Source organism: Schistocerca serialis, chromosome 5, assembly GCF_023864345.2.
Source record: "Schistocerca serialis cubense isolate TAMUIC-IGC-003099 chromosome 5, iqSchSeri2.2, whole genome shotgun sequence".
NCBI lineage: Eukaryota > Metazoa > Arthropoda > Insecta > Orthoptera > Acrididae > Schistocerca > Schistocerca serialis.
The window spans coordinates 207,785,554-208,201,524 of record NC_064642.1 but is presented as its reverse complement, the minus strand read 5'-3'; the positions used below and the strand labels follow the sequence as shown (position 1 = coordinate 208,201,524).

Sequence of the window (415,971 nt, the reverse complement as noted above, 5' to 3'; positions counted from 1 at the left end):
AGTTCAGTACAGTGATGCATGTTCGTCACAGCAGCAAGTCTACGAATGGAGTAGGAAGTTCGCAAATGGTGTGACTTTACTGGAAGATGCTCCTCGTCCAGGTCAGGCACAACGAGTTGTGACTCCACAGAATATTGCAGCAGTTGAAGCCATAGTGAAGGAAAACGACCGAGTGACACTGAATGACATTGGAGCATGTTTACAGACTAGTCATGGGTCAGCACACCACATTGTGCATGATGTGCTCTAGTTTCACAAAGTGTCTCCAAGATGGGTGCCACCGCAGCTGACTCCTGAAATGAGAGAACGATGTGTTGATGCTTGTGAAGAACTTCTTCGGCGCTTTGAACGAGAAGGTGATGGCTTCCTTGCGAGAATCGTTATTGGGGACGAAACATGGGTTCACTTCCACCAAAACCAAAGAAGTTTCGAACAGAACCATCAGCAGGGAACGTTACGCTGCCTCTCTTTTGGGACGCAAAAGGCGTCGTTTTGGAGCATAACATGCCTAGAGAGAGCACTATCACCAGTGCATCATACACAGATCTCTTAAAAAATCATCTGCGGCCTGCAATCAAATCTAAGCGACGTGGATTGCTGTCAGCAAGTGTCCTTTTGCAACATGACAATGCAAGGTCCCACACTGCCAGTACAACAGTTGCAACAATCACAAACCTGCATTTTGCGTGTCTTCCTCATCCACCATTATCACCAGACCTTGCCTCAAGTCATTTCCATATGTTTGGACCATTCAAAGACGCAATGGGAGGAAAGAAGTTCCGTTTTGATGAACAGGTACGCCACGCGGTGCATGAGTGGTTGCGCGGACTGCCAAAAGAATTTTTTTCTACAGGAATTTATGCACTTTGTAAGCGCTGGAGGACTTGCATTGAGCGTGGGGGAGATTATGTTGAAATGTGATACAGCTTTGTACCACTTCTGCACAATAAATAATAATTTAAAAAATATTTAAGGTTTTCATTTGACTTACCCTCCTATCACCATAATCATATGATGGAATTGCATTCTATTGGTGTTCAGTACAACTATTGATGGTAAACACACTTACGGTCCTTCAGCTCCAAAAGAAACTGAAAGCACAACATGACATAGTACAAGCAGATAATGTGCTACTGAAGAAGTATATAAAAAAACTTATCGTGCGACACAAAGCAGCAATAATGCAGTTAGAAACCTAAGTTGCTGATTTGAAAAAAAGTACTATACATTTTAGTTCCTGATACGCTAATACTGAAAATGTGACGGTTCTATCAAAGGTGGTTTTGGAGCGGCAAGCTAGTGGCACAGTATCACAATATTCTCAGGAAATAAGGAAACTGGCTCTGATCCTATATTTTTATTTTGATAAGGCATACAGCCACTTAGGAAAGTTCGTGAAATTATCTCACCCAAGAGCACTTCACTGCAATTACTGAGAAGTTACTTATTTACAAACATTGATCACATTTTATAGCAAGTGAATTTGGGAAAAAGCGGACTGTATAATGCAGATCTAAACATAAATCATTATTTTATCTGCAGAATATATCACTTATGTAAATCTGTATCTTTTGAGCAGAAAGGTGACGTTGCGAGACAACCATATACCAAGCTTATTTTATTTAAAGATCAATAGAAAAAATACAAAAATAGAATGTCAATTAAAACACTTTGAAAATGAAATTCCGATGAAAACATTGTAGAAATAAAGTGTCAATAAAACAGTTTACTGCCATTTCATTTTTACAATGATCTACTGCCTTGCAAGTCATCATTATTATTACTGAACTACTTGTGTTAATTAACTTTCAACAGAGATTTTTTAAAACAGTCTCGTCCATACTGGACAAATTTTTAAATTCGTGACTGTATGCTTAAAATACAAACAAAAATGCTTATTTTCTGCGGCAGCCACCGTATCTATGAACTAATCTCGTCTTCAGATGGTACCTGCTAAAACTGCATTGATTTACATTCAGTCCGCGAGCGACAGGAAATTATCTTGTGTAGACGAACATGCTTCGAGTCGTCTTGTAGTTTCATGCGCATGGAAAAGTTCATTTATATTTCGATCAAAACTTTAGTTTTTGATGTCAGTGGACACAGAAATTGCCGATTTTTACTGCTCTGAGAAAAAAATGATTATTTGAGCTACTCGTGTTTGAAGGTAGTTGAAGGTAATTTCAAGGAGGTGCGGGAAAGCAGATCACGTCCTCGACGACAGAAAAAATGGCGGACGGGAACTGAATTTGCATCAGGTATGTAGGATCTATAGCCACTCTTTGAAATTTAAAGTCATTGGCGCGAAACGACTTGGTGTGGATCGTCGGTTGCTGCCGTCGGAGGACGCTGTTTTGACATACAAAACGCGATGTCAACGGTCCGTAGCAGTTTGATCTCTTGGACCTCGGATTACTGCAGTCTCGATACCTTATGTGGTCGGAATATTTAAAACGGTCGAATAGTTATGCAATGGTGATGTCTTCTAACATCACTGTGACGTCATGCAGACAATGTTAGTGCTATTATCCTATGTTGGCAAAGCTGATCCGACTTTACCATCATTGTACTGCTTCTGGTCTGTAAATGTGGCAAGACGTTAATCTGTGTATCCAGTCATACCATAACTTACGTTTTAAAGCTGTGAGCTAAGGAGGTTTGTTAAGCAACTGAGTAACGATTTTATTGATTACACTGGATACAATTTCAACTTGCCGTAATAGTTGTTAAGCCGAAGTTCCGTTCTCAGTGAATTGCCAAATCAATACCGGATTATTGTATTTTTATTAATTACAGGTCTTCTAATCACTAGTATGGTTAAATACGTTTCATTTAAACTGTTACGGATATCCCCAGCAGGGGCACCTTATATTAATTGGTGTTTAAATGATTTGTCGGAGAACTAGCATGGTCGTATGAATCTTCAGCACTTAATCAAGAACTTCGATGAATGACGAATCAGCAATTATTGTTGTTATAAATTTGAACTTTCTTACTATTGCGGTTCTCGCTTTGACTTAAATGCATGAAATTTTTGTGAAATGAAAATGTTCAAGAACAGTGTTCACTTACGGCTCATCCCAACTCTACCACTTCCCTGCCCCATCATAAACTTAAATATGAATGCCAACCAATCAAGGACGTTAGGCCATGGCATCCTCAATTCCTTCTACACGATCGACATGTGAACCTCTCCACTGACACCTACTTTAGGATCCTGTGGTGTCCACAGTTAACTATGTGAATGAGACATTTGTTATATGGCCACACACTAAAGCATATCTGCACAGATTTCAGGGCTTCTTGAACGAAATTCATCCGCTGCGGTCGCAGGTTCGAATCCTGTCTCGGGCATGGATGTGTGTGATGTCCTTAGGTTAGTTAGGTTTAAGTAGTTCTAAGTTCTAGGGGACTGATGACCTCAGATGATAAGTCCCGTAGTGCTCTGAGCCATTTGAACCATTTTTAAATGAAATCCATCCCAAAGTTAACCCTACTGCACAGGTAGAGAATGAAGTCGGTCTCCTGTTCCTAGATGTGCTTTGTATAGAAGATGTGACAACACAGTGTATAGAAAACCTGCACAGAAACAGGTATTTACAACCCATTCTGCACCACCATCGAACGCAGAAGCAAGCAATGCTCAACATTCTTTGACGTGCCTTCAGCATTAGTGATTATAACAGCTTGGAATATGAGTTGGACTTCTTTACGAAAAAAAATCAAGGCCAACTTGTACGATCGTTTGTTCACAGACAGGGCTTTAGAATAAAATTTGATTAATTATGATTATGAAGAGGACGAGGAATCGCTTTCTCACTCTGTTAGGGTAACGTTCGCATAGAAAAATTCTACGGGAAAATTGTACACACACCACATTTTTCAGTCAGAAATAATGAAACTTTTCCCTACGTAAAACGTACGCACCTGATTATCTCCGAACAGCGGTGGTCTATGAAATGACGTATGGCTGTGGCAGACTTTATATTGGTGATAGTATAAGAACGTATTAAAGAACACGAACACCACACGGGATTAAAACAAAGTATGAAATCTGTGTGCCAAACATCAAGAGGACTGCCTCTAAGACACTGATTTCTACAACCTACGTCTGCTGATTAAGGAAGCCAACATTTATAGAGGAAAGCTCCAAGAGACGATACGGATATCGAAGAACGAATGTAACTCAGGGAAGATGGATACAGTCTTCCACCTTCGTGGCTTCCCGCCATCAAGGAAGTAAATACGCAATCACACAAGGGGACACACGAATGGGGACAACAAGAAAGCAGTCCTGCGGGATGACAATAATACTTTGATAAATATCCCCCCCTCATGTTCTGCTGTTTCACTTTCTGTCCAATGACAATCAGTTACCAATAGTAGCCGGAAGAATTATACCAAGCAACTCCATTTCCTAAGCATAAACGCGGGAGAACATTTTATGACTGAATGTGACACTGGAATTTGACAGTGTTAACTAACCGTGAACAGCAGAAGATCCTGAATAAGATCCCAGCAGAGAGGTCGAAACGTGCATCGTGTGTAACATTTTAACTTCATTCGTGACTTATATAACTACAAAGGTTGTTCCAAAAGGAAAGAACGTATGAATCTGATGAGCTGTGCAATTCTCCCTTCACCCTCGCCGCCGTGTCACGGAACTTCCTAACCGTCGACGCCAAAATGGCGCTAACTGCGAGCAAGAACGGCCGTCTACTGATTATTTGTGCGATTTTAAAACGAGTGATCAAAATAACGATCCTGCCAAGAGGGAATTGCGTAGTATAATATGGATTCTTAATGGAATAGAAGTCCGCTCTACCGAAATTTACAAACAGATGACCGAAGTTTATGGAAATGTAACAAATGACGCTCCAGTCATTATGTTTAACAGCGGCGTAGCAGATATTCGTGTAATTAAATGCTCTGGCCGACCTTCAGTTGTCACTGACAAACTCAAGAACTGAGGAAAATATTCATAGGAGAGAACTTTCATTACTGACGGTCTGATTCTATGCTTTCTTGAAATTTCACTGTAAGTTACCTAGTAAATTGCTGGTGATGTTTCGGGCTACAGAAAAGTAAGTTCCAGGTGGTTTCCTCGACTTTTTACTGATGAACACAAAAAACAACAAACGGGGACAGTACTGACTTTTCTTACTACGTACAACATCGATGGCGACGAGTTGTTGAACCACATTATTACTGGTGACGAGACCTGGGTTTCACATGGAAGTCCCGAAACAAACCGCCAATCAGTGGCATGGTATCTTTCACACCTCCCCCCCCCCCCCCCAAAAAAAAAAAAAGAAGAGAGAAAAGCAAAACAAATTCTGAGCATCAGACGGATAGGGCCACATTGTTTTACGATCGGAAGGGCGTACCGGCTTTAGCGGAGTGACCATAAACGCAGCGATGCGCTGTCAGACCGTTCATCCAACTACGCCAAGCCGTTAAAAACAAACGGCTTGCATTGTTGGCCAGCGGCATTGTGCTTCTTCACGATGACGCTCACCCGCATTCTGCTGCGTTCACGAAGGAATTGCCTCGGCACTAGAAATGGAAGGTTCTTGAATGTCAGCTACATATCCCGACCTTGGTCACGGATGATTACCATTTTTTTACAAAATCTAAGGACTTTTTGGAAATAATGCATGGAACTTCGCGACAACTGAGAGCGAACGCAGAAGAGGTAGGAAACCTCGTGGAGGGCAGGAACAAATTTCTGAATCTGAACGGCGACTACGTAGAAAAATAGCTATCAAAATATGTAGTAAAATAAGTTTTATTTCGGTTTCTTGAACAAAAATGACTGGAAAAACAAATGCTCACTATAACAAAGGCTTTCGTAAGTACACTATGTGATCAAAAGTATCCGGACACCCCCAAAGCTGGCCGGGGTGGCCGAGCGGTTCTAGGCGCTACAGTCTGGAACTGCTCGACCGCTACGGTCGCGGGCTCGAATCCTGCCTCGGGTATGGATGTGTGTGATGTCCTTAGGTTAGTTAGGTTTAAGTAGTTCTAAGTCTAGGGGGCTGATGACCTCAGATGTTAAGTCCCATAGTGCTCAGAGCCATTTGAACCATTTGAACACCCCCAAAGACATATGTTTTTCATATTAGGAGCTTTGTGCTGCCACCTACTGCCAAGTACTCCATACAGGCGACCTCAGTAGTCATTAGACATCGTGAGAGAGCAGAATGGGGCGCTCCGCGGAACTCACGGACTTCGAATGTGGTCAGGTGAGTGGGTGTCACTTGTGTCATTTCTCTGTACGTGAGATTTCCACACTCCTAAACACCCCTAGCTCCACTGTTTCCGATGTGATAGTGAAATGTAAACATGAAGGGACACGTACAGCACAAAAGCGTACAAGCCGACCTCGTCTGTTGACTGACGGGGACCGCCGACAGTTGAAGAGGGTCGTAATGTGTAATAGGCAGCCTTCTATCCAGACCGATTACGCAGGAATTCCAAACTGCATCAGGATCCACTGCAAATGCCATGTCAGTTACGCAGGAGGGGAGAAAACGCATTTCATGGTCGAGAGGCTGCTCGTAAGCCACACGTCACGCCGGTAAATGCCACACGACGCCTTGTTTGATGTAAGGAGTGTAAACATTGGACGATTGAACACACGAAAAACGTTGTACGGAGTGACGAATCACGGTACACAATGTGGAAATCCGATGGCAGGGCGTGGGTTTGGCGAAGGCCCGTTGAACGTCATCTGCCCGCGTGTGTAGTGCCAACAGTAAAATTAGGAGGCGGTGGTGTTATGGTGTGGTCGTGTTTTTCATGGAGGGGGTTTGCACCCCTTGTTGTTTTGCGTGGCACTATCACAGCCAGGCATACATTCATGTTTTAAGCACCTTCTTGCTTCCCACTGTTTAAGAGCAATTCGGAGATGGCGATGGCACCTTTCAGCACGATCGAGCATCTGTTCATAATGCACGGTCTGTGGCGCAGTGGTTACACGACAATAACATCCCCGCAATGGACTGGCCAGAACAGAGTCCTGACCTGAATCCTATAGAACACCTTTGGGATGTTTTGGATCGCCGACTTCGTGCTAGGCCTCACCGACCGACATCGACTTCTCTCCTCAGTACAGCACTCCGTGAAGAATGGGCTGCCATTCCCGAAGGAACCTTCCAGCACCAGATTGAGCGTATGCCTGCGAGAGTGGAAGGTGTTATCAAAGCTAATGGTGGGTCAACACCAAATTGAATTCCAGCATTACCGATGGAGGGCGCCACGAACTTTTAAGACATTTTCAGCCAGGTGTCCGGATGCATTTTATCACATAGTATAAGTATAAACCACTTAAAAGACGATCGCATGAAAATTACTCGCCGAGTTCAGCCACAGTAAATGTAAGCTCTTTGAATAACATGGCAGACATAGATCATTCTAGTCATCCCACCTCAAACACGTAAGGTTTCGTATTCTCAATGACTGTGATCGTTGTCCATCTCAATTACAGGCACACTGCCCGAGACTAATATCGACCCTGTCGTCTGAGGCCTGCATTTAGGAAGACAGTCCTGAAACCCTCCTCCAAAATCTACTTCCTCAAGCTTTCCGTCCCCTGCACTTACCATAACTCGGCACTTATTGGGACAAAGATGGACGCACACATGTACTGCATTCCTTGTCTCCTTACAATTGCTTCCAGAGTTGGCAGACTTCAGTACACCAGATGGTACGGGGTGTAACAAAGGCCCAGCTCACACTTTCTTTAGCTGTATACCCCCTGGAGTGCAGTGTTCACTGAAACGTAATAGGACGCAGCCCACATTCACTGTGTGACATGTTGAACCAGGAATCGAGCGCTTACCGAGCGAAGGGCATGAGCGGCCATCTGGCACGTTCCCAGTTCTCTTTATACAGATGTATATACTAAGTATCTGTTTGAAGGAAGCCTGAAAGTTTAATGAAGGGATGATTAGAGTTCAACGTCACGTCGATAATGATGTTATTAGAGGCGTAACACAAGCCCGGTTGAGGGAGGAAATTTGCCGTGCCCTTTTAAAGGAGCCATCCCAGCAATTGTCTTAAGCAATTTAGGGAAATTATGGAGAATCTAAATCTGGATAGCCGGACGGGGATTTGAACCGTCGTCCTCTCTAATGTGAGTCCAAACCTTTAGAAGGTACTGACTAGTAGCGAATGTTACATCTGTATTCTTCTAGTGTGATGATATCTTCCTGTCGCTGAAAAAGTATACAGTATCAAGCTACGGAAATAATTATGTAACTCTCGTGTGCACGGTTTAAAGATAAGCCTGAAAAGACCACAAACTATGTGAAGAAACAAATATTTCAACGAACGACTGGATACAGTTCTCTAAATTTATATTCCACACACTGGTTCTCGAATAAAATAGATAAAGTAAAGACTTTGACAGAATTTCCTCTTTGTGTAATGTGTGTGATCTGTTTAAATATGGATAAATGCGAGGTAATGCAAAAGAAAGTGTAGAGAAAGAACCCGATGATATGCGATTACAAGATTAGTGATAAACGTCTTGATCACGTAACGTCTTGTATGTAATGAAGAGCAATGTTAAGAAGCTACATGGGATAGGACAGTCAAGTAAAATTAGTATTGCGGAGGATGAATGGAAGACTTACGGTTTCTTGTAAGCGTTCTGGCAGGGCGCAATGTACTTACAAAGGAAATCACACAGACGGCTCTAGAACCCCCCCGAAAAGCGCCTGTGTTAACACGCCAGTTCTCGGTTTTTGTTAGAGCGAGGTGGCGCAGTGGTTTACACACTGGACTCGCATTCGATGACGGTTCAAACTCGCATACAGGTTTAGGTTTTCCGTAATTTCCTTAAATCGCTCATAGGCAAATGCCGGGATGATTCCTTTGAAAGGGCACAGCATTTTTCCTTCTCCATGACACCATTCGGGCTTGTGCTCCGTCTCTACATCTACATCTACATGATTACTCTGCAATTTACATTTAAGTGCTTGGCAGAGGGTTCATCGAACCACAATCATACCATCTCTCTACCATTCCACTCGCGAACAGCGCACGGGGAAAACGAACACCTAAACCTTTCTGTTCGAGCTCTGATTTCTCTTATTTTATTTTGATGGTCATTCCTACCTATGTAGGTTGGGCTCAACAAAATATTTTCGCACTCGGAAGAGAAAGTTGGTGACTGAAATTTCGTAAATAGATCTCGCCGCGACGAAAATGTCTTTGCTTTAATGACTTCCACCCCAACTCGCGTATCGTATCTGCCACACTTTCTCCCCTATTACGTGATAATACAAAACGAGCTGCCTTTTTTGCACACTTTCGATGTCCTCCGTCAATCCCACCTGGTAAGGATCCCATACCGCGCAGCAATTTTCTAACAGAGGACGAACGAGTGTAGTGTAAGCTGTCTCTTTAGTGGACTTGTTGCATCTTCTAAGTGTACTGCCAATGAAATGCAACCTTTGGCTCGCCTTCCCCACAATATTATCTATGTGGTCTTTCCAACTGAAGTTGTTCGTAATATTTACACCCAGATACTTAGTTGAATTGACAGCCTTGAGAATTGTACTATTTATCGAGTAATCGAATTCCAACGGATTTCTTTTGGAACTCATGTGGATCACCACACACTTTTCGCTATTTAGAGTCAACTGCCACCTGCCACACCATATAGCAATCTTTTCTAGATCGCTTTGCAACTGATATTGGTCTTCGGATGACCTTACTAGACGGTAAATTACAGTATCATCTGCGAACAACCTAAGAGAATTGCTCAGATTGTCACCCAGGTCATTTATATAGATCAGGAACAGCAGAGGTCCCAGGACGCTTCCCTGGAGAACACCTGATATCACTTCAGTTTTACTCGGTGATTTGCCGTCTATTACTACGAACTGCGACCTTCCTGAAAGGAAATCACGAATCCAGTCGCACAACTGAAACGATACCCCATAGACCCGCAGCTTCATTAGAAGTCGCTTGTGAGGAACGGTGTCAAAAGCTTTCCGGAAATCTAGCAATACGGAATCAACTTGAGATCCCCTGTCGATAGCGTCCATTACTTAGTGCGAATAAAGAGCTAGCTGCATTGCACAAGAACGATGTTTTCTGAAACCATGCTGATTACGTATCAATAGATCGTTCCCTTCGAGGTGGTTCATAATGTTTGAATACAGTACATGCTCCAAAACCCTACTGCAAACCGACGTCAATGATATAGGTCTGTAGTTCGATGGATTACTCCTACTACCCTTCTTAAACACTGGTGCGTCCTGCGCAATTTTTCAATCTGTAGGTACAGATCTATCGGTGAGCGAGCGGTTGTATATGACTGCTAAGTAGGGAGCTATTGTATCAGCGTAATCTGAAAGGAACCTAATCGGTATACAGTCTGGACCTGAAGGCTTGCCCGTATCAAGCGATTTGGGTTCCTTCGAAATCCCTAAGGCATCTACTTCTAAGAAACTCATGCATGACCTTGATGTCCATGGGACGTTAAGCCTAATCTTCGTTCGTTCGTTCGTTCCCTCCTTCCTTCCTTCTCGGTTTCTGGGAGTCGCGCCGGCCCCGAATCGGGTTTGCCCGGCGGATTAACGATGAGGGCCGATGTGCTGGCCAGCTTGGATGTGGTTTTTTAGGCTGGAATCCACGTCCCGCCTCAGTTATGCTTTTCGCAAGTAAGATCCGATCACTGGCGAAATGGAAACCACTGTGAAAATCAAAATATTTTGTTTGCAACAGCTGCTTACACTTGCCAGCTACTTCTCTATACAGTCGCCGCACCGACTTAAACATCTGTCCTAACGTTGTACCAACTTTCCAGTACCCTCGTCATAGAGGGCAGCAGCCATTGCTTTTTACCAATTCTCTATGCTGTCTACAGCTCGTTGTCTGTGCCAAATTGTGTCTTCATAGCCAGTGGTTCATCTGAACAGAGATGAAACTGGGGGAGGTGGGGGACAATTACGAACTATACTATGGATGATCGAAAACGCTGCAGAAGCTCCTTCATTACTCCTGCAGAGTGCGACCAAGAATTATCATAGAGAAGGAAATGTATGACCGTTAAATTATGTGGGTTGCATGACATTAGGCGCAATCTATCACCGGGCCCTCATACTTGGCGGAAGATAGTATCTTCTAGGCCTCTTTACGTGATCGCTGTGCGTTCAAAACTGAAAAGAGCGACATGACGCGACTGACAGGCATGCTAGGGACACTGCACAAAACCCCCCTGTGGTTCCCATTTAGCTCCCGATCGGATCGTACTTTCCGAATAGCCTCCGTATTTCCAAAACGTTCGCACACTTTCAGATGGGATAACACCAGACGAAATCATATGTGGAACACAACTCGCGCGCTGGAGAGAGCGTGTCGGGAAGAGGGGGAGGCGGCCAAGAGGAGGTGACAAGAAGGGCATCCGGGCGGGCACCCTCTACTATTAACTTTGCCAAATCCAGATTAACCTGTGAAGATATGGAATAAGGTCAGGAAAAAAAGAAGAAGAAAAGGAGACATAGAAGACGCTAGTGCTACCAATTCTAGAATATTGTTGAAGTGTTTGCAGTCCTTACCAGGTCAGCAGAGGCTGCAACACAGACTCCAACTTCTTGAACTACATTCAAGTGCGCAGAACAGCCAAGCCGTGGTCATCGAGAAGCCATCGCCCGACCATTCAGCTTTCACCATCGACCAGTCTTCGTTTGCATTTAAATGAAAATTTAACTTTCTTAGATTGGACTGTGTCTAAGTAACAAACGAAGTCTCTTGGTTTGGACCTTGAATCTAAGTGTCCATTTAACTCTCCTAGTTGAAACTTCGGATCTATGTGACTACTTAACTCGGTTTGATTCGACTTGGTGCAAGAAGTGATCACTTGATCCTACTGTTGGGACCTTGCGTCTGCTTGACAGTTAATGAACTTGTGTAATTCACATTCAGGCTCTTGACATTAGTCAAATTATTTCAATAATGTTTTGATGTTAGTGAGACTGTCATTGGTAGTTACGTAGCCACTCGAAATTAGGACGCGGGATGCAGCACTTGGTGACTGCCATCACTAAAAGCTGCAAGCAGCAAAATATCTTTTCGAAGAAGATGAAGGTCTGGGCGTGCCTGGCCTAGTTTAGAAACTTTGCCTTGCCCTACCTTTCCACCTGTCCGAGATTACGGTAGCGGGCTGAGGAGGCCCTCGCCAAACGAGGCAGCCATTTGGTGTGGGTGTGGCTGCGGCGGTGACGCGGAATGAGTTCCTTTATGCGGGCCCGCCGGCCAAATGAAGACGGCGCTTAGCAGCGCGGCGCCTTTGAAGCTGTAATTATGTGCACCGCCGCGACGGACGTAGAGCCGCGGCAAATTTACTGAAGAAGTTGCGCCCGCCGAGGCAGAAACGCCCGCGCTCTTCCCCTCCTCTGAAAACGGCAGTTCTCGCAGATTAACGCGAGAACTTGGGCGCTCTGCCTTGAGAGTTAACACCTCGCAAAAATCCTAGCGGCTAATAGATAATTTAAAATGTTAATCAGGAATCAGCGAGTTGCTAGCAGTTCACATTCGAGAACTTCGCAGCTCCTAACTCCTCCACAAATTGGCCACGGAAGTCAAAAGTGTTGAGTCTACCCAACTGTTCTAAACATCTGAGAGTGTCACGTGAAAGGGAAAGGCCTGTGTTGCATATCAGCATGTTTTACGCTTGCCGTGCAGCTTCAGTCCCTCGCGAGAATCCAGTTTAATTCATGTCACACTTTGGAGAAAATCACAACTTTCTGGATCAGCAGGTGATGCATTACTTTTGTTACCAAACCAGAGAGGAAGCTGGACTTTTTTTTCACCACCATCATCATCATCATCATCATTTAAGACTGATTATGCCTTTCAGCGTTCAGTCTGGAGCATAGCCCCCCTTATACAGTTCCTCCATGATCCCCTATTCAGTGCTAACATTGGTGCCTCTTCTGATGTTAAACCTATTACTTCAAAATCATTCTTAACCGAATCCAGGTACCTTCTCCTCGGTCTGCCCCGACTCCTCCTACCCTCTGCTGCTGAATCCATGAGTCTCTTGGGTAACCTTGCTTCTCCCATGCGTGTAACATGACCCCACCATCTAAGCCTGTTCGCCCTGACTGCTACATCTATAGAGTTCATTCCCAGTTTTTCTTTGATTTCCTCATTGTGGACACCCTCCTGCCATTGTTCCCATCTACTAGTACCTGCAATCATCCTAGCTACTTTCATATCCGTAACCTCAACCTTGTTGATAAGGTAACCTGAATCCGCCCAGCTTTCGCTCCCGTACAACAAAGTTGGTCGAAAGATTGAACGGTGCACAGATAATTCAGTCTTGGTACTGACTTCCTTCTTGCAGAAGAGAGTAGATCGTAGCTGAGCGCTCACTGCATTAGCTTTGCTACACCTCGCTTCCAGTTCTTTCACTATGTTGCCATCCTGTGAGAATATGTATCCTAAGTACTTGAAACCGTCCACTTGTTCTAACTTTGTTCCTCCTATTTGGCACTCAATCCGTTTATATTTCTTTCTCACTGACATTACTTTCGTTTTGGAGATGCTAATCTTCATACCATAGTCCTTACATTTCTGATCTAGCTCTGAAATATTACTTTGCAAACTTTCAATCGAATCTGCCATCACAACTAGGTCATCTGCAGCAAAATTTTAACATATCGGCATCTACATCTATATTCCGCTTGCCACCTTCCGGTATGTAATGGAGGCTCTTTCTGATATCATCATCGTCGTCGCCACCATTTCCCCTCATTTCCAGTTCCAGTTGTGAAGCTTAAAGTGGAGAGGACGACTGTCGATTACCTTCCTCATAAGTTCTAGTTTCTCCGATTAGCCAGCCGTTGTGGACAAGCGGTTCTAGGCGCTACAGTCTGGAACCGCGCGACCGCTACGGTCACAGGTTCGAATCCTGCCTCGGGCATGGATGTGTGTGATGTCCTTAGATTAGTAAGGTTTAGCTAGTTCTAAGTTCTAGGGGACTGATGACCTAAGAAGTTAAGTCCCATAGTGCTCAGAGCCATTTGGACCATTCTCCGATTATTTCATCGTCACCATTTCGTGATTTAAAATATCGACTGACTCGTTTTGCAGTGTAATCTCTTGGAAGTTCTACAGCGAACCTCACAGTGATGGACTACGCCTATCTTAAGTATCTCCAACGTTTAGACGAGCGTCTCGGTAATGCATTCGCGTTTTTTGGTGAGGACTGTGTCCAGAGCCCTCGTGAAATTTACTAACGAAGTCAGTCCGCTTTAGGCTTTCAAAATATTGTTTATGCTACTGCAGTTTCGACACATGATGGTTGTCAACCATTGTGGGACGGTGTAACCCGCTCAGTAACAATATTGGGACATACACTGATGTGACAAAAGAAATGGAATTGCGATATGCACATACACGGATTTCCGCGTGATTATGGCCGCAATACAGAAATTAACAGACATTGAAGGCGGAATGATAGCTGCAGCTAGACGCATGGGACATTCCAAGTCGAAAATTGTTAAGGAATTCGACATTCCGAATGCCACAGTGTCAAGAGTGTGCCGAGAATAGCAAATTTCAGGCATTACCTCTCACCACTGACATCGCAGTGGCCGACGGCCTTCACTTAATGACCGAAAACAGTGTCACTGCCTTTTAGTTGTCAGTGCTAACGGACAAGCAACACTGCGTGAAATAAGCTCAGAAATCAATGTGGGACGTACGATGGACGTATCCGTTAGGACAGGGTGGCGAAATTTGGCGTCAATGGGATATCGAAGCAGACGACCGACGTGAATGCGTTTGCTAACACCACGACTTCGCCTGCAGCGCCTCTCCTGGACTCGTGACCATATCGATTGGACTCTAGACGATAGGAAAACCGTGGTGTGGTCAGGTGAGTCCCGATTTCAGTTGGTAAGAGCTGATGATACGGTTAGAGTGGGCTGCGGACCCACGACGCAATGGGCCCAAGTTGTCAACAAGGCACTGTGTAAGTTGGGAGTGCCTACATAATGGCATGGGCTGTGTTTACATGGTATGGACTGGAATCTCTCGATGTTTGACTACTTGAGGACCATTGGCAGGAATTCATGCACTTCATGTTCCCAAAGAAAGATGGTATTTTTATGGATGACAATGCGCCAAGTCACGGTTACAATTGTTCCCAATTAGTTTGAAGGACATTCTGAACATTTCGAACAAATGATTTGTCCACCCACACTGCCCGACATGAATCCCATCGAACATTTATAGGACATAATCATGACGTCAGTTCGTGCACAAACCCTGCAGCGGCGCCACTTTTGCACCTATAGACGGCTACAGAGGCAGCGCGGTTCGATATTTTTGCAGGGGACTTAACAAAGACTTGTTGAGTCCACGCCACGTGGATCTGTTGCACTATGCCGGGAAAGAGGAGATGTGACACGATATTAGGAGGTATCCCGTGACTTCTGTTATCTCAGTATAGTTCCCAGCACTGTAAAAAGCAAATGCACGTCGTGGTGTAAATTTATCCACTGTTCCATCACGAGGCGATCACTCGTTAGAAAGGTGGTGAAACAAACAGTATTTATGATAAACATTTAGGCCAAAATTTGGTACATGAGAATTTGACTTCAGTATTTATCGTATCTGCAGTTACTTCACCAGCTTTCTAAGTGTGATCGCATGGTGTATGGAACAACGGATAAATTTCCATTACCACATGCATATCCTTTTACACTGCTGGGAACCATGTTGCAGCATGTCACAGCTTTATGTTACTGTTATTATTTATTGGAATTGCAGTTTGGAAACTTTGCCATTGTCAAACAGTAATTTCAATAAATAATATTTTAATAGCCTACAGCACAATGATTCCTTAAAAAAAAATGCTCCCGCGTTTACTGAACGAACATGTGACAAAACAAATCGCTCTTTGTTCTCAGAGTCGTACCGAGGTAATTCTGTGTCCCTATCAAAGCAACAACCCCTGCCAACCCCCAAATAAAAGTCCTTTCTGTAATTTTTACTACTCAAATTTCTACAATTTTGTGAGGTAGCTTTTAGAAAAATTAAGCTTTACTCAAAAATATTTCTTAAATACCTATACTCATGAAAAATACTGCACGTAACGAATTGAACTTGTCATCGAAAAAATAAATTATAAATTGCATAAACTTTCTAACAAAATGAAAGTAAAACAAAAGCTGTATATTCTTGCTTCTGGCAGCTACCATTGGTTTTAGTATCATATAATTACCAGAATATCTCTGATTTATTTCTCATAAGGACATATATCTAAACTGCTATTTTTCCTTGATACTGGGTGTCTTTGAAAGAAAATAAGTATTCTTAGACTGCTGAACTTTTCGCTAGTAGCCCTGTGACAGTACCGATTACTAATTTCTAATTAGCAATAAAGAAAAAGGAGCTCTAATGATGAGTCAAGAAAGCATCACATTCCAGTATTGTGCTTTTATTTTTTACTTTTCATTTCCTTACTTTGAAAGACACAAACTTACAGATTATGTCATGTCGTCAAGATAGGTGAATCTGGCAGTACGTTTTCACGCATGCTCGACGTTCAAGTAGTTTTTCATCATCTTTAATCTGCTGAAAATATGCTCACAAGATGCTACAGTCTCTGACGCTGACATACATATCCCTAAAGTTATTTCGAAAGTTGGATACGTATCTCGTAGCCCATACTTTGAACAAAATCTTCAAAAGCTGATGAAGAGCTGTATTAAAGCAATTTAGCATCTTCTTAAACTGGAGCTTGAAAGCAGCCGTTTCGCTAACTAGCTCAGCTGTACCAGTATCTCTCCCATAGTTGGTACAAAAATTAGCTGAATATTTTTCAAGCTAAGATACAGAGTCCACATGTCAGACTTTTCCTGAGAGAAAAACAGAGCAAGATGAAGTTGCGTGCTGTAGGTGAGATCTGTTTTAAATTTCAGTTGTTATTCTATGAAGTACATTGAAACAGCCTATCTCAGTCTCGCTCCAGTCCTCTCCGCAGAAATCGGTTAAAATCTGAGGCCTTCGATCAAATAACTTATTCGCTTCAGTAACTGCTCGCTGACCTTAGACCTCCCACAATATCGTAACGATGTAGTAGCATGGTGAACGTGAATGAGTTGCATAGGCGGCAGCTGCTTGAACGAAGTCCACTGCTGACATATAAGAGGCAATCAAATGAAAACCGAACATCCACCCCAACGGCACTGTGGAATGGTTCCATTCAAAAGCAATCATCGCATTCGGTAACACAGTTATCGCACTGGGAGACGAATCGATCAATTCCTGTTACATAGAACGGAGTCAGCTGCTGACGGATCCATAACCGCACCCACTCTTACATTTCCTCGTCTGACTGAAACCGACTCTACGCATGTCTTTCTTCAGATCGCCAAAGATGTGAAAACCACACGGCAAAAGTTACGGGCTGTGCGAAAGGTGTTAAACTGTTCCCAATCAAATCAATGCAGCATAGCCTTCGCCTGATGGCAGTGTGGGGGCACGCAATTTTCCGAAACTTGTGTGAAAGGTCTTGGATTGCTTTGAGGCCGAGGGGGGGGGGGGGGGGGGGGCGGATGTGAGACGTTTCCAATGCTGGCTTTGCCGTTCGCCCTCGGGGTCGAAATGGTGGCACCAGGTAAAGTCGTGATGACCTCCACCTACTCGTCGTCCTACTGCAGGGGGCCTCTGCCCATCGAGGTCATCGAGCGTGGAACCACAATCGATATGCAGCGCGATGAAGACACTTTGCAGAAAATGAGACGCACCATAAAGTCAAATCGCCCTGGAATGCTGTCGGACGGAATTGTCCTGTTGCACGATAATGCACGCTCCCACACTGCCAATGGGCGCAGGCTAAGCTGCAGAGATTTGATTGGGAAACACTGCAACATCCTCTCTATAGCCTGGAATTTTCACCGGGTGACTTCTACTTCTTTGGCGACCTGAAGAAAGACATGTGTGGACGTTGGTTTCAGTCGGACAATGGTAGATCACTCATGGGCCTACAGCGTTCTACAGAATAGAAACTGATCGTCTCTTCTCCAAGTGCGACACATGTCTTAACGTGTGTGGTGATTACTTTCGAATGGAACTGCCCCGTGGTCTGGTGTCGTGTGTCTTCTGTTTTCATTTAACTGCACTCATACACTGAAGCGCCAAAGAAACTAGTATGGGCGCGCGTATTCAAACACAGAGATACGTAAACAGGCAGAATACGGCGCTGCGGTCGGCAACACCTATGTATAAGACAACAAGTGTCTTGCGCAGTTGTTAGATCGGTTACTGCTGCTAGAATGGCAGGTTATGACGATTTAAGTGAGTTTGAACGTGGTGTTACAGTCGGCGCACGAGCGATGGGACACAGCATCTCCAATGTAGCGTTGAAGTGGGGATTTTACCCTTACGACCATTTCGCGAGTGTAGCGTGAACATCAGAAATACGGCAAAACATCAAACCTCCGACATTACAGCGGCCGGAAAAAGATCCAGCAAGAAGGGCGCCAACAGTGACTGAAGAGAACCGTTCAACGTGACAGAAGTGCAATCCTTCGGCAGATTGCTGCAGATTTTAATGCTGGGAGATCAACAAATGCGAGCATGTGAATCATTCAAATGGTTCAAATGGCTCTGAGCACTATGGGACTTGACATCTGAGGTCATCAGTCCCCTAGACATAGAGCTACTTAAACCTAACTAAACTAAGGACATCACACACATCCATGCCCGAGGCAGGCCTTTATTCGCCAGATTTGCGCCCTCAAATTTTCAGCTTTTCCGCTCTCTGTCGAATCTGAATTGTCAAATTATTTAAGTGGTGCTCCGACATACCAATAATTTCAGACTCAACATCTGTAAGCAGTTCACTAACTTTATCTTTAATACCTCTTATATTCTGACGAAATATGCTAATTCCTTCTCTACTTGGAAACATGACATCCTCTGAAGGTGAGCCCTTAGTTAGAGGGACTCCCTTTAAGCAGGTATACCTATCAGCTGACTTCAATCTAAAAAAGGTGCAGCTCTAACACCAACTACTACAGGAATTTTTCCATGAGTGATCCCACCACCACCCACTACAATGTCATCTATAAGCTTTGCCAGCCTCCCTTGCCCATACCCATTGACGTGCAGGCCATGCCTTGTGAAACCCGATCTAGTGACAGACCCCACTGGCACCACTGAAATGTGACCCACGCCCTCTGCCATCAGCGCCCTCTCCAGCCCCATGTTAACGCGCCTAATTGCCGCATTAAGACGAGGCCGATCATGACGTCGAAACAATTTTACGAAATGCACATTAGTGCCACCAGTTTGAGTAGTTATCTTTACCAGGTCACTTCCAACATCACATTCCCCGCCCCCTATCAAGACTGTTCCCTGCTAGACCCACTATCACTACCTGATTGTCCTTTGTAGAATTATTACAGAACTCCCCTATGCTGTCAGTCACCTGAGCCAACCCTGCATTAGGCTTCACAATGCTGGTCACCTGGTACTCACTCCCCAACACTTCCTGCAACTGCTGTCCTATACCTCTACCGTGCGAACTACCTAGCAGCAGAACCTTGTTCTTTCTGATAGACTTTGCAACTCCTAGGCCTCCTAATTGCTGAGAACTGCTGCATGTTCCCTACATCTACGACTACACGAGACTCCTCTACACTCAACTCTGACTGTTGGTCAAATCTATTGCATACACGCGAAGTAAAACTGTCTGAATACCTCCTTTCCCTAGCCTCCCCTTCCCATACTTATTAAGGTGCAGGCCATGTCTCGTTCTGTTTGGGAGTGGAACAGGGAGAGAAGATGCTAGTTGTGGTACGATGTACCCTCCGCCACGCACCGTATGGTGGATTGCAGAGTATGTATGTAGATGTACATGCCTTCTTGCCAACTGCCAGTTCCCATTCCCCACTACCCTTCACCCTCCTCAACCTATTTAGTTTCTCCTTTGTGCGTTGTAACTGCACCTGGAGGGCACAGATCTTCCGCTCCTGCTCTTCTATCAACTTATTTCTACTACAGATTCTGGCTTCCCAGGAGAGGATTTCACTAGAGTGCCCACTGGTTTCTCCACTGCATCCCCCCATCCCCCAAATGAAAATACTTTGAACAAATCCCACACCGTAATCCACTACTCACAAACCTATGACAGAGCGCACACTTACCACTCATGGTAAAATTTTACAGTTATTGAAGAAAAATATATGTCTACGTTACCTGAGTTCAGTTTCACCAGTAGAACTGTTTATAGAACTAACAATAGCGGCCTAGAAATTCTCTCTCTACTAACAAAGCGACTTCTCGTATTAATATCACTCCACTGCTAATATCAATACCAACAAAACTTCACAAAATTATTAGCTAAAACCACTGAAACACTCAAAGAAGTTAAAACACTGAATGAAAATTTTACTGAAATATTTCGCGAGAAACAAGAAGAAACGTCAGCTGAAAACTGAAGCACGAAATTTACTAAACGACTTCAATGCACAGAAAACTAAAAAAACACAGCGAGCGAAAGTTTCCAAAAGCTTATTAAATCGGTATTTCGCCACAAATAGCACGAAACACCGCTGAAAACTATTAAATTTAATAACTGTATAACAGCGTACAAATAACTTGGTTAGTACTTCGCTTTATACCCGCTACAGCTGCAACTGCACGCCGCAAAATGTAAACACACTACTGAGGTGTGTGATTTCGGCCTAGACCGTGCGGTACCCATACACCCGCTTTTTGAATCTTCTCCAGTGCATTCAAATTTCACGCGATGGTGGAATGATCACAGTTCATCACATTTGCCAGTTCTCGAGTACAACCCGTTGAAACGATCATCAAATATCCCTATACACAGTACAAACGTTTTTGACTTCCTGCGCCGCTGCAATTCCTCTACTGAACTCTAAAGAATATATCGCAAAAGTTCCGACTTCTCCACTTGGCAATATACGGCCTGGAGTCCACAGCTCCACTCACGATCTCCATATGCCAAAATGACAATATGTGATCCTAAAATGTAACAGTGAACTACAAATAAATTATTACAATCGATAAATAAATCCATAGCTATCGGAATACTAATAAGCAAAACAAAAACGCTACGAACTTATGCACCATCCTAATAACAGAGCAGTATGTACAAGCTTACTTCTTCCTTCCACCTCTCCTCCACCAACCTACACACACGTAAATAAACACAAAAAAAAAAGAATGGTTCAAATGGCTCTAACACTATGGGACTTAACATCTGAGGTCACGTCCCTTAGACTTAGAACTTCTGAAACCTAACTAACCTAAGGACATCACTCACATCCATGCCCAAGGCAGGATTCGAACCTGCGACCGTAGCAGCAGCGCGGTTCAGGACTGAAGCGCCTAGAACCGCTCGGCCACGGCGGCCTGCCGTAAATAAACAGAAATAAGCACACGTACAGAAAGAGAATTATAGGTACGTCACCGTCTGTAAAGTCATCAATTTCCCATTGCTCGTAAAGTTATTCTCTTCAGTGTCAATAGCGGTTAGGCTCCTGGCCGCAGTATATCAACGGTAGAGCAGTCCAGAAAACAATAAGCGTTCCCGCCGGCGCGGCCCACCTGGACAAAACGGATTTCCTATTGATCCGCACCTCGCTGGAGAGCCCTTCCCCGTAAATCTGAATTATCAGCGAGCCCGGCCGTGCCGCGCATACATCTCCGGTCACGGAACAAGCCCATTAGCCACCGGCAAGTTTTATGGCTGCCACCGATTCCACGGGGCGCGCTCCGCTCTCGCTATATTAAAAAACCTACACTACCTCCCAGCCTATCCCACCGCCGGGCTCATTAACGGCTATCTGATGGAAGACATTACACATTAAAGGCACCAGAGTTACTGATGTGTAATGGGGAAGCTCGTTTAAGCAGAAACCAACTGCATTACTATAAATACACTAATGTATTACTTCAGGACGCGACCACTAAGTACATGAGTTATCAACCGAAGTCACACTCCTTAATCGGACATGTTCGTGCTGGATATTTCAAGCCCGTGCCTCCGACTAGACAAACGGGAGAGACAAAAGAAGCGGGAAACAATACGGCTTAGAGCAGAGCACTGATTATCTGCATACCTTGTAACGATACATGTATGAATACCAGTATCGTTATCTCACGATCAGTTTTCTTTTCATGAATTGGCAACGCGTGTATTTAGCGTCGACAATCTGTACGAAGGCCAATGCCGCAGTTACAATGAGTTATTTGTGCGTATAAACCACCTAGCAGCAATAGTATGGAACAAAAATTGTTCAAATGGCTCTGAGCACTATGGGACAACATCGGAGGTCATCAGTCCCCTAGAACTTAGAACTACTTAAATCTGACTAAGCTAAGGACATCGCACACATCCATGCCCGAGGCAGGATTCGAACCTGCGACCGCAGCAGCAGCGAGGTTCCGGACTGAAGCGCCCAGAACCGCTCGGCCACAGCGGCCGGCAGTATGGAACAGTAAAGAGGCACCACGTGCCGAGAGCTTTACTATAGGGAGCTGTCACCTAGCGTCAAAAAACATGAAGTAATATAATGTAATCTTCTCAGTGTTGTGTACAAAATTTATTAATTTTTAAAACATTTAATACTGAGATTTTGTTACATGTAAAAAAAAAAAGCATTAAATATTCTAAATAGCATTGTGTCTTTATAGAGAGAGAAATGGTTGTGAATAATTAGCTATGACGTTGCATAGAGGATGTACCGCGAAACAAAAACGCCGTGTGAGATCACCTTTTTTCTTAGTCACTGTTCGGAAGTGCCTTACGATGTCGTTGTTAAAAATTTGATAGTGAACGCAAGTGATTCATTGTGGATCAGAAAAGTGCATTAACTACGCTATTTGTGAAGAAGCTGTCTACTTAAAAGCTGTACGTCGAAGGAAAATCAAATATTAAGAATCCAGCATTACAACGGTGATACAGACCTCCGAAGGCTCCTAATGGATGCTGGTTGTTTTTTTGCAGCAGTTTGTATGTGTTGCAAGCTACGTTCAAGGGCTAAGTGTTTAACCGCAACAGCTTTGTGAATTTACATTAAGGTTTCCAACGGAGGCAACCGTAAAGCTCACTACAGCAACTCAAGGACGTGGCCAAAGGGGGAGAGAGGCCTCAGGGATCCGGACCACCCCCATCACCTAAATGAAACTGCACACGGCACAGTTGCCATTTAATCAAATTAAAAGGTATTCTGATTTTCAGCTATACGACGAGAAAGCAATTTGCACTTCTGATGATAAATATTACCAACAATACATTTAAACTACCGATATATCAACAGCACTATCGGCTATCGCCCGTCCCTACCGACCCATGACCAAATTCTGCACTCCCTGAGAGCAGTTTTTGTTATGTTAAACTGTTCATTTCTTACTTTCAGTTGAATTTAACGTAAGTGCTGCCAATTATTGTTTTTTTGCTGTGTACTGTTGTGTTAGTTTCTAATTAAGGATAAGATTGTAACAGGAAATAATAGGAAACCTGATATTGATTCGTCCACTAACGTTACGGTAAGTTAAAGGTATGTACCATTGCTATAAAAGCGCAATTACCTATCTACAACTACGTAATGTTAGCACTGGAGTCGTTATTTGAAGAATTGACTTTGAAATATTTAATTTAATTTTGCAAGGGAGCGGAACGGTAAAAATCATTACAAACAATAAAAATCAAATTCAGTGCGAATAAATATATTTGCATTTGCCTGTGTCGCCAAAAAATCGCATTGGTCAGCAAAAATAACGCCCAAATGGCGACGGTTTCACTTCTTTAAACAACTTATTGGTTCAAATGGCTCTGAGCACTATGGGACTTAACATCTGAGGCCATCAGTCCCCTAGACTTAGAACTACTTAAACTTAACTAACCTAAGGACATCACATACATCCATGCCCGAGGCAGGATTCGAACCTGCGACCGTAGCGGTCTCGCGGTTCCAAACTGCAGCGCCCAGAACCGCTAGGCCACACCGACCGGCATTAACAACTGCTCAACATTCTATCATTAGTAGCCAAATGGAAATATGTCGCTTAATTTGGTCATCTAGGTGGTACCCAGCTATGAAAATAATTTAGGATAAGCGCGATGGCATGGGTTTGTGGAGAGCGAAAGGGGTATGTGAGGACAGCATATCCTACAGTTCGTAAGTTTCTAAAATATTTTTTTCAGTCAGCTGCTTCAATTCGTCCGAGCTGACAGCACCCTACGTCTCTCCACCGCACCCCCACCTCCACCCCCACTCTTCGGCCAAAATCTATTTACGTTCTTGTAATACTATAATAACTGAAGCCAGGAATGCCATGCACAATTAAATCTTAAAACATGCATCCATCAATGGTCTATCATATGGACAAACACGCAGAATTAAAGGAAAAACTTGCACTATCAGAATTACACCATTTGCTGTGATACATTTTATTTCTAAACAATGTACAACAAACAGGTTTTTTTTTCTTCTTTTTCAAATTCTACACCCACTGCCGTACTTTGCGCGTTGCGGCACTAAGCTAATATTCCCTGGATTTGCAGGAGAAGTGGTTCGACTCCTTCCGCCGGCAACCTTGAAAACTGTTTTCTGTGGTCTCCCATTTTCAATTTAGGCAAATGTCGGGGTTTTTTTCTGAAAGATTTCAATTTCCTAGAAGATGCTTAAATGAAGAGAGCTGCATGAACGACAAGCCGAACATCTCTTCGAAGGACTACTGATATATCATCAAGTTTTACTACAAGAACGATGCTCTACTGTGAAATGTCCTATTTGTAACAACCTTGGAACAGCGAGTCCACCCATCACAACTCTAAACAAGCGTTACACAAACATCAACGTGTCTTGCACACCGTAGAGAGCTTCATTAGCATGAAGGCCGTATAACCATATTAATACGTATGTATACCAACTGATTTACGAAGTCGCATACATTGAAACTCTAGCTGAAATCAATGCGTGAATCAATGTTAAGATCCCGAAACTGTAGGTCATATACTTGTGTATTTTGTTTTGTTTAATACATAAATTTGGTTGCTGTAATTTTATCCTGAGTGTTGAAATGTGAGTGTTGTGGTCTTCAGTCCAGAGACTGGGTTGATTCAGCTCACCATGCTGCTCCATCCTGTGCAAGCTTCTTCATCTCCCAGTACCTACCGCAACCTACATCCTTCTGAATCTGCTTAGTGTATTCATCTCTTGTTCTCCCTCTACGATTTTTTTCCCTCCACGCTGTCCTTCAGTACTAAATTGGTGATCCCTTGATGCCTCAGAACATGTCCTACCAACCAATCCCTTCTTCTAGTCAAGCTGTGCCACAAACTCCTCTTCTCCCCAATTCTATTCAACACCTCCTCATTAGTTATGTGATCTACCCATTTAATCTTCAACATTCTTCTGTAGCACCACATTTCGATAGCTTCTATTCTCTTCTTGTCCAAGCTGTTTATCGTCCATGTTTCACTTCCATACACGGCAACACTGCACACAAATACTTTCAGAAACGACTTCCTGACACTTAAATCTATACCCGATGTTAACAAATTCCTCTTCTTCAGCAACGCTTTCCTTGCCATTGCCAACTTACGTTTTATATCCTCTCTACATCGACCATCATCAGTTACTTTGCTCCCCAAATAGCAAAACTCATCTACTACTTTAAGTGTCTCATTTCCTAATCTAATTCCCTCAGCATCACCCGACTCAATCCGATTACATTCCATTATCATCGTTTTGCTTTTGTTGATGTTCATCTTACATCCTCCTTTCAAGACACTGTCCATGCCGATCAAATGCTCTTCCTGGTCCTTTGGTGTCTCTGACAGAATTACAATGTCGTCGGCAAACCTCCAATTTCTTATTTCTTCTCCATGTATTTTAATTACTACTCCAAATTTTTCTTTTGTTTCCTTAACTGCTTACTCAATATGCACACTGAATAACATCGGGGATAGGCTACAACTCTATCCACTCCCTTCCCAACCACTGCTTCCCTTTCATGCCGCTCCACTCTTATACCTGCCATCTGGTTTCTGTACAAACTTAAATAGCCTTTTGGTCCCTGTATTTTACCCCTCTCACCTTCAGAATTTGAAAGAGAGTATTCCAGTCAACATTGCAAAAGCTTTCTCTAAGTCTACAACTGCTAGAAACGTATGTTTGCCTTTACTTAATTTATCTTCTAAGATAAGTCGTAATGTCAGTATTGCCTCGCCTGTTATAACATTTCTATGGCATCTAAACTAAACTTCCCCGAGGGTGGCTTCTACCAGTTCTTCCATTCGTCTGTAAAGAATTCGTGTTAGTATTTTGCAGCTGTGACTTATTAAACTGATAGATCGGTAATTTTCACATGTCGACACCTGCTTTCTTTGGCATTGGAATTATTATATTCTTGTTGAAGTCTGAGGGTATTTCGCCTGTCCCATACATCTTGCTCACCAGATGGTGGAGTTTTGTCAGGACTGACAATCCCAACACTATCAGTAGTTCTAATGGAATGTTGTCTATTCCCGGGGCCTTGTTTCGACTTAGGTCTGTCAGTGCTCACTCAAATCCTTCACGCAGTATCATATCTCCCATTTCATCTTCATCTACGTTCTCTTCCATTTCCATAATATTGTTCTCAAGTACATCGCTCTTGTATAGACCCTCTATATACTCCTTCCACCTTTCTGTTTTCCCTTCTTTGCTTAGAACTGGGTTTCCATCTGAACTCTTGACATTCATACAAGTGGTTCTCTTTTCTCCAAAGGTCTCCCTAATTTCCCTGTAGGCCGTATCTATCTTACCCCTCGTGAGATAAGCCTCTATATCCTTACATTTGTCCTCTAGCCATGCCTGCTTGGCCGTTTTCCACTTCCTGTCGATCTCATTTTTGAGACGTTTGTATTCCTTTTTGCCCGCTTCATTTACTGCATTTTTATATTTTCTCCTTTCGTCAATAAAATTCAATATTTCTTCTGTCACCCAACGATTTCTATTGGCCCTCGTCTTTTTACCTACTTGATCCTCTGCTGCCTTCACTACTTCATCCCCCATTCTTATCAATTGTTCCCTTACGCTCTCCCTGAAACTCTGTACAATCTCTGGTTTAGTCAGTTTATCCAGGTCCCATCTCCGTAAATTCCCACCTTTTTGCAGTTTCTTCAGTACTAATCTACACCTCGGGCATGGATGAGTGTGATGTCCTTAGGTTAGTTAGGTTTAAGTAGTTCTAAGTTTCTTGGGGACTGATGACCACAGCAGTTAAGTCCCATAGTGCTCAGAGCCATTTTGAACTATTCTACAGTTCACAACCAATAACTTGTCTTCAGAGTCCACATCTGCCCCTGGAAATATGTTACAATTTAAAAACTGGTTCCAAAATCTCTGTTTTACATTACATAATCTATCTGAAAGCTTCTAGTGTCTCCTGGCCTCTTCCATGTATACAACCTTCTTTGATGACTCTTGAACCAAGTGTTAGCTATGATTTAGTTACGATCTGTGCAAAATTCTACCAGGCGGCTTCCTCTTTCGTTCCTTTCTCCCATTCCATATTCACCTACTACTTTTCCTTCTCTTCCTTTTCTTACTATCGAATTCCAGTCACCCATGACTATTAAATTTCCGTCTCCGTTCTCTGATAATTTCTTTTATATCATACGTTTCATCAATTTCTTCGTCACGTGCAGAGCTATTTGGCATATAAACTTGTACTACTGTGGTAGACGTGGGCTTCGCGACTATCTTGGCCACAACAATGGGTTCACTATGCTGTTTATAGTAGCTTACCCGCACTCCAGTTTGTTTTATTCATTATTAAACCTACTCCTGCATTACCCCTATTTGATTTTGTATTTGTAACCTTGTATTCACCTGACAAAAAGTCTTGTTCCTCCTGCCACCGAACTTCACTAATTCCCACAATATCTAACCTATCCATTTCCCTTTTTAATTTTGTAACCTACCTGCCGGATTAAGGGATCTAACATTCCACGCTCCGATCCGTAGAGCGCCAGTTTTCTTTCTACTGATAACGACGTCCTCTTGAGTAGTCCCCGCCCGGAGATCCGAATGGGAGACTATTTTACCTCCGGAATATTTTACCCAAGAGGACGCCATCATCACTTAATCATACAGTAAAGCTGCATGTCCTCGGGAAAAATTACGTCTGTAGTTTCCCCTTGCTTTCAGCCGTTCGCAGTACCAGCACAGCAAGGCCGTTTTGGTTAATGTTACAAGGCCAGATCAGTCAATCATCCAGACGGTTGCCCCTGCAACTACTGAAAAGGCTGCTGCTCCTCTTCAGGAACCACATGTTTGTCTGGCGTCTCAACAGATACCCCTCCGTTGTGGTTGCACCTACGGTACGGCCATCTGTATCGCTGAGGCACGCAAGCTTCCCCACCAACGGCAAGGTCCATGGTTCATGGGGGGTAATGTAATTATTTAGTGAATTATTTAATATTTTTTTGGGAGAGAAATCCATCAGATAAACAGATAGATAATACGATAGTACGTACTTCTAATTTTCAGCTACAGATTTAATTTTATGTAGAAATTATATTAATGAGTATGTTGGAAAATCGTACCAACTGTTAAGAAATAATTTGTAATCGTCTGGGCTTGCTGTGTAATAAATGTCTTTCAATGACGGAGTAAATTTGTATGTCCACTTACGCTGGTTTGAGTATTGTTCTTATTTTAACTATAGGCATCATCATGTTATCTGTCATAGACCATCTTATAAACTTCGGTACATTTGTTGGATTACATGTGAGTTACTTGTGAATAATATTATTTTACATACGTTTTCAAGTCCTGACTTTCATCGTTGTTTCTGCTATCGCCTATTTGTTACTGATAGTATTTTTAAGTTAATGTAGCAATAATAATCAGTTTTGTAGTATATTCTGACTTCTCGTTTAGTAGTGGGCAGCAACAAATCTCAGACTGTAGTTGTTCTCCGATATTAATACTTCTGTTGTTATTTGTTTACTGATCATATTCTTCCATTGTTATTCGAGTAGTAATCAGATTGTGTTATGTTCTGAAGTTTCATCAATAATGGTCAGAAATAATACATTTGAAATTTCGTCGTAGCAAATTATGTCAGATGACCAGGGATATCATATGGTTACGTCTGCTTGTTAACAATTCTATCAGTGATGTTATTGGATTATATTGAATGTCTATCTGTGGAATTGCCTATGTAAGTTAAGTTTTGTCTCTGGTTGTATTGCGGTTTATCCAGGAGCTTGGTGGATAATGCCAATAAAGATTTGTAGTAAGTGTTTATATTTTAGGCCAATTTGTTCGTTGAGGTTTAAACGTGGATAGTTTTTTGTGTATAAATATAACTCAAATGCCTCCAACAAATTCATCGTCGGTCCTTTTGGTGTCAGGTACAAAATATCAACACCATTTTCCAAAGGGTCCGTTGTGTGTCGTTCATATTTTTCCATGTAGTCTAACATGTTCTTTACATTTAGTGGCGAAGTTTTTACCTGTTTGTCTTATGTAGAATTCTAACAGTGTTCGCAGTGAATTTTGTATATACCTGGGTTTGAGTGTATTGGTGGTTTCCTGTTGCATGACTGTATTTTTGTTTTGATATTATGTTGAGTTTGGTAAGGAAAACGTAAATTATTGTTTCTTAGTAGTGCACTAATTTTGTTCGATATACTTCCCAGGTATGTGGTAGATACATATGGTTTTTCTGTGATGAGTGTTATAGTTTTACGTCGCGCCGGTTTCGTATATTTGTTATGTAACTTCGTGATTGCTTGTGAACTGCATTCAATCTGTTGTGCCACGTATTGCAGGATTCTAATTTATTTTTGTAAATTGTTCTGTTCTAGAGGCCGGTTAATAATTCTATCGATCACGGTGTGAAAGTATGCGTAAGAGTATTTGTGTGGTTTCGGGTGTCAGGAATTTGCACTGATAATCTTATCAGTTGTTTGATTAACTTTTAATGATTGGGATTCACAGTCATAGAGTGCACATGGACTTAAATGTGTGATAGATTATTAGAACGATGGTAACATCGACAGTTCAATACATATTTAACAACATATTACGATGTAATACGTGTCGTACTCATCGGATCTTGTGGGAGTCTCACAGTCAAAAGGCTGCATTTTGATGACGACATGTACTCATGTCAGATAGTTTTATATTCTGACAAAATGTAACTTTTGCAGTGTTACTTGAAAATGGCCATACGGCCGAAATTGCAATAGTAACAATAAATATTTTATAAAGTCAGCGGTAACTATGATGTCTTTTAAGAAATTATCAGTTGTTGTTGGCTTTCGGTATAATTCGAATCAGTTTATTTCTGTTACTCTTACTTATGGTGAAGTCGAGGAAGTTGATTTTTGTTTGTAGTTCCATAATCAAGTTCATTTTGGGATGCAGAGTGTTCAGAGCTGCGTTTATGTGTTCGATGTTGTCATATCTCTCAATTGAAGGTAGATTTTAAGAACAAGGATACGAGTATTGAAGCTGACAGAACCAAATAGTTTTGCCAATACCTGAGGTATCGATAGTTTTCTTTCTTTACTAATGAACCACGTATCGAATGTCTTTTTTTTTCTTTTTTTGTACGATCCTGTGCCCCTAGTGGTAGCAAAGTAGACGGTAACAGCCTGTGGGACGCACCTGGTGATGATCTCGACGTCGCGCAGTCGCTGCAGCAGCTGCGGGGGCGGCGGCGGAGGTGGCTCGGAGACGGAGGCGGCGGCGGCCCTGGAGCCCTGCACGAAGCGCACGCTGCCCGCGCCGACGTCGGCCGGCGGCGCCACCTGCGCCAGCGAGCGCGGCCGCGGCGCCGGGGGCGGCGGCTGCGTGTGCTGTGGGGGCGGCGCGGCGGCGGCCTGCGCCGGGGGCGGCTGCTGCTGCTGCTGCTGCGGGGGCGGGCCCGAGCCGGCGCCGGCGCCGTAGTGCAGCCCCAGCAGGCCGAGCGCCACCAGCGCCAGAGCGCCCACCAGCGTCGGCTTGCGGCGCCACGACGCCACCCCGCGGAACACGCGGCCCGCGTACGTCGCCGCCACGCCCATCGACGGGCCGCTGAAACACCGCGAACACGAACACTGTAAACCGCGACACTCCTAGCGGCGAGTCGAGGGAAAGGTGAGTCGTAAGTCTCCGTACAAATGGCGACAGTGGTGACTAACGAGGGATGAATCGAATAACCCCCTACCTGAAACTTCCTGGCAGATTAAAACTGTGTGCCCGACCGAGACTCGAACTCGGGACCTTTGCCTTTCGCGGGCAAGTTATCTACGATCTGAGCTACCGAAGCACTACTCACGCCCGGTCCTCACAGCTTTACTTCATCCAGTATCTCGTCTCCTACCTTCGCAGGAGAGCTTCTGTAAAGTTTGGAAGGTAGGAGACGAGATACTGGCAGAAGTAAAGCTGTGAGGACCGGGCGTGAGTCGTGCTTCGGTAGCTCAGATGGTAGAGCACTTGCCCGCGAAAGGCAAAGGTCCCGAGTTCGAGTCTCGGTCGGGCACACAGTTTTAATCTTCCAGGAAGTTTCATATCAGCGCACACTCCGCTGCAGAGTGAAAAACTCATTCTGGACCTTCTTATCTGTTACGAGTGGTACTGTCCGTCATGCAGCGTACAGCGCAACGCACAGAATGCAGATAATCCACGATAGCGTGACAAAAATTATCAGCAATTTAAAAAGACAAGCTGATCTGGAAGGGCAAAGACGGCAATAGATGGACTTTATTTATTTAGCATATGGCGCTACACACATGGACACTTATGACATTATGAAATTATTTGATAAAATACACTATAAAATACCTAAGTGAAGAATACAGATTCAGATAAAACATAATACACAAACACAATAAAAAGTAACATCACAGCAGATATTTTGCGTTACACAAGTCTTCACAGTCTGACGTCCAAATTGGCGATCCATTTGAGACAGGGCGGTGTGGCGTTGAAGAAGTCAGCCCGACTACCCTGGTAGGCTCTTAATTCACAGTCCTGGGCGATGTGCTGTATTGTTTGATTAGTTGACCCACAGTCACAGCTAGAACTGGGAAGCTTTCCCCACTTGTGTAGATTGTGCGCACATAGTCCATGTCCTGTTAGAATTCTATTTTGGCTTTTCCATAGCTGTCGTGGAAGTTCAAAGCCCTTAGGTTTCTCTGCTGGACAGATAAGTTCACGGTTGTCAGGGGAGGCACTATCACTCCAGCTCTCGTGCCACTTAGTATCCATGCTGAAGTTTGCAGCTGACAGTTGTTTGGCCAATCTTAAAGGGGGATTTCAGGAGCGGAGTCGTATTCTTCCCAAAGTTGGGACATCTTCATGGATAGGAAGTAGGGGGTTATTCATTATTTTTGTGTTTTACTTCGTCAGGCCTTCCTGTCTTCGCAGGGAGGGTGGAGCTATATGACTAAGTGTAGGAAGCCAATATAGTGGGGTAGTTTTTATGCATCCAGTTATGGTTCTCATAGCAGCGTGGAGCTGGGTGTCCACCTTGTTTACATGCTCGCTGGTTAACCACGCTGGTGCACAGTACTCGGCTGCAGAGGTTCGTAGTGTGTCTGCTGCTGCTCTCCAGTTACTACTGCAGAGCCTCTGAATGAGGCTGTTCCGGAGCTTATTTTATTGGATACATTTTCCAGGTGTTTTTTGAAGGATAATGTCCTATCTAGAGTGACCCCCAGGTACTTTGGATGTGGCTGATATCGCAGTTGACTGCTATTCAATGTACCTTCAGCTCATATCCCGCCATTCTGTTGTTCAAATGAAAACAGTTGACTTCAGTCTTGGTGGGATTTGGTATTAGCCTCCATTTGGTGAAATACTCATGCATTTTGTTTAGGTCAGTTGTGACGATGTTTTCAGTGTCTTCAAACTGCTTGCTTTGGATAGCTAGGGCCATATCATCAGCATACCTGAACTTCTTTGAGATGGTTTCAGGTGATGATAGATGGAGATATGTGAACACACGTGTTGGCTGTGATGACTAGGGATCGGACAGAGGGACCTGACGTTGTGTCTGCATCGATGACACTCAGCCACAACAGCGACCTGCACATTTGTCGCGCTGACAACTGTCACCCATACTAGCAGCAGATGTTCCAACATCTGGCTATGGAAGATTCTGGCCGTTGATTCAAGTTCTGCGAGTGGCTACTAAACATTCACGAGAACTTTCCTTGTTTAGTTAGTTCTATCCTTTTTTCCGGATGAGGCACATTTATATGCCAGTCATGAAGTGACAAAGAAAATGTCAGATACTGGATGGATAGCAACTCCCCAACAGTTTCCTAGACAATGGATCTGTCGGCGTGGTCTACCAGATCTAATCCCAAAGGCATTTCATCGTTGGGGCCACTTAAAATCAATTTTGCACCATCGTAAGGCACATAATGTGGCCACCGTAAAGGAGATTCACGTTATGTGGGTAGAGCTATTATCATTGTGTGTTGACACGGAAGTTGAGATATGTGGAACCTGCCATGCAATTGTAGCATCCTATGATCACATTAGCATTAGTCACCAGTTTGGCAAGTTGTGAGGAGACTTCGGTGCAAGGGAGCAGGCAGCCATACTCATGATACGGAATGCATCAAATATCCCGAAATGAGGACAGTTGTGAAGTGAGAAACATAGAGAGCATCTTTAAACCATTCTTAGGCTTGAAATTTATTAGGCTAAATTGCTGTATCCAAACAAAACGCTGGTAAGAAAAATCTCATTGCTTCCATTGCACTGGAATGGGCAACAGCTGCAAATTATTGTGCTCTGCTATTTTATTCTAATATTCCACTCGGATATATTCTTTGTTTAATGGGAACCCGATTTGGAAAATTTAGGTGGCTTCAACTTCATGCATTTAAGCAAAAAAACTGAAATAAAATACATCCGCAAGTACCGGGAAGTTATAATTAAATTTTCCCTATTTAATAGGTTACAACACGGAAACCAATTGCCGTACGAGTACCAAACTTGGTAGCATTAATGTCAAGGACATGGGAAAGAGAAAAACGGCAGAATCAATTCAACTGAAACACTTTTAACGTGTTGCTACGGTACATCATACCATTACATACCGGTCCATTCTTGCTACAAAATGGCTCAATATGGCGCCCATCAGTGTCCAGAAGAGTCTGAAAGCGCAGGAGTGCATCCTGCACAGCAGAACGGAGTATAGTGGCTACCTCTCTAGATATGCTGCGCTTCAGATTAGCAAATGTGCGAATGTTCCTCTCGTATATCTGTCATTCATATAGCCCCACAACCATAAATGACAGGGAGTGAGTTCAGGTGATCGTGCCGGCCAAGCATTTGCAAACCATCGGCTGGCAATTCGATCGTTGCTAAATGCTTTTCGGAGAAGCAGGTGTACCTCACGAGCTATGTGCGGTGAGGCCGCATCTTGCATCAAAACTACTGAGTTTAATGCGTCTCTTTACAGTAGGGCTGGAGTGACGTACAGGCGAAGCATATAGCAGTAACGCTGCCAGTCATACCGCACATCTTTGGTCCTTAAGCGCCAACAGGTTAAAAAAAGGGGCCAATGTTAAACGTAGCTGTGAACACACTCGACAATTCTGTGTGTTCACCTCAAACGTCACAGAAAAATGAGCTCCGTCTGTCTATAGGATGGTTCAGGGCCAGTCCTCGTCAACTTCAATCCTTGAGAGGAAATGGAGAGCGTAGTCAACAGGTCGTTGCGCGTCCTGTGGTGCATGCTGCTGTACAAACTTTATCTTGTACGGATACCATCTGAGAATCGTTCGAAGCACGAAATCGTTTATATAGATGAGAAACAGCACAGAGCCTATAACAATACCTTGGGGAACGCCAGAGATCACTCCTGGTTTACTCGATGACTTTCCGTCGATTACTACGAACTGTGCTCCCTCCTGCAGAAGGAAATCACCAATCCAGTTGCATAACGGACACGATATTCCACAAGCAAGCAATTTGACTCAGAGGCGCTTGTTAGGTACGGTGTCAAAAACTTTCTGGAACTCTAGAAATACGGAATCAGTTATAAATCCTTTGTCGATAGCACTCAACATTTCGTCTGAGCAAAGATCTAGTTCTGTTTTAAAAGAACGGTGTTTTCTAAACCCGTGTTGACTGTGTGTCAATAGACCGTTCTCTTCGAGGTAATTCATAATATTCAAAATCCTGCTGCATATCAAAGTTAATGATACGGGCCTGTAATTTAGAGGATAACTAATATGGTCTTCCTTGAATATTAGTGTGACCTGTGCAACTTTCCAGTCTTTGAATACGGTTCTTCCGTCGAGCGAGCGGTTGTATATGATTGTTAAGTATGGAACTATAACATCAGCATATTCTGAAAGGAACCCAACTGGTATACAGTCTGGACCGGAAGACTTGCTTTTATTCAATGATTTAAGTTGCTTCACTACTCTGCTTCTAAGTTGCTCAGATTGGCACATTGTTGTTTCGAATTCCGGAATATTTGCTTCGTCTTCTTGGTGAAGGGGTTTCGGAAGGCTGTCTTCAGTAACTCTGCTTTAGCAGCACTGTCATCGATAGTATTTCCATCGCTGTCGCACACGGAAGGTGTCATTATCTGTTACACTTGCGAATAGCACGTGAGAAGACCAGCTGTCTGAGAGCCTACCAGAACTCTTCAGGATGTCACGTACCGTTAATTCCAAAACCTCACGCAGGCTTATGTTTAACAAGTCGGGGTTTTTATTTTGACATTACTGTACATCTATTCGCTACCGAATTGTCCAACGGTATGACAATGACGAAAACTTTCATTTTAACTACGAACTTGTATTAACTTCACAACTAAATTTTACTTAAAATTAGAACGGCATATCACAAATTTAGTAGAACTCAATTCAAATAAAAATCATTCACTGCAATTATTTTTAATTTCAGTAGGTAAGGGGCAACTTTGAATACGTGTTCTACAAAGAAACTACATCAAAACAAGTCGTAATTCACCACCAACAGCTGCTGATAAAAATTTCTCTATTATACACCCAGCTTCTGTCCACAGATCATCATCGAATATCACAAAATATTTGCAACAGCTTATAAGGCGATATAAAATCAAAGGTGTCAGAAAATATCAAATTCACAATCCGTCATTGTTGTCACCTTCTTAAAAGTGTTGTAAACTACTTTCTCTCCTTTGGCTTATAGCTGTTTTTTCTAGTTGCCACTTCCACAGAAACGCATTATTATGTTCGCTTATCATTCCCCAATTATGTTGCAGGTACTATTTCAAGTACCTTAATTTAATTTCAGTTTGGTCTCGAAATGGGAAAGTTATGATCGTTTATGCGACGAATAAATTTGTTAGGTCATCGTCAGTGTTTTATGTTGTGACTGACCATTCGCAACTTTTTACAAACACAACTTCTATTGATGTAAGCTCACAACGTTGATGACTGATCAGCAAACGAAAGGTAACAATTTCGATTTGCAAACAAAAGTTCACTTCTAATTTTCCGAAAAGGTTCGTGGTAACAGACACACACGCTAGTAACAGTCCAATTCAGCGACGAAGGCGTAATCTTCAACGATCGCAGTACACGAGGTCGGCATCCAGCGTGAACTGAACATCGGGGTGTTTTTTTTTCTTTATTGTTATTTTCAAACCCGTACAAACAGGCAGGCTGTCAGCAGCATGGTACGCCGCTCTTCAGCCGCAGAGGAGATAAAGAAAGAACAGAAAGAATACACAAATGTGACATAACGGTGGGTCATAAAACAGGAGACACATAAAGACAAACACGGAGCCGTTCACACTTGACGGGAATTCACTACAAACTGTTGTCACGACGCACTAACACTGAAGATGGCGATGGCACAGGTGAACGATGGAGTATGACGGGAACACTGAACACGAAACACGACGGCACTCACGAGACACTGATGGCGATAACATCGGGGCTGGTTCTAGCCCTTAAATAGCAGTCTCCAGCCAATCAGGTTTTGGCGTAGTGAGACTTCCTGTAGGCCGTGCCTTGAGCCCTCCCTGCAGCAAGCAGTGCTCGGAATGTCTGTTTCCATTATCTTGTATGTAAATAGCCGGTGTTTACCATGGTGCTTTTGGTACGCCTTGGGCACAGACAGCCTTGTCCTCTGTGGTGTAATATGGGTTGCCGGCCCTCAGGGACTACCTTGGCTCCGCTTTAACATTTTATCCCTCCAATTACTCCTACTTTGCAAATATTTTCGAAGAATAGCAGCTGCGGACTGTTCTTGATCACTTTATTTCATGGTGTGAGCGTTTCCATTTTCTGTAGTACTCTTACTTGAAGGAGTGGAAATATCACATTCATCGTTTTTTAAAAAGAGTATTAATTTCACGCTGAAAATGTTTAAACCTTGCGTGGTTGTTTCATTATTGTTTCTAAGTCTCCCTAAATATTGTCTCTTCGGTGATGACTGCAGTATTCATCGTGTTTGAAGGTCAATAGTTATTCACAATTCTGGACAAGAGTGCCAAGTATTCCATTATCCATGGTGCCTTTACTTAATGCCTGCGTCGTTGTAGATTCCCCCTCTCAATGTCATTGCAGACGTCACCACTGTGCGCACAGGTGATATCTCATGTACCACTTTTTCAGTGTTATATGTAATTGTGTTGTGACGCTGGCAACCTAAAATTTTAGTTCTGAGATTCACATTCTTTAAATTTGTAAGTATGTGAATAAATTGCTACTCTTGATGTTCCCTCCACCACTTCTTTCACACATTAAAATGATTAACAAAACACATCTTACTTCAAACCGAACAGCAGTCTTCCTTGAACTGAGATACTTTCCCTCTAGTTTGTGTCCGCCTGTATAATGATTAGGCCAAGATTTTTAGCAACGACCCCGAACAGTGTCTTCGAAATGCTTTGTTTTCGTCTGAACTTTACCGTGTCTCTAATTTCTTGCGCTAATACGAAAGCTGATCACGAATGATCGGATGAATACAAATTTCTGCTTTCTTTGAATTTTAGCAATGGAAACATTACAAACTGTGTAGTTTGCCGATGTGGCGCACACTGACAAAAACCAACACCTTTAGGTCGATCATCAATGGCAGAAGTGTTGCATCGGTGTACGAAGAACGCGCAACGCGACCCGCCTCCAACTGTAAGCAAAAAGTCGCGTTGCGGTCGTGTTGTAGTTCCGTTGTGCCAGAGGGCGAACCGAACGAGGTGGCGCAGTGGTTAGACACTGTACTCGCATTCGGGAGGACGACGGTTCAATCCCGCGTCCGGCCATCCTGATTTAGGTTTTCCGTGATTTCCCTAAATCACTCCAGGCAAATGCCGGGCTGGTTCCTTTGAAAGGGCACGGCCGACTTCCTTCCCCTTCTTTGCCTAATCCAATGAGATCGATGACCTCGCTGTCTGTTCTCCTTCCCCAAACAACCCAACCCAACCCAGAGGGCGAACTCCGTAGCAAGTCGCAACTCGCTGCAAGTGAAAACAGGCGTGGGCGCAAGTTTGAGTCCACTCTATTCACTGACACGCACACCTACAGATGTCAGACACTCAAATCGGTACCAACGGTGTCGGCAGCGTATCAACCGTAACACCGGTTTAGTTCATTCTGCGTGCTGTCGTCCAGTAGAAGATGCGTATACGCTAGCTAAAAGTAGCATCAGAACTAAGGAGTACAGGGAAACCCCATCTGTTAGTAACAAATGCGAGGAACTGTGGTGAGTTGGCAGAACGTCGGATCGCCGTACTGAGAGACCCGAGCTCGAAACCCATTGACGGCGATTTCTTTTAACAATTTACGCAATAAGTAGTTAAATGGGAGAACATTTTACTGACATGAAAAAGTACGTTTCGGAGTTTGTAGCAATGTTCTTTTGGAAATCCGCTTTCGCTTCGTTAGCTGAAAGTAGAAAACCTATAGAGTAAATTTCTATAGATAATTGTAAGTAGGCTGTTTAGGTGTTTAGGTTTTTACGTTGGTAACGTCCCCTAGCGCTCTGTATGAAAATCAGTGGCTGTGCTGTGTGCAGTCTGTGGCTGGTGGGCATTGTTGGATTATTCGCCATTGTAGTGTTGGGACGTTGGATGTTAACAGCGCGTAGCGCTGCGCAGTTGGAGGTGAGCCCCTAGCAGTGGTTGATGTGGGGAGTGAGATGGCGGAGTTTTGAGAGCGGAGGATCTGGACGTGTGTCCATCAGAGAGTGTAAATTTGTAAGACTGGATGTCATGGACTGATACATATATTATGACTTTTGAACACTATTAAGATAAATACATTGTTTGTTCTCTATCAAAATCTTTCATTTGCTAACTATGCCTATCAGTAGTTAGTGCCTTCAGTAGTTAGTGCCTTCAGTAGTTAGTGCCTTCAGTAGTTAGTGCCTTCAGTAGTTAGTGCCTTCAGTAGTTAGTGCCTTTTATTTAGCTGGCAGTAGTGGCGCTCACTGTATTGTAATAGTTCGAGTAACGAAGATTTTTGTGAGGTAAGTGATTCATGAAAGGTATAGGTTATTGTTGGTCAGGGCCATTCTTTTGTAGGGATTATTGAAAGTCAGATTGCGTTGCGCTAAAAATATTGTGCGTCAGTTTCGTGTCGATCAGAGTAAGTAAAGAGAGAAATGTCTGAGTAAGTTTGTTCTGCTCAGCTGTTTGAAAATCAAATAATGTTAGAGGTTTATCAGCACAGTAATTCATTAATTTTTCTAAGGGGACGTTTCATAATATAACGTCTATCTCTATAAATGTACGCCGTAGGTTTGCTACGTTCAGCTAACGAAGCGAAAGCCAACTACCAAAAGAACATTGCTACAAACTCCGAATCGTCATTTTACATGTCAGAAAAGTGTTATCCAACATAACAATTTCACGGTTAAACTGTCAAAAAAAAAGTCGCTATGAGTGGGTTTCATACTCGGGTCCTTCACTACGACGACCCACCAATTCACCTATGACAGTTCTTCGCATCTGTTGCTAGCAGATACGCTTTCCCTGTACTCCGTAGTTCTGGCGTTACTTTCAATTAGCCTTTACGTATCTTCTACTGAACGACAGCATGAACTAAATCGGTGGTTTCGTTGATACTCCACCGACATAGAACGTTTAGTACAGATCGGAGTGTCTGACTTCTGGAGGTTTGGGTGTGAGCACCTGCACCAGCCGGGTTGGAATGGCTCTGAGCACTATGGAACTCAACTTCTGAGGTTATCAGTCACTTAGAACTACTTGAACCTAACTAACCTAAGGACATCACACACATCTACGCCCGAGGCAGGATTCGAACCTGCGACCGTAGCGGTCGCCGGTTCCAGACTGAAGCGCCTAGAACCGCTCGGCCACTCCGGCCGTCGGGTTGGAATATGCAGTGTCTGACGCGCGGGTGGTGACATTTTAGGTGGTCTGCTGCGAACTGGCAGCGCGGCGGTGTGCGTGTCAGAGCCTGGGCATTAATTAGGCACACGTGCGTGTATAATGCAGTGGCGCGCCGGGCCCCACGTGTGATGCACGTCGACGGTGCCGCAGCCAACCGCACCGCACCCCGCTGCATGCAGCGCACTGTGTCCCGGCACAGCCCAGGACGCCGCATGTCGGCTGACGGCGCGCGGGGGCGAAAGCCGAGAAGCTGCTCGCCCCAGCGGCCCACACACCTACGCCGGGCGCCTCGACTCCTCCATACTTAACACGGGCACAGCTCGCCAGCGGTCATACTCGGCGGTACACCACTCAGCTATCTATCTCAGGCGCCGTGTACACGGAAATGGCGCGGTGCGGACGTCCAGCAACGGTGAAGCGGGGACCTAGGGTGAATAGGGTGCGGGCACAGCAGGCTGTGCTACGGAACAGTGGCAAATATAACCTGAACCAAATAGGAACCTAACTCAGCAGCAAATAAAGTATTTGATACTTCCATTTCAGTTTAAAAAGGAGAATAAATAGAGCAAAGAGTATTAATGTAATAATTAAGCCTATGGCGTACAGAATTATATTTTGCAAATACATACAATGAAGTTTATATTGTACTAATCATCTTAATTGTATGAACTTGTTAGCAAAAATCTCGAAAAGTGCTTCACCGATTCACTTCTGTTTTTACGTGATACTCTAATAACCGTTTGGACGGACATAGGCTACACCCTTTTTTAATATGTATACACACTTTATAAAGGGGAAAGATTTTAAGCAAAAATCTCGGAAACTTCTTGACCGATTTACTTCAAATTTTCACACAATGATGTACGAGGAGCGTTTGAAAAGTCCATGCACAGTCCGAGAGATGGCACCATCGGCAGGTATCGAGGTCGTATTTAGTTAGTAGCATCTTTGGAAAGAACGCACACCAGCTTTCAGCTATATTGGTCTATTTCTTTGTGTTTGGCATTCGTGTGAATCAAGGAAGTCGAGTGATTCTCGCAAAATGGGCGAAAAAGAATTTCGTGTGGTGATTAAACATTTTATGAAAGGCAAAATGCCTCAGGAGACTAAAGAGAAGCTTGATAAACATTACGGCCACTCTGCACCTTCGATTAGAACAGTTTATAACTGGTTTCAAAATTTTTCGAGTGGCCATATGGGCACAAGTGATGCTGAACGTTCTGGACGCCCTGTGGACGTTACGACTCCAGAAATCATTGATAAATTCGATGATATGGTGACGGATGACAGACGAGTTAAGGTGCGTGATATTGTTAGTGCTGTGGGCATCTCGAATGAATGGGTACATAATTATTTGCATAAACATTTGGACACGAGAAAGCTATCCGCAAGACGGGTTCCGCGATTGCTCACGCTTGCCCAAAAACGGAATCGTGTGAAGTGTTGCAAGAATGGTTTGCAGCTGTTCAAGAAGAATACGCAGGACTTTAAGCGTCGTTTCGTCATTGTGGATGAAACATGGATACATTACTATACTCCTGAGACCAAACAACAATCTAAACAATGGGTTACCAAGGGAGAATCTGCAGAAAAAAAGGCGAAGACCATTCCTTCGGCCGGAAAGGTTATGGCGACTGTCTTTCGGGATTCGCAAGGGATAATCCTAATAGACTATGAGGAAAAGGTTAAAACTATTGCAGACGCATATTATTCATCGTTCTTGGACCGTTTGAAAACCGAGCTGCAAGAAAAAGTCGGCAATTGGACCGCATAATGTCCTTTTCCATCACGACAATGCACCAGCACACATCTCAGCAGTTCTGGTCGCAAAATTATTGTAATCAGGATTCCAACTCGTTTCACATCCCCCCTATTCTCCAGACTTGGCTCCCTTGGACTACTATTTGTTCCCCAATTTGAAGAAATGGCTGGCGGGGCAAAGTTTTTATTCAAAAGAGGTGATTGCAGCAACTAATAGTTATTTTGAAGACTTGGACAATTCCTATTATTCGAAAGGGATCGACAAATTAGAACGGCGTTGCACGAAATGTATAAGTCTAAAAGGAGACTATGTCGAGAAATAAAAAAGATTTACCCCAAACACGTAAGCAGTTTTTATTTTTGCACGGACTTTTCAAATGCCCCTCGTAATGAGCATCGGGACCGACATAGGCTACACAGAGTGTTCGGAAATTGCCGTTACACACTTCTAGGACGTTCAGAACAGGAAGCCATGTCCTGAAACGTACCGTTTTCGTTTTACGACGCTTTCATTTCAGATCTTCAACCTAACCACTTCTGCCAGAGGAATCTCAATTACGAGTGACCCAGAACAGTTATCAGGTAGCAACTCAAAAGAAAACATACTGAGATATCCCTTTTCACTTCAGCACATTTTTTGTATTAACAATTAAACATTACGCATCCACATTATTCCAAAGCAAAAAAGAACCCAACAACCCAACACACTATATGTATAGAACGGTAGTGACTCAAGACTGACGTTAAGTGACATCAAGTGACCGTCTGACGAAGTATAAGTCATCCTCTCTGCTCTATTGCATACCAGCTCAAATAACTTTGAGATTTTCTTCTTTCCTTCAACAGACTCTGTCGTAGATGGGAAACGGTACGCTTGTGGACATGGGCTCCTGTTCAAAACACTGTTGTTACCAAAAATCTCGAAAAATACTCGGTCGATTTACTTCAAATTTTACCCGGTCCTCTAATAAATATTCAGACGGACAAGAGACACAATTTCTTTTTTTATATACCTGGTATAGAAATATGTATCTAACATATAATAGGGAAATGTTTTTGGCAAAAATCTCGACCGATTTACTTCAAATTTTTGCATAACAATCTACTAAATACTCTGAAGACATAGGCTACATATTCTTCCGTTTTCCATGTAAGTGTCACATATATTTAAGAAATACGTAGTCCATATCTATCCGAAAGTATATACGCATCGTGTAAAAATTTGAACTATTCGGTATTTTTATACAGCAGTATAGATATTCCTCTATAAAACTAAGGAGGAAACATTATTAGCAAAAATCTCGACAAGTTCTTGACCTATATAGTTCAGATTTTTACATGATACTCTAATGTACTTCCCAGTGCACATAGGCGACATATTTCTTTAATATATGGCGATTCGGCTTAGATCGCTCAAAGTGGTTAGTGAATCACGTCGTCCATAAAAAGCCCTTTTTAATCCATCCAAGGCATGTTCCATAGGGTTCATGTCTAGCGAACATGATGGCCACCCTAATCGAGCGATGTTGTTATCCTGAAGGAAGTCATTCACAAGATGTGCACGATGGAGGGCGCGAATTGTCGTCCATGAAGACGAATGCCTCGCCAATATGGTTGCACTACCGGTATGAGGATGGCATTCAAGTATCGTACAGCCGTTACGGCTCCTTCCATGACCACCAGTGGCGTACGTCGGCCCTACATAATGCCACCCCAAAGCAGCAGGGAACCTCCACCTTGCTGCACTCGCTGGACAGTGTGTCTAAGGCGTTCAGCCTGACCGGGTTACCTCCAAACACGTCTCCGACGACAGTCTGGTTGAAGGCATATGCGACACTCATCGGTGAAGAGAACGGAATGCCAATCCTGAGCGGTCCATTCTGCATGTTGTTGGGCCCATCTGCACCGTGCTACGTGGTTGTGAAGATGGACCTCGCCACAGACGTCGGGAGTGAAGTTGCGCATCATCCAGCCTATTGCGCACAATTTGAGTCGTAACACGACGTCCTGTGGCTGCACGAAAAGCATTATTCAACACGGTGGCGCTGCTTTCTGAGTTCCTCCGAGCCATAATCTGTAGGTAGCGGTCATCCACTGCAGTAGTAGCCCTTGGGCGGCCTGAGCGAGACATGTCATCGACAGTTCCTGTCTCTCTCTATTCGCTCAATGTCCGAATGACATCGCTTTAGTTCACTCCGAGACGCCTGGACACTTCTCTTGTTGAGAGCCCTTCCTGGCACAAAGTAACAATGCGGACGCGATCGAACCGCGGTATGGACAGTCGAGCCAATGTTGAACTACAGACAGCACGAGCCGTGTATCTCCTTTCTGGTGGAATGACTGAAACTGATCGGGTGTTGGACCCCCTCCGTCTAATAGGCGCTGCTCATGCGTGGTTTTTTACATCTTTGGGTGGGTTTAGTGACATCTCTGAACAGTCAAAGGGACTTTGTCTGTGATACAATATCCACAGTCAATGTCTATCTTCAGGAGTTCTGGGAACCTGGGTGATGCAGAACTTTTTTTAATGTGTGTACGATAGGAACTGCGTCACGCAATACACAGTTTTTTTTCTTTTTTTTTTTCGTTCACAATCTTATCATCCTTGGTCATCTGCACCAAAGGAGAGCAGCTACATATGAAATCCATTATGTAAGTGTTCATGGTGCCTCATATATTTTGTATTGAATATATATGTATTAAGTATAGTTTGTCACGTAATTACACGAAGAATACACTAACAAATTACTTATTTAACTGTGCATTCCACCTTTCCCGCTACAAATTAAAATCTTTACATACTGCATTTTGGTATAACTTGTGACGTATCTTACGACGTACTTCTGTCTTCTAGTGTAAACTAATCAACACGCTTGGAACAAATTCCGAACGAATGTCATGTCATGTCTGCTGCTAAAGATGCTAACTGTCGATATATTGTGACCAATATGTACAGGAAATTCTATTAAACATTGCAGGAATTAGACTTCAGATTAATTATTTCTCCCTTTGATAGTAGTAATTATCCAAATTAAATTGCTATAGGGTCATCCATAAAACGTTTTAAATACACAAGTGTTAATGCATTCAAATAATAAAAGTTACTTGTACAAATATAGCGCAAATATTAAAAAACAACATTACATAATTATACACAACTTAACTACGAGTACAATCAAAATGACCTTATATACTGCTGTCAATGTTCTTTTGAGTATATCGTCTGCAGTCTGTATCTGTACCACTTACTTTAATTATTTAAATACACTAACACATGTTATAAAATCATCTTATAAAAGATTTAAGAAATACACATTGGTTTGTGTGATTTTCGTTATCTACCGTTCGAACTTAACGTTATGTCTAGTTTCAGCGAAGGTTCACCGAATGTCAGAGCAATATGATGTCTTCGACGTGTTAGAACAGGGCTTCACAACATACGTGCTCGCGGAGCAAGCTGTGAGCAGCAAGGCTCGAGCACGGAGCAGCGCGAGCACGTTACCCCTACTACCGGAGCAGTGCGAGCACGCTACCCCCACTACCGGACCAGAGCGGAGAGTGGAGAAAGTCACGTGGGGCACGTAACAGCTGCCCGTCAGTCAATGTAAACCGCGGCTACCTGCAGGGATATCACTCACGAATTATTACTGCGACAAATGAAACAAATAAAGGAGAATGTACACATGCCACATAATTTTATTAGCTTAGTGTATGCCTCTACATTCGTATTAATTTGTGAACTGTTACACAATAAAAGGTGTCACTGAAGTGTGGGACTCTCGGTTATCTTGTACTTTTTGCCCTTTACAATTGCGTCTATGTTCGGAGTAATTGTTCTTGTGCATTTTAGGCGCAGCGTGCAGTTTAAATTTCGATCAGACAATGCGTTTCTCAGGCGCGTCTTGTTACATTTCATTGCAGAGAACAGTTGTTCACAAACCTACGTGGAACCGAACATTGATATTATTGTACCCGCCAGTTTGTGCAAACGAGGAAATCTATCCTGAGGGAAGTGTCTGTAGAATTCCAAAATGTTGTTCTGAAATTTGTCTCTGTATTCTCTGTCACACTGCAGGTCAATAATTTCTTGCTGCAGCTCAGGACGAATCTCTTAAATATTCGCTGACTATGGAGTGAACAGATCAAAATCACTGTCTAGTGCTGCCAGATCTTGAAAGCGCTGATCAACTAAACTGTGTGAATAACGTTCACAGTCTTTGTGAACATCTTGCATGGATGATAATTTAGGAAAATGAGCTAGGTTTCCTGTTTCCAGCTGACTCACCCAAAGTGTCAATTTCATTTTAAAAGCTCGTATTCGATTTATGAAATGAGTAATTAGCAGACCTTTACCTTGTAGTAAAATGTTCAAAGCATTCAGATGGCTAGTTAAATTTGCTAAGAACGCGAGATCACATTCAAACGTGCGCGAGCATTTCCCCTCCCTCCCCTCCCTCCCTACTCCGCGACCTTGCACCTGCTCGCGAGCACGTGCCTGAGCAGACGCGAGTACTCGCGCTCAAAACCGGCCAGTTGTTAAGCCCTGTGTTAGAATATATCGACAGTCAACAAGTCCGGGATACCTAGAGTTTGAAAGTACACAGTGACTACTATGCCAGCTTGAAGCAACAAATATAAACGATAGATGCGCTTACGACTAGTCAGATGTGAGCAGGCAGTGTAGTAGGAAGGACGTACTAAGTGTATTAATGATATTACACTGGTAGAAAGAAGTACGCGCTTTGTTATATCACATGTTATACCAAATTGCAGCATTTCAAGATTTTAATTAATTATTGCTGTTGTGGCAAGCACAATGAAATACGTGTTTTGAAAACATATTCTGTGTTTCATTACGTGACACTCTGTATTTAATGCACGTACATTAAAAGACAAATGATGCACGATAGGCTATGTACACTTACTTTCCCAACGGCCTTGCCGCAGCAGTAACACCGGTTCCCGTCATATCGACGAAGTTAATCGCTGTCAGGCTTAGCTAGCACTTGAATGGGTGACCATCAGGGGCTGACGAGCGCTGTTGGCAAGCGGTGTGTACCTGAGCCCTTGTGATGGCAACTGAGCAGGTGCGTGACTAAGAAGTACCGGCTCCGGTCACGAAAGCTGCTAACGATGTGTGCTGATCACATGCTGCGCCATATCCGCCTCCAGTGACACCTATGGCAGAGGATGACAAGGCGGTCAGTCGGTACCATTAGACCTTCAAGGCCAGTTCGGACGGAGTTAATTATGTACAGTTACTGCAGTTTTTCTTCTTTGATGCAGATTACCCGAAGATGGCCAGATTGCGACCGAAATCGATTATCAATGTAGAAACAAGCTGTGGATTGCATGATGCAGTTTCTAACCCTTCTTAAAACTGTTCAACACCGCCTACACAAAATACACCGTCAGTGCGAAAAGTTCGTAGACTGATTTCATTCTTGGCGTGTAAATGACATCAGCGCAGTAACCACGACGGCAGCATCAACTAAAAATTGTAGACAACGGATTTCGATAAGTTATTGTGAGCAGGCACTGTTAAATAGTGGACGTGCGGCCGCAGTATGTTAACGTCGTTGAGACACAAATCGCAGTTACTAAATCAAGCCTTCAAGACATTCTCCAGACCGTTATCAAGACGAGAAAACTGTGTGCAAAATTTGTCGTGCACACCTTGACTTCCGAACAAAAACAGCGGTACGCATCGCGCCTTTTTTGAAGTAAAATGTGCAGATAATTTTTTTCTGGAGAGAGTCATCACGGATGACGACACTTGTTTTTATCAATACGAACCTACCACAAAACGACCGAGTGCAGAAATTCACATGGAAGGTCAACGCTTTCATAAAGTAATCTACATTCAATTGTCTCTCCGTGTTGGAAGGCGAATTAGTTCTCGTATAGAGGCTTCAGTAAATGGACACGGACAGTAGTTTACAGGGCTATCTTTTCATCGAGAAAGAAATCGTCGCTCGCTGAAAGTAGTGTATAAAAGTGGAGCTTTGCTTTTGATAGTGAGTGACAGCCACCAGCCAATGTATCAAGCGTCGGTCCTACATGTCGCTCGTCTCCTGGCTTTCGAAACTCCCAACAGGAACTGCATCGCCAGCGAACAGTGTTTTGGTTCAAATGGCTCTGAGCACTATGGGACTTAACATCTGTGGTCATCAGTCCCCTAGAACTTAGAACTACTTAAACCTAACTAACCTAAGGACATCACACACATCCATGCCCGAGGCAGGATTCGAACCTGCGACCGTAGCAGTCGCGCGGTTCCGGACTGCGCGCCTAGAACCGCTAGACCACCGCGGCCGGCAACAGTGTTTTGCTATGCTCCAGTTACGCGGTACTTCATTCTTCCGCAATTACGCTAAACCTTTTTTTATCTGGTTTGATTTACACAGCGTTGTTTTATTTTCACTTTTATCATAAATAATGGAAAATTCGTCATTCCCGCGGTAACAACACGTGCAGTAATGCCAGCTTATCGATATCCATTGAGTCTGAAAAGCCAGATATAAGGCACTGTTTCTTCGACAACATATTATCTATCATTTTGCTCTCTCCTATTCCTCCAGTCCTCGCCCCTCATAATTTTACTAATCTTTCCCTTTACCCACGCAAAATTCAACCTACGCAAAATTCAACCTATGTTCCGTTAATAATATTGCTTTTACTGTATCATCAGCTGGAATAACTGCGTAGACAGTAACTGAAAGCAAGAAACAAAATTACTTTCTTACTTTATAATTTTTCCTTACAGGAAGAGTTATATACGACGCGTTTTTACGTGCAAGAATGCCCTTTCTTCATCTGTATCTCTTTATTACGTTACTCTTCAAAGATGTCACAAACGCATATTAGTTTTCCAGGTACGTTCTCTCACAAACGCATATTAGTTTCCAGGTACGTTCTCTGGACTCTTATCGCATGAAACGGTCGGTGCAGGCCACATAGTGCAACTCGCGCTCACGTTTGCCCAAAATATCTAGAGAGTCATGTACACTGTAAACTGTAGAGCGTCCCTAATTTGCTGTCTTGTACTTACACAGTGTCACCAACCAATGATATGTACGCGTTCGTAAGGTAATTGTCGTTCAAAGCGGTTTCTCCGTCTAAATTCACCCCGGTTACTGCTTACTATTTTCACGCAGTGAGATTACTACTAGCAGCAGATCTTCAACAGATACGCAAAACGGTTCAAAATTCCCATTACAGGATTCTAAGGGTTGTGGAGGTGATTTCGTAGATGAAGCTTTTCTAAGAGACCCGCGTCCCGCAAATGTATCGTTCATGCAAAGTAAGTTTGAACACTGCATCACTTTCAAATCTCTCTCGCTTCCCGTTAAGCACACAGCGGTGACAATAAGTTCTGGTCTGTGTGCCTTACAGTGGCGACCCTGCTGTTCATTGTACAAAGTGTACGTGTGACACATGCTTTCAGACACACGGTCCGTAAATCCTGGTGCGCGTCCGCGGACCATCGCAGTCAACCCTTCGAACTGCGAACGCACCAGTTCCTCGCAGCCGTTGTTGTATTCAGACAGAGATGTTACGTGATGGACTGAGGCGCTCCGGCGAGCGTTCTTGATACATGCGTTGCGCAACTTCCATTTCGTACTCTGCCGCGAAGCGGGAGATTTGAAAGTCATCCTATCTTCACGCTTATGTAACGTCCAATGTGTACATTTCCTGCCATGACTTCCTTATCAAAAGTTTATCTACTGAGCCCCTCTACAACCCTCGGAAGTGCGTAACAGGAATTGTGAAACCCCTGTATATAATAAAAATGAAAGGGTATACCTTTGTGTCCAACATCTGAAGATGGGTGGTCACCCACACGAAACTAAAGGAGGAGTACAAATAAAAAAAAACATAACAAAACAAAGATTGCCGGTTGCGATAATCTTTCCATGTATTTTTAAAGAGGCTTACGGTAACCGACACACATTAGTGGGAAACTGAGAAATGGTTGAAATTGCATAGTAACTTTATGTAGGCATCTTTATAGGCATTTTTATGTTATAGGATGCAAATATGATTATCAGACGAGAGACTGAATGTCTAATGTTATATTTTAGTAACATAATTAATCATTACAAGATGGAATTGACGCCTTTTGAAAATGAACGTGTAAAAGTTATTGATAACGCACACCTTTTCATTCACATTAACGTTATCTTAATTGCGTACAACGTATCACGTACAGTTCTACATTTCATAGTACTGACAGTCCAGTCACTCGTCGTCTTGGCCGTCGTTCTTTGCAAGCCCACTTCAAAGTTTCTTCATGGAAGGTAGGTGTTCGTCAATCAGATAACGTTGGACATTTTGCAAATTCCTTGATTGTACTGGACTTAGCTGGAACCTTTACAGATGGTCGAATTTTCTCGTTTTGAGAGTACTATAGGTGCGATTTGTTTTACTTACTAAAAATCATTCAACAGCCTAGATCGCATAAAATATTTCTTTATTTAAGATAAGCGGTTTCGACAGACTTTGCTGTCATCTTCAGGTCTTAAAAACCATTGTTATGAAACGTGTTTATTTATGCTGAACCTCACGCCAAGTTGTCAAGTGGATAAAAATCAGCATATTACGAAAGGTTTGTCATAAAACATTTAAAAATATAAAGCACCTTGTGCAAAAGGCCATATCCATATATAGGCCTACATCGCTCACAGATTCTTGTACCATCACAAAACCACGGTACACAGTAGCACATTTGTTTACGCAAGCTGGACATGCTCTCAACAGCGAAAATCCCCTTACAACAGCGTATATGGTAATTGTGTTGTACATTATACGCCGTACATAAGTTTTACATTATGAGTAACCACTATGACGTCACGCATAGTAAAAAAAAACATCTGTCCCGTTTACTTAGTTTCTTTTTCGTAATGCTGAAATCCCTATCGCTGGACAAAAAACTGTGTCCTCCCACTGGAATGTAATGTTGAATTTTATTGAATCTCACGCAATCTATTAGGTACAATACAAATCTGCTGGGAGTGTCGTTATTATGAACTGAGCAGTCATCTGAGAATAGACGAACTTTGTATATTCTTTGGTTACACGTTTATAAAGTAATTTATACATGAGGGCATTTCATTTAGACTCTTCTTGCCTTCACCCTCATGGTAGGAATAAATGGTGCCTGTGTCAGTCTTTATACTGTGTGTGCAAAATACACTGACAGCGGAGTGCGTGTACAAAATATTAAATGATGTAGGGCGTTGTCACTGCTTCCATCTAAGCTTCATTTTCGAAGGAGCACCAGTCAAGAGTGATGGCTCTTTACTTTTAAAAGAACATCAGTCATTGACTGATGCCGCTATAAAAATAACACTGTTTCTACGATCTCACAGACTGTACACTAACTGATGGATTGACACCCGTTTAATGTCAGTTTGTGCAGTTACATAAGTAGTACCCGAAGCAACATCAAACTCAGAATCACAAAATTACGCACTGATGCCCTTTAAAAACATACGATTTAATTAATACCTACACTTACTTTCCACGTTGAGAAATTCTGTGTGAATCCATAATGGAAAAAGAAATTTTGATAAATCTTATAGCTGCTTTTAATTGTTGCTGTTTTATCTCATCAGTTATGTAGTTAATTGACCAGTCTCTATTATTAAGCTAGCTACGTTGTCTGCTTGTCCAGACTGTAAAGTTTTTTGGGTACGTATTTCAGGGTTGTGACTTGTCCAAGATTTTCTTAGTAAACGTTAATGCTCGCTGACACAGCAAGAACGATGGATGCAATTTTTATTCTCTATTGTCCGACATTTATACTTAAAACGCAAAATTTCTCACGTGGCATTAAAATTGATGGTGACAGGATATCAAAGATAAATTCGCCGATGACGTTGTTGTTGTTGCTGTTGTTGTCTGCAGTCCAGAGACTGGTGTGATGCAGCTCTCCACGCTACTTTATCCTGTGAAAGCTGCTTCATCTCCGATTAACTACAGCAACTTACATCCTTCTGAATCTGCTTATTGTATTCATCTCTTGGTCTTCCTCTACGATTTTTACCCTCCATGCTTCCCTCCAATATTAAATTCGTGATCCCTTGGTGCCTCAGAACGTGTTCTACCAATCGATCCCTTCTTTTAGTAAGGTTGTGCCACAAATTCCTCTTGTCCTCAATTATATTCAGCAGCGCCTCATTAGTTACGTGAACTACTCATCTATTCTTCGGCATTATTGTCTAGCACCACATTTCGAAAGTTCTATACTCTTCTTGTCTAAACTATTTATCGTCTATGTTTCATAGCTGCACTTCATAGAAATACTTTCAGAAGAGAGATCCCGCCACTTCAATCTATACTCGATGTTAAAAAATTTTTCTTCTTCAAAAACGCTTTGTTTGCCATAGCCAGTCTACATTTTATATCCTCTTCACTTTGACCATCGTCAGTTATTTTGCTGCCCAAATAGACAAACTCATATTCTGCTTTGAGTGTGTCGTTTCCTAGGCTAATTCCCTCAGCATCACCAGATTTAATTCGACTACTTTCCATTATTCTCGTTCTGTTTTTGTTGATATTTATCTTATATCATCCTTAACATTGTTATCCTCACAAAAAGGGAGGAAAAATTGCATGACCCGTTCAAGAACAGTCTACTGAGGACACAATACGGACAAAAAAGAACCAAAGTAAGTAAAAGGCGTTGTCGAGAAGCAGATTCAAGGTTAGCGACAAACTTATCTAAATTGGGAAGTTCGTAGCAAACGACGTGAAGGCATTCTGTGTCGTTGCCACGAAAACAACGCTTGACAACGAAACAAGGACGACACAGAAAATACACTACGGCGCACAATGAGACTATTCTTCCTAAAATAAGTCTACTAATACCACAATCGTTCATTCGAGGAAAAAAACAGAGAATATACTTGTGCAGCACGGTACCGTATACAGATGAATCGTGGACTGAGGGGAAAACCGGGAATTAAGAGAATGGAAGAGGAGAAGGTATATTTGGAAAAGGCCGGGAGTTACGGGAAGATTTCAATTATATTACATCATGGTCAGACAGAGATTCCGAAATCACATACTGGATTGTAAAGCGTACCCAGGAGCAGATATAGACTCAGATCACAATATAGTAGTGATGAAGAGTAGTCTGAAGTTCAAGACATTGGTCAGGAAGAATCAATACGCAAAGGAGAGGGATACGGAAGTACTAAGGAATAACGAGATACGTTCGAAGTTCTCTAACGCTATAGATACAGCAATAAGTTGGGAAGGAAAACATAGGTACAAAGAAGGTAGCTGCGAAGAAACCATGGGTAACATGGGTAACAGAAGAAACACTTCAGTTGATTGATGAAAGGAGGAAGTACAAACATGTTCCGGGAAAATCAGGAATACAGAAATACAAGTCGCTGAGGAATGAAATAAATAGGAAGTGCAGGGAAGCTAAGACGACATGGCTGCAGGAAAAATGTGAAGACATCGAAAAAGATATGATTGTCGGAAGGACAGAGCATACAGAGAAAGTCAAAACAACCTTTGGTGACATTAAAAGCAACGGTGGTAACATTAAGAGTGCAACGGGAATTCCACTGTTAAATGCAGTGGAGAGAGCAGATAGGTGGAAAGAATACATTGAAAGCCTCTATGAGGGTGAAGATTTGTCTGATGTGATAGAAGAAGAAACAGGAGTCGATTTAGAAGAGATAGGGGATCCAGTATTAGAATCGGAATTTAAAAGAGCTTTGGAGGACTTACGGTCAAATAAGGCAGAAGGGATAGATAACATTCCATCAGAATTTCTAAAATCATTGGGGGAAGTGGCAACAAAACGACTATTCACGTAGGTGTGTAGAATATATGAGTCTGGCGACATACCATCTGACTTTCGGAAAAGCATCATCCACACAATTCCGAAGACGGCAAGAGCTGACAAGTGCGAGAATTATCGCTCAATCAGCTTAACAGCTCATGCATCGAAGCTGCTTACAAGAATAATATACAGAAGAATGGAAAAGAAAATTGAGAATGCGCTAGGTGACGATCAGTTTGGCTTTAGGAAAAGTAAAGGGACGAGAGAGGCAATTCTGACGTTACGGCTAATAATGGAAGCAAGGCTAAAGAAAAATCAAGACACTTTCATAGGATTTGTCGACCTGGAAAAAGCGTTCGACAATATAAAATGGTGCAAGCTGTTCGAGATTCGGAAAAAAGTAGGGGTAAGCTATAGGGAGAGACGGGTCATATACAATATGTACAACAACCAAAAGGGAATAATAAGAGTGGACGATCAAGAACGAAGTGCTCGTATTAAGAATGGTGTAAGACAAGACTGTAGCCTTTCGCCCCTACTCTTCAATCTGTACATCGAGGAAGCAATGATGGAAATAAAAGAAAGGTTCAGGAGTGGATTCGCTGATGACATTGCTATCCTGAGTGAAAGTGAAGAAGAATTAAATGATCTGCTGAACGGAATGAACAGTCTAATGAGTACACAGTATGGGTTGAGAGTAAATCGGAGAAAGACGAAGGTAATGAGAAGTAGTAGAAATGAGAACAGCGAGAAACTTAACATCAGGATTGATGGTCACGAAGTCAATGAAGTTAAGGAATTCTGCTACCTAGGCAGTAAAATAACCAATGACGGACGGAGCAAGGAGGACATCAAAAGCAGACACGCTATGGCAAAACAGGCATTTCTGGCCAAGGGAAGTCTACTAATATCAAATACCGGCCTTAATTTGAGGAAGAAATTTCTGAGGATGTACGTCTGGAGTACAGCATTGTATGGAAGTGAAACATGGACTGTGGGAAAACCGGAACAGAAGAGAATCGAAGCATTTGAGATGTGGTGCTATAGACGAATGTTGAAAATTAGGTGGACTGATAAGGTAAGGAATGAGGAGGTTCTACGCAGAATCGGAGAGGAAAGGAATATGTGGAAAACACTGATAAGGAGAAGGGACAGGATGATAGGACATCTGCTAAGACATGAGGGAATGACTTCCATGGTACTAGAGGGAGCTGTAGAGCGCAAAAACTGTAGAGGAAAACAGAGATTAGAATACGTCAAGCAAATAATTGAGGACGTAGGTTGCAAGTGCTACTCTGAGATGAAGAGGTTAGCACAGGAAAGGAATTCGTGGCGGGCCGCATCAAACCAGTCAGCAGACTGATGACAAAAAACGTTTGAGATGCGGTGTTGGAGAAGGATATCAAAATTATGTAGACTGATAACACAAGAAATGTGAAGATTTCTCCTCAGAATCGAAATCGCAAACTGAAGGAAGCGACATTGTGACTGGGCATGTATTAACACAACAGGTAAAGCTTCCGTGATACAAGAGGGAGTTATAGAGGGCCAGAATTGCAGGGATTACAGTACACACAGCAAGTAACTGATGACTCTGGGTGTACGTGCTACAGTCATATGAAGGGATTCGTACAGGAAACAAAATCGTGGTGAAATGCACTCTGAAGACTGTGGGTTCTGTGTTCGCGAGAGGATACGCACTCCAACTCGTATTGCTTCAGTAAGCCGTTTAGCCCCCGCGTCGAAGGAGGCTTTGCCGAGTTCCCTCGACGAGATTAATTACTATAGCAGCTTACGTTCTGATATCTTAACGTGTTTTCGAAACAGTCCGTCTGGAAGCAGACCATTTAGCACGCGAGCGTAATAGCCAAACGTCTGGGAAAAGGACGCATGGCACCCACCCAAGGGGAACTGGAGGCTCGGGAACATGTTGCGCAACGTTCACTGTAGCACACACAGAGTATAACAACAAATCTGTGACGATGTGCAGTGTCCGTCAACGCTGATACCACAACGTCAGCATTTACAATTTATTAAAATGTTTCCGGTTGAATGAAAGATTCTCGCATCATCAGACATTTAAGCAGGAGAGCAGCAGGCATCGTCAGGTGTCTGGACAGTGTACAGATACACCTGTTCATTCCGGACTTGTTTCTGGTGTACAGACCTTGAATTACGTAATTGTATTTGCTTTGGTTCGCAGTCTAGTTGAATTTTTTGAACTACCGCATTTTCACCAATGACTGCTTTTAGCTATAGTATATCCCACAACTGCATTTTTTGCTTTAACTTATTCCCAAGTGGTTTAGCTGCAACAGATTATACAATTAAAACTAGTCATTCCACAGGTAATAGATGTGTGTTACTCAGTGCTTAAATGAAACAATCAGATGTAATAATAGGTAAAAATTACCCGTATGCTGGAAAACAGGAACTATCAAAGTGGGTAAAAGAAATAGAATGGTTATGAACTAGCGTGGTACTTGGCAGCGTTCGTACTGTACACGGTCTGTTTCAACAATCAAAAGATCTCCTTACGACAACGTTTCAAAAAGCTTGCAGAGAACTATTGTACTCTTTATTAAGTTTACTGGTATGTAGGACATGGAAATGATTCTCGAGGAACTGGCTTTGTGGTGTCTGCACATGTGAATATGAACGCCATATTAGTCGAAACGGGCGTGAGCCAGTTCAGAAGTATGTACAGTAATGCCAGCAACTACACTTCAAGCGTACGTAGGCACAAAAACTTGGATAGTATTAAAAAGTGTTTCTTTGTATGAAGCTAAAAGTCAGCAGAAAAACAAGGAAGGAAACATTTAATTAACAATGCCGAAGAAGTAAATAAACCAGAAACATTAAATCTGGAAGTAAGCTAACATGCTGCATAGTCGTCAAGAGACAGAGCATCATTGCGTACCAAAAAAAAAGCTCTCGTGTAACACTGGGCCAACCAGCTCCCCCTACCGATTCGTTTTAAGAAACCCACATTGTGTCTGTATTAGGTATGGTATCCAGATAGACAACAGCTGCATTATCATCACGAATTACCTCTAAGAGCTTTGTACGACTATTAGCAAACGCAAAAAACGTAAAAAATAAAAGTGAAGATTAGCCATGAATTACACATTATTTTCTTCTTTTTCCTTTTATTTCTTTATTTATTTTTTGACCAAGATAAACCTTATTTCAACCGTACTTATCCGAATATTTCCAATCTTTCTTCGTCTAATTAGTGTTGTAGTCCAAGTTTATTTCGTTTCTAGTACTTAATCTTTCGTAAATGCTTCATACAAGTTGCCTTATAAAGGGTGTTTCACCATCGGAAACGACGAAATTAACAGGAGATATCAAAATGGGAAGAGTGAAAGGAACAACTTCCCGGTATGTAATCTTTGAACAATTTACCGAAGATTAAGTAGTATATACGAAAAATCTTACGGAGACATCCAAAGTTTGGATGACTACACCGCTAATTACACAAGTACAGAATGGAGACACTCAGCTACGTATGGCACAAGTAAAGCGTATCCTGGTCCAAAAATACAGTGTAACTCTTGGCCAATCCTCACTCGTATTTTTTACACTATGATTCAGTTTGCTAAAAGCCGCCCAAATCCCTGAGAGGAACCCATATCGATTACGTTGCTGTCGTCTGTCTGGATACCGTTATGATACAGACATAGTGTGGGTTGCATTAAACAAATCGGTAGAAGCATCTCGGTAGAAGCATCTGCATCAGTTTGTATGGGTGACTAGTAAAAATTTGTCACAAGCTGAAACACAGGAACTTTCAACATGGCCCAGTTACAAATTCTGATACCAATTATCAATTCTGATGGTTTCACGTACCTTGTACATAATCCGTGTATACACTGCAAAACTGAATGCCGCCTGGTGGCTATGTAGAAACGTGGCGCAGTAAGCAAAATGTACAATTGGATCAGAAGATAATGGGGACTCATTACAGCGACGATACGTGGGGAAGTGTATTGACATAAACGACTTTTACAAACAGCAGATTGTTATGTCCGGAGCCTGAGAACGGGCATCTCAGGAACGGCGAAGTTGCTCGGCTGTTTGCGTGCTACTCTCGTGAGCATATGTGCAAAATAGTTGAGGCAGTATGAAACCACGAATGAGCGACAAAATGTTGGATGTTCAAGCCTCATCACAAAACGTGGAGGTCGGTAGTGTAAAACAGGATAAGCAGCAACCTGTGGCAGATCTAATGCTGGAGTACAATGTTGGTGAGAGCACCTTGATAGCTGCGGACCACGTGAACATTATTGCGGATCAGTTTCATTGCTTCATTCTGGATGTCTCTCCCGACTCTGATGGCATATACCAGAAGAGTAACTGTCCGTGTCAGAACTGTCCGCGTCAGAAGGCACAATCGTGCTGCAGTGATTTAAGGAGGATGGCTGTCGACTCACATTCGTGTGTTGGCCACATAGTTTCGCCTGATCCGAACCCGTAGGAACACATTTTGGGAAGATATCGGACGTCAGTAACGGGCCCACAAAATATCCAGCAAGTAATTTTTTTTAGGAATTACCTGACCTGTGCGTAGATATCTGCTGCCACATACCCCGGAAAACCCACTGAGAAACTGATAAATCTATGCCAGACAGGACCGATGTTGTATCGTGTTTCAAAGATAGATCATATTAATCAGACTGACATAATTTTTTGGTTCATCAGCTTATGTTGCCTCATTGGCTTTCTAGTTCTAACATTTCGTATTGGTTTCAGCTAAAACATTTGTAATGGTGTCAAGTCGAAAGTGCAGATAAGAGATCTGCAATAAATGAATGCGTCAGTTTTAATGGTACTTGAATTACGTAACCATTACGGCGCCTCACCTCAACCTCTCGATGCCAGCAATATTCTACTGTATTTCTGTAGAATAGTTAACGTATTTCTGTGACAACATTCAGATTTGATTTCATTAATGTAGAGGTACTTTGATACATCGATATGTTTATATTGCAATGATATTATTCTTATGTGTATTCTTTCTTTTGTCACTATGATCTTTGTCGTACTTGAAACTCTGATTTTTGGGCGCGTAAGCGGTTATTAGAGAGTCAAGTCTTGGTCGTCATATTGAAAAGACGCAAATTGTAGTCAGTTTATGAAATGTGAACTTTAACAGTGAGGAAGATATTTTCAAGTATGTTTTATATTGTGAAGTGATGTTGCAACAAAAGTAATAAAAAAGAAGTGTAACTTAAACTCGGAGTGCTGATTACTTTTTTACGTCACCATTGTCCTAACTTGCAAAAGTTTAATCTTCATGAATGGTTTGTGAAGCGCATCTATAAAACTTTTGAATATCGCAGAATAACACCTAGGCCTTTCTGCATCCGAGCTTGGAATCGTCACTACCTAGATCTTCGACGATTGAGCCACGAGTTCACAACGAGACCAGCGTGGGAAACACGAAAAGATGAGTGCCTAGTTTATCCATTATGTCATGAAATGACTTTATTAACTGTGCTCTAATGACACCTGCCACATAATATAACTTTGTTGTCGCCCGAAAATGCACTATTTAGCAGCGTGAGCAACACTACAATCATAATTAATTTTCGACCTTTGTTGTCGTAGGGTTGTTAGACAGCGACGAAAATGTCGTTCAGAAAGGTTTTTCAACTGATGACCCGCTATTCGAGCCTTTATCAAGCTAACACTTCGACGAAAGTGACGACATCGAATGTGGGCTATAAGTTTGGATGCAGCCGCTGCGACAGAACAGACGAACAGTGATGTGCACTTTTAGCAACGATCTGCGGGCGTGACGATGCATTTCGACGATCGATATCAATGGCAAAGCAAATTTATATAACTGCTGAAGGCTAATTGCTAACGCGTTGGCAATTAACCACAGGCAAAGTGTTGTTAAACAGAGTTTCATTTAATTAGGGTATTTGTAAAATTAGTTTAATTATAGACAGAACAAACCAGTAAATGAGGATACATAATTTGGCCGTGTTTGTTTCGAGTCGTAATATTTATTTCTTGTAGCGTTTGTTTTCACATCAACTGAAATTATGTGATTGCGCTTAATCGTTGCGTTCATTATGAACCTTCATACATTCCACAATCCTTGAGTATGACAAAATGGCTCAAATGGCTCTGAGCACTATGGGACGCAACTGCTGAGGTCATTAGTCCCCGAGAACTTAGAACTAGTTAAACCTAACTAACCTAAGGACATCACAAACATCCATGCCCGAGGCAGGATTCGAACCTGCGACCGTAGCGGTCTTGCGGTTCCAGACTGCAGCGCCTTTAACCGCACGGCCACTTCGGCCGGCTTTGAGTATGACAGACCTTTTTTTTTGGCAACTTTTGCAAATTAGTCCAAGGCGTATGACAGTGTCCACAGGCTGAGCCTACACAGCATCCTGGGGAAGTCGTCATGTGCATTTAGCAAGTTCACTTAAATCAGAGCTAAGGTCGGTTTTTGGTTCAATCCAAAACCCGACAGAATTTCAGAGGTTTTTGAAGGATATTTTGAGTATTTTGGCATAAGGATCCCATTGTCTGAAGTGACAGAACCTTAATTAAATATGTGTAAATTGAAGGTGGAGAGGGGAGAAAGAAAAGGAAAGAGAGGGGATTACTGATGCCAGCTGCATCGGGACATCACGCGGAATCAGCGGCGACGAGTGAAAATGTGTACTGGATCGGGATTCGAACCCAGTACCTCCTGCTTACTAGACAGGTGAGTTAATCACCGCACCATCTAGGACACAGTGGTGTCGCAACTGCGTGGACTATCTCCGCACGCCTCACGGCCGACCCACATTCCCACCGAGAGCCACATATCCTGAGTCCCTGCCCATTTCCTCCATTTCCTCCATGCTCGCTACTCTGTGATTCCCACAGGAGGCTGGACATACTTGTACATCGGCACTGAAGAAAATTGATCCATTGCCCATCTAGGCAAATCAGTTCTATGAATGCATGGTATCTGTTCTTTCGGGACCGAGCGAGGTGGCGCAGTGGTTAGCACACTGGACTCGCATTCGGGTTCAATCCCGTCTCCGTCCATCCTGATTTAGGTTTTCCGTGATTTCCCTAAATCGTTTCAGGCAAATGCCGGGATGGTTCCTTTGAAAGGGCACGGCCGATTTCCTTCCCCATCCTTCCCTAACCCGAGCTTGCGCTCCGTCTCTAATGACCTCGTTGTCGACGGGACGTTAAACACCACTAACCTAACCTGTTCTTTCGGACATGTCCGAAAGAACTGACACCACGTATTCAGATAATCTTAGTTCAGTTATGACTTGCTTGGTTTCCTACCCCTGTTACCTCTCTTCTTTCGAAATATCTTCACAGAAGTGATGAAGCCTGTAATATGCAATCACCAAAACGTACAACAGGAAACACTAAGTAATGGCTCCTAACGCTGCGAGGGATTAGCCGAGCGGTCTCAGGCGCTGCAGTCATGGACTGTGCGGTTGGTCCCAGCGGAGGTTCGAGTCCTCCCTCTGGCATGGGTGTGTATGTTCGTTCTTAGGATAATTTACGTTAAGTAGTGTGTAAGCTTACGGACTGATGACCTTGGCAGTTAAGTCCCATAAGATCTCACACACATTTGAACATTTGAATGGCTTCTAAGAAATGTTGCTAATGTACCGCGATTTTGCTATCGATACGGAAAGGTGCATATCGGCCGACTCTTCATCAGCATGGCTTCCCTCACTGCTGTGTATCACGGCTAATGTACGAGGGTTATTCCAAAAGTAAGGTCCGGTTATAAAAAAAAATCAAAACTAAAATGTTTTTTCAAAACAATTGTTTTATTTACATTCCTTACATCTTTATCTATTTTTCTACATAACTTCCATACTTATTTAAACATTTGTCACATCGTTCAACAAGCTTTTGAATGCCCATGTTATAGAAATCGGCCGCCTGTGACGATAACCAGTCCTTAACTGCTTCTTTCACTTCATCATCTGTGTCGAAGCGCTTGCCGCCGAGAAACTCCTTTAAGTAACGGAACAGGTGGAAATCACTTGGCGCCAGGTCCGGACTGTAAGGAGGATGGTCCATCTGTTCCCATCCAAATTTCTTGATCAGAGCTTGCGTTTCATTTGCAGTGTGGGGTCTGGCATTGTCATGCAACAACAAGATTCCAGACGACAAAAGGCCACGTCGCTTATTCTGGATTGCACGTCGAAGTTTAGTCAGGGTAGCGCAGTAGGCGGCTTTATTAATCGTTGTTCCTCTCTCCATAAAGTCGACTAACAATACTCCACGTCTTTCCAGAACACAGTCGCCATAACCTTACGTGTTGAGATTGTCTGCTTTGCCTTGACCTTGACTGGCGATGACGTGTGACGCCATTGCATTGACTGACGTTTAGACTCTGGAGTGATGTGAGAAACCCATGTCTCATCCCCTGTGACAACATTGTCTAAAAGACTGTCACCTTCCTTATGATATCGCTCCAAAAAATCAAGAGCAAAAGCCATTCTTTTCATTAGTTGGGGCTCAGTAAGCAGCCTGGGAACCCAACGGGCACACAATTTGTGAAACTTCAAATGTTCAGACACAATTCTGTACAAAGTTGTTCTACTCACATTCGGAAAATGCATGTCTACGTCTGTAATAGTGAATCGGCGATCTTCACGAATTTTTTTGTCAACCGCATTGACCAAATCGTCTGAAATCACTGATGGTCGGCCACACCGTGGTTCATCGTGCACATTATCCCGTCCTTCATTAAAAGCTCGCACCCACTTGCGCACTTTACTGTCGCTCATTATGTTAGGACCGTACACTTCAGTAATCTGCCGATGGATTTCCGCCGCTGAATTGTTTCTTGCAGACAAAAACCGTATCACTGCCCTTACTTCACAATCGGCGGGCTGATCAATTGTCTTAAACATTGTAAAGTGACACTGTGAACTACACTCAGCAACAGTAACAAAGCGAATGGCGGCGTTTGACGCGCAAGGCTTGCCGGGAGTCGGCGCGCATGCGTGTTTTGTCATTGGCGCCAAATTTCAATAGTTACGGCGAATCGGACCTTACTTTTGGAATAACCCTCGTACAACTAACAACGCCACACAAACGTACCAGAGACAGAACCGTGCAGTGTCGAATACAAGCTTGAGACTGAAGAGTGGCCATTATTGTTGGCAACATCAAGATAGGATTGATGGTCTACAGTGCCATTTCCATTTCATAGCAGGACCCATTTTGTTGTCATCCGCCGCACCATTACAGCACAGCGGTACGTCGACGAAATTCGACGCCCCGTTTTGTTGCCCTCAATGGCAAGCCATCCTGGACTTACGTTTCAGCAAGATAAAGCCCGGCCACACACGATGGGTGTTTCTCTCGCTTGTCTTCGCAAACCATTTCTTGGCCAGCAAGGTTGCCGGGTCTTTCACCAACTGAGAACGTTTGGAGCATTATGGGCACAGTACTCCAACCATCTCGGGATTTTGATGATCTAACCCAACAATTGGACGCAAGAATTGGACAGAATATGGCACGATATCTCCCATGAGGACATCCACCAACTCTATTAGTCAGTTCCAAGCCGAATAACTACTTACACAAGGGCTAGCGGTGAACCAACGCGATACTGACTTGCTCAATTTGTAAAGCTGTTTCAATAAATCATCCAGTTCGTCTGAAACTGTAATCTACTGTTTGTCTGCACATGTACATTACAACTACCGACTTCCGTGTCATTCGCGTAACTGCTTCTTATTTTTGAAAACATTGGTGGAAGTCAGTGATCCCAATTCAATATTTGAATTTCGTTGTAAAACAGTCTAGATCGCAAGGCACTGCAGTTGACTATCGATATTCAGCGGTTCCTGATTCATGCACATCCATTGTCTTCCAATATTGCTGGAGGTCTGAAGATGATCACGTATTGATTGAAACTGGTCACCTCTCAATAAATGTGCCTCGCTATCTACACTGTTTTACAATTAATTTCAAATAACTCCTCCTTCGTGTGATGTTTTTATTTTATTTTATTTTATTTTTCCCGCCTTTCAGTGAAGATTCAAGGTTAGGCCAGTTCATTTAAGAACCGCATCATCAGCGTTACTTCCGGTATTACTTCTAATTTCAAAGAAGAATTCGACGAAATTCTCACAATAGTGTCGTTCTGTTGGCTCATTCGCAGAAAGGCATTCTGTTTGACCATATGTACATCGGAAAATATAACATTTTATGTCTGTGTAAGATGTAAGGAGCTTAAACAGGTCCATTTCCTGGAAACTGAATGTCGTTCAAGCGAACCTCAAGATTTCTGAACGGAGTTATACTAGACAGTACGCAGATAGAGGCCAGATAAATTACAAATATGGTTACTTTTTTAAGATACCAGTATAATTCTAGCACATCTCCCTACCACCTCTACATTTTGACAAATTGAGTATGACTGATGTTCGAGAAACAACGACGGAAAAATTTTAATTTTATTGTCCGTCACCGATGAAATAATTAAAAATGGAGACGGATAAAGGAGCAAATGTGGTGTTTCTCTCTCCATTATCTTTGTTTACACCAATTCTTCTGCACAGCCGGTGCTTTCGGGGTTCCCTGGCATTCTTGCCCTCTCCCGCGGATGTCGAGCTTGTTCTTTTTGTTCCTGGCGGAATCTTTCCAGAGTTCTTTCTGAGTTTGCACTAGCTACTCACCCAGCGTCCATCATGACCTGCATCCCTTAGCAGCTCGTGAACATCCGCTGTTCGGGGAAAATTCTGACCTCGAATATTATCGAACATTTGGCAGGTCCATAGTACACGTTCTGGGGACCCCTCTCCACCACAAACACAGATATCAGCGTCCCTTACGTTCAGATATTTAAATGACATGACTGTCAATCAGAACACTTTTTTAAACCCTCGTCGCCAGTTTTGTAAAGGCCTCGTCGCTACTGCTGTGGAGGCCTAGGCTGTGCGTTCGTGAAACGGCTTCTGGTGCAGTACACCGCTAAGACGTCTTCTCACTGCCACTATCACACAGATATGCTCCAGGGCCAGGTAAAAGGATAGGAGAACGAAGGCACTACAACAGTCCAACAAATTATTAACAAAGTCACACAAATGAGTTAAAAGGTTTACTTATCTTCGTGAGTAGCAGTATGGTTAAGTCTGCAACACTGCATGTCGTCGTCGTCGTCGGCTGATGCTCGTATCCGAGTTTTCATTTCTGTCCTCAGATTACCTTTGTCACGGTTCAGTCGTGGAACATGCGAACACAGAAATTACAAATGATGGAAGGTGGAGGACGTGGCTGCCTCTGGAGGACTCTACGTCTCTGGCGTTTGTCATTCTCCAGTTTTCGACTTTCCCGCTCATTGCATTTGAGGTTCAAAATGGTTCAAAAATGGTTCAAATGGCTCTGAGCACTATGGGACTTAACATCTATGGTCATCAGTCCCCTAGAACTTAGAACTACTTAAACCTAACTAACCTAAGGACATCACACAACACCCAGTCATCACGAGGCAGAGAAAATTCCTGACCCTGGTTCAAATGGCTCTGAGCACTATGAGACTTAACGTCTGTGGTCATCAGTCCCCTAGAACTTAGAACTAACCTAAGGACATCACACACATCCATGCCCGAGGCAGGATTAGAACCTGCGACCGTAGCGGTCACGCGGTTCCAGACTGTAGCGCCTAGAACCGCACGGCCACCCCGGCCGGCGCATTTGAGGTAATTGAGCGCCAGCGACTGCGATCTTCTGCTATGGTGGACCAGTTACTCGAATCGATGTTCAAGGTTTTTAGATTTTTCTTATACTGATCCTTATAGCGCTTAAGAGCGGCACTTTACGGCCTTTTACCTGAGCTCAGTTCACTGAACAGCATTTGACGTGGAATTCTGTCATCTCTCATCCAATGGACATGCCCAACCCATCTTTGTTGGTGCCCAATAATGAGAGCTTCAATATAAATCATTTTCGCTTTCTCAAGAACTGTGGTATTCGATATAAAGTCTCCCATTTCATGTTCATGATGAATCTTAGCTTCTGTTGGTTCAAGCGTTCTAATTTCTTCAGATCGCGGCGATATAATATCCAGGTTTCGCAACCATAGAGCAGCGTTGAGATGACAACAGCTTTATACAAAATCAGTTTGGTGTATAGTGTTAGATCTTTATTCAGGAACACACGTTTTCTGAGACGAACAAACGCTACATGGGTAGCACGTATTCTGTCCTCCACGACTTTTTCAGATGAGCAATTAGATGACAATATGCTTCCTAGATAAAGGAGATGGTCCACTTGTTCCAAGGGTGTATCAGAAATGGATATGCTGAAATCGGGATGTAACATAACACGAAATAGGCCCTCAATGGCTAAGTGCAAATAATCGTAGGTAAACTTCACATTACATAGTAAATGCAGTTTATAACAACTGTCTAAGTCAGTCCTGGACGATGATCTATAGCCACGTGGGCGAGAGCTGCTCTTGTATCTTCCGAGTAGGCTTCTGTCCGTTGTCGTCTGCTCATTGGCGGATTGTACTCTGCCGGCAGATGCGAAGTCGATATTCTCATCCCAAGCGCCGCCCGTGGTGCTGGTGGAACTCGCGCAAGTGGCGAGTCTCTACGGCACTGGGACCAGCTAGCATCTTGAGGCTGTGGTGCTTTTGCCCTGGCTGTGTGTTGTTCGGGCAACACAGAAAACACTACTGACGTTGTATCCGAACATTACGGGTTTGTTTTCCCTCTTCATCCGCTTATTTAGAGGTAGCGCCATTCATCATACCAAATAGAAATGTTGTCTAAGTCATCTTGTGTCCGCCGGCCGGATTGGCCGAGCGGTTCTAGGCGCTTCAGTCTGGAACCGCACGACCGCTACGGTCGCAGGTTCGAATCCTGCCTCGGGCATGGATGTGTGTGATGTCCTTAGGTTAGTTAGGTTTAAGTAGATCTAAGTTATAGGCGACTGATGACCTCAGCTGTTCAGTCCCATGGTGCTCAGAGCCATTTGAACTATCATCTTGTGTCCTCCTACAGTGACTCATGTTCGACACCTTGCCGCACAACACAGCATCAACAGCAGTGCTGCCCATGCTGTCCGCCAGATGATGTATGTGTACAGAAAATAATATCGCTGCTGTCACACTTCCCTGAGCCACTTCTGACGATACCAAATTGTCATTCCTCCCGAATGCGAGTCCAATGCCTTACGTCACTGCACATGATTCTGTACGAAAGAGAGGTCTTGGAAAGCTGCACAGCACGGTGCTTTTGAATTCCTTCGTCTTCTTCTTCCTTCTTCTTCTTCTTCTTATTCTTCTTCTCTTCTTCTTCTTCTTCTTTTTTAGTGTTGCACGGTCCCCCCCGATGGCACCATGGGCAGAGGTGAAAGATACTTCAGGAAAGAACATTTACGTCATTTTAACTATGATATTCAAGAACAACAGTCCACGTACATAAATATTACTGGCTAGCAAAGTCACTTTTGGCCTTGGGTTTCCTTAATTATTAAGTAGTGCAGAGCATACAGAAAATTCCTCAGTTAGATAAGAATTCAGATCATCGATCGGCATTACTAATCGACGATTACTTACCATCGAAGACAGATGCACTCAAACCGTACGTTACAAAAACTGGCTGACTACGGATTACATGCTAACTACAAAATACCTAAGAGGGAAATGCTGCCGACGTCACAATCTACACTGTGATGAGGCAGGGAAGGAAAATTATTTAGGAAACTAATTTAAAAATTAATTTAAAACTGAAAAGGGAAAAGAAGCGAGCAGATGGCGAGTGTAAGGGACGGCCGACTGACGTTTTTGAGGTCCAATAAATCTGTGCGCCAGCCCGGCGTGTCTGGGAGAACCGGGATTTTAATCTCTGTTGCGCTGACATCCAGCCCGCGAAGGCCCGCGATTTTTAATAATGTCATTCTGGGCACTGCGCGCTTTCCACACAGACCGGTAAAAAGGCAAAGCAAAAAAATTAAAAATGGACAGGAGAAAATTACTGGAGAAAGTTTTATTGTATGTCAAATAGCGACAGCAGGAGCTCAGTGCTGAAAAAGGAATTTTATTTTTGAATGACAAGTGCCCACCGTCGTTATCAAGGTCGATGAATAACTCCACCCGCTATCCTACATTTAGAAAACTGACGAAGAGAATATTTTGTACTGTGTATTATTGCTGCACTGCGTTCCACGATCATGTACTTGCGAAAATCCTACAGTCTTGGGGTTTGCAAGAATCCTAGCTTCAAGTCCCACAATCGCATCGACTGTCTTTTATTTTCATTGTATTATAGACAGTGATCAGTTACAGGCGGATTCAGCTACTAAAACACACAGTCGAAAGCAAATTTCCTGGTTAAAGCAACAGTGTATTGAACACTACAAACCATTTTTTATTTATACGCGGCTGGATTATCGGACAAAATGCTCAAACTCGTGCTGCCTTCACACATAACAAATGCCCAGGACCAAAGTAACAGTTAAAGCAACACCCATCGGAACAATAATAAAGCGACTCGAACAGATTACATCACTGCTAACAATGAGTCATAAAAGAATGCTACACATAAGGAGGAAGAAAAACTGCATAAATTTACGTGTACCAGCCAAGAAGATGGAGCACTATCATTGAATATAAAACAACTGCCATACGCTTGAAAGGAGCCGGCCGGAGTGGCGTGCGGTTCTAGGCGCTACAGTCTGGAACCGCGAGACCGCTACGGTCGCAGGTTCGAATCCTGCCTCGGGCATGGATGTGCGTGATGTCCTTAGGTTAGTTAGGTTTAAGTAGTTCCAAGTTCTAAGGGACTGATGAGCTCAGAAGTTGAGTCCCATAGTGCTCAGAACCATTTGAACCTTGAAAGGAAAAACTATACTCAATACTGTTAAACAAAGATTAAAAGTTAAGTTTAACCAACATTTAGGAGATGACTAATTTGGATATAAGGAAAGGAAAAGGAAATGGGGAAGATATAATGGCATTCCGAATGATTTTAAAAAGGTGAAACCGAAAACGAAAGTCGCATTCATTGACTTAGAGAAGGCTGTTGTTGGAGATGACTGGAAGGTACCCTTCTGGGAATTCAATGGGCAGACATAGGTATCAAAGGCATTAAAAAGGAGCCTGGAAGTAAGACGACGTGTCCGGCAAAGCTATGCTTTCCCTTCATATTTAGTTTAATTATACAAGGTGGCATACAACCAATGAAGCGTCGCACCAAATGGATAAAAACTACTAGCAAAAAGATGTATTTTATTCGATTTGTTGATGATAAGATAGTCTTGGGAGATTCTGAAGAGAACTTGAACAAAATGTCAAAAATTTTGTCTTCTGCCTTGGAGAACCACAAACAAAAAAAATAAACACAAACAAAACTAAAATAATGGCGTTAGGTAAATTGAATTGACTTGTAATAGTAAACATCAAGATAGTAAATATAATACAAATGCAACCAAATGAATTTTCGTACTTGGAAAGTACAAGAATAGACGATAAAAGAAGTATAATCGAAATGAGTCTAATATGTTAGCAACCAAACACTTTACGTCAGAAATAAGAAAGAAATTCATCAAGATGATTATTTCGAACATTTTAAGCTGTAGTTGTGGAGCGTGAACTCTGAGAAGAAGAAAAAATTACAGCTAATGGAGGTGTGTGTGTGTGTGTGTGTGTGTGTGTGTGTGTGTGTGTGTGTGTGGAAAAGTCAAATTTCCTTTCGACTGCAGTATCTGTGTGTAGTTTGGAAACGCACAGCAAGCAGTAGCAAAATCCTCGTCTTTCTTCCAGTTCTCATACGATATGAAGTCTTCCTAATTTTGCCAATAAGAAACACCGCTGTAACAGCTTTTAGTGTCGTTTCTATTGCCTCGTGATGCAGGAGAAAGCGGAGCTACGACAACATGTTCCCACTTCAGCCGAGTGGTCAAAACATCGTCCAGTGAAGTAAGTGGACTGTATGTACAAGATTTTTCAGCAACTTCAGGCATGTAGTGTAGCTGTGACAAATACTAGTACCGTGGTTTTGTGCTTCTCAATACATTGCACTGCACACTGTCTTGTAGTGGTATTTGTTGTTGTTACTGTCCTATCAATTGGTAGACCCTTTCTCCTCTCTCTTCGACCAGGTGTAGCTCAGAAAACAAACTTAGGAATTCTATAGTGCTATATAAAATACACATCGCAGACCTGTAGTGGTCGGGAATTCGACAATCGTGACGGAATAAATTCAAGCCAAAAATTTTAAATCACAACTATCACTTCATTCAGTTCTGCTCCAATCGACGTCAAATTCCTAACTGGTCATTTTATTATTTCCAACTTTGAGCACACACATCAATTCAAGTTAAGGACATATATCACGCAATTGCGCTGAAATTCGAAATTCTCATCTGCCTCCACCATAATGGGCTTCATACCAAACGATGTAACTGTGCAAGTATCTACCAACAAGAGGCGTGGGGGGAAAAATCGAGAAGGGTTTGGAAACCAAGCAGTTGTGGAATAGAATCCCACCAAATAAACCAGTCCTACTATCCACCAATAGGGTGCCAGAAAAAAACTATCCCACACAGAGGTTATCGATCTAATTAATTAGTCAATCAATCTGATAGAGTGAGGGAATGTTTTCAAGACATTCATAGCTGGTGATTTACCAGGCATCCACTACTTTGTTCACAGCAGAAGAGGGGTGCGAGCGGCATATGACTGATGCTTGCTCATCAGGAAGTAGCCACATGATAGACAGAGAGAGTGTTTTGACAGCAATTTCTGAGGTAACAATCTCAAAGAGTTCCCACCATCTGTATCAAAGAGTTCCCACCACCTGATGCTTTGTTCAGGGTTGCAACATCAAAGGAGGCTGACATATGGTCTTCAGTTGGTGGTATTTACCGTAACTTCATGTCATGAGATCTTTCCTCACCAGCACAGACTGTGTCTTTTTCTCTGCCAATTTCCAGCTTGAGGAGGAGAGAGGGTGAGGGGGATGGGACAGGAGGGCTGAGGGATTTCCAGGAGGAGGAAGGGTTAATTAATTGATCGATTTAATTAGTTTTTCAATTAATTTGATATTAAAAGTGTGCTTGTATCAGTAAGGGGGAAGTGTGAGGGGTTGAAGATTTCCCAGAGAGGTGCAGGAGGAGGAGAGGAATGAGGAGTTTGGGTGGTTCTCAGAAGGACAGATTATGCGCAGGGAGTCATAAATAAACACCATGGGGTCATAAATCAATTAACAAAACACTAGGTTAAGGGGAGTTTGCCCCTCAACGTATTCAACCCGCACTAAAAAATGCACTGAAACCGTTATAGCCGTACTACTGATGTAGTGAAATATGCAAACGAAAAATAGCAGCACCTTATGAGAGAACTGGAACTAAAATTCAGCAAGGGTAACATACAATTCACACATTGCTACTAGGTGGCTCGAACGTACAGGTATGAATGGGACCAGCCAATACTGAGGTGAAAAACGTCATGGAGTAGCGATATGCGCGTATACATGTGGAAGTAGTATCACGCACACAATGAATAAATGGGCAGTGTACTCGGGTACGCATGTGACAAGTTTTCCGATATGGTTGTGGCAACACGACGGGAGTTAGCAGACTTTGAATGCGGAATGGTAGTTGGAGCTATACCCATAGGATATTCCATTTCGGAAATCGTTAGGGAATTCAATATTTCGAGATCCAAAGGGTCAAGAGCGTGCCTGGACTACCACATTTCGGGCATTACCTCTCAGCACGGACAAAGCAGTGACTCATGGCCTTCAGTTAACGACTGAGAGCAGCAGCGTTGGCACAGAGTCGTCAGTGCTAACAGACAAGAAACACAGCCTGAAATAATCGCAGAAATCAATGTGGGATGTACGACCGAAATATCCGTTACGACAGTGCGGCGTGTCGATGATGGGCTATGGCAGCAGGCGACCGATGCGAAAGCTAACAGCAGAACATCGCCTGAAGCGCCTCTTCTGGGCTCTTGACCATACCGGTTAGACCCTAGGTGACTGAAGAAACATGGCCTGGTCAGGTAAGTCCTGATTTCAGTTAGTAAGAGCTGATGGTAGGGTTTGAGTGTGGCGCAGTCCTCACGAAGCCACGAAGCCAAGCTGTCAAGTTGGCATGTACAAGCTGGTGGTGATTCCATAATGGTGTCAGCTGTGTTTGCATGGAATGAACCGATCATTTTACTGGGATACCATCTGCTGCCGTTCATGGACTTAATGTTCCCAAACCACGATGAAATTTCTATGGATGACAATGTGCCATCTTACTCAGCCACGATTGTTCGAGTTTGGTTTTAAGAACATCCTGGACAATCGAGCGAACGATTTGGCCACCCAGGTCGCACAAAATATATCCCAACGAACATTTATAGGACATAATTGAGATACCAGTTCGTGCACAAAATTCTGCACTGGTAACACATCCGTAGTTACGGACTGCTATAGAGGCTGAATGACTCAATATTTCTGAAGGGGAATTCAACGACTTGTTAAGTCCATGCCACGTAGAGCTGCCGCGCGAAAGGACATCTGACACGAAACTGGGAGGTATCCCTTGACATTTGTCACCTCAGTGTACATTCCCAAGCATTTCATTTTTTTCCATGTTTCTATCCATCGTGAGCTTCATGATACTAACTTTCAGAATCGGGGACAGTTTAATGTCAGATTTTGGTTACGTATGCAGCATCGTTTACAACCGTGGGCAAATCGATCTTCGCAATATGCACAGTTGAAAATCACGCTGGTAGAGAGAAGTGGATATTCATTCGGGTCTTTTTTGCTAATGGGAATCTAAATATCCTCAAGTATCTACGATTGTTAACAGACATGCCGCAGCAGCTATTTTAAGACGTTCCACAGGACATAGGGCAATCAATGTGGTACCAACATAACGGATGTCCTGGCCTCTCCTCACAGACAATACAAGACATTTGGAGATCGCTGGATCGGTCGCCTAGGTTCACCAGCCTTCACACGTCTGGGTTTATATCTGTGGAGAAATTTAAAGTAAGAGATTTACAGGGAATCACCGACTACCTCCACCACCTCCCAGCCAAGACACGTAATGCCATATAACCCGGACCTGGGCTGTGAAGAAACTCAGTGTGCAGCTTGGGCTGTCCAGCATAGCTATTAGCACATACCACTACTCTAAGTCATCATTTTGAGCACTTCGTATGACAGTTATAACAATGAACACACGTGTAGCCTTATGTTACGTCCGTGCACATGTGTTGTAGAACAGGGCAGAGTTTGTGGGGACCTCTTCTCCTGGAGGCGGACCAGTGCTTGCGGTGTTTACATCCAATCACTATTGAATCTATTTCTACAGTGCTCTTCTACGGTTCTTTCGCTGCGCGGCATAAGCCGAGCGGTCTTAGGCGGTGCAGTCAAGGCGGCTGGTCCCGGCGGAGGTTCGAGTCCTCCCTCGGGCATGGATGTGTGTGTTTGTCCTTAGAATAATTTAGGTTAAATAGTGTGAAAGCTTAGGGACTGATGACCTAAGCAGTTAAGTCCCGTAAGATTTCACATACATTTGAACATTTTTTAACGGATTTTTCCAATAACACAGACAGAAGTATACAGGGTCAGGCAGCTAACACAGAAGGAATAAATGCATACAGATGCGGTTTTCGTCACGTTACAGCGGAGAATATAGTGACTTCCGGCCGTTAGCAAGTAATCTTTGACGTTTATGATCGCCGAATTAAGACATCATCTTCTTCCCATTAGAACTATATACTTTTTCTGTGGCATCTGAAAGAAATATCCAACAGAACTTCAACGACGTAACATGTATGGGACCTGATCAGATAATATTAAGATAACAGCGCCACTAACCACTGACATGTCGTTCCACATCGTCTGCTCTGTTATACCAAAAGTAAGCAAACACGTATTGCGGGTATGGTTCTTCGGTTTACCCGTACGTTTGAAAGCCACTGGTCTGTATTCTCCTGTTGTAGCAATTCGATAACTCACTCGTAATGTTATTGACATATTCAGAATGTACACAACAGCCGAAAAAAGTTGATACAGTTTACGGAGACTGTCGTGAAACTACACTACTGGCCATTAAAATTGCTACACCAAGAAGAAATGCAGATGATAAACGGGTATGCATTGGACAAATATATTATACTAGAACTGACATGCGATTACATTTTCACGCAATTTGGGTGCATAGATCCTGAGAAATCAGTACCCAGAACAACCACCTCTGGCCGTAATAACGGCCTTGATACGCCTGGGCATTGAGTCAAACAGAGCTTGGATGGCATGTACAGGTACAACTGCCCATGCAACTTCAACACGAGACCACAGTTCACCAAGAGTAGTGACGCATAGTGTGACGAGCCAGTTGCTCGGCCACCATTGACCAGACGTTTTCAATTGGTGAGAGATTTGGAGAATGTGCTAGCCAGGGCAGCAGTCGAACATTTACTGTATCCAGAAAGGCCCGTACATGACCAGCAACTTGCGGTCGTGCATCATCCTGCTGAAATGTAGGGTTTCGCAGGGATCGAATGAAGGGTAGAGGCACGGGTCGTAACACATCTGAAATGTAACGTCCACTGTTCAAAGTGCCGTCAATGCGAACAAGAGGTGACCGAGACGTGTAACCAATGGCACCACATACCATCACGCCGGGTGATACGCCAGTATGGCGACGACGAATACACGCTTCCAGTGTGCGTTCACCGCGATGTCGCCAAACACGGATGCGACCACAATTATGCTGTAAACAGAACCTGGATTCATCCGAAAAAAATTGTGTTTTGCAATTCGTGCACCCAGGTTCATCGTTGAGTACGCCATAGCAGGCGCTCCTGTCGTGCAGATGGTTGTTGTCTTGCAAACGTCCCCATCTGTTGACTCAGGGATCGAGACATGGCTGCACGATCCGTTACAGCCATGCCGATAAGATGCCTGTCATCTCGACTGCTAGTGATACGAGGCCGCTGGGATCCAGCACGGCGTTCCGTATTACCCTCCTGAACCCACCGATTCCATATTCTGCTAACAGTCATTGGAACTCGACCAACGCGAGGAGCTATGTCGCGATACGATAAACCGCAATCGCGATAGGCTACAATCCGACCTTTATCAACGTCAGAAACGTGATGGTACGCATTTCTCCTCCTTACACGAGGCATCACAACAACGGTTCACCAGGCAACGCCGGTCAACTGCTGTTTGTGTATGAGAAATCGGTTGGAAACTTTCCTCATGTCAGCACGTTGTAGGTGTCGCCACCGACGCCAACCCTGTGTGAATGCTTTTTTACGCTAATTTGCACATCACAGCATCTTCTTCCTGTCGGTTAAATTTCCCTTCTGTAGCACGTCATCTTCGTAGTGTAGCAATTTTAATGGCCAGTAGTGTATTAGAGCAGCAGTGCGGTTGTATGCCGAAAAACATCCGCACCATTTCAAGCATTAACGATCTGCCTTTGCAAGCACTATAAAAGAAAGTTGTAGATACTACAAGTGTGAAGAATGAAATACGCCAAGGAAAAAGAAGAGCAATTAATATTTAGGAGCAGTAGCACACAATGATGATGTCACTAAAACAGTCATCTCGGAAGTACAAGAGGGATCAACCAATCGAATGTTCTGCGAACACTACACTACACCGTATTTCATCCTCTTCATATTTCGCTGCATATACAGCTTCACGGCAGTAACTTCAAAATCTGATTACAGTTCTGCGAATGTTACCTACGAAAACTGCAAAGTGATGTGGCGTACCTGTCCAAGAGAAAAAAAATAAGGAAAAAAAATCGTTTACAAATCATGGAAAGTTAATATTCGCAATATGCGGTAATGGTCAGTTCAAATTCTACGCTGACTCAAAGTAGTGGATAAAAATAACACTCTTGATCTATCGACGTATGGTGCGTGTTTTTCAAGAGCAGCAGCTTTGGTCCGTGGTTTACGGATTGGAATCTGTATACACTCAGATACCTCGAATTCCGAAGGTATGCTGCTGCCGTAGTTATTGGAAGACACCGCGCTTCACATGAGGCAGTCAGTGTGGTACCAACATGAATGAAGTCCCTCCCATTCCTACATGTAAAAGAACATTTGCGGAGCACTGCAACGGTCGTTCAGGAAACGCAAAATGGTCTGCTCACTCATCAAACTTTGCATTTCTATAGATTTATCGGTAGTAACAATTAAGCCTCATAAAACGGTCCTGTTCTGCCGGTAACTCCAGATGAAGTTGAACTTGCTGCATTGTTTCTCTGCAATCGTCTTATAGAGTGTAGCAATGTTTAACGTCAACATATTGAGTACTTGGTATGACTGCCGTGATAATGAAGACAAGAACCGTACTTGAGTTACTTTTTTGCTTACTTTTGATATAATAAGCCCCGCGTTTGTGGAGTCTCTACCTCCTGACGGCAGGAAAGTCGTTTGTAGCGTTCTTACCTTGAGACTATATGACCAAGCCGCATACATGGTATATAGTTGAAATTCTCTTAGAAGTTTCTTTCAAATGCCACAGAAAAAAGTGCATACACTGAAGCGCCAAAGAAACTGGTATAGGCACGATTATTCAAATACAGAGATATTTGAACAGGCAGAATACGGCGCTGCGGTCGGCAACGGCTATATAAGACAACAAGTGTATGTCGCAGTTTTTAAATCGGTTAGTGCTGCTACCCTGGCAGGTTATCAAGATGTGATGGTTCAAATGGTTCAAATGGCTCTGAGCACTATGGGACTTAACAAATGGCTCTGAGCACTATGGGACTTAACAAATGGTTCAAAAATGGTTCAAATGGCTCTGAGCACTATGGGACTTAACATCTATGGTCATCAGTCCCCTAGAACTACTTAAACCTAACTAACCTAAGGACAGCACACAACACCCAGCCATCACGAGGCAGAGAAAATCCCTGACCCCGCCGGGAATCGAACCCGGGAACCCGCGCGTGGGAAGCGAGAACGCTACCGCACGACCACGAGATGCGGGCTAACAAATGGCTCTGAGCACTTTGGGACTTAACATCTTAGGTCATCAGTCCCCTGGAACATTGAACTACTTAAACCTAACTAACCTAAGGACATCACACACATCCATGCCCGAGGCAGAATTCGAATCTGCGACCGTAGCAGTCGCGCGGTTCCGGACTGCGCGCCTAGTACCGCGAGACCGCCGCGGCCGGCATCAACATGTGAGTGAGTTTGATCGTCGTGTAATAGTCGGCGCCCGAGCAATGGGACACAGACTCGCCGTGGTAGCGATGAAGTGGGGATTCACCATTTGACGTGTGTACCGTGAAAATCAGGAATCCGGTAAAACATTAAATCTCCGCCATCGCTGCAGTCGGAGAAAGATTCTGCAAGAACGGCAAAAACTACGACTGAAGAGAATCGTTCAGCGTCACAGAAGTGCAACCCTTCCGCAAATTGCTGCAGATTTCACCGCTGGGCCATCAAAAAGTGTGAGCGTGCGAACCATTCAACGAAACATCATCGACATGGACTTTCCGAGCCAAAGGTTCTTTCTTGTACCCTTGGTGGCTGCACGACACAAAGCTTTAGGCCTCGCCTGGGCCCGTCAGCACCGACATTGCACTGCTGATGACTGGAAATACATGTGTGTGACCTGGTCGGACGAGTCTCGTTTCAAATTGTATCGAGCGCATGGAAGTGTACCGGTATACAGGCAACCTCATGAATCCATGGATCCTGCAGGGGACTGTTCAAACCGGTGGCGGCCCTGTAGTGGCGTAGGGCGTGTGCAGATGGAGTGATATGGGACCCCTGATACGTCTAGTTGCGACTCTGACAGGTGACACGTACGTAAGCATCCTGTCTGATCATCTGCATCCATTCATGTCCATTGTGCATTCCGACTGATTTGGGAAATTGCAGCGACACCCCACACGTACAGAATCGCTACACAGCGGCTTCAGGAACACTCTTCTGAGTTTAAACACTTCCGCTGGCCACCAAACTCCACAGACATGAACGTTATTGAGCATATCGCGGATGCCTTGCAACGTGCTGTTTAGAATAGATCCCCACCCCCTCAAACTCTTACGAATTTTTGGAGAGCCCTGCAGGAATCATGGTGTCAATTGCCTCCAGCATTACCTCAGACATTAGTCGAGTCCATCCCACGTCATGTTCAGACACTTCTGCGTGCTCGCTGGGGGCCCCTACACGATATTAGGCAGATATACCAGTTTCTTTGGCTCTTCAGTGAAGCTCCACGAATGATGATAATTACTTGCAAACGGCAGGAAATTTGCCATATTGTCTGTTATAACACGGCGAAAACCGCAGCTCGTTATATTTATTCCTCCTGAATAGATTTGATGTGGCCTGTCCTTGCTACCTCACCTACATAGTTCAACGAAAAGAAAACACACAAAGTCGATGCTTTAATTCGGCAGTTGTAATCGCTGTAGTTGCAAAGTGTCTCAGCGAGTAAACGACGCCGGCCGAGGTGGTCGAGCGGTTCTAGGCGCTACAGTCTGGAACCGCGCGACCGCTACGGTCCCAGGTTCGAATCCTGCCTCGGGCATGGATATGTGTGATGTCCTTAGGTTAGTTATGTTTAAGTAGTTCTAAGTTCTAGGGGACTGATGACCTCAGAAGTTAAGTTCCATAGTGCTCAGATCCATTTGAGCCATTTGAGTAAATGACCGTATCGCATTGATGGCCACGGGTCCCCACCTAGGAAAGATCGGCCGCCGAGTTGCAAGTCTTCTCGGTTGACACTACAATGAGCAACTTTGCGTGTCGATGATGATGAAATGATGATGAGAGTAACACAACAGCCAGTCCCCGATCAGAGAAAATCTCCAGCCCGGCTGAAAAATGGTTCAAATGGCTCTGAGCACTATGGGACTTAACAGCTGTGGTCATCAGTCCCCTAGAACTTAGAACTGCTTAAACCTAACTAACCTAAGGACATCACACACATCCATGCCCGAGGAAGGATTCGAACTGCGACCGCAGCAGTCGCGCGGTTCCGCACTGAGCGCCTAGAACCGCTAGACCACCGCGGCAGCCCGGCTGAAAATCGAACCCGGGACCGCTGCATGGTAGTCAGACCACTCAGTTAAGGGGGCGGACTCGAGCGAGTAAAATTACTGCGGCAGTTTGCTGCCCTGCAAACACTAGGTCAGACGTAGGAGGCGCAGTTGCTAACCGTGTGACGTAAGAAAAGCATGGGGCAGCCGCCGCTCGCCTCGTAGGGTTGTTTCTTGCAGCCTCGGCCGCCGAGCGCGTACATCAGCACAGTAGAGAGAAGTTTCCTCGCCAACTCGGAACTGGTTCCGCGTTCTGCCAGCTTCTCCGGGAGAACATCCTGAGTCCCAGTCTCCGTGGCAGCGGCGTTAGCGCCTCCCGTTTCACTCGGCCGCAACGCCAGCCCTCGGCTCACTGTTCGCTCGTTAGCCTAAGTGCCAAACATTAACGGTGGAAACGCAGCCAAACTAGGAGATGAGTGCACAGTGGTTACACATATTGCCGGCAGATGGACTACGTACGGTGCACTGCAAACGAAAATGAGCGTCAATGAGCCACTGTACAGCGCATGGTGGAAGGTACTTCCAATCAGTATTAGCGATTTACAACCCCACTCGTGTATCGACGTACAGAGAAATGACATACGACGTGTAGTGATAAAGTACATGAACTGACGCTCTCACACATTAAGGAAAACGAGCGGCCAATAGCTGTGAAGCATGAAGCCTTCTCAAGCGAATGCAGCTTCTCTGGTATCTCTAGACGTATCAGTGTGGCTATGGCCTTCGTTTGTGTAAGATCTGTTACTTTGTTTTGCCAGAAAAAATGATATGTGAAATAATAGAGCAGCGAATTGTTGTGAGGTTTCATATGAAAATGGAGAAACTGCTACTGAAACTTATCTTTTACCAAAAGAAGTGTATAGCGAAGACTTTACATCGGGTAAGCAGGTTTTGGAGTGGTTCAAATGTTATCAAGGTGGCCAAGAAGACTTTGAAGATGACTCATGCTCGGGACGCCCTTCAACATCAAAAGCGAATGAAAATATCGAAAAAATAGGTAATCAGTCGGTTGAGTATTCGATTGATGCTGAAATTGTAGGAATTGACGATGAAGCATAACGCAAATTTTGCATAACCAATTTAACACGATAAAAGTGAGTGGGAAACTGACGCCAAAAATTCTCACAATGTGACTACAAGAAGCTTGTGAAAATGTTTGTACTGACAATTTGAGTATCACTGAAAATGATACTGATTTCTTGGAAAGAGTGATAACATGTAATGAATCTGTCTTTTCAGTTACAATCCAGAAACTAAGTTCAAAATGTTCAAATGGCTCTGAGCACTATGGGAGTCAACATCTTAGGTCAACTGCTGAGGTCGTCAGTCCCCTAGAACTTAGAACTACTTAAACCTAACTAATCTAAGGACATCACACACACCCAGGCAGGATTCGAACCTGCGACCATAGCAGCCTCGCGGTTCCGGACTGCAGCGCCAGAACCGCACGGCCAGAAACTAAGTGCCATTCCATTCACCGAGAGCGAGAAAAGCTCGAATGAGCAAACCAAGACGAAGAGTACTCAAGAATCAGCCGAACAAGGGCCTTATAAGCCACTTATTTCTTGGATGAGTTAATTTCCTTAAGATACTTTCGATGAATCTGAGTCTGGTGTCTGCTTTTCCCACTGTTTTATGTGGTCATTCTACTTAAGGTCGCTCTGTATAGTTACGCCTACATACGAGTATTTTACGGCAGGTTGCTGTCTCTAGCTGTTTCTCATCAATAGTGTAGCTGTACAGCTGTGGATTTCTTTTTCAATGTATCCGCAATATGTTAGATTCTCTGAGGTGTGGGGTTGATCTGAGATTCTGTTATTCTGCGCAACAGATTAATCTGAGATGTACCCTTTACCCTGTGGCTCCTGCAAGATGCAGTTTCCACCCACAAACTACTACAGAAGTCAGACAGACGCTCCTAACGTTCTAAAGAGAAATGCCTGAATAACTTTCAGCAATCAATATCTTTTGGAGTCGTCTGCTGTAAGGAAATGACACAAAATTCACAAAATTTCTTACGTAACTAGTGGGATACTTGGGTACTGGAGTAGTGCTAGTTAGTGTAAGAAAAACATGAAACTAACGAAAGTTATTATTTACTTTGCAAAAATTCTGAGAAATCACAATGGCACTTTTAGTTATGAATTGAACAAGTTATATCCTGGTTCTTTTCGAAATGTGAAATTACCTCTCAAGGATAAGATTCGCTAGTGAAATTTCTATACAAGGTTTAAGATGGTTGTTGACTTGGCAGAATGGCTGAGAGGCACACCTACTCAACTTCAATAATTATCCTTTAGAATGTTGCTAGGTATGGTCAAGGCTGTCGCGTGTGAAATGCAGTGAAGCGTACTGTTGTGGAGGAAGTATGCGGCTCGCAATAGCTGTAGCATACAATACCGTAAGCTGCGATGACTGCTGTCTGCGCCGCTCGCTGCTGACAAATAAGATAACTCTCGTTCAATCTGGATTGACCTTCGCCAATCAAACTCTCCCTATGCCTTGATGAAGTCAAGGATTCCTATTCGCCCCTAGTCTAACTATTGGCATGGTACACCGGTCAGATAACCAGTCCACCGCGATGCCACTCAAAATTCGCTCGCAGGCGTTTAACTGTAACTCTGTCTGTTCACACCACACAATAAGTGTGTCAGAAAACACAATGAACAACGCTTAATCGCAAGGACTCAATACAGAGTAGCACTTAGATTCGCTCTCGACAGAGGTGCTCTCCCAGTGAAGTACTGAGGAGAGACTTGTTCCTCGCTCCAAGAGCGACAACGGAACGGCGCCTCTCCACGCCAGACGTGAAGGAGTATATCTTTCGGTCTCTTCCATTATTGCTTCAGCTCAAGGAGTCAGAAATATTGTCTGCCAATCAGCATTGCTCTTCTAAAACGGGAGAATGACGTTTCGTTTAAGGCGACCAATCCGGAAACTTGTAGCATTGGCGTTTGGCGTTTGCTGTCTCCCTGTGAAAATCTCAAACTGCGTGCTACGTGTAAAGAATGCGTAGGCTTGCCGCTCCCACACAATGTAGCGGAATTTGCTTTTAAGCCGAACACGGGGTCGTTCCCCCCTTTCACTCGGGCCCACGCTGTCCGCTACACGGGCGGTCACCGGCCGACATAGGCTGGGTCGTCCTCTGAAGGGACCGGCATCCTGCTGTGCGGTTTCTCTCCCGAACTAAAGGCTTCTGTGACCGGTGTGTCTGGAATGTATGTGTGTACGCCAGCCTCGAGTATTTCAACCATGGTGCACTTACTTGTTAATTGCATATCGTTTACATGAATTCATACAACATTGACTTTATCTTATCGGGTTTGGGTTCGAATGAAGCGTCTTGCTGTGCGGAATATGATTGTGAGGGCGGAATATGTAAGCAATGAAGGTCAGGAGACCATGACGTCTTACAATTTATTTACGTTCAGGGTCAACTACCAGAGCATGCACTAAACATCAATTCTCTGCAGGTCGTTCTGCAAATTCTTACTATCTTCTGGCGTTGCTACTTTGGTGGTTTGCTACTTTGGCATCAATAGAACACATCAGCTCATACCGCGTCGTCTGTTAGGAGGTTATTAGCGAAGTACAGCATCCAAATGATAGACCACACACCTTATTCGCCTGACCTAGCATCATGTCACTTCTATCTATTCCCCAAGGGAAAAAGATTTCAGTCCGTTGGAGCCGTAAAAGGAAAAGCCGCAAGCGTCATCAAGGAGCTCACAGAGCTCCTTGACCTGCTCAATGGAAAATTCGCATGGAGCGTTGTAGCGATAGAGCAGGGGAGTATATTCAGGGTGACAGTAATTAAATATGTATGTTTTTGAAATCAAACGTTTTACAGCGATAGCCCCGTTATTTTATAACCTCACCTCGTGTTCCTCGGTACTCGCCCTAATCTCTCATTTAATTCGTTTATGTTGGGAGTCAACTGCAAATCCCTGGACCGAGCGCCGATCCTCTTGCTTTTCGGTACAATTAGCAAGCGATGCGACATCTCTTTATAGAACAGCATCATATGAAAAAGTCCTCATGCAACTTCCATCGTTAAAGCTTCGCCATTTACACACTTTGTGAAAAATAACGGTTTTATATCGCCCTTTAGGCGAACGCCAGAAGTTACTTTTCCGTCTGCTTCTCCCCGTTCGCTAGGAACACTTCAAACCAATCACACAGTTTGTATGGTATACACTGATAAGCTATAATATTATTACCACACACCTACTATCGATATAAACCCGTCCAGGCGATAGCAGCGTCACCTGGTGAGAAATGAAGGCTAGTCAGACACGCGGACGGTGCATGCAGTATCAGTGAGCCTCTGTCCGTGTATAGAATGGGAAAAGCACGTGGCCTATCTGAGTTTCACCGAGGGCAGATTGTGGTGGCCCGGAGGCTCGGCACGAGCATTTCGGAAACTGCAAGACTCGTCGGGTTTTCGAGGAGTGCTGTGGTGAGTGTCTTCAACATGTGGAGAAATCACGGTGAAACCACGTCCAGATGTCGTGGGGCTGGGCGTCCACCCCTCATTACAAATGTCCGACGTCGTAGGCTGGGCAGACTGGTAAAACAGGACAGGTAACGAACTGCTGTTGAACTAACACCAAATTTTAATGCTGAGCAGAATATAAGTGTGTCTGAACACACTGTACATCGAACACTCCTAACGACAGGCCTCCGCAGCCGTCGACCCATATGTGTGCCAATGTTAGCACCACGACGCCCGCAACTTCCACTGAAATGGGCACGTGGTAATCGGCAATGGACGTTGGCGCAGTGGCAAAGCGTTGCGTGATCTGATGAACCCCAATACTTTCTTCATACTGCCGATGGGAGGGCGAGAATCCGTCGTCTTCCAGTGGAACAGCTCCTTGACACCTGCACTGCAGGACGGAGACATGGTGGTGGCGGCTCCATTATGCTCTGGGGAACACTCACATGGGCAGTCATAGGTCCAGTGGAGCTCGTGTAAGGCACCATGACGGCCAGAGAGTATCGTATGTTGAAAGTTTACACCTCTTCATGGCGATCACGTTTTCCGTCTACGAGATAATGCGCAATGTCACAAGGCCAGGAGTGTGATGGAGTGGTTCGATGAACACAGTGGCGGGTTCCAGTTGATGTGCTGGCACCCAAACTCTCCAGATCTGAGCCATAATCATCTAGGATGAGCTTGAACGTGGCTCATCAGGGATTAGGTGACTTGTATGTACACATATGGTGCCAACTCCATCCAGCGACCTACCAAGCCCTTGTTGCTTCCATGTCACGTCACGTCGCCGCTGTCATCTGCGCCATAGGTGGACATTCCGGATATTTGGTGGGTGGTCATAACGTTCTGGCTGATCAGTGTATATTCCGTACGCTCGTATTTTGTTCATTAGGGGGGATCCGAACCAAAACCATAGAATATTGAGCTCCAAACGTACAATCTCAGAAATTTCTGCCTCAAGTAAAGGCGTATGACTGATGGTTGTCGATTTGTTTTGTGCAGGAATGAATGCATTCTTTGCCTGCGCTAGTATGCTTTTCATGTCCTCCTTGCTTAAGGTATCGGAATTCCTTAACTTCACCTACTTCACGGTCCCTAAAGGTGATGTTAAGTTTATCACTACTCACATTTCTGAAACTCCTCGTAATTATCGCCTTCTTTCGCTTACTCTCGATGCATATTCTGTTGTCATACCAATCAACAAGTTTTGTAATTCTTCTTCACGTTGACTGAAAATAGCAGTGTTGTCAGTGAATCTTAGTGATGTTTTTTCACTCCGAATTTTAATGCCACTCTTAAACTTCTGTTTTTTTTTATATCATCGCTTATTCGCTGTACATATTGAACAGAAGGAGCCAAACATTATATCCCTGTCTTACATCATTTTTAATCCGAGCTCGACGTTCTTGGTCTCACATTCTTATTGTTCCCTCTTGATTCTTGTGCGTATTGTATATAACCCATCATTCCCTCTAGCTTACTTCCAGTTTTATCAGAAATTCTAACGCCTTGCTCCATTTTACGCTGTCGAATGCTTTCTCCAGGTCGACATCACCTATTAACATGTCTTGATTTTTCGTAAGTCTTATTTAGCTTATTAATCGCAGGGTCAGTGATGCTTCCCTTGCTATCTTCTACAAAATCGTTTGCAATGATATTGTTTGGTCGTCTACCCCCTTGATTGTTTCAATTGTTCTCTTGAAATTTACCATCAGAGGCATTTTGTGGAGAGAGCGGCAGGCTTTTTGGGCGCGTGCGCGTTGCCTGTACAGTGGCTTGGATTGCTGCGCCTTGGTTGTCGTGCGGTTCCCCGCGAGTGACGCAGAGCGTGGTGACAGGTGTTCAGTATGGCAGTCAGTAGAATAATAGCGTGGGCCGCTTTGCGACTGCTAGATGCACGTGTGGCTCAAAGGGGCTCGGTCAGCATCCTGAAGAACAAGTCAAGGTGCTGCCTGCTATTCTGGAATTACGTGGCGCGGAGTCTCGTGGAGTCCACATGACTTGCTGACACTATGGCGGGTTACTACTGGAGTCTTGTATATTATTCTTCACTCTGGTAGACTGTGGTCACCATTATATTTCTAGCTGATTTCGAGAGCAACGCTATGGTGCAGTGGTTTTCTGCTTCCGCGTTCTCCAGAAGTCGGTGGGAACTACTGTGCTTATTATTCTGTTCCCGCGCCCTTGTTACATCCGACATCCGAGTAATGTGTTTACTCTCTGGTCAAGTTTTGATGAGTGTCGTGACCTCAAGTTGGTTGCGTTTTGTTAAGTTTTAAATCGGTAGCTATTGCGTGTAACAGATACCACTAATTCGGTCCTTGTTTAGCGTGTAAGTGCCTTCCCTTATGTTTTATGTATGTGGGTCGCTTGTGGTAACAAATTTATGTTTCAGGTATTCCTATCCAGGAGTTCTCGTCTGTTTAATGCATTTTAAGGGTCACACTGGTGACTGCTGTTCTCAAAAACGCATGCAGCAGCCATTTCACAGTGGGACTAGTATCTGTGTGTTATTATTTGGAGCCAAAATCTTAAGGTAAGTAATCTGCTTTTTTTTGTTTTTTTTCTCTATTTCTCATGCTGTTGTAACTTAGGCAATTGTGATTATTACTTAACTATTCAGGTTCTGTGTATTGTGGGGACTCTTCTTTACAGAAATTTGCTATTTAGTTTCAAGCTGTCAGTACTGTGTTTTGAAACTATGAGATTGCATTGAATGCCTTATGATACAGTAAATCTGTTCCTACAGGTAGATACCATTTGAGAAAGGCTGTGTGCCAGTGATTAATGTCCTTTCGAATTTGTGTACTGAATCTTTAAATACATATATTTAAATTATGCAAGTACTGTTGCGTTTTTTTTTAATCAATTCACTGAAGTGCACTTCGGCATAACGCCGTTTACAAGGTCTAATAATCTGCATAATAGTTACAAGTTCATATTAGCATTGCGAGGTGGAAATATTGTATCTGAATTACGTCAAAATTTCATACGCACAGTTACGTTACTCAGCGTTTAACTTGTATATCAGGTAGAGCTATCATTTTACAGTTGTTGCCAGAAGTCTATGGAACTCATTTGAGTTCTGACACCACCTCTTTCTCTGATCAACAGTCAGTGTATAAAATTTGTGGTTACATCTTGGTTTCATAGACATTACCATCAGACTATTAAACTGTTGTTTCTTGTAGCATGACGTCATCAGAAATTGTAATATGAATCACAGATCATATGTTATTCATTCTGTGAAAATTCTAACAATCTTTTGGGTTTTAATATTCAAGTTTTAATTTATATGTGACAAAACATTTTAACCGAAATTTTAAATGTAATTTCGGTCCAGTAGCTCACCATTTTCTCCGCGCTCCTACCACTTCGATCAATACTACCTCTCTGGAGCCTTTGCCTTTCCGAAAGCGTCATCTAACAGAACCTTATTCTGTCTGTTGGATTCTTCTACAGCGTGTTCGGAAACACATCTTACAAACTTCAAGGACTTAAAGAGGGGAGAGAGTGCATAAAATTTAGAATAGCAACTCATGTCCGGAAACGTACAGTTTCCGTTCTACGAGGGTTTCAGTTGCTGTGTGTAACGTACCCACGTCTGCTTCCACTCAAACTAACTGGTCCTGCATACTTGATCTTCCTACAGAACGTATTGGACCCGTTCTTGGAAGCTGTGCCTCTGTATGATGGTACACCCAACAGATGATACGGTGGAAGACAGCTGGGATGACGTGATCCAATCGCGTGGCCGCCGCGATAGCCGAATTCAACTCCTATGGACTGCTTCTTGTGGGGTCGTACGAAAAGTTTGATTTACGAGACTCCTTTGGGGACAGAGGAAGATCTGCTGGCACGAGTTCTGGCCGCTGCACTAGAAATTGAAGCGACACCAAGTGATATGGTCAGTGTGTACCAAAACATGCTTCCTAGGTGCTATGTCTGTAACAACGATGGTGGTCGCCACATTGAGCCGCTGCTGTTATTTATCAGTACTGTTCTCCACTTTTGTTTTGGAATAATGTAAACACGTAATGTTTGTCATACATCAGTACTGTTCACTTATAGTGTGCTGAGTTCTGTTTTGTTTTGGAATAAGCTGGCCGGTGAGGCCGAGCGGTTCTAGGCGCTTCAGTCTGGAACGCCACGGTCGCAGGTTCGAATCCTGCCTCGGGCATGGATGTGTGTGATACCCTTAGGTTAGTTAGGTTTAAGCAGTTCTAAGTTCTAGGGGACTGACGACCTCAGATGTTAAGTCCCACAGTGCTCAGAGCCATTTGTTTTGGAATAATGTAAATACATTATGTTATTAACTGTTAATACAAATAAATGTGCTTAAGAGGTTGAAAAATCAGCCAACCTATTGCGAACAAATGTTTATTAGCCCTTGGCCTAGGTGTCGATTTTTGTAAAAATATCTTCTTCAAAAATAGTAGTCCTTCTTACATCATATAATGGTACATTAGATTTTGAAATGTGCTTAAATGATAAATGGATGTTTCGTTATGTTTCCTTTCGAATTGTGTCCTAATAATTGTACTGCGTCGCGCCTAATTCAATTCGTCACACAGCAATGGATGAGGTAGACATCTGAACTGAAGCCGTCCGGACACAGATTCCTGTTTAAAATATTACGCACTCACTGCCCTCCACAAGTCCTAGAAGATTGTAACGGGAATTCCCGAACGTCCTGTATATTATCCTTGTCAGCAACTTCGCAGAGTGAAGAAGAGAAAACAAACTAGGGGTGCCGCAGCAGGTAGTGTGCAGACCTCGCCCCTGCTAACGGCTGCGAAGCGCCTCGGCTCGCCGCACCAGTCCACAGACTGTCCCTGTAGAACCGGTCACGTGGGACTCGCGACCGGCTGGTAAGCGCGTGGGCGGCCCCACTACGGCTAATGGCGGGAACAGGTGCGTTGAGTGTTGGACGTCAGACGAGCCGCCTCCATAATTCAGCCCGGCGGCCCGCCGAGCCCTAACACCCGCGGTGTCGCCGTGTCCTCGGCCAGCGTGTACTATTTGGTTCAAATGGCTCTGAGGACTATGGGATTTAACATCTGAAGTCATCTGTCCCCTAGAACTTAGAACTACTTAAAACTAACTAACCTAAGGACATCATACACATCCATGCCCGATCACACAGAACCATGCCCGAGGCAGGATTCGAATCTGCGACCGTAGCAGTGGCGCGGTTCCGCACCTGGAACCACTCGGCCACCGCGGCCGGCGTGTGTAAAATTTCCGGCTCTTACAGCCATAGCTGTAATGAGACAAGAACAACAAAAGCTGCTACCCGATTACAGCAACTATGGGAAACTGTGCCAACTGAATCCACTCGTGTTGTGGTTAGATGATGTGACAGTGGAAGCATAACTGAAGAAAAATCAAGACACTTTCACAGGAGTTGTCGACCTGGAAAAAAACGTTCGACCATTTAATATGTTGCAAGATGTCTGAAATTCTGAGAAAAGTAGGTTAAACTATACGGAAAGACGAGTAATATATACTACGTACAAGAACCAAGAGGGAACAATAAGAGTTGAAGACTAAGACGAAGTCTCGAATTAAAATGGGTGTAAGACAGGAATCCCTACTGTTCAATCTATACATCGAAGAAGCAATGATGGAAATAAAAGCAAGTTTTAAGTGCGGCATTAAAATTCAGGGAGAGTGATAAGATTAGCTAATATCACTGCTATCCTCAGTTCAAATGGTTCAAATGTCTCTGAGCACTATGGGCCGTAACATGTGAGGTCATCAATCCCCTAGAAGTTAGAACTACTTAAACCTAACTAACCTAAGGACATCACACACAGCCATGCCCGAGGCAGGATTCGAACCTGCGACAGTAGCAGTCGCGCGGTTCCAGACTGTAAGTAAAACCATTATTTAACTGAACAATACCCCCCTCTTTCACTACGCACTTAGCAGTAGAGTGTGAGTAGATGCGCAACAATGTTCCTGTATGCGCCGGTGTGCGTCAATAATGAGGAAAGCGAGAAAGCCGACAAACAGAGCGCTGACGAAAGAACCGTTTCCTTTGATGTACTGCACCGACACTGAGCGTAACTCATTCGTTGTTGCAGAGAGCGGCGCGGTTTTAGGTCCACGGCAGCAGCACCGCGCTGCGCTGGACCTGTTTTCTTGGTTTTCCTCCGCTTAACAGAGCTGTCAAAAGTGACGTATCTGTCGAGTCGTGAATGACTAATCAACTGTAATACAGTAGTACTGTACAGGCTCTTTTCCGCGTTATACAATGAATTATTAAGTACATTCTAAGATTTGCATTCCGTTTCCGCTTTAGACACGTTCTGCTTTATACAAAAATTCAGCACATAAAAGTGCACTGAATGCGTCAGGACTGAAATACTTCCACGGTTTGGGCTGATTTCCGAATTATGCAATTGCCGGTTTCAGCTAGTTTTACTGTATATCGATTTCGCTGGCGGTATACCATCATCACACCTGATGAGTAAATCAAAATTTACGCGTCGAGACGCAGAGTACATATGCTTCAGTATTTTGTCACCGAAACGGACAACTGTTGTTAATCTACTGTGATAAAGACTGAAAGAAGGTAAAGTTCAACCCGTAGTATCGCTTCATTTCTGCATTCGATCACGTCGTTTGCTGTGAAGTGTAAACTTGGCACTAGAAGGGACTCAGAGGCAAATTTGTAGGTTCAGATAGCTATCACGATCTGTAAGCACAATATCGATGGCGCAGAATATAGGAAATGTATACTAGTGAATGAAATGGCATAAGACTGATTTGGTTTGCTGACGCCTTCTTAATTGTAATAGGAAAAATTTACAAGAAAAAGTAGCAACACACGGTTTACTTAACGATTCCAATTCTTTCGTTTAAAATTACTTTCTACTTTGAAATAGTTGAATTTCTTTCCATTAAACTAAAAATCAGCTATCACGGAGCGCTGGAGCTACTTTCAGGCAACAGTGTTCAACAGCAACTACCTACAGTCCTATTAACGGAACCATTTTAATCAAATTACGATTTTTACACTTCGCTGTGACTTTCTTGTCACCACATGGTGGAGGTAAGAGCAAATATTTCAAAAGGAATTTATTATATGATTTCCTTATAAGTTTAAAAAACATTAGGGCGATTAAAAATAATTCAAAGATTACTCTTACATGAATGATGTCAAAATATAGGGAACAAAGGTGATGACGCTGCAGTGGTACAGTGAAGAATACCATGGGAACTAGTCACGCATTAAAACTCTACAAAGTGATTTCTTGCCACAAATCACATAAGACGCCGAACGTGAATAAGCTGCTTCCAAATACGGCAAGAAACCTTATGGAAATTGCCACATTTTTAAGACAGTGGGTCGACAAAAAATTATTTTCTTCTTGGATATAAAGTCTGCCTGTTATACAGTAATCCATTACCAAACAATTTTAACCGCAAACACGGCAAATCCAAATGATTAATATTTTAGTAATCACATCTCTTGCAACTACTGGCTATACTGGGAATATTTTAATTGCATTCATTTAATTTACTTTTGTCGATTATTGTACTTAGATCATTGCGGTATTCGTTGGCTTAAACGTTCCACAGGTTGGTCACATCCTTGGCATTTTATGTTATATGGGCATAAGGCCTATTCTAAGTCGTGCTTCTGTGTCTGAGCTTTCATCTCCTACTGTTGGAGACATCCCCGCATGAAGACTTCGTTAATCCAACAAGCTCAGCAGGCCCAACTGTTTACACGTAACACTTCACAACAGTCACGTGGTAACCTCATCCGATCGCTGCCTACGATAGCAGAGATGTGCCGATGCATGTTTTCAGAGCTTTTACTGGGGAGGGGTCGCTATTGAGTTCGTTTATCACGTAGGACAACTTTTTTGGTATTTTTGTGTTTCTGAATTTCTATGGCCTCTCTGTACGTATCAGAAATGTAATGATTGGACTTTGATAAAAAATACGGTATCAAAAAATCAAATTTGTTGGTTTCCTGGTCCCCGTGCAAGCTCTACTACTGACGGTGTAACTGTGTTGCCGAGACTGTGTTGTCCTTTAACACGTTCACGTCGCCCTGTGCTTCTCGCTGCGGGGTGGCGCCCGCATTCATGCTTTCATCTACATCTACATCGATACTCTGCAAATCACATTTAAGTGCCTGGCAGAGGGTTCATCGAACCACCTTCACAATTCTCTGTTATTCCAATCTCGTATAGCGCGTGGAAAGAATGAACACCTATATCTTTCCGTACTAGCTCTGAATTCCCTTATTTTACTGTAGTGATCGCTTCTCCCTATGTAGGTCGGTGTCAACAAAATATTTTCGCATTCGTAGGAGAAAGTTGGTGATTGGAATTTCCTGAGAAGATTCCTTCGCAAGGAAAAACGCCTTTCTTTTAATAATGTCCAGCCCAAATCCTGTATCATTTCTATGGCACTCTCTTCCATATTTCGCGATAATACAAAACGTGCTGCCCTTCTTTGAGCTTTTTCGATGTACTCCGTCAGTCCTATCTGGCAAGGGTCCCACACCGCACAGCAATATTCTAAAAGAGGACGGGCAAGGGTAATGTAGGCAGTCTCCTTAGTAGCTCTGTTACATTTTCTAAGTGTCCTGCCAATATAACGCAGTCTTGGGTTAGCCTTACCCACAACATTCTGTGTGTGTTCCTTCCAATTTAAATTGTTCGTAATTGTAATACCTAGAAATTTAGTTGAATTTACGGCTTCTTGATTAGACTGATTTATCGTGTAACCTAAGTTTAACGAATTCCTTTTAGCACTCATGTGGATGACCTCACACTTTTCGTTATTTAGGGTCAACTGCCACTTTTCGCACCATTCAGATATCTTTTCTAAATCGTTTTGCAATTTCTTTTGATCTTTTGGTGACTTTATTAGTCGATAAACGACAGCGTCATCTGCAAACAACCTAAGACGGCTGCTTTGATTGTCTTCCAAACCGTTTATATGGATAAAGAACAGCAATGGGCCTACAACACTACCTTGGGGAACGTCAGAAATCACGTTTTACTCGACGACTTTTCGTCAGTTACTACGAACTGTGACCTCTCTGACAGGAAATCGCAAGTCCAGTCACATAACTGAGACGGTTTTCCATAAGCACGCAATTTTACTACGAGCCGCTTGTGTGGTACAGTGTCAAAAGCCTTCCGGAAATCCAGGAATACGGAATCGATCGGAAACCCCTTGTCAATGACTGTCAACACTTCATGTGAATAAACAAAAAAAAAAAAAAAAGAAAGTGGTTCAAATGGCTCTGAGCACTATGGGACTCAACTGCTGAGGTCAGTAGTCCCCTAGAACTTGGAACTAGTTAAACCTAACTAACCTAAGGACATCACAAACATCCATGCTCGAGGCAGGATTCGAACCTGCGACCGTAGCGGTCTTGCGGTTCCAGGCTGCAGCGCCTTTAACCGCACGGCCACTTCGGCCGGCTGTGAATAAACAGCTAGTTGTGTTTCACAGGAACGATGTCTTCTAAACCCATGTTGACTGTGTGTCAATAGTTTTCTTTGAGGTAAATCATAATGTTGCAACACAATATATGCCCAAATTCCTGCTGCATATCGATGTTAACGATATGGGCCTGTAATTTAGCGGATTACTCTAACTACCTTTCTTGAATATTGGTGTGATCTGCAAAACTTTCCAGTCTTTGGCTACGGATCTTTCGTCGAGCGAATGGTTGTATATGATCGTTAAGTGTGGAGCTAATGCATCAGCATACTCCGAAAGGAACCTAACTGGTATACAGTCCGTCATCTGGCGGTGCTGGTTTTCCCGTTCCTCGCCTTGGATCGGCGGTCATATTCGTACGTCCTCGGGTACTGACTTAATAATTAACCTTTTATTTTGACAGTCGATTCTTTTACAACGACGAGAGATGATATAAAATAATTTTACACTTTATTAATCACAGATTATGCGGTATGTCATTTGTTCAGAAAGCCCGCTCGTTGAAGGGCCGCACGGAATTGTATTCTGAGCAGTTCGCTGCGCCTGGATGATACGCAATGTATCATACGTTAGTGTTTCTGTCCTTAGGTTAGTTTGGTTTAAGTAGTTCTAAGTTGTAGGTGACTGATGACCTCAGATGTTAAGTCCCATAGTGCTCAGAGCCATTTGAATTTGGTACCGTACGACTAATCGAGAGGGTCGAGCATGAGCCATCGGCGGTACAGTCCGCCATGAACGTGTTACGCTGGGTGTTGATGCTCCTAGCAGTTCCTGTGTACATTTTTTTCCCAGTGATACTCTTTGTCGTGGCAAGCGGCGGGCCATAGTTGTCTGCAGTGTTCAGATACTCACGCACCTTTTTTCTCGGTTTAAAACTTGTGTCAATACCGTGTCTTCTCAGCACTCTGCTACGGAGTTGTGACAGTTTTTACGAATGGAAGGAAATCTGTCTCTGTTGTTCGTTCTTTTCCGCCAGAAGCTCCAAATCTTTTTGGTGTACGTGCCCTCTTCATCTCTTTCTCAGATCAGCCATTTGTTCACAAAACTATTTACCTCTTACGGATATTATGTACTGCAACAACGCCACAGCGGCACTTGAATTCGTACCGGATTAAAGTATTTTGATATATTTTTAGCCACTGAGCTCCTTCGAGACATCAGTGCCACATATGTCATATCTGCTGTTATTTCGTTTTGCTTACTTTTAGCAAGTTTGTGTGTTTGTGTGCTCCATGTGTCCGTTTAAGAGTGGAACTTTCGAGTTTACCACGTTGATTGTTCCAATAGTTAGCCAACAGGTAAACAGGCTACTTAAATTGAGGATCTGTTAGATGGCGTCTAGTGTGGCTTCACGGAAAGGTAAAGGCACCAGAGAGGCATCTCTCATGTTGTGGTTATAATGGAACCAAGACTGAGGAAAAAAATCAAGAGACGTTCGTACGATTTCCCGACCTGGAAAAAGCGTTCGACAATATCAAACGGTACTAGATGTTCGAAATTCTCAGAAAAATAGGAGTAAGCTGTAAAGGAAGACGGATAATACACAATATGTAAAAGAATCAAGAGGGAACAAAGACTAGAAGACCAAGACCGAGAGCTCGGATTATAAAGGATGCAAGATAGGGATGCAGTCATCCGCCGCTACTGTTCAGTCTATACGTCGAAGAAGCAATGCTGCAAATAAAAGATAAGTTCAAGTGCAGGATTAAAATTCAGCGTCAAAGGATATCAATGGGTAAGACTCGCTGATGACAATGCTATCCTAAGCGAAAGTGAAGAAGCATTACAGAATCTGGTGAATGGAATGAACAGTTTACTGAGTACAGAATATGGACTGAGCGTAAAAGGAAGAAAGACCGAAGTAATGGTAAGTATCTGAAACGACAACAGCGAGAAACTTAACATCACAATTGGGAATCACGAAGTAGAGCAAGTTAAGGAATTCTCCTACCTAGGCAGCAAAATAATCCATCATAGCCGGAGCCAGAAGACATAAAAAGTAGATTAGATCTGCCGAAAAGCATATTACTGACCAAGCAAAGTCCACTAGTATCAGGCCGGCCGGAGTGGCCGTGCGGTTCTAGGCGCTGCAGTCTGGAACCGAGTGACCGCTACGGTCGCAGGTTCGAATCCTGCCTCGGGCATGGATGTGTGTGATGTCCTTAGGTTAGTTAGGTTTAATTAGTTCTAAGTTCTAGGCGACTGATGACCTCAGAAGTTAAGTCGCATAGTGCTCAGAGCCATTTTTGAACCACTAGTATCAACAAAGGCCTTAATTTGAGGAAGAAATTTCTGAGAATCTACGTTACGAGTACAGAATTCTATGGTAGCGAAACATGACTGTGGGAAAACGAGAATGTAAGGGAACTGAACCATTGGAGATGTGGCGCTATAGAAGAACGTTCTAAATTAGGAGGAATTGTACGGCGGGAACGAGGAGGTTCTTCGCAGAATCGACAAGGTAAGGAATATCTGAGAAATACTGACAAGATGAAGGGCCAGATGACACACTTATTAAGATATCGGAGAATAACTTCCATGGTACTAGGGGCAGCTGTAGAGGGTATAAAATAGTAGAGGAGGACAGAGATTGGAATACATCTGACAAATTATTGAGGACGTGATTTGTAATTGCTACTCTGAGATGAAATGTTTGGCGCAGGAGAGGAATTCATGGGGGACCGCATCAAATCAGTGAGAGGAAAGATGACTAGAACAAAAGCAGTCCACCGTGAAATGTGTGTCTACAATTTGAAACCAAATGCAGACTCGTTTTTAATAACAGTTACGGGAAAATTGTTTACCACCTCCCACCCCTATCTTCACATTACAGCCCGCTTCATCCCTCTGGTTTACCCGCTCGCTACGGCACTGCATAATCTTTAACCTACCCACTGCTGCAACTGTACTCCTTCCAACTGCATTTCCTTCGAATTTAAGTCACTGGTGTGTCCTTTTGAAATTTTCCCTCCTTTTGCGCTTTTCTTCCTTAAAAATGAGAAAAATGCCAGTAGCAATTTTTTAAATGTCCATGAAATTAATCTGTTTCGTAATTTTCAAAATACACGTGAATAGTACACACTTTTAGGGTTCCGATGCCTGAAATGTAGAAACAGAAACATTATAGCATTGCTCTGTTATCTGTCCGTCTGCGAAGAACTGTTTCTCGGGATCAGGTAAACGTATCAAAATCAAATTTGTGTCACATACTAAACTCTTTGGTTCCTTGGCGGCATCAAAGCTTCTAAGTCAATGTAATCAAAAAATTGGTCGTTTATGTCACACATTTTGATACTCGAAAAACTCATCAATACTTACAGGTTGCTTTCCGTTGACCTCTAGAATCAAGAAATACGGCAAAAAATGGTTAAAATGGCTCTGAGCACTATGGGACTTAACATCTGTGGTCATCAGTCCCCTAGAACTTAGAACTACTTAAACCTAACCAACCTAAAGACATCACATACATCCATGCCCGAGGCAGGATTCGAACCTGCGACCGTAGCGGTCGCGTGGTTCCAGACAGAAGTGCCTAGAACCGCTCGTCCACACCGGCCGGCAAGAAATACGGCAGGAAACATAGTTTCACAGTAGGAGGAAAGTCAGAATCTGAAACTTGTTAAAGTGTAATTGTATCACATAAAAATATATTGTGCCATTTGAACATACGCTGCATTCATGAGCCACCAAAAGCATAATAGATGAACAGTACTCCGTGCAAACAGAAAATGTAATTTGTAGTCACATTTTTGTAAGTAAATGAAAAATGTGTTAGTGAATCTTTCCTCTCCGTATGTACAAACTGATGTTCCCTGTATGCTTCTTTTTGTATGTCCGCGCTAGTCTGAGGAACTACAGTAGAGATTTTGAAACGGTCTTTGGATTCCCGCGACCATTATCTTGCCGGTATCGATACCGATAACAGGCAAAAATCGTTGAGATTTTTGATTCCGAGGATAAATGAACTCCCTGTATACAGATTTTTGATTCCGAGGACAAATGAACTCCCTGTATACATCATTAAATTTATACGGGACCCTCAGTGCGCGAGTCCTAGTCGTACTTGGTCAATTTTTTAATATTATATGAACTTGTAGACTTTAAAAGCATAACGTGAAATGCAGACAAATTTGTATTATAAAGGGAAAAAAATGAAAAAAGCAATAAAGGGAAAACTATGTGGCGTGCTTTTCAACGGTTCTCACAATCTGTAGTGGTAATATATACAGTCCTACAGCACATGACGATTACAAATACATGTAACTCATCGCAACTCGTTTTGAAGCTTTCGTGGTCTTAGGCCGTTTTTAATATGTTGCAACTGCCCGACAGCACTTTTTCAGTAGACATGGAGTCACTATCGGAAAACGACTACATGTAAAACTAGTTACAGAGTTGCTGGACACGTAGCTTACTCCTTGCGCTTCGCTTCTCAGAAACATCGGTAAATTGTGAACGAAAAGACAATAAGACGAGAATTTATAGGCCTTTACCCAGACGGGCTGGTCCTACAGAACAATGAAAAAGAACTGACGAACATGGCTCACACGTAAACAGCGGAGTCACGAAAGCTGACGCCAGTCGTCTGTCTGTCCACCTGTTTCGTGTGCCCCTCCCCCCCATCCCACCCTACTCACCGAGCTATTTCTGTGACTCAGTTGGAGAAAGGTTGTCGTGGTGAAAGATTTATCGCGACGGACAGGTCAAAGTCGTGCTGCGAGTGTGACAGAAGTCCTACTGGGCCGACACAGACGGATACCTACCTGTACACGGCCCTGTGCACGGATCTGCTCGCGCGAGCTGGCGCGCGCTCACTCTTCAGCAGTGAATGACCTGTCGGCTCACGGCGACGAGGGGAGGATGAATAGGAAAGAGGCAGCTCGGCACGAGAAACTATTGTCAACAGACGATTCTACGGACGCTAATACACTGCCGGAAAAACAAAAATTAGTGCACCCTTTTAGAGGCTTCCAATTCCCTCAAGATTTATTGTTGCAACAGTGTATCAGAAGTACCTGAAATGATGGCGTTTACAGATCAATAGCACAGTCGATTCCGCCGGCCGCTGTGACCGAGCGGTTCTAGGCGCTTCAGTCCGGAACCGCGCTGCTGCTACGGTCGCAGGTTCAAATGGCTCTGAGCACTATGGGACTCAACTGCTGAGGTCATTAGTCCCCTAGAACTTAGAACTAGTTAAACCTAACTAACCTAAGGACATCACAAACATCCATGCCCGAGGCAGGATTCGAACCTGCGACCGTAGCGGTCTTGCGGTTGCAGACTGCAGCGCCTTTAACCGCACGGCCACTTCGGCCGGCTGGTCGCAGGTTCGAATCCTGCCTCGAGCATAAATGTGTGTGCGGTCCTTAGGTTAGTTAGGTTTAAGTAGTTCTAAGTCTAGGGGTCTGATGACCTCTGATGTTAAGTCCCATAGTGCTTAGTGTTGTGTCTAGACAAGACAGCCTAGACACAATGAGAGGAAGCCGAAAGGCACGCGCTTAAACTCACGCAGGCTGGCGTGAGGTCTGAAACAGGATACGTAATGAATGCTATAAAAAAAAGTACGTAGCTTCTGGAATACTTAACTTCGATCCACATTTGTAGAACATCTCTCGTTACGCTATATGCTTCGTAATATTAATTATCAATTGAATACGGCGCCTTGCTAGGTCGTAGCAAATGTAGCTGAAGGCTACGCTAACTATCGTCTCGGTAAATGAGATCGTATTTGTCAGTGAACCTTTCCTTGCAAAGTCGGCTGTAAAACTGGGCCGAGTGCTAGTAAGTCTCTCTAGACCTGCCGTGTGGTGGCGCTCGGTCTGCTATCACTGACAGTGGCGACACGCGGGTCCGGCGTATATTAATGGACCGCGGCCGATTTAAAAGCTACCACCTAGCAAGTGTGGTGTCTGGCGGTGACACCACACTTAGAGCCATTTGAACCACAGTCGATTCCTTAATACGTAGTGTAGCCCACACGGGAGGCATCCAGTCGATCGTACAGATGAGGAATACTGCCCTGAAATACGTTATGCCATGCCTTCTCGGTCTGTTTACGCAGTTCTGTAAGAGTTTTTGGCTAACGATTCACTTCTCGTCCCATCGTATCCCACACGGGCTCACTTTGAGACAAGACCAGAGATCGTGTTGGCCAGGGATGTTGCTGTACGCCGGCCGGGGTGGCCGAACGGCTGTAGGCGCTACAGTCTGGAACCGTGCGACCGCTACAGTCGCAGGTTGGAATCCTGCTTCGGGCATGGATGTGTGTGCGGTCCTTAGGTTAGTTAGGTTTAAGTTGTTCTAAGTTCTAGGGGACTGATGACCTCAGAAGTTAAGTCCCATAGTGCTCAGAAACATTTGTTGCTGTACGTCTTGCAGAGCACGTTGAGTTTCACGAGTAGTGTATGGGGAGCATTATCCTGTTGGAACAACACATCTGGAACGGCAAAAGAACGGGTGAACCAACTTTCTGCATGTACTGAGCGTTGTTTTGTGCCCCATCCGGAATCATCAAAGGTGTACGAGAGTTGTAACTCATCGCACCACAGACCATAAAGCCTGGTGTATTGTAAAATGACTTTTTTTTAATAATAATATCAATACTTGTATATGTGTTTGGAGAGAGAGAGATTGATTTTTGATTGAGATTTTTAAAATGGTTCAAATGGCTCTGAGCGCTATGAGACTCAACATCTGAGGTCATGAGTCCCGTAGAACTTAGAACTACTTAAACCTAACTAACCTAAGGACGTCACACACATCCATGCCCGAGGCAGGATTCGAACCTGCGACCGTAGCGGTCGCGCGATTCCAGACTGAAGCGCCTAGAAACGCTCGGCTACACCGACCGGCTGAGACTTTTACTTCAAGACGTAACTCGTAACTGAATTTTGGTTGTTGCCTCCTTGAATGATCAGCTTCTGCGCCAGTTGTTGACGTATTGCAATTTGGACGAAGTTATTGTCCTTTAAGGTTTAAAATACGACTCTGTTAGTTACTTGGCCGTATTGCGGATTGCTCTGAGACCAAGTTTTCGTAACTTTTCATACCTAAGGGACCACTGTTGTAAGTAAGAAAGATCGAACAGCAATCTGCTTTTCGTGAGGAAAGGAGATTGCTTGACACACAAACTTCCTTCAAACTACACGTCCTGCTACATCAAAATTGGTCAGTGTAGTTCAGCACCATACTATTGTACAGAAACATAATCCAATTACTGAAATAAGAATTATGAGAGGTTGTTACTTATTAAATGAAAACTATAGAGAATGCATTTCTTTTCCTGTATTTTAGCGAACTTTGTACACTTACAATTCTGTCGATTGATAGACGGCGACGACAATGAAGTTCACCTCCTTTTCCAAAAACAAGATATTTCTATTCTTCACTCCAGAAAATTTGTATACATATATGTTTGGCAACTCTTACACATACTTCACTCGGTTTTATCCTAAAATATCAACTTTCATTAAATGTAACAATACGTTCTGAGCGACGGCCAAGCAACACGTCCTCTTGCCACAAGATACAGGTTAACAGTCTTTTTTTTTCTAAACAAAATCCACGTCGTACACGCAATCGACCATCATTGCGTGCAGGCAGAAAATGCTTTCATCCTGATGACCACGGCGCGCCATTCCATCTTCGAAGTGATCCTCTGACGTCACCAGTCGGGCAGCGCACGTCGATGTTGTGGCGTCAGTGCAAGACGGACTAGACGTATGCGTGCCCGTAGTCCCACTGATAATAACTTTCCCGCAACAGTTTAAGCTGACATGTCTGGGCATGCAAGCTCTCTTGTCTGTGTTGTGGTAGCTATACAGCCTGCTACTGCTGCCCTTACAATCTTGGCGGCCGTCTGTGCTGCGTGGCTGTCTAGAACCTCGTCTACAGGTGTGAGAACGTTCAAGTGACCACTGATACCAGCATCGTTGCACAAAAGGCGCAGCGCGTCCAACTTGTCTGGCAGTTCTCCGAGAGGACCATCCCGTCGTCGTCAATCGGTTGACCGCAGTTCGACCCCTGTCAGACTCCCTCAGTTGACTGTACGAAGCACGAATGCGTCTCCGTGGCATAGTTTCCTGCTTGCTTCACACATCTGCAGCACTAAAAGCCTTCTGGCTGTCAGCATTCCCTATTGAAGGATAGATACAGTTGGCACTCTGCTAGCTATGCCACTATGCTACCTGCCGGCGGGACGACGTTGAAACCATTATCAGTAAATCTACTAACTCTTCGTCATCGGGTCAAAAGCGACACCGTCTTTCCAGTTATACTAATTTTTCGCCGAAGGATAGTTCTACGGATATGTTATGCTTCACGGTGGCTAATTATTGCCTTTAATGCCAAATATAGCTCCCAAAACAGTTGCATCGGTAAGGAATGGCAATGAAATGAAACCCATATTTCTTTTAACTCATGAGGCAAAGAACACGGAGGAGCTAAGTAACAAACGTGATACTCGTTACAATCGATGTAGTCTTTACGGTGAATGTCGTTTTTGGACGAAGTTTATACTGTCATCAACGTGTATCCCGCGACTACTTTATTCATGTTAAATACAGAAACACCGTATATCAATGACTACTACTTATTTTGCTTTTCACTGAAGCACCGCCGGCCGAGGCGGACGAGCGGTTCTAGGCTCTTCAGTCTGGAACCGCGCGACCGCTACGGTCGCAGGCTCAAATCCTGCCTCGGGCATGGATGTGTGTGATGTCCTTAGTTAGGTTTAAGTAGCTCTAAGTTCTAGGGGACTGATAACCTCAGAAGTTAAGTCCCATAGTGCTCAGAGCCATATGAACCATTTTGACCTTAGGTTAGTTAGGTTTAAGCAGTTCTAAGTTCTAGGGGACTGGTGACCTCAGATGTTAAGTCCCAAAGTGCTCAGAGCCATTTGAACCACTAAAGCACCAAAGTGTGGTGCCACTTTCTGAAACCTACTAACTCGAAAACAATTTTAAGATTGAAGTCTGTCAGCGAGCTTCTGTGGACAGATTTCGCTGTCTTAACTACAGAAAACAGTTGCTCGCAGAAATATGTAGTTCCAAAAATCGACATAACCGTAGCCGGGAACTTGTGATGTGGGATTTCATTCTGAAGAAAAATTTTATGCGAGTCTACAAGATTTAATATATTATGAAATGTCAAACTGATTCCATATTTTTAGATTTCCTCACAATCGTCTTCTAACCAAACTGCGTGCCTACCGAGTGTCGCCTCAGTTGTGCGACTGGATTCGTGATTTCCCGTCAGAAAGGTTACAATTCGTAGTAATAGACGGAAGGTCATCTAGTAAAACAAGAGTTATATCAGGCATTCCCCAATGAAGTGTTACAGGCCCTCTATTGTTCCTGATCTATATTAACGACACAGGAGACAATCTGAGTAGCCGTCTAAGATTGTTTGCAGATGATGCTGTCATTTACCGTCTTGTAAAGTCATCAGATGATCAAAACAACTTTCAAAATGATTTAGACAAGATATCTGTATGGTGCGAGAAGTGGCAACTGACCCTGAATGAGGAAAAGTGTGAAGTTATTCACATGAGTACTAAAATGAATCAGCTAAATTTCGATTACACAAATATGAAGGGTGTAAATTCAGCTCAATACTTAGGGATTGCAATTACAAATAACTTAAATTCGAACGATCACATAGATAATATTGTGGGTAGAGCAAACCAGATACTGCTATTCATTGACAGAACACTTAGAAGGTGCAACAGGTCTACTAAAGAGACTGCTTACACTACGCTTGTCCACCCTATTCTGGAGTATTGTTGTGCGGTGGGACTGACGGATGACATCGAAAAAGTACAAAGAAGGGCAGCTTGTTTTGTATTATCGCGAAATAGGGGAGATAGTGTCACAGACATGATACGTGAATTGGAGTGGCAATCGTTAAAACAAAGGCTTTTATCGTCGCGACGTGATCTTCTCATGACATTTCAGTCACCAGCTTTCTCCTCCGATTGCGAAAACATTCTGTTGGCACCCACCTACATAGGGAGAAATGATCATGACGATAAAATAAGAGAAATCAGGGCTCGCACAGAAAAATTTAAGTGCTCGTTTTTCCCGCGTGCCGTTCGAGAGTGGAACGGTACAGAGACAGCTTGAAGGTAGTTCACTGAACCCTCTGTCAGGCACTTTATTGTGAATAGCAGAGTAATCACGTAGATGTAGAAACTTATCACTTCACTTCCTGTCACACTGCCGGTATACACGTTCTTACCGTAGCTAAGCATTGTACACCGACATGTTATAAACTGATACTGGCCTTCGCCGACCAAAGTGCTGTTTTTCATGGATTTTGAAAGACTTGCTCCCGACTTTATGCATTGCGCCATTAACTACATACCTTTGCGTTTAAAGCTGCGGTGAACTTAACAGCTGTCATACCTCTGAAGACAGCATACAGACTGCACATTCCCTATAAAGGGTATAAGCGGAGCAGGGAAGAATGCTGAATCAGTCTACCGACCCACAGGCCGCGAATGCGAGAGATCCACTGACATACACAACTTTGGATAGGGTAGGTTGTTAAAGACCGCGTCTGGAAACGACCATGTCGGGTACACGAAACTGGACGATTGTTCGCGTGCTACTGTCGTATGCATCTGTGCAAAGCGCTTGAAGGACGGCCAGACCAAGATTTGGTGACAAGGTAATGTATGTCCACACCTCTGCACAGAACGTGGAGGTCGAACACTTCACCGATCTGTAGAGCAGGATAGTCGGCGATCTGTGGCAGATCTGACAAGAAAGCACAATGGTTGCCCTAGCGTAAGTCTTTCGAAGCATACCGTTCAGCGTACATCGTTTAACAAGAGACTCCGCAGGAAACGCTTTCTGCGTGTTCTCTTGTTGGTCCAACGTCAATTAATATTTCAGAGGGCACGGGATTGTCAACATCGGACCGTGAAACCTGGAACACGAGTTGCCTCTTGGAATGAATCACGTTTCTTGTTACACATGGTCGAAGGTTATGTCCGGGTACGCCTTCACAGAGGCGAATGGCTGTTCGAAACATGCATTGCGCCACAGAAGCAGGCCGTTGGGGCAGTATTATGTCATCGGGGATATTTATGTCTGTCTATGGGATTTGTGTTCGTAATAAACCACGACAGCTGTGGAGTACACGAACATTTGCGATAATGGTGGAAGCTGAAAAAAATGAATCGAAATTTGTGCCACAGCGAGGAAGTGAACCTGAGTGTCTTTGCTTACAAGGCAGAAATGCTAGCCGTTACACCACCACAGCACTACAGCTCGCACTGCTGCAAGGACTACCCAAGTTCAATGCCCTCCGTAACACGAACTTCGACTCATATCTTCAGCTTATTTTCCCCTTCTTAGATCGTCACTGTTACCGAAGTCTCCGGAATTGGAATAGCACCCCGGCACTGGACGTAATGGGTAAATCCTGTATCTCAGGTGTAGGTGAGCTGTCGATCTTATTATTAAATTTTCCTCGGGACATTTGAGTCTCATCCTTATCTTTAATAACGGCGGAAGCTGAAGAAATGAATTAAAATTTGATTACCAGATTTATAGTTCACTTGCACCTGAGGTACAGGATTTCCCCATTACATCCAACTCTGGGTGCTATTCAAATGCCGGCGAGCTTTGGCAATAGTGACGATCTAAGAAGGGGAAAACAAGCTGCAGATATGAATTAAAGTTTGTGTTCGGGAGGGCACTGGACTTGAGTAGTCCGTGCAGCAACACCCGCCAGGTTAGCCGTGAGCGCTAACGGGCTGCTTCCTGGACTCGGGTAGGCGCGCCGGCCCCGGATCGAATCCGCCCGGCGGATAAACGACGGCGGCCGGTGTGTCGTCCAGCCTGGATGTGGTTTAGTTACGACACGCAGACATTTGTAACACTTCCGCACTATTTCATAGTTTTCACTAGACGCAGACAGTTGGGGTACACCCCTTTAAATTAACCTTGCCACATCCGTTGTAACCACGCCGACCCAGCGAACATTGCGGGACAACGGCGCAAGTTAAAGAAAGAAAGAAAGTCCGAGCAGCAATGTTAGCTATAGTGCTGCGGTGCTACAATGGCCAGCATTCCTGATTAGTAAGCAAGGAGACCCGATTGAAGTCCCGGCCATTACACAAATTTTAATTCATTTCTTCAGCTTCCACCATTATCGTAGATAAAGATGAGACTGAAATGTCTCGAGGAAAATTTAGTTATAAGATCTACATGAACACTACTGCGGGCCAGGAGCAGCCGTACGTGCTTGATGTCCCCGAAAACGATGGAATCTTCCAGCAGAACAACTGTCCGTGTCAGAAAATCAGAATCATGAGCAGTGGTTTGAGGAACAAGGTAATGAACTAACGTTAACATCTTGCCCACTAAATACGCCTCATGTGAACCCAATGGACACATCTGCGACGTAGGCGATTGCGCAGTCATCTGGTGCTACACACCTAAAGAAACCTAGCAAGAAATTCATGCTACGCAGATTCTCTGCTATATCACTTTCCAAAGGTGGACCAACACGCTGTTAAGCTAGTGGTCATTACGTTTTGGCTCATCGGTGGACACATGCATACTGTGCAAGCCCCTGCGAAGTGCGTGGCAGAGGGCTCTTGGCACTGTACCAATTGTTTGGGATTAGTCCAATATCAATCGCCTATGTAACGTGGGAAGAACGACTGGTTGAACTCCCCTGTGCATGCTGTTGTTAATCTTCACCGTCCGTACGGGACTGATATCCAAAAAGCTGATCGACATCTCTAGATTCTTCAGTTAATACTCATTCTTGAAAGTTTTAAGTAGGCTTTAGCAGGACAGTTTGTCTCTATCCTCAAGCGTCTATAAGTTTTTGTTTTTTGTCATCTCCGTGACGATCTACCGTGGGTCCAACAAACCTTTTTTCAGACAGTACTTCCTTATTGTCATTGGCAAAAAGTCTGTCTTTAGTATATTGTCCGCGAGGTCACTAATACACGGGCGCTATTCAGAAAGTAAGGTCGGATCGGTCGCGAAATGGATACCACAGCGAAAATCAAAAATGTTTTATTTGCAACAGTTCGCTACCCCTACCAGCTACTTCTCTACACAGTCTCCTCTCCAACTGAGACATATGTCATAGCAATGTAGCACTTAGGAATACCATCATCATACGAGGCAGACGCCCGCGCTTTCTGATCTGCGGCTTGTTGTCTGTGCCAAAATGTCTTCATAGCCAGCGGATCATGTTATCAGAGATGATAATCAGAGGAAGCGAAGTCGGGGCTGTGTGGTGGATGATTGAACACTTCCCAGCGAAATCGCTGCATGAACGTCCTCATTTGACCTACCAGTGTGCAGCCGAGAATTAACGTGAATAAGGAAGTGCATGACATTTGCGTTGTGTGCGTTGCATGAAACCAGGTCAGATCTCTCATAGGCACTCATACTTGGCGGGAGACCCAATTTTCTAAGCGTGTTACGCGCTCAGTGCGCTCTGAACTGGAAAGAGCGACATGACGTGATCGACAGGCGTACTACAGGAACTATCCAAGACGTCTGAAAGCTTCCTCGGATTGTATCATGACTTTGATAAATAAATCGCTGACACTGCAGTCCCTCAGTAATGCATATATCATATACCTTGGTGGCGCTCAACTGTCTTTAATGGTGTTGCATTTTTTTTGCGCAGTGTAGTTTCAGCTCTTGATGAAGAATGGCCTGCCGTTCCTCCAGAGACATTCAGACAGCTCATTGAAAGAGTCTACATCTACATCTACGTGATTATTCTGCTATTCCCAATAAAGTGCCTGGAAGAGGGTTCAATGTACCACCTTCCAGCTGTCTCTCTACCGTTCCACTCTCGAACGGCACGCGGGAAAAACGAGTACTTAAATTTTTCTGTGCGAGCCCTGTTTTCTCTTACTTTATCGTGGTGATCATTTCTCTCTATGTAGGTGGGTGCCAACAATGTTTAGCGGTCGGAGGAGAAAACTGGTGATTGAAATTTCATGAGAAGATTCTGTCGCAACGAAAAACGCCTTTGTTTTAATGACTGCCACTCCAATTCATGCATCATGTCTGTGACACTATCTCCTCTATTTGGCAATAACACAAAACGAGCTGCCCTTCTTTGTACTTTTTCGATGTCATCCGTCATATGCGGATGCCACACCGAACAGCAATACTCCAGAATAGGGCGGACAAGCGTGGTGTAGGCAGTCTCTTTAGTAGTCCTGTTGTACCTTCTAAGTGTTCTGCTCTATCCACAATATTATCTATGTGATCGTTCCAATTTAGGTTATTTGTAAATGTACTTAGTTGAATTTACAGCATTCAGATTTGTGTGATTTATCGCGTAATCGATTTCTTTTAGTACTCATGTGAATAACTTCACACTTTTCCTTATTCAGGGTCAATTGCCACTTTTCGCACCATACAGATATCTTATCTAAATCATTTTGAAAGTCCTTTTGATCATCTGAAGACTTTACAAGACGGTAAATCACAGCATCATCTGCAAATAATCTAAGACGGCTACTCAGACTGTCTCCTGTGTCGTTAATATAGATCAGGAACAATAGAGGGCCTATAACACTTCCTTGGGGAGCGCCGGATATTACTTCTGTTTTACTCGATGACTTTCCGTCTATTACTACTAACTGTGACCTTTCTGACAGGAAATCACGAATCCAGTCGCACAACTGAGGCGATACTCGGTAGGCGCGCAGTTTGGTTAGAAGACGCTTGTGAGGTACGGTGTCAAAAGCTTTCTCGAAATCTAAAAATATGGAATCAATTTGACATCCCCTGTCGATAGCACTTATTAATTCGTGAGTATAAAGAGCTAGTTGTGTTTCACAAGAACGATATTTTCTGAAACTGTGCTGACTATGTGTCACAAAATCGTTTTCTTCGAAGTACTTCATAATGTTCAAATACAGAATATGTCCCAAAACCCTACTGCAAATCGACGTTAGCGATATAGGCCTGTAACTCAGCGGATTACTCCTACTTCTCTTTTTGGGTATTGGTGTGGCTTGAGCAATTTTCCAGTCTTTAGGTACGGATCTTTCTGTGAGCGAGTGGTTGTGTATAATTGCTAAATATGGAGCTAGTATATCAGCATACTCTGAGAGGAACCTGACTGGTATACAATCTGGACCGAAGGCCTTGCCTTTATTAAGTGATTTAAGCTGCTTCGTTACTCCGAGGACATCTACTTCTATGTTTCTCATCTTGGCAGTCCCCAGCAGAGTTCAAGTCGTCATAAAGGCGAAGGGTGGACACACCCCATATTAATATTCACCAATAGGCGTCCAGAGCAGGTATTTTATCTGTATCACTTACAGCAGGTATCTCTCCTATGGGTCGCCTATTTTCCCTGCTGTTTCGCCAAATATTTGCAATTCCAGTTTTGCAGCATGTAACTGGTGTCATCCCAAACAAACACTGATAATCATGACTTTAATACGACGTCCAGCGCCGATGGAGTGCATCTGTTTGTTTTCTGTATCAAACGAACTTATTTTTAAATCAGAATTTTACGTGCCCATTCGACAGAGCGCTACCAGATTAGTGCGATACACGTTTTACCGATATGTATTAACAGGAACAGTAAAACACTCTAACAGCGACTGAGCAGCGCGCTTCAGTATGTCGATAGCAGCCAGTGCGGGCCAGAGCGATACTGTCAGTGCTGGAGTACTCGTTACTGCTCGTGTTTTACTGTCCCTGTTAATACATATCAGTAAACCGGTATCGCACTAGACTAATTTGGGGCCACTTTATCGAATGGGCACGTAAAATTCAACTTTAAAAATGATTTTGTTCGTAACGGGAAACAAGTCGACGCTTTCAGTCGACGCTGGGCGTCGCATGAAAGACGTGATTTGCAGGATTTGTTTGTGCTGATTGCAGCTACACGTTGCAAAAACAAAACTGCAAACACCTGCCGTAACACCAGAGAAAATGCGCCTGGCGACTCTTTCGAAAGACACCCTGTATTTTTAATGGTGCGAGTATTAATGTATGTAACATTTCTAAATCTAGCAGCCATGATCGCTTTATTGACATTCAAAGCATCTTACGTGTTACAGCAGACGGCGGATGTCACACGTTAAGTATCGTTCGGTATGTGCGTCCAAGGAAACTTGTCACAGGTTGATTAGCACACACTACTGTAGTTCGCTAACGACTTGCATTTAGTTGACGTGGAACTAGCTGACAATACTACGCCCTGATTCGTTACTGGGGAACAGCTCCCGTGCCAAAATCGCTAACTTCAATTCTAGTTATCAAATAAACAAGAGTGTAAAGTCTCTTTTCACTTAACCCATTACGATACAGTTACTAGAGTAATGTAGCTATAACTTTTGTAGAATAAGCAAAAGTATTATCAGTCGAACATTTCGCGCTTTATCGAGTTGTCATGAACAATGTCCGAGAAAGCAATGAATACTGGCAGTGGGTGTATTTGTGTGTTGACGCGCGTGTGCGGACAAAGCAGGTTAACTACTTATTAGGATAACGTTTTATTGATCATTTGCGTATAAAAAGTACTCATATAACATATTACATTGGTTATCTTGCGTGTGAAATGTAGATCATTGAGAAGACACTTTCTTATTTCTACAACGAGAAAAATTGTGAATAAAGTAGCTGGCATCCGTTGTGAAATTTCTACTACGTCACTTATTAGTCTGCCTAATCCTGAATGTTTGGATACGCTTAGAAGCAATCCATTTCAGACACCAAGACCTGACCGACAACTGACACCGCACATATCACTGCCTTGGAACGAACTACCTGGAGTGAAGGCGCCAGGTTAGTATGGTTCAAATGGTTCAAATGGCTCTGAGCACTACGGGACTCAAATGCTGAGGTCATTAGTCCCCTAGAACTAGTTAAACCTAACTAACCTAAGGACATCACAAACATCCATGCCCGAGGCAGGATTCGAACCTGCGACCGTAGCGGTCTGGCGGTTCCAGACTGCAGCGCCTTTAACCGCACGGCCACTTCGGCCGGCTACCAGGTTAGTACAACAACCTTCAGAACACTGTAATATTGTTCGATGCGTTAATATCTAACGCCCACATGGACTTCAGTATCAGTACAAATGACGTGAGTAACGTGGATGCAAAGGTTGCATGTACAGGAAGTGGTTTATCTTTCTAACTTACACGGTCTGACAATTGCTGTACATCCGTATCTTCCTTAGTAAATGAAAACCTATTTCACTAAAATTGCCTTTGCTTTGCTACCATCAGTTTCAGTTCCGTATCATCCGTCATCGTCTGGACATAAACTTTGGTGCCACAGTCAGCATTTACGTATGACTAGCTAGCATTGCCGACGAGACGTTAAACCCTAAATCTTCCTTCGCTGCTGTCGCGTAAACAATCTCACTACTACCCCGTGCTCTCTCTAATACGAAAATAAGATAGATGCGGGTCTAGTAATTAAAAGCTAATCGTATTCATTAGGCCCGTCGTGCGGCGCTGCTCTGTGAAACCCACCCTCCGCCACCAGCTTCTCATAGCTTCGCCCCCATACGCAGCCCCGCGGCTAAAAAGCCCAGACAGGGGGCGTGCATATTTAACGGTCCCGCTGAGCCCCCATAATAATGCGCCGCATACGTAATTCATGGCGCCGCCTAAATACCCCGCCGTTAATAATGCAAGTGTTCAGTAAATTCGGAGCAGTCCTTCCGGACCGCGAGCAGCGACACCCGCGGGAAAAACGGGTCCAGAATTTCTCTCCAGTGTCAGCCGCTGCGATAACCCGCACTAATACTCCCACAGCGTAGACCCCATTGTTTGCATGTGCACATATCCAGCCGCTATACTGTAAGGGGCAACACCGAGACGACATTGGAGCAAACTGACGAGTTCTCCGCCATATTTTATGTTCTCAGAAGAAATGGACCTTGTACAGGATAGTGGTTAATCTATACTACTATACACCAGAAAGTCGTTGTTTAACGTTGTTACCAAGAATATCGAAAAGTCTTTGACCGATTTGCTTCAAATTTTTACACCATACTCTAATAAACTTTCGGACGGATATTTGGTTTACTTTTTAAATATATATGATATATAAATGCATACATACCATATAAAGAGAAAGCGTTGAAATAAAAAAATCTCGAAAAATTCTTGACCGATTTACTCTTCAAATTTTTAAATGATTTTCTAATAAACTTCAGACGGACATGAGTTGTTTTTCTTTAACGACAATGTACTAGTTTTCGTTAAAACCGACTGCGGGGGAGAAAATGCTATGATGCGATAATAGGCGGTCTTATTTTCTTTCTCACAGTCAGTTTTAACAACTACAGCTGGTCGTTTAACCACTAATTTCCTTATACCACATGCACTGAAGAGCCAAAGAGACTGGTACACCAGCCTAATATCGTGTTGGACCCCCGAGACCACGCAGGAGTGCCGTAACACGACCTGGCATGGACTCGGCTAATGTCTGAAGTAGTGCTGGAGGAAACTGACATCATGAACCCTGCAGGGCTGTCCATAAAGCCGTAGGAGTATGAGGGGGTGGAGATCTCTTCTGAACAGCGTGTTGCGAGACATCCCAAATACGCTCAATAAAGTTCATGTCTGGGGAGTCTGGTAGCCAGCGGAAGTATTTAAACTCGAAAGAGTGTTCTTGGAGCCACTCTGTAGCAATTCTGGACGTGTGGCGTGTTGCAGCAGCCTGCTGGAATTGCCCAAGTCCGGCGAAATGCATAATGGACATGCAGGTGATCAGACAGGATGCTTAGTTACTTGTCACCAGTCAGTCGTAATTTTAAGGAAAAATTGTATATACAACTATGTGGTGTTTGGTATTCTTCATCACAGTCGGTTTTAACAGAAAACACGAAAGTTGTATGTATTACTTATCGCCTTGTCATTAGAAGACTTCTACGGAAAATGTATCGTGCGAAACTCTGTGAGCCTACCCGTTTTCAGATTAAAAGTATGCAAAATACTGTCAATGAAGCTACTGTCCCCACAGATCCAGCAGGAGGAAAAATGTCTCATACCCTGACTACCAATGATCCCAACCGATTTATCCGTTTACGTGACTTCAATTCCCAATCAGTTTTCGTTGGCTATAAAAATAATCGATGCTCAAAGTCAGCGAGGGGGGGAAGAACGGATTGACAAAGAGGCGAGGGAAGGAAATAGACATAGAGAGAGGGAAGGAGGAGATGAACAGAGAAAGGAGGGAGGGGAAGGAGGTGAGAGGTGAGAGATGGGGAGGGAGAGGGGGGAGGGGGGGGGAGAGAGAGGGAGAGGGAGAGGGAGAGAGAGAGAGAGAGAGAGAGAGAGAGAGAGAGAGAGAGAGAGAAGGTGACAGTAAAAGAGAGCGGAAAGGTGGTATTGAACAGAGGACGTATATCCAATTCCCATACGTACTTGACAATGGCGACGCACTGCCAGATTCGTTAGCATTAAATAATATCCAGCCGTTAATGTTCTGCAATTATAGAGAGAAACGAAGTAACCGTGATTATAGCGGACGAACACTTCGTACACTGTCTCTCAGCAGTGACTGTAACACATTAGTGCCAAACGATCGATTGCTTAATGTTCAGAATAAGAAGACACGGTCTGTAAAATTCAGTTTAAGATCAGTTTTCGTGTGGTCTAAATACGCACTTTAGTACACATAAGATATATTTAATACAGAAAAACTCCAAAATGTGCAGGAGGTATTTGTAACCAACAAGTATTGGTGAACAGAGAGAAATGTTCTGAAACAAGTTTGCTTTTGTATAAATTGTATTTATCATGGCGTTAAATTTGCATTTCAATTTGAAATAAGTGAAATAAACTGTGTTTTACAAGTCCGATTCACGATCTAGTATAAGACGACCAAATCTACCCAGCGAGACGAATACCAACAAAGTTGTTTGATGACAGTGTAGTTACTTTTATGAAATTAATACGTAAGACACTACCTAACTAAGCAATTCTTCTCCTGGATCAGTTTACCATCTGCTAATTACATACATTTGATTTTTGCAAAATGTCTACCATCGTACAAAAGGATACCAAGTCTGTTTGACACAGTAATTACACTTTGCCCTGTTTACTTTGCGTAGAAAGAGGTCCCATTATTATATGAAGTTATAATTTAAAATTAACAACTATCTGATCACAGCAAATTAAAGGCCTTTCTGTCTGTGATCCATACTTCATAGTTTCAAATTATACTTGCTTTGGAATTTAACATAAAACTACAGAAACAATTGCTGGAATAATAACTATTGTAACTGTCAAAAACTGAATCGCTCACTTTATAATATTCATACAAAAAGGAGTAATTCATTGCATCTTCAATTCAGCAACTAAGTTTTTCATCAAAACAAAAACTTAACTGTCTGTGGCGCCTGACGCTTCGTGAACGTTACAAAATGTACTGTAAGCCCTTGTCAAGATTCCTCGTCGTCACAAAACTCTAGGAATATTGTAAGAGTTCAAGTATATGACAAGAAACGGTAGAATGAAACAATCTTTGTTACACAAGTAGAATAATACATCACTGTACGCCAAATACGGCAGTTACATAAAACGTTTAAAAATAATCGTATATACATTAGTTTTTAATTATCTTTTTTTCCAGATACGTGCTTGTATTTATACTTTGGGTACAGGGAAAACTAGACACCAACTCTCATGCTTTCAGAAGAATCGCAGAAAAGCACGTAAAATACAGCATATCGCACGGATCGCTAAAACACGTGTCATAGCTTCATGGAGCATTTTATCTCTCTTTGTTCAGAACAGGTAGAGAAAAACCGGAATAGTCTGTTTTTGGCACGGTGTAATACGTTCAGTATCACTTGGTCCACAGGTCTACTTTAAATAAAATTTTACTTCCCCGACCAGTTACGAAAGCACAGCAGCGGTATGGGCACTCCCTCTGAAAGGCAACAGCTTGTCTGCCTCAATAGCTTCCCGGTCAGCGCGGCGGATTGTCCGAGTTTGATTCCCGGCACAGTCAGAGATTTTCTTCACTCGCGAAGTGGGTGTTTTGTTCGCCTTACGTTCGTATTTTCGTCAAAACTGGCATTACACTATTGAGATAACTGTATGGGCACGTCCTGAAAGCCAATAAATTAAAAACAAAACGCGACGGCTCTCTTACTTCGCTCTCTTTCAGTCTGTTATCTCCTAGTTTAGACATTTTGGGGCACTTCACGGATTCACGAGAATATTCTTGGCCCAGAGCAGTGCAACCAAGTAGATCTACAATGTCAGTTCACAAACTTCGTCAAGATCCTTGTCCTGTCGTGTCAGAATTCTAACCCCACCATCCCTGCACACATACTCCATAACGAGACTCACAAGGAAGATTCATTCAGTGAACACCACACGGAAGAAAAGGTACGCACTTGCGTAACAGTTCCTTAAACACTGTACAGAAAGATGTGCACTATTTAGCAGATTTCATTTTAAGCATGCTTTCAGCAGAGCTGAAGAAACAGGGATACACCTCAAGTTTTCAAACGTACGTTCAAAACGTTGTTTAAGGCACACTTCTACCAAACTGCGGGATGTTGATTTTTATGTTCCGCTTGAAGATAATCCCAGACATTTTACATGAAACTAGCTAAGTATCCGACGTTACCTGGATATGTATGATTCCAGTCTTCTGAAAGTCTATCTCCCTTTGCTTCCTCTGTGTTCATCTCCACCACCCCATCCCTCTATCCAACTTCCTCCACCCCCACTATCTTCTATCTCTTACTGCTTCTCCCTTCTCTGCTCATTTGATTCTCCCCCCCCCCCCCCCTGTGTCCATCTGCCCCTATCCCACCGACCACCTCCTCGTCCCCTCTCGCTATTCATCTCCTCCCTATTCCTCTCTGTCCCTCCCACCCTCTTCCCTTTCTCTGTCCGTTTCCCCTTCTCCTCTATCCATCTCTTCCCCCTCTCCTATCTGCGATCATCTCATTCTTTCCCCTGTTTCTCTGTCTATATCTGCCTGGCCGCTTCTTCCTCCACGTTATCACAGCCACCCCAAGAGGAGTCTGGTGGTTCTAACCCCCACAATATTTATTTTTAGACGGTAAGTAATACGTATTTAACACACAGTTAATCTGTATCTCTAGCGCACATCTCCCGGGAGTTTCGTTTCCATGCAGTTCAGTGTTTATGACGTAGTCTCTCCTGGACTGGATCTCGCACAGTGACATTATTTTGCAGGTGCAGGTGCAAGAATAACCTTATCACAATAATCTGAAAAACTGAAACACTGCCGGAAGATTGTAAAACTGCAATACTTTGTCCAATACACAACAAAGGAAACAGAATGGAATGTGAAAATTACAGAGAAATCAGTTTGCTCAACATAACATACAAAATCCTCTCAATGATCATTCTGGAGTATCTCTAGCGCACATTTCCTCGTCCCCTCTCGCTATTCATCTCCTCCCTCTTCCTCTCTGTCCCTCCCATCCTCTTCCCTTTCTCTGTCCGTTAACAGGCTTATGACAGGGAGACGCTCTTACATGTGTCCTCTTTAACCTTGCATTAGAGAAAGTGGTTCGGGAGAGAAATTTACATCTATACAATGGTCTCCGATGCGAACACAGTGAAGCAAAATTCCTGGCTTATGCAGATGATATAGTGTTGCTGAGTGAAAGTGAAGAAGAACTGAAAGACATGTACGGATCTCTCAGACACAGTGCCAGCAAAATGTGGCTTTTGATTAACCAAGAGAAAACCGAATACATGGAAATCGGTCGAGTCATAAACCCAAATCTTTACTTTGAAATTGACCAGTATTCTAAATTCAGAAAAGTTCTCCAGTTTAAATACCTTGGATCACGTTTCAACAGCAAAGATATCATGACAATGGATATAAATGAAAGAATAGCCTCAGGGTCAGGATGTCTTTAAAGGAATCCAGTAAAAAGTAAAGTTTTATTAATCATCACAAAGATGAAGATATACAGCTCCACCATCTGCCCCGTAGTACTGTACGGTTCAGAAAGCTGGACACTTACAAAGAATGAAAGAGAAAAACTTAATGTTTTCGAAAGAAAAGTAATGATAAAAGTAATGAGAAAAGTCTGGGGACCTGTATTGGAGAATGGTGTACGGAGAATTCGAAAGAACAATGAAATTTATCAGTTAATGAAGCAACTCACTATCACCCAGAAATTAAAAAGTAGGAGACTGCAATGGGCTGGACATGTGGCTAGAATGGAAAACAACAAATCACCAAGAAAGCATTTGAAGGAACTCTCCAGGCAACAAGACCATTGGGCCGAGCGCGTACAAGACGGAAAGATGACATAGAGAAGGACATCGCAGTATTAGGAATTTCCACAGGGTCCAGAGAGGCTGCGAGAGATAGAAGGCGGTGGAAACAGATCGTTGATGCAGCGCGTGGTCTACAGGGCCTGTGATCGCTGAGAAGAGAGAGAGAGAGAATGGTAGATGAAGATACTGTCAACAACAATTGTCGCGACTAGAGTTAGTAGTAAAGAAGTAATAAATTAAAATGTCGTGGATCATGTGGCAGTTGTACCGCATGAACAGCGAAAATACCGGGTGATCAAAAAGTCAGTATAAAGTTGAAAACTGAATAAATCACGGAATAATGTAGATAGAGAGGTACAAATTGACACACATGCTTCGAATGACATGGGGTTTTATTAGAACCAAAAAATACAAAAGTTCTAAAAATGACCGACAGATTGCGCTTCATCTGATCAGAATAACAATAATTACCACAACAAAGTAAGACAAAGCAAAGATGATGCTCTTTACAGGAAATGCTCAATATGTCCACCATCATTCCTCAACAATAGCTGTAGACGAGGAATAATGTTGTGAACAGCACTGTAAAGCATGTCCGGAGTTTTGGTGAGGCATTGGCGTCGGAAGCTGTCTTTCATCATCCCTAGAGATGTCGGTCGATCACGACACACTTGAGACATCAGGTAACCCCAAAGCCAATAATCGCACGGACTGAGGTCTGGGGACCTGGGAGGCCAAGCATGACGAAAGTGGCGGCTGAGCACACGATCATCACCAAACGACGGGCGCAAGAGATCTTTCACACGTCTAGCAATATGGGGTGGAGCGCCAGCCTGCATAAACATCGTACGTTCCAGAAGGTGTTTATCAGCCAGGCTGGGGATGATGCGATTATGTAACATATCGGCGTACCTCTCACCCGTCACGGTAGCAGTTTTGCTGTCCAGCGCCATCTGTCGGACATGTTGTGAATTTTTTTTTTGTTCCAATAAACCACATGTCATTCCAAGCATGTGTGTCAATTTATACCTCTCTATCTACATTATTCTGTGGTTTATTAAGTTTTCAAATTTATACTGGCTTTTTGATCACCCTGTATATTAAGCGATAAACTTTTTTCCTTGTATCATTTTCTGTGGCTGTCTGCGAGCAAAAGTTTCGAAAAGGTTTGAAATTATCTATAAATTTTGGTGCAAGTCTCCAAGTGCTCTCATTCTCAAACTCTGGACGAATAAGCCAGGGTATTCACGCGTCGTGGGCCACACTTCTGAGGAGACAGTGTTGGAAGCCGCTTGGTTTATCTGGGTGGTCAGCTGCTCAGCAAGTGCACGCCTATTCGCCCCTACAGACCACCACCGCAGTCTTCGTTCACTCACGTCAACTATGGCCAGTCGTGCACCACAATTGAATCGGCGCCGGTTTTGCATAGCGTCGTTTTGCCATGCACGGTATACTTTAACCAGAGCGGCACACAAACAGTTTAATAACTTAGCCGTTTCCGAAATGCTTGCACCCTTGGCCCGAAAACCAACGCTCATGCCCTTTCGGAGGTCAGGTACATGGCTACTGTCCGCATTACGACAACGACTGCAGTGTTTTCCTTGTCCTCCCCCTCGACTCGGTTTCTACAGGGTGAAAAGTATTTAAACCGACAAACTCTGGGAGGTTGTAGGGGACATCAAAACAAATATTTTTCCCTAAGTCATTTTTTCCTGTGAGGATTATTTAAACCGGTGGAGGCTGTATTACGCTCTTCAGTTGTTAGAGGCCGTATTACGCTCTTCAGTGGTAGGCAACTGCTGTCCACCAGTGTAGTAGTGCATTGTCTCCGTTTACTAATGGAGCGATACATCTGGAATGAGTACACTGGCCGGCCGAAGTGGCCGTGCGGTTAAAGGCGCTGCAGTCTGGAACCGCGAGACCGCTACGGTCGCAGGTTCGAATCCTGCCTCGGGCATGGATGTTTGTGATGTCCTTAGGTTAGTTAGGTTTAACTAGTTCTAAGTTCTAGGGGACTAATGACCTCAGCAGTTGAGTCCCATAGTGCTCAGAGCCATTTGAGTACACTGATGCGGTTGGTGCGTACTACGTAGCACACCACAACGGACGAGCCGCACAGCGGATTGATCAACAAGTGCGGTTCTTCGTTAATGTGTGAGTCGGTGTTGTTGGGGATTGTTTAATTGGGCCGTATCTGCTACCTAGGCCATTAAATGGCAGGCACTATTACAATTTTCTCGCCAGAGCATTTCCAGACTTGCTGGAAGACGTCCCGCTTCCTGCAAGACAACGCATGTGGTACCAACATGACGGGGCACCAGCACATTTCAGTCGTCGTGTGCGTCGATTCCTGGACCGACGGTTCTCAAAAACGTGGATTGGCAGAGGTGGTCCTGTACCATGACCTGCTCGATCCCCAGATATGTCCCCTCTGGACTTTTTTGTATGGGGAGAGGTGCGCAACCTTGTTTACACAACTCCTGTTGCATCAGAAGAGGATCTGGTAGCCCGGATAGTAGCAGCAGCAGCAACAATTCAAGATACTCCTGGGGTTTTTGCCCGTGTCAGACAGAACATGATGCGACGGTGTAAACTTCGTTTACATGTCAATGGGAGCATTTTTGAAAATCTACTGTAATTCAAATTGGGTAGTGTTAATGTGTTGTCTCTTGGTCATAAAAAATGGAAAAATGTTTGTTGGTTTAATTAATTTGCCGTCAGAGAAATCTTCCTCTACCGGTTTAAATACTCCTCATAGGAAAAAATGACTTTAGGGAAAAACATTTGTTTTGATGTCCCCTACAAGCTCCCAGAGTTTGTCGGTTTAAATACTTTTCACCCACTATACCCTCCACTGCCAGTGCTGCCACCTGCCGTCTGTGAGTGGTTATTGCACGTTGACGTCGAACATCGACGGTGGTCACATTAATGTGACTGGACTGTGTATCGTAGACAGGTAGGCGCGACAGAACAGTAGTTACTTCTTTTGTATGGCCGTCGTTGAAGAATAGACAAATAAAGATGACGTTTTAAAAGTCTGGATATCTTGTGTAAGAAGAACACAATAAAGACCGACGATAACATGGAGGGTAGGCAGTGTAGGAGGCAATGAACGCCGGCAGTAAAGAGGCGACGAAGTACACAACAGAGTCTGGTGCATAGGTATTTGACAGTTACCGAAAGAAGAAGAAAATTGCCGAAGTCATTGGCCATTACTTCGATGAAGTATCGAGCCCATTATTCTACATGCCTGAGGGGGAAACTGACTGTCCAGACAACAGGTTTGAATCAACTTAGCACCACACCCAGCGCAGTGCACCACGGAGCCGGACACTTGTTTCAAGTTCACGGCCGGCAGATCCAGCAATTGCCGGCACACAGCGGCGGAAAAAGAGGGTGGGAGGATGTGGGGTCGGGTGGGGTGGAGAGGGAAGTACAGCGGCTTCATCAGAAGTCTGCGCACGCCCTCCGACTTCGGCGGTCCGCGGCCGTTCTGCCCCCTCACAGAGAGACCCTCCGGTCCGCTCGCAGGGACCCTCCCCACAATATCTTCATCCCCTGTGATGTTCGCCGGCATTCCGCTCCGGCATTGTTAATTTAATTTGGCTCAATAAAACTCCAGGACACTCGTGTCCCACCCTAGCCGCCTCGCTTGTTACGGCGAGGGGAACCAGAGCGCCGGCACGTCCTCACCGCCCCAGCTGCTGCTCGACCGGGAAGCACTCGTTTAGGGCCGTTAGGGAATTCCTTAACGGTCCAGCGGCCATCGGCAACCACTCCAGCAACATCAGAGTCCGTGCGGCGGTGTTTACATAACGGCATACTAGCCGCGACGCTCGGGGGCTGAACTCCCCTCGCGGTAGGTGACGTATGAATATTCATCGATATGGAACACGGCCCCCCATATGCCAGTTCCCTGTTTTCCAGTTCTTCTTACCGCTCCTGAATATGTAACGCGAGAGCGTGGAGACACATTTTCGCAAATGTATTAAGCCATTTCGGGACTGATGCCGAGAGGTACTACCGTTCCGAGACCAAAATGGCTCTGAGCACTATGGGACTTAACTGCTGAGATCATCAGTCCCCTAGAACTTAGAACTACTTAAACCTTACTAACCTAAGGACATCACACACATCCATGCCCGAGGCAGGATTCGAACCTGCGACCGTAGCGGTCGCCCGGTTTCAGACTGTAGCGCCTAGAACCGCTCGGCCACTCCGGCCGGGGTTCCCAGACCATATTTACGTCGTATCGTCTTGTCGTCCTCAGTTGCGTGTAATGTTACGTCGATAATTATCACATTAAGTCGATAATTGTTACAAGGTAAAACAAGTTTTATCATGTCATAAGCATTTAGCCCTTTTTTTAAAAAAAAGGAATCGTCAGTGGTCTAAAGTACACGCGTACTTGTGTGTATACTATTTTACTTTAAATGCCAGAAATTGTATTTTCTGGTTAGGAACAATTCTGGCACTTTCTGACTTACTATAGTACAATAACCAAAAAAGACGTCAAGTCCATCGGTAGTGACCGAGCACCGTGTCATCCTCCGCCAAGGTCGCCACTGGATGCGGTATGGAGGGCATTGGGGTTAGCACACCGCCCTCCCGGTCGTTGCCAGTTCTAGCGACCTGGAGCGGCAACAACTCTGTCAAGTAGCTCCTCAATTGGCATCATGCAGGTGACTGTACCCTACTTCAGTCCTCCCACCAGGAAAAACTCCTTGGTAATGGTGTGATTAGATTCGAACCCTGATTCTCCGCATGGCAGCCAGCCGCGCTGACCTCTCAGCTAGCGAGGCGGACGTAATATAATAATAGTCCAAATTTTTCCTTACATTGTATGTAGCTGCTCTTCGTGAGTACTCGCTTCGCTGGTTTAAAGACTATTCTTTTCCAAATAAAGCAGATACGACAAACACATATTCGACACGAACAGTCCATGGGTATACTGGCGGTTCATAGTGTCCAACGGGCACAATATTTCGGCGATCAGAGATGTCGCCATCATCAGGTGCTCTGACGAACTGAGCTCCTGAGGGCGGACGGCATTGAATGTAATTAAGAACACTCTCAGCAAGAAGTACGAACTGGCGACCAGGGCGGACGTAGCAAAAACATCGACGCTACGACAGATTCCGACGTCCACTCTTCGCGACCACCGGCGCGCGGGCGCGGACGGCGAAGAGACCGGACCGCGGGGGGAGGGGATTTAACTCGGTCGCCCGCCCTCAGGAGTTCAGTTCGTCAGCGCACCTGACGATGGAGACATGTCTGATCGCCGAAATATTGTGCCCGTTGGACACTATGAACCGGCAGTATACCCGTGGAGCCGGCCGGTGTGGCCGAGCGGTTCTAGGCGCTACAGTGTGGAACCGCGCGACCGCTACGGTCGCAGGTTCGAATCCTGCCTTGGGCATGGATGTGTGTGATGTCCTTAGGTTAGTTAGGTTAAAGTAGTTCTAAGTTCTGTGGGACTGATGACCTCAGAAGTTTAGTCCCATAGTGCTCAGGCCCATATACCCGTGGACTGTTCGAGCAACAAATACGCCGGGAGAAACTGAAGAATCACACATATTCGACAGTTTATGTTCCACAGGGAGAATTAAGTCAGCAAGTGACATATTCATAACATCAGTTTTTATTTCTTTCACTTCTGATCTGCTTCGGCTAAACTGCCTTTACCGGTAGACTTGCAGTAGAATATCGTGACATTTTTATTATACATTTTTACGTCATGCCAGAACATTGAGCGTGGACTGCTACGTACGCATATGTTGCCTAGATAGATTGACGTACATATAACACCGCTAGCAAATGAACGTTGACTGTCTCTTTACATTTGCTGAATTAAGCTCGTGATTAATTTTTTGTGACACTAATTTGACTGTTTTGCAGGTATGATGTCATATATTAAAGTACAAGAACTGTTATGCAGATGACACGTACATTATTTGGTTGCGGGTGTATGTATTGTTGCTGTATAAATGTAGTAGTTTATGTTTATAGCGGTACAAATGGAGTGTCCTGAGGATTGATAGCGTGTAGCGTAAGACTGCGGTGGGATCACATACACTTCACAACAATACTGAAGGGAACACACTGCGTGTGCCGGCCGGGCTGGCCTGGCGGTTCTAGGCGCTACAGTCTGGAACCGCGCGACCGCTACGGTCACAGGTTCGAATCCTGCCTCGGGCATGGATGTGTGTGATGTCCTTAGGCTAGTTAGGTTTAAGTAGTTCTAAGTTCTAGGGGACTGATGACCTCAGAAGTTAAGTCCCATAGTGCTCAGAGCCATTCGAACCATTTTTGAACACTGCGTGTGTTCTGTCATCCTGCTAGAAAGTATTTCAGTACTCAAGTAACACTCTGGCGCTAGTAATTTGTCACCGGATCTGATCTATGTCACCAGATGCTCTCAACAGAAAAACGAGACATAGGGGCTATTGCTTTAAAACACGACGCGACTAGGACCTAAAAGTCAAGACATAAAAAAAGAACTAAACATTTCAATCATTGGATAAGACGGTACACTGTTACTCAGAAGCACAAATCTGTTCTTCAAAAGTATCACCTTTATTTAGGCTGGTAATAATTACCGACACGCTTCAGAATACGGCAACAAGGTGTTCAGAAATTAATAGCCGTCTTCTCACACGCACACAGTACTTTTTCTCGTCGCCCAAACTCATACGTTTTTCGGTCACTCCGATTGAGCACAAGCACGATTGGAACGCAACTATCAGTAAAAAATTGCTACGTGCGCACAAGCAGCAAAAAGAGTTATCTTTATAATTCGGAGTCGTGTGCCGAAATTGTCTTCAAATGAATTCTTGCTAACAACCTGAAAACATCTACATCTACATCTACATTGATACTCCGCAAGCCACCCAACGGTGTGTGGCGGAGGGCACTTTACGTGCCACTGTCAATACCTCCCTTTCCTGTTCCAGTCGCGTATGGTTCGCGGGAAGAACGACTGTCTGAAAGCCTCCGTGCGCGCTCTAATCTCTCTAATTTTACATTCGTGATCTCCTCGGGAAGTATAAGTAGGGGGAAGCAATATATTCGATACCTCATCCAGAAACGCACCCTCTCGAAACCTGGCGAGCAAGCTACACCGCGATGCAGAGCGCCTCTCTTGCAGAGTCTGCCACTTGAGTTTATTAAACATCTCCGTAACGCTATCACGGTTACCAAATAACCCAGTGACGAAACGCGCCGCTCTTCTTTGGATCTTCTCTATCTCCTCCGTCAACCCGACCTGGTACGGATCCCACACTGATGAGCAATACTCAAGTATAGGTCGAACGAGTGTTTTGTAAGCCACCTCCTTTGTTGATGGACTACATTTTCTAAGCACTCTCCCAATGAATCTCAACCTGGTACCCGCCTTACCAACAATTAGTTTTATATGATCATTCCACTTCAAATCGTTCCGTACGCATACTCCCAGATATTTTACAGAAGTAACTGCTACCAGTGTTTGTTCCGCTATCATATAATCATACAATAAAGGATCCTTCTTTCTATGTATTCGCAATACATTACATTTGAACCGTCTGATTTCTAGACTTTCGACTACATACTCAAATCTAGAAACTGCTTAGCTACCTTAGTTTTGAACATGAACTTCTTTATGCCAAATACACTTTGTGAATGTGATTCTAATTAATCTAAAATATATCTGAGTGTCTGTAAATTAGTTGGCATAATACAACAATTCACAAGAACACTCGGAGTCAGTAACTGTTACGTGAATGAGCCCTGTTGAATTTACGTGAAATTTCACTAACTGAGAATGTTACTAATAGTGATTCTTGAAATTTTCGCGGCGTAAAGAGTACTCCATGACACAACCCTTACCTAAAGATAGCTGAATGGTTTCCAGCCGAAGTATTGTGGCTGGCAGTCTTCGTTATCCGGCAGCAATCCCGAAACTTCATGGAATGTTCATAACAGTACTGCAATAATATTCTTTTAGTCCTATAACAAATTTTTGCCTTGCAACAGATTGCTCTGGCTGCACTGCAAATAATGCCGAGCGGCTCTAGGTGCTTCAATCTGGAACCGCGCGACCGCTACGGTCGCAGGTTCGAATCCTGCTTCGGGCATGGATGTGTGTGATGTCGTTGGGTTAGTTAGGTTTAAGTAGTTCTAAGTTCTAGGGGACAGATGACCTCCGATGTCAAGTCCCATAGTGTTCAGAGCCATTTGCATTTTTTCTTTTTTTCAAATAATGACCTGAAATAAATCTGTGTGTAGTAGTTTGCCTCCTTATTCTTGCTTTATGCTGCTGTTTCAGCAAATCATTTTTGTATTCATTTTTCAAAATTATAATTTTTTTTATATTTTTCACGCAAATGTGCAAGCAGTGACAATGCAAATTTTACGGAATATGTTCTACACCTACATACATACTCCGCAATCCACCATACGGTGGGTGGCGGAGGGTACCTCGTACCACAACTAGCATCTTCTCTCCCTGTTCCACTCCCAAACATAACGAGGGAAAAATGACTGCCTATATGCCTCTGTACGAGCCCTAATCTCTCTTATCTTTGTGGTCTTTCCGCGAAATGTAATTTGGCGGCAGTAAAACTGTACTGCAGTCGGCCTCAAATGCTGGTTCTCTAAATTTCCTCAGTAGCGATTCACGAAAAGAACGCCTCCTTTCCTCTAGAGACTCCCACCCGAGTTCCAGAAGCATTTCCGTAACACTCGGGTGATGATCAAACCCACCAGTAACAAATGTAGCAGCCCGCCTGTTCTTTTGAACAGTTGGGATATGGCTCTGAGCACTATGGGACTTAACTTCTGTGGTCATCAGTCCCCTAGAACTTAGAACTACTTAAACCTAACTAACCTAAGGACATCACACACATCCATGCCCGAGGCAGGATTCGAACCTGCGACCGTAGCAGTCGCGCGGTTCCGGACTGAGCGCCTTAACCGCGAGACCACCGCGGCCGGCAGTTGGGATATGCTTTGTGACAAGTTTATGAATGCCAAAAGGGAGCATATTTAAAGACAGCCCTTATAATGACACAAATGTAAATTACAACTACCATGAATAGGCCGCGCGGGATTAGCCGAGCGGTCTCAGGCGCTGCAGTCACGGACTGTGCGGCTGGACCCGGCGGAGGTTCGAGTCCTCCCTAGGGTATGAGTGTGTGTGCGTGTGTGTGTGTTTGTCCTTAGGATAATTTAGGTTAGGTAGTGTGTAAGCTTAGGGACTGATGACCCCAGCATTTAAGTCCCATAAGATTTCACACACATTTGAACATTTTTTGAACATGAATAATCAGCACTGCCTCCCTCGCATTGTCATATTAGGTAATGTCTGCTTCTACAAAAGATTTCCATCACAAATTGTTTCCTATCACAAATTTGTTTTCTTGACTTCCTAAAACAATGTTACTTAACTAATCTAATTCGGCGGGGACTGATTAGAATACCGAACACATGACTGATAGTTGTCCGTGATTACCAGCACGTAGATATTATTGGACACAATGAAATCTCTGAGCAACATTAATTATTGAACACGCGCTTGCAGCTAACAAACACAAAATAATAACCTATTTTCTACAGTGCAGTATCTTAATACATTTATCTTAAAATCATCCATTACTCCCAGGTTACGCATCGTGGAACGTCTCAAACACAAATTTCTGTGTGCCATACCCGCTAGCCAGGACACTCACTCCGTCATGATACGAGCATACAACATCCTCTCTACACGTCACCGCAACTACTACTGCCCAAGGCGGCTGGCTGCACGACTCGACTATTACGTACTAGCTTGGCCACGCTTTTCTTAATACCACGATGTCTGGAAAACAGAGACTGTGTATCGCTCATGTGTTTGTCATGCAAAGATGTCTGAAGTGACTACATTTCGTATAAACAGTTAATTTTCATTATAATTGCATTCGAAGATGCAGCAAGGGCAATACTGTGCACAAAACAGCATTTCCTTTAGTGTATAAGCCTATCAATAGGATTTGGCAGACTCTAGCCGGAAAGTCACACATTTTGGCGCTGCTATAGTCATAATGGATCAGAAGATGATGAAACCATTCTGATGATGCACTGGGCCAATGCGACACGACGCTGCATCGGAAGTCGCAGGTTCAAATGGTTCTGGGCACTATGGGACTTAACATCTGAGGTCATCAGTCCCCTAGAACTTAGAACTACTTAAACCTAACTAACCTAAGGACGTCATACGCATCCATGCCCGAGGCAGGATTCGAACCTGAGACCGTAGCGGTCGCGCGGTTCCAGACTGAAGCGCCTAGAACCGCTCGGCCACAACGGCCGGCAGTCGCAGGTTCGAATCCTGACTCGGGTAAAGATGTTTGTGTTTGTCCTAGTGTCTGTTCCTGTGTGTAACGTAGTTAGTAAGTAACACGACTGATGACTGCTTCCTGAACGCGCCCTGGGACTCATTTAAGAACTTTATTGTTTTCGACCATTTTTTAAGTAGCAGTACTTCGAAACGTTAGCAGTACTCAGAGTCCTGCGTCCGTAGCAAGACTGTGCCATATCGAAATGTAAGTAGCGTTATGCGGTAAGTCACAAGGCTTACGTTGATAAAGTGAAATTTGTTGTAATGTGGCTTCACTGTTGTGGAGAATCGGACAGATCTTTCTTTATACAAGCGTACTGTATCCACTAATAGGTGAAGAGTGGCCTGTAGCTTTCATATACACGCGACCATTTCTGGACTCGCTTTCGGGAGGACGACGGTTCAATCCCGCGTCCGGGATTTGCAGAAATGAAAAAAACAGGGAAGTCGACATGAAGTGTTCCAGACAAATCGGATATGTGGTGCAAATTGAAAAGCGGACCCATTGGACACCTTTTACTGTATGATAATTAAATGGACGCCCTAGCTGCAAAGAGGCGTTGATATACTTCATTGGCAACATGTTGAAAATGTGTCCATTTAACTATCATTTCGTTCTTGCAAAGCTGCATGGCCATCAACGGTAACTGTTCTTTCGGGAACAGATACTACCGTCATATATACCTTTTATTGTGCCACTTATATGCAGTTACCATTATTAGCAAAGTGGTTATCACAAAGTGTGCATGTCCATCCTTTCCCTTTCAGTTGTTGCTCTAAGGGAGATAGGCAGGCTGCTACCTTGTTGTTGCACAGAACAAAAAAGTGGTTCAAATGGCTCTGAGCACTATGGGACTTAACATCTATGGTCATCAGTCCCCTAGAACTTAGAACTACTTAAACCTAACTAACCTAAGGAGAGCATACAACACCCAGTCATCACGAGGAAGAGAAAATCCCTCACCCCGCCGGGAATCGAACCCGGGACCCCGTGCTCGACTGTTGCACAGAATATCCAACAATAAATCAATACTTAAATACACAGTTCTAAAACCGTATGTGTATTTACAAGGTGCAACCGATATTTTTATAGTGCGGTACGTCGTCGTTTTCTGCGTCGATATATCAATATCTCGATACGTTCTTTTTATATATCGTGGCGGGGGGGGGGGGGGGAGGGGGGCGGTAATGATATTTCTTTAAGTATCGCTAGCCGCGCGGTCTAGGGCGTTTGTACGGTTCGCGCGACTCCCTCCATCGGAGGTTCGAGTCCTCCCTCGGGCATGGGTGTGTGTGTTGTCCTTAGCGTAAGTTAGTTCAAGTTAGACTAAGTAGTGTGTAATTCCAGGGACCGATGACCTCGGCAGTTTGGTCCCGTATAACCTTACCACAAATTTCAAAGTATCGCTGCATCCGATTCCGGATATTTTTAAAATCATCAACAGTCCTAGTCTGGGTGGTGCGACCTGATCCATTTCGTCGTGTTCTACGACCTTCTTTGAACCATTCGGCAGCCACCCGTTGCACTGCCGAAACACTTCGTCCCATACGACTATCACTTTCCCGAAATGGATGCATCGCACTCTCTCATACCAATAATGCGCCCTCTTTCAAACTCACTGACTTAACGGTACGGTTCGGGCATGCGTCTTCGGGGCACCCTGCACGTGTGCTTAAGTCACATTGATCCATTACCTTTGGTTTATAGTGACAACGAGAGCAGCAGGCACATTTTACTGGTAGGTAGTGTTGCGCCACGATTTCGATATTGACCTAGAACCCGCGGGCCGACATGGTTGAAATGCTGTTCATTTCTGTAGAACATACTACTGTACATGTCCTGTGAATATAAACGTCCTATCCCTAGTTGTTCACGGTGTTCTGTTTTTTTCTGAACACGAGTGTAAATATGTAGACGTAAAGAATAAAGATGTAGAATGTTAATATCACTTGTTTTATTTTAAAATTTTTACGAGTTTCACATTAAAAAAATGTGGCGCATTACTTCTCAACATACCCTTGTAGTATCGGAAAGTGAGTGACTGATATGAACTGTGCCGTGCTCTGATCGGACATTAACAAACTTACAAATGGACCACACACATTTCAGTTCATTATGCGTGTGTAGGCACCGCGGTGGAATATTCTAACAAAACATAGCCGCTACGTTACATAAAGCACTTACAACTGCTCCGTAAGTTGCCGCGTATCAGGTTTCTCAACGAATGTTACGCAACAGTAGATGGAAAGAAACCGAAACGTCTAGATTTACGTTCGCAAAATACACTCCTGGAAATGGAAAAAAGAACACATTGACACCGGTGTGTCAGACCCACCATACTTGCTCCGGACACTGCGAGAGGGCTGTACAAGCAATGATCACACGCACGGCACAGCGGACACACCAGGAACCGCGGTGTTGGCCGTCGAATGGCGCTAGCTGCACAGCATTTGTGCACCGCCGCCGTCAGTGTCAGCCAGTTTGCCGTGGCATACGGAGCTCCATCGCAGTCTTTAACACTGGTAGCATGCCGCGACAGCGTGGACTTGAACCGTATGTGCAGTTGACGGACTTTGAGCGAGGGCGTATAGTGGGCATGCGGGAGGCCGGGTGGACGTACCGCCGAATTGCTCAACACGTGGTGCGTGAGGTCTCCACAGTACATCGATGTCGTCGCCAGTGGTCGGCGGAAGGTGCACGTGCCCGTCGACCTGGGACCGGACCGCAGCGACGCACGGATGCACGCCAAGACCATAGGATCCTACACAGTGCCGTAGGGGACCGCACCGCCACTTCCCAGCAAATTAGGGACACTGTTGCTCCTGGGGTATCGGCGAGGACCATTCGCAACCGTCTCCATGAAGCTGGGCTACGGTCCCGCACACCGTTAGGCCGTCTTCCGCTCACGCCCCAACATCGTGCAGCCCGCCTCCAGTGGTGTCGCGACAGGCGTGAATGGAGGGACGAATGGAGACGTGTCGTCTTCAGCGATGAGAGTCGCTTCTGCCTTGGTGCCAATGATGGTCGTATGCGTGTTTGGCGCCGTGCAGGTGAGCGCCACAATCAGGACTGCATACGACCGAGGCACACAGGGCCAACACCCGGCATCATGGTGTGGGGAGCGATCTCCTACACTGGCCGTACACCACTGGTGATCGTCGAGGGGACACTGAATAGTGCACGGTACATCCAAACCGTCATCGAACCCATCGTTCTACCATTCCTAGACCGGCAAGGGAACTTGCTGTTCCAACAGGACAATGCACGTCCGCATGTATCCCGTGCCACCCAACGTGCTCTAGAAGGTGTAAGTCAACTACCCTGGCCAGCAAGATCTCCGGATCTGTCCCCCATTGAGCATGTTTGGGACTGGATGAAGCGTCGTCTCACGCGGTCTGCACGTCCAGCACGAACGCTGGTCCAACTGAGGCGCCAGGTGGAAATGGCATGGCAAGCCGTTCCACAGGACTACATCCGGCATCTCTACGATCGTCTCCATGGGAGAATAGCAGCCTGCATTGCTGCGAAAGGTGGATATACACTGTACTAGTGCCGACATTGTGCATGCTCTGTTGCCTGTGTCTATGTGCCTGTGGTTCTGTCAGTGTGATCATGTGATGTATCTGGCCCCAGGAATGTGTCAATAAAGTCTCCCCTTCCTGGGACAATGAATTCACGGTGTTCTTATTTCAATTTCCAGGAGTGTAGGTCTCGCAAAGATTCTTACAAGGAGACCTTACGGACTGCACTTCCCGCTTCGGTTTTCTTCATACGTGAAAGACTTTAACTTCAATGCCTGGACTTCCGTTTCCAAATGCAGACGACGCAGTTCACAGAAAAAACTAGAAAAAATTGTGTCTGAACTTTAGATTTCTGAGCGCTGTTAAGTGAAAAATATTCCCTTTTTTCTTAAAGTACACGATAGTAACTGAATGCGTAGCATAATAGGGTTGTAATCGTTAAGCCGCTAGTTTAAAATTCGCCAATAGCGCAGTTTTTTGTTGTATTTAAATTCCGTATCATTAACAAATGGAAATGTTACCTGACTAGGGAGGAATCATAATTTTGTCAATCAAAATAACAACTTTATTTTTCAAACTATCATTCGCATTAATTAATTTCGGATGGTTTGGTGCCGAGAACAAGTGTTCGAACTGGACACAACTTTGGCGACTTGCGTGTCCCTCATCTATCCCAGTTACCCACAGGAGGGAAAGCGGTCTTAAGAGTTTAAAGTGGTGACCGAACAACCTGTCGTTCCTGGTGACTCTTCACATCCTTGAGCACAGACGGGCCCGAGAGGCCGACCGACCGTCGTGTCATCCTCAGTCAATGGCGACATTTTGATGCGGTATGGAAGAGCGTGGGCGTCAGCACATTTTTGCCCCGGCGGTTGTCGGCTTTCCAAACCTTCTCACTCAAATAGTCCCTCAACTGGCATCGCAAGGGTGAGTGGACCCCGTCCCCGTCTTCCCACCGAGGAAATATCCTTACAGTACGCGGAATACGAACCATGTCCTCCGCATGGTAGCCAACTACGCCCACCACTCCGGAATTCGACCGAGCGAGGTTGCGCAGTGGTTAGCACACTGGACTCGTATTCTGGAAGAAGACTGTTCAAACACGCGTCCGGTCATCCTGATTTAGGTTTTCCATGATTTCCCTAAATCTCCTCAGGCAATGGTTCCTTTAAAAGGGCACAGGCGATTGCCTTCCCTATCCTTCCGTGATTCGATGGAACGATGTCCTCGCAGGTTGGTCCCCTCCCCTAAATCAACCAACCGCGATTCGATTATGAGTGACCTCTCAGTTTTCACATATTCGATTTACTGATAGACCACCTGGCCCGACACTATTCGTATGAAATGCATGTAGTATGAAATGCATGTATTGACAAGCCATTTAAGTTTTGTAGAAAACCACGAAACTGCAAATAGAAAATAAAATATTATTTCTAGGCATTTAACAATATTATTGACGAGTGTGCTTGTCAACATTTGCATTTGAAGACCCCACGGAAAAATGGGGTGAGTCCCATTTAATTACGAAATGAGTTTATGGCACATTCTGATGGCCATCCGTCGGTGCTACAAGGCAGTTAAAATGACTGTCAAATAACGTGGCAAAGTCACCGAGATACAAATGGTCTCACTTTTAGTGGTAACGAAAAAGGCTGTAAGTCGATCTTCTCACGGAAGCTGTGGTGAAAATCCAAGTTTTGCGTTTACTGTTTGCATTTCAACTGTTCTGTCAGTTAGCTTGCGACTGGAGACGTGGTCGGTTGAGTTCTAACTCTGTGCAGCTTCCTTACAGTAAGAGCGTTTAGTTTGAAGTGCTACTGTAGTGTGGTCCTCTTAGGATCTTTATCATGTGCGGATCAACATAAGATGAAGGTGAAAAGCCATCTGTTAAACAATCAGCTACACAGAAAAAATTTGGTACAGTGAATAATGTTTTTAGGGACCTTAGGACAATGTCTGATGAGTTAGGCAGTGATTGCAGATGCCCATTGTTTGAGAGTTTCAACCAAATGAAACCCCGCGATAGGGAAGAGCTTATCAAGAATTTTGATTTGTTAAGTACCTGGTATGACCAATCTTACTTAGCTTCTTCTGAGATTAATTGTTCGCAGAATGACTAGGTATGATGATACCAAGTCCAGAGATTGCTGTTTCCCATACATCGTAACAATCAACAAACAGATACCATGTGTGGAAGTCCCGTTCGCCAAAAAGGCGTTCTGGAGGATACTGGAATATTTCCCAAAGACAAAAAAGGCTTGTACGCTAACTGGCCTTGGAAACTATCCAAAGAAGAGGAGACAGCCGTTATAAAACAAAGTGGTGCATTTAAGGGAAGAAAGAGCAAGGAAAAGACAGACAGAATTTACCTTCCAGAAGAACTGCCAGTAACAAAATGACCTGAGTTATTGAAAGAAAAACAGCTGAACTTCTTGATGCATGTGACCGGAAAATATTTACAAGAAAATTCTACGATGATTTGATAAAAGAAAGAAAACTGTAACATAGTCGCCAAACGAGTGGGTTAACGCTTTTGAAACCGAAAGAGTCATTTCTGCTCAGCACGAAATTATTCTAAGTCGAACAACCTTTTTAAAAGCATGTTACAAAGCGAAGTGTTCTTTGAAGACACGACCGCTCAGACATGCTTTGCTTGCGAACGAAGATTAGCTCTTCAAACACAGGATTACTTACAGTGGAGCTTGTACACCTGTAGATTTGGAACGTTCTGTTGGTCCACAAATCGGCGTCGAGCCTGAGTAATTGTTTTGCAAATTCTGTAGGTGTGTTTTCAAAGTTCCTGCCAATACCTGTTTCGTAGCCAAGACGCAAGAGATTTCTATTCCAGTCTACCACATAACGAAGAAAACTCCAAGACCAATAAAAAGAAAATTCCAAGGCTAAAAACCACAAAGAAGGGAGGAAAGAATACCAAAAGGTGATGGCCTTACCACGTTCTTTCCTTGTAAGAGATGTACTTTCTTTGCATGTTTTGTCTTTTTCATCAAATTATTTCAAATCATATTTTTTCTAATGTAATTCTCCTAAAATCATTAAATTTGGTATCATAATTATATAGGTACATTCCACGGGAGCGCTTTAAGTATTTTTTGTACTCTAGAAAGTTTAAATTTCCTCTCCCGAAAAAAAGTTCAAAATACGATTTAACCCTTTTACTCCCTGGGCTCCTCCTCATTTGTCAATAAAAATAGAATTTTAAAAATATAAAAATAAATATACCTAGCAAGATTCGAATCAGGAGCTTCACTATTATTATTTTATTACGATACATGCTATGCTACCAAAAAGCTCGGAAAAAACCTTACGATGTTTAGTGCTTAACAACATTTGGAAATGTTATCTTCAAATGCGATTTCATTCGACCTTTTTTGTCAGTTACGTCGTACTGATTTAGAAAATCGATCTCCGGGCACTGACCTTCAGACGCTATAAGTAATAAAACCAAAAAAAGTAAAAAAATATCTTAGAGAGCCATTCTGAAAGGTCCCCTTGTTAGTTGAAGGAAACGAGGAGGCTCGCCGCCTATTTTTCTTTCGATAAAAGCAGGTCTAAAGAGGGGTATCGTCGTTACACTTTTCTCAAAATTACACGAACCATTAAATGCCCACTTTTACGCAAAACACCGTTCGTTCGAAGAGCGAACAAAAAAAAGTTAGGAGAGAGAGAGAGAGAGAGAGAGAGAGAGAGAGAGAGAGAGAGTGTGTGTGTGTGTGTAGGGCGGGTGCTTGAGATTATTCAGATTCCCCGGCTGCTGCAACAGTGACGGGTAATCGAGCGCGGTGATTTGTGGCGTGTGATGGCAGCCCTGGGATGGGAAGCAGTTAACTGGGATGCCAGCGCCGGCAAGCACGAGCCGATCAACGCCCACCTGTCCGCTACCGGCTGTACGCCTGTGTGCGGCGGTGTAGCCTACTTTCCAAGAAAGTGTATGTGGAAGTATACTCGCCACGGTGCAAAGCGTTGGTGCCGCGACTGCTACGAATACATTAAGAGTACTGTTCAATAAATAACGCCGCGAACACACACACACACACACACACACACACACACACACACACACACAAGGTAATCAAAGACTTTGCGACGAACGCCTAGTGGTGATAGTTCAGCTCACGGGGAAACAACGTTTGTTAAAGGCAAAATGTTCGCTCCTGCAGCTCCCAGGCAACGTTATGCGTCTTTAATAATTGAATATGTCACTGGGAGGCGGTATGGTATAGGCACTCTGCGGTATTTGTATGCACTGTGTCTTGCCTTTAGCCGGTTACCTACGCCGCGTGAATGGGGAAGGCTGAGCTTCTAAAATACCTTTCTCGACTTCGGGACACTCGGTCTCAAGGTTTTCTTGTTCAAAAACACGGGCAGTTTACTGGGTTAGGTATTACGCAGATGCAGCACACCTGGTTAGTAGACACTGCTAATTTGGTGAAATCTCGTTATAGGAGGGCAGGCGAATTTAATAAAACGATGCCAGGAAGTGCCGCGAACATTTTGTCTGCAACAAAAACTGTTCCTCAAGACGCGATCTTTCAGCCTTACACGTTTTTCATACAGGCTATGAAAGACCCTGTGTTTCTATCACGTCCTTTACGCTGTTTCAAATTTGCCGTTTCGTTTGCATGTGCATGCAGTAACTATTTTATTTTGCTGTTTTTTGTTGTTGTGTATGTAAGTTGCTGGTGTCCTTTAACTTTCGTATGTGTCTGTGTAGTAACGTGAACCTGAACAAAGCAGACGACGTGCTTACGTATAGCTGTCCGATAAAAGAAGAGTCGATAAATCCGTATGGAACTGTATAACTGTACTGTAGTTAACTTGCACGAAAAACAATTATAAAACATAAAACTGTATGCTAAACCAGCAGCCCAGTGGAATTCTGTGTTGTGGAGTGCAGTGAACAGTGCTAAGATGTGTGACGTCACAGTATTGCGTCGCCGTTGCAGCGCATAAAATTAACAGAGTAAAATTACAAACTGAATTTTGAAAGAATACGCATCCAAGACGTTTCTATTAAAATGCCCTGAAAATTTACGTGCGCAGACTGACTAAATAAAGTTCCAAACATCAAATCTTACGCATCTGAATGCGACACTGCACTGTAAGAATAACATTGTTTGACTAATGGGCTAGCATCACCTGTATAATGGAACGACGACAACGAAAATTTGTGCTAGATCGGGACTCGAACCCGGATTTCCCGCTCATCGCGAGCGGTCGCCTTACCACTTGGTTATCCGAGCACGACTCATGGCCACATCCAAACTTCCATACGTCATCAACCACGTGTCTACACACGTACTCTTACACCCATTATGTATATTGCTGTATGGAAATGAAGTCCCATACTTCTTGACAGAGCGTGAGGGAACGATGCGGGAGACCCGCACCACCGTGCTAGACAAGGTCCTAATGGAGGTGGTTTGCCGTTGCCTTCCTCCGACCGTAATGGGGATGAGTGATGATTATGAGGACGACACAACACCCAGTCATCTCGGGGCAGGTGAAAATCCCTAAGCCCGCCGGGAATCGAACCCGGGACCCCGTGCTCGGGAAGCGAGAACACTACCGCGAGACCACGAGCTGCGGACATATTCCTGTCTGGGGTGATATTACAGTTGAAAGTCGCTTGCAAGGCGTCGGCGGATAAATACGATGTTGCAGTGCCTGTGTTATTCCGAATGAGAACTTTACATCGGAATTCGGAATAGCACATGCAACATTAAACTTCAGTGAGGAGACGGAGGAGGAAGCTACACTTACTGAATGACTGAAAAGGGACTAACATTCAGCACTGTATTATGAATCTCATTCCTTAACAATTAAACCATCTTCACAAAAATAACTTATCATAAAAAAATATGACTGTTTCATGAAATTAGTTAATGAAATGGTAAAGGAGTGGTAAAACTATAACTCTTGAGTCCTATCTATGTCAGCAAATCACTTTGTTTAATCATTTGTCAACAATCGAACTGACCTGAACCAATGAAGAAAAAAATAGTGATAAATATTTGTCTTTCTGAAACATGATAAATTATACGCAACCAGCAATGCAACAACATTAATTCAACATCTTCACGCTTCTCAAATCAGTCTTTACAAAATCATATTTCGAAAATTCAACATCCTCCAGCGTGACCAACATCCGATTTTCTCCCTTACAATGCTCACACTGAAAGCTACACTGGCAACCACAACTCCTCGAAGAACCGAAGATCCCAATGCTCCTAGGCAGTACGTCTGTGGCGTAACATATCGACTATTGAAGTCTTCCGTTTGAAAAATATCCACTGTAAAAATTTAATACATATATAAATTCACGTCGAATAAAAAGAGAGCTCACATCACTCACTGGATACCAAAAATAAGCTAGAAATCTTGCAACGTTTGCGAAGTTTACAACAATTCTGACAGATCGCGGAGTCATAGTGAAACATCAAAAATAACTTCTGGCACTGCGCTGTAACTGAATTCAACGCAGCGGCAGAAGAAACAGTCAGGAACATACACAGAAGTTTGTGACCAGTTTATGACAGTGATGCAGTTAAAAGGAGCATTGTAGGCGATGGATACAGCATTAGGAATAGCTTCACTACATGCCACGTTCGGGACGACCTGTAACCACTACAGCTCCTGACATGATGAATCTAGTGGATGGCATTATTCGTCGAGATTGGCGCATTACTACGCGACAATTGACTCTACAGCTGTCAGTAACCCATTGGAAGTGCTTGTGCAGTGACTGATACTCCTGGAACTTCAAAGATGTGCTATCGATTGGTTCCACTCACAATAGATCACGAGGATCAAACAGAAGCAATTATATCCTAACTGTTGGAGCAGTTTGACGCCGATGGAGAGGTCATCGTATCATGGATCACTACAGGTCACACGATACCTGTATCCACTGCTTGATCCGGGAACGAAAAGAGAGTCACTGGAATGGCACCATCCGCAGTCACATAGAATAAAGAAACTCGAGGCAGCTCCCTCTGCTCACAAAGACATTATGACAAATCTTTGGGCTAGTGATGGTGTCATCATCGTGGATGGGCTGCCAGAAATCCCAGTCATTAACTCACAGGCATAATTTAAGACTTTGAAGAAACTCTGGCATGTTCGGTCTGACAGGACTGCAAAAGAAATCTTGCTGCAACACGACAATGTACGACCACGAACATCCCGGAAAACGGGAACACTTTGCCAAACTGGGTTGAACATCACAGCCCCATGCACCCTGTAGCCCAGACCTGGCGCCATCTGACTTCCATCTGTTTGCTCCATTTAAGAGTTCTCTACGTGGGGTACACTTTGAAGATGATGAGAGCCTACAGCATCCATTGAAACTAAGGCTACGAGCACAGAACAAGAGCTTCTACCAATAGGAAATGCATGCTGTTATACAACTCTCGTGTAAGATGACAGAACGTGGTGGAGACTACGTCGAGAAACTGTACGTGTAACAGAAATAATGACTGATATTGACACAATATACTAACTCTTAGGAATAACTATGTTCTGAGAAAAAATCTGTAGATTATTATTTCTAGAATGAGATTTTCACTCTGCAGCGGACTGTGCGCTGATATGAAACTTCCTGGCAGATAAAAACTGTATGCGGACCGAGACTCGAACTCGGGTCCCGAGTTCGAGTCTCGGTCAGGCACACAGTTTTAATCTGCCAGGAAGTTTCATTTTATTATTTGTTGAATGACTCCCGTATATGTTCTTTTCTGCTCCAAGTCACATTTATTTTTCCGCTGAATGCCTTGCCACACACTTCGAGTATGCTTTGCTTGCAATTAAGGTCTTTCTGTTCTGTGAATAAAACAAAAGTTATTGAAATAATCTGAAATCTGATAAACTGCGAACTATGCGTAATACGATTTTGACATAGTCTCCTCCTTTTAGAAAGTGGAGTGTGTAACAGGGCGGGAAGGGGGAGGAAATCACGTCCATTCTTGTCATTGAGTTGCATATTGTTGCTTGTGAAATTGTCTGTGTTGGACGCCTTACGATATTTTGGTGTTAGTTAATATGTGAAACAGGTCATTTAAAGAAAGGTCCTGAGTTCGAGTCTCGGTCCGGCACATAGTTTTAATCTGTCAAAGTTTCATATCAGCGCACATTCCACTGCAAAGTGAAAGTCGCATTCTGGAAACATCCCATAGGCTGTGCTAAGCCATGTCTCCGCAATATCCTTTCTTCCAGGAGTGCTAATTCTGCAAGGTTCGCAGAAGAGCTTCTGTGAAGTTTGGAAGGTGGCAGAATCGAAGCTGTGAGGACGGGTCGTGAGTAGTTCTTGGATAGCTCAGTTGGTAGAGCACTTGCCCGCGATAGGCGAAGGTCCCGAGTTCGAGTCCTCGTCCAGCACACAGTTTTAGTCTGTCAGGAAGTGTCAGGTCATTTAAAATTATCTCTGCGTGTCAGGAAGTTAAACTACTCAGCAAAGAAACTAAATTATACACAAATATAGTTTAGCGCCCAATACAGACAATTCCATAGTCAACAAGTTGTACCCAACAGTAGCTACAACCACAGCAACAAATGGGCATGTCACTTTCTACGGTCATTACACTGATCAAGTCACATTAATATGAGCACTGGCTGTGTTCAAAGTCAACGTGCAATAACCACTCGCAAAGGGTAGGTGGCAGCACTAGCAATGGCGGTTGTATAAATCATGTCGGGGGGAAGCCTCAGGTATTTAGGACCTGACAATATAGGGAGACTGGCAATCTTCTTGAGATTTGATACCTTTTTACTCGTACCTGGCGCTGGAACGGTACCATAGGTGCCAGTAATATTCACCAATTGTTTGTAGACCAGCATTCGTCTGTGACGGCGATATGCAAAACGGCGACCCATTGTTGAATAATGATACAAGCTTGTATCTTGAGCTATAAATAGCTGCTGATGCAACTTCGCGCATCATTATATGAATAGCATTATTCAACAATGGGTCGCCGTTTTGCATATCGCCGTCGCAGACGAATGCTGGTCTACAAACAATTGGTGAATATTACTGGCACCTATGGTACCGTTCCAGCGCCAGGTACGAGTAAAAAGGTATCAAATCTCAAGAAGATTGCCAGTCTCCCTATATTGTCAGGTCCTAATTACTTTTTAGGACTTAAATTGAATTTCTCTATTGCAAAATCATCCGAATCAAGTACTATAGGTAATGGTTGGATTACGTTTGCTATTGTTGTTTGTCATGACGCTTCTAGGACTGGTTTGGAAAGTTTTACATCTCGTGAAGTTTTGGCATTTCGTACTGTACATTTGGCCGAAATTCTTGTATTAAGTGAAGGTTCTTATTTAGTACCTGAGGCTTTTTGCGGATGATGCTGTGGTGTATCGAGAGGTTGTAACAATGGAAAATTGCACTGAAATGCAGGAGGATCTGCAGCGGATTGACGCATGGTGCAGGGAATGGCAATTGAATCTCAATGTAGACAAGTGTAATGTGCTGCGAATACACAGAAAGATAGATCCTTTATCATTTAGCTACAAAATAGCAGGTCAGCAACTGGAAGCAGTTAATACCATAAATTATCTGGGAGTACGCATTAGGAGTGATTTAAAATGGAATGATCATATAATGCTGATCGTCGGTAAAGCAGATGCCAGACTGAGATTCATTGGAAGAATCCTAAGGAAATGCAATCCGAAAACAAAGGAAGTAGGTTACAGTACGCTTGTTCGCCCACTGCTTGAATACTGCTCAGCAGTGTGCAATCCGTACCAGATAGGGTTGATAGAAGATATAGAGAGGATCCAACGGAGAGCAGCGCGCTTCGTTACAGGATCATTTAGTAATCGCGAAAGCGTTACAGAGATGACAGATAAACTCCAGTGGAAGACTCTGCAGGAGAGACGCTCAGTAGCTCGGTACGGGCTTTTGTCAAAGTTTCGAGAACATACCTTCACCGAAGAGTCAAGCAGTATATTGCTCCCTCCTACGTATATCTCGCGAAGAGACCATGAGGATAAAATCAGAGAGATTAGAGCCCACACAGAGGCATACCGACAATCCTTCTTTCCACGAACAATACGAGAATGGAATAGAAGGGAGAACCGATAGAGGTACTCAAGGTACCCTCCGCCACACACCGTCAGGTGGCTTGCGGAGTATGGATGTAGATGTAGATGTAGACTGTGCGGAAACGGAGCGACTTATCTGACATCCAAAAAGGCATGATCATTGGCTTTCGGGCCAAGGGTGGAATCATTTACGTAACGGGTAAGTCCGTAAACAGTTTGCGTGCCACAGTGGTGAAAATATTCCGTGTATGGCAAAATGGCGCTGTCCAAACCCGGCGCCGAGGCAACTCTGGTGCACCATGACCGTAGATGACAGGGGTGAAGGACGGTTGCAGAGATGTGTAAGAGCGAATAGACGTATAACTACCGAGAAACTGACCACCCAGATTAACCCAGGGGCTGCCAACAGTGTCTCCTCAACGACCGACCAGTGAACGCTGCTGCATGTGGGGCTCCGCAGTAAGTGCCTGGTTCGTGCACCAATGCTGACTGCTGTTTATCAGCGACGATCTCTGGAATCCGGACGCCAGTATCGCAGCTGGGCGGTTTAAAAACAATCGAGAATCTGTGGCACCACCTCTATCAGGCTGTACGCGGCTTTGATCCTCAACAGAGAAACCCAGCGAAGTTGGTCGTGGCACGAGAGTCGGAATGGCTCCATATCCCTGTCCTTAACTTCCATGACTCTCTTCCTCCACGACTTGCAGTGGTCCCCGCTGGAAAAGTTGGCTATTCAGGCTTTCAACAAGTACACACGTTAATGTGAATGGACAGTGTAACACTTCTCGTCTGCAGCACCTAAACTGCTTAGCTGCTCCGCTTATTACATCCGTACGACTCAATGTACCGCAGAGAGGTTTGGCAAATGACAAAACATAGCTGGTCAAGTATTTTGATATCGGATTAACAGTTTTTTCTACTAAGAAACAGATGTATCTAAACAGCTAAATTTCTTGTAGATGATCGTTTGACACGGGAAATAATGTGTTGAACTATTGAACAAAAGACTGAGTAAATACTGTTACGTCCTAATTATGCTTTAGAAGTTCCGTGACACTGAAACACTATAATATACTTACTATAGAAATGTGCATGCCTCTTATTGTATGGTGTGATGTTCTGAAGAAATGCAAGTTTTGGAAAATGTGCATTTAAAATTGAAAATCGAGCAATAAGAATAATGAAAGATGTTAACAACTGAGAAGTATGCATCAACACTTTGGACGAATTTAAAATCTTGACTGTTTCAGGACTGTATGTGTGTATGTTACCTTAAATCACATACGGAATTTTCAGTTTTAAACAGGCTAGTTCACTATCATGAAGCTAAGATTGGAAAATTACGCTAATATCTAACAGTTTCTGTAGCACAGAGCAGTAGGAGTTATGTTCAAAAAATAATGGACAATTCTGTTTTTTGGAAACTTTTTTTTAATAGCCTACATCAGTACTTTCCACTTCAAAACATTCCCCATTAGACATTATACACTTATGCCAGCTCTTTTTCCAGCCCCCAAAATTCTTCTGCCACTATATGTGGGAAACTTTCAGCGGGAGGCTGGTGCATCTTTACAGTGTAATTCTTGACCAAAAAGTCATAAACTAGCAACTAAGCGTGAGCAGGTGCATTATCGTTGTGCACAGGCAATGAACTGTACCGACACATGTCCTACCATTTTTTTTTTTTTTCAGATTGTTTCATTCAAACTGGGTGTAACATCTAAGTTGATTGTTCGATTTTTTGGTAACAACTCATGGTACACTATCCTGTTAAAAACGAAGAATAGTGTGAGCGTAACATTCATATTTGACCGGACTTACCAGAGCTTTTTCAGTCTTGTGACCGCGTCGCCGTATAATCATTTTCAGTCTTAGAGGCCCAGAATACCTCTACATGCTCGATTGAGCCTTGGTTTCGAAGTCATATCGGGTAAATCCATGAATCTTCATCACCTGTTGTTATACGTTTCAGTAGTTGTGCATCGTCGTTGACTTCATCCAGTGACTCCTGAGCAACTTTCATTCGCTGCTGTTATTGTTAGAAATTAAACAATTTCGGAAAATATTTTGCTCTTTCCCAATTTATGTCGAAAACATCCAAAAAAATTAACTGAATGAGCCAACTGAAATGTTAACACCGTCAGCGACTTCTCCGATTATGATTCGGCGACCGTTCATAATCGTTTCCGTGATTTAAATGATGGGCGATGTCCTGGGGCATCCAAAGCGCTCGTCATCTTCAAAGTCACTACGGCCTTCTTCAAAACGCTTGCACTCCTCGCAAACCCCTATTTTATTTGCAGCAAACTCACCAAAAGCAGTAGTCAACGTTTCTAATACTTTGCTATATTTTACTTCTTTATTATAGCAAAGTGTAATACAAATTCTCTGGTCCATTCGAAAAGAAAATAAATAACCTCCGCATTTGACAGATGAGAACAGACTAAAATCTGGTATGCCTAATACTGTGCAGCCACTTTCCAGTCATGTTTACTGGACAATAGAGAAAAAAATGCGCGAAAGGGATTAGCACGAAACGCGAAATTAAAAACGTTCCCGTTGCTTTTTGAGTACACTCCGCGCACAAATTGCTCACGTTGACACAGGCATGCCACTTCTTCCAAAAATGCCTATGCGCCTGTGATATATTTTACTGTGTCCTTCACAAAACGAATTTTTCTGCCACTGCTTCTCCATTTTGATGTTTCCAGGCAGTCGGGCACTCAGAAAACTTTGAAGTGACTTCCGCGAAGAGGAATAATAACTACCTGAAAGAACTTACATGTGTGAAATAGTGTGATACATGAATAACTATTGCATACTTTTTAGCGGCGTTCAATGGTTACTTAAACGATAATGACTTGTTATTTGCTAACGTTCACTGTGAGACGTTATTTATAACAGAAGGCAGAAGGCTGAAGTCCTCTAACATATCTCTTTCTGGGAAATGCAGTCTAACAGCACAGACGATGTACTGTGCCCTCAGACATAGACATCCACCGGCACATTTAGGACACATTCAAGCTCTTTTTGCTAAGTATTACCAAATAAAATTAAAATATGTTACATCGTTTCATTGCTCTCTACACGAGCTACTGAATAATTTCGAAAAGTATAAAGCACAACTAAGAAAACTGCGTATTATATCTCCGTAATTAAGCTTCAAGCTACTAGCCTGTTGTGAAATTAGGTACTCTTTTATTTTTGTACCCTTGTAAGCTAAACACTTGTTAACCATGTTGAACCGATTGTGAAACATTAATGATTTTATTACTTTCGGTGACTTACATCTCTGCAGCAGAATTGTGGTCGGTGTCAAGATTTCTCAAAAATCATGCTGAATAATGTTCAGGTGTACTTGGATAATTCTATTTTTATACATAATTTTAATATTTTCTCCTAATATCATGTCCATCGAAGGCTATATGTTCTTGATTCAGAGTGTTTCTAATTTTTTAACACAATGAAAGAGCCTTTTGTTATAAGTTATGAAGGCGATGAATTTCTTGATTGGTGTAAATTTTAAGAAAATACAAATTTAACCTCACTTATCACACTGTGTTCTTGATGGGGGTCATCGAAAGACACTTCTGATTTATATTACGAAGGTGGACATAATTACTTGACATAGGATTATTATTTTGTCACCACAATGATTCCGCAGTGTGATGACTTACTACGACCCATTCTTGAGTACTGGTCAAGTGTTGGGATCACCATCAGTTCGGATTAAAGGGAGACATCGAAGCAACTGAGAGGCTTGCTGCTAGATTTGTTACCGGTATGTTACATTAACACGCAAGTGTTACCTAGATGCTTCGTGATCTCAAATGGAAAGTTGTGGTGGGAAGACAACATTCTTTTCGCGAAACTATTTAGAAAATTTAGAGAACTGGATTTTGAAGCTGACTGCAGAACGCCAATGTAAATTTCGCGAAGGACTGCGAAGATATAATAAATTACCATGCACCATATTCTGACTTTCTGAGTATAGATGTAGATGTACTTCAAATATTACACTTAGAACACTGTATTTCATATCAAATTTGGGAAATGATAGTCTTTTTTTTCCTTTTTCTCGTTTTCATTCACCTTTTTTTCTGATGACGATTCTCATTTTCCGTGGGGTCAGAACGTTGGTACATACAATCGAATTTTTTCCTGTATACTCGAACAACAGATCAACGTATTTCGGTGATCGTGGTAGCAGTTTTTTGTAGCCTACCTCTACTTTATGCAGGTCACTTAGCTGTTCAGATCCCTGTGCAAAGGCTTCGCTGTTTAACCACTCCTGAGTGTTTTCATCATCTGCATCTTCACAATCAGAAACTGTTCCACGAGATAGGTCAAACGAATAGCTGTATCGCATTCCTCTTACTGTAAATTCTAAAGCCACATTGAGCGGACGTAATTGCATCGTCTTCCCGTGGTCACATGTGCACAGGCCGTGCCGAAGGGGTGGAAAGATAGGCACACGTCCAGGGCGAAGGCACAGAGGGGGGTGGGGGGGGGCAAAAACTGCCTGAAAAAAGAAGAAGAAAGGAGACTGAGTCGTATGGCTCGCCGGATACATCTATTCCCTGCGCGTAGACCTGGACGGCAGCCTCCTGCTGCCCTTTTTCGCGAAGCTGGGAGGTGTGGCTCCAAGCCGCAAGCAGTGAGGAACGGACACAGGTTAACAACGAACGTCTCCTGCCTGCTACGACGTCTCGGCTGGCCTCAGCACAAGTAGGCAGCGCGTACAATGAGAGCCGAAGTGGTGTTCTTGCAGGGCCGTGTTGCCACTGCTAAGCTTCGGACGGGCAGCGGAATCCGCCTGCGTCTTTCCCGGGAAGCGGCTAGTGCGTTCGGCGGGATGCCATTTTCTTACCCCGACAGCTCCTAGTGGCTGGTTTCGTTTAGTTTTGTTTTAGGGCGCAAAAACAACTAGGGTCATACGCCCCCAAGTCAGAACTGTAGAACACGACGACTGAAAGAGGCGTTTGAAACGACTGCACGTTAATCCAAGAAAACACAGCTTAAAACAGGGACGTGGAGAAAAGTCTATAAAATACGCCATAGACGGACGGAGGTCCTGAACTAAAGATTAAATGTCCCTCGCCATATTGCTACGACTGACAAAAAGTAAAATGCGGTCGACAGCCCGCGAGACGTTCGCTAAAACGGCCGGTAACTCAGACGGCAAACACAAATGTGGACGCAAGTGGTTAAAAAAAAAGTGCATTCCGTCAGAAAATGGCAGACCGTCAAAAGTTGAGGGCAACGAGCACAAAGTGGTGGGAGGAGCACCACTTAACATTTGGCGCTGACTAAACAGACAGTGCCCGATACGCAATCTCCTCGCGGCGAGAGGGCCGAGCGGAGGTCGTCCAAGCCGCTGAGACAGGTTTAATAACCCGAAGCTTGTTCCCATAAGGGAGGACCAGAGGTGATGCCAAAGCGACGGAAACACAGAGATCATCGTAGGGAATGTAAAAACTAGCAGGCTGAGGTACGAGGACTGCAGCCTTGGCAGCAGCGTCACCGGCCTCGTTTTCTGTCAGACAGACGTGACCAGGAACCCACATAAACATAATAGTGGCTCCATCAAGAGTGAGCAAGTGACAACTTTGGTTGGTTGGTTATTTCGGGGAAGGAGACCAGACGGCGAAGTCATCGGTCTCATCGGATTAGGGAAGGACGGGGAAGGAAGTCGGCCGTGCCCTTTGAAAGGAACCATCCCGGCATTTGCCTGGAGCGATTTAGGGAAATCACGGAAAACCTAAATCAGGATGGCCGGACGCGGGATTGAACCGTCGTCCTCCCGAATGCGAGTCCAGTGTCTAACCACTGCGCCACCTCTCTCGGTAGTGACAACTTTCCTGGACCCGTTGCACTAAGGGATGGACGGTGCATAGCACACGGGAGGCTTTGAAGGGCACTGAGGGAGTCGGACCAGATGACGCAACTGAATGTCTTGTGTCGCCGGATGTAATGCGTGACCTGATGCAGAGCGAAGAGCTCTGCTGTAAATACTGAGCAGTGTTCCGGAAGCCGATACCGAAAAACGTCGCTGCCAATGAAGAAGGTACATGCGACACCTCGGGCAGTGCGAGAGCCATCAGTGAACACGTACTATTGAGAACTTCCGTGTGAAGGTCGTGAAACTGGAGGCGATAGAGCGAAGCTGGAGTAGTGCCCTTAGGAAGCGAAAGAATTCCAAGGTGAACACGGGCCGCCTTACGAAGCCAGGTTGGTGAAGGATTCCCACCCATCGGGAAAGTGGTAGGTAACGTGAAGTTAAGCTGCCGGGGCAAGAGCCGAAAGCGAACTCCAGAAGATTAACAGAGAAGAAGGACGCGCCCCATACTGGCGATCGCCTGCCGGTGTGGCCGTGCGGTTCTAGGCGTTTCAGTCCGGAACCGCGTGACCGCTACGGTCGCAGGTTCGAATCCTGCCTCGGGCATGGATGTGTGTGATGTCCTTAGGTTAGTTAGGTTTAAGTAGTTCTGAGTTCTGGGGGACTGATGACCTCAGAAGTTAAGTCCCATAGTGCTCAGAGCCATTTGAACCACACTGGCGACCAAACCAGTTATCGAAGAAGGAGGCATAGGATGGGTGGCATGCATATCTGCTGACGAGAAACTCACGGCGGTAGGACAGCGATAGTTCGGTTGCTTCTGCATACAGACTCTCAACCGTATTGAAGTGGCGTAAGAGGAACAGACGTGTGGGTGCATAAACGAAACATCCATAATCTAGTTTTGAAAGGACAAGGGACCGGCACAAGGAGGTTGGTTCGATCTGCTCCTCAGAAAATACCACTGAGGACACGTAGGTCATTGAGCGACAGCATAAAGCGGGCTGACAGGTAAGACACGAGGGAGGGCCAAGAAAGTTTCCTATCGAGCGTAAGTCCCAGGAATTTCCTAGTTTCAACGAATGGACTGATGGCTTGTTCTTTCCTCGAGTGACCGTGGTGAGAGCGTAATGCTGCATCTGCAACGTATTCCTGATGCATTGTCTCACCTCGTAATCCTTTGTGTCTGGAATCTCTAATATGACCATGTGCCGCAGCTTTGTTCCTAACTAAAACTGAACCCGATGTGCTAAAGCACAGTGATGGTCATTGCGTACATTTGTTGAATTAATGGCCGCTCCTGACTGGCCTTGTTATTGCGTGGCTTTCCTACGAATGAATGAAGATTTCTAGCAGTTATAAACGGGTCAGGGTAGGCAACACGTTAAATTAAACACGTTTACTGTCACAAGTCACTGTTTATTTATCTCGAAAAAAATGGTTCAAATGGCTCTGACCACTATGGGACTGAACTTCTGAGGTCATCAGTCCCATAGAACTTAGAACTACTTAAACCTAACTAACCTAAGGACATCACACACATCCATGCCCGAGGCAGGATTCGAACCTACGACCGTAGCAGTCGCGCGGTTCCAGACTGAAGCGCCTAGAACCGCTCGGCCACCCCGGCTGGCTATTTATCTCCACGACGCGTTTCAAAGGTTTGAACCACCATCATCAAGTGGATTTACATTTATGTGTGTGCTGTGTTACGATTTTTTGGAGGAACTTGTGGCACTGTCTAGTGAAGAAACAAAACAGTATTTCAAACATGGTTTTGGGTTTCTTTTGACAAAAAATTAAACGTATATCTAACGGTAAACATAAAATAAGTAAAACAGAGCACCTCCAGTGGTCAAAGGTTCCGTTCAGCGTCGTAACACATCACATGTATACTGCCAAATTTTGTGAACAAATATAGCGTCTGGAAACTACTGGGTGCAAGGATCGTATAGCAGAAGAGAAAAAATTATCAAAAGTACAAAGAATATACATCGTAACAACATTATTAGAGAAAAAACGTTTTATGGGATTTGGAGGCGTTTGTTTGAGGTGTCGAATACATGCATTGGAATAAATACTCCTTTATACAATCAGGTAAATGTTAAAATAGCTTAAACTTCATATTCGTTTATACAGTCAGAAGGAATGTTACAAAATTTAAGTACAATAATCATATTGGCTACAGTGGTAAAATTATACACAAATAACGATTTTAGTCGGGATTCATAGATGGATGTGAAAGGCTGGAGGCAGAGGAGAGGGAGAGAAAGAAAGAAAGAAAGAAAGAAAGAGAGAGAGAAAGAGAGAGAGAGAGAGAGAGAGAGAGAGAGATTGTATGAGAACAAGCTTTACAAAACAAAGGGTCGTAAGATTATATCTGTTGCATGTAATAACAGTGACAGTGACTGGTAAAAGTAAACTTGTTGTTTCGTTTAATGTCAATGACAGTCACGGTAAAGCCTAACCTAACATGTCCGCATTTAAAGTAGGCAACACAGTTGAGGGTATGTTTTGCAATTAAAGATTGTTTGATAAACTAAAAAATGGTTACTGTTCATGCACACTTAAATCCGTGCCATGCATGATGAATTCTTATGGTAACTCTAGTTGTTTTGCCTTATGGCGTTGTTTTTTAAAGGGAAAAAGTGAATTTGAATGTTTTCGTCTAATGTTTGAAACAAATTTTCAAATTCGGGAGTTGGGTCGGGTACTTGCGTTGGCTTGCAGGTAGCTCTGAGTTCTTTCCTGTGTACGCTATAGTTGCTTGCCCCGTTTCCTTATTCGCCCCGTTAAACCGTTGCACTGCGTTTGTGTACTCGTGTCATTACTGCCCGCTAGTTGTTTGCGTAACTGGTTGTCGCGCTGCTGCACTCGCTAAAGGTTATCTGCTCCCACCCTGGATTTTCTTAGGTACCCACCAAAGCCTGATAAATCTGTTATCTCGTTGCGTACGTCTGTAGTTGTATTTGATCCATTATGTTGCCGCTTGCTTATGGCCAGACGTAGTCTGTTATAGACATGGCTTGTCGAATTTCTACCGACAGTGGTCTGTTACGTGTGGCGCCATCACGATATCTCGCCTGAAGACAGAGTGATTGGGCTACCTTGCTGGCGGGACCGCGGCCTAAACTTGTATATCTTGTGATATTTTGCTGTAATTTTTTAAAAGTAAATTGTAGTAATTGAAGCATGAAAGGGCAAATTAATATGTCTTAATTCCATTTTACGTAGCTAATTCACCCTCACACTGAATATCTGAATAACTTAGTTATTCCGTGCCCTGGCCTGGAAAATCTTGAGTACTGAAGTCTCATGTTTGAGGTAAACTAGTGTTTAGATTCATTTACAAACGATAGTATTTTGTCTTTGAGATTGGCTGCTTCTAGTGTTAACGTCTGTTAATTGCACTATTATTCTTATCACTTTAGGTAAATTTTTGAGAAGCTGTATTTAATTGCCTAGTAGAAGTAAAACTATTTTTAAATTGATCCTATATAAATTGGTCATAGGCTTGAGGAATTTAGCAACTATTAGGCCCACTGTTTAGGTGTATTAAATTATTTTATTATTCTATCATATACTTGTTTTTAAACTTTTAGAAGACTTTAATTACTTGTACAGGGAGAACATCTGAACCCCCATGGTTAAAAGCAGTCTCAACATGAGACTGCCTGTAAATCTTCTTTGCAGTTTGAATTTAATATTGTCTACGAGATGCAATGTTACATCGATGTTTGTATAAAGGAGCTGACTGAGTACGTGCGTTTACTTTGCCAGAGAGGTGAAATCAGTTGTTGAAATTCTCACTGATTGCTAAACGAAATTTGTTGTTTACTGTAATCATTAAAATGAGTCACTGGTATAACTTTGAATGCTGCTCCCCTTGTATATTTTTGGGATCCGTTTTCCACTCCACAGCCACCTTGCGTCATTTTATCTCGGAAGTACGCTTCGAAGACGTTTTAAGAATTAATTGGGAAATGTACGTGTGTTTTCCTACCTCTCGTATTCTTATCTCCTTCGAGAAGTCTGCCCCTCAGATCGCGACAGTAAACGCAAGCTGTTCTCACAGTCATTTCTACTGTGTCATTTCGTCCACGTAGTATCATAGAGAAACAATTATGTACTACGTGTAGCACACTGGCCATATTCGATGAGAAACGGGGAAGTAGATTACAACTGAGCCAGGCAGAGCGAGCGTGGATATTATCCCTTACGAAACACAACACAGCCGTCACACGTTCTGAGGCGAGCCAGCGAGGTGTGGAAACAGTTGACACATCGGCACGTAAGCAGAAGAAGGCGGAAGCCTTTCCACACCAGTAAAGGCAGTGGCGTTGCACCACTGTTCGGCCGCGCCACGGCCTGTAAGCAGTGTAGGACGTCACGGACGTGGGAGCTAACTGGATTCCTCAACCACACTGCGACTGCTTGTAATGAATCACGGCAGTGGGCTTCAGTAAAGGAACTTACAAAGCACAAAACATATCTTACTGACTCCAGTCCTATTTCATACCCAACAGACGTCTATCGCTAACATGGTTTGTGGCAACAGTACTCTTCTACTACTTTTACTGGTTGAGCTTCGTATCCACAAAGAGACGAAGTCTCTACACAGAGATAGTGATTTGATGGCACCGATCCGTCTGTACTGAAAATGTGTGTTAACTGGAACTGGAACCAAACTAGAAAAAATATAATTCCTCAATACTAGTCCCTTTTAGAGCTCCCGGCAACTCTGACTATCTAATTGTCTCAAAATCTCTCGAGGAGCCCCGTGCGCCGTAGTGTTGATCAGCCTTTCCCCTTCTTCAAATGGGTCAAATGGCTCTGAGCACTATGGGACTTAGCTGCTGAGGTCATCAGTCCCCTAGAAATTAGAACTACTTAAACCTAACTAACCTAAGGACATCACACACATCCATGCCCGAGGCAGGATTTGAACCTGTTTGGTGACCACTTGAAGTAGTAGGCCTTACTTGTGACCATGTTATAGAATATAGACCATTCTTTGTTTTAAATTCTGAAGAAGACACTCCTAGCAGTGTTGAAACCAGGTTAATTTGTTAAAAATAGTGACCGAGGGCTGTTTTTCTTTCAATGGTATAAGGTATGTTGTTGTTATTTTAGCGTGAATGAAACTCGGACACACGCTAAATAATCGAAAGTCTTAAAATTCTTTGCTGATCACTGTGCTAAACGTTGAACCCATCCCCCAACGGACAGTCAATTTTGTAGTGCCTGCCATTTGTGCCCATATATACGTGTCGCTCCGCGTTAGCATGCGCGTATCTCTGTGAACCCCGGCGAGGTCGGCAACTTTTTCCAGGTTGATTTGTTTCATCATCAGCGGCCCACTGATGATGAAACAAACCACTAAAGCCATATCTTATCGTTTATGTACCATAAACAATAAGATATAGATTTTGTTTCACTTTCATTTCTTTTTAGAAAATTTAAGTAATTTGTAATTTATGTACTACAATGATAAATGCAGTCATCTTGCGATTGTTGTCATTCTTCATATTTCCGTGCTTGCTAAGAATTGGAGAGGAATTACTCATTAGGCAAGACACCATTGTAGTTTTGTTTTCAACCCGACAAGTTTTAGCACTTTTTGAACAATCTTCAGTGGGTTTATTTATTTTTCTGCAAAATTAGCATTTAAAGAAAATTTCGGTAGAAAATATACACATTTGCAAAATAAGAAATTATTGTCAAATATTTTACCTTGCTTTGATCACATACAGAGCTGAGAGATGCATCACTGAGTTGAGGTATTTTTACTTTGTTTATTTACGATATGTCCAAACGTTTAGTTTTGTGGTGCATTTGGAAATAAAGTGGCTGTAAGCACGTAATGGTGGAGAAAACTGTGCTGGGCGAACAAACCGTAGGAAATGCATTTGCTTCGACAAAAGCGCAAGAAATAAGCGTGTTACCTCGACGCAAACAAAGCAAAAACACAACAACATAAAAATTGTAAGTAACACTCTAAATAACGCGATACATAGTAATTCTCGGCCGGAAACGAATAACAGACAGAAAACTAAGGTACGTTTTGCTGTTCTCAGGTGACAAGCTGCAGACTGCTTAGTATACCTAGAGTTACTAACATAAACATCCAATAGCTTCATGTGAGCCGGCCGAAGTGGCCGTGCGGTTAAAGGCGCTGCAGTCTGGAACCGCAAGACCGCTACGGTCGCAGGTTCGAATCCTGCCTCGGGCATGGATGTTTGTGATGTCCTTCGGTTAGTTAGGTTTAACTAGTTCTAAGTTCTAGGGGACTAATGACCTCAGCAGTTGAGTCCCATAGTGCTCAGAGCCATTTAGCCAGCTTCATGTGAGGTAAGTAAACAAATACATACATCCACTTTATTTCCAAATGTACCACAAAACTAGAACCTTTTGACACGTGCTAAATAAATAACATAAAATTCCTCAATTCAGCGATACACGTCTCATCTCCGTATGCAAACCAATGTAAAATATTTGACAGTTTTAAAAATGTAAATATTTTGTACCAAAAGTTTTCTTAAAGGTTAACATGTAACAATAATTCCGTACAAAAGAATAAACGAATAAACCCACTGATAATACGACAAAAAAAGTACAAAGTCGTCTTGAATATGGTGGAATCCTCTCCAATGGTAGATTTTATTTATTTTGTCTAATAGTTTTCGTCGATATAGTTCAATTCCGTTACAATTTTCAATAATGCCCCATTTTTATTAAACCAGCGTACACAAATATGAAAGTTTGCTAAATATTTCTAGGTAAAATCGCAAAAAGTTTGGTTTGTCGGAGTGGGAGCGCAGGTTTGCCAGTTCAGCCAGGGAAGTGTAAGTGTATGCAAACAAAAATGTTCATTCGAATTATAACACTTCAGGTTTCGTTATATTTTCTCAAAACACGCCGAACTATACACGAACAATCCGCACCGTAAACACTGATGATTGTCGGCTCACTGACTTTCCGAAGAAAGGCCAGGGCGTTTCAGCACAGAGCTTCTTCAAATGCAAACTAACGTTCTGCAGCACTTCCGAACATCGGCCGCCAAACGCATTCAGTGCAGGCAACACCTGACGCCGTCCTCCCCCTCCCTCCCCCGCCCCTCACCGCTTCACCATCAAACCCCCTCCCTCCCCCGCCACACCACCACCGCCAACCCCACTAATGGTGTCGTATCTACAACAACAAATTGCTTCTGGTCCGTGCGACGCACCTGACGCATTGTCCTTGCGCACTCGTTCCCCGCACCCTGCACTTTCCCATGCGTCGCCGCAGGTGTCCTGGGTGCGACAGTGTGACGTCATCCGGGAGTTCTCCCAGCCGAGTATTGGTGAGAGTCTAGTACTGAACAGTGATACGCGGATTAAATACGTGTTATTTTCTGCTATTTCAATTTCTGTTTCTAACAAATTACTTCGCAGTTATGCACAGACTGCGTGCTTAAATGGAGGTGGAAGAAACGCGCTCAACTGCAGCATTTCATTTAATGAATCCATGCTGTCTACAACAGTAAATTCTTAGTTAGACTGTACTAACAGAACCAGTGACGGTCACTATACTTCCTCTGTAGAAATAATTGAGCGCTTTGTACTCTGCATAAACCTTTGGCTCTGTTACCTCAAAAGTTGAATACTGGCAAACTGGTTTCCCCTCCCCCCGCCCCCCCCCCCTTCTAGATAGCAGCAATCTAGACAGCTTGTATTACAAGTTGAAAATAACTTACCAAACAAATTAAATTCTAAAAAGGAAACACACAAACACACAAAAACACACCCACACACAAACATCATACCCTGCAGAGTCTGTGGAAAAAAATAGATGTATTTTGAAAATATCATTATTTGCCCAGCGGCTATAAGGCCACAAAGTGTTTCTACATCATTACATCATCACTTGCTAACAATGTCTTCGTGCTAATGGCTAACTGTGGTCCTCACTTCACGCCAACTAGCCATAGGTCAACCATTGCAACCCAGTATGTGGAAACCACTCACAACAGTAACTAAGCGTCTTATTCCTCGCTCCGATTGAAATTATCGTTACAACATAGCTCATTGAGTTCTACATGCAATGATAATTTGTGACACACGTACGATGTTGTAGATGGTTGCAGCAGTTTTGCCTGCAGGGAAAAGGCTTGTTACGTACTCTCTGATCAAAGGGCTGTCCATCGCGAACAGCTGTGCTGTTACAAACCGTCTGAATCATTTTTCTGGGCACACTGCAGCTCTTGTTAGCGTAGACCCTGCAAGTACATTAAGTGTTCACAGAATACATTTTGGTGTCGGTTGGGCCGGAATCAGCAACATTTACGTGAAATTAATTAAAACTTTGACGCGGTCATTTAAAAAGCCTGATAATAAACGCGCAGATCCTATGTGCACAGACGAACGTCTACAACTAAAAAGCTTTGGCGTTGCAATAATCAGCTCGTAGGCAGAATTCCGTTAGTTTTAAATTCCTATTTGGTAGTAGTGCTTCATATTACACTCAGTTACACAGCTTAATAAGCAGCTTGGAAATCTCGCTATTTTTCCAGTGCGACTAACACATAATAAAACGTTCTGAAACCGACAAGTTGACTGTGAATTACTTTAACATATAGAGTTTCCAGTTGTTTACAATGAACCTAAAAAACGCTGCACTTGGTGAATGGTCATGGCACTGACAACGCGTTTCATTAACGTCTATCACTGGCAGTTATGTTACCATGCACTGATCAAGTAAGCACAAGGAAAAGGGTAAGTACGACCTGTCAGGAAAAAGTAGTTGTGGTTACCAGAAGGGTTCCTGGCAGACATAAAACACAGCGTGAGTCAATCAGTATGGTGTCTTCCACCCACAACGCCGTTGATCAAACGCTTTAAATCGTCATTAAAGTTGCACACCATTCGTTTAGGTATATGAAAACCACGTAACAACTTATTAAAAATTGCCTCTCCTGATTTTATGTAATATGACAAGACAGTGTAAAAATAGACAACAGGAAAAAAATTGTACAAGCGTCATGTGGCGATCTGTTGGGAAAAGTACTTTTATGTTCTGTATGTATCTTCCGACAGCAATGACAGGATTTCCGGTCCGCAGCTCGTGGTCGTGCGGTAGCGTTCTCGTTTCCGACGCCCGGGTTCCCGGGTTCGATTCCCGGCGGGGTCAGAGATTTTCTCTGCCTCGTGATGACTGGGTGTTGTGTGTTGTTCTTAGGTTAGTTAGGTTTAAGTAGTTCTAAGTTCTAGGGGACTGATGACCATAGATGTTAAGTCCCATAGTGCTCAGAGCCATTTGAACCATTTTTTGACAGGATTTCCCTTCCCCTCCATTCTACTACCTTTTGCGTCTTAGCTTCAAATTTGAATTTTTTTTTGGAGGGAGTCAGCCTTGTTTCGCTGAAATTACACTCAGTTACACGGCTTAATAAATTTGATTATCAGTGGGTTTTTAGTTTCTTGCTACTTAACAGGTAAAATGCTGTTTACTACTTCCACGCATATAAATTTGAGTTTTTAAGGAAGCATTTACATATATGAAAAACAGATTAAGCTTTGTATATATACATATATATATATATATATATATATATATATATATATATATATATATATATATATATATATATATATATACTTTGTTACGCACGCTGTGATTTTTCTAGGTTTTTATGTTTTGCGTTATATTTGCTTTCCTTTCACAGTATTTCATTTGCAGCGATATAGAACTTAATGTAGATGTGTTATTTACTTCAAAGTTTTACGACTGGGAATGTTGTGGTTAGGCCTACGATTCATTAATTCTGTGTGGAAGTGATTCTATGAGTACACATGTGTGTGTGTGGGGGGGGGGGGGGGGGGTCTGATAGTTCTTTGAGAGAACACCACAGAGTTTCATTGCAGAAGAGAGCTGTGCATTTATTGTTTGTTTTCCTTCGACTATGGCTTTTTATATTTGGATGTTTTATTGAATTGTTAGGATTTTTGGGAGGCTGCGGCTGTATTTGGGATTTTCAAGCCAGTGTTGATGTCTGTTGGGCTATGTTTCATGTCTGTAAGATGTTCAGCATATGTAGAATGACAGCTGCTACTTTTTAATGATCTTCTGTCCTATATTAATTGATATGCAGTTCTGGCATGTCAGTTAGTAAATGTAAAACATATTACACACACACGCACACGATATTCCACAATGAATTATTTTTTGTTAGGCCTAACCAGAACATTTCTACTCGTAAAATTTCGAATTAAATAGCATTTCTGCATTACGTTCTGTACGGCTGAAGATGAAAAACTATGAAAGAAAGGCAAGTATAAGTCAAAACATGAAAAACCAAGAAAACCCACAGCATGTGGTTACAAGGTATAAATGCATTAAACTTTTTCTGTTTTTCAAATTTGTACATACTTTCTTAAAAACTCAAATATACATGTGTAAAAGCACAAAAAAAGATTTTCATGTTCCATAGAAAGAAAATAAAGGCACACTGACGATGCTGAAACTTCAGAGAAACATGACTGGGCAAAGAAGAAAAAGAAAAGAATCTCGGTCTTGCTCAAGGCAGATTCCATCCAAAAACAAATTTATTTATAAGCACACACGGACAGAAAGGCTTCAAATTCAAAATGATTATTTGCTTTTAGTTTATAAGCTACTTTGAACCAAAAATTTTTGCTTTATTGACATGCAACTACATTTCAGATCTACAGTAAAAAAAAAAAAAAATACATTTTAAATGTATTCCAAATGGCTCTGAGCACTATGGGACTTAACTTCTGAGGTCACCAGTCCCGTAGAACTTAGAACTACTTAAACCTAACTAACCTAAGGACATCACATACATCCACGCCCGAGGCAGGATTCGAACCTGCGACCGTAGTGGTCGCGCGGTTCCAGACTGTAGCGCCTAGAACCGCTAGGCCACACCGGCCGGCTTAAATGTATTCCAGTTGTACCATTTATCTAGAACACCAAAATAACTTTTCGCCCACAAGGGAAACAAAAGGTGTATCAATCTTACGTTCTTCAGCTACCAGGGGGACATTGAGGAGCATGACTGCTTTTGTTGTAACTTCGTTCATTAAGAACATATGAACAGCAGTAGTCTTTTTAAATCGCACGCTATATTTTTTTTAATTCGATAATCGACTTCCTCTGCTCAAGATCTGTTGAAAAACGTATCACAGAGTACCATTCAGGCTATGTAGTCCTTATCGTCGTATAATCATCACCGATACGAAAGTCGCCTAAATGAGGCCACGTAAAAAGGTTTGCACCAGGTGGCGAGCCTCCAAACACAAGGAAATAATACACCAGTCATTCATGCAATGTCTTCACTTGAAAGGTAAAGTGAGTAAAATGTACAGTAAGGAAATGAAGGTAGAAATGTTACCCCTCTATGAAGAATGTTACGTCAGTTCCAACCGCTACACGTACACGGTATGTAAACAACGAAAACCAAGTAGTTGTACCCGTTTTCCTTCAGTTTACACGGCGTTAAACTGTCACCATTTCCACGCACTAAGAGAAGTCCATTCCATACCTAGAAAAATGCTCTTGCTCTCCTAGGCTGAGAAATTTTCACGTAGCCTTCCATGGTCTTGAATTTCATGTTACAAAACCTGGTTCCAGTTCGGAAGTAAAAAGAGTGGAGCTGTGAAATCTTTCAGGGAAAGTTCGTCACGTCAAATGCAGGCGCAGCCAAGAAGGCAGGAACTCAAGTGGGGCCACGTCCAACTTCCGTCGTAAACTCTGAGCTCCAATATTCAGATCCCGCCGACTTCAAGTAACTTCTTTATTTCCTCACAGTGTCCAGTATTTTTTGAGATATTCTTTAGAACACATTGCATTACAGAAAGCTACTTCCTTAGGTTTTCCTTAGATATAACAGTACAATGAACTCAAAAGCATACACGTGGATTTAATAGCAATGATAATTGTAATTATTATATTTGGAAGTAGTAAAATCATCAGTAGCAATAACAGCAGTAGTGGTGGTAATGAAAACTTTCTCTAGCATTTATAGTAACTAATGCTAATGGAATACTACTTCTCCCGTGGCAGCGACAGGAATTTAATCAACAATGGAGCCTCAAATAATGAAGTGGGTGATCAGAAAAAAGGGGAAAAGTTAATGTAAGATTCATCACTATAACAACTCGATAAGAGACCAATGGCAACAGAAAAAGATAATAAAGATTAGGAATGCGGAAACAAACGTGACAGAGAGACAAATGTTCGTTATGGTGTTCGACAAGATGGTAGATACACCAAAATAGCGCACATTGCTTCATCGAAGTAACTGTGGAAATTAGAATGGGCGGTAAAAACTTTAATATGGTTATGGGGCACGAATTCAGCAAAACATGTTAACGGGCACATAACATCTATGAACATTCCGTCATTGTCTACAGCTTTCCTAAGTAGGAGAACTCGTCGTTTGTTCCTGTGGTTATATTGTTGATTTCTACTGCCATTTTTGGTAATATTATAACTAATTTTAGGCTTCCAGAATGAGATTTTCACTCTGCAGCGGAGTGTGCGCTGATATGAAACTTCCTGGCAGATTAAAACTGTGTGCCCGACCGAGACTCGAACTCGGGACCTTTGCCTTTCGCGGGCAAGTGCTCTACCAACTGAGCTACCGAAGCACGACTCACGTCCGGTACTCACAGCTTTACTTCTGCCAGTACCTCGTCTCCTACCTTCCAAACTTTACACAAGCTCTCCTGCGAAACATGCAGAACTAGCACTCCTGAAAGAAAGGATATTGCGGAGACATGGCTTAGCCACAGCCTGGGGGATGTTTCCAGAATGAGATTTTCACTCTGCAGCGGAGTGTGCGCTGATATGAAACTTCCTGGCAGATTAAAACTGTGTGCCCGACCGAGACTCGAACTCGGGACCTTTGCCTTTCGCGGGCAAGTGCTCTACCAACTGAGCTACCGAAGCACGAGTCACGTCCGGTACTCACAGCTTTACTTCTGCCAGTACCTCGTCTCCTACCTTCCAAACTTTACAGAAGCTCTCCTCGCAGGAGAGCTTCTGTAAAGTTTGGAAGGTAGGAGACGAGGTACTGGCAGAAGTAAAGCTGTGAGTACCGGACGTGACTCGTGCTTCGGTAGCTCAGTTGGTAGAGCACTTGCCCGCGAAAGGCAAAGGTCCCGAGTTCGAGTCTCGGTCGGGCACACAGTTTTAATCTGCCAGGAAGTTTCAATTTTAGGCTTATTTTTGCTCTATTAGTTCTTCCCTTCGTTGTGGATGTTTGTCTGAGCGAGGAGAAAACTATGTAACGTCATCAAATAAACGAAGATAGATCAGACGTACTCCATTACATATGTACCTTTTTCTTTCCCCGGTATCGAGATGGCTGAAATTCCTCTAATTCTAGAGAGAACAGCTTTGGTGATGCGAATTTCTTTGTCTCACCTTCTTTTAAATTTTGATTGTTCATTACCCTAGTGATGTGTACAAACCGTTGAATTTAAGCATTTCGTGTATTATTCACTGTACTGAAAAATGTGGAATCAATACCTCATTTCTCTAGGACTGTTAGGGGTGACTAGCTCTCTCCCCGTGGTGTAGCCCCATACACATGTCAAATATATTTCAGACACATTTAAATATTTCACGCACATTTAAAATATTTCAACTACACCCGTAGTTGCACAAATTTGTGAGGGCCCCGATCGTTCCTTCATAGCTTGTAAGCGACGTTCACGTTGTTTATCAGATACACAAGCACATATTCCCGCATAGCTTGAAGTCGATGGTGCTGCTGATAATCTGTTTCATCTTTTCGCAGCAGTCCCGCTATTTTTCCCTTTCCGTCGAATCTGATCGATACACTTTTGGTTCGTTTGAGGCACGCTGATAACAGTTACTGATTGTCGTTCCGAGAAAAAGGACTGTCACTACAAACTCTGCATGTACTACGGAGAGGATGTTTAATGTATCTTTATGATATGTAGCCATGTGGCATGATCTTTGGCGCCGAAACGCGACGAGAAATTTATTGTCTCACTGCAGTGCTCATTCTCACGATCCGGTTCACGCACTGAACAACCCCAGTAGGAGACAGCTTGCCCTTCATAGTTCTAAATACAGGAAAGAAGTACCAACTTTCCCGGAGAGTATGCACCATACATAGTTCACATTTACATCGTTACAACAACAATGACGCTGCGAACGACGTATCATTGTTGCCAACGATGTAGTCTGTGGGGCAATGCATCATCGTCCCGTTAACAGTCGGATGCTTTCCTGACAAACACAACGAAAAATATTGTAATGAACTTTAAATTATACGCAAATGCAATGCGACAACATCACAGAGAACACTTCATACCAAAGACAATGCCCGAGTCTGTTGAATAAATCGTCTAATTACAGAGTAACAGGTTGAATCGGGAAAAACTGTTGAGAGCTATAGAATCTAAGCTAGGTGTTCTCCTTATATGAAGAAGATGGAAAGGTTCTTTCTTCTGTTCTTTGTCCATAATACATTTTTGCCGCGAATCATGGGGACGGTTGGGCTTGTACTATCGTGCACGTAGTAACTGTTTACGTCTACATCTATGCCCCGCAAGTAACCTTACGGTGTGTAGCACAGAGTACTTTATGTAACACCGTCACTTCCCCCTTTCCTCTTTCTGTTGTGAGCGGTTTGTGGGAAGGCAGATCGCTGATAAGCTTCCTTATGAGCAGTAATCTCTCTGAACATACCTTTATGGGCTTATCGGGAGATACAAGTGGGCTCGGTTCTGGCGCTGCAGTCTGGAACCGCGAGACCGCTACGGTCGCAGGTTCGAATCCTGCCTCGGGCATGGATGTGTGTGATGTCCTTAGGTTAGTTAGGTTTAACTAGTTCTAAGTTCTAGGGGACTAATGACCTCAGCAGTTGAGTCCCATGGTGCTCAGAGCCATTTAGATACAAGTGGAGGGAGAAATACATTGGTTGATGAAAAAATCTTCTGAGTAGTTTCGCCGCACTATATTCCTCATCTGACTTCTTCACTGTTCGAAGATTCGATCCCTCTGCTGGAATCTGCAGGATTCCATTGGTGTAGCTGGAAGACTGCACACTGTCGAAAGACCGTGTCGCGTTCACTTTAAATGGCTCTTACTCGGATCTTTTTCGACAGGTGGAGTTATTCTATGGATTCTGAAAGCAGATAATGAACAGGGTGAATCCAGAATACAGTATTGCTGTTGTTATGCCTCCTCTGTTGTTTCCTAATTGCTGTTCATGTGCCTCCCCCACCGTGACTGGGTTTTTACTTACGTGGTAGAAGGTACGAAAATTGATGTCTCAAGCCGTCATCTCTATTAAAAATGTACTCATCCTCTGATATTTCGACTGCTTCACAGGGTTTCCTTCTATAATTATTACATTATCTGATTACGAGGCAAATGCTCTTGAAGTCCAAATCCGGTCGCATACTTCTTGGTGCTTGCTACCGCAAATTTTACCTTTCGTTTTGTAGGTGTGTAGTGTTCGTGCTCTATAACGAGTTCTTTTACTGCCCCAGTTTCGCCGATAAACACTTTACCACAACCTTACTCCGCTTCGTATACTCCTTGTTACAACGGTAGTCACTGAATTGTGTACAGCAAGCCATGTATTGCCTTTTTTTGCAAAGGCAGTCACATAAAGACCAATGAAAGTCTCACAAAAATAAAAATAAATTATTAAAATCTTAGTGCACACGGTTTAACTCGTGTGAAGAGTCTGAATGTGAAATACGAACGTCCATTAATTATCACGTAGACACAAAGTCCAAACAATACAGTCAAATGACAATGTTTTAGGCGAAGTTCAATCGAAGAGTGTTTCATAATCACTGGCTGACGGTTAGAGCCTGATGCTCGATCTATGACCACGGCTTGGCTTCTCGCTGAATTCCAGTGTAACTCACTGGAGTGGAACTGCAACTGGAAATGGCTCTACAACCAAAACGGATGGCTTGGAGCCGTGCGGCCTCGTAAATACTGGCTCAGCAGAAAATCACGTGTTCCGCCCTCCTTTCGGACACGCGATGAATGTAAGGGAAAAGCGTGGCTACTTTGGCGCCACCAGTATAGACGTTATCGTTGCCGATTTTAGTGGAGTCTTCCGCAAGTCAGACTTTTTTTATGTCTACGTCTGCAGAGTAACCAACCCGGCAGACCTGACTGCATTGCGGGAGGGCATATGTCCCTGGATACAGCACTCCTGGATGTAGTCGGTCAGGTATGTCAGTTGTAGGTCGAAGAACTCTTTTATTGTGTTAACTGAAAAATGCAGTCTTCAAAGCATTCTTCCGAAGGATTCCGCCTCTGCACTCTTGTCTCGAACGGTAACCTTACAGAATGTAAAGGAGGTTCCTCGTTCGTCTTGCATGCATTATTATTATCAGCACTTCGTTAGAGGACCCTACTTTTGGCAAGTTCATCATAACCGTTGGGCATCATTGTTTCCCTAACGAATGGACGGCCAAGATTTTGGCTTGCATGCCGTGCACTGCCACTAGTGCCATAGCTCTCTTACCTAACCGCACACTTCCCCCACCGTCGTACTTTACTGTGTGAGTTGTGGTGCGGGGCAGAGGGGAACTGGAAACATGCCGAATTTAAATGGAATGGCAATGCAGTCTCATTGCACACGATCTGGTTTTATATTCCATACTGCTGTATACCGAACAAGGTGGCGTAGTGGTTAGCACACTGGACTCGCATTCGGGAGGACGACGGTTCAGACCCGCGTCCAGCCATCCTGATTTGCATAATTTCCCAAAATCGCTTCAGGCAAATACCGGGATGGTTCCTTTGAAAGGGCACGGCCGATTTCCTTCCCCATCCTTCACTAATACGAGCTTGCGCTCTGCCTCTAATAACCTCGTTGTCGCCGGGATGTAATCCTCCTATGTTTCTGTATTATTTTATTATTCTTTGGCACACTGACACCAAGATATAGTTTGTATCTTGTACAGACTGTCAGCATACGGACATACGCAGACAATCTCACAGATTTTTTTTCACTCAGGCTAACACATAATTGTGACTTATGCAATTTCATAACCGAAAAAAGCCTTTAACATATGTTGACAGTAACATTTTACCAAAATTGCAAGTTAATTACTCTTCCCAAGGAAGGCACTGTAGAAGGTTTTAAGTGAAAGAATTCGTCTTTTAAACGGTAATTACATTGCAGATCAATCTGTTCCATTTCTACATTCACAGGTGCACGTTCAACTGAAACAGCAAACGGACTTTTAACAGCTCGGAAACAGATGTAAGATTGGTAATATTCTCGAAATGTTTAGAAAACTATCTTTGTAATCCTTACAAGGCCACAGTGCATTCTTGAAAACTCACGTTTTCCTTGACGTCAGTGAGCTTAGGGAAATGGTCGGTGTTTGTCAGGCGGATTCCTTTTTAAATGCATCCCCGGCAAATAAGACGTAAGTTGTTTCTCACCTTTCAGTGTCTGAATGTGGGCAGTGTGCAGCCAGGTCCACTTAAAATGCCAGATCTGCTTGCGATTGCAGATGTCTAATTTTCCTTCTTGGATTTCTTTTTCTTTCATAAATTCAGTAATAGTGAGTTTTAAAAAGCAGTAGCGTTCCAAGCAGCCCGTTGACTTAACAAACGTACTTTGCAGTGATATATATGAAGTCTCCATAGTATTCGTTCAGTTCCATCGAAACCTGTGTCTCTTCTGAAATTTCATTATTCGGGCCACTAACTTCTTCAAGCGCTCCTTGCCTGCAAATTTTCCACCAAGTTCTTCTTGATGCACAGGACAACGAATCCCAGCTGTCGATCTTTGTAATTTTTTGCCCTCTGATCATCAACTACATCTTTAAACTCTTTCTGTAGTGATGTAATGTCGTTCCATAGCAAAATCGTAGTATCCATCGATTATGAAACTGCGCAATGTTTATGAGAATTCTCATCCTACCCTTCTGCCATTCCCATACGTTTTTAACGGCTTGTGACGATATATCGATAGATTGCCTCTTTTTGTGCAAACAGCCCCTGGACCTTCTAACTTCCTTTATACCACGAACAAATAGCAGAGGGTAAACAGCGCTGCCACCACGATTGTTCAGAACCGAAAAATATCATGCCAGCCGAAAAATATCACACCACAGTGCTAAATGAAATTTCGCACTGTACCGAGTACTCCTGAGAAAGACCGAGCAAAACCGAGACATGCCGATCGTCGGCCCACACGCAGCCCACACAGCGGGCTCGCATCAAGTTTGGCACGCCGTGGTCGACCTCCTCCTGTTATTGCAAGCTTTTCATATCACTGATGAGGAATGCACGCATAGACAGAATGCTCAGAGGAGCGTACTTCATTGCTGGGTGGTGCTGCGAATGTTCGTGTCGGCAGGTTTCCTACACTCTGCCCCCTAGAGTACTTTCAGATGTTCCGCAAGTCTAAAAACGGGAGGCTAGCATCAATCTCCGTCTCCATGGTGAAGCAATTTTTGGATGAATTTTGTTCGGAAAATCATGGAACTCATTAGCACTTTCCTGTTGTGTGGTCATGCAACAAACGTGAAATCCAGATACGAGAACCATAAAGATGCTTTTTGTTCCGCGTTACTTAATGTCTTTTGTTGGAAATGCTCCAAAAATGTCAGCTGCTAAAGGCAAATAAGAGATGAACCGTTAGCAAACCTCTCACAATGCTCATAAAATTCCCCCTTATTTTTAAAATAACACTACCGCAAGTATATGTCCAACAGGTCACATGTCTGAAGCAATTTTACACCCAATGACCCCCATGGTACCTATCACAGGTATGTTAGTGAATAAAGATTTGATAACTCACCAGTATCTCAATTGCGGATATTTAAGTGTTTAATAATTCCACAAAAATGTTTTGCATCCTTCACAAAAGAGTTCGTTGTCCAACAAGGCGCTACAGTTTTCCTGAGAAATGTTTAGCTAAAAAGTATATTGGAGAATTAATCCCGTTCACTACAGGTCTCAACGGAGATCCATCTGTAGGAGTTCTACATCTACATCTACATCCATACTCCGCAAGCCACCTGACGGTGTGTAGCGGAGGGTACTTTGAGTACCTCTATCGGTTCTCCCTTCTATTCCAGTCTCGTATTTTTGTGAATTGAAGTGGCACAACAACAAAAATATTTTGGTTTCCTCTTCTCTGTCACTGTCTGCCTTCTATGTATAGTAATGACGACGCTCCACCATGGAAACCTGAAAATTTATAACTAGTAACTCAACTTCGCCGAAAAAGTGTAAGAAAATAGCCTTTTATAAGTGAAAGCTAACTATCTTTCGATAGTGTTCACCAATGCAGGAACACCAGTGGAATCCTGAAGAAGATCCCAGCAGATCAATCGAAATGTTGGGCCCTGAAGAAGTGTGAAGAGGACCATGACAGGGCCTAAACATTCGGAAGATTTTTATCGTTAATGACAACGGGCACAAAAGCCTGTGGAGCTATAAATTGGTTGACTCTTCTAGGAACACACACTCACTGAACTTAAACAATAAACTACGAGGGATGTTCAGAAAGTTAGTGTACTAGGTATTTAAATTTTTATAGAAAAAGTCTACCTGAAAAAATTACAGGACATTGTTGATAAACTTGTTGACTATTTTCCACACAATCGACATCCCGTTCAATGCATATGGTGAGCCATGGCACAATCTTATTTATGCTCTCCTCGAAGAACTCTCTCGCCAGCTCCTTCTCCCACTTCAGAACCTTTTTCTGCACGCGCTCGGTGGTTGAAAATATAATTAACCTCATGTGTTCCCTCCGGGAGATGAAAAGATGATAATCTATAGGCACCAAATCAGGGGAATATAGGGGTGGTTCAAACCTTCCCAATCAGCTGAGTCTAAGAACGCCTTGGTGGGTAAGGCTTGTGGCTATAATTTCGCACCTTACAAGCACTCATCCACATACTTTGCCGTGAACTACAACCACAATTAGGTATTATTTGATAGGTTGTATATCGTATATATGAATGTTTACAGGAGATTGACATTGTCACGTATGCCTTTTAAATAACTGTTAACGCTTTTTGCATAAAAGGTGACGGATTGCCTTTATTATCAGAACTGCATAATGAATGACTGCCTATACTAGGAGAGGTTGGAACGCCAGTGGAGATGAAACGGCAGACGGTACCCAAGCTCTGGATGGAAGGCCCACACAGGTGATGGTCCTGCTTAGAACAGGAAGTAGCTAGACGGACGTAGCGGTACTTCAGCTCTGGAGCACAATAGGGTTACGGCTAGCCGCTATTGTAGCAGGACCGGAGGGATAACCGGAAACTCTGCAAATCTTGGACGCAGGTGAGAGGAACGAAGAAGTGGCACCTCCGAAACCACGCAGACTGGGTTATTTCCAAGGATTTTTTACTCAGAAGCGTACCCTTGTACGAGTATAGGTTTTCCCTCGCAAACTTTCCGCGCTGGACGACAAAAGACTAAAATATGGTTGGTCGGCGTTCGGAAGAATCTGTAGAGAGGGAGAATATTCCGTGGATTCGGGAATATGATTCGTTTTCGGGATTACGAGGGTGGGGAGCCGAGCCTTGCTGGGAAGCCTGCGGTGGAGAGACGAGGTCTTCCGTTGTGAGCGCCCGTGTGTGACGGTCGCTCGACATCAGCTTTGTTGGTACAGACGGACTGGCTGTCTTTGCTCTCAGGAGATTTTTATATTTAGAACAGTTAGACACTGTACTGTTGCGAACCTATACGATTCTGGACTTCACCTCCAGGTTGGAAGTCGTCGTTGAGTACGCAGCGTTCAGTAATTGAGAGCACTTCTTCTGCCTATACTTACGTTGAGACGTTATCTGAACTCCGTCCTTGTGGCTGGGAGTTCGCGCTTCTCGTCTGTAGAATACAGAGAGGAGCAGGCAGAATCAGAGTATATTAGTCAGAGGACCGCCTTCTGCCGTCCTAGTGTTTGAAAGAGTTTATTTGTGGCTGGAGTTCTTCCATCATCGCAGACTAGTACGAGAACCATCACTTCGACACACTGGACGCAGTACATATGGTGATATCGCAGATTGCTTCGTCTTATTAGGGCTATAAAGCTTAGTAGCTGTGATCACGTTAGTTTATTTCCACTGAGGTTCCACACCACCGTAGAAAGTTGTGTGTTCCAGTGTTTGGTACGTCGATGATGTCAGTCATTTCGCGCCATAATAAGGGGCTGAGTTGGGAAATTGATTTATAATTTTAGTTATGAAATATAGACAATTATACTTGATTTTAATCTATAACAAATGGATATTGAACAACAACGTTTATCATTTAGTATTATTAGTTGAAGTCAACATTCATTTATGTTTAGATTGTAATTTATATGTAAAAAAAAGAGCATTAACAGAGCCCAAGATCTGCCTCAAGGGGTAGTCAGACATGCCCAAATCATCATTTTAGCGTTTACTAGTTTCCGTTGCGCACATTCATTTTTACACCCGCCCGGAGTAGCATCTTGGAGGCTGTGTGAGGAGGGGGAGTTGTCGCGCAACAAACACACTCCTCTCGTCAGCATTCCTCTCATTTTGTCTTGAATGCTCCTTTTGAGATTTTTAATGGCCTCAAAATGTCTTGGTGCATTTGTGGTCTTTCAGAGGCAGAAATTCAACCAAAATCATGCCTCTTCAATTCCAGAACACTGAGGATTTGATTATTTTTTCAGAAATCGCTGTTTTGAATTTTTTGGCAGATGAGGAATCGCTGTGACCCCATTGTGACGACTATATTTTTTGTCATAGGCGTGCAATGAGCCACACACGTTTAATCTCCGGTCACAATAGAGCTCAAGAAATCGCTCACGTTCCAATTCAAGTAACTGAAGAAATCCGGGGGCGCAACTGTCCAGTTTTTTCTTCTGCTGCTCTCAGGTGTTATGGGACCCATGTTGCGTACGGTTTCCGGTATCCCAGAGTTTCTGTGAGTGTCTCGTATAAGAGAATTCTAGAGAGCTGTGGAAACGTTGCAGAAATTTAATCCAAGGTCAGTCAGACGTCTTCAGAACAGTTTCCTCTGTTGTTTGTACCAACGCACCAGTCAAAATGGAATGTCTTCCACACCTCTTTTCTTCATGAACATTTTTTCTGCCTCCACTAAACTCCACACCCCAATTGAACACACTCGTTCCGTTCATGATCGACGCTTTTATAATAATGATTTTGAGGTCAGAAGTACCTGTATGCGACTGAATCGTGGCACTATTTGCTTTCTCGCATACGTTTCGTTGCCATTGATTAGGGAATCATTTGGGGCCGTGTGCGTTGCTCTACTTCTAATCTTGTTGTATTAGCGGCGAAGATGTTGTTCTGATTATACATTGAAATAATTTTCAGCACCACGAGCTGCACGCACGCAATCTTCCATCGTGTTAACCTGTTCAGTTTTGAGGAGTATTGTCAAACGTGATTTTTTTGTAATATCTATGGTCATAAGTTTTTTGTGGGATGGGAGGGGGGCGATGAGATTAGTAGAACTTAATCTGGTCAACGGGTTCACACACACACACACACACACACACACACACACACACACACACCACATATATCCCACAGCTGCAACACTGCATAACATTAAACATGTTAACTTGGAAGAAGAGAGTTTGTGTAGCTTGTGACCTGTGCTGAAAATTGGAAAATTGTTTTTAGTGCCAATGAAGCGTTCTGAGATTGTTATTGCTCTTGTAATAAGTGAATTACTGTAATCGATTTGCTATTATTGAAACACAGTGTTCTCAAACCTTAGCCACTAACCTCACAGAAAATATTGATACCCAACTAAAAATCGCGTTTCTTATGTATTACAGTAAAAGTCAACAAAATGAAGCAGACTCACACACACTGACAACATAAAAAGAAATGGCTTAACACACATCATAAAAACGCACTTAAAAATGGGAATTATTTCTCGAAACGCGTCGTGCAAATAGTAAAATAAAGAAAATCGTGACTGGTAGCAGAAGATTTATTTATTTATAAACAAACCTATTGTATCTACAGTCGCAGGCTTTCAAAAACCATTTATAATGGATCAAATCAGATTATTAGTACCAAGCCAGGCAATGAAAGCTATATATAAATACAAAAACCTCAAAATGAAAGTACTAAAAACAGTTGCACACATAAGATTCAACAAGCACTGTCAACAACTAGGCATAATTCCGAAATATATAAAAGTGAAAATATGTTCTAGCAGCAACATAGCAAAACTTATAAAACATAAAGCAGAAAAACTCTGGCTGAAAACCGAAATAAGGCAGTTACATAAGAAAAAGGACTTACTAAACAGAAAGCTACTCAACATGCAGATAGAAGCAGCAAACAACATGGAACCTACAGTTTATGACACAATTTGCAGGCATATCCAGGAAATAGTCGACAAGGAGTACTTGACGATTTGCAACACACATAACAAGAAACTACAGACCTTGACATCCAAACAAGACAAGAGATCCAACCTTGAGATAACTGACAAAAACAAACACACATTTTACAGTAGAGTGGTAAACAACACTGACATGAAGTTCAACCAAAGAGAAAACGATCTACTCCAAAAAGGACTAAAATACAACGTAGAACCTAACCTCAACAACCATACACTGAAACAGGTTATAGCTGCAACTAAAAGTGCAGCAGATGCTGCAAAATTAAATTCAAATACAAAAGCAGCAATAGGTCACAAAGTAAGCAAACTTCTTGAGAAAGAAATGAATAAAGATAAGTTTAGATCTAAATATACAATAAATGATACAAAAACTTTAAAATCTATAAATAATAAACTGAAAAACAACCAATCCATAGTTGTAAAGTCAGACAAAAGTAATACATTAGTTGTGACGAAAGAAAAAGAATACATAGACAAAACAAATGAATTTTTTGCTGCTAATAACATTCAGCACATTGAAAAAGACCCAACCAAACAATTCCAAAGTAAAATTAAGGAACAAATAAAGAACACCCATTTCCTGTTGACAGAAACTCAAAAGAAATACCTTACATGTATGAATCCAAAAGCACCACGCCTAAGAGCACAGCCAAAAATACACAAAAATGGATACCCGATACGTCCTGTGGTCAACTCTATAAACAGCCCAGCATACAAACTGTCTCAAAAACTGAATAACATACTGGTGAAAAATTATACATATGAAACAACATATGCCATAAAAAACAGCATGATTCTAGCCAAAGAACTAAGAACCAGAAAGCTCCCCCAAGATGCACAGTTTATATCACTTGACATCACCAACCTTTATTCAAACATACCCATACAAGAAGCTCTAACAGTAATACAAAAGAACCTTATGCAACACAAGAAACTTTCATACACAGAGATTGTCGAATTTATGGAACTCCTTCAGCTAACCCTAAGTTACAACTACTTTACCTTTAATGACAACATTTATAAGCAACCAGATGGCCTAGCAATGGGATCATGTATATCCGGTACCATAGCTGACATATACATAAATCACTTAGAACAAAAATTATTTGACAGGCAGGAACCCTGCTTAAGGAAAATAGAATTTTATAGGAGATATGTAGATGACACACTGCTGTTAGTGAAAGGAGATACCAAAGACATCACAGACATTCTTAATCATTTCAATAATCTAAATGAGAAAATCAAATTTACAGTGGAACATGAGCAAAATAAAAGTATCAACTTTCTGGACCTAAATATTACAAGACACAACAACACATGCACATTCAAAATTTATAGGAAAAACACAATGACTGACACCACAATCCCTGCAACCTCATGTCACTCAAATATTCATAAACAGGCAGCTTACAGGTCAATGCTGCATAGGGCAACAAAAATACCATTGAACCAAGAAAATATACAACAAGAAATAAACACAGTGAAGAAGATTGCAGTTGCCAATGGTTACAATGCTTCCATGGTTGACACAATCTTAGACAAAATGAAGAGAAACCCAGGTACAAACTGCACCACAGAAGAAAAAGAGAAAAACAAATATATATCTAGCATTCCATACATAGGCAATGTATCACAGAAGATTGCAAATATTTTCAAAAATCACAGAGTAAAAATTGGGTTTTCTACATCCAATAAACTACACCAAAAACTAATACATAATATAAAGTGTAATCATGATCCATATTCAGACTCTGGAATATACAAGGTAACATGCCAGGAATGCTCCAAGTTCTACATAGGACAAACAGGCCGAAATATCAACACCAGGTACACAGAGCACATTAGAGCATACACCCACAACAAACACGCTACATCAGCAATAGCAACACACATACATAATACAGGACACCCATTTAGAAGAATAGAGCAAAATGTCAAAGTACTCCACCGACTAGATAAAGGACATAAAATGGATTTGCTTGAAGAACTGGAGATATATTCACATTACAGAAAATATGAAGATAAAATATTAAATGAAAAACTTGAAAGTGAATCAGTGAATTTCTTCAGATGTTCCGATAATATACTTAAATAAAAATAGTAAAACATAGAAATAAGCACAATTGTAAAATTAGTATAAGTAATTCATGAGCCAAATTGTAAAGATAAATTAACCTCTGTACAAAAGCATATCATAATCTGTGGAAGACCTATAATGTTATCTCTGTGAACTACCTATAAGAAGATCTTTGTAACTGTTTTGTTTATATAAGATATTTTCGACGTGTAAAATGTACAAGTTGTGTGTGATGGTAAGTGTGTGTGACTCTCTACACAAATGGACCATTAGAAAATTGTAAGTACAAATTGTTCTCAAACCTTAGCCACTAACCTCACAGAAAATATTGATACCCAACTAAAAATCGCGTTTCTTATGTATTACAGTAAAAGTCAACAAAATGAAGCAGACTCACACACACTGACAACATAAAAAGAAATGGCTTAACACACATCATAAAAACGCACTTGAAAATGGGAATTATTTCTCGAAACGCGTCGTGCAAATAGTAAAATAAAGAAAATCGTGACTGGTAGCAGAAGATTTATTTATTTATAAACAAACCTATTGTATCTACAGTCGCAGGCTTTCAAAAACCATTTATAATGGATCAAATCAGAAACACAGTTAATCTTTTTTATCCAGCTAATAGTCCTGCACTGATAGTTCTGCACAACTGAATGATTTTGATGTTGAGTGCAAAAACAACTGACGAAAATATTCGAATTAGCGAGCACTCCATAGCTGCTTACGGCTCATTATGGATTGTTTGCGGACGGCCGGTCAGAACAATCGCTTCTGTTTATCGAATGTACCAAACAGATTAAGATTTCTTCGATTTATCAATTTTTTAAGGGAGCCCACAACTAGATCTGTTTCTCGATAAACTCGATTTATCAGGATTCGAGTTAGTAATAGTCGACTGTATTGCCTTTATTAAGTTGCATACAGATGCTCCTAACTATATTAATAGCATTTATACCGTCCGCCCAGGAAGTTCGGCGGCTGATTAAGCGACGTCAGCGCAGTAACTACGATAGCAGCTTGAACTAACAAATGTAAACAAATGTGCATTCGACCAGTCAATTGTGAGGACGCAGTGTTAAGTAGCGGAGTTGCGGGCGTAGCGTGGCAGTGTCTTAGTGTCATATATCGCAATGGAGGAATGAACTGAACATCTCTAAATCAAATGTTCAAGGCATTCTCCAGAATGCAAAATACAGAATGCAGAATACTTGAAACATTAATACCATCATTTGACTTAGCGCTATTTTTTATTAACGCAGTCTTTAAACTTTTTTAACTCTTGGCATCTGCCTGCTAATGATTATCTAACCCGCTCAGAACAACCAGTTGGTTCACGACTAATGACTAGATCTTCAGGTGAGTGGGCAGCCAAGTCTTCAGGAGTGTCTATCTTTTCTCTCGTAAACCAAACGCTTGTCTCCCACCACAAAAAGAAATCCATATGAATGAAACACGGTACTGCCCTAATCCTCCTAATTCAATAATTGGGGAGAACATCTAAATTTTCCCTGATATCAGTGGCAAAGTGTGGTACAGCTCTTCACGCTGGAAACTCAGAGAGCCATAGACACGGGTTCCCAGTTATTCGTTTGAAACGTTGAATTCCGTACCTGTTTCACAGCTAGCTTACTACTTTCCTTGAGATGAGGAGAGAAACTTTCATCGCTCGCAAAGGGGGCGGTCACAATAAAGACGCGGCATATATTCACAGGGGCGCGCGGCCAGACACCGCCAGTTCCGGGTAGCCACCAGTCAGACAAAGAACGCAGGCGGCCCTTCCACACGGCTCGCACAATAGTCAGCTGCGTAGGGGGATGGCGGGCGGCATACTCCGAAGAGCCGAGCGCGGAATGGAAGGCGACCGCGCCAGGAGCCAACCAGCGGGCCGTCCACGTACGCCGCCCCCAGCGGCCGTCACAATGGCAGGGGCTGGGCGCGGCATATAAATGGTGGGAAGGGTCGCAGGTGGCGCCGGCCTGAATAAATGGAAACTGTCACCGCCAGCCGAGAAACGCTGCAGAAAGCGCGGGCTGCACTTTTTACGCCTACGGATTATTTGGACACCCCACGTGTTCAGGTGTGCTTCGTGTCAGACATGTTATATTACACAGACGTCAGAGTGGATCGGGGGTACAGAAACGTGCAAGGGATGGGGAGGAGGGGGGAATAGACAGTCATAAACTGTTGAAATAACACTAACAAGACGATGCTCTTACGAGGGTGAGTCAAATGAAAACCTTAAATTTGTAATAACAAATCGAAATTTCGCGCCGTTATCCTGTAAGTTGGTAAGCGTGCTACAAACAGCGTGCAGAATGGCCTGTAGGTGGTAGCATAGTGCAGATGCACACATACCGTCGCAGTGTCAGATGGCCGTCCCACTTGCGACTAGCACCAGGGAAGAACAGCGTTCTGTTATTCGGTTTTTGCGTAGTGAAGGTGTGAAACCTATTGAAATTCACTGACGAATGAAGGTTGAGTACGGTGATGCATGTTTGTCACAGCATCAAGTCTACGAACGGAGTAGGATGTTCTCAAATGGTGTGACTTCAGTGGAAGATGCTCCTAGTCCAGGTCAGGCACAACGAGTTGTGACTCCACAGAACATTGCAGCAGTTGAAGCCATAGTGAAGGAAAACCGCCGAGTGACACTGAATGACATTGCAGCGTGTTTACAGATTAGTCATGAGTCAGCACACCACACTGGGCACGATGTGCTCCACTTTCACAAAGTGTCTGCAAGATGGGTGCCACGGCAGCTGACTCTTGAAATGAGAGAACGACGTGTTGATGCTTGTGAAGAACTTCTTCGGCGCTTTGAACGAGAAGGTGATGACTTCCTTGCGAGAATCGTTATTGGGGACGAAACGTGGGTTCACTTCTACCAACCGGAAACGAAGAGAGCGAGCAAGGAACGGCGCCATTCCTTATCACCAAAACCAAAGAAGTTTCGAACAGAACCATCAGCAGGAAACGTTACGCTGCCTCTCTTTTGGGACGCAAAAGGCGTCGTTTTGGAGCATTACATGACTAGAGGGACCACTGTCACCAGTGCATCATACACAGATATCCTAAAAAATCATCTGCGGCCTGCAATCAAATCAGAGCGTCGTGAATTGCTGTCAGCAGGTGTCCTTTTGCAATATGACAATGAAAGGCCCCACACTGGCCGTACAACAGTAGCAACAATCACAGACCTGCATTTTGAGTGTCTTCCTTATCCAACATACTCACCAGACCTTGCCCCAAGTGATTTCCATATGTTTGGACTACTCAAAGACGCAATGGGAGGAAAGACGTTCCGTTGTGATGAAGAGGTACGCCACGCGGTGCATGAGTGGTTGCGCGGACTACCAAAAGAATTTTTTTCTAAAGGACTTTATGCACTTTGTGAGCACTGGAGGACTTGCATTGAGCGTGGGGGAGATAATATTGAAAAGTGATACAGCTTTGTACCACTTCTGAACAATAAATAATATTTAAAAAATATTAAAGGTTTTCATTCGACTCACCCTCGTATTATCGTTGTTGAGAATAGGACAACGGTAGCAGCAACAGCAACTAGTTTAAAACTGAACACACATCTACAATCCAAATGTCACTAAATTTTGATGAATGACTCACTGCCAAACGGAATTCTTTGTATTTAGGACACAAAAGTGACTTCGTAATAAATATCGCTACTTATTTATTTAAAGTCTTAAGCTGGTCCCTGGAAGATTGAAAATCTTCCTCCTCTAAAGGATTTTACTCCAGAGATATGATCTGATTACCCAGAACTGAGCTCAATGGGCTCATAGCATTTGCCACAATCGCTGGTCCATGAACGTAATAGTAAAAATACTACTGTTTAGAATGTGTCTGTTGAGATCAAATATGCATATTTAACAAGACAGCGTCTGTAATGTTTGCGAGACTTGCGGAGAGGCAGTCACTGATGATCTGATCCATTCGAGAATGATTGTTCTTAGATCGCAGTTAACTGAGTAATGCAAAACAATAATAGGGAGATGGCGTATCAATAGCGCAAGGTTACTAAAAGTGAATATATATACACTTTAAGAAGAAAAAAGAAAGCGACGCAACCCAAAGGGATTATCCGATCTGGGCGGAAACCAGTCCAGACAAACAAGTGATTACAGTTTCGTAAACTAGGCGATTTATTCAAGAGAAACAACTCCATAAATGGAGCCAGTCAATAAGTTGCTTGCTGTTGCGCCTTCATGGCTACGATCCTGAGCTTACACTGCAGCAAGATAATGCCCACCCGGTTACGGCGAGAGTGTTTTCTGCTTGTCTCCGTGCCTGCCAAGTCCTACCTTGACCATAAAAGTCGACCCAGTTGAGATCTTAAGGAGCATTAGGCACAGGGCCTTCCAACTAGCTTGCGATTTTGACGATTTATCACGCCAATTGGGCAAAATGTGGCACAATGTCCCTCAGAAGGGCATCCAACAACTCTATCAATCAATAACAAGCGAATAACTGCTTGCATAAGGGCCAGAGGTGGAACAACGCGTTATTGACTTGCTCAAATTGTGAAGCTCTTTCTGTTGAATAAATCAACATTTTTTTTCTGAAATTGTAATAATTTGTTTGCAAATGCACGCCACATTTGCGGATTTCCGTCACACATAATACCTTAGTGGTATGCCGTCTTTTTTATTTTCTTTTATTTATTTATTCATTTTTTACAGGGTGTATACTAGTGAGCAAGCGAGTTTGACAGGATAAATATGAGGAAGATGGTAGAAAAGGAAAGGGGACAGAGACACAAAAATGAGAAGAGTAAGACTGAAATAAAAGTAAGAGTCTTAAGAAAAGAGGAGTCACAGAAAAACAAAAAAAGGAAAAGAGGGAGAATGAGATGAGTGGAAGAGCAAAGCAATTGTAGAGATTGAGAGTGTACAACTTGGGCAAAAGAATGAAGGTAAGAAAATGGAACGTAAGGGAGAGGGAAAAGTAGGTGATGTTAAGAGAAAGAGATCAGTAATGTAATAAAGGTGTAAGGGAAGGAGAAAGAGTGAGTAAAAACCAAGGTGAAACACGTGAGTGAAGACTAGGAAGAGGGGATACAGTAAATGAGAGCGAGTCAGAGGAGAAGAGTGTGCAGGACACGAAGAAAGGGGAGAAATGTCGGACAGAGACGGCTTTACGTTAGAGTAAAAGAGAGGAGCAGGAAGGGGAGATAAGGAGACTTAATGGACTGAGACTTTCTCTGGTCAGGTTTTCTGCCTCGAGTTTGTTTGGAAGAGCATGGAAAGATTTACGCATGCTGGTCATCCAGCTCGTTTGAGGTAAAGCAAGTGTCGGTGACTCACCGGTGGAACTGTCAGTGGGTGGCGACGGCTCTCTTGGTGTCGGTCACCAGCGCTTCGGAGGACTCTGCAGCCGGCGACAACATGGACTGCAACACAAGCACAAGCGCACATGTCACCTTACTGGCTGCCACTGAGCAACTTAGCGTTTTGCGTGTGTGTGTGTGTATTGAGTATTCAACCGAGGACCTAGAAACTTCGTCCCGCCCTCAGTGGTTCACAACACCACAACAGGGTTGGGTTGCTTGGGGGTGGAGACCAGACAGCGAGGTCATCGGTCTCATCGGATTAGGGAAGGATGGGGAAGGAAGTCGGCCGTGCCCTTTCAAAGGAACCATCCCAGCATTTGCCTGGAGTGATTTAGGGAAATCACGGAAAACCTAAATCACGATGGCCAGACGCGGGATTGAACCGTCGTCCTCCCGAATGCGAGTCCAGTGTCCACAACAGGCCACAGCATTCCACCCACCCCACCGCCGCCCCACTGTACCCAGGGTTATTGTGCGATTCGGCCGCCAGTGTACCCCCCCCCCCCCCCCCCGGAACACCTCATACCATACGAGTGCTGGCGTGGCAGAGTAATTACGGTGTACGCGTACGTGGAGACAGTGTTTCCACAGCAATCGCCGACATAGTGTAACTGAGGCGGAATAAGGGGAGCCAGCATGCATTTGCCGAGGTAGATGGAAAACCGCCTTAAAAACCATCCACAAGCTGGCCTGCACATCGGGCCTCGACACTAAACCGAAGGGCGGATTCGTGCCTGGGACCGGCACGCCTTACCGCTCGGGAAGCAGCGCGTTAGACTGCGCGGCTAGCCGGGCGCGCACTTAACGTTTTACTAAAAGACCCATCACTTTATTCAGTACACCCAAGGTACAGTACGTGCCATACGTTACATATCGTTAGGATGCTTGCAAGCTAAGGACGTAGATATGCAAGATGATAATCTTTACAGCCACGATCTTATAAATTCTTTACTTTTGACAACCAGTTTCGACAGATATAACCATGATCTTCCTGTCTTCAAAAATTTCTTGTTACAAAATGTGTTCGGTATGAGTTAGAACCTCATGCCAAGATTTCATTATGGTGGATAAAATGCAGCGCCTTATACAAAAGTTTGTCAGAAATAAAGCATTTACAGCATTTTCAGTGGAGTGTTCGCTGATATGAAACTTCCTGGCAAATTAAAACTGTGCACCTGACCGACACTCGGGCTCGGAACTTTTTTGCCCTTCGCGGGCAAGTGCTCTACAGACTGGCGGGAGTAAAGCTGTGCGAAGGGATCATGAGTCGTGCGTGGGTAGCTCAGTCGGCGCCTGCACGGTAGCTCAGCGAGTTCGGTGAGAGGGTTAGCTGCTCTTCGTAATAAAAAAAAACAAAAACTGAGTGAACGGATCACCGACGAACTTGAACAAGCGTCATGGGACGTCCACCCCGATGAAATACAACGACCAACAAGAAACAAAATGAGATTTAAAAAGGTCGGTAGAGCAATTCCCCGCGAAAGACATAGGCCCCGAGTTCAAGCCCCGATCCGGCACACAGTTTTAATCTGCCAGGAAGTTTCAAAACATTTACAATTAAAAAGCATCTTGTGCACATGGCCATGTCCGTATACGCATCGCTCGCAGATGATTAATATGTCTTAAAAATTACAATATACAATAATAATTTACAAACGTAAACAAATGTGCATTCTGACAAACCGTTATGTAATGTGCCATATTTTATCCAAAATAATGACAACATTGCATGAGATTCTAACTCACAATGAACACGTTTTCTAACAAAAATATTTTTGAAGACCAGAAGATGACTTTTTTTGTCGAAACCGGGTGTCGAAAAAAAGAATTTATGTGGTCTTGGTTATAGAAAGTTTTTTTTTACCAAAATCAGTTTATTCCAATAGAAAAAATAAAGTCTACATCCTGACAATGTAGTGGTAATTGGATTGGAATTACCTTAGTTTATCTGAAGTGTGCTGTTAATTTCTGCATACTAAATCAAGGCACAGGCCTTAACTGAGTACATCATTTAAAACTACCTTATATATATCTTACAACTGACCTTTAGCAGAAACCAGTTTCTTGTTTTTCTTTCACCCATAAACAATTCAGCGATATTAAAATATGAGTAGGTTCCACTTTATTTTTTCCTCTAAAACATAATACTGCATGAAAATACTTGCACGTTGGCATTTATGGTCGTAATAGTTGCACGTGGACGAGGATTATCTTGCTGGAAGGGTGGCCCTGATAGCCCATGTAGGAAAGAGCCGACATGGAGTTGAAAAATGCCATCAACGTAAGCTGGGCCGTTAAGGTTCCACGTACCACAATTAGAAGGGACCGGCTACCGTAGTTTATGGCCTACCGGACCATTGCACCGGCTGTGTGGGCGGTGTGGGCTGCGACAGCGTGGGTGAAATATACCGTTCACCAGGCTGCCTCCACATTCGTATGCGGTTATCAACTGTCCCCAAAAAGAATGGAGATTCATGACTTAACACTGCGTTTTGCCAGTCTGTGGCAGTCCACGTCGTTCTCGCTTGGCACCACCATAGACAAGGTCACCGATTTTTCGATGGTAACAGCAGGGGTGTTAATGGAAGTACAGAACAAGTGTACCTGGACTGAAAATTCGCATGCGTAAGGCGTCGGGAAATGATTTATGCAACAGGTGGCACCTGTATCTCTGGTATGTCGTGGAGCTAGTCACTATAAAAACCCTGATCGCTTGCCGCGCGATCCTTCAATGCTCTCGTCTCGTCGTCTTCCTAGTCGCTCCAGATCCGGTACATCGCGCGAGTGTGCCATTTCGTGTCCACTGTTTCCAACATCGTCTGACGGAACACTGCGTATCACCGATCTGGCGTGTCGACTAGCCAGCGGTTTTCATGACGATCATTAGGTTCTTCTCAAACCGGCTTAGCTGTGAGAAATGTCATTTAACATGATTCTACCTGGCTTTCTGCGTCTACTAACGTCCTCCTCGAGTCGGGATGTGATCGTCACGTGTATAACTCGCTCATTACGTGCCGTTCAAATAGGCCTCCCTGCACGATTGAAGCGCCACTGCAGGGTTTAGGCATTTTGTATTGACACTAAACTTGAACCATTTGCACATCGCATCTCACTGTATGCCTAGTAATTTGCAAAATTTTCTCATTTGTACCTTTCTTCCTCTGCGTACGCTACTTTCTATGTTCCTGAGTGCACTCTAACGAATTTTAAACGAAAAAAACAGAAACACGGGAACAAGTCTCACCCTTTTTACTTGACTTAGTAATGCGCACTTCTTTGGTCTCGAAAAGGAGCTCGTACATGTAGAAGCTGTGCAGCGGCGTAATACGTCCGCGTCCGCTTTCTTTCGCAACCAGAGCGATTTAGTGCCACTTCTATCAAATGTATTACTATAGCGCGGATTTATTTCTCTGGATTGATTCGGCACAGGTAATAACCGCGACAGAAAGCTGAAAAACCTAGGACTGTAAAAACGCGCGCCGCGCGGTCTAAGGTGCTGCAGGCATGGACTGTGCGGCTGATCCCGGCGGAGGTTCGAGTCCTCCCTCAAGCATATGTGTGTGTGTGTGTGTGTGTGTGTGTGTGTGTGTGTGTGTGTTTGTCCTTAGGATAATTTAGGTTAAGTACTGTGTATGCTTAGGGACTGATGACCTTAGCAGTTAAGTCCCATAAGATTTCACACATACTTGAACTTTTTTTTTTTTTTGGTAAGAACGCGACAACAGACGGACTGCTTTACGCCAAGACCGTGAGTAGTGGGGGGGTGGGGGGGGGGAGATAGTGGGTATGGGTGGGAATGATAGACTGTAGACGTATCTTGCAGATGAATTTGCCCCAGTTAAGCATTTACACTTTTTCATTTGGAAGTGATTGTAGCAATCTGAGTAGTACCAGTATATCACTGAGGTGGTCCGCAGCTCGTGGTCTCGCGGTAGCGTTCTCGCTTCCCGAGCACGGGGTCCCGGGTTCGATTCCCGGCGGGCTCACGGATTTTCACCTGCCTCGAGATGACTGGGTGGTGTTGTGTCGTCTTCATCATCATCATTCATCCCCATTACGATCGGAGGAAGCCAATGGCAAACCACCTCCGCTAGGACCTTGCCTAGTACAGCGGTGCGGGTCTCCCGCATCGTCCTCTACGCTCTGTCAAGGAGTGTGGGGGCTTCATCATAACCATGAGTTGAGTCGGGACAAACCTCTTACTTCTGATGTAAGAGGGGCGTTCAATAAGAAATGCAACACTTTTTTCTGAAAGTAGGTTGATTTTATTCACGATCCCAATATACCATATTATTCACCACCCTTTTGACTACAAAGCCCTAGTTTTCAACATAATCTCCGTTCAATGCGATGGCCCTGCGCCGCCATACTGGGAGAGCCTCTATGCCCGTATGGTACCAGCCTACTGGTCGACGTCGGAGACTATGTCTTGCTGTGTCAATAATCTTCCAATCTTTAGATGCTGCTTCCCTTCATAGGGCTTAACAGGTGGAGGCTCTTTAATGGCTTCCTTTAGGCGGTAAGGAACTCAAGAGTGCTCACACCTGTGAGTACCCCAACTAGTGGACGAGTCAGTCAGCACTACCAACGGAGACGTCCAGTTCAGCAGCGAAGTGTCTGAATTTGACTCATCGATCACCTCGAATGAGAGCGTCAAGACATTCCAGCATAGCAGCAGTCGTAGCTGTGTGCGGCCGGCACGCAGGAGGCCGGACAGGTCTGCGGGACCTTGTTACGATGATGACACGCCTCGCCCAACGACTCAACGTGCTTTCGTCCACTGCCATCCGTAGACACTGTACAAGTACCTGTGAATATCTGAATGCTCTGGTTTCCCCAAAACGAAACTCAGTGACTGCCCTCGGCCTGAGACGCGCATCTCTTACAGACACCATTTTGCAGGCTACCTACAGCATCGCCTTCTATTGGAACTTCGTGAACTACGAGGGCAGTTCAATAAGTAATGCAACACATTTTTTTTTCTCGGCCAATTTTGGTTGAAAAAACCGGAAATTTCTTGTGGAATATTTTCAAACATTCCCGCTTCGTCTCGTATAGTTTCATTGACTTCCGACAGGTGGCAGCGCTGTACGGAGCTGTTAAAATGGCGTCTGTAACGGATGTGCGTTGCAAACAACGGGCAGTGATCGAGTTTCTTTTGGCGGAAAACCAGGGCATCTCAGATAGTCATAGGCGCTTTGCAGAATGTCTACGGTGATCTGGCAGTGGACAAAAGCACGGTGAGTCGTTGGGCAAAGCGTGTGTCATCATCGCCGCAAGGTCAAGCAAGACTGTCTGATCTCCCGCGTGCGGGCCGGCCGTGCACAGCTGTGACTCCTGCAATGGCGGAGCGTTCGAACACACTCGTTCGATATGATCGACGGATCACCATCAAACAACTCAGTGCTCAACTTGACATCTCTGTTGGTAATGCTGTCACAATTGTTCACCAGTTGGGATATTCAAAGGTTTGTTCCCGCTGGGTCCCTCGTTGTCTAACCGAACACCATAAAGAGCAAAGGAGAGCCATCTGTGCGGAATTGCTTGCTCGTCATGTGGCTGAGGGTGACAATTTCTTGTCAAAGATTGTTACAGGCGATGAAACATGGGTTCATCACTTCGAACCTGAAACAAAACGGCAATCAATGGAGTGGCGCAACACCCACACCCCTACCCCTACCAAGAAAAAGTTTAAAGCCATACCCTCAGCCGGTAAAGTCATGGTTACAGTCTTCTGGGACGCTGAAGGGGTTATTCTATTCGATGTCCTTCCCCATCGTCAAACGATCAACTCTGAAGTGTATTGTGCTACTCTTCAGAAATTGAAGAAACGACTTCAGCGTGTTCGTAGGCACAAAAATCTGAACGAACTTCTCCTTCTTCATGACAACGCAAGACCTCACACAAGTCTTCGCACCCGATAGGAGCTCACAAAACTTCAGTGGACTGTTCTTCCTCATGCACCCTACAGCCCCGATCTCGCACCGTCGGATTTCCATATGTTTGGCCCAATGAAGGACGCAATCCGTGGCAGGCACTACGCGGATGATGAAGAAGTTATTGATGCAGTACGACGTTGGCTCCGACATCGACCAGTGGAATGGTACCGTGCAGGCATACAGGCCCTCATTTCAAGGTGGCGTAAGGCCGTAGCATTGAATGGAGATTACGTTGAAAAATAGTGTTGTGTAGCTAAAATATTGGCGAATAACCTGGTGTATTTCAATACTGAATAAAACAACCCCTGTTTCATAAAAAAAATGTGTTGCATTACTTATTGAACTGCCCTCGTACAAGAACTGAGCAAGAATACTCCACGATGCCTCACAACAAATACCGCACTTTTTCATCGGAATTGACCGATAAAAAAATGTGTTGCATTACGTATTGAACGTTCCTCGTAGTAATGTTGCTTGTGGTTTCGAACGACGGTCGCAGCAATCACAGAAACAAGCTATAGCGTGCGTGCGTGCGCCACACACACACACACACACACACACACACAAGCACTGTGATTCCCCCACAGTCGCTCACTCACACATACAAAAGCACTGTGATTGGTGTGGCGGCTGAGCTAAGTGCAGCCAGCTTTTTTACAACCAGTTCCCTGCCTTGTAGCATATAATCGTTGCAGCGTAAGGGTGTGCTGCGTGGACTAATTTAAGACACTTGATATTCAAGAGGGCTGTCGTCGTTTGGTATCGCTTTCACGGGATATGGTGGCACGCGCGCGCGGTACATATTTCAGTAACGAGCGAGGAATGCAGGAAGCCCTTATATGCTGCAGGACGCTTTCCCTAGAACACGTTCATAGCTTTCGCAACAAGCGAGCTGCTATACAGGCTTAAGAACCATTAGGCGTGAAAGTAAGGACGCTAATGAAGAACTCGGCGTAAAAGCGGTGTGTGTGTGTGTGTGTGTGTGTGTGTGTGTGTGTGTGTGTGTGTGTTCGATGAACCCTCTGCCATTCACTTACATGTGATTTGCAGTAACCATGTAGATATAGATGAAACCGGACTCTTTCTCAATGGAGATCTTTCTAAGATGAGATCATCGTCGAATCACCCGACGTTTCGTTCTCTTTTGTCTGCATGATTAACATTTTATCACACCTGCTGGTAAGATGGTACCGGTTGCGGCCACTGTTGCATATAAAACACAGTTTTCTTTTATATACTTATGTATAAGTTTGGTGTCTTTTCTTTCAGACACATAATACATTTACGGGAAAAAATCATAACAGTAAAAAATAATTAAGGCAGAGTAACGAAATTTCAGAAATACATTTTGCTCTGTAACACTCATTAACACTGCAAGACCACAGATTAATGTGACCACGAGATAAGCGACTGCAAATGTAAAACTGCTTGTACGTTAATGACCTGTGCAACCACAAGACTACTGAATGCAAGCAAGCGAACGTACATGCATTGTGTAGTACAGGTGCCGAATGTCAGTTTTTCAGATGGAGTTCCATGCCTGCCGCACTTGGCCAGTAATACAGGAACGGTTAATGCTGGTTGTGAATGACGTCGGATGATACCCCATATGCCCTCGAGTAGAGACAGATCTGATGATCGCCGCGCGGGATTAGCCGAGCGGTCTTAGGCGCTGCAGTCATGGACTGTGCGGCTGGTCCCGGTGGAGGTTCGATTCCTCCCTCGGGCATGGGTGTGTGTTTGTCCTTAGGATAATTTAGGTTAAGTAGTGTGTAAGCTTAGGGACTGATGACCTTAGCAGTTAAGTCCCATAAGATATCACACACATTTGAACACGTTTGAGATCTGATGATCGAGAAGGCCAAGGTAACATATCGACACTCTGGAGCATGCTGGGTTACAAAACTGATATGTACGCGAGCGTTATCCTACTGGAAAACACCCGCTGGAGTGCTGTTCACGAACTGCAGCACAACACGTCGTATCAAGAGAATGACGCACTAATTTGCAGTCAGCGTGCATGCGATAACCACGAGAGTGCTCTTGCTGTCATAGGAAATCGCACTCCAGACCGTAACTCAAGGTGTAGGTCCAGTGTTTCTAGCACGCTGACTGGTTGGTTGCGGGCCCTCAAACGGCCTCCTAACTAACACACGGCTATCACTGTCACGGAAAAAGAATCAGCAATCACGTACGGTGGCCATATTCCAGCAAATTCTGTCTGCAGTATCGCAGGAGGATTAAACAGCTTCTCGTAGCTCTATTACACGCAGTTGTTCGAACTCAGTAAGGTATTGATAATGGTGTCTTTGTCGCCTTCGATGCATTTTTGATTAACATCAACTAACCACGTCCAACGTCAAAGTTAACTGGCCATCACGGCCATTACAGCGTATATTTAAAGTAAACCTGATTCCTGTCCCCATGTTGGCGTTAATACGGCCACTCTTACGTGACTGGTGCAAAATCTAAATAGGCATTATCTTCCAGATATAAAAACACGCCTACCAACTTTCGTTTATGTTGCGCAACTCCTTCTTGGTGTTTTGATTTTTTGTTTCCGTCAGTGCACATACGCCTGATGGTATATCAATCTCCCAGTGCAGATGCACAATAATGTCCGACCTCTCGCAGGAATACAGTAGAGCTGAGAGGTAAGAGGAGTAATGGACACGGGAAGCTACTCAATGGCGTGTGGAATTCGGAGATTTGGGTCGAGCGGGAGACATGCTCGGATAGCCGAAGCCGTTAAGGCAACCGCTCGCGTAATGCGAGAAATCCGGCTTCGAATCATGGTCAGGCATAGAGTTTCATCTGTCACCACTGAGTTGTTTCGATGTTCCAATGCAGCAAAAGTCGGAAAATACTTTCGCCGGTTTTATTTCGCCTATATACTAATTAGAAAAAAGTTACTGAATTTTCCCAAATACTCTGTGAGTGATAGGGATGTCAACTGGAACAGTTATCTGAATTCTTTACGCCCCGCTTTCCTCTGCAAAATACATTATATTGGACTGGGAAACCTATGGACGAAAGCAACTATTGCCTGATGTGTGACTGCCAATGTACTGTCTGCCATCGGGTTCCCCTACATGGCAGGCAGCAGCGCCTAACAGCCACGCTATGAGGGAAACAAACCAACAGCCAAACAGGCATCAGGTAAACACGCCGAAGATTCCAGTCGATTAATAGGAACCTTTCCTTGCAGAGATCGCCGCGACATATCCGGCCACGGATTCCTACGCCGGGTTTCTATTGGCTCCAGCTCACTATATAGGCTCTTCCGGTCGATGGCAGTGCAGTCTTCGTCTGCAGCTAATGGCAACCGCTATAGCAGAGTCTCCGAGAAGATATCACCGAAGCAGCTGTACGGCACCGCCGATCGAAGTACCAGCCGACCGAGAGGAACCACATCTCCGGCTAGATCAACGGACGTCTGCACCTATTGTACAGCCAGCTATTTTATTGTAGATGAAGTTACGTTCAATAAACTGTTGGAGAATACAACAGCCAAGCAACATAGCTTGATGCAACTTGGATTATATGTAGAAAGAACTGCTACAGTATAGTAGAGCAGGTAACAGAGAAATACACAATGGAACCCAGGACAAGACTGTAATTCATTATGGTCTCCTGGACATTACAAAAGGAGATCAAGGACGGCAATGGATGCTCTACAGTGTGCTCCCATCCTGGTCACAAAGTTGGCAAGGAGTTCTTGTGGTAGAGCATTGCATTCCTTTACGATCGTGGTTCAGAGTTGATGGATGGTCTTTTTTTTGCATGTGGACGTTCTGCAATATGTCTCCCCAACGCATCCCACTTGTGTTCGATCAGATTTAAGCCGTGGGCGCTAGGTCATCCGCAAAAATTGAAGTCAGGGCCGAATGCACCACCGAAAAGGCATACATACGGAAGGAATACTGTGTCACAATGATGTTGGCACGTTCCAAGATGCTACTCCAGGTGGGTGTGAAAACGAATGTGCGCAACGAAAAATATTGAACGCGAAAATGAAGATTTGGCCCTGTCTGACTACCCTCTGAAGCAGATCTTAGGGGTTCTTAATGGTGATACTCTTTCCTTGTTGTTGTTCTTTAACATATAAATTACATAAATTAATGATTACGGGAACTAGTAACTACAAAATGGTAAATGTTGATTCTGTTCATACATTTATTGTAGATTAAAACCTCTTTATGTATTACAAATGTTTATATATCAATGTCCAATAAACATAAAGAGATACAAATGAATTTCCTAACTAATATTATTGATCAACTAATATTATTGATCAATTGCCCAAATGTGCCCCTTTTTATGGCTACGCGATCTACTATAAATAACGCGAGCCTATCTACGTACCAAACACTAGAAGACAACGCTCTAAAAGATGATCTACAGTGGTGTGCAACCTCAGAGGAAATAAAACTTACGAGGTCACAGCTGTTTAACTTTATAGCCTTAATAAGCCGAGCCAGTTAGCAATATCACTGTATGTACTGCGCCAGGTGCATCAGAGTGATGGTTCTCGTACACGTCTGTGAAGATAGAAGAAATCCTGCCTCAAAATATAAAAAAACTCTTTCAAACACTAGGGCGGCAGAAGGCGGTCCTCTGACTAATACAAAATAATTCTATCTTCTCCTCTCTTTGTGTTCTACAGACAACAAACGCGAACTCCCAGCCACAAGGACGGTTTTCAGATAATGTCTCTGCGCGAGTATAGACAGAAGAAGTGCTCTCTATCACTGAAAGCTGCGTACACAACGACGACTCCCTACCCGGAGGCGAAGTCCAGAATCGTGTAAGTTCGCAACAGTACAGTGTCTAATCGTTCTAACTATAAAATCTCCTGAGAGCAAAGACAGCAAGCCCGTCTGTACCAGCAAAAGCTGATACTAAGCGACCGTCAAACACAGGTGCTCAAAACGGAAGATCTCTTTCTCTCCACCGCTGGCTTCCCAGCAAAGCTCGGCTCCCCTCCCTCGTAACTGCAGAAGGCGAATCATATTCTCGAAACCACGGAATATTCTCCCTCTCTACAGATTCTCCTGAACGCTGACCAACCATATTTTAGACTTGTCGTCCAGTGAGGAAAGTTTGTGAGGAAATACCTTAATTAGGAATTCATACAATAGTACACTTCTCAGAGTAAAAATCCTCGGGAATAACCCAGCCAGCGTGATTTCTGAGGTAGCGCTTCCTCGTTCCTCTCAGTGGCGTCCAAGATTTTCAGAGTTTCCGAAGTATTATCCGGTTATCCTTCCGGCCCCGCTACAATACTGGCCGGCCGTCGCTGTAATGTGCTTCAGCGCTCAGGTGCCCTGACCGTCCGTCTTGGGTTACTTCCTGTGTTAAGCAGCACCAACACACTTGTGCAGGCTTTTCCATCCAGGGCCTGAGTTACACCTGCCGTTTCATTTCCACTCACGTTCCAACCTCTACTAATATATGCAATCATTCATTACACTGTTTTTATAACAAAGACACTCTATCTCCTTTCAAGCAATAAGCGTTAACAACTATTTACAAGGTGTACATGACAATGTCAGATTTCAAATGGCTCTGAGCACTATGGGACTTAACATCTTAGGTCATCAGTCCCCTAGAACTTAGAACTACTTAAACCTAACTAACCTAAGGACATCACACACATCCACGCCCGAAGCAGGATTCGAACCTGCGACCGTTTCCCGAAGCAGGATTCGAACCTGCAACCGTTGCGGTCGTGCGGTTCCAGACTGAAGCGCCTAGAAAGGCTCGGCCACTCCGGCCGGCGACAATGTCAGTCTTCCTTAAATATTCACATATACAATACACAACCTATTAAATGGCACCTAATTCCGATTGTAAATCACGGCAAAGTACGTAAATGACTGCTTGTAAGGTGCGAAATTATAGCCACTTTACAACGTGTTCGAAGAAACTAGTTAGGTTTTTATGGATGACAATGCGCGATCGTATCGAACAGCGCAGACGTAGGATCTTTAGGAACGAGATAATATTCGGCGAATGGACTTGTGTGCCGCCGCCTCCCCCCCCCCCCCCCCCCCCCCAGGCTTAACTTCCTTCGACCACATGTGGGATGGCTTAACTTCCTTCGACCACATGTGGGATGCTTTGGGGAGACACATGGCACCACATCCACGTGCACCAACAACCATCAAGCAGTTGTCAATCGCACTGGTGGAGGAATGGCACGCACTGCTGCAAGAACTAATTACCATTTTGACTGCATGGGAGCACATTGCAGAGGATGCACTGCTGTCCTCGACGCACACACCCCTATTAAGACCCCTGTCCTGCCTCTTATTATGTCCAGAGGATTATCGTGAATCGCACTGGCTCCAATGTAATTATTGTCTTTGAATAGAAATGTCATTTCTGTTCGTCCCATTGCAAATTTCTTTCACCACCTGTATTATAGGCCTATTGTAGCGGTTCTTTGAATGTATGGTTCACGCTCCATCCAGGTATGTTGGTTGGCAGTGAAGCATCATGAGAAAGTTATTTTCGTCCGTACGTTTTGTACACCTTTATGTTTTGTCATTGCATTATGCACTGTTCACAGCAATATGATTATATACACTACTGGCCATTAAAATTGCTACACCAAGAAGAAATGCATATGATAAACGGGTATTCATTGGACAAATATATTATACTAGAACTGACATGTGATTACATTTTCACGAATTTGGGTGCATAGATCCTGAGAAATCAGTACCCAGAACAACCACCTCTGGCCGTAATAACGGCCTTGATACGCCTGGGCATTGAGTCAAACACAGCTTGGGTGGTGTGTACAGGTACAGCTGCCCATGCAGCTTCAACACGATACCACAGTTCATCAAGAGTAGTGACTCGCGTATTGTGACGAGCCAGTTGCTCGGCCACCATTCACCAGACGTTTTCAATTGCTGAAAGATCTGGAGAATGTGCTGGCCAGGGCAGCAGTCGAAAATTTTCTGTGTCGAGAAAGGCCTGTACAGGACCTGCAACATGCTTTCGTGCATTAACCTGCTGTAATGCAGGGTTTCGCAGGGATCGAATGAAGGGTAGAGCCACGGGTCGTAACACATCTGAAATGTAACGTCAATGCGTCAATGCGAACAAGAGGTGACCGAGACGTGCAACCAATGGCACCCCATACCATCACGCCGGGTGATACGCCAGTATGGCGATGACGAATACACGCTTCCAATGTGCGTTCATCGCGATGTCGCCAAACACGGATGCGACCATCATGAAGCGGTACACATAACCTGGATTCATCCGAAAAAATAATGTTATGCCATTCGTGCACCCAGGTTCGTCGTTGAGTACACCATCGCAGGCGCTCCTGTCTGTGATGCAGCGTCAAGGGTAACCGCAGCCATGGTCTCCGAGCTGATAGTCCATGCTGCTGCAAACGTCGTCCAACTGTTCGTGCAGATGGTTGTTGTCTTCCGAAAGTCCCCACCTGTTGACTCAGGGATTGAGACGTGGCTGCACAATCCGTTACAGCCATGCGGATGAGATGCCTCTCATCTCGACTGCTGGTGATACGAAGCCGTTGGGATCCAGCACGGCGTTCTGCATTACCCTCCTGAACCCACCGATTCCATATTCTGCTAACAGCCATTGGATCTCGACCAACGCGAGCAGCAATGTCGCGATACGATAAACCGCAATCGCGATAGGCTACAATCCGACCTTTATCAAAGTCGGAAATGTGATGTTGCGAATTTCTCCTCCTTACACGAGGCATCACAACAACGTTTCACCAGGCGCCAACCTTGTGTGAATGGTCTGAAAAGTTGATCATTTGCATATCACAGCATCTTCTTCCAGTCGGTTAAATTTCGCGTCTGTAGCACGTCATCTTCGTGGCGTAGCAATTTTAATGACCAGTAGTGTACATAGATGCATTTGCATATAAACATATTACCTGAATATGAATGACACATTCTCGAAACAAATGGGAAGGTATAACGGACAAAATTTCATTTCTAAATACATATAAAGATAGCAGTCAGAAGAATTGGGCTCTCACTTCAAATTATATTTTAAAAACGGTCATACATCTGTTCCACAGCGATGCGCCACGGAACGGATGTGTCTAGAACTCTTCAGTAGATACCAGCGAATGCCCGTACCAGTTCAAAAACAAAAGGCCTCTTAAAGCCAATAGCGATGACAAGCGAGCAGCTGTTGATCTACCAATGACCACAAAAATTCAATAAATCTAAAGTCGGGTAGCAGCGCAGTGCCAGGTGGCGCAGTGGTAACACACTGGACTCGCACTGGAAGGACGGCGGTACAAATCCATGCCCGGACAGCACATGTAGACTTTCTGATGTTTCTCCTTCCTTGATTACGGCAAATACCGGGGCATTTTATTTGGTAAATACACCGCTTATTTCCTTCCCCATCCGTGGACCGTGCTGTGCTCCGTGTTTCAAGACAACTTCGACTGGAAGTTAACGCATAATCTTCCTTTCTTCCTTCAAATCGTAGTCTGATACACAGCGATGTTCGATTTCAATATTTATGCTCCTGAGACGGCAGCCATAGACAGAGGTGGCAGTGTGTTTGTTTATCAAGATGGGAGACTCAAAAACCATCCTCCGTTGCTTGGGTGTGAGCGTAACAAAAATTTCAGAAATACGTAAAGAGATTTGTTAATCACCATCATCCCGTTCTACGCATCCATGCCACTCTTGCATCTTTCTAAAGTCATCTATCCACCTTCCGTAAGGCGCTCGTTGTTAAATAATTTACATTGCTTTATTAAAAGCTATAAGAGACCATACCGCCAACCAGCCACTAAAAACAATTCATTCCTATGTATTATGAGAGTCTGACGTTAATAAATAACATTTAATTCATTAAATAACCATTATTACGCACTGCAACGCGCATTTGTACGAAAATTTTTAATACATTCTTTTTGATATATCATTTTTTTAAAATAGGCATTAATTAAATTCAACATCAGTAAATCAACATTATAGATTAAATAAAGGTAATTACAGAATAATTATATCTTTTGTGAACGCAACCTCCATGATTAACAATGGCCTGGCATTTAGCAGTACCCTTTTCGAGTGACCAACAAATTTGTAAAATAATATTTTAAAACCCACGAAATACAACTGCCATTGGGTTATACTGTTGGAGTGCGTCCGTTATCGGATGAGCAAGCATTGCCCTTCGATGTCTTTTGTACTACTAGGTACATAATGATTAATTATTTCCACGGGAAATCGCACTTTTTATATACATCTATACTAAAAGCATAGATAAGACATGGTTTACTCAGGACAAGAAAGATTGTTTCTTTGGCTGTAGTTGATATATTAGACTATTTCCTTTTCAGTTTTTTCGTACTTAGTAGGTAGTTAGTTTTAGATATGGCTGCAACAGCGTATTATGGTACCCATATGGTCTATATCACAGAGTAGGGTCCAAATGTATTCTTCCATATTCTATAATAATAATAATAATAATAATAATAATAATAAAACATTTGGAAGATGGTTGACTTTCCCGATGAGAAAAAAAAGGACTGTGCAATATTTGTCAAACTTTTTTTTTTCATCCAGTAAGATTAAAAACATATTACTAGATGTTTGCCTCTAAATTAAGGACAACTCTACAATATTACAACGCATGTGCTGCTAACCATGGCCTTTTCTCACGTTGGCGCGTATATTTCGATGATCCACAGACACTAGTGCATTACTGACGAGTATGAAGAGAAGCAATGAACGAAGTACATCATCATAAGGTGCTGAGATGCCTTTGTTGTTTGTGGTATCATTCCACTGACAGGGTTCATGTGGTCCACCACGAATTTTCTCCTGTATCAAGCTCTTCATTTCGGAATGTAACTTTCTCATATCCTCTACCATTATTTGTCGTGTGTCTGACGATCTCCGTCATCCTCTGCTATTTTCCCTTGTAGCAAGCACAATGGATCTTATTCCCTAATGTTTTAACGCATTCACCTACAATCCCTTGCTCTAGTTAGTGTTATCCACAGATTTCGTTCCTCATTTCTGATCAACCCACTTAATTTTAAGCTTCGTTCTGCAAGCCAGCACCTCATACGTTTCGAATCTCTTCTTTTTCGGTTTTCCTACAGTTCGCGATACATTTCCACAGAATACTACGTTATGCTCGAGACGTGCAGTCTCAAATTTCTTTCTTCAGTTATGGAATCACTAGTGGATTTCTTTTAGAGAAAAATGCTCTCTTTGCTAGTATTAGTCGGCTTCCTGTGTTCTCCTTCCTTCGTCAGACAACAGCTGCTTTGTGTCCACATTAGCAGACTTCTTTTACTTCGTGTAGCACGTTGTTCTCAACTCTGATGTCAAGTTTGTTGCCAATCGCATGTAAGTCCTCCATACATTATACTAACTACTGATTTCATTCATTAGCCTTGTAATTTTTTCACACTTCCACAGCTGATGTTATTATCGAATCGTTCCACTGGTACAGGGCTTGGATAAAAATAAGGTAAACCAAAAACACAATATATTACCATCCCTGTTACTGTGTAGGAAACCTGTTGGCATTCACAACAGCTTTCAGCCGTCTCTGGATCGATAAATATGCGTTCTGTACGGCAATCAAGGAAATTTTATACCATTCTTCCCGCAAAATAGTGCCCAGGTCAGGTAACACTTCACTCCAAAGTAGACCACAAAGACTCAATAATACATCTACATCTTCGTGATTACTCTGCTATTCACAATAAAGTGCTTGGCAGAGGGTTAATGAACCACCTTCCAGCTGTCTCTCTACCGTTCTACTCTCGAAAGGCGCGCGGGAAAAAAGATCACTTAAATTTTTCTGTGCGAGCCCTGATTTCTCTTATTTTATCGTGATGATCATATCTTCCTATATAGGTGTGTGCCAACAGAATGTTTTCGAAATCGGAGAAGAAAACTGGTGATTGAAATTTCATGAGAAGATTCCATCGCAACATAAACGCCTTTGTTTCAATGACTGCCACTCCAATTCACGTATCATGTCTGTGGCACTATCTCCCCTATTTGGCGGTAGTACAAAACGAGCCGCCCTTCTTTGAACTTTCTCGATGATACCCGTCAGTCCCACCTGATGCGGCTCCCACACCGCACAGCAATACTCCAGAATAGTCCCGCATCTCGTGGCCGTGCGGTAGCGTTCTCGCTTCCCACGCCCGGGTTCCCGGGTTCGATTCCCGGCGGGGTCAGGGATTTTCTCTGCCTCGTGATGGCTGGGTGTTGTGTAATGTCCTTAGGTTAGTTAGGTTTAAGTAGTTCTAAGTTCTAGGGGACTGATGACCATAGAAGTTAAGTCCCATAGTGCTCAGAGCCATTTGAACCAATACTCCAGAATATGGCCGACAAGCGTAGTGTAAGCAGTCTCTTTAGTGACCTGTTGCACCTTCTAAGTGTTCTGCCAATGAATCGCAGCCTCTGGTTTGCATACCACAGCATCTATATGATCGTTCCAATTTAGGTTATTTGTAATCACTAGGTATTTAGTTGAATTTACACCCCTAATATTTGTGTGACTTATCGCGTAATCGAAATTTAGCGGATTTCGTTTAGTACTCATGTGAATAACTTCACACCTTTCTTTATTCAGGGTCAATTGCCACTTTTTGCACCATACAGATATCGTATCTCAATCATTTTGCAATTCGCTTTGTCATCTGATGACTTTACAAGCCGATACATGACAGCATTCGCTGTAAACAATCTAAGACGGCTACTCAGATCGTCTCCTATGTCGTTAATATAGATCAGGGACAATAGAGGGCCTATAACACTTCCTTGGGGAACGCCGGATATTACTTCTGTTTTACGCGATGACTTTCTGTCTATTAATAAGGACTGCGACCTTTCTGACGGAAAATCACGGATCCAGTGGCACAACTGAGGCGACATTCCATAGTCACGCAGTTTGGTTAGAAGACGCTTGTGAGGAACGGCGTCGAAAGCCTTCTGGAAATCTAAAAATATGGAATCAATTTGGCATCCCCTGTCGATAGCACACATTACTTCATGTGTATAAAGAGCTAGTTGTGTTTCACAATAATGTTGTTTTCTGAATCCGTGCTGACTATGCGTCAATAACTCGTGTTCTTCAAGATAATTCATAATGTTCGAACATAGTATGTGTTCCAAAATCCTGCTGCAAAATACGTTAGTGTTGTGGGCCTGTAATTCAGCGGATTAGTCCTATTTCCCTTTTTGGGTATTGGTGCGACTTGAGCAATTTTCAAGTCTTTAGGTACGGATCTTTCTGTGCGCGAGTGGTTGTGTATAATTGCTAAATATGGAGGTATTTTATCAGCATACTCTGAGAGGAACCTGACTGGTATACAATTTGGACCGGAGGCCTTGCCTTTATTAAGTGATTTAAGCTGCTTCGTTACTCCGAGGATATCTACTTCTATGTTTCTCATCTTGGCAGTTGTTCTGGATTGGAATTCAGGAATATTTACTTCGTCTTCTTTGGTGAAGGAGTTTCGGAAAAACGTGTTTAATAACTAAAGTGGCACTGTCATCAGTGACTTCACCGATGCTATCGTGCAGTGAAGGTATTGATTGCGTTTTGCCACTGGTGTGCTCTATGTATGACCAGAATCTCTTACGGTTTACTGCCAGATTCCGAGACAGAATTTCGTTGTGGAAATTATTAAAAGCATTTCGCATTGAAGTACGTGCTATATTTCGAACTTATGCACAACTTAGCCAGTCCTTGGATCTGATGACTGTGGTGGCTAGGGGTGTTGTCACAATTCATGCTCATGCACACAAAACCAGTACTGGACGATGTGGGCTGTGTTGGAATGCAGACCGCAGCTCGTGGTCGTGCGGTAGCGTTCTCGCTTCCCGCGCCCGGGTTCGATTCCCGGCGGGGTCAGGGATTTTCTCTGCCTCGTGATGACTGGGTGTTGTATGCTGTCCTTAGGTTAGTTAGGTTTAAGAAGCTCTAGGGGACTGATGACCATAGATGTTAAGTCCTATAGTGCTCAGAGCCATTTTATTTTTTATTATTATTATTATTTTTTTTTTTTTTTGTTGGATTTCCCGACAGCATTTGACACGGTGCCCTGTTTGAAGGCTGTTAGTGAGGATACGAGCAAATGGAATGCGTTCACGGATATGCGAGTGGCTCGAAGACTTCTTCAGTAATACAACCCAGTATGTTGTCGACGGCGAGTGACGATCAGAGACAGTCGTGCCGCAGAGAAGTGTGATATGACCGCTACTACGCTCTATATTTTCATAAATGATTTGATGGACAATGTCGGCAGCTATCTGCGACAGTTTGCTGATGATTCTGTGGTGTACGGTAAGGTATCGAAGTTGAGAGACTGGAGGAAGATACAACATGACTTAGACAAAATTTCTAGTTGGTGGGATGAATCGGAGCTAGCTCTGAATGTGGCAAAATGTAATTTAGTGCGGGTGAGTTGGAAGAACAAACCTGTAATATTTGGATACAGTATTAGTATACTGCTTGACACAGTCACGTCGTTTAAATATCTAGACGTAACGTTGCAAAGCAAATATGAAATGGCACGAGCATGTGACAACTGTGGTAGCGAGGGCGAAAGGTCGACTTCGGTTTATTGGAAGAGTTTTAGGAAAAAATGGTTCGTCTGTAAAGAAGATCGCACATAGGACGCTCCTGCCACCTACTATTGAGATCCGTACAGGGTCGGGCTTAAGGAAGACATCGAAGGAATTCAGACGCGAGCTGCTAGATCTGTTAGCGATAGATTCCAACGTATAACTGTTACGAAGATCCTGCGGTAACTGAAATGGGAATCCCTGAAAGGAATGCGACGTTCTTTTCGAGAAACTCTGTTGAAAAAAATGTAGAGAACCAGCATTTGAAGCTGACTGCCGAACGATTCTACTGCCGCCAACATAAAATGCGCGTAAAGGCCACGAAGATAAGATACGAGAAATTAGAACCAATACGGAGGCATATAGACAGTCGTTTTTTCATCGCTCTATTTACGAGTGGAACAGGAAAACAAATGACTAGTAGTGGTACAGGGCAATCCCCGTGAAGCACCGTACGGTGGCTTGCGGAATATCTACACTACTGGCCATTAAAATTGCTACACCAAGAAGAAATGCATATGATAAACGGGTATTCATTGAACAAATATATTATACTAGAACTGACGTGATTACATTTTCACGAATTTGGGTGCATAGATCCTGAGAAATCAGTGCCCGGAACAACCACCTGTGGTCGTAATAACGGCCTTGATACGCCTGGGCATTGAGTCAAACAGAGCTTGGATGGCGTGTACAGGTACAGCTGCCCATGCAGCTTCAACACGATAAAAGAGATCATCAAGAGTAGGGACTGGCGTATTGTGACGAACAAGTTGCTCGCCCACCATTCACCAGAAGTTTTCAATTGGTGAGAGATCTGGAGAATGTGCTGGCCAGGACAGCAGTCGAACATTTTCTGTATCCAGAAAGACCCGTACAGGACCTGCAACATGCGGTCGTGCATTATCCTGCTGAAATGTAGGGTTTCGTAGGGATCGAATGAGGGTTAGAGCCACGGGTCGTAACACATCTGAAAGTAACATCCACTGTTCAAAGTGCCGTCAATGCGAACAAGAGGTGACCGAGACGTGTAACCAATGGCACCCCACACCATCACGCCGGGTGATACGCCAGTATTGTGATGACGAATACACGCTTCCTATGAGAGTTCACCGCGATGTCGCCAAACACGGATGCGACCATCATGATGCTGTAAACACAACCTGGATTCATCTGAAAAGATGACGTTTTGCCATTCGTGCACCAAGTTCGTCGTTGAGTACACCATCGCAGGCGCTCCTGCCTGTGATGCAGCGTCAAGGGTAACCGCAGCCATGGTCTCCGAGCTGATAGTCCATGCTGCTGCAAACGTCGTCGAACTGTTCGTGCTGATGGTTGTTGTCTAACAAACGTTCCCATCTGTAGACTCAGGAATCGAGACGTGGCTGCACAATCCGTTACAGCCATGCGGATAAGATGCCTGTCATCTCGGCTGCTAGTGATACAAGGCCGTTGGGATCCAGCACGGCGTTCCGTATTACCCTCCTGAACCCACCGATCCCATATTCTGCTAACAGTCATTGGATCTCGACCAACGCGAGCAGCAATGTCGCGATACGATAAACCGCATTCGCGATAGGCTACAATCCTACCTTTATCAAAGTCAGAAACGTGATGGTACGCATTTCTCCTCCTTACACGAGGCATCACAACAACGTTTCACCAGGCAAGGTGTCGCCACCGGCATCACAACCGAGGCATCACAACAACGTTTCACCAGGCAACGCCGGTTAACTGCTGTTTGTGTGTGAGAAATCGGTTGGAAACGTTCCTCATGTCAGCACGTTGTAGGTGTCGCCACCGGCGCCAACCTTGTGTGAATGCTCTGAAAAGCTTATCATTTGCATATCAAAGCATCTTCTTCCTGTCGGTTAAATTTCGCGTCTGTAGCACGTCATCTTCGTGGTGTAGCAATTTTAATGGCCAGTAGTGTATATAGTAGCTGATGTAGAATTTCAGATTGTTTCAAATGAACCCACCCTGGAGCGATTTAGGGAAATCACAGAAAACCTAGATCTGGATGCCTGAACGCGAAACTGGACCGTCGTCTTCACGAATGGAAGCCTAGTGTCCAACTACTGCGCCACCTTGTTCGGTCAACGGTAGGGTACAAATACGACAGCGCTACCTAAAAGCCTTTTTCATCTGAGAATTCTGCATATTTATTACATTTAGCTACAGTTCTTTTTTGGCGTAGTGCCTCATCCCCTAGACTATTTGCCCCGATGCTCTGTCGGTTATTATCTGCTCACTACTTCCCCTCTCAATGGGATATTCTGTGACTACGAACGCTGTAACTCTATACACTAATCTACGTGGCACCACAGTAAGTACTTTCCATTTAAGTTAATTTTTTAACTACGCAGATTACAAAGCTATTTTACTTTCTACGTAGTATCGTGCGAAGATGCTGTTTCAACGCAGCGAAACCGGTTGTGCGAACACATCACGAATTAACAGCTCCCTGTTGTTTTATTAAAGTACAATTCACCATGAATTTCAACGGCTGTGGCTCCCCATGTAAGAGAGTTGTATATTACTCTCTTTGTCTTCCGTTTTTACCGTTCTCTCATGATACTTGTAAATGCATATTAGGTCTTCCCCTACAGCTGATACCTATTTTTCTGAGAGTTTCGAAGTTGGGAGAATGTTTTTTTTCCCCTAGATCTTGTAATCCAAATAAAGCCGTCCTGATTTTCCCACGTCTTGCTTTCATTACCAAGTGTGACACAGGAAGTGTGTATGTGGTGCCTTTACATTTTCTACATGTAAACTGAATGTGAAGTGTAACGAGGCCAGCTCGTGAACCATACTGCGCACCACACACGGCGGCTAGAAGCGGCTGACGAGGTAAGGATCGCTGCAGCTGCGGACACGGCGGTGACCACACGGCGTCTCATCGTCTGCTCGCCGGCCATGTCCTCGACTGCAGACAGGGGTCGTTACCCGCCTGCCCAATTAGGCAGCGGGCATTAGCATGCGCTACGCACCGCCAGCGTCTGCCGTGGCTACCCAGCCGCCGGACGTACCGTCTACCGAGCACCAGGCACCGCTGCTGGGCGGTGGCACTGAGCGCCAAACAAGGCCGCTACTTGCGCCGGTAACGGGGCGCACTCTGTGCTCATAAGCGGAGTCAGCTTCGAGCAGTGACACCATTAATCCTACGAGACAGCAGCAGACCACTTACACATCCTGTTGTGGTGCCTGAGGCTTTCCCGATCTAACAGCTGTTTAAAGGTTTAACGGTCGTAGAGTCGGATCATACTGTCTTTCTTTCTTTCTTTCGCTTACGCCACAGTCCCGCAGCGATCGCAGGGTCGGCGTGGTGACAACGGATTTGGCAATGTTAGTTGGAGGGATGGCCGGATACCCTTCCTGCCGCCACCCCCGTACCACCTCCCCCCCCCCCCCCACCCCAACTGTCTGCGTCTAGTGTAAAGCGTGTGAAATAGTGCGGACGTGTTTCAAATGTCTGCGACGTTAACTGAGGCGGAACGTGGGGACCAGCCCGGTATTCACCTAGCGGGATGTGGAAAACCGTCTAAAAACCACATCCAGGCTGGCCGACACACCGGCCCCCGTCGTTAATCCGCCGGGCGGATTCGATCTGGGGCCGGCGCGCCTACCCCAGTCCAGGAAGCAGTGCGTTGGCGCTCTCGGCTACCCTGGCGGGTTGGATCATACTGTCTAAACTGCTCATTATTTCCATCAGGCAGTTCCACGTTATCTTCACGCCAGATTGTGGCTTGCTGTTGTGGCTCGCCTTATGTTGAGGTGTGTCCTTCAAGATCCCCAGCCTCCTCAAGAAACTCTACGAAACTGGGGACGGGAAAATCCGACCAGTTAAAAAGGATACCACAATTTTAATTCCGAATTACTGGTATTTTCGGTATTTGTTTGGTCACTGGTATCATTTTTTTAATTTTTACTAACCGAGTAAAAACAGCGAAATATCAATCAAAGCAGCAGTGTTAAAATTCTTCGTTTTTAAATGAACCTTTCTTAATAAAGGCGTAATTTTTATTCGTAAAATTTGCATAGGTTTGAAATATTGGATTGTTATAGAAAATTGGAAAAGCGATAAGTGGTATTTTAATAACAACGCGGTCAGAAACAAGCAGCAAGCACTTGGCACAAGAACTTGTACAGCATTGGTGAGCCATATGTTGGCATGTGTGCGTGCAGTGTGTAACGCTTTCCCCCATTTGGTCTGTAGGGTAGTTTCTCGCTGTCCTCGTCTAACATTCGTTGCATAACATATCAACCATAGTTTCGGAAACTTTTTACGAAGTGGCGTAGCAATGAAATACAATGTTTCATTTACTTTAAAAGATTAATGACTTGTCAGTCATTTATATGCAATAAAAAAGAAGCAAATTATGTTAAGAGTAATAAATCAAAAACTTAACGTTTCATCCTCAGAATACAATAAAAATAGAAAGCAGATGATCTGTGCCTGTGTGAACATAATATGCCTTTATCTGCTTGTAACTCGTGAAAACGGACAAATCAACATGAAAAACAGTTCTTCGATCTCACGTTTCACCTTTTAGCACTGACTTTCCGTATAGCCCAAACATTCGTATGATCGTTGATCATAACATTATTTTTGTACAGAGCTTCAAAAAATTAGAATCAGTAGGAAAATACATGGGACTTTTCTAGTAGTCAGCTACTTATCACTTTTCGTGAAACCACAGCGGACGGCGGACAGTTTAAGTTTTCTTTTGTTTCCCTATTTAATTTAATGTTTTGATTCTGTGTGTCTCGAAGGTGAGAGTGTCAAAACGTTTCAATTTTTAACCGACTTCTACTTTTATTACAGAAATTAATAGAAATAAAAAATCGTAAATTGGTTATTTCAGAAACGAGTTATTTTGACCGGTTTTAACAGCTAAACGGATATGCAGAAAGACCAATGAAATCGAAAACCGGTTGTATCACGGATAACCATCACCTCTAGAACAAAGTATTAAGAAAACAGTCTAAATCGCGATTTTTTATTTATTTGGTGCCGACGGGTTCCAGCCCACCGCAGGGGCCATCTTCAGGGCGAACATATGGTCTCCTGCCACACTTCGGTAGACGTGACGCCACCAGCAGTCGACCATATGTTCGCCCTGAAGATGGCCCCTGCGATGGGCTGGAACTGGTCGGCACCAAATAAATAAAAAATCGCGATTGAGACTGCTTTCTTAAAACTGGGTTAATTTATAGCAATCGCTGTTTCGCCACAACCATGTTGTCCAAACATCTCTAGAACAAACTTATCCTCCGTCCTCCGACTCCACTGCAAACGGTGTCGGTCTTGTAAAGGACGACCTAGGTCTAAGAAGGACAGGAAAATCGAGATCCCACGATATTGCAAAAGTACCCATCACATAACTGACGACGTTGGGTGTGCTTCATTGAGATGAAGAGGTTGGCATAGGACACAAAGTCGTGGCGGGCAGCATCAAACCAGAGGACTGATGGGCAGTAAAGGTTTTACAAATATACACTGACAAAAGTCCTGGGATAGCGATATGCACATACACAGATGGCGGTAGTATCACATACACAAGGTAAAAAAGACAAGTTCCTTGCCACTCAAGTGATTCACGTGGAAAGATGCCCGATGTGGTGATGACCGCACGACGGGAATTAACACACTTTGAACGCGGAATGTTAGTTGGAGCTAGCGACAATCCAATTACGAAATCATTACGGAGTTCACTATTCCCAGATCTTCAGTGTCAAGAAAGTGCCGACAGTACCAGATTTCAAGTATTACCTCTCACTAAGCACAACGCACAATGGCCGACGGCCTTCAACTAACGATCGAGTTCAGCGGGGTTTTGGTAGCGTTGTCAGTGCTAAGAGACAAGCATCACTGCGTGAAACAACATTAGAAATCAATGCGAGACGTATGTCGAACGTATCCATAGACAGTGCACCGAGATAAGGCGTTAAAGGGCTATGGCAGCAAACGACCGACGCGAGTGCCTTTGCTAACAACGCGACATCGGCACCAGTGCCTCTCCTGGGCTCGTGACCATGTCGGTTGAACCTTAGACGACTGGAAAACCGCGGTCTATTCAGATAAGTCCCAATTTCTGTTGGTGAGAGCTGCTGGTAGGATTCGAGTGTGGCGTAGACCCGACGGAGCCACGGATCCAAGTTGTCAATAAGGATTTGTACAATCTGGTGGTGGCTCCATGACAGTGTACGCTGTGTTTACACGGAATGGACTGGATTCTCTGTTCCGTCTGAACCGATCACTGACTCGAAATGGTTATGTGCGGCTACTGGCGTTGCAGCATATTTGAGCCGTGGTAAAAATTGCTGTTTTGAAGAGCGCGCCGCAGCGCCTTGTGTGAAGCAGCCGCCCTCCGTTTCTGGCGGTGGCGCCGCTATGGCAATCGCAGCTTTGGTGTCTCCATCTAGTGGAAAAGGGAAAAGTTGCCTGTTCACGTGTCTTTAAGGGGCGCGATGAGCTCGCCAGAGACGGTTGGGGTCAGTCTCAACGAGTCTGTTAGTCTCGGCGAGTCTGGTTAGTTGGTCAGCCGGGTCAGTTTGGGGCAGTAAGTGTCTGTCTGTCGTCCGGAGTGCTAGTATGTGTTAGGCCGCCAGTCTGCTCGAGTTTACTCAGGCAATGGGCACTGGCGGTTGGATCGATCGGTTGGTCGGTCGACCACCGAGACACCAGATGACTTGTCCGCCTGGAGCGTCGGCGATGTGAGGTCGCCACGTCAGTCCAGTGGGCCGCGCCGTATAGCGAGGCGTAGTGGCTTTGCGGCCGGCACGAGAGCAACAGGAGTGAACCCACGACATCGGTCTGGCCGGTGCGACCTGCGACGCCGTGTGACGGGAGATCGGCGCGCCTTCCTGTGTCCGTTGAAGCGGCTGGCAACGGACGGTTTGGGGGAGTGTTTTGGGGGTGCTGCGCCAGGTCTTCGCCAGACATCGCAGTTTATTAAAAGTTAAGTGATTCGTGATATGTCGTTTCATTTACTTGTTAAATTGTACGTTAATAGCTGCGCCTGTATTTTTTGTCGGATTCGGTGTTAAAGAACTTATTGTTTAAGGTGTAAAGGCTTAATTCCTGAAATATGTTTTTATCTTGCCTATGATCTTGCGAGGTGGTATATGTGTAATGTAGAGCATGTTGGTACATTTTATGTAAAACTGCATTTCATGAATTTTATTTAAATGGTCATTTTAGTTGCCACCCTTCCACCATAAGAGTTCTTTTAAAAACAAGTTGCACTTTCGGTGGCAAATAATTTTTAATGTGAGTGTTTGTACCCTCTTACGGGGTGCATAGTTTATGTGTTTGTGTGAGTTGTTAAAATTTTTAGTTTAAAGTAATCTGGTGTGTTGCAGATTTGCACCAGTGTAGTCTTTCAGAGGTGATTGCGAGCGGTCGTGACTACGGCCGTGTTAAGAGGGAGCGGCAAGTTTCTAAGCCCGAAAGCTCCTACTGTCACAATAAAAAAAAAGTTATTTCTGCCTCTGAATAATTGTAACTTCATATTTAGAGGGTGCTTTCTGATTGTAATTTTAATTTTTTTAAAGAAAAGGAAGAAAGGGTTTTACGAATAAAATTTCTATTTGTTGCAATTTAATTTGTTTCCATCAGTTACTCCCTGGCAACTACTTCCACGCTCACACAGTGTGATTAAATGTGTTAATGTTCTTGATGAATCGCTAGTAAATAAAGGAAATTCTTTAAGAAAAGATTCTGAAAGTAAATTAACGGTTCATAGACTGTTTTTGGATAACAATGAGCCGTGTAACCGGGCCACAATTGTCGCGACTGATCTGAAGTACATTCTGGACAATTCGAGCGAATGAGTTGACTACTCAGATAGCCCAAAAAGAAACCCTTCGAACATTTATGTGACATAATCTTGATGTCAGTTCGTGCACAAATTACTGCAGCGGCAGCACTTTTGCAACGACGGTCGGCTATAGAGGCATCATGGCCCAATATTTCGGCAGGGGACTTCCAATGTCTTGTTCAGTTGCTTCAACACGCCGGAGAAAAGGTCCGACACGATATTAGGAGGCATCCCATGTCTATTGTCACTTTAGTGTACTACCACATAACACAGTTACGCCGCCCACGTTGCTTACACCGACTTATGGGACCAGCTAAGAGAGGACGAGACCAGGTCAGCAGCTCTACGTGATTCCAAGCCATGGGAAACTACTTTCTCTTTTGTAATGCTCGCAAAAGAGATACACTAATAAGCAGCACTGAAGAAAAAATGTTCGAGATGTGAACTGCGGGACGCTATTCCATTCTAGCTGTAGTTTCATACAATCAGGAAAATATTTCTTTGGCTTTGAAATTTTTTAAACACGATGACTTTCTTATTGATGTATCACAAATAGAAGGCAACACCTCGTAGCATACTCGCCCACGCTCCTTTACAATTCCTGACATTCTAGTATACGTATATTAGTGACTTAAGGGCTGCACATGGCAGACAATATTGACGGCTTGCTCTACAACTACGAAGGGTATCGTATATACTATTACATTTATTGTATGTGTGTTTCACTTGAGTTGTGCAAGATCATACTTAGCATGTATATATTTTATCTGTTGTAGCAGATCTGAAAATGCTCAGTATTTGAACGAAACTGGTAATTATAATAAAAACAACTGCGACGACAAACTGCAATAAAAATTAGAACAATAATTCAATTGTCGCTTATTTAACTCCACCTGATGTCTTGTAAAGCTTTCATAAAAATACAATTGGAGTTGTAGTGAATGAACTCAATTATTTTTGTAATCATTTTTGAGCAGTATTGCTATTTGTCTGGCTGTTTTAAGAAGGTATTTATGAGACCTTTTTAAATTAATTTCTTTCGAGGGTTTTGTTTATTGCGAAGGTGACTTTTTAAACTTTGGTATCCACAAGCGTTCTTACAGCTCTCAAACCATTAAATATTAGTTCACTGCAATTATGTGGGAAACATTTACACACATTCACGCTCAGTATTCAGTGGTTTAATCTTATTAGAGCAAGTTTCGTTACAGAAGTCCTCTACAGTTTTTACCCACTTCAGGCCGCTTACCACCAGACCAATTACTGCCTCATGTCTCAGGAAGAGTCCTACCACGCTCTTTTTCATCTGAGTGTGGCATAATGTTCTCCCCTCCTCAGTTCGACTCAGTACCCCATCTTAGTTATCCGATCTACCCAACCAGCTTTCAGCATTCCTCTACGACATTCCAAGAACTTCCTTCCTCTCTCGCTCTCTCGGCTGCACTAGTTACCATCCCATTTAACCTTCATGTGGCTCGACAGTGTTATTATCTGCAATATTTTAAGGATTTAATATTGTAAGGATTTATTAATACTGTAAGGACTTAATATGTAATAAGGTGTGTAAAAGGGGTGAATGGCCTAAAAACTGGACTACATCTGTCCTAGTTCCTCTGCACAAAAAACGATCAGTTAGGGACTGTTCCAACTATAGGACCATAGCATTAATATCACATGCTAGTGAAGTCCTCCTGCATATAATAAATCAACGCCTAAAAATTTTTCTGCGGTCTCACATTTCCTCAGAACAAGCGGGTTTCGTGTCAGGTAAAGGTACTCGAGAGGCAGTCTTGAATTTAAGGCAGATAATGAAAAATGTTATGAGTTCCGTGTCCCTGCCTACATTTGCTTCCTAGACTATGTCATGTGGGACAAGTTGTGGCATGTGCTCAACGAGTCTGGGGTTCCAAAACACCTGGTATCCTCAGTAAAATGTCTTTATAATAGCCATACTGCTACTATAAAAGTACATGGTGAATACTCGGAATTTTTCGATGCGACAAATGGCGTCAGACAAGGTTGCATACTGTCACCTCAGTTCTACAGTATCTATGCAGAGTGTGTAATCAGGAAAGCGCTAGATGGCTGGGACGGTAGGATTTCAATTTGGGGCAGGAAAATCAACAATTTACGCCTCGCAGATGATACTACACTCATAGCAGGAAGTGAGGAAGAACTTGGTAATCTGTCCTAAAAAGAGTGAGAGATATTAGTCCAAACCCTGGCCTAGAGGTAAACATGAAGAAAACCAAACTAATGGTCATAAATCGCCAAGTCATCGATCAAAACTAACTTACAGGATGCTTAAGGAATCTGGGGATAGCGAGTGATTATGTATATCTAGGTTCTCTGATCAATTGGAAAGGGAAGTCTGATAAAGAGATAAGTCGACGAATCATTCTTGGCCGAGCCGCAATAGTCAAACTCCCTAAGATTTGGCAGAATCGTGCAATATCCAAGACAACGAAGATGAGCTTGGTAGAAGCATTGGTGTTTCCTGTATTCTTATACGGATGCGAGACCCGTGCCGTGAGAGGTAGTGATAAGAGCCGCATTGATGCCTTCGAGATCTGGTGTTGGCGGAGGATGCTACGTGTACCGTGGACACAAGAAAGAACAAATGTTTCAATAATAGAAGAACTTAAAATCGCAAGAAGTTTATCTTCTCGTGTCAGCCAAAGATACCTTCAGTTCCTTGGGCACATCTTGACAAGGAAAGGGGATAATCTAGAGAAGACTATCGTGCAGGCAAAAATTGAGGGCAGAAGACCACGTGGGAAAGCAGCAAACAGATGGTTGGATCAAGCGAAGAAGATTACCAACCTGCCGCTTCACGTCATATTAAGAAAGGTTGAAGATCACTGTGGATGGAGACATCTGTCTGAAGTTTTCACCTACGTAAGAATGAATGAGGAAATGAGGCCACGTCACTCAGCAATGAGTAAAACGACTAATGACGATGATTGTAAGGATTACTTTCATGGTTTGCTGGAATAGGAATGTTTGAATCGTCATCAAAAGGTTTTTCTTATCATTCAAACGTTCGCGTTCCCGCCGCCACTTAGCCCAGTTTGCAAGCCGAAGAAAAATTACACGTATTTAGCACAAGGACGTGTTTTTTTTGTGTAGGACCACACAAAACGCGAGGACAGAAGCGACCTCCTGTTCTCTGGAATTGTCAACCTCTGACGTTGTTGTGCGCTTTCACTACCACGATTCACGAAATCCACGTTGCCCATATTCGAATGCTAGAACTCACGTTCAATGACCAGAACAACTTTAACGTTATTTGGCGCATTTGACGCCCAAATAATAGGGCGCCTTGTTATAATGAAATGAACTGGCGTTAGATGGCAGAAAAAGAGAATAGGAACACGAGGTCCGTACCGCGAGGAATTACAGTTTTAATTCCCGTTATTGTGCCTCTGATGCGGTCCATTTAAATATGTTCCCGGAAACACGTTTTTAATTTGAAATCGTTTCGTCCATTAAGCCGTTTAAATCCCGTTGGAGGGCGACGGCGCACCAATATTTCGGATAACCGCAAAATATTAAAGGATTTACTGCTCCGATATGGCACACCGTTATGTCATCCGCCCTGCCGTATTTGCATGTTTCGATTTCCCCCATTCCTCTTCTCCATCCCCCCCATCTTCTCCCGCCTTTATCATAACACTGGAATCAACGCAATGCCCAGTTTACCTTTAGCGTAAAAACGTTGGAACACTTAATTCCCATACCACTACATTTATAATAAGCACCGAGTTCCGTACGTCTGTTTCTACCATAATTTAATTTTTTTAGGACCTGTCGAAAGCGAAAAAGTGGAAAAGAAAATGTTTATTAGCTTCTCCACTTATAGAGAGCGCTTTTGTTTCGTATCTATATCATCAATTAATGAAAGGCCGCTCCAGTTGTGGATTTAAATAAAGAATATATATGAACAGCAACTGGAGTAACTTGCTTGGTAATCCCATCTGTCTTCCTGCGCTGTTTCTTGCTCATTAATTTATACAGTATGTTTTCATGGTATCCATTAGCTCTGGCTAGCGCGCTTCTAATACTGTCAATCATTCTATCCTCTTTACCTACGGAGAGCGGAAATTATTTGGCCACTTGGATGAAGGTGTTAGTAGGTATTTAAAATTTAAATATCCTTTTTGTTTTAGTGATTTTGCGTTGTGTAAGGTGGTTCAACCTGCATTGCAACAATGAGTTTCTACGGCAGCAGTAGTTTCAACGAACTTAAATAAAAAATTTGCAGCTGTTGAAGCTACCGGAGTGTCGTTAGACAAGGACAGAAAGTCGTTTTATGACAGCTGTGTAACGTTGTTAGAGCATTTTTTATGGAGGAAGCGGGCGCCTGTGGGCCAGGAGGCATTCCTCCTTCAGGCGGGCAGTGTATCCGCTCCTACAACCACCGACGGCAGAAATATACAACCAGCTGAGTGCTCGTCGTTGGCTGGGCATGTATTTATTCCAGTCTTATATTATTCAATATTCTCCTTCTTCCTCTCTCTGTTCGTCTCCATCGTCCTTCCCCCCTTTGTCCGCGTCCTCCACCCTCTCCCCATTCTGTCAATCTCCTGCTCTCCCTTATTGTGTCCATTCCCCCCTCTCCTCTCCCCGCCTCCCATCTCTCTTCGTATGTGTTCCTCCCACAGTCTTTGTCCATCTCCTTCTCTTTCCTTTCTCTGTCCATTCCTCCTCTCCATTCTAGCTGCCCATTCCCTCCTATCTCGGCCCATCTTCTCCTCATACTATGTCCCCATCTCCTCCTCCCCCTCCCTCCCACTGTCTGTCCATGTCCTCGTCCTCCCCTCTCTATCCATGTTTTCACACTTAGCCCAATAGGCGGCTGGTGGATCTTACCCTACAGCATATCTTACAGATTTAATTATTATGTGTATCATATGAGTAGCTTTCTACCCTTGCTTTGCTCGCATACGCACATGTCAAATATGTTTCACACATATTTAACGTACTTCACCTGTATTTCACCTGTATGTCTTACGATTACTCTGTAGTGTCATTTTCACTCAGCTCAATGTTTATGACGTCGTATCTCCTGAATTACACTCATGCTCATAAATTAAGGATAATGCCGATACATGGCGAAACAACGTTCTGGTGGGCGGTTTACGGCTTTAAATCACCTCGGGGTATGACCATGCGGTGCATTTGATCTGGGCTCGTCGCACGGTGGCGCTGGCAGCAGTCCACATACGCAGAGGTGTGCTGGTGCATGTCAGAGTATGGTGCAACGAGTAAGTGTGCATACGTTTTCAGACGTGCTAGTGGTGATTCTGTGTTGAAAATGGCTCGAAGAACACATACTCATGACGTTATGAGGGGTAGACTACGAGGGCGACTGGAGGCTGGTCAAACACAGCAGGTCGTAGCACGGGCCCTCCGTGTGCCACAAAGTGCGATCTCAAGATTATGGCAACGATTCCAGCAGACAGGAAACGTATCCAGGTGCTACAGTACGAGACGTACATAGTGTACAACACCACAAGATGACCAATATCTTACCATCAGTGCCCCAGACGGCCACGGAGTACTGCAGATAGCCTTGCTCGGGACCTCACCTCAGCCACTGCAACAGTTGTCTCCAGACACACATTCTACAGACGACTGAACAGACATGGTTTATCCGCTCGGAGACCTGCAAGGTGCATTCCCCTGACCCCTCGCCACAGGAGAGCCCATAAAGCCTGGTGTCAAGAACATTGTACATGGTCATCGGAACAGTGGTCCCAGGTTATGTTCACGGACGAGCCCAAGTATAGTCTGAACAGTCATTCTCGCGGGATTTTCATCTGGCGTGAACCAGGAACCCCTTAATGTCCTTGAAAGGGATCTGTATGGAGGTCGTGGTTTGATGGTGTGGGGTGGGATTATGATTGGCGCATGTACACCCCTGCATGTCTTTGACAGAGGAACTGTAACAGGTCAGGTGTATCGGGACGGCATTTTGCACCAATATGTCCGCCTTTTCAAGGGTGCAGTGGGTCACACCTTCCTCCTGATGGATAACGCACGGCCCCATCGAGCTGCCATTGTGGAGGAGTACCTTGAAACAGAACATTTCAGACGAATGGCGTGGCCTGGCTGTTCTCCAGACCTAAACCCCATCGAGCACGTCTGGGATGCTCTCGGTCGACGTATCGTTGCACGTCTTCAAACCCCTACGACACTTCAGGAGCTCCGACAGGCACTGGTTCAAGAATGGGAGGCTATACCCCAGCAGCTGTTGAACCACCTGATCCAGAGTATGCCAACCCGTTGTGCGGCCTGTGTACGTGTGCATGGTGATCATACCCCATATTGATGTCGGATTACATGCGTACAAAACAGTGGCGTTTGGTAGCACATGTGTTTCGGGACGGTTTTCTCACCAATATTGTGGACTTACAGATCTGTGTCGTGTGTGTTCCCTGTGGCACCACATTCTGCAATTATCTTTAATTTAAGAGCATGAGTGTATCGCTATACAAAGATACAATGTAGCAAGTACATCCAGTGATATATATTCCTTCTGCCTGCGATGTGTGTTGCTTACGGCGTTAGTAGCAAAGAAGAAAAAAATTTAAACGTCACACATAATGCGGCAATTTTTCATTTATCTTAGTGTGTATGACGTCATACTTCCTGCATTATATGTGGTACCATGATTTTATAGATGAATTTAGCGGCATATGTGGATATTGTCTGGAAAATTTATTGCAAACAGAATTAGGGGCACAGAAGTACTAAACTTAAAAGTTATGTATGATGCGGCAGTTTATGAAGCATTCAGTGTTTATGACAACATATCTCCTGAACTTAGTGTCATACAATGACGCAAATATTCTGGCACACTATGGTATAAGTGAATACTGTCTGTAAAATATGTCACGCGTACAGTTAGCAGTAAAGACGTAATAAATTAAAACGACATGTTTCATGTGGTAGTTTTAGTTTATGAAAAGCAAACATATAGTACGCGGTAAACTTTTTCCTTTAATCATTTTGTGGGGGTCGTCAGGGAGAAAAAAGTTTCGTAAAGGTTTGAAATTACGTGTAAAGTTTGTTGCAGTCTCTGAGTACTCTCATTCTCAAGTACTGGATGACTGGTATTCTAGCGTCATAGGTTACACTACTTTTACACCCCCACCCCTTCGGAAGGTGGGTTGTTCTTTCCTCACTCACTCACACACACACACACACACACACACACACACACACACACACACACAAACATTTTTATAATTTGTGTGGATGTGTATATGCAAACTTATGCTTAACCTACTGAACTAAGCTCCATCCGAAGGCACAACAGTACTGGCCGACCGCCGTGTCATCCTCAGTCTATAGGCGTCACTGGATGCGGATATGGAGGGGCGTGTGGTCAGCACACCACTCTCCCCGTGACCGGAGCCACTACTTGTCAGTCAAGTAGCTCCTCAGTTTGCCTCACGAGACCTGAGCGCACCCCGCTTGCCAACAGTGCTCGGCAGCCCGGACGGTCGCCCATCCAACTCCTAGCCATGCTCGACAGCGCTGAATCTCGATGGGGGCAGGTGTTACCATTGCGGCAAGGCCGTTGGAAAATTTATGCTTAAGGCTAAAAGATTTACACTATTAATACGAGGCACATCAAATAAGCAAGTTCCGTATGTACTTCTTTCTACTACTACAATCTCAGTTTGGTGAATGCGCGATAGTTGGTTTGAGTCACTCTGTGTCGTTAATGGTGTATACTGCTTGTTTAGAATGGCAAAACTGACTGCACATTCCGCCGCTTGTGGTATTAGACCTGTAACTCTTTTTTTTAATGCGTAGAACACTATACCAGTGACATTCATCGACACATCGGTGAGTTCCATGGACAAAGGGAGATGAACGATGCATCGGTAAGGAGATGGGTCTCATAGTTCACTGAAAGAAGTGATGAAGTTCAGATGACGAACGAAGGGGTCGCTCATATTTAGTTAATAATAACTTGCTGGTGTAGTTGGAGAACCTACAATGAAAAAGGGTAACTTCACAGTACCCAACCACACTAAGAAATTTTCGAAAATTTCAGAAGCGCTTCTTCATGAAACTGCTTCTGGACAACTGAATTTTCGAAAAATCTGTAATCGTTGAGAGTCGAAGACTCTTACAGAGAAACACAATAAACAGCTTCTGGGTAGTATTTTTGACTTTCTGAAATGTTACGAGAAAGATGGCGATGTTTTTCTAAGCAAGATAGTGAGCGGGGATGAGACTTGGGTCGCCAAATGAACCCCTTAGGCGAAACGATAATCAGTGGAATGGAAACACACCGCACCACCAGTAAGGACTTACGGTAAGACCGAAATGAGCGGAGCTGCAAGCAAGAGAGCGGCACTACACGACGCTGTTCTATTTAGTATATCTCATTTGAAAAGCAGTGGCTCGACAATACTTAACAGGTTTTGTATGTAAGTCGTTCGGCAACCTCCGAACAAAATGGAAGAAATTGAAATGCATGTGATAATAAGTTCTTTGTTATGTGAGTAAGAAGACTATAAACTTATACAGGGTGATTCATTTGCCCCTACCTCTGGGTTGCAACCAACAAAGCCTTCCAACAACAGGCATCAGCTTTTCAAATTCTCACGCCTGCTGTACGCAAACTATTAGTCCTACAGAAAAGATGAACAGGATCTTTTTGTAGGAAATTTAACGTAGTTAAATTATGTACTGGGATACTTTTTCGCTAGAGGCTATAGATTTGGAATTATTGCAGAAAAATGTGCAAAGGTGACCTTCAAACGAGTTTTTCTCTAAGAATTTGGCCTCCCAGTACAAAATTAAACTACATTAAATTTTCTAGAAAAAGACTGCGTTCATTTTTTCAGTAGGAAAAATTACTTGCGCGTAGTGAGTGAGAGAAGACGTAAGTCTCACGTGTCGTTCTTGAACGTGTTGCAGGTTGCACAAAACCCAGGAATAGGAGCAGCCGAACCACCTTGTATATGTGAAATTTGTGATCTTGGAAAGAATAGGAATGTGGGGATCAGATTTATCAGTAAGGCTGGAAACTGTTACCTTGAATATACCGGGCTCAGATGAATTACTATGCACAAGAGTTCGACTGCCTCACGTGATGGTTGCAGACGAAGCTTTTCCATCAAAACGCTGTTTGATGAGACCTTACACTGGTCGACAATTAGATGACCAATCGCAAAAGGTGTACGGTTACAGACATAACAAAGCCCGAAGAGTTACAGAAAATCCTTTTGGAATATTGTGTCCAAAATTTAGGATTTACTACCGCAATATCTATCTCATTCCGCAACATTTAGATTCAAATGGCTCTGAGCACTATGGGACTTAACTTCTGAGGTCATCAGTCCCCTGGACTTAGAACTACTTAAACCTAACTAACCTAAGAATATCACACAGATCCATGCCCGAGGCAGGATTCGAACCTGCGACCGTAGAAGCAGAGCGTTTCCGGACTGAAGCGCCTAGAACCGCTCGGCCACAGCGGCCGGCGAACATTTAGGGACTGTGATTCTTGCCACACGTGTCTTGCACAATTTTCTCAGATGATACGGTATTGTTTGTCAGCGAAGAGACTGAAGAGATAGAATTAAGAGGCCTTCCTCATATATGAGGCGATTTCGTAAATAGTCCTATACCCAGACACGGGGTAGATTCAAAGACTATTTCAGTTTTCCAAGAGATAGTTTGGTCTGGCAAAACGACGTGATAAAAATTGGATGTCGTCGAAGAGAAAGTAAGAAGTAAGAAATGCAGTAAGAAAATAAAGACCTGATCGTCCGACTCACAAAATAAAAAAAAAGCAATTTGTAGGTATTGCACGTTATGTTTACTCCCTCTTCTTTGGCAATTTCTTTCCAAATGTTGCTTTTTCTGGTACTGCTCATATAACGTTCATTGTTAATGTCACGTAACTGTGTATATTCACTTATACACACACACTTAACTACACCTTGTCTAACGCCATTTTGATAAACAAACTTTCGCTTCGCGTGTCAAAAGAGCTACGGTTTGAATGACGTGCAATGTCGCGGCACTTGTTATACCGCACCAGTGACAACGGAACTACGCGACGCTGCTTAGCTGGCCAGTTGGTCATCTTTGCCTCGCAGTGCTGCACCACGCAGTTCCGCTGCCGCGTGGTGCGTTCTGTCTCATGCGATTTCATGTAAACAATGTTTGGTCGCCTCTTGCTGCGCTGCTATGCTGCATTTCACTTCCGCTCAGTGCAGTCTTACCTTAAAGCAGAGGAAATATTGACACGTCGAAAAATATTTTGCACAATCTTTTTGAGACAGAAAGAGCGTTCTATCGGTGCATTTGCTTCTGCGAAATGGCACTATCAGTGGAAATGTTTACCTATGAAACTTGGTCCCGCAGTACTGGATAACACCGCGAGAAGCTCACAGACTATTTTTTTGATTCATGACAATGCCCGTCCTCATATAGCGGACAAGACACGGGAAACTCTTACAGAACTTCGGCTCGAGCCAGTTTGACGACTCAAATTACTGTCCTGACCTCACCCCCCCTAGCGACTGCAATTTTTCTTTCTTTTACGCCTGAAAACGTCTCTTGGTGTTCAAGAAGATCGCGAGCCCTAAGAACACGTTACCACATGGATCGTGACAGAGGGTGTGGCAACATTCTACGAGGAAGGCATACAAAAATTTGTGCAATGCTATGACAAATGACAACAAATTGATGGGATCTATGCAGGAAACCGGAATCCTACTCCCAGTTCTTTAAATAATCGAACTCCCATGAATAAAACAGCTTCAGGCATCTGATTACTTTACAAATTATTTACTGTGTTAAATATTTGACACCGAATGCATAAGTAGGCTGTTTAGGTTTTTATGTTGGTGATGCCACGTATCGCTCTGCATTAAAATCACTGACTGCGCTGTGTGCAGTCTGTGGCTGGATGGACTCACTGTTGGATTATTCGTTAGTGTAATATTGGGCAGTTGGATGTGAACAGCGCGTAGCGTTGGGCAGTTGGAGGTGAGCCGCCACCAGTGGTGGAGGTGGGGGGAGAGATGCCAGAGCTTTGATATGCTAAAATGAGTGGACGATCTGGACGTGTGTCCGTCAGAAAAAGAAAATTTGTCAAACTGGATGTCAGGAATATTAGGACTTTTGAACACTATTAAGGTAAATACATTGTTCTCTATCAAAATATTTCATTAGCTAACTATATGCCCATCAGTAGTTAGTGCCTTCTGTAGTTAGAATCTTTTATTTAGCTGGCAGTATTGGCGCTCGCTGTATTCCAGTAGTTCGAGCAACCTCCACTCAGGATGACACGGCGGTCGGATAGTCCCGGTAGGCCACTCGTGGCCTGAATACGAAGTGCTAAAAAGTGATTCATAAAGGATAAGTTATTGTTAGTCAGGGCTGTTCTTTTGTAGGGATTATTAAAAGTCAGTGTTGCGCTAAAATATTGTGTGTCATTTTAGGAAAGATCAGAATAAGTGAAGAGAAAACTGTCTGAGTACGTTCAGTTTTACTCAGCTGTTTCAGTATCAAATAACGTAGACGTTTACCAGCACAGTCTTTCTTTACATTCAAATGGGAAGTTTCATATGTATAAAACCTTAATGTGTGAACACACAAAACCCTGATTACACCCTATGACACAAAAAAAAATAAAAAATAAATAAAATAAAATAAAATAAAATAAACAGAAGACCATGCACCCCAAAGAAATTATCCGATTGGGACGGAAATCAGTAGATCTGATGTATATGTACAGACAAATAATGATTACAATGTCCGAGAAAAGGATGGTTTATTCAAGAGAAACAGCTGCACAAATTGAGTAATCAACGACGTATTGATCCCCTCCTACCCTTATACCAGCAGTTACTCGGAGTTGGCATTTTTGAATAACCTCCTGATGGACAACTTGCCAAATTCCGTCCCTTTGGCGCGATAGATTAATCCCGGGGTTGTTGGAGGGCCCTGCCCGTAATGCTTTAAACGTTCTCGGTTGGAGACGGATCCGGCAATTTTGCAGGCCAAGGTTGAGTTAGCAAGCACGCGGGCTGGCATTACCTTGCTAATATGTAAGCCCAGGATTACTTTCCAAGTTGGGCAACAAATTTAGTATCCGACGGTGATTGGGATTCCCCACCTAGCTCGACTATCGCTAGTGAGAACACGCCAGAGACAGTGGGGCTCCAGGCGACAGCCTTGGCTCGCGCCGCTGCGGCGGGCAGCCGCCGCAGCAAGCGGGTCACAGGGCGCAGTCCATGCAAGTGGTTACCGCTACATACCGCAACAGGCTATTGCTGGCCTGTCTCGTGCTGCTCACTGATGCCTCTGTCACGCGCCATTGAAATATGGAGTTTTTACAATATCTGTTTTACGATTGTGTTTAGGATTGCTCTGCGGATTGTAGTATATGACTTGGCTATGCTCTGGACTTGTTTGATTATTCGTTCACTTCGTGACCTCCACTGTCATTTATCTCCGCAACCGCGTGTTTCGTTCCGCCTGTCTCTACGTTATCACCAGTAAGAGTTACCATAAACCGTGTTCCATCTACGCAGATTCAGACAGAAGACATAATCCGAGTGATTTGCGTTCCATTTTAAGAAAAGCTACTTTTTTGACGCATCTCAATGTTTATGTCGTCATATACCCTGAACTATGTATTGTACAACAGATACACTGTTTAAACGAAATAGGTTTTCTACGTGCAGTATGTTAAATCCATTTTCATATAGTTGGTACCTGTGATCTTACGGGATGGCTTGAGATCTTCGCTTTCAATGTAGGCAACAATTAAAATCAGTCGTCATATACTGACTGTGTTAGTCATTACAGTGATAGGTGATTCCTCTAAAGGAAGTGAGTACAGGTGTTCCAGTGTTTTCTACTGAGGTACGCAGATGACAACTTTAATTTTTGGACGTTGTGTAAGTAGGCTGTTTAGGTTTTTATGTTGGTAACGTCACGTACCTCTCTGTCTGAAAATCACTCGCTGTGCTTTGTGGAGTCTGTGGCTGATTGGCATTGTCGGAATATTCGCTATTGTAGTGTTGGGCTGTTGGCTGTTTAACAGCGCGTAGCGTTGCGCAGTTAGAGGTGAGCCACCAGCAGTGGTGGATGTGGGGGGGGGAGAGGGCAGAATTTTGATAGCGGACGATCTGGACGTTTGTCCATCAGAAAGAGTAAATTTGTAATACTGTATATCATGAACTGTTATATATATATTATGACTTTTGAACACTGTTAAGGTAAATACATTGTTTGTTCAAATGGCTCTGAGCACTATGGGACTTAACATCTGTGGTCATCAGTCCCCTAGAACTTAGAACTACTTAAACCTAACTAACCTAAGGACATCACACACATCCATGCCCGAGGCAGGATTCGAACCTGCGACCGTAGCAGTCGCGCGGTTCCGGACTGAGCGCCTTAACCGCGAGACCACCGCGGCCGGCCATTGTTTGTTCTCTGTCAAAATCTTTCATTTGCTAACTATGCCTATCAGTAGTTAGTGCCTTCAGTAGTTAGAATCTTTATTCAGCTGGCAGTATCGGCGCACGCTGTATTGCAGTAGTTTGATTAACGAAGATTTTTGTGAGGTAAGTGATTCATGAAAGGTATAGGTTATGTTAGTCAGGCCCATTCTTTTGTAGGGATTATCGAAAGTCAGATTGCGTTGCGCTAAAAATATTGTGTGTCAATTTAGTGTTGATCAGAATAAGTAAAGAGAGAAAAGTTTGAGTACGTTCAGTTCTGTTCAGCTGTTTGAAAATCAAATAACGTAAAGGGGTTTATCAGCACAGTAATTTATAAATTTTTCTAAGGGGAGGTTTCAGTTGTATTCAAGTAAGCAATTGCAGTTCGACATCTTACTGCAGTGCAAGTTGCAAGTGCGGCCTGTTTGATTCAAAAAGGATGGACTTGTCGTCGCGTTGCTGCAGACGCCAATGCCTCCCTGTGTGTCATCCATGGGGTGTGGACACGGTACAGGGAAACAGGTCAGTGCACAAGGCGAGTCGGACAAGGTCGACGAAGCATTACAACCCCATGTGAAGAGCGATACCTGGTCGTCTCTGCGTTGCGGCGTCGTACGAATACCGTCAGAGCACTACAAAGCTATGTCAGAAGCGCTACTAGAGCCACTGTGTCGGATCAGACCGTAATGACCAGTTTACGAGAAACAACCTTACGACCCAGGTGTCCTGTTCGAGTATTCAGCTTTACACAACAGCATCTTGCACCTTGCCTAAAAGTTCTGCGTTCCCATGTCAACTGGCAACTTCGTCAAAGGCGAAACGAGTTCTGCACAAGAGAGTCCAGATATCCTCGGACGCATGGTGATGGTCGCCTTCGTGTGCGCAGACCCCTGGTGAGCGATACCAGCCAGAATATTTTCCAGGTTTTTTTTTATGTTGAGGGAGGCTTCGGTGTTGACAGCCATACATCTTGTCTTTGTTCACGAGCGCCTTACCGCCAGCCGCTTCATCGAACGGCTCCTGCTGGGCCATGTGGACCATATGGTGGCTGCTGCGTACGGTGATGGCAGCGAATTCCTTTTACCCCCAGGGTCTATGTGGTGGGCCTCTGCAGGAATATCTTGCGAAGCTTGGATACTTAAGTAACGGTATGGCCGATGGTGTTCCAACCTAAATCCCATCGTGCATATGTGGGACAAGCTTGACAGACGTCTTCGTGGTCGTCCTGTTCCACCACAGTCGCTCAACCAACTCACATGGGCCCTCATTAAAGAATGGGGACGGATACCACAGGGTGCCCTCCGTAGACTTACACGGAGGATGCTACTTAGGCAGCGATAAACATTCTCAGACGGCATACTCGTTACTAAAGCTCAAAGTCCAAGGAAAAGCACCCAGAACGATGGGATGAATGATTGTTCCCACTTTGTTCTAGATACCTGTCGGACGTTTCAGTTCTTTTTATGTAAGCGATCGAGGATGTAATGATGTTGTTTTGAGCACTGCACGATTGTACAGGCACATGCGATGGCATACATGTATGTAGATACTGCTTCCAAAATTTGTTGCTAATAGATTTAATACTAAAGAAGAAATGAATTAAAATATCATGCCTGGTGCTGAAGTTTTACTGCGTGAAGAGCGCAAACATAACTAGCGATAAACATTTTACTTTATTTATTGTGTGTGTGTGTGTGTGTGTGGTGGGGGTGGGGGGCGGGGTAAGCGAGAAAGTTGTGAAATTGTGTGTTTGTTGGAAGTCAATTAGTGCTGTCATTTTTCAAGTTCTGGTAATTACTCATTTTCTAACTGTAATACTTGACTCAATGTGTTAAACCTTTCATCTGCCAGGTTAGCCGAAAGCATTAATACGCTGCTTCGTGGACTCGGGTAGGTGCGCCGGCCCCAGATCAAATCCGCCCAGCAGATTAACGGCTGACCAGCCTGGATGTGGTTTTCAGGCGGTTTTCCCCATCCCACTAGGTGAATACCGGGCTGGTCCACACGTTCCGCCTCAGTTACATGAACCGCAGACATGTGGAAAACGTTCGCACTATTTCATGGTTTACACTCGATGCAGACAGCTGGGGTACAGGTTGGCGACAGGAAGGGCATCTGGCCACCCCCTGACACAAACATTACCAAATCCATAGTAACAAGGCCTACCTCGCATTGAAGTGGGACAAAGGCCCAAAGAAAATGACGATGAATGTGTTAAATCTTTTACAGAACATTATTCTTCTTACTAAGTAGGTTGCTGTGCGGCCGGTCCCGGCGGAGGTTCGAGTCCTCCCTCGGGCATGGGTGTTTGTCCTTACGATAATTTAGGTTAAGTAGTGTGTAAGCTTAGGGACTGATGACCTTAACAGTTAAGTCCCATAAGATTTCACACACATTTGAACTAAGTAGGTTGTGCAATGATTTTAATTCTAATCCTAATTCTCTGGTCTGCCGTGCTGTCGCGCGGTTTTTAAGTCGAACGATGAAATTCCTTACCTGTCAGAAAAAGTAAACTTCACATGGTGCACAAAGAGAGGTACATTTCGGTGGCATCATTTTCACGGTGCAGGTCGGTAGGGCGGCATCATCATCATCATCATCATCATCATCTGCTGAAGTCCTACCTAGTGCGTCATGTATCACGATTAAAGCAACTGTATTATATACATTTATTGATTGTACGTCCCGGTATTTTACTTCATAAAAAAGGAGAGAAAAGTATTGCCATTATTAGATACACTGAAGAAATAACGAATGAATAAAAGCCACAACCAAGAATCCAGCCCGGATCAGCTATTTGGCATGTTAATGCCTTGACCGCTTCACCACCGCCACTGCTCTGCTAGGCACACTGAATGAGTGGAACCAAAGCTACCGCAGGGAAACACAAAAATTTTAATAACTCTAATATTATTAAAGTCGGACAACATGTTATCTTAATGTTTGTTTTTCGACTACCTTCCGACGTTTGGCACTGAAAATACGATTTTCCATCATCAAATTTGACCTCGATTTCTTTCAAAAACCATGTAGTGTCTACTAAAAAACTGAAGTCCGCGTCTCTTTATTTTCAGTATAGAACGTCCTTGCAAAACTTGATCGAAATCAGTGACCCACACGTAAGACACTTCGTTTGTGAGCGCTGTCCGCCACACTGAGACTGCAGGGGCCTGGCTGGCTGGATCCCAGCGTGTGTCAGCTGTCTGCTGCTGACTCGCCGTGCCGCCTCTGCTACGCTATGCAGAGCACAGGCACGCGCCTCGCCCACTTCCTATTGACACGCCCAGGTCGTAGACCGCCGTCTCAAAACAAGTGAGAGGGCGCTTTCGCCTTTTCAACTTGTGAACGCTGTCTGCCTCTACATTTACGGGGTGTCCCATTTATCTTGACCACAGCAAATAACTTTTTGTCTAGTAGCAAGGTGGAAGTAGTGTATCAAAGAACCCAACATTTTTATTCAGTTAAAGTCCCGTTCAAAAATCTATCACAGAGTACCGTTCACCTAAATAACACACTATAAAAAAGGTGATGCAACACTGACATTGACTTTCCTTTAGTAGCTTACAGTGCGTAACGTAATTCATCCACTTGCTGGAGCTGACAGTAGTTTCCTTCTGTTTCAGTTTCTTTACTAACTCCATAGACAAGTAGCATTTATAACTAAATAATAAGCAACCAACATGATTGCTCAAACAAATTTCGGGCTTGCAGCCGGTCGTCGTTCAATGCTTCGCACAATATTTCTACTGGGCACCTGGCAGTCATCTTCAGGTGAGCCGTCGCAGACTGGTGAAAACGTCCTCCGTTCAGCAATACATAGCGTACTGTAACTATTCTGTGCATGCGTCGAAAACTTGATAGATGAACCACGCTGCCCGCCAGCAGCGCCCTCGCTGGTGGAATAGCGGAACTCAGTCCCCCTCTGCGTTGCTCTTTGCCACGGCCGTCGACGCACTCTGTTGTCTTCGATTTGAGCAATTCGTGGAGATGATGGGATTCCATGCACTGTCCAGCTGGTAGCCGCTGTCACGGTTTAACAGATTTTCCGACAGTCGTATTTCTACGGATTCTTTAATAATGGAGTCCCAGAAAAACGTTGCTGTGGGCAAAATCATTTTTTTCTCATACTCCATTGAATGTCCAGTAGAATTAGAATGTTCAGAAATAGCGGACTTGCTTGGCTGCAAAAGGCGTGTGTAACGGTGATGTTCAGTGCAGCGTTCTTTCACGGTGCGTGGGGTTTGACCCATGTAAGCCATACCATACTGGCACGGTATCTTGTAAATTCCGGCCTTTCGTAGTAACAGATTGTCCTTAACTGATCCCACAAGGTCCGCAATCTTCGATGGTGGGCGGAAAACCACTTTTACCACTTTTACCTGGAATTTTCGGAGGATTCTTGCTATTTTAAACCGCGACAGCGGCTACCAGCTGAACAGTGCATGGAATCCCATCATCTCCACGATTTGCTCTAATCGAAGACGACAGAGTGCGCCGTCGGCTGCGGCAAACAGCAACGCAGAGGGCGACTGAGTTCCGCTATTCCACCAGCGAGGGCGCTGCCGGCGGGCAGTGTGGTTCAACTATCAAGTTTTCGACGCATGCGCAGAATAGTTACAGTACGCTATACATTGCGGAACGGAGGACGTTTTCGCCAGTCTGCGACGGCTCACCTGAAGATGACTACCAGGTGCCCAGTTCAAATATCGTGCGAAGTATTGAACGACGACCGGCTGCAAGCCCAAAATTTGTTTGACCAGTCAATTCGCCGGGAAAATTTTAAAATTCACAACGAACATGCTGGCTGTCCAGCGCATAGGGCACGAAGTACTACAGCATGTCTTCACGAATTGTTTCCAAATTGTTGGACTGGACGCAGAGGACCTGTACCAAGGCCGGCCCGTTCCACTGCAGACTCTTTTCTGTGCGGAAAGCTGAAGGACGCTGTCTAGAAGGACATACCAACTACACCCGATGATATGAACAACGTATTACTGCAGCCTGCTGGGTCATCTCCGCTGAAATACTAGCACGAGTGCAGCAGTCGTTCCATATCAGATTGGACGCGTGTATTGCTACTGCCTGTGGTCATTTTGCACAGAACCTGAAGTGGTCAGTTTTCTCGTTGTTGGTCAGAATCCACATAAGTAGAGTATGCACTTTTTCTTTTGTGTGCGCTACCACAGGTATTGTTCAAATGTCGGAGTGCAAACTTCTGAAAATGCGGTTTCTCGCACTAGAGGGGTGCAACAAACACCACTGACATTCCAACTTACCCTATTTTTAGCCTTTTAATGTCAATAGGGATTGTTCCATTTAAAAAGTGCATGTTTGAACAGAACAATACGAGCCCTGATTACCTATCCATTCTGTGAAAACCGCACACCCATAGCAATTTCCATTTCCGAAATACTTGCGGTGCAAGTTTTAGTTCAAAAGTTCAAATTTGTTTGAATTTCTAAGGGACCAAACTGCTGATGTCATCGGTTCCTAGACTTAAACACTACTTAAACCAACTTATACTAAGAACACCACACACACACACACACACACACACACACACACACACACACACACACACACACACGCCCGAGGGAGGACTCAAACCTCCGGCGGGAGGAGCCGCGCAACCCGTGACATGGCGCCTCAAACCGCGCGGCAAGTTTTAGTTGATTCACCCTTTATATCACACTCAGTTTCGAGACGGTGCACCGCTTCCAGATTCTACCGATATCTCGTAAATCACTGGCCGCATACGCAAACAAAGCGATCGAAATTAGGTAATGTATGCAACACAGGTAACGTTCTTAAATCACAACTCACCGAATGCTGCTGGGAAAATTTCCGTAGTCTACGCTTACTCACATTGGTCTACAGTGGCCTACGGTTGACCGAGTACCGGTGTGTATTTGTCCTTGCTTACTGTCGACTCCACGAAGTGGTCCAGTTATGCTATGCTGGTACCTACACCGAGAACAACTATAGGAGAGTCAAAGTTAATTTTGTGTTACGTTTTTAAAAATTTCATGTTTTCGTGAATGGTTAACTGCAATATGCTTTTGAACAAGTCTAGAGAGGAGAAGAAGTGAGTTACCGAATAAAAAATATAGCGTGCTGTTTCAAAATGACGTACTGCTGTCGAACCTTCGTAACGAAGAAAGTTACAAGGAAGACAGTCATGTTCGTTAATGTCCGCCTTGTAAATAAACATCATTTTGCTTCTTGTTCAAGATAAATGGCACCTCACGTATAGTGCAAAAACCACTACACAGTGCGTGGCTAGTTTTCCGCGACAAAATCATCTCTTTTCCCGTTTCTTCCATTTTCGTAATGACTGAGGGAAACATGGTTTTCTGCATTGTTCTGTACGCACCCTCATCTCTCCTACCTCATTCTCACGCGAGGTATACGAAGAAGATAGCACAACAGGCGCATAGGTTCTCTAAATTTACCTAACACGGTCTCATGAGAGGTGCGTCGACTTTCTTCCAAAGATTTCCATTTGCGTTCATAAATATTGCTGTTACACTGTCGTATGGGTTACACTGACCTGCTAAAAACCTAACATCGTATTTGTATTCGCTCGCGGTCTCTTGTCATATACACCTGGTAAGACCTCCACAAGCTGGAGAACTAGTCGTGCTAACGCTGTATACGCCCATGCAATTTCATTTAAAAATGCGTTAGATTTTCCCAGAAACATTCCAGCAATTCTAAGTCACACATTACTAATTACAGTTTGTGTGTGCTCATTTTATCTCATATTGCTTCTTAAGACAACACTAGTATTTAAACGATGTGTTGTCTTAAGCATGTACGCCACTTGGTTCAAATGGCTCTAAGCACTATGGGACTTAACATCGGAGGTCATCAGTCTCCTAGACTTAGAACTACTTATACCTAACTAACCTATGGACATCACACACATCCATGCCCGAGGCAGGATTCGAACCTGAGACCGTAGCTGCAGCGCGGTTCGAGACTGAAGCGCCTAGAAGCGCTCGGTCACAGCGGCCGGCTGTACGCCACTAATCTTGTAGTCGAATACTACCGCGTTCTTTCTCTTTACTGTAGGCATTATGCAGCATTTCTGGAAATTTAATGAGAGCTGTGATTCATTACACCTATTACAAATTTTTTCGTATGACTGTCCAACTTCGAAACTTCCCTACGAAGAACATCATCATCAGCGATCAATTTAATAGTGCTGCTGATCACATCCCATAAATCCTTTATGTATTCTGAGAACATTACACGCCCCTAGCACACCAATTGCCACTTCGATTTCTGTTAAAATTCGTCACCCATTGTAACGTATTTTGTCAAACATTCATTGACCATGTCGCAGTACTGTAAATATACTACGAATGGTTGCATGTTGGTGACCATGTAGTACAGTGTTGAACGCCCTTCAGATAACTGGAGAGAAGGAATCCGTCTACGAGGTCTAGTCATAAAACCTTAATTATCAGGTCGAAAAAATATTAATTATTTTTTCTTTGTTTTCAAGTAACTGTCAGCGTCATTATTTATTAAAATTGGCCATTTCCCATTAACCAATCCGGCTTGTGTAGAGCACAGATCAATGTCAAGTTGTATTTTCAGAAAAACCGAGGTTTCAACATGCGAGGAATTATTAAACGCTTTCTCACTGTAAAAGCCTCAATCACCAGAAGTTTCATACAGAAAATCCTCGTTCACAATATCATCGCGGTTGTAAGAGTTCTTCATTACCTGGCACGTGGCACATACGACGGTTATAATAGATTTGCTTTCTTATATACTTTGCACTTTAAAAATGTTGTAGACGCAGAACATTGCAGCTGAGTTGCACATTCAAACATAACTTATTGGATGCTAAGTAATAATTTTTTAGAGTTCGTTCTGTTATCCACTGAATTAACACCAGGTACTCTGCCCGTAGCTGCAATCCAATACTGTTACTAATGACGTTCAACGATGCCGCAACAGCAACACGGAAGCAATTACTGCCATCTGTTTTGAATCGTCCACTTGAACAGAAGACGTGCGATACTCCTAGAAGACTCCACTCAAACGACTGAGTGTTCACACCGTATAGTACTCTAAAAAGAAATTTACAAGTATTATCAAGACATTGTTACAGGTAGTAATCTGGTTCCGCAGACGGGATCGCTAACGGCTGCTTCTGCGGCGGCGATTGATTTTGAGGTACGCCGCTTCGAATCCTAGTGGTGGAAAATTTTCACTGTCAGTATTTGGCCGGAAAGTGGAGGAGAAGTGATGGCGTGAAGTTCATGATCACAAGTCTTTGCTGGATTAATTTTCAAATCTGACGGCAGTGTCTCGCCAAGTGAAGACATGTTTATTAATTGATTCGGGGGATGGGGCCAAACAGCGAGGCCATCGGTTCCATAAGATTAGGGAAGTATGAGGAAGGATGGCAGCCGTGCCCTTTCAAAGCAGCCATCCCGGCCTGAAGCGATTTAGGGAAATCACAAAAATACTAAATCAGGATGGCCGGAGCGGGTTTGAACCGTCGACTTCCCGAATGTAAGTCTAGTGAGCTACGCACTGCGCCACCTCGCTCGGCATGTGACACTGTTGACGGTGATGCATCCATCGGATTAAGGTGGACGGTCCCATTGTTCTATTCGAGGGAAGTAGGCTACAGGCTGGCAGCGCGTTTCACCCTCTCCTTCCCTTCATCTGTAACAAATGGTTCAAATGGCTCTGAGCACTATGCGACTTAACTTCTGAGGTCATCAGTCCCCTAGAACTTAGAACTACTTAAACCTAACTAACCTAAGGACATCACACACATCCATGCCCGAGGCAGGATTCGAACCTGCGACCGAAGCGGTCGCTCGGCTCCAGACTGTAGCGCCTAGAAGCGCATGGCCACTCCGGCCGGCCATCTGTAACAACACAAACTCAACACCACATTGTACAAGCAGTTATCAAGGTCACCACAACACCGGTACACACCTGACGCCTCATAACAGATCTGAGGAAGGCAATGGTAAACTACCTCCACTATGACTTCGCGTAAAACGCAATGCATCTGTTCCATTATGTTCATTCCCTGAGTACTACTCCGAATTGGCTAGTGCTGGCAGAAAAAAAATCATTGAACGATTAGCGACTGTTCAATAGACAGGGTGTAAAAAAAACTACATACAAAAAATTTAGTGTTTTAGACGAGGTAACAAGTAACACTTTTTATGTGACAAATACGTCACAGGTGCACCGTTCCTCCGCTAGGGGTTCATGCAAGTTTTGACGCTAGTGATATTCAGAGACTGTGTTAAAATTGTCGCGTGATAAAATTTTCTGAGACATGTAGCTGAAAATACCATTTGTTTACATTAATACACAACTGTCATCTGCCTGCTAATGATTATCTAACACGCTCAGAACAACCAGTTGGTTCACGACTAATGACTAGATCTTCAGGTGAGTGGGCAGCCTAGTCTGCAGGAGCGTCTATCTTTTCTCTCGTAAACCGAACGCTTGTCTCCCACCACAAAAAGAAATCCATATGAATGAAACACGGTGCTGCCCTAACGCACCTAATTCAATAATTGGGGAGAACATCTAAATGTTCTCTGATATCAGTGGCAAAGTGTCGTACAGCTCTTCACGCTGGAGACTCACAGAGCCATAGACACGGGCTCCCAGGTAGATGCCGTGTTTCTTGACTCCCGCAAGGCGTTCGATACAGTTCCCCACAGTCATTTAATGAACAAAGTAAGAGCATATGGACTATCAGACTAATTGTATGATTGGATTGAAGAGTTTCTAGATAACAGAACGCAGCATGTCATTCTCAATGGAGAGAAGTCTTCCGAAGTAAGAGTGATTTCAGGTGTGCCGCAGGGGAGTGTCGTAGGACCGTTGCTATTCACAATATACATAGATGACCTTGTGGATGACATCGGAAGTTCACTGAGGCTTTTTGCGGATGATGTTGTGGTATATCGAGAGATTGTAACGATGGAAAACTGTACTGAAATGCAGGAGTATCTGCAGCGAATTGACGCATGGTGCAGGGAATGGCAATTGAATCTCAACGCAGACAAGTGTAGTGTGCTGCGAATACATAGAAAGAAAGATCCCTTATCATTTAGCTACAATATAGCAGGTCAGCAACTGGAAGCAGTTAATTCCATAAATTATCTGGGAGTAGGCGTTAGGAGTGATTTAAAATGGAATGATCATATAAAGTTGATCGTTGGTAAAGCAGATGCCAGACAGAGATGCATTCGAAGAATCCTAAGGAAATGCAATCCGAAAACAAAGGAAGTAGGTTACAGTACACTTGTTGGTCCACTGCTTGAATACAGCTCAGCAGTGTGGGATCCGTACCAATAGGGTTGATAGAAGAGATAGAGAAGATCCAACGGAGAGCAGCGCGCTTCGTTACAGGATCATTTAGTAATCGCGATAGTGTTACGGAGATGATAGATAAACTCCAGTGGTAGACTCTGCAGGAGAGACGCTCAGTAGCTGGGTACGGGCTTTTGTTGAAGTTTCGAGAACATACCTTCACCGAGGAGTCAAGCAGTATATTGCTCCCTCCTACGCATATCTCGTGAAGAGACCATGAGGATAAAATCAGAGAGATTAGAGCCCACACAGAGGCATACCGACAATCCTCCTTTCCACGAACAATACGAGACTGTAATAGAAGGGAGAACCGATAGAGGTACTCAAGATACCCTCCGCCACACACCGTCAGGTGGCTTGCGGAGTATGGATGTAGATGTGGAAGTAATCGTTGCCTTACTACTAGCCGCACATTCGCCAACACTTCACGGAGGAATATACGGTAATTTCCTCCGTCGAGAGTGTTAGGCAGAAGATACGGTCCAATGAAATGGTCTCGAACAATACGACATTTTATCTTGGCTGGACAGTCACTGACGGGTGTGCTCCACACAAGTGTGTTTGGGATACTTGCAAGCCGTGCTGTACAAGGGGCGTTCAATGAGTAATGCAACGTATTTTTTTCTCGGCCATTTTTGGTTGAAAAAATACGGTATTTGTTGTGAGACATCCTGGAATATACCCGCTTAAGCCCCTAAGGTTTCATGAAGTTTAGATACGTAGTCTAGAAAATGGCGTCTGTAACGGAAGTGCGTTGCGAGCAGAGGGCTGACATTCAGTTTCTTCTGGCGGAAAACCAGAGCATCACAGATATTCATGAATACTTGCAGAGTATCTACGAAGAACTGGGAGTGAACACGAGCACTGTGAGTCGTTGTACAAGGCGTCTGTCGTCATCGCAACTAGGTCGCGCTAACCTGTCAGATCTCCTGCGTGCCGGGCGGCCGCACACATCTCTGACTCCTGCAGTGTTGGAACGTGCGGACACTCTCATTCGAGGTGATCGACGGGTCACAATCAAACAACTCGCTGCACAACCGGACGTCTCTGTTGGTAGTACTGACACACTCGCCACCAGTACTCAGTGTGTGTGTGTCGCTGGGTTCCTCGCGGCCTATTGCAAAAACATAAGGATTACAACGAAGATCCATCTGTGCGGAATTGTTTGCGCGTTACGATGCTGATCGTCACAATTTTTTGTCGATCGTCGTCACAGACGATGAAACATGGATTCATCGCTCCTAGCCGGCAACAAAATGCCAATCCATGGAGTGGCGCCACATGCACTCTCCTAAAGTTGAAATCCGCACCCTCAGCTGGTAAAGTTATGGCGATGGTCTTCTGAGGCTCTGAAGGGGTTATTCTGTTTGACGTTCTCCCTCATGCTGTAACGATCACCTCTGACGTGTATTATGCTAACCTCAAGTAACTAAAGAAATGACTTCAGAGTATCCATCACCACTAAAATCCAAACGAACTTCTCCTTCTCCATGACTACGCATGGTCCCACACAAGTATGTGCACTGGAGAGGAGATCACAAAATTTCGTTGGATTGTTCTTCCTCATCTACCCTATGGGAGCCCAGATAGCTCATCTTCCGACTTCCTTATGTATGGTGTCATGGGTGTACGCACTCCGCGGGAAGCAGTAAGTGGGTGATACGGAGGTTATTGATGCAGCAAGACCTTGGGTCCGATGTCGTGCAGTAGAATGGTACCGTGCAGTCTTACAGGCCCTCCCGGGAAGGTGGCGTAAGGCCGTCTAACTGAACAGAGGCCATGCTGAAAAATAGGGTTTCGTAGTCAAAATAATGGGGAATAATACGGTGTAGTGGCACCCTGAATAAAACTAGCCAGCTCTCAGAAAAAAGTTGTGCATTATTTATTGAACGCCCTTCGTATATTAATGACGTAACAGGCAATATTAACAGTAACCTCAGACCTTTCCCTGACGATTCATTTACCTATAATGGAGTAATATCTGAGAAAAGCTGCACAGGTATTCAGTCAGATCTTGATAAGATTTTTCGAAGTGGTGTACAGATTGGCAATTCGCTTCAAATGTTCAGAAATGTGGAAATGCGTACATAAGGAAAACCATTGGAATCAGTTAATCGACACAAACACTCGGGTGTAACGCTCTGTAGGCGAACGAAATAGACAATCACATAGAGTCAGTAGCAGGTAAGCCAAGTGACAGACTGTGGTCCGATGGTAGAATAGAAGGGAAATGCGATCGGTCTACGAAGGAGATTGCATACGGAACACTCGTGCGACCTCTCCTAGTCTACTGCTCAAGCGTGTGGGACCCGTACCAAATAGTAACAAAGGATATTGACTGTATATAGAGAAGAGCTAAACGAACGGTCACAAGTTTGTTTGATGCATCGGAGAGCGTCACGGAGATAGTGAAAGATCTGCTCTGGAAAACAGTTCAAAATAGACGAAAATAAATTAATAAATAAAATAAATCCTGTGAAAGCCGATTTAGAAAGTTTATAGAACCTTATTTAAGTGATAAAACTAGGAATGGTTGGGTTGGGGGAAGAGACCAAACAGCGAGGTCATCGGTCTCATTGGGATTAGGGAAGGACGGGGAAGAAAATCGGCCGTGCCCTTTTCAAAGGAACCATCGCGGCATTTGCCTGGAGCGATGTAGGAAAATCACGGAAAACCTAAATCAGGATGACCGGACGCAGGATTGAACCGTAAACTCCCGAATGCCTAGGAATGGTCTACAGGCTGCTGATTATCACTCAAACAGACAAGACTAATTACAGCGCGCTCAGAGACGTTTGAACAATCATTTATGGAATTCTTGGGTGTCCGCCTGGGTGAAGCAGTAAGTTCTGCACGATTTTCGCCAAAAAGGCTCATTGCTATCTTCAGCTGATCCTGAACGGAAACTTGGGCGGACAACCGAGAAGTCTGTAACATAGTAATAGGCCGGGAAAACATCAGATCGCTTAAACAATCATTCTTCCCCCGCTCTGTACTCTACGTGACTACAACGGAAGAAAACCCTAATACCTGGTACAATGGAAGTACTCTCTGCCATGCTCTTCACCGTAGAATTCGGAGTATAGATGTAGAAATATTTAGTCCACACACATTTTCAGTAAATATTTGTCGATAGAGGAACACAAGTGTTGCCCTAGGATTTCTTGTCTTGTGACAGCCAGAGCGACAGCACCAGCAGCAGCGAGTACTGTTTGTATAAAGCGTTTATTTTGCATTTTGTTTACGACCTTCCACTAAGGAAGGGATTCTATTTGTGTTTATCTGCTCTGCATAGTAACTAACAGTTCTTGATAAAACTTTACGTAGTTTCCGTGTTAGATTTCTTAGTGTTTTCTTGATCGTTTAGAACAGAAAGCGCCCTAAAACCGTCTTTTGTTTGTTTCGCGGCCGTTAGCCACTAGTCACCTGAATCAGCAGTTGTCTTGTGACAGCCAGAGCGACAGCACCAGCAGCAGCGAGTACTGTTTGTATAAAGCGTTTTTGTACTTATTTGCTGCGCTTAGCTTTTAAATAGTTTTTCTGGGAAAACCTAGCGTAGTTTTCGCGTCTCGTATTTCAGTGAGTGTTTCTTGATTATCAGAGTAGCTCATCAGAAGATTATCTTGGGAATTTGTCACCTTATAGAGTAGGGTAAACATAGTCATGTGTAGGGACTGTGGTTGTTGTGAGCGGACGCAAGGAGAATTGGCCACTCTTCGGGGGCAGGTGGAGGCTTTGTCTGTTAGGCTCATCGAGCTCGAGGCGCAGGCGTCGGCTCGTAGTGGCGTTGGGGCAACTGTGGTGAGACCTATGCCTACTTCGGTGGCCTTGGAATCACATGGAACCCCTGATGTCGCTGCGTCTTCCGGCAGTGAGCATCTTACCGGTCAGCCATCACTCCAGGGTGAATGGCGGACAGTGGTGGGCTCGCGCGTGCCTGGCCGAAAGGCGAAGGTGGGATCTGCCTTACCCCTTTCCAACAGGTACGGGGTGCTTCCTAGTGGTGATGACATCGTTTCCGAGCCACCACAGGGTGCCTCGCCTGTTGGGCCAGTGGCCGATTCTCCGGCAAGGTCCCGACAGTCACAGAGGGCGGGCCTATTAGTTATAGGGAGCTCCAACGTTAGGCGGGTTATGGAGCCCCTCAGGAAAATAGCGGGTAGGTCGGGGAAGAATGCCAGTGTGCACTCGGTGTGCTTGCCGGGGGGTCTCGTCCGTAATGTGGAGGAGGCCCTTCCGGCAGCTATTGAACGCACTGGGTGTGACCGGCTGCAGATAGTAGCACATGTCGGAACGAATGACGCCTGCCGCTTGGGTTCTGAGGCCATCCTTGGTTCCTTCCGGCGGCTGGCTGATTTGGTGAAGACAACCAGCATCGCACGCGGAGTGCAAGCTGAGCTTAATATCTGCAGCATAGTGCCCAGAGTCGATCGCGGTCCTCTGGTTTGGAGCCGTGTGGAGGGTCTAAACCAGAGGCTCAGACGACTCTGCGACTATAATGGTTGCAAAGTCATCGACCTCCGTTATTGGGTGGAGAACTGTAGGGCCCCCCTAGACAGGTCAGGCGTGCACTACACACCGGAAGCAGCTACTAGGGTAGCAGAGTACGTGTGGCGTGCACACGGGGGTTTTTTAGGTTAGAGGGACCCCCCCTTGGGCGAAACGATAAAATACCTGACGGCTTACCAGAGAGGACATTATCATCGTTTATAAAGAATGTCCGTCCTCGGAGACCAAAAACAGGAAAAGTTAACGTAATATTGGTAAACTGCAGGAGTATCCAGGGCAAGGTTCCTGAATTAGTATCTCTTATTGAAGGAAATAGTGCGCATATAGTATTAGGAACGGAAAGTTGGTTAAAACCGGAAGTGAACAGTAACGAAATCCTAGACACAGAATGGAATATATACCGCAAGGATAGGATAAACGCCAATGGTGGAGGAGTATTTATAGCAGTAAAGAATTCAATAATATCCAGTGAAGTTATTAGCGAATGCGAATGTGAAATAATCTGGGTTAAGTTAAGTATCAAAGGTGGGTCAGATATGATAGTCGGATGCTTCTATAGACCACCTGCATCAGCAACCGTAGTAGTTGAGCGCCTCAGAGAGAACCTGCAGAACGTCGTGAAGAAGTTTCGTGATCATACTATTGTAATAGGGGGAGACTTCAATCTACCAGGTATAGAATGGGATAGTCACACAATCAGAACTGGAGCCAGGGACAGAGACTCTTGTGACATTATCCTGACTGCCTTGTCCGAGAATTACTTCGAGCAGATAGTTAGAGAACCAACTCGTGAAGCTAACGTTTTAGACCTCATAGCAACAAATAGACCGGAACTTTTCGACTCCGTGAATGTAGAAGAGGGTATCAGTGATCATAAGTCAGTGGTTGCATCAATGACTACAAGTGTAATAAGAAATGCCAAGAAAGGAAGGAAAATATATTTGCTTAACAAGAGTGATAGGGCACAAATCGCAGAATATCTGAGTGACCACCATCAAACGTTCATTTCTGAGGAAGAGGATGTGGAACATAAATGGAAAAAATTCAGAAACATCGTCCAGTACGCCTTAGATAAGTTCGTACCGACTAAGGTCCAAAGCGAGGGGAAAGATCCACCGTGGTATAACAATCATGTACGAAAGGTACTACGGAAACAAAGAAAGCTTCATCATAGGTTTAAGAGTAGTCGAATCATAGCTGATAAGGAAAAGCTGAACGAAGCGAAAAAGAGCGTAAAGAGAGCAATGAGAGAAGCATTCAACGAATTCGAACAGAAAACATTGGCAAACAATCTAAACAAGAACCCTAAAAAGTTTTGGTCATATGTAAAATCGGTAAGCGGATCTAAATCCCCTATTCAGTCACTCGTTGACCACGATGGCACCGAAACAGAGGACGACCGAAGAAAGGCAGAAATACTGAATTCAGTGTTCCGAAACTGTTTCACTGCGGAAAATCGTAACACGGTCCCTGACTTCAGCCGTCGCACGGACGCCAAAATGGAAAATATTGAAATAAACGATATCGGAATTGAAAAACAACTGCTATCACTTAGTAGCGGAAAAGCATCCGGACCAGACGAGATACCCTTAAGATTCTACAGTGATTATGCTAAAGAACTTGCCCCCTTTCTATCAGCAATTTATCGTAGATCGCTGGAAGAACGTAAAGTACCTAGCGACTGGAAGAAAGCGCAGGTCGTTCCCATTTTCAAGAAAGGTCATAAATCAGATGCGAATAATTATAGGCCTATTTCGCTTACGTCAATCTGTTGTAGAATAATGGAACATGTTTTGTGTTCTCGTATTATGACGTTCTTAGATAATACAAATCTCCTTCATCATAACCAACATGGATTCCGCAAACAGAGATCATGTGAAACTCAGCTCGCCCTATTTGCCCAAGAAATTCACAGTGCCGTAGACACTGGCGAGCAGATTGATGCCGTATTCCTGGACTTCAGGAAGGCATTTGATACGGTTCCGCACTTACGTTTAGTGAAAAAAATACGAGCCTACGGAATATCGGACCAGGTTTGTGACTGGATTCAGGATTTCCTAGAAGAAAGAACACAACATGTCATTCTTAACGGTTCAAAATCTGCAGATGTAGAGGTAATTTCGGGAGTACCGCAGGGAAGCGTGATAGGACCTTTATTGTTTACAATATACATAAATGACTTAGTTGACAACATCGGTAGCTCCGTGAGGCTATTTGCAGATGACACGGTTGTCTACAAGAAAGTAGCAACATCAGAAGACTCGTACGTACTCCAGGAGGACCTGCAGAGGATTAATGCATGGTGCGACAGCTGGCAGCTTTCCCTAAACGTAGATAAATGTAAGATAATGCGCATACATAGGGGCAGAAATCCATTCCAGTACGATTATGCCATAGGTGGTAAATCATTGGAAGCGGTAACGACCGTAAAATACTTAGGAGTTACTATCCGGAGCGATCTGAAGTGGAATGATCACATAAAACAAATAGTGGGAAAAGCAGGCGCCAGGTTGAGATTCATAGGAAGAATTCTAAGAAAATGTGACTCATCGACGAAAGAAGTAGCTTACAAAACGCTTGTTCGTCCGATTCTTGAGTATTGCTCATCAGTATGGGACCCTTACCAGGTTGGATTAATAGAAGAGATAGACATGATCCAGCGAAAAGCAGCGCGATTAGTCATAGGGACATTTAGTCAGCGCGAGAGCGTTACGGAGATGCTGAACAAGCTCCAGTGGCGGACACTTCAAGAAAGGCGTTACGCAATACGGAGAGGTTTATTATCGAAATTACGAGAGAGCACATTCCGGGAAGAGATGGGCAACATATTACTACCGCCCACATATATCTCGCGTAATGATCACAACGAAAAGATCCGAGAAATTAGAGCAAATACGGAGACTTACAAGCAGTCGTTCTTTCCACGCACAATTCGTGAATGGAACAGGGAAGGGGGGATCAGATAGTGGTACAATAAGTACCCTCCGCCACACACCGTAAGGTGGCTCGCGGAGTATAGATGTAGATGTAGATGTAGATGTAGATTTCCAGACACTCTTGTATGGCGACTGTGGCTGTAGAATGTCCCTTCTCTTGTGAAGGCGGCTTCGTCAATTAACTGTTCAAGGACTCCAAGCAGGAAAATGGTCCAGTGTGACATATGTGTCACACAACAGAAGTGTTTCTTTTTATCTCTTCTAAAAACTGCACCAATTTGTGAAATTTCTTTTACAATGTACGTGTTGCACAAACAGAAGCATATAATTATTACACGCCTTTATTTAAATATCTTTCTTAGAAACTACAATTATTCCCCAGTTATCAGCAGCTTACGTGCTAGAAACTTGTGGCTCTCTTTATATCCCACGTCTTGGACACTGTAATGCATTCGAAGAGCAAAACTCTTATCTTTCCAGACCTCAGAAAAACTTTCGACTCTGGATCGCACTGACGAATGATAAAGATACGAAATATTTACTTTTGCTTCAGGCGCGTTTGATACGTACAGGTTGAAAAGAACCACATTGGCCCACCTAAACTACGCAGGAAGGGCTTCTTGTTCCGTCAATTGGCGAGGATTCAATGTGACCCAGAACTGCCAGTGTATAAGTACATTCGTAACAAATCACTGAGAAGAGTGAGGTCCAGGAAACCGCCAACAGTAACAACGCAGCAACTACCAGACACAGACTTCAACATTACTACGCAGTGGCGGACAGACTAAAGCGCCAACAACGTGAATATTCACTGGACCGCTTCAGACCACACACGATGACCAACTGGGTTCGAATTTCCCCGGCGACATCGGAAAATTCTGAACACGATTCGACCTTGTATGGAATCTGCCAGGACTCTCTGTACAAAGGGGGCAAAGGCTCATGCCCTCAGAGTGACTACGGTGCTATGCATCAGACGATTAAGCGGATTGTGAGTGAGTGCTACATAAGGCCGTACCAAGGCCCAGAAACATATCTATATGAACCGAAGGATGCTACGATTTTTTGGCAGAATGGCTTGGACATTAATGCACAGAGATTGTGCTTGTTGCCCATGTCTCTGAGCAGGTGAGTCAATTTCAGGAATGTGATTGTCCACGAACCACTGCCCCATAGGCGACGATTCATAAAAGGGTGCATGGTGCATTGTCAACCTGATAGACCAATCATCATATCCGACCTGTTCCTCTTCTCTTAATCCAGTCAACTTTATTAGTGTAAATTTATCGTTGATTTGATTGTTCTTTTCATTACTTATCTTATTGTCTATTTTAATGTTCTTTTTATTGCTGGCTAGTTTACTGCTCCTTTTATTGACTCTTCTCGCAGACCATTTTTACTGGTCATGTAACAGACCACTGGATCACACACTGTGCTGCTCATTTTACTGCATATTTTGTATCTATTTTATAGCTAATGTACTTAAACATGATGTACTTGTTTTCTTAGCTCCTCACTTGCGATAATTTAAATATCCAATGTACCATACATGTCGAAGATGCTATGCCAAACAATAAATAAATACATTAGTGTCGTATCACTTCGATTCAATGTAAATTTAGCAGTAGATAGATCACGCACAAACAGTGAACGAGTGTACTGGTATTTTCACCAAGATGGAGGAAAAGCATGCACAGCATGTAGGCTCCACTGTCTTGTATAAAGTCTCTGGACACCTATTACGAGACATTCGTATGAGGTATGTGTAGTATCATTGCCACAGATACTACTATAACGCGCGCCAACACAAGGTTGGCAGCCCGTCGTCTGCCGAGCACAGTGCACTCTAGCGGGCTGTGCAACTCGACGGAACTGGAGTGTGCCTCAGCCACTTCTTAGCTGGATTTCAACCTAGGCAGATGCACTTTCATAATCGGCCCTCAGCCAGTTCTGTAATGTTCGCATTGATTCTCTGAGGAGGGCCCATCAGGCTTAGTCCCTGAGATTATGTAGTAGTAGTTCATGGTATTCCATGTTGCGAGATTGTCAGTTCATAGCCGCAGGTGCAGTCCTACATACTACATAAGATAAGTAATTTCATTGTACTATGTGTTTCTTGAATAATAATCCTTCTCTCTAAAAGTGTGCTATACCGCATATTATTGCAGCCTGGGCTCTTCAGCTCCTATCAACTCGGCCTCCTACTTATTTGCATATAGTAACGATCTGAAAACACCCACGCGTTTTGTGCCTCTAAACAAAGAGAGACAATAAATAGTGTGTCCACCCTTCGTCTCTATGGTTTGCTATACTCTGCCGCGGACACTTTCAGTGAGGTGTGTTGAATGCCTGTAGAGGAATGGCAGGTCATTCTTCTTCATTCACTCAGGTGACATTCAATGGATAGTCCAGATTCCAAGTCACTGAGGCCTAATGACCGACCCATTTCGCTGTTACCGCTTCTCTACTGACAGCACAGTACTCCCCGCCTCCTTTTATACTTGTTGACTCGCCGCTCATGACATCTAGTCATCAATTCCGCTTTACATAAGGTTGTCCGGATACTTTTGATCAGACAGTGTATAACTAGGCACGAATTCATTTGAGTTTTCTGTGTCGAGAAGACAGTCAACAAAGGCAATAACGGTCACCAACTGCCTCCCACTGTGATTTTTACCTGTGCAGCAAGTGGAAGGGTCAGGTGTAGTCAAGTAATCCCCTCACGCTGTAAGAATTGCTGCAAAAATATGAAAACGTTGTCGCTACTAAATCTCAGGCAGAACTGCTATACGTGTTTCACAGTTTAGTGAACATGACTGCCACTGTAGCACCGAGTAAGGCCAGGACGTGTTCTTAGACAGCTGAACCGTTAAAAGGCACTGCTCATGACACGCAAGAAATGTGGCTTTGAGCCCGGTATGGCGGAGAGTTTCACTCGTCATCACACATTCAGTAAGGTGGAAGACGTAACATCTAATATTTGCTCTGTTTTTATTAAATTTGTGTTGTATGTGTCAATAAAGTGAGGTAACATTAGGCTGCAGTAATATAGCTTAGATGCCTAGTATACTGTACCTGGTAGGCGAATTTTTCGGTTAAATTATTCCATTCGGTCTCCTATTTACATCAGACGTGGCTCCTTGCTTTGTCGTTGGGCTACAAGACGTGGCTGACGGAGTGCGTATTCAGCACTATAATTAGCGTATCGGAACCTGACCGGATCGGAGAGACGTATTGCCGCCTGCCTACGTCCAACAAGATACACAACGAGGGCAGCTGTGTGCGCACAGCAGACGCCATCCCAGCTGACGAGGCGCCTACATACAGACGTGTGGGCGGCAGAGCTCAGATGACGACGGAACACAGAATACCAAGTTACCAAGAAAGGTTTGTAGATGACATTTTAATTCTGTCAGAGACGGCAAAGGACTTTGAAGAGCAGTTCGTAGTAGAGGTATAGTCTAATTAATACACCAGTCGCGACACTCTTTAGTGTGAAAGTGGTTCACGTTTAAACAACTGGATCGACACTAGCGCTCCAGGCTGTGAGAAAGCTGTCACACGCGACCTAAGGATAAAGTTTGTTTTTACTGATTTTTTTACTTAATTAAAGAAACAACTGAAACATTTTTGCTTCCATGTAATAGTAAATTATCAAGGGGCATGAATTATCGTGAAATAACTGTAAAAAGCAGCGATTCTCTCTGATTCAATGACATAAGCTACATATTATTTAAAAAATCCTTTATGATACGAGTATGATTGCAGCTTACTTCTCTGACAGCAAGAGAATATAAACACACATTTCATGCATGAAAAGCATTTGTGTATACTGTTGTCTGTTCTTATTTTGATAGCCACTTTCCTCGACGCGTTAAATTTTTTCTGTGGTGTCTAATGATTCGCCCATTCTTTCACCTCACTCGACTTTCTAATGCACGAGGATTCATGTAAATGTAGTTACTTCTTCTTCAAAAATTAATTTGTTTAAGATTCCTGTTGACTGTGGCTCAGGTGTAGCAACAAATGTGGAATTTGTTTCTTCTGTATTGGGAAACAGTTTTATTGATTTTGACGTTTTATTAACACGTTCCACATTCACTGGTTTGCTAGAAGTGTAGTGAACAAATCTTCGCGTTGTTGGGTACTTAAACGTTGTCCTACAAAAGTCCAGGTCTCCTGGCGTTTACTAGCAGTGTTTGTTATTAAAGAAAAACGACAATCTTCATCGAATATCTGTACGTTACAAGAGGATCGTAAATAAATTGTACTGTTATGCACCGTTTCATATCTCCCTCAGGGTCCTTAGAAAACTAAAGAATGACAAATATTGTGTCATTTTTTAGTTATTGTCGATTTTCATGGCACTACATACAATATCTATTGTAAAAACTATTTTACCAATCAATATAAGCGATAGTATTCTTACTCTGCTTTCCGCCGGACCCACTGAAAGCTCTCTGTTGGATTCCTTTCAAGTTAATTTTTTTTTAAACTGTTGTCATTTACGGCATACATTCCACTTCTACATTTACTGTGGTGTTTCTGACTATCTGGGAGGAGACTGAGCAGTGGAACGTGTTACTTTTACACGTAATCAAGAACGATCTGTCACACTACTACACTTTAAAACACAGTTTATATGTAATTCATGTCACACAGTCTCATACGGAACCTACATCCGCTTTCTTTTATATACTGTATATGATAAGATACTGTATCCCCCATCCCTTCTGTGTGAAAGGATGAATGAGAAAATGTATTTCTAGTTGCATGCTCGATGGTAGCAGACAAGCCTGTCTGCTAGAGAACAGTAGGACCAACGTCGGAACAGGTAGCTACGCTTTCTAAAAGCAAAGAGGTTTCTATTCTTAGTATGGTCCTGTCCGTCCCTTGTCATGTTGGTATAGAAAGCTGCCTCTCTGGTCACTTCCGTTTTGTATCTGGAAGCGCCCTTGGTAGGGGCCCACGGCAATCGGTCCGCGGCGAGCGTCTGAAGTGGTAAGATCTCCGGCTAAGCGCGTCTCTGCTAAGTCCATAGGACAATGGATTTCTTAAGTTCAGCCTAACTGAAAATTAAATCACCTTTATTTCAGGTTTAGATCTAAAATATCTAATGTTATCTTAAATTGCAACGCAGTGTAATTCGAGTGTGAAGTTCAGAATATATTCCAGTAGTTGCTTTGTCACTACTTTGTGAGTAAAGTGGAACCAAGTGTGGATGATCCATAACTCTAACTAAGATCATCAATCTTAAATTCGAGTGTGCGTGAGATTATAGCGTCTCCTCTTCACAATATTTTTCAATATAGCAACTTTTCTTTATGTTCAACCCACGTGGGGTGTACTTTGTGAGACCAATACCACGTGCTTTTAGAATTGTTTGACCCATCAGGTTAATAGTAAGACGATATTAATCAGTTCGAGGTTTTTCTTTTGTAGTTTGTGTTTCGATGTAATTTATTTTAATTATCAAAACTATTGTGGAGTTACACTCTTTGTGTAAACTAAGTTGACCACGTGAAGCATGTAGTGTAATCATCAAAGTAGCCCTCAACTATTCTTTTCGGGAAGATTTCATAGAGAGTTAGTATGAATTTAGTATACCAGTATGTGGTAATTTCATGACGGACAGGATTGCGCTACGAACGTAACTTCTTTGGGTGAAAATTGAATCGCTTGGTTGTGGTTAATTTCCTCTTGCATATGTTTCAACGTTCTTCGTGTGTTATTTTATGAATGCAGTGTTGTATGCAGTCTCCCAATCTTGGCTCCATATTTGATGTGTTCTGTAAGATTACAAACTCACATTTTCACAATCCTAAATAAGGCACTAGTTTTAGTTATGAATCAAGTTTTATATGCTGAAATTTTAACGGAACAATGATCAACGTTAAAATAAATGTCCAAATATAAACTGATTTATTTCTATTTATTTAAATTGTCTTTATATATATATATATATATATAATCACCGGTTATCGTAAGATGACTACTAAAAGATTATAATTAATGTTAGTCTGGTTGGGAATTTGGTAAGCTAGACTGGATACCTGGTGAAACAGCTGCTCAGTAATGCAAGGTTAACTTCCCCAGATAGCTCACAGCTTTTAACCCGCTTTTATTGTCGTGAATATCAGCACCACTTTCAGAACAAATTAATGCATCAGCATTACACCACTATCTTTTTGTGATTGCTGAAATGTAGTGTTCATCTGAAGGCATTTACTACTATAGTCTATCTTAATGGGAGAGAATGTTAGGACTTCTCTTGATTTATTTGACACCCCTTATGCGGGTTAGGGAATTGGGTTATCTTTCTTACGATAAACCTGTTATATTTGTAATAGGACTACTGCCCGGGTTAAGACCCCTAATTAGAAGATTCGTTGAGTCCGCTGTTTTCTGGTAAAGGGTGGCTGCAATGTTCTTGAATCGTTCCAGAACTTCGTCTTCTTTCTCCGCCTCGTACAGGTATTTCGCCGTCTCAGAATTTTATTCTGCTAGGTCTGAAGTTTATGAAGGCGTGTTTTCGCTGCTGTGCCCCAGACTGGACATCCACAGTCAATTATTGGACAAATATGCGTCTCGTAAATGGCTAGTCCTATATTTGGTGGAAGTTCACTGTGGTCGTTAGTATTCGCACTCATCCGAGAGTATACTCAGAAGTACCACTTGCTGACCGTTAGGAGCGTTGCTACCGCAGTGGTCAACAGAAACCAGACGGAATGTCACGACTGTTATGCTAGACCATGGTAGAGGTTTATGAGATTAGCATACATATAAATAAAACAAGTGTAATGTGAACGGTGCGAGGATTATTTTTAGGAAAAAAGGAAGGAAAAGTAGTACATGAGATGTGCTATTAGTGCTTACCAAATTAACTAATGGTGGCTGAAGTATAAAGAAAACAAAAAGCAGAAAGGCAATAGCAAGAAAAGTGGTTTTCCAAAAAGATAAGTTTTGTTGATATCGAAAATAAAATTAAGTGTTAGATAGACTTTTCTAAACATATTTGTCTGGAGTGTATCCTTGGGCGGGAGCGAAACGTGTATGATTAACAGTTCACACAAGAAGAGACTAGTCGCCTTTGAAATGTCGTGCTACAGAAGAATGCTGAATACTAGGCAGGTAGGTCGAGTAACTGCTGAAGGGTGTTGGATCCGATCTGGGAAAAAAGGGACTTACGACGCAGCTGGTGGAACTAAGGGAGCGGTTGATAGGACACACACTGAGAGACCAGGGAATAGGCAATTTGCTAATGCAGGGAAGTGCGTGGAGAGGGGGGGGGGGTTACAACTGTATAGGAAGACCAAGGCTGGGCAACAGAAAGCAGCTTCAAATGGATGTAGGCTGTGGTAGTTTTGGTGCTTCAATAAGATTGTGTCGGTCTCTCTTGTCCCATAGAATTCAGGAAAGTACTTCATGGCCCATTGGCTGTGCCCCAGACTGGACATCCACGGTCAATTATTGGACAAATATGTCTTGTACACACCCGTTTCATTTTCATTCCATTGGTGATTACTTCTTCGACTCTAGTCTGATCTGTCATCTACTTGTTTGTTTGCCTGTCTCCTTCACTTCTCGTTGAACAACTCTGAATTTAATAGTTGTCGCATTTAACCTTTTTAATCCTCGAGGAGCATTTTTCTACAGGTCAGCTAATTCACTAATCCAGCTGGGCCTTACTGTAGCGTTTACTTTACACCACGTGGTTTCTGGTAATCACTTGTTTTCTTTTCTGCAAGCTGTCAGTACGTTTATTTTAGAATACGCTGTAATATGCTACATACCATACGCTATCGAATACGTGGGTGTTCATTTCCTCACAACAATGTAGCACTGGGTCTACACTTTTACTTTCATACTCGCGAGAGAGAACACGAGACGAAGAAGAGAGCGAAAAAGGAGAATTGTGATAACGAAGATGATGATTTTCAGTGAGGAAAAGCCAATGAACACCAAACCGTATTCCATCACCAACAGCAAGGATGTTACAAGCCAGGTACACTATGTGATCAAAAGTATCCGGACAAACCAAGAACATAAGTTTCTCATATTAAGGTGCACTGTGCTGCCGCCTACTGCCAGGCACTCCATATCAGCGACTTCATTAGTCATTAGACATCGTGAGACAACAGAATGGGGCGTTCCGCGGAATCACAGACCTCGTACGTGGTCAGGTGATTGGGTGTCAGTTGTGTCATACGCCAGTACGCGACATTTCCACACTCCTAAATATCCCTAGGTCCACTTATCCGAAGTGACAGTCAAGTGGAAACTGAAGGGACACGTACAACAAAAAAGCGTACAGGCCGATCTCGGTTGTTGACTAACAGACGCCGCCAACAGTTGAAGAGGATCGTAATGTGTAATAGGCAGACATCTATCCACACCATCACACAGGAATTCCAAGCTGCATCACGATCCACTACAAGTACTATGACAGTTAGGCGGGAGGTGAGAAAACTTGAATTTCATGGTCGAGCGGTTACTCATAAGCCACACATCACGCAGGTAAATGCCAAACGACGCCTCGCTTGGTGTAAGGAGCGTAAACATTGGACGATTGAACAGTCGAAAAACGTGTTGAGTGACGAACCACGGTACACAATGTGGCGATCCGATGGCAGGGTGTGGGTATGGAGAATGCCCGGTGAACGTCATCTGCCAGTGTGTATAGTGGCAACCTAAAATTCGGAGGCAGTCGTGTTTTTCATGCAAGGGGCTTGCACTCCTTGTTTCGCGTGGCACTATCGCAGCACAGGCCTTTTTTTTTAAGCACCTTAGTGCTTCCCACTGTTGAAGAGCAATTCGGGGATGGCGATGGCATTTTTCAACACGATCGGGCACCTGTTCATAATGCACGGCCTGTGGAGGAGTGGTTACACGACAATAATATCCCTGTAATGGACTGGCCTGCTCAGAGTCCTGACCTGAATCCAACAGAAAACCTTTAGGATGTTTGGGAACGCTGACTTCGTGCCAGACCTCACCGACCGACATCGATACCTCTCCACAGTGCAGCACTCCGTGAAGAATGGGCTGCCATTCCCTAAGAAACCTTCCAGTACCTTATAATTGCGTAGGTTTCCACGGCCGGAGTGAGTCGACATAATAGTTTTCTTGGTATGGTACCGCGTCATAGTGTAAAAAACTACTGCTGCTAGAGACCCAGAAGAAGGCCGCTGCAATCTTGGCTGAAACGTTGGTTTTTTCTGCAGCAGCAGTAGTTTTACACTATGACGCGGTGCCATACCCAGAAAACTTTTATGTCGACTTCCAGTACCTGCTTGAACGTATGCCTGTGAGAGTGGAAGCTGTCATCAGAGCTAAGAAGGGGCCAACACCATATTGAATTACAGCATTACCGATGGAGGGCGCCACGAGCATGTAAGTCATTTTCAGCCAGGTGTCCGGATACTTTTGATCTCATAGTGTATCTACAGGAGATAATGATTAAAACCATGAAGAGTCGTTTCGGATGTGGATTGTCTGAGTATAAGGGTTTCACATATGTGCAGTGCACTGAATACAGGATATATCTTTGTTCCACGATAGAAGACCTTCTTTTGCAATTCTATTAAAAATAGCAGAACAGATCATATACACAGGGACTTAAAAAAGTAAGTAAACCACGCTAATGCCATGGCGCAAAGAGTGTGGTTCATTGTCAGACGAGAGTACACGTTCCCCACGTCCTTCATAGATACTTCTGCTGCGTAGGCGGGAAATAACGCCGCAGCTGGAGGCGTATTACGAAGTGCAAGGACCAGTAGGCTTGAGTCTTGCGACCAAAACGTCTTCATTACACACATATTCGCTGTGAAATTCTTGCAGCACGCGGACTAAATGTAATGTGGCATGTCAGCCATAACGAAATGGTGGCAACAATCTGATCAAGGTCACACAGACGTGGGTGATACTGGCCGGAAAGGAAAACCATCAACATCGGCCACAGACGATTCTTCCTACACGATAGAGGTTCTGATTCGCAGCAATCACAGATTTTCTGACGATGGAGACATCCACACAGCGGTTGCCGAAATGCTCCGTGACCAAAAAATGGACTGCTGTCTCCGAGGGAATGAACAATTCGCAGAACGCTCTGACCGTCGTTTACAGCGACTTGGTGACGGTTATGAATACCAGTGTAATGTATATACGTCAGTCTTAAGTGTAGTACAGAATTCTAAACAAATTATTTGGCCTACCAAAAAAAATGTGTACCTTATGTATTCCAGTTCTTAGTTTATAAATAAAACCTGTCTAAGGAATCCCCAAAGGCATGTCGTTACTAGGTAAAAAAAGTATTTCAGTCCTGATGTAGCTCGTATGTTTAATGCCCTAATATTCTGGTGAAATAGAACAATTTTTTTAAAAATTTTAGACTTTTTTGTCCAGAACAGTGCATTGAGCAGTAACATATATAAACTTCTCAATCTGATAATGTAACCGAAGGCTTGAGGAGGTTTAGTTCACGGCGCCTTGAAGTCACAACTGGTAAGGTAAATTATTGTAAACTATCTGTTTGACGAACATCTGGAGCTTAGTCTGGAAAACTCTGTTTAGTTTACGGAAAGTATCCTACGCCATTTTTCCTCTGTGCGCTAGAGGAAAACAGTATGTCGTCATCCGAAACACTAATTTCTCCTTTGCCTCCACAGTTTAAGAATTTGAGCGCTACTTCTAGGTCTGCTGTTAACATTTACGATGCGCACACCTGTGCGCTTTGCGGCTAGTCGCCGTGCGTCTGTGCTTGCCCAACGCGCAAGTAGAGACACCTATCTCCGCCTGGTATGAGGAGACTCCTTCGCTCCCATGTGCACAATTCAGAGACATGCGTGACTTATTGCCCCATTGCCTCTCAGTGCACCGGCCACTTGCGCCTAATGGTGGTGGTGGTGGTAGTAGTAAGTTCCTATGGCACCAAACTGCTGAGGTCATCGGTCCCTAGGCTTCCACACTACTTAATCTAACTCACGCTAAGAACACCACACACACCCAAGCCCGAGGGAGGACTCGAACCTCCGACGGTGGGAACCGCGCGAACCGTGGCAAAGCCCCCTAGACCGCGCGACTACCCCGCACGGCATGCGCCTAGTGTTCGCGGAATGCAGCGCAGGTGTAATCACACCCTTATGGTGATAGGCACTCATCTTGCCCGACTCCTCTGGCAACTCTGAACTGCCGAGGATACCGACGAAGTACACTGGAATACAAATTGCATATTACATAAAATACATCCCATTAACATTACCTGGCAATATGAACTGTGGCTACAGGTTTGGCAACACTGCTGGACGCTGTTGCTAGGAAACAGTTTCAGCTAACGCTTTTCCCACGCCATGGAAATGGACGAAAGTGAACTAGTGAAAGTGAGGGAACCTGTCCTACTTTTCCCAACGACTACGGAAAAAACAAAGAATACAGCAATTGGACTTGGTATTCAAGTTATTTTTAAGAAAGCGAATAGTCCAGAAAATGTAATCCGTGAACTTATTCTGGATAACTAACTCTTCGGTAATCTCCAAGAATGATTGCCTGTCGAAGTCACTGGGTTCAAACAAAGCATATCGAACGTGCGATGGTAAATAAATCATGCGACCCCGGTGGCGGGCGTTGTGATCAATTATTTGTGATCGTCATTTTTATCTGTTTTCCGTCGTTCCCTCACTTGCTCAAAATTACTTGTGAGTTGCTAGGGAAACCCAGACGATTTATATCGTTACTGAGTGCGGTGTCTGGTGTTCTTGACGTTTCTTCGGCGGATTCTCTCACATGGAAGAATCTAATTCCATGTTTATGCAGCGTAGAAAATTGTTCCACTTTTTGTAGCAAGTATGGAGCGCTACCAGACAAGGGAAGAAGGGACAGTGCAGAGCGTGGTGGTGCGAAGTGTGTAAAATTCCGTAAGAAATACCGTTACAGTTTCATTGCGGACAGTGCGGAAAACGAACGAGTATCAGGAAGAATACATTGTTCAACTCTTCCAAATTATCCACCCAGATCACCATAATGGACTTTCACATGACGACAACACCGACGTCGAGTACGGTAAGTCGTCTCCTTTGCAATTAAAGGTATTTCTGTAACGGTCTTCTTTTGTCGTTGCTGTAGTGACCAACTTAAACATACTGACAACGCCCGCCAGAGTCGCATGATCGATTTACCATCGCACGTTCGAAATGTTTCATTTGGACCTAGCGACTTCGATAGGCAATCATTCTTGGAAATTACCATCTCTTTCTGCATGTTTCGGCATAATGTTGAATCAACAATTTAATTATCTTGCAACGAAATTGGGCCAAAAAGTGATCAAACCGATTACATACTTATTACAACCAAATTGGCAATCACCTTCAGCCTGATGGCCACTTATATACACCACTTTATATTGATATCGTACTTGGCAATACAAGTTGCATCGCCTTTAGCTTAAGCAATATTCAAATCTCAAGTGTTTTATTGAAGTAGTCACAAGTATTATGCATTGATATTTTGAAAGTTTCATCAGTTTCAACAAAGAGTGTAAAATTGAATTTTCAATACAACAACACTACACGGTTTCTATGATGGCACCTACAACGTGATTTGATTTCTTCTTTATTCGCCTGAGTGTGCGGTGGTGGATCTTCTGAGCTATTAGTACAGTTGTATACCACGTAACGAGCAGTAAACGTGTGCATCCCAGGCAACGTTGCTGAACTGAAATCAGAACGAGCAGACACAGAGAATGAATAGAGCTCACTTGCAGGATGAAACATTTACACAGGTCCTCCATAAACTACTTCGCTTATTTTGGATTAAACTTACTAGCGCATTCTGATGCAAAGTGGAAGGGAAACATTTCTAAAGAAATGGGCAGGTATGGCTCGGCCTCATGAAAGAGCCCCCAGTTTTGAAAGGAGTGTACTGGGGCACATTTGTATGTGGCACCCAAATGTGATTTTATAAACGATGTATGTCTTTGATAGGCTTTATATCGCTGACTGTGTAAGACCGCAAACCCAGAGATACTGCTTTTGGTCTGAGATTATAGTGTTGGAGTAAGAGAGCGCTTGGCGCGCAGTTGTACGTCTGTGAGGAAAAGACGATGGAGTAGGCAGTTTTTGTGGTGTGCTGTGTAAAGCCACCATGTGTCAGATTAATGTAGGTATGTCAATATTGTTGAACATGGAAGCAGAAGTCTTCATGCAAGCAAGGTAAAGATGTTAAATAATTATGATTTCTGTTTTTGACAGTGCTTCAGTATAGATGAGCTGGCTGATAATTTGTAAATGTTGAATAACTCCAGAATGTACGTAGACTTTTTTGATAAAAAGGGTAGTTAGATAGTTTCATTTTTGTAGTGCTTCTAAGATTTGTTAACAGAGCTGTATGTAATTTGATGATTTAGCATTTATACTCGTTTAATGAGGTTAGATAATACTTGCGGTTTAAATCTCATTGTTTGTGAGTCAGTTGTGAGTAATTAACTTCAATTGCCAGATGTTTTTGAAAAGACAATCTTAACTCGCAATATACTTTGGCTAAAAAAAACTCAATGTGATTAGTTCATCATAATCAGTACCGCTTTTCGGTCCTGGTCATATATTTTTTCAAAGAAGTTGGATTTTTCTTAAATGTTCTCGTTTATTAGCCAAAAGAATTTCATGTGCACATCAAGTATTATGGCCAGCATTGCACACTGCTGAGCCTGTAGCTACCATATTCCTGTTTTCCATGAGAGACCAAAATATATCGCGTTACGCCGTTGCTACTTTAGAGGTAAGACAATTTAATTTATTTCTGATGTGCACAGGGACCAACGTCATCAGTTTTAAACAGGGCCAGATGATTCAGTGCCTAAGGGGTTGGATGTATTCTGTAGTGACTGTATTTCTTTACCTCTATTGTGAGTTGCACTGTGCAATCAATTCGTATAAAAATTTTGCTAACAATACCACACAGTAAGCCCACCACTTGCACTTACAAATGGTTCAAATGGCTCTGAGCACTATGGGACTTAACTGCTGAGGTCATCAGTCCCCTAGAATTTAGAACTACTTAAACCTAACTAACCTAAGGACATCACACACATCCATGCCCGAGGCAGGATTCGAACCTGCGACCGCTGCGGTCACGCGGTTCCAGACTGTAGCGCCTAGAACCGCTCAGCCACTCCGGCCGGCCTTGCACTTACAACACATTATTAGAGTTCAGTAGCCATTTCACAGATCAGACATTCATTGAACATAATCGTAAACCTTTTTTTATACTTTTTAAAAGAACGTTACTGTCATTGCGGACAACACCGGTGATCTCTTTGCGACTACTTGGTGTCTCAGAAATATGGTCGGGCCGTTCGTACAGGTCTCGTCCACACTACTGCAGGAACATTTTGTCGTACACTGTAGCTCCTATAAACTAGGGAAGTTCGTTACATCGATCCTCGGAGCTTCCGTGGCGATAAGCGGACTCCCCAATTCGGCCGCGGCGAGAATCTATACATGCGTTTAGCGCTGACGTGAGCGGCGCGCGAGGCAAATTCCGGGACGCATTACGTGACATATTGCTCCCCTGACCTCGTAGGATACTTCTTGTAGCGGAATCAGATCAGTTCTCTTCAACGTTACGCTATCAAAATCAGTCCAGATAAGAGGCGCCAGGGTCCTTCTCGCCCGCTGGATAGATTGAACTTCTAACTACTCCAAAGTCAATAATTTAAAATCCCTGTAGGCCTCTGACTACTCTTACGGAGATTCCAAAACCCGACCCCTGGACTAGAATACCAAACAGCTAACAGTTCATGAACCGCCTGAACAATGGCTCCTAGCAACTTCCGCCGACAATTTCCAAAACAACAAGATAAGATTACGATTCAGAGTCAACGGGGGAACATTAACAGAAAACAGCACACTCAAATTTCCACGAAAACATAATTTTTACAATTACGTCTCTACTTCGGAGTCTACCTTACGGAGTGTGACGGAAGGTGCTTGCGGTACCACTATAAGATCCCCCTTCATTGTTCCATTAGCGAATAGCGCCTGGGAAGAATGACTGTTGGTAAACCACTGTATTAGCTCTAATTTATCGCATTTTCCCCTTGTGGCAATTTCGCGTGACATATGTGGGAGAGAGTAACATATAATTTTCTGGAACGTACTCTCTCGGAATTTAAATAGTAAACTCTCCGTGATTCACAGTACCTCTCCTGCAGCGTCTGCCGCTAGAGTTTATAGAGCATCTCGGCAACGTTATCCAGTCGACTAAACCAGGGATTCCCAAAGTGGTCGATATCGACCCCTTGGGGTCGATATCGGTTTCCTAGGGGTCGACGAGGTCTAAAAATCGACCCCTATTAAATTAACAGAAGTTCTTATTTAAAATAGTCTGCTAACTTTAAGCATTGCTAATTCTCACTCTGTCTTCTTCTATTGATCTAAGTCAGAATGAAAAATAACACTCTGTAGCAGCTGTTTTAAGTTAGCGGACCATTATGAATAAGGGGGTTGATCTTAAAAGTAGGTAATTTGGCCATGGGGGTCTGAGGTAACAGTTCATTTTGGAAAAGGGGTCACTTGTCCAAAACAGTTTGGGGATCCCTGGACTAAACGATCTCGCGACGAAATGCGCCGCTCTTCATTGGATCTCGTCTATCTCTTCTATTAATGTAACCTTGTAAGCGTCCCACACTGATGAGAAATTCTCAAGAATCGGTCAAGCGTGTGCTGCTTAAGCCACTTTTATTGTGTTTGAATTACATTTCATTCCTATGAAACTCTGCTGGCATCTGATTTCTTTCTTGGTCATTCCACTTTAGGTCGCTCCGAACGGTTACTTCTAGGTAGTTTACCGTAGTGGTTTCCTGCGATTTGTCACCGATAGTGTAATTATAGAGCAGCGGATATTTACGCACAGTATGTTACGTTTCTATACGTTCAGGGTCAACCGCCAGTCTCTGCACTATTTATCAATCCTCTGAAGGCCTTCCTGCAGGTCGCTATAGTCTTCTAGTTTTGTTACCCTCTTATATAAAACCGAATCATCTGCAGTGATCCTCATAGACCTTCCAATGTTATGCACTAGATGATTTATACATGTTGTACGCAGTAACGGTTCTAGCACACTTCATTCGGGAACGCTTGAAATTTCCTTTACATCCCTCGATTTCGTTCCGTTGAATGGATAATTTCGATCAGTTTTCAATTAAATCTCGCCAGATCCGTCTCGCTTACTGACCAACACCATCAAATTAGTTACTTGACTCGAGAACATAATTTCAGGTCTCCGCCTACCGAGAGGACCTCTAGCACAGAATGCTACTTCCCAAATCTCCCTACGAAAAATTACCATAGTAGAGTCGGCGAAAGAAGATCCCTGACTGGCAACCGTGCTGTCATCTGTCAAGGATCTACTTTCGTCGACTTTACTACAGGCATTTGACAGTTAGCTTGTCAGCATCTCAGAGGACAAATTCCTAGACAAATGATGAAATCTCCGCTCGACAGCCAACTCAGTGCACTCTTCCAAAACGCAACACACAAACAGTCATAAGCTGCTGATGCTGAGTAAGAGTTTAAGGAGACCAAACAGTGAAAGTGATCACCCCTCGCCCCCCCCCCCCTCCCCCCTCCGGCAGAGAAGCAGTGAACCCAGTCCGTCTGAGTACAGCGTAAATTCTGTGTTCAATTGGAAAAAGTGTACTAAATGTTTGCAAAACGTTTGAGGTGTAACATTGGCACTACGCCGGTATTCACTTAATGAGATATGAGAAACCGTCTAAAAAACCCATCCAGGCCGGTCAGAACACCGACCTCTCACGTCAATCTTCCGGGCGGATTCGATCCGGCCCAGCATGTCTCCCTGTCCCGCAAACGGTGAATTTAACACCCGCGCCTATACGGGCGGGTAGTCGTAAGCCATAATGACCACAACAGCCCGGTCCTCTGGACAGAGGCTTGGATACCTTTGTCAGAGTGTAGTGAAACCTCCAGAACTGAGCTAGGATTTCATGCCACCTTGTGTGGAAGGACCTACGACGTGGCTGGATCGTTGGCTTCGCAGAATGAAGATTTTTCTCCCAGATAGGCTCAAAAAAATGGTTCAAATGGCTCTAAGCACATGGGACTTAACATCTGAGGTCCTCAGTCCCCTAGACATAGAACTACTTAAACCTAACTAACCTAAGGACATCACACACGGCCATGACCGAGGCAGGATTCGAACCTACGACCGTAGCAGCGGCGTGGTTCCCAGATAGGCAGTCACGCCTTAGTCTAATGACGAGTGCCCATGTCCGCCATAAGCGTGATCATTCCATGTCTTCACACTACGCTATAATGGATACTGGTTACTACATACTCCAGTTCATTTGCTTGTATATCCGTAGGCTCCGATACCCATTAGAATGTCACTTCCTTTTTTGGCAGTAGTATGCCCTCGAGTTGATGGATTTTGAATGCTCAGAGGCATATTTACAAGTGCCCTTGCATAATATATATTTAAGAAGTTCGTGAACCAAGATAAGGAGTTTATCCTCATCACTAGAAGAACTACATTAGCAGTTTTTTGGAATATGTGACATAGTCGGCGTTTGGGAGGATGAGAAGGATCACCCATCTGGCCCATACTTGCGGGAAGAGCATACTCCCTCCCCTCGCCAGATTAAATTAATAACAACACTACCTCTGGTTAAAACTTATATTGAACGAGTGACCCTAAGGTGTATAAAATGTTATTTTTTAGAGAATCAATATCGTAATTTGAAGTAGTTAATACAGATAAAATTGTTTGTGTGTGTGTGTGTGTGTGTTTAGTTAGTATAGATAAAATGGTGTGTGTTTGTGTGTGTGTGTGTGTGTGTGTGTGTGTGTGTGTAAGAGATCACACACGGCAGTCTTAACATAAAATTTTGCTTCCTGCAATGAAAAATGGATAGGTAAACTTTTCCCAAGAAACATGTGCCAAGCTGACAAGTAATACAGAAAGAAAGGAAAACAGACAGCTAACCAATCGTTAAAATCTGCTCCGTAACAATTTATGGAGGAGTCCCGATTTCTCACAAAACTTTAAAACACTTACTACATTCGCCCAATTGTCGTTTAAAATAGAGGACAAGCCCACAGTCAAACATTTAATGCTGTCTTATCAGCATACAAACAACATTCAGTTAAAATATGGCGCACTGTTATAATGACGTGACATGTAACACATTCTAGAAGCTCGTAATGAGGAAGGAACCCATGGATTAAAGGACAGTGACCCACAGAAAGACGAGGTAAAAGATTTTGTTTAATGTTGAATGGCTGGATGGTAGCAGGTCATGGTCGGGTGATGGTTTTATTATCCAAGTTTTATTCTCTTTCGTTTCCAGGCGCTCTGTCCATTTACTCATGACGGCCCTCCTCACCAGTGACATTATTGACCCCAGTGGGACCTCGCATGACGTCAGTGAATTCTCATTACTGGTCTGCTTGGCTGCTGCGCCTGCGATATCGTTACTGCGAATTCAGAGTTGCTACGATACCCAATCGAAAAACACCTTTGTGCCCTGTTTCTGTACGAAAACTGTGTCTTCTGGGTAAGATTCTCTACTGCATACAAGCACTTCCAAGGTTTTTGCTGTACCTACATGCTCATATTGTACAGATAGTGTAAGGAGAATGCAATTCGTTCTTGTATGGCCTATGCGGCAAGATATTCCAATAGACGTCAAACAACTCTCCAATTACGTCAATCTTCTCCACTAGTTACGTGAAAGTGGTAGTTAACAGAAGGAAACAAAAGACGACGTAAGAGAGGGAAATTAATGTTCTTGATGCTGTGGCAGTTGACCCGCACGTTAGTTCCCGCGTAATCGTATGAAGAAGTGGCGTGAGTCCGGCAAGCGCCCTACGCATACTCCATAATTATGTGATCAAAAGTATCCGGACACCCTCAAAAACACACGTTTTTCATATCAGGTGCATTGTGCTGCCACCTACTGCCAGGTACTCCATACCAACGACCTCAGTAGTCATTAGACATCGTGAGAGAGCAGAATCGGGCGCTCGGCATTAACTCACGGACTTCGAACATGGTCAGGTGCTTGAGTATCACTTGTGCCACACGTGTGTACGCGAGATTTCCACACTCATAAACATCCCTAGGTCCACTATTACCGATGTGATAGTGAAGTGGAAACGTGAAGAGAGACGTACAGCACAAAAGCGTACGGGCCGACCTCGTCTGTTGACTGACAGAGACCGCCGACAGTCGAAGAGGGTCGTAATGTATAATAGGCAGACTCTATCCAGAGCATCACACAGAAATTCCAAACTGCATCAGGATCCACTATAAGTACTATGACAGTTAGGTGGGAGGTGGGAAATCTTGGATTTCATGGTCGAGCGGCTGCTCATAAGCCCCACACCACGCAGGTAAATGCCAAAAGACGCCTCGCTTGGAGTAATAAGCATAAACACTGGACGACTGAACAGTGGGAAAACGTTGTGTGAGTGACGAATCACGGTACACAATGTGGCGATCCGACGGCAGGGTGTGGGTATGGCTAATGCCCGGTGAACGTCGTCTGCCAGCGTGTGTAGTGCCAACAGTAAAATTTGGAGGCGGTAGTGTTATGGTGTGGTCGTGTTTTTCATGAAGAGGGCTTGCACCCCTTGCTGTTTTGCGTGGCACTATCAGAGCACAGGCCTACATTGATGTTTGAAGCACCTTCTTGCTTCCCACAGTTGAAGACAATTCGGGAATGACGATTGCATCTTTCAACACGATCGAGCACCTGTTCATAATGCACGGCCTGTCGCGGAGTGGTTACAAGACAATAATATCCCTGTAATGAACTGGCCTGCTCAGATTCCTGACCTGAATCCAACAGAAAACCTTTGGCACGTTTTGGAGCGCCGACTTCGTACCAAGTCTCACCGACGGACATCGATACATCTCCTCAGTGCAGCACTCCGTGAAGAATGGGCTGCCATTCCCCAAGAAATTTCCATCACCTGATTGAACGTATGCCTGCGAGAGTGGAAGTTGTCATCAAGTCTAAGGGTGGGCCAACACCATATTAAATTCCAGCATTACCGATGAAGAGCGCCACGAACGTGTAAGTCATTTTCAGACAGATGTCCGGGTACTTTTGATCGCACAGTGTATAGGTTCCACCCCTATCACATCTCTCTGCATCAAGAGCTGTATGGAAACGATCACGAGACTCGTGTTAGCTCCTGTATAGGGTCAGTAAGACAGACTCCAGATGCATGATGTATCTTGTTTAGTGAAAATTCACAATTACCAATCACGGTCAGTAAACCACCGAAACATTCACTAGTGCTCTGTTGACAATCCTCGTTGACTTCGTCAGTCAGAGTCTTTGTCGGCTAATGAACAATCGACTCATACGCCCGTTCTTCATAGACGGAACAATGAACGCGCACAAGTAATAGCGCAGCCTGCTAACAGACCATCGTCCACAGCTGCTACAAGACGTTCCTCTGAAGATTAGGAGGAACCTGTGGTACCAACGTGATGGCTGTCCTGACCATAGTGCACGAAATACTACCGCATGTCTTCACGAATTATTTCCAAATCGTTGAATTGGACGCAGACAACCTGTACCTTGTCCGGCGCGTTCCACGGATTTGACGCCAGTTGACTCTCGTGGTCTATGGGTTGCGTCTTTTATTAGCAATCTAAACGTCCTCGGTCCCGGGTTTGAATTCCGCCACCACTTAAATTTTGAATCAAAATCATCAGCAATGGTGGCCGAAAACTTACAGATAAGAAGGCACTCTCGAAGGCCTTGTCAAAGAGGGCGGTGTAGCACAGAGGTTCAGAGCGCTCTTGCCCGTGAGGTGGGAAACTGCCCCTATAGGCGGAAGAATTAGAAATGATCAACGGTATGAGGATGTAGAAGGCAACTGAAAACACTGCATTGAAGACAAATAACGTGTATCCACAGGACATGTGGCTTGTAATTGAAAAAGTGTCATGATGACTTCTCCATTGGCTCTCCGGGAAGGAACTGCCAATGTTGAGGTGACCATAATAAAAAGACTGAATAACCAACAAAAGGGTAATGTTCTAAGACTGGGGTCGTGGAAAGCCAGGAGTTTGAAGGCGGTAGGGAAGCTATAAAATCTGAAATGGGTAATGCTAAGGCTCAATCTAGATGTAGTGGAGATCAGTGAAGTGAAATGCAAAGAAGACAGGGATTTATGATCAGATGAGTATAGGGCAATATCAAAAGCAGCAGAAAATGATATAACGGACTAGGATTCGTTATGAAAGGGAAGGTAGGGCATAGAGTGAGTTACTGTGAACACTTCGGTATTGGGATTGTGCTTGTCAGAAAAGACAGCAAACCACCACCCAAAACAATAGTTCAAGTAGACTTCGCAAGCTGAAAATGAAGAGCCAGGGAAAGTATAAGAGGATACTGGACAGCTAATTCAGTACGTAAGGTGAGATGAAAATGTAATAGTCATGGCAGAAGGCAGTAGGGCTTCGAACTATGAATGAGGGGGGGAGAAAGGCTAATTAAGTGAGCTAGTAACAGCGAATACTTTTTTCAAGACTCACAAGAGGACGTATGCTTGGAAAAGGTCGAGAGAGATAAGATTTCAGTTAGAATATATCATGGTCAAGCAAAGATCCCGAAATGAGGTAATGGTTTTTAGAACGTACCTAGGGGCAGACATAGACTCAGATAACAATTTACTAATGATGAAGAGTAAGCTGAAGCTTAACAGACTAGTCAGGAAGAAGTAATGAGCAAAGAAGTGGGATGCGGAAGTACTGAGCAATGAAGAGATACGCTTGAAGTTTCCTACGATAATGAATAGCTCAGTGATGCAGTTCAGTTGAAGAAGAATGGACATGTCTGAAAAGGTAGTCACAGTAGTTGGAAAGAAAAACATAGGTGCAAAGCAAGTAACTGTGAAGAAAACATGGGTTACAGAAAAAATACGTCAGTTGATCGATGAAAGACGGAAGTACAAAAATGTTCAGGGAAATTCAGGAATACAAGTCACTTAGGAATGAAATAAACAGGAAGTACAGGGAAGCTAAGGAGAAATAGCTGCATGAAAAATGTGAAGAATTCAAAAAAAAAAAAATGATTGTCCGAATGACTGACTCAGCATAGAAAATTAAAAGCAAGAGTGGTAACATGAAGATTGCGAAGGGACTTTCACTGTAATGCACAGGAGAGAGCAGATACATGGAAAGAGTACATTGAAGGTCTCCAAGAGGGGGAGGAGTTATCTGATGACATAGCAAAAGAAGAAACAGGAGTCGATGAAGAAGAGATAGGGGATCCAATATTACAATTTGAAAGAGCTTTTGAAGACTTAAGATCAAATAACACAGAAGGGACAGACAACATTCCATCACAATTTCCATAATCAGTCTTGGGCAAGTGGCAACGAAACGACTATTCACGTTGGTGTATAGAATGTATGAGTAGTGACAAGTTTCTGACGTGAATAATATACAGAATAATGGAAAAGAAAGCTGAGGACGTGTTAGATGGTTAGTTTGGATTTAGGAAAAGTAAAGGCACCATAGAGGCAGTTCTGATGTCGCGGCTGATAATGGAAGCAAGACGATTTGTCGATTTGGAAAACGCGTTCGACAGTGTCAAATGGAGCAAGATGTTCGAAATTCTAAGAAAAATAGGAGTAAGCTCTGGGGAATCAAGGATAATATACAATATGTACAATAGCCAAGAGGGAACAATAAGACTGGAAGACCAAGAACGAAGTGCTCAGATTAGAAAGGGGGTAGGACAGGGATATAGTCTTTCGCCCCCTACTGTTCAATCTATACATCAAAAGAACAATGACGGAAGCAAAAGAAAGGTTGAAGAGTAGAATTAAAATTCAAGCTGAATGGATATCAGAGATACGATTCGCTGATGACACGGCTATCCTAAGTGAAAGTGAAGAAGAATTACGAGATCTATTGAATGGAATGAACAGTCTAATGAGTATAGAATGCCGACAGAGTAAATGGAAAAAGACGACAGTAATGAGAAGCAGCAGATACGTGAACAGCGAGAAACTTATCAGATTGGTGATCATGAAGTAGATGAAGTTAAGGTATTCTGCTACCTAGACAATAAAATAACCCATGACGGACGGAGCAAGAACGACATAAAATGGAAACTAACAATGGCAAAAAGGACATTCCTGGCCAGGAGAGATCTAGTATCACAGGCCATTAGCTGAAAAAACATCTTAAAATGTACATTTGGAGCTCAGCATTGTGTAGTAGTGAAACATGGACAGTGGGGAAACCGGGACATAAAATAATTGAAGCATTTGCGATATGGTGCTACAGAATAATTAGACGGACTGATGAGGAGTGCAATGAGAAGATTCCCCGCAGAATCGACGAGGAAAGGAATATATGGAAAACACACGATATATGTATAAGAGACAGGATGGTTGGACATCTTTTCAAATATCACAGAGTACCTTCTTCCTTGGCATTAACGGGAGTTGAAGAGGGTAAAAACTGTAGAGGGCGACAGATTGGACTACGTCCAGCAAAAAATTCTGTGTTACCATTACAAGCGCTACTCTGACATGAAAAGGTTGGCTAGCACAGGAGAGGAATGTATGGCGGGCTGCATTAAAAAATAAAAAAATATATAAAAAAAAAGTTGCTTACCAGGACATACCAGCTACACCCGATGATATGCCACGACGTTTCACTCCAGCCTATTCGGACTCTTCCGCGGAAATGCTAAACGTGTGACTGTAAGCGTGTACTGCCGCTGACGGTGTCATTGTTGTCTCGTTACTGGTCCGAGTCAGCATAACTAGTGTATGAACTTGGGTTGTTCTTTAGTGTGTGCTACCACAGGTATTGTACAAGTGTCGGAGTGGGAACTTTTCCAAATAAGATATCTCGCAAACGACTCTCACTAGAATCCTTGAAAAAACACCGCTGACATTCTAATTTGGTCTACTCTTAGTTTGTTAGTTTCAACAGGTATTGTCAAATTTAAAAAAGAGTATGTTTGCACAAGAAACACTATTTCTAGCCGGCCCAAGTGGCCGAGCGGTTCTAGGCGTTACAGTCTGGAACCGCGCGACCGCTACGGTCGCAGGTTCGAATCCTGCCTCGGGCATGGATGTGCGTGATGTCCTTAGGTTAGTATGGTTTACATAGTTATAAGTTCTAGGGGACTGATGATCTCAGAAGTTAAGTCCCATAGTGCTCAGAGCCATTTGAACCACTATTTCTAAGAATTCTTGTAATCTGCTGATTGACTAACGATACGAGCCCCTGACTACCAATCCACTCTGTGAAAACCACACATCAATAGCACATCCCATTTCCGCAATATCTGCGGTGAAAGTTTAGGTATATACACTACTTGCCATTAAAATTGCTACACCTAGAAGAAATGCAGATGATAAACGGGTATTCATTGGACAGATATATTATACTAGAACTGACATGTGATTACATTTTCACGCAATTTGGGAGCAAAGATCCTGAGAAATCAGTACCCAGAACAAACACCCCTGGCCGTAATAAAGGCCTCGATACGCCTGGGCATTGAGTCAAACAGAGCTTGGATGGCGTGTACAGGTACAGCCGCCCATGCAGCTTCAACACGATACCACAGTTCATCAAGAGTAGTGACTGACGTATTGTGACTAGGCAGTTGCTCAGCCACCATTGACCAGATGTTTTCAATTGGTGAGAGATCTGGAGAATGAGCTGGCCAGGGCAGCATTCGAACATTTTCTGTATCCAGAAAGGCCCGTACGGGACCTGCAACATGCGGTATTGCATTGTCCTGCTGAAATGTAGGGTTTCATAGGGATCGAATGAAGGGTAGAGCCACGGGTCGTAATACATCTGAAATGTAACTTCCACTGTTCAAAGTGCCGTCAATGCCAACAAGAGGTGACAGACGTGTAATCAATGTTAGCACATACCATCACGCTCGGTGATACGCCAGTATGGCGATGACGAATACACGCTTCCAATGTGCGTTCACCGCGATGTCGCCAAACACGGATGCGACCATCATGATACTGTAAACAGAACCTGGATTCATCCGAAAAAATGACGTTCTGCCATTCGTGCATTCAGGTTCGTCGTTGAGTACACCATCGCAGGCGCTCCTGTCTGTGATGCAGCATCAAGGGTAACCGCAGCCATGGTCTGCGAACTGATAGTCCATGCTGCTGCAAACGTCGTTCAATTGTTCGTGCAGATGGTGGTTGTCTTGCAAACGTCCCCATCTGTTGACTCAGGGATCGAGACGTGGCTGCACGGTCCGTTACAGCCATGCGGATAAGTTGCCTGTCATCTCGTCTGCTAGTGATACGAGGCCGTTTGGATCCAGCACGGCGTTCCGTATTACCCTCCTGAACCCACCGATTCCATATTCTGCTAACAGTTATCGAATCTCGACCTACGCGAGCAGAAATGTCGCTATACGATAAACCGCAATCGCGATAGGCTACAATCCGACCTTTATAAAAGTCGGAAACGTGATGGGACGCATTTATCCTCCTTACACGAGGCATTACAACAACGTTTCACCAGGCAACGCCGGTCAACTGCTGTTTGTGTATGAGACATCGATTGGATAGTTTCCTCATGTTAGCACGTTGTAGGTGTCGCCACCGGCGCCACCCAGTGTGAATGTTCTGAAAAAGCTAATCATTTGCATATCGCAGCATCTCCTTCATGTCGATTACATTTTGCGTCTTTAGTACGTGATCTTCATGGTTTAGCAATTTTAATGGTCAGTAGTGTATGTGGTTCCCTTGCGTGAATCCGGAATGGAGTGCTGGGTTCATGGATAGGTGACACTCCGCTAACAGTGAGCAACAGGCTGCGCATTTGGGTCGGATGGGAAGCGTGCTCTAAAGACCGAGTAGGTTGAGGCTACGGCTCGCGTTACGCACCACATCCGGATTCGAGTCAGAGACCGTTGCAAATTTCCGCCTGTTGCCATTGATTCATTTCAACACACAAATGTGGCTAATGTCATTGAACACATATTAAATTACATCCTGCACTGCTATCCATGCAAATTTATCCATGTTCAGGAGTTGCTTCATGCTGATCAGCCGGTAAGACAAACGTTTGCTCTAGAATTACTTGCTCGCTTGTAAATGTATAATGAGAGGCCGTGGAACATTTTGTGGACATACGAAGCCCATTTCCATCTCCAAGGACACGCACATACACGGAACTGCAGAATATGGGCAACGGAAAATCCGCTCGCACACAAACCGGGCTTACTTCATCTCTAATTATAATCAGTCTGAATAACAATGATATAAAGTATTCAATTGCTGGAAACAATATACTTTTACAAACATCTTATAACATCAGTCTCCCCATATTCCGTATTGAAATACTGGGTGATCAAAAAGTCAGTATAAATTTCAAAACAGAATAAATCACGGAATAATGTAGATAGTGAGGTACAAATTGACACACATGCTTGGAATGACATGGGGTCTTATTAGAACCGAAAAAAATACAAACATTCAAAAAATGTCCGACAGATGACGCTTCATCTGATCAGAATAGCAATAATTAGCATAACAAAGTAAAACAAAACAAAGATGATGTTCTTTACAGGAAATGCTCAATATGTCCACCACCATTCCTCAACAATAGCTGTAATCGAGGAATAATGTTGTGAACAGAACTGTAAAGCACGTCCGGAGTGAGACATCGACGTCGGATGTTGTCTTTCAGCATCCCTAGAGATGTCGGTCGATCACGATACACTTGCGACTTCAGGAAACCCCAAAGCCAATAATCGCACGGACTGAGGTCTGGGGACCTGGGAGGCCAAGCATGACGAAAGTGGCGGCTGATCACACGATCATCACCAAACGACGCGCGCAAGAGATCTTTCACGCGTCTAGCAATACTTTTTTTTTATTTGGTTCTAATAAAACTCTATGTCATTCCAAGTTATCTACATTTTTCCGTGGTTTATTAAGTTTTCAAATTTATGCTGGCTTTTTGATCACCCGGTAGTTGTTAATAAGTGATATCAGACTTTGACAACACACTACGGAAATGTAATCTTAACACTGTTCCATTACAAAGAGGTGAATTCCTTAACTAGAATGTGACCCATCTGCCCTTGTGCCCTCAAGTTAACAAATACCTCAGCGAAACGCAATGCATGTAGTATAGTAACAGCGTCATGAGTAGACGAACGCTGTTAACCACTGAGGAACCAAGGCGGTTCCTCTGTTTAGACCTATGAATGTTCAATGGTGTGTTTCCAAACACAATCTGGAATGCTAATGCTCCTGTACTAACAAATGGGCGGAATGGGTTCACCATCACCATAATCATCAACATCATCACCCTCATCACGGGAGTTGTGTATAGGATAGTTTTTTACCCTTTCATGGTAGACAGTACATGTGCTCTTAAGATGTGTAGTCTCTGAAGATCCGCCCACTTTTAATTCAACTGAGACCACGTGCTGAACAAGAGCATACGCGCTGATTTCATCCCGTCAACCTGTGGCTAAGAAATTGTAGGTTCCTTAAGAGTGCTTCGTTTCATTTCCCTCAATTGTGATGTCAAGTAAAATCTATATTGCATTATCCACGTAATTTTACGTATACCGGGTTCCCGGGTTCGATTCCCGGCGGGGTCAGGAATTTTCTCTGCCTTGTGATGACTGGGTGTTGTGTGATGTCCTTAGGTTAGTTAGATTTAAGTAGTTCTAAGTTCCAGCGGACTGATGACCATAGATGTTAAGTCCCATAGTGCTCAGAGCCATTTGACCCCCTTTTTTTTTACGTACAGACGCATGCACAAATAAATCAGATATTTTATTGCAACGACTAAGCTGTATCAGTAAGAACAAGATACGAATCACACAATCAAAGCTAAATCACCCAAATTTTGACTCTCTTTCATGTTACGCAAATCCTTTCTTGTCGGCCTATATATTACACCCTCACCCACATCTCATTTACAGAATTTTTGTCAGATCTACGATTCCCCTTACTCATCCATTTACTGCTCCATCAATGGCTAAGTTACTTATTTCCAAGTTGCACGTTTTCCGTTATTCTAGCATTCCTTCTTGTAAAGATTTTGTGTACAATTATTTCCTCTGCTAGTCTTTCTAGCAGATCCTCATGCCATATTTGATATGCCAACATAAATTTCTTCTAGGTTTTACAGACGCCCTGACTCACCATGTTTATTACGCAGCATTGTCTCCACACGCAAGATATAAAACAGCATTGTGGCTGTGGCCGCAAGTAAATCCAGAATGACAAAAGTAATTATTCGTAGCTGACGTGACAATCTGAAACTATATCTGAGTGTGCGACATGCGTGATTTCGAGTGAAAGATAGCGCAGTGTGTATATAATGAGTGGTAGCCACAAATAGAGCACAAGGGATAGGAGTACGGACTGCGAGCAGTGATTTTCTTTATCTCTCGGCGATCGCATTATTACACGGCAGGGACCTGACTGGGAGAGAACACGCGATGCTATATGAAGAAGCAGTAGAGTCACCTTCGCTTCCAATACTTCCAAGGAAGGCAGCAGGCGGGATTTATAGAAACAGTTACTACACGCCAGCGCCAGACTGACTTTTATATTCCTCTTAGCATGCGGAGTGTTGTTCGTCGAACATACGAGGCTACCAGTGTCAACGACGGATCACTGCAAATTATTTCAGTAACACACTTAGAGAGAAGATCAAGGTATTTAATAGCTCACTCTAAGGATTTGTATGGGGCCAAAATGCCCATTCCTTCCGCTTCGCTCGCCACCGTCAGCATTTCATGGTTGGCTGAATACACGTCACGTGACACATTCGGCCATATTGGGCTCTGTTGTTAACCTCTTGTCGCATAAGACGTGTTAAGTATGTTCTGAAGTTTCTACTGAAATAACATCACAATGCTATGCTTTCCACTGCACTTTTCGAGGCTAGGAGGCTAAAGACAGAGACGCAGCAAGAAGAATTTTTATGCAGTAACGTAACGCATCTTAAGACACAAGGCTACCCGACGAGTGCATCACGCACCAAATAACTGCACTGTTTTATCTTCAACAAATTCCTGATAAGAGATCCTGCATAATAATGGGAGATTAAATTCTTAACGTACTGCTTTTATGTGTCTGCAGGGGGTGACACATTCGAGAAACGATGACGTATAACTCAGTCAACGCGTCTGATTGGTTCATTTGGTTTTGCAGTTAATGCTAAATTCTTCAATACGGCTGCAAAGTCCTCTGATCCGTACTTTGCGTTTACAGTTTCGTTAGAGCAAACAGACAACTAGAAGAATACAAGCATGTGAAAGTAATCGGAACAGAAAAGTCAATGTTTTTGTTCCTTAGTGTTTTGAAGGTGTATCTATGCTAGACTTAGCAGTTTCAAACGCAAATACTAGGAAGAATATGTGCGTCAAATAATGCTGGCTATATAGTTTTGAGCAGAAATTTCAGAACCTAAATACAGAGATCTGTGCATGACTCATGTATTAGTTGTAATACAGGCGAGACACGGACATGCGGCCTTCTAGCTATCAAGTACGAAAATTGTGAATGCTGCACGTATCTGTACAAATGATACTGTCCATTGCATGCATGCCCGTTATTCCTAAGGCGTTTGTTTTTCATGATGTGATTCTCCCTTAGATAACAAATGAAAATTCACAAAATCGTTGCAAAAATAATCGTGCAGGAGAATTTTTTTCAGTCTTGTCTCAGAATAATGTTTTGTGTACTAGGAAACTGTTTGTTTTAGCTAGTGTCTTTTAATTTTTTTTAATGACAGCTGCTTCAGAATTCTGCGGCTTGGACTTTTCCCTGTAGAAACCATAAGTTCCGACCTTGTTCTGCTATATTACTAAGGATTCTAGACGATCAGTTTAAAACTACTTACGACAGCGCTAGATAAAAGCTCGTCCCCTAACAGGAACTGCGAGATCTATCGCAGACCCTCTTAAGAATTTGCAGCAGCACGAAACCTGAAGTTTATCCACGCCGAAAACTATATTGTATGGCATGTTTTCGTTACATTTTTGTTGCTAGCGATTTGAGACCTTTAACTGAAGCTAGTGCCCTACCTAAGCAATGCACGAGATAGCTAATTCTTCTTCTTTCACCGGAACGGCTAAATATGCTGTAGCGGCCAATGTACGAGCAACTCGGCGATGAGCTCAAAATGGCGGCTGCAGGCAAGTGGCTAGACACTCCCTGCACAGCGCTTTAGGTGTAAACGTAAGAAACAATGAAGGGGTCCAGTGAGACATGCAGTGCTGCTGTATGTTCATTTCACGCCTTAGGTTCAGGTTATAATGGCACATAAATTTTTGCTCCTTTCCGTGAAATATCCCTACTGCCTAGGTACTATGGGACTCCAGCTAGTATCCTGTCAACCAGTACTTACTCCTCGAGTCCTACTTTGTGAACAATTCTTCGTCGCGAACCTTCGTCAGCTGTCTATCGCCAGTTTCTACAAGTTTCCTATCCTGGGTAGCAAATTTCCTCGACGTTGCATGAAGCCATTTGCAACCTTTTTTCGCTGCACGTTCAATCGGCTTTCTGTCCAATGAATCCTGTACCACCAAACTTCAAATGTATGTTTGCAGTGGTACATTCCACCATGCACATATCATAGACGCTTGTATATTGTTTTTCACGGTAAGGGAACCAATACCGACACTGCAGGCAGAGGTTCGTTACGAAACGTAAGTAGTTTACAAACGCGTCCCTGATAATCATTTGTTTCTCATCCCGAAGCACCCACTTTAGGATCCACTACTTTCCGTAGCATTTTGATCCTACAATTTCGGGACACCCTGTGAATAAAAAGCAGACCACTTTCGTTTCATGAAAATTATACTGAATTATGACAGGTTAAGGACACCGGATTTGCACTGAGGAGGACGCTGCATTCCGATTCGCCCACATTAATGTAGTTTTTTCGTAGTTTTGTCAAGTCGCTAGAGGCAAATGCTGGGATAGTTCCCTTCAAAAGGATATGGCAAATTTATTCCCAAGTCCAAGCCTGTGCTCTGTCTCTAACAACCCCTCCGTCTACAGAGCGATAAACCGTAAACGAAGTTTCTAACTTACCACGTCTTCCTCGCTTAGTGCATTGTATCGCCTGAAGAATCTATTGCAAGCCATTGGTTTCTCATCCCGAAGCACCCAGTTTAGGATCCACTACTATCCGTAGATTCCGACCCTACAATTTCGGGACACCCTATAAAGCAGACCACTTTCTTTTCATGAAAATTATACTGAATTATGACTAGCCGGGAGTGCATCGGAGGAATGACTGAATGATGATGTACTTTGAGGTGCTAGCTATCTCACCCTGAAACTGTTCGCCCTGCTGCACCTTCATTCTGGCGATGTTCACAGAAAGCAGACAATATGAATTTACCACCCTCTAAAATGGAATGCCTTTTCGTAGTGGTGAGGTAAACGTGCGTGTACAGTGCACGACTGGCTTAATTTGGGTCTTTGGTTTCATACAATCCGAGTAACATTTTTGCTTTTCTCGTTTTGAGGGGTTTGAAATGTGTTGGTGTATGCGAGCGAAAATAAATAAGAAGACGGCTAAATTTCGGTTGGATTGGTTGTTTTGGTTGTTTTGGGGAAGGAGACCAGACAGCATGGTCATCGGTCTCATCGGATTAGGGAAGGATGGGGAAGGAAGTCGGCCGTGCCCTTTCAGAGGAACCATCCCGGCATTTGCCTGGAAAGATTTAGGGAAATCACGGAAAACCTAAATCAGGATGGCCGGACGCGGGATTGAACCGTCGTCCTCCCGAATGCGAGTCCAGTGTCTTTTCGGTTGGATACTGCTTTATGGCTGTAAACGTTCATCTGCTCCACCAGTTTAAGAGGCAACTGGGCTATATCTTATTATTCTTTCCACCCCTCTTTCCATTCACAACGGTACGAGAGCTACACCCATCTATTTTTAGAGAGATATATTTTCGGTTGACTTTACATGTGCTCGCTCGTTCGATGCATTGCGTTTGCGAAGGGCGGCATTCGGCGATCAGTTCAAGAATTAATTCAATGTGAACTTGAATCGTTACAGAACTAGCACTAAATTTCTGAACATGTAATGAAATTAAAGTCCACTAATTTGATCTGCCTTTTCTGGCATAATATCGATGAAAACCAACTGATTAAAATAATTCAGAATGTTAATGAAATAAGTTGCTTTTAAATTTAGTAGAAACTAAATGAGACTTTCATAAGGTGTTCATGACGCAAAACTGTATGTTATACATACTTATGTGAATGAGCCTTTTTAATTAATGCTACATTACTTTCCAAGCAAGATATCTTCTGAACGAAGATCTGCCAGTGTGAACGCATTTAGAGTGAGATACCCACCTTGAACTGTATCGCCATTCAGTCTGTTCTTCGATTCCCATCCCTGAACCCTTGTCATCCCTTTGTTAGAATTTAGATCATTTTGCTCCATCAGTGAAATAATAGTCATTCAATGTGTACACGCTTCGTGAATAGAGACAAAAACGATGTGTGGACATTACCTGTTGACCACTAAATAGTGTAAAAAAAGAAATTTTAATGTAGTTACAACTCATTTTATTGCTTCATCATTATTTGTTACTGTCACTAAACACTTTCGAAGTGTACCTGTTGTCGGACAGTCACTCAAAACGTCATTTTAACGTTATTTTTTTATTAACGTCATTTTTTTAGAAGGGCTGGTACACCACTTACGTACATCACACGCCTTTAGTACAGGGGAACTCATGCTAGAAAGTTAAATATAAATTGGCTGTTATTTGTTACTGTCTTGTAAATAGAAAACTTATATTCGAAACATCAAGATAATGGAGTCATGTACCTCAATGAAGCAAAAAATGGTTCAAATGGCTCTGAGCACTATGGGACTTAACATCTGTGGTCATCAGTCCCCTAGAACTTAGAACTACTTAAACCTAACTAACCTAAGGACTTCACACACATCCATGTCCGAGGCAGGATTCGAACCTGCGACCGTAGCGGTCACGCGGTTCCAGACTGAAGCGCCTACAACCGCACTGCCACAACGGCCTGCTCAATGAAGCAATGAGAAAGTATTATGATTCTTCGTTATGTCAATGAATAATCTGTAATTAGGTCAGTTATCAAGTAGAATTCACACTAACAGTATTCGACTTATAGTGACTATTTCACTGTCTTTTTGGTTGTCGCAAGACCCCAATGTTGATCCGTTGCCAAGGTCTGTAACATGCGATGAAGTGGAACCGTTTGATCCTGTGGTGGAAGAAGTTTTCATTTTCAGTAACTGGCCAACGACAGTAAGAGAGTTCGTACTGTTATACAACATTTGATCAAAAGGATACAGTCCCCTGTTAGTGGTTATTAATATGGGGTTTGTACGTCCTTCGCCCTTATGACGGCTTGAATTCTGCTGGGCACATTTCCAATGAGGTGTCAAAGTCTGGAAGAATGGCAACCCATTTTTCCTCAAGAGCCGGAATCACAGGAGGTAGCGATGTTCGTTGCTGGGTTTTGCAGCGAAGGCGACGTTCTAATTCGTGGCAAGGGTCGTCCCCTTGGGTTCATGTAGGAACAATGGGCAAGTCAGTCCGTTTCAGGTATGCTACTTCATGATAGGATCACTGCCAAGCCGATACAAACAATCCTCAAAATCTTCCACTCTGTGTGGGCTCAAATCTCTCTGATTTTATCTTCATGGTCTCTTCGCGAGATATACGTAGGAGGGAGCAATATACTGCTTGACTCCTCAGTGAAGGCATGTTCTCGAAACTTCAACAAAAGCCCGTACCGAGCTACTGACCGGCTCTCTTATAGAGTCTTCCACTGGAATTTATCTATCATCTCCGTAAGGCTTTCGCGATTACTAAATGATCCTGTAATGAAGCGCACTGCTCTCCGTTGGATCTTCTCTGTCTTTTCTATCAACTCTGTCTGGTACGGATCCCACACCGGTGAGCAGTAGTCAAGCAGTGGGCGAACAAGTGGCATTCACCAAATCCAAACCCTCCCATCGGATTGCCACGGAGTACACAAACTCCAGATAGTGATCCACTGTCCAGTGGTCATGTGGCGTCGGTCTTTACTCCACTTAGCACTGAGTACAGAAATATGAGACTTACAGAGAGCTGCTCCATCATTGTCAATGTGCTTGCTGGACAGCTGCCGCCAATCTCAAGCGATTTTTTATTGTCACCCTCCGCAATGCAGAAGGTCCCTCTCCGTCATTATATGATGACTTGGGCAGCTTTAGAAAGGCTGAAATGTCCCGGACGTACAGTGACTAGAGCCACTGAGCTCTCCTAATCGACCCGTTCTGCTTTTAGTGATCTCCTACTAGCTATACTCCCCCTTCCTCTCTTGATAGTGACAATTAGTGCTCCATTTGCATTACATACGGTGTCCGCGCACTTTCGATCAGATAATGTGTTCCTCATCAGCCGTCTATACGTCTATGACTGAGTTAAATTAGAAAACTTTTCTGCAGCATTTCTTGGAGCATTTGACATACGTGAGTGCTATCTATCTGTTAGGTTATGAAGTATTACAAGCGAGAGGACTGTGTGTCTACCAGTCACCTGTCAGAGCAGCAAAGGCAACAGCCTGCCGAACAACCACCCCTCCGTAGGCATCTTTGTCTGACAACCGAAATATGACGGAATACACGGGGAATATCATCCCCAGAATCTAGCACTTTACTTGCTCTGCAGTGGACCGTTGTAGAAGAGTCGAAATGTCGGCGGTATAGCTGCTTTGGTGTTTTATAATGATGCGGCCTAACACCCTAAATGATTTTATTCATTATCTCTAAAATTACTTTTGCATTCAGGCCTAGCAGCCAATCAGCCTCAGAAGCAGAGTGCAAGGATTTTCATTGGTCATTTCCAGCTGCTTCCAATAGCTCTCTTCTGCGAACTGTCGCTTCCTAACCGTTTTCGGCAACTTTATTTCCAGCAGCTGCTGAAAAGCACTTGCGGACATCGGACAGTCACTAGACCTTAAGCTAGCCTAGCAGGCTCTCAGAAGTGCAGTTGGCAACACTGCGCCGACGCGGACTCTTCGAGTATTTGCTGCACTAAATAATTATAAAAAGCGTTGTTATTAAGCTATTTTTAAACGTATACAGGTGTTATAAATATAAGTGTTGTTGAATTAGTGGAAGTGTTAATGAAGTATAAAATAAGATTAAACGGGGTAAGAAGCGTATTTTTCTTCTCGCGCCTGTAGCACGAATCCTAGGCCTAATTTCACGCGCGCGAATCGTAAGTAAGCAGTGAATTAAACTTATAGATAAACGTTTCCAGTTGGTATAAATATAAGTGTTGTTACGTTAGTGGAAGTGTTACTGAAGTGTTAAAGAAGATTAAACGGGGTAAGAAGTTTATTTTCCTTCTCGCGCCTATAGCACGGATTTTAGGCTTAATTTCACGCGCGCGTAACTTAAGTAAACAGTGAGTTATATGTAATCACCAGTTTTTTTATTCAGTACTCTTTCAATTTATTTATATCTGCCTGAATAGTTTCTAGGGTCCTTTATTTACGTTTTAGTCACTGCTTAAATCAGCTTATACGATTTCTGTTTTTACCATGAGTGAGAAGTGTGTGACATGCCGTAGGATCGTTAGTTCCGGGGTATGGTGTGATGGGTGCTGTAGTTTCTTTCATTGGGGCGAATGTAGTGGCGTGGGAAATGGGGACATAAATGAGGCTCACCAGTGGTATTGTAGGATCTGCAGTAGAGATAGGAAAATACTGGAACAGGAAGGGAAAATTGCAGCTCTTCAAGCTGACCTAGACAAGGCAAGGGAGGATCTGGACAGGTTAAAGAGGGAGAAGGGTGAACAGAGGTGGGAAGTGGCAACAGGTAATAGGGGGAACAGGCAAAGGAGAGCATCAGACAGCTTTGTCATAAATCTTGAAAATAGATTTGACCTGTTGCCTCAGTCAGAATCGGATGAGCCTCATGTAGCCGAAGCTGTAGAAAGGGCACAACAAGCTTTCAAGGGCTTGAAAAAGGTAGGGAAATTTGTAAAGAGAAAGAAAGTTCTGTTGTTACGTAGTTCCCATGGTAGAGGTGTTGGCCAACTACTGCAGGAAAATGTAGGTCCAGAGTACCAGGTCACAAACTTTTTCAAGCCTAGTGCAGATCTGGGTCAGGTAACAGAGGATGTAGGTGCTTTATGCAAGGATTTCACAAAGGAGGGTGCCGTGGTTACAGTGGGTGGTCCGGGAAATAGCATTGACAGAGACTCTGAATATTCCATAGAGAGTGACCTGGTGAAGATAGCATCAGCAACGAAGCATACGAGTGTGGGATTTGTGTCTGTGTTGAGACGCCATGATCGGCCTCATTTGAACTCTTCCGTAGGGAGGGTGAACTTAGAGTTGGAGTGGCTGCTTACGACGGATATAGGGTCCCATATTGGTTTGATTCCTGTGGATGCTATCGATAGGTGGGACTACACTAGGCATGGCCTTCACTTCAATAGGAAAGGGAAGGGAAAACTGTCTGGGTTGATTGCAGAAAACTTAAGGGGGGACACTGGCACAAGTGGTAAAATACCAGTGGTCACAAGTGTCAGAGGGATGCCTTTTTTAGGATAGGGAAGGGGAAAAGGAAACGAGTTTTAAGAGAGATTGGCAGACACACTCAGTTTGAGAAAACAGATGAACAGGAGTCAGATTTTATCATACAGCCTCCATTTAAACAGTGTTTAACAGAAAGTAATCAGAAACTGCCAGTTCATCTTCGCCAAAACAGTTACAACCCCATTAGTATGCAGTATCAGTTATCTTTATTACACCAGAACATTCCGGGACTTAGAAATAAAGTTGATGAACTGCTCATTTGTATCGATGAAATGAATTCATCTAACCAAATTGACATAATCTGCCTCTCTGAACATCAAGTGACCACTGATATAGGTATGTTAGACATTTCAGGATTTAAGCTAGCTTCCTACTTCTGCAGAGTAGATATGGATGGAGGATGAGTTTCCACATTTATCAAAAACTGCCATAAATTCAAGAACATTGACATTAATAAATTCTGTTTAGAGCAGCATCTAGAAGCATGTGCAACAGAAGTAGAGTTCCATAACACATCCTATATAATAATAACTATTTACCGAGCACCTGCAGGAAATTATAATCTATACTTAGATCATCTAGAAGTTCTTTTGGGTTATTTAACAGGAAGAAACAAAGAAATTTTGATTGCTGGTGACTTTAATACAGATTTTCTAATGCAATCTTCCAGTAAACATTCACTGCAGTTAGTAATGTTGTCTTTCAATCTAACTCACACTGTAAACTTTCCAACTATACCACTAAATCCTCAAGGACAGCCATTGATAACATTTTTATAGACAAATCAAAGGAACAAAATCATATCATAAAACCTGTTATAAATGGACTATCAGATCATGACATGCAGCTCCTTGTTTTAGATGTAAATTCTAAGCAGATTATCAAGACTGCTAAATCTGAGTACAGGAGAGTAGTCAATCAACCAAAAATTGTTTTAGAAAGCTGCTCAAAGATATGAACTGGAAAGATGTTTATAGTGCTCATGACATGAATGAAAAATATAACACATTCATGAACAATGTCAGTACCATGTTTGAAAACTGTTCTCCTCTAAAAGTTACTCAAATTAAACAGAAGTCTATAACAAAACCATGGATTACACAAGGAGTAAAGATTTCCTGTCAGACAAAAAGGAAAATGTATCTGTCGACCAAGAATAGCTCCAATGCTGATGATTTAGCTAAATACAAGGAATACTGTAAAACATTAAAAAAGGTAATTCAGACGTCTAAACAAATGCACTACGAGAAGAAGATAGCATTGTCAGGGAACAAAATAAAAACAATATGGGATATAGTGAAAGAGCAGACTGGTAGAACCAGAAAGGAACAGGAGCAAATAGCACTAAGGGTAGATGACACATTAGTAACTGATGGGCATAGTATGGCAAATCTATTGAACAAGTACTTTATATCCGTTACTGATAGAATGGGACTTACAGGGTCAGTAAATAATGCCCTTGAATATCTGAAACTAGCCTTCACAAATAGCTTCAAGTACATGAATATATGTACTTCACCAAAAGAAATAACTTCCGCAATAAAATCTTTAAAAACAAAGCATTCTAGTGGGTATGATGAAATATCAACAAAGTTAATTAAGGCATGTTCTTGTGAGTTTAGTACAATTCTAAGTTACTTGTGTAACCAGTCAATTATAACTGGGACATTTCCTGACTGGCTAAAATATGCAGATGTTAAGCCTCTATTCAAGAAAGGGGATAAAGAGATACCATCAAATTACAGACCGATTTCACTTTTGCCAGCATTCTCAAAAATTTTAGAAAAAGTAATGTACAGGCAGCTGCTCAGCCATCTGACCACAAAAAACATTATCAAGAACACAGTTTGGATTTCTGAAGGGTTCTGATATCGAGAAGGCTATTTACACCTACAGTGAAAATGTACTTATTTCATTAAATAACAAATTACAAGCAGCAGGTATTTTCTGTGATCTGTCAAAGGCATTTGATTGTGTGAACCACAACATCCTTTTAAGTAAATTAAAATTCTATGGTGTCACGGGCAGTGCTGCAAAATGGTTCTAGTCATACATCACTAACAGGAAACAAAGGGTGTCAGTGCAACGGACTAGTGAATTAAGTCATCAGTCATCATCAGAATGGGAAGAAATTACATGTGGTGTCCCACAAGGATCCATCTTAGGGCCATTGCTTTTTCTTGTGTACATTAATGATCTCTCATCAGTTACACTGCCAGAAGCAGAGTTCGTTTTGTTTGCAGATGACACAAGTATTGCAATAAATAGTATGTCAAGTGTAGTTCTAGAAATATCTGCTAATGATATTTTCATGGATATTAATAAATGGTTTAAAGCCAACTCACTGACATTAAACTATAAGCAATTCAGAACCTGTAAGAGGTTTCCACCCAGCATATGCATAAAATACGAAGAAGAGCAGATAGAAGAGGTTGACAGTCTTAAATTCCTGGGATTACAACTTGATAATAAATTCAGTTGGGAAGAGCACACCACAGAACTGCAGAAACGCCTTAACAAATCTGTATTTGCAATTCGAGTGTTAGCAGACATAGGCGACATAAAAATGAAAAAGCTTGCATACTTTGCGTACTTTCATTCCATAATGTCATATGGTATAATATTTTGGGGTAACTCTTCAAGTCAAACAAAAGTTTTCAGAGTCCAAAAGCGTGTAATACGTATTATTTGTGGAGTAAATTCACGGACGTCCTGTAAAAACCTCTTCAAAGAACTGGATATACTAACTACTGCCTCTCAGTATACTTACTCATTAATGAAATTTGTCCTAAATAATATATCTCTTTTTCCAACAAACAGCTCAGTTCATACATACAATACCCGGAACAAAAATGATCTGCACAAGGACTTAAAAGCACTTACTTTAGTTCAAAAAGGGGTCCACTACTCAGGAACACTCATCTTCAATAATTTGCCAGTAAACATAAAAAATTTAGTTACAAATAAAGATCAGTTTAAAAGGAGCATGAAAGACTTACTAGTGGCCAACTCCTTCTACTCCATTGACGAATTTTTTAATAGGAACAAATGATGTATTGTATATATTCATACTATTAGTATTGTTATTTCAGCTTAAAAAAAAATTGACATGTTCCACATCCACGAGGATCTCCTCAGCACGGATCTATGGAACGAAGAGCTAATCTAATCTAATCACAGTAGCTACTGTAACAGCAGTGAATTGCTTCTACGAAGTGCAGCGAACCAAGAAGCCGTGTCGGCGCTTGCGGTTTCAGACTGTGACGATCTTACACCACGCTGAGCAGTGACAACATCGACCCGATGCTTGCGGCCACTTTCGGAATTCGTTGACTATCGCAAGCTGGACCTTCCCGCGGGTGGTAAATACGGTCATAGGCCTGCTCGGAAGACTGTCCGTTAGTGTGGTGTTGATCCCAAGAACAATGCTCTTTCAACTGTCTTGCTCTTTCAGCACGGGCTACTGCTAACTTTGTTTTGTGTTATACAGAGTCCGCCAGAAAAATGTATACACTCTTTGCCAGGCTCTATCGAGAAATCGATATTGTCGTTCGATTTGAGTTACGCGCGTGTTGGATTTGAGTTACGCGCGTGTTGTAGTATGGTCTTTGGCTCAACAGATGTTAGTACTCTCATCTCGGTATTGAGAAAACAAGATGTCTGGAGCAGGTTTGACGTTCGAGGAACGAAAATGTATTGTGAAGTGGTTTTTCAAGTTTGATAATGCCGTTGAAGTGCAACGTCACTGGAGGCGGGAGTTTTAAACAGAACCCCCAACCCGTCTAAACAATTAAACGCACCATTGACAAGTTTGAATGGCATGGAACAATTTGTGATATTCACAAAGAATGATCAGGGAGACAGCATACAGCTTGAAGTCCTGCTTCGTCGGCTCTCGTGTTGGCAACTTTTGTTACTTCTCCACAGGAGTCTGCTACGCAGTGGGCATGTAAAGTTAGGGTTAGCAGTAAAAGTGTACGAAGAATTCTCAAAAAGCTGCAAAGTGGAAAGTTTACATTCCACGACTACTGAACGCGATTAATGATGACGATCCTGATCGCCGAGTGCAATTTTGCGAATGGTAACTGATAACGCACAATTTGTGACGAAGGTAGTGTGGAGTGACGAGGTATAATTTAACTTAATGTGACAGGAAAATCCGCATGTTTATGTGGATAAAACGGTCAATCTACAAGGGGTTCACGTGTGGTATGGACTGTCATCTAGGGGCTTAGTAGGACCCTTTTCTATTATGCTACTGTCACTGGAAAAGTGTACCTGGAAATGGTACGCACATCAATTTTGCCAGCTGTACGTGCGCTTTATGAAGCTGATGAGGAGGTCTTCAACCAGTAGGACGGGGCGCCGCCACACAACCACCTAGCCGTACGAGCTTTCCTGGATGACAATTTTCCGGGGCGTTTGACTGGACGAAGAGGGCCCATTGATTTCCCTCCACGGTCGCCAGATCTAACACCTACGGACTATTACTTGTGGGGAACTGCGGAAGATAACATCCGTCGACGTAAGCCACGCACGCTGGGGGCACTTCGCCAGGAGATCACAGCGACATGTGCGGCGATCTCTACTGTAATACCGACTGACGTAGTTGCGGCGACCACTCGTCTTTCTGTTATGTGTATAGCCACCAACGGTGAACATTCTGAACATTTAAAGTACACATGTGCTAAACTGAAGGTTGTACAACATGGGGTGATCAATTATCAATGTAAAATAAACACACAAGTAATACTTTTCGTTCCTTAAACTGTGTATAGATTTTTCTGGCGGGCTCTGTATTGTACACAGTACCGAACAAATGTACTTAAGTCTACGCGGTCTTGGTCATTTCTTGGATTCAATTACACTAACATGGGGTTCCAGTCGGCTGAAGTTATCTATGGACAACTTCTCTGAAGCGGCCACCGTCGCTACACTTAGTATCCAAGTCATACCGTCGACCCACAATCCAAGAACTTCCAAACCCCACGGAGCCCACTGCGTCTCTGCTACGATGGCCATTCCGACGCACCATTGCCTGTACGAGCAGCAATAAACAGACGCGCACAGCTTTGTTGACAGCGTCATCTGACCAAGTAACGTACATTGTCGTGATATAATTCAACAGATTGGTTCAAATGGCTCTGAGCACTATGGGACTTAACTTCTGAGGTCATCAGCCCCTAGAACTTAGAACTACTTAAACCTAACTAACCTAAGGACATCACACACACCCATGCCCGAGGCAGGATTCGAGCCTGCGACCGTAGCGGTCGCGCACTTCCAGACTGTAGCGCCTAGAACCGCTCGGCCACTTCGGCCGGCAATTCAACGGAGTCTTAAGGATTCTCTTGATGGCGACTGTACCGTTCCATACCCACTAGATGTAGACCAACCTTGTGGCCACTGATAAGGACATTCTCTGCAGTTTAGGGGAGTGTTACTATGAAATCACTGGAAGGGGGCGGCATTTGGCTTAGTATTGCATCGACTATTCAATACAGAAGGAGCCTGCTAATTTCAGCTGCACACCTCATTCCACTCTTCTGAGTACTGCAGCTGGCTTCACCAGCTATATTCTACTGGCACATAATATTGTACCATACCCTACAATTGAGTCTAATATCCACTGATGAGTCAAAACAATGTGACCACTGCCCACCGCGAGACAAAACCGTCCGGTGGCGTTTTGGGTACGTGGTGCGGTAAAGGAAGCGTGTAAGCGGAGCAGAGAAGTAGGAGAAATCATTGGGGCAACGATACGGGCCTCGAAAAAGAAAACCCACGAACATTAGCGCTTTTGACAACTGGTAAAATGTTATAGGCGACACCTGGGAATGACCATCTCGCTGAAGTCGGTCGGCTGCTCGCGTACTACTGTCGTGTCTGTGGAAAACGGTTGAAGGACGGTGAACCCACTGAAACGTCCCCTTTGGAGTGTAAAGAATGACAGTACTGGAAAAACCCTTACTTTATATGATTTTCAAACAGCTGAGCTAAACTAAACGTGCTCAGACATTTCTCTCTTTACTTATTCTGATCATCACTAAACTGACACACAATATTTTTTTTAGCGCAACGCAATCTGACTTTCAATCATCCCTGCAAAAGAATGCCCCTGACTAATAATAACTTGTATCTTTCATGAATCACTTAGCGAGCGCCCAATACTGCCAGCTAAATGAAAGATTCTAAGTACTGAAGGCACTAGCTACTGATAGGCATAGTTAGCAAATGAAAGATTTTGATAGAGAACAAACAATGTATTTTTCTTAATAATGTTAAAAAATCATATATACTGGGTGATCAAAAAGTCAGTATAAATTTGAAAACTTAATAAACCACGGAATAATGTAGATAGAGAGGTAAAAATTGACACACATGCTTGGAATGACATGGGGTTTTATTAGAACAAAAAAAAAAAACCAAAGTATTGCTAGACGAGTGAAAGATCTCTTGCGCGCGTCGTTTAGTGATGATCGTGTGCTCAGCCGCCACTTTCGTCATGCTTGGCCTCCCAGTTCCCCAGACCTCAGTCCGTGCGATTATTGGCTTTGGGGTTACCTGAAGTGTATCGTGATCGACCGACATCTCTAGGGATCCTGAAAGACAACATCCGACGCCAATGCCTCACCATAACTCCGTACATGCTTTACAGTGCTGTTCACAACAATATTCCTCGACTACCGCTATTGTTGAGGAATGATGGTGGACATATTGAGCATTTCCTGTAAAGTACATCATCTTTGCTTTGTCTTACTTTGGTATGCTAATTATTGCTATTCTGATCAGATGAAGCGCCATCTGTCGGACATTTTTTTAACGTCTGTATTTTCTTGGTTCTAATAAAACCCCAGGTCATTCCAAATATGTGTGTCAATTTGTACTTCTCTATCTACATTATTCCGTGATTGATTCAGTTTTCAAATTTATACTGACTTTTTGATCACCCGGTTTATAAGTTCATGACATCCAGTCTTACAAATTTCCTTTTTCTGGCGGGCACACGTCCAGATCGTCCGCTCTCAAAATTCTGCCATCTCTCTCCCCACATCCACCACTGCTGGCGGCTCACCTCCAACTGTACAACGCTACACGTTGTTCACATCCAACTGCCCAACACTACAATAGCGACTATTCCAACAATGCCAACCAGACACAGATTGCACACAGCACAGTCAGTGATTTTCATACAGAGCGCTACGTGGTGTTACCAACATAAAACCCTAAACAGCCTACTTACACCACGAGTAGTTGACAAGCCACTTGACGTCTAACCCTAATCACAACATGGAGATCGGAGGCTTGCCCATTATGTAAAGCTGGACAAGCGGCGTTCTGACAACACAGTGCAACGCTGCTGCAGGCGCAAGTGTTCTGGGCGCACCGTTCAGAGCACAGTGTCGAACATAGGGCTCGGTAGCGGACGAGCCCTAGGTGTTCCCATGATGACCCAACGATAGTTTAAATTACGACTTCAGTGGGGATGGGATCAATGGAAACGTAACGCCTTGTCAGATGGAACACGTTTCTTGTTACAACAGATCGACGGTCGTGCGTTATCAACCCCACCACTCAAGCGAACGGCTGTTCCAAACATTAAGCGCGGTACGTACGGAGGCCGGTGGAGGCAATAATATACCATGCGACATTAACGTGACTACCATGGACATGTGGTAGTAAACGAACGCAGTGAGACTGCTGTGAATTACCTGTATTTCATTGCGAACCACGTGCATCCTTCAGTGTCTGATGTATTCCCCTAAATCTATGGCATCTTTCAGCAGGGTAACTGACTTATCATAAGGCCAAACTTTAAAGAGCATATTAATGATACCTTGGCCAACAAATTCACCTAATCTGAACGCCGTGGAACAATGTGGGACATAGTTAGGCGCCACGTTCGCACCCATAAACTGCCACGTTCGCAACCACAAACCACCAGCTTGCAATGTACGGGAATTGCGGTGGGCAGACATCGGGTGCCACATACCTCCGGAAAACTACGACAGACTGGTCGAAACAAATCCACACACAACTGTTGCCGTGTTGCGTGCCAAAAATGGACAACAACCGCTATTAAATATGGTTTAAGTACTTCTGGTTTATTTTGTTCATCGAATATTGTTTATGAAAGTTTAGGTAGACGTAGATCATTAATTACCAAATGGTTCATGATCATCTGGCTCAGAAGTATAGATTAGTGGTAAACCCCGCATGTCTTAAAGGCGAACTGAAACTATCTGTGATGTTATAATTTTGTGCATCACATTTGTATCTTATCCGCCTACCTCCTCTAAAGCTCGGCGTTTATCTAGAAATATCACTAGATTTCTCTCCCCTACGCTTCTTCTGTTCGCTACATCGTTTAATTTTATTTTAGATTTTTTCCTAAGCGCCGAGTGGGGTAGCCGCACGGTCGGGGGCGATTTTCCACGGTTCGCGCGGATCCCCCCGTCGGAGGTTCGAGTCTTCCCTTGGACGTACGTGTGTGTGTGTGTGTGTGTGTGTGTGTGTGTGTGTGTGTGTGTGTGTGTGTGTGTGTTGTCCTTGGCGTAAGCTAGTTGAAGTTAGATTAAGTAGTGCGTAAGCCTAGAGACCGATGACCTCAGCAGTTTGGTCCAACAGGACCTTACAACAAATTTCCTAATTTTCTCCTAAGGTCCCCTTTCAAAAAGAGGTGTGTAGATTTGAGAGGTGGTAGAGAAAATGTAACACATCGACATCAATCTTCAAGTTCACTGAGTCCAACGTTACACTTGTCTTCCACAATTTTTCTCGACTCACAGTTTACGGCGAACATGCTAACCGCCCGTAAGGTTGTCGCTATCATGTCACTTATGTAGGGCAAGCTCCAATGCAGGCAGTAGCATCAACAATAAATCTTGTAGCTGCGCAGTTTTTCGGGGGTTATGATAATTTTGTAATGATAAAAAGTACAGAGTGTGCACAGAATCTTGCCCTGATTATAACAATTTATTACAGAATAACTGTTTGACATAATAATTTACATTTGATGCCATTACATACGTTAGTGTTACTAGCTTTTTTTAAAAGACCACTTACGTTATTAAAACTCAACGTGTGCTCCCTTGGAAGCTTGGAGAATGTCGAGGCGGTATTCCAGTTCCCGCCAGGTGTTTCGTGACATGTGTTCTGTCACAGTACCCACAGCAGCTTGTATCCTAGCCTTCAGTTCGTCGACGTCAGCAACTGGTGTGACGAAGACTCTTGTCCTTGATGTAGCCCCAGAAAAAAAGTCAAGGGTCGTAATGTCTGGAGAGCGGGGTGGTCATGGTGTTGGACCGTTCCTTCCAATCCACCCATCCGGAAATGTTTCATCCAGGAAATCATGCACTAACAAAGCCCAGTGGGGGAGGGGGTGCTCCATCTTGTTGGAAAATTATTCATGGTTGACATTTTTCTAATTGTGGGGCAATGAATTGTTGCAAAACGTCTAAGTAAATGTTAGCGGTAATGGATTTTACCGCGAGGAAAAACGGTTCAAAACCGTGTTATGCATGAGGCTGCACCTAACACTCTCTATTTCGCTGTATCGCTGTAACTGTACAGTAACATGTGGAGACTCTGAGACCCCATGTATGGACATTATGCCCATTTTCCATTCCACTCACATGAAAGGTGGATTCATCGGTAAAGCATTTAAGTAATCGTTAGCGCCATCAATCCTGTTGAGAATCTAACTTGCAAACTCAGCACGTGTCAGCAAATCATTCGATTGCAGGGCCTGCACGATTTGCACATTGTAAGCATCCAACCTAAGCCTTTCATGACGAATCTTCACCACACTTGCTTGCGGTATTTGAAGTTCGCGTGATGCTTGAGGAGATGATTTAGACGGACTCCGTTTAAACGATTGTCGAACACCATCAACAGTTGCATCACTCACACGAGGCCTGCCACTTCGAGGACGATCTTCAACGCTGCTTTTTTCGTTAAACTTTGCATACCATCGCTATATTGATTTAACGTCAGGAAGGCTGCGTCCATAAGCAGCCCGAAATTTACGCTGAACACTGATGGGCGATTCCGCTTCGTGAAACCAAAGCACACATTCCGCTTTCTCCTGCTTCGAAGCCGTTTGGCGAGCAACTAACGTGTCATAACAGACCGCGTCGGTGTTGTGGAGCACTAGAGCCATCTATTGGTCACAATAACTAGTAACACTAACCTATGTAACGGCATCAAATGTATCTTATTATGTCAAACGGTTATTCTGTTATAAGTTTTTATAATCAGGGCAAGACTTTGTGCTCACCCTGTAGTTTTGTCCAGTGTCTTTTTGTTACTTTATTTCCGTATTAGGTACTTTTTCTTTCTAGTATATGAAGTACCAAGAAGTACCAATTATACAATACACCTTTTAATCAACATTAAAAAGTTGGTCGTATGGTGTCTTTCCGGTGTTTAGATAATACGCAGAAGCTGCGAAGAAAACTTAAATTTAAAATAATTGTAATAAACTGCCTACAGACTAGGTCACCATAGTGTCTGATAAATCGGCATAAAAGTAACCCAACCTTATTGTTTCTTCGCACTGCTCTATTATCTGTTATTCCACTAACTTACTGCAGAGTGGCTTCACTTCGACCTCTGCAGTAGCTGGAACAGTACCTCCGTTCACTTCGTTTTGCCACAAGCATAACCACGAAACCTAAAAGAAAATTTCCGACATATAAACTCACATCATTGTAACTACTTTTATGACTGTGTATTGACTTAGAATGTTGTGCGCCTTGTTCTCGACAAACTTTTTTTGTACATTACAACTACACCAATTGTTTGGAAATGATATGTTCGTACTTCCTTTTCAGTCACTCATCATTTGTTTCTGAATGTAATAAATCTGCTATGATTTGACTGTGACGCACAGTAGTAACAGCACGGCGATAGGCAGTATCCGCTCGGTCTACTCTGAGTGGCTGCAGTGTCCCGATATAACCGTGTCCACTCCGCGTCAGTTTTGTTCCACTCGTCTCGTTGAACAGCTTACGCTGCTCAGCAAATGCGTCTGCCAGGGAAAGTCCCAGCATCGCGTGCTCGCTGTCCATCGAGCAGCCGTAAATATCCACAAAGCACAAGGGTGGAATTCGATGCGGGCAACTGCCCCGAATTCAGCAGCCGGCCGAGGAAGACAACACGAAACGATTTGCCGCACGTAATTGAAGAACAGCACTGAAGCTTACTCAAAGGCCCACAAAAACTTCAAACGTCGGCAGCACACTAAGCCTTTCGTGAGGAGAAATGTTAATGTTAAGCTACTTTTCAGCTACTAATGCGAGAGTATTACAGAAATTTAAAGTCTACTTAACGCTGATCACCGCTATAAATCTTTACCACCTGGAGAATTTGTGACAACGATGTTAATTTCAACTAGCAGATATTATAATGCGGATGGTCGCTCATCTGCGTGATCCTGTTTTACGGCACGTAAATTTCCCTGCAACAACGCAGTACTTGGAAAGTAGGTACAAATTTTGTCCTAATTTTGTTCATTGATGTTTCCTGAGAGATATTATTCAGGCTACAACAAGCGAATATACCTCACTTCCCGAAAAAAAAAAAAAAAAAAAAAAAAAAAGGAGATTTGCAACTTTACGTCCTTTTACGTATTCGTCGCCAAATACTGCAACCAAGCCACAATAAACGATGATTTCTTGCTTAATTTCGTCCAAAGTCCTGCAGTATTTCAGATATGACATACCACCTGCATATTTACTCACAATCATGATTTCTGTTAACAACTTTGCCTTTCTCAAGTGACATCTGTAGGAATATTAATCGATGGCAGACCACTTCCAATTTAAGAATACATTCTGTTCTGAAAATTATTTTTAAAAAAATCACTAAGAGCCTCATCACCTTCATACTCGAGAGGATAAATTAAGGAAAGGCAAACCTACGTTATTAGCATCTGTAGACTTTGAGAAAGCTTTTGACAATATCGACAGGAATATTCTCTTTTAAATTCTGAAGGCAGCACGGCTAAAATACAGGGAGTGAAAGGCTTTCTACAACTTCTACAGAAACCGGATGGCAGTTATAAGAGTCGACGGGCATGAAAGTTATGGCCTGTGCCCGATAAATTTGCTAACATCGAATACTGATTTAAGTTTTCCAAAGTCCTTTCTGCAGGTTTCTGTGTGTAGCCATGTATGGAAGTGAAACATCGACGATAAACAGTTTAGATAAGAAGAGAATACAAGCTTTTGAAACCTGGAGCTACAGAGAAATGCTGAAGATTAGATGGGTAGATCCCATAACCAATGAGGAGGTACTGAATAGAACTGATAGGAAAAGAAATTTGTGGAGAAACCTAACTAAAAGAAGTGATCAGTTGAAAGGACACCAATGGTTCACAAGTTTAGTATTAGAGGGAAGTGCATGGTGTGGGGGGCGGAAAATTGTAGAGGGATACCAACAGATGAAAACAGTAATCAGATTCATAAAGATGTAGGTTGCAGTAATTATTTGAAGATAAAGAGGCTTGTGCAGAATAGAGTAGTATGTAAGGCTACATCACGCCACTCTTCGGACTGAAGACCACAACAACCACCTCACCATGAAGTATGTCAGCGCAAAATCAATCTTTTTAACAGCACACCATCACCATGTCAACCTAGTTTACATACACTCCTGGAAATTGAAATAAGAACACCGTGAATTCATTGTCCCAGGAAGGGGAAACTTTATTGACACATTCCTGGGGTCAGATACATCACATGATCACACTGACAGAACCACGGGCACATAGACACAGGCAACAGAGCATGCACAATGTCGGCACTAGTACAGTGTATATCCACCTTTCGCAGCAATGCAGGCTGCTATTCTCCCATGGAGACGATCGTAGAGATGCTGGATGCAGTCCTGTGGAACGGCTTGCCATGTCATTTCCACCTGGCGCCTCAGTTGGACCAGCGTTCGTGCTGGACGTGCAGACCGCGTGAGACGATGCTTCATCCAGTCCCAAACATGCTCAATGGGGGACAGATCCGGAGATCTTGCTGGCCAGGGTAGTTGACTTACACCTTCTAGAGCACGTTGGGTGGCACGGGATACATGCGGACGTGCATTGTCCTGTTGGAACAGCAAGTTCCCTTGCCGGTCTAGGAATGGTAGAACGATGGGTTCGATGACGGTTTGGATGTACCGTGCACTATTCAGTGTCCCCTCGACGATCACCAGTGGTGTACGGCCAGTGTAGGAGATCGCTCCCCACACCATGATGCCGGGTGTTGGCCCTGTGTGAGCGGTCGTATGCAGTCCTGATTGTGGCGCTCACCTGCACGGCGCCAAACACGCATACGACCATCATTGGCACCAAGGCAGAAGCGACTCTCATCGCTGAAGACGACACGTCTCCATTCGTCCCTCCATTCACGCCTGTCGCGACACCACTGGAGGCGGGCTGCACGATGTTGGGGCGTGAGCGGAAGACGGCCTGACGGTGTGCGGGACCGTAGCCCAGCTTCATGGAGACGGTTGCGAATGGTCCTCGCCGATACCCCAGGAGCAACAGTGTCCCTAATTTGCTGGGAAGTGGCGGTGCGGTCCCCTACGGCAGTGCGTAGGATCCTACGGTCTTGGCGTGCATCCGTGCGTCGCTGCGGTCCGGTCCCAGGTCTACGGGCACGTGCACCTTCCGCCGACCACTGGCGACAACATCGATGTACTGTGGAGACCTCACGCCCCATGTGTTGAGCAATTCGGCGGTACGTCCACCCGGCCTCCCGCATGCCCACTATACGCCCTCGCTCAAAGTCCGTCAACTGCACATACGGTTCACGTCCACGCTGTCGCGGCATGCTACCAGTGTTAAAGACTGCGATGGAGCTCCGTATGCCACGGCAAACTGGCTGACACTGACGGCGGCGGTGCACAAATGCTGCGCAGCTAGCGCCATTCGACGGCCAACACCGCGGTTCCTGGTGTGTCCGCTGTGCCGTGCGTGTGATCATTGCTTGTACAGCCCTCTCGCAGTGTCCGGAGCAAGTATGGTGGGTCTGACACACCGGTGTCAATGTGTTCTTTTTTCCATTTCCAGGAGTGTATTTCCATTTTCCATAATAAGACATGGGTCATTATAATTTTTTTAGAAATGTAGCACTTGACTAAAATGAGAACATTAAGCCCAATGTGTTGTTTAATTGTATAGCAGTGTATGTGCATATGTTTAAGGACTCTTTCAAAACACCAGAGTCGATTACAACGAAATTTTGCACAGAAACGGTAGGCCTCACCAGTATCAGTATTGTGGTGTTCGTAACGTCCTAGCACCAAGAAGAGTGGAGGAACAGGTAAAAATGTGTGTTTCTCCAGCCCTGGCATATAATGTGCCCTGCATCACAGGCATGTTGTGTGGTAACAGTACCAGCCTCTCAAATCAAGCTTATTTCAAAGGCCGGCCTACCTGTCAGGGGCAAGAAACTGTTTTCATGCCCCAATATGTAGGCTGCCCTGCATGTGACGTGTGGGGAGGAGGAAGATATGGTTAAGATGTGTCAGAGATAGCAGGTGGAAGAAATGGACAAGGAGAGAAGGTGGAGTAGGAGTGGCAGAGGCAGAGTGTGTGTGTAGGGGGGGGGGGGGGGACAACAATGTGGACAAAGAGAGGTGAGAGGATGACGTGGAGATACAGAGGGAGAAAGGGGTACAAAAAGGATAGAGGAGGAAGAGGAGTGTTCGATATATGTGTTAAGCACATACACAGACGAAGGGGTAGTATAATAATAAATGTAGCCCCACTCATAAATTAGGTCCTAGGCCCGTCTCGACTGGCCGAGTGCTGGCTACAAGGCGCTACGAGAAGTAGAAATGAGCGTACTGCGTCAGTGGCTGGGAGTTCCGCCTTCGGCCGCCAAGTGCAAGTCTTATTGAGTGCGGCGCCACATTGGGCGACTTCCGCGTCGACAATGGAGATGAAATAATGATGATGACAGTACAGCACCCAGTCCCTGAAGGGAGAAAATCTTCCACCCCAGCCAGGAATCGAACCCGGGCCCACGTGTGTGGCACTCCAATACGCTGACCATTCAGCTATTGGGGCGGGCACTACGAGAGGTGATGAATGATCATGTGGTATGTGATCAGCATATCGTCAGTGCCCTCTGCCATTATTGCTTGGATGAAACATAATGGTGTCGCTGCTTCTTTATTCAAGCAGCACCTCATTTGGCCTTACAAGGCTGAGTGGAATCCACTCCATATTTCCCTACCTCAAGAAAATATCTGAGGAGGTATTGAGAATTGAATGCGTTCTTCCACACCACAGTCAGTGACGCAAACAACTTTTTCCCGACAGGTTTCTTCGTCTTTCTTCATCTATGGTTCCGTGAAGATATCGCATGTTGTTGTTGTTGTTGTTGTTGTTGTTGTTGTGGTCTTCAGTCCTGAGACTGGTTTGATGCAGCTCTCGATGCTACTCTATCCTGTGCAAGCTTCTTCATCTCCCAGTACCTACTGCAGCCTACATCCTTCTGAATCTGCTTAGTGTATTCATCTCATGGTCTCCCTCTACGATTTTTACCCTCCACGATGCCCTCCAATACTAAATTGGTGATCCCTCGATGTCTCAGAACATGTCCTACCAACCGATCCCTTCTTCTAGTCAAGTTGTGCCACAAGCTCCTCTTCTCCCCAGTTCTATTCAATACCTCCTCATTAGTTATGTGATCTACCCATCTAATCTTCAGCATTCTTCTGTAGCACCACATTTCGAAAGCTTCTATTCTCTTCTTGTCTAAACTATTTATCGTCCACGTTTCACTTCCATACATGGCTACACTCCACACAAATACTTTCAGAAACGACTTCCTGACACTTAAATCTACACTCGATGTTAACAAATTTTTCTTCTTCAGAAACGCTTTCCTTGCCATTGCCAGTCTATATTTTTTATATCCTCTCTACTTCGCCCATCATCAGTTATTTTGCTCCCCAAATAGTAAAACAATTTTACTACTTTAAGTGTCTCATTTCCTAATCTAATTCCCTCATGATCACCCGACTTATTTAGACTACATTCCATTATCCTAGTTTTGCTTTTGTTGATGTTCATCTTATACCCTCCTTTCAAGACACTGTCCAGTCCGTTCAACTGCTCTTCCAAGTCCTTTGCTGTCTCTGACAGAATTACAATTTCATCGGCGAACTCAGAGTTTTTATTTCTTCTCCATGGATTTTAATTCCTACTCCGAATTTTTCTTTTGTTTCCTTTATTGCTTGCTCAATATACAGATTGAATAACATCGGGGATAGGCTACAACCCTGTCTGACTCCTTTCCCAACCACCGCTTCCCTTCCATGCCCCTCGACTCTTATAACTGCCATCTGGTTTCTGAACAAATTGTAAATAGCCTTTCGCTCCCTGTATTTTACCCCTGCCACCTTCAGAATTTGAAAGAGAGTATCCCAATCAACATTGTCAAAAGCTTTCTCTAAGTCTACAAAAGCTAGAAACGTAGGTTTGCCTTTCTTAAATCTTTCTTCTAAGATAAGTCGTAGGGTCAGTATTGCCTCACGTGTTCCAACATTTCTACGGAATCCAAACTGATCTTCCCCGAAGTCGGCTTCTATCAGTTTTTCCATTCGTCTGTAGATAATTCGCGTTAGTATTTTGCAGCTGTGACTTATTAAACTGATAGTTCGGTAATTTTCACATCTGTCAACACCTGCTCTCTTTGGGATTGGAATTATTATATTCTTCTTGAAATCTGAGGGTATTTCGCCTGTCTCATACATCTTGCTCACCAGATGGTCGAGTTTTGTCAGGACAGGCTCTCCCAAGGCTGTCAGTAGATCTAATGGAATGTTGTCTACTCCCGGGGCCTTGTTTCAACTCAGGTCTTTCAGTGCTCTGTCAAACTCTTCACGCAGTATCGTATCTCCCATTTCATCTTCATCTACATCCTCTTCCATTTCCATAATATTGTGCTCAAGTACATCGCCCTTGTATAGACCCTCTATATACTCCTTCCACCTTTCTGCTTTCCCTTCATATCGCATGACGTCTTGTAAATTCCATCGATAAGAACTTCACTCAGTTTTTTATTACACTGGGTCACCATTCCCCTAAAATAAAATGCAGAGCTACCCTACCGCCTTATGAATCATTCGGCTACAGATGTGGTCTCTTAAAGAAATAATTCCTATTGAATTAATGTCTTATTGGTCTTTAGTTTTCTCTGTGCCTCCACCAAGCATGACATTTGACAACCAAAATGCTAGAAACGCTACAGTCTGGAACCGCGCGACCGCTCCGGTCGCAAGTTCGAATCCTGCCTCGAGCATCGATGTGGGTGATGTCCTTGGGTTATTTAGGTTTAAGTAGTTCTAAGTTCTAGGGGACTGATGACATCAGAAGTTAAGGCCCATAGTGCTCAGAGCTATTTTTTACTAGAAACGCACGGCATGCTACTACCAAAAATCATATCTCTAGCGTCAGAGATGGATTTTCACGTACTTTCTACGTTGTGTTCATATTATTTAATTGGAACTAAATTTTATTCCCTCGGAAATACAAAAGTTTAATAATACACAAGCTACGAGGTATAGGTGATGTACAAAATGAGATAAGATACCTAATGCCCCTACTACAAGGTTTGCCCGAATATATGGAAACACAGTTAGACGTGCATGCTTGGCCATAAATGCAGATACTTGTATGGGACCACAAAGGGCCTTGTGCAACGCCATCAGAACGTTGTGTCAGTCACGGTCAGAACAGCGTTCTGTGTCGCCGTGAGTGCCTTGTCGAAGCTAACTGAATTCGAACGTGGGCAAAGTGCTGGTGCTCGTACGTTGCGTGCTTCTATAGCCAAGGTGACCGAAGTGTTTGGTGTTCCAAGAAATACCGCATCGAAGATTTACATTGCCTGCTGGGAAAGCGGAAATAACCTCGTCCACTGTGGCACAAATTGGAAGAGAGTGTTCGTCGAGTGATCTTCACACAGGGTTACTGAGGAGGATTCTTAGGAAAAATACGAGGATGACAGCTGCAAAAGTCGCTGCAGAAGTGAACGCTGCGCTCACGAATCCTGTCAGCATCAAAGCAATACAAATAGAGCTCCATGAACTGGGACACGCAGGGCGAGCTGGTACTGCATAACCGCTCATCAGTGATGCAAATATACCTAACAGGTAAACGTGTTTCTGATGCCATAAAACCAGGACTATGGAGCGATGGAAAAACGTCTTTTGGTCGGAAGAGTCTTGTTTCACACTATTTCCAACTTCTGGCCTAGTTTATGTCCCAAGAGTGAAAAATGGTACGGGTTCGGTAATGATTTGGGCAGCCATATCTTGGTATCCCGTGGACCCGATGGGTCTGCGAAATCATATTACTGCTAATGATTATGCGACCATTTTGGCTGATCAGGTCCATCTTATGGTATTATGTCTGCTCTCCAATGGTGATGTTGTGTCCCAAGACAACAGGGACCCTGTTGACACAACTCGCATCGTCCAGGGCTGGTTTTGTGAGCATCGGGACGAATTTTCGCACCTCGGCACCACAGTCACCAGATCTCAGTCATTATTACGCCTTTTTGGTCTAAATTGCTATCCACCTCCATCATTGTTATATTAACTTGCTACTATTTTACAGGAAGAATGGTGTAAAATTCAGAAGAGAACCATGTAATAACTGTACTTATCCTTTCCGAGTCGACTGCAAGCTGTATTGAATGCCTGTGTTTCTCCTGCACCGTATTAGGTATGTGTTGTGTTTTTGTGTTTCCAAGTTTTTATCCAACCACTGTATAATAATGCATTTCTTAGATACCAATTTGTCATCCCGTCGGTTTCCTCCCACATGCATCCAGACACAAACGTGTTCGTTAACGGATCAATGTTTCTGCGAATGGTTTGTGTGCCATGTGGCGCCGAGCTTAATATTTTAAACTTGTATGCATGAAGATATCGAAGCACTATCATTTTTATTCCAATTTTGAACATGGCCGATAATGCAGCAACCGTAGACCAAATTTATAATATTACTTGAAAATACAGCTCTTCGGTTGCACAGGTAAAAAATTTTCAACTTTACCTAGGTTTCAACTCCTCTAAGGCAGCCTTCTTCAGAAGTAAAAAATTTTTACATTACCTATAACAGAGTTTTGGAATAATATAAAAATTATAAAATTAAACATATGTAATAAAATTGCATCATAGTTAACTGCTACGGTACAGTAGACAAAGAAAGCATACTTACATAGAGTAAATAGTTACGAAATGGTTTAGAGCAACAGTGCTCACGTTAAAGATAAAAACATATTTGTACATAATAAAATTTTCCTAGGAATGCACAACTTGATTAAGACGCGCCGCTAAAGGTTGCGTGTGTGGCCGGCACTGTAAGCAGCCACTGACTGACAGGCGCGCGCGCCGTCGATGTTAGCAAGTTGGCACCTTGTATCGCGCCATCTAGTATTGAATGCTTGTAATTTGCAGTGACAACAGCTGTCAGAAGCATTGGAACAGGAGTGCACATAATGATCATGACCAGCAATTGATGTCACGGCCTCCACGCTCTCCCGACTTAAGACCGAGCGAGGTGGCGCAGTGGTTAGACACTGGACTCGCATTCGGGAGGACGACGGTTCAATCCCGCGTCCGGCCATCCTGATTTAGGTTTTCCGTGATTTCCCTAAATCACTCCAGGCAAATGCCGGGATGGTTCCTCTGAAAGGGCACGGCCGACTTCCTTCCCCAATCCGATGAGACCGATGACCACGCTGTCTGGTCTCCTTCCCCAAACCAACCAACCAACCAATCTCCCGACTTAACCCCATGCGATTTCTTTCTGTGGGGTTATGTGAAAGATTCAGTGTTTAAACCTCCTTTACCAAGAAACGTGCCAGAACTGCGAGCTCGCATCAACGATGCTTTCGAACTCATTGATGGGGACATGCTGCGCCGAGTGTGGGAGGAACTTGATTATCGGCTTGATGTCTGCCGAATGACTAAAGGGGCACATATCGAACATTTGTGAATGCCTAAAAAAACTTTTTGAATTTTTGTATGTGTGTGTGTATTGTGAAAATATCTCAAATAATAAAGTTATTGCAGAGCTGTGAAATCGCTTCAATCATTGGTAATAACCCTGTATTTTCACGTAATATTATAAATCATTTTTATTGTTTTTTCTGAGAGGATATAATCAACTCCGGGCTATTTCTCAGGATAACATTAGTCTGAATAATATTAGTGTCAGAACATTTTAAATGAAACATTTCACAAATACATCCTAGCAGTTTGTTAAGTGCAAGGTTTAAGTCTTTCGGCACAGCAAAGTTACGGTGCCATTCTACTACGTTTACGTGGGAATGCAGGTGATACTGCACTGTTTCCCGTCGGGCACGCCTTGCGTTGGAAAAAAGGTCCCGATCAAGTTTTTCTCTTTGTGTCGCCGAGCCAGTAATGACGTGTTTAAGTGTTCAAGCGACAGGCATGTTATGAGTAATGTAGTGGACATGTGTACCGTTTAGTATTATGATTACTAGCTACTAAGTGTTTGTTCTGTTTTCCACTAGTGCTTTTCGCCTTTCAGTGTTGGAAGTTCTCGGTTGACTCTTTGTTGTCCGTTTATGCCGGCTGTCCTAAGAGTTCCTTTATTCGCGGTACAGGACACGGCTGAAAGCGGAAGTGATTTTAAATTGTTCTACCCGCTGTCACATTTTTTAACTTATTTTGAAATGTGGAAGTATTGTTCAGCCTCTGTTGGGTTCTATAAGCACAGGTTAGAGTTGTTGCCAGTGGCTGGCAACGGATATGCAAGTGTAGATCAGATTTTGTAGGAAGAGTAAAAGGCTTCTGTACTCCTGGTCTGTTTTGTGTCGTGGGTTCGAAAATCAGGTACAGCTCCGTGAGGAGTGGTTGCACTGTGACCCGCGAACAGCGATTAGGCACACATGTATCGTATGCGCGTTGGTAGTCCAACGGTTAGAATTCATCCTGCTGTAACAAGCTGTTGTCAGAGCCGATGTTAGTAAATGGCACTGGCGTATTTGCATGCGTGCCTCGTTGGCTTACGATCTCTTGTTCTGGAATCGGTCATAGCTCCACGGGGGTGGTTCCTCTGTGACATGTGAACGGTAATAAGGCACACATGTGTTTGCTAGTTAGAACTACATGGAAGATAATAGCGAATAATCTGGCTGTCTGTTGTGTTGTGTTAGTTTGTGTTAAGACCATGTAGCTACTGTTTGAAATCTGTTTGATTCTTTGTCTTTGTTATATGACACGAGTCGTGTTTACTGACGAGGAAATAGTCTGCTCCAAGACGATTACTGGATGGTATAGCATGTCTCTGCTGTGCGCAATATCAGTCATTAAAGTGAGGCTGGAAGTATCACTGATCTGTGGACGTGTTGTTTGCGAGAGTTGTGTCTGACACAGTATTATATTTCTATGGTTGTGTTGTAATTGCTATCGTCTCGTTGTTCCTACTTGTTCGTATGTTGGCGTGTTCAGTGGTGTCACCGTCGTGTTTCGTTGTATTGGTTTTTCTGTGTTCCCGTTGTAAATTGCCGATGACCTTTGTATGATTGAAGTGTATTCTTGTAATTGTTGTTGTGCGTTTCGAGTGCTTTTACAGATGCTAGGGCGTTGTGGTTCGTAATATGAAAATATTCTGGTTGTCTATGTTGTTTATGTTATGGCTGCCTCCACAGTTATTTAGTTGGCGCGTAGTGCTAAGAAACAACGCGCCTGTGTATGTTTTCGCTGTCCTTCATTTCCCTCAGTGACCGTCCTTACGTCATGCACCAAGAACTTATTATTAACGTAAATTTAGTTCTGGCTAGTGTCCGCTTAGTTTTAAAGAGGCTATGTCTCCGTCTTGAACTGAAGCCTAGTTTAAGTTACGGCTATTGCCTGTAAGAGCAGACTAAGGGCCTACTGACACAGTCCTGAGTGGTGCTAAGCTAAATAACGTACTAGTCGTGAGTTCACAACATTGGGTGTGGTTTAGAGAGACCATTGTTTGTCTGTTAGTGTAGTAATTTGCATTATTAATTGGGCCCATAAAAAAGTTATTACTGGGAGTGAAGGCCTGTTTGTGTCCATTTTGTGTGTTTTATTTTAACTGTTCAGAATTTACGGTGACCAGATTTTCAATAATACATTGCCAGTTGCTTTATGGCAATGTAAAATAGACTGTACAGTAATGGATATGAAGGCAGAACTTGTTACACATTGGCATAAAATTTAATCGTAAAAACTTAAGTGATATTTTGTTCGCGGTGGCCGAGCGGTTCTAGGCGCTTCAGTCCGGAACCGCACGACTGCTAGGGTCGCAGGTTCGAATCCTGCCTCGGGCATGGATGTGTGTGATGTCCTTAGGTTAGTAAGGTTTAAGTAGTTCTAAGTTCTACGGGACTGATGACCTCAGATGTCCCATGGTGCTCAGAGCCATTTGAACCATTTTTTTGATATTTTGTTCTTTGGGTTTGTATTTTGTGTCATCGTATAGTGGTGTTCTATCTTGCATTATGACCTATTCACTTATCAGTTCTCTGTTACAGAGCAAGATAGGTCCACTTTGCGTCTTGCTCTTCCGGATGCTGATGGGGTGCGTGACATCGTTGCCATACATGCCGCATTAGTACTGCCGGTTCGGGTCCTTGTTTCCAGCACCCGTGTCAACGAAGGGAAACCGGACGTCTAAATTTGCGTCGCATCCGGCAGACTGTCGAAGTGGTTTTAGAAGGAAGAAAAGAAATAAAAATAAGGAAAAGGAAATCTTACAATAAAAATTAGTGTCAACCCTTAACATCCCCAGTCGTGAACAGGTAGCCCTCCGCCCCCCTCTCCGATGCTAGCTGCACGTTTTCCAGATTGCGCGGTCACATCTGGAGCGTTTCCGACAACGTTTTACCGAAGCTAACACTGCAATGGTCAACATGTCATCCCCTAGACTGGCGATCTTTTACAGAATCTCGAAATTTAGCGCGGACTTCAATGCGAGATGCCTATAACAGTTTCCACAACGAAACTTTGTCTCGAAACCTGGAAGAAAATCCAAAGAGATTCTGGTTGTATTTGAAGTATGTTAGCAGCAAGAAACAATCAATGCCTTCTCTGCGCGATAGCAATGAAGATACCGTCCAAGACAGTGCTGCCAAAGCAGATTTACTAAACATAGTCTTCCGAAATGCCTTCACGAAAGAAGACGAAGTAATATTCCAGAATTCGAATCGAGAACAGCTGCCGACATGAGTAACGTAGAAGTAAATATCCTCGGAGTAGTGAAGCAACTTAAATCACTTAATAAAAGCAAGTCTTCTGGCACAGACTGTATACCAATTAGGTTCCTTTCGGAGTATGCTGATGTATTAGCTCCATACTTAACAATCACATACAACTGGTCGCTCGACGAAAGATCCGCACTCAAAGACTGGAAAGTTGCACAGACCACACCAATATTCAAGAAAGGTAGTATGAGTAATCCGCTAAATTAAAGGCCCATATCGTTAACGTCGATATGTAGCAGGATTTTGGAACGTATATTGTGTTCGAACATTATGAATTACATCGAAGGAAACGGTCTATTGACACACAGTCAACATGGGTTTAGAAAACAATGTTCCTGTGAAACACAACTTGCTCTTTATTCACATGAGAGCTATTGACAAGGGATTTCAGATCGATTCCGAGTTTCTGGATTTCCGGAAGGCTTTTGACACTATACCACGCAAGCGGCCCGTATTGACATTGCATGCTTATGGAGCCGTCTCAGTCATGTTACTGGATTTGCGATTTCCTGTCAGAGAGATCACAGTTCGTAGTAACTGACGGAAAGTCATCGAGTAAAACAGAAGTGAATTCTGGCGTTTCCCAAGGTAGTGTTATAGGCCCTTTGCTGTTCCTTATCTATATAAACGATTTGGGAGACAATATGAGCAGCCGTCTTCGGTTGTTTGCAGATGACGCTGTCGTTTATCGACTAAAAAAGTCATCAGAAGATCAAAACAAACTGCAAAACGACTTATAAAACAAATCTGAATGGTTCTAAAAGTGGCAGTTGACCCTAAATAACGAAAAGTGTGAGGTCATCCACGTGAGTGCTAAAAGGAACTCGTTAAACTTAGGTTACACGATAAATCAGTCTAATCTAAAAGCCGTAAATTCAACTAAATACCTAGGTATTACAGTTACGAACAACTTAAATTGGAAGGAACACATAGAAAATGTTGTGGGGAAGGCTAACCGAAGACAGCGTTTTATTGGCAGGACACTTAGAAAATGTAACAGACCTACGAAGGAGACTGCCTACACTACGATCGTCCGTCCTCTTTTAGAACGCTGCTGCGCGGTGTGAGATCCTTACCGGATAGGACTGACGGAGTACATCGAAAAAGTTCAAAGCCAGCACGTTTTGTATTATCGCGAAATATGGGACAGAGTGTCACAGAAATGATACACGATTTGGGCTGGACACCATTAAAAGAAAGGCGTTTTTCGTTGCGATGGAATCACCAACTTTCTCCTCCGAATGCGAAAATATTTTGTTGACACCGATCTACATAGGGAGAAACGATCACCACGATAAAATAAGGGAAATCGGAGCTCATACGGAAAGATATAGATGTTCGTTCTTTCCGCGCGCTATACGAGATTGGAATAATAGAGAATTGTGAAGTTGGTTCGATGAACCCTCTGCGAGGCACTTACATGTGATTTGCAGAGTATCCACGTAGCTGCAGAAATCACCCCACTGTTGTTTCCAAGAAATGCCGCTGGAAATGGGGACCACTCTGTGTAACTGACAGAACTAAGCACACCACTGCGGGAGAGCTGCTGTTTACGGAGGCGAAACAGAGCCCGAATACGAGACTCCCGCCGCCGGTGCGGCCTCCGCACACAAATCATTCGCCTGGCCGGTACTGGACTCGCGCGCCCCTTCTTCCGTGACGAGGCTGCTGCCGCAGGCTCGCGCCTTTTGTCTCGTGCTGGGAGCTGAGCAAAACAGAGCAGAGCGCAGGGCAGGGCAGGTAAGCCAAGCCGCAGACGAGGGACCGCGATATTGGATTACAGGCCGCCGCGCCAGGCCGGCCGGATCCCGTCTGGAGTGCGACGTGGCGTGTGGGTCGACCGACCGGCTTATCGCGCTAACCTCAGCTGGCCGCAACCCAGCGGCCAACGAGGCGCGCTGCGCCCAAGCTACGTCCGTGACCGTACCCCGACGAAACACCTAACGATGTGTGTGTGGTGGAGGGCGCTTCCGTCCGTCGCGTCCGCGTTAGTTGCGGATAACGATGAGAAAACCCGACCGGTTAATATCGATACCGGTACTTTAACCCTGAATAACCTGATTTTTCAGTATTTGTTTGATACCGGCTAAAAGATTTTTTTCCTCTTTTTACTACACTACTGGCCATTAAAATTGCTACACCAAGAAGAAATGCAGATGATAAATGGGTATTCATTGGACAAATATATTATTCTAGAACTGACATGTGATTACTCGTACATTTTCACGCACTTTGTGTGCACGGGTCCTGAGAAATCAGTACCCACAACAACCACCTATGGCCGTAACAACGGTCTTGATACGCCTGGGCGTTGAGTCAAACAGAACTTGGATGGCGTGTACAGGTACAGCTGCCCACGCAGCTTCAACACGGTACCAAAGTTCATCAAGAGTACTGCCTGGCGTATTCTGACGAGGTTCGGCTACCACTGACCAGACGTTTTCATTTGGTGATAGATCTGGTGAATGTGCTGGCCAGGGCAGCAGGCGAACATATTCTGTATCCAGAAAGGCCCGTACAGGACCTGCAACATGCGGTCGTGCATTATCCTGCTGAAATGTGTAGGGTTTCGCAGGGATCGAATAAAGGGTAGAGTCACGGGTCGTAACACATCTGAAATGTAACGTCTACTGTTCAAAGTGCCGTCAATGCGAACAAGCGGTGACCGAGACCTGTATCCAATGGCACCCCATATCATCACGCCAGGCGATACGGCAGTATGGCGATGACGAATACACGCTTCCAATGTGCGTTCACCGCGATGTCGACAAACACGGATGCGACCATCATGATGCTGTAAACAGAACCTGGATTCATCCGAAAAAATGATGCTTTGCCATTCGTGCAACCAGGTTCGTCGTTGAGTATACCATCGCAGGCGCTCCTGTCTCTCATGCAGCGTCAAGGGTAACCGCAACCAAGGTCTCCGAGCTGATAGGGTCTGCTGCTGCAAACGTCGTCGAACTGTTCGTGCAGATGGTTGTTGTCTTGCAATCGTCCCCATATGTTGACTCATGGATCGAGACGTGGCTGCACGATCCGTTACAGCCATGCGGGTAAGATGCCTGTCATCTCGACTGCTAGTGATACGAGAGCGTTGGGATCCAGCACGGCGTTCCGTATTACCCTCCTGAACCCACCGATTCCATATTCTGCTAACAGCCATTGGATCTCGACCAACGCGAGCAGCAATGTCGCGATACGATAAACCGCAATCGCGATAGGCTACAATCCGACCTTTATAAAGGTCGGAAACGTGGTGGTACGCATTTCTCCTCCTTACACGAGGTATCACAACAACGTTTCACCAGGCAACGCCGGTCAACTGCTGTTTGTGTATCAGAAATCGGTTGGAAACTTTCCTCATTTCAGCACGTTGTACGTGTCACCACCGGCGCCAACCTTGTGTGAATGCTCTGAAAAGCTAATCATTTGCTTATCAGAGCATTTTCTTCCTATCGGTTAAGTTTCACGTCTGTAGCACGTCATCCTCGTGGTGTAACAATTTTAATGGCCAGTAATGTAACAAGCAGGTAAGAAACCGGCGCATCAAGTAGCCACAGAAGCAGCTGTCCGAAAGACGAGACAACATTTTTGATCCAGAGAATTACAGACGTTGGCTGCGAACGGTCATTGATTGAAATCAATGAGGAAAGTGGAAAATTTAGACCGGACCGGTATTCGAATGGTTCAAATGGCTCTGAGCACTATGGGACTTAACATCTATGGTCATCAGTCCCCTAGAACTTAGAACTACTTAAACCTAACTAACCTAAGGACAGCACACAACACCCAGTCATCACGAGGCAGAGAAAATCCCTGACCCCGCCGGGAATCGAACCCGAGAACCCGAGCGTGGGAAGCGAGAACGCTACCGCACGACCGGTATTAGAAGCCGGGTCTCCTGCTTAGTAGGCAGATGCTCTGACCACTAAGCCACCCGGACACAGAGGTCACTGCACCTACACGGCCTACCCTAGCACGCCTCCCGCCAGACCCAAACCTGTCCAGTAAGCAGGACACCGGAGTTCGAATACCAGTCCGGCACAAATTTTCAATTTTCCCCATTGATTTCGCAGTCAACGTCTGTAATTCCTTTCTGTCTTTATTTACAATGGCTGCTGGACCAAAAAATGGTGTCCGATCCTCCAGACATGTCCGAAAGAATAGATGCCATACATACAAGCATAATTAAGGCAACACGGTGAATGATCTCCTCAATGCAGATGCATACAAGGCTCTAACTCTTGCGGGAATCGGCGAAATGCCGCGAGTAATGAAGATAATGAGCAAGAGGTGCTACTTTAGTAGTGTGTGGATAAATAGAGGATTTGAATCTGACAGGAAGTGTGCAACGGTTGTCAGTGCAGTTGCACTGACCACTGTGTCCAGATGGCTCAGTGGTAGCCGGCACGGTAGCTCAGCGGGCTGCCTGCCCTCTGTAACAAAAATAAATAAATATATATATATATATAAATAAAAAAATCTAAGTGAATAGATCAACGATGAGCTCCAACTGGTGTCGTATGACAGCTGCCCCGACCAAATGCATCGAAGAATAACGAACAAAATGAAAAGAAGTGGTCAGACCGTCTGCCTAGTAAGCAGGAGACCCGAGTTCGAATCCCCGTCTGGCACAAATTGTCAACTTCTCCACGATTCCAACCAATTCCCGTCCACATCCAATATCTGCAGCTCCCCTGTGTCTTAGTAAAAAAAAAAAGGAGAGCAATGCTTATCCGTAACTATCCACTGCTTTGAAATACTGGATTATTACCCGTATAGAAATTGGGAAAAGCGATCAACGCTTTTTTTATAACAACTTATACACTTAACAAACTAGCAACAAACTCGTGACAAGAATTTGGACAGTACTGCAGAGATTATAATGTACCTGTTTCCATGCGTCGAGGCCTATCAGACGTTACGCGTGTGCGTGCAGTGTGCATGGCTTGCCGCCACGTGGTCTGTACGGTAGTTTCCCGATGTCGTCCTCTGATTTCACTTTTATTGCATAATGGTACTATGCCTGGTTTGGAAGTATTTTACGAAGTGTGATAGCAGTGAAGTACAATGCTACATCTCCTTTAAATGATTAAAAGCGGGAGGAAAAAAAATGGTTCAAATGGCTCTGAGCACTATGGGACTTAACTTCTGAGGTCATCAGTCTCCTAGAACTTAGAACTACTTAAACCTAACTAACCTAAGGACATCACACACATCCATGCCCGAGGCACGATTCGAACCTGCGACGTAGCGGTCGCGCGGTTCCAAACTGTAGCGCCTAGAACCGCTCGGCCACTCCGGCCGGCAAAAGCGGGAGGAGGCACAACAAAGTTGCGACAGCGTGTAAGAAGAAAATATCCACAATGTTCGTCGGTCGAGAAGGTAAATTTAATTGATATACCAATAACTGCTACAAATTTGCAATACTAACTTAACCCTCAGTTTTGTGATTACTTGATACCGTCAATAAGTGGCGGGGCAGGGAAGTCATCAACTTGTGTCCTTTCGGTCTCGCTGTCGTTGCGCCCGGAATTCAATATACTGAGAGCCACAGTGTCAAGAGTGTGCCGAGAGCAACAAATTTCAGGTTTTGCCTCACTGCGGACAACGCGGGGGATGACCACCTTCACTTTACGATCGAGAGCAGCAGCGTTTGCATGGAGTCGTCAGCGCTCTAAACCAAGCAACGTCGCTTGAAATAATGGCGGAAATTAAAGTAGGACGTAAGACGAATGTATTCATTAGGCCAGTGCGGCGAAATTTGGCGCTAATGGTCTATAGCATCAGAAGACCGACGCGATTGCCTTTGACAACAGCAGGATGTCGCCTGCAACGCCTCTCCTGGGATGTTGACCATATCGATGGGACCCTAGACGACTGGGAAACCCTGACCTGTTCACGTGTGTCCATTGATCAGTTGGTAAGAGCTGATGGTAGGGTTCGACTGTGGCACCGACTCAAGGTATCCATGGACCCAAATTGTCAACAAGGTACTGTGCAAGCTGGTGGTGGATCCATAATGCTGTCGGCTGTGTTTATGTGGAATGGACTGTGTTCTCTGGTCCAAGTGAACCGGTAAGTGACTGGAAATGATAAAGTTACTTGGAGACCATTTGCAGCCATTCATGAACTTAATGTCCCCAAACATAATGCAACTTTTATCGATGACAATGCACAATATAATCGGGCCACAATTGTTCGCGAATGGTTTGAAGAACATTCTGGATACTCGGGAGGATGTTTTGGCCACCCAGATCGCCCGACATGAATCCCATCAAACATTTACCGGATATAATCGACTTGTCATTTCGTGTACCAGATCCTGCACCGGCACACTTCGCAATTGTGGACGGCTGTACAGGCAGCATGACTCAATGTTTCTGCACGGAACTCCCAAACACTTGTCGAGTCCATGGTATGTCGAGGTACTGCACTACGCAAGGTAAAAGTAGGTCCGCCACAATAATAGGAGGTATCCTCTGACTTTGGCACCTCTGTGTACTGTTTGTTATTTGTGGCTGCCGGAACACTTGGGCCGGCAGCAGCACTGTACTCCTGTCCTCAGATGTCTCGCAGATCTATTCTGCATTGCACAATGGACGAGGTTCCGACCTCCAAGTTCTCTGACGGGACATAAATACCTCAGTCGCCAGCTCTTGGTTTCTGCGTCCTTCCCTTCCCATAGATGCTCGTGATAGTAGCACACGACCAGCCTACCAGGTTACTTTTTCCCAAATGCTCACTCCCAGGAGTTGATCCGTAACAGTCTGCCCTTTCATAACATGTAAGCTTTCACGGCCGGCGTCTTCATTAATTAAAACTTCCGGGCTGAATTGCGTGGTCCATATATAAAAAAAGCTGCTTCTCCTTCTTGACGTTTCGTTGCCTACTGCGGGCAACATCTTCTGAGGTGAGTCGGTGACTCACCTCAGAAGATGTTGCCCGCAGTAGGCAACGAAACGTCAGGAAGGAGAAGCAGTTTTTTTTTATATATGGACCACGACAATTCAGCCCGGAAGTTTTAATTAATGTAGTCTGCCCTTTTTCACGCTTATTTCAGTGGTGTTCCCCATTTGTTGCTCATATTGCCGATAGAATGGTGTTCTAATTGTCTCTCCTTCGCTTATACAGGGTGTCCCTGAAGGAACAGTCAATATTCTGGGATATGACAAGAAGCATTATTCGAAGAAAAAAGTCTAGTAAACATGGACTCTGAAATGCATACTTTAAGACTTGTGAGCACACGTTCAGTGGCAGAGATGTGTTTAACAGTAGTAAAGACTGAACAAATACTCTTAGCTCTTAAGGTATGCTTCCTAGAACACATATTTACTTGACTTTTTTGCGTCAAATGTCTTTCCCGTCACATGCCTGAATATTAATCATTACTGTACTTACCGAGTCACGTTCCTGGAATGCTATCGAAAGACTTTCAGTCTCGTAACGGAGAGCTGTCATAATAAAACGAATAATTCGTATGGCATAACTGGTTGATATAATGTTTCGGCTCATCAGTGTAAACTGGGTGTTATTCATATGAGTTGTAAGGCGCATTTGCTCTGGTGTTTCGGCTGATACACTACCGAAAGAAAAATCAGTACGCCTGGAAAGAATACGTCGATTCTGATCCGGTGACGGAGTGTGTCACCTCGGGGATAATAATAGTTGAAGTACTGATAATGGTTTCAACGTCGTCCGCCAACAGATAGCGTAGTGGCATGGCTAACAGAGCGCCATCTGTGTTTACCCATTAATAGGGAAAGCTGAAGCCAGAATACTCAATGCGGTGAAGATGTATGGAGACGCACTCGTGCTACTATAATCAACAGAGCAAGATTGAAAGGGGTCAAATTGTAGCCTTCCGAATGGCGGAATAGTCCTTTCGGAGAACTGCCACACAAGTTGGACGTGCTGCTTCAGATGTGCCACAATGCTAGCATCAGTGGTCACGTGAACATTCTCACATCCGTAGACGAGATTATGGACGTCCGCGCAACACAGACGCCCGCCAGGATCGTCGTATTGCTAGGGCAAATACGTGCCAACACGAACTGTTGCGAACCGGTTATTAGCACTGGAACTACGGCATGCTCATCTCAAATACGTCGTCTTCTAGCCACCACAGCATCGACGTGCACGGCTCGACTTGTGCCGTCAAACCATCACTTGACGACGGTATGGTGCGTTGTGGTCTTCAGCGATGAAAGCATATTCTGCCTGCACTCAAGTGAAGGTCCCTTGCACGTGCGAAGTAGATCAGGTGAGCGGTCTCGCAGAGTGCATTCATCAAAGATACACTGACCCCATCCCACACCTTATGGACTGGGGTGCGACAAACTACAGCTCTCTTTCAGCTTTGGTGTTTCTGGGGGGAATCCTAACAAGCGCTCGGTACGTGCAGAATGTTGTTTTGCCGTTCTTGCAACAGAAAGATGAGGTGTTATTCCAACACGATAATGTTCGCCAACATGCTACCCTTGAAACTCAATGTGCTCTGCAAGACGTGCAGCAACTTCCATGGCCAGAATGATCTCCGGACTTTTCTCCAATGTGGAATACGATGGGATGAGAAGTGATCCGTGCGATTCGTCGCCAACTACTATTACAGAACTACGTGAACACATAGAGCAGGCGTGGCTTAACGTATTCCAGGGCAGTACTCGCCATCTGTACGACAGGCTGGATGCCAGGGGCAGTGTCTGCATTGCCACCCGTGCAGGGAAAACCATTTATTAATGTGGATGTTACAAATGGTTCAAATGGCTCTAAGCACTATGGGACTTAACATCGGCCAGTCATCAGTCCCCTAGACTTAGAACTACTTAAACCTAACTAAGGACATCACACACATCCTTGCCCGAGGCAGGATTCGAACCTGCGACCGTAGCAGCAGCGCGGTTCCGGACTGAAACGCCTAGGACCGCTCGGTCACAGCTGCCGGCGTGGACGTTTCAGCGAGGGTACATCATAACCGCTTGTGCTATTGATCTGTAAATGTAATCATTTCATGTACTCCATAAGCTCTGGTACAACAATAAATCTTGAGTGAACAGGAAACCTCTCAAAGGCCGTACTAATTTTTTTCCCCGGCACAGTACTTGCAATTTCGTTTTTACAACATGCAGCTTGATGCAGTCCAAATAGTGCTCCTCATCTCTCATACGATGCCCAGCGTCGACGGAAGCGTCGGCGTGTTGCCCATTAAAAAACAAAATTATTTTTAAAACAGTTTTTTACGTGGCCGCTCGACAGAGCGGTCCTAAATTAATCTAGTACGTTATTCGTTTTATCGCTATGTACCAACAGGAACGGTAAAACACGAAGAATAATTACTAAGCCAGCAGCGCTTCTGCATGTCGGTAGCCGTCAGCGAGGGCCAGACTGGTGCTGTCACTGTTGAATTACTGGTTATTCTTCATGTCTTAACGTCCTTATTAGTACTCATAAATAAAACGAATTCCGCACTAGATTAATTTTGTACCGCTCTATCGAAACGGCACGTAAAATTGCGATTTAAAGATCATTTATTTGTAACGGGCAACAAACTCATGCTTTACATCGACATTGGACGTCGGATGACAGATCTGACGAGTAGTATCTGTTTGGGTTGAGTACAGCTACGCGTGGTAAAGAGAAAATTACTAATGTCTACGTTAGAGAAAAGGCGCCTGACGGCTCTTAGGAGAGACACCCGGAATAGATGTTGCCTTATTCTGCCTTTCACTTTTGTTTGGGTTACTGAACGCACATTTTCAGTGCCACTGGAATTGGCCTCCGTGCTGCCTGTGACGTATACGTCCAGCAAGGAGAGTTCGAAACACAGCAGACGCTCCTTGCCTGTCACATCATATGTGGGCACGATGTAGGATTCAGCAGAGTTTACGCAGAGGACCTTCCCACCACTTGTCCTCAAAAAGAGTCGGCCGACCCACCGCCCCTCACGCACAAACGAACAATGCGTGCGCAGTCTTACCCCTGCGAGGTCAACTACTCCCCCCCCCCCCTTCCCTCACAATCCAATTAGCGTGCTATCATTAGGCGGGCACGGCCGTTGTTGGTCGCGACTGCTCGGCATGCCCCTCCCATACGCACTCCTACGCACGCACGCTGGGGTGCGCCGGCGGCCAAACAAAAGAGGCGGCCAATTAATTTGTCCCGGTATCAAACAAAGCCCTACCCAGGGAGGGGCACACACAACGCAGGCGATCCCCCCGCGCCAAGACCTGCCGCGCAGGGCCGCATTTGCTCACTTGGCAATCCGATCGCAGCGCGAGCTCCGAAATAACCACAAATGAGCTTACGGAGCGCCCTGTGTGTTGAACACCATTAGCGCTTCGCACCCGCAAAGTACTCTTTATGGCGTGATTTCGCCGGGAGCACTGCGAGAGCGCGCAGATTTGCATTAATGTAAGCACAGTTGTACTCTCCACCTACTAAAGCGGGTTCCTCCCACTGCGAGGTCGCTCGTAACGTCAACTCGAACGACTGCGGCCAAGACCTTTGTACAATTGGAATGGGTATTCCCGTTACTCGTAAAATCCGTTCGCACTTCCCAACATCGTAGAGGTGAGTTTCCCAACCTTTGTGACACATGCAACATCGTTTGTGCTCTACTTTAGTTCGAGCAGAAAACGCTGCAAGCGACAAATCAATTTTAAAACTGACAGCTTCCCGCGTCAACATTAAGAACGTACAGCATGCAAATATTTTGGAACAAAGTTGTTTCCTCTCAGTGAGACGCAATATTTGCATGGCTGGCCATTTACATTTTGCACCAAGAAGGCGATGTGAGACAAATGGCCGGCCGGGGTGGCCGAGCGGTTCTAGGCGCTACAGTCTGGAACCGCGCGACCGCTACGGTCGCAGGTTGGAATCCTGCCTCTGGCATGGATGTGTGCGATGTCCTTAGGTTAGTTAGGTTTAAGTTCTAGGGGACTGATGACCTCAGATGTTAAGTGCCATAGTGCTCAGACACATTTCAACCATTTTTTTGAGACAAATGCCAGACTGTCATGAAGTGACCTTCATGTTTGGTTAGGCAAATGGTTCGCATTTTAAGGCAACCGCGCAGGTTAGGTAGAAATGAAATGGTCACTTTGAAGATAATTGCGATCCAAAATTTGACCATATTTAAAAAACCACAGCAGTCTGTGAACGTAAGTGTTTTTATTTAATGACCAGTTTCAATCGTTATTATGATCTTCAGTTTGGTCCGTGTCCTTGAAGTCCAGAAATGAAGCAAATAAAATGTATTTCCGCGATTTGCATCATCACGTGATCCAAAAACATGATAAAAGTAAACACTCATCACCCGCAATGTAAAGGCGTCGTTAGCACACTGTGCTCTCAATCTTTCATACTGGATCAATGTAGCCTGGATAATTTTCGAACCGTGAGTTGGGCTGCCTCGAGACATTCCAACGCTGCGTTTAAAAATGTTCCTCCTACAGAATATGACCATTCACCTTCCGGTGTTTTTTTCTTCTGCAGTCCAGTCCACACGGCTGCACTGTTAGAAAACGATTAATGTTTACGTTTATCTAGTGGAAAAGCTGTAGCAAATTCATTAGTATCACACATACCTACAGGTTGTATCCAAGGTTATCTACTATCAGGTTAACCGAGCTATTAAAGGACAGACAGCTTTTGAATGAAAACTTCGATATATTACTCTTTTTATACAAAACCGCTCCTAATCTGAAGTTACTGTGCCGTCACTCACATGCAATCACAGTTTTATTCAGCCAACTTGCGGTAATTAACCGAACCAGTACATGGAACGTTTACAAACGGGATGTTCTGTATTTAAGAAGCTCACTCAAATATTCCATACCTTGATCGTTTCGAACGTTCAGTTCTCAAGTCCCACTTGCACAGTACGCCACGCAGATTTTAATTAACTGAAAGTCATTGCTGACAAATAAAATTCGGAATTTGGCGCGTTCGTCTTTCTCACTCGTTCGTGTTTACTTCGCGGCACTTCACGATTAAGGTGAATACATAATACCGCAAAATTATTACATCTGTTCAGAGTTCCTAACGCACTCGTGGCTACCGTCAAGGTACCTGAGCTCCGAACTTAATCTAGAGCCCACAAACCGATTTTTCTAACCCCCAAATACGCGCGAAAGTACTAAAATGGTTCAAATGGCTCTGAGCACTTTGGGACTTGACATCTGAGGTCATTAGTCCCTTAGAACTTAGAACTACTTAAACCTAACTAACCTAAGGACATCACACGCATCCATGCCCGAGGCAGGATTCGAACCTGCGACCCTAGCGGTCGCGCGGTTTCAGACTGAAGCGCCTAGAACCGCTTGGCCACAGGGCCGGCGCGCGAACGCACTGTCTCCTGATTGGCTGAGGTACATTATAGTCAGTCCGATATCAGTATTAAACCGCAAAATCCCGCATATTTTACGTTTTACCAATCGCAACATAATAGTTTTATGAGCGATTTATTAAATGAACAAATTTAGAAAACCTACATATACCCAAATAACTCCTGATTTAAGTACGTGAATTATCATAATATGTCTCTAGTTTTCTCAGTCCCACAAAGCGGCTGGCTGCACTTTACAAATTTCCCACGATAGTATGATTCACTTGCCCCGTACAGCCACATTTTCACATTAACGTATAGGTCTACTCAGTTAACAGGCATAACAATATTCATTTATTATCGTTCTCTGCATTCAAACCTTCATGCACACTAATAGCTAAAGACATTACATCAGCAACAATTAACAGAAGTCTCAATATTCAAAGAAGATAGTTTTCTTCCCAAAATAAACTGTTTTGATGATTTCATAGTAAGATACTGACACCTTTCAGCCACAGCCGTCACTAGTAGTAACTGCCGCTGGATCAGAGTGCACGCCTTTAGCGAGATTTGCTGCAGATGTTTGAACGACTTGAATCCTCTAGACTTTTTATCGCTCTGGGGCCGTATCAAAAGTGAAGTGCAGAGCATTTCCGTTGACGCTGCACAGTCTTCTCAAGAATACTGTCATATCCCTGAATACTGGCCATTCCCTCTGGCACAACCTGTATGTGCATATGGCGGAAAGGGCGATTCTCCTAGAGGAACAATATTTCATTACGAATGCAATAGCAATTTGCGAATACGATTGTACAACGGCTATACGATTTGACTGTAACGTATGAAAATTTGTGCCGGACAGGGATTCGAACCCGAATTTCCTGCTTTAAATGAGCGGTCACCTTAACTACTTTGACTACCTGTGCACGACCCACGGGCAGACCCATTTAAGTTCTGTATGTACTAGTGCCTACGTCCCATAGTGCTCGCATACAAGTCGCAAATCACATGATTCCCACAAATCGTATGAGGGACAGTGTTTTGCTCGTCAAATTGCCTTGCTTTGGCATCATTGCACAGACACTGTAAGATGTACACACTGTAACTTAGGAGTAGATATCCTCGGAGCAATGAAGCAACCCAAGTCATTTAATAAAATGAAGTCTTCTGGACCAGACTGTATACCAATTAGGTTCTCTTCAGAGTAAGCTTCTGTAATAGTTCCCTACTTAACAATCATATACTGGGTTGTCTCACAATTTCGTCCGCTTGTCGTTACAGTGCAATCACAAAGAACGCCTGGGAAAACATCTCCCCCCCAGCACAGCTACGGTGGTACCGGCCTGTCTGCTGAGGCACTTCATACACAAGGTAGTGAACAATATAACTAAGTAAGGAGGTTCGGTTTTGTAAGAAAATTATTTATTTCCTGCACTATACACCATTATTGCCAACAATATATTGTCATTTCTCTGGGAGATCATAAATGCCATTCTTTCAAAATGAAGGTTTTTCAGGTTGATGAACTCTTTGATGTTCAGTCTGCAATCTTCCAAGTAGGTGAGCCATTTGCTTTTCAGGAAATTATGCAGGGAACATAACAAATTAAAGTTGGAAGGGGCAATGTCTGGCGAATACGGCGGTTGTGTAATACACGCACTTAAGAGAACGCAGCTTTTGCCGGGTCACTATAGAGGTATGCGGTCTAGCATTGTTGCGATGGAAGACGAGATTATGTTCCCAACCGTGTCGTTTCTCATCAATAGATGCCTTGAGATGATCCGAATGCGTTCTCGGAAGTGATAGTCTCATTGGGATGAAATTCGTAATCTCTGCAATCCTGTAAGATGCACAGCAGAACCTTCCTCGGATACCTCCCTGGTTTAGGAAACGACAGTGGTGGCTGCCCTGTGTTGCACCACAATTTACCCTTCCGAGTGTTGTTGCACACGATCCATTTCTTATCTCCACTTACCAGCCGTTCCAAGAAAGAAGTATTCTGACTGCGCCTCAGTAAGGAGTCACTGATGAACACACGCTGAATCAAAATCGATTCGTTCACTTCATGAGGAACCCATACGTCGCGAATATTTACGTAACCCTTCTTCAATTTACTAGCTACAGTAGCCGAGCGATACTGAGTTCCAGTGCCAACCCCCGTCTTGTCATTCGTAGATTGTTAACTGTGATGTCATTAAGACGTTCCACGCCCGTAACCGTTGGCCGTGCAGGTCGAGTTTGGTCTGTTAGGGCGAAATTCCCAGCTCGAATTCGACATAACCCGCTTTTGGAAGATTGAGCCGTTACTGCGTCGTCCCCGCATATTGTACAAATCTTCTGGCGGCATTGTGAGGTGGTTTTCCCCGTGCGATACTGAACCAGCTTAAGATATCGCAAATGTTTCTTCTTGCTTTTCTTAGCTTTTAAACGCTTTCCCATGAAATGGCAGGCACAAACACACTGTGACATATTCAATGGTGTGTTAGGTTGTCGACCTCTACGTCATAGGAACGGTTAGGCAAGTGTTTTACCCTCGGGGGTACGGCGGGTACAGGGTTTGCAGGCGTTATGTATGGAACGCGCGAGCAAAACAAACTAACTTTAAAGAGACAACCCAATACAACCGCTCGTCCGACGAGAGGTTCGCACCCACAGATTAGAAAGTTGCACACGTTACACCAATATTCAAGAAAGGCAGTAGGATTAATCCACTAAACTTCGGGCCCATATCATTTAGATCAATATACGGGAGGATTTTGGAACGTATATTGTGGTCGAACATTGTGAATCGACTCGAAGAGAACGGTCTGTTGACACATAGTCAACACGGATTTAGAAAACGTCGTTCTTATGAAATATAACTAGCTCTTTAGTCATTCGAAGTGTTGAGTGCTCTTTACAATGGATTTCACATTGATTTGGTATTTTTAGGTTTCCAGAAGATTTTTGACGCCTTACCTCTCAAGGGTTTCAAATTACGAGTTTATGAAATATCGTCTCAGTAGTGCGAATGAATTCTTGATTTGCTGTTAGTGAGGTCACAGTTCGTAGTAATTGAAGGTAAGTCATCTAGCAAAACAAAGTGATTTCTGGCGTTCGCCCAGATAGTTTAATAGGCTGTCCCCGTTTCTAATCTATTCCATCGATTTAGGAGACAATTTGTGATGATGATGTCGTTGATCGTCTAGTAAAGTCATCAGAGGAAGAAAATCAATTGCAAAACCATTTAGATAAGACATCTATATGGTGATAGAATTGGCAGTTGACACTAAGCAATGAAAATTACGATGTCAGTCACATGAGTGCTAAAAGGAATCCATTAAACTTTGATTATACGACAAAGCAATCAAATCTAATGGCCGTGAATTTAACTATATACCTAGGAATTACAATAATTAACAATTTAAATTGGAAATAACACACAGAAAATGTTGTGGGGAAGGCGAACCGAAGACTGCATTTTATTGGCAGAAAGAAGATGGACCAGAAATGCTAAAGAGACTGCCCACTACACTTGTCCTTTCTCTTTTGGATTACAGCTGCACGGTGTGGGATCCCTACCGCATAGGATTAACAGAGTACATCGAAGAAGTTCAAAGAGGACCAGCAAGTGTTGTAGTATCGAGAAACAGGGGAGCGTGTCACGGATATCCTACAGGATTTGGGGTGGAAATCATTAAAACAAAGGCGGTTTTCGTTGCGGCGGGATCTTCTCACGAAATTTCAGTCACCAATTTTCTCCTCCGAATGCGAAACTATTTTGTTGAGGCCGACCTACATACGGAGAAACAATCATCATATTAAAATAAGGGGAATCAGATTTCTCACGGAAAGACATTGTTTTTTGTTTTTTCTGCGTGCTGTTCGAGTGTGGAACTACAGAGAAGTAGTATGAAAATGGTTCGATGAACCTTCTGCCAGGCATAAGTGTGATACGCAGAGTAGGCATATAGATGGAAACGTAGATATCAACTGTGAAACAACCGACTGCACGTACTGTTTCGTAAATTTCAAGTAGAAACCTCACGAACAACATGGGAGATTAGGGTGGGTACGAACGCCTGATGGCAGTCTTCTTTCTGCATCCCATAAAACTCAGCATCAGCGTACTTCCTCCTTTCCCTAGGTAGAGAGCGAACAGGATACAAGAACTGGAAATGGCGTGCATTACTCTCCGGCGTGCACTGCAGTATGCCTCGCGCGGCGACTAGATGAAGACGAAACCCCGCTGTCGGTATATTGGGAAACGGCGAAGTCAGACTTGGTGCCAGTGGGAAGGAGAACATATATAAGGGCGCAGTGCGATCTCCCCGGCGCCTCCTGCAGTGAATACGACTGCGCCCGTGCTGGGAGGAGATACGGAGGAAGGACCGCAACGTATTCACTCAGATTGCGATCGGCAGGAAATAACTCGCAGCTCCGCTTCCCCTCCCCCCCTATCCCCCCCCCCCTCCCAGCCTGCTCACAAATCACTGCCCCCACGACTACCGAGGAAGCAGCCCTGTGCTATTACCGAAACTTCCGGCCGCCTAACGGGCTTTTTAAAACTCGGCGTGTGTTAATATTTCGCCCGCCAGAGTGTGCCGACCAGATGGACCGTGCTGTGGGGGAAATCATCCGGAAATGGATTCTCTTATAATTTGGCGGCGCAGGAGATGAAACGAGCATCAACAGACGAAACGCAGTGGAATTACGAGTAGTAAAAGTGCTCCGGTTTCATTCAACGCACAAAAAATTTCCAACACACGAGCAAGTGTATTTTAATGGCTGAGGCATGGAAAAACAGCAGCGCACAAGGTAACTGGAAACAGACGCGTAACATATTTCCAAGCGAATTTGCATGATTGTTGTAAGGGACTTCACTTAATTTTCCTATGTATATTTCCGTCAATTACACTTACAATTGTATACTGGGGATATATACATTTCGCTGTCTTAATTACGATACTCATGTTACACTGCCTACTTGGGGATTAGTGAATCACATCTCTATTTGTCCGTAGAATAGTTATTCTGTTTCATTAAAATCTGCGTTATAACGCTACCTGGATCGTCCTAGTTATGAATTGTTCGCTAAGTAAAACCAGAATGCCACGGTTCACTGGCAAAAAATCATGTTTCCTAAGCCATGTCTTAATGTGCGGTATCTCCCCAAATGGCTCTGAGCACTATGGGACTTAACTTCTGAGGTTATCAGTCCCCTATAACTTAGAACTACTTAAACCTAACTAATCTAAGGGCATCACACACATCCATGCCCGAGGCAGGATTCGAACCTGCGACCGTAGCGGTCGCGCGGTTCCCGACTTGTAGCGGCTAGAACCGCTCGGCCACCCCGGCCGGCGGTATTTCCCCACTCGCAAGTTACAGACAATCACAGACAAATGTTTCACCTTACTGCTGTCATGACTGCACTCTAAAGCTGCTACCACTGGAAAGACCTTCGAGTAAGCACGTGCTTGTTCCGTGCCAAACCTGCGCTGTTTGCACTACGTGAAGTAATTACCAGATACAATAACCATGAAATTTATTTATTTAGTTTCCTGTCAAAGTTGCATACATATTCCTTAATGGTGACTTATTTCGAACTAGTCCTTACACTTTCGAAACATTACCTGCGTTAAGATTGTACAGTAATTCCAGTGTAAAATATAGAAGTTTAGTACTGCTATTGTTGTACACATTCCAACTGTTTGCCCTTGGCACAACTGAATTCTATACAAAAGGTCAACTTAGCAAAATGCTTTCCTAAATTAATCTAATGTATGGGAGTCAATTGTACGAACGACAGACTGTTAGAACGCGTACTGTAAGAGCAGAACAAAACTTATAGAACGTATAGGGTGTTTCAGCCAAAGTATTTGCCGAAACGTTACACTTTCTGCAGGCCGATGAACACTGTTTATGGTGCTATTTTCCAAATAGTTACAGTAAAGAGGTACAATTTTATAAATGGAACAATATTTGTTTCTATCATGCACTGGAATCATTGAAACCAGACGTGTACAAATCAATTTAAATTGCTTCTCTATCAAGTTTAGTTTGGGAGCTACAACCATTCGAAGTTTCAGGGGCGGATACCACATGCTGTACATAATACGATACTGTTGGGTGATGGACATTCTTGTGGAGGAATGTTGATTTGAATGTGGTATTCAAATGTGTGTCCACGTTCCTGTATGCACACCGCAATACCCCTTTTCAAGGATCTGTGGACGAGATGTAACGTCGGCAGTGTCACGGAACGACATTGTAAAGTATACGGACACTTCTGACACCAATTGTAAATGTATATAGGGTTTGCGAAGGGGGGGGGGGGGGGAGGCGGTTGATACATATGTCTCGTGCAGGAGGTCGAGCGGTCAGGATTAGAGAGTGTGCACCCAGGGCTGCCGTTAAATGACAAAACAAGAAATTAGGTATAACAACGCGAATATATTTCCAGGTACGGTAGACAAGGGGCGCACCTAGGGTTGGAAGTTACCACATTTAGGCCAGTCTACGAGGACGAACAATTAATTGAAATGGGCAACGGAAGGGGAAGCGGTTCATGTTAACTTACGTTGGTGGCCGGTCGTGAAAAGCAGAGCCAGAGGCGCGGTCTTCCAAGAAGACGTCTGTTCTGCTCGAGGTCTGGATTACAAGCGAGCGAAGCAAGTGTGTTCTCCTCCGCAGGACGCTCCGGCGTCCACACACGTGATCGGTATCCCGCGCACGCTACTGGCTAAAATCAATGGCGTGAATTCGCTAGCAGTTGTAGCAGAGGGCTCAGGGCGTCTCCCGTCAGCAGCTTCAACTGGACAGAACCGCCTCGGTTTTGAAAGGCAAGCGACTTGTGTCGCGTAGACACGGCGTGAATTACTCTGGGAGAAAACTTGTAAAGATTCCACTGGGCCTTTGAAATAAATTTCTTAAACCAATCCCCTAAAATATTCCTTGACTGGCTGCCATCCTGTAGAACATGTTTCGTCGATGCGCTGTTTTAAATCAAACACGATGCTTTAGAGATCCCCATAAAAAGATCTACTGGTGTTAATTCGGGCAACGTACGGACCATTAATGAGGACCGCGGCGCCCTAACCATCTTTTAGGTAATCTGTTGTTCAGTTATTTCAAAACAGCATGCGCAGAATGAGCTGGGTGACCACTGTGTCTATGGGCTCTGATGTCTAAACATACATGTCCAAGGACAGCATCCAAACCGTCGACTATAAAAACCCGATACATCTCATCTGATAGTGTACCTGTGAAGCAGTGTGGAACGATTATTTCATCCTCAAAGATTCTTCATCATACGTTAACAGACCACCGAAATTGATCTTCGACATGTCGTACCCACCGATGCTGGTCTACGGCCCAGAAGTGAAAGTTACGACTGTTCACTGCACCATAATTTGTGAACGTGGACTCGTTAGAGGAAAGTACACTTGGTAAGGAGTCGGGAGGGAAATTAAGCGTGACCCATTCACAGAAAGTAACTCTCCGATTGAAATCGCTCCCGTGAAGCTCCGGGTTCAGTGAAACGCAGTATGGTTGAAACATGTGACCCTGTATTACACGCCACACAGATGTAAGGTTGGAAACAGTGACTGCAGCAACGTCTCGTAAGCTCACATGGGGATCGTGGTGTATTGCAGCTGAAACAAACACCTTCGTCTCCTCACTTCTTGCAGGTCTTCGTCTGTTACTAGTGTGCCTTCCCAAGCTACCTGTTTCCCGAAGTCGTTGTTCAGCACTAAGAACGTAATAGCTACCTGAGCTGTTCTCCTGGGATATCTCACAGCATACGCCATGGCTGTTTCAGTGGCATTGTCTCGGCATTCGCCAGACGTCAGCAACATGTCAACGTATTCGTTGTACGAGCCACCTTCATCCGATGTCTGTAGCCACGGCACACTGAACCCCCTTTGTTTGTGGTTCGACGTGTTGCGTATACGGCCGTGTAGGGCGACAATGGGCAGTGTAACACATCGAGGAAGTATGTCGCTCCTTGACACAGGCCACGGTACATTACGTCCTAACAGCTTGAGAAGGTGCACTGCGTATGTACAGCGGGTGGTAGCGACACCTGAAACTTTGAAGGATTGTAGCTCCCAAACTAAACGTGATAGGAATGTGATTCAAATTGATTTGAACTCAGCTGGTTTCCATGATTCCACGGCTTGATAAAAACAACTGTTGCTCCATTTTAAAAAGACGTATCTGTTTGATGTAACTCTTATGTCACTGGAATCAGTTTACTATCATGTGACAAATACGCAGACAGTGGCTCAAAAATTAACGGACTCGATCGAGGCTAGTCACCATTAAACAGTATGTAAGCAACTGTGACAGGAAACCAAATAAATAATATAATTTCTTGTCCTCTATGTCACCGCAGTGTTGGAATTGCACAAACATATAACTTTCATACATTCAGGTATGCTAAAATATTTCTACACGGTACAAGAGTTAGATAAAGACAACGCGAGAAATGCTTGCTTGTTCATAAATGCAGATGCTTGCCAGGTTTGCAGCTTGCTCTGTTGTGACTGACCACGAGCGGCACCGGTACAATGACCCCCATGCATCGGAAGTGTCACTCGTGGCCAGTACAGTATTAAGTGTAGGCGTGAGAGCATTATGTCGGAGGTAAGCTAATTTGAACGTGGGCAAATTGTTGCTGCACCAAGGCAGCCGAAGTGTGTGGTGTTTCAAGAGGCACAGTATCGAAGATTTATACCGCATACAAGGAAAGCCGAATACATCATCCTCTAACTCACAACGCGGACGAAGGTCTGTGTTGAGTGGTTGTGACATATTGTCACTGAAGAGGATAATGAGAAAAGAAAGCTGACGACAGCTGCGAAAGTCAGTGCCGTACTGCATGTCGCACTCGTGAGCCCTGTCAGCATCAAACCAACACAGAGCGACCTTCATGAGCAGGGAATCGCAAGACGAGCATGAATTCCAAAACCACTCATGCAATGATGCAAATGCCCGCAATACGAAACATGATGTCGATGCCACACAATCTGGACTATGGGCAATAGAAGTAAGTACACTACTGACCACTAAAATTGCTACACCACGAAGATGACGTGCTACAGACGCGAAATTTAACCGTCAGGAAGACGATGCTGTGACATGCAAATGATTAGTTTTTCAGAGCGTTCACACAAGGTTGGGGCCGGTGGCGACACCTACAACGTGCTGACATGAGGAAAGTTTCCAACCGATTTCTCATACACAATCAGCAGTTGACCGGCGTTGCCTGGTGAAACGTTGTTGTGATGCCTCGTGTAAGGAGGAGAAAGGCGTACCATCACGTTTCCGACTTTTGATAAAGGTCCGATAGTAGCCTATCGCGATTGCGGTTTATCGTATCGCGACATTGCTGCTCGCGTTGGTCGAGATCCAATGACTGTTAGCAGAAAATGGAAACGGTGGGTTCAGGAGGGTAATATAGATCCCAACGGCCTCGTATCACTAGCAGTCGAGATGACCGCCATCTTATCCGCTTGGCTGTAACAAATCGTGCAGCCACGTCTCGATCCCTGAGTCAACAGATGGGGACGTTTGCAAGACAACAACCAACTGCACGAACAGTTCGACGACGTTTGCAGCAGCATGGACTATCAGCTCGGAGACCATGACTGCGGTTACCCTTGACGCTGCATCACAGACAGGAGCGCCTGCGATGGTGTACACAACGACGAACCTGAGTGCACGAATGGCAAAACGTCATTTTTTCGGATGAATCCAGGTTCTGTTTACAGCATCATGATGGTCGCATCCGTGCTTGGCGACATCGCGGTGAACGCACATTGGAAGCGTGTATTCGTCATCGCCATACTATTGTATCACCCGGCGTGATGGTATGGGGTGCCATCGGTTACACGTCTCGGTCACCTCTTGTCCGCATTGACGGCGCTTTGAACAGTGGACGTTAAATTTCAGATGTGTTACGACCCGTGGCTCTACCCTTCATTCGATCCCAGCGAAACCCTTCATTTCAGCAGGACAATGCACGACCGCATGTTGCAGGTCCGGTACAGGCCTATCTGGATACAGGATATGTTCGACTGCTGCCCTGGCCAGCACATTCTCCAGATCTCTCACCAAATGAAAACGTCTGGTCAATAGTGGCCGAGCAACTGGCTCGTCAAAATACGCCAGTCACTACTCTCGATGAACTGTGGTATCGTGTTGAAGCTGCATGGGCAGCTGTACTGTACACGCCATCCAAGCTCTGTTTGACTCAATGCCCAGGCGTATCAAGGCCGTTATTACGGCCCGAGGTGGTTGTTCTGGGTACTGATTTCTCAGGATCTATGCACCCAAATTGCATGAAAATGTAATCACATGTCAGTTATAGGTTAATATATTTGTCCAATGAATACCCGTTTATCATCTGCATTTCTTCCTGGTGTAGCAATTTTAATGGCCAGTAGTGTAGCTTTGTCGTATGAATTTTGTTTCACACTGTTTCTCAACTTCTTGCCGAGTTCACATCCCAAAGAGTTAAACATGGCGGTGGTTTGGTGATGATTTAGGTAGCCATTCGTGGTACTATGCACGGTCTCAATACTGCCAACGATTATGCGACCATTTTGGCTGATCAGGCCAATCCCATGATACCATATTCGTTCCTCAATGGTGCTATTGTTTCCAAAGACGACATGGACCCTGTTCACAAAGCTCTCATCATCTGGGGCTGGTTTTGTGAGTACGAGGATTAACTTCCGCACCACGGTCACCACAATCGCAAAAGCTCAACACTGTTAAACCTTTGTGGTCTACTTTGGAGAGTAGAGTGCTTGATCGCTATCCTCCTCCATAATTGTTACCGGAACTTGCAATTATTTTGCAGGGAGAATGGTATAATATTTCCCGGAAAACCGTACTGGACCTATAGTTATCGACTGTTTGAGACGACTGGAACCTGTTTTGAATGCCAACGCTTTTCCTGTACCGTATTAAGCATGTAATTCCGAATGATTTTCAAATGATAGAGCACAGCAAGCAGTCGTCATTTTCTTCCACGTTTTATTAGGCAAATCTAGATTTCGGCTAGGGCCTAGCCATTATCAATGCCTTATCTCATAGTATCAATGCATGTCCTAGTACGTCAGTCAACTGTTGTTCGGGCTTCTGTCCCAGTTCTTTCATGACTAGGTGTTCCCACGTTTTTGTCCACCCCTTGTAAGGTTAGTGCTTCTTAACGAAACACAAATATTCTGTTCTACTCGCAGAGGACAGATCTCCACAATGCATTTTGCATTGGTACAACAGCTTGGTACATCTGGTGGAGCCAACTAGTAATAACGACTTCGAGTTAGGTTGAGATTCTCTAAGAGTAGCGGCCCTAGAAGATATTACTGTAACGTTATAGTATGGGAGATGCGAGCCCAAATGTAGTACGCAGATTTCTAAAATGGCTTAATGTGATTGTGTATTATTTAAACTAATATGGACGCTATAATAAATATTTTACTTGATTCTATAGCTCCGACGATTGGTTGAAATCCATCGGTTGGTTATTTTATACTGAAGATAAAATTGCTCAGTACACATATTGATAAGTACCACGTCAACCGAAAGTAGTTACTTATGAGTAATATGCCATAGTAATCTATGAGCAATATGCTATAGTAATCTAGGTGTGTGTGTGTGTGTGTGTGTGTGTGTGTGTGTGTGAGAGAGAGAGAGAGAGAGAGAGAGAGAGAGAGAGAGAGAGAGAGAGAGAGAGAGAGAGGGGGGGGGGGGGAGGGGGGGGAAAGTGAGAGAGAATCTCACTTGAAACCGAGTAACGTACGAGAGAATTAAGAGACAGTGCCTTGTGTATAGCACATCCATCTTCAGAACTCCGCCGGCCGCTGTGACCGAGCGGTTCTAGGCGCTTCAGTCCTGAACCGCGCTGCTGCTGCTACGGTCGCAGATTCGACTCCTGCCTCGGGCATGGATGTGTGTGATGTCCTTAGGTTACTTAGCCGCGCGGGATCAGCCGACCGGTCTAGGGCGCTGAAGTCATGGACTGTGCGGCTGGTCCCGTCGGAGGTTCGAGTCCTCCCTCGGGCATGGGTGTGTGTGTTTGTCCTTAGGATAATTTAGCTTAAGTAGTGTGTAAGCGTAGGGACTGATGACCGTAGTAGTTAAGTCCCATAAGAGTTCACATACATTTGAACATTTAGGTTAGTTAGGTTTAAGTAGTTCTAAGTCTAGGGGACTGGTGACCTCGGGTTAAGTCCCATAGTGCTTAGAGCCATTTGAACTATTTTTTCAGAACTCCTTGAACGACTAGAGATGGGACATTGATATTTACAGGGCATTTACATCAGTATGTTCTGCAGAAATGATTACCATTTGAATTATGTCGGCTCTCGTTGTCAAACCGACGGTAATGGATCAGTGTGACTTGAGTAGATATGCAGGAAGCCTCGCAGACCCATGCGCGGACCGTACAGACAAATCAGAGAGAGTGAAAGATGGCGCGTTATTGTCTTTAGAGAATGTGATGCATCCATCAGGGAAGTAGCTGCTCGTGTGGGACAGTTTCGGCAGTGCAGTAGGTGTGTGGAGAACGGTTCACGGAACACTATAGAACACAACGAGCTGGGTCAGTCCTCCCCCCCCCCCCCCCCCCCCCCCCCCCGACAAGATCGATACCTCATTCGAAAGGAATTGCGTCCTCTTCTGCTCTGACGCAACAATAGAACAGTGCAACACATCGTAAACTATCAGGGGTGACAGTCTGTCGCCTTTTATTACCGCATGGGTTACGTGCGCGTCGTCCACTTCTCCGCCTACCTTTCACAAATGTGGAGAAACATGCTAGACAGCAGTGGTGTACGAACGACCTCACTGGCGACGGAATGGCATCAAAATTATGGGCGCGTTTTGGTTCGCAGCAGACAGGGGAAGTGGCAGCACCGTGACTGCATTCACATAAGAGATACTCAGAGCCTTGGTATGGGCACAACCACAAATCACAGTTGGTGCGTGTCCAGGGTCCTGTGATCAGTGTGACCTATGTGAATGACATCTTGCGACCGATAACCATACCTTTTCTGCACTACACCCCAGATGCCAGCCGGCCGGAGTGGCCGTGCGGTTCTAGGCGCTACAGTCTGGAACCGAGCGAAAGCTACGGTCGCAGGCTCGAATCCTGCCTCGGGCATGGATGTGTGTGATGTCCTTAGGTTAGTTAGGTTTAATTAGTTCTAAGTTCTAGGCGACTGATGACCTCACAAGTTAAGTCGCATAGTGCTCAGAGCCATTTGAACCCAGATGCCATTTTTCAGCACGACAGTGCAAGACCACATGTTGCTGCACGAACACGTGTCTTCTTGGTGTCACAGGGTGTCAGCATTTTGCCCTGGTCCGCCAAATCACCAGACTTGTCGCTAATCGAAAATGTGTGGGATTTGGTGAAAGACAAATGCAGTGCTGTGATGCAATGCAAACCACCACAGAGGAACTTTGGAACCAGGTGAATGCAGCATGAATGGCTATACCACAGGACACCATTCGTGCACTATACGCGTTGTTGCCATCACGCTTGGAACAAATTATTAGGGCCCACGGAGGATCCTGTGTCTACTAGGCAACAGGACACAGGCTGAACAAAGGTGGCTGAAATGCCAATCATTTCTGCAGAATATACTAATGTACAAGTCATGTGAATATGAACGTCCTATCTCTAGTTCTGTTTTTTTTCTGAACATGAATGCAGAACTGAAAATCAAGCTAAAAATAAGTGCACGTGAAACTTCTTGTAAAATGAACGATACATAACGAACAATGTAATGTTCAATTACACTAACAAAATTGTCAAAGCCTCGTTTTGTAATTTAAAACTGTGCACAGTGAAAGAAAGCATTAAAGGAAATCAGTGAGAAATTTGGAAAGGAAAGTTCAGAAAGGAGAAATAAAAATTAAGTTTGTCTATGACAGTCTAATTTTGTAATAGACGGTAAAGAACATGGAAGAGCAGAATGGAATTGGTAGCGTCTAGTAAAGAGATTATAAGATGAACATCAAAGAAAGTGAAACATGGATGATAAAGTGTAATCGAATTAAATCATGCAACACTGTGGGAATTACTTTAGGAAATGAGACACAAAAAGTAATATATGAGTTTTGCTATTCGGGAGGCAAAAGAACTGAGGATAGCCGAAGAAGGCATTATATCAAATGCAGACTGACTGCCACAAACAATAATAATAATAATAATAATAATAATGATAATAATCATAATAATAATAATAACAAATAAAAAACAAAAAGAATAAAAGCGTTTCTGAAGTACAGGAATTTGTTAAGGTTTAACTTATAAGTGCTAGGAAGTCTTCTCTGAAAGTATTTTGTGTGGAGTGTAGTCTTGCACTTGTGGGAAACGTGGACGTTAAACAGTTAGGACAAGATGAGAGATGAGAGGCTCTTGAAATGTGGTGCTACAGGAGAATGCTGGAGATCAAGGGGGTAGATAGGAGAAATATTGACGAGGTACAGAAATTTATGGCACAGCTTGACTAACATAAAGCAATAAGTAATCGTGGATTTGATAAAAGGGCAAGTGTGGTGGTAAAAGTTGAAGGGGGGGGGGGGGCGGCAAGGGATGAATACGGTAAGCGGGTACAAACGGATGTAAGTTGAATTAGTCATTCGGAGATAAAGAGGCTTGCACAGCACAGAGTTTTGTAGCGAATAGACTTCTTTGTATAAAATAGTATAAGTCGCAGAAAGTCTCTTGGAAATTCTGACTTTATCCACTCGATCACTTCCTAACACTGAGGTGACATAAGTCGTGGGATAACGGTATGCACATTACCGATTTTGGTAGTATCGCGTACACATTGTATAAAAGGGCAATTCATTGGCAGAGCCGTGATTTGTACTCAGGTGATTCATGTGAAGAGGTGTTCAACGTGATTATGACCGCGCGACGGAAATTAACAGACTTTGAAAGCGGAATAGTAGTTGGAGCTAGAAACATGGGACATTCTAATTCGAAAATCCTTACGGAATATTCTGAAATCCACAGTGTCAACACTGTTCCAAGAATACCAAATTTCAGGCATAACCTCTGACCACGGACAACGCATGGCCGGCGGCCTTCACTTAACGACCGATAGCACTGGCGTTTGCGTACAGTTGTCAGTGCTAACAGACAAGCAACACTGCGTAAAATAACCACAGATACCATTGTCGGACGTACGAAGAATGCATCCGCTTGGATAGTGCAGCGAAATATGGCATTCATGGGCTATGCCAGTAGACGAGCATCGCGAGTATCTTTGCTAACAGCACGACATCGCCTGCAGCGGCTTTCCGTGCTAATGACCGTATCGGTAGAATCCTAGACGACTCGACTGGTAACCCTTAGCCTGGCCACATGAGTCCCAATTTCTGTTGGTAAGAGCTGATAGTAGGTTTCGAGTGTGGCGCAGACCCCGCGAAGCAATGATCCAAGTTATCGACGAGCCACTGGGCAAGCTGGTGGTGGCTCCATAATGGTGTGGGCTGTGTTTACGTGGAATGGACTGGGTCCTTTTAGCTACTTGGAGAACATTTGCAGCCATTCATGATCTTACGTTCTGAAGCAACGATGGAATTTCTATGGATGACAATGAGCCACGTCACCGGGCCACAATGTTCCGCGATTGGTTTGAATAACATTCTGGACAATTCGAGTGAATGATTTGGCCACCCAGATCGCCCGACATGAAACCCATCGAACATTTGTGGAAATAATCGAGAGATCAGTTTGTGCCCAACAACCTACACTGGCAACTCTTTCGCAGTTACGAACGGCTATAGAGACAGTATGGGTCAATATTTCTGCAAGTAACTTCCAGCGATATGTTGAGTCCATGCCAGTTCGTGTTGCTTAACTACGCCAGGCAAAAGGAGGTGCAGCAAGTTGTTAGGAGGATTTGAACCTGCAACCGTAGCAGCAGCGCGGTTCCACTGAAGCGCCGAGAACCGCTCGGCCACTGCTGTGGCTTAGAAAGTATCACATGAATTTTGTCACCTCAGTGTACTGTCAGAAGTTGTGGGCCTATAACAGTCTCTTGGGGTATGCTCTAAGTTATTTTTACGTCCGAAGATTTTCTTCGTTAAGAATGAACTGCTGCGTTCTGTATACTAGAAACTATTCAATCCAATCACGCAGCTGGTGTAATTGCCATATGCTCTTCTTTTGTTCACTACGCGGCAGTGCGGAAATGTATCAAAAGCCTTCTAGGAGTCAAGAAACACGGCATCAACCTAGGCGCTGGTAGTTTCTGCTTTCCGAGTCTCGGGGACGAACAGAGTGGGGAGTGAGCTGTATTTGGTGAAGATACCATGCATGATGGTATCACAGTGTGTTACCGAGCGAGATGGCGTAATGAGCATACGGAGTCCTGATTTTCCGTGATTTCCCTATATCGCTTCAGCCAAATGCTAGAATGGTTCGATTCAAACAGGAGGGCCGACTTCCTTCCCTAATCCGATGGGACCGATGACCTCGCTGTTTGGTCCCCTCCCCCAAATCAACCAGCCAAACACAGCGTGTTTCACAATACATGTCACACACTTCTAGTGGACTCAGCAATTGAAGTCTTAGATAGTTACCCACGTCCGGAAACGTCATCCAGTGACGCTATGGAGAGTCAACGTTAATGAGTGTTACATGTGTGTATACAGTGTGGTCCATTGATCGCGACCGGGCCATATATCTCACGAAATAAGCGTCAAACGAAAAAACCACAAAGAACGAAATTTGTCTAGCTTGAAGGGGGAAACCAGATGGCACTATGGTTGGCCCACTAGATGGCGCTGCCATAGGTCAAACGGATATCAACTGCGTTTATTAAATAGGAACCCCCATTTTTATTACATATTCGTGTAGTACCTAAAGAAATATCAATGTGTTATATTTAGATTAAAGTTCAGTCTTGATCACGTTATGTCTGTTTTAATGAGTAACCGGTTTCGGTTTTTTCTATAAAACCATCATCAGACCCATTGGTCCCTTGGGTTGGTAGGTGGAGCTCTCCTTGCAGCAAGGAGAGCTCCACCTACCAACCCAAGGGACCAATGGGTCTGATGATGGTTTTATAGAAAAAACCGAAACCGGTTACTCATTAAAACAGACATAACGTGATCAAGACTGAACTTTAATCTAAATATAACAATTTATTGATCACTGCATTCCAAAAATGTTTACCAAAATTGATCAATGTGTTAGTTGGACCACTTATTTCGCTTTGTGACAGATGGCGCTGTAATAGTCACAAACATATGGCTCACAATTTTAGACGAACAGTTGGTAACAGGTAGGTTTTTGAAATTAAAATATAGAACGTAGGTACGTTTGAACATTTTATTTCGGTTGTTCCAATGTTATACATGTACCTCTGTGAACTTATCATTTCTGAGAACGCATGCTGTTACAGCGTGATTACCTATAAACACCACATTAATGTAATAAATGCTCAAAATGATGTCCGTCAACCTCAATGCATTTGGGAATACGTGTAACGACATTCCTCTCTACAGCGAGTAGTTCGCATTCCGTAATGATCGCACATGCATTGACAATGCGCAGACGCATGTTGTCAGGCGTTGTCGGTGGATCACGATAGCAAATATCCTTCAACTTTCTCCACAGAAAGAAATCCGGGGACGTCAGATCCGGTGAGCGTGCGGGCCATGGTATAGTGCTTCAACGAGCAATCCGGCTGTCATGAAATATACTATTCAATACCGCTTCAACCGCACGCGAGCTATGTGCCGGACATCCATCATGTTGAAAGTACATCGCCATTCTGTCATGCAGTGAAACATCTTGTAGTAACATCGGTAGAACATTACGTAGCAAATCAGCATACATTGCACCATTTAGATTGCCATCGATAAAATGGGGCCATTTATCCTTCCTCCCATAATGTTGCACCATACTTTAACCCGACAAGGTTACTGATGTTCCACTTGTCGCAGCCATCGTGGATTTTCCGTTGCCCAATAGTGTATATTATGCCGATTTGTGTTACCGCTGTTGGTGAACGACGCTTCGTCGCTAAATAGAACGCGTGCAAAAAATCTGTCACTTTCCCGTAATTTCTCTTGTGCCCGGTGGCAGAACTGTACACGACGTTCAAAGTCGTCGCCATGCAATTCCTGGTGCATAGAAATATGGTACGGGTGCAATCGATGTGTATGTAGCATTCTCAACACCGAAGTTTTTGAGATTCCCGACTGTCTGCTACTGATGTGCGGATTAGCTGCGACAGCAGCTAAAACACCTACTTGGGCATCATCATTTGTTGCAGGTCGTGGTTGACGTTTCACATGTGGCTGAACACTTCCTGTTTCCTTAAATAACGTAACTATCCGGCGAACGGTCGGGACACTTGGATGATGTCCAGGATACCGAGCAGCATACATAGCACACACCCGTTGGGCATTTTGATCCCAATATCCATACATCAACACGGTATCGACCTTTTCCGCAATTGGTAAACGGTCCATTTTAACACGGGTAATGTGTCACGAAGCAAATACCGTCCGCACTGGCGGAATGTATCGTGATACCACGTACTTATACGTTTGTGACTATTACAGCGCCATCTATCACAAAGCGAAAAAAGTGGCCCAACTAAAACATTCATATTTCTTTACGTACTACACGAATATTCAATAAAAGATGGGGGTTCCTATTATAAAAAACGGAGTTGATATCAAATAGGGCAGCGCCATCAAGCGGCCCAACCATAGCGCCATGTGGTTTCCCCCTTCAAGCTAGACGAGTTTCGTTCTTTGTAGTTTTTTCGTTTGATGCTTATTTCGTGAGATATTTGGCCAGGTCACTATCAATGGACCACCCTGTATACAGGATGATTCCAGTACGATGTTACAAACTTTCTAAGGCGATGGAGAAGGTTAAATGTACAAATTAGAGGTAAGGGTCTGTGTATCGGAAATGAACGAGTCGATAGCTATAAGTGAAAACCTTTCTGAGTCCTCTGACAGTGGAGTACATGTAATGGCACTGTTGTTGCTAAGACTGTAGAGTAGGCACCTTTCAGAGATGATAGCATGGACCAAACCAAGGACAAATGTCCAGTGAACAAGGCCTCTAAAACACATACCTGATAAACCGTGGGCACCTGTTAGTCTCCGCTAGTGTGAAACACTCCACCTCTGACGTTTCGGGACATGGGTTGCTACTTAAAATTTGATGTAGTAAGTCTCCTCTACAACCTAGGGAAGTGTGTAAGATGAATTGTGAAACATCCTGTATGTTAGCACTCTATGCTGTGGTTAAGTGGTGAACGCCTTTCGGAACCCGCGCAGACTTTCACCGTGCACAAGCAGAGCTTCGCGGCGCGGAGAGCGGCTCTGCAGGTGTTCGGCGGGACGCGTCTGCAGGAGTTTCTCTGCTCTACCAAGGCCGTCTGGCCGCGGGCCGCCGCCGCCGCAGACCCGGTCTGGGTTCCGCCGCGCCGGTCAGCCAGCCAGCCGCTGTTGCGTCATTCCCCCTCTCCGCCCGCCTGCAGCGAGAACAATGCCGCTCGCCCCGAGCCGGGACGCCGCGGAATACCGCCAACAGCCGACCGCCAATGGATGCTGCCTGTCTCACGACTACGTAATCCTCTTAGAGGCAGGTAGTGCTTATACAACTTGGGAAGCTACTGCGATATAGTCAACTCTGGCTCAGCAGCAGCAGCACGGACTCCAACGAAGTTACTCGACGTCGTATGACTGTTCCGCGCAGTGGTCCTCAAAATTGGGTTACAGTAATATTAAATCGTAGTTGCAAGGCTGGAAATTTACGACTACTATTCACGCATATACTAAATTCCTGGCACGAAACTAGCTGAACTGTATTCACCCACAGTTAATATAGTAGACTGCCATACAATCGAAAATCGTTTTAAAACGACATGGAAAATGAAACTGTCATCGCAATAGTCATCAACATTATTATTTTTTTTCAGCGAGCCGGATAGGAACTTTAAGAACGATATTTCTGTCCTGGTATAACTTTTCTCTCTCTTCACTGCATCCCACATTACTCCTTTCCTCTTGAGATCTTCTTCAACCTGGTCTGTCCACCTCTTCCTGGGCCGCCCAATCGGTCATTTTCTTGGTACCTCCATCTCCATATACTGAAGTGGAGTTCGAGTCGGGTGCATTCGCTTCACATGACCTAACTAGTTCAGTCCTGCAGCGCTCATTCTTTCCTCCATGGTCAAGGTGACTTGCAGGTCTCTCCTATCATATTCGTTCCTAACATTGAAAATGAAGACAATGTGGACAAAGAACGATACAACAACCATTCCCATGAGTTTGATTTTTACGAAATCTAGTAGTGGAGTTGCAATTGAAGAACACGGAAGGAGATTTCATTAGGATATTTCTGTAATGGAACAAATACATCACGGCCGTTAGAGTGATGTAATGATTATAATGATACATATAATAAATACAACAAATAATTGAGAGTGCAAGTGCTACTTTGAGATGAAGACGTTGGCACAAGTGAGGAATTCGTGGCGAGCCTCATCGAACCACATCAGTAAGGACTAATTTATAACGACACCTTGTAACATCATACTGGAAGGGGAGATGAGTGGAAAGTTTCAGTTATCTCGAGTATGTCAAAAACGGTTCAAATGGCTCTGAGCACTATGGGACTTAACTTCTGTGGTCATCAGTCCCCTAGAACTTAGAACTACTTAAACCTAACTAACCTAAGGACATCACACACATCCATGCCCGAGGCAGGATTCGAACCTGCGACCGTAGCGGTCACGCGGTTCCAGACTGAAGCGCCTTTAACCGCACGGCCACACCGGCCGGCTCGAATATGTCATTTCCAGTTCTGGAAGAGCCAAACTAAAGGCTTTAAACAGAGTAGTAAAAGGAACCAGTTTCTTCCACCATGTACAAAACCTAAACAGGGACAAAGCAGTCCCTTCAAGAGTTAAACAAAAGCCTATCTTCCGCCAATGATGACGTATAATCTGGAGAGAGAACAGAGTCAGATACAGGCCGGTGAAATAAAGTTCCTTAGCTCGAAACTGCGACGCTTGTATCAATGCTCTTGATTCGGTCGTCGTGCACAACCATTCGTAAACTAATTTTTCAACAAATAATCAGCAATTTCACTTTGGCATCATGCTTACTGGCCAGAGTAAAGGCTAGAATTGAATATCAGCTTGCATTCAACGCTTACTCCAGTAATCCAGCTTGGGGAAAAACCCGCGCTTCTCCTCAAGGCTTCTGACGAAGAGAGAAATCCGTCCCCGGCACTTTTCGACACATCTCCACCAAAAATTCCGCTGAGCCTCCGGTACACTTAAATTTCAAACGTATTAATTTTACGATCAGCTTCTCTGACGGTCGACGTTCCCGAAGCGCACAAGAACACAAGAAATTCTGAAAATTACGTGGCAATTAAAGGCCGTAAAATTGCTCTCTAAGTTGACACTTCGATCGAATTATTACTTCTCCGACACTATGCTTTTATAGCTCGGCAACTACATTAAAATATTATCTCCAACCTTCACTGTGGCACGAAATACAACTTTATTATACGACTGCACAGCGTAAATGGTCGTTTCGTAATCTACAGTGCTGGCATAAGTCATCGTGTGAACAACTTGAAACGTTTTTTGTGAAACTGGTTCTATCTCAGTCAAATGATTACTTTTCTCATGAAGATGCTTAACCAGACGCCTACCAACAATATCTATTTTTATTGAGATGGTAATAACTTAAACATGGCATGTAGTATGTACGACACACAGGCACGCCGTCGGACTTCCCGGACCTTTCGGCAAACTTTCTGGGTCTTCTTCGCCACAGTATGACAGGTATACGAAACACGTAGAAACAATGCTCCGAAACGAAGGTATTATTCGACTTATATCGCGAGAAGGATTCGTGAGTTATGCAAACAATTTCACATACAGCAAGGACAGGTAGATTAATGATAAAACTATTGTACAATCGACATGACAGCTCTGAAGCAAAAGGACATGAGTCGTGTTGTACGAGGCGTGCCAGGAAAGTAGTCAGACCCGTTTTTTATGTACATTAGATGTATTATTTTGTTTAAGTTTACTAATGTTAGTTTTATTATGTGTATTTTTTATTTTCGATTATTCCCATTTAAAGAGAGCGTTTGAACTTGAATTCCATTATGATGATTATTTATGTTTTTTCTGAGCCCAAATTTTCTTCATGTGTTCACTGTGTTGTTTCTTTCGCTCCGCTGTCCATTTGAATCATGGTCTCTTTTGTGTTGTGGTGTCAAATTTATGTTTTTTGATGATGTTCCTGAATTTAGTTGTATTTTCTGCATCGTTTACTGTTACGAGTGCTTGTCTGAGGTCCTCTTCAACTTCTTTTATCCATTTTGTTTTTCCCCTGCCTGAGTTGATGACTTTAAGAATTCGCTTTGAAATTCTGTTTTCATTCATCCTGTGAATATGTCCGTAGAACTGCATTCTTCTTTTCCTTATTCTATCCGTAATCATGTCTGTGTCCTTATATAATTCTGATGCTGGTCTCTTCTTCCAGATTCCTTGCTCTTGTATTATAATAATAATTATTGCTATTATTTCCGCACGTGTGATGCAATTGTTTCTGTATTTTTCTATTCTGATTGTATATTCCGTAAAATTACAAATGTACTCTATAGATTTACTACTTTCAAAGAAGCAAAACTGCACTGGATAGTTTTACTGCTGTAAACTCTAAACAGCCGTTTTAGGTGTCAGGAGAATATTATCGCATGTAACACTTTCACACTTAATACAGTAAAAAAATGCTGTCATCGGGTTTTGAATCCCGGAACCTTCGTACAACGATCTAGCGCACTACCTTTTTCGCTGTATTTGGTCGTAGCGGACGTGACATGACATCCGTTGAAGTTCGTTGTTGATCCCTTCACTCAGCTCAGATAGCGTGCCGGCAAAGTGAGCTAATTGTAAAACTTTCTGGCAGATTAAAACTGTGTGCCGGACCGAGACTAGAACTCGGGACCCCAGCTCACCCAAGGAAACGAAGACTCGTAATAAAAGCTCGCAGATATACTTTGATGTGCTCGGGTAGTTATGGTGTTAGTTTTAATTAACGTTTACACACGTTCTGTTGGCCGACAGCACACATACTACGAACTAAATCGGAATTTCGGTTGACACTGTATCGACATACAACGTTTTGCTCCAAATCCGAGTGACACCTGCAGGTGTGGGTGTGCGCCGCGCGGCTACGTTGCGCACCGCAGCTGCTGCCAGTGGTTGCGATCGGAGTGGCCGGTTCTGTCGGAGTCGTAGCTGTGATTAGCGCCGACCTCAGCGGTTGCCGCTGTGGCGCCGGTTAAAAATTAAGCCGCGGCCCGGCGGATGGGCTGCCAGAGGGCGATAGGGCTGCCAGAGGGCGATAAGGCCGCCGAGGTCCACGAGACCCCCTCTGCCGGTGTGGGGGCGACGGTTATCTTGGCTTCTACAGTGACAGCCCTGCTCCAAACACCGTGGCGGAAGCAATTATCTCGTCCTCTCCGATAATCTATGGTGCTGTACCGTCGCGCACTCAGTTCGGGAAAAGCACGTAAACCAACAGAACGCACACAAAGAGCGCGTACACACACACACGGAACACAGGGTACAACGATGCATACACCAAGATTAACAAAAATGGGTGGAAAATTTACCGAGTGGGGTGGCGCAGATACTGGACTACATTTCGAGGGGGCTGCCGTTCGAATATCTACCCAGATAGAGGTTTCCTTAAGTTGACTGGATCAAACTACTTCGTAAGTACAAAGCCAACATCTGAAACGTTCACTTCGTCCGCCTTCTTAGCTTCCATGGCGTAAATTCTACTACTAGTTGTTCCACCCCTTATACCGTGCGACGGTACCTAATGGACACTGCAAGCAGAACAGTTACGTGTTTACCTACGGTTACTCGTACTTTAGGTATTTGAGCTATGCACGGCTCTGTTTGAAAGGAAGCGCGATGTTGTCGAGCCATGCACATCTGCCTTCATGCCCCACAGCAAATGCAAATGATAATCTGCAGCTGTGATCCTACAGTCAAATAGTCTATGCACTGGCTAGAATTGCCAATTAATAAAATACACAAAAACACAAAATAAAAGACGAATTAATAATTTAATAAAAAGGGTTCTATTCTAACGTCTGTAATTCATGTAGATGACACAGAATAATGTTGAATAATGTTTATTCAAAACAAGACATCTCAAATAAACGGAAAGTGGTCCTACGATGATCATGAATAGTGCAGACTGAGATGCTGCTCTAAATTGCTGTGAAGTTACATTGAGAGCGTTACGAGAATGATATCAAAATCCACAACTAAATAGTCATCAAATGTACGTGATAACTAAGTCAATTTCGTGGTCACAATGTACGAAATATTCACGAGCTCAAAACACAGTTCAGCATACGATATTGCAGTGCCTGTGTTATTCGAGTTTACGATGCGCTGTCCCTTCAGTCACGCGTGTGCGTCGAAAGAAACAGGCACTGCGTCGACTCCAGCCATTATGAAATAGATGAAAAAGGTATTCACAGTTGCGAATATGACAACCATCAGTTTTAGAATGGAAGGACAACAGCGAAAATTTGTGGCAGACTCGGGCTTGAAACCTGACGCCTCTTTTGTGTAGGAATATACATAATGGATGTATGAGTACAGGCTACAGACACATGATCGACGACATAAGGAAGTTTGGATCTGGTCAGGAGACATGCTCAGGTAGCCAAACGGTAGGCAACCACTCACGATAAGAGGCAAATCTGGGTTCAAGTCCTGTCCGGCACAAATTTTCATTGTCATCATTCCACTATACAGCTGATGGTCTATCTTTGCAACTGCGAATATATTTCTCAAGAGATCAACATAATGATTTGTAAATTGACACACGCAATACAAAGAATAGTAACTCATACCCTGTCTACTCTAAGTCCCGTAAATAAAGCGGCAAAAGTTAGAGTCCTACTCTGGAGCACATTCATACCTCTAGAAATATAAGGTCCCCTCAAAAGTTGAAGTCTCATGGCAGCTGTTCACCTATCAGAATTTATTACCTATATACCCGAATCATGTACGTTACCACAGGCACGTCTGTCTTCTTCCAACACAAATGTGAAAGTGTCCAGAACCGCTCCCTTTAGCTGTTCACTCGAAACAGTCAGAGTCTCCACTACACCCACGTGTTTGCTAGTGTCTGCTTTCCCACTAGAAATACGTCGTTCTTGCGTTCTACAGATACGATTTGAGTTAAATTTACCACTACCCGAATTGATCTAATATATTACAACAATAATTAAATGAAGAAATGTTACAAATATTCGGTTACTCTCACACCATTTACGATGAATATAAGCAAACTTGGTTCGCAAATAAATAAGCCAGCATCCTTGTGCAAGTGTGATTACATAAACGACAACAGACTGTCATTAAATATTTTTTTAAAGAATTACTTAATCCTTCTTGAGAGAAGCATCGTCTGGTTTTCTTTTCAATTGTGGTGTTCGTTAACACGTGCAGTTGTCCACACTTAAATCAACACAGATTTTTAATGACACTTGCAGTGAACATTTAAATAAAGTTACTAGCATAACAGTCAACGTTTCATTAAATCAAATCACAAGTGTGAAAAATTTTTAGGTAGTGATGCTGCAGTTCAAAATGGTTCAAATGGCTCTGAGCACTGTGGGACTAAACTTCTGAGGTCATCAGTCCCCTAGAACTTAGAACTTCTTAAACCTAACGAACCTAAGGGCATCACACACATCCATGCCCGAGGCAGGATTCGAACCTGCGACCGTAGCGGTCGCGCGGTTCCAGACTGTAGCGCCTAGAACCGCTCGGCCACTCCGGCCGGCGATGCTGCAGTCATTTGCTGTGTAAATGTGGAGAATACCATGTTCTGACGAACATTTGCATAATGAAGAAGATATAAAAGACGTCGTAAATCAATAAATAAAACAGACAGAGATACGTAGCTTTCAAACATGATAGCTATAGTGCAGTTCTATCACCTGAGATACTGCATGTTGAAACCGCAGTAAGTTTTTAAAAGTTGGTGATTCAGAGTTTCATTGCGAAAATGTTTATTTGCTGTGAAACATTAACTTTTGTGGTTTTAAAGATATTGGAAATATTGTTCTGCCACTGCATGCATCTCATTTCTCTGCGATCGCAGATGTATTCGGATTTACATTTATATTTAATTGTAAATTACTATAGACTCTCGAACAGTTGGAAAGTGCCATCTTTCAACTTGTCTCAAAGTCCGCCAATGCTAGTCATTGCGCATTCTGCTAAGCAAGCGACCATTTCCCAGCTTCCCTCGTTTGGGATTAACCCACATCCACCCGCACTGCTCGTCTTCGCCCCAGGCTGGCCTGGAGCAGCCACTGCGGCGGCCCGCCCTGAACCCTGGACCCGTTAGCGTTCAGCTGTACGTCAAACATATCTTACCTCGTACCAATTATGTGTGGCCAATCAGCTCGCCGAAGTAAGCACGATGTTACAAATGCATGGCACTGTGCTGTCTGTAATAATGTTATTTTTTTATTTTGGTAACGGTTTCGGTTCTGAACCTTCATTAACAGCAGGCAAAATATCACAGATATATCACATGTCATACATGCTTTAACATAAGTTACCACGGAGGACTATAACTGCCAAGGTAAAACATAAATTGTGATAAGATCAAAATATGATTGCACATTGACACATCATGTTGCCCTTGTGTCAATTTGCCATCATATTTTAATCTTTCACAATTTATGATTTTTCTTGGCAGTTACGATTTGCTGTGGTAACTTACATTAAAGCATGTATGACATATGATATATCTGTAATAATTTTCATACTGTTGATGATGGTTCAGAATTGAAACTGGTTGAAATATAAAAATTAACATTATTATAGACAGCACAGTGTTACGCATTTTTTTAAGACTTGTACAAGCTGTTGATAATCGCCTAAACAAGATGCACAACGTTACAGCGAGATAAAAAATTGTAGTCATGTTACACTCCAAAGGGGTCAGAACACGTTGAATGGAGCTGCAGTCACACGATGCCCTAAGAGAAGGACTGAATCGTCAGGCTTCAGCAGCGTCAAAGGCAGTCAAGAATGACGTTCTGTTGCACATTGCACTGCAAACTGTCGTTTTCGACCACGAAGTGTATGTAAGTGAATGCTCAAAGAGACGGAATGGTTCTATTGACGGCCTTTATGCCACCCCCTGAGGCCTTTTCGTATTGATTCTCAGTGGCGGAGAGTCTGAAATGTTTTCCACTCAGAAGAAAAACACATAATTTCAACGCTGAGCGACGCGGTTCTGACCTCCATAGCAGAGCGGTCATGAGATGCAATGAGACGTGGAGTAGGGGGCAGAGGGGGTGAAGACTTTATCATCGTGTGACATGTCCACGGTAAAATTGGGCAGAAATGTGGTGAATTTGGTGCCAGTGTGATAACATTGCCCCACCTTAATTCGTACGTAAGCTTCTGAACACTGGCTTCTTCTTTATGTATCATTACGTTGTTTTGCATAATGTTTATTGCGTGTCAGCTGCTGCGTTATTCTGGTGATTTTACTGTCACGTATAAACGCGCAATTTTGTGGTTAGTGATATAATTTCTTCATAGATAATTGCGAATTTAGACGGGCTTTATACTTATTTCTTGTTGTCCCCATACGCATAAGCAGACAAGTACGAGGATTATTCCGAAAGTAAGGTCCGATCGAGTACGAAATGGAATCCACAGTGAAAATCCTATTAAATTTTTAACACATGCCTTGGACAGTGTCTCTAGTACCCCTCTCGATCGCGTCACGTAGCTCTTTTCAGTTCCGAGCGCACAGTGAGGACGTAAACATGCCTAGAATATAGTGTCTCCTGCCACGTATGATGGCTGTGAGAGAGCTCACGTGACTACTTGTCATGCATTTTGGCTCTGAGCACTATGCGACTTAACTTCTGAGGTCATCAGTCGCCTAGAACGTAGAACTAATTAAACCTAACTAACCTAAGGACATCACACACATCCATGCCCGAGGCAGGATTCGAACCTGCGACCGTAGCGGTCACGCGGTTCCAGACTGAAGCGCCTTTAACCGCACGGCCACACCGGCCGGCACGCATTTTCTTGTTCATGAAAATTCTCAGCAGCGGACTGCAGGGGCAATGACGACGCTCCTGGAACGTTTTCGATGGGATGTGTTTGATCGCCTGTTATACAGCTCGGACGACTCTCCCTCTGATTTTCGTCTCTGCTCACATAAACCGCTGACACTGAACACAACATTTTGACACAGACAACGAGCTGCTGACCTGCGTAGAGCATTGGCGGAAAGCACAGGCGGCTACTTTTTTTGACGAGAATAATGGAAAGTCGGTATAATGCTACGACAAGTATCTAAGTAGGACCGGTGGCTATGTAGAGATACTGTATTGTATTGTATATTAACCGGGGACCTAGAAACCACGGAGAGGCTCCGTCCCCGCCGCAGCCGCGGTGGTCCACAACCCCACGACGACTACCGCAGTCCACTTCACCATTCTGCCGCCCCACATTGAACCTAGGGTTATTGTGCGGTTCGGCCCCCGGTGGACCCTCTCAGGGAACGTTTCACACCAGACGAGTGTAACCCCTATGTTTGCGTGGTAGAGTAATGGTGGTGTACGCGTACGTGGAGAACTTGTTTGCGCAGCAATCGCCGACATAGTGTAACTGAGGCGTAATAAGGGGAAGCAGCCCACATTCGACGAGGCAGATGGAAAACCGCCTAAAAACCATCCACAGACTGGCCGGTTCACCGCACCTCGACACAAATTCGTCGGGTGGATTCGTGCCGGCGACCATGCCTTCCTTCCCGCCCGGAAAGCCGTGCGTTAGACCGCACGGTCAACCGGGCGGGCATGTAGAGATGTTACTGGAAGTTGAAGCTAATTGTTGCAAGTAAAACATTTTCGATGTTCACAGTGGTATCCATTTGGCGACTGATCGGACTTCGCTTTCCGAATGGCCTCGTACTATACGCTAGTTCACAGGTAAGAATACTATCGAAGCATCTGAGGACATTCACTGAATCGCGCTGTATTGACTATGTAACATTTCTTTGGGGCTGTCTATGTTTCTGTGTTTAAAATGTACTGCGGAATGTGAACTGTGTCAGTGACACTTTCTGCTTGTCAGGGTAGCAAGAAATCCATAAGTAAAAATTACGTTCAAATTCGATATTTTCTATTAACACAGATCCATCAGCAATAGCAAAATTGTGCGTATTTACGTTACAGCAATGATACCATAATAATGTAGCGGCTCATACACAAAACAAAAAAATTACGCTGTAAAATTTCATAGTACACGAAAGGTGCACTTCACAATGGGAATTATTTCCCGAAAAATATTGTGCGGAAAATAAAGAAAAAATCGTGCCTCCCAGCAGCAAATGTTATTGCGTGACAAGAAAAACATTGTATTATTAACATTTGTAGAAAAAAAAGCTGCAAAAAATTTCATTGTGCTAACTGAATATATTATATAACAAATAAACCCACTGTTTTTTCAGTCGCCGGCTTTCAACAACCATTTCATAAAATAAATCATACAGTTAAAACATTTTATGTCTCTATTTAATTAAATAAAACTATGGTAACAAGTCACTTTTTGCCTGCCCTCGCATTCTCTGTGCGTCCTCTAATGTGGTCACAAGTTCACCGACGAAATATTCACACATATTGGAGGTGAAACTTTCTATTTTTCTATCCATTCATACTCTCTTCTGGATCTATATCGAGATATGAACATCTACTGACGACTGGTGACCATGACTGAATGAGAGGGGCAAAGGTGTAACGAAAACATGCGTTACATTCGACTTAAGCAGCGTCGCCAAACATTTGGCTCGCCTGTGAGCACAAAACGAAATACGAAGATACCAGGAAGGTGGCGGAAGTGAAGAATTTCTGGACTGCGTAATAAAGCTGGCAATAGAGATTAGGGTGGTGGACAATTTAATTATGAGTACTGTCCAATGGCATTTTTCTTCCTTGAACATTTTTTTTTACATTTGGTATGACCTTTCTGTTGACAGTTTTCTTGTTTAACGACACGGGAAAAAGAGTCGCCGAGGCGTCGTGCAGTGTGTCCCGTCCACACTTTGGTTAGAGTCCAAACAACGAGCAACGAAATCTGCGCTCCATACCTGAAGAAGACTATGGAATTCGTTGTAATTTCGTGCAAAGAGCTTACGACAACTCGGCTGCAAACCCAAAGCCTTGTAAATCAACATTATTATATATTTGTAACAGTACCTCAAAATGAAGCATGTAGTCAACGCCGTACCTATTACAAATTTATCACTTAATGCAGGCATCAGATAGATTATGGTACAAATGGTTCAAATGGCTCTGAGCACTATGGGACTTAACATCTGAGGCCATCAGTCCCCTAGAACTTAGGACTATTTATACCTAACTAACCTAAGGACATCACACACACCCATGCCCGAGGCAGGATTCGAACCTGCGACCGTAGCGGTCCCGCGGTTCCGGACTGCAGCGCCAGAACCGCACGGCCACCGCGGCCGGCTATCAGATAACTGCCTTTTAATCTGGCAATTATGGTAATAATAAAGTGCTCAGTCTTCTTAATTGCTGTGTTGTTCCTACGATAATCTTAGGTCAAAACAAATTAGAACTTCTTCATTAAACAAAACAAGTAATTATCCATTTTTCTGGGACCGAAAACAGAGGTACATATTTGATAACTCTGGCCATTTCAACTACATTCCCAAGGAACTGAAAATAATCTGCAGTAAGTACTAATATTTCTCATTTGAAACCACATTACCAAGAAAGTTATTTCTCTTGAAAATCATTTCGTGGAGCTCCAGCGTGGATAATTTTAAAGCGCATAATAATACCATCATCTTCGTCGGTTTGCAACTTACGGCATTTATGAAATAGAACACTCTTTCGACGCTAGCATTATCGGCTGGAGTTGCTTAGTAGTATTCTGAAAATTTCAGTAACTCCGGATAAAATTGTTCATCGTGCTGTAGTTTGAAATAATCTTTCCACTTTTCATATTCCAAAAGCTTTTTAACGACAAAGTTGTCTTTTTCCTTTTACTGCTTGAATTTAGTAAAAATATGCAACTAATCAAAGAATTTACTGTCATCCAACTTCACGTTTTTTCTAGACAAAATATGTATAGTTTCTGGTGGTTGTCCCCAGGTTGGAACAGCAGCTAACTCAATACACTGAAAGTGCTTTAACTGTGTGTTAAGGGGAGGTTTACTGTCTTTTGATTCAAAATAATCGATTTTTTAAAATTACATTTTTGGATCCATAAAAGTGTTTAGAATCCGCCCCTGAAACGATTTTTCCGAATACGGAACGGAAATGTTTGTTATTCGCGATTGTACAAAATAATGCACCTGCCTGAAATCGGTCGTTTGGTTGGGAGGAAACACAAAATTCAAATGAAAGTTTAAACGCGTGGGTTTGGATGTTATGGCTCTAACCATTTGCATTATGGTGCGAAGACTGTGGAGATTGCGACTTTCCTGGCAGTGTGCAGCTTCAACGAAGGGTATTCAGCAATTCTGAAGACAACGATGGACGTCACACTGGGACTCTATTCGACGCAGTTCGCCAAGCCTTCGGACGACCACCGGATTCAAGCGGCCGAAAACCGCTTATAACCAGCCGTACGAGCGGCTCTGGAGCAGTGCAGGATGTCCCAGATCGAGCCGAACGCCCTCTATGAGGAAGAGGAAGGACTAGTTTATGGACCCGGAATAGCAGATTGAAAGTAAGTTGCATAATATCGCATCTATATGTAGTCAAAACTTTAAATGCGTTTTTCTCGAAATGACTTTTTTTAATCGTGCGGTATGGTAACTTCAAATCTACTGAACCGATTGGCATGATTCTTTGTTTCCGACGAAGGTAACTAAATTGTCTATGAGTTGTACCACTTTTATTCCGTTACATCAACTACAAATATTTTTACTTGGCTGACGAAGTGGAAAAATCGATGAAAAACCCTATTTTTTCAAATGGCCGCCACGTTGTTTCCTACGGTCCAAATAACTTAAGTGAGGTACAACTCCTAAAGAATCTTATGTACTTTTCTAACGTCAACTCAATTTTGATTTCAGACGAACTGGCTGACCTGTGACATACCGCGCGTGGAGGTCTACATCGAAATTTTGTTTCGTACCGATGGCACTTCCGCCTTTGCTCTTCGACATTTCCGGTCGAAAAAATTACAGTTTGTAGAGGAAATATCAATAAACATTTTGATCAAATTTAACTTTGATATCTATAACACATCCCGAGAAAAAATTCTCAAAGAACATGTATTTTTCCGGCCAAAGATAGTAAACCTCCCCTTAAATTTACACGTTCAGGATTTTACTTTCTCTTTGGCAATCATCTACATAATATTCATGTTCGTTCTAAATTTTTCATCTGATAAGTTGTCCGTACTGTGCTTCATCGCCAAAATGCCTAACGAAAGCCGGACGGACCGGACTTATATATATACACTCCTGGAAATGGAAAAAAGAACACATTGACACCGGTGTGTCAGACCCACCATACTTGCTCCGGACACTGCGAGAGGGCTGTACAAGCAATGATCACACGCACGGCACAGCGGACACACCAGGAACCGCGGTGTTGGCCGTCGAATGGCGCTAGCTGCGCAGCATTTGTGCACCGCCGCCGTCAGTGTCAGCCAGTTTGCCGTGGCATACGGAGCTCCATCGCAGTCTTTAACACTGGTAGCATGCCACGACAGCGTGGACGTGAACCGTATGTGCAGTTGACGGACTTTGAGCGAGGGCGTATAGTGGGCATGCGTGAGGCCGGGTGGACGTACCGCCGAATTGCTCAACACGTGGGGCGTGAGGTCTCCACAGTACATCGATGTTGTCGCCAGTGGTCGGCGGAAGGTGCACGTGCCCGTCGACCTGGGACCGGACCGCAGCGACGCACGGATGCACGCTAAGACCGTAGGATCCTACGCAGTGCCGTAGGGGACCGCACCGCCACTTCCCAGCAAATTAGGGACACTGTTGCTCCTGGGGTATCGGCGAGGACCATTCGCAACCGTCTCCATGAAGCTGGGCTACGGTCTCGCACACCGTTAGGCCGTCTTCCGCTCACGCCCCAACATCGTGCAGCCCGCCTCCAGTGGTGTCGCGACAGGCGTGAATGGAGGGACGAATGGAGACGTGTCGTCTTCAGCGATGAGAGTCGCTTCTGCCTTGGTGCCAATGATGGTCGTATGCGTGTTTGGCGCCGTGCAGGTGAGCGCCACAATCAGGACTGCATACGACCGCTCACACAGGGCCAACACCCGGCATCATGGTGTGGGGAGCGATCTCCTACACTGGCCGTACACCACTGGTGATCGTCGAGGGGACACTGAATAGTGCACGGTACATCCAAACCGTCATCGAACCCATCGTTCTACCATTCCTAGACCGGCAAGGGAACTTGCTGTTCCAACAGGACAATGCACGTCCGCATGTATCCCGTGCCACCCAACGTGCTCTAGAAGGTCTAAGTCAACTACCCTGGCCAGCAAGATCTCCGGATCTGTCCCCCATTGAGCATGTTTGGGACTGGATGAAGCGTCGTCTCACGCGGTCTGCACGTCCAGCACGAACGCTGGTCCAACTGAGGCGCCAGGTGGAAATGGCATGGCAAGCCATTCCACAGGACTACATCCAGCATCTCTACGATCGTCTCCATGGGAGAATAGCAGCCTGCATTGCTGCGAAAGGTGGATATACACTGTACTAGTGCCGACATTGTGCATGCTCTGTTGCCTGTGTCTATGTGCCTGTGGTTCTGTCACTGTGATCATGTGATGTATCTGACCCCAGGAATGTGTCAATAAAGTTTCCCCTTCCTGGGACAATGAATTCACGGTGTTCTTATTTCAATTTCCAGGAGTGTATATATATATATGGCCGGATACGACCGTAAAAAGCCGGACATTTCTGCAGCACCATTTTTTGAAAATGGAATAGGATTGTGGCTGGTCAAAGACTGCCATAATTTTACGAATTATTTTATATGACTATCAGTTTTGGTGCCCCATTGCCACGAACTTGACCTGCTACAGTTCCTCCATATACACACCATGTCATCTAAAACTCTGTACTATTATAGGGATCATTAATTTCAACTGGCTGCCGTAGATTTCTGAAACTTCTCAGCAGACGTCGACACTCCACACCTCTAACGACACCTGTCAGCAGCAGCCTTGAGCGAGGGAAATCTACGGTATCCAGTTGAAATTTGTGAGCCCTATAAAAATACAGACGTTTAGATGACATATCTAAACTCATGCTCAGAAATTAAGGATAATTGCAGAATGTGGTGCCACACAACGTGGCAGAACACAAAACTGGCGCTAATAGCATAGGCACATAGCGAACACACACGACACAGATCTGTAAGTCCAGGATGTTGGTGGTAAACTGAGAAAACCGTCCCGTAACACAAGTACTACAAAACGCCACTGTTTCCTGCGTACGTACCCCGACATCAGTATGAGATATTATCACCAAGCACAAGTACACAGGCCACACAACGGGTTGGTATACTCTGGATCAGGTGGTCGAGCACCTGCTGGGGTATAGCCTCCCATTCTTGCACCAGTGCCTGTCTGAGCTCCTGAAGTGTCCTAGGGGTTTGAAGACATGCAGCGATACATCGACCGAAAGCATCCCAGACGTGCTCGATGGGGTTTAGGTCTGGAGAACAGGCAGGCCACGCCATTCGCCTGATGTCTTCTGTTCCAAGGTACGATGGCAGCTCGGTGGGGCCGTGCGTTATCATCCATCAGAAGGAAGGTGACCCACTGCACCCCTGATGCGGACATACTGGTGCAAAATTACGCCCCGATATACCTGACCTGTTGCAGTTCCTCTGTCAAAGACATGCAGGAGTGTACGTGCACTAATCATAATCCCACCCCACACCATCAAACCACGACCTCCATACCGGTCCCTTTGAACGACATTAAGAAGTTGGATCTGGTTCCTGGTTCACGCCAGATGAAAAACCGGCGAGAATCACTGTTCAGACTATACCTGGACTCGTCCGTGAACATAACCTGGGACCACTGTTCCAATGACCATGTACTGTGTTCTTTACACCAGGCTTTACAGGCTCTCCTGTGACCAGGAGTCAGAGTCTGCGGGCACTGATGGTGAGATATCGGTCTTCTTGTGGCGTTGTACACTGTTGACGTCCCGTACTGCAGCGCCTGGACACATTTCCTGTCTGCTGGAATCGTTGCTATAATCTCTTGAGATCACATTTTGTGGCACACGGAGAGCCCGTGCTACGACCTACTGTGTTATACCAGCCTCCGGTCGCCCTAGTATTCTACCCCTCATAACATCATCAGTATGTATTCTTTGAGCCACTTTAAACACACAGTCACCACTAGCACGTCTGAAAACGTCTGCACACTTACTCGCTGCACCGTATTCTGATATGCACCAACACACCTCTGCGCATGTGGACCGCTGCCAGCGCCACCGTGCGACGACCGCAGGTCAAATGCACCGCATGGTCATACCCCGAGGTGATTTAAACCCGCAAACCGTCCACCAGAGGGTTGTTTCACCACGTATCAGCATTATCCTTAATTTATGAGCATGAGTGTAGCTGCTTGTATAGGAGCCTGAAGATGGTACCAATGAGGCAACGAAACTGGTAGTCAAATAAAATAATTCATAAAATTACGGCTCGCAGTATTTATTATTTTCAAGTCAAATGACAATGCAGCATCTGGGAGGGGTGGAATCGTAAGACCAAGCGAAGGGCCGCAAGCAAGGCATTAGTCACCCTTTGAATCAGCAAAAGATAAATGAGGATGCATTGCTTAAATTTTATAATATATTTTTTCTATAAAGCTATATTTCATACCTCCTCAGGTTGCGCACTGATATGACAGCGTCACGACTAGACTCACTTAAGTTTTACCAGCGCAGACAATACGTGATGTGAGACCCTGGGAAGTCCGCGGAGCCCGCCTTAATGCCGTTTTAATTGCGGCGTCCCCCCAGCAAGCGGCCAGTCGTGCGCCTGCCGGCTTCCTCCTGGGACGTTGACACCCCGTCCCGTGGCTGTAATTACTGCTGCCGGGCGGCGGACCTCTGAGCCAAAGCCAGCGCCGGCCGGGATTACGCGCCGCCGACTGCTCTGAACGCGGGGGCGATATCCACACAGGGGGAACAACCACACAGACAAAGGAGAGACAGAGGGACCGCCAAGGTACACAGGCACCAATACTAGCTACCGCGGGCTTCATTTACATCTCTCCAACAAGGCGAAAGACGGCAACTAATTTAACATGAATTTATCCATGACGCTGGACGTTCAGCTACCTGGATAAGGATTAAATTACTTTTACAACTTCTTCTTCTTCTTCTATCGTTTATCCTGTCTAGTACATCTAAATCTACATGCTTACTCTGTAATTCACACTTAAGTGCGTGGCAGAGGGTTAATCGAACCATTTTCATACTTCTTCTCTACCATTCCTGTCTCGAATGGCTCGTGAGAAAAAGGAACACCTAAATCTTTCCGTTCGAGCTCTGATTTCTCTTATTTTATTATGATGATCATTTCTCCCTACGTAGGTGGGTGTCAACAAAATATTTTCGCATTCGGAACAGAAAGTTGGTGATTGAAATTTAGTAAATAGATCTCGCCGCAAGGAAAACCGCCTTTGTTTCAGTGACTGCCGCCCCAACTCGCGTATCATATCAGTGACACTCTCACCCCTATTGCGCGATAACAGGAAATGGGTTGCCCTTCTTTGCACTTTTCCGATGTCCTCCGTCAGTCCTACCTGCTAAAGATCCCACATCGCGCTGCAATATTCCAGCGGAGGACGGACAAGTGTAATGTACGCTGTCTCTTTAGTGGGTTTGTCGCATCTTCTAAGCGTTCTGCCATCAAAGCGCAGTCTTTGTTTCGCCTTCCCCACAATATTAGCTATGTGGTCTTTCCTATTTAAGTTTCTCGTAATTGCAATTCGTAGGTATGTAGTCGAATTGACAGTCCTTAGATTTGTGCGATTTATTGCACACCCAAAATTTAACGGATTTATTTTGGTACCCATATGGATGACCTTGCACTTTTCTTTGTTTAGTGCCAATTGCCACTTTTCGCACAATACAGAAATTCTCTCTGGATCATTTTGTAATTCGAATTCATCGTCTGATGATTTTACTAGACGGTGAATTACAGCGTCATCTGCAAACAATCTAAGGGGTTGCTCAGATTATCACCTAGATCATTTATTCAAATCAGGAACAGCAGAGCGCCTATGACACCACCTTGCGGAGCGCCAGATATCACTTCTGCTCTACTCTTATGTTTTACCGTCTATCGCTGCGAACTGTGACCTCTCTGGGAGGAAATCACGAATCCAGTCACACAACTGAGACGGTACTCCATGTGCACGCAATTTGATTAATAGTCGTTTGTGAGCAACGGTATCAAAAGCCTTCTGGAAATCTAGGAATATGGAATCGATCTAAGAACCCTTGTCGACAGCACTCATTACTTCATGGGAATAAAGAGCTAGCTCTGTTGCACAAGAACGATGTTTTCTGAATCCGCTTTTTACCATTTCGCTTTTTCTGGGGAGAAGGGGGGGGGGGGGAGGCGAGTGTACAAAGCATTTGTTAGATTAACATAGAAAAATTACCTCATATCAAGCTTAACTCGGAAACATTTCCAAATTGTAGTAGCTGTGTTGGGAAAGTGCCACATCTCCAAGCGCTAATAGGATGCACTGATGCTCAAATCCTTATAGGCTGAAGCCTATAAGCTATAGCATGAAAGCTGACTAAAGCCGGAGATAAGTTCAGCCGAAATTCTTGCGAAGGACCTAATGATGTTCAAAAAGGGTAGGCTAAATACAGTTGGCGGTGGCGTGTTTGTTGCTGTTAGAAGTGGTTTCTCATGTAGCGAAATTGAAGAGCACAGTTCCTGTGAGTTAGTGTGGGTAGGGGTCATTCTTGGGGACCAGAATAGAATAATAATTCCATCATTTTACCTACCTCCTGACTCAGATGATACAGTTTCTGAAAGGTTCAAAGAAAATTGAGTCTAATTTCAAACACAAACCCGACTCTCACAATTGTATTTGGTCGTGACATCGATGTACTCTCGAAATGTTGGCAAAAATACACGTTTAAATCCGGAGGTGCGCATAAAACATCATCCGAAATTGTTCCGATCGTATTTTCTGAAAATTATTTCGAATAATTGTTTCATCATCTCACTCGAATAGTAAACGATTGTGCCAACACACTTGACCTCTTAACAAGAAAGAATCGTGAGCTAATAACGATCAATTGCCAACGACCTTGCCGCAGTGGTAGCACAGGTTCCCATCAGATCGCAGAAGTTAAGCGCTGTCGGGCTGGGCTAGCACTTGGATGGGTGACCATCCGGTCTGCCGAGCGCTGTTGGCAAGTCCTTGTGAGGCAAACTGAGGAGCTACTTGACTGAAAAGTAGCGGCTCCGGTAAACTGACATACGGCCGGGAGAGCGGTGTGCTGGCCACACGTCCCTCCATTCCACATCCGCATCCAGTGACGCCTGTAGGCTGAGGATGATACGGCGGCCGGTCGTTACTATTGGGCCTTCCAAGGCCTGTTCGGGCGGAGTTAAGTTTTATTAACGAGCATCAAAACGTACACAGGGACTGGTGAACACTGGGTTGTCGTAGCGAGACTGAGTACCGTGACTACCAAATCCTCCAAAAATAATACATCTATTCAAAAAACCAAGTAAATATTCGCTTGAAGCCTTCCTAAGAGCCAGTTTCCACGCCTTCGAAATTAACAATATAAGTGTAAACCACGTATGACTTGAAATCACAGAAATAGTATCGACAGAAATTGAAAGAATTATACTAAATAAATTAACGAACGACGCATGTCATCACCCTTGGCACACAAAACAGGTCAGAACACTTTTGCAGAAACAACGAAAAAACCATACCAAATTCAAACGAACGCAAAACCTCTAAGACTGGCGATCTTTTACACAGGCTCCAAATGTAGCGAGGACTTCAATGTGAGACGCTTATAATAGTTACCACAACGAAACTTTGTCTCAAAACCTGGTATAAAATTCAAAGAGATTCTCTTCGTATGTTAAGTATGCTAGCGGCAAGATACAATCAAGTCCTTCACTGCGCGATAGCAACGGAAATACTATCGATGACAGAGAACCAAAAGTAGAGCTACTAAACACAGGCGGCCGTGCGGTTCTAGACGCTACAGTCTGAAGCCGAGCGACCGCTACGGTCGCAGGTTCGAATCCTGCCTCGGGCATGGATGTGTGTGATGTCCTTAGGTTAGTTAGGTTTAATTAGTTCTAAGTTCTAGGCGACTGCTGACCTCAGAAGTTAAGTCACATAGTGCTCAGAGCCATTTGAACCATTTGAACTAAACAACGGCTTCCGAAATTCCTCCACCAAAGAGGACGAAGCAAATATTCCAGAATTCGAATCGAGAACAGCAGTCAACATGAGTAACGTAGAAGTAGATGTCTTCGGAGTAGTGAAGCAACTTAAATCACTTAATAAAAGTAAGTCTTCCGGTCCTGACTGTACGATAATTAGGTTCCTTTCAGAGTATGCTTACACAATAGCTCCATACTTATCAGCCATATACAACTGCTAGCTCGACGCAAGAGCCGTAGCCAAGTACTGGAAAGTCGCATAAGTCACACCAATATTCAAGAAAGGCAGTAGGGCTGATCATCTAAATTACATGCCCACATAATGAATGTTGATATGTGGAAGGATTTTGGAACATGTAGTTCGTTCGAACATTATGAATTACCTTTAACAGAATGGTCTATTGACACACAGTCAACAGGGATCTAAAACATCGTTCTTGTGAAACACAACTAGCTCTTCACTCACTCGAAGTGTTGAGTGCTATCGACAAGGGATTTCAGACTGATTCCGTATTTCTAGATTTCGAGTTTCACCCGAACACTCCTAGCCTATAAACGAGTTAGAACCCCAAGTAATAATGTGCGTTCACCATTTCACTTTCTGGAGCGAATTCTTTATGGATAATTCCTTTGGAATCAAAGAAAACTGCGAGCAGTGTCTTGACACAACTTTTCTGCATTCGCAGTTTTTTTGGTTTCGGAGATCCTGGGCCTTTCCACTCCGAGCTCTTGTACCTAAGTGGCTGTGGCTCGTACTGAAAACACCATGTTTCGTTACCTGCCACGATGCATGTTAAGAGGTCTGGTCCCCATCGGTGGATTGTTTCGTGTCCCAGCAGTGTTCCACCCTGCAATGTTTTTGGTCGTCCGTGACTGAGTGGGGCACAAAACGACAACGGATCTTCTTTTTGCCCAAATTTTCAGTCACAATGCGATGAACAGTTGTTTTAGGAATTACATTGAGCTCCTCAATTAATCTTGGTAAATGCACAACGATCATTTCGAAGAATTCAAGGCACTTTTCGAACATGTCCTTCGACTCTAACTGCCGCTGATTCTCCTGGATGTCGATCGGCTTCAATGCTCTCTCTGCCATCACGAAGTCTTGCATTCCACTTAAAAACGTTTTTACGACTCATTCCTTAACTACCATAAACACACTGTATCATTTCAGAAGCTTCTGTGGCACTCTTATCCATTTTGAAACAACACTTAATGTTCGCACGTTATTCCATTGCTCTTTTCATGCCCGAGGGTCAACAGTATTGTTATCTATGAGCAGTCTGTGATGCCGGCGCTCTTCCTTTTAATTCCTGCATCAGACCACATATGGCAGTAGTGGATCCGCGATTATGGAAGGCGAACCGGAGACTGCGATTTATTGCCAGAACCTTTACAAGATGCAACAGATCTACTAAAGAGACTGCCTACACTGTGGAACAGCGGGGCTAGAAGTTACCGAGATAAGTTGTTCCGATTGAAAAACTCCGCTAGGGAAAGAGATATGAATATGAAGTAAACACGTCATGAAATGAAACGCCACAGCGCACCGACGGCAGCTATCGCAAACAGGCTAGTGGACCTCGGAACATCTTAACGACGTGAGTCGTTGGTTCACGTAAGTAAATACATTTTGGTATTTGGTGTTTCTGTTCTATCTCACGAATTTTAACGAGTAGCCATTAGTGTTTCAGTGTTTTATTGTAAGGATTTAGCTACAGTTTTGGTACACAATATGTAAATTACCTATGTTTCGTAACGTAACCAATATCTTGCTTTTATTTCCACATGTGTGGTTGGGGCTAGGTGTGCCATTTCTTGGGGGGTATGTTGTGACCTCGGAACAACTTGCCCCAATTCATTTGTACCACCTATGGAATATAAATATCGTTATTTTTTTCTTTTGTAGTATGAGGACGTATTGGAGTTGATGCAAAAAGAAGCATGTGCAGTTCTCAACGATGGCAAGACAAAACTGTTGTCAAAGAATTAGATTGCTCTTCACTGAAAAACAGGAAGATAAGTTAGCATAATATCTGTTCTACATCTACATCTACATTCATACTCCGCAAGCCACCTGACGGTGTGTGGCGGAGGGTACCTGAGTACCTCTATCGGTTCTCCCATCTGTTCCAGTCTCGTATTGTTCGTGGAAAGAAGGATTGTCGGTATGCTTCTGTGTGGGCTCTAATCTCTCTGAATTTATCATCATGGTCTCTTCGCGAGATATACGTAGGAGGGAGCAATATACTGCTTGACTCTTCGGTGAAGGTATGTTCTCGAAACTTTAACAAAAGCCCGTACCGAGCTACTGAGCGTCTCTCCTGCAGAGTCTTCCACTGGAGTTTATCTATCATCTCTGTAACGCTTTCGCGATTACTAAATGATCCTGTAACGAAGCGCGCTGCTCTCCGTTGGATCTTCTCTATCTCTTGTATCAACCCTATTGGTACGGATCCCACACTGCTGAGCAGTATTCAAGCAGTGGACCAACAAGTGCACTGTAACCTACTTCCTTTGTTTTCGGATTGCATTTCCTTAGGATTCTTCCAATGAATCTCAGTCTGGCATCTGCTTTACTGACGATCAACTTTATATGATCATTCCATTTTAAATCACTCCTAATGCGTACTCCCAGGTAATTTATGGAATTAACTGCTTCCAGTTGCTGACCTGCTATTTTGTAGCTAAATGATAAGAGATCTATCTTTCTATGTATTCGCAGCACATTACACTTGTCTACATTCAGATTCAATTGCCATTCCCTGCACCATGCGTTAATTCGCTGCAGATCCTCCTGCATTTCAGAACAATTTTCCATTGTTACAACCTCTCGATACACCACAGCATCATCTGCAAAAAGCCTCAGTGAACTTCCGATGTCATCCACAAGGTCATTTATGTATAATGTGAATAGCAACGGTCCTATGACACTCCCCTGCGGCACACCTGAAATCACTCATACTTCGGAAGACTTCTCTCCATTGAGAATGACATGCTGCGTTCTGTTATCTAGGAACTCTTCAATCCAATCACACAATTTGTCTGATAGTCCATATGCTCTTACTTTGTTCATTAAACGACTGTGGGGAACTGTATCGAACGCCTTGCGGAAATCAAGAAACACGGCATCTACCTGTCAACCCGTGTCTATGGCCCTCTGAGTCTCGTGGACGAATAGCGCGACCTGGGTTTCACACGACCGTCTTTTTCGAAACCCATGCTGATTCCTACAGAGTAGATTTCTAGTCTCCAGAAAAGTCATTATACTCGAACACAATATGTGTTCCAAAATTCTACAACTGATCGACGTTAGAGATATAGGTCTATAGTTCTGCACATCTGTTCGACGTCCCTTCTTGAAAACGGGGATGACCTGTGCCCTTTTCCAATCCTTTGGAACGCTACGCTCTTCTAGAGACCTACGGTACACCGGTGCAAGAAGGGGGGGGGGCAAGTTCCTTCGCGTACTCTGTGTAAAATCGAACTGGTATCCCATCACGTCCAGAGGCCTTTCCTCTTTTGAGCGATTTTAATTGTTTCTCTATCCCTCTGTCATCTGTTTAAATATCTACCATTTTGTTATCTGTACGACAATCTAGAGAAGGAACTACAGTGCAGTCCTCCTCTGTGATACAGCTTTGGAAAAAGAAATTTAGTATTTCAACCTTTAGTCTGTCATCCTCTGTTTCAGTACCATTTTGGTCACAGAGTGTCTGGACATTTTGTTTTGACCCACCTACCGCTTTGACATAAGACCAAAATTTCTTAGGATTTTCTGCCAAGTCAGTACATAGAACTTTACTTTCGAATTCATTGAACGCCTCTCGCATAGCCCTCCTCACACTACATTTCGCTTCGCGTAATTTTTTTTGTCTGCAAGGCTTTGGCTATGTTTATGTTTGCTGTGAAGTTCCCTTTGCTTCCGCAGCAGTTTTCTAACTCGGTTGTTGTACCACGGTGGCTCTTTTCCATCTCTTACGATCTTGCTTGGCACATACTCATCTAACGCATATTGTACGATGGTTTTGAACTTTGTCCACTGATCCTCAACACTATCTGTACTTGAGACAAAAGTTTTTTGTTGAGCCGTCAGGTACTCTGTAATCTGTTTTTTTGTCACTTTTGCTGAACAGAAAAATCTTCCTACCTTTTCTAATATTTCTATTTACGGCTGAAATCATCGATGCCGTAACCGCTTTATGATCGTTGATTCCCTGTTCTGCGTTAACTGTTTCAAATAGTTCGGGTCTGTTTGTCACCAGAAGGTCTAATATGTTATCGCCACGAGTCGGTTCTCTGTTTAACTGCTCAAGGTAGTTTTCAGATAAAGCACTTAAAAAACTTTCACTGGATTATTTGTCCCTGCCACCCGTTATGAACGTTTGAGTCTCCCAGTCTATATCCGGCAAATTAAAATCTCCACCCAGAACTATAACATGGTGGGGAAATCTACTCGAAATATTTTCCAAATTATCCTTCAGGTGCTCAGCCACAACAGCTGCTGAGCCAGGGGGCTTATAGAGACATCCAATTACCATGTCTGAGCCTGCTTTAACCGTGACGTTCACCCAAATCATTTCACATTTCGGATCTCCGTCAATTTCCTTCGATACTATTGCACTTCTTATCGCTATAAACACACCTCCCCCTTCACTGTCCAGCCTGTCTCTGCGGTATACATTCCAATCTGAGTTTAGGATTTCATTACTGTTTACGTCTGGTTTCAGCCAACTTTCTGTCCTAGTACTATATGGGCGTTGTGACCGTTTATTAATGAGAGCAGTTCTGGGACCTTTCTATAGACGCTCCTGCAGTTTACTATTAGCACATTAATATTGTTATTCCCTGTTGCATTTTGCCCACTCCTACCTTGCCGCGTCTCAGGAGGCGTCTTGTCGGGCCTAGGGAGGGAATTCTCTAACCTAAAAAACCCCCATGTGCACTCCACACGTACTTCGCTACCCTTGTAGCCGCTTCCGGCGTGTAGTGCACGCCTGACCTATTCAGGGGGACCCTACATTTCTCCACCCCATAGCGGAGGTCGAGAAATTTGCACCCCAGATCTCCGCAGAATCGTCTGAGCCTCTGGTTTAAGCCTTCCACTCGGCTACAAACCAGAGGACCGCGATCGGTTCTGGGAACGATACTACAAATAGTTAGCTCTGATTCCACCCCGCGAGTGAGGCTTTCCGCCTTCACCAATTCCGCCAACCGCCTGTACGAACTGAGGATGACCTCTGAACCCAGACGGCAGGAGTCATTGGTGCCGACACGAGCAACAATTTGCAGTCGAGTGCACCCAGTGCTCTCTATCGCCGCCGTCAGGGCCTCCTCCACATCTCGGATGAGACCCCACGGCAAGCAGACAGAGTGAACACTGGCCTTCTTCCCCGACCTTTCCGCTATTTCCCTAAGGGGCTCCATCACCCGTCTAACGTTGCAATGTGCTTAAATTTTCTTTGGTATTCTGCCACGAGAAGTCAAAAAGTTAGTGTACGAATGTGCACTGAAATTCAATGTCGTAATATTCCACCACCGTGGCACGAAAATAAAAAAAGCTGGTCCAGACTGGCTGACTGGTTTTTTTTAGAAGACATCCTCACCTGTCAACGAGTGCCAGCAGCGCGACATCATTTAACAAACAGAATGTTACCGATTTTTTTTACAAAGTTGAGCACAGTGTTGGATAAGTATAAATTTCCACCTTCAAGAATGTATCATTAAGATGCAACACGCGTTACCATAGTGTTAAACCCGAGGAAAATTATAGCCAAGAAAGGAATGAAGCAAGTTGGAGCCTTAGTATTTACTGAACGACAGACATTGGTTAGAGTGGAACTGGCTGTAAATGCATTATTAGGTTATGCAGTTCCTCCCACGTTTATTTTCCCAAGGTTTAAACACAAGAATTTGTTTATAAAAGACGGAATCTATCGGCGCAGAAAACAGTTCAGGATGGATGACGGCTACGGTGTTCGTGAAATACATGGATCATTTAATCAGACATACTAAACCGCCACTTGCAGATCAGATTTTGTTGTTGCTCCATGATCACCAATCTCATACTGATATCAATGTGGCGGAAAAAGCGAAATCCAACTCCATTATAATGCTGCCATTCCCGCCTCATTGTACACACCTCCTACAGCCATTGGATGTTGGAGTAAATGCGCCTCTCAAAAGCTATTGTGCAGAGGCTCAGGACAGTTGGCCAAGCAATAATCCTGGCAACACAATGTCGATGTATGAGATCCCAGAAATTGTTAGATACGCGAAACCTCGTGCAGTGACGCCCATAAACGTAATGAGCGCTTTCAAAAAACCTGGCATCTGGTCTTCCCCAACGTTTTTACAGAAAACAACTAAGCTCCATCGTATGTTACAGATCGCCCTTTAGCTTCCTTTAGCTTTAGTAAATGCATCAGATGTGGCTGTAGGAATTTCACATGAAATCATCACTAATAGGGCGGAAGCAGTATCAGAGACTGTTACTAGCATAGACGCTAACGCATCTGAAATTGTAAACATTGGTACAGGTACAAGGCAATCATTGATCGCCAGGGCCATCAGGGGTTGTTAATCTGCTTGCATCTTCTGGTGTCATAGAAGAACAACTCTGAGATTAAGGCCCTTTCTCTCCAGAAGCAGTACGCCCTTTTCCGAAGGCACCACCAAGGATTGGAACAAATAAGAGAAGTCTTAGAAAATCCGCTATTTTAACCGATACTCCAATAAAACAAACCCTAGCAGAAGAGCAAAGCAAGAAAAGGAAAGTGAACATCAACAATGAAAATCGGAGAAAAAAGTAAAGGAAAAGGGAATGTTAAAACAGCACAAGGAAATGGAAAACGAAATGGCAAAAGGAAGGGGAAGTCTGTTAAACGACAGGTTTTACAAACGACTAGTGAAAGATCTGAGAGTGAAGAGGACTGTTTAGAGTATTATTGGCTGGTGTGCCGTCACAGTTACTGTAATTCATGTTCTGGGGAAGAATGGGTTCAGTATCAAGAATTTAAGAACTGGGCCCACTCCAAATGTAAGCAGAATCAAGCCTTATTAAACTACCTATGCCCGAACTGTGATTGTGATATATCTTCGGATGATTAATTAATTGTAAGTAAGGCCAATATGATTGAAGACAGAATTATCAAGGCTGATTAGTTACGAGTTGTTTGATAAGCTGTTAATTACTAAAGGGTTAGCAACTGTTTAAGTACAAATTATAGTTACTTGTTATATAACATACAAATGTTTACCTGATGATTCGTACGACATTGTTGATTATTACTTAAATAAACAGACACGGTTTCATCATTTACTGTTTTTTATTTCACAAATAATAGGTTTAACAAATATGGTAACAACTTACCCCGGCTTGTTTACTATTTGCCCCACGTCGGAGTGAGTTGTTATTTTACGACCTTAGACATTAAAACATTATTACTAAAAAAATCTCATAACAAATGACCCAAATAGCTATCTTAATATCAAAGTTACAACTGTAAGTTAATTTTAACTGCATTTCATGAATACTAAAATCAAGTGTTCTTAACGAATTTTGAGGTCAACTAAAACCGGAACTTGTAGCCCCGATCTCCCCTACGCTTGTCCGTCCTCTTTTGGCATACTGCTGCGCGGTGTGGGATCCTTACCATTTAGGATTTACGGACTACATCGAGAAAGTTCAAAAACTAGCAGCACGTTTTGTATTATCGAAAAATAGGAAGAGTGTGTAACGGACGTGATACAGGAGTTGTGGTGGACACCATTAAAACAAAGGCGTTTCTCGTTCCGGTGGGATCTTCTCACGAAATTTCTATCACCAGCTTTGTCCTCCGAAGGCGAAAATATTCTTTTGATGCCGAGCTACATAGGGAGATACGACCATCATAATAAACTAAGGGAAAACAGAGCTCGCACGGCAAGGTATAGGTGTTCGCGCGGTGTTCGAGGGTGGAATAACAGAGAATTATTGTGAAGGTGGTTCCATAAGCCCTCTGCCAGGCACTTAGATGTGATTGGCAGACTATCCATGTAGATGCAGATCTGCGTTGTATAGTAGTTAAAGCCAGATTATATCACCTAGAAGTAGGATGAATTCTGACTGGTCAAAATTCACGAATCAAAGTTGGGTTCAAAGGTAATCGTAAAATTACAGTGCAGTGACTTTACAGAATAACCCTATGCAATATGGTCGTCGGTTCCAACTAGACCCGCTTGGTAATGGCAATAAGGCCTGTCGTGTAAAATATTTAAAAAATGTGTTACATTGTTGCAGATATTTCTGAAGCGCTCATTTTCATTATGTCTTACACTGAATGTTTTATTGTTCATCTTCCAGTACTGAAACGCGGGAGTGTGTGTGACTCGTACCGATTGGCTACTATGGCACAAATTTTGAAACGGAACCAACATGCTATGGTATAAATTTTGACGCGGCATTCGTGGATGAACATTACATAGACGGTCATCTTCATATGCGGTTCTTAGATGTAGGAAGGAACATTAAATTTATTAGGCTGTTTTAGTAAATGCAGTGATTAGGAGAAATTAATCAAACTTTTGTGATGGCGTCCTCATACTCAGTAGAGCATATATATACTTCCCGTTATTAATCAATTAATTATCCGCTCACACATACAAGGCAACAATCCTTCGTCAGGCAGTTCCAATGTCATAACCTTGGGGGTCGCTGAGGGTGACAGCAATTTGAAACAGAGGACAATCGACAGGAAGTGTTCCGAATGTCGCGGACTTCTAATGATCAATACTTGGTGACCGACGGCCAACTAATCGCTACATTACTGTAGTTAGTCTTTCGGAGGCTCAAAAAACTCTAACTTATACAGGTTACCAACGAATTATAAGATCGGTATGTATGTGGCATGAACTGCCGCCCCACAGTGTCAATATTGGCCCTTGAGCAAAAAGGTTTGACGACTACTGGTGCAGGATGTATCTACTGCACTTCACGCCGTGCTCAAATGGTCGAAAGGAAGACCACAGTACAGAATCGTATGAGACAAATCAATACTGCGTGGTACGGAACCCATGGAACCGGTATGCAATCACGTAAAATTTCGTTGCTGTATACTGAACATCTTTGCCGTCATACAACTGAAATGATTTCGCTATTGTTTCAAAATCAAACCTACTTTCATTTTACACTAGCTGTAAAACTGCGTGGATCAGTTCTTACGCGTAAACTCCTCTAACTATAGAATTATTTGCATAATTACATTTTGGAATGGGAAGAACCATCCTCCAAATATTACACCTTGTATGATAACTGGTTGCGAAGAAAGATAATTTTGTAAAAGACAGATTTTAAAATTAAATCTACTTCAAAGAGTTTTCTGTTCTATTATGAATAGCGCAATGTCAGAGCAACGCTGGATGTGTCTAATATGAACAAATCAAAGAATAAAATTTTCGGTTATACAGATACCTTTAGGGTGAGAGCGTCATGTCTTCCGTCAGTGGTAGCAAAGGCCGCTTCTTTACCTGAAACAAACATAACAAATCTTAATTAATGCTGCAAACCAGGGTCTACTTTTGCGTAGTTTGGCAGAGGTACATTTGTCCGTCTACAGTGGTTTCACTTGAGACGAAGAACGAGATAACAAATAAAGCAAAGGTGTAACAGCTGTAGAAAACAGCCATCTTTCATCCAGAGCCGTACCGAGGGATTGGCTGAATGGACCCCCGTCAAGGGCAAAGACATAGAGCGGAATGGAAAAACAGACAAAAAAATTCGGTTTAAATATTAACTGTGAAAAGGTGCATGAGCTCTCCCACTCCTGGCGTTCCTATATTCTGGTAAAGAGAAGCAGATCTCCCTCGCGAAAACGCACACTGTTGTCACAATGTCATTTCGTCCAAATAACATTCACTACTGGCCATTAAAATTGCTACACCACGAAGGTGACGTGCTACAGACGCGAAATTTAACCGACAAGAAGAAGATGCTGTGATATGCAAATGATTAGCTTTTCAGGCATTCACACAAGGCTGGCGCCGATGGCGACACCTACAACGTGCTGACAAGAGGAAAGTTTCCAACCGATTTCTCATACACAAACAACAGTTGACCGGCGCTGCCTGGTGAAACGTTGTTGTGATGCCTCGTGTAAGGAGGAGAAATGCATACCATCACGTTTCCGACTTTGATAAAGGTCGCATTGTAGCCTATCGCAATTGTGCTTTATCGTATCGCGACATTGCTGCTCGCGTTGGTCGGGATCCAGTGACTGTTACCAGAATATGGTCTCGGTGGGTTCAGGAGGGTGACTGTTAGCAGAGTATGGAATCGGTTCAGGAGTGTAATTAGGAAACCCCGAGCTGGATCCCAACGACCTCATATCGCTAGCAGTCGAGATGACACGCATCTTATCCGCATGGCTGTAACAGATCGTGCAGCTACGTCTCGATTCCTGAGTCAACAGATAGGGACGTTTGCAAGACAACAATCATCCGCACGAACAGTTCGACGACGTTTGCAGCAGCATGGACTATCAGCTCGGAGACCATGGCTGCGGTTACCCTTGACGTTGCATCACAGACAGGAGCGCCTGCGATGGTGTACTCAACGACGAACCAGAGTGAATGATTGGCAAAACGTCTTTTTTTCGGATGAATCCAGGTTCTGTTTACAGCATCATGATGGTCGCATCCGTGTTTGGCGACATCGCGGTGAACGCACATTGGAAGCGTGTATTCGTCATCGCCATACTGGCGTATCACCCGGTGTCATGGTATGGGGTGCCATTGGTTACACGTCTCTGTCACCTCTTGTTCGCACTGACGGCACTTTGAACAGTGGACGTTACATTTCAGATGTGTTACGACCCGTGGGTCCACCCTTCTTTAGATCCCTGCGAAACCCTACATTGCAGCAGGATAATGCACTACCGCATGTTGCAGGTCCTGTACGGGCCTTTCTGAATACAGAAAATGTTCGACTGCTGCCCTGGCCAGCACATTCTCCAGATCTCTCACCAACTGAAAACGACTGGTCAATGGTGGTCGAGCAACAGTCTCGTCACAATACGCCAGTCACTACTCTTGGTGAACCGTGGTATCGTGTTGAAGCTGCATGGGCAGCTATACCTGTACACGCCATCCAAGCTCTGTTTGACTCAATGCCCAGGCTTATCAATGCTGTTATTACGGCCAGAGGTTGTTGCTCTGGGTACTGATTTCTCAGGATCTATGAACCCAAATTACGTGAAAATGTAATCACATGTCAGTTCTAGTATAATATATTTGTCCAATAAATACCCGTTTATCATCTGCATTTCTTTTTGGTGTAGTAATTTTAATGGTCAGTAGTGTAATAAAGGAACGACTACTAACAGACGTGTTCAGCAATGGAGTTCATTCTGCTACTTCTCTACGGTATTACCTCAAATGTCGCTGGGCGGTTGCTGAAGCAAATACGCTATTTTGGCGAAATCTTTCGATGTTTATTGATTTCTGCCGACTGAGGACTGGAGCGAGACGTGAGGTGAAGGAAGCAGGCGAAGAAAGTGTAGAGGATGAGTAATTCACTCGCCCTTCCTGTCATTACTTCTGCTGCTCCCAAAGTTTGGTTGAAACGACCAGCTGTGAAAATAAAAAATAATTCAAGAATAGGTCTTCTGCAGCTTATTAACAGTAATACTGGGGTTTTTATTGAAACTGTTATTGAAACTGTCTTGATAGCAAAAATTAATAGAGAGTTTGATTGGTTTCAAATGCTAAGTATCTGAAACCGAGCAGCCTCATTATTAACTTTTGCGATCAAGACAGCCTCAATAAAGCGTACGTGAATATTAGATCGTTTGCTCCAAAGACTATGTCCCGCCCATTTACCGAAAGCTCAAATTGTCTAGTTTCGTTACTGGAGCTGTTAACTGTTCAGCCTTTAGATAGCTCGACTCTGTTTTTGCAAAGTTGAGCCCTCTTGTATGTAAACGCAAAGGGTACATATTCCTCACTCTTAATTGCAACCCTGTAAGTAGGCTGTTTAGATTTTTATGTTGGTGGCGGCACGTAGCGCTCTGTATGAGAATCACTGGCTGTGCTGTGTACAGTCTGTGGCTGGTTGGACTCATTGTTGGAATATTCGCTATTGCAGTGTTGGGCAGTTGGTTGGGAACAGCGCGTAGCGTTGTGCTGTTGGAGGTGAGCCGCCAGCAGTGGCGGATGTGGAGAGAGAGATGCCAGAGTTTTGAGAGGTTGCTATAAGCGGACGATCTGAACGTGTGTCCGCCAGAAAAAGGAAATTTGTAAATATGGATGTCGCGCTCGCTGCATCGCATTAGTTCGAATAACGAAGATTTTTGTGAGGTATGTGATTCATGAAAGGTATAGGTTATTGTTAGTCAGAGCCTTTCTTTTGTAGGGACTTTTGAAAGTCAGCGTTGCGCTAAAAAAATACTGTGTGTCAGTTTAATGATGATCGGAATAAGTAAAGAGAGAAATGTCTGAGTACGTTCAGTTTTGCTCAGCTGTTTGAAAATCAAACAACATAGACGTTTACCAGCACAGTCATTCATAATTCTTCAAAGGGGACGTTACATAACCCTTTAACTTTCATTTCTCATTAGTAACCAAGAAGGAAACGGAACTGTTGCTCACCACATCTCACTCTAAAACAAGTGTAGAGTACCTGACATATTTTAGAAAGCTTATTCACTACGTAATTTAATTGCTTCAATGATTTATTTAATTTCTTGTGTGCAATATTTTTCTTCAGTATGGTACATCTAAGTAACATTTTTCAGTAATGCTACACTTTTGCTAAACTCACTTATAATACTTCAAAAATGGACACAAACAGTCTCGACCGCAAAAGCAATTATTTTGTGGCAATCAGTTTCGGTCAGGTTTTAACCATCCTCAGACCGTTATAGCATGATGGTAGGCGCGGCGGTGAACTGAGCGGCTGTTGTGAATGACGTTGACGTGCGTGGAGTTGCAACACCCGCTCCATTCACCGCCACGCCTACCATCTTGTTATGAGGGTCTGGGGATGGTCAAAATCTGACAGTCGGTTACCAAAAATAAATATTTTTGTCATCGAAACTCTTTGTAATCCATTTCTAAATTACTTTTTGCCAGAACGCTTTTTTCCACGAGAAATGTTCTCAAAAATTGGTTACTTATAATATTACAAAATTTTCTAAATCTCTGTAGAAAATACTGCAGAAAAGTAGTTTCACGGAAGGCGAATGCGCAGCTTGATAGTTCTGCAAGGTGCGCAGGATCACCTTGATGCGGCTCAGTCGCTTTCACTGCAGAATCCTTTAATGTCGTGTTGGCTGCGTGAATCCTCGGCAGCTTTGGCAAGCATAGCTGAAGCCATACAACCATATCCAACAACTTCAGTGGCCGTTTTTTGTGCGCTGTGAACGACAGCTGCTTGGAATAATGAAGCGTGTTGTCAAAATACTGTAGCTCCACACCGCATGACAACATTATCTCAACATTGCATTCGAAAACTAGAAGTGGAAGCGGGTAACTGCTTGGCCCTAAGGGCGCAGTGGTTTAAAATACTAACCTGCCCACTGTCACGGGTTCTTTCAATAGGAGTTTTATCTCCAATAACTCATCAACTTTATAGATATTTATCATTCGGAAAAAAAGGAAGCTGGTCGTCATACCAAAACTGATAAATTATAAAATCTGGTTTTTGGCTGGTTTTATGTTTGTTTCGTTGACTTTTACGGAGTGTGATCTTTGGCCTAGGCTTCATTAGTTCAAAGAAGTTATCTTTGTAGGTTAGCAATTTAGCTTCTGGCCGGCCGCTGTGGTGGAGCGGTTCTAGGCGCTTCAGTCCGGAACCACGCGACCGCTACGGTCGCAGGTTCGAATCCTGCCTCGGGCATGGATGTGTGTGATGTCCTTAGGTTAGTTAGGTTTAAGTAATTCTAAGTTCTAGGGTACTGATGACCATAGATGTTAAGACCCATAGTACTCAGAGCGATTTGAACCATCTGAAAGTAGCTTCTGCTCGTTAATAGCATTTCCCTGAAGTTCATGTTTTCTACATTTTTTTCACAGTAACAAGCAAATTATTTCACAGTGATAAACCAACTTTCACAGAAGTGCAAATCGTTATGATTGCTTAAACATGTCCGTCTCTTACGATAGTCCAATTATGTTCATCCTTACCACCGACATAAAGATACTACAATTGTAACTAGTCAGTCTAGGCATTTACATAGCTGGAGCTGAAATCAGTTAAATTTACTTTTCACGAGTTTTGCGTAAATATTACAAAAGGCAGTGGAACCATTATTGTAAATAATACTATAAAATTAAATAGTTACTTTTTAAATTATGGCCGGCCGGTGTGACCGTGTGGTTCTAGGCGCTTCAGTCTGGTACCGCGTGACCGCTACGGTCGCAGGTTCGAATCCTGCCTCGGGCATGGATGTGTGTGACGTCCTTAGGTTAGTTAGGTTTAAGTAGTTCTAAGTTCTAGGGGATTGATGACCATAGATGTTAAGTCCCATAGCGCTCAGAGCCATTTGAACCGTTTTTAAATTATGCATAAAATTGCTAAATTTATGTCAAGTGAAAAGATGAGTTCCCAAAGCATATAGCTTACACAGAACTTTATTTACACACTTGTTATTTTTCGTAATGAATTTGTCAGAAGCAGAATGTTCTGTGAAAATAACCTCGTACTCTTCAGGTGTTCCGTGGGTACGCAGAGTAGAATGATGCTGAATCTATTACCCCAGATTACATAAAATGATAGCTTACCCTCATGAAGGTAATAGGCTGCTTGAAAAATCAGCTATCGCTCACACCGGAAAACGTTATTTGGTAAGTTTCTGAATTCGTCAGGGGGCTCGCCTATTGCTTATGCTTGGAGGACCCAGGCATTTCAGTTGAATAAATTACTTTAATAGTTGCCGAATGATACAATTTGATCTAGTAAAATAATATTTATTCAAACTGTGAGTAAAAATCACAGACATAAACAGTGAGGTTATAAAACAGTTATAGAATGAATTTACGTAATAAATACGTAATAAAATACATAATAAAATAAATAAATTACGTAATAAAATAGAACAATGATGAGAGAATGAATGGTTGTTAAGCTCGCCACCAACATGATGCTGGACAATTACGGCTGAGATGTTGCTCAACCACATCAAGGACACGAATTATGCCTTGAACAGTCATTGCAAAGCTTTAAAATTACACAAAATGGTATGAATTCGAACAGAGCATACAACAATTCGACGAACAAAGGAAGAATCAGAAAGAAGCACCATCAGGCGGGTTAGCTCCAATGAATTAACTCGACAGCAAAACAAACGAGTGGTTAGGAGAAAAATCCCCGTTGAACTAAAAATTAGATTGCAGAAAAACTTGCATACCAGTGCGTGACGCGCGCAGATCAAGTTAGGAAGAATAAAAAATTGGAACCAGAATGAACTCCTCTTCCCTCATTGTACCGCGATTCCTGAAATCGGAAGTGTACGTCGCAAATGCGATCTCACCGAGACTGCCATTGAGATGGTTGCCGAGAAGTCAGGGTGTGGCGAACTGCGGCCGCTGTTAACTGATACTGGGCTGAGCCGATGCGATGAGGTTGTGCATCACGGATCTGATCATCCTCCAGATTACCCGCTGTGGATGTGCTGAAGGTCAAAGTGAAACTTGGAAGCGGGTCGAAATCAAGAAAAACCCGTAAGAACGCCGAGTCCAGACTAGCCTCATCAAGTAGAAGTTCGAGTCAGAATACTCATACCAATTAAATTACAATACCGACAACGAATCCCCTCTCTCAAATTGTTGGCAGCCTTCCTTCACACCCCGGAAAGGCATCCCACACGATCTTTTCTAGCCAATCGCAGAAAGGACCCTAAGTGCTCTTCAAATCAGGTATCTGGAAGTCCGTTCCATAGCTCTCACGATAAAATTAAAACGTAACTGCCAATGAGATACGAATATATGGAAACAGAATGTGAATGTCGCCCAGTTCCCAAGTCCAGACTTGTTTGTCGGAAATTCTGGAAATTTTGTTGGGCTTCGCACACCTTTCCGAAGGGAAGGTCAAACTTTGGAAGTTCGCAGACACATTAGTGGCTACATATTTTGCTTGAGGAAACGTGTCTAGAGATCACACATAGCAGCATAATGGCAGTTGCGGAGCTGAGGACTCCATCCAAAGTTTGCCAGCAAGGCAGTTCTCGCCCCCCTTCCTCCAGTGGTTTGCCCTTGTGCTACTGAGGACACCAGTTCACCGTTCTGTCACTTGTTCACGCAAGCTTGGCCAGGAGGATAATCCCTGCAAAGGCTCGTCCAATTGTCCATGCGGCCCACTAGCAATGAGATCCTGCACTCTAAATGCCCGACAGGTCTTGCGAAAAGGAGTTCTCCTGCTCAAGACCATTCATTTAAGGGGAAAAACTGCTACAAAGATGAAAGGTTAGAGGGGTGGATTACCTACACGCGCTATTCCTTAGCCACTGATGTAAAGAACACGCAATACAGGTGGAATGTCGACAAACTGAATTGGAAAGCAGATGACGCAAGAGAGTCTCGTATGCAAATAGGATAACATGTGAGGAGAAAGGCCTGAACAGGCCGCCGCTTCACAGTGATCGACTACCAGTCGTATTGAAGGGTTCCTAATAAAGGGTGAACGTTAATAAAAGCGACAATTTGCAGGGACGGAATCCTGACTGGAATCGAGGAAAAAAGGTCCTACAAACATAGGTCCGGAATTGCGTAGTTGTTACGGTAGGTGGCACTGAGGAATGAAAGGTCTGACCACGTGCCGTGTGTTCCTTGTACGTTGCAGGCTATGTGATTTACGCAGCATACTGTAAGCAGGAGAATGGTCCAGTATTCATGTCGGAAAACAAGCCGAGATGGTGATTTGTACAGCCAAGCAGAGGCAGCACGGTCATGCCAAAACAAGTACCCTCACAGACACCATTTTTATTTTATTTTATTTTATTTTTTTAAATTTTTTTTTTTGTGGCGTTTGTGTGATCATGGACTCTTGAGACAGACGAACAATCAGGGGGGGGGGGGGGCGGGGGCGGAAGCCCGTACATGAACCTGATTCGGAGGAGCGGGTTCTACAGGATATTGAGACGACCACAGTACAAACTCCAGGCAAGTGGCCTGCAAATGTGGTGTAAGCAAAGTACGATTGTGTGTATCCTGCATGACAACCGCTTTTATGCCCACCAGCTGTAACTAGTGCAGCGGATTTCCATCTACAAGAAGGATTTTGTAGATGGTTTTTGTACCAGCCCATCACAGTTACGAGATTTCGTTATCAGTCCCTTATACCGACGAAGCAGAACTGGCATCATCAGTCTGATAAACGTCACCTGTAAGCTACAGACAATCCTCGGGGAAGGGTTGAGGCGGCTCGTCAGCATCGGTTCAGCATCAATTTGTGGTCAGGATTTCTTGGCGACCACGTATTTGGACCGGATTTTACTCCACAACGTCCTGCCGGAGGAATGTACCTGGACTTCCTGCGGAATACTCTGCTTGAGTATGCGGAAATACGACACTTTACGCGGATTCTGGATGACTGAACACCAATGCACTTCCGCATTACAGTACGCCGACACCTCAACTTCTTCTCCAGACGTTGGTTACGACGCCGAGGCCCTGTAGCATGGCCTACTAGATCACCAGAATTAAACCCCCTAAATTTTTACCAGCTCCAGATATGCAGACCCTTCAACAGCACGCTCACGACACCTGTGACGCTACTTGGAGGAAGGCCGGAACGTGCGAAAGACTGCGGCAATCCATGATGCGGCGTGTGGAAAGCGTGCATTGCATCCCATGGAGGTCACTTTGAACACACGGTGTTTCACAGAGGAAGACTGCACTGTAGTTCCTACTCTAGATTCTCGCACAGATGACAAAATAGTAGATATCGAAATTGAAGGCAGAGAGGTAGAAAAACAATTAAAATCTCTCAAAAGAGGAAGGCCCGATGGACGTGATGGGATACCAGTACGATTTTACACAGAATACTTGAAGGAACTTGCCCCCCTTCTTGCAGCGGTGTACCGTAGGTCTCTAGAAGACAGCGTTCCAAAAGATTGGAAAAGGGCACAGGTCATCCCCGTTTTCAAGAAGGGACGTCGAACAGATGTGCAGAACTATAGACCTATATCTCTAACGTCGATCAGTTGTAAAATTTTGGAACACATATCATGTTCGAGTATAATGACTTTTCTGGAGACTAGAAATATACTCTGTAGGAATCAGCATGGGTTTCGCAAAATACGGTCGTGTGAAACCAAGCTCGCGCTATTCGTCCACGAGACTCAGAGGGCCATAGACACGGGTTCACAGGTAGATGCCATGTTTCTTGACTTCCGCAAGGCGTTCGATACAGTTCCCCTCAGTCGTTTGATGAACAAAGTAAGAGCATATGGACTGTCAAACCAATTGTGTGATTGGATTGAAGAGTTCCTAGATAACAGAACGCAGCATGTCATTCTCAATGGAGAGAAGTCTTCCGAAGTAAGAGTAATTTCAGGTGTGCCGCAGGGGAGTGTCGTAGGACCGTTGCTATTCACAATATACATAAATGACCTTGTGGATTACATCGGAAGTTCACTGAGGCTTTTTGCAGATGATGCTGTGGTGTATCGAGAGGTTGTAACAATGGGAAATTGTACTGAAATGCAGGAGGATCTGCAGCGAATTAACGCATGGTGCAGGGAATGGCAATTTAATCTCAATGTAGACAAGTGTAATGTGCTACGAATAAAAAGAAAGAAATATCCTTTATCATTTAGGTACAATACAGCAGGTCAGCAACTGGAAGCAGTTAATTCCATAAATTATCAGGGAGTAGGCATTAGGAGTGATTTAAAATGGAATGACCATATAAAAATTAATCGTCGGTAAAGCAGATGCCAGAATCAGATTCATTGGAAGAATTCTAAGGAAATGCTCACTGCTTGAATACTGCTCACCGGTGTGGGATCCGTACCAGATGGGGTTGATAGAAGAGAGAGAGAGAAGATCCAACGGAGAGCAGCGCGCTTCGTTACAGGATCATTTACTAATCGCGAAAGCGTTACGAAGATGATAAACTACAGTGGAAGACTCTGCAAGAGAGACGCTCAGTAGCTCGGTACGGGCTTTTGTTGAAGTTTCGAGAACATACCTTCACCGAGGAGTCAAGCAGTATATTGGTCCCTCCTACGTATATCTCGCGAAGAGACCGTGAGGATAAAATCAGAGAGATTAGAGCCCACACAGACCCATACAGACAATCTTTCCTTCCACGAACAATACGAGACCCGAATAGAAGGGAGAACCGATAGAGGTACTCAAAGTACCCTCTGCCACACACCATCAATTGGCTTGCGGAGTATGGATGTAGATGTAGAGGTGGATGCGATACAGTTATATTCTGTTCCGGAATGATTTGTTGTCGTTGGACGTGCTCCGTCTATTTCTGAACGTTTTTTCATCCATTTCCAATCGGGAATTCGTCTCTGCAGTTAGTCGGCTTCACTAATGTTTACCTCGTGTGCACTACGTTCGATTACATCACAGCCCTGAGTTGGGGCAGGTTACGGGCTGCAGACAGCTGTGGACAGAGAGCAGGCAGCGGGTAATGGCCGCGTAATGGCCGGTGGTGGGACGAAGCCGTGGGCGGTTGTCACTGGCGCGGCAGGTGGCGGACCGTTACCTGCGTCTCGCGTTACGCCACGCATCTCGCCTAGCCAGTCCTGCCTCAGGCGCGGTGACTTCCACAGCAACGCGCGCGGACGCCGCCAGTCCGTGCCTACAACACAGCTTCTGCAGAACTCGCCGCTCCTCTGACCTTAGAATTGTTTCACACTTTTGCGGCGTGTTCAATGGTGCAGTTGATTTTGCTACTTCGCTACAACATCGGCGAGCGGTTGCTGAGGAAAATATGCTATTTTGACGAAAGCTTCCGATTTTTGCCGAGTCAGGAGAGGAGAGAGACGTCAGGTGAAGGAAGCAAGCGAAAAATTTTGGGGTGTCGGATGTGTAATTTATTTTCCCCTAATGCTTTGGTTGGAACGATCATCTGTGACAGTAAAAAATAATTCAAGAATGGGTCTTCTGTAGCTGATTAATAGTAGAACAGTACAGGTTTTTGTTTCCAAATTGCCGTGAGCTCAGAAACCAATAAAGAGATTGATCGGTTTCAGCTAATTAGTAGTGGGACAATTCCGTCCATACGCGGTTTTGAAGACGATGATGTAGTGAAATTCCAGCTGTTAGTGTTACAAATCGTTTCTGAAATTAAGAAATGCGGAAAATCCAGTAAATGTAAGTGTGGCGGCTTACCTTAGCACATCCCACGGACACCATTCAGCGCAGGGTAGCCACCACCACCATCACCACCCAACCCTACAGTTTACATCATTGATGGACAAAATGTCTGTGTTTATACAGCGTCTTTATCTTCACAATACGAAGTCCTTCAGGCAGCCATGCCTCGACGATATAAAATTTGTATACCTGTGCGGAAATCACAAATAGTGCGACCGTAAGGGTTGTGACTGAACGACATATGAAAGTTCGGATCGGTCGTTGAGGCGTGCTCCGATACTCGATGTTGTCCACTCGACCGCTAGCGGTAAGTGGGAAATCCGAGTCCGAGTTGTGGTCCGGCACAAATTTTCGTGTGTCGCAAACAGCCGATATCAAGGTATAGTCGCAGAATGCGAATGTGTTTCGTAATGCCCCGACAGTCACGTTAGCAAGACTGCGGAGGGACATTCTGCACTTTCCCCGATGTTCAAAAATGGTTCAAACGGCTCTGAGCACTACCAGGTCATCAGTGCCCTAGAACTTATAGCTACTTAAACCTAATTAACCTAAGGACATCACACACATCCATGCCCGAGGCAGGATTCGAACCTGCGACCGTAGCAGTCGTGCGGTTCCGGACTGAAGCGCCTAGAACCGCTCGGCCACAGCCGCTAATTTGTACAGCATTCCAGTGATTCGACCCACTTTGCTGCCCTTGTTGGATCACCTGTCTCCAATCGAGCACATATGGGACATCATCGAACAACTCCAGCGTCATGCACCATCAGAATTGACCGTCCTTGTGTTGACCCACCTAGTGCAACAGCCATGGAATTCCGTCCCACAAACTGACATCCAGCATCTGTACAATACAATGCATGCACGTTTGCACGCTTGCATTCAACAACAGTTATTAATGTAGCAGCATTTCACATTTGCAAATGGCGTATTTGGAGCTTATATTAACCTGTACTCCTACAATAGTAATCATCTAATATATTACCTAAATAAATGTATTCTCGAAATTTCATTACTCTGCATTAATTATTTTTTGGGGTGGCGATTTTTTTCGTCAGAGTTTATTGAACAACAATGTAGATGATTAAATAGCTGGGCTGATAGATGCCAAATATAGTCACCTAAAACAATGAATAAACATGAAAGAAATACGGTGGTAGCATCAGAGAGCGCCAGGGTCCGCACAAGCCGGTACGAGAGAGGCTCCTGCGGGTACAGCAAACCAAACCGCTATCTGCAGCATCTCGGCGCGCGGGTCGGAATAATGACGCCAAGGCCGTCGGCGGTGTTTGCACTGCAGGCGGCTGGGACACCGCGACCGAAATAGACGACGCTCTGTCCGCCATTCTGGAGACGCCGCGACAGAAATAAGCGAGTTCCATTCAGCAGCACACGAGCTCACCATCCCGGCGTCTCCACGACCCGCTCGCCTGCACAGTGGAAACGATTCGCGCATTCTTCCCATATTCCGCCGTTAGTAATATTGTCGACGAGGTTCTAAGCTCTCTCGCTGCAAAGGACTACGGAAACAGTTTCCCTGAACTTGCAATATGGGTGAACAGATCATGTGTGCACAGTAGGGAAAGAAACGTAATTTTATTCATGTGTTGTGGTCTTCAGTTCGAAGACGGTTTGAGATAGCTCTCCACACAAATCTCTTTTCATAAGTACTGCACCCTACGTACTTACTATACCCAAGCCTTGGTCTCCCTCTATAATTTTTACGCCTGCCGCACTCCCTTTCATGTACTTCATAACGGCTGTAGTCGCCGCACTGCCTGTACAGGAACACTGCATCGTGTTTTTTAACAACAGAGGCAGTGCAATATCTATTATAGAATAGTCTGGCAATATAGACGATGTCTTGATTATTTATTTTATTATACTGATTTTTTGTTTATTTAATATAATAATTTCGTGATTTCTCATCCGTGCTCCCAAGCAGGAGGCGCATGATTTACTTCAAAATGTTACCGTGATCCTCTGTAACGAATCCAGTTCGTCACTATATATCATATAAGTTACGGTAGGAAAAAATTGTTTTCGTACTTCGACAAAATTTGTGGATATAAGTACTCAAAAATATGCAATCGTTACTGAATATGTACACCAACAATTATAATTACGCGATTTATAAGAAAACTAGTAGTGAATTATTCTCTATTGCTACGGATACAGTTGCTTCTGTAGTTTATGGAATACTTAGTGTTCCATAAAAACCGACCTCGGCTGTGCAGATGCAGACAGTGAAGATCAGATTTCTGACTTATATAAATAGATAAATGTAAAACGAATTATCTTACTACATCAAAAATAACTGCTTCAGAACTTCCTTTCGTTATAGAATTCCTGTCACATCATTTTTTGTTACAGATAGGTAGTTATTTAAATTAAGAGCAGTCTAAAAATTGTATTTTGTATAGATAAAATACATTTTTCCATATTTACACGATTATATGCGTTTTTACAAACCTATACCATATTTCCTGACTATTCCATATTGGCCTGCAAGTGCAACTATTTTTTTAAAACATTTTTTTGTGGTAAATTTTTTGAAGAGAAGTTCAAACACTCATCACCATATAGTTGACGTTTATAATACAGTGCGTCTGAGAGCTAAAAACGAGTTCAATTTGGAGATAAAACTGCGAAAGTAAATGATCATTCATAATACTCGAACGTCATCTACCATATTTAAAGCGTTTATATTCTCTTCTTGCCTGAACAGCTTATCATACACGTTTCAATTCCGTACAAGAATACAGTCCAACAAATACCTTCAGAAAAGATTCTTAACACGTAGATTTATATTCGATGTTAAGAGATATCTCTTTTCCAGAGATGATTTTTGTGCTGTTGCCGGCCAGCAAACCTTCGGCTATAGTCATTTACTTTGCTCCCCAAATAGAAAAACTCATTATCTAATCTAATTCTACTAGCATCACAGTTCATTCATACGCACACTTGCTTGTGTTGTTGCCACTAAAAGTGTAATAAATCGGTGATATCCAAGAAAAATACTGTAGATGGGGTAGCTAGGTGGGAGGGGCACGAGCAGACATCATACGGAAGCTTATCGCTAGAGTAAAAAGAAAGTGGACAATCGGACTGCCATGTGGCGTCCCCGTGAGTCTTTTTCAACAGATGATCAACATTATGTTTTCAACAGATATCTACCAAATCAACCCTTTCGTCTCCACTTTCGTATTTGGTGGTCTCTTTCTTTATTACGTAAATGCTGACTGATTTATTTTTCCACGTAGCTGCTACTTCACACTACACACAATTTTCCAATCATCAACATTTCGAAAAAGCTCCGTCAATAAATCTGCAATATTCTCTTCTTAACAACAAATGTGATTATTTTTCTATTACTCAATATACAGCAGCAGTACTTCTCTCTGGCCCTAGTAAACCACATTCGGTATCTTTTAAAATTTTCGTTGTTAATTAAACACAGACGCCTAAGAATTAAATTATATGCTGCTGCAGCAGTGTTTATTACCGTATGCTTTAATATTCTGAGTTATGTGGTATTCCTTAGCCATAATTTCTGCAAAACGATGACTGATAGCTCATCTCTAATTTTAAGCGAATCACCCAAAAAACTAAGTTCCTTAAGTGTCATTTATTTGACATTCTAGCTTATAACGAGTCACGAATTTACATTTTAAACATAGCGACAGGAGTCAGTCTGGCAAGTATCCATTTGGTGTATGGGAATGCTGAGGTACCTTTTCTCTTACCAAATTTCTATAGTATAATGTGCTGATATATGCTTCAGCTTTTTTTTAAAAAACTCCTATCACTCTGCTTAAACCTTCTTGGCCGACACTACCATCACTGTTCGTCTTGAATCCGTTTATATACTCTCTTTCAATCAAGAATATCACATTTATTCCCATCAACGACTCATCTATCTCCTAGTTTGTAAGCTGTGTGATTGGATGAAAGGGTTCCTAGCATACAGAACACATAGCATATCATTCTTAACGAAGAGAAATCTCTAGAAGTAAGAGCGTAACATAAGGGAGCGTTACATGATCATTAATTTTCGCTATATATGTAAATGGCTTAGTGGACGACATTTGAAAATTGTAGAAAACCCGTAGAGGATCAAAGTTTAGGGTAGATTGTGGCAACTGAGCCTCAACATAAACAAATGTAGCGTGTTACAAGTACAAAGACTGGAAGACCCTTTATTGTATGATTACACGATTGCAGAACGCTCACTGGAAACAGTTACTTCCATAAAACATCTAGGAATATGAGTACGGAGCGCTGTGAAGCGGAACGACCACATGAAAGTAATCGTGAGTAAGTCGGATGCCAGACAGATTCATTGCAAGAATCTTCCCGAAATGTAGTCCACGGACAATGGAAGTAGCTTAACAAACATTTGTTCGATTAATACCTGATTAGTGATCGTCAGTCTGAGAGCTGTACCAGACAGGGTTGATAGAGAAAATATAGAAACCTAGCGTTTCGTTAAAGGTTCAATTATTTGATTGGTGCGTAAGTTCGTAGCGTTTTTGTTTTGCAGGTTGGTATTCCGGTTGCTGTCGGTTTATTTATCGATTGCCATTTTGTCATTTGGAGATAATGAGTCGGGGCAGCGGACGCTAGAAAGAGAAATGTCTAGTGGAGAAATTTCAACATTTCCCACTTATTCTTTTGTTTGACTTCATCATCCCATCACCGTGTAACATTTGCGTGCAATGGGGGAAGTACAAAAATCAGGTGTATGAGTACCGCAAGCACTAAGCCAAAATCACAAAAATCAGCGGGTAGCCATTTGTGCAGCTCTGCTTGTTTGTCATCAATTGGCTCGTGAACGACACCGACCATTCCTATCCTGTACCGTTACTGCAGACGAGAAATGGTGTGTTATTGTAACACAAAGAAAAGAAAGGAATGGCTGAGCCCGAACAAAGCAGTTACTCCTTTTACACCTGATGGTAAAGCGATGGTTTGGTATACTACGAATTGCTTCCGCAAGATGTAACCAACGGCCCTTGCCGCAGTGGCTACACCGGTTCCCGTGAGATCACCGAAGTTAAGCGCAGTCGGGCGTGGTCGGCACTTGGATGGGTGACCATCCACGCCGCCATACGCTGTTGCCATTTTTCGGGGTACACTCAGCCTCGTGATGCCTATTGAGGAGCTACTCGTCCGAATAGTAGCGGCTTCGGTCAAGAATGCCATTATAACGACCGGGAGAGCGGTGTGCTGACCCCACGGCCCTCATATCCGCATCCTCCATGAGGATGACACGGCGGTCGGATGGTCCCGGTAGGCCACTCGTAGCCTGAAGACGGAGTGCTTTAAGATATAACTATCTCTGCAGGCATTTATTGTCAACAACTGAGACCTGTTGCAGACGCAATCAAAGAACAACGGCCAGGAACTCTGCGTGAATGACAACGCCCAACCGCATTGTGTTAAGACTGGCATTCCGCACGCCCTTTATTTACCTTATCTTGTGCCCTCACATTTTCACATTTTACGGTCTCTATAGTACAACTTTCAAGGAACTTCTGTTCCGGATGAAAACGTCTCGCCGGCCACGGTGGTCTCGTGGTTCTAGGCGCTCAGTCCGGAACCGCGCGACCGCTACGGTCGCAGGTTCGAATCCTGCCTCGGGCATGGATGTGTGTGATGTCCTTAGGTTAGTTACGTTTAAGTAGTTCTAAGTTCTAGGGGACTGATGACCACAGATGTTAAGTCCCATAGTGCTCAGAGCCATTTGAACCATTTTTGAAAACGTCTCGACGAGTTCTTTGTCTCAAAACCACGTGATTTCTACAGTCGCGGAATCGGAACCTTACCCCAGCATTGACAGACTGTTGAAAGTTGTGAAGGAGAGTATGACTGAAGTCTCTCTTATGTGTATCTGTTGTGGTTAGCCGCGCGGGAGTAGAAGAGCGGTCTAAGGCGCTGCAGTCAGGACTGTGCGGCTGGTCCCGGCGGAGGTTCGAGTCCTCCCTCGGGCATGGGTGTGTGGGTTTGTCATTAGGATAATTTAGGTTAAGTAGTGTGTAAGATTATGGACTGATAACCTTAGCAGTTAAGTCCCATAAGATTTCACACAAATTTGAACACTTTTTTTGTTGTGCTTATTAAACTTACGGAAAAACGCTACGAATTTGTTCATCAACCCAATGGTAAGCGCGAAAGCATCACGGAGATGCTCAGACAACTTAAGTAGCAGAGACGTTCTGCATCACGATATGGTCTAGTATTCAAGTTCAGAGAGCGTGCTTTCCTAGACAAGTCCAGCAGTATAATGCTTCCAGAATGAGATTTTTCACTCTGCAGCGGAGTGTGCGCTGATATGAAACTTCCTGGCAGATTAAAATTGTGTGGTGGACCGAGACTCGAACTCGGGACCTTTGCCTTTCGCGGGCAAGTGCTCTACCGACTGAGCTACCCAAACACGACTCACGCCCCGTCCTCACAGCTTTACTTCTGCCAGTACCCCGCCTCCTACCTTCCAAACTTTACAGAAGGTTCGCAGGAGAGCTTCTGTAAAGTTTGGAAGGTAGGAGGCGGGGTACTGGCAGAAGTAAAGCTGTGAGGACGGGGCGTGAGTCGTGCTTAGGTAGCTCAGTCGGTAGAGCACTTGTCCGCGAAAGGCAAAGGTCCCGAGTTCGAGTCTCGGTCCAGCACACAGTTTTAATCTGCCAGGAAGTTTCAGTATAATGCTTCCTCCTATGTACATCTCGCAAAAACACCGTGACACAGGTACACAAAGTGCCCTACGCCACATGGCATTATATGGCTTGTGGTTCAAAGATGCCTATTGAGGAGAAGCTACAAACCAAAGTTTCGGGCAGTTGTGACAGGAGGAGCCGCGTGCGTGAGTGAGCGAAGGCCGCGACCGCGGGCACACAGGAGTGGAGGAATTGGCGCCGGCGTGAGTCACGGGCGGAGCAGGCCGCGGCGGCGCGACCGCAGGAATGCCGAGCGGACAACGGCCTCGGGCAGAGACAGGGGCGCACACGTGACACGCAGCGCAGCACGCGGGACACGGCGTTGGCAGCGGCGCCGCACCCCGACCGAACCGACTAGTTCATTGACATTCGTACGCTGCAAGTGTTTGGACAGGAGTCCAGTCTTTCAGCCGTACTTTTCAACTCTTCCGGCAGTTATTTGTTTTGTAAATAAAAGCGCCCCTTCTTGCTGCACTGTACTTGAAATCCCTGGATTAGCAGGACACAGCGGGTGAGGTTATATTTGTGGAAAGGGGCCAAAATAAGTTGCGGTCAGTTACACTCAACATACAAATTTTATTAGTTAAAACATACAATAACATAAGCAAGCATTAAAAACTCTCAAGGTTTTAACGAAAGAGCTCCTTTGATTTGATTTAAATCGGCTGAAATCCAGATACGAAAATCCAGGGTCCAAGGCCTAAGCAAGGAATTGAGGTACAGGAGTTGTTCTGAAGTTTCACTTCCTTAAAAAAATTTTTTTTGCTTCTATAAAAATAGGCTGAAGGCCACACATTGAGCAATAACAGTGTTATGGCTTAAGGCCACCCGCCAGGGTAGCCGAGCGCTCTAAAGCGCTGCTTCCTGCACTAGGGTCCGGGCGGCGGATTAACGACGAGGGGCGGTGTGCCGGCCAGCCTGGATGTGGTTTTTAGGCGGTTTTCCACATCCCGCTAGGTGAATAACGGGCTGGTCCCCACGTTTCGCCTCAGTTACTCGCGTCCCAGACATTTGAAACACGTCCGCGCTATTTCACGGTTTACACTAAACGCTGACAGTTGGGGTACACTGATTCCGCCCTGGGGGTGGGTACCGGGGGGGTGGGGGGGGGTGGGGGGGTACGGGGTGGCGGCAGGAAGGGCATCCGGCCATCCCTCCAACTAACATTGCCAAATCCGTTGTAACCACGCCGACTCTGCGATCGATGCGGGACTATGGCATAAGCGAAAGAAGGAAAGGAAGTACTGTAGCATAAGGCCAAAGCAATGAGTTTCAATGTTAATTCTAAATAGGCTGAAACCTGGCTGAAGGCCACATATCAACCAAACAATTTAATGGCTTAAACACTAGGATCAAGGGCTATCACTTTAACAGGCTGAGGACCTTAGCTTAAAACATTTCATGCAAACCCAGCTGAAGGCCTCGTACTAACTAATAACAATGTTATGACTTAAGGCAAGGCCTGGATTTAAAATTTTTAGTTTGAGAGAGATTAAAACTCGGCTGAAGGCCTAAGGGAAAGACAAAAATTTTGAAATTTTAATTTAAGATAGATTAAAACTCGGCTGAATGCCACACTATGTCAAAACAATTTTACGGCTTAAGGCCTAAAGAGAAAAAAAGCTTACAATTGTAATAAGCTAAAACTCGGCTGAAGGCCACACAGAGTACTTAAGATTAAAAGGAAATCACTATGTAAAACACAAGGAGCGGCGCTCAGAAGGTTCCAAGGGTCGGCCTGGGAAGTAACACTAAAGCACGTTTAAGCGAGGCAGGCAGCCAGACCGACAACCTCTTAATCGGAAGGCAACCAAACCGAAGGCCACACGACAAACCAACCAACAAAATCAGTTCTGCTCCACCTAACGAACAAAACGACAGCAAGACGTCAACAACTCAACGTTCTGGATACTGCTGACCAATCCAGCCAAGTCACACTAACGCCGAAGCTAAACGCCGTACTGTCGAACTACACGCCGTGCTGGACAGCAACAACACGACGAGGAAAATACACTGCCAAAAACTACGTCAACGCCCGGGGCAGGTAACCGGAATGTTAACGGCCACAAGGCAGAAGATACCGCTGGTGCACTTCATTAATGAATGAGTGAATGAAATTCAGTTAAACCCCATCCAAGAAAACGGTTGCAATTCCAGCCGACTTCAATGCACACACATCGTTGCTCGCGGAAATCTCACAGAAAGCAACAAATGGTTCAAATGGCTCTGAGCACTATGGGACTTAACATCTGAGGTCATCAGTCCCCTAGAACTTAGAACTACTTAAACCTAACTGACCGAAGGACATCACACACATCTATGCCCGAGGCAGGATTCGAATCTGCGACCGTAGCCGTCGCGCGGTTCCAGACTGAAGCGCCTAGAGCCGCTCGAGCCACAACGGCCGGCAGAAAGAAACAACCAGGATCAAACGAAGAGAAGTGATAGCAGCTGAGGCTTGATAGTCGGTTAAGTGAGCACTCAACTTTTAGAGTCCGAGATCGGTGGGCGACGAACTTCGTAACCCTCACAAGAAGCGCCTCACAACTCCAACCGCGTGTGCACGCCACCAGCGGCTCCGGCCCGACTCTGCGCGACCCGGACCTCCTCGCTGCTCTGCGCCAGCTGACGGACTCCACCACCCGGGATCGGTTAAAGGACCAAACAGACGTCAGCTGATGGGAAGACTGACCGAACGACCAACCAACGGTCGTAACCACGCTCCAGTCTCCTTCAGTCGGACAGTGCTTGTGTGTCGCCAGCAGTCGGTAAGTACCGGCTGTCCGTACCTCACTGGTGCTCCGTCCCCGACGCTCCTTCGTCGCCGACCGCTGCGCTGCTCCGTCCCCGACTGCACTACTGGTCCGCCTCCAACTGAGCTGCCAACTGAACCCCAGACACACGACAACCCGGAAATACTATCGGTCGCTCCAGAGATGGTACGACAATGCACTATCGATACGCGCTGCTGCTGCTGCTGCTGCCATTCAAGGGCAATTAAGGCAGAAGTTAGCAACGCCAGTAAACGGAATATGAAAAAGAGGCGGCAGTACCGTAATAGAAGATGACAAACAACAAATGACATGAACACGAGCCGTGCACGGCTCAGTATTGCATTTTTTTCACACTCGTTTCGCCGTTTTTTACTCTAAGATAAGGCATCTTCGGTGGGATCTACAACGATACAGTTTTGACTTTTCTTTTACATTATCAAACAGATCACGTTAAACTAATACTAAAAATCAGCTGATTAGCAAAGCTTTCAAAATGGCTCTGAGCACCATGAGACTTAACATCTGTGGTCATCAGTACCCTAGAACTTAGAACTACTTAAACCTAACTAACGTAAGGACATCACACAACACCCAGTCATCACGAGGCAGAGAATATCCCTGACCCCGCCGGGAATCGAACCCGAAAACCCGGGCGTGGGAAAGAATAACGCTACCGCACGACCACGAGCTGCGGACACCAAAGCTTTCAACCACTTCTAACAGTTATTACATTCATAGTCAACTTTCCACAGCTCAAACCACCAAACACCTCCTCCCACTCCCACCTCGCGGACAAACACAATATACAGGGTGTTGCAAAAAGGTACGGCCAAACTTTCAGGAAACATTCCTCACACACAAATAAAGAAAGGATGTTATGTGGACATGTGTCCGGAAACGCTTAATTTCCATGTTAGAGCTCATTTTAGTTTCGTCAGAATGTACTATACTTCCTCGATTCACCGCCAGTTGGCCCAATTGCAGGAAGGTAATGTTGACTTCGGTGCTTGTGTTCACATGCGACTCATTGCTCTACAGTACTAGCATCAAGCACATCAGTACGTAGCATCAACAGGCTAGTGTTCATCACGAACGTGGTTTTGCAGTCAGTGCAATGTTTACAAATGCGGAGTTGGCAGATGCCCATTTTATATATGCATTAGCACGGGGCAATAGCCGTGGTGCGGTACGTTTGTATCGAGACAGATTTCCAGAACGAGGGTGTCCCGACAGGAAGACGTTCGAAGCAATTGATCGGCGTCTTAGGGAGCACGGAACATTCCAGCCTATGACTCGCGACTGGGGAAGGCCTAGAACGACGAGGACACCTGCAATGGACGAGACAATTCTTCGTGCAGTTGACGATAACCCTGATGTCAGAGTCAGAGAAGTTGCTACTGTACAAGGTAACGTCGACCACGTCACTGTATGGAGAGTGCTACGGGAGAACCAGTTGTTTCCGTAACATGTACAGCGTGTGCAGGCACTATCAGCAGCTGATTGGCCTCAACAGGTACACTTCTGTGAATGGTTCATCCAACAATGTGTCAATCCTCATTTCAGTGCAAATGTTTTCTTTACGGATGAGGCTTCATTCCAACGTGATCAAATTGTAAATTTTCACAATCAACATGTGTGAGCTGACGAGAATCCGCACGCAATTGTGCAGTCACGTCATCAACACAGATTTTCCGTGAACGTTTGGGCGGGAATTGTTGGTGATGTCTTGATTAGGCCCCATGTTCTTCCACCTACGCTCAATGGAGCACGTTATCATGATTTCATACGGGATACTCTACCTGTGCTGCTAGAACATGTGCCTTTACAAGTACGACACAACATGTGGTTCATGCACGATGGAGCTCCTGCACATTTCAGTCAAAGTAGTGTTCGTACGCATCTCAACAACAGATTCGGTGACCGAAGGATTGGTAGAGGCGGACGAATTCCATGGCCTCCACGCTCTCCTGACCTCAGCCCTCTTGACTTTCATCCTGTCTGATCACCTGCATCAATACATGTTCATTGTGCATTCCGATGGACTTGGGTAATACCAGCAGGACAATGTGACATCCCAAATCCATTGTTACAGAATGGCTCCAGCAACACACTTCTGAGTTTAAACACCTACGCCGGGTGGGATTAGTCGAGCGGTCTAGGGAGCTGCAGTCATGGACTTTGCGGCTGGTCCCGGCGGAGGTTCGAGTCCTCCCTCGGGCATGGGTGTGTGTTTTTATCCTTAGAATAATTTAGGTTAAGTAGTGTGTAAACATTTTATTTTTTCAACAAGGTAGAGTCGTAGATTTCCCAGACGTAGCATACAGCAGGGGAAGCCCCACAGCCGACCATCCTGCCCCTGCTCTTGAGGCTGATTAAAACCTTATAACTGAGAATAGAAACCGCTTTGACGAAGAAAACTAAGAACTATTTCAACCATCCGTCAATCGTCCGCCAATATTAGAGGCAACGAGTCCGGAAGTCCACACTTAGCACGGGGGGCCAAAAGGAGGGGGCACTCCATCAAGATATGAGCTACTGTCTGTAACGCTCTACAACCTCAATGTGGGGATGGCTCGTTACACGAAAGAAAACTGTAGGATAATCTGGTATGACCGACGCGGGGACGACATAGGACTGTGGATTCCTTCTGGGAGAAGCGGAATGAAAAACACCATTCTGTAGTGGTCCCCTTGATTGCGTTGAGTTTATTAGATGAACCAGTAGACCACCAGATCTCATTTCCGAGCAAGCGAAGATCTGACATGCGCGTCCTGGGTCGGCAAAACGAACGTGGAGCGAATAAGTGCTCCTAAAGATAAACGGTCGGCCAGTTCATTCTCTGGAATACCCACATGATTTGGGACTCAGAGACAGACAACTGGACTGGCAGAATGAGCAAGGTCAGAGAGAAGTTCGTGAATAACAGAGACCATAGGGTGGCGAGAATAGCATCGGTCAAAAGCCTGGGGACGCCTCACTGAATCAGTACAAAGATGGTGATTATCTTTAAAAGCTTGCATTTTAACTACACTCCTGGAAATGGAAAAAAGAACACATTGACACCGGTGTGTCAGACCCACCATACTTGCTCCGGACACTGCGAGAGGGCTGTACAAGCAATGATCACACGCACGGCACAGCGGACACACCAGGAACCGCGGTGTTGGCCGTCGAATGGCGCTAGCTGCGCAGCATTTGTGCACCGCCGCCGTCAGTGTCAGCCAGTTTGCCGTGGCATACGGAGCTCCATCGCAGTCTTTAACACTGGTAGCATGCCGCGACAGCGTGGGCGTGAACCGTATGTGCAGTTGACGGACTTTGAGCGAGGGCGTATAGTGGGCATGCGGGAGGCCGGGTGGACGTACCGCCGAATTGCTCAACACATGGGGCGTGAGGTCTCCACAGTACATCGATGTTGTCGCCAGTGGTCGGCGGAAGGTGCACGTGCCCGTAGACGTGGGACCGGACCGCAGCGACGCACGGATGCACGCCAAGACCGTAGGATCCTACGTAGTGCCGTAGGGGACCGCACCGCCACTTCCCAGCAAATTAGGGACACTGTTGCTCCTGGGGTATCGGCGAGGATCATTCGCAACCGTCTCCATGAAGCTGGGCTACGGTCCCGCACACCGTTAGGCCGTCTTCCGCTCACGCCCCAACATCGTGCAGCCCGCCTCCAGTGGTGTCGCCACAGGCGTGAATGGAGGGACGAATGGAGACGTGTCGTCTTCAGCGATGAGAGTCGCTCCTGCCTTGGTGCCAATGATGGTCGTATGCGTGTTTGGCGCCGTGCAGGTGAGCGCCACAATCAGGACTGCATACGACCGAGGCACACAGGGCCAACACCCGGCATCATGGTGTGGGGAGCGATCTCCTACACTGGCCGTACACCACTGGTGATCGTCGAGGGGACACTGAATAGTGCACGGTACATCCAAACCGTCATCGAACCCATCGTTCTAGCATTCCTAGACCGGCAAGGGAACTTGCTGTTCCAACAGGACAATGCACGTCCGCATGTATCCCGTGCCACCCTACGTGCTCTAGAAGGTGTAAGTCAACTACCCTGGCCAGCAAGATCTCCGGATCTGTCCCCCCATTGAGCATGTTTGGGACTGGATGGAGCGTCGTCTCACGCGGTCTGCACGTCCAGCACGAACGCTGGTCCAACTGAGGCGCCAGGTGGAAATGGCATGGCAAGCCGTTCCACAGGACTACATCCAGCATCTCTACGATCGTCTCCATGGGAGAATAGCAGCCTGCATTGCTGCGAAAGGTGGATATACACTGTACTAGTGCCGACATTGTGCATGCTCTGTTGCCTGTGTCTATGTGCCTGTGGTTCTGTCAGTGTGATCATGTGATGTATCTGACCCCAGGAATGTGTCAATAAAGTTTCCCCTTCCTGGGACAATGAATTCACGGTGTTCTTATTTCAATTTCCAGGAGTGTAGAAAGTGATGCTTGTTAAGCGCCGAGAAAATTTTACGCAGTGATGCCGTCGCGAAAAAGTCGGAAGCCAAGGTCTGATGAGCCTATACTGGGAAATGACTTGTTTCCGCTTCTGGATAGGGTCTACAGTGCATGCAACGTGTGGGGAGACGGAGAAGCGCAGAGTGCAGGCAGGAAGCTGCGGCCAGCCGTGGCGGGTGATGCACATCAGACGAGCCACGGCAACGCATGGCAGCCCAAGTCTGCCGGAGCCGCACTGCGGAACGGACGGTCAGCAGCCGCAGACGAGAGCGGAGATACGCTGCGAGTGCAGAGGAACAGGACAGCTGCGCCACTGCAGTCTGAAGACGTGAAGACTTGTTGGCGCTTCGAGTTTACGACAAAAGAGGAGCGCTAACCTAGTTCTACGGCGACCTTAGAGGCAGACGTTATTTTTCGGCCAGAGCAGCCTTTCTAATGTTTTATGCCCTGAAGCGCCAAAGGAACAGGTATAAATGTGCGAATTTAAATACAGAGGTATGTAAACAGTCAGAATACGGGGCTGCGGTCGGCAAGGCCTGTATAATACAAGTGAGCCGTGGTAAAAATTGCTGTTTTGAAGAGCGCGCCGCAGCGCGTAGTGTGAAGCAGTCGCCCTCCGTTTCTGGAAGAGGCGCCGCTGTGGCAATCGCAGCTTTGATGTCTCCCTCTGATGGGAAAGGGAAAAGGTAGCCTGTTGACGTGCATTGAAGGGGCGCTAAGAGCTCGCAAGGCGGCGAGTCTGGTCAGTTGGTCAGCCGGGACAGTGTGGGGCAGTCAGTGTGTGTCTGTCGTTCGGAGTGCTAGTATGTGTTAGGCCGCCAGTCTGCTCGAGTTTGTTCAGGCAATGGTCGCTGGCGGTTGGATTGATCGTTTGGTCAGTCGCGCACTGGGACACAAGATGACTTGTCCGTCTTGAGCGTCGGCGCATGTGAGGTCGCCACTTGAGTCCAGTGGGCCGCGCCGTATAGCGAGGGGTTGTGGCTTCGTGGCCGACACGAGAGCAACAGGAGTCAACCCACGACATCGGTCTGGCCGGCGCTTGCTGCGACGCCGTGAGACGGGATATCGGCGCGCCTTCCTGCGTCCGTTGAAATGGCTGGCATCGGACGGTTCGGGAGACCGTTTGGGTGCTGCGCCAGGTCTTAGCCAGAAATCGCATTTTATTAGAAGCTAAGTGATTGTAGATATGTTGTTACATTTACTTGTTAAATTCTACTTGTTTTCTTGGTGAGGTCACCAGCCGCTTTGTTTTGGGGTCGTCCCACCATTCTTCTCCGTTTGCCCACCCGCCGGAAGGTGCTTATTTATGAATTGGGTGGTCCGTTTTTCCCTTGTGGAGTAGGGGCGGGTTACAGCAATCTGCGGTTCGGGTTGTTCAGTAATCCCCCTGTCAATCCGCCATACGTTAATAGCTGCCTCTGTCATGTTGGTCGGATTCGGTGTTAACGAACTTATTGCTTAAGGTGAAATATGTTTTTATCTTGTCTATCATCTTGAGGGGGTATATATGTAATGTAGAGCATGTTTGTATATTTTATTTAAGATTGAATTTCATGGGTGTTTATTTAAATGGTCATTTTAGTATAAAAAGTTGCCACCCTTCCACCGTAAGAGTTTTCTTTAAAAACAAGTTGCATTTTCGGTGGCAAGTATTTTTTTTTTAATATAGGTGTTTTGTACCATTTCCATCCCTCCTACGGGGTGCATAGTTTGTTAAAATTTTTAGTTTAAAGTAATCTGGTGTGTTGCAGAGTTTCAACAGTGTATAGTCTTTCAGAGTTTGTTGTGAGCTGTCGTGACTATGGCCGTATTAATTGGGAGCGGCAAGCTTCTCAGCCCGAAAGCTCATACTGTCAAAAAATAAAATTGTTATGTCTGCCTCTGAATAAATTGTAACTTGATTTTTAGAGGGTGCTTTCTGATTATAATTTTTAAATCTGTTTTTTTTTAAAAAAAAGGAAAGGTTTTTTAGGAATAAAATGTCCATTTGTTGAAAGAAATTTGTTTTCATCAGTTACCCACTGGCAACTACTTCCACGCTCACATAGTGTGATTAAATGTGTTAATGTTCTTGATGTATCGCTAGTAAATAAATTCTTTAAGAAAAGATTTTGAAAGTAAATTCACGGTTCAGCAAGTGCCTGGCGCCGTTGATAGGTTGGTTACTACTGCTACAATGACAGATTATCAAGATTTAAGTGAGTTTGAACGTGTTGCTGTAGTCAGCGCATGAGCGATGGGACACTGCATCTCCGAGGTAGCGATGAAGAGGGGATTTTCTCGTACGATCATTTCACGAGTGTACCGTGAACATCAGAAATCCAGTAAAACATCATATCTCTGCCATCGCTGCGGCCGGAAAAAGATCCTGCAGGAACGGGACCAACGACGAGTGAGGAGAATCGTTCAATGTGACAGAAGTGCAATCCTTCCGCAAATTGCTGCTGATTTCAATGCTGGGCCGTCAATGAGTGTCAGCGTGCAAACCATTCAACGAAACATCATCGATATGGGCTTTCGGAGCCGAAGGCCCACTCGTGTACCTTTGAAGACTGCCTGACAAAGCTTTACGCCTCGCCTGGGCCCGTAAACACCGACATTCGACTGTTGATGACTGGAAACATGTTGCCTGGTCAAAGAAGTCTCGTTTTAAATTGTATTGATCGGATGGATGTGTACGGGAATGGAGGCTACCTCATGAATCCATGGACCCTGCATGTCAGCAGGGGACTGTTCAAGCTGGTGGAGGCTCTGTAATGGTGAGGGGCAAGAGAATTTAGAGTGATTTGCGACCCCTGATACGTCTACATACGTAAGCATCCTGTCATCACCTGCATGAATTCATTCCGACGGACTTGGGCTATTTCAGCAGGACAATGCAACACCCTACACGTCCAGAATTGCTGCAGAGTGGCTCCAGCGGCACTCTTTTGAGTTTAAACACTTCCGCTTGAGCGTTTCTGGGATGTCTTGCAACGTGCTGTTCAGAAGATCTTCTCCCCCTCGTACTCTTACGGATTTATTGAAAGCCCTATGCAGGATTCATTGTGTCAATTCCCTCCACCACTACTTCAGACATTAGTCGAGTCCTTGCCACGTCGTGTTGCTGCACTTCTGCGTGCTCGCGGGTGCCCTACGCGATATTAGGCAGATGTACTAGTATCTTTGGCTCTTCAATGTAAATTACGCTCCTCTTTATCAGACATTTTATTTCATACTACCAGGAACAAGAAATTTTGCTGTTATGCTTTTCAGTCGGAAGACTCATTTCATGCAGCATTCCACGCTACTCTACCTTGTACGGATTTCTTAATCTTTTCATAACTACCGTAACCTGCATCCATTTCAACCTGCTTACTGTACACGTGGCTAGGTTTCTCTCAAAATTCCCCCCCCCCCCTCTCCCCACTATAGAACTGACTAATCCTTGATGAATCAGGATGTGTATTATCAAACCGATCCATTATTTTAGTCAAGTTGTGGCACATATTTCTTTTCTCGCCATTTCAATTCAGTATCTTCTGATTACTTTCGCGATCTACCCATCTAATCTTCAGCACATCTAAGGCAAAGGAAAAATGGCTAATAAAAGACATTCAGCCATCAAAACCTCCTATTTTATTTTATTTTTATTTATTTATTTGCTACCAGTTTCAGTGCTACAGTACACCATCTTTAGCCTCCTGACCGACGTATAGGAAGAATCCTACTTCTCGTACAATGGCGTTGTGTAACGCTGAAACTGGTAGCAAAAATAAAATAAACTGGAAATTTTGACTGATTAAGGTTTCCTCGATTTGATATTTTATATTCAACGGCTGAGGTCCCGCAACCATCCAGTCATCCAGATGGACTTAACAGAAGCATTTCAAAAGCTTCTATTCTCGTCTTGCTGGAACTGCTAATCGTCAACATTTCACTTCGGTAAAAGACTACATTCCAGACAAATACTTTCAGAAAAGAGTTCCTGACATCTGAATTTATATTCCATGTTAATAACTTCCACTTTTTAGAAATGCTTTCCTTGTCATAGCCAGTCTTCATTTTATATCATCTTAGCGTCAGACACCGTAAGTTATTTAGCTGCCCAAATACCAAAATTAATCTAGTACTTGTGTTTCATCGCTGACAGATTTACACTGTCATCGCCCCCCCCCCCCCTCGAAGTTTTTATTTCTTTTCCCTGAACTTCAACTCCCTCTCGAAATTTTTCTTTGGTTTCCTTTACTGCTTGGGCAATGTACAGATTGAATAACATCGAGCGAAGGATACAACCCTGTCTCACTTCCTTCTCAGCTACTGCTGCACTACTACTGCAGCTACTACTACATGTCCTTTGACAAGTAAGGTCAGTCTGGTTTCTATACAGAGTGCAGATAACGTTTCGCTCCCCGTATCTTACCCCTGCTACGTTCCGAATTTCAGAGAAGGTGTTACAGTCAATTTTGTCGGAATATGGTTCAAAAGGCTGAGCACTATGGGACTTAACATCTGAGGTCTTCAGTACCATAGAACTTAGAACTACTTAAACCTAACCAACTTAAGGACATCACACACATCCATGCCCAAGGTGGATTCGAACCTGCGACCGTAGCGGTCGCACGGTTCCAGACTGAAGCGCCTAGAACCGCTCGGCCACACCGGCCGGCCTTTGTCAGAATAGAATCCTAAAATTGTAAAATAAATGAATATATCAATTTTAAGAGTATCTCTGAAGATATTTATCTATGAAGTAGATGTAGTTGCCCAACATAAATTACTGTTAACTCGGTACGTTGTTAAATACATGTGTACGCAACTATGTGACTCCTTTATGTACTAGCGTTAGCCCCTTGAATTTCTTTTAAGGTTGATTTTAGTCCTACTGTTAAGTTCAGTCTTTAGACGGCTGCCTATGACATCTTCGTTATGTTCTCCTCACAAACAGGACGAAAGTAACCATCCTAAGGTTTAGTTTTGACTCCCCAAAATAATCGAAAACTAATCTAATTCTTAATTTTTCCCAATGTGTATGTCACACTGCGGCATTAAATTTAATTTATTGGGGAGTTAAGCTAAAAACTAAAACAATGAAAGCTTTGCATCGGTATTTACTGAGTGACCACGAGACTAGAGTGGGACGGAAATTAACACATCATCATTACCTCTGCAGTATTAGGCCAGTTTAACTTCAATGCGAAGCCATTCAAATTATAATAATTACTGGTCACCCTGATGGTCGTTAGAGATGCTCCTAAGTTCGAAGGAGTGATGGATACCTTTATAAGATGTAAATGGCGTAAGGACAAGCCAGGTAATGGGAACCTTAACAGGTTAGTGAAACGGAAAACGAGTCCAAAATTGTTAATTTTACTTTTTTTATTCACTCGATGACTAGTTTCAGGCCGAGACCCATTTGCAAATCATCGTAAGCTAGTCGAAAATGGTATTTCCGAAGATGCGAAAACCACTCCAAAAATGTGCAACGAACAGTTTCAGTGCATGCAGAGAGGACTAGTGAGAGCCTTTGAAATAGCGTATGTCTTTCACTATCCGCGAGACGTAAATACAGAAACATGTATGAGCAACATCTTTACACTTGCTACTTCTAAGTTCTTTGACCACAGCCCACATGTTTGAATGTAAACACAGTGTATTTCGTGAGTGCACATAGTGAAATATGCAGCTAAATTTTGTAAAAATGAAATATAGACGTGAAAATGATAAGTGTATAATTAAGTGGAAAAACTGTCACCACAGCGTAACTATAATAATGATGCTTCATCTTTATGTAAGTACAGATATATTTTCGACAAATGCTGCCTTGCCACTTATAATTGTCCCACTTGTATCTGTTGAGTCACCAGCAAATAATTTTTTTGTATTTATACAGTGATCTCCAGCAATATAAACGTGTACATGAATGTATAAACACCTGAGGATGGGCGAAAGCCCGAAACTGGTCGTGTGACAAGTAAGTAACCTTTTATTGTGACTGGTAGCGGAAATTTTTCTACACCCTATAAAAGAAGTCACGGAGTTCAACAGCATCCATTATAGATTAAATTCATTGAAGATGAAATGTTTTATCCAGACCAACTAACAGCCACCTTGCCGCGAGAACACTGTAGAAGCAGTAGCCGCTCGTGGACAATGAGCTACAAGTATCCGTGGAATCAGGAAGTTAAATGGTACAATCAAATTGTGACCCGAAGTTCTCGAACTCGCATAAATTGCGTTATGGTATGACGTCCTATGGTGCCTGGGTACTCACAAGGCTACCGAACCTAGTAGGATGCAGTTGCTTCACTAGAGATACGCAAAATTCGTTGGCAGCTGATACAATCAGAATGGTCCACGCACTGAACAAGGCTGTTTCACATCTTAGTGTAATTTATAATCATTAAAATTTCTTTCACACAGCTACGCTGCTGTATCTCACACCGCTCGTTTACGAATTACGGTAAAAGATTGTGACAGCATCAAGTTTCTACTGTTTCGAGACATCAGTGTCGATTAAGAACTTTCGAAACCGAGGCCGGCGCAGCCTGCAACAAGACGCTACCTCTCTGGCTCCCAGAGGAACTCTTACACCGAGATGGGAGTCTACGTCGTGATCAATAAAACTCCTCCGCTGGCAACACGGACGACAGCACAGATAATCTGTCACGACTTGTATTCGGGAGATTGCGGAGAAAGTGAACCTACGTGACCGATCAGGAGCAGACAGTGAGATAGCCTGTGCACGAATCCAGAGAATCCTGTGAATACATGAACAACAGACTGCATCCTGCGCTTTGTGACTACAGTCTCACGCTACTGATTACGTCGGTCACTAAACGGCAGATTGGGGAAACCATTTTTTCGGATTATCTACGAGGGCTGTTCAGTAAACAACGATCATAATTTTTTATGGTCATAATTTCTCACGCTAAAATGTAATATTATGATATTCTGTTAGCTTAATGTGCAACAAATACGCCGTAGTAACTCATTGTTGGGACTCCTGGTTCCCGCCCGTAAGGGGCAGGCAAGGTCAGACATGTTCTGTATCCATGTAAACGTAGGCTTCCGCGGCCGTTGTCACAATCAATAAAATTGTTCTGGGTTTGAGGCCGCATTGTCATCTGTAAAATTCCGACGTTTCGGCGACTGTCGCAAGGCGCATTCCTCAGGGTTTATTGCTACCTAGTTTGCTAGGCGAAACGTCGGAATTTTACAGATGACAATGCGGCCTCAAAACCAGAAGAATTTGACTGAGAGTTCAATATTGCCTACCGTTGCAATGTAGGTAACACGCGAGGAACAATATGCAGCTTTCAAATTCTGGTTTCGTCTCAACGAATCTTCAGCTGAGGTCTATACAATGTTACAGGAGGTCTAAGGAGAGTCTGTTCTGCCCTACAACACTGTTCGAAGATGGTTTAAAATGTTTAAAGAGGTGAGACAATTAATTTCAAATGAAGGTGGACCCGGTGCTCCAGTTACTGGTCTTACGCAAGAAAATATCAACCATGAACACTGCTGCCGTCATTGTGAGAGAGGATCGACGAATTACCTTAAGATCACTTTCTAAAATACTGAACATTCATTCATTGGGTGCCATCCATCCACACGTTGGTGCAGAAAAATTACACATGACATATGTCTGTGTGCTATGGGTTCCAAGACTGTTGATTCTCGAACAAAAGGACATTCACCTGCAAGTCTGCATGCAGTTAAAGTTGATGTTGCAAGAAGATCCGGAGTTTCTTTCAAATGTAATCACTGCTGATGAAACGTGGCTACATCATTTTGATCCTGAGAGTAAACAGTAAAGCTCAGTGTGGAAATCTCCTCCATCGCCAACCCCCAAGAGAAGCAAAAGTGGCTGCTTCTGGTGGGAAAGTTATGGTCATCTCATTCTTTGACATTCATGGAATGGTTTATCAGAAAGTTGTACCTGCACTCACATCAGTAACTGGACAATACTACAGGGATCTCCTGAAACATTGCGAGACCATATCAGAAGCAAAAGACCACATTTCCATGAAGCAGGCTCGATGCTGCACCGTGATAATTCGCGGCAGCATATTGCTAATGTTGTTGCTGAATAATTTGCAAAAATCAGCGTGAAGTGCATCCCTCACCCTCCCTATAGTCCGAATTTAGCCCCATGTGAATTTTTGCTATTTCCTAAGATGAAGGAGCGCCTTCGTGGGAGGCACTATCCATCATCAGAAGCAGTGGATTAAGGCTGCGGAAGCGATTTTGATGGACCTCTCACAAAATGGTTTTTAGCATGTATTTGAGGATTGCCAGAAACGCTGGGACAAGTGCATCGCATTCATGACAGACTACATTGAGAAGGATCATCAAAACTATGAGGATGAGTAGAGGTATGTTGTAAAAAAAAATTATGATCATTCTTTTTTGAACAGCCCTCGTACTTCCATATTTTTCCTGTTGATGCTACTGTATTACTACGTAAGGGAAGAACACGTGCAACATTTTACCTGCAATCGACACATTTTTCTTCGACGTCACCATCATTTCTGTAAGGCGCGAAGTACTTTCAGAAAATGCATCTTCTGCCAACGACAGATTACAGCTGCGGATGCTATTTAGTCACAAATGTTTCATCCTGAATTATCGAAATAAGTTTTCAACTACTTACTAAAGACCGGGCAGGGAGCTTCTTTCGTTTTAATGCTAGTAGATATGGGACTTCTGAAAAACATCCAACCTCGTATTACTCCTACTATGAAGCGAAGATCAGTCTATTATTTCTTCTTTTCGAGGAAAGTGCAGTAAGCTTTCCCGCTACACCGCAGGCGTAAACTCAGTGCCTGGAAATGCTACACTATCTCTACTGCTTTGAGTAATGCACATTTCTACTGAGTGTCCAATATCAGAACGTCACAATTTTGCCGTAAAGCATTTAAAACGCCAGTTTTTATGTAGTTACGCACTACTTAGGCGCTTCATAATTTGCACTGACCAAAGGTAACTTGTAGGAGTAGGAAACTTGGGTGTGAAAATAGCAATGGAAAGAAAAACAGGCAGAACAAGAAAAAGTTATAATATTTAAAGCAAATACTGAAGACGTTGAATGCCATAGATATGCGTATGTATAGGCATACGAATACGCCATAAATATTCAAAAGAGGGAATTATTGTTGCCAGAAAGGAGGATATCGAATACCACATTATACCTAGCATAATCAGCTTAAAGAAAATGATCCATTTTTTCTACTTGTTTTACACGCGACTCCATCGTGAAACAATGAGACTCCTGGTGCAAGCCAGTAACCAGTCGATCTGTAAAGTTTTTTTTTCCTGAGTTGCATCTTCAAAACACACTTTCTAAAAATTGATAGCTGAGTATTCAGTCGAAGTTCTTTGACAACGTTTAAGCCGGGTTTATCAGACATGGAAATAACGGTAATTGGTAACAATCGGCACTGAAATTTAAACAATACATGTCTTCTTTAGCAAACTTGAACGTCTGTTCAACACATAACAGAGACTATTTGCTGGGACTTTCTGTTCAGACCGACACAATGACGACAGCTTTGAGTCCGTACCATTCTAGTTCCACCCGTTTTCTCATGTGAACACACACTATTTGACACCACGTTGTCACATAACACAGTATCAAGTCCAATTCTTATGTAAGTTCAGACTGAGTGTTGACCGTTACACCGTACTCATATAGTGGTGCTACGTCACATTACCATCAAAACTCTTTAAAGGAAAATCAATCAGTTTCAGCACAAGGCCCGCAAAGTTTGCATCTACGGTAATTATGTGGCCGTTGTGTTTGTTCGACTCATGTACTGTAAGCCAAGTGATCATGCGTCGTCTACATTCTAATAATGCACAACAGGCTACTTCCTCTGATGCGGTTCCCGCTTACATACGCGTTTAGTTTATTCGAGCGGGGAATGCGTTGAAGTACGGTCAGCGTTTACAGCCGGTGGGGCAATGAGTCAACGGTCACGGCACAAACAAACGCTTGTTATAATCTGCAGTTTAAATAACGGGTATAGGTCAAGCGAACACAGCGGAATCTAAAGAATCAAAAGGCAGAAGATCATGGCTATGAAGCGAATAGAAACGTTGCAGGAGCACTGCAACTCTTTGACGCAGAGAGTGTGACTGAACTGGAAGATGTGTCTACTGTGTAATATGGAGAAGACTCCTACGTACATTACCGCCCAATTCGTTCGCGATTCACTATTTATTTACTTATCCGAAAATCCTTCCACATTTGGAGATACATCGATTCTTTATAAATACGAGGTGAGGCTATAAAATAACGGGACTGATGCTGTCACACAATAAGTACGCATGCGACGAAGATAAACGACAAAAAGCTATGAAGCGTGAAGCCTTCTCTAACGAAAGCGGCATCTCTGGCGTCTGTAGACAAATCAGTGCGGCCGTGGCCTTCATTTGTTTATTTTTCTTTATGGTTTTGTCGGAAAAACTGTAAGTGCAATATTACAGCAACGAATTCTAGTGAAGTTTCGCATGAAACTCGGAAAAGTTGCCATTGAAGCCTATGTGTTGCTAAAAGAAGTGCACGGCGAAGACTGTTTATCATCTCTTTGATTGGTTCAAGCGTCTCCATGATGTTCAAAAACACGCTGAAGATAATTCACGCCCCGGACGCCCTTCAGCACCAAAATCGGATGAAAACATAAAAGAATAGGTAATCTGATTCGATCTGACCGTCGGATGAGTATTCGATCGAGTGTTGAAACTATAGGTTCAAAATGGTTCAAATGGCTCTGAGCACTATGGGACTTACCATCTGTGGTCATCAGTCCCCAAGAACTTAGAACTAATTAAACCTAACTAACCTAAGGGCATCACGCACATCCATGCCCGAGGCAGGATTCGAACCTGCGACCGTAGCAGTCGCGTGGTTCCGGACTGAGCGCCTAGAACCGCTAGACCACCGCGGCCGGCTGAAACTATAGGAATTGACAAAGTGTGCGCAAGGCAAATTTTATATAATCAATTCAACATGAGGAAAGGGTGTGCGAAACTGATGCCGAAAATTTTCACGATCGGAAAAAAGAAGCTGGTGGAATGTTTGTAGTGACACTTTGAATATCACTGAAAATGATCCTAATTTCTTGGGAAGACGTAACATGACGAATCTTGGTTTTTTAAGATCCAGAACCTAAGCGTCAATTCATGCACTGGAACGGCTCAACTTCACTGAAAGGGAAAAAGGACGAATGAGCAAATCAAGATTAAAAGCGATGATGTTTGTTCTTCTTGATACTCGTGGAACTGTGTGTCTTTACCGCGTTCCTGAAGGTCAAACTGTCTTGAGGTTCTTGCTCAACTGCGTAAGAAAATAAGAAAACAATGACCCTAATTATGGAACAGCGAGTCATGGGCTCTGCAGCAAGACAACACACCGGCTCATACCGCATTGTCTGTTAAAGAGATTACTAGCGGAGTACAACATCCAAGTAGTGGACGGTCCACCTTATACGCCTGACCTAGCACCATGTGACGTATCTATTCTCAGAGATCAAATATGCATTAAAACGGACAACATTTCAGTCCGTAGAAGCTGTGAAAGAAAAAGCGGCACACGTCATGGAGCTCACAGAGGAAGACTTCCAGCGCTGTTCCTATCAATGGAAAATTCGCATGGAGCGTTGTAGGGACAGAGGAGGGGAGTATATTGAGGGTGATAATAACTAACAATAGTCCCGTTACTTTATAGCCACACGTCGTACTGTGTATTGATGTGTGCACAAACACGCTTGTGCGCACCCACACGTCGAGCACGTCAGATTTCAAAGCGCAAATCCTCCTACTGTAAGTAGTACACGGTACAGTGCAGACACGGTCAAAAAAATCATCTGTTTAACACTTTCGCTGCGGCTGACGCTTATAAGCGTCACAACAAGCCATGAGCCAGTGCGGCTGACGCTTATAAGCGTCCCCGCTCACTACCGGATTATTCAGTCTAGTTGCAGTGCCCAAGCTAGCATCAAAGCGTGTAAACTTTTGTTTTGTGTGGTCAGTTATCGAACGTATATTGTTCGTAATGGCGGCTAATGAACCGACACATGGACCTTCCAATGTGAAAAGGATCAGGAAAAGTGTTAAATTGACAGAGGAACAGTTACTTAGTGTAATAGACGACAGTAACTTTCTGTGTAGTGAGGACGAGGCACACCACAGATATTGTCATTTAGAGGCTGCAGAAGAATTGCAGAGTGATGATAGGGTGGAAGCACAGCTTTCGAATCTGTTTCGTGATAGTTGCGAATCTAACGATACGGATCACGACGATTGTGTGGAAATCGACGACGAAAAAGAGCCCGACCTGTCACACGGATATAGCCCAGGTGAGTCCTGGCATAAAGAACCACATAATTTGCAGTATCACCCACTTACGAAGGAAGAAGTTTTGCAGATTCATCCTGCTGGCAATTCTCCTATGGATTTCTTCAGATTATTGGTACCAGACGAAGTGTTGCAACTTGTAGTTGACGAAACGAACGATAACGCAGTCAACGTATTGCTGAGCTAAAATACAAAAGAGGGATCTAGGACCTTTAAATGGACAATTACTAGTTTTACTGGGTGTTTCGTCACATATGGCTAATGTTAAATATCCGCGATTACAAGACTACTGGAAGAAAGAGCCGCTGTTTGAGAATAGAGGAATAGCAATGAGTATAAGCAGAGACCGGTATTTGATCATATTACGCTCTCTGCATTTTGCAAAAAATCCACTTCCAGGAAACCCGAAACCAGACGACCGTTTATATAAGATATGACCTCTATTGGGTTATTTTAACACGAGAATGTCTCAAGTCTATTACCCGGGAAGAGATTTATCAATAGATGAATCAATGACTGTTTGGAGGGGAAGACTGTCATTTCGACAATACATAAAAAGCAAAGGTAATAAATATGGCATTAAGAAATACATGGAATCCAAATTTTTCCTCGATGCAGTGGATTTGTTGCTTGTTTGAATTGTATTTTTTGTTGCATTATCAACAAATAAGGAATATTTGAATGACGCCTGTGACCCCTATAGGAGTCAGACAGCAAACAGACTTTAAGGGGCTCCGGAACGCCCTATACTTGCAATGTGAAAATAACGCTTATAAATTACATTTTTCCTCACAAAGTATTTGAGGTAGGAAGTTGAACTTTTTACAGATTATTTATTGGAATATGGGCTACAACTTAACACAGGGATTTTACAAAATCTTAGTTCAGTTATTAAAGATGATTTTTTTTTCAATTGTAATGAAAATTCACAACATTTTTTTGCAATTTTTTATTTGTATATTCAAAAATATACAGTTTTTTGGAAAAAGGCTGAGTTAAATTATGCAGAAGGTATTGTGTAACATTTACTGAAAGTTTGAATCAAATATGTTTGGAAGATCCTTAGAAAACATGTACTTAGTATGAGAAAATAAAAGTTTTGGGAATCGAGCGACAAAGATTGGATTAATTTTTTAGTGCATTCCAGGTCCATAGGATGGATTATCTTCATCCTCTGCAAACTCCTCCTCCAGCTTCCTCTTGTTCCTCCTCCTGTTTACTCTTGCTTGTATTTCTAAACTCTTTACAGCCCTGTCTGCAGCCCGAAGGCGTTCCTTGTCTAAAGCAAGCATCGCTCGTTGTTGTGTTCGTAGATTTTGCTACCATTTTCTTCAGTTGCAGTTACTGCAACACTGTTCCAAAAGGTGGTCATGTATGAACACTTATCACATTTCAGTTGTATTTCACTAGCAAGTCCTACGTGCTTTATTATGGAGAGTTCCAGACCAACTTAACTACAATGAATACATCTTACAGAGTTTGAAAAAATTCCTTTGAGAACCGACATATCAAATATTTCATTCACATCCGATTCGCCCATAAAACATTCATAGTTTTCACTCATTGAACCAAGCTTCTTCTGTGAAGTATTTTCTTTCCCACTTTGACTGCTATGGGCAGGTGTACTTGAGAGGTTAGGTTCACTCACTTGGTTATCGTCTTTATTGTTTACAGTAATAACACATACTTTTGGCTTTCCAACATTTCTCATTTTCTTAAAAGCCTTCAGAGGACTTCTAATAACTTTACTTTTACTCATTATTATACTTCAACAAAACAGAGACTCAAGAAACAGAATTAATTACGAATATTTTCGAGATAACGACACAGTAAATAAACATGAAACAATCGACAATCACACCAGCGATATATATTGAACCATCACAGGTTAGCCACAACACATACTTTATCTCACATCACTAAAATGTACCTGATGAACACGGACGTTAATAATAACACCATTTGACAGCAGTTTAACAGCGCCACAGTGGGTCACGCCCATGTAGAACACATTTCAAAAAAAATTTAAAAATAGTTGTAGTCTTCGGAATTGAATAAATTATACATCTATTAAAAGGTAATAGTCTGCAGATTCAGAAAACGCAAAAAAGTAAAAATTGAACTTTTCATGATTTTGAGCCTTTCCGGAGCCCCTTAAAACATGACCACAATACAGTCGAAGTTTACTTGAAGTAATGCACCTAAGGTATCATCATTAAGTCAGTATAGAGCATGATCCTACAGATCTTACAAGGTCTTCACGTCAGCCTGTAGCTCAGGTGTGCTTAGGAGCGTCGGCTCCGAGCGATACCTGCCGTTTCGGAGTGTTACCGGCCCGCACTCGCACGTTGCCGGGCCGCACTGGAGAGTTGCGCGCCTGCACCGATGCCGCAGCCAAAGTGTTAAACCACTTCCATCATCATCATCATCATCATCATCATCATCATCGTCGTCGTCGTCACCACCATCATCAAGTGACCCAAAGGCAGGTTTTTATGTGGCAACTCTCCATCCTCTCCTGTCTTCTGCCATCCACTTTAGATCCGCTTAATTTCTTCTTCCCTTTATTTCGTCTATCATCTTGTATTTCCTCCTTCCTCTCAGTCTCCTCCCACGAACTGGACCTTCCAAAGCGTCTCTCAGCAGGCACTCCCGTCTCATCGAACGTCCGTCCACTATGTCTCCCTGTCACTAATAACCTGCAACAGTCTTCTCCTCCCACAAACACTTCCAACACTCTTTCGTTACTTACTCTTTGCATCCATCTTACCCTCTCAGTTCTCCTCCGCATCACGTATCAAATGCTCTCATTCAGTATCCACGTTTCTGCCCCGAAGATGGCCACACTCCTGACAAAACACTTGCCAAATCTTTTCTTAAGACCTTTATCTATTTTGCCACATAATAATCTTCTCTTTCTATTGAATGTCTCCTTCGTTGTAGCAGTGCGAGTTTTCACTCCCTGATGGCATCTTAAGTCTTCAGTAATTGTATTTCCAAGATATTTAAATGTTCTTACTTGGCTAATAACAACTTGTATTTTAATACGTGCCAATCTGCTCCCTTTGCCGATCACCACACACACTATTTTTGCTATACTGATTCTCAAAAATCATTATTCAGATCTTTTAGAATTTTATTTACAGTTCGTTCACTTTCTGACACTAATACCATGTCATCAGCAAATCGCATACATTCTTTCCTCTTTCCATCAATACGCATTCGTCTTTTTCCATCTAAGCTTTTCGTAATAATCTTTCCCAGGTATTAGTTGCGCAGTGAAGTGGAGAGTCAACAACCTTGTCTAAAGCCCCTTCCAATGCTGCTCCCTTCAGACATTTCATTTCCACTCCTTTCTCTTTCTTTCTGTTGTAAACATATGTTCTGTACCAGTCGTCTCTACTTCCAGTCTACTCCTCCTCTCTTCAAAATATCCGTTAACCTGTTCCAATGAACTAAGCGAAAGCTTTTTCCAAGTCAATAAAAACTATATGTTACCCCTATGATTCTTAACAGGCCAATTGCATCCCTTTTTCCTTTTCCTCTTCTAAATGCGATATGTTCCTCCCCAATCCAACCATCCAACACTATCAGCAATACTTTAGCTGCATGACAAATTATGCTCGCAGTCCTACGCTCTCCACATTTTTTGGTATTTCAGTTTTTTCTAGCTGGTATCATTACCGTTACAAGAAAGTCATCAGGTCATTTCCCTCCCACACGCACACTATTAAACGCAATATAAGGAAATAAGAGTGACATTGCAGTAAACAAATGATTTTCTTGACTTTTCCTGTATGACAGTGTGCCCCTCTTGCAGTAGGGGATTTTGCACTTTGAAGTCGGTGGTATTTCACCTGTCATAAACATTCTGCATCTGGATAGAAGCAAGGATCTAGTAAGAATGTCCGTAAAACTTTTTTCCAGCAAATTGTGAGAATGTCGAAATAATTTTTTATCATATATGAGAGAGAGTTGGATATTTTTCTCGCACTTCATGTAACTGACGGCTGAAGAGTAGAAAATGGCAGCAAGCATGCATTTTAATAGCGTTAATGTAGCAGTTTTAATCGCTTCCATATTTTGTAAACAAAATGTGTGGTGTGCGCGCCAGATGTAGCAGACAACTGCCCCTGGAGAGATCTGCAACAGGAAATCACGGCGAGGCGCACGTTACATCTGAGGACGGCACCAGAGAGCCTTCTCTATACATAAACTGCCTTCCCTCAGGTCACCTGACGAAAGTGACGATAAATAGGCCGTCGGTCGACAAAATTAATAAAAATATGTATAAAATTATAGTATTGGCGAGACCCTGCGGTAGTATAAACTCTATGGAAGAGTTCATACAGCATCTGAACGGTGTTGTCACCTGTTGAGTTGCTGCTATGTCCCTCAAGACTGGATATATACCCGATACGTGTATCCGTACTCCCCACCCTGGGAGTAGACAAGATTCCATTAGAACTACTGACAGCCTTGGGAGAGCCAGCCCTAACAAAACTATACCATCTGGTGAGCAGGACCTATGACACAGGCGAAATACCCTCAGACTTTAAAAAAAAAATGTAATAATTCCAATCCCAAAGAAAGCAGGTGTTGACAGATGTGAAAATTACCGACCTATCAGTTTAATAAGTCACGGCTGCAAAGTACCAACGCGAATTCTTTACAGCCGAATGGAAAAACTGCTAGAAGCCGACCTCGGGGAAGATCAGTTTGGATTCCGTAGAAATATTGGAACACGAGAGGAAATACTGACCCTACGAGTTACCTTAGAAGATAGATTAAGGAAACGCAAACCTACGTTTCTAGCATTTGTAGACTTAGAAAAAGCTTTTGACAATGTTGACTGGAATACTCTCTTTCAGATTCTAAAGGTGGCAGGGGTAAAATACAGGGAGCGAAAGGCTATTTACAGTTTGTACAGAAACCAGATGGCAGTTATGAGTCGAGGTGCATCAAAGGCAAGCAGTGGTTGGGAAGGGAGTAAGACAGGGTTGTAGCCTCTCCCCGATGTTATTCAATCTGTGTATTGAGCAAGCAGTAAAGGGAACAAAAGAAAAATTCGGAGTAGGAATCAAAATCAAGGGAGAAGAAATAAAAACTTTGAGGTTCGCCAGTGACATTGTAATTCTGTCAGAGACAGCAAAGGACCTGGAAGGACAGTTGAACGGACTGGACAGTGTCTTGAATGGAGGATATAAGATGAACATAAAAAAAGCAAAATGAGGATAATGGAATGTAGTCGAATTAAGTCGGGTGACGCTGAGGGAACTAGATTAGGAAATGAGACACTTCAACTAGAAAACGAGTTTTGCTATTTGGGGAGCAAAATAACTGATGATGGTCGAAATAGAGAGGATGTAAGTGTAGACTGGCAATGGCTAGCAAACCGTTTCTGAAGAAGGGAAACTTGTTAACATCGAGTATAGATTCAAGTGTCATAAAGTCTTTTCTGAAAGTATTTGTATGGAGTGAAATATGGACGATAAATAGTTTGGACAAGAAGAGAATAGAACCTTTCGAAATTTGGTGCTACAGAAGAATGCTGAAGATTATATGGGTAGTTCACATAACTAATGAATTGGGGAGAAGAGAAATTTGTGGTACAACTTGACTAGAAGAAGGGTTCGGTTGGTAGGACATGTTCTGAGGCATCAAGGGGATCACAAGTATAGTATTGGAGGGCAGCGTGGAGGGTAAAAATCGTAGAGGGAGTCCAAGAGATGAATACACTAAACAGATTCAGAAGGATGTAGGTTGCAGTAGGTACTGGGAGATGAAGAAGCTTGTACAGGATAGAGTAGCATGGAGAGCTGCATCAAACCAGTCTCAGGACTGAAGACCACAACAACGTGTATCGTGACACGAAGGCTGCAAACCTCACATCTCTGAGCACACACAATCAGTTACCTTCCGTCACGAAGCGCCTGCAACGTGGGCAATGCACAGACTATCTCTACTTCTTATGTGCCCGTCATTACCAAGAACTGTCCTCTCTGAGCGAATCTACTTGCGCAATACAAGCTCCGTCGCCGGAGCGTGGCACCTATAATGAGCCTGCGCCACGGAAACGGAACTCTGCTGCGAGCGGCGGCCAAGTTGCTCCCCAGAGGAGAGTTTACGTAACGGCAAGTGGAAACAGCCGCGCTGCCCTCAAGCGGAGTTGCGTCACGTCGTTTCCTCCACAGACGTTAACCAGCGCGCAAGGAAACGGCACCATCTACGTCTACATACAGTAGAAACTCAGCGAACCACTGTAAAGGGCATGACAGAGGGTGCATCGCACCCATCTTATCGATTTCCTGTCCTATCTCACTTGCGTATTGAGCAAGGCTGTCCGTCACCTCTATGTGTGCCATTCTCGCTCTTACACTACTCCCTTGATCTCTACGAGAGATATACGATGGAAGCAACGTTATGCTCGCACGATCTTCCTCCAATACAAACTCTTTAAATGCACCCAGCATGGTTTCACACACTCTTTTTTAAGTTCTCTACACTGTCGTATGGGCCATGCCGACCTGTTACAATTTTCGTAGTGGGTCTCCGAATTCGTGCTATGTCTGTTGTTATGCCTATTTGGGGACTCCTGACAAAACAGCGATACTCAAGAAACTTGCGTCTTTCACGATATTTTCTTTTCATAGGCACCACACATTCCCAAATGTAAATCTTCCGTTGGCCTTTCCTTATACTGATTTTACGAGATCATCCCATTTCTCGTGGCCTCTTAGTATTACCCCTAAATACGTGCTCCAGATGCTAAACACCAATCTTCTAATCTTTCCCTTTGTTATAGGCATTATGTTACAAAAAATGGTTCAAATGGCTCTGAGCACTATGGGACTTAACCTCTGAGGTCATCAGTCCCCTAGAACTTCGAACTACTTAAACCTAACTAACCTAAGGACATCACGCACATCCATGCCCGAGGCAGGATTCGAACCTGCGACCGTAGCGGTCACGCAGTTCCAGAATGAAGTGCCTAGAACCGCTCGGCAACCGCGGCCGGCCATTATGTTACATTAATCCGCATTTTAAAGAGAACCCCCAGTGATAACACAAAGTTGAAATTTTATCCAAGTCTTGCTGCATTTCACTGAGGTATTTCAAAGACGACACTCCTGCAGCCCAACAGTAATATCGGCAAATAACAATTCTTCACGTATTGAAAGTTTATACATTGAATGAAATGGTAGGAGATCACAGTTGGTTTCGTGTATTACCATCTGAGAATACAGACAGAGACAGAGAGAGAGTGCTATGCTACTCCGTCACTGGTCTGTCGCGCTTGTAAGACTGGACACCCTTCGTCTAAAATAACGTTGGCAATGTGACTGGTGCAAGACAGAAAACGCGGGATTCAACAGATCACAGTCGAAAGCTGATCGGCAGCATTTAGATCCAGCCACTCACAAGGTAATACTTTCTTGCGCATTTCTGCTGCGAGCTAGACTGCTATTTGGTGCCTAAATTGAGTCAGTTTGTGTATTTCGTGGTGGTCAGACGTGTATGAATTGAGATCGGCATTTTTTTTTAATTCTGAGAAACCGTGAGAGTTAAAAGATTACGATACATCGCTAAGTGATAACGAACGTAGATAACGATTGCGCAAATTTGGTGTTTTCTGTATGAGCGGTGATTCTATTTGGAATTACTTTAATTCCGCGTGGCGTGTTGTGCAGTTGTTTGAAACTAACCTACTTCCAAAGTTCGAGAATTAGCCTTACGTGGAGAATCTAGGAACATACTAAGTGTCGTTCCCATATGGACTGTGAAACAAGCTTAGCCTAACTAAAGAACGCTATGAGGCGATCGTGCTATTGTTCCTCTTGCGCTCAGCCAATAAATGGTATAATGTGAAGTACCCTCTGCCTTGCACTTCACTGTGGTTTGCTGAGTGTAAATGTATAGGCAGATGTAGCTATTTTCGAAATTCAGAATTAGTATGATTCGCGCAGTAAAGAAACTAGAAAAGTATCTTACCTTAAAAATGATTAACATTAATAGTGTCTGAGCCTGATAACGTTCATTGTTATTAAACTGCAGACGACAAAAAATTTTTGTCATTTGGTATTAAACTGTCTGTCTCGTTATCCGTCCGTCTGTGTGTTAAGACCCCTGTAGCTCCGAAACCGGTAGATGTATTACGCTGAATTCTATGACACATATGAAGGTGACCTTGGTGATACAAACGTTAGCTTCTAAGTCAATGCAGTCAAAAGATACGGCCATTTAAGTCACAGATACTGATACTCGAGAACTCACTCATTAAAATCTATAGTGCGCTCCCCGTTGGCGTAGATTCAAAAAGCAAGATTTCAAAATACAAGTAAAGAAAAAAAATCTGAAAATAGTTAATGTGTGATAATATTACACGGAAAAGATATTCCATTTGCCATTTGTTATCCACCGCCAAACTTGAAATTAAAACATTCTCGAAAGTCTTGGAATCCCTGCGACCAATATTTTGCCAGTATCAATGTCGATAAAAGGCAAAAATCGTTGAGATTTTCGATTCCTGGAATGGTGAACTGTCTATATACTTACTCAAATATACACTACTGGCCATTAAAATTGCTACACCAAGAAGAAATGCAGATGATAAACGGGTATTCATTGGACAAATATATTACACTAAAACTGACATGTGATTATATTTTCACGCAATTTGGGTGCATAGATCCTGAGAAGTCAGTACCCGGAACAACCACCTCTGGCCGTAATAACGGCCTTGATACGCCTGGGCATTGAGTCAAACAGAGCTTGAATGGCGTGTATAGATACAGCTGCCCATGCAGCTTCAACACGATACCACAGTTCATCAAGAGTAGTGAATGGCGTATTGTGACGAGCCAGTTGCTAGGCTGCCATTGACCAGGCGTTTTCAATTGGTGAGAGATCTGGAGGATGTGCTGGCCACGACAGCAATCGAACATTTTCTGTATCCAGAAAGGCCCGTACAGGACCTGCAACATGCGGTCGTGAATTATCCTGCTGAAATGTAGTGTTTCGCAGGGATCAAATGAAGGGTAGAGCCACGGGTCGTAACACATCTGAAATGTAACGTCCACTGTTCAAAGAGCCGGCAATGCGAACAAGAGGTGACCAAGACGTGTAACCAATGGCACCCCATACCATCACGCCGGGTGATACGCCAGTATGACGATGAGGAACACACGCTTCCAATGTGCGTTCACCGCGATGTCGCCAAACACGGATGCGACCATCATGATGCTGGATTCATCCGAAAAACCGACATTTTGCCATTCATGCACCCAGGTTCGTCGTTGAGTACACCATCGCAGGCGCTCCTGTGATGCAGCGCCAAGGGTAACCGCAGCCATGGTCTCCGAGCTCATAGTCCGTGCTGCTGCAAACGTCGACGAACTGTTCGTGCAGATGGTTGTTGTCTTGCAAACGTCCTCATCTGTTGACTCAGGGATCGAGACGTGGCTATACGATCCGTTATAGCCATGAGGATAAGACGCCTGTCCTCTCGACTGCTAGTGATACGAGGCCGTTGGGATCCAGCACGGCGTTCCGTATTACCCTCCTGAACCCACCGATTCCATATTCTGCCAACAGTCATTGGATCTCTACCAACGCCAGCAGCAATGTCGCCATACGATAAACAGCAATCGCGACAGGCTACAATCCGACCTTTATGAAAGTCGGAAACGTGACGGCACGCATTTCTCCTCCTTACACGAGGCGTTACAACAACGTTTCACCAGGCAACGCCGGTGAATTGCTGTTTGTGTATGAGAAATGGGTTGGAAACTTTCCTCATGTCAGCACGTTGTAGGTGTCGCCACCCGCGCCAACCTTGTGTGAATGCTCTGAAAAGCTTATCATTTGCATATCATAGCATCTCCTTCCTGTCGGTTAAATTTCGCGGCTGTAGCACGTCATCTTCGTGGTGTAGCAATTTTAATGGCCTGTAGTGTATACGGAACACCCACTGTGCTCAGCGTACGAGCCCTACTCGTATCTCGACAATTCTTTTGTTCCTCTAGTTTGCTGCGACAAGTTTGGGCTGTCCTCTTACTGAAGTTCTGCTTCCTTGAGTATGTTGATCTAATAAGCTAGTGCTCTGTCTGCAACTGCTCCCCGCTCTCTCAGTACGGTTCAGTTCGAGTTGACGCTCTAACGTCTCCGGCTAAGTACAGACAGCTCTCCCTTCCCCCGGCTGCGACAGGGCGGCGCATCAGCTGTCCCAGGGTGCGCCTCGGGGCGCGAGTTAGCGCCAGCCCTGGCTCGCTCCGTACCATGCATAATGCAACAGAATAATTACGGCGCCAACTCGTACGCCACCGCATGCTTACATACGTCTCTGCAGTGTACTCTCGTAACCTCCCCGTACGGCTATAGATTCCTGAGGTACACCAAGCTACGAAGTTCATAGACGTCATCAAATACGTGTTGTAACTCCTTTATCTTAGACTGGTCCGTATGTCCATAACGCTTCTGTTTAGCATCTTGGTATTCCGGTTGCTATGGATTTATTTATCGATTGTCTTTTTACTTGTAGTTCACTGGTGCTATTTGAGATTACGTATTGTCCTTTTGTCATTTGTAGATAATGCGTGGAGCTGTGGACGCTAGAAAATGGAGTGCCAAGTGGACAAATCGGAACATTTCCGACATATTCTCCTGTTTGAGTTCAATAGCGGGGTGACAGCAGCTGAGGCATCCAGAAATATTTTAGCCGGGCATGAGGATAATGCCACTGGACAGAGAACGGCAAGAAAATAGTTTTATCGTTTTATGGAGGATCGTTTTGACATCACTGACTCCCCACATTTGGGAAGACCGTTTAAATGCATTAAGCCCCATTGATCCACGTTAGTGTACTCGAGAACTGGAAACTGTGATAAGCCGTGATCACTCTACGATCGTGCGACATTTGCATACAATGGGGAAGGTTCAAAAATCGGTATATGGATACCGCATGCTGTAAGCCTAAATCACAAACATCAGCACGCTGTCGTACGTGCAGCTCTGCTTGCCTGTCATCAATTGGCTAGTCCATGACATCGAACATCCCTAACCTGTATCGTTACTGATGACGAGAAACGGTGTCTTTATGCTAACGTATGGAAAGGGACGGGTGAGTCCAAACGAAGCAGTCACTCCCCATATACAGACCTTCGTGCAGATATCCATGAACAACGGCCAGGAAGACTGCGTGAAGTGATGCTACTCCACGATTAACGCCCGCCCGCATTCTTTTAGACTGACAAAAAACCACGCACAGCAGTTGGGTTGGGAAGCCATTCCGCACCCACCGTATTCACCTGATGTTGTGCCATCAGATAATCAACTTTTCCGCTCTCTATCAAACAACCTTGATGAAAATGCGCTCCGGATATGATTCGACGAGTTCTTCGCCTCAAAACCACGTGATTTCTAAAGTAAAATGGTTCTGAGTACTACGGGACGTAACATCTGAGGTCATCAGTCCCCTAGAACTTCTCGGCCACAACGGCCGGCTTTCTATAGTAGCGGAATTGGAAAGTCAGTCCCACGTTGGCAGACTGTTTTAAATAGTAAAGCAGAATATAGATAACTGACGTCTGTGTTATGAGTATCTGTTTTGTTTATTAAATTTACGGAAAAACTCTACGAACTTATGCACCAACCCAATATTACTTTTACCACCATCCGACTTGTTTGCACTAAACCACGTCAGTGTCGCTGTACAGTAGAAATTTCACTACTGCATTCCCCTGGACTAGAAACAGTTCCTAGGCCTCTCGAATGTCATTTATAATCATTAACAATAGGAAAGGACCAAGTACCGAACCTTGCACTCCACTGTTTCGTTACCGAAACTTTAGTTTCACTCCTGTGATGACCTGGTTTTGCGCACTAGAGTGCATCTTTCCCGTACTAATTCTTGGTTTCTTGTACAACGTGAAGCTTCCTGTTGCTAATTATAATCATAGCCTATTGTTTGCTATCTTTCTCCCGTCCTGCTAATGCATTCTTCTCGTCTTCCACCGTCTGCCCCACTCGTGAAAGTCTCTACCTCCTGTTATCTGGAATAGTACAGCCTGTCGATGCCATCGTGGGAGTGAAGCGCATGGTGCATTGTCATGACTTTTCTTGTTTTCATGCGCAGATCTACTTGTGCACAGCTCACAACACGTGCTAATGATGGGAACGCCCTAGGTATTGACTGCCTTGATGGTATCGATAACATTCAGCTTGCTTTTCAAAATTTTTCACCTTTTAGCTGTACTTTTTACTGACTACACCATATACATGCCCATGCTTGCTGTCCAAATGCAAAATGGCTAGGTATTTGTAGGCTTCTGGCTGGTGGCACTTAACGGCTTGCGCACTTTGAGATTTCGATGCTTCCACTTTTTGCTATGTTGCACTTCTTTTCTAACCAGAATTCCATGCTTATGCCATTGCTGAGGATTTAAACTGTGCTGATAGTACCGCTAAAAATTGACGTTATCAGTTCATAGGCAGTACTGTTATTAACATTATCTTTACACAATTCAAATGATTCATGCCGTTTGATTACTGTTTATCATTTTAATATTAGTCATTCCTTATGAAAAGGATTTAAAAAGAATGGTATGCGTAAATCCTTGGTCCAATGTGAGAGAGGCCCCTAATCTGACGAGAACCACTGCAACTATTTAAAAATTTTATTGAACTTGCGCAACTACTTTTAACTTTTCATTGGTAAAGCAAGAAATTTAAAATTTCCAACATGCCAAACTATCTCTCTTTTCTGTGCTGAAGTATGGCAGTGCTTCAAAATCAAGATGTACAGTTGTATAATTAAGACACGCTAATTTTTCCAGTTATGTTACTGTGCACTTTCGTAATCATTTGTCCCTGCTCACCACAGCACTCTGCACGAATTTTTCATTTCTGAGTTACATAAAACATTTAAATATACATTATACCATGCATTTAAAACTTCAGTTTCAGACCGACTACAGAATAGGTACAAGATAAAAGCCGAAACGTGCCGTGGATTAAAAGAAGAAACATTTTAGCAACTAGAGCGGTTGTTCATTAATTCAGTACACAGCTGCAGTGGATAAGTGCTCACCAAACATAGATAAACGTAAATATAAAAATGTTGAACATTAATAATATAGTAGTTTATAATCGAAGTGTGAAAAAGCTGAATTACGTCTGTAGACTGGCAAACGAAAGGACGCAAGTAACTTCCACACGATCTGTCACTGCCAAGTAAAATAGTGCAATGAAATCTGAACCACACAGCAAAAATTGCAACAGATTAGCACATAAGGTAACTGAAGGAAACACACAATTTTTTATTCAAAGGCAATAATAGCACTGAAGGGACCGTGGTGTGTGATGGTCCCGTATACGTTGCAAGGGAGGGAAGTGTTAAAACTTCCTGGTACATTTAAACTGTGTGCCGGACCGAGATTCGAACTGTGGACCTTTGCCTTTCGCCGGCAACTGCTCTGCCGACTGAGCTTCTCAAGCACAACTCACGCCCCGCCTCACAGTTTCAATTCTGCCAGGTTCGGAGAATGTGTGAAGTTTGGAAGGTAGGAGACGAGATACTGGCAGAATTGAAGCTGTGAGGGCGGGGCGCGAGTCACGCTTGAGTAGCTCAGTCGGCAGAGCACTTACCGGCGAAAGGCAAAGGTTCCGAGTTCGAGTCTCGGCCCGGCACACAGTTTTAATATGCGGCCCGGCACACAGTTTCAATATGCCAGGACGTTTCATGTCAGCGCACACTCCGCTGCAGAGCGAAAATTTCATTCTGAAGGGAGATGTTTCTTAACAGGTTGTGTGACCACCAAGGACGGCAATGATTGCTCTGGAAGTGCTCCCATGCTGACCTCAATGTTGATAACAAGTTCCATTCCTCCAACAGCGCAGTTTACAACCGCTGGGTGGCTGTTGGCGCATGTAGTCGTGCTGAAATATGTCTCCCAAACCACCCTACGCGTGCTAGATGGGATTTAAGTCGGGGTGAACGGGCAGGCCTGTCATTCGCCGAGAAACCTCTCGTTCCCAGACTTCCAGCACCTGCGCCCAAATGGTTCAAATGGCTCTGAGCACTATGGGACTCAACATCTGAGGTCATCAGTCCCCTAGACTTAGAACTACTTAAACCTAACTAACCTAAGGACAGCACACACATCCATACCAGAGGCAGGACTCGAACCTCCGACCGTAGCAGCAGCGCGGTTCCGGACTGAAGCGCCTAGAACCGCTCGGCCACAACGCACCTGCGCTGTTCGATCCGATCGGGCATTGTCATCCGTAAAGACGAAGTCACAGCCAAATGCACCGCAGGAAAGACTAACATTGGGAACGAATGCATTGTCAAATAACGATTACCGCTGAGTGTACCGTGTTTAAAGATCTGGACGTCAGTACACTCATGCAACATTATGCCTCCCCACCCCGTTACACCTAGGCCACCTAATCGATTATGTTCACAATGTTCCTGGGTTCTTCACTTTTTCCCATCTTCCACCGTATAACGGTTCGTCCATTATTCCCGAACATTGTTTTGATGATCCACGTGTATTTTGTTATGGTTTTAGGGCGCAAAACTGCTACGGCCATTAGCGCCCGGTATGTGACAGGAAAACGTAAAAAAACCGAACTGGAAACCATCAGCAAAGGGAGCGAAACTCAAAAAAAAGTGGGGAAACTAAAAACAGAAGGAAAGCTTAAAAAACCACTATAGAAGGGGGGTTGTTTGTCCCCAAAAAGAGCTTCAAATGACTGACGTCATCTCACTGACAGTAATAAACTCGAGAACGCGATCGGCTGAGCGCGTGTTATCTGCTAAAATGGAAGATATAGCAAGCGACAGCTGTAGACGGGCGCGTAACGGAGTAAAATAGGGGCACTCAAGTGAAAGGTTCACCGTCCACAGTTGAGAGCAGTGGGGACAAAACGGGGGAGGATCGCCACTTAAAAGATGTCATGGCTAAAAAGACAGTGCCCTATCTGGAGTCTAGTTAAAATTACCTCCTCCGACGACGAGTTCGGGAGGAAGAGATCCAAGGACAGGGAAGAGCTTTCACGTCCCGCAATTTATTATTGGGAAGTGTAGACCAATGTGCGTGCCATAAAAGAGCAAAACGACGACATAAAACGCTCCGTAGATCGGCGAAGGGAACCATGCGAACAGCAGGGTGAAGAAGAGAGACTGCAGCCTTGGCCGCTATATCGGCCGCCTGGTTTCCACAGATACCAACATGTCCTGGGATCCAGAGGAACGCCACAGAGACGCCACCCAAGTGGAGCAAGTGGATGTTGTCCTGAATCCGGTGGACCAGATGGTGGACAGGATAGAGAGCTTGGAGACTGAGGAGAGAGCTGAGCGAATCTGAGCATATAATATACTGTATCCGCTGATGGCGATGGATGTAGGTCCACGTATTGTGGTGTGGGGAGGCATAATGTGACATCCAAAAGTTTGAACATGATACACTCACCGGTCAACGTTATCGTAGATCTGTAAATATTCCTTTCATGGATGCATTCGGTCCTGGCTCTTTACTTTTATGAATGACAATCCACGACCTCATCGAACAGCGCAGGTGGATCAGCTCTTTCGACGAGAGAATAATCGGCAAATGGCCTGGCCTCCCCGTTGCCCCGACGTTAATCCAATCGGGCATGTGTGGGTTGCATTGGGGAGACATTGCAGCACATCCAGACGCACCAGCGACCATCCAGCAGTTGTCAGCTACGCTGGAACCCTGAACACAAGATCTCCTTACAATCCACGTGGCCTATATACATAGGAGCACGTCTCAGAGGATGCACTGCCATTCGCGGTAATCACACACCCTGTTAGGAACCATGTCACGTTCTTCATAATGTCAAGAGGTCATCATAAATCGTGGTGACTTGAGTTTAATTACTGTCTTTGAATAAAAGTGTCATTTCTGTTCGTCACATTCCGTATTTCTTTCAGTTACCTTTTGTACTATACTGTACTATTTACGTAGTATTACTCTGTATGTGTGGTCGAAGTTTCACATGGCTTTGTTAGCTTTCAGATCCACCATGCGAAAGTTACTTTCGTCCTTACATTTTACACATCAGTGTGTGTGCGTGTGTGTGCGCGTGTGCGTGTGTGTGCGTGTGTGTGCGCGTGTGCGTGTGTGTGCGCGTGTGCGTGTGTGTGCGCGTGTGCGCGCGTGTGCGTGTGAGCGTGTGTGCGTGCGCGTGTGTGCGTGCGCGTGTGTGCGTGCGCGTGCGCGTGTGTGTGCGCGTGTGTGTGCGCGTGTGTGTGCGCTTGTGTGTGCGCGTGTGTGTGCGCGTGTGTGTGCGCGTGTGTGTGCCCGTGTGCGTGTGTGTGCGTGTGCGTGAGCGTGTGTGTGTGTGTTGCATCAATCTTCTACGTGGTCTGCCGGAGGGGGTGCCCCTGCGGTTCTAGGCGCTACAGTCTGGAACCGCGCGACCGCTACGGTCGCAGGTTCGAATCCTGCCTCGGGCATGGATGTGTGTAATGTCCTTAGGTTAGTTAGGTTTAAGTAGTTCTAGGGGATTGATAACCTCAGAAGTTGAGTCCCATAGTGCTCAGAGCCATTTGAACCATTTTTCTACATGGTCTTCCAGGATTTCTTCGCTCAACTGGTGGGCATTCACAGATTCTTTTTGGAGATTGGTTATATCCATTCGTTGGAGGAAGCCATACCAAATTAATATCATGCTATCTGTGGCATAGAGACTAGTGTCTTTATCCAATAATTTCTCGTATTCTTTCATTTTTGACGTGATCAATTCTGGAGATTCGGCAAGTTCACCAAATATCCATTTCAAGGGACATCAATTTATTTGTATGCTTTTTGGTAGCTCACATATTTCAGCGCCCTCCATAGCAAAGATTTAAACTGACCCCTTAATATTTTGCTTCGTCCAGTTTTGTGGTATCCTGTCTATCTCTTCGATATGCTGTAAAACTGACGCCTAAATATTCGAATATGCACACATTTTTGCTTTTGCAGATCCTATATCCTGTCTTCTTGTTCACTCACTACCACGTTTCCCGTCTTTCTGTGTTTATTGTCAGGCGTCAGTTTGATCTTTCTTCGTGCAGTGTAGCTGGATTCGTTTTTCTCTCCATATATTAGAATCTGGTCGTTGGGGAAGAGTGAAGTATATAGTATTTCTCGTCGTATAGGGATTCCCATTCTACACCATTTCCTTCTCCTATCTGCCAAAAATTCTTCAAAATAGACTTCAAATAAGCCCTCTTCTCTTAGACTTTTATTTACGGAGAATTCCTGTGAAGTTAAATGCGTAATAGTAAAACTGTCTCCTCTGAGAAACCAATCGCCATACAGTGAGTATCATTTAAGGACACATTACGTTTTATGTGGTAAAGCGGAATCCGCGGAATTCTTGACAGGACGACGACGGTCAACACCACGTCTCGGTGCGCTCTTGCTGTAGACTTGTAAAAACGGAGTCACGTGTACTGAGTGTGAGACATTTCTTCGACGGTTTATGCGTCGCAGTCCTCTGGCTACGCTACGCAGCCGCGCAGAGAGAGACACCACGTTCTACGCTACGTCAGCCAGGCAGAGGTCGTGGCCTTTCTAACCTCTCATTAAGCGTCACCAACCAACCAACAGCTGCTGTGGAAGACCCCTCTCAAACTGCTCACCCTTCCTTTGACTACACGGCTAACAACCGTAAAGTACACACTTCGGCAGCAACCAGACCTGACAACAACTCTTCAAATGATAATAGTTACATTTTAAGGCCCCACATGACTTCATTTTCTACCCAAGCAAGTGGAACACTTGTTCTTTTCAAGCAGATGCAACCGAGCTGGAACGAGGTAACTTTCCAGTCGGCAGTTGCATTTGGGAGGATATTTCCAACCACGGCAAATCTTTATAAAGAAGGTCGAACTCCGGAAACTGAGATACAAAAAAATTGTTTGGGCAAGCACAGAGCAAAACTTTCCAGTAAACGTGGGCCCACGGACGAACCATTTGCTCATGTGTTTTCCTTTGTGGCATTTTATAACAAATTATTCCAGGAAAGCTGCAATTAGTTTAATCAGTAATGTTTCTTTCTTACCACAACTTTGTTTCGGCTATAGTGTCATTGTCATGTAAACCTGCAGATGTTACAGTTGTTGGGTCTACTTACGTCTATAATAGTATTAGACGCCCATATTGCATCAGCGAACGAACTGTCGACTGTGTATCTGTGGCTAGCCTGTTGTAAGTCGCGTAATTTCGATTTGTGTAGAATTTTTTCAGTGAAATACTTGTGACAACTAGACTGATAGTTGAATATCCTTCGTGGTTTATATTTACGGTGTAACCTTTGCTAATCAGCGATGTTAGTTGTGTTTTATTGATATAGTAATTTTGTTACGATGTGTATCTATGGTTATCTTTTGATTCTTTTTACCAACAAATATGCTGCACAATCAAAGAAATGCATTAGAACTTGTAATGTATTTCTAACAGGCCTAGAAAAGAGAGCTTCCAACATCAAGAATCCACATCTGCGAACATCAACATTACACGTACAACCTAAGATACACAAGCAATTAATTCCAATTCACCAGACAATTAACTATATTGTCTGCCCCCTTAGATGATCGTCAGCGCGTCTGATTGCCATGTAGCGGGCCTGGGTAGGAGATTCGAGGACTGGGTGTGGGGTTGTCATCATCTTTTCATCACCATTATCATTGACACGCAAGTCGCTCAGTGTGGCGTCAGCTGAAAACAAAAGCAGCTCATATGGGGACTCCCAGCCATCAGTGCCAGAAGATCACTTAGTTTTTCATAAACTGTACTGACAGCCAACTTGTCTGCTCAGTAAGAAACCTAACACATTACTAACAAATCTACAACAAAAAGTATACCATAAAAAAGTCAGCTACGTTAACTGATACCATAAAAGATATACACGTACCACAAAATGGCAAATTTATTTTCTTTGATATTACACACCTATACACAAACTTAACATTGCAGCAAACAACAGAAACAGCAACCTATGAAACCACAGGTTTCCTAAACTAGCTCTCAACAAAAATTATTTCGAATTCATCCACAACATTTACGCATAAGCTGATGGAGTGGCAATGGGAAACACACTGCCGGCACAACTGCACTCTACGCACTGGAAGAAAAATTTTTCAGCTCCAAATGGCCATTATTTATCAAAATTGTATATTATCGTAGACATATAGATGGTGCTTTGGTACTAATAGATGGAAACGATGAAGATATCCTATTACTTCATCAAGATCTCAAATGTTTGCATCAAAAAATTAAATTCACAATGGAAACAGAAACAAACAAATCCATAAACTTTCTTGACTTTAAATATCAGCTACATTAACAATGAACACGTGTTTGAAATTAAAAAAAATGGCTCTGAGCACTATGGGACTTAACATCTGTGGTCATCAGTCCCCTAGAACTTAGAACTACTGAAACCTAACTAACCTAAGGACATCACACACATCCATGCCCGAGGCAGGATTCGAACCTGCGACCGTAGCAGTCGCGCGATTCCGGACTGCGCGCCTAGAACCGCTAGACCACCGCGGCCGGCTGAAATCCACAGAAAACCAACTACTATAGACAACATAATTACTGGAAATTCTTGTCATCCAAAATAACAAAGTATGCCTATTTCAACACAATGATCAGTAGAATAGTCAGTTTACCACTCGAAAACAAAGCTATACATAACGAGCTTACACTACTCCAATATGTATCCCTGCAAAATAATTTCAGTCCCAATGTAGTACTCAGAAACAAGTGAAACTTAAAAACCAAAACATACACAAGGACATAAAATTAACAAAAGAAAACACGACTAAATAAATACCAACATACATACCGACAATATATTGCGACAAATATCGAATAAAATAAATTAAATCTTAAACAAAACAACCACAAAGCTAGCATTCCGAACAAACAACAATCCAAAGACGAAAATTCGATATGGAAAAGTAAAATTTCTTATTCTACCCACGCACGCATATACAAAATTTCGTCCAACGTCTGCATTAGATCCAGTATCGGTCAAAAGGGACGAAACCTCAGCATTAAATTTAAAGAACACACAAGGAATTGCGACAACAATCGATCAAGGTTTCACCTATATCTAAAAAACCAAAACCACAAAGCACAACATTTCGAAAAAGCGTTAGAAGTTCTACACAAACTATCAAAGGGACTTGCTACGAACAATCCGAAGAATTATATATATACAGGTAGTATCATCCAAACGATATCCTTAATTAAAAATCGATCTTAGGCGTTAAACTCATCTAGAAAATTTTACTGGCAGTTTTGAAAACGAGAATAGGTAAAAATACACAGTAAACAAAAACGAAAGGCAAACACAGATACAAAACGTAATAAAATTATAATGTAAATAAACCTCAAGTAACATCGCTGACTAGCGAAGATTAAACTGTAAACATAAAGCATTAACGATAGTAAACTGTTAATCTAGTAGTAAAAAGTATTTCACGGAAAAAAATTACGTGACTTATAACAGCCTTGCTACAAACAGACAGTCGATGGTTCGCTCAGTGATGCAATATGGGCTGATGCAATACGGATGAATGTTTTAAGTAGAGGCAGGGATATATGTAAACGGACCTTGACATACAACTTTTATAAACGTAACTAAACTCACTAACTGTAACATCTACAGGTTTACTTGAGAAGGGCGCTGTAGCCGAAATAATGTTGCAGTAAGAAAGAAGCACTACGAATTAAACTATTGGCAGCTTGCCTGGAAAACTTAATTATGAAATAGCTGATGTATTGTTATAAGTCGTCATTGACTTCAGTACGAAACAGTGTCCTACGTAATACAAATTTCACCCTTGCCCTAACTTTACAAGAAATACAATTTTACCTCAGCACGTTACGTATCACCATCTGTCGGCGACTCGTACTTGTTAAAGATGCCGTTCCATGTGTCGTCTTCGCATTTGGCTTCAATGGTGCAGCTGCTTCTGCAGTCACTTTTGAAATCAAGCATCCCCTGGTTATCTCGTAAATCTTGGCAAGTCCGTACAATTTTGCTCCTGCAGCTCTGAAAATACACTCCTGGAAATGGAAAAAAGAACACATTGACACCGGTGTGTCAGACCCACCATACTTGCTCCGGACACTGCGAGAGGGCTGTACAAGCAATGATCACACGCACGGCACAGCGGACACACCAGGAACCGCGGTGTTGGCCGTCGAATGGCGCTAGCTGCGCAGCATTTGTGCACCGCCGCCGTCAGTGTCAGCCAGTTTGCCGTGGCATACGGAGCTCCATCGCAGTCTTTAACACTGGTAGCATGCCGCGACAGCGTGGACGTGAACCGTATGTGCAGTTGACGGACTTTGAGCGAGGGCACATAGTGGGCATGCGGGAGGCCGGGTGGACGTACCGCCGAATTCCTCAACACGTGGGGCGTGAGGTCTCCACAGTACATCGATGTTGTCGCCAGTGGTCGGCGGAAGGTGCACGTGCCCGTCGACCTGGGACCGGACCGCAGCGACGCACGGATGCACGCCAAGACCGTAGGATCCTACGCAGTGCCGTAGGGGACCGCACCGCCACTTCCCAGCAAATTAGGGACACTGTTGCTCCTGGGGTATCGGCGAGGACCATTCGCAACCGTCTCCATGAAGCTGGGCTACGGTCTCGCACACCGTTAGGCCGTCTTCCGCTCACGCCCCAACATCGTTCAGCCCGCCTCCAGTGGTGTCGCGACAGGCGTGAATGGAGGGACGAATGGAGACGTGTCGTCTTCAGCGATGAGAGTCGCTTCTGCCTTGGTGCCAATGATGGTCGTATGCGTGTTTGGCGCCGTGCAGGTGAGCGCCACAATCAGGACTGCATACGACCGAGGCACACAGGGCCAACACCCGGCATCATGGTGTGGGGAGCGATCTCCTACACTGGCCGTACACCACTGGTGATCGTCGAGGGGACACTGAATAGTGCACGGTACATCCAAACCGTCATCGAACCCATCGTTCTACCATTCTTAGACCGGCAAGGGAACTTGCTGTTCCAACA

The 415,971-nt window shown here is 43.9% G+C and overlaps 1 long non-coding RNA gene across 1 annotated transcript; it reads right to left on the bottom strand.

Moving 5' to 3' along the window:
* Positions 1–30,985: 30,985 nt before the first annotated feature.
* Positions 30,986–356,802, bottom strand: LOC126481166 (uncharacterized). Its single transcript, XR_007587526.1, has 3 exons — positions 356,749–356,802; positions 176,805–176,890; positions 30,986–31,085 (listed from the first exon to the last, which is right to left on the bottom strand). It is a non-coding gene; the product is annotated as an uncharacterized LOC126481166 (long non-coding RNA).
* Positions 356,803–415,971: the final 59,169 nt, after the last annotated feature.